We start from the raw sequence: 576,004 nt of genomic DNA, 5'->3' as shown, positions 1-576,004 counted from the left end.
TAGAAGTAGCCTCAAGAAATGTAAATCAAAATGTCAATTAGAATAAGCATTCTATGTACAAATGTATATATTGTAAATAGTTGTATATATATTTATTTTGATTGTACATAGATGCTTTAGTGTTAATAAAAATATACTCAGTGGAAGTGGCGTTTGCATTCCTCAGCGCTAAGCCGTCCAAAGTTAGATTTCGAGTTCAAATCTAGTCGCCGACTACAGGAACTTTTACTAAGCCTTGATTAGACTGATTCCCGAGTTAGTCGATATCTGGCACGTGCAGATCTCTAGTGAGTTTTTTCTCCCGGAAACTGGATTTTTAATCGTCCCGTAAACTCAAGAAAATCGGCCGTAGAAACCACACTATTTCAGACATAAAAATTTTGTGTTAGGGACCACGAGATGGCGGCACTTGTGCAGTGTTTTCTCTGCGGGCTGTTTAATTAGTAATAGCCTTGGGCCAGCTATCTCTGATTGGCGACCAGTGCCCAGTCTCCAAAAGTTTGATAGGACTAAAACGGCGTCGCCTATATCTGGAAATTTACAAACTAAGATAAAATATTTATTTATTAATAAAAATAAAATTCTATTCAGATTATTTTATTTTACAAATAAAAGAAAATAATGAAAGAAGTCAGCATGGTCATCTGAATTAGGACTAAGACAAAGGTAAAAATGTTGGACAACCAAATCTTAAGACAGAGTAGATTCGTATAGGTGGGGTTTAATGTAATGTACACATTATGAAAAACAGATTTTGTATTTGTTTGAACAAAAATACATCATAGAGTCTTAGTAATGTGAGAACAAACGATAATAACAAATGAAAGTGCCACTTGCTGTTCAACAATATCTGCATTTTTTTTTTTCCCGAAAGAATACACGTTAATGAAATGAAGAAAAATGCCACTTTGTAAAAATGCTTATTTTTCTCACTAGTATTAACGGTCCAGTATTCTTTGACAAAACTACTGGTGTAGAACATTATCAGGGGATCGTAATGCAATTTGTCACTTAACTAAAGGAGGATTAAAGGAATTCGTGTTTCAACGAGACGAGACAATCTAGAACACTTGCGATTATACATTTACCGAAAAACTGTTGAATTATTGAGATATTTTTTGATACATGGTTAATTTCCCTGCTAATCTGGTCCCAAAGATTATCTTTTCTGCCAGATTTATTTTTATAGGCTATTTCAGACAAGCTGCGTACTCTCGTGATTATGGTAGCATAGAGGAATTGAAGACAAACATGCAGGTAGCAAATTTAGACATCACTCATCCACTTCTCCAGCACGAATGCGTAAAATAAATGTTAGGGCTAACATTTATTACACTTTTTCCTTAACACGATAGAGAATATAACTAGTTTATATTAAGGTGCGTGTACATCCCAATATCGTGTTGCATTAAGCTTTCCATATTTGTATTCCACAGATTATATATCATTTTTGAGCATATTTTCTTAACATAACATATTATAAATTTTTGACAGGTATTCCATGAAGAAGAGTTAAGACGATACAAGAAATATGGGAAAATTTATGGGTAAGTCTTAGCATTTTCTTCTCGTAATGAAATTTAATTCGAATATAATTAACATTTCATATCCATGCTCTGTCTATAAGTTCACATAAAGGAAACAAAATTATTTGATTTATGACATGGTGTATGAGCACGTACTCGAAATAAGTATGAACATATCGATTCTCTTACTTGATTGTAAAAGTCATCAGTTTATTTAGACGCATTCACTTATAAATAATATATATAATTAACTACGCATTTATAATTATAATTATAAATCTGCGGTTATTAAAAATTATAATTATAATTATAATTAATTATGCATTTAATAGGCATGGATCGCTTGTATAGCCCGTTGAAATGGCATTTGCATCAATGACAATAGGTCATCTCGTAAACTCACGAAATTCACAATATTACATAAAGACAATCCAACATAAATATACATATTACATTACATAATGATATTTAGTGTTAGGCTTAGGGACCACGAGATGGCAGCACTCGTATTCCGTACTTTCCTTCTAGGAAGCCGATTAAAATCAGTTATAGTTTTGGACCAACTATGGTGGGATTGGCTAAGAGTGCAGACTATCAACTCGGGATTCTTCAAAAGTTAGGACTAAAGGGTCTCGCCTATTCCCTTTGGGGAATAAAAAGCGTCAGAGGATATTTATTTATAATTAATATATAACTGCTGTAATTTCTCTAGCATTGGTTCTTAATAATACACAGTAACACAGAAAAATTATAATAGAGTTTTCTGCACTTGGTTTCTAGGGCATTTGAAGGTGGTCGTCCTGTACTCTCAGTAGCGGATCCAGACCTTCTACGGGACATCTTTGTCAAAGACTTCAACTATTTTCCTAATAGACGGGTAAGAGTGGACAAGTAGCAACATATCTAGCGTAGTTTTAACTAGATCAAGAAAATATACAAAGGGAATACTTAAGAAAAGACAAACATTTAATGAAGAATTATCAATGGACGATTAAACATTTGATAAATTGACTTTTTAATACTGCTAAATTACTCTTCTATAGTGGTTTATATAATACAATTTTTTAAACATTTATCTGCAGTTCGAGCAAGTAGGAGAACCTCTCATTGATAACATGGTTGGCACGCTGACAGGAGAAGACTGGAAAAGAGTGAGAAATATTCTCAGCCACACCTTTACATCGGGAAAATTAAAGCAAGTATGTGTCGAAGCAGTCTATTCATAATAATGTACACCATGAATGTAGCATATTTCAAAGTCTCTTTGGTATTTATATATTGCATTTTTACTGAAATGGTCTTAACAATGTGATGGAAGCCACATTAAACATGGAACCCTAAACGCGTTTGTCGCTTTTTATTTTATTTTATTTTCCTGTCGTAGAACTGTCTTTATGAGTAAGTGCTCTAGTTATTAATACCTATCAGTTCACTTCCTCATTTCATCGAATATTTTAGGAACTTTCGCAACCAGGAAGTTTGACGATGATGAGTATTTCTGAACGAAAGGAATACAATAATCACCACTGGCAAAGCCCCCCCCGCCTCAGACATGTAGAATTATTTTTATACGATAATGAATCCGATGTATAATGTTAAATCTTGTTAAACGAAATTAGTGATTATGAAATAAAGATCGAAATTAGTAAAGGTGTTTGGTTCTTCTTTAATATTAGGCTTCAGTCTTTATAATGCCAATTGATCTGCAACATAGATTTCTATTTGTTTCTAGCTTACGTCAATCATCACCAACTGCTGCGAGACTGCCACCGACAATTTTGTAAATGCGGCAAAGGAAGGAAAACCCATTGACTGTAAAAAGTAATTTTGTTTTGTGACTACAAGTCTCATTCCATATTTATATCTCCTATTTAGTTTTGGATATAATGAGAATATTTTTTTATTATGCACTTTAATTTGGAGCTTCAGCTATATTCATATAAAGTATAACGTACTTAAAATTTCTACAATTACTGTACAATCATTTGAATTTTCATTTTGTGGTTTTTGTTTTAATGTAAATTTCGATGTTGAGATGATTTCTGCATGACAAAATTTCTACGATCTCCCCCCCCCCCCCCATCATTTCCGCCATTATTGCTGACATATTCAAAAGATCTTTCTGTATATTGCTCTTTTTAAATCTCCGGCTAGAAATATTTTGAGTGAGTTAACACCTTTCACCAGCATAGATCATGCATCATTCAGAGAAGACATTTCGCTGCCATCAATGATATATCGCATAAAATTAGAATATTACGTATGAAGAACAAGTAGCGTTGTTTGAAAGCAAGCGTGCGCGCACGCACACACACACACACACACACATACACACACACGCACACCAGGCCTCCTAAAAGCGCACAACTTGCTTATGAAAATCATCGTCCATTGGATAAACACTATACTGCCATTTTCTATTGTCGCAAGAAACAATATGGCTTAAGACCCCGTCTAGCTCAGGCACTGAACAGTTCAGTAATGAGTATTACATATCCCATGATACATACTGAAGCTATCAGCTGATTCAATAGTCCTTTGTATAATTGCCAGAGTTCTTAAATATTGCATTATGTATACAGTATATTTGCAACGCGATTTTAGCATCATATTTAGTTTCATGTTTATATATATATTATATTCAAAGTCTGAACAGAGAAAGAGAACCTTTTTTAAACTGAATGTTTTACACGTACTAATACTGAACATGTTATGCAATTTATGCGATGAGATCTTCAAAGAACTGAGTCTTACATTTGTAAGACTCAGTTCTTTGAAGTCTTACTGAGTCTTCTGAATAATTATATAGTGCAGCAGTTGATGGAATTTTACATTTTCTGGAGAATTTTTTTGATGTGGTTACCACCCAAGAAAGGTTATTACTAAACCAATAATACATTTGATATTACATTTGTACCGTGGGCGGGCTAAGGATTTTTTTTTCCATTTTTGTCAATTTTATATACTTTTTTTGTAATTGAAAAAATTATAAAAATAATAATCTAGTGATCTTTCGCGAAATGATTTAGTTTTATTTATTTTTTCTTATACTTCTAAATGGACTGTATAATTTAGCATTATTATGAACTGTGTAATTAATTTTGAATTTGACTAATAACATTTTCATGTTTACAATCGATTTTAACTGAAATATGTTTTTTCCTTTCCATCCAGTATTTTATTTTATTTTTATCTTTTACTATTAGAAGCTTTTTATTCAACACTTTCCTTTCTGTCAGTTCTACAGTTAAGAGAACTGACCATTGATTTGAATATTCCAGATGAAATTTAATAAAAACAATGAGAAAAAATGTCCTCCACATTTATGTTTCTATAGTTATTGCAACTGTTATTTATCCAACAAGGCAAGGTTAGTTTTATTATTTTCGCACATTGTAGTTAATTATAATCAACTCTTCCGTTTCTTTAGGGTGTTCGGTGCTTTTGTGATGGACGTCGTAGCAAGCGCTGCTTTCGCAACGAAGATTGATTCCTATCACGATTCAAATAACGCGTTTGTTTTACATGCGAAAAAAATCTTTCATTCTGATATCAACTGGAGATTTTTACTTATGTGTAAGTTTATTTTTCTCTAATTTTAGAATACTTATTTTTATTTTGTTAATGATTTCTTAATTGAATCGGAAGAAAAGAACGAAAAGAGACGGTGTATTTTTGAATCAAATTTACAGAGGCTGGATTTTAATAAAATGAGCTCGAATTGGTTGAGCCAAGTCACTTTGAACTGCGTCCCACAGCTAATGTCCAACTATTGCATTTGTATCATGTTATGTCACTTGGCTTATCCATCACAAACAGCATTTGAGAACAATGGATTTGTTAGAGTCCAGAAATATTAACCGATCAGCAGTCTATTCTTGAAAGCAATGGTGGTATTGAAAACAATATAATTTTGTGGTCATGGAATTAATATTTTCGTATTATGATAAATTAAAACAAACTTAACAGTTGCACCAAAAACTAACTTGCATTTTTTACATACTTAATTGAGATGACTTTATAATAAATCTTGAGTTACTTCTTTAATTTATCTGTCTTTATTTTCTAGATTTCTGTCCCTTTCTACTGAAAGTGTTCCACATTTCGGTGTTTGATACGAAGGCAACCTATTTCTTTCGTGATATTGTTCTTCATGTAATCAAGGAACGAAAAGAAAAAGGATTGGTAACGCTTCACTTATTAGTCTACTTGTTTCTTTGAGAATGAAATATTAGACATGTAAAGAAATGTTTGATTTATTTATAAAAATAACATTAAACAGCAAAAGCAATATTGAAATAATTATTATTCACTCTTGAATTTCTTAGATGCGACTAAGACAATTACTAATTTTTCTTTTTAATCAATACTGAGTAATTTGATTTCCACACATGGAAGAATTTCCAGGGCTTTTAGACCAGGTATGTTAGCCATTTTCAGTCGGTGAGGGAAAGAAGGATTATCCTTTGGGATCGAAGAACAATCAAATCTGCTAAATAAGCAATGCAGTTTATAGACATAGCAGACTATTGCTATTAACTCATGTCGTTATGCATAGTGCATAACTTATACACTTAGTGAATAACCTATGCACTTAGTGCATTTTTTTTAACTTAAATAAAATCACATATCTTGGCATTTTCATTTTCAATACCTTTTTAAACTGCGTGTTTCCAAAGTATTTTAAAGTTGGGAAACTATATTTCCTACACAAGCTCCAGTGTGCTGCTTTTGCTACCCTGTCATGCCTTTGTATGGGCAATCTTGCTGCAAGAACTAATTAGATGGTCCACTGTCTCTTCTTTTTATCTGCAGAGTAGGCATTTGTTATCGTTACCGATCTTTTCAATCTTCGCCTTGGTTGCATTCATTTGTAGTGCTTGTTATTGAGCAGCAAGTATCACCGACTGTGTTGCTCCATTGAGTTTGTACTTTACAACTTTTTTTCACTATTTTCAAACATGTACGCACTGTTTCTTTTTGACTTCTGAAACTAAAATGGCATCTTCCATAACAATTCCCGGGTATTTATACGATTCGTGCTGTGTCAAGTTTTTAATTTTCCTTCCATCTGAAAACGTGATTCCTTCGTTGCCTGTTATAACAAATATAACAAATTCCTGCTATACAAAATATTTATTTTCCCTTGATGTATGGAGATTGTTGTGCATATCTCATGTCGACAGGCATAGCAGGAAAATAACTGATCCCTCTTATTGTCTAATCGAAGAGTCGAATGTTTTTCTACTAACCAATCCATGCCATATATAAGTTGACTTTTCGTCTTTTTGCATTTTTCAAAATCATTTTCTCAATTAACAATTGATCTTTTGTTCCTCTGGATTTTCTGCAACATCCCTTTGCTCAATAGGCATAAGTTGAGTCCATAATTACTGACTGATCGAAGTTGCTGGAAGTCCAGTGACTAACTTAAATGTTGTTTAGTTATTAGGTGGTAATTACTTGGAACAGCTCCTTTTTCTTTGTTTTTCAAAATCAGAACTGTCCTTCCTGTTGGTTGTCATCTACTCTTCCGTTGACCTTGTTTGCAATAAGTTGTTGAGGCAATCGAGTAGGAGGACTGGGCAAGTATTCGAGCCAAAATCCATGCAGTTCATCTTTGCCTGGTGCACTCCAGTTTTTCATTTTCTTTGCTTGTCTTTGGATTATTTCTGTGGTTACGACAAGGTATTCCGTATGTGTTGTGTTCAATTGTTTTTCAACATATTTTATCCAGTTAGCATTTTTATTATGTTCTTTTTGGATTAACCCAGAGCTGCTTCAAGAACTTGAGTGTTTCTTCTGCGTTTAGGTGTTTAACCTTGTGTTCGGATTTCCCATCATTATTTTGGTAAAACATGCTGGTTAGTTCTGAACTAAATGTTTTGACTGTATTAATTTATCCTGCTTTCAATGAGATGTTTTTTGTTTTTTTTTTACAATGGCCACAATTCTCTGTTCTAATTCTTGTTATACTTCAGTTATCGATTTTTTTCAAGGTCGTATCACTTTACCAGACTGCTCTTGATTTCTTCCTATTCAAGTTTTCCTTGTTTTAAATTCTTTAAATTGCTAACATCTGATCGAAGTCTATTTGCTTTTGATTCTAAATGTAATGTAATATCCATTTTGGGGTTACTCTTTTTGGTTTATTCAGCAGTTTTATTGTATAACCAAGTTCTCTTGTAACTACAGCTACAGCACTGTACATCAGCTGATTTGTTTCTCCAACCGTTTTGATAGCAATTGTTTCTGTTACCAATTCGATGTTGTTCAATATTGCAGCTAGAGTTTGTCTTCGGCTTTGTGTCAGTGTCAGTAGTCGCTGTCTTTCTCTGGTATTCTGCATTTCTCCTACAATCATATGTCTCAGTCCTCGTTGTGTAGTGATCCTGCTGGTTATTATTTGGATTATCTAAATTCAAGAAATTTACCTGAAGTGTTTCTTCCATAAATCTTACAGCTGCCTTACGTTCATGCTGGGATTCCATGATATTTTCTCTTTGCAGTTCTTGAAGTTCAATATCACTGAAAACTTTGTTTCTTACAATAAATCTTCGTTGGTCCATTAATCGCTGCTCAGTGACTCTTGTATCAGGAAATTTCTGTTTCCAAATTTCATACATTAATTTTTGATATCCTCTTGATACTGGATTTGATTCATAATAAACTCGAATAATCATCTTGTTTTCAGATTAAGCCCATTTATTTCGTTTTGATTCTTCTTCCAGTCACATTTGAGATCATTTACCTGGTTGTCCAGCAAAAGAGTTTGATCCCTGTAGCCGATTTATCTCCCGATGCCCAGGAGCTATAGTACCAAACGCGGTTCTTGTTGACCCGTACGACCTATCTGGTATGGATGACTCTTTTCATCCATTCACCAATTAAAATGGGGGGGGGGGGTAAGCACACTTAGTCTGGCTCCTCTGCTGAGGCTTGTCTGGCTTGCGAGGCCCTGCTAGTAGCTACGCCATTGACAACATACTCCCTAGCATCCTCAGAGCGCGCAAGCTCCTCTGCTACAACAAGGTGATGCTTCATGGAGGGGATTATTATTATTATTATTATTATTATTATTATTATTATTATTATTATTATTATTATTATTATTATTATTATATTTATAAATATACAATATATATTTGTCCTGTGTAGCTAAGTGAAAGTGACGTTTGCTTCCTCAGCGCTAGGTCGCTAGATGAAGGAATTAGGTTCAATTCTGGTTGCCGACTAGAGTAACTTTTTCTAAGCTTTTCTTCGACGGGTTCCCGAGTTTAGTGATAAAATTAGTGATAGTATTGGGCCAGCTATCTCTGATTGGCTGCTGGTGGATATTGAACGGGCAGTTCAATCTCCTATATATATATATATATATATATATTTTTTTTTTTTTTTTATTTAAACGCGTACAGTCTGCGCTCGTAAGTGTGTGCGCTCATGTAAGTGTGTGCAGTATGTGTGTGTGTGTGTGTGGACAATTAGAGGATTAGTTGTGCCATAGTCTTGTTGTGAAGTTCGGTAGTAATAGCAGAATTGGTGCATTCTGATGAGTCTTTTTCTATTTTTAGGTTCGAAATGATTTCCTCCAACTGCTGATGGATGCCTCCAATGAAACGCTAACGGAAGAAATAGACGAAAGTATGAAGTGCTATGAAGAAGAAAAGCCTCAAGCCTCCTATGTTCCAAAATTGAACAAAAGTTGGTATCAGTTTATTTGTGAAATTCATGTAAATAGCTTGCTAATTGTGAAAGACTATTCAGAGCGATTTAGTCAGAAATTCGATACACTTTTTTCATTAACGTATCGTCCTATAGTGAAGCTATATTTCATCTTTAATTGATCTTTCACTTTGAAATGCTTCGAATAAAACGAGTTCTATGCATCAAGCATGGATGCAAATATCGTTAACTTTCTGGTCTGTAAATAAATTATCCTTCAAGTCTAGATGGATAATATAGTAACTAGCTGGAACTATATTTGTACTGGCTGGAAATTTATTAACAAATGATTAACATGAAAAATAAAACTTCGTGTCTGTGTAGCCTCGTGTGTAGCTTAGATGTCATTCGATTTAAGACGATAACCATAATCCCCTCAGATAGCGATTATATTTTTGCATTATCAGCCTTTGGAATGTATGTTACTACTCCCCTGTTCGTTCTCTTAGGCAAACTGGCAAGTAAAACACAAGCATCAGAGTGCCATAATACCCTACGGAAATAGGACGAACCGCTATTAAAAAGATAAGTTGAAAGTGGCAGGCTATGGAGCGTACTATGTAATAATATCTTGGATTCTTCAGTCCGGAAACTAGGGTTTTAAACCCAGAAATCGAAAATTCGATTATAAAGCTAGCGCACGTTTTCGAAGCTAATATTGCATTTAGGGTTCAGTAACATACGAAATGGTGTCATTTACTGTATCTGCCTTACTCTTACCGATGTCTTGAAATCGTGGTAGCGCTGAACTCAGTTACCATAAACGAATAAAGGTTGAAGACCAGCTGCTCTTTCTCTCTCTCTCTCACACACACGCACGCACGCACGCACGCACGCGCACACACACACACACACACACACACACACACACACACACACACACACACACACACACACACACACACACACACACACACACACACACACACACACACACACACACACACACACACACACACACACACACACACACACACACACACACACATTATTTTTTATTTTTACGTATTATTATCACTCACAATATTAATATTTACGTGCGATGAAATAATTTATGAGGTTAAAATGGGAATAGTTGACTTTCGTGTATAGTTGACGTTATGTCAGGTCTTTTATCTCATACACAGAAGGTACACAGCAGTACCTTCATTGTCGTGTATTGCTATTCCTTGTATTATGTTGTTTTTCCCCTATATGATGGTTTGAAAGTTATAGGCTGTCCAATCCAGAAAGAACATTATGGCTACATCGTATTTATATATATAAATCAAAAGAAAACTTCTACACCCAACTGCAGAACATATTAAATAAGACCAATCATAAGGATCACATTTTGGTAATAGGAGATCTCAACGCAAGAATTGGCAATAAACCATATAAACCAAACATAGGACCTATCGGAGAACTTAACTGTAATATAAATGGAAATAGATTAAGAGATTTTACTATAAGCAATAACCTTAAAATAATGAACACCTTCTTCAAACATAAAGACATCCACAGATACATTTGGGAAGCAAGAGACACAAGAAGCATTATTGATTATATAATCAGCAATATCAAAATGTCAGAAATGATAATAGATACAAGAGTACACAGAGGATCTGAAATAGAATCAGATCATTACCTTTTGATTGGAAAAATAAAATGGGAACCAAGATGGAAAACAACAAAAAAGCACAAGAAAAATAGAAATTTTGAATCTTTCAAAGTTTGACTTTTGGACGACAGTAGTATTAAAGACTTGTACCAAAAAAGAATAAAGAACTGGATGACAAGTATAAAACAAAATCAGAACATAAAAGAAGAATGGTCAAACCTAAAAACCATAATGACAAAAGCTGCAAAAGAAAGTTTAGGAACAAAGAAAAAGTGGAAATGAAAAAGAGGCCTTAGGGACTTGGATGATGAAATTAAATGCATTATCGAAGAAAAGAAAAAAAAGCATATAAAAACTGGCTCAACCTAAAAACAATAGAATCAAAAATCGAATACAACAGAAAAAAAAGCAATAGCAAAAGCAGAATGCAGGAGAATAAACAGAAACAGATGGACCAATTTTGTAACAAAATTAGAGAGAGAGACTGTATGCTCAAAAGGCCTAATGCATAGAAAATCCCCAAAGATCTAAGCAATGAAACTAGAGGAAAAGCAGATATTAATACCATTATAATAGAAACATGGCAAAATCATTACCAAGATCTATGGTGTAATGAAAAAATTCAAAATAGAAAACTACCCTTTGTAAACATCTCTGATAACTTGGAAAATATCACTCTAGAAGAATTAACAGAAGCATTAACCCAAAGCAAAACAGGAAAGGCTCCAGGAGAAGACAATATAAACTTGGAACTTACCAAATATGCAGGACTTGAAATCTCACTCAGGTTACTTAAATTTTATAATATGATCTGGAAAGAAGGAAAATGCCCACAAGATTGGACCAAAGCAATAGCTATTCTACAAAAAAGGACACAAATCTGATTGTAACAATTATCGTGGAATCAGCTTACTTAGTACCTGTTATAAAGTATATGAAAAAATCTTAGCATATAAACTTAAATGTATAGTAGACCCAAAATTAATAGAAGAGCAAAATGGATTCAGAAAAGGCAGGTCGGTCTTGCATAGACTCTGCATTTACGTTAAAATTATTAATTGAAAAACACAGAGAAATGAACATAGAAACACAAATAGCTTTTATAGATTACACCAAAGCATTTGATAAAATTATCAGAGAAAAACTATGGGAAATCCTAGAAGAATATGAAATACCAAACCAACTCTTTATAGGCTTATATAATATATATCAAGATAATAAAATATCTGTGAAGTACAATAATTCAACATCAATCTGGAAACCAATAAATCGAGGAGTACGTCAGGGTTGCCCTCTCTCACCGGAATTATTTAATATATACATAGATAAAATCATAAAAGAATGGAAGATAACTAATGAAGGAGGATTCAAGATAAACCGTAGCAGATAAGCTGCTACTCTTCTTTTTACTAATGACCAAATAATCCTTGGAAATAATGAAGATGAACTACAAAAATCATTATGCAGTCTAAATAATCTGATAAAAACATATGGTATGGAAATATCAACAGACAAAACAAAAGTCATGGCCTTCAAAGGTGCTAATCCAATAAGAAGCAAAATAGTAATAAACAACAACATAATAGAGCAATTAAATACATTCAAATATTTAGGTTGCACAATGTCATATGAAAATGAAGCTGATATAGAATCAAAGATATCAAATTTTTTAAAAGTAACAGGCATTATAAATAAAATTTTTAAATCCAATTATGTACAAAAACACACACGAATAAGAATCTACAATACAGTAACTAAACCAACCTTACTTTATGGCAGTGAGATATGGACAATAAAAAAAGCAGATGAAAGAAGAATTGAATCATCCGAAATGAAATTTCTGCGCAGAACTGAAGGAGTCACAATAATGGACAAAATGAAAAGCAGCGAAATCAGAAAAAAACTTGGAATTACACCCTCCCTGAATGAAAGTGATTTGCTATACAGAAAAATGGAAAGAACACATACTAAGAATGAATACCTAAACAAATTCTAAATTACCACCCAAAAGGTACTCGATGCAGAGGAAGATCCTTAAAAAGATGGAATTGAGTCCGGAACAGGCCACTTAGCCTATTAGCCTGGAAAGGAAGAAGAAGAAGATATAAACAGAGGTTTTGTATGCGATAGAGCATGACTCGGTTGGTTTGTTAATTAGGGGTTTATTGGCGAAAAGACAGCAAGATGCCAAGCCGAAGGTTATTACGGAAGTACTGAAGGTTGTAGCAAGATATTTGTCACAGACAAATGACCTAATTTTTTATTAAATGGCTCCTCACTAAGTAGCGCAGCGTGGTGCATGTGGAAGACTAGTTTCTCTATATAATAATAACTTATGAGGAGCGATTATATCGAGGGATATGACGTAATGTTTTCAGGAAAATTATGGATACTGCTTTGGGAAGTAAGTGCTCACTAATGTGAACCGCTATTTCATATCTCATTTAGGAATGTTTTAGCTAATTTCCAGAGTTCGAGTTATTATCAATTTAGGCTGAAAAATGCCTACTAAAATTGAATGAATGAATAGAATCGAACATATAATGTTTTTCTTCTCTCTTTCTTTGTCTAGCGTTTTGTAAACGAAAAATTTGTCATAAGGTTACATAGGTACCTTTTTATGATAATAAATAATAATAAAATAAACACAAATTTAATCTGTATGATTATTCTGTAGATGCTTTGCATTGTGTGTGCGTGCTTATTATAAGGATTCGTAATACAAAAGGCTCTAAAGAATTGACAAGAAGAACGAAACCAAAATATACTGACTTATTTGAAGTGATGGATGAAATATGCACCAGCATGAGAAGGTTCATCCCTTTCTACTGGTTACAGAATTCTTTTCTCTTTCTTCGGTGTACATTGGTCTGCTAATTATTTCATATACACGAAGTCATGAAATGAGTGATGATCGTATGAATTATATGATGGATGAACGATAGTTTTTCAACATATGCCTTTGAAGAAAACTGCAAACTAAAGTGATTATCCTAAAATGTGGGGTACCTTCTAATCATTTGTATTATTAATGAAATTAGTAAGTTTTAGATGGCAGATTAACGACGCTCAACACATCTCCAAACAATAATATCGGAAATATTTGCATTAGTAACATAAACACCTCATCATTAGGACTGAACAAATAATTCTTTTCATGGTTCATTCTTACATCAAGTTTTATGTTAATTTTATTTTATTAGTTTTTCAGTGACTGTATTTATTCTACAGACTAATGACAAATTAATTTTCTGTTATCTTTCGTAGCCATGACGTACGAAGAGATGGTGTCTCAATGTGTCTTATTTTTCATTGCTGGATTTGATGCCACCTCAAATACTTTGCTCTTCATAGCGTACAACTTAGCCACGAATCCCGACTGTCAGGAGAAGCTCATACAGGAAGTGGATAAGACAGTCCAAGAACACGTATGTATATTTTGGACACTCTTGATAATTTTTAAGCATGACATTGAAAGCAGAACGGGCATACTTATGGATTTCCTGACTTCTTTAAAGTATTAAATCGAGTTTTATACGAAACCTGTTAGTTATTGAAGTTAAAATTTTGAATTCTGAATGTGATCTGAGAACATGTATTTGATCAGAACTAATTGATAACGTTATCAAATCATCATATTCGATGAAATTTGAAATTATTTGAAAATTTCAAATAATTTCAAATTAATTGTCAATATTATAATCGCCAAAATTTCCTTTCGTGTTTGGTCCGGCAAAGATATGCTGTGTTTTTGTTCTGAACTAGTTATAACACCTACTAAAATCGTGACTCCACTGTGGCTCGTATGTTTAGTGATGTGGATGAGTTTTAATGCACCCACGAGTATTAATGTCTGATTAGGTAAGGGCTGAAATAGCTATCTGTTGCTTCTGTCCGTGAGTAGGAAGTAATTGCCACACAGCCAAGATAGTATCGTTCTGCAACGATGACTTCCACCACTAGTGTAGAATGTTATAAACTTTTGTGTGGAGAAAGGAAGTCATTTAAAGCTGAGTAATAAATAGGTCTGTTTAGGAATTTGCAGAAATAATCCTTTTAGGAATAGGAGGCCAATAGCATAGCTAGCAAAGAAGGCAAAAAATGTTATTCCCTACGACTTTACAGGAGGGCTATGATCTAACTTCCTACCAATAGAAGAATCTTCAGTTCTGAATGAGTGTTGAAGATATTTCAGGAACGAAACCGGAAGCTGCAGAGAGTCCACATTAAACCGTTGTTATACAAAATTATATGCATAAAATATATAATTTTATATGCATAAAATGTATCCGTGGTATTACAAGCCTATATTGAATCACAGCTTGCCAGATATCTTTGGCTTTCCATATTTTAACCATATTCTAATAGAATAAGGCAATTAGTCTTATGTCTACGAGTATATCTTTGTATGTGAACTGCGTGTGTTCTCTTGACCGGTTTGTTTGATTGCGGGACGAAAAACCCAAGTTTCCAAAGACCGGATAATTCGCCTGCAATTGAAAAACCGCGATAAATGTTATTCACTTTCCTAGACGGGATTCGTCGAAACCAGTTAAGGCTACCAGCAGAAATATAACCATACTAAAATGTACCAAGCATAGTGCAAGCGAAAAAAATTAGATGGTCTGACCTATTTAAATGCATTAATATAGTTTAATAAACAAGCTTTTATCACGGGATATTTTAATACCAAATGACTTTTGATTCCTTTATGCCTCCTGAGTTCAGACTGCTGGGTGATAGTACGGCAGTTCGCTACCGCCATCTAGTGTTCTTAAATCCCAATTGAAATAGTCGTCTGAAGTTTAGTATTACAGTCAAGTTTTCTGAATTGCAGCTTTGAAAACTGGAGTTTATGGGAGAGAAAAAATTTACCTGCATGATGAAAATTAGCTAGAAAACTGGTTGAAGGAATAGTCTTATCAAATTTCCTCATATGAAAGTCTTATTAAACATGATTGATATATTCTAATTGTTATACATATTCTAATTTTCGGAGATTTTAAAATTGATTCCTCCCCGAAAAGGTCTAACATGATTCTGAAATGTCAGTGAAAAGAACATTATCTGCTATATAACTTCCGTTTAATTTGCCAAATGGTTAAATAAAACGTCCAGAAAAATAAAATATGGAAAAATAAGTTTATTCTTTTTTCTCCGACTCAGTGCGCCTACATAAGTTTGATAATTTTTTTTCCTGAATTTATTATCTTCTTCTTCTTCTTAAGTATTCTGCAAATGAGCAAGTTCTTCTCTTAGTAGCAAAAACTTTCCTCTTTCCTTCCATTCTCTTCTGTTCTGAGTCTCTTTCAAGGTGTGTACCTGTCTCCATTGAACATGTCATCTAACATTGTTTTCCTTACTCTTCCTCTTGGTCTTTTTCCGTCTATTTTTCCTTCGATGGCATCTCTGATGATTCCATTTCCTCTCAGAATCCACTTTCCCTTTCTTCTTTTTATCCTCTTTAACAGACTTCTTTCTTCTTCTACCCTTTTAACGACATCTTCATTAGTTATTTTATCTGGCTATTTGATTTTTTCCATCCTTCTCCAAATCAACGTCTCAAAGCTTTCCAAAATCTTAATTTTTCTTTATTCAATGTCCAAGTTTCAGCTACATAGAGGGCAACATTCCACACATAACATTTTATTAGTCTTTTCTTTAGGTTTCTGTCCATTTTACTTCTGAATAAATTCCATTTTCTATTAAAGACTTCTCTTTTCATCGCTATTCCTGCATTTATTATACTTCGTAGAATATTTATATGTTCATTGACATTAGTATAAAACATAAGCTAAAATATAACATTTTAAAATATTTTCATTTAATGTCCAGTTCATGAGTGGGGTTTCAGATACGTGAAACATTTTATAGCAGAGAAAATAATTTCGGAGATTTAGTATTACAGTATTATACAGCACGAATTTCGGTATTTTGAGATTTTGTTAGAAATCAAACATTTTGTTCGTGATGAACAGAGTTACATTGTGTTGAATTTTTTTAATATTTCATGCTTTTGGCCATAATTTTTAAAACGGTCTTGGAGTAAACGCCTACATTTCTAAATAGATAGAATCAATTATATATACTACTGTCTTTGAACTCTCACAATAAGCAAAAATAGAAAGAGAAGTTACTTCCCAAATATAATTACAATTACACAGTTGATTGTAAATTACAAATTAAACCATACAATTACACAGAAAATCCCCCCCCCCCCCCCCCCCAAAGGAACCGAATTTTACTAGTGATCAATTCGGTGGTCCACACAAAGGAAATAAATTAATAGAGAGAGAAGCAAAGCTATAAATTAATAGAGAGTGAGAATATGGCAGATAACTGCCATATTCTGGTGGCCCTAAATCCTAACGTTAACTCGTATTATTGTAGTCTATACTAGTATGAATATTCTGTATCTCAAGAAATTGTATCTCAATTTTTTGAGATACAGGTTAAAAACCCGATTTTCCTGAAGGAAAAAACTCTACCCTTGCCAGAGATCGACTGACTCAGAAATCGGTAGAAAAAGACTTACAAAAAGTTTATATTGTTTTCAAAAACAACTCAATATTTCATGTAGAATAGATTTAAACTTTATTCCATTAGCTGCTTCATGTGACATCCAACTTATCTTCAAGATGTGTACTTTGCTGTTCAGAAAACAGCAAAGTACACATCTACAAGATATCTCTCACGTAAATTTCAAATATTAATTTTGCATTCTTTATTATTTTTTAAGGATGAGATTACCTATGAAATAGTTCATAGTATGAAATATTTGGACATGGTGCTAAATGAAACTCTGCGTATGTTTCCAGCTCAACTAAGGTAAGTGATGAGATATTCATCTGATCTGTCGTTTGAATCGATAAAATAAACGTATGCAATTAATAACATTTCTATTAATTCGTTATGAAATTTTGATTCATCAGTATCATACATTGATCATGTAGGATACAAAACAGAAGACAATATACTTTGTAGCACAGAGGAATTTGAAAAAAAGGACGACCAAAATTTAGAAGTGCAGTACATGAGACAGCCAACGAGATTATTCCAAAAATAAAATACAATAAGAAAAAACTCTGGATGACAGAATCAATATTAGAACTTATGAATGAAAGAGACGAAAAAAGAAAAATACATAACAGTATAAAATACTCAGTAAAATGATAAAAATGAGTGCAGGAAGGCTCAAGACAAGTGGCTAAATGAAGAATGTAAAGAAACAGATGATTTGGATTATGAAATGCATAAGTCAATCCAAGCTCTGCCAAATAAAAATAAACTTTCAATCATAATCTTTGTATAAAAGATCAAAATGGAAAAATACTATTAGAAACACAAGATATCATAAAACGATGGGAAGAATATGGAAAAGAACTGTTTGATTATGATCGCACAGATGCACCAGACATAAAATATGGATGGTGAACCAATGGCGTATGAAGGAATAGAGTACGTTATAAGTCAAATGAAAACAGGTAAAACATCAGGCCCTGATCAGATCCCTATCAAATTGTTAAAGAAATTAAATGAAAACACAATTAACGATCTAAAAGGTTATTTTTAATACAGGATGCAGGATACATCCCTGATGATCTAAGAAAATCCAGTTTTGTCACTATCCCCAAAATTTCAAGAACATTTGAATGTTCAGAATATACAAATAAGTTGAACAAGCCATGTTACGAAATTACTACTGAGAATAATCCTAGAAAGAATAAAAGGCACTTTGTCAATAGAAATAGAAGATACTCCATCAGGTTTTCAAAAAGACAAAGATAAGAGAGAAGGAATTTTCAATTTGAAAACATACAAAAGACGCCTCGATAACTAGAAAAGCATATATCTTTGTTTTATTGATTACACCAAAGCATTTGATTCAATAGATCGCAAGAAATCAATACATATCCTACAGAATAATGGGTTAAAAGGAAAAGATCTACGTATAATTACAAATATATACTAGAATCAAATAGCCTCAATAAGATACAAAAACGCATATTCTGGAAACTTTGAAATCAAAAAGGAGTAAGACAAGGATGTGTCTTATCACCCTTACTGTATAATTTATATAATGAACAAGTTTTTAAATATATTGCAGAATTGGAGGAAGTGAAGTTCCCATTTCCTGCTTTTACATGCAGGGGGTAGGAACTTCAACAAACTCAGGTATGCAGATGACACGGTCCTTATAGCTGAATCTGAAGATGATCTTCAAAACTGAGTCACAGAAATTTACAACAGAAGCTTAGATATGGAATTAATTATTAACCCGAAGAAAACAAAAGTGCATGATTATATCATACACTTTTGCGGTTATTATTATCATCCTTAATAATACAGATCATGTCTTTGAGTTACTTAAAAGTATTGCAAGCCTAGTTGGTTCCAGCATATCCACCCTCCAACCAAGAGGCTGCAGGTTGGAATCCCGCCATAGGCATAGGTGTTTGTATTTAGGTGGGCGATAAATTTCATCGCCCAGTGTGAGACCACCAGCTTGCTTTTTGGAGACCTGATATGGTTTAAAACGTTCCAAGTTTGGTCTCTAGAATAGAGTTTTCGGACTATGTAAAAAATACAAAATCTATATAAACTTAATAAAAAAATGTAAGTAGTATATAAACCACTTCGATACAATTGTATTTTAGATTCGATAAGCCAGCTGCTGACGACTACAAATTAGGCAAGACAGGGATTGTTGTTCCCAAAGGAATGCTTCTTACTGTTCCTATGTATGCTGTCCATCACGATCCGCAGTATTATCCTGATCCAGAAAAATTTATCCCAGAGAGGTAAGAATGTTTTTTGCTTCCTTTTAAGTACATTTGAATTTTTATTTTTTTGCAAAGCATAGAAAAATAGCTGATGAACATGTAACCTGAATATAATGTCCATATGAATATGTAACATATAAACATGTTTTTCCCACGCTTTTCGTTTAAGTTATTCTAACAAATCAAATATTAACCAACCATATTATGTTTTCAGATTTTTACCCGAAAACAAGGCCAAACGTCATCCATTTGCTTATCTTCCATTTGGAGCAGGACCCAGGTACTGTGTGGGAATGAGATTCGCCCTCATGGAAATCAAGTTGTGTATTGTAAAAATATTGAGCAATGTTAGATTCCATATTTGTCCAGAAACCAAGGTAAGATGTTATTTTCTCTGCTTCTCCTCCTTCTGCTATGTCTATTTTGAATGTATTTGTTCTTTATTATTTTATTTTATTACTCAGAAATGTTTGTGAAATTTTCTTATATGGAGCAGGCATGGATATTTGTGATTATCTTTAATTTATAGACAAAAATACTACTAGTGGTGGTGGTGGGCAGTAGGTGGTGTAGATGATGCTTGTAGTTGATGGATTTAAGTGATGGAGATGGAGCGTTGTAGAGTAGATGTTCTCCCTCAATGAGTCTTTGGACTCCCTGAAGGTCTCACGTAATAATAATAATAATAATAATAATATCTGTGAAATTGTGTCAACTCTTTTAACAGATTCAGTTTAAAGCTAATGAGTGAACAGCATTTTAAAATAATTTAATTTAGGCTTTGCTTTTTAAATATAAAAAAAAAATCAGCTAACGCCTTGTATTCCTGCAGGAGCAGGCGAGACCGTTTTAGCCCAACTTGTGGAGACTGAGTGGGCAGTTCAATCCCCACTGATAGCAAATCAGAGATAGCTGGCCCAAGGCTATCACTAATTAAGCGACACGCAGTGAAGAGACGGCTCAACAAGTGCACCCATCTTGTGGTCCCTAACACAATATATTTAACGTCTGAAATAGTGTGGGTTCTATGGTTCTTGAGTTTACGGGACGAAAAACCCGAGTTTTCGGGAGAAAAAACCCGCGTGCCTTACCAGAGATCGACTACCTCGGGAACCAGTAGAAAAAAGGCTTAGAAAAATTTCCTCTAGTCGCCGACTAGACTCGAAACCAAATCTTTCTTTGTGCTGTCAAGCGCCTTGATGTGCATACGCCATATCCACTGAGCTACACAGGCTCTTTTTAAATATTTACGATTAAAAAATATATTTTTTTATATTATGTTATACTATTATATATTACTATTATATACTATAATATTATTCTTGTTATTCATCTGTTATTCTTCTCTGCCTGTCACAGGGAAAAAGATATAGACACATATCCTACCTACCAAACGAACTTCCTCCACCCTCTTCTCTATAAACATTTATTTTGCAAATATCTGAGATTAAAATATAGCTGTATTTAATTTGAAATTACAAACCATAACGTATGGCCAGTCTAGTCTAAATAGCGAACTTGGCGAGTCAACACTTATAAGCGATATGACTGAAATTTTGAAATTTATATGTATTAAACAGTAGGGAATCAATATATCCCATTATTCCCGCATTTTAAAGCTTTTTTTTTGTAAGGTTTGATAAAATAGAGTATATCTAAATCCATGTAAGCAACTTTTTTATTATTTTTTTATGACAGGCTTTGTGTAACTGTAGAGGAACTTCAGGTCATGCAGAATACCATTTGGTTTTTTGCAAGAGAAAATTCGAACTGTTAAAAGAAAACTAAATCTCTTTGTGCTAAGATATAACCCAGAATGTTTTATCTCAATTGCTGTTTACGAATTTTTTTCATCTCGAGTGCATTCGTTTTCATTCAAAGATTTTGAAAAATACATTTTATTGGGGATAAGATGGAACAGTATGAGTAATATGGAATATTTTTTAAAAACATGAAAGAAAATTTATTTATTTATTTTTTAAAATAGAAAGCATAAGTAAAGTCTACTTACAAAATTCATCCAGTCATCCCATTCTGAAATTACGCGTGAAATGAAATAAAATTCAGTTTTTGTTCTATAGTTCAAATCAAACGATATGTTCAATCAAAGTGGAAAAACGTATCTGTAAAAAGTTTCAAAATACGAGCAACGAGAAAAAAGCATGTCTAAGATGGAAGCTCAAACAGGACTAATTCCTTGCAGGCATGGATGCGGTAAAAGAGTTAATAGTTCCACTGTAGTCCGGTTAGCTGGGACACTGTATAGGCGAGAAACCGCGATGTTCCTTATTACCTGAAGTTCCTCTACTAGTTTATGACTTCTGTTTTTGTGCTTGGCGAATTTTTATAATCAGCTAATCCGTGTGATGTGCCTTTCAGATACCCATGGAATACTACAAAGGTCAATTCGTTTTGCAACCCAAAGGACTGATTCTTCAGATCACAAGAAGATGAGAAGACATATCCTTGCTCCGAACTTTGTTTCCAAATGATGTACAGTATTTGTATAAAATATCTGCTTTGTGTGCGTGAAAGCAAATTATCACTGAATTCTTTTTTAAATTTTTACCATCCTTACACAATTCACTTCAGAGTACATTTTATTACACATGTAATTTCTGGGTTTTTTATTTATTTATTTATTTACAACAGTGCTGAGTTAATATTAAAATGCCAATGAACAAAGGAAGAGATTATTATTATTATTATTATTATTATTATTATTATTATTATTATTATTATTATTATTATTATTATTATTATTATTATTATTATTATTATTATAAAAACCTCCATGGAGTCAAACACTCATCGTGGGAGGTTTACCGTTATATTATACACACAGTTTATCATACCGCGCCTTAAATATATTCACTGTCTCTGCACTCACGACACTCTAGGGCAATGCATTCTAATGGCTCACCACTCTCCATTCAAAAAACCTGCTCCTCACCGCCTTGCTCACACCCTCCTTATACAGCTTCCAGGGATACCCTCTTGTTCTCCCATTCTGTGCAAAAACTCCCTGACATTAATCTGGTAATAACCTCTTAACAGCTTATATGTCTCGATCAGACTCCCCCCTCCCTCCTCCTTCTATCCACCAATTTCTGCAAATTCTGTCTTCATACTCTACATTCCAGAGACCAGAAACTACCTTACTCAATCCTGCTCCTCACTCCCTTGCTCACACCCTCCTTATACAGCTTCCAGGGATAACCTCTTGTTCTCTTACTATCTTCACCCATTCTGAGCAAAAACTCCCTGATAATCCCCTCTAATTTTTTTCAACGCATTTTCATCTTTTTGAAAACCAAGTGACCAGATCTGTGCACAGTAATCCACATGTGGCCTGATCAAAGCCTTATACAAAGGAACCATAACATCCTTGCTTCTGCAAGTCAGTGTCCTCCACATCATTCCCATCATCCGCTGTGTTGTCCTCACAATTTTAGTCACATGTCCCCGAAATTTTAGGTCCTTATCTACAATCACTCCCATATCTCTCATCTCCTCTACCTCTTCAAAGATATTTCCAACCATTGCGTACTTTACATCCCATCTCTGCTTCTCAAATTTCAAAACCTTACACTTTCAAACATTGAATTAATATCCCCACTCATTTACTCATTCAGCCAGTGTATTCAAGTCCTCTTGCAAAGCTACAGCATCCGCTCTACTCTTGATAGCTCTCCCCAACTTTGCATCGTCTGCAAACAACTGCACGTCACCATTCAGACCTCTCCAAATATCATTTACATACAAATTAAACAGCAACGGACCCAAAACAGACCCTTCAGGCACACCACTAGCAACTTTTCTCTTCTGTGATATCGCTCCTCCATAGACAACTCGCTGATACCTATCAGACAGCCAATCTCCAATCCAGCGAACTAATCTATTGTTCAGCCCCATCTGTTCCAATTTAATTAACAGCTTGTCGTGTGGCAATTTATCAAACGCCTTTGCAAAATCAAAATATACTACACCCTTATCCAACGCATTTGTCACTTTATTATAAAAAGTAAGCAGAATTGCTAAAGCACGATCTTCCTTTAGTAAATCCATGCTGACCGCCAAAGAGTATTTTTCTGTTGTCAACCCAATTCTGAATCTTAGTCCTAACTAACTTCTTTAATACCTTAACCACAATTCCAGACACACAGACTGGTCTATAATTCAAATTCTTACTCTTATCACCTCCCTTATGAATTGGAACAATTTTACTATCTTTTCACTCTTTTGGAACTTGACCCAGTGAGAGAGTCATGTTGAAAAGATATGCAAAAGCTGTTGTTAACTCTCTAGCACATTCCCTCAAAACACGTGGTGAAATAGCATCAAGTACCACAGCTTTATTTACATCAAGTCTATTCAATTCCTCATATAGCTCCTGTTCACTTACTAACAGTTTCTCCTTCTTCTTCTTTCCCACTGCTTTCAAGTTTTGCATGATGTCACATTCACAAGAATGAAATACCTTTATAAATTGCTCATTAAATATCTCAACTATATCCTCTGCAGCGGTTATCATTCCCATCATTTCCATCCTACCATAATCATTCTTTCTTCTACTGGCTACATATCGAAAAAATTCCTTCGGATTTTTTTTTGGCCGCTTTAGCTAACTGCTGCTCATACTGCATTTTTGTTACCCTTATCAAGCTAGTCGAGTGGACGAGAAAGTCACCTTTCTCGTCCGCTCTTTGTACTACTCATGCAATTGGTTGTTATAAATACTTATTTTATGTTTCTTCCATAATACCTTCTTCTTCCAGATTGCATAGCTTATCTCTTGATTCATCCATTTTACACCCACTCTGTTTACCCTCTTGACCCTTGGAATACACTCTGATATTGCCTCCACCAAATAGTTCTTGAGTATGGCCCAAGCAGCATTGATATCGTTTCCATCCAATTCCTCTTTTCGATTTATTATCGCAAGCTGTTTCCTGAGATTTTCATAATTACCAGTCTTATAATTCCACATACATCCCTTTCTAAGAGACATCCTCGAATGACTGGTCACCCTGCAAGTGATCACCTTATGGTCACTCTCACTAACTGGTGGAAGATTTGGCACCTCATTTATAATAGCATCATCCGATGAGCTGATCAAATCCAATACTCTTGATCCTCGTGTACAATCCGTTACGTGCTGCCTAAGGTAATTGTCTTTCAAACACTCCAAAAATTAATTTTCTTTACCTCCAGATGCAGTCTCTTGCTTCCAGTCTATATTGTCATAATTAAAGTCGCCCATAATGATTACTCGTTTCTTTCTAGCTAGGCCCATTTGCCATTTACCTCCATATTACCAGGTCTATAGCAACACCCCCAACTAAATATTTCATCCTGTTTACTTCTATTCGTTGCCACTATTCGCTCCTTGCAAATCCACCTTAGATGGGCACAACTCATCTGCTACCATTAACAATACTCATTCTCCCTTTCTTCTCTGTCTATCATCATAAAAAATATCATATCCGTTCATCTCTATTCCTGTCAGGATATCATCGTCATCTAACCAAGTCTCACTTATACCAACAATCTTGGGGCGAATAAACTCAAGCAAAGCAACAATTTTGTTCCCTTTATTTCGAATACTTCTGGCATTAGTGAATAAACATAAGAAATCATTACTGCTTCTACAAGTCCTATGAACGTCACTCCTACGATGTGACTTTTCAATACCTTCCCCAGTCACTTCCTCTATATTACCACCAATTCTACGACTTTCTTCACACCTAAACTCTCCCCACCCATCCCGGGCCATCTCAATTTGTGTTTTCCAGCTCACACATTCATCTCTGAATTCAGCATCCGCATAAAGTGTCTCCCCGTCCACCCTGACCCCCCAGTTTCCACGTTTGTGTTGTACCTTCACTCTCTCATTTATTTCATTCATAATATTCACCTCCCCATTTGCAAGGGAGCAAATACCTCTCCCTAATATAAAATGACTGTTCTTTCACACTTGATTTTATTTTCCGCCGATATTAAGTACATCACGTGCATTAATTCTACTGAAGGTTGTTTTCTATTGCGATTATAGATAATCGCATGAAGTCGAATGTTATTTTTTCTGACAGATTAATGAGAGCAGTTAGTAATAAGACAGCATTTTCTTAGTTGACAACAAAAGAAAATTGTTTCATAATATTTGGTCTTATGGATACTCCTTTGAAAATAAATGTGAAATGGTACAACATATAATATGCAAAGAGGAAAAAATAGTTCGGTCGTGAAACTGTAGGTATGGAGTTGCTTGTTATCTCAGAAAAAAAATAGGTGCGTTATTTTCATTATTTTTTTCCTTCTATCGCGTATAACTCTAATGAAAGTGTCAAGAAATTTCCACATAAATAGAAATGTTAATCAGTACTTGTAAGCTACATGTAATATAAGCATTGTAATGCAATGGAGCATGTAGGAATTAATTACCTCCTGGTAGGGTTACTATTGGGAGGAAAACGCAAAACACTCTCCCTCTCTCTCTCTCTCTCTCCTCTATTTGTCATCGGCATTTCAGATCAGAGGTGGATGCACCTCCTGTTTCGCTATTAGAGAAATATATGACAATTTATTATTCCCTTACAAGGGAAAGGATAACCTTCTTTTCCTCTCCACGAATTTCATATATTCAGACATGCATATCGCTTCTATTTGTCTCACTCAAGATATTCCACATGAATAAAGAACAAAGATATTATCAAGTACTGTGGGCAGCGTACAAAAATGGCCTTTATTGATTATAATTTTTATGAAGGACATTCGTGGAATTATTGGAAATATTACGAAATCTTGATCAATGCAAAAAAGTAAAAAGGAATTATACTACAGCATCACGTTTGGTGTCGTTTTATCAGAAATCTATGACACGTGGATCTTTGACATTACATGCCGAACACCAATTTGTCTCGAATTCCCCCACAGGTGAAGGCATCCTTGCCCCTTCTAGAAAATTACTAGAAAATCAAGTGGGAATGAAACAGAAAACTAGCTTCAAACACACGTTCTACAACTAACGAAGCACATGACAAGCATGTTAAGATATCACACTCTTATTTTCATTCGACATTCACTTTTGTTCATGCTCAGGTTTCACCGACTAGTTCTGCAAACATTCATCAAGTTAGTACTTTTCTTCCAAACTGTGGGATGGTGCAAGCAAAAGTTTCAAATCTAAATCCGCAATGAAATTACACTCGTTATAACTCCAGACATCATAATGCACGTTAATATAGCTGGTCAGCATTGTTGATCTAGTTTTTAAATGCTCTCACTACTGATACTGTTTGGTATAACTGAATGCAAGCCAACTGTTAAATCGAAGTCTCTCGTTCCTTGGAAGAATGTTAAACTAATGGAATCAATGTCTAATAATCAATATTTTCCAAAACATTTTTTCAGAATTCAATGTTGAAGCACCACTTCATAGATTATTATTCAGATAGGCGGAATTCTTAAGGTAATAGGTTGAATTAGTTGATGCTTTATCAGAGAATTTCACAAATATGCTGTTTATAACCCATTACAATAATTTTACGACTGAGTATATAATATTTATTAGGTACAGAGCAGCTGAATATTAAAATATCTCCCAACGAATTGGAAAAAGTTGTTTTAAGATGAATTCCACATAATTCGCTAGGATACGCTGGAAGTTCTTGAAAGACGTGGAATGCATGGTACAGTGTTTGTATACAGAACTCGTATGCGACCTTCGAAATTTCGCAAAATAAAAATCTCATTAATGATAATCACTATTTTTTATATTTGGTATGGACTGTTCCATCGTTACAATGAATGTGACCCCTGAGGAAACTTTGTGATATTTAATATTCAAGAAATTCGGCTTGCAGTTTGTCTTCTTACATTGTATTTCAAGGTAAATTCCTTTTCTAATGTTTGGCCCCACCATTTTGAGCATAATATCGCAATCAAAATAATTTGGTCTCCAGACATCATCCGTAATGGTGGAACAAACATGTGATCTTCGCTTGGTGGAAGATACAGTTAACTGCCACAGTGTTTTAACGGGTTTGCAATCATACAGCTAAACTGTCGGAGTTGATGTGAATGGGTAGAGCAACAATGGTACAGCGAGACGCCCTCTCACGTCATTTTTTATAATCACTTTTTATGTGCAATTAACATATAACGAAAAAAGAACCTGCTGACTTAAATTCCACGTGCAGTCTAATAGGAATATTTTTTTGAATAACGAAATGTGCAATATTTGTACACATTTAGGTTTCTTCATTTAAGCGAGTTGATACCTTTTCTACTCTCCACAGAGGGATGCAAACCTTGCTGTGTCACATAAGTTTTGTAAATGTCCTGAAACCATTTTAATTCCCCCGTAAGAAAATCAGTGTTTACTGGAGACCAAGCGGCCTTGATCTCGATATCAGGGTTTCTTTCGCCTTCACACCGAACTAATACTCATGCATTGTGGGTTTCGCGGATATGAGTTACTATTTTTATAATAGTTATTCAGCATATAACTGAATATAATTCAGTTACCCAAGCTAGACCTAACTTCATACAATATAGACTTGGTATATCATATTTGGAGACTGGTCTTCTACTCTCCTTTCCCTCTACTCTTTCTTACTACTATCCCCCCGTGCTATTAGAGCAACTCGAGGGCGAGGAAGTGACTCTTTCCCCTCAAACTGTAGTTTCCACTAACTACTAAAAAAAGCTGCTGAATTCAGGTAAAGGATTGGGTTGACACTTGACGAAAACTTACCCATTGAAACCGAATGAACTCTAACCAACCTAAAGATACATGCCGGCTCGACCGTCGCCCGGTCAAACAAGGGTCGCGCCCACTATTAGGGAGCCAAGATAGTGAAGGCGAAAAATATGCTATTGGAACAAAACATCACCTAATAGACAGGAAAAACATAACAAGCATAGGAACATGGAATGTGAGAACTCTTCACCAGGAAGGAGCATTGGAAATACTACGGCATGAATTAGACAACTACCGATGGGAAGTGATTGGACTCTGCGAAACCAGATGGACTGGAAAAGGAGAATTCTACCATGGACAGTATAAAATTTTAACTTCCGGCAGGGAGGACAACAAACAAGAAGGAGTAGCACTTATATTAAATCAAAGGCTCAAAATTCTCTATTGTCCTACAATCCTCTCTCACCTAGGATAATTAAAGCAAGATTTAAAACATCAATCGGATCACTAACTATTATTCAAGCATACTCACCAACTTCGACATCATCAGAAGAAGAGATTAAGGAGTTTTATATAGATTTGCAAAACAACAGTATAGAAGACATTAAATCAAGATCTCCTAATTGTAATGGGGGACTTAAACGCAAAAGTTAGGCAAAGACTGGGATACCTGGACAAGAGTAATCGGAAAGTTAGGGTATGGAGAAAGCAATGAACCTGGCTAAAGACTGCTAAACTTCTGCTCAAATAATAGACTAACAATAACCAACACTCTTTTTAAACATCCAAAACCCCAAAGAAAATGGACATGGTTATCACCAGACAGACAAACCAAGAATATGATAGACTATATTATTGTAAACCAAAGATGGAAATCAAGTATCCTAAATTGAAGATCCTTCTCTGAAGATTATGGTCTGATCCACAATCTGCAGAGAAGGATCTGCAGATTGTGGATCAGACCATAAGATAGTATTAGCATACCTAAGAATGAAGTTAAAATCTGGAAGCACTTTTAGAGTCAAAAGGAGACTGAATGTAAAAAAAAACTACAAGACAACAATATTCCAAGAAAATATCAACTAGAACTAGATAAAAATCTGAAGGAACTACCAAAATAGAATATAAACGTCGAAGAACATTGGTGCAAATTAAAGAAATAATATTAAATTCGGCAGAAAAACAATAGGTTACACAGAAAGAGAAACTAAAAAGGATTGGATCTCGAATGAAGTAAAAAGGTTAAGCCATCAAAGGAAAAGCATGAAACTAAAACAGAACTATAACAGAAATAAATATAATAGATTAACCAGAGAACTTAGAAAACTAGTTAAAAGAGACAAGATTAACTGGTTAGAAGAAAAATGCAAAATGGCAGAAAAGCTATCAAAAGAAAAATAACCTTCATGGATTATATGAACAAATAGACCAAATTAGTAAGGCAACAAAAATTATAATGATCAAAAACAAAGAGGGACAACTAATTGAAAGTAAAACAAAAAGAATTGCCAGATGGGAAGATTTATATAATAAAAACAGTTCCCATGATATTACGATTCCAGCCACTGAAATGGAAGAGGAAACAAATATCTTTACCAAAGAAATAATAGCACACAGCATAGAAAAACTCAAAGCCAGGAAAGCACCTGGCATTGATCAAATACATGCAGAATTATTAAAAGCAGGAAAGGAACAACTTTTGGAACCATTAAAAACATTATTTGAAAGGATCTACAAAAACGAAGCAGTGCCTACTGATTGGACCAAATCAGTCATAACACCTATATACAAAAAAGGAGATAAAACGGAAAGCATAATTACAGACGCATTAGCCTCCTCAGTATTCCAAGTAAGGTTTTTAAGAAAATACTTCAAAAACAAATTAAGCCATATATAGAACTGGCACTAAGAGAAGAACAAGCAGGTTTCAGACCAGGACGAAGCACAATTGATCAACTATTCACCTAAAACAGCTAATAGAAAAGACACTAGAGTACAACAAAAGTTGCTACATAAATTTCATAGACTTTTGTCAGGCATTTGATTCAATCCGTAGAAGAGAACTATGGAAAACTATGGAAGAATTTGGAATTCCCAAAAAAACCATAAGAATAATAAAGAATCTGTGTGAGAAATCTCAAAGTGCAGTACGAATGGAGGACACCTTAACCAACTGGTTCCACACAGAGAGCGGAGTAAGACAGGGATGCAATCTGTCACCAGACCTGTTCAATCGCAGACTGGAAGAAGCAATCAATAAGGCCTTAAACAATGAAGACTCCGGAATCAAAATACATGGGAAAAATGTGACAAATTTAAAATTTGCAGACGACATTGCATTACTTGCAAGCACAGAAGAAAATCTACAACGAATTTCTGATAAAATAAAGGAGGAGTGTATAAAATCTGGATTAAACATAAATATAGACAAAACAAAAATTATGCAAATAGGAAAAAGAAGCACCAATCTGAAAATTGAAATTGATAGTAAGAATCTAGAGCAGGTAGAAAACTTCACCTACCTTGAAGGAGTTATTGAGTACAATGGTGAAATTATGAAAGATATAAACAGACGAATCAGTCAAGCATCCCAAACATTTGGACGACTTCATGAAATATGGAAGTCAGGAGACATCAAATAAATAACAAAAGTAAGAATCTGTGAAACAATGGTCCTCCCAATACTCCTCTATTGAAGTGAATGCTGGAATTTCAAAAAGGCTCAAGAGAAAAAATTATTAATTACTGAAATGGGTTGGCTAAGAAGATTACTTGGAGTATCTCTGCTGGATCTACTAAGAAACGAAGACATAAGGAAACGACTAAAACAAGAAATAACGATAATAGACAAAATCCAAGAAAGAAGACTGCGATGGTTTGGCTATGTGAACAGAATGGGAACAGAAAGACTACCAGCTAAAGCCCTGAATACAACGATGGAAGGTAAAAGATCCAAAGGACGTCCCAGAATTAGATGGATAGACAAAATAAAAGAGGACCTGAAAACCAAATCACAACAAGCGACACTAAACTGGACAGAATTGTTCGGACTCTCCCCGAACAGACAGAAGTGGAAAGAGTTCATTCGGCCTCATCATCATCCACATAGATGATGGAAGAGAGAAGAAGAAGAAGAAGAAGAAGAAGAAGAAGAAGAAGAAGATTCAGAATATATCGCAAGCGAAAATGGAATAAAAGAAAATTCATTTTATTTAATTTGTAATTTTATTTGGAATGAATTTAATGAAAATTAACTGACGTAAAATCTAAATCTAAATATGATCATTTGCAGCCATATAACTAATTACAATAAAGCTTCACGTGTTGCACACAATAATACCTTATCAGAGAATCAAAATATATAAAAAAATATTAAAATAGGTAACGTTTATTTATATTTAGTTTCATTTTGATGACTGTTTACTATGCGATTCTTGCACCATTGAAATCGTGTTATTTCTAATGTTGTACACCTAACAAATAGCGCAATAGTTATACGCACAGGCTTACTTTTAGAGAAACTGCTATGACATAATTGCAATCCAAATTAGCTGATCGAAATATTGAAGACTGAAAACTTCCATTATTACATAATGGAAGTTACATAATTGTATCGTTCGTTGGAAAGCTTATTATTCTCACGAGGAAAAATAAGTTGCTGTAAGCTGTTAAATATCATTAACTCTGACGCAGTTGTTCTGAGGAATGCAACTAGTTATTTATGACCTTCAGATGTCATTTGAAGTCCGGATGTAGTAGAAGTTTTGAGAAGCATTATCTATCTATCTACGTAATAATGATGGATAGAAACGCTTTGCTCGTATCAAATATTTCTATAGCTAAACACTGCACTATTGTATTTATATACCTCAAACAAGTTTCTCTCGTATTAATGAATTTTAATTTGCCCAACTGTCTCATTATGTAATGCTTCAGAAGTAAACTATTTCAACAGATAACTCTCTCTTTCTTTCTCTCTTGTATATGATGTATGTTACCAAAAAAAAAAAAAAAAAATTCAAACTCCTCTGAAGTAGAGGCAGTATTCTTCTGGTTAACTCAGTGACAGCTTTTTTTTTTTTTAGGAAAGTATCCTTTAAAATGACAGAACGAACAATGCACTCTAAAGATACCATTTGTAAAACGAACCGTTTTCAGTTATTATCGGATGATTTGTAGCTGGGTATTCACAACCGATTAGTCATCAACAAGTAAATAAAATTCTAGTACGAGTACAGCAAAAACAATTTAAAATTAACAATCTTGTAGCTTATTTTGTTTTTCACACCTTTTTTAATTACTTTCAATTATGATTTTACAGATTATATCACTGACAAATTTGTGAAGTGTTGAATCTGATTTTTAATTTTTTCTTGCAATTCAAGTTGCACGTTTTTGTTTTAATTCCTTAAAGACTATTTCTTTAATTTCTATTGCCTTTGTAGTGTGAGTGGTGACTATCGGCGCTCATTTACTTCTTTCGTTAAAAGAATAAGCAACGTATATCAATATCGTACAGATTTCTTTCTTTTGTGGTGAAGAACCACCATTTGAAAACTGAACTGGCTTTCTAAAATTCATATCATCACTCTTCAGCAGATGCTCTTGCAAGTACTTGCACCGATTTTGAATAGACCAATAGCTGAATTTATGACTGCATATATGTGGATGTTTGCACCGATTTTTACTTCATATCTCCACTGGCAACAAAGATTAGCTGATGTAATATGTACAGAAAAATGGAGAAAAATTTACGACTTTGATCAGTGGTTTCAATCGCTTGGATGACAGAAAGGACAACTTAAAAAATACGAATAAAATTGTTTGACAAGAACTTCCTGGCTGACAACATCTCTCTTCTGGCGAAAAGGAGATTATTTTCACATTCACTAAAAGCAATACACGCTTAAGGAGGATGTTTTGTTTCTTTTTAACATTGATTATAAACTATACAATGACTGTAACCTAATATTTAATTATGACTGTCTTCTAGAAGTGTGGAACATGACCAGTATATACATAATATATACTTGAATATATACATATGTGTTGTACCTTTAATACCGATCCTGTTCAAATAGGATCGGTATTAAAGTGATTTAATTGGGTCCACAATTAGATCACTTCGCTCTCGCTTGTATGAGCATAGTCGAGATTGTTGTATACCCATACCTGAATATTTTTGAAAAGAAATCAAACCCCAAAGTCCCAGCTACATAAAAAACCGCACATGCAATAGAATACAACCACATTCCACAAAATAACCATTTTTAGCTTCAAAAAATTAAAACAAAGTTAAGAATATCAGTAGCGATCGAAATAAAAACACAACGGCATTGACTTATCCTAATAAAAAAAAAATAAGAGTTGCAGTTAAAAGACACGTTCTGATCTAATTGTAGGTTTATGTTATGGAGCGCCATAATATAAAACTGTAGTGCTCCATAACATAAAACTTTCTTATCTCTTTATATTGCAGTTTTATAAATAAATGACTTCGAAATACATTTTTCAAAATTTAAATAATTTACAAAACCAAGAATGACCCTATTTAATTTAAGACTTCATCTCTGTCGAAAATTCCAGTCATTTTTAATACAAAATGAAACACATGATTACAATAAATATTTCAAAACATAGAATGATTAACATTGAAGAGATTCGTTGTTGATACAGTAATAATAATATAATTAGAAATTATATTATTACTGTATGTAATTTATATTACATACAAAAATATATTTAATGTGGTGGACCTTCTGAGTTTCATTAACTGAATCTTTCTTTTGTAACTCGGCGTTTTAAATCATTACAGTGCAGTTTCTTTAGTTGCTGGCACGTCATTTCGAGCTTTCACGGCTAAAGGTACTGCTCTCGGTTGGAGAAGAGGGGAAGTGAAAAATTCCAGAGGAACCTGTGAATGGATGTCAACCTTGTTTAGAAATCTTCATTGCACGTAGAATTGTGAAAATATATTTATTAAAATGTATTTATCAGCTGTTCGTAAAACATAAATATCTTTGTTTGTGATATGAGTTTTTGGCATTGGAATTATTTAATTGATTTTAATTAAGAAACTTCTAAGTTCATGATTATGCTAATAGAACCGTATTCATTCGCGTGTTAAGTTCATCGTTTGTTACGTTTGCGTGAATTTCAACGCATACAAATGGATATTTAATAAATGCAAACAAATGAAGCAATTATTACTACCAGAAGCAAGCATTCTATAACTTGTTCTAGAGCAAAATTAAAAATTAAAATATAATGTTTTTACATGTAGTAAGCACACCGCCGAAGAAAGATTGTTACAAATTCGATTTTAATCGCTGACCAAAGAAACTTTTCTAAGCCGCAGTCGATTTCTGGTATGTGCAGGAAGATTTTTTCCTCCTTGAAATTCGGGATTTTAATTCTTAAAATCCAGGAAATCGACCGAAGAATTCTCACTATTAGAGACAAAAATGTGTAGTGTTAAGGTTAAGGAACACCAGATCGCAGTTGCCATGCTCTTCTTCCCGGATTCCTATTAAAATAACTGATAACCTTAGGACAGCTATTGTAATGGCTAAAGGTAAAGATTGGCTGCCTAACATTCTTCAAATCGTTATTTAAGACTAAACTGTCTGCCACGCTATCTTTGGTAAACAAAAGATATTAAATGATGTGCTGTTAGCATTATTAACAAAATCTAATTGTAAATGCTATTATACACCTTCATTTCTTTTACGCTTTAGTTTTTTTTATTATTACATTTGTATCACTTTACATATTTAAAACCTTTTTTTTCCACTTCCGTTTATTCCCAAAGTTCATGATAAAATCAAACTATCAAAAATACGAACTGACCATGAAATGTGTCCGGTATACAGAATGGTAGTTTAAAATCTCCCTGAAGTCAACAAAATAATTACAGGCAAAATTAAATAACATAAATATCATTTATTAAAGACTATAAAATACTCAATCCGTAAATAGTGAGCGAATAACAAACTATTAATTACACTTACCTCTGTTTCAGAGCTCACAGAGAATCTCATATGGCATAAGATGTTTGCTAGACACAGTTTTGCTTGCAGTAACGCAAATCTCATGGCAATGCAGTGCCTTGGTCCTGCTCCAAATGGTAAATAAGTGAATGGATGTCGTTTGGCTTTGTTTTCGGGTTCAAACCTATAAATGATTTTAGAAAGTAATTTCTACTATTAAAATCAGATTACGGCATTTGATTTCTAATGAATAAGAACAGTTTAAAGTTGCAGTTAGTAAAGGGAAATAACTCTGATTTTAGCATAAGGCTACCTTGTTTTTTGGAAAATTAAAGAGATATATAAAAAATAGTCGACAGGCTGGAGAACTTTTTTCACTGACTATTCGTCATTTGGGTTTAGGATTTTCATTTAGTGTACCAGTGTTTCATTTAAAAATATTCAGGTTATGCGTTTAGTTTGGAAACATATGGGAAAGAATGTGGTTCTAAATGATAGTAGAGGATATGAGAACAGAGCAAAAAAAATCTGTTTCAGAATTATGCAACATTTGTCCGATTAGAACAGTACACTTCCCTATTCTCAAATAAACTGAGAAGTGGAATTGCTCTCATTTCTAGAAGTTTTTTTCGCTGTAATAAAATACTTTATATTACAGTGAGTCAAAATATTTGCTCTGTCATGCTGCACATTGGTCAGATTTCTAAACTTATGGAGTGCGACTTTTATATTGTAGCGATCTGCAGTGAAAGGCGAAGAATATTCATACATTTCCACATGATGGAAGTTTCGCCGAGGAATATGCTTTTTTTTCACTGGATTATGAACACGAACGGATACGTCATTACTGCTTGAGTTGCTCCTGCACCTGCAATGATTTTAGTAGCCTATGTGACGTAATAGCTTCAAAGCAAGTGCGAACAAAAATTTTGGCATTTTTTTTTCAGAAACTTAAGGGGTGGCAATTGGCATATTTTTTTTTTTTTTTTTTGAACGTATTACTCGACATACTCTGTAAACGAATGGATTCTGAGATAATTGTAAAAGATCTGAGTTGGATTCTGGTCGTGACCAGAGATATATTTATATGATGGACTTTTTTTTTCAAGAAGTAACTGTTTTTCATCCCTCATAGGGACAAATCGGCTACAGAGAATTCACACAATTTATGGAGAAAAAAAACACTATTGGTGGCTGGGAACGGCGTTGTATTGATGATTGTTACTGTTGTTGTGCGTACATGGACAATTAAATAGTGGAGACGGTTGGTTGTGTGGAGTGGAGTGCCCTTCCGCGATGAGTCCTTGGACCCTGGAGGTATCATTTTATAATAATGAGGTTTCGGCATGACGACGGATAGCTCACAAGGGAACTATTTACCTTTCCCTTGTGAGCTACACTGGCATGGGTGGAATGTCGACGTTCCTTTTCATTTCCTACCGTGTCAAGATTTAGTTTCAAGATTTTGCTGAAAATTGTCACTGAATGCTAAAAAATGAGCTGAAAGTTTGGTTTTGATATTATTTGATTTCCATTAATTCTCACTGTCTTATTCAAGGTTATCTACTCTCGTACCCATCCTTACCACGTCAACTTATTCTTGGTATCTTTTGAGAATGATGCAGTTAGCACGTTTGGTTCTGCTTCATTTGTTACATCAAAATCGGATGAAGTGCAATTGTGCAAAACATAGTTTTTTATGCAATTAATTGTATTAAATTTTCTGCATTAATTCTATGAAAGAATTCAAGTAAAGGGGCATTAATATTTAAATATTAAATAAAAATATACGTTACATATATTCCAAGAAGTAACTGTTTTCCGTAGCGAACAACACGTGACTGGAATCTGTACTTGGTTTTTATTCCACTGGTATCTCTATTGACCATGGCTGACCGGTACAGTGTGATGTAATGTGCGCGCGCGCGCGTGCGTGTATGTGTGTGTGTGTGTGTGTGCGTGCGCGCGCGTGTGTGTGTGCGTGCCTAATAAGATGTCTAGAAAATGCACACGAATATGATTATATTGTTATGATCACAGTTTAGTTCACTTTCCAAGCATCTAATGAAATTACAAATTTATGTATACAACTATGATGATTCGATAAATATTTTAACCTCTGGAGAAAAAAGTGGATAATCTTACCTTTCTGGGATAAATTTTTCTGGTTCAGGATAGTATTCGGGATCATGATGAATTGCATACACTGGAATACCAACAATCATGCCCTTTGGGAGAACAATTCCAGTGTCTCCTAATTTATAGTCATATTCAACACTTCGTTCTAAACTGCGAAGAAAAAACAATTAATGTAAATAAATTTTATAACTGAAGTTATTCAAAGTTGATATAAGGATTCAGTAATAATGTAAATATTTAATGTATCATTGTCAGGAATTTAATGAAGATGATGCTGGCTACATAAGAAACTGAAGCTGAAACATAAGAAACTGACTACATAAGAAATATGAAAGCATCTGTAAGAGAGAAGAATGAATAATATGAGTAAAACTAAGAGTAATTTGTGTGTCAGCTCTAGCCCGCTAATTAGATGTCTGAAGCAGTTTGAAAAAGTTTCATGTTTGGTCGCTAGAGGAGGATCTGCGAACTATGTAAAATAGATATAAAAGTAAATAAGCCAACAATATAGATATCATGAAATTTATATGAATTTTATGCATTAGGTACAAAATCAGCATTCATATCGGGAAAATCAAATAATAATCATAATACGCACAAAATTTATTTATTAAATAAATTAGAATAATAATAGTTTTACTTTTCATACACAATAGAAAATGAAGAATACCTTAATCCAGGAGGATATAATCTCAGGGTTTCCGAAACAACCAAATCCAAATATTTCATTTTGTTAACTGCCTCATAATTTAATTCTCCCTGGTCGTAAAAGAAAAGAAAGGTTGTTATTGAATTCTAACATTAAGTTATAGTTTCTCATCACTATCATAATTTGTCAACATCTGCACTTTATTCTTTACAAATTCACTTTATGAAAGCATGGACCATGGCTGACCAGTACAAGAAACAAATAACAGTTAAAAAACAGTTAAAGAAACAAATAAAAAATATTTACTCTTTAGATGGATCTTTAATGAGGAAATTTTGCGAATGTATTGAATCTTAGATTATCTTTCTCTTCTTTAGATTATTTTCCTTTTCTTCAATAAAATGGAAAAGGTAAATAATAAGCGGAACGAATTCCTTTTTATCAATCATAGTTGTAGAGTGAGATTGATGGAAGTGGTTTGCGACACTGTTTTACTGCCATTTTTCATAACGACTACAAAAATAAAGTATTTTAACCGAGGTGTAATGTATTTAATTGATTAAATATGGCATAAGATGGTTGAAATGTCAAATTTTCTGGGCATGAAATAGGATCTTAACGTATTAAAATTATGCGGAGTAATTTTATCTGCTTTCAAGCTGTTTAATTTATTAAATGTTTGACAGCACTTTAAAAAAAACATGCAAATCTGACGCAATTAGCTTTTTCCCTATCTAAATATCAAGCAAGGTTTGCTATAAAACAACACAGTTCGGTTTGCTGTCTTAATTTCCATCTACTATTACAGAACGTTTCAAACCAATGCAATGTGTTCCAGACGTTTGCTAAGAGTTCGCCCTCGCTCTATCACGGAGCACTGAAAACAGATTTTTGGTTATAACAGCAAAACCTAATCGACACACCACGGAAGTCATCTTGCAAGTCGGCTCCATTTAAACACAGGTATGCAGATATCCCGACAAACTCTGGCAAGACGTCTGCGACAGGTAGGCCTATATATGCCCGAAGGCTTGCTGTAATCTGCGTCCCTTACTCATCGTACAGCACGTTTCCAATGGTGTTGTAGTCATAAAATTGGACAAGACTTAGTATTTTCTCCGATTCTAGACGTCACTTGATCTGGAGTGAAAGTCGTACTGCTTACCATTCCGAGAATGTTATTGAAAGGGATAGATACGGAAGGGTGTAGGGAGGCATTATGCTTAATGGACGCACCGAGCTACAAGTGTTGGAAAAAGGGTGAACGGTATTGCAACGAAGTTCTTCAACGTCATGTTCGATTGTTCCGTGGTGCCGTAGGCGAATAATTTATATTTATGATTGACAATGCCACAACACATCGTAGACGAGCAGTGGAGATACTTCTGAAGATCAAGGATATTAATCAAATTTTGTGATCAGCAGGCTCCTCTCCTCAAATCACATCCCCATGGAATTTGGGACGCAATAGGAGATGCATTTGCTGCTCGAAATTAGTCCACTCCTCCTTGTTCTGAAAGAGGCCTGAAGTGGCTTGAAGAAGTTTGGTGTTCGGTCTCCAGAACAGCGTTTCCAGACTATACATAAACCAACCAACCAACTCTTCTTCTTCTTCTTCTTCTTCTGCAGCTTCTCCCACTTAAGTGGGGTCACCGTTTGTTATGAGTCTCCTCCACACCTTCCTGTCTTGGGCTGTCACCACATCCAAGTTCTTCATCTTCAAGTCCTCTTCTACCAGCTCCCTCCATCTCTTCTTTGGCCGCCCACGCTTCCGCCTTCCTTGCACATCCATCTGCATGACCCTTCTTCCCACATATTCGTCCTCCCTCCTCATCACATGACCAAACCATCTCAACCTTGCCTCCTGTATTTTCTCTCCTAAGTTCGTAACTTTCACTGTTCCCCTGACATAGTCATTTCTCAGATGATCCTTTCTGGTCACGCCGCACATCCACCTAAGCATTCTCATCTCTGCTACTTCCATCCTGCTAATGTTATTTTTCCTCAGGGCCACAGTTTCTATAGCATATGTCATAGCTGGCCTCACTACTGTCCTATAAATTTTGCCTTTCAGATTGATCGGCACCCTCTTATCACATTACACTCCAGCCATCTCCCTCCAGTTCCTCCAACCTGCTTGTATCCTGCATCCCACTTCCTTCTCACCTCCTCCATCTTCTTCCACTGTCGAACCTAAGTATCTAAAGTCTCTCACCTTCCTGATGACATTTCCTTCCAGCTCCAGGTCTGTCTCCTGGCCACCGCCCACTGCGCAACACATATACTCTGTCATACTTCTGCTCAGAAGTAAGACAGAGTATATGTGTTGGAGTTCTGTTTTTGGTTATTCTTCGCTGTTACCAAAACTTAAACTACATTTTAACATGCCTGATGAAGTATAATCAAATTATAGCCCCATTATAGTTTGTATCATCCAATTATTGTTCATTTTCTAAATCACTTTCTTTGCAATTTAAATGTCCCTGAGAGCGAGAGAGAGAGAGAGAGAGAGAGAGCGAGAGAGAGAGAGAGAGAGAGAGAGAGAGAGAGAGAGAGAGCGAGAGAGAGAGAGAGAGAGAGAGAGAGAGAGAGAGAGAGAGAGAGAGAGAGAGAGAGAGAGAGAGAGAGAGAGAGAGAGACGAGATACGTACGTATTCGTCGAAGATCCTATCCACTTCCTCTATAAGCTTCTCCTGACAGTCCGGATGTAAAGCCAAGTTGTGTGCAGCAAAAGACAACGTAGATGCGGTGGTATCGTATCCAGCAATGAAGAACAGAAAACATTGGGCCACGAGCTCCTCATGAGAAAGTTCTGCAAGTTAATTGAATACTAAAATTAGCTAATAGCTGATATCACTTATGCTATACGAGGTGAGCATGGAAACTGGAATCTACGTATCACAAATAAAATGGTAAACAATGTTATACTACCATTTACTCTTTTAACGGAATTAAAAATAATCTGAACTTAACTTATTTATAATTATACAAAAAAAAACAAATAAAAAAGTAAACCGATAATGATAACATGCATAACACTTTCGAATACGAAAGTGTACAATGCATTTTTGATAATTATAAATCATTCTTCCTTTATTTAAGTTGGAATTATTTGAATTATCCCTATACACACGAGGTGCAAATGATTTGATTTTATCTTTCAAAAAATCCTTAAAGAAAGATTCGATGTAAACATATTTTATATTTCTATAATATTTACAAATGTTATATGACGAAACATTTCGAGATAATTTGTTCTACAAACATAGGAGATCCATTAGAATTTCAGCCACACTAAGAGGTGGCTGAAATCCTAATGTAGATCTAAAGAAAGATATCGTTGAAGATCCTATTCACTTCCTCTATAAGGTCTACTGTACAAACAAAGTTCATTATAAATGCCATGAAAACAATTTTCACTTCGGACTTCCTGTTGCTATTTTAATGTTCATTATGTTTAAAATAATTTTATTAAAATACTCCTGAAACACGAGTATTTTAATCCATGGCCTATACCGCTGTATAAAGCAAGCATGTGAGTCTCTAGAGCATAAATTTGTATAGTGTCAATGATAGGAACGTGGAAAACAAAGGGTTACTATTATATCAGGATGGCATATCAGTTGCCATTCTGTAACTGACAGCATGACTGAAAGTTATCCCTAACATTGAACAGCAGGAGTTTGAATTGTCTATGAGACTTCAGCGAAAAGTATGTAATCAGCTGTAGTCTGATTTTATGGAATGATAGCGGCATGTAAGTGCAATATCAGCTACAGAAGTCAAGAGTACAAACTACAATGGCAGGAAGAACTCCGAGTTTGATTATCTAGAGCATTGATCCAATGCATCCTACATTTTGCCATTTTTCAACACGTCAATGTACGGTGGCATTCTTCAGGTAATGTGACAGTTTGTGGAAACTGCTTTGAAAAGTTTGGTTAGCTTGCACAGAAACCAACAGAACAACTTAGAGGCAAGTTGGAAAACGGAAATACGGACTAGACCGCTGTGTCTCGAAAAGCTGCATGGATTGGTATCAAAAACAGGAAGAGCAATCGAGAATACAACTCATATCACTGTCTGGTAGAGAGTATACCTAGAAAGAAAAAAGTGTGACCAGAGCCACAAGCATGGTTAACTCGCTGTTAAGAATGTAATGAAATGCAGTGCTGTCCTAACATTTATTTCAGCATGGAGTACACCATTTCCAAATTACTGGTTTCAATCAGTGGGTAAGATAGGATTTGGAACGATGAAAGTGGAAGTTAAAATCCATTGATGGAAGAATTTTTTGAAGGGAAAGGCTGAACTTTCACTTATTTATATATGAAAATCTATCATGTTTTTTCTCCAGAAACATATAACATGCGTTATATGTTTCTGGAGAAAAAAGCTTTTCTCCAGAAATTACAGCTTTAAATCAATAAATCAAAAGACAATTTTGATTTATGAAAGAAGTTAAATCCCATCATTCTGTAAGTATTACATCCAACGATCTGTCACCCCCCAAGTAACCTGGCTTATAAACATAATTCAGGTATAGTTGGAACGGTTATAATCATAATTTCAAATCTACTGCATCTACCAGGGCGTTTAATCTCTGGCTGGGTTGACTGTTTTTCAGAATAAAAACCTTGCCATATCGATTGATATGGCAAGGTTTTTATTCTGAAAAACATGTCAACCCAGATCTATCCAACGAAAGGAATTCGTCATGACCTGTACTCATTGTAGAATTACTAAACAAATGTTAAGTTTAGACTTTGAAAGAGTATCCTACTGATGGTGCTAAAAGTTTTTTAAATAGTACAATAAAATTTCTACCTTTGTATTTAGGATCATAATGAAACTTCTGCTTATATTTCTCTGCTTCGGGTTCTGTTTTCTCGACTTCTTCGATCTGTGTTTCCTTCGCTGCTTCCATCATCATCTGAAGGAAGTCATTTTTAGGCTGAAAAAAAATGGCTATGCAGTTTTGCAACTTAGTGATTATTTATTATTTCAGTATTATCTTAACTTTGGCGGTTTTTAGTTAATGCTAATAACATTGGTTCGATGAAATGTACGTCAGGAAAATAGCTTCTGACATTGTATCTATTATAAAGTGTTTGGAGTATAAATTATACTGGAAATTGAAATGTACTGCACATCAGTATGACTGAACTGAGTTGAGGGCATCTCCACTCTTCAACCAACAGGGTGTGCGTTCGAATTCCGCTGTAGGCATGAATCTTTGTGAATGCCATCAGTGCCAGATGAAATCATTACTCAGTTTGAGGCAACCACTCTGCTTTTGAGAAGCCTGAAGTAACTTGAAATATATCCAGATTTAGAAGATTTCGGATTATCTAACCACATCGTTTCATGTGTTGGACTTCCATTAAAAGCCCTTTATAATATACGGAGTTATTTGGACAAAGTTACAAAATGAATGATTCCATAAGGAAAGTGTTTTGTGCCTAGGGGCTCTTCCTTAGAAGAACCTTGTTTCGAAGGTTGGTTGGCATAAAGTAAACGGAAAATTAGTCCTTGTTAGTGATCTAAATAGCAGGGTAGGAAATTAATCTCAGGCAAATGTAGAAATATTTTGAAAAAATTGTGGAAAGAAGAAAACTAATAATAATAGTATCTGCTGGATTTCTGTTCAGGACATGGATTAGTTATTACTAACACCATGTTCCAACATAAAAATGTGCACAAATTGACATGGAAAGATGTAAGAAATAAGAAGAGCATCATTAAATATGCTGTTGATAGCTACACTTTTATGCTGGTTCAAGGTTAAGAGGATAGAGGGGATTTACATTTGGAAATGATCATAACTAAACTTCAAGTAGGATAAAAATAAATATCACACTCAAAAACAGTATGTAATAAAGATTTGAAAAGAATTAAAGTTGAGCAAACGTTGAATTACTTACACAGAAAAGAAAGAGTCATAAAACCAGAATCAATTCTAGCAGTCTCAGCGATAAACTTTGAAGAAAATATTGATTTAGCGAAAGAGGTATGTGGTGAAGTTGTCTACAAGGATAGAAAAATAAGAACACTATGGTGGAAGAAAGAAGTTAATGAACTAGTCAGGGGAAAGAATAAAGTATATAGAAAATTTCTAGCAAGTAAGTGGGAATATGCCCTATGAGAATATAGAAAAACGTAAGAAATTTAAGTGATGTGTAAAAGTAACAAAAGAAAAGTTATGGAAGACTTTAGTAGATTTATCTTCTGTATTCCTACAACTTCTGTCTTCCATAACTTTTCTTTTATATCAGAAAGATGGAAAATTTTTCTGGAGGTTATTGAAAAGCTTAGAAATGAAGGAAACAACCGTGAAAACGAATCGAGGTGACGAAGGTGATATGATAACTGAAACTAAAGGTATTCTGGATATTCTGAGTAATTACATTTATAGACTGATAAATGAAACAAGTTAAATGAAGAAAATATTCAAGAGGAATGTAATCAGCGCTGCCTATCACTACTTTAGTTCGAAAAAGCTATCAAAAGCCTAAAAAGTGAAAAGGTTGCTGGAATACATGACACTTGATTATCAAATATGGTGGTGTGAAACTTGTGGAGTGGCCATAGTTAGGAGGTCGAATTCCAGATGATTAGAGCTCCAGTAGTTCCCAAGTATAAAAAGAGAAATGAAACTCAATGTGAGAATTACAGAGGAATTTCCTTACTGAGTACTCCAGTTAACATAATTTACAAGCGTATTTGAGAGGATGCTAAGAAAACTTTTGTGGAAGCGAAACTTGTAAAAGAAACAAAGTTGGGTTCAAGATCTGTACTGTATTGTACGCCTGCAGATGCGAGACCTTTCGACATTTCTGCGCATCTCAGAAGAAGGAGCATCCATTCCGATGTTAGGGTAATCAATAAATCGAAAGACAATTATGATTTATGAAAGAGTTAAAATAATCCATTTCGTCTTGCGGGATGAATTGTTTATTATTACACGTCGGAAAAATAACTTTTGTTTTATGAACATTGAAGTTTTTAAAGTGGCAACTAGTTTGCTTGTGTAACAGTTGGAAAATGTTTATGTTTATGCACGTGATTTCGCGTATTGGTAATGTATTCGTACATCGCCTTATTCATTTCTCCCTTTCAACATGAAGTGACTCTTCTTGTCACAGAGACAGTATTCGGGCAGTATGTGATCGGGCAGTATTGAAGTTATGTAGATTGAAAAAGACATACGAAAAGATGCCAACAGAAGAGCTATTCAGAATGCTACAATGGATTATATGGTATCCATGTACATCATACAGAGCAATATACATTCTACGTTTAAATTATAAATCACCAGTTAGAAATGAAGGAAATGAGAAAGATGATTACATGTAAGACAAGAATGTAAGACTATCTGCACTCTTATCCACCATTTATAGGGATCATATTATGAAAGAAAGTAGCATTAAAATCTCATATCAAAATCGGAAATAGCAAACTTAGCTCTTTGCTTTATTCAGATGATAATGTAGTAAACAAATCTAGTGCAAATCTCAGGATTCATTAACTAATTCGAATAACAGGTGTGATAAATTTGGTATGAAAATTAGCAGTAAAAATTCCCACACTATGAAAGGAAGCAGAAACAGATTGAAAGCCAAACGGCTATTTTTCTGGCAACCTTAATAATAATGAAGGGGATACAAATCCTTTGTTGTTTAACTGCCAGTAAGCGAAACTCTAAGATCTATGAGTTTTACTGAAAAACTAACGGCAAATCCAAGTGTAAGTAACCACTTGGTAGTACAACACCAAGGCAACTCGAAGCAAAGGTGGAAGCAGAAACACTGAACACATCAATTGCATTCTGAATGAAGCGCCTATAGAACAAGCGAAATATTTAGAAACAATATATTAAAAATTGTATATAAAATATTAAATTTGAAGATAATATTCAAGAAGAACAGCAAAGAAGAGAATATCCTTGCTCCTACGATTCGTATTATAAATTTAGTGAAGTATTAAGCAATGAAATACAAAATTAAATAAAAAAAAACTCCGTTACCCCCTGATAATTTTCGTGACTCGATTCCAGTCACTGACTATTAGAGTAAAATTTTGTTGTCTTTTATAAGCTAATTTCAATCAGGTCCAATCTCGGTTTAGCTTCAAAATAACAGAAAGCATCGTTTGACAACGATAACTGTGAAATATGCGAAAAACTCAGTAACACTGGGAAGTGTGGCAGATGCACCACGCGTCATTGTACAAAGCGCTGATATTAAAATAGAGAAGTCCATGTCAGGAGTTCTTTGAGAGTTAGCAAAGGTTACAAGAATTTTACTAGAAATTTCCTTTGAAAGAACTTAAACAAATGATATTGAAAAGAGTCGGATTTTGACTATTTAATACAAAACTTGACTTAAATTAGGAATCTTCAATCTTAAACAAGTAATGTCTTCTTCATGCACGTAATTTAATTTTGACATTTACCTTGATTTGTTGTTTCCTGCTATCCATCATTTGTAAGACTATGTCCCGATAGAAGTTGATTATTTTTACCGAGAAAAAAGACAGGCGAAGTATCTTTGCAACCAATGGGAACAGAACTAATGGGAAAAATAAAATTTGCAATTAATGGGCATTATATTCTTGATAAATCCACTCTCTTGTAATATGGAAATTTCAATAAAATTTAAACAATAAAATGCAATTAAATGTAAATATTTTTAAAGTTATCATATTCAATCTTTCATATTTCAAAACCATTTTCATTCAATTCTCTGTTGATAAAATTTTTAAACGTTTACAAATTGTTGGCTGTGATCTGAAACCATACGAAAACCTAAATACTCTAAATTATTTTTCTTAAGGGCGATTGATTGCTCATTGCCTTGATTGTAATTATTGACGAAAAAAGGTCTAAAAGTCTCCATCTTGCCATCAGAAACTAGTAAACGGACCAATGTTTGTGACGGAATATTTTAAAGTATCGAGAGTGTCTACGAGAATAACTTGCAAACCTCTAGAAGTTTGTGAATAACAGAAATAGGTTAATCAAAAGTATTAATAAGTAGCAAATAGTAATAAACTCAAAAAAATACAGTAGCGAACAAATTGATCCGAACACACATTTAAAAAAAATTCTCCAACTTTACCTAATAATTTATATTCCTAACAAATTCATTAATTCGCTTAGGAATGGACTTTACCAACGTGGAAAACATTTTTCTTATTTCTGCATCTCGAAACCATACTTTTATAATGGAGTGCATTGAGTTATCCTTTGTAGCACAATTTCATTTCCCAAGTCTGTTTTTTACGATGACGCATAAATTTTCTATTGAGTGAATGTCAGAAGAATTACCTGGCCACTGAAGTAATTGGATATGTGATTTTTAAGAAAATCGTTTTGAACATGGAGTGAGATTTTGTTGGAAGATGAGTGTCTTTCTGTATCTGTGGGACCACTCTTCCTCAAATATTGTTATGTATTGGTCCAACAAGCACAAGTGATCCTGAACTGTTGTGTGCAAAACAACCCCAGAACATCTTTTTAGCTGGGTGTTTAGGAGCTTGTTGAACGTGGGCAGGAGAAGTCTTTACAGCTGCCGATTTGCGAACATTGGATAAAGAAATGGCTCTCATCTGAGAATACGACCTTCTTCCACTTCTCAAAGGTCCAATCTTTGTATACTTTTGCCCACTGGAGACTTTTTTTTTTGCATAGTCTTTCTCAACAGTTTCTTCTTTTTTGGTCTGTGGGTAGTCCTCCCTGCTTCCAACAATCTTCGACGGACTGTCATGTCAGAAACATTAATCTTACTATTGCCATGTCTCTATTTATGTCTGCAGCAGACAATCTTGGATTCAATTTGCTTTTCTCCCACATTTTATTTTCTGTCAGAAGAAAAGGTACCTGCCTCTCTAAACCACTTTAACACTTTCATTGCCAAGCTGAAAATTGAAATTTCGTGTGGTGGCCAAATTTTTTTTTATTTTTTATTTAGTTAGCGACGTCTACGCGATAACGCGTGATCGGCCGTTTGGTGAGAACTCGCATCACGCGTATCGTTCATTGCCAAGCTGAAAATTGGAATTTCGTGTGGTGGCCAAATTTTTTTTATTTTTTTATTTAGTTAGCGACGTCAACGCAATAACGCGTGATCGGCGTTTGGTGAGAACTCGCATCGCGCGATATCGCGTGATTGGCAATGAACATGTTAAAATTGTATTAACAGTACCCAAATGAACATTAGACTCACTGACAATTTTTCTTTGAATCACGGATGTGCTGAGAAAGAGTACATATTTTTGAACGCTTTCTTGGAGATGAATCCATTTTATACCTACAAAAGATGAACAAATCAATACTAATATCAACTTATTTACGCTATTAAAAACGCAAAACATTGTTAATTAATATTGTTAAAACACACAGCCCTCAACCAAAATAGTGAACTAAAACCGAAACTAGAGCGAAACAAAAACTTGACGAATATTTGGCTTGTTAGGATTAATTTGTTCGTTACTTTATAAATATTGAGCTTAAGCTTATGATATCGAAAATCAAGCGGTTGACACTAAGAAAAGTTATAAATTCTTACAAGAAATTATGAAATATGGAGGAATATCTCTACTGAATATTTGCCTCGCATTTGCGACCACTGGGTTGTTAGGGTCATTGTGAGAGTCGATTTTTACTCCAAAAGCGCTACTGCATATGACATCCATTATAAATGCTCCGAATAATCTGAAAAAAAAAAGATTGAAAGAAAGTAAGAAAGTTTTAGTAAATAAATTAATAAACACATTTAAAAACATGAATACTGAAATACTGAATTACGGTGGACGTGTTAGTAAATACGATTATAGTTAGGCAGTTACACAATTACTCAAACATCAATTTGACCGCCCGATTACAGAGCAGAGGTCATACTGATTACAGTATAATCTCTGCAATGAACAAACCCGGGCATCATTTGGTATGATGTATTGATCGTATTCAGCAATTCTTCCATGGACAAAGGTTAATGGATGGATGTTTTTCAGTACATTGACACAATCCTGAACCGCTGTGGATACTGTAAAATCTCAGCTGCACAGAATCCCTTTTCAGCAGTTTTTCTTTTGCTTCTTTCTCTTTTTGTCACTTTATGCAGCTGCCTTTCTTGCCTGAGTTTCACATTGTGAAACCCAAAGAAATAATCTATGGTTTATAACGACATCCAAGATGAACTGGAATCCTCCACTAATTGTGCTATAGTCGCACCTTATTGTTGACTACTATGGCAACCTATAACTGCCATTATTCAGTATTCTACAGCAGCCATTAAGAAAATGTGTTTTTTGTCTTTATTAATTTCACACGGTAATTTTGAAACATAATCGGTTCCAGAACCTATACTATATTCATGTTGAATAATGTGTATTCATAATATATAGTCAAAAATAACAAAGGGAATATGGTACTTTTACTTACCTCTTGCAATCTACTGACTTCCCTTTCTTTTCCGCTTCCAAGAAATTCTGTACTAAGGTGTCGCCACATTCGTTAATAATTAAAACCATCTGAATGAAGAAATTAGTTTGTAAGTGAAATCTTTTAGACTGAATGAGTTTATTTATACTAGACGATTACAGTTTTAGAATTATTTAAAAAATTCGGACTTTAAAATGTTTATTATAAATTGATTTATAATTGCATTACCATTACGTACATATCTAATTAAATTATTTGGTATACGTTATCGTTTAACAATATATAGTTTAACATATTTACACTACAGCAAATGGCATCTGTAATACTGCAAAAGGCATAAAATATAGCCATAATTTATTCACTATATTACAAATATTCCCGCCTAAAACGAAAGTCGAACCCAGATCTTACCAACAAAAGGATACTAGCTAGTAAATTAGGGACTTAGACCTTTGATTATAGAAATTTATTTATGAAGGATAATTGATTATTTGATCCATCAATAAGATGTATGAAATGGTGCAAAAGCAGTTGTTAGTTTTAATTACGGCTGAAGCAACTAAATATGTGTGTGTGTGTGTGTGTGTGTGTGTGTGTGTGTGTGTGTGTGTGTGTGTGGTTCAAAGCAAGAATTACGCAGACTCAGCCCATGTTCCCTCCTAAACGATATTTCTCCTACCAGGATATATGCCGCAATCACAGTATGAGTTACTTGGATATGTTAAATCAGGTCATACCTTGAACTAAACTAGACGATGTTGACCCATATTGGTTCTAGTGTTGCGATACTTCTAAGAATTTTTACCTTTCTATGCTGGATCAGAGGGAACCCACTAAATTGCAACATTCTAATTATTTGGAGATATTTTCTGTGGTGATATTTAAAAAACTGAATATTTTTAAATAAAGCATTAAGGCGAAAGGGTTATATAATCGCATAACCCTGTGTGGAGACCAAACAAGGTAATTTTGAAGCCAGAACACTGCATGCCTACATTAAAGCTGTTATTTTTTCAGATATTCGAACTGTTTATCTTGTTTCATTTTGGCGTTTTGTGTAGATGTCTTTTGTCTATTTTAAAGTTATCCTATATCCATAATTAGTTTACTGATTAGAGATTCAATTCGTATCGACAACGCCTTTTCATTTTACTGCATCCCCCCCAATGGACTATTTCTATCATAAACTTTATTAATAGTCTACCTGATAGCTTAAGAATGCATGATTATTTCCAAATATTCGAAATTATGAATATACAATATTAATTACCTTTTTCATCTTCCCCGTTGTAAATGTCGGGCTTATGATAGTTCGTATTCTTTTCCATTCTTCTCCTTCTTGCATTGACAGCATTTTATCTGCTATTGGATTCCCAAGCGAAACATGCTGAAAACCAGTAACACTTATTAAAAAAGATAATGAATTATTCTGCAACTGATATAATCCTTAAATATAACAGAATATAACAGGAAAGTTGCAGTATACTGCACAATAATGGTTTTGAAAATAATGCAATAGAACATTTTTATCTGAAGGTCTTTATTTTGATAAATGTATACATCGGCTTTGTATTTTTTATGTGATTCCAACATATGAAAGTTGTAAACCTACAACACATCGTAAAACAGACGTATAGTGCATTGTAAACTAAACCAATAGTGTCGCTGAAAAACATAGATTTGGGTAGAAAGAAAATTGGTTTCAAGTGTCTTTAATCGGGAACTGACGTTGACATTGCTTTTTCAGGGATACAAAGACTGAAATAGCATACCATATCAATTAATATTTTCAAATGTCTCTATTTTTCTTTGCCTGTTCATTATGACAGGTAACTGCAATTTTCTTTGTTTGTCAATGAGAGTGTCATTTCTTTGTTTTCCAAACATCTTGAGAGATTTAAAAATGATTGAACATGTTATTGGGAGCGCTCATGTTTTTGCACTGCTGCTGTTAAATCGCTAAGATCAGAATATCCATGCTTATTCCAAACGCCTTTCTCTCAAGGTCAACAAAACCGTCTTGACTGCGCTTCACATCCAGTTAATCATTTTACCGTACTGTATTGAGAAATAGAGAAGTGTCTCATATAATCAGTTTTTGCATCTTTGTGCATGCTCTGTAAATTTGGAAGAGGAGGACGAGACTTATCTCCTTCGAGTACAGTCATACAATCCACAAAAGTTCTGGCAGAAAACGGAATATTTTCAGTAGATCGTCAACAGTGTAAATATGAGCAAAAAGTTATAAATTTATTGAAAATTATATATAAAAACTTGCCTACCACTTCAGTTCACACTTCACTTACGCAAAACAGATGAAATTCAAAAAACAGCAATTCATGACAGCGTTCAATTGGAATGATTGATATAATAACCAATCACAGCCTCTAGGTGCTATTGTCTCAGAGCTCACCCTGCCTCGCCTTCTCAGTGGTTTAAAACTACTAGAACGCAAAAGAATTTGACCAGCTACGCCCTCTTTACATCTTTTCAAAGGGTTCAAAGGTGTATGCATTTTGAACGCACACCCGAGCTATTAACGCGAATGTGATGCAATGTTTACGCGTTGAAAGTGCCCTCTTCATGAAGTACTAATGCTCTCTTCATGAGGGCAATGAAGCATTAGTATTTTGTGTTTAACTTTAGGAATTACTCGAAGCTAGGAAACAATTAGGGGAGTCTTAACGGGAATAAATGTAAAAATATAATATCAGAAATACTGATATTTTGTGGATGAGCACCCGCACACCTAGCACACCAGGAATATCCCCCCCCACACTTTTATATTATATTATATTATTTCAACTGTTGGTGTAACGAATGTTACTTGTAACGTGAGGGGATACATGGACGTTTGTCATTCGACGTTTGACCAAAATCTGTTTAATGAGGTCAGGTTCGGCCAGTATAAGACTCGGATTTCTACCTTCGTATGTCCTGTTGAACAAAATTATACAATTGTTCTGCATCAAACAAGAATTTAAAAACTTAAAATTTATCAAAATAATAATCTTTTTCTGCGATTGTTGTGACATTATATATAAATTTGGAAACCAAATAAATTAATGATGTAGTTAGAGAACACTATCCCACTTTTGTCCCGAGAAGTCTCCGAACCACAAGACTACCTTTCAGAGTATTAACATTTTTGAAGAAGTTCTCGGCTTCCTGCTCACTGGAAAACTATTTGGTAAACATCACAATTTTCTTTATTTTTTACCTCCCAATTCATACAGGGATCTGAAAGAAACATGCTACAAATAACTTAAAATGAAGCGTGTGAAAGCGCTTTCTGCTGGCCAGTTTGCCTGTCTTGAGAGATGAAAAAATCCGAGTTTGGGGTAAGAAAAATCATTCTTCTTCTGTATAAGATTGCCCACATCTTCAGATGGAGAAGCTCATATAAAAGTCCTTTGCATCACTGATGGGATTCGAGCCCATGTCTTTCCAGTCAAAGGGCATCTTCAATGCTCACTGAGCTATGGAGGACACATAATAAATGGATATCTTTCATTCGCTCATCAAAGTCCTAGTCAGCCAGTGCAGAACTCAAGGCTGTGAACTGCCTAAGAGTATATAGACATTGTGATATCTGTACTTAGGGTAAAGCGAGAAATGAGTCCAGGAGAAATAGAAAAACAGCTCACATGCTTCTGAACACCACAGCTCTGACCGCCATGTCCTCATTTCGGGAATATCCGATGATACAGAAACAGGAGAATGAAGCATAATGGTGTGGTATAATTAGTGGAAATGACCGCCACTGTTTCTACACTTTCATCTAATCATGTACGAATACAGGAAGCTACTGCTCAACATCCATATATTGTTAAGCTTCAGATTCACCGAATCAAATCAACGTCTCATGCATTCTATACTTCTGTCTTTAAGAACAATCTTCCCCATACCGTTTTTCCCAATGAATACATCTTCATATTCCTCAAGAAACATATTAATCGATTCCTTTTTTCTCTCTGATCACTTTCCTGCAAATAGCACTGTCGTGTTAGTGTTATGGGCATGAGGCCACTCATCTGCGAGGTTAATAAGAAAGTACAAAAAAATTCTTCGAGGAGCTTATCGTAATTATACAAACGATTTTGCATTTGTTTTCTCATGAAAGGTACTGCGATTTCTTCTTCTTCTTCTACTTCTTCAATAATACTCTAGGAATGCTATCTTGAGAAGGACACCCAGGATGAAAACACTGCCGATAAAATCACGAAATCTACCAATACTTAATCAGAAGAAACTAAGCATATGTAACCGTCCTATTTTTCATCCTACTTCAAAATATGGTATCACACAATATCTAAGAAAATTTGTGGTAAGATTTGTACTGATTTAAAATCTAGTTAAATTTTATCTCTAATAAACAATTTTTAGCAAGTGTTTTTTTTCTTTCAGTAATTTATAAAAATAATAAGTGTGTTCTCTCAAATGACGAATAATGCGAAATGCGAAATGGGATAAGCGACTTGCATTTTATCGAGCTAATGACCTCATGAATTGAAGGAGCAAGTAATGGATGAGACGCCAAGGAGCTTCATACAGACGAAAGACTAAATATAGCTAACGGCAATTGGTGAAATGGCAATTGTTTCTTTTGTTCCGTGCGCAACTGCAACCAATTTATTTTATAAAGAAATTGGTTGCAGTTTGTAAAAGAAATTTCTTTGTAAAGACCGAATGAAATTAAAAAAGTTTCCCAAGATTTTTCACTCAGGGCCTCATGAATGTATTCCTCATATTTTATATAACTCTACTAATGAATTATCATCTATAAAACGGACATCTCACTTTGAAATATGTGAACACACCTTAGTAGGTTTGGTGTTTATATTTTCAGCATAAATAACTGGTGCCTTTGTCATAAGAGAACGTTCCTGATACATGATGCTAGACTGCAGAAGAAAGACCGCTATTACGCCTTTGATTCTTGTTATCGGCTACAGAAACTTCAATGCTTTTTTAATTTTTATTCAACCGGTTCCCGAGTTACTCTAGACGCAGACAAGAATTTTTTACTCCCAGAAATTCTGGGAGTAAAAAAAGAGAAAACTCCACAACAGAGAAAAATCGACCTTAGAACTCGCACTATTTCAGACAACAATACAAGTTAGTAGGATTCAGGATCTCTTGAATGCGCCAGTTGTTTGCCCCATTCTCATCCCGAGGCCTTCAAAATTCACCAGTAAACTATTGTTAATGCTCAGAGTCAAAAATGGTTTTCCATGATTGCGTTTATGAAGCTATTGCTGAGACTGCTGGAGCTGTCTTCATCATTAACAGTATTGCTGTAACTGAAATTTACCTTTTTTATTTGTCATCATCATAAGGTCTCAAGGAAAACTAAGAAGATTTTTCTGTCTCGGGTAATTATAGAGAGTATAATGACCTGTGAATGTAATGTGAGTGCTGGACTCTCACTAACAACCAAAGAACAAAAGTAGAAGTTATGGAGATGAATTACTTCAGAAGAAGTATGAGAACCAACTGTACGGATCGTATGAGGAATGCATGTATTCGAACAGAGATGGAAGCTGAAGACTCCTCTTTATAACAGAAGATAGAGATACATATTCGAAATGGTACCGATACATCCAGAAGGACGATCTCCATTATTACTTATGAATTTATCACCCCCACCCCTGGAAGGAGAAAAATAGGAAAACCAAGGACTAGGTGCAGAGGAACAATTGTGAGATTTGTGGAGAAAAGAGGATTGGGATAAGCGTTGGATAAATTATGGAGAACGGAATTATTCATTATCTCATTGGAAAGTCTGCTAAAAGCAAGTATTTGACATCATTAAATACAAAAAAAATCTAATATAACATATTACACAGAATGCCGTAGTATTCCAAGCAGTGTGCCGCAGTAATGATCTCTAGTTCCAAGTTTAGATTACAATAAGTTTAACGATAATGTTTTGCAAATTTCCATAAATATTGGTTGCACTTTATTTACAAAAATCTCTGCAAGTCTTGAAGGAGAGGAAAAATTCTTCATTGGATTTGCGCAAATATCCAGAAATCTTGAATATACAAATTTCGACTGTTCGTGTTGTAGACTTAAAAACTCCTGATTTATTGAAGGTTATTGAATTTATTGAAGGTTATTCAGGGTCATTGATTATATATTACAGATTCTCTTTTATGAAATCAACTTAATCAAATTATATCCTTACCCATACATCTTTCCGTATTTCCGGTACAATGTCAGTTGTACAGTATGAAGTTGCTACAAAAATAAATAAAAAAAAAAACATCTCTTAGTATAAACAGTGCATCATGATTTTCAAAATTTGATCCCACTGATGATATTAATAAAATATAAAAGTATTTCATTATAGCTAGATTATAATCAAATTAGATGCAATCAATGATATCGTATTCAATCTAGTGCTTTAGATGAATAGGCAAATAAACGTGCAACAGTTTTGTGGTTGCAGAAATATTCTCAGTTTTCAAAGAAGTGCATGAACTTACACCATAGCGATCACAAGGTAAATAAGTGTAAGACAGTTTAAGACAGAACTGCCTGTCTGTGTGCAAAAAGAAAGAAAGAAGGAACCCATGTTTTTGATGAAATGATGGTTGTAATCCCAAGGATTACAACCATAGGTCGAAGAATTGGGTAAGAACACCCTTATGTCTTCTTACCCAGTTCTACCGCCTTGAAGTGAAAATGTCAGAAGCAACCATTGGAGTTTATTTGAACCTTTATGTAGACTGAATCCACTGCTGGATGTTGACAATTACATCCGCTGTGCATCGAATCTGTTCTAGTGATCACAGAATTAACTAATGCGCTTCCTGATGAGGGAAAACTTGACTGTTTGGATTTTCCCATCAATATTCTCATTTTTTGACAAAACTGAAACGAGTGCAATGAGACGATAGCTTTAGGGCTGCATTTTAGCTCGTTCCATTGTATTGCATTAAATATGGGCGAATTTTAATCCTGTAAGCTGGAGATTTTGGAGGGATTGGAAAGATTATAAAGATGATATAGCACGGGTATGCGTTTTTGAGCAGCCATCTCAAAACTGGGGAATGCCAATGGGATCAGAAGATTTGTGCATATCCAGGTCATTCACCATTCTTCTGATGGTATGCAGCTACACAAGGTATTACGCAAACCACGTTTATATGATTGTGTGCAGCCATTTAATTCCTTATTTAATATCGAACTGAAGATGATATTATGTAGAACAAACTAAACATTAAATTATATGATATCAAATTGTAAGGTAGCATGAGGATTACTTGATAGCATGATATTAAACTGAATATCTCCTCATGATATATGACTTCACTTCGTTAATAATATTAATGAAGGTATTAAGAGATTTACTTCAGAGATCCCTCTTTACATCCTAGGCCACCTGCAAATGCCCATAGAGGGCGCACCACCTAGACAGGACTTTAGTTTCACTTTGTATTGTATTTGTTTGTGTTGTTGTTACATAAAAATTTTGTAATTCCCGAAGATGTCTCTGTGATGAATACGAAATATTGGAAGTATTAAAATTAGTTTTAATTCTTTCTCAGTAATGTTAATATTCCATTAAACCTCCAACATGAATTCTTCACGGCACTTAAGCATCAACACACGTAAGAGATTTACTTCATGTTGAGAATCCTCCAACCGGCCATGACGTCTTTAGACGTTCAGCTAAATCTGGATACGAAGCTCTAACACCCATTGAATAACATGGATAAGAAGTGCAATTTGGTGTCATTATTTCATCCACATCGGCCGGTAAGGAGGTTCATTCATATTAATCTATCACATCAATGAGGTTAATACCTTCTATGGTGTTAAAAAGACTTCCAATTAAACTTCTAGTTCTCCTATTAGCTCTCCATTCAAGCTAATAATCGCATTTTTCTTTCTGTTAGGCAGCATATAGCTAAGGTGGATTTAACTAACCAGTTTAAATTGCTTTTATATTTCTTTAAGTTACCTATACTAACAGGTTCATTTCCTAATTCAAAACAAACTGCTCAGTGATTAAAGGAAACTTACCATCGAATATGTCCTCTTAATTTCATTTACTTCACCGCAAGATATTTAGAAGCCTTAATACTAAATTTCATTTAGTACGTGATTCATCGGAGAAAAGTCTCAATTCGGTGAAAATCATATTACCGCTTATTGACCTATTGTGATAGTTGTCTAGGAACTATTGTTGATTAAATTTATTAATTTAACGGAGATAATATTTTCCAAGTATAGATTCCAGTCTGCTTAAACACATTTTTTTTTTTAATTTTAAGTGTGAATGTTTAAACTGAAGTCCGATGGTGAACATTTTATTAGTAATGATGAGCGAGGAACGTAACTCATGAAGTGCCATTGTTGGTTGCTTGTTTCTCTGACTGATGTCTCTATTGGCAACAAAAAATTCATTTCGCTTTACTTGCTACTAAACTAGCCTGTTCAAGCCAGCTAACTTATCCATCTGTAGAAAATACAGCAGAAAATAGTGTCGTTATTTGGAGAGTGAGATTATATTCAATAGTTTTCTAATCTATTCCTGTAGAAAAGGAAATACCTTAATAATAGTCTGAAGATTAGACAGATAACTTCGACGTCTAGTTTTTAGATAATTAAATTAATGGACACGTATTGGTAGTTCATCATTTGAACTGTAAATTTCCTACATTTACTGTTTTCCAGTACGAATTATTATCATATTCTATTTTATTATTTGTGTTCGAATTTTTCCTGTGATTCAAAGTTAAACTACAAAATTTTCATGAAAACATCAAACATTTTACCTTTCCAAATATTTCAAGAAATGTCCCAAATAGTGGATAGGGTTTCAGACATGGAACACCTCTTGATTGCCAAAAGTTATGACTCTTGGTAAGATAACTGAAATAAAATAAAAAAATTAGGTAGGTAGATAAATAAAATGATCGTTTCTGCATTTATTATCACAGAAAATTCGCGTACGCAGTGTAATACAGTAGGCTACATGTCTACGAAATATTCACCACTATGATTGCGATATTATCAACTATGGCCATGAATGCAAAGCGTATTATTAGCTAGAGATGCAGTAAGGTATCTTGGTGTATGAGAGATGACAAATAATGCTCCAATAGTACACGCTCAAAGCTGTTGTCAAGGTAAGTAGGATCTCTACTTTGAAGATATCATTGTTTCAGTGATCTCCTCTCACATACTCTTCAACGTGTTACAGTGGACTGTATAAATACTATTATCTAACTATTCTGATCTCCACAGCTGCAGCTGTGTGACAATAGCCAATGCACGTTCCATCGTAAAGAGGGAAAGTCTATACAGGAAGGAAAACATACGGCAAGCGGATGTTTTTCATCGATATCAGCTAAAGATTAAGCTTAGAAAATCACATATAAAATGATCCAAGTGTAGCAGATGAAGGAAATTAGCTGCAGTTTAGAACTGCTGCTGTACAAATATTATTTTTTATATAATTAGTGGCATGGCTGTTGCTTCTGTATAGCACTGATGAAATTGCATTCTGAATTTTGATTCTGATAAAGTAAAACAGCAATATCAGCTATGTAGCCGCTTTCAAATTGTGTTTTATCTGCTACTTCAGTACTTGGCTAACTTTTATTATATAACATTTTGTTTTAATGAGATCTCAATTATTTTTTAAAGATCAAGTAGGAAACCACTCAGAGGAATGAACTCAGTTGAGTCATGCAAGTTGCAGAGGATGCCTGCAGCATTTTTAGCATTTATTCTCTCCCTTCATTTTGCTCCGGTTGTGCGGATATTGTTAAGAAATTAACAGAAGAAAACTATGTTCTAAATTTGGTAGAAAACATTTGAACAACGCGAGCAATCTGCTTGATCTGTTGATTAAGCAGATTGGTCCCTGACAATCCCACTTCATCTTAGTCTGAGTGGTTGAATTTTACAAAGGACTTTAAGCAAAGTGCAATTCCCAGTTTTGTAGAAATCTGTTGAGCGGTGCGAACCATGCAGATGTATGCCATAGAAGCAGTCTTTTTAGAGTTCCCCTTTTACTGATAACATTGAAAATTTCAGAGGAAACTACGTAGCAATAAGTACAATCCAACTTGGTTGGAACAGGTTGAATGCAGGAGCTTCAGTTGGTGGTTGTTAGGAATCACTGTCGAAGTAGATCAGGCTATGAGTGTTATGCCTGCAAATCGCGTGTGTTCTTCTGGTTTGCATGTCTTGTAGGATTAAGCAACAACAACAACAACAACAACAAAAAAAAAAAAAAACTCTGAGCTTTGGAAAGGAAAAACCTTTCCAAAGGTTTTTCCTTTCCAAAGCTCAGAGTTTTTTTTAGAGTTAAAGGGTCGTTGATATTACGAAGATTGTCATCTGCAGGAGCAGAGACCGCGCAACTTCCCTTCTCATTTTTATATTATTATTAATCTTCTTCTTATTATTCTTATTTCATATCTGTTTATATTATGATTCTAGAGGTTGAGAGAAATTAAAGGTGTCGCTGGATTTTACTTTACTTAATAGCAACATATATTTTACATTAGTGGAACACGGAGAATTAATTGCGAAATAGAAAACTTTTACTTACAAGTATGACGCAATCAGAGTCACCAGCTGAACCACCCCTGCATATAAAAGCCAGTTTGGAATGCTAATTTCGAATATCTCCATTGCGTTGCTGTGAACTGTTAACAGTCCTTCACCACCAAAACAGATATCAAGTTAATGCTTTGCCACATGTGACAGCGGTAGCGTATCATTTGTGCACGTAATACATGCAGCGTTTTCGTGAGATCTCAATATGAGTGACGTCATTTCGTACAACTCTAGATGCATGACGACATCCTGGTTAAGGAATATTGCATCACATCCCTTTTTTATGTACCCATTAGGAAATTTGGAACAGTGGTTGTCAGTAACAAACACCGAGTTGCATGCTACTACTTTTGTTTACTATTCTAAACCAGATAAATGAAAAATATTGAGAGCTTTGGATTGTAATCCTCAGGGAGCAATCAGAAGAAACAATAATCGACTTTTTAACCTCAAATTTCCTTAAATTAAATGTTACATGTTGCGCTGTTATCGACTGGTGAATATTGAGGTGGTGTAGACGGATGAATGGGATGGAGAAAACATCACAATATATAACATCATAAATAATCAACTGCGCAATCTTGGAATTTAGCGTAAGAAATAGCAGAAGAAAGCTTTGTTTGTGGCTATAAAATAATCTTAAATATCTCCTATCTAAAATTCAAAAGCAGAAAGAAAAGACAGGAAATTACATCTGATTTCGTTTCGTTTCCATAACTACTATACGTTATTTAACGAAGCATTTAAAGCAACTGCGAGTTTCAGAAAACAAAACTTTTTTGTTTTTTCATTCAGGTATGAAGAGACAATTTTCAAGTGCATAATACCTGAATAACTGAGAGTCGCTGATAGTTGTTAGTTGACAGCTGCTAGTTATTCACAGAAAGAAGAACCAATACCCAAGGTTACCTCAGTAGAGAGAGAGAGAGAGAGAGAGAGAGAGAGAGCGAAGTCAAGGTCACTTCAGCAAAAAGTATCCTGTAACATGTGTTGTGAACAAGTTGCGTGTGTAGATGAGCCTTTACTGCTAAAGATGCATATTAAGGCTACGCTATCCACTGCTATATGCGAAATCATCTGGAAAACAGCCAGGAAGTAACAGAATAATGCTGTCCACGATGTCGCGAAAAAATAAAAAAGTGACACACGCACGCACACACACACACACAAAGCAAACAAGCAAGCCAGTGAAACGGAGATTTTGCTGACTGTTTCTGAGAAATCTCTTCATGATTTTTTCAATGTTAACAATTTAAAGTCGTTCAAACACAATTGTTTCAGTTAACACCTTTCTGGAAGTTTTCATGTACAGAACGCAGAAATAACTACAGAGAGTTATTTTTATCTATCGTTCTTTAGAAAGTACAAAGCATTTTTGCTCAGATTACGTTCGATCCTACACAGGAGTGACTTAAATATCTTTAAAATGTTGAAATTGACGTTATTTTCCCAATTTATATATTTTCTTTTTCACATTAAATAAAATAAATGATAAATCAATCTTCTAATGCCCCAAATGGAGCACGCAAAATTCTCTTTGCCACTTTGTCCTCACTAACATTTTGAAGAATGGGTGAAGCCAAAATGTTCACCCTCAACCGCCACTGATAATTGACCCAAGGATGTGAGGTGGAAGCAGTTAATTGGCACAACCCTCTTTCACTAATGCTTAGACATTAGTGAAACATGCAAACCAGTTACATTGTAAAATAAGACCAGTCATTTGCCAGTCTTTACAAATCAAAAATTTATGTACAATTTCTGAAATTGCCAAATTTTTGATCAAATTCATGAATGTGATAGAAATATGATGAATGAGATAGGAATCTGTGAATGAGATCATAGGAACCTCTTTCACATGTTAGATGGATAATATTCCTGCGATCTCATCACATTGAAACGTAAAAGAGATGACAGACACTAGTTTGTACGATAAATTTGGTGCGATTGATCCCGATAAATTTGCATATCACGCATAAGTCATTTTCATGCAGGATCGGGTCTCCACACATCGGTCGATCCTTACAGGAAGTTCTTCGAGAACATTTCATGGAAGCCAAAGTGATCAGCCGCGCTTTTCCCACTGCATGGCCGCCCTCGTTCAGCTGATCCGACCCTGTGTGAGTTCTGACTCTTGGGTTTCTGAAAGACAGGGCTTATCGGGATCACGTGATAACTTGCCAGAGCTGAGAGACAGCATACAGCCTGTGCGCATCATCAGTCCCAATCAGCTGCATTCTACCGCTGAACATGCTGTGCAACGGATGCAGTTTGTGGCATAACGGGAGGGGTGGCACATTGAACAGTACAGTCGGCGAAAACGGAAGTAAATAAAAATGTTATATTTGCTTGTATCGCTTTTCTCTTTCTTACACATACAGAAAGAATACCACACCATCATTTGGTACATCACACATCGCCCCTGGTGCTGAATTTCGGAACTATTTTTTCTGAGATATTGCTTCCACATGGTGCGCAATGTATTCCTGCAAAGTTTGAATCGCTGGGTGGCACTGCACAAAGCATTAAACAGGTTCTTCAATTCAATTTATTTCCTTCAATTCAGTTTATTTCCTAAGAAAGACATTTCAGTAGAGTAGAGAGAGAGCGAGAGAGCGAGAGAGAGAGAGAGAGAGAGAGAGAGAGAATGTGCTCGATGTACCAGTTTTAATGGTGCCAGATTTTTGACAATTATGATGGTATGCAAGAGCATGAGAAAACTCATGCTCTTGCATACCATCAGTGCAGTACGTGTTTTCTTTCTAAAAGCCCAGAAAGGAAAGCTACCATCTTGTTGACATCTAAAAAGGCAATCGGATTAATCTCTTCTAACTCAAGAGTGAACTGGGTACGAGGAAGAAAAGTGTTGATCTTATTGACGAACTCTTGTAGATCGGTAAGGGAATCCTGCTAAACCGCTAAAATATCATTTACATATCTGTAATATAAGAACGTTTAGGAAAAGCTCTACTCAGTATCCATCGTTTTTCAAATTGTACGATGAAGTAGTTATTAGTATGGGAAATCCATTGATTTACCCTCAGTTTTTGGTAAAGTTTATTTTGGTTTTCCTTAATCCATGACGAGACACTTGTATCTACCAGTAGTATACAGCAATCCATGAACCACCAGCCAGCGTAAGCGAATGCATGCTTTCCATTGTTTAAATGTTTTCAAATATTTTTTTACTAAAGATGTTAACTGCTGTTACTTGCTTTCTAGTGTTTAGTTTATTTGTGTTATTTCCTGATTAAGTGAAACAAAGTATTTCACAAAACACAATTTCAATTTGACATACTTGATAATATTTGATAAATATTATGTCAATATTTACTTATTAAAAGCAACGCATTGAAATTTAGAAATATCGTTTTAGGTCTACATTGGTTTCCACAAATTAAGGAACAAAGAGAAAATTTTCGAAAACTCTGTAGGTGGGGAGGAAAAATCATACGAAAGTCAGGTACACCGTGTAAAATGTGACAAGCTATCGTAAGAATAGAAGACGGCTAAAGCCAGGCGGAGGTAGCTCGATGGCCGCATGTGAGTCGCTCCGTGGTTCACAGGCTGTAGAACCAATTTCAGCAGTATCCTGGAGATACAAAGAAGGAAGGCCAAGGACTACATCAGCAGTGGGTGAAGATATTGCCGATTATCTGCTCGCCGAATCATGAGCGTTACTCCTAATCAACTACAGAAAGATTTGTATCAGTTTCTACTGTGCACAGAAGGCTTCAAGAAGGTGGCCTGTATGCTAGGTAACCGATAGTCAGCTTTCCTATCCCAGTACCACCGGAGAGAAGTTTGAAGTAAACCAGGCTCTACGTTAGTTGGATCCACGACCACTAGGGGTCAGTACTGTTTGCAGACGAGTCCCGATTTGCTTCATTATCATCTCTCTAATATCAGTGAAAGTGACATTTATGGTGGAAGCAGTATGATAGTTTTGGGAGGCTCGTTGGATGGACGCATCGACCTGCATGGGGGAGACATTTATCCTAAATGATGCTCGTTGTCACTGAGTGAAGATCGTGGACCAATATCTTCAATAACAGACGATCGTACATACGAACTGGTCAGTCAAGCCTCCTGGCCTTAATCCTATTGAGCATGTCTGGGATGCTCTAGGTAGACATCTTACTGCTCTAACGCCTTCTTCTACTAAACTTTGAGGGGGGCTTAGGAGATCTTCTCAAGGCAATGGTTGCTTTTACCCAGCTGAATTACTGAATTAAACTATCCATTTGCAATTTTTTGTGGGTGATTCTTTCCTATCTGATATCATTACGGTGACCATACGTTCTTTATTTAAGTCGACAGTCCTTTAATTCACTGCTCTGTCCTTTAGATTTTTTTTTTTTTCTAAAATGGCCATTTTGTCCTTTATTTTGTGAATTGAAATAATAAATTGAATATTGACGCGCAGCACACGGCTCACAGAAACATGAAACTGCCATTTCCCCCGCACTCCAGATCTCGCGGAGAGGCATATATATGTCTTCTGGTAGATATTAAAGTTATATTAGTAAACTTTATTCGCATTTTTACATCTACACAATCAAATTGGAAAAATTGAAAGAAGTTTGTGATGATGCAGGTTTTCAATATAAAAAACTACTAGGTTACAGCAAAACGGGCTGGCTAACTCTTCTACCAGCTTTGGAGAGAATATTTAAACTATTTAAGTCGCTAAAATCGTACTTTTTTGGAACAGGAAAAATGTCTCAAGATTCTGTAAAAACTATTGAGATACTGATGTTTACCAATGGAATCACAAGAAATCTCCATGCGTGAAGCTTCCATGCATTTAAAAGAATTGAAGCTAAAATTAATTGAACGAAAAAATCAAGGGTTTTTGCCTATAAATACTAAAAAAATAATTTTAGAATTAGAAAAAACCCAAAACATTGATGCCGACATATTTATCGATCCAATTCATAAATTTTACCAAACCTGCATTGATTATTTAAATAACTGGGACAGCTCTTTCGTGGAAATGGAATTATTTGAATTGGTCCTACTATGAGAAATCCCTCTGTGGGCAAAGATGGAGGAAAGCGTTTTGTTCATTTGCAGTCACTGGAACTTAAATATAAATGACGGCGAACTATTTGATGAAGTTTCGTGTATTAAAAGTTGTCACCAGAGACAAGATCGAAGAATGGCGAAAAAATGACGAGTTATGTCAACGTAGATGACTTTAAAATTTTAAATATTTCACAGATAAACACGTAACTTTGAAAAACATTTTAAAAATCGTTGAATTTTGCTTATGTCTCCCTGAATCTAATGCCCCCACTGAACGAGTGTTTTCATTAGTGAACAGTATGTGGATCAGTGAAAAAACCCAATTAAAAAAAAATCGAAACATTGAAAGCATGCATTTATACCAAAGGCAACTTCGACATGAATTGTATACAGTTTTATGAATTTTTAAAACACAAACCTGATTTCTTAAAAAAAAGTTCATTCTTGTGAAAAGTATCAAAATTAAATTTTTTAAAGTAAAAATATGATTGTTTAAAATGGTATGTATATGCATATATTTTATAAGAAATGTTATAAAACTTTTTGTTTTAATGAAACAAATAAAAGCAACCTGCTTTTTTTTTATTATGAAACAATTTTTGATTTGTCCTTTATTTTCTCCATAAAAATATGGTCACGTAGATATCATACTGCTTTTTGCCGAATTGCATAAAAATTCGTCATACATTTTTTGAGTTATCCTGATTTTTCTTTCTGTTCTTTAATTTATGGAAAGAAACCAGTGTATATTATATCCCGTAAGTAACAATAAATAATAGCATTATTTAAGGAATAATGAACCATTATATAAGCATGCAATGTGCTTCTTTTACAAAATGCCTATTCAGCTACTAATGAAACAAGTGAACGCAAATATGTGGATTTTCTTAGATCAAAGTCTTTAAATAGTTTTCGATAACTGTAATTCAAATGGCATTGAATGTTGATATCGAGTGACAATACAATGAAGAAATAGCCTTAGGGATAAAAACACTGTGATAAACTTTAGTATAAATAAAAGTGTGCATGTGTGTGTATTTTCTGTGTTTTCCCATTTATATATCTCTACTCATTGTTTGAATTAATCGGCTAATACTGATAACATTGGAACAGTTAGAATACAAAGCTTGTTACTCTTCATGCAACTGGTATGTCTCACAAATGGGGGTTAACACTAACTCGGCTTCTTTACAAGTTTTATTATCGACTTTACACGTCAACTTGAAAGTTTAATTCTCAGGAAAAAAAGACAATCTTGTAATTGCATAAAACAAATTATTGGCCTTGATAACGTAGTCGAAGATACACTTTTTTTTAAATAAACGTTTATTCCCACTTTAACTACAACTCTGTAAACTGACGAAGAATCTGAATGAAATGATTTCTTCTTAAAAAATATTATTTTGAATTTCGATAAGCTGTCATACACGGTTTCCATAAATTATGAAACAAAGAGAAAAATCACGTTAACTCGGGGAGAAAGGAAAACATCTGAAAGCCAGATACGACTGACTTTAGTTATTTATCTTAAAAAAATGAGTGGCGCTGTCAACGATATATGCATATACCGCTGACAGCGCCACTTATTTGCAAATGAGCCACGACATAAAAGCATAATGCAATGGCCACGACGTTTTTTTAATTTAAATTTAAATTTAAATTTCATGCTTACAGTTTGACAGTAAACATGACAGTTATGACAGTAAAATATGTGATGGTACAAGCCATAACATCGCGCAGTGTTCGATGCCATGCAAAATGGCGCAGCACGCTGCACAAAATTACCACACGCTCTCGAAGAACAGCCGCAGAGATTAAGCAGCATAATTCAGCCATTGAATGCAATAGTAATGAATTTCCGCCGATGATGGGAAAACACAGCGGTGTTTTCCATCAGTGGCGTCTGAAGACATCGTTGTGAGCGCTGACGCTGTTTTGCTGTGAGGGATGACCACATTCCTTACTGAGCTACTCATTGACATTTATTGACTTTTATTTTTAACCATTGTCTTGATGTATTTTTGGTCTTATTTTTAATCATTGTCTTCATTTGTGACTGAATTAAACTATTTAAAACTTTTGTAGGTGTCTTTCACCCACGAAGATTTAGTGAAACATAGTGAAGGATTGCCTTACTGTTCCATGCTTGTCATTTTATTCGTCGGAGTTATTCCAAGTTAAAGTACTAGATGCCGTAGGCCGTAAGGTTGAGTGTATTAAGTTTAACCAAGTGAGTTCATTGGCTGGTTTGTCCTTGGAAGAGAGGAGACAAGGACGCTTCTTCAAGTTAGTAACATTTAGATTGTTGGTGTCCAGATAATATAAACGTTCTCATTTTTTTTTCTTATTTTCATGCTATGACATCAATGTTCATTAGTCCAACTTTTCAGTCAAAACAACACGTAAAGCAATTCCTCCTAAAGCAATTACTACTAAAGCAATTCCTCCCCACATCAATATTTGAAAAAACGTTTACAAAATTCTAGACACTCTGTTGCAGTATTGCTTGTCATTTAAATGTCAGAAACAAAAGAGAACTTCAGTTAAGATTCATCATTTTGCTCCCTTTAATTTCAAAGACGAAGTCCGGTGGTTCTGCTTATTGGAGTATCTTTCCACCGATAAATTCGTAATCATTAATTGCAAATGAGGTTCTCAGGAAATCCTCTCTTGGAAGAGCCTCGCATCTATTTATATAATAAAATTCACGTACAACGAAAGAGGCAGGAAGGAAGATTTCAAACGAATCAGAAATGTAATGGAATTTAGAAAACAAAAGTGGTCTTAGAACTGGGATGTAATTTCGGAGAAATGAAACTAAGGAAGGGGTGAGAGGAAATAAACGTGTCTGAATTTCAGGAGAACCGTTTAAATAAGCTGAGATAATCCTTGAAATACAATAAAACTATAACAAGTCAACATTAATATGAATACTTAAACAGCAAAAAAGCAAAATGGAAGGTTTCTTTTCTAGGAGTAGGAAAATATGAACAAATTCGATGAAGGAAACACAATATACTCGTAGAAACCATAGTTAAAATCAAAGAGCAGCAAAATGATTTTATTTTACACTTTAAGGCAGCAATAAAAGAAAATGGAAGGGTTCGTAAAACGTCCTTGAAATGGTACTTTGTTCTGATATAAATCACAGTCTCCGATTCTCTTCTCCTTTCTATTATTGTGATGGACCCTGCAACCCTGGTGAATTCGCTGAATGAAGCCAAAGTATGTTAAATAAATTATTCTTCATAGTGATGTAAAACTTATACTTAGCAGGTTTTCTTGGCTCCAGAGGTTTAAACCACTATTACTATTCATAGTGATGTTATAATTAACGGTTTTTAAGTTAACGTTGTGCGCTACCAACGTCACATCCATTGAGTATTTCCTTGGATTTGAATCTCGCATATGAGGCGAAGGACCTTTATCCAGCTTTTCAATTAAAGGTGAGTTTGTTTCTTTGAGAGATATCGGATGTTCTAATTGGGAGAAAATTTGAGGGAGAGAACAAAGCGTCATTGATTGGTCATAACAGATCCATTCGGACTCAATTTCATGTCATCGATAAGTTAAAAACAAACGATACAACAACGAGACGCAGAAATTGAAATTTTAAATGATTTTGAAGTGTGGAGAATTATTAAAAATAATGGGCAGGATCTGTTTCATTATGCAAATCAACAGCATGTTTTGTTACTCCGAGAAATGCCAGTTGCGACTTAAAATGTAAAAATGTTTTATGCCATTAGCTAAATCATGGATGGCTACTAATTTTGGGAGAATAAACTCAGGCCAGTGGAAGATAAGGACGTAGATCGGTAAAACCCAATATGAGTTCATCCACACGTCTCAGTCTTGACATAAAAAGCAATAGAAACATAACGGGGACGAAATTTTACGCTTAAGAATGTACATAATAGAGGTTAACACTAGGATTTGAAAAGTGATTGAGGGTGATAGTGAAAACTTAATATCTGCATTATTATTTTAACTGATAACACGTCGATGCCTTTACATATTCCCTTTAGATTTCGCACCATGAATACTTGACGACATTTTCAACAAAAGCGCCAGTTTCACTATTTTGCAACAATAGATCATTAACTATGCCGGAGTATAAGAGCCAATACGTGTTAGTGATTGTTATGGAACAATAAATGTAAGACAGAATAATGGCATATAGTATTTGTTTACATGCACAGTTGTCTCTGGTAGGTGAATCTACTAGAAGAATCGAAAAGTTTGGCTTTGTGAACGGTTTATGCAACGTTTAGAGCTTTCCAACTATGAAATGGCAAACAGCGTGAGTAAAGTTTCTCCTGTTATTTATTACTTTAATATAACTGGTTAAAGTTTAATGTCAACACTGACTTACGAAAATAGCAGATAACTTTAAATGTTGGCGATAACTGAAGTTTCTTTAATGGATAGTCTTATGGTGTAATATGGAAATTACACATTCTTAGATATATAAGAATGTCATAAAATAATTTGCGCACAAACTTCTAAGGTTTTGTCCAGGAAACTTCATTGGCAAGATTCCTTCTTTCCATTTAAGAAAAAAAATTGAACGGAACTATTTAATGATACGATACGGTGTTTTTTTAATTAAATCATTTCTCAGCTAGACTCGCGAACATCTGCCAATGGTGGGATTCCCACCCGCAGCCTGTTCTTTGGAGAGCAGATATGCTAACTACTTGGCCAGAAGGATAAATATTAAGATATCCTTATCTAAACGCATATACATTATTCTCATGCAGCCTCTTTCCATCCATTGCTGGATATAGGCTCCCCCCCCTTAACTTCCCCGGATTCATTCTTAAATTCCCTTCTGTCTAGCCAATGTCTATACTATTTTAAACTTTTATAGATCTCCGTCTTGTTCCTTGGCTATTTTTCCTACTCTTTACTTTTCTTGGTGTTCCAGTCAATGCTGAGTTTCATCCAACTTTTGTGGTCCATTTACATGCTTTACGGTATCCTACTGTGGTATTTCTAATTCTATTTCTTATTGTTTCTCTTTGTTATGTGGAGCATTCTTCTCTCCAAGGCACTTTGGACCACATGCAACCTAACTCCCTGCTTTTTTAGTCGTTGTCCATGTCTTATTTCCACAGGTAAACACAGGAATAATCAATATATACATTAAATAAGTATTTTTAAGCTTACAGGAAAATCTAATGTTATGTTTAGACACTCAAGTGCTTTGTTTCCTTGCTTGATCCTTCTAGGTATTTCTCATCTTGTTTTTCCTTAAAACTAAATCGTCCAAGGTAAATATAGTGTTGTTGATAGTTTGTTCTGTACTCTTAAATTATATATATATATATATATATATTACGTAAAAATGTTTACGTAAAAATCTTTATTATTGGTCCCTTATTCTCTTCTCTCCTCAACTGAATGGTTGGTGGGGTAGCAACGCTGTTTTTCTAGGAAATAATTCGAGAACAAGATGGTTTCCCATTGTCTTCCTTATCTGGTAAGTGTTTTATATTCGTAGATATTCCTGTCATCTCCGTATGATACCGGATAACTCAGTTGAAGAGGACTGATCAAAACGTTTCGCGTCATGCACGGGATTCGAACTCGGGCTTTCCATTCCAGTTTTCAGTTCAACTATATTCGGAGCTACAAAGGGACAAAATATCGACATTATATATTGCAATAACTCCTGACCTAACGGAATATGCGCAAATGTCCGAATTTGCAAAATGCACATGGACTCTGTGTCGTTCGGTTTTATTAGAAATTTTGGTAAAGAAGTTTGCCAACGATATTGATAATTCATCTCTTGCTGGATGAAATTTATTTGAATTTTATAGTTATGATCTATATTAAAATTTGTCAGTTTTGATTTCATTCTGATCGTTGTGAGAAAAATAAGGTGGAAAGAACTTTTTTGTGTAGATAAATCACTATTTACACAATGAAGTAGCAGGTACGCTTGTAATACTTGTAATACAAAACGAAATAACTATAACAGCTGAATATATGTTGTCTACATCTTGGGTAACATTTAGGTATTATTACCGAGCACTTTAAAACAATAGTTTTCAAGAAAAACTATATTTCGATGATTTATGAAATCTCTACCCTCTTTCAACTTTGAGATCCTTAATAAGAAAAGTAAACTGCTCTTTTTTTTACTTAATTCAAAAACATTTAATTAAATTAAACCTGTCAATTAAATCTGCGATTTTCATCTTACATAAAACTGTGCACGAGATTGCTTATAATACTACTGTGATAGTTTTCCCATGCTGAGTACTTGTATAAGCATGAATTTCCATAAATTGGATCATAAAATCAGAAGATAGCCTGATGAGCAACTGCTCATAATATTCAAATCTAAACGAGAGAGAAGGGCTAAGTCTTTTGAGCAAACCTCAGAGCTAGAGAAGCACTTCAGCATGCTTCTGGAATATCCAATGAACAGATTTCTTAATGAAGCATGCTCAGGTGCTTCTCTAGCTCTGGTTTTTGCACAAAATACTTAGCGTTTTCCCTCTAATTTAGACCTGAATATGATGAGAAGTTGCTCATCAGGCTATCTTTCTAAATTTCTGAAAGGTTCCGCTGAGCTAAAGAAAGCCTTGACAATTTTCGGAATTTTCCCCACTAAAATTCTCAATAGCACGTGCCAAGTTTTTACATTTATAAATTTTTCATTTTGCAAGTGAGCTACTGACTTGGTATTATACTTACAGTATCCACATTAATTATTTAGGCAGAATACAAAAATGATTGTGTAAAAAATCGCTTCTTATCAAATTACACGACAGTGAAACTCCAAAAATTCTGGCATACGACTATGCCATTATTAAGAAACTTAGTTCAGTACATTATACCATTTGCACTTTCTCCTTTCATAGTCGTCATAATGCTGATGATATATTTCCTCCTAACTTTAGAGGTTCTATCCCCAAGTCTATGTATTTGGTGTTTCACTGTGTTACAGACATAAAAAATGAGTTTTCTTTTATATATATATATATATATATATATATATATATATATATATATATATATATATATATATATATATATATATATATATATATATATATATATATATATAAAAGAGTGAAAAAATTAATTACACATGCATTCATAACCCCAAGACATTGGAACTTTTGGCATTAAATATAAAATATAAGTGGAAAACATCTTCTTCATCAGTCGTTAAGCTTTATAAGGGAACAACAAATTGTCTGCACACAATCACAAGAAAATAACTCATGACTACTCTAGCTTTATACTAGCTGAGTTTTGATATTCAATTTTTAATATTCTGAAATATCGTAGCTATCTGCTATCTAGTAGCATGGTTGGGGGGGGGGAGCTGAGAGAGAGACACCAGAGTAGTATATAGTGAAGTGGAATCTAGGAGAATGAGGATGACTAGTTGAATACCTCAGGGTTGCGTACTAGGGCCACTATTTTATTTATATATCCGTGATATTGGGAACGATTTAAGGGAGATATTCAGTTGTTTGCTGATGCAAACCCCAAGACCTCTATTTCCTGTAGATATCCTGCAGGATGATTTAAATAGACATTGTGGACAAAGCATAAAGATTTTCAATTTTGTTACAAAATGTAAGTTTATGTACTTCGGATTCATAAGTTTGGATACGGTGTATCATATTGATGGTATACTGAATTGCAGGAAAATGATGAGGTTAGGAACTTGGTGATAATGATGGGAAGAGTTAAAGTTCATAGGGTATACAGCGCAAGTTGGTAAAATAGGACTTGGGTGTTGAAAAACACACTAACAAATAAAGACAGGAAATTATCATTCTTTATAAGGTTATGATTCGTGCAGATTTGTTCATCTGCGTTTCTTGGCGACCAGGAGATGAAGTTTCAGAGATGAGTGACTAAGCTGGTGAGGTTTGTGGAATGCTTCCTATGAGGATAGGTTGAAGGCGTGTGGATTACAAACTTTAGTTGATAGGCGGAAAAGAGGGAACGTGATAGAAACCTAAGATATTAATGGGTTTTATAAAATTGATGCAAGAGAATGTTAATGTACGACAAATATAAGAACTACGGATCATCCGTAGAAGTTCAGTAAGTGTGTAGTAGGGGTGTGCAGACTAGAGTTTTGCGTGGAGAGTGGTGAATTAGTGGAATGGATTACCAGAATTAATTGAGAGTTTCAAAACAGTGAATAGGTTTGAGGGGTAGTATAGGCTTGTGTGTATAATAGTTAATTTGGGTCTCTCATGATGAGTCTCGGACACCATGGGGATATCGTATATTAATAATACATTGCTGGGATGACTTGTTTTAAGGTGTTTATTTTTAACATACAGCGAATCAAAGGTTTTGGATATGAAATGATCTTTGACCTATATAGTGTGGATATGATCTATTATAATGATCAATGGATGGATATGTTAAATCTTGCTCTGAATCCTACTTGTTCATATGGCCGTAGATGCAAAAAATCTTGAGATTCCGTTTAATATGATGGATTATAAACATTTTGTGCAATTGCGATAGCAAACTGATTGGCATATAGTTATATTATCTCTACTGTCCTTTTATGTCATAAGATAATCTGCAGTTAAGATATTATTTAACATGCATATTATGACCTCATGTGAACCTCCTGATATTTTTGTGTTCTGCTAATATGCCATTTTCTTCATGACTTGATATTCTTTGCTGACTTCAGGGCTTTTCATAATTCTCCCATTATGATCAGTGGTTCTCTATCAAGTGTAGAATCTGTCTGTTCTTTTGCCCGTGTATAGGTCCCTATAAAACGTACACTAGGTATTTCATTATTGCTTCTTGATTGTATTGTACAATTCCTTACTTATCAATTTTGGTATGTACGTTTCTTCTACGTAACCCTTATTTGATCGAGATTTTTGTTTTCTATTATGTTCTAAAACTGTCTGTTTTTGATTTCTTTCCATCCTTTTATTTTTATTATATCGATTATTATATCAAGTGTTTTTAAAGCAAGTTTTGCTCTAAAAGTTCTACTTTCTGATAATGATTTTATTAAACTCTTAGTAACTTCTATTATTGACGAAGCTTTTTCCTCCATTCTATTATATAAACCTATGTTAATTAGTTTTGTTGCAATGCTAATACTCTTTATTCCCGCAACTTAACACGTTCTCTCCCCAAGCCTATGTATTTCGTGTTTCACTATGCTACATACTATTTTCTTTTTATTAACAAAGTGTATACAACTCAACATATAGAATAAAATTGTAAATTAGAACGATGACTGACCCATCTACTGACTCTCAATCACATTCATAATCTTAAAATATTGTTATTCTGGAATTAAATACAAAATATCTGACAAGCTAACATACTTTAGTTATGAGATACAGACATAACAGAACTTAGAAAATTTTGGTCGAGAAAATCAAATATATTTTCTTCATCAGTTCTTAAAATCACAAACTGAAATCTGTATCATCAATATATGCTTTATTTCTAGCAAATTCAGCTTATATTTAAAACAACACCAAAAACTTTGTGCACGTCGCTACTAACAATTGAATGATTTTAGTGAGGTCTTCGAACTCGCGCTCGGAGCGGCCATCGTGTTGCCTCGGCTTTCTGCAAACATAACTAAACTTGATCATTTAGAGAATATAAGTCGTAATAAGGTTTCCATAGCTGCACCTACGGAAGGATCGTTAAGGATGTTTTCTCGACGCAGTAGAACTTTCTCCGAATGTCGGTTCTAATGCTTTCGCGGTCGCGGGGACGGTCGTAACCAGAGACGTCCATCACAGGCCAGAAGGCGGCGCTCCTGCTCTACAACGTTTATTCATTGCTCTCAGGACGAAATCACCTTACTCTTACAACGAGACGCCAGCAGTGCGCCAAGCGCGTGCCGCCTCGGACGTCAGCGTACTCGGTTACGGAAAGGAGCAGATCTTTTGGCCAGGGATCTGCAACTCGCTACATTTCCCCCCTTTGAAAGCTGTAGACGACGCCACGAGATTCGATTGAATTTCTGGCAGCATGGAGTCGCTCACTAAGTTAAAGATGGGGAGAGGCAGGAGCGGAAGAAAGACGACCTTCGTCCATGACCCGTTTACTCTTTCCTCTCATCGGACCGAAAGGAAGGGAAAGGAGTCCCTTTCTGGCCGGAAGAGACTGCTTACGTTTGGTGAGGACCGTCGGCGCGCTAGAATGCAAAGTGTGGCGTTCAGGGTAGGTACCTGCATAACCTTGCGGCGTGGGCCAATGGGGGGTGGGGAAGATATGCTGTTGGTCCAATCATGGGGATTTGTCAGTGGTCATGGCACCGAAAAAAAAATGGGTCCTGCTAGGTTCAAAGAGACGCAGAATTTACGCCGCTTTCCCTCCCACCGTCCCATACTCTTCGCTGCAGGGTACCCGAGTGTCGTTCGTGATGCGATACGACCGAATACTCGGCGGAGACGCAGAAACGTTTCACAATCGGCGTCGGCATGAGTGCACGTCTTAAATCTAGCTGATTTTTATCATTAATTCGGAACTACTCTGAGCAGTTGATTTTAAGATCCATAAAATGGATCCTAAATTGAATTTTCCAAAATATTCATTTAACAATTTTCTTAACGAAGAGTGATGTTGCTTCTCAATGTCTGAGTTTTGCACAAAACACTTAAACTTTCCCTCTAACTTAGACTCGAGTATTATGATCATCCTCCTAAATTTCTGAAAGGTTTTACTGAGCTAAAGGAAGCCTTAACATTTTTAGAATTTCTCCACTAAAATTCTTTTATAGCACGTGACATGTTTTTTACATTTCAACAATTCATTTTTCAAGCAGCTGCTGAGTTTGCAGTAGCCATATTATTTAGGAAAAATATAAAAATAATCAAAGTGTATTTCACAATCAAAGGATATTCTGGTGAAGATTTAAAATCTTGTCGATTGAGCCATCGTTAATTAACTTTATTGACTAACCCCGTTATTAATGTAAATGTTTCTCATAAACTTAACAAGTTATAACCGGAGGGCCTATGAATTTGGTATTTCATTATAATATATAGTTAAACTGTTACATTAACATTGATATTAAATGTGTGTAAATAAACTAAACATCTAAAAATAGTATATTAGAAAAATTAGTACCCTTCTACTGACTATGTCACATTCATCACTTTAAGACATTGGTTCCTTTGTCATTAAACACAATATCTGGAGAGGCTAACACATTTTAATTAGAGACGCAAACATACATCATAGAAATTTGAAAATTTTGGTCTTCGAAGTACGAAACACATCCCTTCATCAATACTTAAGGTCTTTAAGGTAAATGGCAGCAAGCAATTTCCTAACACACAATCACGCAAGAAGACAGCGTAAATATACCCACTTAAGTATAAGGAATCAGAGAATGTTTATTGTCGTAGATGTAATTAAGATTTAGTGGTAACATATATTAGTGTTATTTTCTTTTCTGATTTATACTGGTCAACTTTTATTTTATTTAAGGTTTATGAATATGATGTTCAACTTATTTTATTTAATAAAATAAGTTCTTTGTGTATTAAATTTAATCTCTTCAGCCTGAAGATTTGATTTTACCTAACAAAGAAATTTTTTGCCTCATTTTACGTTATGTTAATGAATATCAGTATTTTTTATTTAATGTATCACTATGTGTTTTTATTTTTGAAAAAAATGTTTTTTTTTTCTTTCAGTAAATGACAGTTTTCTTCATTTTAGTTATCTTCAATGGGATCCTTTTATTCCTATATTTGCAAATTGTGAAATTCTCATGAACTCGCAGGTGTTCAGTTAAGCATTCTCTCCTAGAAATTTAGTTTTGTCCTCGTATGTCCTACTTACCTAGAACACTTTCTAGTGTTGGTGAATTGTATTTTTAGGGATACGTGGAACACTTTTGTTTATTCAACTGTCAAGAGTTCCTGTGTATGGAATGGAGGGGGGGAGGGTACTGGTTATCATTCCCACTCACAAATGTGTGTACAATGCTATGCTGCTATATAGCAAAGCTCAGGAAAGTCTTTATCTCACTTCAATAATGTTTATAACTTTACATCTTGGTTTCAACAATTGTCCACTTTAACATTTTATTTCTTGTATAATTTACTTTTCGTAGCATACTTATTCTCCATTGTAGTTAAATCTCAATGTAGTTAAATCTGGTTAAAAAGGCATATGACAAGGTGCCAAGAGAGAAGCTATTCAATGCGCTACAGTTATATGGTATCAATGGGGCATTATATCAAGCAATACTTAGTCTTTATTTGAGTTGTAAGTCAGTAGTCAGAACTGAAGGAAGATGATTTAATGTTAAATCTGGTGTGAGACAAGGATGTACATTATCCCCTCTGTTATTCATTATCTATATGGATCACATTATGAAGGAAAGTTGTATTGAACATGATATCAAAATTGGAGATGTTAATGTCAGCTCTTTGCTTTATGCGGATGATGTTATACTTCTAAATAAATTCGCTACAAGTCTGCAAGATTCCCTGACTAAATTGAATAACTGTTGTGATAGATATGGTTTGAAGGTCAGCATTAAAAAGACAAAGACAATGAAAATAGACAGAATCGTTGAAAATCTCTACTGTGTTGTGAATGGAGAACCTGTGGAACAAGTAAAACATTTCAGCTACTTAGGCACGATTTTTAGTGAATCTGGTAAATTAAATATAGAAACAGACAACAGAATCAGCAAAGCTGGTATTGTAGGAAGTCAATTGAATAAATTCATATGGAATAAGAGAGAAATTAGTCGGAACACTAAATTAGCTGTATACAAGATAGTGTTCAAACCAATTTTAACTTATGGATCTGAGAGCTGGGTCAGAAGTAAAACACTTGACCAAAGACTAGAGACCGCAGATATGAGAGTCCTGAGAAAGATTAGAGACGCGAACAGATGGCATCGATAGCAATATCGTATTAAAAACGAGGATATTAGGAAAGAACTTGTCAGCATCCAGGAATGCGTTAGCAGAGCAAATCTAATATGGTATGGTCACGTAAACAGAATGGGCGAGGAAAGATTACCAAAACAAGTGTTCTCTGCCAGGTTGGCAGGAAAAAGACCCAGAGGAAGACTATGATATTGGTGGATTGATACGGTACAAAGTGCCTTAGACGATAGAAATATAAGATCTGGTAATGTTGGAGTCTTGACAAGTAACAGACTGATTTGGAGGAAAATTGTAGATTGGAAGTTAGTAATGATGTAAATTTTTCATGTAGTACTTATCATATCCTGTACACCCCCTTGAGGCAGGAATTTGATGATTATTATAATTATTAATATTATTCTCCATTGTCTGAGGCATGGTTTACTGGGTTTCCTGCTTTGTATACATCAATACTTTCCAAAACCTGCTTTGGCCAAAGCAGGTTTGGGAAGGAAAGGGGGGGTGACCCCCTTTTTTTCAAGGCCTTTTCTCAATGTAGTAACTGAATTACTGCTAATGCTAGATACCGGTTTCATAATTTCAGCAATTACAGATTAAGGATAATCTGTTTAACCAACAGTTTCGTTTTCGAGGTGGCCAGAACTGTTAGTGGGGATTCTCTTCCTCCGAATAATTTAGCAAATTAACTAATTTTTTAAATTCTTTCCTGGAACTTTTTTCCGTTCACAAGCTTTGTTTTAAACTGCGATATCCTTTCCCTCGAAAGTCTCAAGAGACAGTATTAAGTAAACCAAATCCACATTTCTTTACTGTTAACCCGACCGTGATATTATTTTAATAACTTGCTTTGTTTTTCTCCCGCGAACCCAAAATTAGAAAAGGACAATGGGCTGTCGGAAAATAGCTGCATTGCAAGTAATTATAATTAATAAATCTTTTGTGAACTGTAAATAACATTTTAAATATATTTTTTTAATGTTTGATGAAAGAAAGTATGTCTCTGAATAACTCTACTGGCAATGTCTCAACAGAGTTGGTTTAAATTGCTAATCTTTCGAGTGTTTAAATGTACAGGAATGAGATCACCTATCGGCCAACTGTGAGAACATATCCCTATAACTACATCTATAATAGGAGTAATAAATTCTATTTAGTTTTCTCTTGCATGAGTGAAGCCGTTATTTAAATTAGAAGATATGCCTATCCCGGATGTCTCTGATAAATATCTAAATCTAATTAATTCTTAAATCTTTAAGTTAATTCATATATCGCTTCATTTTTAAGCATTTCAATTTCTCTTTTGCTCTATTTCACGCAGATTTGCAATTAAATAATTTTTATGCATCACGTGACGTAAATTATTAAGGAATGACAAATTTCTCAGGTGTATTTTAACAAGACATTATATAATTTTGTTTCCCCGTCCAGAAATCAGACCAACGCAATACTTTTGTATACCTTCCATTTGTAGCTGGATCCAGGACTGCATTGTTAGGAGATTCGCAATCACACAAATAAAGTTGCTTAGCAAAAGTAGGGCGTCATGTGAGGTTCTACATAAAACAAAGCCAGATGCAACACTTGCGCTTTCTGTCGTTTTAGTTTTGTATATTATATATTTATAATCATTATAGTTTTCTGTATCAGGTGTGGTTGAATCGTTACGCTACCCGTCACCAGTAACTGGAGAAACTTCATTAGGCTTTTCATCATGGTCGGCTGAGTTCACCACACTTTGAAGATTGGGCTACGCTTTACGTAAAAACTAGTAGATTTAGGTAGGCAAGAGATAGCTCCAAGACAATCATTAGAAAGCGGTGAAAAATAAATTCATCACCATCTTACCATAAATCAGAAAACGATACTTCGGAGTCTCGGACTTCGGAGTATCGTTTTCTGATTTATCGTAAGATGGTGATGAATTTATTTTTCGCCGCTTTCTAATAATTGTTTTGAAGCTCTCTTGCCTATCCAAATCTACTAGTTTCTACTTCTGAAGAGAAGAAAGTTGGGACAACTTTCCTTACTACAAGTGAGAATTCTGAATCCTCCAGGCAATGTTATTAAGTTATGTCATTTTAACTTCCCCCTACACATGATGCGGCCTCCTATCTGTTTCGGCTGGACCATGAGAGGTGATTCATTTCCTCAGATTTCTGCCTCCTCCACCCACTGTCGAAACAGCATAGCTGCAAGTGATTCATTCAAAGACATTTCAAAAGACTTTTCTAGTCTTCAAGAGTCCAATGACGTCTCTAAGATAATAACGGTAGACATAATCGTTGATGGTTAGGTGTAAGCATTGGACATCTTGATTGGTAGCTTACTTCGGATGCCCATATGGAAGAAAATATGTTGATGCAACGATGAGGCGGAGGCTTCTAATGTTGGGTCAGCGATTTTGCACGGCATCCTTCCACTCATGGAACATTTCAACTACATTAACTCTATGCACTGCTTGGAAAGAATTCAACGGTCATCCCCATAGGCATGGTGCATCTCGCCATTTAACGAGACATGTCTTTCAGGCTAGTATAAATTGGAGGAATATGATGCTTCCAAGTCAGTGCAGCTGTATCCGGGTGAAATGGCTGCGAGAAGGAAACTGACGGAGTTTAAAAGAGGCGTTCTGATAGGATGTCTTGATACAGGCCTATCTCCTCGGAAAATTGTTCACAAATTGGGCCATCCCAGGTCAACAATCGGTGATGCTATACTGAGATCATTGGGAGTGATACCATACTGGACTGGGAGTCAACTGCTACTCGTAGTAGACGACCAATCGCACACACATTGAACGTGACTACAGGGTACTATGAAAGATAATATGTACACTCCGCCATCAAATGCGGAGTTCCCGGCATCCACTGAAATCTGCACAAAATATTCAAAACCGAGGCTCACAACATGGGTTTCCATGGGAGGACCGCCATATACAAGCCTCAAGTTACCCGAAACAACATGCAATGACGCCTTCAGTGGTGCAAAGAGCATGTACAGTGGACGTAGAAGCTGGATAGCTGTGTTAAGGAGCGACGAATCAGGATACTCCCTCTATCAAGCACATGGACGAGTGTGGGAGTGACAGATGTCGGCAAATGTCTCTTATCAGAGTGCGTAACCCCAATTGTGATGATATGGGCCTGTCTTTCCTGGTTTGGCCTCGGATCACTATTTGTGGTGCTACAAATATTGAACTCCGTGAGGCTTCTGGACAATTATTACTTCTTACTATATGGCCTTTCTTCGGAACTGACCGTTGTCTATTTCAGCAACACAATTCTCCGGGTCTCATAAGTCTTTGGCTGTAACTGCATGGTTTGTAGAGATGAATGTCGCCACACTTGACACCTCCACAGAGCCCTGATCTCAACTCTGTTGCGCATTTGTGGGATGAATAGCAGCGTCGGATGAGGTCAAGGGACGTTCGCCCCTATATGATCTCATATGCCTACAGGAAGAATAGTCAAAAGTCTTATTGTTCGCTATCGTACTCTTGTGGAAAGTAAGCCCCATAGTATTACTGCAGTCATCGAAAGGAGATCCTCCATTTTATTAAGGTGGGCGCAATGGCTGTTTGTTCCTCACACTACGGGTGTCTGCTGACTTCTTTCCAAGCAGTGTTCATTGCATTCGTTTTATTTTAAGCAATGAAGCAAGAAGAAACACAATATAAAAGAGACGAAACAAAAATCAAATTTGCATTAATTGATTTTAGGTGGTATGTTTGCTTTATTGTGTTTTCTATTCTAGATTTATACCCAATTTCTTTCATGTTTCAACGATAACTTTCAATAGTTCCTCAACGTTTCAAAATATGCTTAGATTATTATTTTTGACATAAGGAAATTGCAGTTTTGTCAATTTTTATGGGATAAGTTTATGAATAAACGTTTATAAATAGTTTTATGACTTAGACACATTTTTAGAAAGTAAAGGTAATTTAAGGAACCAAAATATGTCACATTCATATCAAATTTTATTTAACGTCATTTTCATTCGTCCTTTAATGCAAAATGAAACACATAATTACAATAAATATATTAAAGATGATCACCACTTGTAGAGATTCATTGCTGTTAAAAATTTTTAAAGTTGTGCATGAGACATAAATTAACCAGCAAGTATTAAAAATCATCAAAAATCTCTTAATCTGGAATTAAAGCCATTGGAAAATACATTATGAGTATATTGCATAGAAAAATATATTTAATTTGTTTTCCTCCTGAGTTCATTAACGCAACAACTTCTTTTGCTAACTCTGCATTTTTAATTATTAAAATGCAGTTTCTTTAGTTGCTGGATCGTCATTTCGGGCTTTCACTGTTAAAGGTATGGCATTTGGGTGGAAACGACCAGAACTGGAAAATTCCGGAAGAACCGGTGAATGGATGTCAAAATTGCTGGCTAGAAAACTTTAGTGTTTCTATAATTTTTAAACTTCATTTATAAAAAGGTAATTAAAATTTTTTCGTTAAAAGATTAACTAAAAATTCTTTCATTGAAAGGACAATTAAAAATATATGATTACTAAGAATATTATTCGATATTAGAAATTAATATGCGACAGAATAAAATATTTTATACAATTAAGCATTTAAGAATATTATGATTCCTATTCGATATTAGGATTGAATGTGTGGCAGAATAGAATATTCTATACGATTATTAGGATTGCTATTCGATATTAGAATTAATATGTGGCCGATGGAATTTTATGTGATTAAGAATTATTAGGATTTCTATCTGATATTAGGATTTAATATATAGCAGAATGAAATATTTTATATGATTTAGCATTTATGATTATTAGGATTCCTACTCGATATTAGGATGTAATATGCTGAAGAATAGATTATTTTATACGATTAAGCACTTAGGATTATTAGGATTGCTATTGAATATTAGGATATAATATGCGGTAGAATAGAATAATTTATACGATAAACCATTTAAGAATATTAGGATTTCTATTCGATATTAGGATTATTAAATCCTAATATGCAGCAGAATAAAATATTTTATACGAAATAGTATTTAGGATTATTAGGATTCCTATTAAATATTGGGATTTAATATGCAGCAGAATAAAATATTTTATACAATTAAGCATTTACGATTATTTTGATTGCTATTCGATATTAGCAGATAATAATATTTTGCAAAATAGAATGTTGTATGGTTAGGTATTTACGATAAAGGTTCCTGTTCGATATTAGGATTTAATATGCGGCAGAATAGAATATTTTTAAGGATTAAGCATTTATGATTATCAGGATTCCTACATGATATTAGCGATACTAGTGATGTTAGCGGTATAATCACTCTTTCTCAAACATTAAAAAAAATAAAATAAAAAAATAAAAAATTATACAAAATATTCCGTTTAATTTTCATTGTTAATATTAGAAGAACATGTGTTCTAAATACATAATATAAAGAAAAAAAGTATTATTAAAATCTTTAATGGAAAACCAATGTAGGAATTGCAGCACTTAGTGCTGAACTCAGTAAAATTATAAGGTGCAATGTCACACAAGATGTTTACTGTATGTATAAATATTTTAGCAATCAATATAAAAAATAATATGTTGCAGAGTAGAATATTTTATACGATTAAGCATTTACAATTATTAGGATTCCTATTCGATATTAGGATGTAATATGCGGCAAAATGGAATATATTACACAATTAGTCATTTACGAATACTAGTATTTCTATTCGATATTAGGATTTAATATGCAGCACAATAGAATATTTTATACGATTAAGCTTTACGATTATTTGGATTCCTTGTCAATATTAGGAGAAAATATGCGGCAAAATAAAAATTGTATACGATTAGGCATTTACGATAAAGATTCCTATTCGATATTAGGATTTAATATGCAGCAGAATAGAATATTTTATTCGAAATAGCATTTATGATTATTATGATTCCTATTCGATATTCAGATTTAATATGCAGCAGAATAAAATCGATTAATAAACACGATTAAGCCTTTACGATTATTTGGATTCCTTTTCGATATTAATATTTAATATGTGGCAGAATAGAATATTCTATATGATTAGGCATTTAAGGTTATTAGGATTTCTATTCGATATTAGGATGTAATATGCAGCAGAATAGAATATTTTATACGATTAAGTACTTGCGGTTATTAGGATTTCTATTCGATATTAGGATAGATACAATATGTGGCAGAATTGAATATTCTATACGATTAGGTAATTGCCATTATGAGGATTCCTATTATGATATTATGATGTAATATGTGGTAGAACAGAATATTTTTTATGATTAAGCATTTGTAATTATTAGGATTCTTATTCGATATTGCAGTTTAATATGCAGCAGAATAGAATATTTTATACGATTAAGCACTTACGATTCTTAGGATTCCTATGAGATATGAGAATGCATTATGTGGCAGAATATAATATTTTATACAATTAAGCATTACGATTATTAGGATTGCTATTCGATATTAGGAGATAATATGTGGCAAAATAGAATATTTTATACAATTAAGCATTATAGATTGTTATGATTCCTATTCGATATTAGAATTTACTGTGTGGCAGAATAGAATATTCTATACGATTATTAGGATTCCTATTCGATATTAGTATTAATATGTGGTAGAATGAAATATTTTTCATGATTCTGCATTTAGGATTATTATGATTCCTATTCGATGTTATGATTCAATATGCGGCAGAATAGAATATTTTATAGAATTAAGCATTTAAGATTATTAGGATTCCTATTCGATATTACAAGGTAATATGTCGCAGAATGGAATATTTTATACGATTTAGAATTTGCTATTATTAGGAAAAAATATGTGGCTGAATAGAATATTCTATACGATTAGGCATTTGCGATTATTAGGATTTCTATTCGATATTAGTATTGTATATGTGGCAGGATAGATATTTTATATGATTAGGCATTTAGGATTATTTGGATTACTATTGGAGATTTTGAATGAAAATGTGGCAGAATAGAATATTGTATAGGAATAAGCATTTATGATTATTATGATTCCTATTCGATATTAGGATTTAATATGCGGCAGATGGAACATTTTATGTGATTAAGCATTATTAGGATTTCTATCGGATATTAGGATTTAATATGTAGGAGAATAAAATATTTTATATGATTTAGCATTTATGATTATTAGGATTCCTATTCGATATTCGGATGTAATATGGTGAAGAATAGAATATCTTATACGATTAAGCACTTTCGATTATTAGGATTTCTATTCGATATTAGGATTTAATATGCAACAGAATAAAATATTTTATACGAAATAGCATTTACAAATATTAGGATTTCTATTCAATATTAGGATTATTAAATCCTAATATGCAGCAGAATAAAATATTTTATAGGAAATAGCATTTAGGATTATTAGGATTCCTATTCGATATTGGGATTTAATATGTGGCAGAATAGAATGTTTGATACAATTAGGCATTTAAGGTTATTAGGATTGCTATTCGATATTAGGATGTAGTATGCGGCAGAAAAGAATGTTTTATACGATTAAGCATTTGCGATTATCAGGATTTCTATTCGATATTAGGATAAAATATGTGGCAGAATAGAATAATTTATACGATTAAGCAATTTCAAATATTTGGATTCCTATTCGATATTAGGATTTAATAGCCAGCAGAATAGAATATTTTATACAATTAAGCATTTACGATTATTAAGATTGTCGTCACCTATTCGATATTAAGAGATAATATGCGGAAAAATAGAATATCGTATTCGATTAGGCATTTAGAATTAAGATTCATATTTGATATTAGGGTTTAATATGCGGCAGAATAGAATATTTTATACGATTAAGCATTTGCGATTATTAGGATTCCTATTCGATATTAGGATGTAATATGCAGCAGAATAGAATATTTTAAACAATTAAGCATTTGCATTTATTAGGATTTCTATTCGATATTAGGATAAAATGTATGGCAGAATAGAATATTCTATACAATTAGGCAATTGCAATTATTAGGATTCCTATTCGATATTAGGATGTAATATGTAGCAGAATAAAAAATTTTATACAATTAAGCATTTACGATTATTATGATTGCTATTCGATATTAGGAGATGATAATATTTTGCAAAATAGAATACTGTATAGTTAGGTATTTACGATAAAGATTCCTATTCGATATTAGGATTTAATATGCGGCAGAATAGAATATTTTTAAGGATTAAGCATTTATGATTGTCGGATTCCTACATGATATTAGCGATATTAATGATGTTAGCGGTATAATCACTCTTTCTCAAACAATAAAAAAAATAAAAAATTAAAAAATAATAAAAAATTATACAAAATATTCTGTTTAATCTTCATTGTTAATATTATAAGAACATGTGTTCTAAATACATAATATAAAGGCAAAAAAGTATTATTAAAATTTTTAATGGAAAACCAATGTAGGAATTGCAGCACTAAGTGCTGTACTCTGTAAAATGATAAGGTGCAATGTCCCCAAGATGTTTATTGTATGTTTAAATATTTTAGCAATCAATATAGAAATAATATGTTGCAGAGTAGAATATTTTATACGATTAAGCATTTACAATTATTAGGATTCCTATTTGATATTAGGATGTAATTTGCGGCAAAATGGAATATATTACACAATTAGTTGTAATAATATTAGGATTTAATATGCAGAAGAATAGAGCAGAATAGAATATTTTATACGATTAAGCCTTTACGATTATTTGGATTCCTTTTCGATATTAGGATGTATTCTGTTTTATGCGACTAAGCATTTGCGATTGTTTGAATTTCTATTCGATATCAGGATTTAGTATGCAGCAGAATAGAATATTCTATATGATTAGGCATTCAGGATTATTATTATTCCTATTCAATATTAGGATGTAATATGCAGCAGAATAGAATATTTTATAGGATTAAGCCTTGAGGTTATTAGGCTTTCTATTCGATATTAGGATAAAATATGTGGCAGAATGGAATATACTATATGATTAGGCAATTGCCATTTGAGGATTCCTATTTGATATAAGGATGTAATATGTGGTAGAATAGAATATTTTTTATGATTAAGCATTTGCAATTATTAGGATTTTTATTCGATATTAGGATTTCATATGCGGCAAAAGAAAATATTCAATTCGAATAGGCAGTTATAATTATTAGGAATCCTATTCGATATTGCGGTTTAATATGCAGCAGAATAATAGAATATTTTATACGATTAAGCATATACGATTCTTAATATTCCTATTAGATATGAGAATGTAATATGTGGCAGAATATAATATTTTATACAATTAAGCATTTACGATTATTAGGATTGCTATTCGATATTAGGAGATAATATGCGGCAGAATAGAATATTTTCTGGGATTAAGCCTTTACGATTATTTGAATTCCTTGTCGATATTAGGAGATAATATGCGGCAAAATAAAATATTGTATACAATTAGGCATCTACGATAAAGATTCCTATTCGACATTAGGATTTAATATGCGGCAGAATATAATATTTTATAGAATTAAGCATTTACGATTATTAGGATTCCTATTTGATATTAGCCATATTAGAAAACAATATGTTGCAGAATAGAATATTTTATACGTTTAAGCATTTAAGGTTATTATAATTCCTATTCGATATGAGGACGTAATATGCGGCAAAATGGAATATATTACACAATTAATCGTTTAGGAATATTAGGATTTAATATGCAGCAGAATAAAATATTTTACACGAAATAGCATTTAGGATTATTAGGATTCCTATTCGATATTAGGATTTAATATGCAGCAAAATAGAATATTTTATACGATTAAGCCTTTACGATTATTTGGATTCCTTGTAGAAATTAGGAGATAATATGCGGCAAAATAAAATATTGTATACAATTAGGCATTTACGATAAAGATTCCTTTTCGATATTAGGATTTAATATGCGGCAGAATAGAATATTTTATAGGATTAAGGATTTTCGATTATTAGGATACCTACATGACATTAGGATATTAGGATGTAATATGTGACAGAATAGAATATTTTGTACGACTAAGCATTTGCGATTATTAGAATTTCTATTCCATATTAGGATTTAATATGTGGCAGAATAGAATATTCTATATGATTAGGAATTCAGGATTATTATGATTCCTATTCAATATTAGGATGTAATATGCGACAGAATAGAATATTTTATACGATTAAGCTTTTAAGATTATTAGGATTCCTATTCGATATTAGGATGTAATATGCAGCAGAATAAAACATTTTATAGGATTAAGCATTTGCAGTTATTAGGATTTCTATTCGATATTAGGATAAAAAATGTGGCAGAATTGAATATTCTATACGATTAGGCAATTGCCGTTATGAGGATTCGTATTTGATATAAGGATGTAATATGTGGTAGAATAGAATATTTTTTCTGATTAAGCATTTGCAATTATTAGGATTCCTATTCGATATGGATTTAATGTGCGGCAAAATAGAATATTCTATACGATTAGGCATTCACAATTATTAGGATTCCTATTCGATATTGCGGTTTAATATGCAGCAGAATAGAATATTTTATACGATTAAGCATTTAGATTTAGATTAACATTTTAGTAGGCGAGAGAGCTTCATGACAAGTAATAGAAAGTAGCAAAAAATTAATTGATCACCATCTTCTGCATTAATCAGAAATTGTGGTAACTTTTCTGACTAACAGTGAGAATTCTCAGTCCACGAGACAGTGGCATTTTAAATTATATCATCTGTTTACTATAGGATTCGCAAAAATAGCTATGTGGTTTTACAAATGGAGCAGAGTTTCTCAGTGATCCGGTTAAATTTAATTATTAAGGTATTAAAAGCTTCTAGAAACTTTTGATGGCTTGAAAAACTTAAAAAAAAACTAAGGAAATCTCAACATTAAGTTGTGTAGATCGAATAGCAATAGAACAAACTATTATAATATTAAAATTATGAATTTTTCATATTTATTTTGCCGTTACAAAAGTTTCCCGGATTTTTAATTTTGCAATCAGTAAAAAGGACTGTAGAACATACGCGAATATAAATAGACACCGTCGGGTCATAGAACTCGTCCAGCTTAGAGGCATGGCATGGATTCCAAAAGTTTGATTGGTGTAGGAGATATGTATCCATCGTCAGATTGATTTCCAAACCAGCAACAGTGTAGAGAATTTTTATTCTACAAATGGAATTAAATAATTCCCTGTAACATATCCCGGTCATTAATATGCTTGAACACTCTGTGCCATTTGCGTAGGTAGCCCAATCGGAGAGTGGATAGGTACTCTGTACGATTCATAGTATAAGGTATCAATATATCGTGACTCTAAGAGATTACCAGTAAACTTCCTCCTACACGTAATGCTTCCTCCTCTCCGTTTCTGCTGGACTGTGATACAATGACGTGATTACTCACCTCAGATTTTTGTTTCCTCCACCCATTCTCCACTTAATATAGCTGGAGTTGAATGTTGACTATTGAATTATTGAACTATTGAATCATTGGACTATTGAATCAATCTTCAGTAGTCCAATGACATCTATCAGATGTAGACCGTAGACATATAGTCGTCGGTAAGTCCTAAGCATTGGACACCTACATTAGGAACTTACCTCGGAGGTACACATGAAGCAGGATATTTTGTTGCATTGGTCAGGCGTAGTCGACTGGTTTGCTAAATATCCTTTCACTCATGGACATCTTAAATGCATTAATCCTATAAGCTGCTTGGAAAGAAGTCAATGAGCTTCACAATGAGGCAAGGTGCATCGTGCTATGTAACGAGGCACGTGTTTGTAGTTGGTATAAATTGAAGGAATATGCTACTCACTCTTGTGCTAGTGAAATGGGTGCGAGTTTGAAAGAGCCGTTGCGAGAAGATATGATATTGCAGGCATATTTGTTTGGCAAATTTGACGAATTGGACCATCCCATTTCAATAATCAGTGATTCCGTACAGAAATGGAAGCACAAGGAGTGAAATGAACGTGACCGTTGGGTGCTACTTAAGATAATATGTAAAACCGCCATTTATCTGCTGACACATTGGATGTGGTGTTCCGGGAATCGACTGGAACAAGAAACTGCGCAAAAACATTCAGAAACGAGGCTCACAAAATGGGTTTCCATTGCAGGACGCAATAAACAAGCCTCGCATTACCGAACCAACATGTATCGTCGCCTTTAGTGGTGAAAAGCGAGAGTATAGTGGGATGTCGAAGTTTAGAAAGCCTTCTGATGGATTGACAAATCACGCTACACTATCTACCGAGGAGATGGACAGGTGTGATTTTATGTAGGGAATTCCCGGTGAATGTCCTTTCCTAGTTTCGCCTCGGACGTCTGTTTGTGGTACACGAACATTGAACGCCTAGCGGTATCTAAACATTGTGGACAATGCAATTCATCCTATTTTGTGGTGTTTCTACAAAACTGAGCATTGTCTCTTTCAGCAAGTTAATATACACTGCCAAAAGGCTTCTGTTGTAATCCGAGTGATTTGTGGAAGTGGATATCACCACCCTTGACTGGCCTCCGCAGAGCCTTGATCTCAACACTGTTGAATATCTGTGGGATGAATTGGAACGCTGTGCGAGATCAAGGGACGTCCGCCATACACGTCCATGAGCTCATTATATGCCTACAGGAAGGATGGTCCAAATTCTTATTGTTCGCTACCGTACTCTTGTGAAGCGTATGTCCCGTATGATTCCTGGAGTCATCGTATCGAAAGGAGGTCCTACATCTTATTAAGATGTAGGCTGTTTGTTCCTCACATTATGGGTATCCATTGACTTCTTTCCAAACAGTGTATATTGCATTCTTTTTCATTTAAGGAATAAAACAAGAAGAAAAAAATACAAAAGTGATACAATAAAATAAACAAAAGTGATAAAACAAAATCAAATTTGCATTACTCCATTTTAGGAGGCATGTTTGCTTTATTTTGTTTTTTATTTCAGATTTATACCCTATTTCTATCATGTTTTAAGGATAATTTTGAACAGCTCCTCAATGTTTTGACTTTTTATTATTATTATATAAGGAAACTGCAGTTTTATAAACTTTTTATGGAATAAGTTTATGAATAAATGTTTTTAATTAATTTGATGACTTCGACATATATTTAAGAAATCAAAATAATGTAACGAACCAAAATATTCCACATTCGTATTAAAGTTGATTGATGTCATTTTATTTCCTTCTTTAATACAAAATGAATGATATAATTAAAATCAAATTTCGAAATATAAAGATGATTAAGACTTTTAGAGATTCATTGCTCTTCAATTTTTTTAAAGTTGTGCATGAGATATAAATCCACTGATAAGTATTTAAAATCATCAAAATCACAATCTGCAATTAAAGTCATGTAAATTATATTAGATTACATAGAAAAATATATTTATTATTGTGGGCCTTTTGAGTTTATTAACATAACTTTCGTTTGCTAACTCTGCATTGTTAAATTACAGTGCAGTCATTTCGTTGCTGGAACGTCATTTCTAGCTGTCAGGGCTAAAGGTACTGCTCTCGGTTGGAGAATAGGGGAATTGAAGAATTCCACAGGAACCTGTGAATGGATGTCAAAATTATTGGTTAGAAAACTTCAGTGTTTCTATAATTTTACAACTTCATGTATTAAAAGGTTAATTAAAAATTCATTACTTATCAGTTGCTACTAAAACATAGATCGTTGGTGGTAATCTGATTTCTTTGAAATTTGAATTACTTTAATTAATAATTCTAGGTTATGCAAATAGAACTGTCCTACATGTTATAATGATGTATTTACAACTGGATAAATGGATAATAAATATAAGCACCTAAAATAATCAGTGACAATCCTATAAAACACCTTTAATAATTTAAATGCTTATATCATATCTCCTCTCTTACGCCTATGAGATAGGCTTTTGGAGCACCTTCAATTTCTCCTGAAAGGAAACATTCTACATACCTGCAACAATCTTTGTCACTCCCTCTCGATCTTCTCCATCAGTTTTTCATCACCAAGGAATCCAGGTGACCAGACCTATGCGCAATAGTCCAGATGTTGTCTTATTAATGCCTTATAAAGTGGAACAATAACCTCCTATTGTCAGTGTGTTCTTCACCACCATTTAATTTGCTGTGATATTTTGGTACCTTTTTAATATGCCCTCTAAACTTATGTTCTCTGTATACAGTAACCCACAAGCCCCTTGACTCGTCAACTTCTTGCAGTTCAATTCCAATAATATACTACACAGTATGTGATCCCATCGTCACCTTACACAGCCACATCAAACTGACCTTAGTCCATACCAACAACATATTTAAGTCATCCTGCAAGATATCTACATCACTTTCATTCACTATCGCTCTTACCAATTATGTTTCATAAGCAAGCAGGTGAATATTTCCTTCCAAATTATTTTCAGTATCATTAATGTGCAAATTAAACAACAGAGGACCAAGTACCAAGTCCTGAAGTACACCACTGGTCACATGACTTTTTCTGGACTCAGTTCCTCATTAAATCAATCTTTGATATCTCTCCATCAGCCAACCTCTAACCCAAATCACCAATTTCAGATCTATTTCCATTTGCTCTAATTTATGCAACAGAGTTCCTTGTGGAATCCTGTCAAATACCTTTGCGAAGACCAGCAGTATCACTGAGTAATAATTTCCTTTATCCAACTACACTCTTACTTTATTATAGAAAGTAAGTTACTAAGAGAAGACATATCCTTCATAAAACCATGCTGTCCTTATAAAGTATCATCTTTCTATCCACCCAGTTCTAAATTCTAGTTTTTAACAATTTCTCCAAAATCTTAACCACCACTCCTGATTACTGATTGGTCTATAATTTACTACTTCTACTTTGGAGAGTCCCGTATGCACTGGAATTATTTTGCTCTCTTTCCACTCTACGGGAACTTTACCAGACATGAGGCTTAAACTAAACAGCTTGGTTAGAGGAGGTGCAAATTCTCTTGCACATTCTCGTAACACCTGGGCCGATATGCCATCTAACCATATGTCAGTGTTAGAATTAAGGTTCTGTAATATACTAAGCACTTCTATTTCTTATATCTCTAGAATCTCATCAGTCAGTGACACATTCAGCAGTGGAGTATTACAATCAATTTGGTAGACTTTTGCAAAATGACCCCTAAATAACTGAAGTATTTCATGTGCTTCGATTACTTCCCTATCATCAACACTTTTAAAGTCATCCTCCCATAGTTATTTCTCCATTTACTTGTCATTGCGAAAGAACACCTCAGGATTTCTTTTGTACTGATCAGCTAGCTTTCTCACATTGCTTTGGCCTTTCTTACCCTACATGCTTCCCTGTTTGCCTGTACTTTATACTGCTCACGGAAATGCTGATCGCCTATTTCTTTATATTTTCTCCACAACCCCTTCTTTATTTGCAACTCATGTATAATACTACTATTCATACATACACCATTCATATTCATATTTGGAGGTGTATTCATATTTCTGGTCCTGAATCCAGGAATACCGTCTGATACTGCATTTCTTATACACTATTTGACGATCTCCAATGCACCATTAACATCTTTCCTCTTCAAACTCTCCCACAGCACTGATGGAAACGGGCTTCTCAACTTGTCGTAATCACGAGCCTTGTAAATTCCACATACAGTGTATATCCCCTTCCAAACTGAATATTCAGTACTTCTTACAGTCTCCCAGGTCACGACTAAATGATCGCTTTCCCCAAGTGGAGACAGTGTAATTAATTGCTTATTGATATGTTCTCCGATAGTATAACCAGATCCAACACTCTTGAACCTCTTGTTCCTTCCATTACATGCCGTGTCAGGCAGTTATCTCTTAAAAACTATATAAACGTAATTTCCTTTCATCCTATACTTCATCCCGTAATTATACTCGAACTTTACTCATCATGCTAATTTGCCAATGCATACCATCTACATTCTCCCATATACTACCTGGATTATAGCGGCAACCGATTTCATATTTCATCCTGTTCATTTCTGTCTCGCACCAAATAGTCTCAAATGAACTTCCATCTGAATAGCAGTTATCTTGAGGCACTTCTACCCTTTTTGGCTTCAACTCTTCGTCTATCTTTAGCAATCCCCCTCTCTACACAGAGTGCTCTCTGTCCTCTCTGAAATTATCTTCCTTTTGTTTATTTTCTATTATGTTCTTGCCTTTATTCTTACTCTGAATATCTTTATAATTTCTTTATAATTATGCTTATTTTGATTCAGATTTTTTTGTGTTAAATGCCATTCGTTTGTTCTTCAGTTCCTGGTTTTTAAAGCAAGGAGAATACATCAATTATCAATACCCAGTCACCAAAAGGAACCTGGGGTGCCATCTCAGTTTGCTGGAAACCCTGTAAGTAGTCGTGTTTTTTGTGTTTATTGTCTAATTCAATAAAGAACTCTGATTATATTTTAAAATATGTCGATGCATTATTCTTATAAAAGAATTTCTGTAGCCCAGTCGCCATATGCGAAACCATTTAGTTAGGAAAGATTTGGGATCGAATTTGGGTTCGAAATTGTGGTTTTTCGTCCATCAGATCAGGCAAACTAGTGCCGTCAACACACAGGGATTTACTGTCATAAAAATGCGTACTTAATCCTTCATTAGGAGATCTCAAAGAGACCTAACAAACGAGGGAACGGAGGGGATCACCATACGAATAAAGAAATGATTCTTATAAAACCGATTTCACATTACAAAAAAAGTACTAAAATTTTTTCAGTTAAGCACACCAAATGATTGTACTGGAATTGCATGCATTGAGAAGTATATTTCTGATCATATTTTTAGGTTGTTTTTTTTTCCCGATGATCTTTCACCTCTGAGCTCAGGGAGTCATGAATGTTTTGAAATATTATTTAGAGTATGAATATTTTCACATAAAAATATACTATTTACACATGTGAAATAAAGCTGATACACTTCCAATCATGTCTTTATTGTGCTAAAGATTTATTTTCTTTCTTGAAATTTATTTATTTTTTCTTTATTTTCTTTCTTGAAATTCGAAGTTAGTAAACGGAAAAAATAAAGTAATGGGAAGAACTTTACCGAAACATTTGTTAATATTTTATGCCATATTCTCATCAAACGTTAGGTTTTTTCTCCTCTAAGGAAATTAGCCACTAACGTGCCCTATAGACTTTTTCGCTACGCCAGAATACACCTTATTCTCATTATCCTTTATTGTGTCATTATTAAAACTGTGCTGCTTAAATCGTAAAATATTATTCATAGATGCTCTCAGTATGTGTTTTCTTCATAGACAACTATGGGAAAAATTGAAATTTTGGTACTTTTTACACTTTAGTTAACTGGGAAAAAAAAATAAAAAAATTAAAATCCAATATCAGTAAACAGAGATTGATCAAGCAATTAAGTGTACACAATGAAGTCGTTTAAGGCGTGGTGCAGTCGATAAAAAGTTTAGATAGAATCATTAACAACAACTATAAACCCCATTTATTAGATTTTATGAAATATGCAACTAAAAATAGTGAGCACGTAACAGAATTGATTAACCAGGGCTTACCTTCGTCTCAGGACTTACGGAGAATCTCACATGGCGTAACACCTTTGCTAGACACAGTTTTATTTCCATTAAGGCGAATCTCATAGCAATGCAGTGCCTTGGTCCAGCTCCAAATGGTAAGTAAGTGAATGGATGTCGTTTAGCTTTGTTTTCGGGCTCAAACCTATAAACGAGTTTAGAAAAGTAATTTCTATTATCAGCATTCAAATTACGACATTTGATTTCAAAGTTTAAAAGTCACGATTAGAACAGTGAAGTGAATCGGATTAGCAAATCGTAATATTGTCTTTCCTCATCTTTATACGAAAGTTCTCGTAAGTTTATTTAAGAAAATGTAAAAGTTTTTAGAAATTTCATTTCTTTGATCAGTCACTGACATTTTATCTAAGGATAAATAAATTCCATGTGCTGAGTTCTGGGATCTATCCACAGGAGGAAATATTTATGTCTGTCATAACTCTTTTATTAGATTGACTAAACGGTTCAGGATATCCTTTGCAGAACTGTTCAGAGGGATAGGTGTCGATGACTTACATATTTTTAAATAGGAAAACAAAATATTCTCACGAGATATTCGCCATTTTCGTATAGGATTTTCATTCATCTTAAATGTGTTTATAATAAAAAATTTCCAGATGGTGCTTTCATTTTGGAACCATACATGAAGAAGTGGTTCTTAGGAACATTACTAGAGGATGCGAGTGGAGAAGAATGAGAAAATCTTCTGAAAATTATAGATATGACTTCTAATAAACGTAGACAAATATAGCATACACGGATTGTAGTGATATCTCTACTACAGGCAACCAATTTCTGCTGATGAGAGTTGAGTTAAGAGAAAGATTTATCGCAATTCTAAAGTAAAGCAATGTCTAAAGTGACTGACGAAATATAGCATCCTAGATATTGAGATGAAAGAAATAGCTTTTTTCTTCTTTCATAAAAAAGCTATTTTATAGCTTTTTTATGAAAGAATTTTTTATGAATCTTTCATAAAAAATTTCTATGTTTTGGTTTGTCCTTTGAGAAGAAACTATTCCAAAGCTGAGGCGCGTTATGAATATTGTTTGGTGTGGTTATAATTACTCAGAAGACCTACTATGAGGCCATTGTATTATTTACAGGCAAAATGGCTCAAATAAAACGTTAGAATGAATAGAATTTCTGTTAATTACGTGCTTTCTTTTGACCATTGTATCCGTTAGAAAGATTCATTTCACTTTAAATCAGATTCAAACCAAAATCAGTCCATCTTTCAGTCTAAAAGGAAATGTCTCGTCACACATGCAACAACGCGAAAGAGACACTCATTTGCTCTAAGATAAGTTTCACATGAAGGAAAAATAATTCTTTAAACTTTTTTTTTTAAACGAGAAAAAAGAGTGTTACGGTTGCATTTTAGAAACGGTTGTATCATGAGCAATTTAGAAAAGTTTCGGAAAAATGTTTAAAAGAGTTGGAAGATTGCTATTTAATTATAACCATCATTACTTCTAAAGTTGTTCATTTCTGCAGTGCAAGGTTCGTCAGATAAGAATGAGAAGCAGGTGCACTGTTGTCTGAGAGTGAGAACAAGAACTAAATATCAATATCTCAGAAAGATGTGAAATTTAAGGATGAAGATGAAATTCCTACCACAAGCTGAAAAAAACCGTAGAATGTAATTTTTATTTATAGCACTTTCTGCGTACTCTAGAAATAAAGAGTGACACTTGAGTTTGTCCGTTTTTGTTTTCCAAGGAAAAGGTCCATGTCATCTCACTTTGTGAGAACAACGCCCATCTTACTGAAGTTTTAAACCTGTTTGAAAATGTTCTTCATTTAAACTCTAGAACAGTTTAAGAATTATATAAAAACGATGACAATACAAGGCAATTAAAAGGAGGATGACATGCAGGAGAAGGAATTTCCTGTATAAATCCCAAACGCATTCAAGATTTCAATTATACGGATGTTATGGGAATTGCAAAAATACAGGGTTAGCCTAAAAGAAATAGACACTTTCAAAGTTTTACAGAAAGAAGAATTTTAATAGCATGGCTAAAACAACGCAACTGTGATGCGTTGTTTAAGATCGTCCACACTTGTAGGGAGAGGAGGAACAAAAACTCTGTCCTTTATGTACCCACATAAGAAGTAGTTACAGGGTATTAAATCCGGACTTCTTGGGGGCCAACATATAAGAGCTATGTTCTGGGCGGTTGAACGTCCAATCCAACGCCGAAGCAAATTTTCATCCAGGTAATTTCTAACTTCAAGGTGCCAGTGCGGCGGAGCGCCATCTTGGACAAATATGAAATTCTAATTGTCTTCTTGTAGTTGAGGCACCAGCCACTCACGAATCATGTCTAGGTAAGTTATTCAAAGCACTGTTTTTTCCTGGAAAAAGAATCGTCCATACGCCTTTTTACGGATACAGCGCAAAAAAAAAGTTCAATTTGGGTGAATCCCTCACATGCTCCACTACAACTCTTGGGTTTTCAGTCCCCATATACGAACGATGTATTTGTTCACTGTACCACTAATGTGGAAAGTTGATTTGTCACCGAAAATTAGCCGGTGAAAGAAATCATCACTTTCTTCACAGAATGGGTAACGGAGGTTTTTTCGTTTTCAGTGAGGTTCTGCAATTACTAAGGAAACTTGAGGACATTTTCTATAAAACAGAACTAAATGCTTTCTGATGTAACAAACAAATTTCAATTTATAAAGCGTTTAAACTGTCTATTTCTTTTAGGCTAACGCAGTATAATGAAAGATGAATCCTTAAAGTGATTTTCTTGGTTTCTTTCTGCAGGTTGCGGCTATGCAAGAGCCTTTGGGACATTTCAAACATGGCGTGTCTTCTTTTTCCAAGGTAAAGTGGTAAAATATTTTGAGATTTTGTAGACACAGATTATTCTGCGCCTTTCATGCCATTCGTTCTCCTCAGTTTAATGTACTCTTTCTTCAGGGTACAAACAAACACATTAAAATCGAAGCACTCAGATGAAGGAAGTTTCGCATGTGAATATACGATATTACATCAGGAGTACGAACATGAATTAATATATTACCAAAGATGAAGGGCTGTTTCTGTTTGCTTAGTCCTTTCGTATGCCCATTATTCTTACACTCTAGAATGTTCCCAGTACCAGTCTGAGACTTACTTACAGTTTTCAAGCAAGAAGCTAACAAACAATTTGTCGCCCATTTCTAGAAATGTACTATTGGAAATGACAGCTGAATTTCTTTGATATATTTGATATACGCTTTAAATAAACAAATTTTGACATGAGGTTTCGACACGATAATGGTTACGGTTCCCTTGTGAATTATTTTAGTAACAGACATGTACAGAATGCTGAGGATCGGTCTAATGTCTTATGAGATATTTAGTTTCTAGAATAAGATAAGCTTAGAATTTGTTATTTTATTTGGTCGCGATGATATTTTGTTTTCCTTATGGAACAGCAGCCCAACTATGCTTACGTAGTAAGGATGGATGCAATGGTAGATAACTTTGAATTACAGTTACGATGCAAGACATAATCAATGTCATGAAATTTTACACATGAAATTTGCGAAACCTTTCACCCAATAAGACTGTATTAAGTCTTTAATCATAAATAAAATTCCAAGAAATAATTCCAGTATTCCAAGAAGTAAGTGTTTTGCGTAGGAAACCAAAATTTCTAAGAAATGTTTTGGAACTATATTGGTTACATGTGACCTGATCTGGCGCTAGCGCGCGCGCGCGTGTGTGTGTGTGAGTGTGCGTGCGTCATAAGAGGTCTAAACATTTTCAAAGATGTCATTATATTGTTGCGCCTTAAATTGTAGCAGTTAACTCAATCAGCATCGAAAGAAATTCTAAATTTACACAGCTATCATGAATCGTAATATTTTAAACGCAGAGTGAAAATTTCAATAATCTTACCTTTCTGGAATAAACTCTTCTGGATCAGGATAGTATTCGGGATCGTAATGCATAGCATACACTGGAATACCAACAATCATGCCCTTGGGGATAACAATTCCAGTGTCTCCTAATTTATAGTCATACTCGGCTCTTCGTTCCAGACTGCAGAGAAATAAACACAAAGTAAATAAATTTTAAAATAAAATTTACTCGAACTTTGTATAAGAATTCAGTAATACATAAATTTTTCATTTAGTGATATCTCTAGGTGTAATGGATACTATCACAGTATCCATCACACCTAGTGAAAGTAAGAGTAATTTGTGCTTGTCAAGTCCTACTATTTTAAGGGAACCTGATATCTGTCGGTTACCTCCAGCACTCCTAGACTATTCTGAATGGAGAACATTTCAAGAAGGAGGCTAAGCACCATAGGAGTGAAGTAATAACACAAACGTGAAAAATAAATAAACATATTAAGATAAATCAATAAACCGTCGCCCAATCACGATATTGTATACTGTAGAGTTAAAAAATTTACCTCCATAATAAAATATTTGCTATTGTTTTTAATTTTATCAATACACACACACACACGCACACGCACACGCACACACACACACACACACATATATATATATACACATTTCAGGTTTGTTAATAACATAAAACCGGCGTACAGATAATAGGAAGCACTATTTCATTGTAGCAGTACAGGTGGTATGGCAACACGACGTGAACTCGGAGACTTCGAGAATGGTGTCCTCCTGGGCTGTCACATTGCTGGTATGTCCTTATGCTCCATTTCCGCTCAACTGGATTATCCAAAATCAATGGCTAGCGATGTGATCCAAAAATGGAGACGTTCTGGCATCTCTAGTGGAGGAAAGCTCCTAGGGAAGCCGTTGAAAATGACTGACAGAGACAGGAAGGCGCTAAAACCGGTGGCAAATAAAAACCGGGTATAATCGGCACAGAACATCCGTGATGAGATCCAGATCGCCAGTACCACCGTGGGGAGCACTAATACTGTACAAAAAAAAACTCCATTAACTGGGTTTCATCAGAAGAGTATTAATGATATTCGGCTTGTGTGCCGTATATCATAACAACGAACAAGGCCGCTAGTCTCGTCTGGTCTGGTGAAAAGGGCATATGAACTGGACATTTTCCTGTGGAAAGCGGCACTTAGAAGCGATGAATCAAGGTTCACTTATTTCCAGTCTGATGGCACGGTGTGGGTGTGGAGGCAGGCTGGTGAACGCTTGTTACCACAGTGTGTTGTACCTACAGTAATGTTTGGTGGTGGAGGAGTAATGTTGTGTGCATTCAACTGGTTTAAAGAGGGACTACTGGTCGTTGTCCCTGGTTCAATGAAGACAGCTCAATACCTTGATATTCTGGATAAATCAGGTACTGTAAATCAGCCTACACTGCGGAGTTTTATGGAAGATGACATGCCGCATGCCACAAAACTGGAGCTGTTAAGGAATGGTATCAAGATATTGGTTTTAAACGACTTCCCTGACCTCAACTCAATGGAACACCAGTGGGACGAATTGGAGCGGCAATTGAGCTCCGGAGCAGGACGTTCTCGATCTGTCGCTGAATGCAGTGATACTTTGAGGGAGGAATGGAGACATATCCCACATGATGTCTGCCAAACATTACTGGTGAGTCCCCTCAAAACGTGTAGGAAGTGATTAAAGCCAAATGTTGACATACCGGATATTCAGATACACCTGTTCGTATCAATTGTATATTGCTAAAGTGTCCGGAATTTTGCTTTTGCTTCAAAGCGAATAAGACGACCATTAATGAGAAAATTCTATACTAACTGTTCATAGTTATATACATATATTTGATAGAGGCAGTTGCTAGAATGGGGGGGGCGCCATTTTTTAAGTTTTATTATTTGCCTTTGATTCACTGATATAATTATGATCAGGATGATTTCATATAAGATAATTTGATATCAAAATTTGAAATACACAGAGACACATTCTAATGACACAGATTATAATAATAATTATTTCTCTTTTTACACACAATAAAGAAAATGCAGATTACTTCAATAGAGGAGGATACATTCGTAGAATTTCGGAAACAACACAATCCAAATATTTCATTTCGCTGACGGTGTCATAACTGAATTCTCCCTGGAAGTAATGAAAAAAATATTAGAATTCACTTCTAAAGTTATAACGTTATAGCTTATATTTCAGCACTATGAAGTATTAAGTTGATAACCATCTATTTACAAATATTGAAATTATTCTTTACAAATTCACTTCGTACCACAAAAGTCGTACCACATTTGTATTCCCTAAACAAACAAGCAAACAAACAAAAATTTAATTTTACCCTTTAGATGTATCAGTCTTCGGTAAGAATCTTAAGCCTTATTGCATTTATTTGCTATAGACCTTGTGGTCTCTTATTCGTGGGAGTTGTACATATACAGGAAGTAAATATTACTCATGCCTAGCAGATCAAAGTACAGATTTAATCAAATCAAAGTACAGATAAAATACTTTGAATTTTAGATTATTTTGCTAATTTGTTCTTTTCGTAGGCTTATTAATGCATTGAAAATAAGCACAATAAAAACCTTGTATATTTAAAATCGGAGCCTAGTTATAATTGTCTTTCCCCAATTCAAATAACACAGAATAATCTGGATTTGAATATACACTAGAACGCCAAGAATATTTAAATGATTTATGAAATGAGAGCCAGTCGCATAGGTACCAGAGGGAAAGCATCCAATCAGGCTGGTTATCATCCCTCAAGACAAAAATCAGCTAAGGGATAATCAATAATAACAGACATTGCAGTTGCAGTCATAAAAATTGGCTCTCCTATAGATAGGTATGCTTTTTGCAATGTACCTCATGCACACACTTGCTCTAGTGTTGGAGAAGAGATATCCGTTTTGTTTGTAAGATTTTGTTTATAAATGTGTCTTTAGCAAAAGGCTTCACAAGGACTATGTTAGGGCTTTTTTACGATATTTGTAGAATGTATACTTGAGACGAAAATGTGGCTTATTTACTTCTCAATACAATCCTCTTTATCTTTTACATTAAAATACGTAACAGTTCTGTATTTCTCGAATCGCTATTGTTGTTCTGAAGAGTAAGTCGGTTGTAATTCAATTTTCAGTAAAAGTAACCACATTTGAAAATGACGAAGAAAAAGTATTATCAAAGATTATCGTTATTATAATTTAGACAAGCCAATTAAAGCTTATTTGCTAAGCCACTCTCGTTGCAATAAATATGCTTCAGAGAAAGAGACAGGGGATACATACGTATTTGTCGAAGATCCTATCCACTTCCTCGATAAGCTTTTCCTGACATTCTGGATGTAAAGCCAAGTTGTGTGCAGTAAAAGACAACGTAGATGCGGTGTTATCGTATCCAGCAACGAAGAATTGAAAACACTGAGCCACCAGCTCCTCGTGAGAAAGTACTGTAAGTTTAATTGAATAATAACGTCAGTCAGTAGTTGATTTCCTTGTGTTGCATGCAGCGAGTATGAAAAGTGTTGTCTGTATTAGAATTTTTTTATAACAAATATTATATTACATCATATTGTTTAACTAAATTAAAAGTAGTATGAACCTTACCTATTTATAACTTATACAAAAAGAATACAAATTAAAAAGTAAATTGATAATAAAATATCTCATAGAATTCGAAAATATAGAAACCCTTTTTGATAATTATAAATTAGAATTACCTGTTGAAAAATTTTAGTCTTCACAAATTAGTTGAATGGTGATAGGCTAAGGAACCATCCACCATCACGCATAGTGTCCATCCAAATAGAAAGCTATTTGGACGGACATTGTGTGTGATGCAATCCAACTACACAAGTCCTGAGACAGACCAAATGACCGTAGTTCACTTAGTAAGATTTTATGCCAGACCATGGTCAAAAGCTTTGGGGATATCAAGTGCAACCGCTTGAGATTCTCCAAACTTCTCCATGGCCTTTGTCAAGAGATTGGTGACACATGTGAGCAGACATCTACAGGAACGGAATCCGTACTGGCGGTCGTTTATTAGGTGGGCGCCTTCAAGTTAGTGTAAGAGTTGGGAATTGAAATTTTTTTTATTACTTTAGACAGGACTGAGGTAAGTGAGATACGGTGGTAGTCGGACAGCCCTTCTTGGGAATGGGTTGAATATAGGCCAGTTTCCAGGTTGTGGGATACATACCAGTGCAGTAAGAGCTTATATATATGCAACATAGGATTGGAGTCAATTCTGGTGAAAAAACGTTTAGGACAATTGGAGAATTGCCTTCAGGGCCAGGAGACGTTTCGGTGTGTAATTTGGACAACATTTTTCCGATCTCTGGTTGGCAAAAGGATATAGGAGGAATTGCATGTTGAACATCTGGAATAGTTGGGGGGACATTTACCATTGTCAGTTATGCATGAATTTCAAGCAAAGATTCAAACCAGAAGATTAGTTTTTTATGTGGGTGGTGGTGCGATAGAGTCATCTGGGTATGATAGGGGTGGGAATGGTGTTGGTCAGAATTTACAGTCAATTGCTTCGGCGAGGGACCAAAAAGCTCGGCTGCCGTTTGGACAGGCTGCTAGTTTCTTCTTTTTTTTTGCTCTTTCCAAATCTGTTTTGGAAGCATTGCTTTTTTTTGTGCTTCATTATAAGCCCTAAAGGAGGATGTGCTTCCTGATTTGAGCCAGTTGTGGTATGTTTGATTTTTCATTTGTACAGTCTTGGCACATCTTTTCGAGAATCAGGGTTTAGCTAGGGAATGAGAGTTCAGAGTAGTGTGGGGAATGTATATTTCCATGCCGTTGAGGATAACCTTGATGTAAGGTCGGTGTATGTGTTTGAGTTGGAAGGCAGGAAGCAATAGTCCAACCATGGGAATGCGGCATAGAAGTTGCGGAGGCTGTCCCACTTGGAACTGTTATAATGGCAAACTACTCTTGTATGGAAATAGCTGTGTAAGCCTTGTTGCATGCGGGAGGAGATTATGGTCAGAATTACCTAGGGGGCGTCACTACTTTTACTGTGTATGGAAGGGCATTGGTGAGGAAGAGATATAGGTTATTTGGGGAGTGGTACGGGTTATCTGGTATTCTGAATGGCATCTGAACAAGTTATGTAAAGTCGTTAGTTACAGCAAATATTTCAGCATCTCTGCCTGCAAGATCTGTACAACTGGAGGTGGAAAGCCAGCTAGTGTAGTGGACATTAAAATCTGCTAGGAGGATAAATTCACTGTTGGGAAAGTGGGACTTCAGAAAATCAGTTTTAAGGATAGGAAATTAAAGAGCTCCGAGTGGTTGACTGCTATGAGGGAGTGATAGAGACAGAAAATAAATTTGACTGAGTTGGGAAGGGATATTTTCATTCAAAGAAGGCCAAATCCTAGGTTGCTGCTCTCTGGCAAGGTATGTCAGTGAGAATGTATGCGCAGACACTACCCTTGGATCGAAGAAGTAAAATAGCGTGTAGTTTGGAAGGTTGAGATAAATAGTGCTGGGAGGAGTAAGGTGAGATTCGAGTTTCTGCAGAAAGAGTAGGTGGGATTTGGTAGACTGATGGTGGTAATGGACACTTAAAGATGGACTTTAGGCCACGGATGTTAGCAAAGTGAATATGCAATGTTATGTGAGGCATATATTTGATCACAAGAGTATTGTTCATTTCCTATGCAGTGCCTACATAGGAAATGGTGGCTACTCTGTGGCGACTAAACCCTGGTTCTCCAAAAGATATGACTTGATTTCCGCACTTATGTAACTATCATATAGTCGATAATCCAACTAGTGTCTTTATTTTGACGTTTTTCTTTAAGTTCTTTTCGAAGATGGCGTCCCTTGTTCCCCCCTGTGCAAATGTTTAGTCTGGTCGAGCACGTATGCCAAATTCGGGGCAAGTGGGTTTGAACTTGTTGATCGCTGTTATTAATTTTGATGTGCTTGTCGGTCCGAATGTCAGAAATAACTTTTACGAGACGTGGAAAGTTCGTTCCGTCCTTTCTTATATTTATGGGCCCGAAAGGATAGCACTTGATGATATTTTTTTTGAATCGATGTTCCATTCTGCTGCTAATTTGCTGATGTCTTCTTTTAATGATTTTCAGTTTTCCGTCGGAAAGTTCAAAATATCGGCGTTAAATTGTTTGTTTTTGGCCTCTATCGAGTCGTGTACAGTTAACATTATTAGGTCGCTGAGTTCATTCGCGGGAAGGAGACCTTGCGTTGCGGCTCTGGTCATCACTTTGTTTGAGCTTAGCTTCCACTGCTCGTATTTTGGAAGAAAAAGTTTCGTTCATAGTATCGATGTGCTGTTCGAGGTTTTTGACTCGTTTACCATATTGAGGAGTTGTTTTCCAGAAGGGGGGAGCACAGTGAACAGAAAAAGGGCTCGTTGAGGTCGATAAATAGCTGGAGTGCCAATATCTCTATTTAGGTGCAGGGAACGTGCAGCGAGTGGCAACAGATCTGAGAGAAATATCTTTATTATTATTACTATTATTATTATTATTATTATTATCACAACCACAAAAGTCGACAAAACTCGATCATACTAAAGAGCATTGTCGATAACCAAGTAAAAAATACAGACTGGAATTCCCTACTTAAAATAAACGATTCTGTAACATTATACGAGAATCCATGGATAAATGACGACATACTAAATACTATTACTGAAAAAGAAAATCTAGGGGAAAAACTTAATAAGTCACCCAGTAACACACATTTATAAACCTTATACAAAAACAAAAATTCGTAGGGCAAAAAGACGCTACTACTTCCAAAAATTCAATTCATGGAATATAACGACAACATTAAGCAAACATGGGCTACACTCAAGGAATTAGTAACCCGAAAAAAGAACACTTCAGCACAAGATTTTATTGCAAAAAGCTTCGGTCAGGACACAAATCAAGAGGAACTAGCAGACTCATTCAACCATGCTTTCAAAAACAACATCACACAACTCAAAAAAGACAAACTACCAACGATCAACAAAAAACTACCAACACAAAGTCAACAACAAACTATGCATTTTCCATCCATAAGAAAACAGGAACTGAAAGAAGCACTCCTAAAAGTAAAACCAAATTCCACTCCAGGAATAGACAAAATAAGACTCCCAGACCTTATAACACACTTGGAACAAATAAATCCAATACGTTTGAAACTCGTGAACATAATATTCGACACAGGCATTATTCCACAACCAACTAAAAACTGCAGTAATTACGCCAATATACAAACACGGCAAAATAAACGATACTCAGAACTACAGACCAATAGCTACACTACCAGTCATCTCAAAAATTCTAGAAAAAATAACATACACCAGACTACAGAACTATTTACAGAAGTACAACATCATCTCACAAAACCGATACGGCTTTCAGAAAACAAAAAGCACCATTACTTTATTAGAAGACATTGCCGACACAATAAACAAAGCTTTTGACAAAAACAAGTACGCCGTCCTTATACTGCTGGACTTTACCAAAGCATTTGACACACTTGAACATGACATACTACTCACCAAACTATACTCAGTAGGTATAAGAGGAACACTGCATACATGGTTCAAGAACTCCCTCTCAAACAGAAGGCAAATAACAAAAATTGGTACATGCCACAGTCGGAGTATACAAGTAAAACACGGTGTACCTCAAGGTGCCATATTATCACCCACTCTATTCAACATATACATTAACGATGTTCATAACATATCCATAAGACGTCAAATATTTCAATACGCAGATGACACTGCACTACTAGCAATCCACACAGATATTAACAGAGCTCTCTGCAAAGCACAACAAGACCTAAACGAAATTAGAACATACTTCCACCAAAACGCAATTCTAATCAACGGCACCAAAACACTGATGCTGATAATACACAACCCAAGAAACATACGCCCGCATCACTATCGATACATTGTCACACATACCGCTGCATTAGCAACAAAAATACCTGCCAATGTTCCGAAATCAAACCTGCAACATACGCAAAATACCTCGGTCTCTATATAGATTCCCACCTTAAATGGACAAAACATATAGAATACCTACATACCAAACTCCGGATCATCGCAGCAAAACTCTTCCAAGTTAAGACATTATTCCACCCAACATAAAAAAAAAACTCCTATATCACGCTATCTGCGAATCCCTACTCAGATACGGAATAACAGTCTATACAAATACATCAAACAGCCACCTAACAAAATTAGAAACACTACACAGGAAAATCGTGTCAACAGTGATCTGGACACCTTACACGCAACAACCAATATCCGACAAGCACATGGGGATACACAGAATTCTGAGCATTAAAATCCTGAAACACTACATGACATTAACAAGGAATTACTTCAACATCATCTATCGAAACAATAGAGACACATATCGTATAACACAATCTACAACATTTCTGTACATCTCCCACACCCTTCAACAACTCATACGGTTCTTTTGTGAGATCACATCAGATACCCACGCAACCTACCAAGAAAGATAAAACACGTAGATAACTATAGAACATTAAAAAACGAACTCTGGAAAATATACCAACAAAGTTAGAAACCATTAACACTAATATACACATCACAAATCACTAGCATCCAATGCCTACATCCCATACACAAACAGTAGCTACAACACAAATAGTGAAAGCTAAAACCCACTCTCTTCATAAAAGCTAACACAAGCTTCGAAGTAGGTGGGATTAACTTGCCTCACTCATCTACAAGTAATCCTTATATGCAAATGCAGAAATTTGTATGTATAATCATTCTTTCTCAAACTTATTAAAAAAAATAATAAAAAAGTAAAAAATAAAAAAAAAAAATATATATAAAAAATTCTGTATAATCTTCATTCTTAATATTAGAAGAACATGTGTTGTAAATATACATGATATAAAGGCAAAAAAGTATTATTAAAATTTTTAATTGAAATCCAATGTAGAAATTGCAGCACTTAGTGCTGAACTCTGTAAAATTATAAGATGCAATGTCACACAAGATGTTTACTGTATGTATAAATATTTTCGCAATCAATAAAATATATTTTAAAAAAATTATTATTATCATTATTATTATTATTATTATTATATGAATGTAATTTTTAGACTTTTTAAATTTTGTAATTTCTATAATTTTATAATGTAATCATCATATGTATGCAAGACATAATAAAGTATTAAAAAATCATCTGTGAAATTGCTTATGATGGGATAAAATTTCTGCAAACTTTGGCTATGTAGTTGTTAATTTCAATCTTAGATGCGGCTTGACATCTATAATTCTGTTCGTCTTCTTGGTCTTAATATCTAAAAGGGCCGAAAATCCAACTTATCATAGACATGAACTTGGAAATGGAAAAATGACCCTTAGAGTTTTATCCGTTAATTCAGGAAATTCTTTTGTATTTGTAGCTAAAATGATAACGTATTGTCATTGTATTGATTTTTTAGAAAACCACCAGAAGCTACTTCTAAAAGTTGTTATTCTTATTTTGGCGACAGACCCTTTGTCATAGATTTGCTGATATTTAAAGGTTATCTTGTCCACTCAATATTAATGTTCAATTCATGGAAATACTTTTCAAGATTCATTTATAAGCTTTGTGAATGCTGCATGTTAGTAATTTTCACATCATTATCAATTTGTTCATTTGAACTTGCAATTCAAACTTTTCGTCAAGAAACATTTGTAGTTCATTCCATGTTCAAATAAACTAGTAAGTACTTTTCCACGAAAAAGCCAACGAATATTGGTATGGAAAGAAGTTGTGTATAATTACTTCCCATTTCTTTGCAAAGCTGAGAGAAAAGTCTAGCATTTAGAGGACGGCCTATAAAATAATTTATGATTTTTACTCATCCAGAACTTTTCATAGGTCTGTTGGACATCATATGTGCAGCCAAAGCCTCCCTGTGTATGCAGCACCGTGTCCACTGCTGCATACACAAGCCCTTTTTTAGATCCGACCATGGATTCAGCTCCTTCAGTGCTTATTCCGACACAACTTTTCTCATCAAGCTTGTTTTGATGTATAAATCTATATATATATATATATATATATATATATATATATATATATATATATATATATATATATATATATATATATATATATATTGTTGAATATTTCTTCTCCTGTTGTATGTTCTGGCAATTGTTGACAATATATAAGGTCGTCATGAAGATTTTTATTTTTTTCATACCTAACAAACACTAGAAGATTTGCCAAATTTGACATGTAGGTGGATTCATCGACCTGCATAATAACGACTCTTACGTATATCGGATAATAATGTTTGTTTTGTATTTTCAGAAGTTTCAGTGATTCTTCGATGAACACTGCTATTTGAAAGCAAATACGACCAAAAGACATTTTTGCATTATCTCCGATCTTAATTTCTGCTATTATTTTTGCCGCAGGCTTGATCAAAGTTTCTCCAATTGTTTCCGCTGTGCCACGTTTTGCTATTAATAGCGACACACGATATGAAGCTTCTATAACCTTCATATTTTCACTATCTAACACGATCGACATCATGTTTTAAGATTCTTTTGCATTTTTAGTTTATTTGAAAACATTTCTACAGATTTATCATCATAATCATTATTTTGCGATTCAAAATGGCGATTTAAATTGGATTGTTTCATTTTAAAAACTTTCATTTTTTAAAGTTTCACCACAAATGACACATTATGGTATAGGTTCCTGTTAATTTCCCGTCCATGAAAATCGACATTTCAAGTAATTCATTTCACACTTGCGAAGATTTTTCATCTTCCTAGATGGTTGTCTAGAGATATCAGACGACACACCCTTATCACTCTCATTTGATCCAGATACAATATCAACATTTTCTTGTTGCTTACAGCTATTTATATTTGCTATATTGCTCTCTCTCTTGTGTGTTTTATAAATCCGGTCTTTAATCAACGATCCATAATTAAGAATTTGAAAGCTAAAAAATTACCGAATTTATTCGAGTACAACACACACTTAAAAACGTGTGACTTATATTATAACTCACACTTCACATAATGAACAATCCTTCATAATTGACTAATGAGAAGTGAAAGAAGAGACCGAAACAGACAGCAATGGTAGGCCAGTGAGATACAGCAGCTATGAAGAAGTGCACATGATGGTGCGATATTAACAAAAGATCGCGAGAACCAAAGACAAAGGCAAGCCAACAGTTGAGTTGAAATGCTAATAATCTTCAACCGAATTCCCTAATATCTGAAACACGTTCACTATATATCTCTTAGTTTTAATAAGTTCACGGACGTGGTGGTATCAAGAAAAACCATATGTCGCACTGGCAACATATGGTTTTGCTTGAGTCTATACAAAGGTTTCTGCTCGAGGAGAGATGTGATTCATTAGTTAGTGGTGTTTTTATCTCAGTTGTCTCTAATTGCACTATTTGTTGAGAAATATATTACACAGACTGTAAATGTCTCTGTACCGTATTCAGTGATACAATAAAACAAATTGTTTTTCTTGTATCTTCTTGGGGGGGGGGGGGGGTGGGGGGGGGGGGGGGTGGGGGGGGGGGGGGGTGGGGGGGGGGGGGGGTGGGGGGGGGGGGGGGTGGGGGGGGGGGGGGGTGGGGGGGGGGGGGGGTGGGGGGGGGGGGGGGTGGGGGGGGGGGGGGGTGGGGGGGGGGGGGGGTGGGGGGGGGGGGGGGTGGGGGGGGGGGGGGGTGGGGGGGGGGGGGGGTGGGGGGGGGGGGGGGTGGGGGGGGGGGGGGGTGGGGGGGGGGGGGGGTGGGGGGGGGGGGGGGTGGGGGGGGGGGGGGGTGGGGGGGGGGGGGGGTGGGGGGGGGGGGGGGTGGGGGGGGGGGGGGGTGGGGGGGGGGGGGGGTGGGGGGGGGGGGGGGTGGGGGGGGGGGGGGGTGGGGGGGGGGGGGGGTGGGGGGGGGGGGGGGTGGGGGGGGGGGGGGGTGGGGGGGGGGGGGGGTGGGGGGGGGGGGGGGTGGGGGGGGGGGGGGGTGGGGGGGGGGGGGGGTGGGTTATGCCTCAAACAAAACTTTAGAAACCTTAAATATTCTGAAAAACAATACAAATTTGAATGCCGTTGTGATATCGAATATAAATATGGAAACTGATCAAGTTTTTAATGCAGTTAAACTCAGAAAAAGAATTTAATAAATTGGCATCATCCCACATTTTTTCCCTAATAAGTTCTTTAATCTTCTGACTAATTTTCATCCTACCCTTACGTCTGTACAAAGTATCAGTTTCTCCTGCCATTGGATAATTATTTCATGAACAGCCATATGTTCCGTTTATTTTTCTTTTATTTTTATTTATTTTTCTCTCAATTCAAATTCAAACAACGTCCAGAAATGAGCAGTGTTATTAGTAACTTAAAACGAAGTCTCCTAAGTAATGATGAATAATAGGCATTTTGTTAAGTAGAAAACAGCTGAGATATCATCATTACAATTATTTAAACATGATGAAGAAGAATATATTTTTACAAAACGCAGCACCAAGAAAGGAAAATGAAACAGGAAAAAAATAATCATCGTCGTGATAAGCAGCATTACACTACTATTTGTAGACAAATGAAGTAATTTCAGATTTCATAAACACTCCCAACTGCCAGCAGAAGATACACGAATGTTTCTCTCAGAGACACTTAGTCCATTTTCGAATGGATAGCAAGTTGTCAATCTCACATTTGGGGCACCAAAATCCTCATTCAGAATGTTATATTATATCCAAAAGAGATCCACTCGCTTGATAGGTGCTCCTACTTTCATTGATTCCTTACAATCGCTTTCCCACAGCAGCTCTATTTCGTAACTGTTTTTCTTTCATGTGCTCCTGCTAATCAACAGACATTTAGTCTTGAATTCTGAACTCATTTAACTACTTTCATCTCTTTCTTTAATTTCATAATACATTGAAACCGTAGTCCCCTATCCACTCTTTATCAGCGCATACAACCTACAACCCTTCAAGAAAGAAACCACCAACAGATTTGTTTAATTTATCTGATCTCTCGGGCGCGCACACACACACACACACATCATTTTCATGTTGCAGGTATCGAGATCTCTCGCCTGCAAGGTTATTAAAAAAGGACGAATATTTTGGATACTTGTAGTAATCATAAACTCTTCTGCATTTATGTTCTCATTCATAGCATGAAGTGTCTTGCCTATACCACTGAATGACTGTCTTGAGAAGATCACTTATAATGAAACACTGCAGAGAAAAGCATAAAATCTACCAATTCGTATTCAGAAAAATATGCATATATAACTTTTCTATTTTTCATTCTAATGAAGACCAACGTAGCTGTCACATATTAACGCAGAATATGGCAAATGCTTCCATATGCTGCATTATGGCATATTTATATCATAAATATGCCATAATGTTCGTCTCTAATAAACAATTTTCAGCAAATGATTTGTTCAGTTTCAATAATTTAAAATAATCATAAATATGTTCTATCGAATCCTTTTGCGAGAAATGAGACTTCAAAACGAAATAAATTACTTGCATTTGAGCCCTCACCATTTGATCAAATGAAAGCACAGTAGGCACAAACGAAGTCCTCTTCAAAAGGAGGAATTTTTAAAATTTTTTATAGGAGGAATAAAATTCTCTATTGATAAATCTCAGCTGTTATGTGAATGACTAACTTAGATATTTTAATTTATAGAAGGCAAGTAGAGGTAGGATTAAACTTTAGTATATTAACTCTACGACTGCCCAAGATATTCGTGGATAACATTAACATGTTTTTTGTATATATATTGTTGTAACACTCGCAAATTAATGAAGGATAATTACCTGCATGTTTATTGGTCATATATATTCACGTTTTCATTTAGACGTGAGGCAAGTAGAATTTGTGAATGGATTACTTCAGACGAAGTACGAGCGCCACTGTACGGTGATTTGAAATACTATGGAAAACTCCAGAAATTGAGAGCAAAAAGATTCTCATTGAGAATTATGAACTGGTCATCCACTCGAAGGAGGAAAAAAAAGAAGGCCACGGGCTACTTGGAAAAGAATCATTGTGAGGGCAAAAGAGAAAATGAGCTTCAGGGATAGGAAATGGAGGATTTTTACGGAGTGGAATCTGAGTTCAGGCAGCTGCTAAAAAGTGGAGAAACCTGAAAGAAGATGAAGACTTAAATAACTACATTATATGCTTACCCAAACATCTTTCCATATTTCCGGTATAACCGCAGTTGAGTTATATGAAATTCCTACAAAAATAATAAATTAAAATTAAATAGGGAAAAATATCTTTTAGTATAATTAGTGCATCAAGATTATCAAAATAACAGACATTTTAATAAATAATCGTGTTTATTATTCTCATGATAATAAATAGGATACAAAATTATTTCAAAATAGCTAAAATTATAATCACACCAGATAGAAGTAGGTGTTTTAGTATTTAGTCCATTTATTCCCGTGTAAACAGATAAAAAGATTTAGAATTTTCAAACGTGATCAACAAATTTAAACAACAGCCATATTAATCCTGAAGAAAGAGACAACTGCTATCAGACTGGAAACACCGATGATTTTTGTGAAACCACAAAAAGATTCTCAATTTTCAAGGAAGAATATAAAGCTACAACATAACGAGATCGTACGCTAAAAAGCACATGACTGCAGAGAGGAAAACATGAAAATATTATTCAGGTGAATTCATCAAATACATAGAATATACAACTCATGAATTATAAAAGACATGAATTCTAATAACACTGCGATCCAGGCGGTAAATGAATTTCTCGCGTAAGTCCAAAATCTTAATAGGGGAAGTCAGAGGTTTGTCCAAACAGATCCATGTTTGGTCATTAGGATAGGAATGCCGCCTTTTTTAATTCTTAGCCTATTCCGATACGAATGCATTGTAGGTTTACAATCTTATTTAGTAGAATTATTGAAAATACAAGACTTCATCACTCTCACAGAAAAAGGTTGCGAAACCTTTTGCGGAGCATACTTGTGTAAGAGAAAGACGAAAGAAGAGATTTATGAACAAATGAAGGTCGTAGGCTAAACTCTGTGGGAAAGATGTTCCAGAATAAAGAGGTAGAAGGTGAAAGAGCAGAAATTGTTGCTGTTGTTGTTACAGGCTTAAAGGAAAGCGAAGAAGCATACGACAGATATAGGCGACTGTGAAAAATTGACTGAAGAGTGTTCTTAGAGAGAGAGAGAGAGAGAGACAGAGAGAGAGAGAGAGAGAGAGAGAGAGAGAGAGAGAGAGACGGTTATCAGTTATCCGGATTTCCTTCTTTTGATTGGTGTCAAGAATTTTTGGAAGGATTTTGGTACACCCACCCGAAATTTGATTCGAGGACAGGATGGATTTGCAATTGAATAGTGTTAGAAGTTGTACTGACGAGAACATATGTGGGGAGAGGAAAAGGGTTGTTAGTTTTTTTCGGAGGTGCAGAACGCTGTGAATCTGATCTACTCGTGCTAGGAAATGTTGAATGTGAGGGTCATTCTAAGAAGAGAATAGTACTACGAGTAGAGAGAGGATATTGGATTATGAAAGATGAGGGAAGGTGCCGTCCGATCTTTCTGAGTGAAACACGATAGGACAGTATTTTGATTGCATTGAAGTTGATATCCTTCTCTTCATCGCATTAAATAAAGCTAGTATTTTTACTTCATTGAAGGCACATTTATTACCTGTGATCGTCATCATTACTAGATGGCGCTTTGGGAGTACAGGCTTGCCAGCTTTTTGTGAAGATTATTTATCTTTCAAAGTTTAATGCCATGAAGTTTAACATGAAACTCACTATGATATCAAAACTATATCTGTATGATATCAAAAATCAACCTGTATGATATCAAAACTATAAGACATCATGATAATAAGGTATTATGATAATTACGTGATAGCGTATTATCAAACTTGATATCATTTTATGAAATATCACTTCAATAATAATATTAATGAGGATATTACGAGATTTACTTCATATGGAGCTAAATAATATTCATATTAATTTATCACGCCAAAGAGGAAAAGAAGATTAAAAAACTATACTGTAAAACTATTTCAAACTCAATATTTAGTTGTCCTATTAATTCTCTCTTCCATCTAGAAAATGGTAATAATGTTTTGATTTCAACCTGTCGTCTCAATTATTTAAATTACGCAATGTGACTTACTCTACATTGCTATACTAACAACTATTCATTTTCTGATTCAAAACAGATAAACTGTTCAATCAATACGGAAGTTTATCGCTGAATTTTCCTCCTAATTAGTTCTAAAACAGCAATTACTTCACTTCAAGAGACTTCGAAATCTGAATACTCACTGTTATTCAGCACGTGATTCATCTGAGACATCTTTTTACAGAATTAATTCAGTGAAAGCACATTAATTCCAACTGACCTACTTAATAGTTTTCGAGGAATTAATTTTAATTGAATTTATTAATTTAATGGAAACTATTTTTCAATTTAAATGCCAGTCAGCTCTAAGTAATGTGCTTCGCTCCCATAAAACTCATAATAATAAGGGCATATACAGCAGGTGCATATCTGTGGGTTCCTTATCATTTCAACCTCAAATCTTGTATCTCGTATCTCGTTCAAGTACTGTTTTTCAGCATGAATATCGCTATTGTCATATTCTTTATCTACGTTTTGCCTGCGTCAGCAAGATTAAATCAGTCAATTTTTCAATCAAAATTTTATCAGTTTATAAACTTAATTATTTTTTTCTTTAATCACTATGAACTGCAACGTTAATCTTAAACTATTAAGACTTTTCGTGAAAACATGAAGCATTTTACCTTTCGAAATACTTGTAGTAATGTCCCAACTAGTGGATAAGGTTTCAAACATGGAATACCTCTTGATTGCCAATAGTTATGTGTCTTGGTAAGATAACTGAAATAAAATAAGAAAGCGAGATTTTAGCAGATAAATCAATTTTAATTCAAATTATACATCGTTTGGTGTGTTTATTACTATAGAAAATTCAATTATTCAGCGGAAAAATGAAAATTGTTAATGTTATTTTTGATGTCTATTGGAATGTTGTTTCTATTATATGATACTGTTCGAATTTTATTCTGAATATTGCACTCTGAAGAAGTGAAAGTTTAATGTCAACCACGTAACTGTTCTTAATTGTGGGTTTTCTGCTATCTCAGTACTTGACTCACTCGTTTGTATATAAGAATTTTTTTAGTGAGATATCCATTATTTTTTAGAGATGACGTAAGTAAGACCGTCTAGGAATAAAATCTATACATTGGTTAAACGATGCAACTTTTACAGGTGACTTCAGGGGCTATGGTTGATGTATGTTTGGAATTACGGTCGAAGCAGTTGTGTTATGTTTAAATTTCGTAGGTTCCTCTAGCAGGTTTGTTGTTTTGTAGGATAAAAAAAAGATTAATTATATGAAGAGCCAAAGGCTTCAATTCGGTGACATGAACTTATTTAAGTTAAGGGATATTAGCTTAAGTTAAGGGATATTCTCATTGTAGGGTATGTAAGTTCTGTTCGCTACAAACTTGGTGTTACTAGGTCTACTTACTTAACGATGAGACCTGAATAAAGGTTGAAACCGGTATGGATAGTGACCTTCTCTCATAATGTAGAACAGTAATTCAGCTACTAAGAGCTGGGTTTCATATTATGGGTAAATACCAAGAATATTGATCGGAGGTTGCTCCGCCCTTGCTATGAGTTGCCTCAGCTCGCACTACCTTCATGGATCAGTTGCTGCACTATCCAGGTATTTGTTTACACTTGGATTCGCCGAACTTTATATAGTTTCTATATTCGGCATGAAACTCTTTGAGTTTCTTATTCGGCTATGAACCAATATGGGATGTATCCCATATCGTTTCATATCCCTTAACGTATATAAAAAAAAATTTCCGAAAGGAAAGAGTTTGTCGGCTCCAGACGTTTAATTTCAGATGAAGACACCTTCATGAAATGTTTTCTTCCTATTCGAGATTCGAAACCACCTGTGTATAACCAAAGTGTATTTTACACTAACTGAGATACGCTGATTGACATCTCCAGAGGAAAGAAACATGTTCTTCATTTTACTCCACTAAAAGTTAGATGTGTTTCCTCTGAGTTGTGATTCTCAGGGGACCATCAGATATATTGGGTAGATATTTATTTGAATGCCGTACTTTGTGGATGTGTTAAGGAGCAAAGAGGGTAGGGAAGAGAAGGAGATGGAGGAGAAGAAGGAGAAGAAGAAAAAGAAGAAGTGAGGCAGCGGTTGCAGATAATCACAAAAACGTAAAATTAGGTTCGTGAATTCATTATTCTATATAATAACATCTTAATTTTCACACCGCACTGAATAGAGTTGTTTTTTTACCATGAATTGAAGATTTAATTTTGTTTTGTACAATTTTGCTATTAAAATGGTTCATATGAACTGAAAAAAAGGAAAAAATTCTAAAAACTTTTCTCCTCAGATTTTACTGGTAATTCCTGAAGAAAAAAATTGTGTTGTAAATAATTCATGTAGTTCTTCAAGTATTGAATGACTAATATTATGACATTTCAATATTCAAATTTTAATATTTAGAAACAAATTTTACTTGATTTATATATATATATATATATATATATATATATATTCAATAAATTCAATATTATTTTTCCCACCGTCACCACCAGAGGTCGGTACTGGGACATTTAGCGAACATGTTCAAAGTTCTGAATTACTGGTTGATGTAAAACCACGAGAGATGTAAAATATTGCTTCTTTCGAAATGACATCATGGTTTTTATTAATATGTATGGAATTTACTAAATTAATTATAGTTTTCTGAATAAAATCCTATTAATCTGTAGCTTTCAAAATTCCGATTTTCATCTTTACGTATTTTCATAATTGTTATTTATTTTATTTTGTGGAAAGCGGTAGATATTCGTGGATTATAAATATTAGACATAATTTATTTATTATTATTATTTTATATTTCTGTTATGATTCTGAAAATTTACAGCAATTACAGATGCCGCTCACAGTTACTTTTTTTTTATTATACTAACATACAATTTTCGTTATAGTAACAAAGAGAATTAATTGCAAAACAGGAAGCTTTTACTTACAAGTATGATGTAATCAGAGTCACCAACTGAACCACCACAGCATATAAAAGCCAGTTTGGAATGCTAATTTCGAATATCTCCATTGCGAAGGGTGTCGTCCAACTCCCTGTCGTGGGTCACGAGTTGCTCTGAAGAGTTAGCAATTCCTGCCACCAAATGATATATCAGGTAGGTACGGTCCCATTCGAGATAGCTGTATTGCTATCTTTTGCACACGCAACACATAGAGCGTTTGCGTGCACTCTTGAGTGGCGTCACTCCGTGTAACACAAGATTGATGGCGACATCCTATTAAAGCAATGTTGCATCACATCCCTTTTTTATGTATCAATTTGAAATCTGCAGCTAAGGTTGTCATTATTGCACACTGCGTGTCCTGTTATGAAATTTTCTGTTGCGATAATGTTGTCTTGGTAAACCATCCGAAAAAGGCGATATTGTCATTTCTTATACCGAATGAGGTAAATTAGGAATATCCCTCAGTAGAATGTGAAATAAGTAAGCATTAGACTACTCATTATGAGAACTATAGTCTCGTTCAGAGTTGTTTCGTGGGTTTTTTAATATAGGTTCAAGCAAACAGTTTGAAATAAAATTATAATATAAAGCTTAAAAACTTGTGTACATATACTGGATTTTTTCGCTATAAGTTTGTGTTTAAACAAATTTCAATGCTATAATCACAAAATGATTATTTTGATTATTATGTGAAATATAATCACAATTTCAATTATGATTATATTGAAATAATTTTTAGTTTTAGGTATGCGTTTAAAAAAGAAAAATGGTCCCTAACAAAAATAATTTCACGGCTACATGAAAAATAAGTGAACAATGGCTACAGAAGAATAGATATTGTAGTAGAAATGGTGATTCGTATCGAAGTGGGCATAATTTTTTCACAGTTATCTTAATTACTTGGAAGACTTTCACTAGCATCTCTGATAGCGAGTTATTAAGTGCATGTTACACTTTCGTAGAACACTGCACATTCTTCTTCGAATGAAGACAACAGAACTTCCTCTTCTGTTCTAGGATTAGGCATTTGCCTGTTCTGGCTTCACTGGTCTTTCCATCTTGTCGCTGGTCTCTGTCTCTCTCTCTTTCACTATTTCCCTTTGGTCTATATCTATCCACATCTTTTGGTAGACGATATCTTTCGATACTAAATAATTGTTCTTTCCATTTCTTGATCTTTTTATTTACTTCATAAATATCTAGTTCGTTTTTGATATCTTCTATTCTTATATGATCCAGTTTTGTGCATCAATTTATTGCTCTTAAATTCTCATCTGCTCAGCTTGTATTTTAGTTTCTCCTCTGGTTTTTTATTCAGTGTTCTTTTAATTGTTCGAAAGATTGTCAGAAGTTTCTTTATATTTTTTCTATATCTTTATCTTTTAGGTATGTTATTATGCATATAACTGAGCTCTGTCTTCTACTCTATTATTTTATTTTCTATAACTATTTTTGACCTAACACGATCCAGACTTTAAATGCCATGATTTTTGTTTTGTGTTGTGAAATTTTTAAATTGTGTGGTTGGCTTATTTTGTTTGATTCATAAACTGAGTTTTGAAGGTCAACTTCAGAGTCTTTTAATATAATCTGATCATCTGCATGCAGCATTGTATTGATAACAGTTCTTCTGCTTAACTGGACGGTTTGTTTTATTGTTGTTTTTCATATTTTAATAATCTTATTAGCCCTATCAAACTTTTGGAGACTGAGTGGGCAGTTCAATCACCACTGGTACCAATCAGAGATAGATGGCTTAAGGCTATCACTAATTAAGCAGTACGCAGTGAAGGGTGACGGCTCAAATGTGCCGCCATCTCGTGGTCCCTAACCCTAACACAATATATTTAATGCCTGAGATAATGTGGGTTCTACGGTCGATTTTCTTGAGTTTACGGGGCGAAAACCCGAGTTTCCGGGAGGAAAAACCCGCTTTCCCGTATATATATATATATATTCATATTTATTAATTCATATAATAATCTAAAAAAAATTCACTTCTCTGTAAACACGTGGAGCTAGTTTCTGATTAGTAATGATATAATCGATTATAGATCTTGTTCCTCTGGCATTACAAGTATATTTATTTATATTCTTTCTTGGATAAAAAAGTAGAAGTATTGGTTATTTTAAAATTATTGAAAGTGCAAAAGTCTAATAGTTCTTCACCATTGTTATTCATGCAAATTTATCCATATTTCCCTAAGACATTTCGGATTGGATTACTTACAATTCTAGCATTGAGATCTCCTATTAATAATACAGAGTCATTTTATTATATTTGTTAAACTGTTTTTATAGTCCCTAATAAAATTGTTCAAAGTTTTCTTACTACATTCCTTCTTCAGGAGCATATATTCTTATGATATTTAAGAAGATTGCATTTGTTGTTAATTTAACTGTTATAATCCGATCATTTACAAAATTGTGCTTCCTTATTATATTTTTCCATTTGTCATCGGTTAAAGTGACCACACTACTAGAAGCTCTGATATGTGGTCCACTCTACTGTACAGCACAATACAGTGGAGTGGACCAACATGTCAGAGCTTTTTGTTTCTGTTATAACGGCTTATTATTTATTTAGTTGTGTTATTAATTCTAATTTAATTCCTTTGTTGTTATGCTTCTCATATTCCACGTGGCTACTAGAAGATTCCTAATCGGTTACCTTTACTGTTACTTGATCGTTTTCAGTTGTTTCGGTCCGATGAAGTCTCATCATCTGAGTTAGAGAAATTTTTACTTGCTAAGGTAACCAGCTTCACTCAAAACAACAGCACATATATCACATGAATGATTTGGGATCTTTTTTTTAAATACGTATCAAACTCGCAAAAAAATTGTAATTATTATTATTGTTGTTATTATTATTATTATTATTATTATTATTATTATTATTATTATTATTATTTTTTTTTTAAGACTAAAGACCGCCATAATTACACCCATATACAAACAAGGAAAAAGAAATTTAATCAGCAATTACAGACCCATAGCAACATTACCAATTATCAATCAAATTAAGGAGCGAATCATACTGAAGAAACTCACAGCATACACTGAGATCTTTCATATTATCCCCAAAACACAATATGGTTTTCAGAAAAATAAGGGAACAACATCTCTCTTGGAAGATTTTACAGTCGTAATTAATACCGCCTTAGACAAAAACAAAATAGCCATGGTAGTCTTTATAGATCTAACCAAAGCATTCGATACACTTACACTTCAAACCTTGTTAGAAAAGCTGAGGCATGTTGGAATAGACGGGCCTCTTCACAGTCGGTTTACAAACTACCTCCAAAATAGAAAGCATATCACATGTATCGGATTAAACCAAAGCAGAGAGCTACCAGTAACCTGCAGAGTTCCACAGGGAGCTGTACTCTCCCCAACTCTATTCAACATTTACACGCACGATATTAATCAGTTACCACTCAAAGGTAAGATATTCCAATATGCAGCAATAATATCCATCCATAATAACGCAAGCATAGCCCATACAAATATGCAACATGATATAAATCTGATCATAGACTGGCTCTCACGAAAAACTCCATACACCTAAACTCAGAAAAGACAAAATTAGTGCTATTCAGAAATCCACTGACTCGACCAGTTGATCACAAATATATAACCATCCAACACCCACTTTCCAACATAAAAAACACACAGAACAGCAAAACCACTACAGTCACTCAGGTTGAAACAATATGATACCTTGGAATTTACCTCGATGCAGATATGAACTGGAATAGCAATATAAAACATCTACACAAGAAACTCCGAACAATAAGTGGCAAACTCTACAGATTAAAAGACATAGTTCCAATACGCCTAAAAACACTAATATACAAAGAACTATGCCAAAATATACTAAGATACGATATAACAACGTATGCTTTCTGTGCACCCTACAAATTAAATAGATTAATGTCGCTACAGTACAAAATGACAAAACTGATCTTTTGGGAACAAAGAGAAAATCACGACCTTATAAACATTGCAATGTCAGAACAAAATACTGACAGCAAAACATTGATGTCACTATGCAGCCTTGCTAAAACATTATTTCGATGCCAACTACAGGACAGTTAGAAATAGATACCGTATAACAAGACCTCAGACTACTAATTATATCACATATAAATACAATAATCACTACGGAAAGGCCACGCGAAACTGCTACATCCCAGACATGATAAACAAATTACCTTTTGAATACAGAAACCTTACAAACTACAACAGCCTGAAACGAGCTCTAAGGACATACTACGAACAAGAAACCAGCACCCAAAATACCATATAAACTTAATGAAACCCAATTTATTCGTTCAGGCTTCCAGTTCAGCGACTCATCAGTACATTACAATTTATTGTGTGTGTTTGTGTGTGTCTGTGCGTGTGCCCTCGCGCGCTCGCGAATTTCTCAATCATAGATTCCGTAGCATCCTAACATAGCAAAAAAAAATACATAATAACCAACTGGTGTCATCCTCAGATAAGCTTACATTTAAGCTTCGAGGATGAAAGGAAAAAAAAATTAGTTCTCATCCATGATGTATTATATGTAACCAAAACAAGAAAACCAATGTATGTATTATATGTAAATCAATGTACGTAATGTAAATATCACATGTAAACAAATGTAAGTAATGTATCATACGTAAACAAATGTAAGTAATGTATCATACGTAAACAAATGAATGTAATGTATATAATAATTGTAACAAATGAATGTAATGTATATAATACCTGTAACAAATGTATGCAATGTAAAAAAAATATTTTAAAAGTAAATCATGAGTTTACACCGTATGTTTGTGAAAATAAGGACACATAATATTCAGATTGCATATATGTAAATACTGTTGTATAATCACACCTTTTCAAATTTGAAAAAAAAAAAATAGTAAACCACAACATGTAATATTATACAACTTATGTAACTCTGAACAATATAAGTGTAAATTATTATTATGATTGTTATATAAAAAAAAATTATTACTTTTATTCAATATTTGAGAGAGGGCGATGTGTAGGCATACGAACGGATGAATGGTTGTATCGCTGGTCCCGTTTTTATAGTTTTAATGTGGTTGTAACTCCTTTTTTTAATTTAAAAGTGTCATGAAGTAACTCTATTGTCACGCTGAAGACAGTGACATATAATTCATCGAAATCGGCCAAGTAGAATCCAAAATCTGAGTGTGCCAAAAATTGAAGCGTGCACCGCGGGTACTAACGAGTACAGAACAAAGGACGTCGCCATCTTTGCAGGTGTCCAAAGGAAGAAAGGTGAGTCATGAAGTGCAACAAGTGTCAGAAGGAATTGCCGTCCGACGGATGTTACATAACCTGCAGGAAATGCCATAGGAATCTTCACTTTACGTGTTCCGGACTTTCAGAAACAACTTGGCAACGCAAATCCAATGCCAAACGAGAAGAATGGACGTGCCTAACCTGTAGAGAGAACAAATAAACGCCACCACCCACGACGCAACTGATTACGCCGGAGGCAGAATCGGACGATGAACTGAACAGACAACAAAACACCGGTGAGTCTTATAAATGGAGTTCAGTTAATTTATTACTAGAAAAATGTTTACAAAATATAAAAGCCAGCTTGGTAGATCTTGTCCAAGAACTATTTGATAAACCGAATAAAGAAATAACAAAAAAAATTAGCGAATATGAAGAGTTTGTTCAATTTAATAATTCACAAGTCGAAGAAGTCTTACAAACGGTAAAAGACATTAAAACCAGCATTAACGCATTAACTGAGATGCAGCACAAATTGATAAAAGACACATCGGAACTCTGTAAAGAATTTAATTCCCTAAAACTACAATACGAATTTTTAAACCAACAACAACATAAAGAAGACCTTGTCATAAACGATGTTCCAGAAACCGAATCCACAGAAAATCTCAGAGACGTAGTTTTAAAGTTAGGCCTTGCAATTGACATCCCCTACAGCATAATGATATTCAGAACATAAATCGGTTTCCCAGGAAGAACAGAAAACAAGGCTCCACACGACCCGCACCAGTCATAGTATGTCTGACAAGCAAGGCTACAGGAGACAATCTCATAAAAGCCAGCAGACTGAAAAAACAGCAGTCAAGGATTTAAATCCATCGCAAAACAATACGCCAATCTTTCTATCTGAATATTTAACACATTTCAATCAGAATCTTTTGTACCAAGCAAGAAAAGAAAAAACAGAAAACAAGTATCAATTTTTATGGATCAAAGACGGCAAAATATTCTTGAGAAAGTGACAGACTTCAAAGTCTATACAAATAAAAAGCTCGGAAGATATAGACAGGTTGCCAGAATGAAACAAAAGAGTCCGACTTAGTTCAATAAGAAGATCTCAACACAACAAAATGAATGTGAACCATCAGATAGATGTAATTACACCAGAATACATCAGCAATTGTACTTTCGAATCTCTTGATGCATGGAAACAAAACACAGTACAAGCGAGAGGTCTCTCAATCTTGCATATTAACATCAGAATCATCCGAAAACATTGGTTATTATTACAGTCTTATCTGAGGAATTACACGGATATTATTGATATATCGATTCTTACAGAAGTATCCATAACTAATGACGAAGCGACTGCTTTCCAAAATCCAGGCTTCAGACAACATAGATCATGCCGCCAAACAAAAAGAGGGGGTGGAATAATAATATTTATCAAACTAAAATTAATAGCAAAAGAAACGGCCTATCAGTTTAAGCATGCTGAAACCCTCTGCCTCGAAATAATTAATACCACGAATACACAGAATCCCATAATACTAAATGCTATTTACAGGCCACCAAACCTAAACATGATAAAATTCTTACACGAACTCAATTGCTGGCTTTCAAGCCAAGAAATATGCTCAACCGAACAACTAATGATAATTGGCGACATAAACATAAATATTGCAAATGAAAACCAGAACAACACTGTACAATACCTAGACACACTATCCATGTATAACCTAATACCAACAATAACATCATGTACTAGAGAAGAAATATTCGGAAATATTATCAATGCCTCCTGTCTAGATCATATAAACGTCCGAGCACCACCAAATAGTTACATTGCATCAGTCATAAAGTGCAAAGTAGCAGACCATTACTTCACCGCTCTAAACCTCCACACCAAGACAATACCCATGCAATGTCCCACAGAAGAAAAGCGAGAGAAAACAATAATAGACGAAGAAATAGCCAACCACGAAATAAGAAAAACAGACTGGGAACACTTGGCATCAGATTCAGCAGATATCTTATACAACAACATTAAACTCACAGTGGAGGAAATATATAAGAAAGCTACAAAGAAAGTCCGAATTCGATCTAAAACAACACAAAATCCTTGGATAACACAAAATTTAATCCTAGAAATACAGAGAAAGGATGCTTTAATGAAAGAATTAAAGCGATATCCAAATAACACAGCTTTAAAAACTGAATATAAGATAACAAGGAATCGCCTTACAGCACAAATCATGCTGGAGGAGATTTCTTGTTATCTTATATTCTTAAATCATGCAAAAAGAAGCTACTTCAGAGACAAATTAACCTCCGTACCAAACAACATGAAACAAATCTGGCATCTGATTAATGAGATGCTAGATTTTGTTCTCAACACCACCGCCTCCGAAACCATAAAACACAGCTTCATGAAAGACGCAAAACCTGTCCAACAACTAGCAAATGACTTTAACCAATACTTTACAGACGCCATCCAAGAATTGCACAGAAATATTCCCCCAATCACAAAACGAGACCCTCCAACTTGGACCGCAATCAAAACAGACAATATCCTTCCAAACCATAACAGAAGGCAGAACTTCTCTCAGCAATACATCAAATCAAACCAAACAAAGGCCCAGGAATTGATGGTATAAGACCTAAAGATATAAAGCAACATGTAACTAGTTTAAGTCCTATCCTACTAAAACTAATAAATAGAATATTTAAAACAGGATAGATACCAAGTATGCTCAAGACCGCCATAATCAAACCCATATCCAAACAAGGAAAAAGAAATTTAATCAGCAATTACACACCCATAGCAACATTACCAATTATCAATCAAATTATGGAGCGGATCATACTGAAGAAACTCATAGCATACACTGAGATCTTTCATATTATCCCCAAAACACAATATGGTTTTCAGAAAAATAAGGGAACAATATAGAACTTTATAGACGTAATTAATACCCCCGTAAACAAAAACAAAATTGCCATGATATTCTTTATAGATCTAACTAAGCATTCGATACATTTACACATCAAACCTTGTTAGAAAAGCTGATGCATGTTGGAATAGACGGGCCTCTTCACAGGCGGTTTACAAACTACCTCCAAAATAGAAAACATATCACATGTATCGGATCAAACCGAAGCAGAGAGCTACCAGTAACCTGCAGAGTTCCACAGGGAGCTGTACTCTTCCCAACTCTATTCAACATTTACACGCACGATATTAATCAGTTACCACTCAAAGGTAAGATATTCCAATACGCAGCAATAATATCCATCCATAATAACTCAAGCATAGCCCATACAAATATGCAACATGATATAAATCTGATCATAGACTGGCTCACGAAAAACTCCATACACCTAAACTCAGAAAAGACAAAATTAGTGCTATTCAGAAATCCAGTTGATCCAGCTGACTCGAGCAGTTGATCACAAATATAAAACCATCCAACATCCACTTTCCGACATAAAAAACACACAGAACAGCAAAACCACTACAATCATTCAGGTTGAAACAATATGATACCTTGGAATTTACTTCGATGCAGATATGAACTGGAATAGCCACATAAACCACCTACTCAACAAACCCCGAACAATAAGTGGCAAACTCTACAGATTAAAAGATATAGTTCCCATAAGCCTGAAAACACTAATATACAAAGCACTTTGCCAAAATATACTAAGATACGATATAACAACGTATGCTTTCTGTGCACCCTACAAATTGAAGAGATTAATGTAGCTACAGTACAAAATGACAAAACTGATCTTTTGGGAACAAAGAGAAAATCACGACCTTATAAACATTGCAATGTCAGAACAAAATACTGACAGCAAAACATTTATGTCACTATGCAGCCTTGCTAAAACATTATTTCGATGCCAGCTACAGGACAGTTAGAAATACATACCGTATAACAAGATCTCACACTACTAATTCTATCACATATAAATACAATAATCACTACGTAAAGGCCACGCGAAATTTCTACATCCCAGACATGATAAACAAATTACCTTTTGAATACAGAAACCTTACAAACCACAATAGCCTGATAAGAGCTCTCAGGACATACTACGAACAAGAAACACGCACCCAAAATACCATACAAACTTAATGAAACATAATATATTCGATGAGCAGGCTTTCAGTTCAGCGACGCATCAATACATTCCAAGTTATTGTGTGTGTGTGTGTGTGTGTGTGTGTGTGTGTGTGTGTGTGTGTGTGTGTGTGTGTGTGTGTGTGTGTGTGTGTGTGTGTGAGTGCGCGCGCCCGAATTTCTGAATTATAAATTTCGTAGCTTCCCAACACAGCAAAAAAAAAAATAAATAAACAATTAATAATAACCAATTGGTGTCATTCTCAGATAAGCTTACATATAAGCATCGAGGATGAAAGCAAAGAAATTAGTTTTCATCCAAGGTGTATCATATGTAACCAAATGCAAGTAATGTACGTATCACATGGAAACCAATGTATATAATGTATGTATTACATGTAAACCAATGTACGTAATGTAAATATCACATGTAAACAAATGTAAGTAATGTATCATACGTAAATAAATAAATTTAATGTATATAATAATTGTAACAAATGTATGTAATGAATATAATAACTGTAACAAATGTATGCAATGTAAAAAAAATCTTTTAAAAGTAAATCATGGGTTTACACCGTATGTTTTTGAGAATAAGGAAACATAATATTTAGATTGCATAGGTGTAAATACTGTTGTATAATCACACCTTTTCAAATTTGAAAAAAAAAAAAAAATAAACCACAGCATGTAATATTATGCAACTTATGTAACTCTGAACAATATAATTGTAAATTATTATTTTGATTGTTATATAAAAAAAACAAAAAAACTTTTATCATCATTACTATTTAAATTTCATTATATGTAGCACAAAGTGCTGACGTTGTAAAATAATATTCTGAATAGATGATCATTGTACATATGTAAATATTTGAAAGAACAATAAAAAAATTATTATTATTATTATTATTATTATTATTATTATTATTATTATTATTATTATTATTATTATATAAGGAAACTGGAGTTTTATAAACTTTTTATGGAATAAGTTTATGAATAAATGTTTTTAATTAATTTAATGATTCGACACATATATTTAGGAAATTAAAATAATCTAACGAACCAAAATATTCCACATTCGTATTAAACTCTTGATTCATGTCATTTTATTTCCTTCTTTAATCCAAAATGAAAGATATAATTAAAATGAAATTTCGAAATATAAAGATGATTTAGACTTATAGAGATTCATTGCTGTTCAATTCTTTTTAAAGTAGTGCATGAGATATAAATCCATTGGTATTTAAAATCATCAAAAACCACAATATGCAATTAAAGTCATGTAAATTATATTACATAGAAAAATATATTTATTATTGTGGGGCTTTTGAGTTTATTAACATAACATTTCGCTTGCTAACTCTGCTTTGTTAAATTACAGTGCAGTCATTTCGTTGCTGGAACGTCATTTCTAGCTGTCAGGGCTAAAGGTACTGCTCTCGGTTGGAGAAGAAAGGAATTGAAAAATTCCACAGGAACCTGTGAATGGATGTCAAAAGTATTGGTTAGAAAACTTCAGAGTTTCTATAATTTTACAACTTGATGTATTAAAAGGTTAATTAAAAATTCATTTACTTATCAGTTGCAGCTAAAACATAGATCGTTGATGGTAATCTGATTTCTTTGAAATTTGAATTACTTTAATTAATAATTCTAGGTTATGAAAATAGAACTATTCTACATGTTATAATGATGTCTTTACAACTGGATAAATGGATAATAAATATAAGCATATAAAAATCATCAGTGACAATCCTATAAAACCTTTTTAATAATTTAAATGCTTATATCATATCTACTCTCTTATGCCTATGAGTTAGATTCTGGAGCACACAGACCTTCAATGTTTCCTCAAAGGGAACATTCTACGGGCTGCAACAATCTTTGTCACTCCCTTTCGATCCTCTCCACCAGTTTTTCATCACGAAGGAATCCAGGTGAGAATTCTGTGCGCAATAGTCCAGATGTCTTATTAATGCCTTACAAAGTGGAACAATAACCTCCTATTGTCAGTGTGTTATTCAACACCATTTAATTTGCTGTGATATTTTCGTAACCTTTGTAATATGCCCTCTAAACTTAAGTTCTCTGTATAGAGTAAGTCCCTTGTCTCGTCAACTTCTTGCAGTTCAATTCCAATAATATACTACACAGTATGTGATCCCATCGTCTCGAAGGGTATCACCTCACACAGCCACATTAAACTGACCTTAGTCCATAACAACAGCATATTTAAGTCATCCTGCAAGATATCTACATCACTTTCATTCACTATCGCTCTTCCCAATTATGTATCATTAGCAAGCAAGTGGATATTTGCTTTCAAATTATTTTCAATATCATTAATGTGCAAATTAAACAACAGAGGACCAAGTACCAAGTCCTGAAGTACACCACTGGTCACATGTCTTTTTCTGGAATCAGTTCCTCATTAAATCAATCTTTGATATCTCTCCATCAGCCAACCTCTAACCCAAATCACCAATTTCAGATCTATTTCCATTTGCTTTAATTTATGCAACACAGTTCCTAGTGGAATCCTGACAAATACCTTTGCAAAGTCCAGCAGTATATTTCCTTTATCCAACTACACTCTTACTTTATTATAGAAAGCAAGTTACTAAGACTAGAAATATCCTGCACAAAACCATGCTGTCCCTATAAAGTATAATCTTTCTATCCACACATTCCTGAATTCTAATTTTTATCAGTTTCTCCAAAATCTTAACCACCACTCCTGATATACTGATTGGTCTATAATTTACTACTTCTACTTTGGAGAGTCCCGTATGCACTGGAATTATTTTGCTCTCTTTCCACTCTATGGGAACTTTACCAGACATGAGGCTTAAAGTAAACAGCTTGGTTAGAGGAGGTGCTAATTCTCTTGCACATTCTCGTAACACCTGGACCGATATGCCATCTAACCCTATGTCAGTGTTAGAATTAAGGTTCTGTAATATACTAAGCACTTCTATTTCTTATATCTCTAGAATCTCTTCAGTCAGTGACAGATTCAGCACTGGAGTATTACAACCAATTTGGTAGACTTTTGCAAAATGATCCCTAAGTAACTGAAGTATTTCATGTGCTTCGATTACTTCCCTATCATCAACACTTTTAAAGTCATCCTTCCATAGTTATTTCTCCTTTTACTTGTCATTGCGAAAGAACACCTGAGGATTTCTTTTGTTCTGATCAGCTAGCTTTCTCACATTGTTTTGGTTCTTACCCTACATACTACCCTGTTTGCCTGTACTCTATAATGCTCACGGAAATGCTGATCGCCTATTTCTTTATATTTTCTCCACAACCCCCCCCTTCTTTATTTGCAACTCATGTATAATACTACTATTCATACATACACCATTCATATTCATATTTGGAGGTGTATTCATATTTCTCGTCCTGAATCCTGGAATACCGTCTGATACTGCATTTCGTATACACTCTTTGACGATCTCTAATGCACCACTAACATCTTTCCTCTTCAAATTCTCCCACAGCACTAATGAAAACGGGCTTCTCAACTTGTCGTAATCACGAGCCTTGTAAATTCCACATATATCCCCTTCCAAACAGAATATTAAGTACTTCTTACAGTCTCCCAGGTCACGACTACATGATCGCTTCCCCCAAGTGGAGACAGTGTAATTAATTGCTTATTGATATGTTCTCCGATGGTATAATCAGTTCCAACACTCTTGAACCTCTTGTTCCTTCCATTATATGCTGTGTCAGGCAGTTATCTGTTAAAAACTATATAAACGTAATTTCCTTTCATCCTATATCTCATCCCGTAATTATACTCGAACTTTACTCATAATGCTAATTTGCCAATGCATACCATCTACATTCTCCCATATACTACCTGGATTATAGCAGCAACCGATAACATATTTCATCCTGTTGATCTCTATCTCACAACAAATAGTCTCAAATGAACTTCCATCTGAATAGCTGTTATCTTGAGGCACTTCTATCCTTTTTGGCTTCAACTCGTCGTCTATCTTTAGCAATCCTCCTCTCTACACACAGGGCTCTGTGTCCTTCCTCAAATTATCTTCCTTATGTTTATTTTCTATTATGTTCTTGCCTTTATTCTTACTCTGAATACCTTTATAATTTATTTATAATTATGCTTATTTTGATTAAGTTTTTTTGTGTTAAATTCCATTCGTTTGTTCTTCAATTCCTGGTTTTTAAAGCAAGGAGAATACATCAATTATCAATACTCAGTCATCAAAAGGAACCTGGGGTGCTATATCAGTTTGCTGGAAACCCTTTAATTAGCCATGTATTTTGTGTTTATTGATTAATTCAATAAAAAAGTCTGATTATATTTTAAAATATGTCGATGCGTTATTCTTATAAAAGAATTTCTGTAATCCAGTCGGCATAGGCGAATCCATTTGGTTAGGAAATATTTGGGTTCGAAATTGTGATTTTTCGTTCATGAGATTAGGCAAAGTAGTGACGTGAATGTTTTATCCCAAATTAGGAAGTCTCAGCGAGACCTAACAAAAGAGGGAGCGGAGGGGAACACCATACGAATAAAGAAATGATTCTTATAAAACTGATTTCACATTACAAAAAAGTAATAAAATTTTTTCAGTTAAGCACACCAAATGATTGTATTGGTATTGCATGCAATGAGAAGTATATTTCTGATCATATTTTTACGATGTTTTTTTTTTTTCCCGATGATCTTTCACCTCTGAGCTCAGGGAGTCATGAATGTTTTGAAATATTATTTAGAGTATGAATATTTTCATATAAAAATATAATATTTACACATGTACAATAAAGTTGATACACTTCTTAGCATGTCTTTATTGTGCTAAAGATTTATTTTCTTTCTTGAAATGCGAAGTTATTAAAAGGAAAAAATAAAGTAATAGGAAGAACTTTACCGAAACATTTGTTAACATTTTATGCCATATTCTCATCAAACGTTAGGTTTTTTCTCCTCTAAGGAATTTAGCCACTAACGTGCCCTATAGACTTTTTCGTTACGCCAGTATACACCTTATTCTTATTATCCTTTATTCCTTAATAGAAATGCTTGTGTCATTATTAAAACTGTGCTGCTTAAATCGTAAAATATTATTCATAGATGCCTCTCAGTATGTGTTTTCTTCACAGACATCTATGGGAAAAATTGAAATTTTGGTTCTTTTTACACTTTAGTTAACTGGGGAAAAAATTGAAATCCAATATCAGTAAACAGAGATTGATTAAGAAATTAAGTGTACACAATGAAGTCGTTTTCGGCGCAGTGAAATCGATAACAAGTTTAGATAGAATCATTAACAACAACTATAAACCCCATTTATTAGAGTTTACGAAATATGCAACTAAAAATAGTGAGCTAGTAACAGAATTGATTAACCAGGGCTTACCTTCGTCTCAGGACTTAAGGAGAATCTCACATGGCGTAACACCTTCGCTAGACACAGTTTTATTTCCATTAAGGCGAATCTCATAGCAATGCAGTACCTTGGTCCAGCTCCAAATGGTAAGTGAATGGATGTCGTTTGGCTTTGTTTTCGGGCTCAAAGCTATAAACGAGTTTAGAAAAGTAATTTCTATTATCAGCATTCAAATTACGACATTTGATTTCAAAGTTTAAAAGTCCCGATTAGAACAGTGAAATGAATCGGATTTTAGCAAATCCTAATATTGTCTTTCCTCATCTTTATACGAAAGTTCTAGTAATTTATTTAAGGAAAATGTAAAAGTTTTTAGAAATTTCATTTGTTTGATCAGTCACTGGCATGTTTTCTAAGGATAAATAAATTCCAGGCGCTGAGTTCTGGGATCTGTCCACAGGAGGAAATATTTATGTCTGTCATAACTCTTTTATTAGATAGACTAAACGGTTCAGGATAACCTTTGCAGAACTGTTCAGAAGGATAGGTGTCGATGACTTACATATTTTTAAATAGGAAAACAAAATATTCTCACGAGATATTCGCCATTTTCGTATAGGATTTTCATTCATCTTAACTGTGTTTATAATAAAAACTTTCCAGATGGTGCTTTCATTTTGGAACCTTACATGAAGAAGTGGTTCTTAGGAACAGTACTAGAGGATGCGAGTGGAGAAGAAAGAGAAAATCTTCTGAAAATTATAGATATGACTTCTGATAAACGTAGACAAATATAGCATAAACGGATTGCAGGTAACGGCAACCAATTTCTGCTGATGAGAGTCGAGTTAAGAGAAAGATTTATCGCATTTCAGAAGTAAAGCAATGCCTAAAGTGACTGAGGAAATATAGCATCTTAGATATTGAGATGATTGAGAATTACGCAGAAGACCTACTATGAGGCCATTGTATTATTTACAGGCAAAATGGCTCAAATAAAATGTGGAATGAATAGAATTTCTGCTAATTACGTGCTTTCTTTTGACCATTTTATCAGATAGAAAGATTTATGTCACTTTAAATGAGATTCAAACCAAAATCAGTCCATCTTTCCGTCTAAAAAGAAATGTCTCGTCACACATGCAACAACGCGACAGAGACACTCATTTGCTCTAAGATAAGTTTCACATGAGGGAAAAATAATTCTTTAAACCTTTTTTTTTAAACGAGAAAACAAATAGTGTTACAATTGCATTTTAGAAACAGTTGAATCATGAACAATTTGGAAAAGTTTCGGAAAAAATGTTTAAAAGAGTTGTAAGATTGCTATTTAATTATAACCATCATAACTTCTAAAGTTGATAATTTCTGCAGTGCAATGTTTGTCAGATAAGAATGAGACGCAGGTGCACTCCTGTCTCAGATAAATTAAGTGGATTTGCTTTCATTTCTAGAAATATTACAAGTTCTATCATATGGTCGAAGAGAGTGAGAACAAGAACTAAATATCAACATCTCAGAAATAGATGTGCAATTTAAGGATGAAGATGCAATTCCTACCACAAGCTGAAAAAAAGACCGGAGAACGTAACTTTTATTAACAGCACTTTCTGCGTACTTTAGAAATAAAGAGTGACACTTGAGTTTGTCCGTTTTTGTTTTCCAAGGAAAAGGTCCATGTCATCTCACTTTGTGAGAACAACGCCCATCTTACTGAAGTTTTAAACCGGTTTGAAAAAGTTCCTTTAAACTCTAGAATAGTTTAAGAATTATATAAAAACGATGACAATACAAGGCAATTAACAGGAGGATGACATGCAGGAGAAGGAGTTTCCTGTATAAATCCCAAACTCATTCAAGATTTCAATTATACGGATGTTATGGGCATTGCAAAAATACAGGGTTAGCCTAAAAGAAATAGACACTTTCAAAGTTTTACAGAAAGAAGAATTTTAATAGCATGGCTAAAACAACGCAACTGTGATGCGTTGTTTAAGATCGTCCACACTTGTAGGGAGAGGAGGAGCAAAAACTCTGTCCTTTATGTACCCACATAAGAAGTAGTTACAGGGTATTAAATCCGGACTTCTTGGGGGCCAACATATAAGAGCTATGTTCTGGGCGGTTGAACGTCCAATCCAACGCCGAAGCAAATTTTCACCCAGGTACTTTCTAACTTCAAGGTGCCAGTGCGGCGGAGCACCATCTTGGAAAAATATGAAATTCTAATTGTCTTCTTGTAGTTGAGGCACCAGCCACTCACGAATCATGTCTAGGTAAGTTATTCCACGCACTGTTTTTTCCTGGAAAAAGAGTAGTCCATACGCCTTTTTAAGGGAATACAGCGCAAAAAAAGTTCACTTTGGGTGAATCCCTCCCATGCTCCACTACAGCTCTCGGGTTTTCAGTTCCCCATATACGAACGTCGTGTTTGTTCACTGTACCACTAATGTGGAAAGTTGATTTTTCACCGAAAATTAGCCGGTCAAAGATCTCATCACTTTCTTCACTCCGTTGCTGCATGTCCATACAAAATAAGTGACGGCGGTTTTGTCGTTTTCAGTGAGGTTTTGCAATAATTGCAACTGGTAAGGGAACATTACCGGTTTCAATTACGGAGGAAACTTGAAGACTTTTTCTATGCACCAGTATTAAATGCTTTCTGATGTAACAAACAAATTTCAATTTATAAAGCGTTTAAACTGTCTATTTCTTTTAGGCTAACCCTGTATAATGAAAGATGAATGTTTAAAGTGCTTTTCTTGGTTTCTTTCTGTAGGTTGCGGCTATGCAAGACCTTTTGGGACATTTCAAACATGGCGTCTCTTCTTTTTCCAAGGTAAAGTGGAAAAAATATTTTGATATTTTGTAGACACAGATTATTCTGCGCCTTTCATGCCATTCGTTCTCCTCAGTTTAATCCACTATTTCTTCAGGACAGAAACACACACACATTAAAATCGAAGTACTCAGATGAAGGAAGTTTCGCATGTGAATATACGATATTACATCAGGAGTACGAACATGAATTAATATATTACCAAAGATGAAGGGCTGTTTCAGTTTGCTTAGTGCTTTCGTATGCCCATCATTCTTACACTCTAGAATGCTCCCAGTACCAGTCTGAGACTTATAGTTTTCAAGCAAGAAGCTAACAAACTATTTGTCACCCATTTCGATAAATGTACTATTGGAAATGGTGGCAGCTTAATTTCTTTGATATGCGCTATAAATGAACAAAGTGTAACATAAAGTTTCGACAGGATAATGGTTACGGTTCCCTTGTGAATTATTTTAGTAACAGAGATGTACAGAATGCTGCGGATCGGTTTAATGTCTTATGAGATATTTAATTTCTAGAATAAGATAAGCTTAGAATTTGTTATTCAGTAATCACAGTTGATTTTGAATATATTTGGTTGCGATGATATTTTGTTTTCATTATGGAACAGCAGCCCAACTATGTTTACGTAGTAAGGATGGATGCAATGATAGATAACTTTGAATTACAGTTACCATGCAAAACATAATCAATGTTATGAAATTTTACACATGAATTTTGCGAAACCTTTCACCCAATAAGACTGTATTAAATCTTTAGTCATAAATAAAATTCCGAGAAATAATTCCAGTATTCCAAGAAGTAAGTGTTTTCCGTAGGAAACCAAATTTCCTTAGAAATTCTTTGGAACTATATTGGTTACATGTGGTGACCTGATCTGGCGCTAGCGCGCGTGTGTGTGTGTGTGTGTGTGTGTGTGTGTGTGTGTGTGTGTGTGTGTGTGCGTGTGTGTGTGTGTGTGTGTGTTTGTGTGTGTGTGTGCGCGCGTGTGCGTCGTAAGAGGACTAGAAATTTTCAAAGATGCCATTATATTGTAGCACCTTAAAATGTAGCAGTTAACTCAATGAGCATCGAAAGAAATTCTTACTTTATACAGCTATCATGAATCGTAATATTTTAAACGCAGAGGGAAAATTTCAATAATCTTACCTTTCTGGAATAAACTCTTCTGGATCAGGATAGTGTTCGGGATCGTAATGCATAGCATACACTGGAATACCAACAATCATGCCCTTGGGGATAACAATTCCAGTGTCTCCAAATTTATAGTCATACTCTGCTCTTCGTTCAATACTGTAGAGAAATAAACACAAAGTAAATAAATTTTAAAATAAAATTTACTCGAACTTTGTATAAGAATTCAGCAGTACAGTAAATTTTTCATTTAGTGATATCTTCAGGTGTAATGGATACTATCACAGTATCCATTACACCTAGTGAAAGTAAGAGTAATTTGTGCTTGTCACGTCCTACTATTTTAAGGGAGCCAGATATCTGTCGGTTACCTCCAGCACTCCTAGACTATTCTGAATGGAGAACATTTCGAGAAGGAGACTAAGCACCATAGGAGTGAAGTAATAACACAAACGTGAAAAATAAATAAAAATATTAAGAAAAATCAATAAACCGTCGCCCAATCACGATATTGTTTACGGTAGAGTTAAAAAATTTACCTCCATAATAAAATACTTTTTATTGTTTTTAATTTTATCAATACACACACACACACGCATATATATATATATATATATATATATATATATATATATATATATATATATATATATATATATATATATATATATATATACATTTCAGGTTTGTTAATAACATAAAACCGGAGTACAGATAATAGGAAGCAGTATTTCATTGTAGCAGTCTAATACAGGTGGTATGGCAACACGACGTGAACTCGGAGACTTCGAGAATGGTGTCCTCCTGGGCTGTCACATTGCTGGTATGTCCATATGCTCCATTTCCGCTCAACTGGATTATCCAAAATCAACGGCTAGCGATGTGATCAAAAAATGGAGACGTTCTGGCATCTCTAGTGGAGGAAAGTTCCTAGGGAAGCCGTTGAAAATGATTGACAGAGACCGGAAGGTGCTAAAACCGCTGGCTAGTAAAAACCGGGTATAATCGGCACAGAACATCCGTGATGAGATCCAGATCGCCAGTACCACCATTGGGAGCACTTATACTGTACAAAAAGAACTTGATTTACTGGGTTTTATCAGAAGAGTATTTATGATATTCGGTTTGTGTGCCGTATATCATATAAACGAACAAGGCCGCTGGTCTTGTCTGGGCTGGTGAAAAGGACATATGAACTAGACATTTTCCCGTGGAAAGCGGCACTTGGAAGCGATGAATCAAAGTTCACTTATTTCCAGTCTGATGGCACGGTGTGGGTGTGGAGGCAGCCGGGTGAACGCTTGTTACCACAGTGTGTTGTACCTACAGTAATATTTGGTGGTGGAGGAGTAATGTTGGGTGCATTCAGCTGGTTTAAAGAGGGACTACTGGTCGTTGTCTCTGGTTCAATGAAGGCAGCTGAATACCTTGATATTCTGGATAAATCAATACTGTAAATGAGCCTACACTATGTAGTTTTATGGAAGATGACATACACACTGCCACAAAGCTGGAGCTGTTACGGAATGATATCGAGATATTGGTGTTAAACGACTTCCCTGACCTCACCCCAATGGAAAACCAGTGGGAGGACGAATTGGAGTGGCAATTGAGCTCCAGAGCAGGACATTCTCAATCTGTCGCTGAATGCAGTGCTATTTTGAGGGAGGAATGGAGACATATTCCACATGATGTCTGCCGCACATTGCTGGTGAGTCCCCTCAAAAGGTGTAGGAAGTGATCAAAGCTAAATGTTGACATACCGGACATTCAGATACACCTGTTCGTACTAATTGTATATTGCTAAAGTGTCCGGAATTTTGCTTTTTTTTCGAAGCGAATAAGACGACCATTACTAAGAAAATTCTATACTATCTGTTCATAGTTATATACATATATTTGATAGAGGCAGTTGCTAGAATGAGGGGGGGGTGCCATTTTTTAAGTTTCATAATTTGCCTTTGATTCACTGCTATAATTGTGATCAGGAAGAGTTCATGTAAGATAATTTGATATCAAAATTTGAAATACACAGAGACACATTCTAATGACACAGATTATAATAATAATTATTTCTCTTTTTACACACAATAAAGAAAATGCATATTACCTTAGTGCAGGAGGATACATTCGTAGAATTTCGGAAACAACACAATCCAAATATTTCATTTCGCTGACGGTGTCATAATTGATTTCTCCCTAGAAGTAATGAAAAAAAAATAGAATTCACTTCTAAAGTTATAACGTTATTCCTTATATTTCAGCACTGTGAAGTATTAAGTTGATAGCCATCTATTTACAAATATTGCAATTGTTCTTTACAAATTCACTTCGTACCACAAACGTCGTACCCCATTTGTATTCCCTAAACAAACAAGCAAAGAAACAAAAAATGAATTTTACCCTTTAGATGTATCAGTGTTCGGTAAGAATCTTAAGTCTTATTGCATTTATTTGTTATAGACCATGTGGTCTCTTGTTTGTGGGAGTTGTATATATACAGGAAGTAAATATTTCTCATGCCTAGCTGATCAGACTTTAATGAAATCAAAGTACAGATAAAAACTTTGGATTTTAGATTATTTTGCTAATTTGTTCTTTTCGTAGGCTTATTTATGCTTGAAAATAAGCACAATAAAAACCTTGTATATTTTAAATCGGAGCCTAATTATATTTGCCTTTCCCCAATCCAAATAACACATAGAATAACCTGGATTTGAATATACACTAGAACGCCAAGAATATTTAAATGGTTTATTAAATGAGAGCCAGTCGCAAAGGTACCAGAGGGAAAGCATCCAATCAGGCTGGTTATTATCCCTCAAGATAAAAATCGGCTAAGGAATAATCAATAATAACAGACATTGCAGTTGCAATCATAAAAATTGGCTGTCCTATAGACAGGTATGCTTTTTGCAATGTACCTCATGCACACACTTTCTCTAGTGTTGGAGGAGAGAAATCCGTTTTGTTTGTAAGTTTTTGTTTATAAATGTGTCTTTAGCAAATGGCTTGACAAGGACTATGTTAGGGCTATATTACGATATTTGTAGAATTTATACTTGAGACGAAAATGTGGCTTATTTACTTCTCAATATAATCCTCTTTATCTTTTACATTAAAATACATAACAGTTCTGTGTTTCTCGAATCGCTATTGTTGTTCTGAAAAGAAAGTCGGTTGTAATTCAATTTTCAGTAAAAGTAACCACATTTGAAAATGACATAGAAAAAGTATTATCAAAGATTATCGTTATTATAATTTAGACTAGTCAATTAAAGCTTATTTGCTAAGTCACTTTCTTTGCAATTTAAATATGCTTCAGAGAAAGAGACAGGGGATACATACGTATTTGTCGAAGATCCTATCCACTTCCTCGATAAGCTTTTCCTGACATTCTGGATGTAAAGCCAAGTTGTATGCAGCAAAAGACAACGTAGATGCGGTGTTATCGTATCCAGCAACGAAGAATTGAAAACATTGAGCCACCAGCTCCTCGTGAGAAAGTACTGTAAGTTTAATTGAATAATAACGTTAGTCAGTAGTTGATTTCCTTGTGATGCATGCAGCGATTATGAAAAGTGTTGTCTGTATTAGAATTTTTTTAAAACAAATATTATATTACATCATATTGTTTTAACTGAATTAAAAGTAATGTGAACCTAAAAAAGAATACAAATTAAAAACTAAATTGGTAATAAAATATCTCATAGAATTCGAAAATATAGAAAGCCTTTTTGATAATTATAAATTAGAATTATCCTGTTGCAAAATTTTAGACTTCACAAATTAGTTGAATGGTGATAGGCTAAGGAACCATCCACCATCGCGTACAGTGTCCGTCCAAATAGCTTACTATTTGGTAAGTGTGTGTGTGTGTGTATTGATGGCATTCCAACTACACAAGTCCTGAGACAGACCAAATGATGGTAGTTCACTTAGTAAGCTTTTATGCCAGACTATGGTCTTTGGGGATATCAAGTGCAACCGCTTGAGATTCTCCAAACTTCTCCATGGCATTTGTCCAGAGATGAGTAACATATGTGAGCTGAGATCGGCAGGAACGGATCCGTACTGGCGATCGTTTATTAGGTGGGCGTCTTCAAGTTTGTGTTGGAATTAGGAATTTAATTTTTTTTTTATTACTTTAGACAGGACTGAGGTAAGTCAGATACGGCGGTAGTCGGACAGCCCTTCTTGGGAATGGGTTGAATATAGGCCAGTTTCCAGGTTGTGGGATATATACCAATGCAGTAAGAGCTTCTATATAGACAACATAGGATTGGAGTCAATTCTGGTGGACAAACGTTTAGGACAATTGGAGAATTGCCTTCAGGGCCAGGAGACTTTTCTGTGTGTAATTTGGACAACATTTTTCTGGTCTCTTGTTGGCAAAAGGATATAGGAGGAATTGCATGTTGAACATCTGGAATAGTTGGGGGACATTTACCATTGTCAGTTATGCATGAATTGAAAGCAAAGATTCAAACCAGAAGATTAGCTTTTTATGTGGGTGATGATGCAATAGAACCAGGTATGATAGGGGTGGGAATGGTGTTGGTCAGAATTTAGAGTCAATTGCTTCGGCGAGGGACCAAAAAGCTCTGCTGCCGTTTGGGCAGGCTGCTAGTTTTTTCTTTTTTGCTCTTTCCAAATCTGTTTTGGAAGCATTGATTTTTTTTTCATCTCTTTCGGGCTTCAGTATAAACCCTAAAGGAGGATGGGCTTCCTGATTGGAGCCAGTTATGGTATTTTTGATTTTTCATTTGTACAGCCTTGGCACATCTTTTGGAGAACCAGGGTTTAGTTAGGGAATAAGAGTTTCAGAGTAGTGTGGGGAATGTATGCCAGTGAGGATTACCTTGATGTAAGTAAAATAATGGCAAACTACTCTTGTATGGGAGTATCTGTGTAAGCGTTGTTGCATGGGGGAGGAGATTATGGTCAGAATTACCTAGGGGGCGTTACTACTTTTACTGTGTATGGAAGGTCATTGGTAAGGAAGAGATCTAGGTTTTTGGGGAGTAATTCGGGTTATTTGGTATTCTAATTGGCATCTGAACAAGTTATGTAAAGTCGTTAGTGACAGCAAATGTTTCAGCATCTCTTCCTGCAAGATCTGTACAACTGGAGGTGGAAAGCCAGCTAGTGTTGTGGACATTAAAATCTCCTAGGAGGATAATTTCACTGTTGGGAAAGTGGGACTTCAGAAAATCAATTTTATGAATAGACAATTAAAGAGCTCAGAAAGGTTGATTGCTTTGGGGGAGCGATAGAGACAGAAAATAAATTTGACTGAGTGGGGAAGGGATATTTTCATTCAAAGAAGGCCAAAGTTGTGCGATCCTAGGTTGTTGCTCACTGGCAAGGTATGTCAGTGCGAATGTATGCGCAGACACTACCCTTGGGTCGAAAGAAGTAAAAGAGTGTGTAGTTTGAAAGGTTGAGATAAATAGTGTTGAGATGGGTAAGGTGAGATTCGAGTTTCTTCCGGAAAGAGTAGGTGTGATTTGGTAGACTGATGGTGGTAATGGACACTTAAAGTTGGAGTTTAGGCCATGGATGTTAGCAATGTGAATATGAAATGTTATGTGAGGCACATAATTGACCACAAGGGTATTGCACATTTCCTACATAGGGAATGGTGGCTACTATGGGGCGACTAAATCCTGGTTCTCCAAAAGATATCACTTGATTTCCGCACTAAAAACTTGCATACAGTCGATGATCCAACTGGTGTCTTTATTTTGACGTTTTTCTTCAAGTTATATTCGAAGATGGCGTCCTTGTTCCTCTTGTGCAAATGTTTAGTCTTGTCGAGCACGTATGCGCGATTCGGGAGAAGTGTGTTTGAACTGGTTGATCGCTGTTATTAATTTCGATGTGCTTGTCGGAATGTCACCAATCACTTTTTCTAGACATGGAAAGTTCGTTCCGTCCTTTCTTATATTTATGGGTCTGAAACGATGGCACCTGACGATATTTTTTAGAATCGATGTTACATTCTTCTGATAATTTGCTGATGTCTTCTGTTAATGATTTTCAGTTTTCGGTTCGGAAAGTTCAAAATATCGGCGTTAAATTTTTTGTTTTTGTCCTCTATCGAGTCGTGTACCGTTAACGTTATTAGGTCACTTAGCTCATTCGTGGGAGGTAACCTTGCGTTGCGACTCTGGTCATCCATTTGTTCGAGCTTAGCTTCCACTGCTCGTATTTTGGAAGAAAAAGTTCCATTCATAGTGTCGATGTGCTGTTCGAGGTTTTCGACTCGTTTACCATGTTCAGGAGTTGTTTTCCAGAAGGGGGCACAGCGAACAGGGAAAAGGGCTCGTTGAGGTCGATAAATAGCTGGTGTACCGATTTCTCTATTTAGGTGGGAAACGTGCAGCCAGTGGCAACAGAACTCAGAGAAATACCTTTATTATTATTATTATTATTATTATTATTATTATTATTATTATTATTATTATTATTATTATTATTATCTGTGACTCCAGTTTTACAGCTGCTGCTGCTCGGTGAGGGACTTTCGGCGGCGATCGAAGGCTCTGCGCTGACGAGACACCGCGCGCTCGTTCGTCGTTGGCTTTTGTTGCAGCCATCTTTGTTTCGTACGGAAGGCATAGCGGGAGCTTACACATATCTGATTTAGTGCACTATAAGTAGTTACAGGTTGTGCAGAAGTAATCCGATCCTTAGTAACCGCTGTTAAGATTTCACTTAATGATTAATTTTGATGATAAACACTCACAATAACGACAAAATGCCGGAGCAAAAGTTTAGAATAGCTTATTCACCGACGCCGCGGGTTTTGATATAACCCTAATCTCTGCTTCTCAGGCAACTCAAACACAGTATTCCTGTAGAGCAGTGTTTCTCAAACTTCAGATATCCGGATACCCCTTCTTAAATTTTCATTATTACCAAGTACCCTCTTATCAAAATAATTAAATAAAGTATATTGCATTGTAGATGTCTATTTTATTTGAATTTAGATGTTCATGTAAACAAAAAATATGATTTATTTTTAATAGAACAAAATTTATAAAGATACTGTAAATTTTTACTTAATTTAAATAATTTATCATCAATGAAAGAAATGAAATTGCGTATGGTGGGATAAAATTTCAGCAAACGTTGGCTCTGTAGTTGTTAATTTCAATCTCAGATGCGGTTTGACATCTATAATGTAGTTCGTCTTCTTGGTCTTAATAACTACAAGGGCCGAAAATCCATCTTCTCATAGACATGAACTTGGAAGTGGAAAAATGGCCCTTAGAGTTTTATCCGTTAATTCTGGAAATTCTTTTGTATTTGTAGCCAAAATGATATGATAACGCATTTTAGTTGTATTTATTTTTTAGGAAACCACCAGAAGTTACTTCTAAAAGTTGTTATTCTTCTTTTGGCGACAGACCCTTTGTCATAGATTTGCTGCTATTTCAAGGTTATCTTGTCTACTCAATATTAATATCTAATTCAGGGAAATACTTTTCTAGATTCATTTATAAGCTTTGTGAATGCTGCATGTTAGTCATTTTCACATCATTATCAGTTTGTTCATTTGAACTTGCAATTCAAACTTTTCATCAAGAAACATTTGTAGTTCATTCCAAGTTCAAATAAACGAGTAAGGACTTTCCCACGAAAAAGCCAACGAACATTGATATGGAAAGACGTTGAATGTAATTCTTCCCATTTCTTTGCAAAGCTGAGAGAAAAGTTTGGCATTTAAAGAACGGCCTTTAATATAATTTATGATTTGTGAAGCTTCATCCAGAACTTTTCGTAGGTCTGTAGACATCATATGTGTAGTCAAAGCCTCCCTGTGTATGCAGCAGCGTGTCGCCTGCTGCATACACAAGCCTTTTTTTAGATCCGACCATGGATTTCGCTTCGTCCGTGCTTATTCCGACACAACTTTTCTAATCAAGCTTGTTTTGGTGCATAAATCTATATATATATATATTGTTGAATATTTCTTCTCCTGTTGTATGTTCTGGCAAGGGTTGACAATATATAAGGTCGTCATGAAGATTTTTATTTTTTCCGTACCTAACGAACACTAGAAGATTTGCCAAATTTGTAATGTCGGTGGATTCATCGACCTGCATAATAACGACTCTTACGTTTATCGGATAATAATGTTTGTTTTGTATTTTCAGCAATTTCAGTGATTCTTCGATGAACACTGCTATTTGAAAGCAAATAAGATCAAAAGACCTTTTTCCATTACCTCCGATCTTAATTTCTGCTATTATTTTTGCCGCAGGCTTGACCAAAGTTTCTCCAATTGTTTCTGCTGAGCCACTTTTTGCTATTAATAGCGACACACGATATGAAGCTTCTATAACCTTCATATTTTCACTATCTAACACGATCGACATCATGTTTTAAGATTCTTTTGCATTTTTAGTTTATTTGAAAACATTTCTACAGATTTATCATCATAATCATTATTTTGCGATTCAAAATGGCGATTTAAATTGGATTGTTTCATTTTAAAAACTTTCATTTTTTAAAGTTTCACCACAAATGACACATTATGAAATAGGTTCCTGTTAATTTCCCGTCCATGAAAATCGACATTTCAATTACTTCATATCACACTTACGAAGAATTTTCATCTTCTTCCTAGTTGGTTCTCTAGAGATGTCAGACGACACACTTTTATCAATTTCATTTGATCCAGATACAATATCAACATTTTCTTGTTGCTTGCAGCTAGTATTTGCTATATTGCTCTCTTTTGTGCGTTTTATAAATCCGGTCTTTAATCAACGATCCATAATTAAGAATTTGAAAGTTAAAAAATCGTGGTGACCGAGATTTATTCGAGTGATTTTCGGAACACACACTTAAAAACGTGTGACTTATATTATAACTCACACTTCACATAATGAACAATCCTTCATAATTGACTAATGAGAAGTGAAAGAAGAGAAATAGACATAAATGGTAGGCCAGTAGAGATAGAGCAGCTATGAAGAAGTGCATATGATTGGAGTGGTATTAACAAAAGATCGCGCAAACCAGACACAAAGGCAAGCCAACAGTTGAGTTGAAATGCTAATAATCTTCAACCGAATTCCCTAATATCTGAAACACGTTCACTATATATCTCTTAGTTTTAACACATTCACGACGGGGTGGTATCAAGAAAAACCATATGTCGCACTGGCAACATATGGTTTTGCTTGAGTCTATACAGCAGTTTTTGTTGGAGGGCAGATGCGCTCCAACAGAAACTGATTCATTAGTTAGCGCCGTTTCTGTCTCAATTGTCTCTAATTGCACTATTTGTTGAGAAATATATTACACAGACTGTAAATCTCTCTCTCTCTCTCTGTACCTTATTCAGTAATACAATAAAACAAATTGTTTTTCTTGTATCTTCAGTATAATGAAGCTGTTGGGCAGGGCGTGTTGTTTACTGCAGGAAGCGATTTATTATCGCCAGGACGTGCACGTCGTGGCGATAGTAACCCGCAATATGAGTAAGAGAAGTCATATATAATATATAATTTATTGAGAAATATATACGTTTAAAATAATTATTTTTTGTTAATAATGATTTCATGCATTAATACGTACTCCTGAAGACCTTTCGAGTACTCCCGGGGGGTACGCGTACCACACTTTGAGAAAAATGCTGCTGTAGTATTGTAGATAGGTGCTAAGGTTGGAAGCCCTATTATGGAGAGATTCGCTGAAATGTCAACTAATATGCCATCTCGAATATCTGTTCATATCTAGTGTGGAAAAGTAAATAAATCATAATTATATGTGTACAGTACATCGGCCGAAAGACGAAAGCAAAAATGTTACTTATATCTTTCATTGTACGCTTGCAACTTTGAAATACAATCAACTTCTTTTAATATAATTCCATCCACAAAATATTGCACGAAAAGTGTACTGGTTAAGAATTAAATATCAGGAAATGCTTATCGGATTATCTAACGAAACCAATTCAAGTTACTTCAGATCCCCAATAAGCAGGACAGAGATTTCGCTCGCTAGATTAACTTCATCTACTTTTTAAAGAGATTCACAAACTTCATTCAGCAATTGGATTTGATGACCTCCGCATGTAGACTATTATTCGGAAGCTTAAGCGATGACCACAACCACGCAGCCAACAAAATCGGCAAGAGTTGATGTAAGCATATTTTATATTTCTTTAATATTTCAATGCCTCTCCTCTGCAAGTAGACGAGATGCATTGGGAATTTCGCTACTCAAAGGTGGCAGAAATTCTAATACACAGCTAAGAAAAGCCATTGTGTATATAATTTGTTTCAATCATCTACGGGGAAAGTAATCATGTTTGAATACTGCCACATATGATGTTACTAAACATTATAGTATAGTAAGTAACTATACTATAGTATAGTATATATATATTCTGTTTATATTCCCAGGAAAATAAACAGTTTTCACTCAGACTTCTTATTTATATTTTAGGGTAATGTAAGCTATACTGAAATAAATATTAGGACTATATAAAGGATTATATATATAAAGCAATGAGATGTTTATAGAGCCGACTATACATCTGTAGAGTGTCAATGGCAAGTACTGGGAAAAGAAATGACAGATTCCCAAAGAGCTATTTTCATATTGCCAAACTATATAAATTTATCAGTAAGTGATAACACGACCGAAAGTCAACCGTAAGGGTCATTAATCAGTAGTATTATCAGCCGATGGAAATATAAATGTTCTGCTTCAAAGAAAACAAACCAAACATCACAGGACAAAATAAGTGCTCGAAAGCTTGCTACAGTTCGGAGAGAGTCTACGACTTCTGATGTTAGTGTGGAAAGAGTTCCAGACTCTTTCGTAGAAAAATAAGAACGAATCAAAACATATCACTGTTCGGTGGTGCTTACATGAATAAAAGTGTGACGCAGCAAAGAGCGTCTACACGCTATTGTCATGATATAATGAAACACGTTGCTGTCCCAACATTTATTTCAACACAATTTACGTTTCCAAAATGATGATTTCCACCATTCGTTAGGATCTGAAACAATGAAAGGGGAGGTAGAAAATCCATTGATGTAAAGGAATTTTTGGAACGAATTTTTATTCATTTATCGATGAATGTATACAAGCGGAGCGATACAACATTCTATTTTTCTATTCACTAATGCGTAGATCCACCCTTTATTGTGCAACCATTCGACGGAATAAGATGGTTAATTGTAATTAACCATCTTATTCCGTCAGCAGAAACCCGCAAGAAGAATACACGTTAGTTCAGATAACAGCGGTTATCTGAACTAACGTAGCCACCGTATGTTGGTGTTATATTTTCATATTCTCAAATTTCATCTTAATGTATTTTATTTTAATGATGTGATATCTGATTATTATTACTATTATTATTTTACCGATGCCAGTAGTAACCAGTTTCCATTGCGGCTTTTCTAAAAAAACAATTTTGATTTATGAAAGAAATTAAATTATTCCATTCCCATCTTTCTGTAAGTATAGGCCCAACGAACTGTTTTTGCAGACAAGTAACTGGACTTATAAGGGTAATTCAGGTTATGGATAGTTCATCTACTAATGTGTTTAATTACTAGCTAGGGTCTCTGTTTTGTAGGATTAAAATCTTCCCATTCGACACTGTGTTTAAAATCCAACAAATATGCCTCGATCCTTCAACATCTTTCCAAACACCTAACAACTCACTACAGAAGTATTAAAAAGACGGAAACATGTAGACTTCGAAACAATAAAATGATAGCAGTAATAAAATGTTTTCGAATAGTAGAATGAAATTTTTACCTTTATATTTAGGATCATAATGAAACTTTTCCTGATATATGTCTGCTTCGGATTCAGTTTTCTCAACTTCTTCGATCTGTGTCTTCTTCGTAGCTTCCAACATCATCTGAAGGAAGTCATTTTGAGGCTGAAAAAAATAATTATGCAGTTTTACGCCTAAAATGAATGCTTATTATTTTTGTGTCGTCTTAAACTAATAGAATTTTAATACAAAATTAATGTTGTGCGCTGTTATTCAGAAAATGTTTTATAAAACACTTTGTCTATATATTCCAAGTATACCTTTTGTCAAAAGTAGAATTTTTAGTTCAGATGGAAAATTTTAAATTTGATGTTATGTGAATATGCTTAAATTGTAGATAAAATGAATGTTCGGTTTGAGACTAAAAACTGCTTAGTAGAGGCTGGAATATTCTTCATCCACGTTTAGCGTGTAGACAAAGAAATGTGGTCCGATATCTAGTCCTTAGCCTATCTAGAAAACTAAAAATGTACAAGTGATTTAAAAGGTTTTAGTGTTAGACGCATGAAATGCATATCACGCGGACTTTTTTTTAAGTCTAGAAACGGAGGTTATTCATAGCACGTGTAAATGCCTATGAAACCAAATCTTCATAACTACAGTACTTAGGAGATCAATAAATATGCTAGAAATTAATATATGAATTACAACAACAAAGCAATACAAGACACTTCGATGATTTGAGCAGTTCTCCAGGGCTAATGTAACAGAATAGATAACGTAGCAAAATATGTGATGTGCCTCTAATTCATTACTGGTACTAGCCTGACTTCAGAAATGAAGGAACTTAATCTAAGAGATAGACTTATTGCTGGAAATTTACTTTGGAAGAATACATTAAAATATTTATGAAACAAAATTCAACAAATGGATTTAATTCAACCACTTGCGTATCATTTTCAACAGGTGGTAAATTAAATTTAAAGTTGGAATCCAAAGATCAAAGTGGTATCAATAATTCTAATTTAACTCGATTTATGTGGAATTCATAAGTAATGTTGGCACGGTGTGGGTCTTCTGGGTTGGTTTCTATTGGCTACTTTTTTCAACAATTCCCACGTTACCCATTCTTTCTACATGCCAAAGTGTTCTAAAATTTCAAGTTCTGATTTCATTAGACCTTGCAGACTGAGATGATACTGATTGCAATTCCGTATAAAAGAATAGGTCGAAATGAGTAATATATTCTAAGTCTAAATATTAACATTTGTTAAACAGTGGACCGATATCTTCTGAACCCAGTTTGATAATCATCACTGTTTTCAACAACCAACGGTAATATACTTTTTAATTTTTCACATTCATTTATATTCATTTATTTCCTTTCATATGCATGTATTGGTATGATTAATTTTGATCGACATTTGGGAATGTGATCTCCAAGAAGTTAAGAAATGTGATCCTGTTTTCTGTTAATTTTTCGAAGATGAAGACAGTTTTCCTCCCTTTATTTCATCCCTTGATGCTTTGTACGGAGGAAGAACAGATGCAACACGTTTATATTTCGAAACCAAAGACGACAAAATATTCACGTGTGTCGATTTCAACACTCTCCATCCTTTTGTTAATAAAAAATGAGGTATCCGAAGAAACAAGCTCAAATAATAACAAAGAACTTTTCTTATGAAATCGATCGTTATTTTGGAATCATACGGGCAAAAGTGATCGCACCTGGTAATCTGTTCCACCCAGTCCACCCAGTTAAGGATGCACGTTAAGCTTGTCTTAACGTGCATCCTTAATGCAGAGTTCAATGTGTGAACATACTGACAATTTGATAGCAATCACCGGTGTTTGGAGTTCTGTAGAACATTACACAGGCTTGAAATACGGATATCAACTATTAAAGATTTATGAAATTTGGCATTACACCGAAACATTTGATGTAGGGGAATTATTTGGAGGTTACATCGATCATTTATTTTCTCGCCATGAAACACGCAAACAGTGGGTTTCCTTCCCACGTGCACACCTCTGAAGATAAAAATTCAGGAAACGTGAAAACATAAACTTGTCTGTTGATGAAGTCCAATTTAATTCGGATTAAGAGCAATAGGAAAGGCTCTCTTGAAGCAGCTGGGGGAAGGTTTTGTCAGTCACGTGAGCGCACAAAGATGGATTTCGTTAACGATTATGAAACTCTTCTACAATTGGTGACTGCTACGTCTCGATCAGTCGAAGACATTCAGTTTGTGTCATCGGGAACATTATTGTTGTGTATCAGAGTGCATAAATTCTAATGTTAATGGGAAGTGTGTGATAGGTTCATTTGTTACTTCATATGGAAGAATTTGTTCACTCGAACAACTCCAGAAATTGCAAAAAACGTGTTCTTTATTTTGACACAGATTCTATTCTTTTCACTGTAAAAGAAGTAGAATATATTCCTACTTTAGGCAACGATTTGGGTTAGATAGTGTGTGTGTGTGTGTGTGTGTGTGTGTGTGTGTGTGTGTGTGTGTGTGTGTGTGTGTGTGTGTGTGTGTGTGTGTGTGTGTGTGTGTGTGTGTGTGTGTGTGTGTGTGCGCGCGCGTGCGCGTGAGAGAATTTCGGAAGCTACAGCTGTAGTGGAAATCAGACCTATCAAACATGAGCCTACTTCTCAACACAGCAAGCAAACCAATAAATAATAACTAACTGGTGTCATCCTCAGATAAGCTTACAAATAAGCTTCGAGGATGAAAGCTGAGAAATTACATCTCAACCAAGATTAACAAAAAGAAAATATATATCCATATATTACAATTAAATTCAGTAGTTGCTGCGCTTAACTACACTAAATGAAAATTGTAAATATATATAACTCATTGTTAAATGTATAAATGCTTTAAAAAAGCAATATTATTCAACTTTAGAAACAATAAATTACCAATTATTGTAATTATTATTAATACATTATACAAAAAAAAAGAAAAATCTTTACGAATATCATTGTTACCAAAATATAAACAAAACAGAACTTTACCTGTTGTAAATATGTAATCACCACATGTAATCATAATTTCAATAATGAAAAAGGATTATGCGTCATATGTAATGTATGTACTCGTATGTATCATATGTAAGTATCACATGTAATTTAAATATGTAATCATAATTTTAATGAAAAAAATATTATTGTATGTATGTAATTTATTTGAGAAATAATAAAATGTTTAAAAAATTATTATTAATATTATTATTTTAAATGTTACCTATTTATCGCAGAATTTTAACTTACAAGCTAAAATAGTTTCAATCTCGTTTTGGCTTCAGAATAACGATGGAATCATTAGTTGACAATATGTAAAATATTTTTTTTTAAAAAAAATGTAAAAGTTGAAATATGGAAGAAAACGCAGCAACAAGGAGAAGAGTGGCAAAAGTTAATAATCATTGTATAATACTGATATTAAATTAATCCATGTCAGTAATTTCTCGAGAATTAGCAACACTCGTTAAAATAATTGTTAATAATAAATATTATTTTCAAGTACCTTTTGGATATGATATTGAGAAGAGTTGGATTTTGATTATTCGTCGAAAAATCTGACTTAAATTAGATATCTTAAATTCCATGCACATAATTCAGTTGTGTCTAACATTACCTTCACTTGCTGTTTCCTGTTACCGATTACTTGATAGACTACGTCTCGAAAGAAATTAACGACTTCTTGTGGAAAGACGGCCAAACCAAGTAGCTTTCCAAGTGACGGGAACAGTACTAATGGAAGAAATAAATTTTGCGATTAATCAGCGTGACTGATAACTACTGATCTTGTAATCTGGATATTTCAGTAAGAAGTCAACCTTAAAAATCAGAAAAATTAAATTTTTAAGATCACCATATTGAACCTTTTATCAAAAACTTTGAAATCATTTTGATCCGTTCTTTGTTTATAAATCTGCTTTACGAATTGTTCATATCAGAGACCAAAAATAAATACCTTGGAGGCTAATGTTTACTAACTATTTTTTTTTTTTCATAAGTGCGATTGAAGGAGCTGTGTCTATATTACAATTGTGGACGAAAACAGTGAAGTCCAAAATTCTTCATCAGGTAGTTTTTAATCACAGTGTTTGTCTCCCGGACTTCAAACTTTACAAAATTGTGCAGAGTGTCTACGAAAATAAATTGTAGACCTTAAATCTGCCAGTACTGAAATATTTTAATCTAAAGTATTATTAAGTAGCAAATCTTAGAGCTTTTGGAAATAGTTCTGTGCTATGTAAATAATGCAGCAAGAAAGAAATGGGGATTTGTATTTCTGTAACTCCTAATCAAGTTCAGAATTTTTAAATTTCAAAGACAAACACTATTTGCTTACTTGGTTCTAAAACACTCAGAAAGCTTTGTCGATTAGAATCAAGTAAGATTAAAATAATTATTATTAATTATGATTAAATAATGCGAAATGAACATTAATAAACAGGTGAAATAAAGGAATGATACAAAAAAAAATAACGAAAGTATTCGTTAATTTTTTTTATATATTCAAATTAATATAACACACAGTTGAAAATATCGGACTCATATTATCTAAAATCAAACTGTTGTCTAATAATGCGAAGAAATAATTTATAATTCTTACAAGCAATTCCGAAAGTTGAAGGAAAATCTCTGCTGAAGAGTTTCCTGGCATTTGCGACCATTGGGTTGTTAGGGTTATTGTGAGAGTCGATCTTTACTCCGAAGGCACTGCAGCATATGGCATCCATCGTAAATGCTCCGAATAACCTAAAAAGAAAATTATTGAAATGAGTTAAGTAAGTTCAATATGAGAAGGTGTAATTAAAATATGTTGACTGAAATACTTAATTTACAAAGCCGCTTTAGTAATGTGATGAATCAGGCACTTCTATTGCCATAGTGTTATGAACGGATGTGACTGAATTCTGCATGGTTTGTTAGAAATTATTGGAAACGAGTGTTCCAGTATAGCATATACACATGTTTAAAATGATTTTATCCAACTTTCTAAGCAATTATTATTGTGGTCTGTAGGCAACAGTTTAAATAGGACAGCATGTTTTACTCTTCACACGGCGAAATAACTGGGTGTCTTTGCTCATAAATCAAAAGAGACGTGGATTTGGCTGAGTTCAGAATGATAGAAGACACCTACTTCCTCAGTAGATAAATTAATTAATATTTTATCAAGAATCTGCTACCAAACCAGGATTCCAAGATTTGGTTACTGTTTCCAAACTCCATTTTTACTCCAATGATATTTATATATTCATATCTACAGGTCACCTGTAAAAGACTCTCAGTCAATCATATTTTTCTTTTGAATATAATATTCGATTTTATTTTGCAGAAAACTAAATGAGATTACTTTCTCTTCAAAATACTTCTTTGACCTGAACGAATAATACTGATATAGTTAATCTGATGTCTCTCATTCCTTGCAACTTCTTTCCATATGAATATGGAGACGTCTCTATGTTGGCGGACATATAATAATGATACTTAGTTAATTTGCTATGATACTATGTTACCATCTTAATTAGCTATGATACTATTTTACCATGCTCATTAACTATGCACATTTTTCTCAAATGTTCCAACACATTGCTGTGTCTCCTATTCATTTGCTGCTCTGCTGTTTAGATTTCCGAATAAGGATGGTTTTTTTTTCATTTTTCTTATAGAGTCGAATTCTTCAATGACTATAAAAAGTTCTTAATTTCTTAATCCTATGGAACAATAGGCACAAATAACTGTCATAGTCTAATTCTCCATTTTATAGTTGTAAATAGCAACATCCTGTAGTTGTTATTTAGAAGAATCTTATTTGAGTTTGTTTCATTGACATTTATTATGTCGACGTGATGCTACTCTGATATTTCTGTCAGTTCCACTTGTTTTCTCTTGATGTTTCTTATGTTTATGGTGTCTATCTCGAATTCTGAAGACAATGAGTTGGAGTATGGTAGGTCGAGTGGGTGGGTTTTTGGTTTTGGTCCTGATAAAAACATTGGTCCCTTTAACCGTGCGACGCCCAAGTCGGCATAACTTTTTATTTTATTGTGCCATTGTTATATTTTCATTTAAGACAATGCAGAATACACTCTGTTCTTTCAGTAAGATATATACTGAAAGATATTAGGAGAAGGTGAGGATTAGACATTGGATGAGAAGCTAGGTCTGTTCTCGACATTCCATAATAAGTTACATGGACGTCTTCTCCTAGTTATCTGGCTTCGAACTTCAGCAATACTTTAGCAACTGCATATAAATTAAAGAGTATTACTTATCTGGAATAATAGGGCTTATTTTAGGTAATAAAATTAATTTTAGGTAGTAAAACATCACGAGTCATAATTTGTACTTGATAATTATGAACTTAAAAATATATATATATATATATATATATATATATATATTTTTTTTTTTTTTGAGAGAGAGAGAGAGTTTATTTTGGAAAATATTAATTCATAATTTCCAGAACAGTAATTTTATAACACGCGCATCTCAAGTTTCATCAACCACATAAGCTTCTTTCAAAGTGCGAGCGAAATGTTTAATGCTATCATTAAATGGAGGCCTGGAAAATGCCAAACTAAACTATTTTGTTACTGTTAATTAATCTCGTATTAATTATCGATAAAAGTAACTGAAAATATTCACTGAGGCTGAAATTATTAATTCTTTACGTAACAACTTTAGAGAAAGTCTTGTCGGGCAATCTCTCTATGCATGATTACTCCGGCGCTTAGAATAGCTTATCAAAATATTCATAATTCTCGACAACTTGATCTGATGATTGAAAAGAAGTCGATTGGTGTTTTGACCACAACTGAAGGGCCGACTACGGAAGGAAGTGATTTTTGTATGTGGTACTTTTTCTATTGCACGCGTTTATTGGACTTTTTTTTTTTTGTAGGTAGATAGCGTTGTATATAATCTACCTCTTAAATTAATCAAACACGCAGAGCTCATTCATGTCTTAATGAAACGTAATCTAACGAAAAAAAAATATTGAATTGAGAAAACACTAAATATAATTGAAAGCTAGTCAGGTGAAAAAATTATTTCCAGTCTAATTAAGAGAAGGCCCATCATTATTTGTTGATTATTATGCAAAAATATTTAGTCACTGTTATTCTATTTGTATTCCTTAAAATGTTACATGGAGGTCTCCCCTTGCACTTCGTTTATGCTGCCTAGATGCACTAGTTCCTAACAGTTGATAGATGGTTATTATGTCATAATAATTATTGTGATTTCCGGAGTCCATTTAAGCCTCAATAAAGGAGTAGTCGAAGTTTGGTTTGCAAATACGCTCTTCTCTCTAAATTTCCACTGAATGTTAAAAACAGAAATATTCCGGAGTATTTCTATGCCAAAATGGTTCTCATTTCCTAGAATGAAATTAAAGCGTTGATCTCCTGCTTAATCATGATTCTATTTTCAAATTGCTCTATTTTGATTCTGATTATGGCGTATGCTGGGTAGTCTAATTTTTCACACCAATTTCCTCAAACATTTTCATCATAGCAGTTCAACCGAACCATGTTCATACAATAGTCACAGGATAAGTAACACAGAATTCAACAGTAATATCAGTCTTCTGGCCATTCAACATTAGGTGTTCCTAATGCTTAAGGGCCAAGAAATTATAAGGAGGTAGAGGGTTTCCCCCGGAAACTCGTTTTGTTTTGTCCCCCCGAAGAGCAGGCAAACTCATGAACTCATGAAGTTTGCCTGTGAACTCATGCTGCTGTAGTTAAAACTACATACTTAATTCCTCATTTGGAGGGCTCAACCAGTCCCAAGGGGAGGTCGAGGAACGTGGGGAACCCACCTCACACGAATAAAATAATAATAAAAAAACATTATACGCACTTCGTACGTGCATCAGTATATTCTGTTAAATACACCTCTCCTATCATCAATAATAACTAGCAGTTCAAATATTCAAGTGTGATTACTGCACCTCTTCAGCGAACAAAGACGAAATTGTTTGGTATGATGTATCGCTAGTATCCAGCAATTCTTCCATTGAAACGAGGGTTATAAAGGTAAAACATTCAGTTGCTAATATCTTGGAACAATCCTAAATCGCTGTGGAATCTAAGAAATCATGGTTAAGATACAACTAAGAATAGCAATAATGCAGTCTCCTCTGGGCACTTTCGGAGTATGCTGCTTGACCCATCTATAGGTTTCACGCTGTGAAACCCTAGAATGAACCTTGGGTTTATAAGGTCATTCTTCCTTAATATGGAACGCTCTGATTGTGCTTATTGACGACTTATGGGTACCTATTACTGTTAATAATCTATAGAAATTCAGTTATTTGTCATGTATTTCTTTGCCTGCATAACTTAAATTCCACATAAGTATTTTGAATACTAGTAACCCTTTTTCAGTGGAATACTAATTATATTAACATAATATGTTTCAGAACATAAACTATATTCTGTTAAATAATGTGAATTCATAACACAGTCAAAAATAACGAACAGGATATCATACTTTTACTTACTTCTTACAGTCGACAGTCTTCCCTTTCTTTGCAGCTTCCAAAGCATTGTGTATTAAGGTATCGGTACATTCCTTGATAATCAAGGCTATCTGAATAAAAAAAATAGCAATTTAAGTAAACCTTTTACTTGTATATAAAACTGAAGTCCTTGGTATACGTTATGATAACAATACGTAGACTTCAGAGAATAAAATCTGTAATATTACAAAAGGCGTAAAGTATGTCCATAGTGTATTAAAAATATTACAAATATTCGTAAACACAAACTATTATAGATATGATTTTTATATCTTCCATTCAGAGCTAATTAATCTGAATCTAAATCCTAATCCGAGACAGTAATGAATCCTATTGTCTAGTGGGCGTGCATTCTATGGTATTAGATATCCGATTATTCCTTTCCTGGTCTCGATTGCCGAATGGATAGATAACACGATCTACAACCAAATGGCTAGAGGTTCAAATCTCATTGTGAGCATGAAAGTGTGTGTGTGTGCGTGCGCGCGCGGTGTGAGACCATCATGCACGCTTATCCGGATCGAAACATTTCAGTATTCGTCCTTTAAAGCCGGTTTTCGGATTATCTGACACCTACCTATGGTATTAATGCTAATTTACTATTGATTAACCATTCTTTGGTTTGATTCACATAAAAATTTCAATTTATTCATGATTATTAACAGATGTGTGCAAAATGCTTTGATTTATGGATAATCATTTGACAATGTTTCAGATAAAGTGAAAGTGATTATCAGTAAAATCTAAGCCCTAAACCTTCCTTTGTAGTGGATTCTTTAGGAAGGATGACAATCGGTTATTTGTTCGGACGATCAGCGATATGACATGGTAGATCCAAATATGCAAGAGCGGTCCTTGTTATTTGGAATTGAAGCAATAAGGATGTGTGCGCTGTATAATATGTCTATCAATATCGTATGCTCTTTCAGTTTAGTTTCCGGAACTTAAAAACACCTGCTGCTCCATATGAGATCGAATAATTTACGTGCAATTGAAAAAGCAAGAACCCTTTATAAAGGTTCTCGTCCCAGATTGTATTTGAACCCAGGTCTTTGCAACCAAAGGCATTGTTGATATTCATGTTATAAAATGTATAATACAAGCTATTGTCTTGTAGAAAGTGATGCTTGTATGCTGATTGTTCGTTCATTTATGTAACTGTCGTTCTTCTTTGTAAAGTAGGTAACAGTAGCTGAAAAACAAGCGAGCGTATTCTTTCCTCTAGTAAAACTATTTATGTTTATTTTTTAAACAATTTCATAAAAAGAGCAAAGAAAACTTATAAGGAAATCTCTGTACAGAAGACGGTGCGTGATAATGGAAGCAGAAATCAGTCGTGTTGCCACAAAAACTCCTTGAGTGAGCCCAAGAAAAAAAGACAACTCAAGGAGGTCAATATATTCCTGCTGATGAAATTGAGAAGGTTTATAAATATTGGCACTGCATCGTGGAACTTCGAATATCCAAAATTAATCATGTAAAGTGGTCTTCAGAGCGGTTTAAATTTGTATGCATACAAAATAGAAAGAGTGGAAATTCTGAGATGGACGATGATGCGACATGGTAAGATCTGTTTAAGAAGGTCCTGAACAGCATTTCTGATAAGATAACAGACAATGTTAGAGAATTATAAGTTATTATTCCACATGTAAGAGACTCTGTAGCTAAGACGGTTTGAACGAATCCCTTAGGTTATAAAGACCGAGGCTCGATTCACGCCTAGGACGGGAAGTACTTTTATCAAATTATTTCATTAGACGGAGTGTGTTATCCGGTCTCATATGAGAATGGAAAACCTTTTCCTCTAGAAAACTCGGGTTTCGATTCGTAGAACATATTAGATGAATAAATAAAGCAGTGTCTACACAGAAATATCTAAAATATGTATTCGGGTATACGATTAACCATCGTATCCAGAAATTAGGTATACGAAAGCTGAACAATACCGATCGTGTGCTTTAAAGTCCTGTAACTATTCATTATTATTTTCAATATTATGATTTGACATATAGTTCATAAACACGAGTGACCTAGCTGTAAACGATATTTATCCTTCCAGGAGAGAGCTGTACAATAAAAGTCATACCTTCAGCTAAACTGGATAATGTTCACTCATATTATTTTGCTGTTATGACATTTTCAAGAATTTTCCCCTAAAAACGCAGTTATCAAAAATAGTACAAATTAAAGATGACCTGGCAAACACAATTTGGTCGGTCCTTTAATAATCCACAGACAAAAAATGATTGATTAAAGGATTGAATGCTTTTCACATTACATTCTCTAATGTTGAAAACCTGTATACGCTGATCACCGCCACAACTTTCTCTCTGTCTCCTCGGAGGATGTGAAACACTTGGCGAGAGGAAAATATTGTGAATATTCTGAGACAAAACAGTTAACTAGAATTTGCATTTTGTACGGCATTCCATATAGACGGACATTTGAATCTCAGGTTAGATAAACCGATAACCTTTTGTAGAGACGAAGCAGAATTTTTTGAAGCTCAGTAAAAGTTTAAAATCTCATACAGTGAGGTGAGATTCGACGTCATCTGAAGATCTGTAACAAAATTTCATATTACAGTACAGTTGAATTCACTATCTTGTTGACTGCATAGCGGAGACTTTATCCACTCGGCAACTTGAGCCAGGATCTCCATATCTCTGCACAAAAGTTGTTATTTTTTCAGATTTTAAAATTTTTTTCGTGTTTGATTCCGTAGTTTTATGTTGATGAATTTTTTTATTTATATTTTCAAGTTATTCTATATCCATATCTAATCTACTGATTAGTTACTCAGTTCGCATCGAAACAAACAAAAATCCCTGAAAACAGGTGGGAAAAACACACACACACACACAACTTCCGCGTGCACATCAAAGGGCGTAACAAAATAGGAGAGGAATAACCGTGCTAACTGCCTATTAAAGCATTAAGTACTATTAGGACTTTTATACGAGGTGCCATTGTATGAAAATTTCTGATAGAACATATTAAACAGAATATGTTAAAAAGAATATTAAGCATATTAAATAGAAAATGGTATAATGGGATTGCAAATGCATGTATGGTACTTTATTTTATTTCGTAACTCAGAAAGTAATAAACTATATGATCATTCTTTAATAATGAAAGTGCTCAAATATAAACAACCTTTACTCGGAAGGGATGTCCGAGTTATTATTTGTATACAATAAGGAGATTTGTGTTCCCTTGGAAATATTAGTATTTTAAATTTCCACAGAGCTCCTGTTCCCAGCCGACTATTTCTGTGAGATTTTGCGTGATATTTTAATGATGAATTATTTATAAAAAAACAAACTGTTATGTTTAAAAATTTATTTAGTACAAAGAACAATAATTACCTTCTTCATCTTCCCCGTGCTAAATGTTGGGCTCATGATAGTTCGTATTCTTTTCCATTCTTCTCCCTCTTGCGATGTGAGTGCTTTATCAAGTACTGGATTCCCAAATGAAAAATGCTAAAAACCAATATCACTTATTATTACAATAATTATTGAATTATTTTACAATTGATAACTTATTCTTCAATATTCTGATTATAACAGCACATAATATAGAAGACAGTATGCAGGCGTTTTGAAAAATAACTTTGTAAGCAGCGTCATAAACACTTTTTTATGTGAAGGACTTTCTTCCGATGAATTTATGACTTATAATTCTAGTAGGCATCTTTTAATATGAATCCTATCTACGAAAGATTATAAGATAAACAAATAATAAAATAAGCAAATAACACAGAGGAAAATAGAACTTGGAACTGACATAGTACTGCACATTGGTCTCGGTTGCAAGTCGCTTACTGGTCAAGATAGCAAATTGCTGTTTTAGTGCTACGAAGACAATTTACTAACTTCAAGATTATTATTTTAAGGTGAAGAGCTTATTCGAAGAACTGATGGAGAAACACTCATGTAATTGCACAAGATGACTTCATAGGGGTGTCGTTGTATAAACATAAAATATAAAGGCTTTATTGACCCGATCTGCAAAAGATGCGTTTTCATCTACAGTAACGAACAAATTAATCCGAACAAGTCGAATTTCTGTCAAGTATTTGACAGAAATCATTGTTTTTTGTTTTAATTTAGAAGTAATTTTGATTTTGATTTCGGTTTACCATTTTCAGTTTTGGTATTAGTTCACTATTTTGGTTCAGTGCTCTGTTTTAACTGTCTGTGCAATATTTAGTAATAGTGTTTCGCGTTTTTAATAATGTAAAATATAAATTATATAAGCATATAATTTATATTTGGTATTGTTTTATTCGTTTTGTGTAGCCATAATATGGATACATTTCCAATAAAGCGTTGATAATATGTATAAAATAGTCATGGATGTCTGCATTCTCTCCACACATCCATGACACATAAACAAATTTCTAATGAGCGTGGCGTTGGTTTGAATACTGCTAATGGGAGTTTAAACAGGTTTATGGGGACACGCAACTTCTCACCTGAGAGAAAAGGAAAATATGGGCGAAAAAGGAGGAAAACTAGACTTACTCAATATTAGGAAAAGCAAACTGCATCCAAGATTGTGTTCAGTAGATTTAAATAAACCTGACAGCTAGTGGGAGTAATGTTTCTGACATGACAATCCGTCGACTATTGTTTGGAGCAGGGAAGGAGGACTGTCCACAGAAAGTTGGAGGTTAATATTTCTACTTATTTTCTTATGAAATTTACATTTTTCTTTAAAACATGAGCGTTCCGAATAACTTGTTCGCTACTGTATGATGTCTGTTCACCTTCTTTTCCGAAAAGAAATTTCTGAAATGTTACTCGATTATTAAAACGTATGTTTTTCATAATAGATAAATCGGTGTTTCTGGGATTAAAAAATTAATTTCTGTTCCACATTTAATATTTTGTCCGGTTTTATTAATTCTATTTAGTTTACTTCATTGACAGTGTTTCTATTAGTTTAATTTTAAATGAAGAAAACGGACTCGTGTGTCATGAGTCCTTTTTTTGGTTGACAGCTAACAAGCAAATTAAAAAAAAAAACGCAATATAAATGCAACCAGAGAAAATTCCATTGATAAAATCACTATGTAAAATGATACTTACATAAGTGATAACTATACAGAATGATAAAGAAACCTAAAAATTCAAATCATGAAAAGTAAGTGATTATTCCGAAAATTAATATTTACTCCATTTCATTCGAAGTTTTATAGCAAAATCTCTTCAGCAGTATCAGATCTGAGGAACAGTAATAATTATATCAATAATACAATAATAATAATGCAAGTATTCTAGATGTTGTTTAAAGAAAGAATGGACATAGAATATCCTGGAATGTTTTTTTTTTTTTTTGTTGGAAGCATGTTAACCTATGGAACATCATAAAATTTACGATACAGATTCGCAGAAGGATAGCGCAACATTGATAGGATCAATATTATTTTGTGATCTGTATCGAATATTATGTGTTCTTATTTTATGTGCTCTATCTCCAATTCCATTATTCAGCATTAAGGAATCAAAATGTAAAACTTGAATTCTCAAATGCATCAAAGAGGAAATAAATAATTAGAATTTCGTATTTAACGGAAGCGTTTGTCTTACTGTCTTACTCGATTTCAACATAGTTTCTTGTTTCTGTTGCTAAGAAAATGTAAAATTCCTATTAAAGATGTAACAGTCGGAATTTAAGAAATCTGGAATGGAAAACGTGCAGAAACCTAAATTCTACAGACAGAAAGAGTATCCATTGTGGCCCAGGTTCGTTTAATGTTATCCCAGTATTTCATTATTTTACTTCTGTCATTTTATTACTTATGTATTGATTTAAATGAAGTTGGGAAAATTTATAACTTATAAACTTGAGCGTTTGTCATTCTCGATTACAACTCGAGGTTTAAGACCAATTATAAAAGCTGTTTGATTTACTTTTGACTTACCCTTCTGTTTATGAAGAAATTAAAATCCTTGACTAAGATATCTTTAAGGAGCTCAGGTTCGGCAAGAATGAGGCCTGGGCGTCTACCTTCGTATGTCCTGTAAAACAAAATTACAAAACGGTTATGCCGCAAAGAAAACTTTAGAAACCTTAAATATTCTGAAAAACAATACAAATTTGAGTGCCGTTGTGATATCGAATATAAATATGGAAACTGACCAAGTTTTTGATGCAGTTAAACTCAGAAAAAGAATTTAATAAATTGGCATCATCCCACATTTTTTCCCTAATAAGTTCTTTAATCTTCTGACTAATTTTCATCGTACCCTTACGTCTGTACAAAGTATCAGTTTCTCCTGCTATTGGATAATTATTTCATGAACAGCCATATGTTCCGTTTATTTTTCTTTTATTTTTATTTATTTGTCTCTCAATTCAAATTCAAACAACGTTCCAGAAATGTGCAGTGTTATTAGTAACTTAAAACGAAGTCTCCTAAGTAATGATGAATAATAAGCATTTTGTTAAGTAGCAAATAACTGAGATATCATCATTACAATTATTTAAACATGATGAAGAAGAATATATTTTTACAAAACGCAGCACCAAGAAAGGAAAATGAAACAGGAAAAAAATAATCATCGTCGTGATAAGCAGCATTACACTACTAGTTGTAGACAAATGAAGCAATTTCAGATTTCATAAACACTCCCAACTGCCAGCAGAAGATACACGAATGTTTCTCTCAGAGACACTTAGTCCATTTTCGAATGGATAGCAAGTTGTCAATCTCACATTTGGGACACCAAAATCCTCATTCAGAATGTTATATTATATCCAAAAGAGATCCACTCGCTTGATAGGTGCTCCTACTTTCATTGATTCCTTACAATCGCTTTCCCACAGCAGCTCTATTTCGTAACTGTTTTTCTTCCACGTGCTCCTGCTAATCAACATACATTTAGTCTTCAATTCCTTACTTATTTAACTACTTTCATCTCTTTCTTTAATTTCATAATACATTGAAACCGTAGTCCCCTATCCACTCTTTATCAGCGCATAGAACCTACAACCCTTCAAGAAACAAACCACCAACAGATTTGTTTAATTTATCTGATCTCTCGGGCGCGCACACACACACACACACATCATTTTCATGTTGCAGGTATCGAGATCTCTTGTCTGCAAGGTTATTAAAAAAGGACGAATATTTTGGATACTTGTAGTAATCATAAACTCTTCTGCATTTATGTTCTCATTCATAGAATGAAATGTCTTACCCATACCACTCCACAATGACTGTCTTGAGAAGATCACTTATGATGAAACACTGCAGAGAAAAGCATCAAATCTACCAATTCTTATTCAGAAAAATATGCATATATAACTTTTCTATTTTTCATTCTAATGAAGACCAACGTAGCTGTCACATATTAACGCAGCATCTTAAAGAAACTGCAGTCACATTTTTCTCAGAAAATGTCATAAATATGCCATAATGTTCGTCTCTAATAAACAATTTTCAGCAAATGATTTGTTCAGTTTCAATAATTTAAATCAATCATAAATATGTTCTATCGAATCCTTTTGCGAGATATGAGACTTCAAAACGAAATAAATTACTTGCATTTGAGCCCTCACCATTTGATCAAATGAAAGCACAGTAGGCACAAACGAAGTCCTCTTCAAAAGGAGGAATTTTTAAAATTTTTTCAAGGAGGAATAAAATTCTCTATTGATAAATCTCAGCTGTTATGTGAATGATTAACTTAGATATTTTAATTTATAGACGGCAAGTAGAGGTAGGATTAAACTTTAGTATATTAACTCTACGACTGCCCAAGATATTCGTGGATAACATTAACATGTTTTTTGTATATATATTGTTGTAAAACTCGCACAATTAATGAAAGATAATTACCTGCATGTTTATTGGTCATATATATTCACGTTTTCATTTAGACGTGAGGCAAGTAGAATTTGTGAATGGATTACTTCAGACGAAGTACGAGCGCCACTGTACGGTGATTGATATACTATGGAAAACTCCAGAAATTGAGAGCAAAAAGATTCTCATTGAGAATTATGAACTGGTTATCCACTCGAAGGAGGAAAAAAAGAGAAGGCCAAGGGCTACTTGGAAAAGAATCATTGTGAGGGCAGTAGAGAAAATGGGCTTCAGGGATAGGAAATGGAGGATTTCTACGGAGTGGAATCTGAGTTCAGGCAGCTGCTAAAAAGTGGAGAAACCTGAAAGAAGATGAAGACTTAAATAACTACATTATATGCTTACCCAAACATCTTTCCATATTTCCGGTATAACCGCAGTTGATTTATATGAAATTCCTACAAAAATAATAAATTAAAATTAAAATAGGGAAAAATATCTTTTAGTATAATTAGTGCATCAAGATTATCAAAATAACAGACATTTTAAGAAATAATCGTGTTGATTATTCTCATGATAATAAATAGGATACAAAATTATTTCAAAATAGCTAAAATTATAATCACACCAGATAGAAGTAGGTGTTTTAGTATTTAGTTCATTTATTCCCGTGTAAACAGATAAAAAGATTTAGAATTTTCAAATGTGATCAACAAATTTAAACAACAGCCATATTAATCCTGAAGAAAGAGACAACTGCTATCAGACTGGAAACACCGATGATTTTTGTGAAACCACAAAAAGATTCTCAATTTTCAAGGAAGAATATAAAGTTACAACATAACGAGATCGTACGGTAAAAAGCACATGACTGCAGAGAGGAAAACATGAAAATATTATTCAGGTGAATTCATCAAATACATAGAATATACAAGGCATGAATTATACAAGACATGAATTCTAATAACACTGCGATCCAGGCGGTAAATGAATTTCTCGCGTAAGTCCAAAATCTTAATAGGGGAAGTCAGAGGTTTATCCAAAAAGATCCATATTTGGTCATTAGGATAGGAATGCCGCCTTTTTTAATTCTTAGCCTATTCCGATACGAATGCATTGTAGGTTTACAATCTTATTTAGTAGAATTGAAAATACAAGACTTCATCACTCCCACAGAAAAAGGGTGCGAAACCTTTTGGGGAGCATACTTGTGTAAGAGAAAGACGAAAGAAGAGATTTATGAACAAATGAAGGTTGTAGGCTAAACTCTGTGGGAAAGATGTTCCAGAATAAAGAGGTAGAAGGTGAAAGAGCAGGAATTGTTGCTGTTGTTGTTACAGGCTTAAAGGAAAGCGAAGAAGCATACGGCAGATATAGGCGACTGTGAAAAATTGACTGAAGAGTGTTCTTAGAGAGAGAGAGAGAGAGAGAGAGAGAGAGACGGTCATCAGTTATCCGGATTTCCTTCTTTCCAATGGTGTCAAGAATTTTTGGAAGGATTTTGGTACACCCACCCGAAATAGGATTCGAGGACAGGATGGATTTGCAATTGAATAGTGTTAGAAGTTGTACTGACGAGAACATATGTGGGGAGAGAAAAGGGTTGTTAGTTTTTTTCGGAGGTGCAGAAGGCTGTGAATCTGATCTACTCGTGCTAGGAAATGTTGAATGTGAGGGTCATTCTAAGAAGAGAATAGTACTACGAGTAGAGAGAGGAAATTGGATTATGAAAGATGAGGGAAGGTGCCGTCCGATCTTTCTGAGTGAAACACGATAGGACAGTATTTTGATTGCATTGAAGTTGATATCCTTCTCTTCATCGCATTAAATAAAGCTAGTATTTTTACTTCATTGAAGGCACATTTATTACCTGTGATCGTCATCATTACTAGATGGCGCTTTGGGAGCCCAGGCTTACCAGCTTTTTGTGAAGATTATTTATCTTTCAAAGTTTAATGCCATGAAGTTTAACATGAAACTCAATATGATATGAGAGAGATCAATCAACCTGTATGATATCAAAACTATAAGACATCATGATAATAAGGTATTATGATAACTACGTGATAGCGTAATATCAAACTTGATATCATTTTATGAAATATCACTTCAATAATAATATTAATGAGGATATTACGAGATTTACTTCATATGGAGCTAAATAATATTCATATTAATTTATCACGCCAAAGAGGAAAAGAGGATTAAAAAATTATACTGTAAAACTATTTCAAACTCAATATTTAGTTGTCCTATTAATTCTCTCTTCTATCTAGAAAATGGTAATAATGTTTTGATTTCAACCTGTCGTCTCAAATATTTAAATTACGCAATGTGACTTACCTCTACATTGCTATACTAACAACTATTCATTTTCTGATTCAAAACAGATAAACTGTTCAATCAATACGGAAGTTTATCGCTGAATTTTCCTCCTAATTAGTTCTAAAACAGCAATTACTTCACTTCAAGAGACTTCGAAATCTGAATACTCAATGTTATTCAGCACGTGATCCATCTGAGACATCTTTTTAGAGAATTAATTCAGTGAAAGCACATTAATTCCAACTGACCTACTTAATAGTTTTCGAGGAATTAATTTTAATTGAATTTATTAATTTAATGGAAACTATTTTTCAATTTAAATGCCAGTCAGCTCTAACTAAGGTGCTTCCCCTCCCATAAAACTCATAATAATAAGGGCATATACAGCAGGTGCATATCTGTGGGTTCCTTATCATTTCAACATCAAATTTTGTATCTCGTTCAATTACTGTTTTTCAGCATGAATATCGCTATTGTCATATTCTTTTTCGACGTTTTGCCTGCTTCAGCAAGATTAAATCAGTCAATTTTTCAATCAAAATTTTATCAGTTTATGAACTTAATTATTTTTTTCTTTAATCACTATGAACTGCAACGTTAATCTTAAACTATTAAGACTTTTCGTGAAAACATGAAGCATTTTACCTTTCGAAATATTTGAAGTGATGTCCCAACTAGTGGATAAGGTTTCAAACATGGAATACCTCTTGATTGCCAATAGTCATGGGTCTTGGTAAGATAACTGAAATAAAATAAGAAAGCGAGATTTTAGCAGATAAATCAATTTTAATTCAAATTATACATCATTTGACACTTGTGTGTTTATTACTATAGAAAATTCGAATATTCAGCGGAAAAATGAAACTTTTTAATGTTATTTTTGATGTCTATTGGAATGTTGTTTCTATTATATGATACTGTTCGAATTTTATTCTGAATTTTGCACTCTGAAGAAGTGAAAGTTTAACTTCAACCACGTAACTGTTCTTAATTGTGGGTTTTCTGCTATCTCAGTACTTGACTCACTCGTTTGTATATAAGATTTTGTTTTAGTGAGATATCCATTATTTTTTAGAGATGACGTAAGTAAGACCGTCTAGGAATAAAATCTATACATTGGTTAAACGATGCAACTTTTACAGGTGACTTCAGGGGCTATGGTTGATGTATGTTTGCAATTACGGTCGAAGCAGTTGTGTTATGTTTAAATTTCGTAGGTTCCTCTAGCAGGTTTGTTGTTTTGTAGGATAATAAAAAGATTAATTATATGAAGAGCCAAAGGCTTCAATTCGGTGACATGAACTTATTTAAGTTAAGGGATATTAGCTTAAGTTAAGGGATATTCTCATTGTAGGGTATGTAAGTTCTGTTCGCTACAAACTTGGTGTTACTAGGTCTACTTACTTACCGATGAGACCTCAATAAAGGTTGAAACGGTATGGGCAGTGACCTTCTCTCATAATGTAGAACAGTAATACAGCCCCTAAGAGCTGGATTTCATATTATGGGTAAATACCAAGAACAGTGATCGGAGTTTGCTCCGCCCTTGCTATGAGTTGCCTCAGCTCGCACTACCTTCATGGATCAGTTGCTGCACTATCCAGGTATTTGTTTACGCTTGGACTCGCCGAACTTTATATAGTTTCTATATTCGGCATGAAACTCTTTGAGTTTCTTATTCGGCTATGAAGCAATATGGGATGTATCCCATATTGTTTCATATCCCTTAACTTAAATAAAAAAAAGATTTCCGAAAGGAAAGAGTTTGTCGGCTCCAGACGTTTAATTTCAGATGAAGACACCTTCATGAAATGTTTTCTTCCTATTCGAGATTCGAAACCACCTGTGTATAACCAAAGTGTATTTTACACTTTGGTTATACAATTTGGTTATAAAATTAATTGTAAAATTAATTTTACAATTAATTTTACTAAATTAATTATAGTTTTGTGAATAAAATTCTATTAATCTGTAGCTTTCAAAATTCCGATTTTCATCTTTACGTATTTTCATAATTGTTATTTATTTTATTTTGTGGAAAGCGGTAGATATTCGTGGATTATAAATATTAGACAGAATTTATTTATTATTATTATTTCATATTTCTATTATGATTCTGAAAATTTACAGCAATTACAGATGCCGCTCACAGTTACTTTTTTTATTATTATACTAACATACAATTTTCGTTATAGTAACAAAGAGAATTAACTGTAAAACAGGAAGCTTTTACTTACAAGTATGACGTAATCAGAGTCACCAACTGAACCACCACGGCATATAAAAGCCAGTTTGGAATGCTAGTTTCGAATATCTCCATTGCGAAGGGTGTCGTCCAACTCCCTGTCGTGTGTCACGAGTTGCTCTGAAGAGTTAGCAATTCCTGCCACCAAATGATATATCAGGTAGGTACGGTCCCACTCGAGATAGCTGTATTGCTATCTTTTGCACACGCAACACATAGAGCGTTTGCGCGCCCTCTTGAGTGGCGTCACTCCGTATAACACAAGATTGATGGCAACATCCTATTAAAGCAATGTTGCATCACATGCCTTTTTTATGTATCAATTTGAAATCTGCCGCTGTGGTTGTCATTATCGCACACTGAGTGTCCTGCTACGAAATTTTCTGTTGCGATAATGTTGCCTTGGTAAAACATCCGAAAAAGGCGATATTGTCATTTCTTATACCAAATGAGGTAAATTAGGAATATCCCTCAGTAGAATGTGAAATAAGTAAGCATTAGACTACTCGTTATGAGAACTATAGTCTCATTCAGAGTTGTTTCGTGGGTTTTTTAATATAGGTTCAAGCAACCAGTTTGAAAAAAAAATTATAATATAAAGGTTAAAAACTTGTGTACATATACGGGATTTTTTCGCAATAAGTTTGTGTTTATAGCAAATTTCAATGCTATAATCACAAAATGATTATTTTGATTATTATGTGAAATATAATCACAATTTCAATTATGATTATATTGAAATAATTTTTAGTTTTAGGTATGCGTTTAAAAAAGAAATAATGGTCCCTAATTTCACGTCTACATAAAAAATAATTGAAAAATGGCTACGAAAGAATATATATTGTAGTAGAAATGGTGATTCGTATCGAAGTGGGCATAATTCTTTGACAGTTATCTTAATTACTTGGAAGACTTTCAGTGGCATCTCTGATAGCGAGTTATTAAGTGCATGTTACACTTTCGTAGAGCACTGCACATTCTTCTTCGTATGAAGCCAACAGCACTTCTTCTGTTCTAGGATTAGGCATTTGCCTGTTCTGACTTCACTGGTCTTTCCATCTTGTCGCTGGTCTCTCTCTCTCTTTCACTGTTTCCCTTTGGTCTATATCTATCCACCTCTTTTGGTAGCCGATATCTTTCGATACTAAATAATTATTCTTTCCATTTCTTGATCTTTTTATTTACGGCATAAATATCTAGTTCGTTTTTGATATCTTCTATTCTTATATGATTCAGTTTTATGCATCAGTTTATTGCTCTTAAAAATCTCATCTGCTCAGCTTGTATTTTAGTTTCTCCTCTTGTTTTTTATTCAGGGTTCTTTTAATTGTTCGACAGATTGTCTGAAATTTCTTTATTTTTTTTTCTATTATTAATTTTTTTTCTATTATAAATTTTTTTTCTATATCTTTATCTTTTAGGTATGTTATTAGGCATATAACTGAGCTCTGTCATCTACTCTATTATTTTATTTGGTATAACTATTTTTGACTTAACACGATCCAGAATTTAAATGCCATTATTTTTGTTTTCTGTTGAGAAATTTTTAAATGGTGTGGTTGGCTTATTTTGTTTGATTCATAAACTGAGTTTTGAAGGTCAACTTCATAGCCTTTTATAATCTGATCATCTGCATGCAGCATTGTATTGATAAAAATTCTTCTGGTTAACTGGACGGTTTGTTTTTGTTGTTTTTCATATTTTAATAATCTTATCAATATATATATATATATATATATATATATATATATATATATATATATATATATATATATATATATATATATATATATATATATATATATATATATATATATATATATATATATATATATATATATATATATGAGGCCTCAATAAAGGTAGAAACCGGGCTGGGTAGTGGCCCCTTGCCTTTAATACAAAACATCATACATCCCCTTCTTGGAGATGTGTTTTGGCATTAAGGGTAAATATTAAGATTAGTGATCGGATCTTGCCCCACCTTTACCACGAGTTGCCCTGGTCCTGCACTACCTGTAGGATCAGTTAGACTTGCATCAATTGCAGGCGCAAACTTGACTTTTTGTTTGTTTGCTTACTTGGGAAATGGAGTAAAACCAGGTTTAAAAATTACTTGGTATTCTTAACAGATATATATATATATATATATATATATATATATTGATAAGATATTGAAAAAAAATTCACTTCTCTGTAAATACGTGGAGCTAGTTTCTGATTAGTAATGATATAATTGATTATAGATCTTGTTCCTCTGGCATTACCAATATATATTTCTTTATATTCTTTCTTGGATAAAAAAAATCAGAAGTATTGGTTATTTAAAAATTATTGAAAGTGCAGAAGTCTAGTACTTCTTCACCATTGTTATTCATGCAAATTTCTCCATATTTCCTTAAGACATTTCGGATTGGATTACTTACAATTCTAGCATTGAGATCTCCTATTAATAATACAGAGTCATTTTATTACATTTGTTAAACTGTTTTTATAGTCCCTAATAAAATTGTTGAAAGTTTTCTTACTACATTCCTTCAGGAGCATATACTCTTATGATATTTAAGTAGATTGCATTTGTTGTTAAGTTAATATTGTTAATAATTGTTAAGTTAATATTGTTATATTCCGATCATTTACAAAATTGTGCTTCCTTATTATATTTATCCATTTGTCATTAAAGTGGCCACACCACTAGAAGCTCTGATATGTTGGTCCACTCCACTGTACAGCACAATACAGTGGAGTGGACCAACATATCAGAGCTTTTTGTTTCTGTTATAACGGCTATATTAATTTTTTAGTTGTTTTATTAATTCTAATTTAATTCCTTTGTTGTTATGCTTCTCATATTCCACGTGGCTACTAGAAGATTCCTAATCGGTTACCTTTACTGTTACTTGATCGTTTTCAGTTGTTTCGGTCCGATGAAGTCTCATCATTTGAGTTAGAGAAATTTTTACTTGCTAAGGTAACCAGCTTCACTCAAAACAACAGCACATATATCACATGAATGATTTGGGATCTTTTTTTTAAATACGTATCAAAATCGCAAAAAAATTGTAATTATTATTATTGTTGTTATTTTATGTTATTATTATTATTATTATTATTATTATTCAATATTTGAGAGAGGGCGCTGTGTAGGCATACGAATGGATGAATGGTTGTATCGCTGGTCCTGTTTTTATAGTTTTAATGTGGTTCTAACTCCTGTTTTTAATTTAAAAGTGTCATAAAGTAACTCTATTTGTCACGCTGAAGACAGTGACATATACAGGGTGTTCCGGATAAATTTGACAGTTTCGTAAGGAAAAAGAAAATCTTCTTTGTATCTATTAAATTTAATGAATTGACAAAAAAACATTACAGGCAGAGTTAATTACAATACTATCAACAAGATTTACTCAAAATAACCACCATTAGCATCGATCACAGCTTCAATTCTGCTTCGGAACCTCGAACAAGCTGATGCTACAGTTTCCCTGGGAAGGGCCGCAAAAACTGTTTTAATTTTATCCATTAACTGGGCTTTTGTATTACTGAAAGTGCGATTGGTGTCTTTTTCAACTGCGCCCCATACAAAATAATCCATGGGGTTAAGGTCTGGGGAGTTTGGAGGCCAAACATTTGGACTGGTGAAGTCGTAGAAATTTTCAGACAACCATTTTTGACTTTTCCCAGAGGTGTGGCAAGGGGCCGAATCCTGCTGCCATACATACGGCCTACCATTGGCTACCCTTGTTATCCAGGGCTTGACTACAGTTAGCAACTCCACGAACAAAGCCCGAATTCCAATGCCAGGGTTCTTCAACACCTGTTCCTGCAGATTTGCGAGGAATTCTGCTGTACGAACGCAATCAGATCGTCTGCTAGGGATCTTTCTTCTTGCTACATCCTCGTAGTCACCATTGCAAGTCTCTAGTTCATGCCTGATTGTTTTTACTGTATTCAGGGAGCATTGGGCAGCAGTCGTAATATCCTTATTTTGATGGCGGGCACGAATCATCATGATACAAGTTATTCTCTTCCATGATTCAGGTGGGTTCCAGCTATCCATCCTTTCTGACATCTTGTATATGAATGAAGAAGGGTCCAAACTTTTAAATGAAGAGAAGTGTGTGTTAATACATGTAACTTACGGAAAAATATAATTAATTATAAATATGTCAAATTTATCCCGAACACCCTGTAATTCATCGAAATCGGCCAAGTGGAATCCAAAATCTGAGTGTGCTAAAAATTGAAGCGTATACCGCTGTTGCTAACGAGTAAAGAACAAAGGACGTCGCCATCTTTGCAGCTGTCGAAAGGAAGAATGGTGAGTCATGAAGTGCAACAAGTGTCAGAAGGAATTGCCATCCGACGGATGTTACATAACCTGCAGGAAATGCCATAGGAATCTTCACTTTACGTGTTCCGGACTTTCAGAAACAACCTACAACGCAAATCCAATGCTAAACGAGAAGAATGGATGTGCCTAACCTGTAGAGAGAACAAATAAGCGCCACCACCCACGACGCAACTGATTACGCCGGAGGCAGAATCGGACGATGAACTGAACAGACAACAAAACACCGGTGAGTCTTATAATTGGAGTTCAGTTAATTTATTACTAGAAAAATGTTTACAAAATATAAAAGCCAGCTTGGTAGATCTTGTCCAAGAACTATTTGATAAACCGAATAAAGAAATAATAAAAAAAATTAGCGAATATGAAGAGTTTGTTAAATTGAATAATTCAAAAGTCGAAGAAGTCTTACAAACGGTAAAAAACATTGAAACCAGCATTAACGCACTAACTGAGAGGCAGCACAAATTGATAAAAGACACATCGGAACTCAGTCAAGAATTTAACTCCCTGAAACAATAATACGAAGTTTTAAACCAACAACGACATAAAGAAGACCTTGTCATAAACGGTCTACCAGAAACCGAATCCACAGAAAATCTCAGAGACGTAGTTGTAAAGTTAGGCCATGCAGTTGACATCCCCTTACAGCATAATGATATTCAGACCATAAATCGGTTTCCCAGGAAGAACAAAAAACAAGATTCGCCACGACCGGCGCCAGTCATAGTTCGTCTGACAAGCAAGGCTACAGGAGACAATCTCATAAAAGGCAGCAGACTGTAAAAACCAGTAGTCAAGGATTTAAATGCATCGCAAAATAATATGCCAATCTTTCTATCTGAGTATTTAACACCTTCAATCAGAATCTTTTGTCCCAAGCAAGAAAAGAAAAAAACAGAAAAAAATTATCAATTATTATGGATAAAAGACGGCAAAATATTCTTGAGAAAGTCACAGACTTCAAAGTCTATACAAATAAAAAGCTCGGAAGATATAGACAGGTTGCCAGAGTGAAACAAAAGAGTTCGACTTAGTTCAATAAGAAGATCTCAACACAACAAAAATGAATGTGAACCATCAGATAGATGTAATTACACCAGAATACATCAGTAATTGTACTTTCGAATCTCTTGATGCATGGAAACAAAACACAGTAAAAGCGAGAGGTCTCTCAATCTTGCATATTAACATCAGAATCATCCGAAAACATTGGTTATTATTACAGGCCTATTTGAGGAATTACACGGATATTATTGATATATTGATTCTTACAGAAGTATCCATAACTAATGACGAAGCGACTGCTTTCCAAAATCCAGGCTTCCGACAACATAGATCATGCCGCCAAACAAAACGAGGGGGTGGAATATTAATATTTATCAAACAAAAATTAATAGCAAAAGAAACGGCCTATCAGTTTGAGCATGCTGAAACCCTCTGCCTCGAAATAATTAATACCACGAATACACAGAATTCCATAACACTAAATGCTATTTACAGACCACCAAACCTAAACATGATAAAATTCTTACACGAACTCAATTGCTGGCTTTCAAGCCAAGAAATATGCTCAACCGAACAACTAATGATAATTGGTGACATAAACATAAATATTGCAAATGAAAACGAGAACAACACAGTACAATACCTAGACACACTATCTATGTATAACTTAATACCAACAATAACATCATGTACTAGAGAAGAAATATTCGGAAATACTATCACTGCCTCCTGTCTAAATCATATAAACGTCCGAGCACCACCAAATAGTTACACTGCATCAGTCATAAAGTGCAAAGTAGCAGACCATTACTTCACCACTCTAAACCTGCACACCCATGCAATGTCCCACAGAAGAAAATCGAGAGAAAACAATAATAGACGAAGAAATAGCCAACCACGAAATAAGAAAAACAGACTGGGAACACCTGGCAGCAGATATCTTATACAACAACATTAAACTCACACTGGAGGAAATATATAAGAAAGCTACAAAGAAAGTCCGAATTCGATCAAAAACAACAGAAAATCCTTGGATAACACAAAACTTAATCCTAGAAATACACAGAAAGGACGCTTTATGGAAAGAATTAAAGCGATATCCAAATAACACAGCTTTAAAAACGGAATATAAGATAACAAGGAATCGCCTTACAACACAAATCAGAAATGCAAAAAGAAGCTACTACAGAGACAAACTAACCTCCGTACAAAACAACATGAAACAAACCTGGCATCTGATTAATGAGATGCTAGATTTTGTTCCCAACACCCCGCCTCCGAAACCATAAAACATAAAACACAGCTTCAAGAAAAACGCAAAACCTGTCCAACAACTAGCAAATGACTTTAACCAATACTTTGCAGATTCCATACAATAAAAGCACAGAAATAGTCTTCTAATCACAAAACGAGACCCTCCACTTGGACCACAATCAAAACAAACATTATGGTTCCCAACCATAAAAGAAGTTCTCTCAGCAATACATCAAATCAAACCAAACAAAGGCCCAGGAATAGATGGTACCAGACCTAAAGATATAAAGCAACATGCAACTAGTTTAAGTCCTATCCTACTAAAACTAAGAAATAAAATATTTAAAACAGGATAGATACCAAGTATGCTCAAGACCGCCATAACCACACCCATACCCAAACAAGGAAAAAGAAATTTAATCAGCAATTACAGACCCATAGCAACATTACCAATTATCAATCAAATTATGGAGCGGATCATACTAAAGAAACTCACAGCATACACTGAGATCTTTCATATTATCCCCAAAACACAATATGGTTTTCAGAAAAATAAGGGAACAACATCTCTCTTGGAAGACTTTACATACGTAATTAATACCGCCTCAGACAAAAAGAAAATTGCCATGATAGTCTTTATAGATCTAACTAAAGCATTTGATACACTTACACATCAAACGTTGTTAAAAAAGCTGAGGCATGTTGGAATAGACGGGCGTCTTCACAGGCGGTTTACAAACTACCTCCAAAATAGAAAGCATATCACACGTATCAGATGAAACCGAAGCAGAGAGCTACCACTAACCTGCAGAGTGCCGCAGGGGCTGTACTCTCCCCAACTCTATTCAACATTTACACGCACGATATTAATCAGTTACCACTCAAAGGTAAGATATTCCAATACGCAGCAATAATATCCATTCATAATAACGCAAGCATAGCCCAAAAAATATGCAACATGATATAAATCTGATCATAGACTGGCTCACGAAAAACTCCATACACCTAAACTCAGAAAAGACAAAATTAGTGCTATTCAGAAATCCACTGACTCGACCAGTTGATCACAAATATATAACCATCCAACATCCACTTTCCAACATAAAAAACACACAGAACAGCAAAACCACTACAATCACTCAGGTTGAAACAACACGATATCTTGGAATTTACTTCGATGCAGATATGAACTGGAATAGCCACATAAACCACCTACACAACAAACTCCGAACAATAAGTGGCAAACTCTACAGATTAAAAGATATAGTTCCCATAAGCCTAAAAACACTAATATACAAAGCACTATGCCAAAATATACTAAGATACGCTATAACAACGTATGCTTTCTGTGCACCCTACAAATTAAAGAGATTAATGTAGCTACAATACAAAATGACAAAACTGATCTTTTGGGAAAAAAGAGAAAATCAGAACCTTATAAACCTTGCAATGTCAGAACAAAATACTGAGAGCAAAACATTTATGTCACTATGCAGCCTTGCTAAAACATTATTTCGATGCCAGCTACAGGACAGTTAGAAATGCATACCGTATAACAAGACCTGAAACTACTAATTATATCACATATAAATACAATAATCACTACGGAAAGGCCACGCGAAATTTCTACATCCCAGACATGATAAACAAATAACCTTTTGAATACAGAAACCTTAAAAACCACAATAACCTGAAAAGAGCTCTCAGGACATACTACGAACAAGAAACACGCACCCAAAATACCATGCAAACTTAATGAAACATAATATATTCGCTCAGCAGGATTTCAGTTCAGCGACGCATCAATACGTTCCAATTTATTGTGTGTGTGTGTGTGTGTGTGTGTGTGTGTGTGTGTGTGTGTGTGTGTGACTGCGCGCGCCCGAATTTCTGAATCATAGATTTTGTAACTTCCCAACGCAGCAAAAAAAAAAACAAAAAAAAGTAAATAATACATAATAACCAATTGGTGTCATCCTCAGATAAGTTTACATATAAGCTTCCAGTATGAAAGCAAAGAAATTAGTTTTCATCCAAGATGTATCATATGTAACCAAATGCAAGTAATGTACGTATCACATGAAAACCAATGTATATAATTTATGTATTATATGTAAACCAATGTACGTAATGTAAATATCACATGTTAACAAATGTAAGTAATGCATCATATGTAAACAAATGTATGTAATGTATATAACAATTGTAACAAATGTAGGTAATGTATATAATAACTGTAATAAATGTATGCAATGTAAGAAAAAAATTCTTCTAAAAGTAAATCATGAGTTTACATCGTATGTTTTTGAGAATAAGGAAACATAATATTTAGATTGAATATGTGTAAATACTGTTGTATAATCACACCTTTTCAAACTTGAAAAAAAAAAATAAACCACAGCATGTAATATTATGCAACTTATGTAACTCTGAACAATATAATTGTAAATTATTATTATGATTGTTATATATAAAAAAAACTTTTATCATCATTACTATTTAAATCTCATTATATGTAGCACAAAGTGCTGAACGTTGTAAAATAATATTCTGAATAGATGATCATTGTACATGTGTAAATATTTGGAAGAGCAATAAAAATTATTATTATTATTATTATTATTATTATTATTATTATTATTATATAAGGAAACTGCAGTTTTATAAACTTTTTATGGAATAAGTTTACGAATAAATGTTTTTAATTAATTTAATGATTCGACACATATATTTAGGAAATTAAAATAATCTAACGAACCAAAATATTGCACATTCGTATTAAACTCTTGATTCATATCATTTTATTTCCTTCTTTAATCCAAAATGAAAGATATAATTAAAATGAAATTTCGAAATATAAAGATGATTAAGACTTGTAAACATTCTTTGCTGTTCAATATTTTTAAAGTTGTGCATGAGATATAAATCCATTGGTATTTAAAATCATCAAAAACCACAATATGCAATTAAAGTCATGTAAGTTATATTACATATAAAAATATATTCATTATTGTCGGCCTTTTGAGATTATTAACATAACCTTTCGCTTGCTAACTCTGCTTTGTTAAATTACAGTGCAGTCATTTCGTTGCTGGAACGTCATTTCTAGCTGTCAGGGCTAAAGGTACTGCTCTCGGTTGGAGAAGAAAGGAATTGAAAAATTCCACAGGAACCTGTGAATGGATGTCAAAATTATTGGTTAGAAAACTTCAGTGTTTCTATAATTTTACAACTTCATGTATTAAAAGGTTAATTAAAAATTCATTTACTTATCAGTTGCTGCTAAAACATAGATCGTTGGTGGTAATCTGATTTCTTTGAAATTTAAATTACTTTAATTAACAATTCTGGATTATGCAAATAGATCAGCCCTACATGTTATAATGATGTCTTTACAACTGGATAAATGGATAATAAATATAAGCACATAAAAATCATCAGTGACAATCCTAAAAAATCCCTTTAATAATTTAAATGCTTATATCATATCTACTCTGTTACGCCCATGAGCTAGTTTTTGGAGTACGCAAACCTTCAATTTCTCCTCAAAGGAAACATTATACGGGCCTGCAACAATCTTTGTCACTCCCTTTCGATCCTCTCCACCAGTTTTTCATCACTAAGGAATCCAGGTGACAGATCTGTGTGCAATAGTCCAGATATCTTATTAATGCCTTATAAAGTGGAACAATAACCTCCTATTGTCAGTGGGTTCTTCAACACCATTTAATTTGCTATGATATTTTGGTAACCTTTGTAATATGCCCTCTAAACTTAAGTTCTCTGTATACAGTAAGTTCCTTGCCTCGTCAACTTCTTGCAGTTCAATTCCAATAATATACTACACAGTATGTGATCCCATCGTCTCGAAGTGTATCACCTTACACAGCCACATTAAACTGACCTTAGTCCATATCAACAGCATATTTAAGTCATCCAGCAAGATATCTACATCACTTTCATTCCCTATCGCTCTTCCCAATTATGTATCATTAGCAAGCAAGTGGATATTTCCTTTCAAATTATTTCCAATATCATTAATGTGCAAATTAAACAACAGAGGACCAAGTGCCAATCCCGAAGTACACCACTGGTCACATGACTCTTCGTGGACTCAGTTCCTCATTAAATCAATCTTTGATATCTCTCCATCAGCCGACCTCTAATCCAAATCACCAATTTCAGATCTATTTCCATTTGCTCTAATTTATGCAACAGAGTTCCTTGTGAAATCCTGTCAAATACCTTTGCAAAGTCCAGCAGTATATATCCTTTATCCAACTACACTCTTACTTTACTATAGAAAGCAAGTTACTAAGACTAGACATATCCTTCAAAAACCATGCTGCCCCTATAAAGTATAATCTTTCTATCCACACATTCCTGAATTCTAATTTTTAACAGTTTCTCCAAAATCTTAACCACCACTCCTGATATACTGATTGGTCTATAATTTACTACTTCTACTTTGGAGAGTCCCGTATTCACTGGAATTATTTTGCTCTCTTTCCACTCTATGGGAACTTCACCAGACATGAGGCTTAAACTAAACAGCTTGGTTAGAGGAGGTGTTAATTCTCTTGCACATTTTCGTAACACCTGGGCCGATATGCCATGTAACCCTATGTCAGTGTTAGAATTAAGGTTCTGTAATATATTAAGCACTTCTATTTCTTATATCTCTAGAATCTCATCAGTCAGTGACACATTCAGCACTGGAGTATTACAACCAATTTGGTAGACTTTTGCAAAATGATCCCTAAGTAACTGAAGTATTTCATGTGCTTCGATTACTTCCCTATCATCAACACTTTTAAAGTCATCCTTCCATAGTTATTTCTCCTTTTACTTGTCATTGCGAAAGAACACCTCAGGATTTCTTTTGTACTGATCAGCTAGCTTTCTCACATTGCTTTGGCCTTCTTACCCTACATACTACCCTGTTTGCCTGTACTTTATAATGCTCACGGAAATGCTGATCGCCTATTTCTTTATATTTTCTCCACAACACCCCCCGTTCTTTATTTGCAACTCATGTATAATACTACTATTCATACATACACCATTCATATTCATATTTGGAGGTGTATTCATATTTCTCGTCCTGAATCCAGGAATACCGTCTGATACTGCATTTCTTATACACTCTTTGACGATCTCCAATGCACCATTAACATCTTTCCTCTTCAAATTCTCCCACAGCACTAATGAAAACGCGCTTCTCAACTTGTCGTAATCACGAGCTTTGTAAATTCCACATATATTCCCTTCCTAACAGAATATTAAATACTTCTTACAGTCTCCCAGGTCACGACTACATGATCGCCTCCCCCAAGTGGACACAGTGTAATTAATTGCTTATTGATATGTTCTCCGATGGTATAATCAGATCTAACACTCTCGAACCTCTTGTTCCTTCCATTATATGCTGTGTGAGGCAGTTATCTGTTAAAAACTATGTAAACCTAATTTCCTTTCATCCTCAGGACCATTCCTTCTCCTAGTGTATTTCCCCCATTAATAACTCCCCCGTAATTCTACTCAAACCTTACTCATCATGCTAATTTGCCAATGCATACCATCTACATTCTCCCATATACTACCTGGATTATAGCAGCAACCGATTACATATTTCATCCTGTTCATCTCTATCGCACACCAGATAGTCTCAAATGAACTTCCATCTGAATAGCTGTTATCTTGAGGCACTTCTATTTTTTTGGCTTCAACTCGTCGTCTATATTCAGCAATTTCCCCCCCCCCTCTACACACAGTGCTCTCTGTCCTCTCTGAAATTATCTTCCTTTTGTTTATTTTCTATTATGTTCTTGCCTTTATTCTTACTCTGAATACCTTTATAATTTCTTTATAATTATGCTTATTTTGATTAAGTTTTTTGTATTAAATGCCATTCGTTTGTTCTTCAATTCCTGGTTTTTAAAGCAAGGAGAATACATCAATTATCAATACTCAGTCATCAAAAGGAACCTGTGCTATCTCAGTTTGCTGGAAACCCTGTAAGTAGCAATATATTTTGTGTGTATTGATTAATTCAATAAAGAAGTCTGATTATATTTTAAAATATGTCGATGCATTATTCTTATAAAAGAATTTTTGTAATCCAGTCGGCATAGGCGAATCCATTTGGTTAGGTAAGATTTGGGTTCGATTCCCGTCTGTGACGAGAGTAATTTTTATCTGGACTCTTTCGACTGAATGTGCGTTAGCAGTTTCATTTGGTGGTAGAGTGTTTTTCATCCGGAAATTGTGATTTTTCGTCCATGAGATCAGGCAAACTAGTGACGTGAATTTTTTATCCCTCATTAGGAAGTCTCAGCAAGACCTAACAAAAGAGGGAGCGGAGGGGAACACCATAGAAATAAAGAAATGATCCTTATAAAACCGATTTCACATTACAAAAAAGTAATAAAATTTTTTCAGTTAAGCACACCGAATGATTGTACTGGAATTGCATGCAATGAGAAATATATTTCTGATCATATTTTTACGATGTTTTTTTTTACCGATGATCTTACACCTCTGAGCTCAGGGAGTCATCAATGTTTTGAAATATTATTTAAAGTATGAATATTTTCACATAAAAAATATAATATTCACACATGTACAATAAAGCTGATACACTTCCTAGCATGTCAGTAGTATGGGTGGCGGTAGTGACAAGATCAAGATCAAGATAAGATAAGGAATCGTGACGTGATTGGTAGATGACGTCATTGTGAGCATGGCTTCATGAGTTTGGAATGTTTGGAATTTCCCTGTGGGCATATGTGTCAATGGCTTCAGTACTTGTGTTTTGGTTCGCGTATGGAATTATGGGTGATGGTAGAGATAAGGAATCGTGTCGTGGGTGTGTGTTGTTTTCAGATGTAGATAAGTGACGTCATTTGTTATTTGTAAATAAATATCTTCATTTGTTATTGGTGAATAAGTGACGTTGTTGTTTTGAATGGAAAGGATGATATTAGTGGATAAGAAATCGTGTCGTGATTGGTGGTCACTTCTGACAGGATCAAGATCAAGATAAGATAAGGAATCGTGACGCGTATGTTTGTTGTTATTGAGTTTGGAAGTTCGCTGGGCCCCTTCCGTCAGAAATATCACGTGGTGTGATGGGTGATATTTAGAGATAAGAATTGTGACGTTATGTCTTTGTGCGGTATTTTGGTTTGACTATGAAATTGTGGGCTATGTTTTGAGATAAGATATCTCTGAATTTTCCCAGGGTGACACACATCCGTCATTGTCGTCTGTGGGAATTCTTAGAGTATGTCGTGATGGCGGGTGTGATTAGATTTTTCTGAATAATTAATTATATACTGGTGTAACTCAAACATACAGTTGTTTTTTTTATTTTATTTTATATAGATGTTTGTACTAATCTTCCAATACATTTGGGGTATTTGTTAACTGTTAAAGGGTGGGAATTCTTAGAGTAAGTCGTGATGGCGGCAGTTAGTGGTTAAGTAATCGTGTCGTGATTGGTGGGACACTTCTGACAAGATCAAGAACAAGATAATGTTAGGATTCGTGACGTGAATGTTTGTTGTTATTGAGTTTGGAGTGATAATTTAATTTAACTATATTCTATGTCACACAAACATACAGTTTTTTTTTCTTCTATATATGGTTGTACTAATTTTCCAATACATTTTGGGTATTTCTTTCCTGGTAAAGTGTGGGAATTCTTAGAGAAAGTCGTGATGGCTCTCGTGTTTCGAGTTTTTCTGAATAATTAATTTTATACTTAAAGTACCTGTCCTTAAACACACACACACACATACACATTAGACATAAAAAATCGCTAATGTGTCCATGTTGATACTCTAATATATACCCTATGATTATTCTTATGGAAAATAAAAAAAACTATTCAGTATTGGAATTACGCTTACCAAACAACATGCGAGCAGTTATGTTTAAGTTAAAAAAGAATTTACAGCTTTCCAGATGACTCTTCTAAATACGAATATTCCAAAATAGTTCAATTTTATATCCACAACATAACACAAACACAAAAACCACAAAGAATGAAATTTCTGTAAATACTATAACCTGAACTAGTTACTTCGTTCTTTAGATTACAGACCGTAGATGCTGGGGTTTCATCATTTGCAATATTCCCACAGCGAGCGGTTTTCTTCAAAGGGATGACATGAGTCACATCCGTAAATTGGGGTATTGTTCAAAAGGTAGCATTTCCTCAAGTTTGGATATTTCTCAAATAATTACATATGACTAAGGACTTAGTATCAAGATGTTTGAATAACACATATCCTAAAATTATTCATTCTTCGTTACCGTCGGAATTCATTGGTGTTGTAAATTAATGCTTACATTTAATTTTAATTTAGAGTACTATCCGATTGGTTGTCTGTATTAATTCTTTCCCACTGTTGTCCAACTTTGGTGGGAAAGTCTATGCACCGTTTTGTTTAGGGTAAGTGTTATTTCCGGTTTCGAATTCCGATTGCTGTTAGAGTATGGAATTCAGACAAGTGAAAATTTTTTTTTCCATTGATTCGTTATTTTCTGTATTTTACTTTAACAAAAGTCTTACCTTTAAGGTATCTATCTTATCCGGTCGCCTTTTTTTGTACATAGGTGAGAAATCGTGTGTTTTGTTTCGAACTCTTGGTTACCGTTGGGAAATTACCAATATAACTATTAATTTTACCTTCGATTCCTTGTGCTCTTAACCTATTTCTGTAAGTAGAATTTATTTGTGAATTATTTTCCCACACTGTTAATTTTCATTCATTAACCTTGTTTGTAGATAACGAACAAATAAGACTTTTAATTCAATGAATCAAAAAAAAATTCTCTGGTTACTTTGTGGCATGAAATTTCATAAGGGAAAAAAAATGTTATCTTCCTTCTTAAATTTGTATAACATATATATGACACCCAATTTGTTCATTTAAATTTACACATTTTATTGAACGAAATATTATTTATAAATTGTATTTACTGAATCTAACAATACAGAAAATAAATAAATTGAAAAAGAAATCAAAGGTTCTTCCATGGTTGTGGAATTTCCATCGTATGGTTTTGACAATGTTACTCTCATCTGAAAGTTAATTTTTCGTTTGGCGTTCATCGAGAATTTATTACTGTAGTAAAATTAAGGGTTGTGTATTTATTTCTTTGAATCCAATACGTATACTTCAGAGAATTATTAAAAGCACAGAATCTTTCGTTATGTTTCCAGAAGCATTTAAAAGTACACATTATGTTTTCACGTTTTGGGCATCCAATTTTATTTAAATAAAGAACAGGCCTCCCTATTAACTTCGTTAATATTTTTGATTTTTGTCTTCCTTTGGCAAGTAATATATGATATTTGCATGTTGATTCTATCATCCAATCTCTTAGTTTGTCCACAGCTAGTGAACCAATTACCCACTTCAGCTGATGGTTATATTTTATTAACCATGAATTCTGTTTTTTAACTCTTTCAGGTAATTCTTTCCAACTACAAGGTGATTTTGTCACTGCATATCTTACACTAATTCCATCAGAAATACAAACTTCTTTAGGAAATAAATTTGAACTCTTATTCAACAAAAATTGTACATCAATTATCCCAATGATAACTGAAAATTCGTATTTTTCACCCACTGTCGATTTTTCATAATCGTTTTCCTTCATTCTTCTTCTTCGATTACTTCATATGGCACCACAAATAAATAGTTATTTATTATTATTTTACTGATTATTAGCTCTGATCGTATACTTTATGGTAACATTCGTTTATAAAATTCTAAACAATTACAACTTTTCACAAAGAAACTTTCAAAGAATTTGTGGCTCACCCATTATTTTTGCATTACCAAACACAAATCACTAAACAGCAGCTGCAGTGGATGAACGATTACCTTAAGTCCAAAGACACTCGACTCTATGGTATTTTCTTATAGTACTGTTTACACTTACCATCCCCTACCCTGACCGTTCCTTCAAAAATGAACCTTTTCCGCAGATGACTCAACGACATGTTTTCACATGCTGTTGGATATACTGTTGGTGTGTTTTTATCTTACTTTGTGTAGGGAAAGGTAAAATTTGTATATGTGTTATCTGTAGAGTACAAACATTTTCTCTATGCCAAACTTTAAAGAAGTGTTAAAGTCACGTTTTGTTGGTTTAATTAGGTGCTTCTCTCTTTCTCTCTCTCTCTCTCTCTCTCTCTCTGTAAAATAACCAAATTCTAACAGTTCGGAATTTCGATTATGTGAACGATTTGTTTTCAGATAACTCAAATAATATTAATAGGTAGCATTAGACAATTTCTAAAATAATCAAAAGATGGTATTCGTTTTCAACACTTTTTTTTACTGTCCTGGCATTAAGTTCACAGTTGTGACTTTTTTTAAAATAATTAAACAGAATTGCATTAAGATATAAAGTTGTGGATTTAAATATCAAGATCTAATCAGAATAACTGAGTAAAAATTCACTGTGGAAAAACACAACAAGAAAAACACATATCTTTGTTCATTTAAGTTTACAAATGCACATTTTATTTTGCTGAAATACTATTTACAAGTATATTCACTGAGAAAAATTCGAAACATGTAATTACCTAAAAATATTTCACAATATTTAGTTTAGACTCTTAACATTTTCCAAAGAGTTCAATGAATAAAATTTTTGTTACTCACTGTTTCTTGGTTACATTACATCAAAATAACTGGTCACGCAAAAGAATTTTTAAATCAGATACCATGGTAACCACACTTCCATACGTTTGATATTGTGTCAGTCTGGAAATGACACCATGCCTCACTAAACATTCTGTGTATTCTTTTGTCAGGAAATATACACAAACAGTTTTTGTAAAATGTTCGTAAATGTCCCAAAATAAAGAATCTTTATCGAATTGGATAAAATCTTGAAAGTCTAATTTTACCATTGATGAATTTAAATGTTGGGCGATAATTTTTCCCATTATACGAACCGATGGTAATTCAGTTTCCAAAAATAGTAAATGATTTTCAATGTCGTACATTTTTGGTGAAATTCTCTCAGCTTCTTCACAACTAATAGAAAAAACCTTACTTCCATCAGCTCCTGTATCATCAAGTATTAGTTCCCCATCTTGGCATTTCAGAATATAACACTCACCAAGGTCCATTTCATAGTCAACTCTTCTTTGCAAGTAGCCGAGGGTATCAGACCACTTCCTGCATAATTTTTCCCAAGTGGTCCTGGATAAATACATCACAATGTACGTGTCTTCTAAAATAATAATCGGCTTCCATCCTTTTAGAGCTAGGTGAAGAGTTTTGTCTTGTGCTATTTTCCTGAAGAAAGAAAATTTCAATGACTTTTGTGGCTCACCAATTATTTTACTTTACTTGACTTTCCTGGATACCAATCACCACAACACAATACGATAACTTCACAGGATGAACGAATTGTCGTAACTGCAAAGACACTTGACTCGTATATTTTTCCTTATAGTACTGTTTAACTGACCCTTAACCCTGACCGGTCCTTCCAAAATGAAACTTTTGCGAAGATGATTCAGGGACATGTTTCTACATGGTGTTGGATAAACCATGATGACAATGATGGATGTGTGTCACCCTGGGAAAATTGCAAGATATCTTATCTCAAAAACATCACCCACAATTCCATAGCCAAACAAAACATGACAACAATGTCGTTATGTGTTTGGATATTTCTGGGGAACATATGTCTATCATTCTGTGATATCACAGAGGGTGACAGATGTCTTCCCTGCAATGCTCCCCCCACCTAACCCCATCACCCTAGTCTCTCACCATCCCCTCTCCCCCAGAAGATGTCTTCTCAGCTTAGTGGAGAGGAGTGAGCTCATCGTTTGCGGATATCTTTTAGTGATGTCACCTCCAATTGATACCGATAACTTTTTTGGGAAAAAAATTTTAAAAAACTGCGTTTTTTTATTTTTTTTCCAAAAAAGTTTTCATAAAAAACGCATTTTTTCCTAAAAAGTTATCATATAAAACCAGTTTTTTAAATTTTTTTCCCAAAAAAGTTATCAGTATCAATTGGAGGTGACATCACTAGAAGATATCCACAAACGATGAGCTCACTCATCTCCACTAGGCTGAGCAGACATCTTCTGGAGGAGAGGGGATGGTGAGAGACTAGGGTGATGGGGTTAGGTGGGGGGAGCATTGCAGGGAAGACATCTGTCACCCTCTGTGATATCACAGAATGAGAGACATATGTTCCCCAGAAATATCCAAACACGTAACGACATTGTTGTCATGTTTTGTTTGGCTATGGAATTGTGGGAGTGTTTTTGAGATAAGATATCTTGGAATTTTCCCAGGGTGACACACATTCGTCATTGTCATCATGGTTTATCCAACACCATGTAGAAACACGTCCCTGAATCATCTTCGCAAAAGTTTCATTTTGGTAGGACCTGTCAGGGTTAAGGGTCAGGTAAACAGTACTATAAGGAAAAATATATGAGTCAAGTGTCTTTGCAGTTACGACAATTCGTTCATCCTGTGAAGTTATCGTATTGTGTTGTGGTGATTGGTATCCAGGAAAGTAAAGTAAAGTAAAATAATTGGTGAGCCACAAAAGTCATTGAAATTTTCTTTCTTCAGGAAAATAGCACGAGACAAAACTCTTCACCTAGCTCTAAAAGGATGGAAGCCGATTATTATTTTAGAAGACACGTACATTGAGATGTATTTATCCAGGACCACTTGGGAAAAATTACGCAGGAAGTGGTCTGATATCCTCGGCTACTTGCAAAGAAGAGTTGACTACGAAATGGACCTTGGTGAGTGTTATATTCTGAAATGCCAAGATGGGGAACTAATACTTGATGATACAGGAGCTGATGGAAGTAAGGTTTTTTCTATTAATTGTGAAGAAGCTGAGAGAATTTCACCAAAAATGTACGACATTGAAAATCATTTACTATTTTTGGAAACTGAATTACCATCTGTTCGTATAATGGGAAAAATTATCGCCCAACATTTAAATTCATCAATGGTAAAATTAGATTTTCAAGATTTTATCCAATTCGATAAAGATTCTTTATTTTGGGACATTTACGAACATTTTACAAAAACTGTTTGTGTATATTTGCTGACAAAAGAATACACAGAATGTTTAGTGAGGCATGGTGTCATTTCCAGACTGACACAATATCAAACGTATGGAAGTGTGGTTACCATGGTATCTGATTTAAAAATTCTTTTGCGTGACCAGTTATTTTGATGTAATGTAACCAAGAAACAGTGAGTAACAAAAATTTTATTCATTGAACTCTTTGGAAAATGTTAAGAGTCTAAACTAAATATTGTGAAATATTTTTAGGTAATTACATGTTTCGAATTTTTCTCAGTGAATATACTTGTAAATAGTATTTCAGCAAAATAAAATGTGCATTTGTAAACTTAAATGAACAAAGATGTGTGTTTTTCTTGTTGTGTTTTTCCACAGTGAATTTTTACTCAGTTATTCTGATTAGATCTTGATATTTAAATCCACAACTTTATATCTTAATGCAATTCTGTTTAATTATTTTAAAAAAAATCACAACTGTGAACTTAATGCCAGGACAGGAAAAAAAATGTTGAAAACGAATATCCATGTTTTGATTATTTTAGAAATTGTCTAATGCTACCTATTAATATTATTTGAGTTATCTGAAAACAAATCGTTCACATAATCGAAATTCCGAACTGTTAGAATTTGGTTATTTTACAGAGAGAGAGAGAGAGAGAGAGAGAGAGAGAGAGAGAGAGAGAGAGAGAGAGAGAGAGAGAAAGAGAGAAGCACCTAATTAAACCAACAAAACGTGACTTTAACACTTCTTTAAAGTTTGGCATAGAGAAAATGTTTGTACTCTACAGATAACACATATACAAATTTTACCTTTCCCTACACAAAGTAAGATAAAAACACACCAACAGTATATCCAACAGCATGTGAAAACATGTCGTTTAGTCATCTGCGGAAAAGGTTCATTTTTGAAGGAACGGTCAGGGTAGGGGATGGTAAGTGTAAACAGTACTATAAGAAAATACCATAGAGTCGAGTGTCTTTGGACTTAAGGTAATCATTCATCCACTGCAGCTGCTGTTTAGTGATTTGTGTTTGGTAATGCAAAAATAATGGGTGAGCCACAAATTCTTTGAAAGTTTCTTTGTGAAAAGTTTTAATTGTTTAGAATTTTATAAACGAATGTTACCATAAAGTATACGATCAGAGCTAATAATCAGTAAAATAATAATAAATAACTATTTATTTGTGGTGCCATATGAAGTAATCGAAGAAGAAGAATGAAGGAAAACGATTATGAAAAATCGACAGTGGGTGAAAAATACGAATTTTCAGTTATCATTGGGATAATTGATGTACAATTTTTGTTGAATAAGAGTTCAAATTTATTTCCTAAAGAAGTTTGTATTTCTGATGGAATTAGTGTAAGATATGCAGTGACAAAATCACCTTGTAGTTGGAAAGAATTACCTGAAAGAGTTAAAAAACAGAATTCTTGGTTAATAAAATATAACCATCAGCTGAAGTGGGTAATTGGTTCACTAGCTTTGGACAAACTAAGAGATGATAGAATCAACATGCAAATATCATATATTACTTGCCAAAGGAAGAGAAAAATCAAAAACATTAACGAAGTTAATAGGGAGGCCTGTTCTTGATTTAAATGAAATTGGATGCCCAAAACGTGAAAACATAACGTGTACTTTTAAATGCTTTTGGAAACATAACGAAAGATTCTGTGCTTTTAATAATTCTCTGAAGTATACGTATTGGATTCAAAGAAATAAATACACAACCCTTAATTTTACTACAGTAATAAATTCTCGATGAACGCCAAACGAAAAATTAAATTTAAGATAGAGTAACATTGTCAAAACCATACGATGGAAATTCCACAACCATGGAAGAACCTTTGATTTCTTTTTCAATTTATTTATTTTCTGTATTGTTAGATTCAGTAAATACAATTTATAAATAATATTTCGTTCAATAAAATGTGTAAATTTAAATGAACAAATTGGGTGTCATATATATGTTATACAAATTTAAGAAGGAAGATAACATTTTTTTTTCCCTTATGAAATTTCATGCCACAAAGTAACCAGAGAATTTTTTTTTGATTCATTGAATTAAAAGTCTTATTTGTTCGTTATCTACAAACAAGGTTAATGAATGAAAATTAACAGTGTGGGAAAATAATTCACAAATAAATTCTACTTACAGAAATAGGTTAAGAGCACAAGGAATCGAAGGTAAAATTAATAGTTATATTGGTAATTTCCCAACGGTAACCAAGAGTTCGAAACAAAACACACGATTTCTCACCTATGTACAAAAAAAGGCGACCGGATAAGATAGATACCTTAAAGGTAAGACTTTTGTAAAAGTAAAATACAGAAAATAACGAATCAATTGAAAAAAAAATTTCACTTGTCTGAATTCCATACTCTAACAGCAATCGGAATTCGAAACTGGAAATAACACTTACCCTAAACAAAACGGTGCATAGACTTTCCCACCAAAGTTGGACAACAGTGGGAAAGAATTAATACAGACAACCAATAGGATAGTACTCTAAATTAAAATTAAATGTAAGCATTAATTTACAACACCAATGAATTCCGACGGTAACGAAGAATGAATAATTTTAGGATATGTGTTATTCAAACATCTTGATACTAAGTCCTTAGTCATATGTAATTATTTGAGAAATATCCAAACTTGAGGAAATGCTACCTTTTGAACAATACCCCAATTTACGTATGTGACTCATGTCATCCCTTTGAAGAAAACCGCTCACTGTGGGGATATTTCAAATGACGAAACCCCAGCATCTACGGTCTGTAATCTAAAGGACGAAGTAACTAGTTCAGGTTACAGTATTTACAGAAATTTCATTCTTTGTGGTTTTTGTGTTTGTGTTGTGTTGTGGATATAAAATTGAACTATTTTGGAATATTCGTATTTAGAAGAGTCATCTGGAAAGCTGTAAGTACTTTTTTAACTTAAACATAACTGCTCGCATGTTGTTTGGTAAGCGTAATTCTAATACTGAATAGTTTTTTTTTTTCCATAAGAATAATCATAGGGTATATATTAGAGTATCAACATGGACACATTAGCGATTTTTTATGTCTAATGTGTATGTGTGTGTGTGTGTGTGTGTTTAAGGACAGGTACTTTAAGTATATAATTAATTATTCAGAAAAACTCGAAACACGAGAGCCATCACGACTTTCTCTAAGAATTCCCAAACTTTACTAGGAAAGAAATACCCAAAATGTATTGGAAAATTAGTACAACCATCTATAGAAGAAAAAAAAAACTGTATGATTGTGTGACATAGAATATAGTTAAATTAAATTATCATTCCAAACTCAATAACAACAAGCATTCACGTAACGAATCCTAATGTTATCTTGATCTTGATCTTGTCAGAAGTGTCCCACCAATCACGACACGATTACTTAACCACTAACTGCCGCCATCACGACTTACTCTAAGAATTCCCACACTTTAACAGGAAAGAAATACCCCAAATGTATTGGAAAATTAGTAAAAACATCTATATAAAATAAAATAAAAAAAAACAACCGTATCTTTGAGTTACACCAGTATATAATTAATTATTCAGAAAAATCTAATCACACCCGCCATCACGACATACTCTAAAAATTCCCACAGACGACAATGACGGATGTGTGTCACCCTGGGAAAATTCAGAGATATCTTATCTCAAAACATAGCCCACAATTTCATAGTCAAACCAAAATACCGCACAAAGACATAACGTCACAATTCTTATCTCTAAATATCACCCATCACACCACGTGATATTTCTGACGGAAGGGGCCCAGCGAACTTCCAAACTCAATAACAACAAACATACGCGTCACGATTCCTTATCTTATCTTGATCTTGATCCTGTCAGAAGTGACCACCAATCACGACACGATTTCTTATCCACTAATATCATCCTTTCCATTCAAAACAACAACGTCACTTATTTACCAATAACAAATGACGACATTTATTTACAAATAACAAATGACGCCACTTATCTACATCTGAAAACAACACACACCCTCGACACGATTCCTTATCTCTACCATCACCCATAATTCCATACGCGAACCAAAACACAAGAACTGAAGCCATTGACACATATGCCCACAGGGAAATTCCAAACATTCCGAACTCATGAAGCCATGCTCACAATGACGTCATCTACCAATCACGTCACGATTCCTTATCTTATCTTGATCTTGATCTTGTCACTACCGCCACCCTTACTACTCATGTCTTTATTGTGCTAAAGATTTATTTTCTTTCTTGAAATGCGAAGTTAGTAAACGGAAAAAATAAAGTAATGGGAAGAACTTTACCGAAACATTTGTTAACATTTTATCCATTTTCTTATCAAACGTTAGGTTTTTTCTCCTCTAAGGAATTTAGCCACTAACGTGCCCTATAGACTTTTTCGCTACGCCAGTATACACCTTATTCTCATTATCCTGTATTCCTTAATAGAAATGGTTGTGTCATTATTAAAACTGTCCCGCTTAAATCGTAAAATATTATTCATAGATACTCTCAGCATGTGTTTTCTTCATAGACAACTATGGGAAAAATTGAAATTTTGGTACTTTTTACACTTTAGTTAACTGGGAAAAAAAATAAAAAAATTAAAATCCAATATCAGTAAAGAGAGATTGATCAAGCAATTAAGTGTACACAATGAAGTCGTTTAAGGCGTAGTGCAGTCGATGAAAAGTTTAGGTAGAATCATTAACAACAACTATAAACCCCATTTATTAGAGTTTATGAAATATGCAACTAAAAATAGAGAGCTAGTAACAGAATTGATTAACCAGAGCCTACCTTCGTCTCAGGGCTTATTGAGAATCTCACATGACGTAACACCTTTGCTAGACACAGTTTTATTTCCATTAAGGCGAATCTCATAGCAATGCAGTGCCTTGGTCCAGCTCCAAATGGTAAGTAAGTGAATGGATGTCGTTTAGCTTTGTTTTCGGGCTCAAACCTATAAACGAGTTTAGAAAAGTAATTTCTATTATCAGCATTCAAATTACGACATTTGAGTTCAAAGTTTAAAAGTCACGATTAGAACAGTGAAGTGAATCGGATTAGCAAATCCTAATATTGTCTTTCCTCATCTTTATACGAAAGTTCTCGTAAGTTTATTTAAGAAAATATAAAGATTTTTAGAAATTTCATTTGTTTGATCAGTCACTCACATGTTATCTAAGGATAAATAAATTCCAGGCGCTGAGTTCTGGGATCTATCACAGGAGGAAATATTTATATCTGTCATAACTCTTTTTTAGATAGACTAAACGGTTCAGGATATCCTTTGCAGAACTCTTTAGAGGGATAGGTGTCGATGAATTACATATTTTTAAATAGGAAAACAAAATATTCTCACGCGATATTCGCCATTTTCGAATAGGGTTTTCATTCATCTTAACTGTGTTTAAAATAAAAAATTCCCAGATAATGCTTTCATTTTGGAACCATACATGAAGAAGTGGTTCTTAGGAACAGTACTAGAGGATGCGAGTGGAGAAGTAAGAGAAAATCTTCTGAAAATTATAGATATGACTTCTGATAAACGTAGACAAATAAAGCATACACGGATTGTAGTGATATCTCTACTACAGGCAACCAATTTCTGATGATGAGAGTTGAGTTAAGAGAAAGATTTATCGCATTTCAAAAGTAAAGCAATGCCTAACGTGACTGAGGAAATATAGCATCTTAGATATTGAGATGAAAGAAATAGATTTTTTCTTCTTTCATAAAAAAGCTATTCGTTTGATTAAAGCAGATTTCTCTGTTTTGGTTTGTCCTCTGAGAAGAAACTATTCCAAAGCTGAGAAATCTAGGCGTGTTATGAATATTGTTTGGTGTGGTTAGAATTACGCAGAAGACCTACTATGAGGCCATTGTATTATTTACAGGCAAAATGGCTCAAATAAAACGTGGAATGGATAGAATTTCTGTTAATTACGTGCTTTCTTTTGACCATTTTAGCAGATAGAAAGATTCATGTCACTTTAAATGAGATTCAAACCAAAATCAGTCCATCTTTCCGTCTAAAAGGAAATGTCTCGTCACACATGCAACAACGCGACAGAGACACTCTTTTGCTCTAAGATAAGTTTCACATGAGGGAAAAATAATTCTTTAAACTTTTTTTTTAAACGAGAAAAAAATAGTGTTACAATTGCATTTTAGAAACGGTTGAATCATGAACAATTTGGAAAAGTTTCGAAAAAATGTTTAAAAGAGTTGAAAGATTGCTATTTAATTATAACCATCATGACTTCTGAAGCTGCTCATTTCTGCAGTGCAATGATTTCAGATAAGAATGAGAAGCAGGTGCACTGTTGTCTCAGATAAACTAAGAAGTGGATTTGCTTTCATTTCTAGAAATATTACAAGTTCTATCATATGGTCGAAGAGAATGAGAACAAGAACTAAATATCAACATCTCAGAAATAGATGTGAAATTTAAGGATGAACATGCAATTACTACCACAAACTGAAAAAAAGACCAGAGAACGTAACTTTTATTATCAGCACTTTCTGCGTATTTTAGAAATAAAGAGTGACACTTGAGTTTGTCCGTTTTTGTTTTCCAAAGAAAACGTCCATGTCATCTCACTTTGTGAGAACAACGCCCCTCTTATTGAAGTTTCAAAAGTTTTGAAAAAGTTCTTCATTTAATCCCTAGAACAGTTTACGAGTTATATAAAAACGATGACAATACAAGGCAATTGACAGGAGCATGACATGCAGAAGAAGAAGTTCCCTGTATAAATCCCAAACTCTAGAAATAAAGTGACACTTGAGTGTGTCCGTTTTTGTTTTCCAAGGAAAACAAATGTCATCTCACTTTGTGAGAACAACGCACCTCTTGCTGAAGTTTTAAACCGGTTTGAAAAAGCTCTCTTAAACTCTAGAATAGTTTAAGAATTATATAAAAACGATGACAATACAAAGCAATTGACAGGAGGATCATATGCAGGAGAAGGAGTTTCCTGTATAAATCCCAAACTCATTCAAGATTTCAATTTGATATACGGATGTTATGGGCATTGCAAAAATATAGGGTTAGCCTAAAAGAAATAGACATTTTCAAAGTTTTACAGAAAGAAGAATTTTAATAGCATGGCTGAAACAACGCTACTGTGATGCGTTGTTTAAGATCGTCCACACTTGTAGGGAGAGGAGGAACAAAAACTCTGTCCTTTATGTACCGGCATAAGAAGTAGTCACAGGGTGTTAAATCCGAACTTCTTGGTGGCCAACAAGTAGGAGCTATGTTCTGGGCCGTTGAATGCCTAATCCAACGGCGAGGCAAATTTTCATCCAGGTAATTTCTAACTTCAAGATGCCAGTGCGGCTGAGCGCCATCTTGGAAAAATATGAAATTGTCATTGTCTTCTTGTAGTTGAGGCATCAGCCACTCACGTATCATGTCTACGTAAGTTATTCTACACACTGTTTTTTCCTGGAAATAGAATGGTCCATACGCCTTTTTACGGGATACAGTACAAAAAAACGTTCACTTTTGGTGAAACCCTCACATGCTCCACTAGAACTCTTGGGTTTTCAGTTCCCCATATACGGACGTTGTGTTTGTTCACTGTACCACTAATGTGGAAAGTTGATTTGTCACCGAAAATTAGCGGTCAAAGAAATGATCACTTTCTTCACTCCGTTGCTGCATATCCATACAGAATAAGCGACGGAGGTTTTGTCGTTTTCAATGAGGTTCTGCAATTACTAAAGAAATTGAGGACTTTTTCTATAAAACAGTACCAAATGTTTTCTGATGTAAAAAACAAATTTCAATTTCTAAAGCGTTTAATCTGTCTGTTTCTTTTAGGCTAACCCTATATAATGAAAGATGAATCCTTAGAGTGGTTTTCTTGGTTTCTTTCTGCAGGTTGTGGCTATGCAAGAGCTGTTGTGGCATTTCAAACATGGCGTCTCTTCTATTTCCAAGGTAAAGCGGAAAAAATATTTTGAGATTTTGTAGACACAAATTATTCTGCGCCTTTCATGCCATTCGTTCTCCTCAGTTTAATCTACTCTTTCTTCAAGGCACAAACAAACACACATTAAAATCGAAGTACACAGATGAAGGAAGTTTCACATGTGAATATACGGTATTACATCAGGAGTACGAACATGAATTAATATATTACAAAAGATGAAGGGCTGTTTCAGTTTGCTTAGTTCTTTCTTATGCCCATTATTCTTACACTCTAGAATGCTTTTCTTCTTCTTAGTATGTAAGCTTCTTAGCTTCTTAGTTTGTTATCTAACAAATAGTTTGTTAGCTTCTTCTTTTCAAGCAAGAAGCTAACAAACTATTTGTCACCCATTTCGATAAATGTACAATTGGAAATGGCAGCTTAATTTCTTTGATATGCGCTGTAAATGAACAAAGTGTGACATGAGGTTTCGACAAGATAATGGTTACGGTTCCCTTGTGAATTATTTTAGTAACAGACATGTACAGAATGCTGAGGATCGGTTTAATGTCTTATGAGATATTTAGTTTCTAGAATAAGATAAGCTTAGAATTTGTTATTCAGTAATCAAAGTTGATCTGGAATATATTTGATCGCGATGATATTTTGTTTTCCTTATGGAACAGCAGCCCAACTATGCTTACGTAGTAAGGATGGATGCAATAGTAGATAACTTAGAATTACAGTTACGATGCAAAACATAATCAATGTCATGAAATTTTACACATGAATTTTGCGAAACCTTTTACCCAATGAGACTGTATTAATTCTTTAATCATAAATAAAATTCCAAGAGCTAATTCCAGAATTCCAAGAAGTAAGTGTTTTCTGTAGGAAACCAAATTTCCTAAAAAATTCTTTGGAACTATATTGGTTACATGTGACCTGATATGGTGCTAGCGCGCGCGTGTGTGTGAGTGTGCGTGCGTGCGTCATAAGAGGTCTAGAAATTTTCGAGTATGTCATTATATTGTTACGCCTTAAAATGTAACAGTCAACTCAATGAGTATCTAAAGAAATTCTAACTTTTTACAGCTATCATGAATCGTAATATTTTAAACGCAGAGGGAAAATTTCAATAATCTTACCTTTCTGGAATAAACTCTTCTGGATCAGGATAGTATTCGGGATCGTAATGCATAGCATACACTGGAATACCAACAATCATGCCCTTGGGGATAACAATTCCAGTGTCTCCTAATTTATAGTCATACTCGGCTCTTCGTTCCAGACTGCAGAGAAATAAACACAAAGTAAATAAATTTAAAATAAAATTTACTCGAACTTTGTATAAGAATTCAGTAATACAGTAAATTTTTCATTTAGTTATATCTCTAGTTGTAATGGGTACTATCACAGTATCCATTACACCTAGTGAAAGTAAGAGTAATTTGTGCTTGTCAAGTCCTACTATTTTAAGGGAGCCAGATATCTGTCGGTTACCTCCAGCACTCCTAGACTATTCTGAATGGAGAACATTTCGAGAAGGAGGCTAAGCACCATAGAATTGAAATAATAACACAAATGCGAAAAATAAATAAAAATATTAAGAAAAATCAATAAACCATCGTCCAATCACGATATTTTATACTGTAGAGTTAAAAAAGTTACCTCCATCATAAAATATTTGCTATTGTTTTTAATTCTATCAATATATATACTGTATATATATATATATATATATATATATATTTATTATAGTAGTTTTTTCATTGTAGAATGGTGTCTTCGTGGGCTGTCACATTGTTGGCATGTCCATATGTCCCATTTCCGCTCAACTGGATCATCCAAAATCAACGGCTAGCAATGTGATCAAAAAATGGAGACGTTCTGGTATCTCTAGTGGAAGAAAGCTCCTAGGGAAGCCGTCGAAAATGACTGACAGAGACAGGAAGGCGCTAAAACCGGTGGCAAGCAAAAACCAGGTATAATCGGCACAGAACATCCGTGATGAGATCTGGATCGCCAGTACCGCCACGAGGAGCACTAATACCGTACAAAAAGAACTCCATTTACTGTGTATCATCAGAAGAGTATTTATGATATTCGGTTTGTGTGCTGTATATCATAAACGAACAAGGCCGCTGGTCTTGTCTGGTCTGGTGAAAAGGGCATATGAACTGAACATTTTCTTGTGGAAAGCGGCACTTGGAAGCGATGAATCAAGGTTCACTTATTTCCAGTCTGATGGCACAGTGTGGGTGTGGTGGCAGCCTGGTGAACGCTTGTTACCACAGTGTGTTGTACCTACAGTAATGTTTGGTGGTGGAGAAGTAATGTTGGGTGCATTCAGCTGGTTTAGAGAGGGACTACTGGTCGTTGTCCATAGTTCAATGAAGACAGCTCAATACCTTGATATTCTGAATAAATTAATACTGTAAATCAGCCTACACTATGTAGTTTTATGGAAGATGACATACCACATGCCACAAAGCTGGAGCTGTTACGGAATGATATCAAGATATTGATGTTAAACGACTTCCCTGACCTCAACCCAATGGAACACCACTGGAACGAATTGGAGCAGCAATTGAGCTCCAGAGCAGGACCTTCTCAATCTGTCGCTGAATGCAGTGCTACTTTGAGGGAGGAATGGAGACATATTCCACATGATGTCTGCTGCACATTGCTGGTGAGTCCCCTCAGAAGGTGTACGAAGTGATTAAAGCCAAATGTTGACATACTGGATATTCAGATACACCTGTTCGCATCAATTGTATATTGCTGAAATGTCCGGAATTTTGCTTTTGCTTCGAAGCGAATAAGACGACCATTACTGAGAAAATTCTATACTATCTGTTCATAGTTATATACATATATTTGATAGAGGCAGTTTGCTAGAATGGGGGGGGCGCCATTTTTTAAGTTTCATTATTTGCCTTTGATTCACTGATATAATTATGATCAGGAAGATTTCATATAAGATAATTTGATATCAAAATTTGAAATACACAGAGACACATTATAATGACACAGATTATAATAATTATTATTTCTCTTTTTACACAAATTAAGAAAATGCAGATTACTTCAATTGAGGAGGATACATTCGTAGAATTTCGGAAACAACGCAATCCAAATATTTCATTTCGCTGACGGTGTCATAACTGAATTCTCCCTGGAAGTAATGACAAAAAAATTAGAATTCACTTCCAAAGTTATAACGTTATAGCTTATATTTCAGCACTGTGAAGTATTAAGTTGATAACCATCTATTTACAAATATTGCAATTATTCTATACAAATTCACTTCGTACCACAAACGTCGTATTACATTTGTATTCCCTAAACAAACAAACAAACAAACAAAAATGTAATTTTACCCTTTAGATGTATCAGTCTTCGGTACGAATCTTAAGCCTTATTGCTTTTATTTGCTATAGACCTTGTGGTGTCTTGTTCGTGGGAGTTGTACATATACAGGAAGTAAATATTACTCATGCCTAGCTGATCAGACTTGAATGAAATCAAAGTACAGATAAAATACTTTGAATTTTGGGTTATTTTCCTAATTTGTTCTTTTCGTAGGCTTATTAATGCTTGAAAATAAACACAATAAAAAACTTGTATATTTAAAATCGGAGCCTAATTATGTATGCCTTTCCAAAATCCAAATAGCACATTGAATAACCTGGATTTGAATATACACTAGAACGCCAAGAATATTTGAATAGTTTTTTAAATGAGAGCCAGTCGCATAGGTGCCAGAGGGAAAGCATCCAATCAGGCTGGTTAGCATCCCTTAAGACAAAAATCAGCTTAGGAATAATCAATAATAACAGACATTGCAGTTGCAGTTGCAGTTGCTATGAATAACCAAGCGTTTCGTTTTTTGCTGTCATCATCTACAATTTTCGAACTGCATCGATGTCAAATTTGTATTCTGCGATAGGTTAACTTTACCTTTCCACAGAGATTTTAACCATACTTATAGAAAATATATCATTTTATTTATTTCATATTCAATCTGATCTAATTCAGATTTGTCTGTGGTTGAAATTCATCGTAATAAGTAAAACGGGCTATGGTTTTGGGAAAACCTGGATTTGAATATACACTAGAACGCCAAGAATATTTAAATGACTTATTAAATGAGTGCCAGTCGCATAGGTACCAGAGGGAAAGCATCCAATCAGGTTAGTTATCATTCCTCAAGACAAAAATCAGCTATGGAATAATCATTAATAACAGACATTGCAGTTGCAGTCATAAAAATTGGCTATCCTAGAGATAGGTATGCTTTTTGCAAATGTACCTCATGCACACACTTGCTCTAGTTTTGGAGAAGAGAAATCCGTTTTGTTTGTAAGTTTTTGTTTATAAATGTGTCTTTAGCAAATGGGTTGACAAGGACTATGGGAGGGCTTTTTTACGATATTTCTAGAATTTATACTTGAGAGGAAAATGTGGCTTATTTACTTCTCAATAAAATCCGCTTTATCTTTTACATTAAAATATGTAACAATTCTGTGTTTCTCGAATCGCTATTGTTGTTCTGAAGAGAAAGTCGGTTGTAATTCAGTTTTCAGTAAAAGTAACCACATTTGAAAATGACGAAGAAAAAGTATTATCAAAGATTATCATTATTATAATTTAGACTACTCTCAATTAAAGCTTATTTGCTAAGTCACTTTCTTTGCAATTTAAATAAGCTTCAGAGAAAGAGACAGGGGATACGTACGTATTTGTCGAAGATCCTATCCACTTCCTCGATAAGCTTTTCCTGACATTCTGGATGTAAAGCCAAGTTGTGTGCAGTAAAAGACAACGTAGATGCGGTGTTATCGTATCCAGCAACGAAGAATTGAAAACATTGAGCCACCAGCTCCTCGTGAGAAAGAACTGTAAGTTTAATTGAATAATAACGTTAGTCAGTAGTTGATTTCCTTGTGTTGCATGCAGCGAGTATGAAAAGTGTGGTCCGTATTAGAATTTTTTTAAAAGAAATATTATATTACATCATATTGTTTTAACTGAATTAAAAGTAGTATGAACCTAAAAAAGAATACAAATCAAAAAGTAAATTGGTAATAAAATATCTCATAGAATTCCAAAATATAGAAAGCCTTTTTGATAATTATAAATTAGAATTATCCTTTTGCAAAATTTTAGTCTTCACAAATTAGTTAAATGGTGATAGGATAAGGAACTATCCACCATCGCACACAGTGTCCGTGCAAATAAAAAGCTATTTGGACGGACACTGTGTGTGATCGCAATCCAACTACACAAGTCCTGAGACAGACCAAATGATGGTAGTTCATTTAGTAAGCTTTTATGCCAGACCATGGTGGTCAAAAGCTTTGGGGATATCAAGTGCATCCGCTTGAGATTCTCCAAACTTCTCCATGGCATTTGTCCAGAGATGAGTAACATATGTGAGCGGAGATCGGCAGTCCGTACTGGCGGTCGTTTATTAGAGGGGCGCCTTCAAGTTAGTGTAGGAGTTAGGAATTGAAATTTTTTTTTATTACTTTAGACAGGACTGAGGTAAGTGCGATACGGCGGTAGTCGAACAGCCCTTCTTGGGAATGGGTTGAATATAGGCCAGTTTCCAGGTTGTGGGATACATACCAGTGCAGTAAGAGCTTCTATATAGGAAACATAGGATTGGAGTCAATTCTGGTGCACAAACGTTTAGGACAATCGGAAAATTGCCTTCAGTGTCAGGAGAATTTTCTGTGTGTAATTTGGACAATATTTTTCTGATTTCTGGTTGGCAAAAGGATATAGGAGGAATTGCATGATGAACATCTGGAATAGTTGGGGGGACATTTACCATTGTCAGTTATGCATGAATTGAAAGCAAAGATTCAAACCAGAAGATTAGCTTTTTATGTTTTTTTTCTTTTTGCTCTTTCCAAATCTGTTTTGGAAGCATTGATTTTTTTTTTCATCTCTTTCGGGCTTCAGTATAAACCCTAAAGGAGGATGGGCTTACTGATTTCAGCCAGTTATGGTATTTTTGATTTTTCATTTATACAGCCTTGGCACATCTTTTGGAGAACCAGGGTTTAGCTAGGGAATAAGAGTTCAGAGTAGTGTGGGGAATGTATGCCAGTGAGGATTACCTTGATGTAAGTTCGGTGCATATGTTTGGGTTGGAAGGCCGAAGCAATAGCCTTGGGAATGTAGCATAGAATTTGCGGAGGCTGGCCCACTTGGAACTGGTATAATGGCAAACTACCATTGTATGGGCGTATCCGTGTAAGCGTTGTTGCATGAGGGAGGAGATTATGGTCAGAATTACCTAGGGGGCCTCACTACTTTTACTGTGTATGGAAGAGTTGGTGAGGAAGAGATCTAGGTTTTTGGGGAGTAATTCGAGTTATTTGGTATTCTGGTTGGCATCTGAACAAGTTACGTAAAGTGGTTAGTGACAGCAAATGTTTCAGGATCTCTGCCTGCAAGATCTGTACAACTGGAGGTGGAAATTCAGCTAGTGTTGTGGACATTAAAATCTCCTAGGAGGATTATTTCACTGTTGAGAAAGTGGGACTTCAGAAAATCAGTTTTATGGATAGGAAATTAAAGAGCGCAGAGAGGTTGATTGTTTTGGGGGAGCGATAGAGACATAAAATAAATTTGACTGAGTGGGGAAGGGATCTTTTCATTCAAAGAAGGCCAAAGTTGTGCGATCCTAGGTCGCTGCTCTCTGGCAAGGTATGTCAGTGCGAATGTATGCGCAGACACTAAACCTGGGTCGAAAGAAGTAAAAGAGTGTGTTGTTTGAAAGGTTGAGATAAATAGTGCCGGGATGGATAAGGTGAGATTCGAGTTTTCTCCAGAAAGAGTAGGTGGGATTTGGTAGACTGATGGTGGTAATGGACACTTAAATTTGGAGTTTAGGCCACCAATGTTAGCAAAGTGAATATGAAATGTTATGTGAGGCACATATTTGACCACAAGGGTATTGCACATTTCCTACATAGGGAATGGTGGCTACTATGTGGCGACTAAATCCTGGTTCTCCAAAAGATGTGACTTGATTTCCGCACTAAAAACTTGCATTTAGTTCAAAATATCGGCGAAATATCATAAGTTCAAAATATCGGCGTTAAATTTTTTATTTTTGGCCTCTATCGAGTCGTGTACCGTTAACGTTATTAGGTCGCTGAGCTCATTCGTGGGAGGTGACCTTGCGTTGCGGCTCTGGTCATCAATTTGTTCGAGCTTAGCTTCCACTGCTCGTATTTTGTAAGAAAAAGTTCCGTTCATAGTATAGATGTGCTGTTCGAGGTTTTCGGCTCGTTTACCATGTTCAGGAGTTGTTTTCCAGAAGGGGGCACAGCGAACAGGGAAATTGGCTCGTTGAGGGCGATAAATAGCTGGTGTGCCGATTTCTCCATTTAGGTGGGAAACGTGCAGCCAGTGGCAACAGAACTCAGAGAAATACCTTTATTATTATTATTATTATTATTATTATTATTATTATTATTATTATTATCCGTGACTCCAGTTTTACAGCTGCTGCTGCTCGGTGAGGGTCTTTCGCTGGCGATCGAAGGCTCTGCACTGACGAGACACCGCGCGCTCCTTCGTCGTTGGCTTTTGTTGCATCCATCTTTGTTTCGTACGGTAGGCATAGCGGGAGCTTATACATATCTGATTTAGAACTGGAAAGAAAGCTGATTTAGTGCACTATAAGTAGTTGCAGGTTGTGCAGAAGTAATCCGATCCTTAGTACCCGCTGTTAAGATTTCGTTTCATGATTAATTTTGATGATAAACCCTCGCAATAACGACAAAATGCCGGAGCAAAAGTTTAGAATAGCTTATTCACCGACGCCGCGGGTTTTGATATAATCTCTGCTTCTCAGGCAACTAAAACAAAGTATTCCTGTAGAGCAGTGTTTCTCAAACTTCAGATATCCGGGTGCCCCTTCTTAAATTTTCATTATTACCAATTACCCTCTTATCAAAATAATTAATTAAAGTATATTGCTTTGTAGATGTCTATTTTATTTGAATTTAGATGTTCATGTAAACAAAATATATGATTTAATTTTAATAGAACAAAATTTATAAAGATACTTTTAATTAATTTAAATAATTTATCATCAATGAAAGAAATGAAATTGCGTATGGTGGGATAAAATTTCAGCAAACTTTGGCTCTGTAGTTGTTAATTTCAATCTCAGATGCGGTTTGACATCAATAATGTAGTTCGTCTTCTTGGTCTTAATATCCTCAAAGACCGAAAATCCAACTTCTCATAGACATGAACTTGGAAATGGAAAAATAGTCCTTAGAGTTTTATCCGTTAATTCCCTGAAATTCTTTTTATTTGTAGCCAAAATGATATGATAACGTATTGTCGTTGTATTTATTTTTTTAGGAAACCATCAGAAGCTACTTCTAAAAGTTGTTATTCTTCTTTTGGAGACACACCCTTTCACAGATTTGGTGACAATTCAAGGTTATCTTGTGCACTTAATATTAATATCAAATTCAGGGAAATACTTTTCTAGATTCATTTATAAGCTTTGTGAATGCTGCATGTTAGTAATTTTCACATCATTATCAGTTTGTTCATTTGAACTTGCAATTCAAACTTTTCATCAAGAAACATTTGTAGTTCATTCCAAGTTCAAATAAACGAGTAAGGACTTTTCCACGAAAAAGCCAACCAACATTGGCATGGAAAGAAGTTGTGTATAATTCTTCCCATTTCTTTGCAAAGCTGAGAGAAAAGTCTGGCATTTAGAGGACGGCCTTTAATCTAATTTCTGTAAGTATTAGGCCCAACGAACTGTTTTTGCAGACAAGTAACTGGACTTATAAGGGTAATTCAGGTTATGGATTGTCCATCTACCAATGTGTTTAATTACCAGCTAGTGTCTCTGTTTTGTAGGATTAAAATCTTCCCATACGACACTGCGTTTAAAATCCAATAAATATGCCTCGATCCTTCAAGATCTTTCCAAACACTTAACGACTCACTACAGAAGTATTAAAAAGACGGCAACATTTAGACTTTGAAACAATAAAATGATTGCAGTAATAAAATGTTTTCGAATAATAGAATGAAATTTTTACCTTTATATTTAGGATCATAATGAAACTTTTCCTGATAGATGTCTGCTTCAGATTCAGTTTTCTCGACTTCTTCGATCTGTGTCTTCTTCGTAGCTTCCAACATCATCTGAAGGAAGTCATTTTGAGGCTGAAAAAAATAATTATGCAGTTTTACGCCTAAAATGAATGCTTACTATTTTTGATTCGTCTTAAACTAATAGAATTTTAATACAAAATTAATGTTGTGCGCTGTTATTCAGAAAATGTTTTATAAAACACAGGTATAAAACAAATGTTTTATAAAACAGAGTGTTTAAGAGGAGTAGCATGGGAATTTCCCAGAAATTATACTTAAGACAAGTTTATGTTTTCACGTTTCCTGAATTTTTATCTTGAGAGGTGTGCACGTGGGAAGGAAACCCACTGTTTGCGTGTTTCATGGCGAGAAAATGATCGATGTAACCTCCAAATAATTCCGCTACATCAAATGCTTCGGTGTAATGCCAAATTTCATAAATCTTTAATAGTTGATATCCGTATTTCATGGCTGTGTAAAGTTCTACAGAACTTTAAACACCGGTGATTGCTATCAAATTGTCAGTATGTTCACACATTGAACTCTGCATTAAGGGTGCAGGTTAAGATAAGCTTAACGTGCATCCTTAACTGTAGGACTGGGTGGAACAGATTACCTGGTGCGATCAATTTTGCCCGTATGATTCCAAAATAACGATCGATTTCATAAGAAAAGTTCTCTGTTATTATTTGAGGTTGTTTCCTCGGATACCTCATTTTTTGTTAACAAAAGGATAGAGAGAGTTGAAATCGACATCCATGATTTTTTCGTCGTCTTTGGTTTCGAAATATAAACGTGTTGCATCTGTTCTTCCTCCGTACAAAGCATCAAGGAATGAAATAAAGGGAGGAAAATTGTCTTCATCTTTGCAAAATGAACAGAAAACAGGATCACATTTCTTAAGTTCTGGGAGATCACATTCCCAAATGTCGATCAAAATTAAGCATACCAATACTTGCATATGAAAGGAAATAAATGAATATAAATGAATATGAAAAATTAAAAAGTATATTACCGTGGGTTGTTGAAAACAGTGATGATTATCAAACAGGGTTCAGAAGATATCGGTCCACTGTTTAACAAATGTTAATATTTAGACTTAGAATATATTACTCATTTCGACCTATTCTTTTATACGGAATTGCAATCAGTATCATCTCAGTCTGCAAGGTCTAATGAAATCAGAACTTAAAATTTTAGAACACTTTCACATGTAGAAAGAATGGGTAACGTGGGAATTGCTGAAAAAAGTAGCCAGTAGAAACCAACCCAAAAGAACCACACCGTGCCAATAATACTTATGAATTCCACATAAATCGAGTTAAATTAGAATTATTGATACCACTTTGATCTTTGGATTCCAACTTTAAATTTAATTTACCACCTGTTGAAAATGATACGCAAGTGGTTGAATTAAATCCATTTGTTGAATTTTGTTTCATAAATATTTTAATGTATTCTTCCAAAGTAAATTTCCAGCATTAATTCTATATCTTAGATTAAGTTCCTTCATTTCTGAAGTCAGGCTAGTACTAGTAATGAATTAGAGGCGCATCGCATATTTTGCTACGTTTCGTATTCTGGTACATTTACACTGGAGAACTGCTCAAATCATCGAAGTCTCTTGTATTGTTTTGTTGTTGTAATTCATATATTAATTTCTAGCATTCTTATTAATCTACTAAATGCAGTAGTTATGAAGATTTGGTTTCATAGGCATTTACACGTGCTATGAATAACGTCCGTTTCTAGACTTAAAAAAGTCCGCGTGATATGCATTTCATGCGTTTAACACTAAAACCTTTTAAATCACTTGTACATTTTTAGTTTTCAAGATATTAGCGTGTAGACCACATTTCTTGGTCTACACGCTAAACGTGGATGAAGAATATTCCAGCCTCTACTAAGCAGTTTTTAGTCTCAAACCGAACATTCGTTTTATCTACAATTTAAGCATATTCACATAGCATCAAATTTAAAATTTTACATTGAACTAAAAATTCCATGCTTGACAAAAGGTACACTTGGTATCTAGACAGGGGGGTGCGAGTGGTGCGGGGGGGAGTTGTGTGTCTCATTGTGGTTTTATCTATTTTGATTTGACTTTTTAAGGTGTGTAAGTTGCTGTTTATCTGTTTTATGAGGTCGGGGGTAGGATCATTGTGGATTATTTGGTAGGTGTGTTGGTCGTTTAAGACCCCGTAAATGTTCGGGAACATGAAAACCCACAAAGACGGTTATCCGATACGCCCCGTAGTCTCCTACAAGAACACCACCACAGCTCCTTTATCAAAATTTGTTGCCAAACTCACCAAACCACTACTAACAACGTCTATCTGTATGATCAAAAATACAGATGACCTATTCTGGAAATTAAGCAACACTACTCCAATCCCATGATGACATCCTCTCCTCACTAGATGCAACTTCATTATACACCAACGTGGATATTCCCAAAACTTTAGACATCGTACACACACTACTCTCCGAGGACCACACCCTACACACACACGCACAAAATTAACACCAAATGACATCATTAGTTTGATGAAACTTACAATATCCGCCAACTTCTCTAAATTCAACAACTCCTTATATGTTCAAATTTTCGGTCTCCCAGTGGGCCAAAACATCAGTGGACAATTAGCGGAGTTATTCCTGGCACACACTGAATCACGTCTACTCCCCCCCCCCCCGGCATCACCTATGGCAGATACGTAGACGATATTCTATGCATTGGCAAATCCTCACACATATCCGCCTTACAAACATCCCTCAACGATTTTAGCAACAGACTGCAATTCACCATGGAAATAGAACAGAACAAATCCATCAATTTCTTAAATCTTACATTAATCAGAAGCCATAACAGAATTGCCACGAAGATATTTCACAAACCCACACATGTCGGAAACTACCTCCATTTCAATTCATACCACCCATATTCCGTTAAAAAATCAGTCATCCTATCACAATTTATCAATGCTTACAAATTCTCCACCAACAGCAATTTTCTTAACACTGAACTCAAGTATTTAACGCAGGTTTTCAAAAATCGCAACTACCCCACGCATCTAATAAATTACGCGAACTATACGGCAAAATCCCGTCTTAACAATAATACAACAAAAGCAGACTTCCCGACACGTATGGTCATCAAATTGCCATACATCCAAAACACATACAAGGCTTACAAATACATTTTCAAAAACACGGACTATAAGCTAGTATTCACCACAAACCATAAATTAGCAACTCTCCTAAAAACTACTAAATCTCTTCTCACTCTCAAAGAATTTTTCGAACACCACAACGTAGTCTACAAATTTCCTTGTCAAAAAGACTGTGACGTCACCTACAGGCTCTACAATTAGGACGTTATGGACTAGACTACAAGAGCACTTCAGGGATTGCAATATTCCCATTCCAGAATATCTGAACACGAAAAAACATCGCAACATCAAAAAGAAAAACAAACCACAGAATACAGGGAAGACAGAAATTGCAACTCACGCCCTTGAACTAAAACACATCCCCCAAATTGACAAAGCCATAATCATTGACAAACAAGAAAACGAAACGATGCTTAGAATATCCGAAACTATTGCCATAAAATGCAATGGAAATTCTATCAACGTCCACCGCCCCTACCTAATTTCCGAATGTTGGACGTTCCAAAACTTACAAATTAAGCCCCGCCTTCCGCCATTTAGCGACAACAAATGCCCAAATTTGGCAGATACATCTTGCAGCCTTGACATAGCCCTACAGTCATTCCCACAAAGTTCTGACGATGGTCAGACGATGACCGAAACGGTCCACACCCCGTAAACCCTTGCCCCAGTTTCCACATAAGGATTCCCTTCCCCTTCTCTTCCTCCCCCCTCTCCCCACAACAAAATAATATATATATATATTTATATATATATTATTAATAGTAACCCGGGTTCCCAAACTTATTTCCCGTGTCTCATGCACATCCCCATGTTCTTCCCCCCCCCCTCGTTTACATACAACCCTTCAACAAGAGTTGAATTGGAAGGCATCTTTAAACCAAAAACAAGGTATGTACATAATTTTTCCACATTTTTTATTCTGCCATAATTGCCTTCTATACTCGCCCATAATGCCCTAAAATATATATATATATATATACCCCTTTTGAGTTATGTTAGCCAATGTATTAAATATAAGGGACACTCCTAAACAAAAACAGGCTAAAATAGCCGTTAATTATATTAATAAACTTGTCTGTTGATGAAGTCCAATTTAATTCGGATTAAGAGCAATAGGAAAGGCTCTCTTGAAACAGCTGGGGGAAAGTTTTGTAAGGCAAGTGAGTGCACAAAGATGGATTTCGTTGACGATTATGAAACTCTTCTACAATTGGTGACTGCCACGTCTCGATCAGTCGAAGACATTCAGTTTGTGTCATCGGGAACATTATTGGTGTTTCACTTTTCTGTATCAGAGTGCATAAATTCTAATGTTAATGGGAACTGTGTGATAGGTTCATTTGTTACTTCATATGGAAGACTTTGTTCACCCGAAGAACTCCAGAAATTCAAAAAACGTGTTCTTTATTTTGACACACATTCTATTCTTTTTCACGGTAAAAGAAGTAGAAAATATTCCTACTTTAGGCAACCATTTGGGTCAGTTAGTGGGTGTGAGTGCGTATGTGTGTGCGTGTGTGTGTGTGTGTGTATGAATTTCTGAAGCTACAGCTGTAGTGGAAATCAGACCTGTCAAACATGAGCGTACTTCTCAACACAGCCAGCAAACCAATAAATAATAACTAACTGGTGTCATCCTCAGATAAGCTTACAAATAAGCTTCGGGGATGAAAGCTGAGAAATTACATCTCAACCAAGATTAACAAAAAGAAAATATATATCCATATATTTACATTTAAGTGCAGTAGTTTCTGCGCTTAAATACACTAAATGAAAATTGTAAATATATATAACTCATTGTTAAATGTATAAATGCTTTAAAAAAGCAATATTATTCAACTTTAGAAACAATAAATTACCAATTACAGCTATTATTAATACATTATACAAAAAAAAGAAAAATCTCTACGAATATCATTGTTACCAAAATAAAAACAAAACAGAAATTTACCTGTTGTAAATATGTAATCACCACATGTAATCATAATTTTAATAATGAAAAAGGATTATGTATCATATGTAATGAAATGTATGTACTCGTATGTATCATATGTAAGTATCACATGTAATTTAAATATGTAATCATAATTTTAATGAAAAAATATTGTATGTAAGTATGTAATTTATTTGAGAAAAAATAAAATGTTTAAAAAATTATTATTATTATTATTTTAAATGTTGCCTATTTATCTCAGAATTTTAACTTACAAGCTAAAATAGTTTCAATCTCGTTTTGGCTTCAGAATAATGATGGAAGCGTTAGTTGACAATATGTAAAATAATGTTTTTTTTTAAAAATGTAAAAGTTGAAATATGGAAGAAAACGCAGCAACAAGTAGAAGAGTGGCAAAAGGTAATAATCATTGTATAATACTGATACAAATTAATCCATGTCAGTAATTTCTCGAGAATTAGCAAGACTCGCACAAATAATTCTTAATAATAAATATTATTTTCAAGTACCTTTTGGATATGATATTGAGAAGAGTTGGATTTTGATTATTTATCGAAAAATCTGACTTAAATTAGATATCTTAAATTCCATGCACATAATTCAGTTGTGTCTAACATTACCTTCACTTGCTGTTTCCTGTTACCGATTACTTGATAGACTACGTCTCGAAAGAAATTATCTACTTCTTGTGGAAAGATGGTCAAGCCAAGTAGCTTTCCAAGTGACGGGAACAGTACTAATGGAAGAATAAATTTTGCGATTAATCAGCGTGGCTGATAACTACTGATCTTGTAATCTGGATATTTCAGTAAGAAATCAACCTTAAAAATCAGAAAAATTAAATTTTTAAAGATCACCATATTGAACCTTTTGTGAAAAACTTTGAAATCATTTGGATTTGTTCTTTGTTCATAAATCTGCTTTATGAATTGTTCATATCGGAGACCAGCACAAAACATAAATACCTTGGAGGCTCATGTTTACTAACTAATTTTTTTTTTTTTTTCATAAGTGCGATCGAAGGAGCCGTGTCTAAATTACAATTGTGGACGAAAACAGTGAAGTCCAAAATTCTTCATCAGTGTGCAGAGATTATTTTCGTAGACACTCTGCACATGCAAAAGTGTGCAGAGTGTCTACGAAAATAAATTGTAGACCTCCTGAAATTTGCCAGTACTGAAATATTTTAATCCAAAGTATTATTAAATAGCAAATCTTAGAGCTCTTGGAAAAAGTTCTGTGCTATGTAAATAATGCAGCAAGAAAGAAACTCGTGATGGGGATTTGTATTTCTGTAACTCCTAATCAAGTTCAGAATTTTTAAATTTCAAAGATAAACACTATTTGCTTAATTGGCTCTAAAACACTTAGAAAGCTTTGTCGATTAGAATCAAGTAAGATTAACATAATTATCATTAATTATGATTAAATAAAGCGAAATGAACAGTGATAAACAGGTGATATAAAGGAATGATACAACAAATGAAAGTATTCATTATTTTTTTATAAATTCAAATTAATATAACACACAGTTGAAAATATTAGACTCATGTTATCGAAAATCAAACTATTGTCTAATAATGTGAAGAAATAATTTATAATTCTTACAAGCAATTCCGAAAGTTGAAGGAAAATCTCTGCTGAGGAGTTTCCTGGCATTTGCGACCATTGGGTTGTTAGGGTTATTGTGAGAGTCGATCTTTACTCCGAAGGCACTGCAGCATATGGCATCCATCGTAAATGCTCCGAATAACCTAAAAAGAAAATTATTGAAATGAGTTAAGTAAGTTCAATATGAGAAGGTGTCATTAAAATATGTTGACTGAAATACTTAATTTACAAAGCCGCTTTAGTAATGTGATGAATCAGGCACTTCTATTGCCATAGTGTTATGAACGGATGTGACTGAATTCTGCATGGTTTGTTAGAAATTATTGGAAACGAGTGTTCCAGTATAGCATATACACATGTTTAAAATGATTTTATCCAACTTTCTAAGCAATTATTATTGTGGTCTGTAGGCAACAGTTTAAATAGGACAGCATGTTTTACTCTTCACACGGCGAAATAACTGGGTGTCTTTGCTCAAAAATCAAAAGAGTCGTGGATTTGGCTGAGTTCAGAATGATAGAAGACACCTAACACTCACTACTTCCTCATTAGATAAATTAATTAATATTTTATCAAGAATCTGCTACCGAACCAGGATTCCAAGATTTGGTTACTGTTTCCAAACTCCATTTTTACTCCAATGATATTTATATATTCACATCTACAGGTCACCTGTAAAAGACTCTCAGTCAATCATATTTTTCTTTTGAATATAATATTCGATTTTATTTTGCAGAAAAATAAATGAGATTACTTTCTCTTCAAAATACTTCTTTGACCTGAACGAATAATACTGATATAGTTAATGGGATGTTTCTCATTCCTTGCAACTTCTTTCTATATGAATATGAGGACGTCTCTATGTTGGACGAACATATTAATAATGATACTTAGTTAATTAGCTATGATACTATTTTACCATGTTAATTAGCTATGATACTATTTTACCATGTTAATTAGCTATGATACTATTTTACCATGTTAATTAACTATGCACATTTTTCTCAACTGTTCCAACACTTTGCTGTGTCTCCTATTCATTTGCTGCTCTGCTGTTTAGATTTCAGATTAAGGATCAGTTTTTTTCATTTTTCTTATAGAGTGGAATTCTTCAATATCTAGAAAAAGTTCTCAATTTCTTAATCCTATGGAACAATAGGCACAAATAACTGTCATAGTCTAATTCTCCATTTTGTAGTTGTAAATAGCAACATCATGTTGTTGTTATTTAGAAGAATCTTATTTGAGTTTATTTCATTGACATTTATTATGTCGACGTGCTGCTACTCTGATATTTCTGCCAGTTCCACTTGTGTTCTGTTGATGTTTCTTATGTTTATGATGTCTATCTTGAATTCTGAGGACAGTGAGTTGGAGTGATTACATGAAAATTCATGGAAAAGGCAATTCCTCGAATGAACAATTCATTCAACGACAATTCGTCGAAAATGCAATTCATCGAAAAAACAATTCACCGAAAATTTTAAATTTTCGATAATGTTATGATAAAAGTGATACACTTAGAACAAAAACTCAACCATGCAGACAGCTTCTTGTACTGGCAACTTCTATTAATTCCGCTCAGTCAGATAGATTTTGTAATACAGGACATAATTTGGACACGTTATTTCTTTGTCGCCCAGAATATAGCTGAACTGAAAACTGGAACGGTTCGACATTTTCTTGTAAAAGTTTCAAATAGCGAATCTGAGCAAAATTCATCCCAGAATAATTGCTGTATTGATGTCACATATTACTACTAGCAACAACAATAATAATGGAGCCTGCGTAGTTCAGTCGATATAAACGAAGCCGTTTAGTTAGAAAAACCTGGGTAGTTGGAATCCTATTTACGACGCGCATAATTTTTATCAGTCCTGTTCAGCTAAAGGTAAGTTAGCAGGCATAATACGGAGATGGCTTGGCTTTTCCTCCCTCATGGAAAATCAGTCCCATGAACAGACATGAAACAGTTATCGGACAAGAAAGACTATAAGAAACCATATTGTTCTATAATTTTTCCCTATTAAAGTATCATTGCTATCTCACCCTGCATGGCCCTGTTTTTGTTCTAAATGGATCAATTTTCGAAAATTTAAAATTTTCGGCGAAATGTTTTTTCGATGAATTGCATTTTCGACGAATTGTTATTCGATGAATTGTTCATTCGATAAATTGCCTTTCCGATGAATTGTCTTTTGATGAATTGCCTTTTCGATGAACTCTCCGGATACCGTTGGAGTATGTCGAGTGGGTGGATTTTTGGTTTTAGTCCTGATAAAAGCATTGGTCCCCGTTTAGCGCGCGACGCCCAAGTCGGCATAAATTTTTATTTTGTTGTGCAATCATTGTGTTTTGATTTAAGACAATGCAGAATACAATCTGTTCAAGATATATACTGAAAGATATTAGGAGAAGGTGAGGATTACACATTGGATCAGAAGCTAGGTCGGTTCTCAACATTCCTTAATAGGTTACACGGACGTCTCCCCTAGTTATCTGGCTTCGAAACTTCTGCGATACTTTAGCAACTGCACGTAAATTAAACTATTGATTATCTGGAGTAATAGGGTTTATTTTAGGTAATAAAAGTAATTTTATGTAGTAAAATATCACGAGTCATAATTTGTACTTTATAATTATGAAAAAAAGATATTTATTTATTTGAGACAGAGAGAGAGAGAGAGAACGAGAGAGTTTATGTTTGGAAAATATTGATTCATAATTTGCATAACAGTCATTTTGTAACACGCTCATCTCAAGTTTCATCAACCACATAAGCTTAATTCAAAGTGCGACCGAAATGTTTAGTGTTATCCGTCAAATGTCCTAGAAAATGTCAAACTAAACTATTTTGTTACTGTTAATTAATCTCGTATTAATTATCGATAAAAGTATCTGAAAATATTCACTGAGGCTGAAATTATTAATTCTTTACGTAACCACTTTAGAGAAAGTCTTGTCGGGCAATCTGTCTATGCATGATTACTCGGGTGCTTAGAATAGCTTATCAAAATATTCAGAATTTTCGACAACTTGACCTGATGATTGAAAAGAAGTCGATTGGTGTTTTGACCACAACTGAGGGGGCCGACTAGTATGTAAAGAAGTGATTTTTGTATGTAATCTACCTCTTAAATTAATCCAACATACAGAGCTAATTCATGTCGTAATGAAAGGTATTCTAACGAAAAGAAATATTGAATTTAGAAAACACTAAATATATTTGAACACTACTCAGGTGAAAAATTATTTCCAGTCTACTTAAGAGAAGGTACATAGTTATTTGTTGATTAGTATGCAAAAATATTTAGTCACGCTTATTCTATTTGTATTTCTTAAAATGTTACATGTTAACTCCTCTTGCACTTCGATTATGATGCCTAGATGGCACTAGTTCGTTACAGTTGATAGATTCAGATGATTATTGTGTCATAATGATTACTGCGATTTCCAGAGTCCATTACAAGCCTCAATAAAGTAGGAATCGAGTTTTGGCCTACAAGTAGGCTCTCCTCTCTAAATTTCCACTAAATGCTAGACACAGAAATATTCTGGAGTATTTATATGCCAAAATGGTTCTGATTTCCTAGGATGAAATTAAAGCATTGATCTCCCGCTTAATCATAATTCTGTTTCCAAATTGCTTCATTCTGATTCTGATTCTGATTATGGCGTATGCTGGGAAGTCTTATTTTTTCACACCCATTTCCTCAAACATTTTCATCATAGCAGTTCAACCGAACTATGTTCACACAATAGTCACAGGATAAGCAACAAAGAATGGAACAGTAATGTCAGCCTTCTGGCCATTCAACATTAGCTGTTCCTAATAATGTTACCATTATATGCATAGACCCTCCATTGCTCAGTCGGCATAGATGAAGCTCTTTGGTCGGAAAGACTTTGATTCGATTCCCGTCCAAGAGTTAAGGAACCGTTATCTGGTCTCTTTCGATTAAAGGTGAGTCATCAAGCCTCATACGGGGTTAGAGGGTTTTTTTCACGGAAACTCAGGTTTTTTTGTCCCTAAGAAAAGGAAAACCCGCCATGTGAACTCACGATGCTACAATTAAAAATACATATTTAATCCCTCATTAAGGGGGCTCAATCAGTCCTAAGGGCTGGTTGAGCCCGAGGAACGAGGGGGACCAACCTCTCATGAATAAAATAATAAAATAAAACATTATACGCAATTCGTACGTGTATCAGTATATTCTGCTAAATACACCTCTCCTATCATTAATCATAACTACGAGTTCAAATACTCAAATGTGCTTACTGCACCTCTTCAGCGAACAAACCCGAGATTGTCTGGTATGATGTTTCGCTAGTATCCAGAAATTCTTCATTAGAAACGAGGGTTATGAAGGTAAAACCTTCAGTTTCTAATGTCTTGGAACGATCCTAAATCTGGAAGCTCAGAAATTAGGGTTAAGATACAACTACGATATAGCAATAATGTAGTCTCCTCTGCGCACTTTCGGAGTATGCTGCTTGACCCCTCTATAGGTTTCACACTGTGAAACCCAAGAAAGAACCTTGGGTTTATAAGGTCATTCTCGCTTAATGTGGAATGCTCTGATTGTGCTTATTGATGAGTTATAGGTACCTATTACTGTTAATAATCTATAGAACTTCAGTTATTTGTCATGTATTTCTTTGCCTGCATAACTAAAATTCCATATAAGTATTTTGAATACTAGTAAGCCTTTTTCAGTGGAATACTAATTTTATTAACATAATATGTTTCAGAACATAAACTATATTCTGTTAAATAATGTGAATTCATAACACAGTCAAAAATAACGAACTGGATATCATACTTTTACTTACTTCTTACAGTCGACAGTCTTTCCTTTCTTTGCAGCTTCCAAAGCATTGTGTATTAAGGTATCGGTACATTCCTTGATAATCAAGGCTATCTGAATAAAAAAAAATTGCAATTTAAGTAAAACCTTTACTTGTAAATATAACTAAAGTCCTTGGTATTCGTTATGATAACAATACGTAGACTTCAGAGAATAAAATCTGTAATATTACAAAAGGCGTAAAGTATGTTCATAATGTACTCAAAATATTACAAATATTCGTAAACACAAACTATTATAGATATGATTTTTATATCTTCCATTCAGAGCTAATTAATCTGAATCTAAATCCAATTCTCCCCAGACAGTAATGAATCCTATTGTCTAGTGGGCGTGCATTCTATGGTATTAGATATTCGATTATTCATTTCCTGGTCTCGATTGCCGAATGGATAGATAACACGATCTACAACCAAATGGCTAGAGGTTCAAATCTCATTGTGAGCATGAATATGTGTGTGTGTGCGCGCACGCGGGCGCGGTGTGAGACCATCACGCACGCTTATCCGAATCGATACATTTCAGTATTCGCCCTTTAAAGCCAGTTTTCGGATTATCTGACACCCATCTATGGTATTAATGCTAATGTACTATTGATTGGCAACCATTCTTTGGTTTGACTCACATAAAATTGCCATTTATTTATTATTATTAACAGAGGTGTACGAAATGCTTTGATTTAAGGATAATCATTTGAGCATATTTCAAAAATAAACTGAAAGTGATTATCTATAAAATCTAAGCCCTAAACCTTTGTAGTGGCTTATTTAGGAAGGATAACAATCGGTTATTTGTTCGGCCGATCAGTGATACGACATGGTATATCCAGGTATGCAAGAGCGTTCCTTGTTATTTGGAATTGAAGCAATAAGGATGTGTGAGCTGTGTAATATGTCTATTAATATGGTATGCTCTTTAAGTTTAGTTTCCGAAACTTAAAAAAACCTGCTGCTTCATAGAAGATCGAATAATTTACGTGCAATTGAAAAAGCAAGAACCCTTTATAAAGGTTCTCGTCCCAGATTGTATTTGAACCCAGGTCTTTGCAACCAAAGGCATTGTTGATATTCATGTTATAAAATGTATAATACAAGCTATTGTCTTGTAGAAAGTGACGCTTGTAAGCTGATTGTTCGTTCATTTATGTAACTGTCTTTCTTCTTTGTAAAGTAGGTAACAGTCGCTGAAAGACAAGCAAGCGTATTCTTTCCTCTAGTAAAACTATTTATGTTTATTTTTTAAACAATTTCATAAAAAGAGGAAAGAAAACTTATGAGGAAATCTCTGTACAGAAGACGGTGCGTGATAATGGAAGCAGAAATCAGTCGTATTGCCACAAAAACTCCTTGAGGGAGCTCAAGAAAGAATGACAACTCAAGGAGGTCATATATATTCCCGTTGATGAATTTGAGAAGGTTTATAAATGTTGGCACTGCATCGTGGAATTTCGAATATCCCAAATTAATCATGAAAAGTGGTCTTCAGAGCCGTTCAAATTTGTTTGCATACAAAATAGAAAGAGTGGAAATTCTGAGATGGGCGATGATGTGACATGGTAAGATCTGGTTAAGAAGAGGGTCCTGAACAGCATCTGATGAATCAATTTTTATATTTCTGATAAGCTAACAGACAATGTTAGAGAATTATAAGTTATTATTCCACATGTAAGAGCCTCTGTAGCTAAGTCGGTTTGAACGAATCCCTTAGGTTATAAAGACCGAGGCTCGATTCACGCCTAGGACGGGAAGTACTTTTATCAAATCATTTCATTAGACGGAGTGTGTTAGCCGGTCTAATATGAGAATGAAAAACCATTTCCTCTAGAAAACTCGGGTTTCGTTTCGTAAAACATATTAGATGAATAAATAAAGCAGTGTGTACACAAAAATATCTAAAATATGTATTCGGGTATACGATTAACCATCGTATCCAGAAATTAGGTATACGAAAGCTGAAAAATACCGATCGTGTGCCTTAAAGTCCTGTAACTATTCATTATTATTTTCGTTATTATGATTTCACATATAGTTCGTAAACACGAGTGACCTAGACCTAGCTGTAAACGATATTTATCCTTCCAGGAGAGAGCTGTACAATAAAAGTCATAACTTCAACTAAACTGGATGATGTTCATTCATATTATTTTGCTGTTGCGATATTTTCAAGAATTTTCCCTAAAAACGCAGTTTGCAAAAATAGTACAAATTAAAGATGACCTGGCAAACACAATTTGGTCGGTCCTTTAATAATCCACAGACAAAAATATTATTGCTTAAGGATTGAATGCTTTTCACATTACATACTCTAATTTTGAAAACCTGTATACGCTGATCACCAATACAACTTTCTCTCTGTCTCCTTGGAGGCTGTGAAACACTTGGCGAGAGGAAAACATTGTGAGTATACTGAGACAAAACAGTTCAACTAGAATTTGCATTTTGTACGGCATTCCATATAGACGGATATTTGAATCTCAGGTTAGATAAACCTATAACCTATTGTGGAAACGAAACAGTATTTTTTGACGCTTAATAAAAGTTTAAAATCTCATACAGGGTGATGAGATTCGACGTCATCTGAAGATCTGTAAGAAACTTTCATATTGCAGTACAGTTGAAACCAATATCTTGTTGACTGCATAGCGGAGACGTTATCCACTCTGCTACCTGAGCCAGGATCTCCATATCTCTGTACAAAGGTGTTATTTTTTCGATTTTAAACTTTTTTTCGTGTTTCATTCCGTAGTTTTATGTTGATGGGTTTTTATTTATATTTTGAAGTTATTCTATATCCATATCTAGTTTACTGATTAGTTACTCAGTTCGCATCGAAACAAAAAAAATCTCTGAAAGCAGGCGGAAAACATACAGGCACACAACTGTAACGTGCACATCAAAGAGCGTAACAAAATAGGAGAGGAATAACCGTGCTAACTGCCTATCAAAGCATTAAATACTATTAGGGATTTTATGAATACGAAGTGCCATTGTATGAAAATTTCTGATGGAACATATTAAACAGAATATGTTAAAAAGAATATTAAGCATATTAAATAGAAAATGGTATAATGGGATGGCGAATGCATGTATCCTGCTTCATTTTATTTCGTAACTCAGCAAAATAATAAACTATATGATCACTCTTTAATAATGAAAGTGCTCAAATATAAACACCCTTTACTCGGAAGGGATGTCCGAGTTATTATTTGTATACAATAATGAGACTTGTCTTTCCTTGGTAATCTTAGTATTTTAAATTTCCACAGAGCTCGTTTGCCAGCAGACTATTTCAGTGAGATTTTGCGTGATATTTTAATGTGAATTATTTATAAAAAACAAATAGTTATCTTTAAAAATTTAGTACAAAGAACATTAATTACCTTCTTCATCTTCCCCGTGCTAAATGTTGGGCTCATGATAGTTCGTATTCTTTTCCATTCTTCTCCTTCTTGTGATGTGAGCGCTTTATCTAGTACTGGATTCCCAAATGAAAAATGCTAAAAACCAATATCACTTATTATTACAATAGTTATTGAATTATTTTACAATTGATAACTTATTCTTCAATATTCTGATTATAACAGCACATAATATAGAAGACAGTACGCAGGCGTATTGAACATAAACACTTTTTTATGCGAACGACTTTCTTCCGATGAATTTATGACTTAAAATTCTAGTAGGCATCTTTTAATATGAATCCTATCTACGAAAGATTATAAGATAAACAAATAATAAAATAAACAAATAACACAGAGGAAAATAGAACTTGGAACTGACATAGTACTGCTCATTGCTCTAGGTTGCAAGTCGCTTGCTGTTGAAGATAGCAAATTGCTGTTTTAGTGATACAAAAACAAAAACAAATTACTAACTTCAGGACTATTATTTTAAGGTGAAGAGCTCATTAGAATAGCTGATGGAGAAACACTCATGTAATTGCACAAGTTGACTTCACAGGAGTGTCGTTTGTATAAACATAAAATACAAAGGCTTTATTGACGCGATCTGCAAAAGATGCGTTTTCATCTACAGTAACGAACAAATTAATCCGAACAAGTCGAATTTCTGTCAAGTATTTGACAGAAATCATTGTTTTTTGTTTTAATTTAGAACTAATTTTGATATTGATTTCGGTTTACCATTTTCATTTTTGGTATTAGTTCACTATTTTGGTTCAGTGCTCTGTTTTAATTGTCTGTACAATATTTAGTAATAGTGTTTCGCGTTTTTAAATGTAAAATGTTTATATTTGGTATTGCTTTATTCGTTCTGTGTAGCCATAAAATGGATACATCTCCAATAAAGCGTTGAAAATTTGTATAAAATAGTGATGGATGTCTGCATTCTCTCCACACATCCATGAGCGTGGCGTTGGTTTGAATACTGCTAATGGCAGTTTAAAGAGGTTTAGAAAGACACGCAACTTCTCACCTGACAGAAAAAGAAAATATGGGCGAAAAAGGAAAACTAGACTTACTCAATATTAGGAAAAGCACATTGAATCCAAGATTGTCTGCTGTAGATTTAAATAAACTTAGCAGCTAGTGGGAGTAATGTTTCTGACATGACAATTGTTTGGAGCAGGGAGGGAGGACTGTCCACAGACCAAAAACGAAACTGCTAATGAAAGTTCAGTGGGGCAAAAGTGTACAAAGATTGGACAGTCGAGAAGTGGAAGAAAAGAAATGACTCAGATGTGAGTCATTTCTTTTCTTTGTCCAAGGAGAGTGTCTGATAAGATTATCCCGCCCACCTTCAACCAGCTCCTAAACACTCACCTAAAAAGTTGTTCTGGGGTTGTTTTACACACCAAGATCACTTATGCTGTTGACGGTATGATGAAAAGTGACCAATTCATAAAAATATTGGAGAAAAGAGTGGTCCAAAGATACAGAGAGACAAAGAACTCATCTTCCAACAGAATTTCACTCCATGCCACACTTGAAAGTATTCTTTAAAATTCACAACATTCAATTGCTTCGAGGGGCGGATAACTCTTCTATTAACCCAATAGAAAATTTATGGGCTATAGTGAAAAAGAGTCTTTGAAAATTAAATTGTGATACAAAGGATAGTCTAATACAAACCTCATACATACTTATAGAAGTGTAAGTTCGTGTTGAAATCAGAAAAACCTGCTCTACGTTGGTAGAGTCCCTCCGTAAGCGAATTAGTGAACTTACTAAGAACATAGAAGCAGATACAAATTATTAGATAAAGTTAGAGGTTAATGTTTATACTTATTGTCTTATGAAATTTACATTTTTTTTAAATATGAGCGTTCCGAATAACTTGTCCGCTATTGTATGATGGCTGTCACCTTCTTTTCCGAAAAGAAATTTCTGAAATGTTACTCGATTATTAAAACGTATGTTTTTCATAATGGAGAGATCGGTGTTTCTGGGATTAAAAAAATTAATTTCTGTTCCACATTTAATATTTTGTCTGGTTTTATTAATTCTATTTAGTTTACTTCATTGACAGTGTTTCTATTAGTTTAATTTTAAATGAAGAAAACGGACTCGTGTGTCTTGAGTTGTTGGAAGCATGTTAACCTATTGAACATTATAAAATTTACGATACAGATTCGCAGAAGAATAGTGCAACCTTCCTAGTATCAATATTTGTGATCTGTATCGAATATTTGTGTTCTTATTTTATGTGCTCTATCTCCAATTCCATTATTCTGCGCTAAGAAATCGAAATGTAAAACTTGATTTCTCAAATGCATCAAAGAGGAAATAAATAATTAGAATTTCGTATTTAATGGAAGAGTTTGAAAGGTTCTGTCTTACTCGATTTCAACATAGTTTCTTGTTTCTGTTACTAAGAAAATGTAAAATTCCTATTAAAGATGTGACAGTCGGAATTTAAGAAATATGGAGTGGAAAACGTGCGGAAACCAAAATTCTACAGACAGAAAGAGTATCCATTGTGGCCCACGTTCGTTTAATTTTATCCCAGTATTTCATTATTTTACTTCAGTTATTTCATACTTATGTATTAATTTAATTGAAGTTGGGAAAATTATAACTTATAAACTTGGGCGTTTGTCATTCTCGATTACAACTCGATGTTTAAGACCAATTCTAAAATCTGTTTGATTTACTTTTGACTCACCCTTCTGTTTATGAAGAAATTAAAATCCTTGACTAAGATATCTTTAAGGAGCTCAGGTTCGGCAAGAATAAGGCCTGGCTGTCTACCTTCGTATGTCCTGTAAAACAAAATTACAAAACGGTTATGCCACACACAGAACTTTGAAACCTTAAATATTCTGAAATACAATACAAATTTGAGTGCCGTTGTGATACCAAATATAAATTTGGGAACTGACCAAGTTTTTGATGCAATTAAATTCAGAAAAAGAATTTAAATAAATTGGCATCATCCCACATTTTTTCCCTAATAAGTTTTTTAATCTTCTGACTAATTTTCATCGTACCCTTACGTCTGTACAAAGTATCAGTTTCTCCTGCCTTTGGATAATTATTTCATGAACAGCGATATGTTCCGTTTGTTTTTCTTTTATTTTTATTTATTTGTCTCTCAATTCAAATTCAAACAGTGTTCAGAAATGTGCAGTGTTATTAGTAACTTAAAACGAAGTCTCCTAAGTAATGATGAATAATAGGCATTTTGATAAGTAGCAAACAACTGGGATAACATCATTACAATTATTTAACCATGATGAAGAAGAATGTATTTTTACAAAACGCAGCACCAAGAAAGGAAAATGAAACAGGAAAAAAATAATAATCATCGTGATAAGCAGCATTACACTACTACTTGTAGACAAGTGAAGCGATTTCAGATTTCCTAAACACTCCCAACTGCCAGCAGAAGATAACGAATGTTTCTCTCAGAGACACTTAGTCCATTTTCGAATGGATAGCAAGTTGTCATTCTCACATTTGGGGCACCAAAATCCTCCTTCAGAATGTTATATTGTATCCAAAAGAGATCCACTCGCTTGATAGATGTTCTTTCATTGATACCTTACAATCGTCTTCCTACAGAAGCTCTATTTCGTAACTGTTTTTCTTCCACGTGCTCCTGCTAATCAACATACATTTAGTCTTCAATTCCTTACTCATTTAACTACTTTCAACTCTTTCTTTAATTTCATAATACATTGAAACCGTTGTACCCTATCCACTCTTTATCAGCGCATAGAACCTAAAACCCTTCAAGAAACAAACCACCAACAGATTTATTTATTTTATCTGATCTCTCGCGACCACATTGTCATGTTGCAGGTATCGAGATCTCTCTTCTGCAAGGTTACTAAAAAAGGAATATTTTAGTAACCTTGTTAAAAACGAAATTTTGGATACTTGTAGTAATCATAAACTCTTCTGAATTTATTTTCTCATTCATAACATGAAGTGTCTTGCCCATACCACTCAATGACTGTCTGGAAAAGATCACTATGATGAAACACTGCAGAGAAAAGCATCAAATCTACCAATTCTTATTCAGAAAAATATGCATATATAATTTTTCTATTTTTCATTCTAATGAAGACCAACGTAGCTGTCACATATTAACGCAGCATTTTAGAGAAACCGCAGTCACATTTTTTTCAGAAAATGTCATAAATATGCCATAATGTTCGTCTCTAATAAACAATTTTAAGCAAATAATTTGTTAAGTTTCAATAATTAAAACAATCATAAATATGTTGTATCGAATCCTTTTGCGAGAAATGAGACTTCAAAACGAAATAAATTACTTGCATTTGAGCCCTCACCATTTGATCAAATGAAAGCTCAGTAGGAACAAAGGAAGTCCTCGTCAAAAAGAGGAATTTTTTTAAATTTCTTCAAGGAGGAATAAAATCCTCTAATCATAAATCTCAGCTATTATGTGAATGATTAACTTAGATATTTTAATTTATAAAACGCGAGTAGAGGTAGGGTTAACCTTTAGTATATTAACTCTTCGACTGCCCAAGATATTCATGGATAACATTAACATATTTTTTGTATATATATTGTTGTAAAACTCGGCAATTAATGAAAGACAATAACCTGCATGTTTATTGGTCATATATGCACGTTTTCGTTTAGACATGAGACAAGTAGAATTTGAATGGATTACTTCGGACGAAGTACGAGCGCCACTGTAATTGAAATAACTGGAAAACTCCAGATTTTGAGAGCAAAAAAGATTCTCATTGAGAATTATGAACTGGTCATCCACTAGATGGCAGAAAAAAAGAAGGCCAAGGGCTACTTGGAAAAGAATCATTGTGAGGGCGATACAGAAAATGGGCTTCGGGGATAGGCATTGGATGATTTCTACGGAGCGGAATCTGAGTTCAGGCAGCTGCTAAAAAGTGAAGAAACCTGAAAGAAGGCGAAGACTTAAATAACCACATTATATGCTTACCCAAACATCTTTCCGTATTTCCGGTACAACCGCAGTTGATTTATATGAAATTCCTACAAAAATAATAAATTAAAATTAAAATAAGGAAAATATTTTTTAGTATAATTAGTGTATCAAGATTATCAAAATAACAGACATTTTAATAAATAATCGTGTTGATTATTCTCATGATAATAAATAGGATACAAATTTATTTCAAAATAGTTAAAATTTTAATCACACCAGATAGAATTAAGTGTTTTAGTATTTAGTCCATTTATTCCAGTGTAAACAGATAAAAAGATTTAGAATTTTCAAACGTGATCGACAAATTTAAACAACAGCCATATTAATCCTGAAGAAAGAGACAACTGCTATCAGACTGGAAACACCGATGATTTTTGTGGAACCACAAAAAGATTCTCAATTTTCAAGGAAGAATATAAAGTTACAACATAACGAGATCGTACGGTAAAAAGCAAATGACTACGGAGAGGAAAACATGAAAATATTATTCAGGTGAATTCATCAAATACATAGAACACACAAGACATCGATTCTAATAACACTGCGATCCAGGCGGTAAATGAATTTCTCGCGTAAGTCCAAAATCTTAATAGGGGAAGTCAGAGGTTTGTCCAAAAAGATCCATGTTTGGTCATTAGGATAGGAATGCCGCATTTTTTAATTCTTAGCCTATTCCGATACGAATGCATTGTAGGTTTACAATCTTATTTAGTAGAATTGAAAATACAAGACTTCATCACTCCCATAGAAAAAGGGTGCGAAACCTTTTGCGGAGCATACTTGTGTAAGAGAAAGACGAAAGAAGAGCTTTATGAACAAATGAAGGTTGTAGGCTAAACTTCGTGGGAAAGATGTTCCGTAAGAAAGAGGTATGAAAAATTGACTGAAGGGTGTTCTTAGCGAGAGAGAGACGGTCATCAGTTATCCGGATTTCTTTCTTTTTAACGGCATCAATAATTATTGGAAGGATTGTGGTACATCCACCCGAAATTTGATTCGAGGACAGGATGGATTTGCAATTGGATAGTGTTAGAAGTTGTACTGAGGAGAAGTAATATGGGGAGAAGAAAAGGGTTGTTAGTTTTTTTCGGAGGAGCAGGAGGCTGTGAACCTGATCTACTCATGCTACGAAATGTTGGAAGTGAGAGTCATTCTAAGAAGAGAATAGTACTACGAGCAGAGAGAGGAAATTGGATTATGAAAGATGAGGGAAGGTGCCGTCCGATCTTTCTGAGTGAAATACGATAGGACAGTATTTTGATTGCACTGAAGTTGATATCCTTCTCTTCATCGCATTAAATAAAGCTAATATTTTTACTTCATTGAAGTCACGTTTGTTACCTGTGATCGTCATCATTACTAGATGGCGCTTTGGGAGCCCAGGCTTACCAGATTTTTATGACGATTATTTATCTTTCAAAGTTTAATGCCATGAAGTTTAACATGAAACTCAATATGATATCAGAGAGATCAATCAACCTGTATGATATCAAAACTATAAGACATCATGATAATAAGGTATTATGATAACTACGTGATAGCGTAATATCAAACTTGATATCATTTTATGAAATATCACTTCAATAATAATATTAATGAGGATATTACGAGATTTACTTCATATGGAGCTAAATAATATTCATATTAATTTACCACGCCAAAGAGGAAAAGAGGATTAAAAAATTATACTGTAAAACTATTTCAAACTCAATATTTAGTTGTCCTATTAATTCTCTCTTCTATCTAGAAAATGGAAATAAGGTTTTGATTTCAACCAGTCGTCTCAAATATTTAAATTACGTAATGTGACTTACCTCTACATTGCTATACTAACAACTATTCATTTTCTGATTCAAAACAGATAAACTGTTCAATCAATACGGAAGTTTATCGCTGAATTTTCCTACTAATTAGTTCTAAAACATCAATCACTTCACTTCAAGAGACTTCGAAATCTGAATATTCAGTGTTATTCAGCACGTGATTCATCTGAGACATCTTTTTAGAGAATTAATTCAGTGAAAGCAGCACATTAATTCCAACTGACCTACTTAATAGTTTTCGAGGAATTAATTTTAATTGATTAGAGCCAGTCAGCTCTAATTAATGTGCTTCCCCTCCCATAAAACTCATAATAATAACAGCATATACAGCAGGTGCATATCTGTGGGTTCTTTATCATTTCAACCTCAAATCTTGTATCTCATTCAATTACTGTTTTTCAGCATGAATATCGTTATTGTCATATTCTTTATCGACATTTGCTTGCTTCATCAAGATTAAATCAGTCAATTTTTCAATCAAAATTTTATCAGTTTATAAACTTAATTATTTTTTCTTTAATCACTATGAGCTGCAACGTTAATCTTAAAACATTAAGACTTTTCGTGAAAACATGACGCATTTTACCTTTCGAAATATTTGAAGTAATGTCCCAACTAGTGGATATGGTTTCAAACATGGAATACCTCTTGATTGCCAATAGTTATGGGTCTTGGTAAGATAACTGAAATAAAATAAGAAAATGAAATCTTAGTAGATAAATCAATTTTAATTCAAATTATACATCATTTGACACTTGTGTGTTTATTACTATAGAAAATTCGATTATTCAGCGAAAAAATGAAAATTTTTAATGTTATTTTTAATGTCTATTGGAATGTTGTTTCTATTATATGATACTGTTCGAATTTTATTCTGAATTTTGCACTCTGAACAAGTAAAAGTTTAACGTCAACCATGTAACTGTTCTTAATTGTGGATTTTCTGCTATCTCAGTACTTGACTCACTCGTTTGTATATAAGATTTTGTTTTAGTGAGATATCCATTATTTTTTAGAGATGACGTAAGTAAGACAGTCTAGGAATAAAATCTATACATTGGTTAAACGATGCAACTTTTACAGGTGACTTCAGGGGCTATGGTTGATGTATGTTTGGAATTACGGTCGAAGCAGTTGTGTTATGTTTAAATTTCGTAGGTTTCTCTAACAGGTTTGCTGTTTTGTAGGATAAAAAAAAAAGATTAATTATATGAAGAGCCAAAGACTTCAATTTGGCGACATGAACTTATTTAAGTTAAGGGATATTAGCTTATGTTAAGGGATATTCTCATTGTAGGGTATGTAAGTTCTGTTCGCTACAAACTTGGTATTACTGGGTCTACCTACTCACTGATGAGACCTCAATTAAAGTTGAAACCGGTCTGGGTAGTGACCTTCTCTCATAATGTAGAACAGTTATACAGCTCCTAAGAGCTGGGTTTCACATTATGGGTAAATACCAAGAATAGTGATCGGAGCTTGCTCCACCCTTGCTATGAGTTGTCTCAGCTTGCACTACCTTAATGGATAAGTTGCTGCACTATCCAGGTATTTGTTTACGCTTGGACTCTCCGAACTGTATATAGTTTCTATATTCGGCATGAAACTCTTTGAGCTTCTTATTTCTGCCATGAAGCAATATGGGATTTATCCCATATTGTTTCATATCCCTTAACTTAAATAAAAAAATGATTTCCGAAAGGAAAGTCTTTGTCGGCTCCAGACGTTTAATTTCAAATGAAGATACCTTCATGAAATGTTTTTTCCTATTCGGTATTCGAAACCCTGTGTATAACCACAGTGTATTTTACACTAACTGAGATAGGCTGATTGTCATCTCCAGAGGAAAGAAACATGTTCTTCATTTTACTCCACTAAAATTTAGATGTGTTTCCTCTGAGGTGTGATTCTCAGGGGACCAGCAGCTATATTGGCTAGTTATTTAGTTGAATGCCGTACTTTGTGCATGTGTTAAGGAGCACGAAGAGGGTAAGGAAGAGAAGGAGATGGAGGAGAAGAAGAAGAAGAAGTGAGGCAGCGGTTGAAGATAATCATAAAAAGGTGAAATTAGGTTCGTGAATTCATTCTTCTATATAATAACATCTTAATATTCACACTACTTTGAATAGATTTTTTTTTACCATAAATTGAAGACTTAAATTTGTTTTGTACAATTTTGCTATTAAAATGGTTCAGATGAAATGAAAAAAAGGAAAAAATTCTAAAAACTTTTCTCCTCAGATTTTACTGGTAATTCCTGAAGAAAAAAAATTGTTTATATATATATATATACTTAAAATGATCGATTTATATAGTGTTGAATTTACAATAGAAATAAATTCAATATTATATTTCCCACCGCCACCACCACAGGTCGATACTGGGACATTTAGCGAACATGTTCAAAGATCTGAATTACTGGTTGATGTGAAACCACGAGAGATGTTAAATATTGCTTCTTTCGAAATGATATCATGGTTTTTTATTAATATGTATAGTATTTACTAAATTAATTATAGTTTTCTGAATAGAAATCCTATTAATCTGTAGCTTTCAAAATTCCGATTTTCATCTTTACGTATTTTCATAATCGTTATTTATTTTATTTTGTGGAAAGCGGTAGATATCGTGGATTATAAATATTAGACATAATTTATTTATTATTATTATTTCATATTTCTATTATGTTTCTGGAAATTTACAGCAATTACAGATGCCGCTGACAGTTACTTTTTTTTTTTTTATTAAACTAACATCCACTTTTCGTTATATTAACAAAGAGAATCAAACTGTAAAACAGGAAGCTTTTACTTACAAGTATGACGCAATCAGAGTCACCAGCTGAACCACCACGGCATATAAAAGCCAGTTTGGAATGCTAATTTCGAATATCTCCATTGCGAAGGGTGTCGTCCAACTGCCTGTCGTGTGTCACGAGTTGCTCTGAAGAGTTAGCAATTCCTGCCACCAAATGATATATCAGGTAGGTACGGTCCCACTCGAGATAGCTGTATTGCTATCTTTTGCACATGGAACACCTAGAGCGTTTGCGCGCCCTCTTGAGTGGCGTCACTCCGTGTAACACAAGATTGATGGCGACATCCTATGAAAGCAATGTTGCATCACATCCCTTTTTTATGTATCAATTTGAAATCTGCAGCTGTGGTTGTCATTATCGCACACTGAGTGTCCTGCTACGAAATTTTCTGTTGCGATAATATTGTCTTGGTAAAACATCCGAAAAAGGCGATATTGTCATTTCTTATACCATTCCAAATGAAGTAAATTAAGAATATTCCTTAGTAGAATGTGAAATAAGTAAGCATTAAACTACTCGTTATGAGAACTATAGTCTCGTTCAGAGTTGTTTCGTGAGGTTTTTTAATATAGGTCCAAGCAACCAGTTTGAAAAAAATTGATAATATAAAACTTAAAAACTTGTGTACCAATAAGGGCTTTTTTCGCAAATTATAGCAAATTTCAATGCTATCAATGCTATAATCACAAAATGATTATTTTGTGATTCAATATAATCACAATTTCAATTATGATTATATTGAAATAATTTTTAGTTTTAGGTATGCGTTTAAAAAAGAAATAATGGTCCCTAACAAAAATAATTTCACAATGAAAAATAAGTGAAAAACGGCTACGGAAGAATAGATATTGTTGTAGAAATGGTGATTCGTATCGAAGTGGGCATAAATCTTTGACAGTTATCTTAATTACTTGGAAGACTTTCACTAGCATCTCTGATAGCGAGTTATTAAGTGCATGTTACACTTTCGTAGAAAGAACACTGCACATTCTCTTCGAATGAAGACAACAGCACTACTTCTTTTGTTCTAGGATTACGCATTTGCCTGTTCTGCCTTCACTGGTCTTTCCATCTTATCGCTGGTCTCTCTCTCTCTCTCTCTTTCACTCTTTCCCTTTGGTCTATATCTATCCACCTCTTTGGTAGACTATATCTTTCGATCCTAAATAATTGTTCTTTCCATTTCTTGATCTTTTTATTTACTTCATAAATATCTAGTTCCTTTTTGATACCTTCGTTTCTTATATGATCCAGTTTTGTGCATCAATTTATTGCTCTTAAAAATCTCATCTGTTCAGCTTGAATTTTAGTTTCTCCTCTTGTTTTTTATTCAGTGTTCTTTTAATTTTTCGACAGACTGTCTGAAATTTCTTTATTTTGTTTCCTATATCTTCATCTTTTAGGTATGTTATTATGCATATAACTGAGCTCTGTCATCTACTCTATTATTTTATTTTCTATAACTATTTTTGACCTAACACGATCCCGACTTTAAATGCTGTGATTTTTGTTTTCTGTTGTGAAATTTTTAAATTGTGTGGTTGGCTTATTTTGTTTGATTCATAAACTGAGTTTTGAAGGTCAACTTTATAGTCTTTTAATATAATCTGATCATCTGCATGCAGCATTGCATTGATAACAGTTCTTCTGGTTAATTGGACGGTTTGTTTTATTGTTTGTTGTTTTTCATATTTTAATAATTTCATCAATATATATATATATATATTGAATAGAGTTGGAGATAAGCTACACCCCTGTCTGACACCCTGATATATTTCAGTCTCTTCTGTTAATGTATGTATTATCTAACTGTAACTGTATTTTTGTATCTTTATATAAACTTGTATGGCTAGTATCAAATGTAGATATCCTTTGCCTTTTCATTGCATTCCATAGTTTTTCTCTGTGTATTTTATCAAAAGCTTTCTCGTAATCTACATGTGAGTTTCTAAATTAAATTCTCAACTTTTTTTATAATTTGTTTTAACACATAAATATTGTCTGTACACGATCTTCCAAGTCCTGAAGTAATTTTGCTTTTCTGAGAGTAGATTGTTGCAATTTGTCGAAGTATTTTATTCAAGATTTTCCTGTAAAATTTGTTACCTGTATTTAATAAACTTATTCCTCTGTAATTTCCACAATCATCTCTGTTTCTGTTCTTAAATATAGATATAACCCTCACACTTAAACAATCTGGTGAAACCTCACCTTTCCTCCAACGGTTATTCATTAATTTTAAGAATCTGTGATGTAAATATTCTTCGCCATATTTCGAAACCTCTGTATTTATTCCATCTAATATGACTGATTTTCTATTTTGTGATGCCTTTATTGCATCTTTTAGTTCATCTAGTTGTTTTGGTTCAGTACTGATTTCATCACGTTATTTTCTGTTATTAAATTTGGGTCATACCATATATTTGTATGATGTTCTATCCATTGTTTCTCTTGTATTATGTTAATTTGTGCTGTATTTCTTTCTTCGTTGTTTAATTTCCTTAATATTTTGTATGCTATATTTTGTCTTCCATGTATGTCTTATTTTTTTTTATTAATAAATCTTGTCTTAAGAATCTTCGAGAACTTTTTGTACTATGTTTTAGCTATATTTCTTTTGGTTTTTGTATATGTTTTCTGTTTCCTTGGTATTTTTTAAATGAGTAATTTGTATGCAATTTAATTTTCGTTTATTGCATTTTTTATGTGTGTGTTCCAGATTTGTAATGTTCTTTTTTTAAATATTTTTTCCTTTTCCAAGTACTTCAGAGCTGCTTTATGGATGGTTTTTATTAAAGTTTCCATTCTTCTTCTTCTTCCATATCTTCCCAGATTTGGGCTTTTTTAGGTTATTGTGTTTGATACAGCATTGTAGTTCTTTCTTCTTCTAATAGATATACTTTGTATAATATTCTGTTTCTTGTTCTATACCTGATCATCACTTACTTCCTTTCTCAATTTTGATAGTATTTCTATTTTAGACACTACTAAATAATAATCTAAAAAAAAATTCACTTCTCTGTAAACACGTGCATCACACACGTGGAGCGAGTTTCTGATTAGTAATGATATAATCGATTATAGATCTTGTTTCTCTGGCATTACAAGTATATTTATTTATATTATTTCTTGGATAAAAAAAGTAGAAGTATTGGTTATTTTAAAATTATTGAAAGTGCAGAAGTCTAATAGTTCTTCACCATTGTTATTCATGCAAATTTCTCCATTGAGACTTCCTAAGACATTTTGGATTGGATTACTTACAATTCTATCATTGAGATCTCCTTTTAATAATACAGAGTCATTTTATTACATTTGTTAAACTGTTTTTATAGTCCCTAATAAAATTGTTCAACTACATTCCTTCTTGATGAGTATATACTCTTATGATATGTAAGTAGATTGCATTTGTTTTTAATTTAACTGTTATAATCCGATCATTTACAAAATTGTGTTTCCTTATTATATTTTTCCATTTGTCATCGGTTAAAGTGGCCACACCACTAGAAGCTCTGATGTGTTAGTCCACTCCACTGTACAGCACAGTAAAACCGCCAATATCTGTTTTTTGTTTTTGTTATAACGGCTATATTAATTTTTTAGTTGTTTTATTAATTCTAATTCCTTTGTTGTTATGCTTCTCATATTCCACGTGGCTACTAGAAGATTCCTAATCGGTTACCTTTACTGTTACTTGATCGCTTTCAGTTGTTTCGGTCCGATGAAGTCTCATCATCTGAGTTACAGAAATTTTTACTTGCTAAGGTAACCAGCTTCACTCAAAACAACAGCACATATATCACATGAATGATTTGGGATCTATTTGGGATCTTTTTTTAAAATACGTATCAAAATTGCAAAAAAATTGTAATTATTATTATTATTGTTGTTATTTTATGTTATTATTATTATTATTATTATTATTATTACTATTATTCAGAAATCAGAAACTAGAGGGCGCTTTAGCAGCAACCAGTCGCTAGCATGCTATTTTGATGCTCCCATATTTTAAGTTGCAAAGTAGATCTTTTCTTGTGAATTAAAATTTAAAGTACATCAGTGAACTCCGTTCTTCAATACGAACATATCGATGTAAAAACTGTAAGTATCTGTTAAGTAATAAGTAAAATATAAGTATTCAAAGTTCGAAGTATATGTTGGTCAACTACACGAGAAGAGAACAAAGGAAGTCGCCATATTAGAAATTACAGCAAGATCGTCAAACAAGAAATATGAAGTGCTACAAATGCCAAGAAGACTTAACGGGGGAAGAAAACCACGTAACATGTAGGAACTGCCAGAGAAACATGCGTTTTCTATGTTCAGGATTGTCTGAGGCTACTTGGCAGCGAAAATCAAACAAGAATCGTGACGAGTGGAAGTGTCCCCATTGCAGAGACAACAAAGGAATATCGCCTTCGACCGCAGGCGGAAAAACAGCACATGCAGAAAACAACCGCAGGCAGTAAACAGCTATCAACAACAGAGGGAGTTAAAAACAAAGAAAACAACAACGGAAACCCAGGTGAGCCAACTTTAAATGCATTACTTGAAAATAGATTACAAACCTAAACCTAAAAGACTGTTTAATCGATTTTGTTGGAGAACTATTTAAAAAACATACCGCACTAATTACAGAAAAATTCAACCAATATGAGGAATTTATTAAATTTAATAATAACTCGGTAGAAGGTGTATTACAGACCGTTAGAGAAATTAAAAACTGCGTTAAAGAGCTAACGGAAAGACAGCATAATTTAATTAAAGAACAACGGAACTACGGAAAGAACTAAACTCTTTAAAGCAACAGTACGAACTCTCAAACCAACAGCAGCACAAAAATGCTTTCCTCATAAATGGTCTCCCAGAAATAGCTACGGAACATCTAAGAGACACCGTAATACAACTAAGCCAAAAAATTGGCTCTCCATTGAATCAAGAGACATCTAGTCAGTGCATCTGTTACCACAGAAAAGGAAAAGAGAAAATAATACCCGTCCTTCTACCGTCGTAGTGCGACTCACCAACAGCCCAACAAAAACTACACTTATAAAAGCTAGCAGGATTAAAAACGCAGTAGTCAAGGATCTGAAAGGAAACCACAACAATACCCCAATATACTTGTCCGAATACCTAACGCCATATTATCAGAAAATATTCTACCAAGCAAGGAAAGTAAAAACAGAAAACAACTACCAGTTTATATGGATAATAGACAGCACAATATTCCTTAGAAAGACAAAAGACGTAAAACCAATCGAAATAAAATCCGTAGACGACCTCAACAGGCTGCCACATTGAAAGGAATATTGACAACTCGTAAAGAAGGAACAGCACATCAACCAACATGAATGCAGACCATCAAGCAGACGTAATCACCCCGGAACATGATAATTGACATTCTGAAATCAATAACAGAATGGAAACACGTGACAATCTCCAAAAAAGGACTGTATTCTCCACATCAACATCAGAAGCATTCAAAAATACTGGCTGATCCTGCAAGCTTATCTGAAGGAAGATATAGACGAAATAGACATTTTATTACTGACTGAAGTATCTACGACCAACGAAGAGGCACCCACCTACCAAATGCCACACTTCCAACAACACAAACACTGGAGACAAACAAAACGATGCAGTGGTATAATAATATTTACCAAACATAAACTAGAAGTAACAGAAATAAACTATACATTAGAATACGCAGAAAAGATATTCATCGAAATTAAAAACATCAAACAAGAAAACACCCTGATATTAAACGCAATATACATACCACCCAACTTAAGCACAACAAAATTCCTAGAAGAACTAAACAGATGGCTTTCAGCCACGGAAGTAGGCATCTCAGAATACTTGATAATAATAGGAGACATTAATATAAACATTAGTGACATTAATATAAACATTAGTAACATAAATAACAACACAGAACAATACCTAGACCTATTATCGGCATATAATATAACCCCATCCATACACTAGTATACACGAGAAGAGATAGTCGGAAACACAACAACCTCATCCTGCATTGATCATATAAATATAAGGGCCCCTCCAAACAGCCACACAGCAGCCATCATAACATGCAAACTGGCAGACCATTATTTCACAGCGTTACAGTTATACACTGAACCAGAACCCATAAAAATCACTGAGACTACAAAACAGTATTATAGCATTCTAAACGAAACAATAGTAAACGATGAAATCAGAAAAACAGACTGAATGCAGATAGCATCTTTAGACGCTGCTGAAGCTGTCTATAATAATCTTAAAATTGCATTTAACAAAATATATAACAAAGCATTAACAAAAATAAAAACACGCCCCCAAACGAAACAAAATTCATGGATAACAGACAACATACTAACAGACATACAAAGAAAAGATGCCCTATGGAAACAACTTAAGAAGTCGCCGAACAATATCGCGTTAAAAGCTGAATAGAAAAGAAAAAGGAATCGCCTAACAACCCAGATTAGAACGGCAAAAAGAAACTATTACAGCAACAAATTAACAACAGCTCAGAATGACATAAAGGAAACCTGGCACCTCATTAATGAAATGCTGGACAATATACACAGAACCACTGCCACAGAAACAATAAAACACAGCTTTGCCTGCGACCCCAAATCCCTTAAACAGTTGGCAAACAACTTTAATCAGCACTTCGTGAACTCTGTCCAAAAGCTACAAGAAACAACCCTTCCTCACACAAACGAACATTCTCCACTAGGCCCACGAGCAACCCAGTCGATGTGGTTCTCCACAGTAACAAAAGAAGAACTATCACTGGCAATTCAACAAATTAACCCTAACAAAGGACCGGGAATAGACGGAATCAGACCAAAAGACATCAAGAAACACTCAACCAACCTACTTCCAGTTATACAAAAACTGTTAAATAAAATATTCGAAACGGGACTCATACCTGAAACACTGGAGACTGCATTAATCACACCCATACACAAACAGGGAAAAAGAAACATTATAAGTAATTACAGACCCATCGCCACGCTGTGTGTAATCAACCAAATCATGGAGCGCATCGTGCATCAGAAACTCTCCACATACGTTGAAAAATTTCAAATCATACCCAAAACACAATATGGCTTTCAAAAAAATAAAGGAACAGCAACACTCCTGGAAGATTTCACAGATCTAATAAACGCTGCATTGGGTAAAAACAGAATAACATTAGTGGTATTCATTGACCTAACAAAAGCATTTGACACACTAACACACAAAACCTTGTTAACGAAACAAACCCATATTGGAATTGGAGGTCGTCTACTCCAGTGGTTTAAACCCATATTGGAATTGGAGGTCGTCTACTCCAGTGGTTATACACGAAAAACAGAAAGCACACCACACGTATAGGATCAGCATACAGCAAAGAGGTACATGTAACCTGTGGAGTACCGCAAGGAGCTGTCCTATCTCCCATTCTATTTAACATATACACACACGGCATAAGCCAACTCCCCCTAAAAAGTAAAATCTTCCAGTACGCAGACGACACGGCCATAATATCCATTCACAACGATGCAAATATCGCTTACACAAATATGCAACACGACATCAACCAAATCACTAACTGGTTAACCGAAAACGACATATATACAAACCCAGGAAAAACAAAGCTAATGGTATTCAAAAACCCCCAAACCCTGCCCATAGAAACTAAATATCTCACTATCCAACATTCATCCTCCTATACACAAAGCGCAGAACCTGAAATCACAATCATCACACAGGTGAAAACAACACACTATCTCGGACTTCACTTCGATGCTGATCAAAGTTGGAATAGCCATACAAACTACCTACATACCAAGCTTAGGATAATAGCAAGCAAATTATACAGATTAAAAGACATTGCCCCAACCCACATAAAAATACTAATGCATAAAGCATTATGTGAAAACATTTTAAGATATGCAATCACATCATACGCATTCTGTACAGACTACAGACTTAACAGGCTACAATGGTTGCAATATAAAATGGTAAAACTGATATTCTGGGAACAACCCAGAGTGTTTCACCTTAAACACAAAATATTTAAGGTGAAACACTTATGCCACTACACAGTCATGTTAAAACATTACTACAGCCCAACATATAGAGTAACCAGAACAACATATCAAATAACAAGACCACAGTCAATAAACTACATAACATATAAGTACAACCATCACAACGGAAAAGCCACCAGAAACTTCTACGTACCTGAATGATAAACAAACTGCCGTACGACAACAGAAACCTAGGAACATAGAGAGAGCTGAAACAGGCGCCATATAAATATTATTGCGAGAATGAAAATTAGAGCAATTCCTGTTTCTCCCCACCCCCCACACATGCACATACAAAACCGTAATAGCAGTCGAAGTCTTCCAAGCACATACCAACAAACAGTAAAATCAACACCTGGCTTGTGACCAGTATAGGAACATAACCATGAAACCACCACTCTATCATCTATTATCTTCCTCAGATAAGCTCTGTTAAGCTTTGAGGAAGAAAATTATTAATTGCAAGTATCTGTTATTCACAATTGTAATGTGTTATAAATATTATATATATATATATAATTATTACAGCATCTTGTATGCAATTTATCTGAGACATAAAATAAATAAATAAATAAATAAAATAAATAAATAAATAAATTATTATTATTATTATTATTATTATTATTATTATTATGTATATTCTATATTCAAAAATTCTGTATAATCTTTATTGTAAATATTAGAAGAACATGTGTTGTAAATACATAATATAAAGGCAAAAAAGTATTATTAAAATTTTTAATTGAAATCCAATGTAGAAAAGTAGTACTTTGTGCTGAATTCTGTAAAATTATAAGTTGCAATGCCACTCAAGATGTTTCTTGTATGTGTAAATATTTTAGCAGATCAATAAAATAAATTAAAATAATAAAAAAATATTATTATTATTATTATTATTATTATTATTACGCGCAACTCCAAGGAGTCCTTAGACTCATCGAGGGAGGCCCAACATCATGTCAAGAACAACTATTCAACATTTACACAGTATCTATCATACTTCACCTTGAACTCATTTACAGTCATGACCCCAAAACAGACTCTGGTAGCTTATTCCACTCATTTACCACTCTCCAAGTACAAAACCTTGCTCTTACACCCTTGCTAACCACACTCTTACCAAGCTTCCATGGATGGCCCCTAGTTCTCCCATTACCTTAAGTAATTTGAATGTCTCAATTATATCACCCCTTTTCCGGCTATCAGCTAATTTCTGCAACCCACTAATCTTCAACCTGTTCTCATAAGGTTCATTCCATAGTCCTGCTATCATGTTGGTCACTCGTCTCTGGATCCTCTCCACCTCCTCCCCATCAAGAAGAAACCCTGGCACCCATATCTGTGCACAGTAGTCTAGATGGGATCCTATCAAGGCTCGATACAGAGGAACAATAACCTGTTTGTCTCTGCTCATTAAAGTGTCTTTCAGCAACAAAGTGATTTGATGAGCTCATTTTGCCACTTTTGCGATGTGTCCCCTAAACCTCAACTCCCTGTCCACCTACACTCCCAAATCCCTGGCCTTGTTAATCTCCTGGAGTACAGTTTCACCAGTGTGATATACTGCTGCTAATCCTTTCACCCCAAAATGCAAAACCTCACATTTTTCCAAATTAAATTGACGCCCATTCACTTTAGCCAAGTCCTCTAAACTATCAAAATCATTCTGCAAAATTTTGACATCCTGAGCATTCACTATTGCTTTACCCAACTTTGCATTATCCACAAGCAAATGCACAGTTCCTCTCAGTTTCTTCCCTATATCGTTAATGAACAAATATGTTCGCCTATGTTTGAGATCTCCGTTACAGAGTTTTTAAGTGATTTCTAATTTTGTTCTTAAGGATGCGAAAAGTTAGTGTTTTATGTTGGTAGACTGTGCAGATCGGATTCACTTGTAAATATGTATATTCGAGTGTTGCATTCTTTCTCTTAAATATCTGTGAATTCTTAGCCTACAGGAACATGTAGTTTTTCTCTGTTTTTGTCTTCCTCGCTTGATATAAAAGATTTTTGAAGTATGGAGTCCAGTGTTTCGTTATATAGATTGGTGTTTGAAGGTTCTTATCAGTTAGGATCGTTGTTGTCGGCCTTGTTTTCTTGCTTTCGGAAAGAATGGAGTCTTTCAGACTTCTGTTGGTAAAACGAACGATGATTGGTGGCGGTCTCTCTTTGTTTTTTTTGTGGGCCTCGGTTAATTGAGGTGATATCTGTGGTTGCGATTTGAATTACAATTTTTCTGCCAATCAGTTGCATTATGTTGCTTGAGTCTTCTGTATTTTCTTTCGTTATTCCCTCAATTCGAAGTTCTTTTTTTTTCTTTCTTTTTGTATCATGTGCTCCATTTGACACTTGAGTGTGTTTACTTCTTTCCGCAATTCTTGATTTTCGCGCTGGAGTGTTTCTTGCGTTTCTATCGCTACCGTTAATTTTGTCTTTATTTCTCTCATGGTTCCTAACATTTCTTCAGAAGTCTCGTTATTGAACTGTTCATACTCCTAAAATTTTTTGTTGATTTGTTCCATGTGCGTAGTTAGCAAGTCTTTCACCATGAGTTTAAATGAATGAAAGTTGTCTGTACTTTTAGGATCAGGAATCAGGGTCAAAAAGAGAAGAGATGCAGAGCGTCTTCTCTTTGTCATCGTTTGAAGTTTTACATTATATTTTCAGTTCGTGCGTTATCAGATATGGATCAGTGGTTGAAAATGGGCACAGTAAAAAAGGCTAAACATAATGTGGATGGTGAACCAATCACCCAAAATTTTTCAGGACACGTCTAACACAGTGAGAAGGCACAGTCTTCAGTTCTTCGAACAGGTAAAAAGAGAGAGTACTGTGAAGTATGGATTTTCGTATATAGGAGATGAGGACTGTCCTAAGCCCCAGTGTGTAGTGTGTGGGAAAGTACAGTGTTATCCAATGGTAGCATGAAACCTTCTTTACCCTTGCGTCATTTACAAACAAAAATGGCAGCTATACAAAAAAGGAATGGGATTTTTTCACCGCCTAGCGAACATGTCATATTCTGACATCGTTCTTGTCGTCAGCTAACAAAGAAAACGAAAATGCCCTTGAAGCCTCCTATCGTGTTAGTTATCGTATTGCTAGATGTGATAAGAATTATGACTATAGGAGAATTTAATTTCTCCTTGTGTAAAAGGCGTCGTTCTGTGTATGCTTGGAGAAGACCACGTGAGGAAAATGAACACTATCCTTCTTCCTAACAATACAATATCTCGAAGAATTCGGGATATGTCTGACGATTTGGGTCTACAGTAATAGGTAGAATGAAAAATAGTAAATTCTTTGCTATTCAAGTTGATGAAAGCACTGATGTTACTTATTTCGCTGTTTTGCTTGTTATTGCGAGGTATCTGAAAGGCAATGAAGTTCATTGAAATTGAAGTAATTTATTAATTAATGTAATGTAGAGTTGTATGTAATCTATGACGTATTTACTCGAATTCAATGTATCTGCTGAGTTTTGAATATAAATAAATATGCACTCTCTGATCCCTTATTATTCCATTGCTTTTTAATCACCATATAGGGCTATTTATTTATATTCACAAGATATAAATTTGAAATAACATCAACTATATTAATTAGAAACGTTTTGCTAATATGAAGGGTACAATTTATGGAAATGGGCTACCAAGGGGTACGCAAGTGAAAAAAAGCTGGGAACCACTGCTCTAGAGGACTAACATATAAAGTGATAACAATATCGTTGTATACTTATTGATAATAGCTTTCATGTTGTCGAAGTGTACAGAAAACGGATATACTGTTGCTTCGACTTTGATATTAGGAGCTAATCTTTTTTGTCCATTGATCGATTAGTTTATCGAATGTGAAGTGATTATCGGGTATCCTTGAAATGCACCTTCTGAAATTCTCAGTTATTTTAATGCTTCATTTAATACATGATGCCAGTCCCAATCGCAGGTAAATATGTGAGGGTTGAGCGAAGGGCTAGCAACCCAAAGGTAAGTGGCCCTTTGCTCCCAATGGAGTGTAGAGTAAACAGTAAACAGTTGTTTACTGTTTACTCTACACTAAATGTATCTAAATGATGCACACGTGGTAATTTCTTTCTTTCTTTTTTATTCTGCTTTTAAATTTTAGAGAGGGGATAATTGAGATTATCTGTATATCACCATTAACATGAGTGAGCTTCTTTAGTTACTCCGACTTCGAAAATGTGCGCAGTTATATATTGTGACATTTTCTTCAGACGATCACAGCTAGCTTTCCAGCACCATCCTTCCTTCCTTTTACACCTCCAAAAAATTAGAATAAGCAAAGAAAATGTGTTGACTGATTTGCAATTCTAATTTTCTTCATAGAAAATAATTATTATCAAATATGAATTAGTATCATCTAAATCTACGTACTTTGTAGATTATATAACCATGTAAACACATAAAATATAATATAAATACTAAGGAAACTGTTATTTGAAAGCATTCACAAAATTAGAATAATTTTAACGTGGTTCAAAATATTAGAATATTCGAAATTTTTCTGATTGGTTTTGAGAAAAGCATGCAAATAGCATATATTTCAGTAGCTGTGAGACTGACTCGTGTGTGAGGAATCGTTTGCGCGTGGATTTCAGTTAATAATTTGTTAAACATGGGTCGAACGAGTGACTTATCGGAAGCTAAGAAGTTTCGTATGGTGTCCTACACAAAGAAGGTCAAACTCAGCAGTTTATAGCTAAGGAATTGGAATGTTCTCAAGCAAGAATGAGTAGAGTATTGAGACAGTATTCTAATAACCGAAGTTTTCAAAATGATCGCTGCAACAGCGGTCGAAAGGTAATAACTACATCAAGAGATGAGAAGAAATTGAAGAATATCACGAAGAAAAATCACTTCCAAAGTGTAAGATATTTTCACAGGAGATGGACAGAGCTAGGTGTGAATGTGTCTAAATCTACGACGTTGAGACGACTTCACAAATTGGGTTTTAAATCACGCGTGCTTAAGACGAAGCAGATTATGACTTTTAAGCAAAAGGCAGATAAAGTGCGATGGTGTGAGCAAAGACTGTTGTGGGGTCAAGAGGACTGGAAAAAAAGTACTTTTTATTGATGAAAGCATGTTTTGTGTGTTCAATTATCATCAAGGAATACGTGTCTGGCGTCTTAAGCAAGAAGCATTTGATAAAGAATGCATGAAATGTTGAGAAATTGCAACCTCTGTCAGGGTATAGGCTTGAATGACCACAGTGGGTACAGGTAGGCTGTGTATTCTGTACGAAAGAGTCAATTACAAACTGTGCCAAGAAATTCTTGCACACTTTATGTTACCGGGATGAGAAGATTGATGTGATGGAATCTTGCTGAAAAATTTCATTTTTCAGCAAGATTCCGCTTCTTGTCACACTTCCAAGACTACTAGATGGCTCGAAGAAAGGCAAATCAATGTAATTCGTTGGCCAGTAAATTCACCAGATTTAAATCCCATTAGGAATTTGTGGGGGGAATTATGAAGGAAGGAAAAATCTTCAAGAAGTTGCTCCAAGAGACAAAAATGGACTTGTTTCTAGTTTGCATGTTTTGGTAAAAGCAGAGTATGAACCGCTGGTAAATAATATGCCCAAGCGTTTTAAAAACGGTTCTAAAATGCTATGGGGATGCAACAAAGTACTAATTATCATGTTTCCCTTTGACTGTAATTTTTGCACGTTTATAATTGCATTATTCTAATATTTTGAACAGTTAAAAATTATTCTAATTTTGTGAATGCTTTCAAATAACAGTCTTCTTATAATTTATATCACATTTTTACGTGTTTACATAGTTTTGTAATTTGCGAAGTACGTAAATTTAGATGATGCTAATTCATATTTGCTAATAATTATTTTCTGTGCAATAAATTGGAATTGCAAATCATTCACCGGAATGGTTTCTGAGTGGTTAGCATATCCGCTCTCCAGCCAGAAGACTGTGAGTTCGAATCCCACCGTGGGCATGGATGTTTGTGAATGTCTGTGAAAACACTAGTGGTGGGCAGTAGATGGCGTTGGTGTAGATCAGGGTGTCCCAAACTGTTTTCCGCGGAAGGTGAATAAGTGTTCCGCGAGTAGCAGTTCTCCTGGAATTTGTCATTTTAGTTTTCTAAGCATTTTTCATGAATAAATATTTTATAGTGGAAATATTCTGAGGAGAATAATATTCGTGAATATATCGAAAATTTCAGACCCAGGACGCATAATAACATCTGTGTATTGTTAATTTTCACACATCAAAACCTTTCAACATTTGGGAAAGGGAATACCGCTGTTTATGACCGGTTAAAAAAAAAATTCCCTACAAGCGGATTATAACAATGGGCAGGTATCCTCTGTTCTCAAAACCGAAAGAAATAACATGTTAAAGATACCAAGCAATTTTATAAGCTAGGTTTTTTTAATCCCTTTCCCCAAGTAAGCAAACAGAGAAGTAAGTCAAATTTGCGGCTGCACGTAGTGCAGCACTAGGCAACTCGTGGTGAAGGTGGAGCAAGTTCTGATCACTTTCCTTAGAATTTTCCCCTAATGCAAAGCTATGATGCTATGCATTAAGGTCCGGTATGGTCACTAACCATACCAGTTTCGACCTTTATTGAGGTCTCGTCAGTGGGAGCCAGACCTAAAAAATGCCAAGGGTGAAGTAATACAGAGCTTATAAATATATTACCTAAACAAGTTGCCACAAGGTGCTTTGACCTCATTAAATAAAAATCTCAGGATGAGAGTAATATGTAGAAAGTGTTTTATCTTGGGTATGTATTATTATGTTAAAGATACCAAGCAATTGTATAAGCTAAGTTTTTTAATCCTTTTTCCCCAAGTAAGCAAACAAACAGACAAGTAAGTCAAGTTTGCGGCTGCACGTAGTGCAACAATAGGCAACTCGTGGTAAAGGTTGCGCAAGCTCTGATCACTTTCCTTAGAATTTTCCCCTAATGCAAAGCACATTTCCTTGCGGAAATATATAATGCTATGATTAAGGTAATGACCACTACCCATACCGGTTTCGACCTTTATTGAGGTCTCGTCAATGGGAGCCAGACCTAAAAAATGCCCATGGATGAAGTAATACAGAGCAGTGACTATTACCTTAATGCGTAGCATCATACATTTCCGCAAGAAAATGTGCTTTGCATTAGGGGAAAATTCTAAGGAAAGTGATCAGAGCTTGCGCAACCTTTACCACAAGTTGCCTAGTGTTGCACTACGTGCAGCAGCAAACTTGACTTACTTGCCAGTTTGCTTACTTGGGAAAAAGGATTAAAAAACCTAGCTTATAAAATTGCTTGGTATATTTAACATAATATATACCCAAGGTAAAAAATCTTTCTAAAGAAATAACATCTGTTGAAATGTTAGTGACCAATCAGCAAGGAAATATAAAGAAAATATTTCCACTGAAATTGAAGATCAAGGTAGTCTGTATCCGGTTCTCAAATCTATTAGTACTGAATACTTTCTTCGCAAGTTCGTATTGCAGTGTGCAAGTGCTTGTTCTGAACCCGAAGTGCCGTGATTTTTTTTAAAAGTAATAGAAATACAGATTTAAATTCTAATATGAATAAGAGACAAGGCACTTTGTTTATTTTTGATGTTAAGAAATTTCTTATTGAAGGTGTTTGTGACGGAATAGAGAGTGATTCATCCACCTCAAGTCTACAAAGGTCTCCAGGATGTACAAAAGGAGTGGAAAACTACCAGCACACAGGAGAAAAAGTCTGCATTCACTTGTAAGTATTTATAATATTATAAATTTTTGGTGATCAGAATGGGATATGTCAATGAAAATCAGCACAAATTAATTTAATGATGTTTATGCTTAATTGATGTTTAATTAATTAATAATTAATAATTAATGACCAATTAGTAATAATAAAAAATCAACTAAATTAACAATTAATTATTAATTAAAACATTACAAAATAACCAAGGGGTTCCGTGAAAATTTCGGGATTTGTGAAGTGTTCCTTCGTAGAAAAAGTTTGGGAAATCCTGGTGTAGATGATGAGGTTCACTGTAGCTGGATTTGAGTGGTATAGACGGAGAGTTGTAGAGTAGGTGTCCTCCCTTGATGAGTGGTTGGACTTTTCGGAATTGTCACAATAATAAATTCAACACATTTTCTTTGATTATTCTAATATTTTGATTCGGAGGTGAACTCTTCAATAATGAGAAAATAAACGCTCAATCTATCCATTACTGCTATGATATCCCTGTCACAAATTTATCAAATTCATTGCAGCACATCATTGTGGTATATGCTGTTGTCTTCATTCGATGAAAAATGTGCAGTGTTCTCAACTGACACATCAACTTATCGATATCTGTACAGAGATGTTATTGGAAGCCTTCCAGAAATTAAAAAAAGTGTCAAAGAATTGTGCTCGTTTGATGCTTATTATAATTTTTAATACAATATCCATTCTTCCATAGTCGTTTTTCACTTATTTTTCATGCAGTTGGTAGATTATTTTTGTTGGGGACCACAGTTTTTTTTAAAGGCATACTTAAGACCTGCATGAAAGACCTGTCTAAACCAAACCTCAAAATTTCGTTGGTAGCCACATCTGTGAGTGACGTCACGTTGTGTGTTTTGTTTCGCGTATGGAATTCTGGAGATTTGTGCCGTGATTGGTCGGACACTATGAATGAGATCAAGATAAGATAAGGATTCGTGATGTCATTGTTTGATAAGATCGGTGACGTCATGATTATTGAATGTTTGGAATTTCGCTGGGTGATCCATCTGCCAATGACGTCATGTTGCATTTTTTGTAAACTATTTTTGTATTATTTGTAAACTATTTTTGATCCTTTAACTGTTCGAACCAGTTACACGAATATATAATTAAAAAATATATATATATTAAATATATCAAATAACTCTGGATAAGACTATAGGGTAGTCTAACAAATACTTGTTTATCATTCTACTCAGGGATATTCTTAATTTACCTCATTCGGAATGTTATACCTTGATGGACCTGTGATTTCAGTCAGGATTTCTCCATGACTGCAGTCCTAAGAGTCCAGCTATTCCTGTCTTGGACGTTTCTTCTCCATTTTCTTCCGTCTTTCTTAATCATTGGGTCTTCCCACCTTAAGGCTGGTCTTCCAGGTTTCCTTTTGGTATTCCTCGTATACCAGTTTGTTACTCTGACTGTCCATCTGTTGTCTCTTATTCTGTTGAGATGTCCTACCCATCTTCTTTTGCTGTTGTAGATCTTTTATTAGATCTTTGAGTCCAGACTTCTTCCTGATTTCTGTGGTACATTTACGTGGTATATTTTGTTTATATTGCAAATGCTTCTTTCTCTTGCACATTGAGTTGTTATTAAGCTTTGTTATTTCTTCTTTTAAAGTTGTGTTCCATGTTTCACTGTCATAAGTTAATGCGGGTAAGATGTAACTATTGAAACAATAGGTTCTTATTTCTATATCTATGTTTTGGTTGGAAATTGTTGATTTTGTTTTGTTGAAGGCTATCCAAGGAGCTCTTTTTCTCCTTGCTATTTCATTTGATATGGCATTATTCATTTTTATGGACTGGCTGAAGTAGATGTAATCTTCAACTTTTTCGATGGTGTGGGATTCTAGAGTGATTGTGTAATCTTTACAGTATTTGTTTTTCATCCATCATGTTTTGTCCGGATGTATTTCCAATCCAATTTTTAGGCAGTTTTGGATTATGTTATTCAGCGTTGATTCTAAGAGTTTGGTTGAGTGAGATATTAATACCTCATCAACGGCGAACAATAGGATATTTAACATTTCATTTCACCATTAATGTTTATTTCACCTTTCATGTCAGTTTTTCGAATGATGCTGTCCAGGATAGATCTGAAAAGATTAGGTAATAAAACATTGCCCTGACGTACTCCTCTACTTAAGTTCATTTTAATTGGATGATTGAAAAGGGTGATATTTGTTGTGCCTTCTTTGTAGATATCTTTTATGAGTTGGATGTATGCTTTTTCTACACCTTGTTCTATTAAAGCATGGAATACTGCGTTATGTTAAACAGTGTCAAATGCCTTTTTAAAACTTTTAAAAAGAACACAAAGTGGAATCTGGTATTCTCTGCATCTGTCTGTTAGCTGAGTTTGAATGTGATCTATCGCTGAACAGCCTTTTTTTGAAACTGGCCTGTTATTTGCACCAATTTTCGTTGATGGAGGTTTGTGTTCTGTTTAGGATGACTCTTGTGAATATTTTATACCTGTGTGCTAATAGACAGATGGATCTGTAGTTATTGATGTCTTCTTTATTACCTTGTTTATGCAGAATTATGGTCTTTGATGTTTTCCATTCAATAAGTACTTTCCTTAATTATATATATCTTTCTGCAAGCTTTAAAGACTACTTGTTCACCCATTTTTAATTCATCAGATTTTATTCCATCGATTCCTGTGATCGGCCATATTTCATATGGTGGATAGCCATTTTTATTTCTTCAGGTAGGATAGATGGTATTTCCAAATTTTCATCTGGTACTGGAGCTGTGATTACTTGTTTAGATGAGTAAAGGTTCTCACAAAACGATTTTACTATTTTTTCCATTCTACCTCTGTTTGTGTGTTTGTTTCCTTGATTGTCTATGAGAATTATCGCAACAGACAATTTCGTAGCAAGAAACTCACTGTGTGTTAATGACAACCACAATAGCAAATTCCAAACTACTACATAAAAACAGGGATGTGATGCAACATTCTTTTAATAGGATCTCGTCGTCTATCTTGTGTTGTACGGAGTTACGTCACTCAAGAGGGCACTCAAACGCTGTATGGATAGTACAGCTACTCACAGTACAGCTATCTCGAGTGGGAAAGCATTTATTATTTTTGTAGGATATTCATATTAAACAACTGGAAATGTACCGGAAATACGGAAGGATGTATGGGTAAGCATAAAATGTGGTTATTTACGTCTTCTGCTTTCAGGCTTCTCCACTTGTCTCCACTGTAGCTGCCTCTACTCATATTCCACTCCACACGATTCCTTCAATTCTCATCCCGTAAGACACTTTTCTCCATATAATTCCAGTATATAATTCTCAATAACCACCATTCTTCTCTCCTTCTCTGGACGTGTCCATATTAATTCTAACCACCGTATGGGCGCTGCTCATACTTCGTCTCAAGTAATCGATTTCCACAACTTCTACTTGTCTCTTGACCAAATGGAAGACCTTTCATTGAGAAAGGGAATGAGAAAAGAAGTACAAAATAGTTTATAATTGCTACAGGTACCCAAAAGAATCTACTTTTTTTATTAACCTCAATGACGAGAGATCCCGATACCTGCAAACAACAATGATGTGTGTGCTCGACAGATCTGAGAGAATGAACAAATCTGTTGGTGTGTTTCTTGAAGAGTTGCGGGTTGTATGAGCCGAGAGAAATGAATGGGGACAACTGTTCCAATATATTATGGAATGAAGAAAAGAGATCAATAGTTAATAATTTGGAGTTAAAGAGTAAATGTATGTTGACTAGTAACTATGCATACATGCCTATATGCATATCAAGGATTTAGGCCTAGCATGGCCTGTTCCGGCCTTAGACGTCATCGTTGAATCGTTTAAGAGGTTTTCGTTTTCCTAATGGTTTGTACTTTAAGGCTTGTTTTTGTAATCTTTCTGTTTTCATTCTTTGAATGTTCCATCCATTTATGTTTATAGTTTTTAATTTTTTCTATTACTGGTTCTTGGTTTAATTCTTTCATAATATCTTCGTTTCTTTTGTGATCAAATAGGGTATACTTTGTAGTTTTTCTCATAAAATTCATTTCTGTTTTATTGTCCAAATTTCGCTTCCATACATTAAGACTGGTAGGGCTAATGTATTGTATACTTTTAGTGTGGTTTGTTTTTGAACTAGGTTTGGTTTAAATATAGAGTTAATTGCGCCTATTATTTTTAAATATTTTGCAATTTTTATGTTTATATCTTTTTCATTTTCATATGTGATCGTACATCCTAGGTAGTTAAATGAATTCACCTGCTCTAAGATCTTGTTATCTAGTACTATTTTTGTTCTTGCTGGATCTTGTCCTATAAAGACATAGTTTTTGATTTTTCTGTTGATATTATCATGCCATAATCTTTGGATATCTCATTTAGATCTAAAATAGCTTTCTGTAGTTTATCTTCAGAATTTGTAATTATTATTTGGTCATCGGCAAAGAGGAGAGTGTTTAAGTTTACTGTAGGAGAAAGTTTAATTCCTTGATGTAAATTTTTATTCCATTTTATTATTATTTCATTTAAGTAGATATTAAAAAGAGTTGCTGAGAGGGGACATCCCTATCGGACCCATTGGTTTATCTCTCTCGTATGTGATAGTTCGTGATTTAATCTTATTTTTATTTGATTATTTTCATATATACTTGTGATAGCTTTTAGGATATTAATTGGTATTTGTCTTTCTTTTAATATGTTAAATAATATGTTTCTTTTAACTTTGTCAAATGCTTTTTCAAAGTTAATAAATGCAATATGGGTTTCTAAATTGTATTCTCTTCTTTTCTCTATTATTAATTTTAGGCAAAAGGCCGGGTCTATACATGATCGTCCTTTTCTAAATCCATTCTGTACTTCTAAAATAAAGTTTTCGGAATATTTCATTAGTTTGCTAATTAAGATTCTGCTATATATTTTGTAACAAGAATTTAGTATACTGATAATACCTCTGTAGTTTTTAGTGTCATCTCTATTACCTTTTTTAAAGATAGGAATCACAATTGCTTTTTTCCATTCTATTGGGGGGATACCAGTTGAATAAATTTTATTTAAAAATAATAAGAGTCTTTCTTTGAATCTAGTTCCTGCATATTTATATAGTTCTGAACCTACTTTATCTTCTCCAGGTGATTTTCCGTTTCTTGTTTCTTTCAGGCCGATTTCTAATTCTTCTTTAGTTATTTCCTTTTCATTTTCATTAATTGTTTGCCAGTTGTCTTTTTTAAAATATTTGTCCACAATTCTGTGTAGTAATTTAGAAATTCTTATAATTTCAATTCAGTGTTTAATTTTATGTTTTCTTTGGTATCTGCATTTAAGTGTTTCAAAATTTTATATATATTGGGCCTTATTTTATATAAATCATGTTCTAAATTAGAAACAAATTTGTTCCATGATTCTCTATGTCTTTTTCTGGCTTCTCTTTTAGCTATGGCTCTTATTCTTTTATATTCTATTTCATCTTCTAATCTTTTACTGCTTAACCATTTGTGATAGGCTTCTTTTTTCTTTTTGATTATTTCTTTCATTGTATCATCCCAGATCTTCAGTTTTTTCCCTTTTATTGAATTTTTTGGTCTTCCCTAAGCTTTCATTTGCTGCTGCATTTAGTATCGTTTTTATATTAAGCCATTCTATTTCTATTTCTTCATTTTGTTTTATTTTGTCTAGATATTGGTTAATTCTTTGTTCATATAGCCATTGTACATTTGTTTCATTCAATAGTCTAGTTTTATAAACCAATGTTTCAATTTTTCTTTCTGTTCTTGTTACTTGTAGCCATTTAGGTGGTAATCTTAATTTTATTTTAACAAGGAAGTGGTCACTGCTTATTTCATATCCTCTGTGAACTGTAACATCTGTGAAAATTTTGATGTCTTTTCATTTAGTATAAAGTAATCTGATATTGATTTCCATCCTCTTGCTGCCCAAGTATATTTATGTATGTCTTTATGTTTATAGAAGGAATTCATTATTTTTAGGTTATTATAAACTGCAAAGTCAATCAATTTTTTACCATTCCTGTTTTGAGTATGTTCTCCATGTATTCCTATATTATTATTAATTTTCGTGTTTCCAATTCTTGCATTTAAGTCTCCTGCTAAAATTACGTAATCATTTTTATTTATTTTATTATATATGTTTTGTAGCTGATTATAAAAATCAATATTATCTTGTTCTATTCTCTCTTGTGGGGCATATGAACCAATTATTGTTAAATAGCCTCTATCTATTTTTATTCTAGCTTCTATTATTCTTTCATTCCATATTTTATAATGTTTTAATTGTTTTAAAAGTGAGTTATGAATCCAAATCATGACTCCTGCTTGTGCTCTTTGGTCACTGTCAACTCCACTGTATATCACATAAAAATTTTCAGGTCTCATGGTTCCGTTTTAATTTCTTTTTTGTTTCAATTATTACTGCTATTTTAAAATTTCTTTCATTTAATAATTGGTCTAATTCTATTTCTTTATATGCTATTCCTCCTACATTCCAGTTTGCTATGTGTATTATATTTTGTCTTTTCCATTTTTGTTTTACCTTTTCCATTCCAGGGTCGTTTCCCATAGATTCAATCCGATTATCTTTTCTGTCAACTAGTAGTATTATGTTCTCCATGTCAGGGGACTAGCCTGACGATGGAATAGTTCAGTGGTAGGGCTGCTACCTTAAGGCTTCTGAACTAGCCTTCTTCCGAATTTAAACCCATAGGAGGAATAGGGTATATTGAAGGGGGAAGGAGTAGATTATAGAAGAATTACAGTAAGGTTTATAGAGAGGGCATAGTTGTAAGGCTAGAAATGAAAAGACCCCATGGCCCTCGAGTACTCTAGTAGCATAGGGGTCATAAAATAAGAAGAGTTGGCTAATAAGGCCTTATAGGAAAGATTAAAGTAAGTGGATCTTCCTCAAAGTAGTAGAAGGAGAGGAGATAGATCCAGCTAGGAGTCTGCTTCCCTTACAATCAAGATGATTGCCCCTTATGGCCCTGTTGGTCCACGAGTCCTTATTCAGTATATTCGGACCATCCCACCATACACACACGCACGCGCGCACACACACATGTTGGGATCCCCCTATCCGCCACCCAGGGGATGCACTCTCTAGGGGTTACAGGGTCCCCCGAGAGGTTGACCAGTAACTGCCGGTGTAAATGAGTAGAGGAATTAACTAACATGTGAGTACAGATTCAGTGTTAATAACTTCCGGTATTAACTCCTGAAACGAAACAATACTTTTTTCAAAAAAAAATTAAATAGTATGAGTAGGTTTGCATTCATTGTCAAGGTAATAAAGATGGTTTTGTTACCAGAATAGTATAACGGACAAAGATCGATTTTTTGTTTGTACTAACAACTTGAGTGTCTGAGTGTATGAAGCGTATAAACAGAAATTGGGATCCATGTTGTGAATTTCTCGAAGAGAATTTTTCTGGATTTAAGAATTTTTATCAGCGTCATGTAGTCAGTCTTATACTGAGGTAGAAAGGTTTTTCTCCAGGACACTTTAATATTTCATTTCGCAAAAGTACAAATCAGCCAGAACACACTCAATTTATGGTCGTAATCCACTGGCCTAATAGCCTTTTGTTACTCCTTGTTAAGAAACGTGATGTTTTTGTTTTAATTTTGAATCCTCTTGCCTAATGTGGATGTCTAATTTTTGTGGTTCATAAGGTATATATATATATATATATATATATATATATATATATATATATATATATATAAACCTACTCATGTATCTTTACATCAGTAGGTTTAAGGTAAATACCGACGTTTAGTTTATTGGTTGACATTTATTATTATACCTAGGAATATGAAGCTATTATCCTTTTCTCATTCATTCGAGAACTGTATTTACTATTGCGACAGATGTCTTATTTCTGAAATTAATCTATTTATCAGTTTCTGCAAGTTTTTTTTTTTTTTTGCTTTCCACGTTTCGAAATAATGAACATATCTTCACTATAACGTTTCTAAACTGAGACACATATGGGAGAAGGGGGGGGACACACGGTATGTTACCGTGTGAAATTTAGTTTTCCATGATTTTGTGTTTAATAATAAAGAGCAATTAACGATGAGGAGGGGAATTTTGTTTAAAAATTCTGTTTTCATGCAAGAACTATCCAAAGTACTGTATATACTCGTGCAGTATCACAATAATTTTAATATTTTTTTGGGGGAAAATTTATCTTTCAGAGGACAGGGTAGTTCGTTTGTGGCCGCATTGGTACAGAGGGATGTAACATCTTGCAAAACTGGTAAGCCTGATTCTTAATTATGCATTTCTGTTATCATACAGGATCGAATCTTTTACATGAGTTTTTAGATATGGCTGAATAGCATCTTAAGCAGGAGCTTTGAGAGTTTGCAAAGTGGAAAAAGTCACGAGAACAAACTGGTAGAGGATACCAGTATAGTTTCTTCTGGACATTAGAAAACATTTATTAGTTTTCCTTGATAACTTCTTTAAAGGCGATAACTTTGTTTCTTCTCTAATAACCTCTTACAATACCTTCTAAATTTGAGTAATTGTCTCTGGGAAAGAAATTTGTGTAGCTTCTACTGGCAGTTGAGTACGTTTTGGAAAATTATAACTTGTTTCATTTGTCGACAGCTAGTAGTGTAATGCTGGTTATTACGACGACGATTAATTTTTTTTAGTTCCATTTTCCTTTCTTGGTGTTGTGTTTGGTAAAAATATGTTCCTCTTCATCATGTTTAAAGAACTGTTTTGATGACATCCCAATTGTTTGCTACTTAACAAAATGCCTATTATTCATCATTACGTATGTGGAAAAATAGTTTTGGATTTGAGAGAGAGAGAGAGAGAGAGAGAGAGAAAAGAGAGGGATTTCCGGGATATCATCTTTGGACTTCATTTTAAGTTACAACACGACATGTTTCTAAGCGCTGTTTGAATTTAAGTTGAGAGAAATATAAAAAGAAATAAAAATAAACGGGAAACATTGCTGTTCATCAAATGATTTTCCAGTGGAAGGGGGAAGCTGATCTTTCTTCAGAGACCCAAGGGTACAATGAAAGGCAGCCAGATAGTGTTAAGGGACTTCTCAGAGAAACAAAAATGTGGGATGATGCCCGATTTATTTACATTCTTTCCTCAGTTTAACTCCATCAATATGTTATTTGTTTTCCGTATTTATATGTGATATCACAACATCAACGAAATGTGTATTGCTTTGCAGAAAACTTAAGGTTTCTGTTAGTTTTGTGTAAGGCAAAACAGTTTTATAATTTTGTTTTACAGGACATACGAAGGTAGAAGTCCGGGTCTCATTCTTGCGGAACCTGAGCTCCTTAAAGATATTTTAGTCAAGGATTTTAATTTCTTCATAAACAGAAGGGTAAGTTAAAAGAAATATCTTTCTTAATTGGTCTCTTAAACCACGATCTGTGATCGAGATGCAAATGAATGACAAGCGCCCAAGTTTCCCGTCATGCTTATAAAGTATAATTTTTTCCGACTTCAATTAAAGAAATACATTAGTTAGACCAAGAGTTGAAATAAAATAATGTAACAGTGGGATAAAATTAAACGAAAGTGGGCTAAATTTACTATTTCCGCATTGCTTGAATATTCTAAGACATGCGGTTCTACAGTAATACAACCTACGTCTGTAAGAAACTTCTCACTCCTATCTTCAAAAGACCCGATAGTTAAAAAAATGTATGTGTAAAATCTAAATTTTGTGTAAAATTTAGATGTTACACACAAACACGTACACGGCCTCTCTCAGCAATACGACATAAGTAGTAATTAAACACCTGGAAAACGGGTCTCCCTTCCACCCCAACAAAAACATGCAGAAACACGAACAAATGCCACTGCGGTGGTGTGTGATGTGATGAAACCATACAGACGCCTTCATTTTTCAGGTCTATTACAGATCACTTCAAAGACAGCAGCGTAGGAAGGTCGCGTTTACAGAAAGTGTCCAGAAATCACTTTATGCGTACCGGTTACGATGGCAGAAAGAAGGAAAAGCTCTGAAGTATACATTCTTTCGAAGATTTGGGCAAACGAAAACCCTACAAGTGGCGTTAAAAACTAGGTGCCAGTTATTATTCTCCAAGACAGTTTCACAGGAGTTACGTTATCTCGTGAACAGTAGAATGCTATTTATCAGAAATGGATGGATATGGAGAACTGCTTACAAGACGGAATCCTCCCGAGGCTAAGGGATACAAAAAACATATCCGCTCCACACGCACACACGACCTTTGCCTTTGTATCACTGAAAGAGCACCTGTCTAGCAACCGACAGCGATGTGAAAAGGATGCCTAAATAGACGTATAAATCATAAATTCATCAGAATAATGTCCTTCACATAAAATGTGCTTATGACGTTATTTAGTACTTTAATTTATTTTTAAACGCCTGCATAGTGTCTACTGTATTATCTGCTGTTGTAATCAGAATAAAGAATAAGTTATCAATTGTAAAAAATGCATTAGTTATTTTAATAATAATTGTTACTATATTTCAGCACCTTACGTTTGGGAATGAAATAGCAGATAAAATGCTGTCACTGCAAGAAGGAGAAGAATGGAAAAGAATACGAACTATCATGAGCCCAGCATTTAGCACGGGGAAGATGAAGAAGGTAATTAATGCTGTATATTCAACATTTTTACACATCACCGTTTGTTTCTTGTAAATAGTTCATTATTCAAATATCACGCAAACTGTCACAAAAATATCGGCTGGGAATAGGAGCAGAGTCGAAACTTAAAGTACTAAGATTACCAAGGAAGAGAAATCTCATTATTATATATAAACAATAACTCTGACATCACTTCCAAATGAAGGAATAACATTTTTAAAGAGCAATCAGCGTTTATAATTTTGCTGAGTTACGAAATACGAAATTAAATTTCTATTTAATGTGTTCAGACATTCGGTGTCCTGTCAGAAAGGTTCATGCAATGGCAACTCGGCTTCATAAAAACCCTGATAGTACTTAATGCTTTGAAAGGCAGTGCAGTTATTTCCGTTACATATTTTGTTATGTTCTTCGATGAGCACGCTTCAGTTTGTGTGTACAAGTGTGTGTGTGTATTTTCTGCCTGTTCTCATGTTCTGCGCTGATTGGCCGACCAAATAACCGATTGTTATCCATCATAAATAAACCAGTACAATCGAAAGTGTAGGGCTTTGATTTATGGGTAATCATTTGAGGACGTTTTAGAAATAAATTGAAAGCGATTGTCACTAAAAGGTGGGTAGAATTTTTTTTTTAACTTAGAATCTACCCTTACTCATTTAGCATACTTCTGTTAATAATCATTAAATGGCAATTTTTTATGCAAATCAAACCCAAGAATGGTTATCAATCTATAGTACATTAGTATTATTACCATAGGCAAGCTGTTAGATAATCCGAACACTCTGTTTGATAGGCCAAATACTGAACTTTTTCGATCCGCATAAGCGTGGATGATTCACACCGCTTGAAGAAATTGTATATACGCACACAGACACAGTGAGATTTAAACCTATAGCGAACTGGTTGTTGATCGTGTTATCTATCCACTCGGCAATCCAGAGCAGGAAATAAATAATGGAGGATATAATACATTGCAATGCATACACCTACAAGACAATATAGGATTCATCATTGTTGGGGATTACAGAAACAATTTTGATTCAGATTAGTTGTCTCTGAATACCGCGCGGTTAGTCTAGTGGCTTTGCGCTTCGCAACCATATGCCTGGGGAAGGAGTATCCCAGGTTCGATTCCCGTTGTAGACGTGAGGAATTTGAGGATCTTCCTCAGGCGGTCTTGGGCGCGGTCAGTAGGGTTTTTTCCGCCAGTTTATCTGGCGTTTTTCATCCCGCATACAGGCAAACCGGCCTCGTGAACATACGTCTCTACAGCCAAAAATATATCCCCCCTCAGCGGCAGACCAGGCGACGGGTCAGTTGGGAGTAGTACTAACAAGAAGTCGCATCTAAGTAACACACGGACCCTGCATAGGAAGCGGGAATAACGCGTAGAAGAAGAAGAAGATTAGTTGTCTCTGAATGAGAGATATACAGATAATATCTATAGTAGTTTGTGTTCACGAATATTTTTAATATAGTAAATGAATGATGCCTTTCACTCCGAATAATAAAAGGCCGCCTTTTCTAATATTATAGATTTGATTTTCTCTAGTTTTAGTATTGTTATCATAAGGCATACGAAGGAATTTAGTTATGTATGTAGTTATGATGTGCAACTCCAAAAATGATTATTAATCACGCATTTACTGTCTCATTTATCTCTTAAACTGATTGCCTTGTGTAATAAACCTGATATTAAAATTTTCTCTTACAAAAATTTTTTATTCAGATAGCCTTAATTATTAATGAATATGCTGACACCCTAACACAGAATTTTTTTGGAAGCGGCAAAGAAAGAAAAGACAGTCGACTGTAAGGAGTAAGTAAAAGTACGATATCCCTTTTGTTATTTTTGACTGTTCTGAAACATTATGTTAATAAAATTAATATTCCTTTAAAAACAATTACCAGTATTCCAAATACTTATATGGAAAGGAAGTTATAAAGAAATGCACGACAAATTACAGTTATACAGAAAACTAACAGATATCGGTCGCCATAATAGTCATCAATAAGGAAGATTGAGAATACTCCCGATACTAAACCTGAATGCGTTTCGATCAGGAGTCTTGAAAGACTAATAACTGGTATGGGAACTGACACAGAGTCAAGGAAACTAAATTCTGATGGGAGGAATGGTGAGATTATGACTACGAGGAGAGAACGATTTCGACTTTGTGTTCGTCCAGTTCGGACCCACCGAGCATTTGCAAAGATGTCTACATGTATAATGCACTAGAGAAGATTAAAAACAAAGATCACTGCAAGTTGTTCAGCTGTTTCATGCAGACTGCAAACAAGAGTTTACAAAAAACATGCATCTTGTTGTATAATGAAGTCCGTGCAGCATTCATGACTAAACATACGTACGTAACCACAGTAATAAGATTTTTTAATAATAAGTAAATATTTCGTCCTAAGTATCATAGGACATCGTCAGTACAATTAATTAAAAAAATTCTATAACATGCTACTGGACGCATAAAGGGATTCCATTGTAAGCATGCACCCTAACTGTATGTGATTCCTGGTATTGTTTGAATTAACTGTACTGAAGATGTCCTATGATACGTAGAACGAAATAGTCACTTATTATTAAAAATTATTATTTCTGTGGTTACGTGTGTATGTTTAGTCAAAAACATGCAGGTAGATTTTATGGCTATTCACAAATGCTAAGATTATCAGAAACAAACGGTAGAGCATTCTGCCTTGGTCAATACGTTGGGATCTCAGATTGCAGGCATTTAGTCAGACCTGGCTATCAGAATCAGACATACTAACTGGTATCGAGTATAAAGGGTGCAGTATTTTTAGGAAGGATAGAGAGGAGAGGGTGTGGTGCTAATGATATTGGGCGACTTGATTCCGGTTAGTGTTGAAAACTATGATTGTAGTACTAGTAACAGTATTTCACGAAATACTGTTACTAGTAATACGAAATGAATATCAAAATTCATTGCGTGTAGCAGGCAATGCATTTGAAGCCATCTTGTGTGAGACAGAGTCTAACATGATCAACTACATAGTGGGGTATTTTTTTGTTACAGACCTAGTGGATCGGTTGCTAGTGGTGAAGATATGCATCACCAAATAGAGACGATGGGCGCAAAAAGAGTAATCATAATGGAAGACTTTAGACATCCAAATATATTCATTGGTTACCAGTAATATCTCATGAGAAGAACGAAACTGAATTTATTGAGCTGTTTCGAGACAACTTTCTCAAGGAGCACGTTACAAAAGCAACTCGAGGTCGAAGAGTTTTAGATTTGATTATAGTGCCAGATGGTGTTTCAGTTAAAGTCGTAACTATTCTGCCTCCGGCTGGTGACACCTGATCATGCGGTACTCACTTGGGAAGTGACTAAGTTTATGAATGTTCCATTCAGAAAAGGTTGCATGCTTGAACTACTGAGGAGCATGCTGAGCTCAGTGGAATGAGGAAATGAATAGGACGAATATCGATGATGCATAGGAAGCATTTAAATAATACTTAAATGATCCAATATCAGAATTGTATCCCGAGAATTCGAAGATTAAATAGGGTAGGAGACAAATGGATGTGTAATCTTATTAAGCAAGAGATTCGTAAGAAATGGATGATGTGGTATGCACACGGTATTCTTGTACCGTGTGCATGAGGATGATGTGCATTATGAAAATTATAAGCAGCAGGCTAGAATAGTCACAACTGTTGTATGGAAGGCAAAGTCTGAGTATGAAAAGAAACTGGCTTTGCGTGCTGAAGACAAACCACAAGAATTCTACCGATATGCAAAAAGTAAAAGAAAGAATGAATAAAAGAATAACTCTTTATAATGCAGATGGCGCAGGGTTACAGATGAAGAAGAGGTTGTTTAACTAATGCCAAGTATGAAGAGTAGATATTAGAGCTGTTGCACAAACTGAATAAGAATTTAGCAATAGGGACTGACGGGATATCAACACGGATGCTAAAAGAGTGTTCAGCCGAACTAGCTCTTCTTTTTGACCAGGTTGTTTAATATGAGTTTGATAATGGGGAAAATTTCGCAGGAATGAAAAGAATATATGGTAATTCCATTGCACAAGGATAGTGCAAAGACCAATGTACCAACTATCTACTAATCAGTATCTCAGGCAGAGTAATATCACATGAATCTTAGACACTTCATGTGTCAGATGGAATATGCGATGGTGCATTCTCCACCGCAGTCGGGCTTGGTGTGCATCGCACCTCAAAACATCCAGCCGAAGTCAACTCTGTAATAAGAACTGAGCATGTCAAAGCACATTGGACTGCTGAAGAAGAAAAGATCCACGCCGCTCACGAAATCGAGTTGACGGCTCGATGGATAAAAAACATCAATGTGTTTTTATTTAAGATGTTCCCATTAAGATCTTTGGATGCCATCAAGTGTCATAGAGGGAAAGCCAGTTACAAAGCATTAGTTCAAGAATTGGCAGCCCATCCGCCACAGGTAGGGAGAGGTAATATCTCCTCTCCCTATCTCTCCATCTTCCAGCCACCATACTGCTGTTGAAGAAGAGGCTTTGATTCTCAGAATGACATCATCTCTAGACGATCCTCCTGTTCCGGAATATAACCATCAAATTCTTAAATCTCTCATCCAGACTTCTGGGAATGGATATCATAGACCAGTTAAATGACTACCTCCTTGTTGAATTCTCCGAACACTTGATGCCTCATCAACATCAGCCTATGTCTCATTCTACAATGGCTTTGTCAAATAGGAAGCAGAGGAAGAGAGTCTGTGCAGCTATGCAGGCCCTTTATAAAAAGAATAGAGGACAATGTGCCAAGATCATCCTTGACAGTGCTTTCCTCCACCTCTAGCAGACTTACATGATGATTATTTTTTAAATCTGAAGTACAGTCTTTTCTGCTCCAGCTCCACATTTTCCTGATGATGATGGTGACCAACCTACAATATCGAGGTCCATTCTTGCCCTTCAAATATACCAGTCTGTCTCCATCCAGGAGATCAAAGCAGCTCTTCCATCCAATTTCTCCGCCTAATGATGGACATGATGACTTTCCTGCGGCTAGGCTTCGGAAGGTGCCGTTGAGGATTCTTCAAGACTTATTGGACATTCTCCTTTCCAGTAAAGCGATACCACCATACCTACGCGCTTCAAGAGCTATCTTCATTCCGAAGAAAGGAACTTCAAGCCGTGCATCAGACATTACACCTATTACTATCTCCCCTGTGATACTTAGACTCTATCATAAAATCTTAGTCAAACGACTTTAGCAACATATACAGCATGGTTATAGACAGAGAGCCTTTGTTCCTTCGGACGGCTGTGCCGAGAATCTTATTTCTTCTCTTCTCTCTGATTTCCTACACCGCCTGAAGCTTCTATATATGGCGTCGCTGGACCTCCAAAAGGCCTTTGCTAGGGTTTCCTTTCCTGCTCTCTCCTTCGAGCGCTGTCTATTGCTGGATGTTCAGAACCCTTTATTTCCTATGTTATGGAACTATACTTGGGTAGCTCCATCACTATCACTACAGGGCCCCGTGCAACTTATTCCCGCAGTGCCCTTATTAAAATAATTATAGTAAACCAAACAGAATTAAGACATCAGCTCATAACACTCTCGCGATTCAAGTATCTAACTCTCATCATATTAGTAACGCAGATATGTTAATTCAGTATTTCAATGAGCATATTTTAAGTATATTTAATCACATTCTAAGTACCTTAACTTCTTTAAATCTTTTTTTTTCAGATTAGTCGGAACATTTACAATGGATGTCCTGTGCAGTAGCCTATTTGGAATGAAGATCGACTCGCAAAATGACCCTGACAACCCAATAATCGTAAATGCGAGGAAAATATTCAGCAGAGATATTCCTTCATATTTCATAATTTCGTGTAAGAATTATAAATTCTTTCTTCGTATTATTAGACAACAGTTTGATTTTCGATAACAAGAGTAATATTTGCTGGGTTCCATGTTTATATTAATTTGAATATATGTGAAAATCTTAACGAATATATAGTAATTTTTTATCATTCATTTAGTACACCTGTTTATTTCTGTTAATTTCGCTTTATTTAATCATAATCAGTAATAATTAATTTAATCTTGTTTGGCTCTAAATCACTGAGCATTCTTAGTGTTTTTGAACCAAAATAAGCCAATAATGTTTGTGTTTGAATCTTGAATGTGCTGAACTTGACTAGAAGTTATAGAAATGCAAATCCCTTCACTTCGTTCTGCATTATTTAAATAGCACAGAACTCTTTTCTAAGAGCTCTGAGATTTGCTGATTAATAACACAATATCTGGAGGTTTGCAATTTATTTTTATAGACACTCTCGACACTTTTGTAAACTGAAGTCTCAGAGACAAACACTGTTTGATATTGCTTGATGAAGTCTTTTGAACCTTCCTGTTTTCGTCCAATGCCCAGTCAATCACACTTATGGGGAAAAAATTTGTTAGTAAACATGAGCCTCCAAGGTAATTTATGTTCTGTCCTGGTCTCTTATCTGATCAATTCATAAAGGGATTTATAAACATATAACGAATGAAAATTATTTCAAATTTTGTGACAAAAATTGAATATGCTTATGTTAAAAATACAGTGGTGCCTCGTAATTCGACACTAATATGTCGCCGAATTAATGTCGAATTGCGGGGAAATATTTCCCATATAAGTCTATGGAAAATAGATTAATATTTGTCGGACCCTAATCCCACTTCCGCTAACGGTGGGGATTGGGGAGAGATATATACACCATATTATTTACTTTACTTTACGTATTTTAATATTGTATAACATACTAAGTTACAAAATACACAATACATGCAATCTAGGAGCCTTAGATGTTGGAAGGGAGTCTTCTCTATCTTGGTCTACCTCTTCTCGTCTCCTCTTTGCTTGAACAGTAATGAGGAACTGATCAAGGGTGGACTGTCTCTCTCTCTCTCTCTCTCTCTCTGTCTTTTTCAAGATGGTTTTGAAGTGATGGTTGACGGTGTTGTTGAACAAGCCTGTCATTGCACGCACACCGGCAGTGTTGGGGTGCCATTCCAAACAAACAAACAGACTACACCTTCTCCCACTGGAATAAAACTTCTTTAATGGCAGCTGTTGGCATCGGCCCTTTTCCCCTGCCATCATCTTTTTCAGGTGAAATTCCTCTTTCTCTCGCCTTTGTTTGCTGTTCACTGAATGCTCCGAGTTCTTCCACGGTCAGCTTGTCATCGTGATCCTTCATAAGCTCTTTTACATCAGCCTCATCAACCTCTTCTATGTCTATGAGATTCTCCGCCGTCGAAATGATCACTCGCATGGCTGCAGCTGCTTCTGATTCTCCAGTGCTTAGTCTGCACTGTTGCCATCCTGAGAAAAATTTGGAACGAGTTTCTTTCACGATGCACGAAGGGTTCTCTGTTTCACTCCATCCCAGGCAGTTTTAATAAAGTAAATGGCGTGGAGAATGTTGAATACGGTCTTCCAGAAGTCCTTCAGTGTCTTGTCATAAGAGTGTGTCACGTCGAAAACTCGTGAGAACAAAGCCTTGATGTAAAGTTTTTTAAAACACGCAATCACTTCTTGATCCATGTGTTGAATCAGTGACGTAGTCTTTGGAGGCATGAACTAGACTTTGATGAAGCCAAAGTCAATTCCAAGAATCTCCACTAAGTCTTTAGGGTGGGCACTAGCATCGTCAAGGATCAGCAGTGCTTTCAAAGGTCAAAGGCAAATTGTTTTCAGTGAGGAACTTCTTCACGCTGGGGGAAAACACCTCAAAAATCCAATATTTGAAAACTTGCTGTTCTACCCAGGCTTTTGCATTGGATTTCCACATCATTGGCAGTTTGGACTTAATGGTTTTCTTCCCAAAGCACCGAGGTTTTTCTGAGTAGTAGACCAGAAGTGGCTTTAGTTTAAAGTCTCCGCTTGCATTTGCTGACAATAACAAGATAAGCCTATCTTTCATAGGCTTATGTCCTGGTAGCTTCACTTCTTCTTGCGTGATGTAAGTTCGATTTCGCAAGCGCTTCCAAAATAACCCAGTTTCATCCCCGTTAAAAATATGCTGGAGCAGGTAGCCTTCCTTCCTGATTAAATCTTCAAATTTTTTCACAAACCTTTCTGTGGCGTCTTTATCTGGACTAGCAGCTTCCCCCGTCTGAGAACACTATGGATGCCTCTTCTACCTTGGAATCTGTGAAACCAGCCTCGACTTGCTTTGAATTCCTAAGTTTGATCTGTGGTACATCCTGGGGTTTTCTTCTGCAATTCTTCAAAAATTAACCTAGCCGTCTCACAGATCATTGCCTGAGTTACTGGATCTCCCTTCATCTGTCTTTCTCAAACCCAGGTGATAAGCAGCTTTTCCATCCCATCATTGATTGAAGATCTATTTTTGTCAGATATCTTCATGGCACCAGCAGACACCCATAATCTTCTCTCTCTGTTGCCAAAAAGTTGCCACAGTTGAAATAGGAACGCCATACTCTTGAGCTACATCTGTAACTGTCTACCCTTCTGCACTTTATCTACAATTTCTTGCTTCTCTATGCTCAACCAAGTGTGCTTCTTTCCGGAATTATTCCTCTGTTGACTTCTCTTTGGACCTATTTTTAAATTTCACTCAAAAAAATATTAACTGCGGATGCACAAAATGTTTACTTTTCGAAAAATGCAGAATTGAAAATTAGCACAAACAACACGAACAAACATCAACGCAGCCCAACTAGAAATGATAAATAACAAATGACATCGCACAATTCCATGCACGCGCATGCGCCGGCCCGCGAAATTCAACTGTTGAATTGCGAGGCACCACTGTATTTAAATTTTATCGCTTTTTTTTACTGTTGAATTCTTATTGAAATATTCAGATTACAAGGTGACTATTTATAAACCATGCCGATTAATCGCAGAATTTATTTCTCCCCTTAGTTTTCTTCCCAAAACTTGGCAAGCTACTTGGAATGTCCCTCGTTCCAGAAGAAGCAATCAATTTCTTTCGAAACGTGGTGTTACAAGTGATCGGTAATAGGAAACAAAACGTGAAGGTAATGATCATAAGTGAATTACATTCATTAAGTTTAAGATTGCTAATTTCAGTCAGATGTTTGTTTAAATAATCAAATTCCGACTTCTGAATATCCTATCCAAACGTTTATTCAAAGTAATTTTCTACTAAAAATCTTCTACTCTTGCTAACTCTCGGTGAACTGCTGAAATGGACTTATTTTAACATCAGTTTTATACAATGATTATGTACCTTTTCCCCCCTCTTCCAGTTGTCACTATTTTTTTTCATGTTTCCCGATTATCTTGTCAATTTATTCTTCCATTGTTATTTGGAAGCCAAACCGAGGTTGAGCCTATTTTTGCTTGTAAATTAAAATTATGCGCTAAGTACTTTACATTTAACATAATAATTAAACACTTGGTAAATTCGTAAAGAATTACAAATTCCTGATCTTTAGATATCGTAACAAAAAATCGGAAGCGCATATAATTTCTGTAATACAGAACTAACCAAATATAATGGTAAAGATGGAGAACGCTTTTGAAGAGTATTAAATGAACTTGGAATACCCCAAAACATAAAACATTTAATCGAAATTTGAACTACTGGCACTTGTAGAATGGTTTTTGTTAAGAGCTTAACCTTTTTAAGTCTGAACGTTTTACTATTAAGATAGGATCATATTATTCACAACATCATTTATTACCTTCCCTATTTCTCTGAACTAATTAAAATTTAAATAAACACGACTATCATCTCGACATATTCTTTTATACAGGATTGAAATCACTATCATCTCAGTCTGCAAGCTCTAATGAAATCAGAACTGGCACACTGAGATGACTATGACATGGAGAAAGAACGGGTGAGGTGTGAAGGACTGAAAGAAGTAGCCAATAGAAAGCAGCCTACAAGAAGAAGATGCCAACGTTTGGATACTAACATCCAAAGAAACTTAGCTGAGATGGAAATCCTGACAGACTGGAAGACAAAAGAGTGTAATCTGTCAGCAAAAAAACTTAAAGGTTTAGTAAAGTAGAAGTGTAGCAGGTATAATGATCGGAGTGAATTAAAGATTACTTATATGAATCCCATAAAAAGCAAGTTTAATTTGAATTATTGATAACTTTGGATTCCACTTTTAAATTTAATTTACCACCTATTGAAACGAGCGGCTGAATTAAATCTATTTGTTGATTTTTGTTTTTTAACATTTAGTGTATTGTTTCAAAGTAAATTTCCATTAATATTCTATATCTCAGATTAAGTTCCTTCATTTATGGAGTCAGCCAATGCTAATAATGAATGAGAGGGCATCACATATTTCGCTATGTTTTGTATTCTGGTACATTTGCAATGGCGAACTGCTGAAATCATCGAAGTCGCTTGTTTTGCTGTTAAATCTGCAATTCATATATGAATTTCTAGCATACCGGTTGATCTCCTAAATTCATTAGTTATAAAGATTTGGTTTCGTGAACATTTGCAGGTACTATGAAGAATGTTCGTATTGAAATGAGATATTGAAAAGCATTTCTTGGTCTAGACGATAGAAATGAAATTTTTTTGGGTTCCTTCAAGCCTCTACTGAGCAGTTTAGTGGTCTTACACCAAATATTGATATTATCTATCATTTAAAGACATTTACAAAACATACTAAACATCAATTTAAATAACAGTTGTACGTTTTAAAAAAATTACACATGGTATATAAACAGAGAATTTTATTAAAATTCTGAATAACAGCGATCATTTTTACATTAAAATTCGATTAATTGAAGACCAAACTAAAATAATACACATTCATTTTATGGGTAACATTGTATAATAATTAATTTTGTTTCAGCCTCAAAATGACTTTCTTCAGATGATGATGAAAGCAGCTAAGGAAACACTGATCGAAGAAGTCGAGATGTCAGAACCCGAAGCTAACAAATATAAGCAAAAGTTTCATTATGATCCTAAATATAAAGGTAAGCATTTTATTCTACTATTCGAAAACATCGCATTAGCGCTATCAGGGTACTGTTTGAAAGTTAAAAGTTGCCTTCTTTTTAGTCGTTCTGCAGTGAGTCCGTGAAGAATCCATTCAGTGGTTGAAAAGATCTTGGAAAGATGGAGTCATATTTGTTGAATTTTGAATTCAATGCCATTTCGCAGATCACATACGAATATGGGAAGGTTTTTAGCCTAAAAAAAGACACCCCCAGCTAGTAATTAAACGCATTGGTAGAATATCCATAACCTGAATTACGCTTATAAGCCCAGTTACTTGTGTTCAATAAGTCGTTAGGCCTAATACTTAAAGAAAGATGGAATGAATATTTTAATTTCTTTGATAAAACAAAACTGTTTCAGTAAAGCTGGTTATTATTGGCATCAATGAAATAATATTAATAACAATCATGCATTATTTCGTGGGTGAAATTACATTAAAAGGAGTTGATTGCATTTCAACAGGTACAAGTGAACAATGAAAGATATGCTAACAATATTATTATTATTATTATTATTATTATTATTATTATTATTATTATTATTATTATTATTATTATTATTATTATTATTATTATTAGGCACTATATAAATATTATAGCGAGAATGAAAATTAGAGCAATTCCTGTTTCTCTCTCCCCCACCACACATACACACACACACACAAACCACGACAACCCCCCCCTCTCAAAACACTACCACTACAAGAACACAAAGAAACAAACACACCATGTCTAAATCCAACCCTATTTGCACAAAAAAAAAAAAAAAAAAAAAAAAGTTGAACTGTAATAGCAGTCAAAGTCTTACAAACACGTACCAACAAACAGTAAAATCAACACCTGGCTTGTGACCACTATAGGAACACAACCATCAATCCACCACCCTCTGTCATCTATTATCTTCCTCAGATAAGCTCTGCTAAGCTTCGAGGAAGAAAATTACTAACTTGCAAGTATCTGTTATACACACTTGTAATGCGTTATAAATATTATATACATATAATTACTACAGCGCAACTATGTATGCAATCCATCTGAGACAAAAAAAAAAAAAAAAAAAAAAAAATTCTGTATAATCCTTATTGTAAATACTGCAAATATTATTATTGTATGTAACTTATACTGAGACAACAAAAAAAAAAAATTATTATTATTATTATTGAATTGTGAGTGTATGCTGCATTACTGCATTGTATCGTGAATTGTGTGCACATTGGTGCCAATCCATATTTAGCTAGTTTAAAAAAATGTATATTCATATTTATAAAATGTACTCAGCATTTTGTATATCGAATTTTCGTACTGTACAGAAAAGATAATATGTTTTTCATTGTGTGTGTGCAGATACTCTGTGCGATAGTAAACCTTATCATTTTCATTGTAAAAACAAAAACAAATAAGTCGTTTATAAAAAAATAAAAAAAAATTTAAAAAAAAATATTATTATTATTATTATTGTTATATTCTAAATTCAAAAATTCTGTATAAACCTTATTGTAAATATTATTATTGTATGTAATTTATACTGAGACATAATAAAATGTTTAAAAAAAAATTATTATTATTATTATTATTATTATTATTATTATTATTATTATATACACGAGAAACCCAGTCGATGTGGTTCCCCACAGTAACAAAAGAAGAACTATCACTGGCAATTCAACAAATTAATCCTAACAAAGGACCGGGGATAGACGGAATCAGACCAAAAGACATCAAGAAACACTCAACCGACCTACTTCCAGTTATACAAAAACTGTTAAATAAAATCTTCGACACTGGACACATACCTGAAACACTGAAGACTGCACTAATCACACCCATACACAAACAGGGAAAAAGAAACATAATAAGTAATTACAGACCTATCGCCACACTGCCTGTAATCAACCAAATCATGGAGCGCATTGTACATCAGAAACTCTCCACATACGTTGAAAAATTTCAAATCATACCCAAAACACAATATGGCTTTCAAAAAAATAAAGGAACAGCAACACTCCTGGAGGACTTCACAGATCTAATAAACGCAGCATTGGATAAAAACAGAATAACATTAGTGGTATTCATTGACCTAACAAAAGCATTTGACACACTAACACATAAAACCTTGTTAACGAAACTTACCCATATCGGAATTGGAGGTCGTCTACTCCAGTGGTTTAAAGCATACACGAAAAACAGAAAGCACATCACACGTACAGGATCAGCACACAGCAAAGAGGTACATGAAACCTGTGGAGTACCACAAGGAGCTGTCCTATCTCCCATTCTATTTAACATATACACACACGACATAAGCCAACTCCCCCTAAAAAGTAAAATCTTCCAGTATGCAGACGACACGGCCATAGTATCCATTCACAACAATGCAAATATCGCTTACACAAATATGCAACATGACATCAATCAAATCACTAACTGGTTAACCGAAAACGGCATATATATAAACCCTGGAAAAACAAAGCTAATGATATTCAAAAACCCCCAAACCCTGCCCATAGAAACTAAATATCTCACTATCAAGCATTCATCCTCCTATACACAAAGTGCAGAACCTAAAATCACGACCATCACACAGGTGAAAACAACACGCTACCTTGGACTTCACTTCGATGCAGATCAAAGTTGGAATAGCCATACAAACTACCTACATACCAAGCTTAGGATAATAGCAAGCAAACTATACAGATTAAAAGACATTGCCCCAACCCACATAAAAATACTAATCTATAAAGCATTATGTGAAAACATTTTAAGATATGCAATCACATCTTACGCATTCTGCGCAGACTACAGACTTAACAGGCTACAATGGTTGCAAGATAAAATGATAAAACTGATATTCTGGGAACAACCCACTCTTATGCAGGAAGCATGGACAAAACACAAAATATTTAAGGTGAAACACTTACGCCACTACACAGTCATGTTAAAACACTACTACAGCCCAACATATAGAGTAACCAGAACAACATATCAAATAACAAGACCACAGTCACCAAACTACATAACATATAAGTACAACAATCATCACGGCAAAGCCACCCGAAACTTCTACGTACCTGACATGATAAACAAACTGCCGTTCGACAACAGAAACCTAGGAACATACAGAGAGCTGAAACAGGCACTATATAAATATTATAGCGAGAATGAAAATTAGAGCAATTCCTGTTTCTCTCTCCCCCACCACACATACACACACACACAAACCACGACAACCCCCCCCTCAAAAAAAAGTTAAACTGTAATAGCAGTCAAAGTCTTTCAAACACGTACCAACAAACAGTAAAATCAACACCTGGCTTGTGACCACCATAGGAACACAACCATGAAACCACCACCCTCTGTCATCTATTATCTTCCTCAGATAAGCTCTGCTAAGCTTCGAGGAAGAAAAATTACTAACTTGCAAGTATCTGTTATACACACTTGTAATGCGTTATAAATATTATATACATATAATTACTACAGCAACTATGTATGCAATTCATTTGAGACATAAAAAAAAAAAAATTCTGTATAATCCTTATTGTAAATACTGTAAATATTATTATTGTATGTAACTTATACTGAGACAATAAAATGTAAAAAAAAAAAAAAATTATTCCTGATACCTCCAAGGAGTTCGAAGACTCATCGCTGGAGGACACCTACAACTGTCTCAATCACTACACCGAACCTCTACTACGAATAATCTTCATCAATGCCATCTATCGCCCACCACCACCACCACAATATTGTGATACAAATTTAAGTATCAATAATAATAATAATAATAACACAGTAGCCATACTTCACAGTGTTATTTCCGCTACTTTGATTTGATTGCTAATAACATGACCTTAAAGAAATGATAAGAAATAATCATTAAACATTGCATTTCGTGATAATATTATCAAAGCAGTTGAACTTTCGTCTTAATGTCGATCTACTGTAGACATGTAATTTTGATTTATCTATTTTTACCGCTAGAAATGGGAGATATTACAGATAACTTTTTAGGTGATATTTCAGCGAATCTCTCCATTATAGGGCTGCAGTACGTTAGCGCCATGAATAGACGAGGCACTAAATAATCCAAGAATTGCCTTCTATAAATCGCATATTGAATTACTATTTTATTCTGATTTAAATCTTAATAATCAGATATTCATAGACATCGAAACCACAGCGAGATTCGATCCCAAACATGTAAGTTGCAGAATAACGAAATGTTTTGCACGCTTCTAGCTTCTATAAATGCTAAGATTCATTAAATTTCCTCCAGCTCTAACATAATTATACTTTTAAAAAATCGTTTTATACATTTTACGAATTAAAATGGTCGACTGTAACAAAATTAAAATTATATTGAATTTAAATCATTTACTTTCATCAATTTAATTACTTTTACATTACCGAAATTCTATAACGCGTTTTTCACGTATAAATGGATTAAATAATTATAACTCAATTACTTTTATTGGCCAGCGTATAAACATATGGAGACGATTAATTAGACTGAAAGTCGGAATTATATTGCTGTATTTTTTGAATTGAAGATTTCTATGAAATCAAGATTTTTGCTCTTATTGCCAGAGCAACTACGTCCTGCTTATTTTTTTTCTTTCTATAGCTGATGTATCACCAGGTGTATCAAAACTCCCGATATGGCTGTGTCATTTGATGTTAGATGAAATTCGGAGGACTTCTGTTCATAAGTGAATTTTTTTTTTCATTTATCAAAGATATAAGATTCCACAATGAGATTTATTTGCTTTGTCCTCGGTACAGAATATCACACTGACGTCACTATGATCAGTTTCTGCATACTCTAGGATGTTCTATATAGAAATATCATGCTTTAGTTGCCTTAAAGAAGTAGAGATTACGCGTAGATCAATGACCACAGAAGAGAGAAAGAACTTTCCTTTATTCTGCTGTTCATTACTAGTCCTCATCATACTAAAGCTGAAAGAAAATGATTCCTTAATTTCGAAGTCCATGTTGTGTCCAGATACGCTGAAGTTTTTTCTCCGTTCAAATCAATTTTATATCAGCAAGATTTATTTTAATGATAGATAATACTACCAAGATGAATATTTCAGCGATTTTTCTGCTTGCATCCTGCGTGTAGCAAACCATTTGTGTTTGTTACTTTTAAGTTCTATTTTATCTTTCGATTTAGAATTTTCACCAACAAAAGTTATAAATCCATATTTTAAGGAATGCTATTGTTATAAGTAGTGAACTGAGTATATTTGTTCGGTCTCTGACAACGTTTCTTTACGATTTGTGAAGGCTAAAATTTTTTAACAGGAAAATGCTTATTTATAATTATCAAAAATACATTCTATATTTTCGTCTACTAGGTATTTTATTATCAATTTAATTTTTAATATTTCTTCTTTTCGTATAAGTTATAAATAAGTCAGGTTCAAAATACTTTTTAATTTAATGAAAACAATATGATACATTTGTTTTAAAAAATATAATGCATAGGACACTTTTCATACTCGCTGCATTCGACAGAGTGAAATAAGAGTGCTAACATTAGTATTCAATTAACTTTCAGAACTTTCTCACGAGGAGCTGGTGGCTCAGTGTTTTCTGTTCTTCATTGCTGGATACGATACCACCTCATCTACGATATCTTGTACTGCACACAATTTGGCTTTACATCCGGAATGTCAGGAAAAGCTTATCGAGGAAGTGGATAGGATCTACAAGGAATACGTATGTATCCCCTGTCTCTTTCTCTGAAGCATATTTAAATTGCAAAGAAAGTGACTTAGCAAATGAGCGAATGTGACTTAGCGAATGACACGCTTTAATTGGCTAGTGTAAATTATAATAACGATACAGTTTGATAATACTTTCTTCGTCATTTACAAAAGTAGTTAGTTTTACCGAAAACAGAAATGCAACCAACTTTCTCTTCAAAACAACAGCGCTTCGAGAAACACAAACATGTTAAAAATGTTAAGTAGTGTAATTACAAAGGTAAAAAGGATTGGATTGAAAAGTAATTAGCCAAGTTTTTTCCCTTAAGTCTAAATGCTACAAATATCGTAAAAAACACCAAAAATGGCACTTGTTAAGCAATTTGAGAAAGTCACATTTATAAACAAAAACTTACGAATACAACTGATTTCTCTTCTCTAAGCCTTGAGTATGTGACATCCTGTTCTCGGTCTTTGTTTAACTACCAATTGTTCAGAAGTAAGCAGCTGTATGCGAAGCTGTGCATCAAAACACTTCTCATTTCCCGAAAAGTTAGGTTATTGTCCCTTGTTTCGGAAGTGTGATAACTCCATTGGTAAACCGTCGCAGGGAGGAGTTTGAACTATGATCCAATATCAGCATCATCATGGTCGAACTAATCAATGCCACGGCATTATTCAGTAATATAAATTCTGATCACATGGCAAGATCTAATACTTAATTTTAAAGTATGTCCTTTGTCTTCTCACAGACTACTCTTATTACAAAAAAAATAAAAATAAAAATACTTGCATCCGTTGTGCGATATTAGACAAGTAATACCAGAAAAACCTGAATTTAATATCTTTACTTGTTATTAGAACAGCAACAAGATTAAAAAATATTTCTGAAAAGTTCAGTTTGCTTCCTACGAACAAGATGATAGATTAGATGCAACTGAAGAATCTTCACAATCTAAATCTTCTCAGAGAATTAATGTGAGACCTTCAGTATCAGTTTGAATGAAAACAGTGTGCAATGCTACTCGGCAAGAAATCAACGAATAAACGAAGAAAGTAATTTGTTTGCACTTACACGTAGAGCCATGATGCGTGTGTGTGTAGCCCATTACAAAATCATACCTGTCTCAATAGAATAGCGATCACATATTACTACAATTTTCTATGTCTTATTCTTGAGTATTGTTTAGCTGGTTTTACTGTCTTTAGGCAGTAAAAACCAGTCCGATTGGGTGATATCCCTATGCCTACATAGGCTACTGGCTATCATCATCATCATTTTACGAGCCGTAAGAAAGTTGTTGTCGTTCTAGACTACATTCATATCCAAGTTTTCCCAACAGTAGCCGTTTTGCTCGATAGGACGAATTAAATCCACACGACTAAGCTGTAAATGGATCTGAATAAATCTGGAATAAAGAAAGTGATATCTTTCTTGTCAATAATATTACACAGTCGCTGTGGAAAGATAAAGGGAAACGTATCTGTATATACTAAATTAGCCTGTAAGTAAATGCAATCAAGCTTAAGTTTCTTACTGAAGATGGATGCGTCGAAAGGGTAAAATTAAATATTTGTTTGTTTGTTTCTTTAGGGAATGCAAACACGTATGTGGATCGACTTTCCTGAAGTGTATTTGTAAAGAATAATTGTAATATTTGTAAATAGATTGTTATCAACTTAATACTTCATAGGGCTAAAATATAAGATATAACTCAAAAACTTTAGAAGTGAATTCTAATAATTTATTTTTCATTACTTTCAGGGAGAATTCAGTTATGACAACGTCAGCAAAATGAAATATTTGGACTGTGTTGTTTCCGAAACCCTACGCCTGTTTCCTCCTGCATTAATGTAATCTACATTTTTTATTGTGTAAAAAGTGAAATTATTGTCATTATAATTTAATTCATAAAAAGTCTGTACGTATTTCAAATTTTAATATCAAGTTATTTTACATAAAGTCTTCCTAATGCTAATTATAGTAGGGAAGAAAAGGCAAATGATGAATCATCAAATATAGAGCCCCCCCTAGCAACTGTCTATATAATTATATGTGTATATAACTGAACAGATAGTATAGAATTTTCTCAGTAATGGTCGTCTTATTCGCTCTAATTATTATTATTAGTAGTATTATGCGACTTATCTCATTTTTCCAATATGAATGCAGTTGAATTTCTAGCTAATGCATAAAATTCATGTGATATCTATAGCTTTGGCATATTTATGGCAATATGAATATTATTAATCGAAAACAAAAGGAAATTATTTTAATCCACAATTTCATGCCACTTAACTTATTTATATCTCAAAACACCATTGTAATTATAATAATAACTTTTGCCGTAATAATTGCAAAGCAATAAAATCGTAACTTTATTTTTCAAAACTATTAAGAATTTAAAGTTACTATTGCGGAAGGAGGATCATGTTGCTTTTCTATTTCAACACCTACGAAGTCAGTGTACCCATTAAGGGTTTTGTTATAAAAACCTCAATGAGTAAAAATTGAAATAGTTTCTTAAGTATAAAGAGCTAATAAGCTTCATTTCGGCAATGAAAACATTACTTAAATTAAGGGGATATTAATTCCCACATAGTTTTAAAACCGAATAAGAAACTCAAAACTAGTTTTAAAACTATGTGGGAATTAATATCCCCTTAATTTAAGTAATGTTTTCATTGCCGAAATGAAGCTTATTAGCTCTTTATACTTAAGTAACTTAATGGTTGCACCTATGTGGAAAACTCGTTCGCAAAGTACATAAGTTCTTTTCGCTATACACTTTGGCATTGGGTCTAGCTACTCACTGATGAGGCCTCAAAAAAGGCTGAAACCGGTGGGGGCTATTATGAGTTCGCTCCCTTGGGTTTTTGCCTTAAGGGAGCAATTTGAGTCTCCGGGGAAAGTGTTCTCCGGCACGGCCCGATGAGGGGCTTTTTCGGTAAATGATTTCCTTCGGAATTTGAGCGGTTCTGCTCGGTGGTGGCGTGTGGGTGGAAGGCCATCACTGAGTGGAGCCAACGCTGAGATGGACGGTCTTTCGCCCACGATTGAGTGGCCTAGGGATCGTCCGAATTTTTAGAGACGGCTTTACTTACTCATAAGGCTGAAACCGGTCTGGGTAGTGACCTCCCTCCATAATGTAATAACAGCATACATTTCCTAGGAAATGTGTTTTTACATTATGGAAAATACCTAAGAATAGCGATCTGAACTTTACTCACCTTTGCAACGAGTTGCCCGAGATTGTACCACGTACTAGGATCACTTGCATTGGCTAACGCTAGTGTTCGCCGATACTTTATAGTTTACTATATTCGGCAAGAAACTCTCTGATTCCAATCTTTGAGTTTCTTATTCGGTTTTAAAACTATGTGGGAATTAATATCCCCTTAATTTAAGTGAAATAGTTTGATTTCTAAGCTCAACCAAATCCAAAGTGTTTATTAAGCAAGTTTCGTAAATGTCTTGCATTTGGAGCTAAAATTTATCCGAGAGATCTATAATGTTAAAGACGTATTTTGTTTCTTAGTTTATAAATTTATTTTACATACGCTTTTTAAATTTTCTTCATGTTCTTTGTAGTTACGTTACCGTTTTATAAGAAAACTCATGTAGCGTTTTTTTCTCATTTATGTAGCTTATATTGGTTAGTATTTCGAAAAGATTTCACTACCAAAAAATACAGACAACAAATGTAATTGAATCTACTTAACAGAAACATTTCATTCCAGATTTAGATATTTTTGAAACCACCTAAGAAAGGTTTAAAATTATACTTATTAGTATAGTGATGGACTAAGGAAATTTTCTCTCTCTCTCATATATATATATATATATATATATATATATATATATATATACAGGGTGTTTGGGATAAATTTGACAGTTTCGTAAGGAAAAAGAAAATCTTCTTTGTATCTATTAAATTTAATGAATTGACAAAAAAACATTACAGGCAGAGTTAATTACAATACTATCAACAAGATTTACTCAAAATAACCACCATTAGCATCGATCACAGCTTCAATTCTGCTTCGGAACCTCGAACAAGCTGATGCTACAGTCTCCCTGGGAAGGGCCGCAAAAACTGTTTTAATTTTATCCATTAACTGGGCTTTTGTATTACTGGAAGTGCGATTGGTGTCTTTTTCAACTGCGCCCCATACAAAATAAACCATGGGGTTAAGGTCTGGGGAGTTTGGAGGCCAAACATTTGGACTGGTGAAGTCGTAGAAATTTTCAGACAACCATTTTTGACTTTTCCCAGAGGTGTGGCAAGGGGCCGAATCCTGCTGCCATACATACGGCCTACCATTGGCTACCCTTGTTATCCAGGGCTTGACTACAGTTAGCAACTCCACGAACAAAGCCCGAATTCCAATGCCAGGGTTCTTCAACACCTGTTCCTGCAGATTTGCGAGGAATTCTGCTGTACGAACGCATCAGATCGTCTGCTAGGGATCTTTCTTCTTGCTACATCCTCGTAGTCACCATTGCAAGTCTCTAGTTCATGCCTGATTGTTTTTACTGTATTCAGGGAGCATTGGGCAGCAGTCGTAATATCCTTATTTTGATGGCGGGCACGAATCATCATGATACAAGTTATTCTCTTCCATGATTCAGGTGGGTTCCAGCTATCCATCCTTTCTGACATCTTGTATATGAATGAAGAAGGGTCCAAACTTTTAAATGAAGAGAAGTGTGTGTTAATACATGTAACTTACGGAAAAATATAATTAATTATAAATATGTCAAATTTATCCCGAACACCCTGTATATATATATATATATATATATTTCATATATATATATATATATATATATATGAAATTAAAACCAATCGCAAACCCCACCAATGTTTCTTTTAGCCTCATCTTCTTCTTCTTCTTCTTCTCCTCTTCCATCTAAGATGGGTGGAATCTTCTCTTGGGCAGGATCTTCCAGTTTTCTCTATTCTTTGCTGTTCAAAAAAGTTCCTTATATGTTCTGCATCCCAAGATGTTCTTTATTTATTTCAGCCAGGTAATTCTTGGTCTTCCGAGTCTTCTTTTTTCAGTTGGAAAAGTATTGATTAGGAAGTCAGGAAGTCTGTCTGTGTCCATGCGTACAGTGTGGCCAAACCATCTCAGTTGTTGTTTTCTAATTTTTTCTATTTTTGTCTTTTTATACAATAATTCTTGTCTGACTGTGCTGCTTGTTTTCTTTTCTGCCCAACTTGTTCTATTTATTTTTCTTAAGCATTTCATTTCAAATGCCAGCAGTTTTTTCTCCTCTCTTTTCTTAACTGTCCACGCTTCTGTTCCATAGATGACTGTTAGTATAATTATTGATTCATATAATTTGATTTTGGCTTGCTTAGATATCTTATTTTTTTTCTAGATTTTCTGTAATTTTCCCATGGTGGTCTATCCTTTGCTATTCTGTGTTTGATTGTTTAGAGTTCATCTATTGCTTCTGTTAATTTTGTTCTATTTATTCTCCATTTAGGGTGGCTGAGATGGTAGTTCTCTTCCTCTCTATTTTCATCACTTTTGTGTTTTGTATATTTATTGTCATGTCATATGTTTTACATTATTTTTATTATGGATGTAAATGTTGTAACTTTATAGTAGTCAGTATCGTGAGTGGGCTAAGGTTTATTGATTTTGCTATGTTTCACATTTGTATTATTACTTCACTCCGATAATGTAGCCTCTTTTTCCAAATGTTTCCTTTCAGAAAACTCTTGGAATGCTGGAGGTAACCGACAGATATCTGGCTTCCTTAAAAAAAGTATGACATGCGCAAGCACAAATTACTCTTAATTTCACCAGGTGCAATAAATACTGTGACAGTACTCAATGAAAAATTTATAGTATTACTGAATTCTTATTCAAAGTTCGAGTCAACTTTATTATTAAAGTTATTTACTTTGTGTTTATTTCTCTATAGTGTGGAACGAAGAGCGGAGTATGATTATAAATTAGGAGAGACTGGAATTGTTCTCCCCAAAGGCATGAATGTTAGTATTCCGGTATATGCTATGCATCACGATCCCGAATACTATCCTGATCCAGAAGAGCTTATTCCAGAAAGGTAAAATTAACCAAATTTTCCCTCCAGCTGTTAAAATATTTTACGATTCATGATAACTGTATAAATTTAGAATTTCTTTAGATAATTATTGAGTTAACTGCTATATTTTAAGCAAGCTTTAAAGCATAAGAATATAATGACAACTGTTACCAATTTCTAGACTTCTTATGACACACACACGCGCGCGCGCACGGGCGCCAGATCACATGTAGCTATGTGTAGTTCTAACGGAAAACCACGCTGAATTTACTTCTTGCAATTTTATTTATGATGAAAGAATTAAGACAACCATATTGAGTGAAAGGTTTCGCACAATTCATGTGCAAAATTTCCTAACATTGATTGCGTTTTGCATCATAACTGTAATTCAAAGTTACCTTTGCATTCATCCTTACTACGTAAACATAGTTGGGCTTCCGTTGCATAAGGAAAAAAAATATATCATCATCATCACAACCAAATATATTCCAGATCAACTTTGATTACTGAATAACAAATTCTAAGCTTACTCAGGAAACTGAATATCTCATAAGAAATGAAACTGATCCTCAGTATTCCATACATGTTTGTTACTAGGATAATTCACAGGAGAACCATAAATATTATCATGTCGAAACCTCATATCAGACTTCGTTCATTTACAACACATGTCAAAAAGATCAAAAAATTTAAGCTGCCATTTTCAAAAGCAAATTTCTGAAAATGGTGCCAAAAATGTTTTTTAGCCGCTTGCGTGAAACTAAGTCACAGACTGGTATTTCGAGCATTCTAGAGTGGAAGAGCATACGGGGCATACTCAAGCGGTGAGGAAACTGAAACAGCTCTTCATCTGTGGTAACATATCAATTCGTGTTTGTACTCCTGAGGCCACACCGTATATTCTCCTTCGAAACTTCCGTCATCTGTATACTTGAACTTTAAGTATAAATCTAGGAAGGTTTCAATATAAAAGTCAGACTCCATTAACAGTTGCAAATCTAACAAATATGCAACACAGTTGGGTAATCAAGAACACACACATACACACATACACACACACACATGCGCGCGAGCGCGCGTGTGTGTGTGTGTGTGTGTGTGCGTGTCCCGAAGAAAGAGTTGATTACACTGACGAGGAAGAAGGGCATGAAAAGCGCAGAGTAATCTGTGTCTACAAAATCTCAAAATATTATTGTTCCTTTGCTTGGAAAAATGAGAGACGCCATGTTTGAAACGCCTCAACGACAATGCATAGTTGCAACCTGCAGAAAGAAAACAAGAAAAGCACTTTAAGGATTCATCTTTCGTTATATTTTTGCAATACCCATGACATCCGTATATCAAATTGAAATCTTGAATGCGTTTGGGATTTATACGACAACTTCTACTCCTCCTTGTCAATCTCATGTCATTTGAGCTGTTTTGTCATTGTTTTAATATAATTCGAAAACTCCTGTAGAGATTAAATGAGAAAGTTTTTCAAACCTCTTTAAACTTCAATAAGAGGAGCATTGTTCTCACAAAATGCGGCGACATGAACGTCTTCATTGCAAAACAAAAGTAGACAAACTCAAGTGTCACTCTTAATTTCTAGATTACGCATAACATGCTGTTAAAAAAAAAAAAAGGTCGCCTCTCCTGAGTCTGTTTTTTTTTTTTTTTTTTTTTTAAATCTTAAGGTTGAAGCTAGATCTTCATCCTTAAACTGCACAGCTAATTCTGAGGAGTTAAGGTTTAGTTCTTTCTCTCATTCCCATCCATATGACAGAACTAATGAAACGTTTCTAGAAATTAAAGAAAATCCACTTCAAAATTCATCTGAGAGAACAGTTCACCGGCTTCTCATTCTTATCTGACAAACACTGCATTGCACAAATGAACAAAGCTACTGGTTATGAGAGTTATGATTAAATAGCAATCTTCCAACTATTTTAAACATTTTTCCGAAACCTCTCCAAATTGTTCTTGAAAATGCAACCATAACACTATCGTGTTTCTGGTTTAAAAAAATTAAAAAAAACTTTTTGTTGCTTAATCTTGTGAAACTATTATCTCTTCAAGCAAGTGAGTTTCCCTGAAGCGCTGATTTAACACGATATGAATCTCGCTAACAGTAAAATGGCCAAGCAAAGTAACAAATTCTATTCATTGAAACTTTGCTTTGGCCATTTTGCCTGTTTGTAATACAACGGCTTCATAGCAGTTCTTCTGACGTAATTCTAACCACACCAAAAAATAAAAAATAAAAAATAAAAAACAAGCCGATATTTCTCTGCTTCGAGAAATGGACTCCTTCTGAAAGATGGGCTATTCTTTTTATCTCAGTATCTAAGATGCTTTGTTCCCCCTGTCGCTTAAGGCATTACTTGTGACACGATAAATCTTTCTCTTTACCTTGGCTCTCATCAGTAGAAATTGGTTGCCTCTGGTAGAGATTATCAGTTGTATTCACTTTATGCAGTATTTTTCTGCAAATACTTCCAAGGGTTCTGTTTATCAGAAGTGAAACTTCTGATGAACAGCACCAGAAATCAAATTAATTAGTATCTATAATTCTCCCAAGATTTCCTCCTTCCTCTCCAGTCGAATCCTCTAATGCTATTCCAGTGAATCACTTCTTTATGTATGGTTATAAATAAAAGCGCGACCCGGGAATTTTGTTTTTATTTTAAAACATAGTTAAGATGAATGAAAACCCGATACAAAAATAGTTATTGTTGTGAAAATCTTTTGTTTTCCCATTTAGAAATGTTAGTCATCGACACGTATGACATTGAACTGTCCTCAAAAGGATATTTCTCATAAGTTTAGTTATCTCATAAATGAGTTATTGGAGACTTGCATTTCCTTCCAATCCATAGATCCTAGAAGTTAGTAGAGAGAATTTATTTGTACTTAGATAACATAGCACTCACTAATGAAACAAATTAACTTTAAAGCAAACTTTCTTATGAAGATGAGCAAAGCCAATATGCTAAAATTTGATTGATTTCGCTGTTCTAATCGTCACTTTTAAAGCTTGATTATTAATTAGAAATCTAATGTGAAAAGTTGAAATTACTTTTTTAAATCATTTATAGGTTTGAGCCCGAAAACAAAGCCAAACGACATCCATTCACTTATTTACCATTTGGAGCTGGACCAAGGCATTGCCTTGCAATGAGATTCGCATTAATGGAAGTAAAACTATGTCTATCAAAGGTGTTACGCCATGTGAGATTCTCAGCAAGCCCTGAGACAAAGGTAAGCCTGGTTAATCAATCCTCTTACTAGCTCATTATGTTTACAATTTCATCGACTGCAATAAATGGGGTTTATAGTTGTTGTTAATGACTTTATCTGAATTTTTTATCGACTGCGATATGCCTGAACCGACATCATTGTGTATATTGAATTAATTTTCATGATCACTTGCGTGTTTACTGATGGTTGGATTTTATAAATTTTGGGAATAAACTGAACTGCAAGAAGTAGGAAAATATTTCAAATTTTTCAAATGTTCTATGAAAAATCTAAAATTTGTTGATGCTCTCAATATGAGGGCATCTAAAATATTATACAACAAATTAAGTGATGCAATTTTAATAAAGGAACTGGAGCATAAAAGAAATAAAATACTATAATGGCAGTTAACTTTTGCTAATAAGGATAATGAGAATAAGGCGTGTAGTGACGTAGCTAAAACAGTCTATTGAGTATTAATGTGTGTATCCTTAGAAGAAATCTAACGTTTGATGAGAACACGTCGGAAGGAGTTTTCTTCCTATTCCTTTATTTGAACGTTTAGAAACTTCGCATTTCACAAAAAAAAAAAAAAAAAAGAAAGAAAGAAATCTATAGCACAGTAAAGGCAGAATAGAAGGTGTACAAGCTTTCTTGTCTTTGTACATATGAAAATATTACTTTTTTAAATTTCCTTAATTTCAAAAATTTCATAGTCTAAATACTACATTCCCTCCTGAGCCCGGAGGGAGGGGGACATTCGAAATGAACTCATTTTAAAAATTTGATCAGAAATATACTGTTTCATATGAAATTCAAGTACAATTATTTGATGTACTTGAAAAATTGAAAATGTTTAGTGAATATTATTTCTGCATAAAGTAGAAATCGATTTATAAGAATAATGGATTGATATTTTTAAACATAAGCAAAGTTCTGCATTGAATTATTCAATAATACAAAAAACAATCTAGCCTTTTCAGTCACCTTCCTCCACTTAGAATGCTTCAACTTACTACTGATATAGCATGCAGCAAGCTGAGAAAACTCTCCAAATTTCCTTTAGTTTACTGGGTATTGCCAATGAATGTTTACTTTACTTTGAAGTCCAAGAAGTTGAAGAACACCAATGACATATAACACAAAATTCGTAATCAAACTAAACATAATTATAAAGAAATTTTAGAGGTATTCACAATAAGAATAAAAGGCAAGAATGTAATAGAAAATGAAGAAAATAGAAGATATTTAAAAACGTAACTGTTTTTAGATGACTGAATAATGTAACAGATGAAGAAAATTATCAGTCTGATTGAAATTACAGCCAAAGCATTAAAATTATGAGGAACATATATTATGACTGATATTGCGTGTGATATCAGTTCATCTGTCCTGTTCTGAGGGTGAAAATCACAAGTTCCAACAAGAAAAGATCCTTCGTAACTGAGTCGGTTTTGCCGGTGCATTTTGGGTGGAAAGAACTGGATTCGAATCCAGAATAAGATGCAAACAACCTCCATCAGGTGTTTAATTTTCTAATTAAACACCTGATGGAGGATTAAACAACCTCCATCAGGTGTTTAATTTTCTAATTCAGTTGCCACTATGTACACATAGTGGCAACTGAATTAGAAAGCCTTATGCAGAAGTAGGTATACGCCACATAAGCAGCATATATGCAAAACACTTGGTCGCGTGCTTCACCAGGTGTTCTAGGCAACTGTTTAAGAATGCTGCTGGTCAGTAATCATCTTCAATAGCGTTGATCCCAATGGAAAAAAATAAAGGATCTTTCGGAGTTCGATAAAGGGCTTATTGTGGGTATTCGATTCGATACTGTTAGTATCGAATCGAATCGAACACCCACCGGTTTCTCAAAAGGTGAGATATTCCCGGTGTTTGATCAGCGTAAAAATAACCCTTTTACTTGATAAAGAGTAGTAACTGTAGTCCTAAGAAGTCTGACAGGAAGGAGATCGCTGTCGTCTGAGAAGGCTTGTAAGGATAAACCGAACTTCCTATATCCTGCAGCTGACCGAAACATTTAATGAAGGTTTTCCGGACCGAACTATGCGCAGGAAATTGAAGAGGTTCGGTATTTACAGTCGCATGTTTATACGGAAACCACCGGATTTTGCGAAGTACGTTTCTAATTCGGTCCACGGATCACTGAGAATTAAAGACTGGAATAATATAAACTGAGAAGTGAACATTAAAAATGCCTAGATTTTATCAAACCGCTTGATTTTGGTAAAATGAAAGATGCCCGTTAGACTGATTATCGTGTAATTTCGGGGTTTAAATGTTATACAACAAACTGTTTCGGTTATTTGCGGAAAGAAATTGCATCACAAATCAGTATCATAGGAGCAGAATCAAGACTCTGAGAACCATCGAAATCTTTGACTGAAAAAAAATAAGCTTTAAATTCAATCTCTGACCAGCAATATGTATCTTCAAAGAGGTGAAAATCCCCACAAAACATACCAACCATCAAAGAGAAAACATTTAGTTTCCAGGCAAAATGCATAGAGCGCAAAGCCTCATTTCTTTCTCTAATATTAATTTAATTCTAAATACCTAATTAATGGAATACTCTATTCTGCCACATATTAAATCCTAATATCGAATAGGAATCCTAATCACAAATACTAAATCGTATAAAATATTTTATTCTTCAGCATATTACATCCTAGTGTCGAAGAGGAATCCTAATAATCGTAAATGTTTAATGGTATAAAATATTCTATTCAGCTGCATATTAAATCCTAATATGGAATAGAAATCCTAATAATCGTAAATGCTTAATCATATAGAATACTCTGTACTGCAGCATACTAATTCTTAATATCGAATAGAAATAGTAATAATCATAAATGTCTAATCATATAATATGTTTTATTTTGCCGCATATGAAAACCTAATATCGAATAGGAATCATAATCCTAAATGTCTAATAATATAGAATATTTATTCTGCTGCACATTAAATCCCAATATTGAATAGAAACCGTATTAATCGAAAATACTTAATCTTATAGAATATTTTATATTGCCCACATATTAAATCCTAATAATCGTAAACGATTAAATGTATAGAATATTTTATTCTGCCACATATTAATTCCTAATATCGAATAGAAATCGTAATAATCGTAAATGATTAATCGCATAGAATATTCTATTCGGCCGCATGTTAAATACTAATAGCGAATATGAATGCTAATATTAAATGCCTAATCATATACAATATTCTATTCTGCTTCATAGTATATCCCAATGTCGAATAGGAATACTAATCACAGAGAATATTCTATTCTACTGCATATTAAATCCTATTATCGAATAGAAATCCTAATAATCGTAAATGCTTAATCATATAGAATATTCTACTCTGCAGCATAATAAATCCTAATATCGAATAGAAATCGTAATAATCCTAAATGCTTAATCATGCAAAATATTCTATTTTGCTGAATATTATATCCTAATAAAGAATAGGAATCCTGATAATCGTTCAAAATATTCTATGCTGCCGTATATTATATCCACTTATCGAATAATAATCTTAAAAATCGTAAATGCCTAATCGTATAAAATGTTCTATTCGGCTGAATATGAAATACTAATTTCAAATAGGAATCATCATCCTAACTGGCTAATCGTATAGAATATTCTATTATGCTGCATATTAAATCTTAATATTATTAGAATAGACATCCTAATAATCGGAAATGCTTAATCGTATAGAATTTTCTATATTGCCGCATATTAAATTCTAATATCGAATAGAAATCCTAAACATTTTAAAGGCTTAATCATATAGAATATTCTATTCTGCCACATATTAAATTCTAATATAGAATAGAAATCCTAATAATTTTAAATGCTTAATCATATAGAATATTCTATTCTGCCACATATTAAATCCTAATATTGAATAGAAATTGTAATAATCATAAATCTTAATCATATAAAATATCCTATTCTGACACATATTATATCCAAATATCGAATAGAAATCCTACTAATCCAAAATGTTTAATCGTATTAAAAATTCTATTCTGTTGCTTATTTCAATTATCGAATCCTATTATCGAATAAGAATTCAAATAATATTAAATGCTTAATCATATAGAATATTCTATTCTGCGGCATATTAAATCCTAAAATCGAATAGAATTCATAATAATCGTAAATGCTTAATCATGAAAAATATTCTATTCTGCGGCATATTAAATCCTAAAATCGAATAGAATTCCTAATAATCCTAAATGCTTAATCATGAAAAATATTCTATTCTGCTGCATATTATATCCTAATAAAGAATAGGAATCCTAACAATGGTTCAAAATATTATTTTCTGCTGAATATTATATCCTCTTATCGAATAGTAATCTTAAAAATCGCAAATGCCTAATCGTATAAAATGTGCTATTCTGTGAATATGAAATCCTAATTTCAAATAGGAATCATCACCCCTAACTGGCTAATCGTATAGAATATTCTATTATGCTGCATATTAAATCCTAATATTATTAGAATAGACATCCTAATAATCGGAAATGCTTAATCGTATAGAATTTTCTATATTGCCGCATATTAAATTCTAATATCGAATAGAAATCCTAAACATTTTAAATGCTTAAGAATATTCTATTCTGCCGCATAATAAATCCTAATATCGAATAGAAATGCTAATGATCGTAAATGCTTAATCATGTAGAATATTCTATTCTACAGCATAATAATTCCTAATATCGAATAGAAATCATAATAATCCTAAATGCTCAATCATTAAAATATTTAAAATGTTCAATTCTGCTGCATATTATATCCTAATAAAGTACAGGCATCCTAATAATCGTTCAGAATATTCTATTCTGCTGAATATTATATCCTCTTATTGAATTGTAATCTTAAAAATCGTAAATGCCTAATCGTATAAAATGTTTTCTTCTGCTGCATATGAAATCCTAATATCCAATAGGAATCAAATAGGGATCATATTCCTATTATACGATTAGCCAGATACCATCTGGCTAATCGTATAGAATATTCTATTCTGCCACATATTAAATCCTAATATTATTAGAATAGAAATCCTAATAATCTTAAATGTTTAATCGTATATTATATTCCATATTGTCACATATTAAATTCTAATATCGAATAGAAATCCTAATAATTTTAAATGCTTAATCATATAGAATATTATATTCTGCCACATATTAAATCCTAATACTGAATAGAAATCATAATAATCGTAATTCTTAATCATATAAAATATCCTATTCTGCCACATTAGGATTTCTATTCGATATTAGGATACAATATCCTAATATCGAATAGAAATCCTAATAATCCAAAATGCTTAATCGTATAAAAAATCCTATTCTGTCGCATATTAAATCCTAATATCGAATAAGAATTCAAATAATTGTAGATGCTTAATCATATGGAATATTCTACTCTGCTGCATATTAATTGCTAATATCGAATAGAAATCCTAATAATAATAATTCAAAATGCTTAATCATATAAAATATTCTATTCTGCTGCATATTAATCCTAATAATGAATAGAAATCCTAATAATCCAAAATGCTTAATCATAGAAAATATTCTATTCTGTCGCATATTATATCCTAATATCGAATAAGAATTCAAATAATGGTAAATTCATAATCGCGTATAATATTCTATTCTGTATGATATTATATCCTAATGTAGAATAGGAATCCTAATTGCAGAGAATATTCTATACTTCAGCATATTATATCCTAATATCAAATAAGAATCCTAATAATCCTAAATGCCTAATCCTATAAAACAGCGTTTCCCAACCTTTCTAAGTCCCAGGACTAATGAAATGCCTAAAACAATTCTATGGACCACTAAGTTTTTTAAATTTTTAAAAAATGTATGTGGAGATTTCCAACATATATATTTTACATATTTATATAGAACATTTGCATGTTATATTAACATATACAACATTTTACATATACATAAATATTTATAAAATAATATGGAAACATAATTACGTTAGAAGTAAACGATTAAAAGTGTATCATCACTGAACAAAGTTTTAATTTTTATTAAACAAATAAAGGTTTCAGTTTCCAATTTGCTGTGGGCAAATGAATGGGTATGTCAGCGCTGTTCCGCTGAAACCCCATTCATCTGCCCACAGCAACTTTATATTTTATATGTTAACCCCATTCATCTGTCCACTCTCTTTAAGTTTACCCCACAATATTTTTACTGCTGTTCGTACCATGGGCAAATGAATATAGGGAATATCAACGCTGTCCCAGTGATACCTTCATTCATCTGCCCACAACGACGTATATCTTTAATCCTCATTGATTTACCCACAGCAACTTTTATATTTTATATGTCATTCCCATTCATCTGCCGATACTTATGAAGCTAGCCCCAGAACCATTTTATCTTCATGCCCTCTCTGATTCGACCTGCGACATGTAAACTGTTCCATTCTCTAAGTGCGTTAGAGAATGGAACGTGAGACGAGGTAAAATGTTGTGGTTATCTTACTCCATTCATCATAATACTGAACACGAACTTCACGTCCATGGATTCCATCATGGATGATATCCCTTGACATGTCCAAACCATCCCGTGCATATACCCAAAAATTTCACTCAGAACATCCTAAAGCCATTAATGTCCACCCATATACACGCACAGACACTTCTGGCCGATATGAATCGCCTTATTTCCCTGAGGAGTTTTTCATGACCAGCAAAAAAATTAAGTCCTATTATGTGAGGCCATTCCCGATGTCTATAAACTCCAACCCACGATGTCAGTCACAAAGTTCCATCCACGTGGTCGGGAGCATTTTGCCACCAGCGACTGTATGGCGTATATACCGTACGCATGTGATTCGTACTAATCGTGTTATGATGGTGGTTTTAATTATATCCTCCTTCTTTATCCAGATAGACACAACAGTGGTCATCGTAAATCTGGTAGATTCATTAATTGTGCGGTGGTTTTATTTATATCCGTCCTGTGTGTTGCTTGTATTCTTTACGTTGTGATGTGTGTTTCTGTACAACCTATGACCGTACGAATGTTGTTGTTTGCATGCATCGGATTCCGTGTGCTCGGCCGCATATTCTCGCAAGCGACCGTACGAGATACGGAACTTCATTAAACGGGACGCCAGCAGAGCTGAGCCTCACCTTGACGTCACTTTACATAACTGTCGTTTCATCCCTGATTTTGTCCGATATTGGAAATGAATTAATTCCAAAACCTGTAACGAGAATAATCGGAAACTGTAGTCCAAATAAATAAGATGATATAATTATGTTACCACTTACTTTTAATGGAATTTTTCAGCTTCTCACCTTTGGCAGAGTTGCTGGATATGTGGCTCAATATTGGTCAACTTCAGTCGAAGATCGGCACACACTAAGACGATTTCTGTATTTTGTTTTTATTTGAAGGAGCGATGAAAATCCTTTCTCACAAAGATTGGTTGTAGAAAACTGCAGTTTTCTACAACCTATCTTTGAAAAAACTGCAGTTTTTTGTACAACCTATAGTTTTCAGTGCTTTTTCAGCACTGAAAACGATTCTCAGTGCTTCTTCAGATAATTCAGGAAATTCATTTCTTCTTACTGAAGGCGAGATCCAGAATCGAGCCAAACCAAGATCACGGAATTACATTTTAAGCCCACTGTCAGTTGAAAGCTCAATTAACTTTCCTTTTTTCGATAATGAAAGGGCTTTCTCGTGACTATAAGTCTGAAATAGATCTCGATATTTCTTATAAACGTTATTCGGAAAATATGTTTCAAAATTCTGTTTCCGAGTTTTTAGGTGGTCACAAACCCTTTCCAGAAACTCTAGAATCAACAAAAATATCATTTTAAACTAAAAAGGATTCCAGTGCACAAGACCAGTTTTTTTTCCTTCCGAATGCCTTTATTTTGTCGTATGCATCAAGAACAGGTAAACAATTTCCCTGAAGGGAGAGATTTTTAGTTCATTTAATTTCGAAAAAAATATCAGAATGATAGGACAGTGTTGATAACCATGCTTTGTCAACAAGGAGGAGGAGTGATGCAAAATTAGAATTCCTTTTATTTACAAACAATAACACTTCGTGCTTTAATGGAAATAAGCTTGTTAGCACTTTGCATTTTGAAATCTAGCGAATTTCAGAATGAAGCAAAAGTTGCATACTCGTATACTCACTGTCCATTTCTTCGCAGAATACTGAAAATAACGTTATTTAGCGTTCGAGCCTTAATAAAATGAACTAGCTTTACAGCGTTATATAGCACATTTTTAAATTCTGTGAAGCACATTGGGCATTCCTTTGGAGGCCAACATTTCCCTATGTATTAAACAATATATACTCGATTCATATCCTGAGCCACTTCATTGACCATAGAAACAATCCCCAACTATGCCTCCTTGTAAGGGTGCGAGCTCTATCGGAATAAAAGCCATTGCATTTTCCCCACGGGAATACAAAACAGAATAAAGTCATGAATGTTGTTATCATGCGCATGTCTTACATAGCATACTAACTGCGCATCAGCTGTAAAATCAGTAGTCTCGTCTATTTGTATCAAATAATAAGGGCTCTTCTTAACTCTTTCGATTAACTGAGATTCTACGTCACCTGACATATCATTAATTCTGTGACCTACAGTGTCATTGAAAGAGGGGTCAAATCAACATATTTTACTATCTTTTTGCCAAACATAGTTTTTACTACATAAACATAGTTTTTACCACATCTTTTATTGCTGGAAGTAATACATTTTCTCCGATAGAATGAGGCTTCCTTGTTTTCGCTATGGACATAAATATCCCCGATAATAATTGGGGATATTAAAAATTCTAATATTTAATATGGGGATAATAAATATTAAATATTCTATATTCTAAACGCTTAATCATATAAAATATTATATTCTGCCGCATATTAATCCTAATATCGAACAGAAATCTACTAATCATTGTAAATGCTTAATCATATAGAATATTGTACTCTGCCACATATTAAATCCTGATATTGAATAGGAATCCTATTCCTAAATGTCTAATCGAAGAGAATATTCTATTCTACCGCACATTATATACAAATGGCGAATAGGAATCCCAATTCTAAATGCTTAGTCATGTAAAATATTCTATTCTGCCACATATTATATCCTAATATCGAATAGGAATCGTAATAATCGTAAATGACTAATCGTATAACAATTTCTTTTCTGCCGCATATCAAATCGTAATATCGAATAGAAACAATAATTCGTTATTAAGATTTTCTAATATCGACATCTAATATATCCTAATTATAATTAACATCCTAATTAGTTAAATATCAGGATTTCCTAATATCGAATTAGTAAATCCTAATATAAATGGTAAATGCTTAATTGTATAAAAATCTATTCTGCCGCATATTAAATCCCAATATCGAATAGAAATCCTAATAACCCTGAATCGAATAAAATATTCTATTCTGCCACATATTAAATCCTAATATTAAATAGGAATACTAATATTAAATGCCTAATCATATATAATATTTTATTCTGCAGCATATTAAATCCAAATATAGAATTGGAATCCTAATCCTAAATGCCTAATCGTAGAGAATATTGTATTCTGCCGTATATTATATCGTAATATGGAATAGGAATTGTAATCCTAAATGTATCTAATCGATACTTTTGTTACATTTTAATAAATGTCACATCGAATAGATATCGAAATCTTAAATACCTAATCAAGTAGAATATTTGATGTATTACTGTAAGTTTGACCTTGCAACTTCGTACTCATTAATTCATATAATACATCTTTTCAAGTTTAAAAGGGATAATATATGCAAGCAATAAGTTGTTAGTATCAGAAGGAAACGTTTCTAATTTGAAAAAGAAAATTAAAAGAAAAATAAAAGGAAGACAAACATGAAAGTTTCAAGAAAGCAATTATGTTAAATCCTTTTTGATACTTAATAGTTATAAATAAAACGAATAAATGTAACTGAAGAAATGGAAAGCCAAAGAAAACAGTTTACCAACAACGACCACTGGTTTAGAAGCCACTGATAAATGAATAAATTTTTAAGTGACGTTTTAATCAAAGAATTTTTAGTTAACCGTTTAATGAAAAAAATTTAATTACTTTTTTATAAATGAAGTTTAAAAATTATGGAAACACTAAGTTTTATAACCAACAACTTTGACATGCATTCACAGGTTCTTCCGGAACTTTTCAGTTCTTCTGATCTTTTCCACCCAAAAGCCATACCTTTAACAGTGAAAACTCGAAATGACGCTCCAGCAACTAAAGAAACTCCATTTTAATAATTAAAAATGCAAAATAAGTTGTTGCGTTAATAAACTCAGGAAAAATAAATCTGGAATAGAAAACACAACAAAGCAAACATACCACCTAAAATAAAACAATGCAGATTTGATTTTTGTTTTATTCCTTTTATATTGTGCTTCTTTCTGCTTTATTGCTTAAAATAAAAAGAATGCAATGAACTCTGCTAGGAAAGAAGTCAGTGGACACTCGTATTGTGAGGAACAAACAGTCATTTCACCCAACTTAATAAGATGGAGAATCTCCTTCGATATGATGACTGTAGCAATACTATGGGGCATACTTTCCACAAGAGTACGATAGCGAACAATAAGAATTTGGTCCATTATTCTTGTAGACAGAATTAGTCGAGGCATATGAGTCGTGGGCGGAAATCCGTTGCCCTCACCAGACGCTGCTATTCATCTCACAAATGCGCAATAGGGTTGAGATTAGGACTCTGTGCAGACCAGTCAACTGTGGTGATATCCACACTTCACTGGCTCCTTGTACTACAAAGAGAGGTCCGAGGCCAAACCAGGAGAAACAAGGCCACACAATCACAGTTGGGGTTACGCACTCTCATACGAGACGTTTGCCACTCCCACGCTCGTTCATGTGCTCGGTAGAGGGTGCAACGTGATTCATCGCTACATAACACAGCTTTCCAAGCTTCCACGTCCACCGACCAAGTTGTTTGCACCACTGAAGGCCTCGCTGCATGTTGGTTCGGGTAACCTGGGGCTTGTATACGGCGATTCTGACATGGAAACCCATGTTGTGAATCTCGGTTCTGAATATTTTGTGCAGATTCGTTTTCCAGTCGATTCCCGGAACTCCGCATTTGGCCAATTGATGGCGATTTTTACATATTATCTTTCAAAATACCCCTGTGGTCAAGTTCGATGTGTGCGATTGGTCGTGTACTACGAGTAGCAGTTGGTCCCATTATATATCACTGACAATGATCTCAGTATAGTATCACCGATTGCTGCTGAACTGGAATGGCCCAATTTATGAACAATTTTCCAAAGAGTTGGCATTTATGAAGATCTCCTATCAGAACGCCTGTTTCCCACTCCTTCAGTTCCATTCTCGCAGCCATTTCACCCAAACACAGCTGCACACTGACTTGGAAGCATCACATTTCTCCAATTTATACTAGCCTGAAAGACATGTCTTGTTACATGGCGAGATGCACCTTGCCTGTGCGAATGAACGTTGACTTCTCTCCAAGCAGTGTATACAGTTAATGTAGTTAAAATGTTCGAGGAGCCGAAGGATACCGTGCAAAACAGTCGCTGACCCAATATTAGTAGCCTCCGCCTTAACAATGCACCAACATATCTTCTTCCATATGGGCATCCGAAGTAAGCTACCAATCAAGATGTCCAATTCTTACACCTAACCATCGACGATTATGTCTACCGTTTTTATCTTAGAGACGTGATTGGACTATTGAAGACTAGAAAAGTGTTTTGAAATGTCTTTGAATGAATTACTTGCAGCTATGCTGTTTCGACAGTCGGTGGAGGAGGCAAAAATCTGAGGAATGAATCACCTCTGTGTCATGGTCCAGCCGAAACAGATAGGAGGCGGCATCATGTGTAGGGGGAATTTAAAATGACATAACTTAATAACATTGTCTGGAGGATTCTCACTTATAGTAAGGAAACTTGTCCCAACTTTCTGAAGAGCAGAAAGTTGGAAAAAGATACTCCGAAGTATCGTTTTCTGATTTATGGTAAGATGGTGATGAATTTAATTGTCACCGCTTTCTAATGATTCTTTTGAAGCTCTCTCTTGCCTACCTATATCTATTAGTTTCTATATAAAGTGTAGCACTATCTTCGAAATGTGGTGAACTCAACCGACCATGATGAAAAGCCTAATGAAGTTTCTCCAGCTACTAGCGATGGGTAGCGTAACCATTCAACCACACCTGCTCAACAAAACTATAATGATTAATAAATATAATAATATACAAAAATAAGACGAGAGAAAGCGCACGTATTGCATCTGGTTTTGTGTAGAACCTCACATGACGCCTTACATTTGCTAAACACTACTTTATTTCTGTGATTGCGAATTTCATGAGAATGCAGTCCTTGGTCCAGCTCCAAATGGATGGTATACAAAAGGATAACGTTGGTCTGTTTTTTGTAGAAAAAAAAATATATACATATCCTGAGAATTTTATCATTCCTTAATAATTTAAGTCATTCATACGTGATGCATAAAAATGATTTAGTTGCAAAGCTGCGTGAAATGGAACAAACGAGAAATTGAAATGCTTAAAAATGAAGCGATATATGAATTAACTTAAAGATTTAAGAATTAGATTTAGATATATATCAAAGACATCCGGGACAGACATGGTATCTTATTTAAATAACGGTTTCACACATGCAAGAGAAAACTAAATAGAATTTATTACTTTTGAGATTATGAGAAATCGGGGTTTCGAAATTATAGTGCTAAATTTGGTTGTCCCGTAAATAGCGTCAGCTAACATTTTGTCATAAGACTACAACAAAGTGATGAATTACATAATAGTTTAACTTTCAAATTAAAGTTAATATTTTATTTAACATAAGTAGAACTGCATTTCAGTTTGATATCAAAGAAAACAAGAAATTAGTTCAGATAATCTGTTTGTAATTTTCATTCTGGTTGTGTATTAATCAACACCACTAAAATGTTACTATAATAATTATAGTAATAATTATAGTATGCAGAGAACCAATTTGATGTGCTGAAATTTTAACAATCAGGGAGATGCTGGTAATTCGAAAATAATGAAAGAAGGGAAGAATTACCAGTAGAGTTATTAAGCGACATGCTTTCTATCATCAAACATTCAAAAATATGTTTTAAATGTTATTTACAGTTCACAAAAGATTTATTAATTATAATTACTTGCAATGCAGCTATTTTCCGACAGCCCATTGTCCTTTTCTAATTTTGGGCTCGCGGGAGAAAAACAAAGCAAGTTATTAAAATAATATCACGGTCGTGTTAACAGTAACGAAATGTGGATTAGTAGGTTTACTTAGCGCTGTCCTTTGAGACTTTCAAGAGAGAGGATATCGCAGTTTTAAAAAAAACTTGTGAATGGAAAAAAGAAACAGGAAAGAATTAAAAAAATTAGTTAATTTGCTAAATTATTCGGAGGAAGAGAATGCACACTAACAGTTCTGGCCACCTCTAAAACGAAGCTGCTGGTTGTGCACTTAAACAGATTATCCTTAATCTGCAATTGCTGAAATGATGAAACCGTTATCTAGCGTTAGTAGTAATCCAGTTATTAAATGGAGAAAAAGCCTTGAAAAAGGGGATCACCCCCTCTTCCTTCCCAAACCTTCTTTAGATAAAGCAGGTTTTAGAAAGCATTGAGATATACAAATCAGGAAACCCAGTAAGTCATGCCTCAGACAATGGATAATAAGTATTCTACTAAAAGCAAATTATACAAGAAATAAAATGCTAAAGTGGACAATTCTTGAAACCAAGATGTAAAGTTATAAACATTATTGAAGTGAGATAAAGACTTTCCTGAGCTTTGCTATATAGCAGCATAGCATTGTACACACATTTGTGAGTGGGAATGATAACCAGTAACCCCCCCCCCACCCCATCCATACACAGGAACTCTTGACAGCTGAATAAACAAAAGTTTTCCACGTATCCCAAAAAATACAATTCACCAACACTAGAAAGTGTTCTAGGTTAGTAGAACTGGTGTCGAGGCCAGCTGGTGAAAAGATGTACTGTCAGAGAGCTCCTGAAAGATTTGTGATTTTTGTTGATTTATTAAATATTTTGTTAGATTTAATTGTGTAATTTTAGTATATTATTGTAGTTTTATTAGTGTAGTTAGTGTACCAAAGTGTTTTATAACATAATTTATGTCGGGAAGTCGCCGCTAGAGGGATTCGTAGTGTGTAGTATTCGTGAAAGCTCCTGATAAGATAAGCGTTATTTTCAGTTATCGTTGATAAAGTTATTTTGATATTGCGTAGTTTTGTTTGCCTTGCGTATCTTAGTGCGTCTGTTTGTGTGTTTGGTGTTTATAATTTATAATTTGATAAAATACGTTACTAGTAAGTATGGCTCCAGTACGAAGGTAAATGGCAGCCAGTAATGATGGTTCGGCATCTTCTTTCAAGAACGGTAATGTAAAGGAGATGATTCAGTGTACTATCTGCGAAATGTACGCTTTGTGGAGTGCGGTCAGAGTGTGGTTAGATGATAATAAAGCAGTGAATGTGTGTAGAAAATGTAGGGAGAATGAGGAATTGAAGTGTATTTCGTATCGTGAGTGTGATATTTTTGTCAAACTTCAGAATGAAGAAAATAGGGATATGACAAGAAACGGCAAGGTTGTACCAGAGAATTGTGAGAGTGTGAATATAGAAAGTGTGAATGATAGTAGTAATGGTTTTACAAAGAATAAAAAAAGATGAGATAGATGCAATGGTTGAGATCGCGTTGTTGAATGGTGCGATACAAAGGGCAAAACAGCAGCTAGAGCGTATGAGCAAAAGTCGACTGAATGAACCAGCCAATAATAAAAAGTATGACAGGAAAAATAGGCGTATGAGTGTGAACATGAACAAAATGAAGGATAGAGTGCTGTATGGAGACTCGTTAGTACGAGGTGTGTTAGAAGAGGATTTAGCAAAATCGTACCAACCTGGTTCGACCATAAAGGATGTAAGTGAGTCTATTAGAGAGCAAAAGGAACGGGTGAAAGAAATGATTGTTGTGGTAGGTACAAATGATTTGAAAGGAGATAAAATGGAAATGACAGAAGATCTGAATGAATTGTTTGAGGTAGCAAAAGAAAAGAGTGAGAGAGTTAGAATGATTAGTTTTTGCGACGGTATGACAGTGAAATGTTTAAAAGGAGGGCCATAATTGCGAATGACTTTATGCGTGGGTTATGTATGACGAGTGGTGTGGAATTTGTGGATGTGGAGTGAGTTCGATGGGCGAAAGGATCTACATATAAGATGGATGGCTTGTATTTGAATGGTTATGGTGTAAGGAGACTTGAGAAAGTGTTGCTGAATGTAGTGGATGTGCAAATTCAGGGAAACTAGATTTATTAAGGGGGGGATAGATATAAAGTCCTTAGGGAGGCAGTTGAATGTATGAATGAATATAATATGCCCGAGCGAATAAGGACAACAAATCAGAGTGGAATAGTTAATATAAGGCATCAAGGTAGGGTTGGGGCTAATGGGGGGTCTTAAATTCATATACACTAATGCTAGGAGTATTAGGAACAAGAAGGAAAAGTTTTTGGCCATGGTTGGCACTTCCAGACCACAGGTTATTGGTATTAGTGAATCATGGCTGACTGTAAATGATATAGCTAGTGGGATTGAATGTGATGGGTATAGTGTGTTCAGGAATAACAGGGAGAATAAAATGGGGGAGGAGTATTGCTGATGATAGCTGATGAGCTACAGCCAAGGAGAATAGAAGTTGAATTGCAGGATAGAGAAAAGAGCACATTTGAGGCCATTTGGTGTGAGATTGTGGCTAGCAGAACTAAATATACAGTTGGGTGCTGCTATAGACCAGGTGATGGAAACGGTGGTGGTGACAGTATGCACAAGCAAATAGAAGAAATGAGTGGAAGGAGGGTAATTATTATGGGAGATTTCAACTATGGTCGCATTGATTGGAGTGAGGAGAGGACACATGGGAGGAAGGAATTGGATTTTATGCGGTTATTAAGGGATAACTATCTGCGACAGCATGTAATGGAAAATACTAGGGGTCAGAGAGTGCTTGACCTAGTAATTACATTTGAGGATTTGGCTCTAACAAATATGACCACATTGCCACCAACTGGTGAGAGTGACCATAGGGTCTTGACTTGGGAGGTGGCTAAAGATGTGGAATTTTCAATTAAGACAGGGTACATGTGGAATTATCGGGCTGGAAAGTATGACAAGCTTAGGAGTTTGATTGGTTCAGTACCATGGCATGTACAACTGCAAGGACTAGAAGTTGATAGTGCATGGGAGGCAGGTAAGAAGTGTTTGCATGAAGCAATGGCTGACTGTATACCTAGAGTCCGAATAATAAATCAAGTAGTGGTTAAATGGATAAATAACACCATTAAGCTTGAGCTGCAAAAAAAGAAACAACTATGGAGGGAATTTAAGGAGAAAGGTGACAGACAGGCACATGAATGGTATAAAGCGCAGGCCAGAAGGGTAACGAGTGCGGTAAGAAAAGCAAAAAAGGATTACGAAAGAACATTGGCCATGCAGGCTAAAGAGAATCCTAAACAGTTTTTTAGATATGTAGCAAGTTAAAGGAAAAATGTACATGGCAGAATGATTTTGAAGAATGCCGATGGTAGGGAGGTAATTGAATCAGTTGATATAGTTGATTTACTGAGTGAGCACTTTGCAAGAATATATCATCCAGGTGGTGACATTGCAGAAACAAATAAACCAGCAGATTGTATGGGAATTGTGGTGAATGAAGTGGAGGTGAGTAGTCTATTGCATAACCTCAATGTCAATACATCCGTGCGATTGGATGGTATACCAGCTCGTGTCGTACGAGAAGCAGCTAAAGAATTGTCAGTACCCTTGACCATTTTGTTTAATTTGAGTCTCGGGTCTGGGTTAGTCCCGAGGAGGTGGAAAGAGGAGAAAATAGTTCCACTGCATAAAGGTGGTTCCAAGACTGCTGTTGTAAATTACCGACCGATTAGCATATCAGGAATCATTGTCAAGGTATCAGAGAAATTAGTCAAGAAAAGAAAACGGGATTGGATAAATGAAAATGGGATATTGTATGGGGAACAACATGGTTTTGTGAAGGGTAGATCATATCTCAGTAACTTGCTCACGTTTTATAACACAATGACGGCTGAACTGGATAGGGGTAATGGGTTTACAGTGATACTACTGGACCTTAGGCCTTTGACAGGATACCACATGGAACCCTAATCAGTAAATTGGAGCAGATGGGGATAGATATAGGGTTGGTGAGATGGATAGGAGGGTGGTTGGAGAAGAGATACCAGAGAGTGGTTTATTCAGGAGTGGAGTCTAAAAGACGGCTTATGACTAGTGGTGTGCCGCAGGGCTCTGTTCTTGGACGACTGCTTTCAATTTGTTCATCAATGATATAGCAAAGGATTTGAGAGGAAGTGTTAACTTGTTTGCTGATGATGCAAAGTTGGGTAGAGCAATTGTGAGTGCACAGGATGTCAAAATTTTACAAGATAATTTGGATAGTTTGGAGGACTGGGCTAAGAAAAATGGATGTCAATTTAATGTGGCAAAGTGTAAGGTTATGCACTTTGGGGTGAAAAGAATAGCAGCAGTATATCGCATTGGTGGAACCGTACTCCAGGAGATTGATGAGGCCAGGGATTTGGGAGTGTTGGTGGATAGGGAATTGAAGTTTAGGGGGCACATTGCAAAAGTGACTAAATCAGCTCATCAAATCACCTGGCTTCTGAAAAATGCTTTAACATTCAGAGACAAACAAGTTGTTGTTCCTCTGTATCGAGCCTCGATAAGACCCCATCTGGACTACTGTGCCCAGTTATGGGCACCAGGGTTTCTTCGTGATGGGGAGGAAGTGGAGAGGATCCAGAGACGAGTGACCAAGATGATAGCAGGTCTGTGGAATGAACCTTATGAGAATAGGTTGAAGATTTGTGGGTTGCAGAGACTGGACGATAGGCGAAGGAGGGGTGATATAATTGAGACATTCAAATTACTGAAGGGTTTCTATAAGATTGATCCAATAGATATTTTTGAAAATATGACTGGGGTGGGAGGACTAGGGGCCATGCATGGAAGCTCGGCAAGAGCCTAGTTGACAAGGGTGTTAGAGCTATGTTTTTTACTTGGAGAGTGGTGAATGACTGGAATAAGCTTCCAGAGTCTGTTGTGGGTGCTACGACCGTGAATGAGTTCAAGGCAGGTATGATACATACTGTGTCAATGTCGAATAGTTGTTCTTGACATGATGTTAGGGCCTCGATGAGTCTGTCGACTCCTTGGAGTTGCCCGGAACAATAATAACAATAATAATAATAACAAAAGTAGGACATATGAGGACAAAACTAAATTTCTGGGAGAGAATGCTTAACTGAACACCTGCGAGTTCATGAGAATTTCACAATTTGCAAATATAGGAATAAAAGTATCCCATTGAAGATAACTAAAATGAAGGAAACTGTCATTTCCAGAAAGAAAAAAATTGTTCAAAAATAGAAAAATATAGCGATACATTAAATAAAAAATACCGATATTCATTTAACATAACGTACAACGAGGCAAAAAATTTATTTGTTAGGTAAAATCAAATCTTCACGCTGAAGAGATTAAATTCAATACACAAAGAACTTATTGTATTAAATAAAATAACTCGAACATCATATTCATAAACCTTAAATAAGATAAAAGCTGACCAGTATAAACCAGAAAATAAAATAAAACACTAATATATGTTACCACGAAATCTTAATTACATCTACGACAATAAACATTTCCTGATTCCTTATACTTAAGTGGGTATATTTACGCTGTCTTCTTGCGTGATTGTGTGTTAGGAAATTTCTTGCTGCCATTTTCCTTAAAGACCTTAACTATTGATGAAGAAATGGGCTTCGGGATTTGAAGACCAAAATTTTCAAAGTTCTATGATGTATGTTTGCGCCATATTATATCCTAATATCGAATAGGAATCCTAATAATCCTAAATGCTCAATCGTATAAAATAAATTCGTATATAATATATTCCATTTTGCTGCATATTAAATCCTAATATCGAATAGGAATCCTAATAATCGTAAATGCTATAATCATATATATATTAAATGCCTAATCATATATAATATTCTATTCTGCAGCATATTAAATCCAAACAATGAATTGGAATGCTAATCCTAAATGCCTAATCGTAGAGAATATTGTATTCTGCCGTATATTATATCCTAATATGGAATAATCTAATATGAAATATCATGAATGTCACATCGAATAGATGTCGTAATACCTAATCAAGTAGAATATTCGATGTATTACAGTAAGTTCGACCTTGCAACTTCGTACTCACTGAAACACATCGTATAATAACGTCTTTTCAAGTTTAAGAGGAATAATATATGCAAACAATAAGTTGTTAGTATGACAAGGAAACGTTTACGTTTCTAATTTGAAAACGAAATTTAAAAGAAAAATAAAAGGGAGACAAACATGAAAGTTTCAAGAAAGAAATTATGTTAAATCCTTTTTGATACTTAATAGTTATAAATAAAACGAATAAATGTAATAACTGAAGAAATAGAAACCAATTTACCAACAACGATCTCTGGTTTAGTAGCAACTGATAAGTGAATGAATTTTTAAGTGACATTTCAATCAAAGAATTTTTAGTTAACCTTTTAATGAAAAAAATTTGATTACCTTTTTATAAATAAAGTTAAAAAATTATGGAAACACCAAAGTTTTATAACCAACAATTTTGACATCCATTCACAGGTTGTTCCGGAATTTTCCAGTTCTGGTCTTTTCCACCCAAAAGCCATACCTTTAAGAGTGAAAGCTCGAAATGACGTTCCAGCAACTAAAGAAACTCAATTTTAATAATTCAAAATGCAGACTTAGCAAAAGAAGTTATTGCGTTAATGAACTAAGGGGGACAAAAATATTCAATATATTTTTCTATGTAATATAATTTCCAGTGGCTTTAATTCCAGATTATGGTTTTTGATGATTTTTAATACTTACTAATGGATTTATGTCTCATGCCAACTTTCAAATTTTTTAACAGGAATGAATTTCTACAAATGTTGATCATCTTTAATATTTATTGTAATTTTATTCGTCCTTTAATTACATTAAAGGACGAATAAATATGACAGGAATGAAGTTTGATATGAATTTGACATTTTTTGGTTCCTTAAATTACTTTTAACTTTCTAAAAATGTGTCGAAGTCATAAAATTATTTATAGACATTTATTCATAAACTTATCACATTAAAATGACAACACCGCATTTTCCTTATATCAAAAATAATAATCTAAGAAAATTTTGAAACGTTGAGGAACTGTTGAAAGTTATCGTTGAAACATGATAGAAATTGGGTATAAATCTGGAATAGAAAACACAACAAAGCAAACATACCACCTAAAATGAAGCAATGCAAATTTGATTTTTGTTTTATCCCTTTTATATTGCGCTTCTTTCTGCTTTATTGCTTAAAATAAAAAGAATGCAATGAACTCTGCTTGGAAAGAAGTCAGTGGACACCCGTAGTGTGAGGAATAAATAGCCATTTCGTCCACCTTAATAAGATGGAGAATCTCTTTTCGATACGATGACTGCAGCAATACTATGGGGCATACTTTCCACAAGAGTACGATAGCGAACAATAAGAATGTGTTCCATTATTCCTGTAGGCAGAATTGGTTGAGGCATATGAGGTCGTGGGGCGGACATCCGTTGACCTCACCAGACGCTGCTATTCATCCCACAAATGCGCAATAGGGTCGAGATTAGGACTCTGTGGAGACCAGTCAACTGTGGTGATATCCACACTTGACTGGCACCTTGCACCATAAACTGAGGTCCGAGGCCAAAGCAGGAAAAACAGGGCCATACCATCACAGTTGGGGTTACGCACTCTGGTACGAGACGTTTGCCGGCATCTGCCACTCTCACGCTCGTCCGTGTGCTCGGTAGAGGGTGCAACGTGATTCGTCGCTACATAACACAGCTTTCCAAGCTTCCACGTGCACTGTACACATTGTTTGCACCACTGAAGGCGTCACTGCATGTTGGTTCGGGTAACCTGGAGCTTGCATACAGCGATCCTGCCATGTTGTGAGTCTTGGTTCTGAATATTTTGTGCAGGTTCGTTTTCCAGTCGATGCCCGGAACTCCGCATTTGGCCGATTGATGGCGATTTTTACATATTATCTTTCAAAATACCCTGTGGTCACGTTCGATGGGTGCGATTGGTCGTCTACTACCAGTAGCAGTTGACTCCCAGTATATATCACTTCCAATGATCTCAGTATAGTATCACCGATTGCTGCTGAACTGGGATGGCCTATTTTATGAACAATTTTCCTAAGAGATAGGCCTTTATCAAGATCTCCTATCAGAACGCCTATTTCAAACTCCTTCAGTTCCCTTCTCGCAGCCATTTCACCCGAACACAGCTGCACTGACTTGGAAGCATCATATTTCTCCAATTTATACTAGCCTGAAAGACATGTCTCGTTACATGGCGAGATGCACATAGCCTGTGCGAATGAACGTTGACTTCTTTCCAAGCAGTGTATAGAGTTAGTGTAGTTTAAATGTTCCATAGTAGATAATACCTTTCAAAACCTCTACTACAACCGGACTTCAAATCGTGACATCTGAAGGTCATAAATAACTATTTGCATTCCGCAGAACAACTGCGTCAGCGTTAATGATATTTAACAGCTTACAGCAACCTATTTTTCCTCATTAGAATAATAAGATTGCCAACGAACGATACAATTCGTTGCGCAATGAGAATATAATTTAAAGTTGAAATAATGGAAGATAGAAATATCAGCTAATATGGATTGCAATTATATCATAGTAGTTTCTCTAAAAGTAAGCCTACGCGTATAACTATTGCGCTATTTGTTAGGTGTACAATATTAGAAATAACATGATTTCAATGGTGCAAGAATCGCATAGTAGACAGTCATCAAAATGAAACTAAATATAAATAAAAGTTATCTATTTTAATATTTTTTATATATTTTGATTCTCTGATAAGGTATTATTGTGTGCAACACGTGAAGATTTATGCAATTAGTTATAAGGCTGCAAATATATATATATATCCGCGAAAGTTTGCAAATCCACAATACATCAGCATTAGTAGAGTGGGAAGGCGAAAGAAACCCTGATATCGAGACCAAGGACGCTTCGGGCCTCCAGTAAACACTGATAGCCTCACACAGGAAATTAAAATGATTTCAAGACATTTACAAAACTTATGTGACACAGCAAGTTTGGCATCCCTCTTAGGAGAGCAGAAAAGGTATCAACTCGCTTAAATAAAGAAATCTAAATGTGTACGAATATTGCACATTTCGTTATTCAAAAAATATTCCTATTAGACTGCAAGTGGAATTTAAGTCAGCAGGTTCTTTTTTGTTATATGTTAATTGCACATAAAAAGTGATTATAAAAAATGACGTGAGATGGCGTCGCGCTGTATACCATTGTTGCCCTAACCATTCACATCAACTTCGACAGTTTAGCTGTATGATTGCAAACCCGTTAAAACACTGTGGCAGTTAACTGTATCTTCCACCAAGCGAAGATCACATGTTTGTTCCACCATTACGGATGATGTCTGGAGACCAGATTATTTTGATTGCGATATTGTGCTCAAAATGGTGGGGCCAAACATCAGAAAAGGAATTTACCTTGAAATACAATGTAAGAAGACAAATTGCAAGCCGAATTTCTTGAATATTAAATATCACAAAATTTCCTCAGGGGTCACATTCATTCTAACGATGGAGCAGTCCGTATGAAATATAAAAAATAGTGATTATCATTAATGAGATTTTTATTTTGCGAAATTTCGAAGGTCGCATACGAGTTCTGTATACAAGCACTGTGCCATGCATTCCACGTCTTTCAAGGACTTCCAGCGTATCCTAGAGAATAATGTGGAATTCATCTTAAAATAACTTTGTCCAATACATTGGGAGATATTTTAATATTCAACTTCTCTGAACCTAATAAATATTATATACTCAATCATAAAAAGATTGTGATGGGTTACAAACAGCATATTCGTGAAATTCTCTGATAACACATCAACTAATTCAACTTATCTTAAGAATCCCGAGTATCTGAATAATAATCTATGAAGTGGTGCTTCAACATTGAATTCTGAAAAAATGTTTTTAAAATATGATGTGAAGAACGATGTGAAATATTGTTATACTTATCGGCTAAGGAATCAATTCAGAGAGAAGGCAATTTTTCCGTCTGTGGACCTGCCAGTTAGGTCGTTTTAGTAGATTTCTGGTGATACTGCTTGTGCCTTGATAGAAGAAAAATATCAGATATTTGTTGTAGATGTTATATTGCTTTTCTGATGCGTTTGCACTGACTAATTAAAACGCAGAAACGTTGGCTCGATATTTTGCTGCCAACTTTTGCAGGTATTTTTCCTGAGAGATTCTTAACTACTCTCGATCCAAACTTCTCATCAGAATTGCTTCTACATATGCACGTTTTTCTATATTAAGAAAATATTCACAGCACCACACTGACATCAGTGCAATGGTCTATGTGAGAGAATGAATAAATAACCGAAGTTAATTCCCTGAAGTATCTCAGAGCCAAGGATTCGGATTTGCACCTTCCTACAGCTTTATTCTCTCTTCGGTCTACTATATTTAACAGCATTAGAGTTAAATCCATGCTATTATTGTACGGTTCTGACCTCGTTCCCTTCAGATACCTCAATTTTAATGTGGGATAGCAAGACATTGATGAATGTTTATGGGGATGACACAGAGATTTATCTCTACTTGGGAAGTAATAAAAGAGTGTAAGCGAAGCAGAATCAGAAAGGAACAGATTAGCTTAAACAAGTTGAGAAAAAAAATTAGGCTTAAAAGTACGAATTTTAGTCTTAGTACAAGACTATGGAGACGAAAGGAAATGTGGCACATTTCGCTTTTGTAGAAGGATTATCACCTCTGACTTATACGTTTGCCGATAATAAATAATCCTATAAATTAATTATTACATATTTAGATGGGATAAAAGATTACTAGCAAAAGCCTATTACAATAATTCCTGTTATTTCTCTTAGGAATTCATTAAAAGTCAATCTCGAATTATCAAATGTTTAATCAAAAAATTAAATAATGTTTAAATTCTGATGCTTCCTCTAAGTAGAAATCAGAAACGTGCCTGATTTCTTCCTGAATGTGCCTAATCAGGAAAAGTTTACTGATCGAAATGCTTATGGAACAGACTTTATCAAAAATCTTGTTTTTGATAAATGTATCAAAAACAAGATTTTGATACATTTAGCAAAATTTATAAAAACGGTTGCTTTCTGAAATTAAATAACTGCGAATTCCAGTTAATGGTATCTTTAGTTAATTAGTATCTTTAGTTAATGGTAGCCTAAAACTATTTTTATATACATGTTTAAAATATTTTTTTTTTCTGTTAAGGGGCCTGTAAAAGGGTGTATTTACGCATGTAGGCATATTTAAATATCCTTGCATGATTTTTGTTACAAATGATATTATTTATATAATTCAAAGTGTGATAAGAGATGTATGAAATATCGTAGTTTTGATAAAATTTGTTAAATTAATATTTAACTAAGAAAAACAATGCAGCAGTAATTGTAGTTTCGCTTTTCACGGATGATTAGTGACGACATTAGCCAAACCGTACCTAATAGCAGTTATTCGGTATTTATTTGATAGCAACAGGAATCAGCATTTCATTCGGTGCCACTAACAACCGTCTATGAACGAACCAACGGCATATCTCCCTCCCCCAATGGCCCATCCCGCACGGTTATGCAAGTATCTTAAAGCAGTTCTTCCCAAACTTATGGATGTAACGGCTTCCCTTGGAAAAATTTAAATATTTCACGGCCCCCATCGAAAAAAAAATCATAATACAGACATATATTAATATAATATTTATTGTACTTATAAACAGCGAATATTGCAAAAATCAATTGCAAATATTACATTTTTAGCATCTTACATACACATTTGACATGACACACTTAGTGTTAAAACATTTTAAATTTGTTTTCATTATTTCACGGCGGCCCCTTAGTAAAACTAACGGCCCCCAATTTGAGAAGGGCTATCTTAAAGAACACGTTTTGCGTACTACTAGAGCGCCGACCGCATGTCGCTCGCCGAATAATGCAGTCAACTCCATTCAAAAAAGGACACATTTCCCTTCATTTCGGACCTTTGAGAAGAGAGATTAAACTTGTCTTGGAGCAAGGTCGATTTTCTTCCGCTCCTGCCTCTCTGCCATCTCTTAACTCAACGAGACGATCCGATGCTGCCACACATCAACTTGAACCCGGTGGCGTCGTCTACAACATTCGAATGGGAAATGTCGCGAGATGCAAATCACTGCCCAGAAGATCTGTTCCTCTCGAACCTGGCCACGTCTTTTCCCCAACTTGGAATGCTTACCTTCGAGATGCACCCGTGCAGATCACGGTCGCGTCACGCTTACAATGGGCTGATGTCCCATTGTAAGCGTGACGTGATTTCATCCTGCGAGGAATGAATAAGCGAGCGTTATAGAGCGTGAGCACCGCCTTCTGTCCTGTGACGGGCGTCTCTGGATACACCGTACCAAGGGCCGAGAAAGCATTTAGAACTAACATTCCGTCCGGGAAAGTGCTACCGCGTCGCGACAACATCGATAATGATCCATCCGATCGTTCAACTATTGTAACCTTGTTAGGACGTACTTCCTCTAAATGCTCAAGTTTATGGGAATGGGAAAATGGATGTCAGTTCAATGTTATTAAATGGAAAGTCATCCACTTTGTCGTGTTTATATGTTCAATGTCATATTATATTCGTTAGGAGGTTGGAGTTCAGGGGCCATGTTCCAAAGATTGCAAATACAACTCAAAAGATAATTGCAATGATGGAACGAACGTTCACATGTAAAGATAAGGATGCCATTTTGCCTCTTTACAAGGCCTTGATACGACCTCACTTGGACTATTGTGCACGTGTCTGGTCACCCGACTTCCGTGTTGATTCTGATATACTGGAGAGAGTGCAAAGGAGAGTGTTAAAAACGACATCAGGATTGTGGAATACTGAGTATGAAGGCAGATTGAGAATTTGTAGACTGTAGACACTAGCAAACAGGAGAAAGAGGGATGATATGATTGAGACTTACAAACTTCTGAAAGGTTCATACAGGATTTCATTTGAAGGAATTTTTCAATTTATGGAGAGTGGGGAAATTATAAGAGGACATTCTTTGAAGATGAGAATGAATGCCGCTAAGAAGTGGGGGATAGATTTTCTCTCATAGGGTGGTACATAATTGGAATGGATTGCCATTGGATGTTGTGACTGCAGGTAGTGTGAATGAATTCAGGAATATGTATGACAGCTGGTGGGTGTATTATGTGGCTTCCGTGGATGGGTCCCTGACTCTCTGGAGGACTTTCTTAATAATAATGGGGATGGAAAAGCCAGAAAAAAATAAAAAAATAGACAATATAATTTCAATACAATAAGACAATATATTGTCTTATATAACCATAGACCAATCTATTTGTTATTACAATTGTCCAAAATGATTATATCCATCACATTAAATAATGTCAAGATTTTAGGATGCATAGTCATATTGTTGTGTCCCAATTTAATTTTTATTCTATCTAGTAATTTCCTATTATCTATGTTGTACTATTATCTATGCTCGAGATATCATAAAAATTTTCACTAATACTTAAGTTAATTCTCCCCTTAGTATCCCTAATATCTGTATTATGCTGCGCCTTTTGGGACATTTAGTTTAAGATATTATATACAAAAACAAGGAGAAAGAACTAAAATATGTCTAAAAGTGAAACTATGTTGCAGTCGTGACACTTTATCTCGTTTCTTAACACATTAATTTCCCGCGTGATTAGGTTCGTAATTTTTCAAGTGGTGCATTGGACAGCAATTTCAGACAACTGTTTTATCATTGGACTAAAGGTTTATTAAATTCCTTAACATGGTACAATTCAAATATTAGTTATTACTCAATTCAATGCTATACTAAATATTTACAAACTGACATTAGCTTATCATAAATAATTAAGCTATGATCCTATAATGGGTATTATGATCATTCCGCCATACACATTCAACACATAAATTCATTTGACATGGACATATAAGATTAATTCACACTTAGTAGCTTAACTAAACCATTTACTGCACTAACACATAACTATGACATTTAAACTTTCTTATACAATATAATAGACATGCAAAATTCTCAGGACACTTAATTACTCATATAACATTAACACTAGCCAGGTTACTTTCAGTATATTCTGTCAGATACTAAAGTCCTAGTATTGTTTTCTTGGTCACTTCAACAGTTCAGTATTAGAATAATGATAACTAATAGAGACGAATCTTAGTTAACACGAGATATAATTTACAGTACCTTTCTTTCCTGAGTTTTCCATATGGGCCTCTATCTTTTTCTGATTGAAGTATCCTGGTATAACCTCTCCGATAATCTGTTTCTCCTACGTTCCTTTTGGAATTGAACTACGCTTACGCGGTCTTAACCTCTCGTAACTTAGGACACACTTTGAATCATCTATATAACGGCTGTACAACTCGCGACGTGGACATCGATTTCTTTACTTCTTTCCCTTTCTCGTAGTTGACACTGGAGTTTGAAACACAAAGAATATGCTTTCTTTTCTTTGACTATATGGCATTCCTCACTTCTTACATAGGAAGTACGGAATCGAAATCCCGCTCACTTTCGTTTCCGTGTTGTGATGATGGAGATATAATCCCTATCTCGCCACTCAGGAAAACACCGTGAAATCCATACGAAAGAGCTCGCAAAGAACTCTCCAGGAACTGAACCAAAACCAAAATCCAAAAAAAGAGTCCCCTTTTCGGGGGGGTTTCTAACCCTTTTATACCCTCTCTCCTAATGGCACCGTCTCTAACTTCTTTTCTCCGCCCCCTCCTTTTTGACTTGACTTTACCGACCAATTAGGGTGGCGTTTTTCTACCAAACGTCATTTGATCGGCGAGCCTATAACGAAGTCTCAATCCGGGAATTGACCCTAAGCGATTGTCTGTTGTTTTTCTTGTGCTAGCCTCTAATTTAATCCACTTTCCAAAATTTTTCTATGAATTTAATCTCTAGCCTCTCACATACCATTTCTTATGACTAATCTTTTTCTGTCTTACTTAGATAAATTTTCTCTTTTATATCATATTACAACATTAATATATTCTTTCTTTTTGTTAGTTAGTTCAGCCAAACACCTTTATATTTTATTGGATACAAGGATATTTCTTTTTCTTTTAAATAATTCATCTTTTAGCTTTAATGCAGGGTTTTTAATTTATTTGCTCTTCATGTTACACCATGATTAACTGGGAATTTTACATTCTTAAGATATCATGGTGTAACAATATCGACAAGCATAATCCACAGCAAGATTCTCTTCAATAAATCAGATCCACACTATCCACCAAGAAATACAAAACGCAAATGAATATATCTGATGATCCAAGAGACTGTCGCCAGGAAATATTAGTTTAGAGGAACGCCATCAGTTAGCAACTTCAATTTAAACAAAATTGAAATGCTTTCATTAATGCCGAGTTCAGTCTCCAGAGCAGGTTTATGAACTCATGATCACCTTACACTTGGCCACATAATTATCATTTCTTCTTATTACAATCGACAGTGGTGTGTGTGTGTGTGTGCTTGTGCTGACTCAATCAGCGATAGTTGAATGCCGTTTACCATCATGAAACTGAATGGTAACAGTATATTCTGAAATGGTGAAAATTGTGTGTCCCTGAAGAAGAGATTTTTCAATCTCTTCTTCAGGGACACAACGATGTGAAAAAGTCTAACATTGGAATGATATCATTGGAAAGATCTGAATGAAGAATAGCATACCTGTATGTAGTGTTCTTTGAGAATCATGAAAAAGCTTCATTCTGACATTATTTCTACCGATTCCGTTTATCTTTCGTTCTGAGCACAAACATTTGATCAACTGCACCGATTTCTGCTCAGATGTACTGTATAATGCTACAAACGACAGCTCACTGCATATGGTAGTAGTGTTCAGTAGTGTTTGCTAATTAATAAGGTAGTCACATGATTTCAAACTAAAAAAGTCGGCATTTTGTCTCGATAAGCATAACACAGTGCCATCTAGTGTAACGAAACTAAATCATAACAAGAAATTCTGAAACCCAGAGCATTCCTTAACTGTTATCATGAGTAATTATCAAATGGGTTTGATAAATCAGAGTTGTTTAAAACTTCGTACGAATTGTTTAAAAATGCTCTGATTAATGACATTCTCCCCTTCAAAGATCTGAGTGTGTCTGAAAATAAAAATAACATATTCATGCACTATTCGTTATGATACATGAAAAGAATTTTATATTCGCATCACTTGTGCTTCTTGGGGTATTTTTTTTCACTCTAAGCACAAATTTTTCATTAAACGCACAAATGTGAGCACTAATCAGCGTGTAATGTACTGCAATTCAATTCATTTTGCAAATAATTTAAGAGGCGTTTAGTATACACAACTAAGTTGCTAATTAATAAGATACTCGTGATTTCAATATCTATTCATTTAAATTTAATTATTTAACCTTTTTTTGTCTCAGTTAAGCACACCTGACCAATTTTCTCCAATTCTAGAATATTTCTTTTAATACTCACAATTTATTTACGCATGACACAAAAATGCTTTATATTGTATACAACTACATATTATGACACATCATAATAATCAGTCAATCACAGAGAGGAAAATAAAACCAAAATTACTGAAGTGTTCTGCTATTATTGCATGGGTTCTTTAATATGGCTTCTAAGGAAATATTTTTGTTTTCTTCACAACAGCAATAAGAATAATTAAAAGTTTTAACTTTTGTTGCGGGAGAAGAGAAGATAATTTCCTGGTGTTTCTACGATATAGTTTACTTTAGAAATGGCAACAGAAGAAATGGAAGTACTAATATAAGTAGACTTTATTAAAAGAAACTCTCCAAACTAAACTTTTCTCGTCTGTGGCATAAATAAAAGATTTTTATAACATGAAAGAAATTTATTTGAAATAATTAGAATAATTTCATTAAACAGCTAAACACCTCGTCAAATTGTGTGTGTTTGTGTGTGTGTATGTGTGTGCGTGCGTGTGCATGCGTGCTTGTGCAGGGCCGTCGCAGTCTAGATCACGCCCTGAGGCAAACAATTATATATATCGTCCCTGATGGATTATGAAAGCAAAATTATATAAGAAAATCTCCAATTGCTGTTTTGTTTTTATTACAAGAGAAAAATTAATGCAAAACAATTAATAAAATGTTGGTTCTACAGGGATATCGCAGAAATAAAACTGTTTTAAGCTCTTCTAAATTTAAATTATAAACACTTGCTTCGCTAACAGGAATTGGTAGCTAGCGTAGCGATTTTAATGCAATATTAAAAGAACCCTCGTGAACTTGGGCTCTTTTAATATTGCATAGTAGTTATTCAATATCGTTAAAGATTAGTACTTACTTTATCAATTGATTTATTTGTTCTTATTTCATTAATGAAACATAACTTTTAACACAAACGGCACAATAACTTGTCCGTTTACAATTCGAACTGATCGCAGTGTGTTTACAATAATTATAATGATATTCTACTGATCACCACTATTTCCACGTGAGAAGATTATTCTATAAAATAAGATTCTGATAACAAAGAGTATCATACATTTATTTATTTATTCATACATTGATATTTTCGAATGAAAATTTGTTCGTTCATTGAAATTTAGGTGATAAAATTTATCATTGAAATAAACGAATCTCTGGATATCAAAGTAGCAATTAAGTACCAACTGGATGAAATTTAATAAAATGTATTCTAAATTGGCATTGCAGTGAACGAAGTCATTTTAATAATTGTTTTCAATGACCTAATAATCAAAACAGAATTATACATTTAGAGGAAAATACAAGACTCTGGAACTCAGTCTGTAAATACTACAACGTCTTTTACTTAGTAAGATCAAAATTAGAATCTTTTTTTAGACGCAAAGAATCTGTGAATCTTTATAACAGGTGATAACGAAGTGAAGGTCATTTACTCCTCTCGTATGGAGATTCCAATCAAAAATGGGGCGTTTTCATCCTTCAGTCCAACCAAACTTTTCTGCAGGAATTAGCGTCATTGACAGACATAATACAGCCTCATAGATGCGGTCACAAAAATGTCACAAAGAACTATACCTTTTGATGTATTCCTCGTAATTTTATAGAAGTAACGTCATTCAGTATTGTATTTTGAGTAAAGTAAATTTGTCGCAAACATCATGAGAGTAAAGAAATTGATTAAAAATCTTAAAAAAGTAGCTTAATTAGCTACATAGTTACAAATGCATTAAATAACTACTTATTTAATTGCATTTAATAATATTTAAATTGGATTATATGCATTCGTATGAGCAAAGGGAGAAATCAAACAGATACGAAAAACAGCTTTGGTAACTTTTTTTACTATACGTATTCAAATTGCAATAAATTTACTTTTATTGTTATTAGTAGTCGTGGTAGTAGTAAGTTATAAGTTTTCAAAGCTTGAAGAATAGAGTGGAACAAAGAAAGTCGTCATTTTAGCAGTCACACCAGGATCGTTGAAATCAGAAAGATGAAGTGCTATAAACTAGGAAGAACTTAATGGCGGAAGAAAACCACAAAACTTTCTCATACAGGAACTGCCAAAGATATATGTATTTTCTCTTATCACAATTGTCCAAGACCATTTCCAGCGAAAATCCAATGCGAAACGTAACGAGAGGAAGTGCCCACATTGCAGAGAAAATAAAGGAATTTCGCCTTCACTGGCAAGCGGGAAGCAGCTAACGCAAGAATCAACAGCAGAGAAAATGAAACACAAGAAGTACAATTACGTAAACGCAGGTGAAACCACTTTGAATGTATTACTAGAAAATGGATTATAAAGCCTAAAAGACTGTTTAATCAATTTTGTTGGAGAACTATTTGAAAAAACATACCGAACAAATTACAGAAAAATTGAACCAATATGAGGAATTTATTAAATTTAATGACCATTCTGTAGAGGATGTATTTCAGACTGTTACAGAAATTAAAAACAGCGTTAAAGAGCTAACGGAAAAACAGCAAAACTTAAAGAGACAGCGGGACTGCGTCAAGAACTAAATTTTTTAAAACAACATTACGAACTCCTAAACCAACAACAGTATAAAAATCTATCATCTTCTCATAGATGGTCCCCCAGAAATTGCTACTGAACATTTAAAAGACATGGTAATTCAACTAAGCAAGAAAATTGGCGCTCCACAGAATCAAAAGATATCCATTCGGTTACTTCAAAAAAGTAAAAGAGAAGGGTTTCCCCAACCTTCCCCTGTCGTGGTGCGACTCACTAATAGCCCGACAAAAGTTAACCTCATAAAAGCAAGCAGAATTAAAAAAAAAAAAACAGCAGCAAAGGATCTGAATGAAACTTACGTCAATAACCCAGTGTACTTGTCCGAATACTTAACACCATATTATCAGTAACTATTTTATTATACAAGTAAAGTAAAAACAGAACAAAATTACCGGTTTATATTGATAAGAGACAGAAATATAAGTGTTCCTTAAAACGACACAGGACGCAAAGCCATTCCAAGTAAAATCCGTAGAATATCTTAACACACTGCCACATTAAAATTAACACTGATCAGTCTTAAAGAAGGGAAGAATATACCAACCTACTTGAAACTCGACCACCAAGCAGAATTACCCAGGAACATGGCAGTTGCCACATTCTAAACTCGATAACAGAATAGAAACAAGTGACTACCCCAAAAAGTCTATCTGTTCTTCATATCAACATCAGGAGCATGCAAAAACACTTTCTGACCCTGCAGGCTTATCTGCAGGAAGATGTCGACAACATAGGTATTTTAATATCAACAGAAGTGTCCAGAACAAACGAAGAGGGAATCATCTAACAAATGCCAAATTTTCAACAACACAAATACTCAGGCAAATTAAACGACGCAGTGGTATAATAATAATTAACAAACATAACTGATAAAAATAAAATATAAATTAGAATTTGCGGAAAATATATGCATCGAAGTTAAAAATATCAAACAAGAGAACTCCTTGATATTAAACGCAATATACAGACCACCCAATTTAAGCACCACTAAAAATATCTAGATGAATTAAACAGATAGTTTTCCACCACGGAAAAAGGCGCCTCAGAATAGCTGATAACAATAATAGGTGACATAATTATAAACATTGGGAACATAAATAACAGCAAATCACAATACGTCGGCCTCTTATCAGCATATAACATAACCCCATTCATAGAGTGGTAATCACTAGAGAAGTGTATTCTGAAAAGAAAGTTAACTGTAAATTTAAAAAGCTGTGTATTGTTGAATACCAGTAAAATAATGATTAAAAATCAGTAATATTCTACATTGTTATAGCAAACATATTTCGACCGTAATGATTGTTGTAATAATCGATGACTTAATACAGTATTATCTTAACAGTCACTATACTGAATCTTGATCAGCAATGGCTTATCATGTATTATTATTGTCTGCGATATTCGTCTCAAGAGATGAAATGTCTTAAAAGCTTCATCTTTCAGATGTACGAAGAAGTTGCGCATCAGGTGCAGTCGTCTCTTTGATCCATTGTATCGACCATTCATGTACAGTAATCTAGTCACATTCTAATGTATATTTGCATTTCGTAAAAACTAATTACTTCTTTGATCTATGACTGAAATAAATTAGTGTCTCAGACAAGGATGTAGCTTATCGCCAACACTCTGTTCTATATATATATATATATAAATAAAGAAATTTCAGAAAATCTGCTGAATAAATAAAAAAAAACGACCAGGAAACTCAACTAAAATATAATAATGTAATGGCCACTCCAACTCTATAATATGGTTCCTGAACATGGACTGTTAAAAAGAAAGATGAAATCAAAATAAAAGATGCAAAGATGATCTTTTTAAGAGCAATTAAAGAATGCACCAAATTAAAAAATATAGCAGATGAAGACCTCAGGTAAGAACTAGATATTTATGACGTAAATGAAAATATCAAGGAATATTGAGAGAAATGAAAAGATGTCGTCTATCAAAAGAGGTGGATAGATATAAACAAAAGGGAAAGAGAGAGAGAGGAAGACTAGTGAAGCCGGAACAGACAAATGCCGATTTCTTGAAGAGAAGAAGGAGAAGTTGCTGTTGCCTTCATTCGAAGAAGAATGCGCAGTGTTCTACGATAGTAAGAAATTCTCTTAATAACTCGCTTTCAGAGATGTTAGCGAAAGTCTTCAAAGAAATTTTTTAAAAAAATGTCAAAGAATTATGCCCCCTTATATGCGAATCATCATTTCTACTAAAATATATTTTTTCCATGATCGTTATAGTCGTTTTAAAGAGTCTCCGTAGCTTCAGTCGGTATCGGTATAGACGAAGCCATTTGGTCGGAAAAACTTTGTTCGATTCCCGTCCCTGACGTGAGGAACTACCTTTATCTGGTCTCTTTCGATTAAAGGTGAGTTAGCCTGTCTCATACGTTGGTTTCTGTTCGGGTTTTTCGTCTCTCAGAACAGGCAAACCAGCCCCGTGAACACACGCTGCTACAGTCAAAAATACATACTTAATCTCTCATTAGGAGGATCAACCAGTTCTAAGGGGTTTCCGAAGAACGGGGGAGAACCCCACACGAATAAAAAAAATAGTCGTTTTTTATTTATTTTTCATGTAGTCGGGAAATTATTTTCGTTGGAGACCACTCTTTCGTTTTTAAACGAACACCTAAATCTTACAAGAAACACCTGTATGTACAAAATCTTAAAATTATCTCGATGAGAGAACCTATTTGTAAACTATTGTTGAACCTTTATTTTTACGGTTATTTTGCCTGCTTTTGTGTAGGAGTTCCCCTTTATTAATGTCACTGGCATTTTACTCAAGATTTCGTAGGGCATTGCAGGTGTATTTTCCAACCCTTGGCGATTAGAAAGCTCCACAAAAAAAAAAAATTAGGTCACAACTCCGACCAATAGGCGATAACAGGAACACTTCAAACGCAGAAACACCAAGCCGACATGACATAGCATCCACTTCCTCCATGAGTTCAGACGACGACCCACTCGATCGAAACGGCTCGCACCCCGTCAACCCTATTCCCCCTTTTCCCATAAACCTTTCCCCTTCCTCTAAAAAACAGTTTCTTCAGTCCCCTTTTTCATCTTTTCCCACCCTACAAAAAAATAGCGCTCCGCCCACCCTTAAATATAATATATGTATATATTATATAAAAAAACCCGGGACTTTTCAAATTAATTCTCTCACATTGCCAACCCCCACCCCTTTCAAAACCATAACAGCAGAAATATGCACACTGCAGAAAGAAGACAGGCAACAACATCCAAGAAAAGGTAAGTGCGATTTTTCTTCTATTATGCTACATATATTTGTCTCTAAAAATACATCTGCAATGCCCTAAGAAATCTTGAGTAAAAAGCCAATGACATTGAAAAGGGGCACTCCTAAACAACAACAGGCAAAATAGCCGTAAAAATAATAATTTTTAAGAGGAGTAACATGAGAGTTTTCCAGGAAAAAACATTGTTGAATCTTTATATTATCAAAATTGTTCATACGTTGCATTAACTAATATTAAAAAAAAAAAAAAATTAAATAACTCTGGACAAACTATAGGTCTCATAACGGATAGTCTAATATATACTTCTTTGCCATTCTACTCAGGGATATTCTTAATATACCTCATTTGGAATGTTATCGTAAACGACAATATCGCCTTTTTGGACGTTTTAGCAAAACAACATTATTGCAACGGAGACAGTTTCGAAGCAAAAAAAAAAAAAAAACTCAGCGTGTGTGTTAATGACAATCATAGTCGCATATTCAACACTGATACTTTAAAAAAAAAGGGATGTCATGCAATATTCGTTAAATGGGATGACGTCATCTGTCTTGTGTTGTACAGAGTGACGCCACTCAAGAGGGCACACAAACGCTGTATGTATTGCGTATAGAACAGATAATAAAGCAGCTATCTCCAGTGGGAAAGCACTACCGTGATATTTCATTTGATGTAGAAGACACGACAGGGAGTTCGACGACATCCTTCGCAATGGAGATATTCGAAATTAGCATTCCAAACTGGCTTTTATATGCAGTGGTGGTTCAGTTGGTGACTCTGATCGCGTCATACTTGTAAGTAAAAGCATCCTGTTTACAATTAATTCTCTTCGTTACTATTACAAAAAGTGTATTTTAGTATTTAAAAAAAAAGTAGCTGTCAGCCACATTTGTAATTGCTGCAAATTTCCAGAATCATAATAGAAATATGAAATAATAATAATAAATAAATTGTGCTAAACATTTATAATCCATAGGTATCTACCACTTTCCCTCAAATAAAATTAATAAGGATTATGAAAATAAGTAAACTATAATTGATGTAGTAAATACTATACATTTACCTACACCAGTATTACGAAAACCCATGATATCATTAAGAAGGAATCAATATTTCGCATCTTGCGTGGTTTTATTTCAGGCAGTAATTCAAACATTTTAATGTGTTCGCTAAATGTCCCAGTATCGATCTGTGGTGGAAAAAATAATATTGATTTTATTTCTATTGCAAATTCAACACAACACAAATTAATATTCCTAAATAAATAGAAAATGAAGTAAAAATTTGTTCCAAAATATTATAATTTGAATCTTGGAATTTCATGTTATTAATCACTCCATACTTCAGAGTGCTGTATGTATTATTTAAAACACGAATGTTTTCCTTCAGGAATTTTCTTTAAAATCTGAGGAGAACAAGTGTTTAGAATTATTGTTTTTTTCTTTTTGTTCATTTCATTTGAACCATTTTAAAGGCAAAATTGTACAAAATAAAACTGTCTTCAACGCATAGAGACTAAAACACCTCTGTTCAGCGGAGTGTGAAAATGAAGAATATTATTATATAGAAGAATGAATTCCCGAACCTAATTTCACCTTTTTATGATTGCCTGCAACTGCTGCTTCACTAATCCTCCACCTCCTCCTCTTCCTCACCCTCCTCTTCATGCTCCTTGACACATCCGCAGTGCACATCATTCAAATGAATTTCTACCAGAGTTACATATATACATTAATTTAGCTTTGCATTAGGTACACCCCTCGATTTACATAATCGGAGTGATGACAAAGTAAAGCGTGATGTCAACGTCACGTGCAGCTACTACATACGCACATCTTGCGTCTACTCGTATAGTTGGTGTCCGGAGGGCAGGTTCCAGTATTGCAGAAACAGCCGCACTTGTTGGTTGCTTCCATACTACTGTATCAAGGGTGTAACAGCAGAAGTGGATTAACAATGAATAGACATCCAGCAGAAGGGGTCTAACATTGATTGACCACGTATAGTTGATCCTAGAGATGAGCGTCGGGTGTCACGACTGGTATCTCGGCAACAATGGGTAACAGTCAAACAGCTTACCCACCAGTACAACACGCACAACACCAATACAATCTTTCCTTTCGGAAGCTCAATCCTGAAAAACAGCAAACCTCTCAGAAAATCCGAAATTTACAGATATAACACACTGTTCATAACTGTTTCAACCTTAATTCCAAATACCCATCAACCGCAGCCCCTGTAGACACCTCTATAAGTTGTAACCTTTAATCTATGTAGATTTTATTCCTAGACTGCTTTCCTACTTCATCTCTAAAAATAATTGATATCTCACTAAATCAAAATGTTATTTACAAAAGTACTGTGATAGCAGTAAACCCACAATTAGGAACAGTCACTTGGTTGATGTTAAACCTTTACCTGTTCAGAATGCAGAATTCAGAATAAAATTCGAGCAATATCATAGAGTAAAAACTACATATACAATTTAACAAAAATAATATCAGTAAATATTAAAATTCCTTCTTCCGATGAATATTCGAGTGAAACAATGGTCGAAATGCTATATAAGTTTTACTCACGTCTCGTTTTTCTATTTGATTTCAGTTATCTTACCAAGAATCATAACTTTTGGCAATCAAGAAGTATTCCATGTCACAAACCTTCTCTGCTGCATGGGACATTTCATCAATTATTTGGAAAGGTAAGGTGCTTGATGTTTCCACGAAACGTCCACATCGTTCATGATTAATATTGACCTTTATATTGATTAAAGAAAATAATAATAATTAAGTTAATAAATTGATAAACATTTTTATTGAAATTGATTCTGAAAAGGATGAGCGCATTTGAATGTGATATAATAGTCGAAGCCCACAAATTAAGTCATTGAATCCTAGAGATTTCTGCCACATTCTACGTGACCTGATCTACTATCACTGCGGTTATCGTGAGGCAGAAAAGTGATAACCCCCCCCCCAACCACCACCCCTCTCCGGAACTTAAACTAATCGGCCTAAAAACTGACAAATCGTGACCAGTGAACTCTCAAGCCTATTGTCAGCAGCTTGGCAACCATCGCAAACGACTTCCACATGAACTCTAGAACGGATGCCAGTGATAGAATAATTCGCCAAGACGTGTTTGCTCTGGGTTTCATGGTCATTCTGGGGCTCGCGCGATCTTGATTACACCCGCCAATGCCCTGCGTCGTCTGGAATGGCGAGAAGTACGCCGTCATTGAACCGTCGATCAATGAAAGAGGGTCCTTTGGAGCGATGAATCGTGGTATAAGATCTCGTAATCCGATGGATGTGTCTAGACCTGCGGATTCCTGGTGAACGATAGTTACAAGAAAGTCTTGTATCGACCGTGAAAGTTATAACGCGGTAGCATAATGATCTAGGGCTGTTTTTCTGGTTTGGACTGGGCCCATTGGTTTATGTGTTCGGATCTATAAAAACGCACATGCCCACCATGACATTTTGTACAATTCTATTCTTCGCACACTATGACAACAGTTTGGAATATGTCCTTTCCTGTATCTGCACAATATAGCACCTGCTCACAAAGGAAGGCCCCTAGTTCCGTGGTTTGAAGACATTAAGAAGAAAGAATTAAAGCCGAAAGCCCAGATCTCAAATCTACTGAACATCTTTGGGATGAGCTGGAGATTGTGTGCCAGACCTACTCACGAACTAACACTCGTCAGCTGTTCGCCATACTACAAGAGGATTGAAAACGAATTCCAGCAGCAGTTTACCAGAACTAAGTGGAAAGCCTATCCCGAAGTGTAATGGCTGTAATAGCAGTGAAAGGAAGCCTGGCCTCGGATTGACAGCAACGCTATAGCGAAGGGAAATACAAACATTTGCTGTCCGAACACTTTTGGTAATATAGTGTAAGCTAAATTGCGTTATTTAAATTTTTGCAAAGATTGAATTCCAAACATCACAACGATTTTCTAAATAGAAGAGAGAACTAATAGGACAACTAGACGTTCAATTTAAAGTATTTTTGCATTATTGAAGATATTATCCTCTTTCGGCCTGATAGATTAATATGAATATTATTTAGCTCAAATGAAATAAATGTTGTAATATCTTCATTAATTGTTAGTGAAGGGAAGTGATATTAAATTTGATATTATGGTATCAAATAGTTATCATAATACCATGTTATCATGATATCGTATAGTTTTGGTATCATATAATTTGATTGATCTCTATGATATGAGATTGAGTTTCGTGTTAAATTTCCTAGCATTAAATATTATCTCTGAAAGATAAATAATCGTGCCAAAGACCTAGTAAGCCTTCGGTACGAAGGCTTACTAGGTCTTTGGCACGATTTTGTTATCACCACTATCTAGTAGTGGTGATAACAGATAATAAACGTGCCTTCTATAAAGTAATTTTTCCAGCGATATTTAATGTGGATGAAGACAACGATGTCAAATTCAGTTTTAACAAAATACTGTCCTGTCGTATTTCACCCAGAAAGACCGCACTGCACCTGACCTTATCACTGATAATCGAATATGCTATCTTTGCTCAAAGTTCGACTCTCCTCTTGGACTGATTTACACTTCCCACATTTCTTGACATGAGTACATAAAATTCAGAGCCTCCTCGACCTCCAAAAAACTAACAACCCCTTTCTTCCAGATATTACTTCTCGTACGTACAACTTCTAACACGACAATTCCAAATCCATCCTATCCTCGAATATTTTTAATGAAATTTCGGATGGATGCAACAAAATTCCTCCAAACATTCTTGACGCTATCCAAAAGAAGGAAATCCGAATAACTTACTGATGATCCTGTTTCTCTAAGAACCCATTTCAGGAACTTCTGATAGACTTCTATATCTGTCGTATGTTTCTTCACTTTCCTTTCTTCCTGTAACAACAAAAGCAACTGCCAATCACCTTGAACCAACTTTTCGTCTTCCACTTCCATGCCTTCCACCTATAGGTTCTGGAACATATTTTTCACACAGTTTATCCTACAACCTTCATTTCTTCAAAAATCTCTTCTTTCGTTTTATCCGCACAGGAATATGCTCTACAAAGGGAGTTTCGCACCCTCTTGTATGCGTGTATGGGAGTGATGACGTCTTGTGTGTATGAATCCTACCAAAAGAAGATTATAAATTTACAATGCATTCGTATTGGAATATTCTAAGAATTAGATACTGCGGAATTCCTATCCTAACGACCAAACATGGATCTTTTCCGGCAAACCTCAAACTTCCCTATTAAGATTTTGGTCTTACGCGGGACATTCATTTACCATCTGGATCACAGTATTAGTAGAACTGATGTCTTTGTGTTCTTTGCATTTGATGAATTTGTTTCTCCAACTTACTATTTTGCTTGATTTCTTTTTTACTTGAAAAATGCATTTTGCGGAAGCAAAAAAGTAATCGGTGATGTGGAGATGATAGTATGTCTCCTACTTAAGGAACTACCTGCTTGTTGTTTAATTTGTTTTGATCACGTTTGAAAATTCTAAACTTTTTTATCTGCCTACACGTGAGTTCCTATACTGAATACAATAACATCTGAATCTACCTGATTTTATTTTAATGCTAGCTATAAGTTTATATCTTATTATCATTAGTATGTTCAATCCCATTCTCCATTAAATTTTTAGTTATTTTGCTAATTTTGATGCACTAATTACACTAAGAGATATTTTTTCTTATTTTAATTTTAATTTATTATTTTTGTAGGATATGCATATTAAACAACTAGAAATGTACCGGAAATACGGAAAGATGTTTGGGTAAGCATATGATGCGGTTATTTACGCCTTCTGCTTTCAGGCTTCTCCACTTGTCTCCACTGTAGCTGCCTCTACTCATATTCCGCTCCACACGATTCCTCCAATTCTCATCCTGTAAGTCTCTTTTCTCCATCGCTCCCACAATGATATTTTTTACATAGCAATCGGTCTTCTTCTTTTCCTCCATCAAGGGGATGGATAAAAAGAAGAAGACCGATGACCAGTATATAATTTTCAATAACCAGCATTCTTCTCTCCTTCTCTGAGCGTGTCTGTATTAATTCTAACCACCGTATGGGCGCTGCTCATACTTCGTCTGAAGTAATCGATTTCCACAACTTCTACTTGTCTCTTGACTAAATGCAAGACCTTTCATTGAGAATGGGAATGAGAAAAGAAGTACAAAATAGCTGATAATTGCTACAATTACCTAAAAGAATCTACTTTTTTTATTAACTTCAAAGACGAGAGATCCCGATACATACAAACAACAATGATGTGTGTGCGCGACAGATCAGAGAGAATGAACGAAACTGTTGATGTGTTTCTTGAAGATTTGCAGGTTGTACGAGTCGAGAGAAATGAATGGGGACAACTGTTCCAATATATTATGGAATGAAGAAAAGAGATCAATAGTTAATAATTTGGAGTTAAAGAGTAAATGTATGTTGACTAGTAACTGCCGGTGTAAATGAGTAGAGGAATTAACTAACATGTGAGTACAGATTCAGTGTTAATAACTTCCCGGTATTAACTCCTGAAACAAAACAATACTTTTTAAAAAAAAAGTAAATAGTATGAGAAGGTTTGCATTCGATGTCGAGGTAATAAAGATGGTTTTGTTACCAGAATAGTATAACGGACAAAGATCGATTTTTTGTTTGTATTGACGACCTGAGTGTATGTAGCGTATAAATAGAAATTAGGATCCATGTTGTGAATTTCTCGAAACGGAGAAGATTTTGGATTTAAGAATTTTTATCAGCGTCATGTAGCCAGTCTTATACTGAGGTAGAAAGGTTTTTCTCCAGGACACTTTAATATTTCATTCCGCAAAAGATACAAATCAGCCAGAATACACTCGATTTATGGTCATAAATCCACTGGCCTCATAGCCTTTTGTTAATCCTTGTTAGGAAACTTTTATTTTGATTTTGAATCCTCTTGTCTAATGTGGATGTCTAAATTTTGTGGTCCACAAGGAATGATGGAGGTTGTATATATATATATATATATATATATATATATATATTTATGTATAAACCTACTCATGTATCTCTACATAAGTAGGTTTAAGGTAAATACCAACGTTTAGTCTATTGTTCGAAATTTATTATTATACTTAGGAATATGAAGCTATTATCCTTTTCTCATTCATTCGAGAACTGTATTTACTATTGCGACAGATGTCCTATTTCTGAAATTAATCTATTTATCAGTTTCTGAAAGAAACTGATAAATAATAATAAACAGTTTCTTTTGCTTCCCACGTTTCGAAATAATGAACATATCTTCAACATAGCATTTCTAAACTGAGACACATATGGGGGGGGGTGCACAAGGTATGTTACCGTGTGAAATTTAGTTTTCCATGATTTCATGTTTAATAATAAAGAGCAGTTAACGATGAGGAGGTGAATTTTGTTTATAAATTCTAATTTCATGCAAGAACTATCCAAAGTACTGTATATACTCGTACAGTATCAGAATAATTTGAATTTTTTTTTTTTTTGGAAAACGTATCTTTCAGAGGACAGTGTGGTTCGTTTGTGGGCGCATTGGTACAGAGGGATGTAAAGCTGGTAAGTCTGATTCTTAATTTTGCATTTCTGCTATCATACTGGATCAAATCGTTTACATGAGTTTTTAGATATGGCTGAATAGCATCTTAGGTAGGAGTTTTAAGAGTTTGCCAACTGAAAAAAGTCACGAGAACAAACTGGTAGGGGATACCAGTATAGTTTCTTCTGGAAATTAGAAAACATTTATTAGTTTTCCGTGATAACTTCTTTGAAGGCGATAACTTTGTTTCTCCTCTGATAACCTCTTACAATACCTTCTAGATTTGAGTGAGTGTCTCTTAGAAAGAAATTTGTGTAACTTCTGCTGGCAGTTGAGTACGATTTGGAAAATTATAAATTGTTTCATTTGTCTACAGCTAGTAGTGTAATGCTGGTTATCACGACGACGATTAATTTTTTTTTCAGTTCCATTTTCCTTTCTTGGTGTTGTGTTTGGTATAAATATGTTCCTCTTCATCATGTTTAAAGAACTGTTATGATGATATCCCAGCTGTTTGCTACTTAACAAGATGCCGATTGTTCATCACTACGTATGTGGGAAAATAGGTTTGGATGTGAGAGAGAGAAGAGAGGGATTTCCGGGGTATCACCTTTGGACTTCATTTTAAGTTATTACAACACGACATGTTTCTAAGCGCTGTTTGAATTTAAATTGAGATAAATATAAAAAGAAATAAAAAATAAACGGGAAACATTGTTGTTCATGAAATGATTTTCCAGTGGGATGGGGAAGCTGATCTTTCTTCAGAGACGCAAGGGTACGATGAAAGGTAGCCAGTTGGTTAACGGACTTCTCAGAGAAACAAAATTGTGGGATGATACCCAATTTATTTACATTCTTTTTCTCAGTTTAAATGCATCAATAGGTTATTTGTTTTCAATGTTTATATGTGATATCACAACATCAACCAAATGTGTATTGTTTTACAGAATTTTAAGGTTTCTGAAGTTTTGTGTAAGGTAAAACAGTTCTATAATTTTGTTTTATAGGACATATGAAGGTAGAAGTCCGGGTCTCATTCTTGCGGAACCTGAGCTCCTTAAAGATATTTTAGTCAAGGATTTTAATTTCTTCATAAACAGAAGGGTAAGTTAAAAGAAATAGTTTTCGTAATTGGTCTCTTAAGCCACGATCTGTAATCGAGATGCAAATGAATGACAAGCGCCCAAGTTTCCAGTCATGCTTATAAGTATAATTTTTTCCGACTTCAATTAAAGCAATACATTAGTTTGTCCAAGGGTTGAAATTAAATAATGTAACAGTGAGATAACATTAAATGAAAGTGGGCTAATTTTACTATTTCCGCATTGCTTGAAGATTCTAAGACGTGCGGTCCTACAGTAAAACAACCTATGTCTGTAAGAAACTTCTCACTCCTATCTTGAAAAGATCCGATAGTTAAAAAAATGTATGTGTAAAATCTAAATTTTGTGTAAAATTTAGATCTTACACACAAACACGTACATGACCTCTCTCAGCAATACGACATAAGTAGTAATTAAACACCTGGAGAACGGGTCTCCCTTCCACCCCAATAAAAACATGCAGAAACACGAACAAATGCCACAGCGGTGGTGTGTGATGTGATGAATCCATACAGACGCCTTCATTTTCCAAGTCTATTACTGATCACTTCAAAGACAGCAGCGTAAGAAGGTCGCGTTTACGTCAGTCATTACAGAAAGTGTCCAGAAATCAGTTTATGCGTAGCGGTTACGATGGCAGCAGGAGGAAAAAGCTCTAAGGTATACATTCTTTAGAAGATTTGCGATCGAAAACGAAAACCCTACAAGTGGCGTTAAAAACTAGGCGCCAGGTATTGTTCTGCAAGACAGGTTCACAGGAGTTACGTTATCTCGCGAACAGTAGAATGCTATTTATCAGAAATGGATGGATATGGAAAACTGCTTACAAGACGGAATCCTCCCGAGGCTAAGGATACAAAAAACATACCGGCTACACACACGACCGGGGGAAACACCGAAGGGATGACGAACACTTACACTCTCCCCATACCCTCAGCTCTCCGTTCCCCTCACCCAACACAAGAACGGCTAGTACCATCGGGCAACGAACAGATCACGCTCCATTTCCACCCCCACCCCCACCACCGAACACACATCAGCTGCACTCCTCATATCCTCACCGGGTCATATTTTCTGTCTGAAGCATCACCATATCTTTTTCATAATTATGCTACTAGAAAGGGGTGGAAGGAGTGGTGAAGCGCAATACATAGCCTCTCCCACTCAAATGTCAACCTCACCTTCCCGTGGTCCATCCTGTTCTAAAAGTACAAACGAGGCACTGGCGACCGAGTATGGGCGGTATAACCTTAACACCCTAACAGAGTAAATGCTGTTAGATCTGCCTGTCCAGAGGCGTTAGGTAGGAGCCCTACCTGTCGCTGGGTAAGTCCAGTGGTAAGACAAGCCGGACGGACTGTCAGGGAAAAGACCACAACCCAGGAAACGGTAAACGAAATTGGAAAAAGGAACACATAATGAAGATTGCAACATGGAATGTGAGAAGCATTGCACACAAAGAAGAAGAACTTGATAAACAACTAAACCAAGCTAACATAAAGATATGTATAGTAACAGAAACAAAGAAAAAACAAAAAGGTACAAAAGAAACAAACAACTATATACAAATCTACAGTGCGGTAAAAAAAGAAGAAAGAGCAAAAGCAGGTATAATGATTATGGTACATAAATCCATAAAGAACAATATTGTATATTGCAACTATTTGAATGAAAGACTAATAGAAATTAGACTCAAGACATTAAGAGGCCACATAACAATAATTGGTGCATATGCACCAGAAGAGAGAAAAGAAGAAGACAGTAATATATTTTATAAAGAATTACAGAATGCCATAGATAAAACAAACAAAACTGACTATTTACTGCTAGCAGGAGATTTAAATGCCAGAATAGGAAACAAAAAATACAAAACAAACATAGGTAAATTTGGCGAAGGTACATGTAATCAAAATGGTCGCAGATTGCGCGATTTTGTCATTTATAATAATAATAGAATAATGAATTCAATGTTTAAACACATAAATATACTTGGTCAGCCAGAGGATACAAATCAGTAATTGACTACGTTATTAATTTTAAATTAGCGGAGTTAATTTTAGACGTAAGAGCATATCGAGGCTTTGAATTAAACTCTGATCATTATATGGTATCAGCAAAAATTCGTTTTAAACCAAAGTGGCTAAAAACACATAGAATTGAAAATTCTTACCAGCCAAGCTACAAAATTTCTTCATTACAGGATCCTCAAGTTAGACTACAATATCAAAAATGCACAAACTTAAAAACAGAAACCACACATGAATCAAGTGACATAGAAGATGAATGGGAAAATTTGAAACAAATTCTCACAAAAGCAGCAACAGAAACCTTAGGAATAAAGCACAAATGGATTAGAAAAAGAGGACTACGAGACTGGAACAAAGAAATAGAAAATATAATAAAAACCAAAAAGGGCAGTTACCAGAAATGGCTAAATTCCAAAACAATAGAAGCAGAAATAGAGTATAAAAGAAATAGTGCAATTGCAAAACGAGAAGTAAGGAAAAAACATAGAGAAAGATGGAACAATTTCGTAACAGAACTAGAAAAGGATTTATTTAAGCCACAACCCAAAACCTATAAAGTAATAACATACATGAATAAAGAAATAAAAGAAAAGATAAAAATACAAACAATAGATTTAGAAAAATGGGTGACCTATTTCCAAAATCTCTGGACAGATGAGAACAATGAATTAAAATTTTATAAGACAAAGAATGACCTAATAGAAAATATCACAATGTTAGAACTGAAAAATATAATAAAGAAGATGAAAAATAGGAAAACGCCAGGAGAAGACAATATAAATATAGAACTATACAAAAATGCAGGTGAAAAATTTAATGAAAGACTTTTGAAATTTTTTAATATGGTTTGGATGTCCGGAAAAACCCCTAACTCTTGGAAAAAAGCACTGGTCATCCCAATCTATAAAAAAGGAAATAAAGACAATTGCAATAATTATAGGGGAATTAGCTTGCTGAATACAGGATATAAAATATATGCAGGAATATTAAAAGAGAAACTAAGCAGCATTGTAGAAAACAAATTACTAGAAGAACAAAATGGCTTCCGAAAAGGCCGATCCTGCATAGATCCAATTTTTACTTTAAAATTATTAATAGAAAAGAGAAGAGAATTTCAAAAAGAAACACATGTGGCGTTTATTGATTATGAAAAAGCGTTAGACAAAATTAGTCGACAAAAATTATTTAAAATATTAACCGATTTAAACATACCAAACCAACTTTTACAATCTATTCAAGAAATATATACAGGAAATAAAATAGCAGTTAAATTACAACACACCTCAGAATGGAAAGATATATCAAGAGGAGTACGACAAGGATGCACCCTCTCACCTCTGCTTTTCAATATATATATAAATGAAATATTAACAATCTGGAAACAGCATAACCCGTTTGGTATACAAATGACCCCGCAAATGAAGATAGATACACTATTATTTGCAGATGATCAAATAGTATTAGCTACGTCAGAAGATAATTTACAAAGATCATTAAAATCATTAAATGATATCTCAAAGCAATATAATATGACAATATCCAAAGAAAAAACAAAAATAATGGCATTCAAAGGAGAAAACCCAATAAGAAGTAAAATAGTGATAGATAATAAAATACTAGAACAAGTAAACACTTTCAGATACTTGGGATGTGATCTATCATACGAAGAAGAAAAAGACATCCTTGATTAACTTTGTCAAAGTAAATGGCATAATAAATAGTATATTTAAGCCATCCCTGGTACAAAAACACACTAGAATCAGACTATATAATGTCTTGTCAAAACCAACTCTACTATACGGAAGCGAAACATGGACCATGAAAAGGAAAGATGAAAAACGAATTCAACCAGCAGAAATGAAGTTCCTCAGAAAAACAGCCGGATATATCAAGTGGGACCACAAAACAAATGAAGAAATCTTACAATCTCTAAAAATCAAACCAATTAATTACTACATAAGACAGTATAAACAAAAATGGCTAGAACATTTAAATCGAATGGACAACAGCAGACTACCAAAAATATTATACAGATACAAAATAAGTGGAAAAAGAAGAATCGGAAGACCAAGAAAGAGATGGCATGAGACCGGAACAGGCCACATGGCCTATATTCCATGATAGGAAGAAGAAGAAGATGCTACTAGAAACAGCGTTAATAAAGTAATTAAATAGAATTAATTATACAGAACAGAAAAATGAAATCTGGAACAAAGTTATTTATTTAATCTCAGAAACACCCAGTCTAGCCATTGGGGAAAAGCAAACGTTTGAGTAATCGAGTAACATTTCAGAAATTTATTTCTTTTAATTTCTGAAAATAAGAACCAGTGCATCGTAGATGAAAACGCATCTTTTGCAGATTGGTTCAATAGAACATTTGTATTTTATGTTTATTGAAAAATACAAAAGACACCGATGTGAAGTCATCTTGTGCAATTACTTGAATTTTCACCATCAGCTCTTCTTCTCTTAAAATAATCTTGAAGCCAGTAAATTGAATTTGTATCACCTATGTAGCAACCGACAGCGATGTGCAGTACGATGTCAGTTTCATCGTTTGCTCAAAATGTCAGTTTGCTCAAAACTAAATGCCATTTAGTTTTGAGCAAAATAAAAGTGAACATCATATTCAAAAGAAATATATACAAGATTGAGAGGATTTTAGAGGTGAACTGCAGATGTAAATATATAAACATCATTGGAGAAAAAATGGAATTTGAAAATAATCCTGGTTTGGTAGCAGATTCTTGGTAAAATATTAATTGAATTAGCTACTAAGGCAAGTAGTGAGCGGAAGTTGTCTGTTGTCATTCTATACTACTCAGTCAAATCCATGTTTTCGCAAAGACAAGCAGTTATTTCGCTGTTTGAAGAGTATAACATGTTTTCTTATCTAAACCGTTCCCTGCAGACCAGAACAATAAATACGTAGATAGCTAGACAAAGTGGTTCAAATATATCGATGTATACTATTGACAAACTACGAATGTGGTCTGAAAGGTTCTCGGCCTAACAGTGGAAAAACAAATTTATAAATTCAAAATTATTTTTATTTTTATTTTTCAACATAATCTCCCTTATGTTGAAATGGAGAGACGGGATAATGGCGCTGGATGCTCCAGCGCCATTATCCCGTCCCTGTAGTGGTTCTCAGTAAGATCTGCAAAATACCGCTCTACAGCTGCAATCCCTCTTGATTCGAAGAAAAACGTTGACCAGTGAGGAAGACTTTTAGTTTTAGGAAGAGACAGAAGTCAGAGGGAGCCAATTCTGGGGAATAGGGTGGATGTTCCAGCAATTAATAGTGTGGATCCCTTAATTTTCCTATTGCCAAAACACTTTTGTGGGGAGGTGGATTGTCCTGATGTAAGAAGATTTTTTTCTTCTCGAACCTTGGTCTTTTCTCACGAATTTTTTCATCTACTCTGGTTAAAAGATCGGAGTAATAATCCCCGGTTATTGTTTTATTCTTTCAAGCTAATTAATGAACAAAATGCCTTTAACATCCCAAAACACCGATGCCATGACCCATGACCTTTCCTGCTGATAGAACCGACTTTGTCTTCGTTGGAGCTGAACAACCGGTTTCTGTCCACTGTTTTGACAGCTGTTTGGATTCTGATGTTTAATGGTGAATCCAAATCTCATCCCTAGTAACAAAGCGATGCACAAAATTAGTTTTATTCTTGTTAAAATGCTCCAAACACTGTTCAGAGATTTTCAAGCGAGTGCGTTATTGATCTGTTTTGAGCAAGCGTGACACCAATCTTGCTCAAAGCTTTTTCATTATCAATTCTTCATGCAAAATATATCCTACACATTCTTTTGAAATGCCTATAGTCTCAGCAATTTGACGCACTCTGACATACCGATTATCTAATATCATGTCGTGCACTTGATCAATGATTTCTGCTGTTACAATTTTTGGACGTCCTTCACGTGGATCATCTTCAAGGCTGGTACGGTCAGGTTTAAACTCAGCAGCACATTTCTTAATTGTCGAAAACGAAGGAGAAGTGTGCCCATAAACTTTTATGAACTTCGAATGAATTTCTTTTGGCGTTCATTTACAAAGAATTGTATAACGGTACGAAACTCAATTTTATCCATTGCAAAGTATCCAGACAACACTTTTGCTTCACACAGCTGTATAAAGCAAACTACTTGATAGAATGACTTGATATTTCACACGGATGCGTATGACGGATGTACCAACGTAGAAGAAAATACCATTGCCGATAATGTTGCCACCTTGCCACCTATGGTCGAAGCCGAGAACTTTTCAGACCACCCTTTTTAAAATAATTATAGTAAACCAAACAGAATTAAGACATCAGCTCATAACACTCTCGCGATTCAAGTATCTAACTCTCATCACATTAGTAACGCAGATATGTTAATTCAGTATTTCAATGAACATATTTTAAGTCTATTTAATCACATTCTAACTACCTTAACTTCTTTAAATCATTTTATTTTTCAGATTAGTCGGAACATTTGCAATGGATGCCCTATGCAGCAGTCTATTTGGAATGAAGATCGACTCGCAAAATGACCCCGACAACCCAATAATCGTAAATGCGAGGAAAATATTCAGCAGAGATATTCCTTCATATTTCATAATTTCGTGTAAGAATTACAAATTCTTTCTTCGTATTATTAGAAAACAGTTTGATTTTCGATAACAAGAATAATATTTGCTGGGTTCCATGTTTATATTAATTTGAATATATGTGAAAATCTTAAATTATATAGTAATTTTTTTATCATTCATTTAGTTCAACTGTTTATTTCTGTTAATTTTGCTTCATTTAATCATAATCAGTAATAATTATTTTAATCTTGTTTTGATCTAAATCACTAAGCCTTCTTAGTGTTTTTGAACCAAAATAAACAAATAATGTTTGTGTTTAAATCTTGAATGTGCTGAACTTGACTAGAAGTTACAGATGTGCAAATCCCGTTCACTTCGTTCTGCATTATTTACATACCACAGAACTCTTTTCTAAGAGCTCTGAGATTGATACTTAATAAGACAATTTCTGGGAGTTTGAGATTTATTTTCATAGACACTCTCGCCACGTTTGTAAACTTTAAAGTCTCAGAGACACTGTCTGATACTGCTTGATGAAATCTTTTGACCCTTCCTGTTTTCGTCCAAAGCTAGTCAATCACACTTATGGGGAAAAAATAATCAGTAAACATGAGCCTCCAAGGTATTTATATTCTGTACTGGTCTCTTATTTGATCAATTCATAAATAGATTTATAAACATATAACGAATGAAAATGATTTCAAATTTTGTGACAAAAATTGAATATACTTATCTGAAAAATAAAGTGGTGCCTCGCCATTCGACACTAATATGTCGCCGAATTAATGTCGAATTGCGGAGGGTAATATTTCCCATATAAGTCTATGGAAATAGATTAATTTTTGTCGGACCCCCATCCCACTTCCGCTAACGGTGGGGAATGGGGAGAGAAATATACACCATATTATTTACTTTACGTATTTTAATATTGTATAAGACACCAAGTTACAAAATACACAATACATGCAATCTAGGAGCCTTAGATGTTGGAAGGGAGTTTTCTCTATCTTGGTCTATCTCTTCTCATCTCCTTTTTGCTTGAACAGGAATGAGGAACTGATAAAGGGTGGACTGTCTCTCTCTCTCTGTTTTTCAAGATGGTTTTGAAGTGATGGTGTTGTCAAACAAGCCTTTAATTCTACTCACATCAGCAGTGTTGGGGTGCCATTTCAAACAGACTGCACCTTCTACCAATGGAATAAAACTTCTTTAATGGCAGCTGTTGGCATCGGCCCTTTTTCCCTGCCATCATCTTCTTCAGGTGAAATTCCTCTTTCCCTCTCCTTTGTTTGCTGTTCGCTGAATGCTCCGAGTTCTTCCACGGTCAGTTCGTCATCGTGATCCATCACAAGCTCTTCTACATCAGCCTCATCAACCACTTCTATGTCGAGATTCTCCGCAGTAGAAATGATCACTCGGACCAAGCAGCTGGAGAATCAGAAGCAGCTGCTGTCATGCTGCTTCTGATTCTCCAGCTGATGAACGAAGGGTTCTCTGTATCACTCCTTCCCAGGCAATTTTAATAAAGTAAATGGCGTGGAGAATGTTGAAGTCGGTCTTCCAGAAGTCCTTCAAGGTCTTGTCAGAAGAGAGAATCACGTCGAAAACTCGTGAGAACAAAGCCTTGATGTAAAGTTTTTCAAAACACCCAATCACTTCTTGATTCATGGGTTGGATCAGTGACGTCGTGTTTGGAGGAAAGAACTAGATTTTGATGAAGCCAAAGTCAATTACAAGAATGTCCTCTAAGTCTTTAGGGTGGGCACTAGCATCATCAAGGATCAGCACTGCTTTCAAAGGCAAATTGTTGTCTCTGAGGAACTTCTTCATTCTCGGGGCAAACACCTCAAAAATCCAATCTTTGATAACTTGCTGGTATACCCAGGCTTTTGCATTGGATTTTCACATCATTGGCAGTTTGGACGTAATGATTTTCTTCCCAAAGCACCGAGGTTGTTCTGAGTGGTAGACCAGAAGTGGCTTTAGTTTAAAGTCTCCGCTTACATTTGCTGACAATAACAAGGTAAGCCCATCTTTCATAGGCTTATGTCCTGGGAGCTTCACTTCTTCTTGCGTGATGTAAGTTCGATTTGGCAAGCGTTTCCAAAATAACCCATTTTCATTCCCGTTAAAAATATGCTGGAGTAGGTAGCCTTCCTTCCTGATTAAATCTTCAATTTTTTTCACAAACCTTTCTGCAGCGTCTTTATCTGCACTAGCAGCTTTCCCTGTCTGAGAACACTATGGATGCCTTTTCTACTTTGCAATCGGTGACACCAGCCTCGACTTGCTTTGAATTCCTCAGTTTGGTATGTGATACATCCTGGAGTTTTCTTCTGCAATTCTTCAAAAATTAACCTAGCCTTCTCACAGATCATTGCCTGAGTTACTGGATCACCCTCCATCTGTCTTTCTTAACCCAGGTGATAAGCAGCTTTTCTATCCTATCATTGGTTGAAGATCTATATTTATCAGAAATCTTCATGGCACCAGCAGACACCCATAATCCTGTCTCTCTGTTGCCAAAAAGATGCCACATTTGACCTAGAAACGACTTACTCTTGAGCTACATCTGTAACTCTCTACCGTTCCGCACTTTATCTATAATTTCTTGCTTCTATACTCAACCAACTGTGCTTATTTCCTGAATTATTCCTCCGTTAACTTCTCTTTGGACCTATTTTTAAATTTCCCAACAAAAAATAATAACTGCGGATGAACACATTTTTACCTTCTGAAAAATGTAGAATTGAAAATTAGCACAAACAACACCACCAAACACCAACGCAGCCCAGCAAGAAATGACAAATAGCAAATGACATCACACAATTCAATGCACGCACATGTGCGCCGGCCCCCCGAAATTCAATTGTCGAATTGCGAGGCACCACTGTATTTAAATTTTATTGCTTTTTTTACTGTTGAATTCTTATTGAAAATTTCAAATTACAAGATGAGTACTTATCAACCATGCCAATTAATGGCAGAATTTATATCTCCCCTTAGTTGTCTTCCCAACACTTGGAAAGCTACTTGGAATATCCGTCGTTCAGGAAGAGGCAATCAATTTCTTTCGAGACGTAGTGTTACAAATGATAGGTATTAGGAAACAAAATGTGAAGGTAATGATCATAAGTGAATTACATGCATTAAGTTTAAGATTGCTAATTTCAGTCAGATGTTTGTTTAAATAATCAAATTCCGACTTCTGAATATCCTATCCAAACGTTTATTCAATTTAATTTTCTGCTAAAAATTTACTACTCTTGCTAACTCTCGATGAACTCCTGAAATGGATTTATTTTAACACTACTTTTATAAAATGATTGTGTACCTTTTCCTCCCTCTTCCAGTTGTCACTATTTTTTTTCATGTTTCCCGTTTATCTTGCAATTTATTCTTCCATTGTTATTCGGAAGCCAATTTAGATAATAGGCTTCCGAAATTCTGCGTTAAATAGTTTACATTTATAATAATAATTAAACACTTTGTAAATATCGCAAAGAATTACAAATTCCGGATCTTTAGATATCGTAACAAAAAATGACAAACGCATATAATTTCTATAATACAGTACTGACCAAATATAATGGTAAAGATGGAGAACACTTTTGTAGAGTATTAAATGAACTTAGAATTCCCCAAAACATAAAATATTTAATCGAAATTTGAACTACTGGCACGTGTAGAATGGATTTTATTAAGAGTTTAACCTTTTTAAGTCTGAGCCTTTTACTATTAAGATAGGATCTTATTATTCACAACATCATTTATTACCTTCCCTAATTCTCTGAACTAATTAAAATTTAAATAAACACGACTATCATCTCGACATATTCTTTTATACGGGATTGAAATCACTATCATCTCAGTCTGCAAGCTCTAATGAAATCAGAACTGGCACACTGAGATGACTGTGACATGGAGAAAGAACGGGTGAGGTGTGAAGGACTGAAAGAAGTAGCTAATAGAAAGCAGTCTACAAGAAGACCATGCCAACGTTTGGATACTAACATCCAAAGAAACTTAGCTGAGATGGAAATCCTGACAGACTGGAAAACAAAAGACTGCAAACTGTCAGCAAAAAAACTTAAAGGTTCAGTAAAATAGAAGTGTAGCAGGTGTAATGATCGGAGTGAATTAAAGATTACTTATATGAATCCCATAAAAATCGAGTTTAATTTGAATTATTGATGCCACTTTGATCTTTGGATTCCACTTTTAAATTTAATTTACCAGCTATTGACGCGAGGGACTGAATTAAATCTATTTGTTGATTTTTGTTTCTTAACATTTAGTGTATTGTTTCAAAGTACATTTCCATTAATATTCTATATCTTAGATTAAGTTCCTTCATTTATGGAGTCAGCCAGTGCTAATAATGAAGTAGAGGGCATCACATATTTCGCTATGCTTTGTATTCTGGTACATTTGCACTGGCGAACTGCTGAAATCATCGAAGTCGCTTGTTTTGCAGTTAAATCTACAATTCATATATGAATTTCTAGCATACCGGTTGATCTCCTAAATTCATAGTTATAACGATTTGGTTTCGTGAACATTTGCAGGTACTATGAACAATGTTCATCTTTGCATTTTAAAAAAAAAACTGCGCGTGGTATGTATTTTATCCCAGTCGAACACAAAGTTTTAGATCTATTGTATATTTTTAGTTTTTTTGGATAGGCTAATGATGAGATATCAAAAAGCATTTCTTGGTGTAGACGCTAGAAATGGAATTTTTTCGAGTTCCTTCAAGAATCTACTAAGCAGTTTAGCGGTCTCACACCGAATATTGATATTATGCATAATTTAAAGCCATTTACAAAACATACTAAACATACCAATTTAAATAACAATTGTACGTTTAAAACAAATTACACGTGGTATATAAACAGAGAATTTTATTAAAATTCTAAATAACCGCGACTAACATTTTTACATTAAAATTCGATTCATTGAAGATGAAACTAAAATAATACAAATTCATTTAATTCGTAAAACTGTATAATAATTAATTTTTTTTCAGCCTCAAAATGACTTCCTTCAGATGATGATGAAAGCAGCGAAGGAAACACAGATCGAAGAAGTCGAGATGTCAGAACCCGAAGCTGACAAATATAATCAAAAGTTTCATTATGATCCTAAATATAAAGGTAAGCATTTTATTTACTATTCGAACATAATGCATTAGCACTATCAGGTACTGTTTGAAAGTTAAAACTTGCCTTCTTTTTAGTCGTTCTGCAGTGAGTCGTGACGAATCCGTTAAGTGGTTGAAAAGATCTTGGAAAGGTCGAGCCATATTTGTTGGATTTTGAATTCAATGCCATTTCTCAGATCACATACGAATATGGGAAGGTTTTTATCCTAAAAAAAGACGCCCCAGCCAGTAATTAATCGCATTGGTAGAATATCCATAACCTGAATTATGTTCATAAGTCCAGTTACTTGTGTGCAATAAGTCGTTAGGCCTAATACTTAAAGAAAGATGGAATGAATATTTTAATTTTTTTAAAAAAACAAAACTGTGTTTCAGTAAATCTGGCTATTATTGGCATCAATGAAATAATAGTAATAACAATCATGCAATATTTCGTAGGTGAAATTATATTAAAAGGAGTTGATTGAATTTCAACAAAGTTACAAGTGAACAATGAGAGATATAACATTTTTGCTAACAATATTATCATTATTATTATTATTATTCCTGACACCTCCAAGGAGTCCGAAGACTCATCGCGGGAGGACACCTACAACTGTCTCAACTACTACACCGAACCTCTCCTACGAATAATCTTCATCAATGCCATCTATCGTCCACCTCCACCACCACCACCACAATATTCTGATACAAATTCAAGTATCAATAATATAGTTGATAATTAAATAATAGTTGATACTTCACAGTGATATTTCCGTTACTACAATTACTTTTATTATTGCTAATAACATGACCTTAAGGTAATGATAAGAAATAATCATAACACATTGCATTTCGTGATAATATTATCAAAGCAGTTGAACTTTCGTCTTAATTCCGATCTGCTGTAGACATGCAATTTTGATTTATCTATTTTTACCACTAGAAATGGGAGAAATTAGAGATAACATTTTAGTTGATATTTCAGCAAATCTCTCCATTATAGGGCTGCAGTACGTTAGCAGCATGAATAGAGGAGGCACTAAATTATCCAAGAATTGCGTTCTATAAATCGCATGTTGAATTATTATTTCATTCTGATTTAAATCTTAATAATCAGATATTCATAGACATCGACACCACAGCGAGATTCGAACCCAAACATGTAAGTTGCCGAACAACGAAATGTTTTGCACACGTCTAGCTTCTATAAATGTTAAGATTCATTTAATTTCCTCCAGCTCTAACATAAGTATACCTTTTAAAAAACTCGTTTTTATACATTTTACGAATTAAAATGGTCGACTGTAACAAAATTAAAATTATATTAAATTAAAATTATTTAATTTCATCAATTTAATTACTTTTACATTACCGAAATTCCATGACGCGTTTTTCATATAAATGGATTAAATAATTACCAACTCAATTACTTTTATTTGCCAGAGTATAAATATATGGAGGTGATTAATTAGACTGAAAGTCAGTATTATATTGCTGTATTTCGTGAATTGAAGATTTCTATGAAATCAAGATTTTTTGCTCTTATTGCACTAGCAACTACGTCGTGTTTATTTCTTTTCTTTCTATAGCTTATGTATTGTATCACCAGGTGTTCCAAAACTGACGATATGGCTGTATCATTTGATGTTAGATGAAATTCGAAGGACTGCTGTTCATAACTGGATTTTTTTTTTCATTTATCACAGAAATAAGATTCCACAATGAGATTTATTTCTTTGTCCTCGGTACAGAATATCACACTGACGTCACTATGATCAGTCTCTGCATACTCAAGGATGTTCTATATAGAAATGTCATGCTTTAGTTGCCTGAAAGAAATATACATTAGGCGTAGATCAATGACTACATAAGAGAGAATGAACGAAAGAACTTTTCTTTATTCTGCTGTTCATTACTAGTACTCATCATACTAAAGCTGAAAGAAAATAATTCCTTAATTTCGAAGTCCATGTTGTGTCCAGCTACGCTGAAGTTTCTTCTGCGTTCAAATCAATTTTATATCAGCAAGATTTATTTTAATGATAGATAATACTACCAAGATGAATATTTCTGTGATTTTTCTGCTTGCATCCTGCGTGTAGCTAACAGTTTGTGTTTGTTACTTTTAAGTTCTATTTTATCTTTGATTCAGAATTTTCACCAACAAAAGTGTATAAATCCATATTGTAAGGAATGTTATTATATTGAAATATAAGTGGTGACCTGGATATATTTGTTCGGTCCCTGACAACGTTTCTTTACGATTTGTGAAAGCTAAAATTTTTTAACAGGAAAATCCTTATTTATAATTATCAAAAATACATTCTATATTTTTGTCTTCTAGGTATTTTTTTATCAGTTTACTTTTTAATATTTCTTATTTTTGTATAAGTTATAAATAAGTCAGGTTCAAAATACTTTTTAATTCAATTAAAACAATATGATACCTTTGTTTTAAAAAATATAATGCATAGGACACTTTTCATACTCACTGAATTCGATAGAGTGAAATCAGCTATTGACTAACGTTAGTATTCAATTAACTTTCCGAACTTTCTCACGAGGAGCTGGTGGCTCAGTGTTTTCTGTTCTTCATTGCTGGATACGATACCACCTCATCTACCATATCTTGTACTGCACACAACTTGGCTTTACATCCGGAATGTCAGGAAAAGCTTATCGAAGAAGTGGATAGGATCTACAAGGAATACGTATGTATCCCCTGTCTCTTTCTCTGAAGCATATTTAAATTGCAATGAAAGTGACTTAGCAAATAAGCGGATGTGACTTAGCGAATGACACGCTTTAATTGGCTAGTGTAAATTATAATAACGAAACAGTTTGATGATACTTTCTTCGTCATTTACAAATGTAGTTAGTATTACCGAAAACAGAATTGCAACCAACTTTCTCTTTAAAACAACAGCGCTTCGAGAAACACAAAAATGTTAAGTAGTGTAATTACAAAGTTAAAAAGGATTGAGGATTAGGATAAAAAGGATTGATGAGTTAAAAAGGATAAAAAAATTTATCCTTTAACTTTTTATCCTAATTATTCAAGTTAAAGGTTTAGCTTGGATAATTAGCCATTCTACAAATATCGTAAAAAAACACCAAAAATGGCACTTGTCAAACCCTTTGAGAAAGTATTTACACATTTATAAACAAAAACTTACGAATACAACGGATTTCTCTTCTCTAAGCCTTGAGTATGTGACATCCTTGTCGGTCTTTGTTTAACTACAAGTTGTTCAGAAGTAAGCAGCTGTATGGGAAGCTGTGCCTCAAGATTGCTCATTTCCCGAAAAGTTAGGTTATTGTCCCTGGTTTCGGAAGTGTGATAACTCCATTGGTAAAAGGTCGCAGGGAGGAGTTTGAACTATGAGCCAATATCAGCATCATTATGGCCGAGCTAATCAATGTCACTTTATTATTCAGTAATATAAATTGGAATCACTTGGCAAGATCTAATATACTCAATTTTAAAGTATGTCCTTTGTCTTCTCACAGACTACTCTTATTACAAAAAAATACTTGCATCCATTGTGGGATATTAGAGAAGAAATACTAGAAAAACTTGAATCTTGAATTTAATTTCCTTACCTGTTATTAGAACAGCAACAAGATTAAAACACATTTCTGAAAGTTCAGTTTGCTTCCTACGAACAAGATGATAGATTAGATGCAACTGAAGAATCTTCACAATATAAATCTTCTCAGGGAATTAATGTGACACCTTCAGTATCAGTTTGAATGAAAACAGTGTGCAATGCTACTCGGCAAGAAATCAACGAATAAACGAAGAAAGTCATCCATTTGCACTTACACGTACAGCCATGGTGCGTGTGTGTGTGTGTGTGTAGCACATAAATACCTGTCTCAATAGGATAGCGATCACTTATTACTACAATTTTCTATGTCTTATTCTTGAGTATTGTTTAGCTGGTTTTACTGTCTTGAGGCATTAAAAACCCGCCTGATTGGGTGATATTCCTAAGCCTACATAGGCTGCTGTAATCGTCATCATTTTACGAGCCTTAAGAAAGTTCTTGTCGTTCTAGACTCCATTCAAATCCAGGTTTTCCCAACAGCAGCCTTTTTGCTCGTTAGGATGAATTAAATCGTTAGGATGAATTTACAGCATGACTAAGCTGTAAATGGATCTGAATAAATCTGGAAAAAAGAAAGTGATATCTTTCTTGTCAATATAATTAGACACAATTGTTGTGGAAAGATAAAGGGAAACGTATCTCGAAATACTAAATTAGCATCGATGCAGCTCGAGAATCGTATGCGAGGACAGCAATTCACGAAAACTTTGGTTGTTCAGCAAACTATGTGTTATTTGGATTGGGGAAAGGAAAACATAAGTAAGCTCTAATTTTAAAGGTCTCATTATATTCTTATGCTTTGATTACACTGACGAGGAAGAAGGGCATGAAAGGCGCAGAGTAATCGGCGTCTACAAAATCTCAAAATATTATTATTCCTTTGCTTGGAAAAATGAGAAACGGCATGTTTGAAACGCCTGAACAGCCAATGCATAGTTGCAACCTGCAGAAAGAAAACAAGAAAAGCACTTTAAGGATTCATCTTTCGTTAAATTTTTGCAATACCAATGACATCCGTATATTCAATTGAAATCTTGAATGCGTTTGGGATTTATACAGATAACTTCTACTCCTCCTTGTCAACCTTAGATCATTTGTGCTGTGATCATTGTTTTATCATTGTTTTAATATATCATTTTTATATATATTTTAATATATCATTGTTTTAATATAATTCGAAAAATCTTCTAGAGATTAAATGAGAAACGTTTTCAAACCTCTTTAAAGTTCAATAAAAGGAGCATTGTTCTCACAAAGTGCGGAGACATGAACGTCTTCATTGGAAAACAAAAGTAGACAAACTCAAGTGTCACTTTTAATTTCTAGATTACGTATAAAGTGCTGCTTAAAAAAAAGGGTGCCTCTCCTGAGTCTGTTTTTTTTTTCATCTTAAGGTTGAAGTTAGATCTTCATCCTTAAACTGCACAGCTAATTCCGAGGAGTTAAGTTTAGTTCTTTCTCTCACTCTCATCCATATGACAGAACTAATGAAACGTTTCTAGAAATTAAAGAAAATCCACTTCTCAATTCATCTGAGAGAACAGTTCACCGGCTTCTCATTCTTATCTGACAAACACTGCATTGCACAAATGAACAAAGCTACAGGTTATGAGAGTTATGATTAAATAGCAATCTTCCAACTATTTTAAACATTTTTCTGAAATCTTTCCAGATAGTTCTTGAAAATGCAACCATAACACTATCGAGTTTCTGGTTTAAAAAAAACAAAAAAACGTTTTCTTGCTTACTCTTATGAAACTATTATCTGTTCAAGCAAGTGAGTTTCCCTGAAGCGCTGTTGCAAGTGTGACGCGACATTTCTTATTGTATTGAAAGACGGACGGATCTTGCTATGAATCTGATCTAACACGATATGAATCTCGCTAACAGTAAAATGGCCAAGCAAATAACAAATTCTATTCATTGAAACTTTGTTTTGGCCATTGTGCCTGTTTATAATACAACGACTTCATAGAAGTTCTTCTGACATAATTCTAACCACACCAAAAAAAAAAAAAAAAGAAATGCAGAACAAGTCGACATTTCTCTACTTTGATGAAAGGAATGGCCTTCTTCTGAAAGATGAGCTATTCTTTTCATCTCAGTACCTAAGATGCTATGCTCCCCCAGTCGCTTAAGGCATTACTTGTGACACGATAAATATTTCTCTTTACCTTGGCTCTCATCAGCAGAAATCGGTTCCCTGTAGTAGAGATTATCAGTGGTATTCACTTTATGCAGTATTTGACTGCAAATACTTCCAACGGTGTTGTTCATCAGAAGTGAAACTTCTGATGAACAGCAGCAGAAATCAAATTAATTAGTATCTATAATTCTTCCAAGATTTCCTCCTTCCTCTCCACTTGAATCCTCTAATGCTATTCCATCGAATCACTTCTTTATGTATGGTTATAAATAAAAGCGCGATCCGGGAATTTTGTTTTTATTTTAAAACACAGTTAAGATGAATGAAAACCCGATACAAAAATAGTGATTGTCGTAAGAATCTTTTTTCTTCCTATTTAGAAATGTTAGTCATCGACACGTATGACGTTGAACTGTCCTCAAAAGGATATTTATCATAAGTTTAGTCTATCTAATAAATGAGATATGGGAGACTTGCATTTCCTTCCAATCCATAGATACTAGAACTCAGCAGAGAGAATTTATTTGTACTTAGATAACATAACACTCACTAATGAAACAAATTAACTTTAAAACAAACTTTCTTATGAAGATGAGCAAAGCCAGTATTAGGAAAGCCAATATGCTAAAATTAGATTGATTTCGCTGTTCTAATCGTCACTTTTAAAGCTTGATTATTAATTAGAAATCTAATGTGAAAAGTTGAAATTACTTTTTTAAATCATTTATAGGTTTGAGCCCGAAAACAAAGGCAAACGACATCCATTCACTTATTTACCATTTGGAGCTGGACCAAGGCATTGCCTTGCAATGAGATTCGCATTAATGGAAGTAAAACTATGTCTATCAAAGGCGTTACGCCATGTGAGATTCTCAGCAAGCCCTGAGACAAAGGTAAGCCTGGTTAATCAATCCTCTTACTAGCTCATTATGTTTACAATTTCATCGACTGCAATAAATGGGGTTTATAGTTGTTGTTAATGACTTTATCTGAATTTTTTATCGACTGCGATATGCCTGAACCGACATCATTGTGTATACTGAATTAATTTTCATGATCACTGCGTGTTTACTGATGGTTGGATTTTATAAATTTTGGGAATAAACTGAAGTGCAAGAAGTAGGAAAATATTTCAATTTATTCAAATGTTCTATGAAAAATCTAAAATTTGTTGATGCTCTCAATATGATGCAATTTTAATAAAGAAACTGGAGCATAAAAGAAATAAAATTCTATAATGGCAGTTAACTTTTACTAATAAGGATAATGAGAATAAGGCGGGTAGTGACGTAGATAAAACAGTCTATTTGGTCTTAATGGGTATATCCTTAGAAGAAATCTAACGTTTGATGAGAACACGTCGCAAGGATTTTTCTTCCTTATTGATATTTCTTCCTATTCCTTTATTTGCACGTTTAGAAACTTCGCATTTCAAAAAAAAAAGAAAGAAAGAAAGAAAGAAAGAAATCTATAGCACAGTAAAGGCATCATAGAAGGTGCACAAGCTTTCTTGTCTTTGTACATATGAAAATATTACTTTTTTAAATTTCCTTAATTTCCCAAATTTCATAGTCTGAATACTACACATTCGCTCCTGAGCCTAGAGAGGGGGGCATTCAAAATGAACTAATTTTAAAAATTTGTTCAGAAGTAAACTGTTTGATATGAAATTCGAGTACAATTATTTGATGTACTTGAAAAATTGGGGACGTTTAGTGAATATTATTTCTGTGTAAAGTAGAAATCGATTCATAAGAATAATGGATTGATATTTTTAAACATAAGCAAAGTTCTGCATTGAAATAATCAACAATACAAAACACCATCTAGCGTTTTCGGTCACCTTCCTCCACTTAGAAGGCTTCAACTTACTACTAGTATAGCATCCAGCAAGCTGAGAAAACACTCCAGATTTTCTTTAGTATACTGAGTTTTGCTACTGAATATATTCTCCTTACTTTAAAATCCAGAAAGTTGAAGAACATACCAATGACATATAAAACAAAACTCGTAATCAAACTAAACATAATTAAGAAATTTTAGAGGTATTCACAATAAGAATAAAAGGCAAGGATGTAATAGAAAATGAAGAAATTGGAAGATATTTAAAAACGTAGCTGTTTTTAGATGACTGAATAATGTAGCAGATGAAGAAAATTATCGGTCTGATTGAAATTACAGCCAAAGGATTAAAATTATGAGGAACATATATTATGTCTGATATTGCGTGGGATATCAGATCATTTGTCCTGTTCTGAGGGTGAAAATTACAGCAGCTGACCAAAGCATTTAATGAAGGTTTTCCCGACTGACATCTCACCGAACTATGCGCAGGAAATTGAAGCGGTTCGGTATTTACAGCCGCATGTGTATACGGAAACACTGGATTTTGCGAAGTACGTTTCTAATTCAGTCCATGGATCACTGAGAAGTAAAGACTGAAATAATATAAACTATGAAGTGAACATTAAAAATGCCTAGATTTTATCAAACCGCTTGAGTTTGGTAAAATGAAAGATGCCCGTTAGACTGATTATCGTGTAATTTAGGAGTTTAAATGTTATACAACAAATTGTTTCGGTCGGTTATTTTTGGAAAGAAATTGCATCACAAATCAGGATCATACGAGCAGAATCAAGACTCTCAGAACCATCGAAATCTTTGACTGAAAAAAAAAACTAAGCTTCGAATTCAGTCTCTGACCAGAGCAATATGTATCTTCAAAGAGGTGAAAATCCTCGCAGAACATCCCAACCATCAAAGAGAAAACATGTAGTTTCCAGGCAAAATGCATAGAGTCCAAAGCCTCATTTCGTTCTCTAATATTAATTTAATTCTAATGTCAAATACCTAATTAATGGAATACTCTATTCTGCCAAACATTAAATCCTAATATCAAATAGGAATCCAAATCATAAATGCCAAATCGTACAAAATATTCTATTCTGCAGCATATTACATCCTAATATCGAGGAGGAATCCTAATAATCGTAAATTCTTAATCGCATAAAATATTCTATTCTGACATATATTAAATCCTAATATCGAATAGACATCCTAATAATCATAAATGCTAAATCATATAGAATATTCTATTCTGTAGCATGATAATTCCTAATATCGAATAGAAATCATAATAATCCTAAATGTTTAATCATGCAAAATATTCTATTCTGCTGCATATTATATCGTAATAAAGAATAGGATTCCATGATAATCGTTCAAAATATTCTATTCTGCCGTATATTATATCCAATTATCGAATAATAATCTTAAAAATCGTAAATGCCTAATAGTATAAAATGTTCTATTCTGCTGAATATGAAATCCTAATATCGAATAGCAATCATCATCCTAACTGGCTAATCGTATAGAATATTCTATATTGCCACATATCAAATTCTAATATCGAATAGAAATCCTAATAATTTTAAATGCTTAATCATAAAGAATATTCTATTCTGCCGCATATTAAATCATAATATCGAATAGAAATGCTAATAATCGTAAATGATTAATCATGTAAAATATTCTAGTCTGCTGCATATTATATCCTAATAAAGAATAGGAATCCTAATAATTGTTCAAAATATTTTATTCTGCTGAATATCATATCCTGTTATCGAATAGTAATCTTAAAAATCATAAATGCCGAATCGTATAAAATGTTCTACTCTGCTGCATATGAAATCCTAATATCAAATAGGAATCACAGTCCTAACTTTCTAATCCTATATACTATTCTATTCTGCCACATATTAAATCTTAATATTATTAGAATATAAATCCTAATAATCGTAATTGCTTAATCGTATGGAATATTCCATACTGCCACACATTAAATTTTAATATCGAATAGAAATCCTAATAATTTTAAATGATTAATCATATAGAATATTCTATTCTGTCACATATTAAATCCTAATATTGAATAGAAATTGTAATAATCATAAATCTTAATCATATAAAATATCCTATTCTGCCACATATTATATCCTAATATCGAATAGAAATCTTAATAATCCAAAATGCTTAATAGTATAAAAAATTATATTCTGTCGCATATTTCTATTATCAAATCCTATTATCGAATAAGAATTCAAATAATATTATATGCTTATATTAAATTCTAATATCGAATAGAAATAATAATAATCGTAAATGCTTAATAATGTAGAATATTCTATTCTGCAGCATGATAATTGATAATATGGAATAGAAATCGTAATATTCCTAAATGCTTAATCACGTAAAATATTTCATTCTGCTGCATATTATATCTTAATAAAGAATAGGAATCCTAATAATCGTTCAAAATATTCTATTCTGCTGAATATTATATCCTCTTATCGATTAGTAATCTTAAAAATCGCAAATGCCTAATCATATAAAATGTTCTATTCTGCTGCATATGAAATTCTAATATTAAATAGGAATCATTATCCTAACTGGCTAATCGCAAAGAATATTCCATTCTGCCACATATTAAATCCTAATATTATTAGAATAGAAATATCCATAATCGTAAATGCTTAATCGAATAGAATATTCCATATTGCTACATATTAAATCCTAATATCGAATAGAAATCCTAATAATTTAAAATGCTTAATCGTATAAAAAAATTCAATTTTGTCGCATATTAAATCCTAATATCGAATAAAAAATCGAATAATATTACATGCTTAATGATATAGAATATTCTACTCTGCTGAATATTAATTCCTAATATCGAATAGAAATGATAATAATCCTAAATGCTTAATCATATAAAAAATTCTATTCTGTCACATATTAATCCTAATGTCGAATAGAAATTCTAATAATTTTAAATGCTTAAACAAATAGAATATTGTATTCTGCCACATATTCAATCGTGATATCAAATAGAATTCGTAATAATCTTAAATGTTTAATCATACAGAATATTCTATTCTGCCACACATTAAATCCTAATATCGAATAGAAATCCTAATAATCATAAATGCTTAATCGTGTAGAATATTCTTTTCTAGAGCATAATAATTCCTAATATCGAATAGAAATCCTAATCATGTAAAATATTCCATTCTGCTGCAAATTATATCCTAATAAAGAATAGGAATCCTACTAATTGTTCAAAATATTTTACTCTGCTGCATATTGTATCCTCTTATCGAATGCTAATCTTAAAATTGGTAAATGCCTAATCGAATAAAATGTTCTATTCTGCTGCATATGAAATCCTAATATGAAATAGGAGTCATAATTCTAACTGGCTAGTAGCATATAATATTCTATTCTGCTGCATATTAAATCCTAATATTATTTGAATAGACATCCTAATAATCGTAAATGCTTAATCGTACAGAATATTCTATATTTCCGCATGTTAAATTCTAATATCGAATAGAAATCCTAATAATTTTAAATGCTTAATCATGTAGAATATTCTATTCTGCAGCATAATAATTCCTAATATCGAATAGAAACCGAAATAATCCTAAATGCTTAATCATGTAAAATATTCTATTCTGCTGCATATTATATCCTAACAAAGAATAGGAACCTAATACTCGTTTGAAATATTCTATTCTGCTGAATATTATATCCTCTTGCCGAATTGTAATCTTAAAATTCGTAAATGCCTAATCGTATAAAATGTTCTCTTCTGCTGCATATGAAATCCTAATAAAAAACAGGGATCATATTGCCACCGGGCTAATCGTATAGAATATTCTATTCTGCCACTTATTAAATCCTAATATTATTAGAATAGAAATCCAAATAAGCTTAAGCGCTTAATCGTATAGCATATTTCATATTGTCACATATTAAATTCTAATATCGAATAGAAATCCTCATAATTTTAAATGCTTAATCATATAGAATATTCCATTCTGCGACATATTAAATCCTAATATTGAATAGAAATCATAATGATCGTAATTCCTAATCATATAAAATATCCTATTCTACCACATATTATATCCTAATATCGAATAGAAATCCTAATAATCCAAAATGCTTAATCGTATAAAAAATTCTATTCTGTCGCATATTAAATCCTAATATCGAATAAGAATTCGATATTAGGTTGTAAATGCTTAATCGCGTGTAATATTCTATTCTGCCTGATATTATATCCTAATGTAGAATAGGAATCCTAATTGCAGAGAATATTCTATTCTTCAGCATATTATATGCCTAATCTTACAATACAGCGTTTCTCCACCTTTCTAAGTTCCAGGGCTCATGAAATGCCGAAAACAATTCTATGAACCACTAAGTTATTTATTTTTTTAAAAAATGTATGTGGAGATTTCCAACATATTTATATAGAACATTTGCATGTTATATTAACATATACAACATTTTACATATACATAAATATTTACAAAATAATACGGAAACATAATTAAGTTGGAAGTAAACGATTAAAATTGTATCATCACTGCACAAAGTTTTAATTTTTTTATTAAACAAATAAAAGCATCAGTTTCCGATTTGCTGTGGGTAAATGAATGGGTATATCAGCGCTGTTCCAGCAATAAAAGATGTGGTAAAAACTATGTTTAGCAAGAAGTTACTAAAATATGTTGATTTGACCCCCTCTTTCAATGACAGTAGATCGCAGAATTAATGATATGTTAGGTGACTTAGAATCTCAGTTAATCGAAAGAGTTAAGAAGAGCCCTTATTATTTGATACAAATAGACGAGACTACTTATTTTACAGTTGATGCGCAGTTAGTATGCTACGTAAGATATGCGCATGATAACAACATTCATGACTTTATTCTGTTTTGTATTCCCGTGGGGAAAATGCAATGGCTTTGTTCGGATAAAGTTCGCGCCCTTACAAGGAGGCATAGTTGGGGGGTTGTTTCTATGATCAAGGAAGTGGCTCAGGATATGAATCGAGTATATATTGTTTAATACATATGGGAATGTTGGCCTCCAAAGGAATGCCAACTGTGCTTCATGGAATTTAAAAATATGCTATATAACGCTGTAAAACAAGTTAAGTTTATTAAGGCTCGAACGCTAAATAACGTTATAATCAGTATTCTGCGAAGTGGACAGTGAGTATGCAACTTTTGCTTCATTCTGAAATTCGCTAGATTTCCAGATGCAAAGTGCTAACAAGCTTATTTCCATTAAAGCACGAAGTGTTATTGTTTGTATTGTTTGTGAATGAAAGGAATTCTAATTTTGCATCACTCCTCCTCCTTGTTAACAAAGCATGGTTATCAACACTATCCTATCATTCTGACATTTTTTTCGAAATTAAATGAACTAAAAATCTCTCCCTTCAGGGAAATTCTTTAACTGTTCTTGATGCCTACGACAGAATAAAGGCATTCGGAAGGAAAAAAAACTGGTTTTGAACATTGGAATCCTTTTTAGTTTAAAATGATATTTTTGTTGATTCTAGAGTTTCTGGAAAGGGTTTGTGACCACCTCAAAACTCGGAAACAGAATTTTCAAACATATTTTCCGAATAACGTTTATAAGAAATATGCGGGTTCGAGATCTATTTCAGGCTTATATTCACGAGAAAGACCTTTCGTTATCGAAAAAAGGAAAGGTAATTGAGCTTTCAAGTGACAGGCTTAAAATGCAATTCCGTGATTTTGGTTTGGCTCGATTCTGGATCTTGCCCTCAGTAAGAAGAAATGAATTTCATTTCCAGAATTATCTGAAGAAGCACAGAAAATCGTTTTCAGCGCTTCTTCAGCACTGAAAACGATAGGTTGTACAAAAAACTGCGTTTTTTCTACAACCTATTTTTTTCTACAAACTGCAGTTTTTTCAAAGATAGGTTGTAGAAAACTGCAGTTTTCTACAACCTATCTTTGTGAGAAAGGATTTTCATCGCTCCTTCAAATAAAAACAAAATACAGAAATCGTCTCAGTGTGTGCCGATCTTCGACTGAAGTTGACCAATATTGAACCACATATCCAGCATCTCTGCAAAGGGCGAGAAGCTGAACCATTCCATTAAAAGTAAGTAGTAACATAATTATATCATGTTATTTATTTGGACTATAGTTTCCGATTATTCTCGTTACAGGTTTCGGAATTAATTCATTTCCAATATCGGACAAAATCAGGGATGAAACGACAGTTATGTAAAGTGACGTCAAGGTGAGGCTCAGCTCTTCTGGCGTCCCGTTTAATGAAGTTCCGTATCTCGTTCGGTCGTTTGCGAGAATATGCGGCCGAGCACACGGAATCCGTCGCATGCAAACAACAACATCCGTACGGTAACAGATTGTACAGAAACACACATCACAACGTAAAGAATACAAGCAGCACACAGGACGGATATAAATAAAACCACAACACAATTAATGAATCTACCAGATTTACGATGACCACTGTTGTGTCTCTGGATAAAACTGGAGGATATAATAAAAACCACCATCATAACATGATTAGTACGAATCACATGCGTACGGAATATACGCCATACGGTCGCTGGTGGGAAAATGCGCCCAACTACGTTGATGGCACTTTGTGACTGACATCGTGGGTTGGAGTTTATAGACATCGGGAATGGCCTCACATAACAGGATGTCTTCAATTTTTTTGCTGTCATGGAAAACTCCTCAGGGAAATAAGGCTATTCATATTGGCCAGAAGTGTGTGTGCATGTAGATGGGTGGACATTAATGGCTTTGAGATGTTCTGAGTGAAATTTTTGAGTATATGCACGGGATTGTTTGGACATGTCAAGGGATGTCAGCCATGATGGAATCCATGGATGTCAAGTTCGTATTCAGTATTATTATGAATGGAGTAAGAAAACAAGAACATTTTTACCTCATCTCACAACGCACTTAGCGAATGGAACAGTTTACATGTCGCAAGGCGAATCAGAGAGGGCATGAGGATAAAATGGTTCTGGGGCTTGCTTCATAAGTATGGGCATATGAATGGGAATGACATAAAATATAAAAGCTGCTGTGGGTAAATCAATGAGGATTAAAGATAAACGTCATTGGGGCAGATGAATGAGGGTTTTACTGGGACAACGTTGACATTCCGTATTCATTTGCCCATGGTACAAACAGCACTAAAATTATTGTGGGGTGATCTTAATGAGTGTGGACAGATGAATGGGGTTAATATATAAAATATAAAAGTTGCTGTGGGCAGATGAATGGGGGTTTCATGAAATCCAAATATCAAATAGGAATCATAGTCCTAACTGGTTAATTGTATATTAAATTAAATCACATATTAAATTCTAATATCGAATAGAAATCCTAATAATTTTAAATGCTTAATGACATAAAATATTCTATTCTGCCGCATATTATTATTATTATTATTATTATTATTATTATTATTATTATTCGTGACAGCTCCAAGGAGTCCGAACACTCATCGCCGGAGGACACCTACAACTGTCTCAACCACTACACCGAACCTCTACTACGAATCATCCGTATTAATTCTAATATCAAACAGAAATCCTAATAATTGTAAATGCTTAAACATATAGAATATTCTATTCTGCCACATAATTAATCCTGATATTGAATAGGAATCGTAATAATCGTAAATGTGCCTAATCGTATAACAATTTCTTTTCTACTGCATACGAAATCGTAATATCTAATAGAAAACTTAATTCGATATTAAGATTTTCTAATATCGATATCTAATATATCCTAATTATAACTAACATCCTAATTAGTTCAATATTAGGATATCCTAATATCGGATTAGGAAATCCTAATAGAAATAGTAAATGCTTAAGTGTATAAAATCTATTCTGCCGCATATGAAATCCAAATATGAAATAGAAATCATAATCTTTGATGCCTAATCGTATAAAATATTCCATTCTGCCACATATTAAATCCTAATATCGAATAGAAAACCTAATAATCTTAAATGTGTAATCGTAGAGAATATTCTGTTCTGCCGCATATTAAATCCTAATAAGGAATAGAAATCCTAATAATCGTAAATGTGAATGGTATAAAATGTTCTATTCTGCTGCATAATATATCCTAATATCGAATAGCAATCCTAATAATCCTAAATGTTTAATCGTATAAAAGATTCTATTCTGCCACATATTAAATTCTAATATCGAACAGGAATATAAATATTAAATGCGTAATCATATATAATATTCTATTCTTCCACATATTATATCCTCATGCCGAATAGAAATCCTAATGCTAAATGCCCAGTCGTATAAATATTCTATTCTGCAGTATATTCTATCCTAATATTGAACAGGAATCCTAATAATCCTGAATGCCTAATCGTATAAAATATTCTATTCTGCCACATATTAAATCCTAATATCTAATAGGAATCCTAATAATCCTAAATGCTTAATCATATAAAATCTACTCTTGTATAACATATTCTATTTTGCTGCATATTAAATCCTAATATCGAATAGAAATTTTAATATTAAATTCCAATTCATATATAATATTCTATTCTGCAGCATATTAAATCCAAATATAGAATTGGAATCCTAATCCTAAATGCCTAATCGCAGAGAATATTGTATTCTGCCGTATGTTATATCCTAATATGGAATAGGAATCGTAATCCTAAATGTATCTAATCGATACTTTTGTTATATTCTAGTGAATGTCACATCGAATAGATGTCGTAATCTCAAATACCTAATCAAGTAGAATATTCGATGTATTACAGGAAGTTCGACCTTGGAACTTCGTACTCACTGAAACACATCATATAATAACGTCTTTTCAAGTTTAAGAGGAATAATATATGCAAGCAATAAGCTGTTAGTATCAGAAGGAAACGTTTCTAATTTGAAAAAGAAAATTAAAATAAAAATAAAAGGGAGACAAACATGAAAGTTTCAAGAAAGAAATTATGTTAAATCCTTTTTGATACTTAATAGTTATAAATAAAACGAATAAATGTAACTGAAGAAATAGAATGCCAAAGAAATCAGTTTACTAACAACGAAATGAATTTTTAAATGACGTTTTAATCAAAAACGTTTTAGGTAACCTTTTAATAATACAAATTTAATTACCTTTTTATAAATGAAGTTTAAAAATTATGGAAACACTAAAGTTTTAGAACCAACAATTTTGACATCCATTCACAGGTTCTTCCGGAATTTTTCAGTTCTACTGGTGTTTTCAACCCAAAAGCCATACCTTTAACAGTGAAAGCTCGAAATGACGTTCTAGGAAATTAAGAAACTCCACTCCATTTTAATAATTAGAAATGCAGACTTAGCAAAAGAAGTTGTTGCGTTAATGAACTCAGGTGGACAACAATATTAAATATATTTTTCTATGTAATATACTCATAATATAATTTCCAATAGCTTTAATTCCCGATTAAGGTTTTTGATGATATTTAATACTTACTAATGGATTTATGTCTCATGCCAACTTTAAAAATTTTTAACAGCAATGAATCTCTACAAGTGTTGATTATCTTTAATATTTATTGTAATTATGTGTTTCATTTTGTATTAAAGAACGAATAAAAATGACAGGAATGAAGTTCGGTATGAATTTGACATTTTTTGGTTAAAATTACTCTTACTTTCTAAAAATATGTCTAAGTCATAAAATTATTTATAAACATTTATTCATAAACTTATCCCATAAAAATTGACAAAACTGCAATTTCCTTATATCAAAAATAATAATCTAAAAAATTTTGAAACGTTGAGGAACTATTGAAAGTTATCGTTGAAACATGATAGAAATTTGGTATAAATCTGGAATAGAAAACACAATAAAGCAAACATAGCACCTAAAATGAAGCAATGCAAATTTGATTTTTGTTTTATCCCTTTTATATTGTGCTTCTTTCTGCTTTATTGCTTAAAATAAAAAGAATGCAATGAACTCTGCTTGGAAATAAGTCAGTGGACACCCGCAGTGTGAGGAACAAACAGCCATTTCGTCCACCTTAATAAGATGGAGAATCTCTTTTCGATACGATGACTGCAGCAATACTATGGGGAATATTTTCCACAAGAGTACGATAGTAAACAATAAGAATTTTGTCTATTATTCCTGTAGGCAGAATTGTTCGAGGCATATGAAGTCGTGAAGACGACGAATAAATATGAATAGCAGCATCCGTTGACCTCACCAGACGCTGCTATTCATCCCACAAATGCGCAATAGGGTTGAGATTAGGACTCTGTGGAGACCAGTCAGCTGTGGTGATATCTACACTTGACTGGCACCTTGCACCACAAACAGAGGTCCGAGGCCAAAGCAGGAAAAACAGGGCCACACCATCACAGTTGGGGTTACGCACTCTGGTACGAGACGTTTGCTGGCATCTGCCACTGCCACGCTCGTCCATGTGCTCAGTAGAGGGAGCAACGTGATTCGTCGCTACATAACACAGCTTTCCAAGCTTCCACGTCCAATGTACATGCTGTTTGCACCACTGAAGGCCTCGCTGCATCTTGGTTCGGGTAACCTGGGGCTTGCGTACGGCGCTCCTGCCATTGAAACCCATGTTGTGAGTCTCGGTTCTGAATATTTCGTTTTGTGCAGATTCGTTTTCCAGTCGATGCCCGGAACTCCGCATTTCGCCAATTGATGGCGATTTTTACATATTATCTTTCATAATACCCTGTGGTCTTTCATAATTTCGATGTGTGCGATTGGTCTTCTACTACCAGTAGCAGTTGGTCCCAGTATATATCACTGCCAATGATCTCAGTATAGTATCATCGATTGTTGACCTGTAATGGTCCAATTTATGTACAATTTTCCGAAGAGATAGACCTTTATCAAGATCTCCTATCAGATCGCTTCTTTCAAACTTCTTCCGTTCCCTTCTCGCAGCCATTTCACCCGGCCACAGCTGCACTGACTTGGAAGCATCATATTTCACCAATGTATACTAGCCTGAAAGACATGTCTCGTTACATGGCGAGATGCACCTTGACTGTGCGGATGAACGTTGACTTCTTTCCAAGCAGCGTATAGAGTTAAGGTAGTTTAAATGTTCCATGAGTGGAAGGATACCGTGCGAAACAGTTGCTGACCCAACATTAGAAGCCGCCGCCTTATCGATGCATCAACATCTCTTCTTCCATATGGGCATCCGAAGTAAGCTACCAATCAAGTTGTCCAATGCTTACACCTAACCATCGACGATTATGTCCACCGTTTTTATCTTAGAGACGTCATTGGACTATTGAAATACCATGTGATATCACAGAGAGACATATGTTCCCCAAAAATTTCCAAACACATAACGTCACGATTCTTATCTTTAAATATTACCCACAATGCAATAAACGAACCAAACAAACCACGTGATGTCCCTGACAGAAAAGGGCCCCAGCGAAATTCAAAACATTCCAAATTCGATAACAACAAACATTCACGTCACGATTCCTATCTTATCTTGATCTTGTCAGAAGTGTCTCACCAATCACGACACGATTCCTTATACACTAATATATCTCCCTTTCCATTCAAAACAACAATGTCACTTATTTACAACTAACAAAGGACGTCAGTGATATTCATCTGACAACAACAAACATTCACGTCACGATTCCTTATCTTATCTTGATCTTGATCTTGTTTAAAGTGTCCCACCAGTCACGACACGATTACTTATCTCTAATATATCTTCCTTTCCATTCAAAACTATAACGTCACTTATTTACAACTAACAAATGACATCACCTATCTACATCTCATAAGAACACACTCACATAACGATTTGTCTTATCTTGATCTTGATCTTGTCAGAAGTGCACCACCAATCTCAACGAATCCTTATCTCTACCATCACCCATAATTCCATACGCGAACCAAAATATAAGAACTGAAGCCATGCATACATATGCCCCCAGGGAAATTCAAAACATTACAATCTCATGACGTCACGCCCACAATGACGTCACGATTCCATATCTTATCTCGATCTTGATCTTGTTCAAACCGCCACCCCTACTACGCGTGCGTGTGCAGGGTCGTCGCCAGATTAGATACCGCCCTGAGGCAAACAATTAAATACGTCCCTGATGGATTATAAAAGCAAAATTATATAAGAAAATCTCTAATTGCTGTTTTGTTTTTATTACAAGAGAAATATTAATGCAAAACAATTAATAATAATATTAATAAAATGTTTGCTCTAGGGGGATATCGCACAAATAAAACTGTTTTAAGCTCTTCTAAATTTAAATTATAAGCAAATGCTTCGCTAACAGGAATTGTTAGCTCTCGTAGCGATGGGGCCTACCCCAATATGGCTGAACGAGCGCCCTTATTATGCAGCATAGAGGCAGCTGCACCGTGAGGTAGGCTGCCTCTATGCTACACCTTGTCGACGGTACTGTGTGTTTGGTGCGTGTGTGTGTGTGCGCGTGCGTGTGTGTGTGTGTGTGTGTGTGTGTGTGTGTGTGTGTGTGTGTGTCGGCATTCAGGGCAGCATCGTTTTATACAGTGTTCACCCTTCTCCCTTGCTTTCTGGTAGAATGCATGCTAAGCAGTAAACACTCCTCACTACACAGCGGGTGTGCTGAAGAACGTTTCACATACTACTGTGATCCTGTCCATGTCGGTAACCTCCGGTGTTGACTGCTTTCGAGTAATCTTCAGGAAAGATTTCCATTAAAGCAATATGGCAATTACCTCGAAAGACTATCATCCCTTTGTGCAGTATTAAAAGAGCCCTTCTGAACTTGGGATTGCATAGTAGTTATTCGATATCGTTAAAGATTAGAACTTACTTTATCGACTGATTTATTTGTTCTTGATATCATTAATGAAACATAACTTTTAAAACGAACGGCACAATAACTTGTCAGTTTACAATTCGAACTGATCGCAGTGTTTTTACAATAATTATAATGATAATCTACTGATCACCACTATTTCCACGTGCGAAGTTTATTCTATAAAATAAGATTCTGATTAAAAAGAGTATCATAAATTTATTTATTTATTTATACATTTATATTTTCGAATGAAAATTTGTTCGTTAATTGAAATTTAGGTGATAAAATTTACCATTGAAATAAACGAATCACTGGATATCAGAGTAGCAATTAAGTACCAGCTGGATGAAATTTAATAAAATGTCGTATTCTAAATTGACATTGCAATGAACGAAGTGATTTTAATAATTGTTTTCAATGACCTAATAAGCAAAACAGAATTATACATTTAGAGGGAAAATGTAGACTCTGGAACTCAGTCTGTAAATACTACAACGACGTCTTTTACTTAGTAAGATCAAAATTAGAATCCTTTTTAGTCGCAAAGAATCTGTGAATCTTTATAGAGGTGATTTCCAAGTGAAGGTCACTTACTCGTCTCGTATGGAGATTCCAAATAAAAATGGGCGTTTTCATTCCTCAATCCAACCAAACTTTTCTGCAGGAATTAATGTCATTGACAGACATAATACAGCCTCATAGATGCGGTCACAAAAATGTCACAAAAAAAAACTATACCTTTCGATGTATTCCTCGTAATTTTACAGAACGAACGTCATTGAGTATTACATGTTGAGTAAAGTAAATTTGTCGCAAACATCATGAGAGTAATGAAATTAATTAAAAATCTTAAATAAGTAGCTTAATTAGCTACTTAGTTACAACTGCATTAAATCACTACTTATTTAATTGCATTTAATAATATTTAAATTGGATTATATGCATTCGTATGATGCAAAGGGAGAAATCAAACAGATACGAAAACGGCTTTGGGAACTTTTTTTCTGTACCTATTCAAATTGCAATAAATTTACTTTTATTGTTATTGGTAGTCGTACTAGTAGTAAGTTATAAGTTTTCAAAGCTTGAAGCATAGAGTGGAACAACGGAAATCGTCATTTTAGCAGTCACACCAGGATCGCTGAAATCAGAAAGATGAAGTGCTATAAACCAAGAAGACTTAAGGCGGAAGAAAACCACATAAAATTTTCATACAGGAACTGCCAGAGAAATATGCATTTTCTCTGATCAGGATTGTCCAAGACCACTTTCCAGAGAAAATCCAATGCGAAACGTAACGAGAGGAAGTGCCCAAATTGCAGAGAAAATAAAGGAATTTCGCCTTCATTGGCAAGAGGGAAGCAGCTAACGCAAGAATCAACAGCACAGAAAATGAAACACAAGGAGTGCAATTACGCAAACGCAAGTAAAACCACTTTGAAGGTATTACTAGAAAATAGATTATAAAACCTAAAAGACTATTTAATCAATTTTGTTGGAGAACTATTTGAAAAACATACCGAACAAATTACAGAAAAATTGAACCAATATGAGGAATTTATTAAATTTAATGACCATTCTGTAGAGGATGTATTTCAGACTGTTACAGAAATTAAAAACAGCGTTAAAAAGCTAACGGAAAAACAGCAAAACTTAAAGAGACAGCGGGACTGCGTCAAGAACTAAATTTTTTAAAACAACATTACGAACTCCTAAACCAACAACAGTATAAAAATATCATCTTCTCATAGATGGTCTCCCAGAAATTTCTACTGAACATTTAAAAGACACGGTAATTCAGCTAAGCCAGAAAATTGGCGCTCCACAGAATCAAAAGATATCCAGTGGGTACATAGATGACTTCAAAAAAAGGAAAAGAGGTTTTCTCCAAACTTCCCTTGTCGTGGTGCGCCTCACTAACAGCCCGACAAAAGTTAACCTCATAAAAGCAAGCAGAATTAAAAAAACAGTAGTCAAGGATCTGAATGAAACTTACGTCAATAACCCAGTGTACTTGTCCGAATACTTAACACCATATTATCAGAAACTATTTTATAATACAAGGAAAGTAAAAACAGAACAAAATTACCGGTTTATATTGATAAGAGACAGAAATATAAGTGTTCCTTAAAAAGACACAGAACGCAAAGCCATTCCAAGTAAAATCTGTAGAAGATCTTAAAACACTGCTACATTATAATTAACACTGATCAGTCTGAAAGAAGGGAACAACATACCGACCTACATGAAAGCCAACCGCCAAGCAGAATTACCCAGGAACATGGCAGTTGCCACATTCTAAACTTGATAACACAACAGAAACAAGCGACTACCCAAAAAAATGACTATCTGTTCTTCATATCACAATCAGGAGCATTCAAAAATACTTTCTGACCTGCAAGCTTATCTGCAAGAAGATGTCGACAACATAGGTATTTTAATATCAACAGAAGTATCTAGAACAAACGAAGAGGCAACCATCTACCAAATGCCAAACTTTCAACAACACAAATACTCAAGTAAATTAAACGAGGCGGTGGTATAATAATATTTAACAAACACAAGTGATAGAAATAAAATATAAATTAGAATTTGCGGAAAATATATGCATCGAAGTTAAAAATATCAAACAAGAGAACGCCTTGGTATTAAACACAATATACAGACCACCGAATTTAAGCACCACAAAATTTCTAGATGAATTAAAGAGATAGTTTTCTACCACGGAAAAAGGCGCCTCAGAATATCTGATAATAATAGGTGACATAATTATCAACATTGGGAACATAAATAACAGGACATCACAATACGTCGACCTGTTATCAGCATATAACATAACCCCATTCACAGAGTCGTAATCATTAGAGAAGTGTATTCTGAAAAAAAAGTTAACTGTAAATTTGAAAAGCTGTGTATTGTTGAATCCCAGTCGAATAATGATTAAAATTAATAATATTCTACATTGTTATAGGAAACATATTTCGACCGTAATGATTGGTGTAATAACCGATGACTTAATAGAGTATTATCATAACAGTCACTATACTGAATCTTGGTCAGTAATGAGCTTATCATGTATTATTACTGTCGGCGATATTTGTCTCAAGAGAAGAAATACCTTAAAAGATTCATCTTTCAGATGTACGAAGAAGTTGCGCACCAAGTGCAGTCGTCTCTTTGATCCATTTTATCGACCTTTCGTGTACAGTAATATAGTCACATTCTAATGTATATTTGCATTTCGAAAAAAAAACGAATTACTTCTTTGATCTATGACTGAAATAAATCAGTCTCTCAGAGTGGGATGTAGCTTATCTCCAACTCTGTTCAATATAAACATATTGATGAGATTATTAGAATACGGAAGACAACAATGAAACAAGGTATCCAGTTATCCACAACGAATGTTATCCATATATTGCTGTATGCAGATGATCAGATTATATTACAAGACAATGAAGATGACTTTCAAAATGAGTGTCCAAAATGAGTAAAATAAACTAAATGAGCGAACAATAAAAATTTCTTAAAAGAAAATAAAAGTTATGGCATTTAAATCTCGAGTTCATGTTAGATCAACAATAGGTATAGAAAATTATCGACAAATGACGCAGTTTTATTATTTATGCTGCATAATAACATAACAAAAAGATACAGATATAAGTGGGGAAATTTCTTTATTTCAGAAAAATCTGCAGAACAATTAAAAAAAAAAAGACCAGGAAACTCAACTAAAATATTACAAAGTAATTACCACTCCCACTCTATTATATGGTTCCTAAACATTGACTGTTAAAAAGAAAGATGAAATTAAAATAAAAGCTGCAGAGATGATCTTTTTAAGAGCAATTAAAGAATGCACCAAATTAGACAATATAACAGATGAAGACCGCAGAAAAGAACTAGATATTTATGACGTAAATGAAAAGATCAAGGAATATAGAGAGAAATGAAAAGATATCGTCTATCAAAAGAGGTGGATAGATATAAACAAAAGGGAAAGAGTGAGAGAAGGATACTAGTGAAGCCGGAACAGACAAATGCCTAATTCTTGAAGAGAAGGAGAAGTGCTGTTGCCTTCATGCGAAGAAGAATGTGCAGTGTTCTACGATATTAAGAAATCCTCTTAATAACTCGCTTTCAGAGATGTTAGCGAAAGTCTTCAAAGAAATTTTTAAAAAAATGTCAAAGAATTATGCCTCCTTATATGGGAATCATCATTTCTACTAAAATATATTTTTTCCATGGTCGTTATAGTCGTTTTTAAGAGCCTCCGGCTTCTGTCCGTATAGACGAAGCCATTTGGTCGGAAAAACTGGGTTCTTTTCCCGTCCCTGACGTGAGGCACTACCTTTATCTGGTCTCTTTTGATTAAAGGTGAGTTAGCCTGTCTCATACGGAGGTAGGGGGTTTCTGTTCGGGTTTTTCGTCTCTCAGAATAGGCAAATCGGCCCCGTGAACACACACTGCTACAGTCAAAAATACATACTTAATCTCTCATTAAGGGGCGGTCGAGGAACGGAGGGAACCCCCACACGAATTAAAGAAATAGGCGTTTTTTGTTTATTTTTCATGTAGTCGGGAAATTATTGCTTTGGAGACCACTCTTTCGTTTTTAAACGCACACCTAAATCTTGCAGGAAAGACCTGTCTGTACGAAATCTCAAAATTATCTCGAAGAAAGAATGTATTTGTAAACCATTGTTGAACCTTTATTTATAGACCTATAGTTTCGTCCAGAGTTGTTTAATTTTTTTTTTTTTTTTTAATATTGGTTAATGCAAGCGGTGTGAGCAATTTTGATAATATAAAGATTCAACAATATTTTTTCCGGGAAAACTCCCATGTTACTCCTCTTAAAAACTATTATTTTTACGGTTATTTTGCCTGCTTTTGTTTAGGAGTTCCCCTTTATTAATGCCATTGGCTTTTTACTCAAGATTTCGTAGGGCATTGCAGGTGTCTTTTCCAACCCTTGGAGATTAGGAAGCTCCACAACAAAATAATTAGGCGATAACACGAACACTTCAAATGCAGAAACACCAAGCCGACATGACATAGCATCCACTTCCTCCATGAGTTCAGACGCCTACCCACTCGGTCGAAACGGCTCGTCAACCGTATCCCCCCTTTTCCCATAAACCTTTCCCCTTCCTCTAAAAAACAGTTTCGAATTTCAGTCCCCTTTTTCATCTTATCCCACCCTACAAAAAATAGCGCTCCGCCCAGCCTTAAATATAATATATGTATATATTATATAAAAAAAACCGGGACTTTTCAAATTAATTCTCCCACATTGCCAGCCCCCCCACACCCCTTTCAAAACCATAAGCAGAAATATGCACACTGCAGAAAGAAGACAGGCAACAACATCCAAGAAAAGGTATGTGCGATTTTTCTTCTATTATGCTACATATCTTTGTCTCTAAAATACATCTGCAATGACCTAAGAATTCTTGAGTAAAAAGCCAATGACATTAATAAAGGGGAACTCCTAAACAAAAGCAGGCAAAATAGCCGTAAAAATAATAGTTTTTAAGAGGAGTAACATGGGAGTTTTCCCGGAAAAAATATTGTTGAATCGTTATATTATCAAAATTGTTCACATCGGTTGCATTAACCAATATTAAAAAAAAAAAAAAATAAAAAATAAACAACTCTGGACGAAACTATAGGTCCCATAACGGATAGTCTAATATATACTTCTTTGCCATTCTACTCAGGGATATTCTTAATATATCTCATTTGGAATGTTATAATAAATGACAATATCGCCTCTTTGGACCTTTTAGCAAAACAACATTATTGCAACGGAGACAGTTTCGTAGCAAAAAAAAAAATAAACTCAGCGTGTGTGTTAATAATGACAATCATAGTCGCCAATTGAACACTGATACTTTAAAAAAAAGGAATGTGATGCAACATTCGTTAAATGGGATGACGTCATCTGTCTTGTGTTGTACTGAGTAACGCCACTCAAGAGGACACCCAAACGCTGTATGTATTGCGTGTGGAAAAGATGATAAAGCAGCTATCTCGAGTGGGAAAGCACTAACGTGATATTTCATTTGGTGTAGAAGACACGACGGGGAGTTGGACGACAGCCTTCGCAATGGAGATATTCGAAATTAGCATTCCAAACTGGCTTTTATATGCAGTGGTGGTTCAGCTGGTGACTCTAATTGCGTCATACTTGTAAGTAAAAGTTTTCTGTTTCGCCTACTGTTTACTTAACTTCCTGTTTTAATTTTCTTCGTTACTATAATGAAAAATATATGTTAGTATATTAACAAAAGTAACTGCTAACGGCATCCCCTAATTCCTCTAAACTTCCAAAAGCATAATACAAATATGAAATAATAATGATAAATAAATTGTGCCTAACATTTATATCCACGAATATCTACCGCAGGGATGTTCAACCCGCTGCCCTGAACTGTTAGTAATTCGGCCCCATAAAATCTTTTTACAGTATTGTGTGATTTTTAGCAATATTTTTCATCACTGTTGCGCGGGCTGCTTGGGTGACAACATAATGCTGTGTAGGGGAAGGGTGCAGTGTGATACTAACTTTTACTTAACTGCGTATATCAGACGTTATTTGAGCTAGTGCGACTTGGTAGTAAACACGCAACGATTACCGATAATAATATTTCAACCTACTTACAGGTGCGTTTTTCTATGGAGACCGCCATTTTTTTCATTAAACAAATATACGGTATTCTTTTTTAATTATTAAACTAGTTTTTTGTGTTATTTCGTAAAATAATGTAATAAATTAAAATTAATTTACCAGCTCTGGTATAGGAAGTACAAAAATTCATCAAATAGTTTTTTGCTCATGATATTGTTATAATTACATTTACAACATCGTTAATACTATAAAAATAAATGGTTATTTAATTATTAATTTTTTTTACCTCAGCCTGCATTCAACGTCATCTCAAAAGAAAGCAGAACAAAAAAAAAAAAAAGAAAAAAAATCGTGGAAGAAGAAGAGTGTTCAATAAAAAATAGACAAATGAGTATTTTTTTGCGCAGAAAATAACAAGGCAGTATGCTTGCTTGATTTGTTGGCAGCAAAGACATGCTGCCAAATTCGATGTATATCAAGGAATATTTCGTAAAAACAAAACAGACGAACTGGAAGAAAGTCTCTCATCTCAAGAAATTTTTTTCACCTCAGACTCTATTATAAAAGCTAGTTATGTGGTAGCAAGTGCGATTGCAAAATAATCAAAACCATTTATTTCGCCTGATAAAAAACGGATTTTGTAAAAGCAGTTTGTTTCTCCAAACAATAGCTAGGCGAATTGAATAAATAGGGAAATCTATCGAAAGGTATTTGAAGAGTAAATCTGCCAATTACCAGCTGCCGATAGATGAAAGTACTAAAGCTACAGATACCGCTTAATTTGCCTTTTTTATTAGCGGTATTGATAACGAATATAATATTACTGAAGAAATGACTTCTTTGGTGCCATTAAAAGACACACTAAATCTCTTGATTTGTATTAAGCAGTAAAAATGATATTGAAGCGATTTTCATTAACCTTACATATCTCGTAAGTAGTATGGGAGCCACTTCTGACAAGATCAAGATCAAGATAAGATAAGGAATCGTGACGTGATTGGTGGATGACGTCATTGTGTACATGGCTTCATGGGTCTGGAATGTTTGGAATTTCCCCGTGGGCATATGTGTCACTGGCTTCAGCTCTTGTGTTTTGGTTCGCGTATGGGATTATGGGTGATGGTAGAGATAAGGATTCGTGTTGTGATTGGTGGTGCAATTCTGACAAGATGAAGATCAAGATAAGATAAGGAATGGTGACGTGGGTGTGTGTTGTTTTCAGATGTAGATAAGTGACGTCATTTGTTATTTGTAATTAAATGTCGTCATTTGTTATTTGTTAATAAGTGACATTGTTGTTTTGAATGGAAAGGATGATATTAGTGGATAAGAAATCGTGTCGTGATTGGTGGGACACTTTAAACAAGATCAAGATCAAGATAAGATAAGGAATCGTGACGTGAATGATTGTTATGAGATGTAGATAAGTGACGTCATTTGTTAGTTGTAAATAAGTGACGTTATTGTTTTGAATGGAAAGGGAAATATATTAGTGTATAAGTAATCGTGTTGTCATTGGTGGACACTTCTGACAAGATCAAAATCAAGATAAGATAAGAATCGTGACGTGAAAGTTTGTTGTTATTGATTTTGGAATTTCGCTGGGGCCCTTGTCTGTCAGAAATATCACGTGATGTTTTTGGTTCGTTTATTGCCTTGTGGGTGATATTTAGAGATAAGAATCGTGACGTTATGTGTTTGGAAATTTTTTTCAGTTTCGAGGTTTTCTGAATAATTTAATTATATGCTATGTCACTGAAACATACAGTTTTTTTTTTCTTCTATAGATGGTTGTACTAATTTTTCAATACATTTTGAGGTATTTCTTTCCTGTTAAACGGTGGGATTCTTAGAGTAAGTCGAGATGGCGGCAGTGTAATAAGCTATTCGAGCTTTTCTGAATAATTAATTATATACTTAAAATACCTCTCCTTAAACACACACACATACACATTAGACATAAAAATCGCTAATGTATCCATGTTGATACTCTAATATATACCCTATGATTATTCTTATGGAAAAAAAAACTATTCAGTATTAGAATTACGTTTACCAAACAACATGCGAGCAGTTATGTTTAAGTTAAAAAAGTACTTACAGCTTTCCAGATGACTCTTCTAAATACGAATATTCCAAAATAGTTCAATTTTATATCCAGAACACAACACAAACACAAAAACCACAAAGAATGAAATTTCTGTAAATACTGTAACCTGAACTAGTTACTTCGTCCTTTAGATTACAGACCGTAGATGCTGGGGTTTCATCATTTGCAATATCCCCCAGCGAGCGCTTTTCTTCAAAGGGATGACATGAGTCACATCCGTAAATTGGGGTATTGTTCAAAAGGTAGCATTTCCTCAAGTTTGGATATTTCTCAAATAATTACATATGACTAAGGACTTAGTATCAAGATGTTTGAATAACGCATATACTAAAATTATTCATTCTTCGTTACCGTCGGAATTCATTGGTGTTGTAAATTAATGCTTACATTTAATTTTAATTTAGAGTACTATCTGATTGGTTGTCTGTATTAATTCTTACCCACTGTTGTCCAACTTTGGTGGGAAAGTCTATGCGCCGTTTTGTTTAGGGTAAGTGTTATTTCCGGTTTCGAATTCCGATTGCTGTTAGAGTATGGAATTCAGACAAGTGAATTTTTTTTTTTCAATTGATTCGTTATTTTCTGTATTTTGCTTTTACAGGTCATATTCTAACAGAATAACTCAGCAGAATTAATAAATATATAAAGTATATGAGAATTTATTTTCCAACACTGTATATTTCTCATTAAGTCTTACCTTTAAGGTATCTATCTTATCCGGTCGCCTTTTGTTGTACGTAGGTGAGAAATCGTGTGTTTTGTTTCGAACTCTTGGTTTTTCCGTTGGGAAATTACCAATATAACTATTAATTTTACCTTCGATTCCTTGTGCTCTTAACCTATTTCTGTAAGTAGAATTTATTTGTGAATTATTTTCCCACGCTGTTAATTTTCATTCATTAACCTTGTTTGTAGATAACGAACAAATAAGACTTTTAATTCAATGAATCAAAAAAAAAATTCTCTGGTTACTTTATGGCATGAAATTTCACAAGGGAAAAAAAATGTTATCCTCCTTCTTAAATTTGTATAACACATCTACGACACCCAATTTGTTCATTTAATTTACACATTTCATTGAACGAAATATTATTTACAAATTGTATTTACTGAATCTAACAATACAGAAAATAAATAAACTGAAAAATACATCAAAGGTTCTTCCATGGTTGTGGAATTGCCATCGTATGGTTTTGACAATGTGACTCTCATCTGAAAGTTAATTTTCATTTGGTGTTTGTTTGTTGGGAATTTATTACTGTAGTAGTAAAATTAAGGGTTGCATATTTATATTTTCGAATCCAATACGTATACTTCAGAGAATTATTAAAAGCACTAAATCTTTTGTTATGTTTCCAAAAGCACTTAAAAGTACACATTATGTTTTCACGTTTTGGACATCCAATTTCATTCAATCAAAAACAGGCCTCCCTATTAACTTCATTAATGTTTTTGATTTTTCTCTTCCTTTGGCAAGTAATATTTGATATTTGCATGTTGATTCTATCATCCAATCTGTTAGTTTGTCCAAAGCTAGTGAACCAATTTCCCACTTCAGCTGATGGTTATATTTTATTAACCAAGAATTCTGTTTTTTAACTCTTTCAGGTAATTCTTTCCAACTACAAGGTGATTTTGTCACTGCATATCTTACACTAATTCCATCAGAAATATAAATTTCTTTAGGAAATAAATTTGAACTCTTATTCAACAATAATTGTACATCAATTATCCCAATGATAACTGAAAGTTCGTATTTTACACCCACTGTCGATTTTTCATAATCCTTTTCCTTCATTCTTCTTCTTCTTCTTCTTCTTAGATTACTTCATATGGCAACACAAATAAATAGCTATTTATTGTTATTTCACTGATTATTAGCTCTGATCGTATACTTTATGGTAACATTGGTTTAGTTTACAAAATTCTAAACAATTAGAACTTTTCACAAAGAAACTTTCAAAGAATTTGTGGCTCACCCATTATTTTTGCATTACCAAACACAAATCACAAAACAGCAGCTGCAGTGGATGAACGATTACCTTAAGTCCAAAGTCACTCGACTCTCTGGTATTTTCTTATAGTACTGTTTACACTTACCATCCCCTACCCTGACCGTTCCTTCAAAAATGAACCTTTTGTGCAGATGACTCAACGACATGTTTTCACATGCTGTTGGATATACTGTTGGTGTGTTTTTATCTTACTTTGTGTAGGGAAAGGTAAAATTTGTATATGTGTTATCTGTAGAGTACAAACATTTTCTCTATGCCAAACTTTAAAGAAGTGTTAAAGTCACGTTTTGTTGGTTTAATTAGGTGCTTCTCTCTTTCTCTCTCTCTCTCTCTCTCTGTAAAATAACGAAATTCTAACAGTTCGGATTTTCGATTATGTGAACGATTTGTTTTCAGATAACTCAAATAATATCAATAGGTAGCATTAGACAATTTCTAAAATAATCAATACATGGATATTCGTTTTCAACACTTTTTTTTCCTGTAATGGCATTAATTTCACAGTTGTGATATTTTTTAATAATTAAACAGAATTGCATTAAGATATAAAGTTGTGGATTTAAATATCAAGATCTAATCAGAATAACTGAGTAAAAATTCACTGTGGAAAAACACAACAACAAAAACACACATCTTTGTTCATTTAAGTTTACAAATGCACATTTTATTTTGCTGAAATACTTTATGAAAACGTTTTTGGGAAAAAAAATAAAAAAACGCGTTTTTTTATTTTTTTTCCAAAAAAGTGTTAATAAAAAACGCGTTTTTTCCTAAAAAGTTATCATTAAAAATGCGTTTTTTAAATTTTTTTCCCAAAAAAGTTATCAGTATCAATTGGAGGTGACATCACTAAAAGATATCTGCAAACGATGAGCTCACTCATCTCCACTAGGCTGACCAGACATCTTCTTTAGGAGAGGGGATGGTGAGAGACTAGGGTGATGGGGTTAGGTGGGGGAGCATTGCAGGGAAGACATCTGTCACCCTCTGTGATATCACAGTATGAGAGACATATGTTCCCCAGAAATATCCAAACACATAACGACATTGTTGTCATGTTTTGTTTGGCTATGGAATTGTGGGTGATGTTTTTGAGATAAGATATCTTGGAATTTTCCCAGGGTGACACACATCCGTCATTGTCATCATGGTTTATCCAACACCATGTAGAAACATGTCCGTGAATCATCTGTGCAAAAGTTTCATTTTGGAAGGAACGGTCAGGGTTAAGGGTCAGGTAAACAGTACTATAAGGAAAAATAAACGAGTCAAGTGTCTTTGCAGTTACGACAATTCGGTCATCCTGTGGAGTTATCGTATTGTGTTGTGGTGATTGGTATCCAGGAAAGTAAAGTAAAGTAAAATAATGGGTGAGCCACAAAAATCATTGAAATTTTCTTTCTTCAGGAAAATAGCACGAGACAAAACTCTTCACCTAGCTCTAAAAGGATGGAAACCGATTATTATTTTAGAAGACACGTACATTGTTATGTATTTATCCCAGACCACTTGGGAAAAATTATGCAGGAAGTGGTCTGATATCCTCGGCTACTTGCAAAGAAGAGTTGACTACGAAATGGACCTTGGTGAGTGTTATATTCTGAAATGCCAAGATGGGAAACTAATACTTGATGATACAGGAGCTGATGGAAGTAAAGTTTTTTCTATTAGTTGTGAAGAAGCTGAGAGATTTTCAACAAAAATGTACGACATTGATAATCATTTACTATTTTTGGAAACTGAATTACCATCTGTTCGTATAATGGGAAAAATTATCGCTCAACATTTAAATTCATCAATGGTAAAATTAGACTTTCAAGATTTTATCCAATTCGATAAAGATTCTTTATTTTGGGACTTTTACAAACATTTTACAAAAACTGTTTGTGTATATTTGCTGACAAAAGAATACACAGAATGTTTAGTGAGGCATGGTGTCATTTCCAGACTGACACAATATCAAACGTATGGAAGTGTGGTTACCATGGTATCTGATTTAAAAATTCTTTTGCATGACCAGCTATTTTGATGTAATGTAACCAAGAAACAGTGAGTAACAAAAATTTTATTCATTGAACTCTTTGGAAAATGTGAAGAGTCTAAACTAAATATTGTGAAATATTTTTAGGTAATTACATGTTTCGAATTTTTCTCAGTGAATATACTTGTAAATAGTATTTCAGCAAAATAAAATGTGCATTTGTAAACTTAAATGAACAAAGATATGTGTTTTTTTTGTTGTATTTTTCAACAGTGAATTTTTACTCAGTTATTCTGATTAGATCTTGATATTTAAATCCACAACTTTATATCTTAATTCAATTCTGTTTAATTATTTAAAAAAATCACAACTGTGAAATTAATACCAGGACAGGAAAAAAAAGTGTTGAAAACGAAAATCCATGTATTGATTATTTTAGAAATTGTCTAATGCTAACTATTGACATTATTTGAGTTATCTGAAAACAAATCGTTCACATAATCGAAAATCCGAACTGTTAGAATTTGGTTATTTTTACAGAGACAGAGAGAGAGAGAGAAAAGAGAGAAGCACCTAATTAAACCAACAAAACGTGACTTTAACACTTCTTTAAAGTTTGGCATAGAGAAAATGTTTGTACTCTACAGATAACACATATACAAATTTTACCTTTCCCTACACAAAGTAAGATAAAAACACACCAACAGTATATCCAACAGCATGTGAAAACATGTCATTGAGTCATCCACACAAAAGGTTCTTTTTGAAGGAATGGAAAGGGTAGGGGATGGTAAGTGTAAACAGTACTATAAGAAAATAGCAGAGAATCGAGTGACTTTGGACATAAGGTAATCATTCATCCACTGCAGCTGCTGTTTTGTGATTTGTGTTTGGTAATGCAAAAATAATGGGTGAGCCACAAATTCTTTGAAAGTTTCTTTGTGAAAAGTTCTAATTGTTTAGAATTTTGTAAACCAATGTTACCATAAAGTATACGATCAGAGATAATAATCAGTGAAATAACAATAAATAACTATATATTTGTGGTGCTATATGAAGTAATCTAAGAAGAAGAAGAAAAAGAAGAAGAAGAATGAAGGAAAACGATTATGAAAAATCGACAGTGGGTGAAAAATACGAACTTTCAGTTATCATTGGGATAACTGAAGTACAATTTTCGTTGAACAAGAGTTAAAATTTATTTCCTAAAGAAATTTGTATTTCTGATGGAATTAGTGTAAGATATGCAGTGACAAAATCACCTTGTAGTTGGAAAGAATTACCTGAAAGAGTTAAAAATCAGAATTCTTGGTTAACCACCTTACCGGCCATTATGGATCAAATACGCATCTGCATACGCTTTGTATCCATCATATATTTCATTGTTGTAACAATGGTATTATAATTTTAATAAGCACTTCGCATCCATGATAACGTGAACGTCTATAGACATCTCGGCCGGTAGCGTGGTTAATAAAATATAACCATCAGCTGAAGTGGGAAATTGGTTCACTAGCTTTGGACACACTAAGAGATTGGATGATAGAATCAACATGCAAATATCATATATTACTTGCAAAAGGAAGAGAAAAATCAAAAACATTAACTAAATTAATAGGGAGGCCTGTTCTTGATTTAAATGAAATTGGATGCCCAAAACGTTAAAACATAACGTGTACTTTTAAATGCTTTTGGAAACATAACGAAAGATTCTGTGTTTTTAATAATTCTCTGAAGTATACATATTGGATTCGAAAATATAAATATGCAACCCTTAATTTTACTACCACAGTAATAAATTCCCAACAAACAAACACCAAATGAAAATTAACTTTCAGATGAGAGTCACATTGTCAAAAGCACATGATGGCAATTCCACAAGCATGGAAGAACCTTTGATGTATTTTTCAATTTATTTATTTTCTGTATTGTTCGATTCAGTAAATACAATTTGTAAATAATATTTCGTTCAATAAAATGTGTAAATTAAATGAACAAATTGGGTGTCGTAGATGTGTTATACAAATTTAAGAAGGAGGATAACATTTTTTTTTCCCCTTGTGAAATTTCATGCCACAAAGTAACCAGAGAATTTTTTTTTGATTCATTGAATTAAAAGTCTTATTTGTTCGTTTTCGACAAACAAGGTTAATGAATTAAAATTAACAGTGTGGGAAAATAATTCACAAATAAATTCTACTTACAGAAATAGGTTAAGAGCGCAAGGAATCGAAGGTAAAATTAATAGTTATATTGGTAATATCCCAACGGAAACCAAGAGTTCGAAACAAAACACACAATTTCTCACCTACCTACCACAAAAGGCGACCGGATAAGATAGATACCTTAAAGGTAATGAGAAATATACAGTGTTGGAAAATAAATTCTCATATACTTTATATATTTATTAATTCTGCTCAGTTATACTGTTCGAATATGACCTATAAAAGTAAAATACAGAAAATAACGAATGAATTGGAAAAAAAAAATATTTCACTTGTCTGAATTCCATACTCTAACAGCAATCGGAATTCGAAACCAGAAATAACACTTACCATAAACAAAACGGCGCATAGACTTTCCCACCAAGGTTGGGCAACAGTGGGAAAGCATTAATACAGAAAACCAATCAGATAGTTCTCTAAATTAAAATTAAATGTATGCATTAATTTACAACACCAATGAATTCTGACAGTAACGAAGAATGAATAATTTTAGGATATGTGTTATTCAAACATCTTGATACTAAGTCCTTAGTCATATGTAATTATTTGAGAAATATCCAAACTTGAGGAAATGCTACCTTTTGAACAATACCCCAATTTACGGATGTGACTCATGTCATCCCTTTGAAGAAAACCGCTCGCTGGGGGATATTGCAAATGACGAAACCACAGCATCTATGGTCCGTAATCTAAAGGATGAAGTAACTAATTCAGGTTACAGTATTTACAGAAATTTCATTCTTTGTGGTTTTTGTGTTTGATTTGTGTTGTGGAAATAAAATTCAACTATTTTGGAATATTCGTATTTAGAAGAGTCATCTGGAAAACTGTAATTACTTTTTTAACTTAAACATAACAACTGCTTGTATGTTTTTGGTTAGCGTAATTCTAATACTGAATAGTTTTTTTTTTCCATAAGAATAATCATAGGGTATATATTAGAGTATCAACATAGATACATTAGCGATTTTTATGTCTAATGTGTATGTGTGTGTGTGTGTGTGTGTTTAAGGACAGGTATTTTAAGTATATAATTATTTATTAAGAAAAGCTCGAATAGCTTATTACACTGCCGCCATCGCGACTTACTCTAAGAATCCCACCGTTTTACAGGAAAGAAATACCTCAAAATGTATTGGAAAATTAGCTCAACCATCTATAGAAGAAAAAAAAACTGTATGTTTGAGTGACATAGCATATAATTAAATTATTCGGAAAACCTCAAAACTGTGAATTTCCAAACACATAACATCACTATTCTTATCTCTAAATATCACCCACAAGGCAATAAACGAACCAAAAACATCACGTGATATTTCTGACAGACAAGGGCCCCAGCGAAATTCCAAACTCAATAACAACAACAAACATTCGCGCCACGATTCCTTATCTTATCTTGATCTTGATCTTGTTTAAAGTGTCCCAACAATCACGACACGATTTCTTATACACTAATATCATCCTTTCCATTCAAAACAACAACGTCACTTATTTACAAATAACAAATGACGACATTTATTTACAAATAACAAATGGCATCACTTATCTACATCTGAAAACAACACACACCCACGACACGATTCCTTATCTCTGCCATCACCCATAATTCCATACGCGAACCAAAAAAATCACCCATAATTCCATACGCGAACCAAAACAGAAGAACTGAAGCCATTAACATATATGCCCACAGGGAAATACCCAACATTCCAGACCCATGAAGCCATGCACACAATGACGTCATCCACCAATCACGTCACGATTCCTTATCTTATCTTGATCTTGATCTTGTCAGAAGTGGCTCCCATACTACTCTCGTATAGCTATTGATGGCGCTCCGGCGATTGTTTGTAAAAAACCAGGACTTATAAAGTTAACAGAAGATGATGAAATTGACGCCGGCTACTCGCATTTGATGAAATATCACTGCATCGTACATCAAAAAAATGTGAATATGTTCGCTTAATGTGCGAAAGCCTTAAAAATGATTAATGTCATAATGAAATATTCTTAGAAGAGTTCCTTAAGAGTGCGGAAGCTAATTATGAGGACATCATTTACTTTTCTGAAGTAAGGTGGCTAAGTCAGGGTAAAATACTGAGGAGATTTTATGATTTTAGAAATAAATTAAAATCATTTATGGAATCGGAAGAAAAATTTGTACCAGAACTTGAAGATAAAGAATGACTCAAACTATAATAGCGTTTGAAATGAAACTTAAATTATGACAAGCTCAAGTTATGGGAAATAATTTTATGCATTTCGATACGTTGGCTAAACTCGATCCAGTGAACAGTCAAAAATATGCTTCTTTCTTTCCGTTCTTATACAGGAATTTGAGAATAGGTTTCAATATTTCAGAAAAATAGTATCAATTTTTTTTGTAAATTTACGACTCCATTTTCAGTCGACATGATACATTACTTTCGAATTTTCAAATGGAATGTAAGAGTTGAAATCATATATTGAACTCAAAAAAAAATTTGATCATGTCCCTTTTCTAGATTTTTATAAGACCTATCTTCCCAGAGAAAAACCCTTCGCTTTGCAATCACGCATTATTCATCTCATTGCTTATATACATTAACTATTTTATTCATTTTATGTGCAGCCCAAGACAATTCCTCTTCGCTCAATGTGTTCCAGGCAAGCCTGAAGCTTGGACACCCATGATCTACGGCTTTCTCCAAAATACAATGAATAAGAATTGTGAAAATAGGTAAAGATGAAAATCTGAATTTGGAAAGCTATAGATTAACATGATTTCAATACAGAAAACTATAATTAGTTGTGTAAATGCTGTACATATTAATAAAAACCATGATATCATTACGAAGAAATCAATATTTCTTATCTTTCTTGGTTTTACTTCAGCCAGTAATTCAGACCTTTTAACGTGTTCGCTTAATGTCGTAGTGTCAGTCTAGTAGCGGGAAAAATAATATTGAATTCATTTCTATTGCAAGTTCAGCACTATACCAATCGATTATTCTAAATATATGTAAAATGAAGTAAAATTTTGATTTGTTCAAAATATTATAACTTGAATCTTGGATTTTCATATTATTAGTCATTTCATACTTCAGAGTGCTATATGAATTATTTACCACACAAATTTTTTTCTTAGAGAATTTACATTGAAATCTAAGAGAACAAGTGTTATTCCGTTTTTTTTTTCGTCCCATTTGAAAAATTTTAAGGGGAAAATTGTGCAGAACAAATTATGTCTTCAATGCATAGAATAAACAACTCTGTGTCAGCGGAGTGTAATAATGAAGAATTAAGAACGAAACTAATTTCATCTTTTTATGATTGCCTGCATTCGGTGCCTCACTTCTTCTCCTCCTCCTCTTCTTCGTGCTCCTTGATATAAACGCATTGCATATCATTCAACTGAATTTCTACCAACATTTTATATCAATTGGTCTTTATGCTGCGGAGGCCCCCTGAAAATCACAACTCAAAGAAAGCTCCTGTAAATTTCATTGTATATTTCAGTGGAATAAAATGAAGCAGGGAAGTTTCGTGTTCTTTTTCCTCTGCCGTTGGAAACCACCGTAAGCTCAGTTAGTCTAAAAGATATTTTGGTTCTAAACACGGGATTCAAAACCAGGTTTTGAATCCCGACTAGGACGAAGACATTTCATGAAGGTGTCTTCATCTGAAAGTAAACCAGTCTCATCTGGAGCCGACAGTCTTTTCTTTCGGAAACTATTTCTTTTTCTTTTTTTTTATTGTGCAAAACAGCAAAATTGCCAGAAAAACCGACTTTCCAGAAATTTGCAAAAATAAGACACTGCTCATAACTGCTTCGACCGTAATTCCAAACAGCCAGCAACCGCAGTGGCTGTGACACCTGTATAATTTACATCACTTAACCCATGTCTACATTTTAATCCTCTATGATTTTACCTACGTCGTCTCTAAAAATAATTGATATCTCACAAAAACAAAATCTTATATACAAAAGAGTAAGCCAACTATGAGATAGCAGGAAACCTGCAATTTAGGAACAGTTCCGTGGTTGACGTAAAACTTTTACTTGTTCAGAGTGTTAAATTTAGAATAACATTCGAACAATATCATAACAGTAGAAACATTATACCTCTAGATAAAAATAACAAAAGTAAATTTAAAATTTTCCTTCTTCCGCATAAAATTCGAGGAAAAAATGGTCAAATGCTATATAATTTGAATTATATTTGATTTATCTCCTAAGATCTCATGTTTCTCTTTCATTTCAGTTATCTTACCAAGACCCATAACTACTGGCAGTCAAGAGGTGTTCCATGTTTGAAACCTTATCCAATAGTTGGGACATTTCTTGGAATATTTGGAAAGGTAAAATGTGTGAAGTTTTCACGAAAAGTCCTCACGGTTTAAGATTAAAATTGATCTTTATATTGATTTAAAAAAATAATAATTAAGTTGATAAACTGATAAATATTTTGATTGCATATATTGCAAATGATAATAGTGATATTCATGCGGAAAAACAGCAAATGAATGAGATACGAGATTTGCAGTTGAAATTATGAAGAACCCAGAGATTTTCACCTGCTGTTTATGCCTCCCATTATACGAATATGTAGAAGTTTTACGGCAGGGGGAACAGGAGGGACACGTTAGTGAGAGATGACTGGAATCTAAACTTTAAAAATATTGTTTCTGTCATATTAATAAATTCAATTAACATTAATTCCTAGAGAATATTAAGTGGGTCATTAGGATTTAATTGTGATTTCACCAAATGTTCAAAATAGATATCTCAGGTGAATCACGTGCTGAATAATTTTCAGTATTCAGACTTCGAAATAAAGTGAAGTAATTGCCTTTTACAAGTAATTAAGCGGGAAAACGTTGGCGATAATTTTTTTGCATTGATTGAACAGTTTATCCGTTTTGAATGAGGAAATGAATAGCTATTAATATAGCAATGGAGAGGTAAGTCGAATTCCATAACTTAAATATTTGAGACGCAGTTTGAAATCGAAACATCATTACGATTTTCAAAGATAAAGACAGAGCTAAATGGACAATTACAATTAGACGTTGAGTTTGAAGTATTTTAAAAATATATGAGGGTGGTCTGAAACTTTTTCGGATTAACAATGAAAAAACGAACTTATAATTTCAAAATTATTTTTAGTTTTCAACATAATCTCCCTTAAGGTTAATACATTTATTCCAGCGATGCTCCAGCGCTATTATCCCATCCCTGGAGTGGTTCTCACTAAGATCTACAAAATACCCCTCTACAGCTGCAATCACCTCTTGATTCGAAGAAAAACGCTGACCAGAGAGGAAGATATTTAGTTTTGTGAAGAGATGGACGTCAGAGAGAACCAAATCTGGGGAATATGGTGGATGTTCCATAAATTCATAGTGCAGATCCCTTAATTTTCCCATTACCAAAACACATTTGTGGGTAAGTGCATTGTCGTAATAAAGATGATTTTTATCTTCTGCAAAGTGGGTCTTTTCTCGAGAATTTTTTTTTCTAGTCTGGTTAAAAGATCGGAAAAATATTCCCCAGTTATTGTTTTACTGTTTAACCTTTTCAAGATAATTAATAAACAAAATGCCTTTAGCATCCCAAATCACCGATGCCAGGACTTTGTCTTCTTTGGCGCTGAAAAACCTGCTTCGGTCCACTGTACTGTTCTGACTGCTGTCTGTATTCTGGTGTGTAATGGTGAATCCAAGTCTCATCCACAGTAATAAATTGAAGCACAAAATCAGTTTTTTTCTTGTTAAAACGCTACAAGCACTGTTCAGAGATTTTCAACCAAGTGCGATTTTGATCTGCTGTGAGCAAGCGTGGCACCCATCTTACCAAATTTTTTCTTTTGCAATTCTTCATGCAAAATGTATCCTACACGTTCTTTTGAAATGCCTGTAGTCTCAGAAATTTCACGCACTTTGACTCGCAGGTCATCTAGTACCATATCGTGCACTTGATCATTTCAATGATTTCTGGTGTTGTAATATTTTTTGAACTTCCTTCTCGTGGATTATCTTCATGGCTGGTACGGCCACGTTTAAACTCGTAGCCCATTTCTTAATTGTCGAAAACGAAGGAGAGAAGCGCCGATAAACTTTTATGAACTTCGAATGAATTTCTTTCGGAGTTAAACCTTCTTTTACGAAGAATTTTATAACCGAACGATACTCAATTTTATCCATTTCAAGAGATACAGACAACACTTTGGCTTCCGACAGCTGTATAAAACAACTACTCGATCGAATGATTTGCAATTTCTCATCAATGCTTATGACTGATATGCCATCTTAGAAAAAAAAAATTGCCGATAGTGTTACCATTTATGGTTGAGGCCGAGAACTTTTCAGACCAGCCACGTAGAAGATATTGACCTCTTTGACGTGAGAGACTAATATAAATATTATTTAAGTCAACATGAATAAAATCTCGTAATATCTTCATTAATATTATTAGTGAAGTGAATTGATATTAAATTTGATATTATGCTATCAAGTAGTTATCATGATATCGTATAGAGTTGATATCATATAATCTCTGTAGACAGCAATGAAATTATATGATATCAAAACTATACGATATCATGATAACTACTTGATAGCATAATATCAAATTTAATATCAATTCACTTCACTAATAATATTAATGAAAATATTACACGATTTTATTCATGTTGACTTAGGGGTATACGACAACTGATTGAGTCGCTTATTCAACTTTCTAGCATTAAATAGCATTACTTTTGAAAGATAAATAATCATTAACAAAGACCTGCTAGGCCTTCGCATCAAAAGCTCCATCTGGTATTGGTGATCATAAATAATAAATGTGCGTCTTCTATAAAGTAGATCTTTTAGCCATATTTCATTGAGTGAAGACTACGATATCAACTTGAGTGCTGTCAATCCTATCGTATTTCACACAGAAACCCCGCACGGCACCTGCCCTTTCATAATCTTTCATAATCTAATATCCTATCTCTGCAGACAGTTCGACTCTCTTCTTGGACTGACTTGCACTTCCAATATTTGCTGCTGATGGAGTACATCAAATTCACACCCTCCTCCCTCCGAAAAACTAACAACCCCTTTCTTTTACAGATACTACTTCTCATAAGTACAACCTCTAATACTATGTAAACCCAAATCCATCCTGATTTGAATATTTCTAATCAAATTTCGGGTGCACGTATTCCTGCAATCCTCCAAAATTCTTGATGCCATCAAAAGAAAGAAATCCGAATAGCTGATGATTCCCTCTCTCTCTCTCTCTCTCTCTCTCTATGTTTTTCTGTCTGTCTGTCTAAGAACCCACTTTAGATACTATTCAACAGTCGTCTATATCTGTCGTATGCTTCTTCGCTTTCCTTTCAGCCTGTAACAACAAGAAAAACATTTTAATTCTCTTTCATGCCTTCTAACTCTGCCTTCTGGAACATCTTTCCCACAGAGTTTATAAAACAAATTTCATTTGTTCTAAAATCTCTTCTTTCGCCACACCCGTCCATGACTCTGTTCTGCTAAATCTTTCGCACCCTCCTGTGTGTGTGTGTGTTCGGGGGGAGGATTGGTGACGTGCTGTGAGTATGAATGCTACCCAAAGAAGATTGTTTTGATATCATATTGTCATTGTAATTATCATTACAATGATATCATATTGATATCATTGTAAACGTAGAATGCATTCGTATTTGGATAGGCTAAGATTTAGTTAATGCGGAATTCCTATCCTAATGACCAAACATGGAACTTTTCGAGCCACCTAAGACCTCCCTATGAAGGTTATGATCTCACACATGAAATCATTTATCATCTTGTTCACAACAGAATCGATGTCTTATAGGTTCTATACATTTGATGAACACAACTAAAAAATGCTTCCTTATTTTTTTCTCTTCAGTTATTTGTTTTTAACCTTATGATCTCGTTTTGTTGCAACTTTATATTCTTCTTTAAAAATTGAAAATCTTTTGCTGAATCACAAAAATCATCAGAGTTGAGAGGATGACAGCAGTATCTCTCATTCTTATAGACCTATACGGTTGTTGTTTAAATTTATTAATTACGTTTGAAAATTCTAAACTTTTTTTCCTGCCTACACGAGAATTACTAGACTGATGACAATAACACTTGATTCTATCTGATTTAATTGTAATTCTACCTATAATGAAATAATTTCATATTTTATTTATTATTATCAGTATAATCAAAACCATTGTTCATTAAATGTTCTGTTATTTTAATAATCGTGATGCACTAATTATAATATGAGATATTTTTCCTTATTTTAATTTATTATTTTTGTAGGAATTTCATACTAAACAACTGGAATTGTATCGAAAATACGGAAAGATGTTTGGGTAAGCATATAATGTGGTTGTTATAGTCTTCTTTCAGGCTTCTCCACTTGTCAGCAATTTCCTGTACCCAAATTCCACTCCGCACGACTCAAATTATCATCCAGGAAGCCACTTTTCTAAATCGCTCTGTCAATGATCCTTTTCCCCGTAGCTCTTAGTCTTCTTCTTTTCCTCCTTCGATGGGGGGACCAGATCATAATTTTCGATGAGAATCGTTTTTTTCTCATTCTCGGTACGTGTCCATGTGTTTCAATCCACCGTACGGGTGGCGCTCATTCTTCGTCTGAAGTAATCCATTTCCACACATTCTGCTCCTCTCCTAACTAAATGCAAATTTAGTTATGCTAAACTAAATTTAATTCAACTAAATGCTAAACTAAAATGTCGAAGTTTATAATTCACATAACCGCTGAGCTTCATCACTGGAGGGTTTTATACCTCCTATTAAAAGAAAGATCTGCAATACAAAAAAGTCATCTTTTGAGGAGGATTCATGATTTATGGTTACCCCCGGGAGTTTTAAGTCTAAAACTCCCGGGTGTAACCTGGATTACAACCAATTGAGAGTTGAGTTGCAAAGTCATAGGTTTTGGATTTGTGCAAAAGTAGTCAAGAATTCTCTCTCTCTCTCTCTCTCTCTCTGCTTTAAGGATTCTTGAGATATGCTCAAATCTAATCAAGAATTCTTCCTCTCTTTCAAGTACGTTGAGATGTTTGCAAATCAAGTTCAATAAAGATTCGTCTAAATTTGTAAAAATTTAGACTGCTTGCACTGTAAACATAAAAACAAAGATAATGCCATCAGTGTTTCATCATTAACTTGATTCTCCCGGAAGCTCGGTTTTTTTTATTCCTTCGAACAGGCAAGTCGGCTCCTGAAGACTCATCTACAAAAATAATAATACCAACTCTTTGAGGTATGCAACAGAGGAGTGGCAAGCGGGCTGCATTACATTGTCTAAATCCCCTAATTGCGGGACAATATATATATATATATTCCTTTGTATATATATATATATATAAGATGTATTGTACTTCAGGATTTTTTGAGCAACCACAACACAGAATGTCGACTGTAGAAGTCTCACTATATTAGAACAAGAGCAATTTCACACTTGACGTTAGATATATTTATTCATTCGTTTATGATGTTTCCTTGTAGTCTGGAATTTCTCGCACCGCTAATGATTCAGTTATTATTATTATTATTAGTAGTAGTAGTAGTATTGACGTGTGGTGATACCCCGCCGTAATATCCACACAGGCATTCGTCATTGTGTTCTGTGAAACTAATATGTTACTATCGGTTATAATATTTTTTTTCAGTTACGCGCTGAGTTCTGCTGTCCTGTGTACTTGGTCGCGGTACGAAAAATCAATTTTCAGAGGAGACAATCTAAGTCATCCGCTTAGATCTGTTAACTCGCCTTTAGACGAAAGGCCATATTAAAGTAATAAGGTACTTTAATATGGCCCCGTCCTCAGTCGAATCGAACTCAGGTTATTTCAACTAAAGGGCTTCCTCTATAGCGACTGAGTTTTCAGTTCATGAAGCAAAGCGATGAGGGCTCAAATATAAGTAATTTATTCCCTTTTGAAGTCTCATTTCTTGTGAAAGTATTCAATAGGACATTTGTATGAATTACTGAAACGGAACAAATCACTTACTGAAAATATTTCGTTTCTCTAAGATGCTCTCTTAATATGTGTCTGCTGTGTTGGGCTTAAGTAGAATGAAAAACAGAATAGTTAAGTATGCTTATTTTTCTGAATAAGAATTGGTAAATTTGATGCTTTGGTCTGCAGGGTTTCATCCTAAGTGTGCTTCTCAAGACAAATTTTGTGGGGTGGTTATAGGGCAGGACATTTCATGCTATGAATGAGAAATAAATGGAAAAGAGTTTTATGATTACTTCCAAAATATTCAACATATCCTAGTGTCCTTTTTTATTAACCTAGCAGACAAGAGATCTCGATACTTGCAACACGACAAAGATGTGTGTGCGCGAGAGATCAAAAATAAAAATAAAATAAATAAATAACCAAATCTGTTGTTGTGTTTCTTGAAGAGTTGCAGGCTGTATGAGGAAGAGTGGAAGGGGGATAACCTTTTCAATGTAGTATGAAATGAAGGAAAGAGATGAAAGTTGTTCGATGAGTTCGGAATTGACTAACAGCTGCTCGTGTAAATGATTAGAGGAAAGACGAAGAATAGAGTCTGTCAGTTCAATAGAACCCGTAGATACCTATAGAAAGACAATTAAGATATAGTGCTTCTGCGGGAAAGCGATTGAATGAAAGGAGCATCTATCAACCGAGTGGATCTCTTTTGAATACAATATAACACTCTGCAGGGTGATTTTGGTGCAGTACCCCCCCCCCCTCCCAGATGTGAGAGAGATAACTCGCTATACATTCTAAACTGGAGTAAGTGTCTGTAACAGAGAATTCGTGTAGTTTCTGCTGGCAGTTTACTGCCTTTAGGAAAATTATAAAGCCTTTCATTTGTCTACAGATAGTAGTGTAATGCTGGTTGTCACGACGACGATTATTTTTTTTTCTGTTTCATATTCCTTTCGTGATCTTGTTTTGTAAAAATATGTTCCTCTTCATCATACCTAAAAAACTATTATGTTGATAATCAAGTTGTTTGCTACTTAGCAAAATGCCTATAATACCTAATTACATAATAATCATGAGAAAATAGTTTTGAATGAGAGAGAGAGAGAGAGAGAGAGAGAGAGAGAGAAAGAGAGAGAGAGAGAGAGAGAGAGAGAGAGAGAGAGAGAGAGAGAGAGAGAGAGAGACAGAAGAAAGGCATTTTCGAAGTATCAGCTTGGAACTTCGTTTTAAGATACTAATTAACACGACACGTTTCTTAGCGCTGTTTGAATTTGAATTGAGAAACAAGTAAATAAAACAAAATAAAATAAAAAAGAATATATGACTGTTCATCAAATAATTTTCCAGTGGAAGGGAAAGATCACACTTTCTTGAGAGACGTAAGGATACGATGAAAGATAGCAGATGATTAAGGGACTTCTGTGGCGTAAAAAATGAGGGATGATCCGATTTCTTTAAATTCGTTTTCTGAGTTTAACTGCATCAATAATTTATTTGGTTTCCAGATTTAAGTGATATCACCACGACAGTCAAATGTGTATTGTTTTATAGAATATTTAAGGTTTCTAAAGTTTTATGTGAGGCAGAAAAGTTCTTAAATTTTGTTTTACAGGATATACGAAGGTAGAAGTCCGGGTCTCATTCTTGCCGAACCTGAGCTCATTAAAGATATCTTAATTAAGGATTTTAATTTCTTCATAAACAGAAGGGTAAGTTAAAAGGAATAACTTTTGTAATCGGTCTTAAACCACGAGTTTTAATCGAGATGGAAATGAATGACAAACGCTCAATTTTCTCTCATGTTTATAAAGTATATATTTTTTTCCAACGTTAATTAAAGCAATGCATGAGTTATACCGATAGCAGGAATAAAATGAATAAAAGAATGTAACACTGGGATAAAATTAACGAAAGTGGGCCACATGGGTACGCTTTCTAACTATAGAATTCCATTTTCAGCACGTCTTCCACTCCGAAATTCTTAAATTCCTACTAGCACACCTTTTTTTTAGGAATTTTACATTTTTATAGCAACAGAAACAAGAAACGATGTTGAAATTCTAATTATTTATTTACTGTTCGATACATTTGAAAATTCAAGTTTTGCATTTCGATTCCTTAATGCTGAATAGCGGAATTGAAGATAGAGCACAGATAATACGTCATTTGTCGTGTGTCATTTCTTAACGCGCTTCCAAAAAAAAAAAAACGTCTAGCACATTCTGTGTCTATTCTTTCTCTAAGCATGATCTAGAATACTCACATTATTATTATTATTATTATTATTATTATTATTATTATTATTATTATTATTAATATAATTATTATTGACCCTCAGGTCTGATATCGATGAAGAGATTCTTCATCGATATATAAAATATAAAATATAAAATATAAAAGTCGAATTAAATAGAGAAACAAATCGTTATTGGAATAATCACTTACCTTTCATTATTTCAATTTATTAGGTTTCTTTATCATTCTGTATAGTTATTACTTCTGTAATTATAATTTTACATAGTGACCTTACAAATGAAATATTCTCTGATTGCGTTTACATATTGCAATTTTTATTTATTTATTTTTATTTTTTTTTAGTTTTCTTGTTATTTGACCAAGAGAATAACTTTCTCTTGATTAGCGAACAGATTTCTCGTTTAGCAACAGTTCACCTTCTGCTTGGCCATTCGGGTTAAACATTGAGGTTAAATCCGCACCTCATTACAATAAATCACAATGCAGTGCAACCAACGAATCATAGAACACATCGAGTCCGTTCTCGTCATAATTAAAATTAAGCTACTAGAAACAGCATCAATGAAGTAAACTAAATAGAGTTAATAACACAAGCAAAAAAATTAAATGTCGAACAGAAACTATTTTTTTAATCACAGAAACCCCAAGCTATCCATTGTGAAAAAAAAAGTATGAATAAAAGAGTAAAATTTCAGAAATTTTATTTCGGAAAATAAAGTACCAGTTCATCGTAGCGAACAAGTTAATCGGAACGCTCACATTTTAAAGAAAAAAAATGCAAATTTCTTCAGAAAATAAGTACAGATATTAAACTCCTAATTTACCTAATAATTTATATGTGCTCTTATATTAATAACAAGTTCATTAATTCGCTTAGGAATGGACTTTACCAACGTGGAACATCGTTTTCTTATTTCAGCATATCGACACCGTACTTTTATAATGGATTGTATTAAGTTATTATTTGTATCACAGTTTAACTTTCCAACTCTCTTTTTCACTATGGCCCACAAATGTTCTAGTGGGTTAGAGGAGAGTTACCTGGCCGCCGAATCTTTGTCTTTCTAGAACCGTGGGACCACTCTTTTCTCCAATATTTTTATGTATTCGTCACTTTTCATCATCCCGTCAACAGGCACAAGTGATCCTGTACCGTCATGTATGAAACAATCCCAAAACATCTTTTTAGCTAGGTGTTTAGAAGCTTGTTGAAGATGGGCGAGAAAAGTCTCTCAGCCGCTGATTTGTGCACGTAGGGTACTCGCTCTCTTTGGACATAGAAATTGTTCTCATCTGAGAATATACCCTTCTTCCACTTCTCAACATTCCAATCTTTGCATACTTTTCCCCACTGGAGCATCTCTTTATGAATAGCCATCGTCAGCAGTTGTTTCTTTTTTGGTCTGCGACTAGTCTTCGCTGCTTCCAACAATCCTCGACGGACTGCATTATCAGAAACATTAATCACACTAGCTTCTAAGCTTATTTAAATCTACAGCAGACAATCTTGGATTCAATTTGCTTTTCCAAACTGGTAACAATCTTGAGTAAGTGTAGTTTTCATTCTTCGCGCACATTTTCCTTTTCTGTTAGAAGAAAAGTTACCTGTCCCCCCCCCCCCCCTATCCCTCTTTAAAATCGCATCAACAGTACTCAAACCTACACCACACTCATTACATATTTGTTTTTGAGTCATGAATGTGTGGTGAGAAAGCACACATCCATGACTTTTTGGGAAAAAATGTGAACTTTTTCTTAGATGTATCCATTTTATAGCTACACAAAATGAATAAAACACTCACAATGTCAACTTGTTTACGCTATTGAAAACGCACACACACTAGCAATAAACATTGTAGAGACAGTCGATACACGCAGCACTGAACCAAAATAGTGAACTAAAACCAAAACCGAAAATAATAAACCGAAATCAAAATCAAAATATTTGTGAACTGAAACAAAAACTTGACAGAAATTTGACTTGTTCGGATACATTTGTTCGCTATTGTACATGAAAACGTATCTTTTGTAGATTGGGTGAATAAAGCATTTTTATTTTATGTTTATTCAAACGACACCCCTGTGAAGTCATCTTGTGCAGCTACAAAAGTGTTTTACCATCACCTCTTCGAAAGAGCTCTTCATTTGAAAATAATAATAATCTTCAAGCAGTAATTTGTCTTTGTATCACCGAAATAGCACGTGACCAGCAAGCGACTTGCAACCGATAGCGATGTGCAGTACGCTGTCAGTTCCAAGTTCTATTTTACTCTTTGTTCTATTGTTTAGTTTATTATTTGTTTATCTGATAATCTTTCGTAGGTAGGATTCATATTAAAAGATGCCTAATAGAATTAAAAGTCTTAAAGTCATCAGAATAAAGTCCTTGACAAAAAAAGGTGCTTATGAAGCTGCTTACTACGTTATTACTTTATCAAACGCATGATTACTGATTTATTTGCTTTTATAATCAGAATAAAATATATGTAAGTATAAGTTATCAGTTGTAAAATAATTCATTAGTTACTTTAATAATAATTGCTAATATATTTCAGAATGGTTCATTTGGGCATTCAATATTAGAGAAAATGGTGTTCGTGCAAGAAGGAGAAGAATGGAAAAGAATACGAAGTGTCATGAGCCCAGCATTTAGCACAGGCAAGATGAAGAAGGTATTTAATGTTGTATATTCAGAATTTCTAAAGATCATTATTGTTTTTTTGTAAATAATTTATCATTAAAATATCAACCAAACTGTCACAAAAATAGTCGGCTGGGAATAGGAGCACAGTGGAAACTTAAAATACTAAGATTACCAAGGGAAGATAAATCTCATTATTGTGTGTAAATAAAAACTCGGACATCACTTCAGAATAAAGGTTGGTTCATGTTGAACACTTTCATTATTAAATTCCCCGCATTTAGTCACCAATTAGCAATGTTAGTCACCAATTAGCAATGAAATATAAAGAAAATTTTTCCACTGAAATTGAAGATCACGATAGTCTGTATCCACTTCTCAAATCTAGTACTGAATACTTTCTTCGCAAGTTCGTATTGCAGTGTGTAAGTGCTTGTTTCGAAACCGGAGTGCTGTGATTTTTTAAAAGTAATAGGCCTACAAATTTAAAATTTAATATAAATAAGAGACAAGGGACTTTGTTTAATTTTGGTGTTAAGAAATCTCGTATTGGAGGTGTTTGTGACGCAACAAATAGTCATTCATCCACCTCAAGCCTACAGAGCGATCGACAGAATGCAAGAGGGAAAAACTACCAGAACACAGGAGAAAAAGTCTGCATTCACTCGTAAGTACTTATATTATAAATTTTTGGTGATCAGATTGGGATATATCGATAAAAATCAGCACAAATTAATTTAATGATGTTTGCCTGAGGAAACTACAATATGCTACAAGAGATTTCATTACTCCAGTGATTGATGACTAATTTAAATGTAAGTTTATATTTTTCAACATGCCACTATACATTAGTTTACTAATACTCTTTATGATTATCTCATAATTAATTATTAATACTTTTGTTGGTTTAATGTATGAACTTTAAACAAATTGGAAAGGTATTTACGAGTAAATTTGCTGGGACCGGCCCCTCGTCTTGTAAAAAAGTAATTTACCAGGCCGCGGTCTCGCAAAGGTTGAGAACCACGACCTACCCACAATAGCCTAAAACAAGGAAAAGCTCCAAAAGAGCGGAAAACAGCGACAATCATAACAATTCAGTTTTAAAGCCTAACTAGGACTTTTCATGACCAACCCGGACGTTTCAAGAGCAACCAGGAAGTTATAGATCAATTTCACTGACTTCAGTTCCAGGAAAATTGAACGAAAAAAATGACACTCCAACGTTTGAATTACTATCTAAGCAAAGTCATTTTTACATTTTCAAGGAACTTTAGAAGAAATCACTCAATAACTGATCAACTTTTCTTCTCAAACTAATCAATTCAAGATAACTTCCAGATCAAACCTACCAATTCCACCACTGCAGCTTTTATAGATTTTAGTAATGCCTTTGACAAGGTGTGAAAGCAGAAACCCTTTTCCAAACTTTGTCATATTGAAATATCAGGAAATGTTCTAAACTGGATTTATGACTTTCTAAGAAATAGAACAATTCGAATTAGAATAAATAATACCTTTAGCAAGAAAGTAAAAATAGGGACTCCCTCAAGGCAGAATTTTGAGCCCACTCTTTTTTTCCCATCTACTTAAAGGACTTAGACAAAAATATAAATAAAGAAACAAAGGTAACTATGTTTGCTGATGATTTGGTCCTATTCTCAGCTCATAACAACTTAGAAACAGTAGCAGGTCACTTAAACAAAACCATAGAAAGTTTATCTACATACTGTCAAAACTAAAAAACCAAATTAACCCTAGTAATTCAGAAATTTTCGTATTTACCATTAATAACCACCTCAGAAAGTGGAGACCAAAGATTAAGCTAAACAGTCAACTAATTATCTTTAACGAAAACCCCAAATACCTTGGAGTTACTCTAGATCCATCATTAAGCTTCACTAAACATATCAACAATGTTGCAGTCAGAACAAACAAAGCCTAAATATCATCAAAAGTATCTCTCGTAGAGAGTGGGAAGGTGATGCTAAAACCTTAAAAGTCACATACAGCTCTATAATCAGACCCATAATGGATGCAAACATCACAAACCAGTCTATAAAAATTCAGAGAAATGCAGCTAGAATCATATGTGGAGTAAGGAATACAACTCGTGAAGAAACACCAGAATTCGAATCCAACCGTGTTACTTTGAAAACTAGTAAATAGAAGTAAGTAAATTTGTGGTGGCTAAAATCTCACCAAATTTGTAGAAAAAAAAAAAGAGCCGACTATGCATATCATAGAACAAATGAACTTTTTAAAAGGTGACAAACAACAAACAGAATAAAGAAAAACATCGACAATGCCTAAAATCATGGGAAAAAATTTCCCTTGGATTGTCCAAATAAAATAGCCAAACACCCAGCATTTCCTACAGATCAAAACAGGAAAAATGTAGTTATTAATTTTGAATGGGGAAACATGAAAAAAAGCCTAGAAAACAATGAAATCTTGAGATCATTAGCTCTTTCAAAAATAATGAAATATAGTCAACAAAGCTCTACACAGATAACTCTAAAAATCCAAATGGCAATTCTGGAAGTGGTATACTCATCTATATCTCTCAAAATATAGAACTAAAAACACCAACAGTACGTACAGGATGTAACTCAGACCATGCAGCAAACATTTGGATAAACAAAACCCAAAGGAATTCATCTTTTCACAGACTCCTTAGCAGTCCTTTAAGAAGAAATACTTAGAGACTAATCAAAAACATAAAAAACTACATAAGGATTCCGAAATATAATATCTCAATGGATTCCATCCCATGTGGGATTAAACAGAAATGAAACTGTACTCGCGCGAACACACACACACACACACACACACACACACACACACACACACACACACACACACACACACACACACACACACACACACACACACACACACACACACACACACACACACACACACACACACACACACACACACACAGTGTGATTGAACCTTTAGCCAATTGTTTCTTCATCGTGTTATGATCGTGTTATTTATTCACTCGACATTTCATATCAGGAAATGAATAATGGAGATCTCATACATTAGAATGCACACCCGATAGACAATAGGGTTCATTATTGTTCGGGATTGGGGGTTTAGATTCAGATTAGCAATCTCTGAATGGTAGGTATATACAGATAATATCTATAGCAGTTTGTGTTTAAGAATATTTGTAATATAGTGATTACATCACTTACATACGTTACGTCTTTTGTAATACTACCGATTTTATTTTTCTAGTTTAAATATTGTTATCAGAAAGCATACCAAGGAATTTAGTTACATATGTTGGTAAAATTTTTACTTAAATAATTATTTTTATCAATTAGATAGCAGGGCTAATCAACGAAAGTGCTAACATCTTAACACAGAATTTCTTGGAAGCTGCTAAGAAAGAAAACACAGTCGATTGTAAGAAGTAAGTAAAAGTACGATATCCCCTATATTATTTTTGTCTATGTTATGAATACACATTATTTACCAGAATATAGTTTATGTTCTGAAACATTTTATGTTAATAAAATTGATCTTCTTCTACGCGTTATTCCCGCTTCCCATGCAGGGGATGCGTGTTACTTTAGATGCGACCTCTTGTTAGTACTACTCCCAACCGACCCGTCGCCTGGTCTGCCGCTGGGGGGGGGGGGATATATTTTTGACTGTAGAGGCGTATGTTCATATGGCCGGTTTGCCTGTTTGCGGGATGAAAAACGCCAGATAAACTGGCGGAAAAAACCCTACTGACCGCGCCCAAGACCGGCTAACTTGGCTATGCCTGAGGAAGATCCTCAAATTCCTCACGTCTACAACGGGAATCGAACCTGGGACACTCCTTCCCCAGGCATATGGTTACGAAGCGCAAAGCCACTAGGCTAACCGCGCGGTCATGTTAATAAAATTAATAATCCATTTAAAAATGTTCCAGTATTCAAAATACTTATATGGAATTTAAGATATAAAAGCGAAGAAATGCATGACAAATGAATGTAGTTATACAGAATACAAACAGTAATAGGTTGCCATAAGCCATACGCATAATCCGAGCATTCCAGATTAACTGGACAAGACCTTATAAACCCAAGTGGGAGTCAGGTCGCATACATATATTCATACATACATACACTGAGAAAGTGCGGCAAAGGGACATTTGTGTATGTCTTAGCTATATCATTGGAGTATCTTAATTCTAATTTCTGACTTATACAGCGATTTGGGATTGTGCGAAGAAATTAGAAACTGAAGAACTTACCTTCATAACTGCGGTTTCCATGGAAGAATAGTTGGATACGAGCAAAACTTCATACCAAACGATCTCAGGTTTGTTCGCTGTAGAGGTACAGTAATCATACTTGAATATTTGAACTGATGTTTGTGAATAAACACAAAACAATTGGAAAGGTGTCGGTAGAGGAATGACAGGGGAGGTGTATTTAACAGAATATATTACAGCACTTGTGAAGTGCTGTAGGAACACTGAGTCTTGAATGGCCAGAAGGCTTACATTTCTGTTCCATTCTTTGTTGCTTATCCTGTGACTATTGTATGAACATGGTTCGGTTGAACTGCTATGATGAAAATGTTTGAGGAAATGGGCGTGAAAAAAATTAGACTTCCAAGCATACGCCATAATCAGAATCAGAATGGAGCAATTTGGAAACAGAATCTTGATTAAGCAGGAGATCAACGCTTTAATTTTATCCTAGGAAATGAGAACCATTTGGGCATAGAACTCCGGAAGATTTCTGTTTCTAACATTTAGCAGAAATTTTTAGAGGAGAAACTACTTGTACACTAAAAGCGGAAGATCCGCTTAATGAGGCTTGTAAAGGACTCAGGAAATCGCAATAATTATGACACAAGAATCATTTGAATATATCCACTGTTATGAACTAGTGCCATGTAGGCAGCATAAACGAAGTGCAGAATACAAATAGAATATGAGTGGCCAAATCGTTTTTCTTTTTTTCATAATAATTGACATAAACTATGTACTTTCTTTTCGTTAGACCTGCAATATTTTTTTTTCTTGATTAGCTTCCAATTATATTTAGTGTTTCTAAATTTTGATTTTTTTTTCGTTAGAATACCTTTCATTGAGAATTTAATGAGCTCTGCGTGTTGGACTAATTTAGCAGGTGGATTATATACCATGCCTTCTACCTAAATAAAGAAAACGCCTATAATCGCCGTTTAGTAGAAAAGGTTCGAAATGCAAAAATAGTTTCTTTCCATAGTCAGGCCGTTTAGTAGGTCATACCACTCTGCCAGAGATTTAGTTCTGGTCAAAACGCCAACCAGCAGATCGAGTTTTCAGGAATTCTGAATATTTGATAGTAAGCTATTCTAAGCTCCAGAGTAACTAGCTCCCCTTAATAGGTTGTTCACGAAAAATAGTTATCTATGTTTAACACGAGCGCTAATTCTAATAACCATTAGTGATACTCTTATCATTCTAAACTTCGCTCTTTGATATTTCGTCACGTCCAAATGGTACGATAACGAATTATATTCCTCCTTTTCTTCCTTGAATTGATGTTTTAGATAAAAAGGATTTAATTCGTCATACATACCCAGATTGCAAGTTAAGTCTTTCTCTGACGTTTTTGTCTAAACAACGGACACTTTCAGCCTAACTGAATTATTTTTAAGAATTGTTAGGTATTGTTATCGATACCTGATACATTAATTAACAGTAAAAAAAGTTTAGTTTTACATTTTCATGTCATCCTTTATTTGAATGACATTTAAAATTTCGGTCGCACTTTAAAATAAGCTAATCAGTGAAAATTTCTTATGTCACTGATGAAACTTGTGTTCGTGTGTTATAAAATTACTGTTTTACATATAATGAATAAATATTTTCAAGAACAAACTCTCTTTCAAAAATAAATAAATAAATAAATACTCTGTGATAAATATCAAGTACAAATTATGACTCGTGATTTTTTACTACCTAAAATTACTTTTATTACCTAATTTTAATCCTCACCTTCTAGAAATACAACTCATTAATATATATCTTGCTGAAAGAACGAGAATAGGCTGGTAATTTGGGGTATAGCTGAACAAATTGTATTCTGCGTTATCACAAATCAAAATACAATGATGGCAAAATTATGCAGACTTCAGCATCTCTTCGTTAAACAAGTTCCGATGTTTTGCCAGGACGAAAATCAGATCCCCCACTCACTGAACATACTGCAACTCAGCGACCTCAGAATTCAACATAGGCACTATAAACATAAGAAACATCGACAGAAAAGAAGTGGAACTGACAGAAAATTCAGAGGAGCACCACGTCGATATGATTAGTATTAATAAAACAAAGAAGACAAATTCATGTGAGATTCTTCTAAATAGCAAATACAAGATGTAGTATTCAGGCAACAATGATGGGATATAGGGAGAGAAGTGATATTCTTCAACACCTGTGAAAATAATCCTGTTGAATGGCAGGCATTATCAACAAACATCATGTGGGCAAACATCAAAATAGGGAATTAGACTATGACAGTTATTTGTGTTTATGGTTTTAGAAATTTTTGTATTCATTCGAGACGGCTGCAGTTAAAGAAGAAAGAAAACACGGAATCGTATTACAGATCTAAACCGCAGAGTAGCAAATAATTAGCAGACATACAGAAATGTGTTGGGAACATTTGAAAATAATGCAGCGCTATTTAAAATGGTATCTACAAAGAGAAGCGCCATCGACAGAACCATCAAGTAGAAATGCAATCTCTTATGCTCTGCCGGTGCTATTAGTATCTCGGATCCACGGTACTGGGTCTAACTCCTATTGCGTCTGTAATCATCTTGAATAATTTTTTGTTCAAGACACAGACTATCATTAATATTATGGTCATCCAACATAAAGACGTCTAGAAATTCACATGGAAAGAGGATGCAAGAAATAAGAAACGGCACTGACTATATTAGTATTACTATTACTGGCTCAGGACAAAAAGTAAACAAAGTATTTTAAAGCGAAAGTAATCTCATTTAGTTTTGAGCAATGTAAAAGTGAATATCATATTCAAAAGAAACATATGTAAGACTGAGAGACTTTTAGAGGTGATCTGTGGATGTACAGGGTGTTCGGGATAAATTTGACATATTTATAATTAATTATATTTTTCCGTAAGTTACATGTATTAACACACACTTCTCTTCATTTAAAAGTTTGGACCCTTCTTCATTCATATACAAGATGTCAGAAAGGATGGATAGCTGGAACCCACCTGAATCATGGAAGAGAATAACTTGTATCATGATGATTCGTGCCCGCCATAAAAATAAGGATATTACGACTGCTGCCCAATGCTCCCTGAATACAGTAAAAACAATCAGGCATGAACTAGAGACTTGCAATGGTGACTACGAGGATGTAGCAAGAAGAAAGATCCCTAGCAGACGATCTGATTGCGTTCGTACAGCAGAATTCCTCGCAAATCTGCAGGAACAGGTGTTGAAGAACCCTGGCATTGGAATTCGGGCTTTGTTCGTGGAGTTGCTAACTGTAGTCAAGCCCTGGATAACAAGGGTAGCCAATGGTAGGCCGTATGTATGGCAGCAGGATTCGGCCCCTTGCCACACCTCTGGGAAAAGTCAAAAATGGTTGTCTGAAAATTTCTACGACTTCACCAGTCCAAATGTTTGGCCTCCAAACTCCCCAGACCTTAACCCCATGGATTATTTTGTATGGGGCGCAGTTGAAAAAGACACCAATCGCACTTCCAGTAATACAAAAGCCCAGTTAATGGATAAAATTAAAACAGTTTTTGCGGCCCTTCCCAGGGAGACTGTAGCATCAGCTTGTTCGAGGTTCCGAAGCAGAATTGAAGCTGTGATCGATGCTAATGGTGGTTATTTTGAGTAAATCTTGTTGATAGTATTGTCATTAACTCTGCCTGTAATGTTTTTTTGTCAATTCATTAAATTTAATAGATACAAAGAAGATTTTCTTTTTCCTTACGAAACTGTCAAATTTATCCCGAACACCCTGTATATATATAAATATCATTGGAGAAAAAATGGAGTTTAAAAACAGTAATGAAATCTTGGAATCCTGGTTCCGTAGCAGATTCTTGAAACTTATTTATTACACTCACGAACCTTACTAGTCCAAAGCCTTTACAAGAGATCACCTGATTCCGGCACGAGGCATCCTAACGGTCATACACGCAAGCCACCAGTGTGTCCTGCAGATCACGCAGAGACAGAAATTTAGTCTCCATATGACATCCTAATAACGAGAAGTATTTATAACTAGCGGAGCACCAAACCCCACGTGAGTAAAGTGAGGAACTGCCCCGAACTCCTCTTGTGTTAGTTTTACAAGGTATTGGTTCTGCTTGTAGTATTGCACCTTGTTAAGATGACTAGAGGTGAGTGGGCGCCCAGTACCTACTACCTGGGCATCAATTAACCGATACTTCTTTTTCTTTCTTTATTATCAAATTTGGTTTCCTTATGCCTACCTCTGGCCGAAGTGATTTTCTACCATGGTCACCCAACCTTTATTTCTCAAAGGGTTATTTAATATGGAGGCCACGGCGTCATGCCTCCTACACGGATTCCATGTGAGCTAAAACAGCACTGAGAGATGTGAGAAAACGGTTCACTGTAGAGGCAGCCAGCCCTACAGTTAATATCATCTCTAACCCAGTGAGCTGTACGACCCTCGCAGGCAGGGCATTGATTCTAGTCCTAATAAGGTCTATATACTCATATCCTGGTAGTAATCTGGTACCGTCCCTAATCCACGGATGTTGTGAACCTTGTAAGATTCACAAAGAAAAGCGCCATCGACAGAACCATGAAGTAGAAATGCCAATCAATCTCTTACGCTCTGCTGATGCTATTAGTATCTGGGAGCCCTGGTACTAGTTTAACCCCCTATTGCGTATGTAATCATCTTGAATAATAGAACTATGGAAAGCCTCCCTGCAGATGGGCGAAGAGGAAGCTTCAGGCTTTGCTAACCGGATGAAACGCAGTCGTGGAATCAACAGCGGAAAGATGGAATACCATCTTTCCGCTGGTTGATTGGAAGCCCTTCATCCTTCACTCTAGCATGAAAATACGTTACTGGAGTGTCAGGAGGTAGGAAGAGCCAAGATCTGACAGCAGAGCGAACTGCCATATCCATTCGGGATAGTACCGAAACAGTTCTACCGAACACCAAATTGTGGTAATACCTCGGAAACAAATAGCTAGACAGAATAAAGAGGCTCTGATATGGCTTAACATAAGCTTTCCTCAAAGGAGTAAGTCCAGCAACCAAGGCTGAAGAGAAGGAAGGCCTTCCTTTGGGACTGAAGAAGATACCCAAGTATCTCCATTCTTACAGGATGGTCAAGGGAATGCAATGACCTATCGTGCAAGGAAAAACTCAATATTCTCAACCTTAAGCTTCTTGTCACGGCCTGAAAGGACAAGGACTAGAGAGCAGGACTTTTCTACATTAATATTAAAGTCTTTGACATGAAAGAAGTCAACTTCCCAGTCGAGGAGTTCCCAGGTCTACTTTAGTAGAAGCCACGAGAAAAAGGTCGTCGGCAAAGGCCATCGCATTAAAAGAGTGTGCACTAAGGGAGTAACCAATATGGTTAGGAAGAGAGCAAAGAAACTCATCAGTGATGCAAGTAAAGTAAAGAGGGGATAGAGGATCATCCTGGCGAACTTCCCGAATAGCAGGAATAGAGATTACAAGGGATCCTGTAGTGATAATAAGGGAGCTACCAGAGCAAAACTCCAATACATATGAAAGAAAGGGGTCTGGACATCCGGCAATAGATATCGCTCTAAGAATAGCAGGAATGGAGACTCTATCAAAGGTCTTTTGGAGGTCCAGGGACGTCAAGTAGAGAGGCTTAAGGTGGCGCCGGGAATCTAAAAGAAGGGAGGAAAGGACATATATGTTTTCGGCACAGCCATCCGAAGGGATAAAGTCTCTTAGACGGAAGTCATGCTTATTATGTTTTTACAGTCTCTTAACCAAAACTTTATGGAATAAACGGAGATCCACTGAGGAAACTGTAATTGGTCTGTAGTCTGCTGCTCTAGTGGCTGCGTCCTTCATGGAAATAAATATAGTTCTGGAACTGCGAGGATATGGAGGAATTGCTCTGGACGATAAGAGGGTATCAAGTAAAACTTGCAATATCTGCGAAGGCAATTTACGTAGCCTAGGTGCTGGGAATCCATTGACTCCGGAGGCAGATGAACTAGATGGGAGAGCTGCTTTAATTTCTTCTGTAGATAATGGATGAAATATTGAAGATACAAGGATGGACCGAAGCACCTTGGGGTGATGTTGATCCTGAAGATGAGAAGGTGGAATAGAAAACACTGTTACCAAAACGCAACGAAGCCCTAAATATGAATGGGATTAACTAGTGAGGCAGGTAGTGAGCATAAGTTGTCTACTATCATTCTAAGCTAAGTCAAATCCATCCCGCTTCATTTTTGCGCAAAGACACGCAGTTATTTTGCCGTGATCTTGTGATTCAAGTGCCTGACTGATCACATTACTAGTGCGGATATGTAAATTTAGTATTTCAATAAAAATATTTTAAGTATATTTAAAACTTTATTTAATCACCTTCTCTTACTGAAATGTCTTATCTTCTTTGAATCATTTTTTTTTCAGATTATTCGGAGCATTTACAATGGATGTCATATGCAGCAGCCTATTTGGAGTAAAGATCGACTCTCGGAATGACCCTAACAACCCAATCATCGCAAATGCCAGGAAAATGACGAACATAGATATTTCTCTATCTATCGTAATTTTCTGTAAGAATTATGAATTCTTTCTTCGCATTATTAGACAACAGTTTGATTTTCGATAACATGCATATACTATTTTCAGGGCTCCATGTTTATATAATTTGAATTTATGAAAACCGTAACGAATATAGCAAATTTGTTGTATCACTGAGCTTGCTTAGTGTTTCAGAGCCAAGTAAGAAAAAATAGTGTTTGTCTTTAAACTTAAACATTCTGAACTTGATTAGGAGTTACAGACATACATCACGTACTGCATTATTTAAACTGCACAGAATTATTTCTAAGAGCTCTTAGAATTTCTACTTAATAATGCTTTAGATTAAGCACTAGCAAATTTCAGGAGATTTACAGTTTATTTTCCTAGACCCTCTCTACACTTTTGTAAAGTTTGAAGTCTCTGAGAGACCCACTGTCTGATTAAAACTGCTTGTTGAAGCTTTTGGACCTTCCTGTTTTCATACGTAATTGTAACTTAGGCACTACTCCGTCAATCACACTTACGCAAAATAATTATCCTGTTCTCTTATCTGATCAATTCATAAAGGGATTTATAAACAAAGAACAAATCAAAATGATTTCAAATTTTATGACAAAAGGTTGAATTGCTTATGTTAAAAATATTTAAATTTTATTGATTTTTACTGCTGATTTTTTATTGAAATGTCCAGGTTACAAGATGAGTAGTTTTCAATCATGTTGATGAATCACAAAATTTATTTCTTCCATTAGTTATGTTCCCGCCACTTGCAAAGCTACTTGGCATGTCCATCTTTCCACTAGACGTAGTTAATTTCTTTCGAGACGTAGTCTATCAAGTGATCGGTAACAGGAAACAACAAGTTAAGGTAATGGTGGTCATAAATGAATTACGTGCATTGAATTTAAGATTCCTAATTTAAGAAAAATGCTTCGATAAATAATCAAAATCCAACTCTTCTCAATATCATATCCAAACGTTCCATGAAAATAATTTTCTACTAAAATCTTCTAAGTCATAATAACTCTCGATGAACTCCAGAGATGGACTTATTTTAATATCAATTTTATACAATGATTATGTACCTTTTCCACTCTTTCATTTTTAGTGCGTTTTTGGTTATATATTTCTTGGTTACTTGGTCAACTTAGGCTTACATTGTTTTTCTGAAGTCACTCTGAGGTTGAACCTATTTTAGCTTGTAAATTAAAATTCTGCACTAAATAGTTTATATTTAAAATAATAATAATAATAATAAATTATTGACTATGCATATATGTATAATTAATGACTAATTATATATGTATAATTAATGACTAATTATATATGTATAATTAATGACTTCGAGATACTGAGGGAAAAATGATGTGAACAATACGTGACAATGGCAGAAATATGGGTATATTCAAAAAAGTAACAGAAGGATTTATTCTAACAACTGAAGAACAGGCATTACAAACTAATGCAATGAAAGATGAACTTTTGAACATCAGTATTGCAGATTTTGAGATCAGAAAGATGAGACTGTAGAACATCTAATCAGTGCCTGCAGCAAGAGAGCTCAGACTGACTATAAATACCGCGATGATCAAGTGGCCAAAATAATTCATTGGCATGTGTGCAAAAAATATGGCTTTCCTATTTCTAATAACTGGTGGAAGCATAAAATAATAGAGACAGTTTTGGAAAACGAAACAGCAAAAATTCTCTGGGACTTCAGAATACAAATTGATCGGCATTTGGAACAGAATAGCTTGGCATCACAATTATTGAACATTGACCGGTTTGGATTATTGATGTCGCAGTACCCAGTGATAACAACATTAACAACAAACAACTGGAAAAAATTACTAAATATCGAGATCTGACAATCGAAGTTGGCCGGCTGTAGCTGAAACACCAAAGTCATCCCAAAAGTTATCGGTGCACTTGGTGCAATTTCAAAGTAGCTATCACTATTTACAGCAATTAAACATCAAAGTGACCCGATATGATCTACAAAACACAACATTACTTAGAACAGTCCACATTTTACGACGCTACCTGACAGACTACTCTTATATTCTTCGGTAGAATCTGAATTGCGCTGTATCACCAGACAAATTGTTGTTTACATATCTTGTTTTGATGTATCAATTATGTGATACATAATTGATACAGATTTCAGAAGATATCGGTACACTGTTGAACAAATTTTTATATTCAGGATAAGACTAAATATTAGTAAAAATGAAATCTCATCAAGCCTATTCATTTCATTTATAGATTTTAGAAGAGAGTATGGTAGAGTTCATAAAGAAGACCATTTGGAGAGTATTAAATAAACTTGGAATTACTCATAACACAATAAATTTACTCAAAATTTAAACTACTGATACGTAAAAAATAGTTTTAACTAAGAGAGAATTAGATCTGAATCTTTTAATATTAAGATAAGATTTATAAAAAGATCTTATTATTCACAACATAATTTATTAATTTTCAAATCCTCTGAACTAGAGTTAAAATAGAAATGAATACGACAATCATTTCGACCTGTCCTTTTATAGGGTGTTGAAATCAATATCTTCTCAGTGTACAGGTCCTAATGAAATCAGAGCTTGCACGATGAGATGATCTTGACGAGTAAAAAAAATCGATGAGTTATGAATGACTGAAAGAAGAAGAAGCCAACAAAAATCATCCCAGAAGAACTACGCAGTGCCAATGAATAATAGCATCCAGAAAAGCTTACCTGAGGTGGAAATCCTGGTCTAGAATACAGAAAAGAGTGCACTATATCAGCAGAGCAACTTAAACGTTCAGTAAAGTAGAAGTGTAGCAGGTGTAATGATCGGAGTGAATTAAGCATTACTTATGATTCCCACATAAATCAAGTTAAATCTGAATTATTGATACACTTTGATCTTTGGATATCACTTTCATTTATCGATACCAATTTTCAATTTAATTTACAACCTATTGAAATTGATACCGGAGCGACAGGATCAAATCTATTTGTTGAATTTTGTTTCTTAGATATTTTAATGTATTGTTTCAAAGTAAATTTCCATTAATATTCTATATCGTAGATTACATTCCTTCATTTCTGAAGTCAGACTAGTACTAGTAATGAAAGAGAGGCACATCATATTCTGCTACTTTTCGTATTCTGGTACATTTGCACTGGTGAACTGTTCAAATAATCGAAGTCGGTTAGTTTGCTGTTTTTGTTGAATATGTAATTCATATATGAACTTATAGCATTCTTATTGATCTCCTAAATGCAGTAGTTATGAAGATTTGGTTTCATTAACATTTTCAGGTGCTACGATTAATGTCTGTTTCGAGATTTAAAAAAAAAAAGGTGCGCGTGGCATGTATTTCATGCGTCTCACACAAAATCCTTTTCGATCTATTGTACATTTTTAGTTTTCTGGATAGGCTAAAGATTAGATATCGGAGCACATTTCTTGGTCTAGACGGTAAACGTGGATGAAAACTATTCTACGCTCTACTAAGCAGTTCTGTGGTCTCACCCCGAACATTGATTTTCTCCATCATTTAATGGCATCTCAAAATATCTAGATTAAAACATACCAATTGAAATAATAATTGTACGTTTTACAAAACGTACACTTGAAATCTAAATTCAGTTTATTTTATTAAAATTTTTCTCAATAACAGCGTGCAATCTTATTTTTGCATTAACATTCGAATCATTTAAGACGAAATTAAAATAATAAACATTCATTCATTCATTTTCTGCGTAAAACTGCATAACCATTATTTTTTTCAGCCTCAAAATGACTTTCTTCAGATAATGTTGGAAGCATCGAAGGAAACACAGATCGAAGAAGTCGAGAAAACAGAACCCGAAGCAGACAAATATACGGAAAAGTTTCATTATGAGCCTAAATATAAAGGTAAACATTTTATTCTTCTAGTTGAAAACACTTTACTATAAGCACTGTGTGAAAGTCTTAAAGCTGCCTTCTTTTGAGTACTTCTTGTGAGTCGTGAAGAATCCGTTAAGTGGTTGAAAAGATTTTAGAAGGATCGAGGCATTTCTTGGATGCCTCGAACCTTCGACATTCTACAGATGCACAGTTCGGTTCTAGAAACATATTTTTTTCTTTATATATATATCCATATAGTCCATGGATGATAACAGGATATATATTTGTATGTGTGGTTTCATTCTAAAACGGAGGTATCCTACTATTTATTTCAGTATAGTGTGCATTAAAATATAAATAACAAGTTTGGAGTAAAAAGAGTTTATTTTCCCGGAACTTTATGATGCTTAGCAGCGTAATGCCTAGCAGCAGTTGATTGCTTTCACGGTAGATGAATCACACCTTGTCGGGACAGTTCATCCCCGACAATTCATTGCGGAGACTATCCATCGAGAGGAAAATTTATCGCGAGAAAATTAATCGCGGTTTTTTTTGGGAAAAAAATTTCCCATATAAGAAATACATATATATATATATATATATATATATATATATATATATATATATATATATATATATATATATATATATATATATATATATATATATTTCTTTTAAAAATATTTAAAAACATTTTTTTTAAATAGGTAATCAAAATTTAGGAAATATTTTAAAAAATTTAATAAATATTTTAAATAATTAAAAAATAAACGTTTAAAAAATTTTAAGAAATATTTTATATATATATTTAATATTTCTATTATATTTAGCTTTTTGAAAATTTTTATTCGGTATAAAGTTAACCATCTCGGATATATGTGAAAAAAAATATCACCAATATAAGAAATGTTTTAAAAAATATTTTTTTTTAAAAATTAAAAAAAAATTAAGAAATCTTTTTTTTTACAAATTACGACATATTTAAAAAAAAAAAAGAAATTACTGGACTGGTTGGTCCAGTGGAGAGCGTATCTGCTCTCTAGCCAAAAAGCTGCGAGTTCGAATCCCGCCGTGAACATGGATATTTTGTGATTGTCGTAATACAACTGATGGTCAGCGGTAGATGGCGTTGGTGTAGTTGCAGTCAGTTGGTGATTGAATGTTGAAGACAGAGTTGTAGAGCAGGTTACTTCCCTCGATGAGCACTTGGACTCCCTGGAAGTGTCAAATAATAATAATAATGATAATAATAATTCGATTATATGAGGGTGTTCTGAAACCTTCTTGGCCTCAAACATAGATGGCAACACTATCGGAAATATTTTTTTCATTCGCTCGTACATCTGTCATAAGCATCCATGTAAAATTGCAAGTCATTCTATCAAGTAGTTTGTTTTATACAGCTCTCTGAAGCAAAAATGTTGTCTGTATCCCTTGAAACGGATAAAATTGAGTATCGTGCGGTTACAAAATTCTTTATGAAAGAAGGTTTAACGCCAGACGAAATTCATTCGAAGTTCATAATCGCTTATGGGAACTCTTCTCCTTCGTTTTTGACAATTAAGAAATGGGCTGCCGAGTTTAAACTTGGCCATACCAGTTTTGAAGATGATCCACGGGAAGAACGTCTAAAAAATGTAAAAACACCAGGAATCATTCAAGAATAAAAAACTGATTTTGTTCGTCGATTTATTCCTATGGGAGTCGTGGATTCACCAGTACACACCAGAATACAAACAATAGTAAAATCAGAGGACAGAAGCCGGTTGTTCAGCGCCAAAGAAAACAAAATAGGTTCAATCAGCAGGAAAGGTCATAGCATCGTTTTGGAATGCTAAAGGCATTTAGTTTATTAAATATATTGAAAAGGGTAAAACAATAACCGGGGAATATTATTCCGATCTTTTAGCTAGATTGGGGGAAAAAATTCTGAGAAAAGACCCAGTTTACAGACAAAAAAAAGCATCTTTCATTAGGACAATGCACCTGCCCACAAAGGTGTTTTGGCAATGGGAAAATTAAGGGATCTGCACTATGAATTGTTAGAATATCCACTCTATTCTCCAGATTTAGCTCCCTCTGACTTTTTTCTCTTCCAAAAATTAAAACTCTTCCTCGTTGGTTAGCGTTTCCTTCGAATCAAGAGGTGATTGTAGCTGTAGAGGGGTATTTTGCAGATGTTACTGAGAATCACTACAGAGACGGGATAATGGCGCTTGAGCATCGCTTGAATAAATGTGTTAGTCTTAAGGGAGATTACGTTGAAAAAGAAAACTAATTTTGAAATTATAAATTCGTTTTTTCATTGTTAGGCCGAGAACTTTTCAGACCACCCTTATATATATATATATATATATATCACATATGGATGGGTGTCGAAGTGCGCAGAATTATAATGAACTGTTCGCAGAATAAATATTCTTAAATATGATGCCTTGCTTCCGATACCTATTCCAGGTTTGTAAATATTAATATTCCATCAGCAGAATCTGCAGTATTTAAGTAATAAGAAATATTTAAACTTTTTAACACGAAACAGAAATTAGGAAATTAACCGATCAATAATATATTACTTTCATTGTAAGAGAATAAAAATATGAAAATCTAATTAAAATCTAAACAAACAGTATATAAATACATAAAAATCTATATTTTGGAAAATTTATCTTGTACTGCATTTACTTTTCATATGCTTTCAGAGAATTTTTTCCGCAATGAATTTTCGCAGCGATAAGCTTTCCCCTCGATGAGTTTTCCCTGCTATTAATTTTCCACCGAAATGAATTTTCCCTCGAGATGAATCCCCCCCCCCCCGATGAATTTTTCCGCGATTGTTTGTTGAACCGAATCAAACACAACGTCTTTACTTAACTGCGCATTAGAATTTTTGCTACCTTCTGAGGTTCGAAAATCGTTATGCATCTCTTCTGCTTGCAAAAAAAAAAAACACGATTATCTTGAAGAGCTTATTAATAACCTGCTAAAATATTAAAGAAATATATAACACATACATCAAATCTTGCGATTTTATTGCAAGATTTGATGTATGTGTTGTATGTGTTATATGATGTATGTGATATATGTGGAATGGCTTCGGCTTCCGACTAATAGTCTTGATGCTCTAGGTGATCAAATCACATTATTTAATTATATTTAATTTAATCAATTTAATTTCTTTTATATTGCCGAAATTACACGTAAGAATGGGTTAAATAATTAAGAACTCAATGACAATAATTCATTTTTTGACCAGAGTGTATTGCGATGATTAAAGAGATTGGAAGTGTGACTTAGACTGTGGTATTTCTAGGAATTCATGATTTCTATGGAATCAAGTATTTTAGTTCTTGTTTTCATAGCATCGATGTCGTACTTATTTGTTTTCTTTCTATACCTCATGTATTTTATTGTATCACCAGGTGTTCCAAAACTGACGAAATGCTGTGTTGGTTTAATATTAGATAAAGTTCTGAGTTCTGTTCATAATTGGCTTTTTTTTTATTTACTCTAGATGCCAGAATGCCGTTTACTTTCGGTTTGTCATCGGTACAGGATATCAAACTAACTGCACTCATCAGTTTCTCCATACTCTAGAATATTCACTTTAGAAACCGTGTTTAATTTCCTGACACAAGCAGAGATTAGATATATACATCAATGATTATAGAAGAGAGAAGGATTGTGTGTGTGAGAGAGAGAGAGAGAGAGAGAGACAGCGATTCCTTTTACAATGGTGGTTTGAAAGGTTTTTGGCCTTGACAATAGATGGCAACACCATCGGAAAGATTTTTTCCTACGCTGGTACATCTGTCATAAGCGTCCAAGTGAAATTGCAAGTCATTCTATCAAGTAGTTTGTTTTATACAGCTGTCTGAAGCAAAAGTGTTGTCTGTATCGCTTGAAATGGATAAAATTGAGTATCGTGCGGTTACAAAATTCTTTGTGAAAGAAGGTTTAACGCCAAACGAAATTCATCAGAAGTTCATAATCGCTTAGGGGAACTCTTCTCCTTCGTTTTCGACAATTAAGAAATGGGCTGCCTAGTTTAAACGTTTCCATACCAGCCTTGAAGATGATCCACGGGAATGACGTCCAAAAAAGTGTAACAACACCAGAAATCATTCATCAAGTGCACGATATGGAATTGCAAATGAAAAAGCTTCGCACAAGATGGGTGCCCCGCTTGCTCACAGCAGATCAAAAACGCACTCGCAAGAAAATCTATGAACAGCGCTTGGAGCATTTTAACAAGAATAAAACTGATGTTGTGCATCGATTTTTTACTATTGATGAGAACTTGGATTCACCGTTACACACAACAATCCAAACAGTAGTCAAAACAGTGGACAGAAGCCGGTTGTTTTCAGCGCAAAAGACAACAAAGTAGGTTCTATCAGCAGGAAAGATCATGGCATCGGTGTTTCGGGATGCTAAAGGCATTTGGTCTATTAAATATATTGAAAAGGGTAAAACAATAACCGGGGAATATTATTCAGATCTTTTAACCAGACTAGACGAAAAAATTAGTGAGAAAATAACGGGTTTGCAGAAGAAAAAAAACCATCTTTAATTAGGACAATGCACCTGTCTCCAAAGGTGTTTTGAAAATGGGAAAATTAAGGGATCTGCACTATGAATTGTTGGATCATCCACCCTATTTCCCAGATTGGGCTCCCTCTGACTTCCATCTCTTCCCAAAACTAAAACTCTTCCTCGGTGGTCAGTGTTTTTTTTTTTTTTTTTTTCGAATCAAGAGGTGATTGCAGCGGTAGAGGGGTATTTTGCAGAACTTACTGAGAACCACTACTGGGACGGGATAATGGCACTGGATCATCACTTGAGTAAATGTATAAGTCTTAGGGGAGATTATGTTGAAAAACGAAAATAATTTTGAAATTTCCAATGCGTTTTTTTTTTTCATTCTTTGACGGGTAACATTTCAGACCACCGTCGTATATTGCTGTTCATTACTGGTACTCATCATGTAATGCCAAAAAGAATCCTTAATTTCGAAGTGCATGTGTCATGCAACATTACTGAACTTTCTTCTGCATTAGTAACAATTTTATATCACCAAAATTTATTTTAATGATAGATAATACTACCAAGATGAATATTTCAATGATTCCGACTTGCAGCAAATCGCTTGTCTTTCTTACGTTCAAGTATGAGTTTATTTTTCGCTTCAGAATTTTCTCACATACTAGTTATAAATCCGTATGTTTAAGGAATGTTATTTTATTGAAATATAAGTAGTGAACTGAGTATATTTATTCGGTCTCTGACAGGGTTTCTCTATGAATTGAGAAGGGTAAGATTCTGTAGCAGGATAAATCCTAATTTATAATTACCAAAAATACACACACGGACAAAGAAATTAGCGCACCTGGAAGAAAACATGGTACAACGGCGAAACTAAGCAAATAGCTAGCGTGCGGTGTGGTATGCCAATGATCCAAGTTTGGTGCGATTGCGCATGCCCACACACCCTGCAGTGGTGCTGCAACCACGAACCGGCAGTCTTATAAAGCCGGCGTGTAGTCGATAACCGATTAAAGCGAAAAGCACTGGCCGACGCAAGCTAGAATACAGAGTGACAAGAATGCTTGGTAGACGCCAGAGACGTCGATTTAAACAACTTACAGACTTTGACAGAGGCATGGTCATCAACCTGAAAACCGGAGGGTAGTCGGCACGCCGTATAGGCGTGCACATGAACCGTTCTGACCATACCATCCAACAGCGTTGGGAGCTGTGGACACATTCCCACACTGCCACACGGCAGAGCGGCACCGGTCAGATCAGGAGGACCAACTCTAGAGAGGATCGACTGATCGTGCGGCAAGCACGGAGGGATCCCACGGTGACCCAGTACACTATACATGCAGATGTAGAGACTCCTGTGTGACCACGAACCATTTCCCGACGCCTCACGGAGGCGAATGTACGATCCCAGCGCCCCTTACGCGTGTGTCTCCATTAACACCGCAACATCGCCGTTTGCAGTGGTACTAGGCGATGAGTGCCACTTCGTCTTGGGGACAGATGATCATCGTGTCCGGGTGTGGAGAACCCCTGGTTAAGGACACAATCCCGATCTCGCTATCATGCGCCACACCTCCAGCACAGCAGGCATTATGGTCTGGGGAGCCATAGCCTAAGATAGCCGATCACCCCCTCGTAGTGGTAAGTGACGCATTGACGGGGCAGCGGTATGTGTACGATATCCTAAGGCCCCCACGTTCTCTCATTCCTAGCCGGGATACCAGGAGCGCTATACTAGCAGGATAATGCCCGTCCGCACACGGCTCGGGTTTCCCAGGACTGCCTACGTCGTGTACAGACACTTACATGTGCTGCCCGCTCCCCGGACTTGTCCCCTATCGAGCAAGTTTAGGAGCAGCTGCAATATCCGGAATTTTGATGCGGCAGACTGGCCCAACACGTGTGGGCCAGTCTGCCGCAGGACAACATCAGGCGTCGGTTCTCCACCATGCCAGACCGTATTGCAGTGTAACCCGCACGAGTCGATGCAACGCGCTATTGATGATGACCGGATTGTGTACCACAGATCCCTTTGTAATTGTCCTTCAGCTCTGTTTTTGCCATCATGTAAACCATCACCTGTATCATTACACCAATAAAACTTCAGTTAAATCCTATGCCTCCTTCTTGGTGCGCTATTTTCTTTGTCCGTGTGTGTACATTCCATATTTTCGCCTTCCATTAGGTAATTTTTAATCAATTTACTTTTCTAATTACTTTTTTGTATAAATTTGAAATACGTTAGATCACGGCTACGTCTTAATTCAGTTAAAACAATATTATATAATACAATATTTGTTTGAAAAAAATTGTGATCCATAGAACACTTTTCACACGAGCTAAATGAAACACAATGAAATCAACTACTGACTAACGTTAGTATTGAAATGAAAATTTCAGAACTTTCTCATGAGGAGCTAGTGTCCCAGTGCTTTATGTTCTTCATTTTTGGATACGATACCACCGCATCTACATTATCTTTTGCTGCACACAACTTGGCTTTAAATCCCGAATGTCAGGAAAAGCTTATCGAGGAAGTGGATAGGACCTTCGACGAATACGTACGTATCCTCTGTCTCTTTCTCTCCAGCATAGCTAAAATTACAAAGAAAGTGACTTATCAGATGAGCTTTAATTGCTATGTAAACTATAATAACGATTTATTTTGATAATACTTTCTTCGGCATTTTCAAATGTAGTTAATTTAACCGAAAACAGAATTACAACCAACTTTCTTTTTCCAAACAGCAATAGCGATTTAATAAACATTGATTAAACTAAACGAATAAACTAAAATGTTAAGTAGTATCTCTACAAAAGTAAAGCGGATTGTATTGAGAAGTAAATAAGCCACGTTTTTCCCCCCCCCCCCCCTCAATTATGAACTCTGAAAATATTGGAAACAAAGTAAAAACATAGCACTTGTGAATCCATTTGAGAAAGCCACATTTATAAACGAAAACTTACAAACACAACGAATTTAACTACAATTTGTTCAGAATTAAGCAACTGTATGCAAATCCATGCATCAAAACAACATTCTCATTTCTCGAAAATTTAGGTTATAATTCCTGGTTTTCTGAAGCGTAGTAACTCTATTGGTACACCCGTGAAAGTAGGACTTTTAGCTATGTGCCAATATTAGCATCATTATGGTCTATTCACTCAATGCCACTTGATTATTGAATAATGTAAATTCGAATCACATAACATGACCTAATACTGAATTTTAAAATATAACCTTTGTCTTCTCACATCCTACGCTAGTTTTATTGCAGAAAAATGCTTGCATCGGTTGTGCGATATTAGACATTTAATACCAGATGAACCTGAATTTAATATCCTGACATGTTATTAGAACAGCAACAACATTAGAAACATTTATGAAAAGTTCATTTTGCTTCCTATGAAGAAAATCGTAAATTTATGGAACTACAGAATCTTCTGAATATTAATCTTCTTGTGGAATTATTGTGAGACCTTCAGTTTCAGCTTGAATGAGAACAGTGCGGCAATGCTACTTGGCAAGAAATCAACGAATAAGAGAAGAAAACTATCATCATTATCCGTTTGAACTTGCACATAGACCCATATGTGTATGATGCACATTTCAAATTTCTACCAATTACTGCAATCTTCAATGTTTGCAATTATTGACTAATCTTTGGCTAATCGTCCTGTTTTGAGGCATAATAAACCCGTCTATTTCGCTCGTTTATCATTTGACGAGCCGTACAACAGTTCTTTGTTGTTTGAACGAAGTTCCCAGGTTTCTCCAGCTGTAGTTGTTCTGCTCGTTAGGGTGAATTAAAACCACACGACTAACTGTAAATGTATCCGAATGAATCTGGAATAAAGCAAATGATATCTTTCCTATGAATATGCTTAGAGACAATCGCTCTTGAATGTTTCAGAGAAACGTATCTCTGAATACAAATTTTGCATCTTTGCAGTTCACTAATAGTAGATGAATAAGCATAAAACGAAACTTTTGGTTGTTTATAACAAAATATTTTTTATTTGCATGGGAGAAAAGCAATCATAATTAGACTCTAATTTGACGTTTTATTGTGTTTCTTGACAAGCATCAATAATTGAAATACCATAAAAGAGAACAACAGATTAGAAAAACAATCAAAAATTCAAAGTATTTTATCTGTAATTTTAAACTTTACTAAATTTTAAACGTTTCTCTGATCAGATGGTAAGGCATAATATTTACTTCCTATATATGCACCATTCCCACATACAAAAGACGACAAGGCTTACAGCAAATAAATGCAATGGGGTTGAAGATTCTTGCTGAAGATCCGTTGAAAGAGTAAAATTTATTATTTTTTTGTTTGTTTTTTTGTTTCTTTGTTTAGGGAATGCAAAAGAGCAAGTTCTTGGAATTCCCTAAATTGTATTTGTAAAGATATATGAAATATTTGTAAATTGGTGGTTATCGATTTAATACTTCATAGGGCTGAAATCCAAGCTACAATTTGTCAATTTAGAATTCACTAATAATTTATTTTTCTTTACTTGCAGGGAGAATTCAATTATGACACCATCAGCAAATTGAAATATTTGGATTGTGTTGTTTTTGAAACTCTACGCCTGTTTCCTCCTGCACTAAGGTAATCTACATTTTTTATTGTGTAAAAAAGTAAAATTATTGTTATTACAATATGTGTCATTGGAATGTGTCTTTGTATATTTCAAATTTTAATATCAAATTATCTTACATGAAATCGTGCCGATTCTAATAATTGTAGTAATAATGAAACATCAGAAATGGAGGTCCCTTTTAGCATCCATTTATTCATCTATATATATATATATATTATATATGTGTGTGTGTATATATGTATATACATGTATATATATATATATATATATATATGTATATATATACATATGTATATATATATATATATATATATATATATATATATATAGCAGGAGGTCAGGAGCAGATAGCAGGAGCAGTATTTCATAGTAGCAGTCGAATGCAGGTGGTGACATATTCATACATGCAATTGCCGCTCAACTGGAGCATCCGAAATCAACTGTTGGTAATGTGGTCAAAAATTGCAGATATTCCTGCATCATTAGTGCAGGAAAACATTCAGGGCAGCCGACGAAAATGACTGGCAAGATCACAAGAGCATTAAAACGAGTTTCACGCAATAAACGGCTACAATTGCCACAGACCATCCTTCATGAGTACTGAGCGCCAACAACACCATGGGAGAGCTAATACTGTACAAAACACTCCATTTATTGGGTTTCCATGGAAGAGCAGAGGCACACAAGCCGAGCACGAAAACAATAAACAAGGCGGCTAGTTTAGCATGGTGTACAGAGGGTGTGAACTGGACAATTGACTAGTAGAAAACTGTACACTGGAACGATGAATCAAGATTCACCTGTTTCCAGTCTGATGACAGGGCGCGGGTATTGAAGTAGCTTGGTAAAAGCTTGTTACTGCAGTGTGTTGTACTGACAGTGAAGTTTATTCGTGAAGGAATAATTTGGAGATGTGTTGGGCGCATTCTGCTGGTTTGTGGTGAAAACACTCGATGTTATCCTTGGTTCCATGAAGTCAGCCCAGTACTTTGATATTCTGCATAATTAGGTGCTGCCTACATTGTGGAGTTTTATAGAACGGACACGTTTTATTATCAAGACGACAATGCCCCATGCCACAAAGCTGTTGTTGTTATGGAATGATATGAAGAGACGGATGTTAAACGTCTGCTCTATCCTACGCAGAGTCCTGACCTCAATCCCCATCAAACACAGGTGTTCGATGGGGGGACTAAGGCGGCGATTGAGGTCCAGAACAGCACGTTCTCGATTTGTCGCTGAACTCAATTCTGCTTTGATAAAGAAATGGAGGCAAATTCCACCTAATGTCTGCCGCACACTGGTGGAAAGCCTCCCTCAAAGGATGTAGGAGGTGATCAAATCCACAGGTGGACATTAGAGTTCGCTTGTTGGTATCAATTGTAAATTGCTAAAGTGTCCGAACAATTTTTGGTAGATAAAATATATGTTAAGTAGATTCGATTAAATTTATGATATTTTTATCATATTTTTATCGAACCATTTTTTATTTTTCCATAAATTCAGGTCCAGTTCCTGCGCAACATGATCCATCTTCCGAAATAGCATCCCTAATTTCTTAATAGTTTTCAAAAATAAAGTCTCATGATAGCTGTAAAAATAAAGTTTTATAGCTATCATATATATATATATATGATATACACATATACATGTTTACACATATATACAGATATACACATATATATGTATATATATATATATATATATATATATATATATATATATATATATATATATATATATATATATATATATATATATATATATATATATATATATATGTATATATATATATATACACATATATATGTATACGTGTATATATATATATACACATATATATATATATGTATATACAGGGTGTTCGGGATAAATTTGACAGTTTCGTAAGGAAAAAGAAAATCTTCTTTGTATCTATTAAATTTAATGAATTGACAAAAAAACAATACAGGCAGAGTTAATTACAATACTATCAACAAGATTTACTCAAAATAACCACCATTAGCATCGATCACAGCTTCAATTCTGCTTCGGAACCTCGAACAAGCTGATGCTACAGTCTCCCTGGGAAGGGCCGCAAAAACTGTTTTAATTTTATCCATTAACTGGGCTTTTGTATTACTGGAAGTGCGATTGGTGTCTTTTTCAACTGCGCCCCATACAAAATAATCCATGGGGTTAAGGTCTGGGGAGTTTGGAGGCCAAACATTTGGACTGGTGAAGTCGTAGAAATTTTCAGACAACCATTTTTGACTTTTCCCAGAGGTGTGGCAAGGGGCCGAATCCTGCTGCCATACATACGGCCTACCATTGGCTACCCTTGTTATCCAGGGCTTGACTACAGTTAGCAACTCCACAAACAAAGCCCGAATTCCAATGCCAGGGTTCTTCAACACCTGTTCCTGCAGATTTGCGAGGAATTCTGCTGTACGAACGCAATCAGATCGTCTGCTAGGGATCTTTCTTCTTGCTACATCCTCGTAGTCACCATTGCAAGTCTCTAGTTCATTCCTGATTGTTTTTACTGTATTCAGGGAGCATTGGGCAGCAGTCGTAATATCCTTATTTTGATGGCGGGCACGAATCATCATGATACAAGTTATTCTCTTCCATGATTCAGGTGGGTTCCAGCTATCCATCCTTTATGACATCTTGTATATGAATGAAGAAGGGTCCAAACTTTTAAATGAAGAGAAGTGTGTGTTAATACATGTAACTTACGGAAAAATATAATTAATTATAAATATGTCAAATTTATCCCGAACACCCTGTATATATATATAAGAAGAGGTTAAAAGAAATATTCGTGCTGTTTGCGTTTTAATATTTTTATTTATTTGTAACATATCTGTTATTACTTCACTCCGATGGTGGTTAGCTTCATTCTCCAAATGTTCTCCTTTAAGAACCCTCTAGGAGTGTTGGAGGTAACCGACAGATTCATGGCTTTAAACAAAGCATGAAAATGCACAAATTACTCGTACTTTCACCAGGGGTAATGAATACTGTGATAGTACTAAATAAAAACTTTATAATATTATTACATTTTTATGCATAGTTTGTGTTATTTTAATAATAAAATTTACTTACTTTGTGTTTATTCCTCTACAGTATTGAACGAAGAGCCGAGTATGACTATAAATTAGGAGACACTGGAATTGTTATCCCCAAGGGCATGATTGTTGGTATTCCAGTGTATGCTATGCATCACGATCCCGAATACTATCCTGATCCAGAAGAGTTTATCCCAGAAAGGTATGATTACCAAATTCCCTGAGAGGTTAAATATTTTACGTGTCATGATAGCTGTATAAAATTAGAATTTCTTTAGATGCTTTAATCGGTGAACTACTGTATTTTAAGGAAACGTTAATGCATAACAATATAATGACATTTGTGAATAACACACACACACACACACTCGCGCGCTCAGCCGTGCGCGGGCACGCACAATTCTTGCCAAATATATTCCAGCTCAACTTTGATTACTGAATAAAGGATTCTGAGCTTACTATACTCTGAGAGTTAAATATATCATAAGAAGTGAAACCGTTCCCCAGAATTTTGTATATTTTTGTTACTAAGATTATTAATTCACAAGTGAACCATAATTATTACTATGTCAACACCTCATATCAGAATTCGTTCATTTACAACATGATAAAAATATTACAAAAATTTAAGCTGTCATTTCCAACAGCAAATTTCTGGAAAAGGTTCCAAAATTTTGTATGCTGCTTGCTTGAAAACTGTAATCACATTGATTATAGTTGTTTTTTTGGACTACTGAATGGGAGCATTATAGAATGAAAGTGCAAAAGAAGCATACACAAGCCGTAAGCAAACTGAAAGAGCCCTTCATCTCTGGTAATATATCAGTTCGTGTTTGTACTCCTGTGGTCATACTGTATATTTCCATGCGAAACGTCCCTCATCTGTATACTTCGATTTTAATGTGTGCTCTTTTTAATACATGTGAGTGTGTGTGTTCTGATGAGAGAATCGATTAAACTGAGGAGGGATAAGCGCATGAAATCCACCGATTTATTTGGATCAACAAAATCTCAAATGCTTTTCGTTGCTTTGCCTTGGACAAAGGAGAGACGCCATGTCTGAAATGCAACTACAGCCAATACTTAATCGTATAATGCGACTCTGCATTGGCTATAAAGCAAGAAAAACACATTAAGTATTCATGTTTCATTATATTTTTTTTAATACGCGTAACACACGAAAATAAATTGAAATCTTGAACAACGTTGGGGATTAGGAGGTGTTCGGAAAGATTCAGAGACGAGGGACAAAGATGGCAACAGATCTGTACAATATTGTTTACGAGCATAGCATGAAGGTTTGTACGTTACAAACCTTCATAACGTTTAGTTGATAGGCGCAAAAGGGGAGAGGGGGTGGACATGATATAAACTTTTAAGATATTAAAGGAAATTTATAAAAAAAAGATTCAAGCGAAATTTTCCAATACATGGCAAATAGTCAGAAAACTATGGGCCGTCCATCGAAGTTGTGTAAGAGTGTGATTATTGGGGTGTTCGAACCAGATTTGTTGCTTGGAGAGTGGTGAGTGAGTGGAATGGATTACTAGAATTGGTTGTGAGTTCTGTGACGGTGAATAGATTCTCAGGAGAGATATGATAGGAATTGTGTCTATGATAGTGGATTTAGGTCTCTCGCGATGAGCCTGTAGACTCCATAGAGATGCCGTAAAAGTTTTTTTTTATTAAAATTTATGATTGCATATTTAAATTACATGCGATACATACAGGGTGTTCGGGATAAATTTGACATATTTATAATTAATTATATTTTTCCGTAAGTTACATGTATTAACACACACTTCTCTTCATTTAAACGTTTGGACCCTTCTTCATTCATATACAAGATGTCAGAAAGGATGGATAGCTGGAACCCACCTGAATCATGGAAGAGAATAACTTGTATCATGATGATTCGTGCCCGCCATCAAAATAAGGATATTACGACTGCTGCCCAATGCTCCCTGAATACAGTAAAAACAATCAGGCATGAACTAGAGACTTGCAATGGTGACTACGAGGATGTAGCAAGAAGAAAGATCCCTAGCAGACGATCTGATTGCGTTCGTACAGCAGAATTCCTCGCAAATCTGCAGGAACAGGTGTTGAAGAACCCTGGCATTGGAATTCGGGCTTTCTTCGTGGAGTTGCTAACTGTAGTCAAGCCCTGGATAACAAGGGTAGCCAATGGTAGGCCGTATGTATGGCAGCAGGATTCGACCCCTTGCCACACCTCTGGGAAAAGTCAAAAATGGTTGTCTGACAATTTCTACGACTTCACCAGTCCAAATGTTTGGCCTCCAAACTCCCCAGACCTTAACCCCATGGATTATTTTGTATGGGGCGCAGTTGAAAAAGACACCAATCGCACTTCCAGTAATACAAAAGCCCAGTTAATGGATAAAATTAAAACAGTTTTTGCGGCCCTTCCCAGGGAGACTGTAGCATCAGCTTGTTCGAGGTTCCGAAGCAGAATTGAAGCTGTGATCGATGCTAATGGTGGTTATTTTGAGTAAATCTTGTTGATAGTATTGTAATTAACTCTGCCTGTAATGTTTTTTTGTCAATTCATTAAATTTAATAGATACAAAGAAGATTTTCTTTTTCCTTACGAAACTGTCAAATTTATCCCGAACACCCTGTACATTGCGTATATACATACATTCGATTACATATGATACATACATTACATTACGTGCGTTTGATTCGATGAGATCCATACATTGCATGCATTTGATTACAGATGATACATACATTGATTACATTTTTTTAATTTAATCATTTTTATTATTATTAAAATCATGATTACATATCGTGAATACATATTTACAACAGGTTTAATTCTGTTTTTTTTTTCCTTTTGTAACAATGAAATTCGTACAGATTTTTATTTCTTTTCTTTTTTTTCTTCTGTATAATGTATTAATAATAATAATACAGCATTTATTCATTTAATAATCAGTTATATATATTTACGATTTTGAATTTTATATATTTAAGAGCTGTAACTACAGCAGTTAAATGTCATTATATGGATTTTTTCCCTTTTTGTATTGATTTGGATGATATGTAATTTCTCAGCTTTCATTGTCGATGCTTATTTGTTAAGCTTATCTGAGCTTATCTTATGTATTGGTTTGTTTGCTATAATGAGAAGTAAGCTGTTGTTTAACACGTTTCATTTCCAATACATTGAGAAATTCGTGCGCGTACTTGCGCGCGCGCGCACACACACACACACACACACACACACACACACACACACACACACACACACACACACACACACACACACACACACACACACACACACACACACACACACATGATAACTTCGAATGTCTTTATGCATGACTGAACTGAAAGCCTGAACGAATATATTGTGTTTCATTAAGTTTGTATGATATTTTGGGTGCGTGTTTCTTGTTCATAGTATGTCCTTAGAGCTCTTTTCAGGCTATTGTAGTTTGTAAGGTTTCTGTATTCAAAAGGTAATTTGTTTATCATGTCTATGATGTAGAAGTTTCGTGTGGCCTTTCCAAAGTGATTATTGTATTTTTGTGATATAATTAGTTGTCTGAGGTCTTGTTATACGGTATGTATTTCTGACTCTCCTGTTGCCATCAAAATAATGTTTTAGCAAAGCTGCATTGTGACATAAATGTTTTGCTGTCAGTATTTTGTGTTCTGACATTGCAGTGTATATAAAGTCGTTATTGTTTCTTTGTTCCCAAAAGATAAGTTTTATTATATTGTACTGTGACTACATTAATGGCGCCCTATAAACTAAATAGATTAATTGAACTACATTAATCTATTTACTTTGTAGGGCGCACAGAAAGCATACGTTGTTGTGGCGTATCTTAGTATATTTTACATTACTGCTTTGTATATTAATGTTATCAAGTGTGTGGGAACCATGTCTTTTATCCTGTAGTGTTTTCTAGTTATTGTTCGGAGTTTGTTGTGTAGATGGTTTATGTGGCTATTCCAGTTCATATCTGCGTCGAAGTAAATTCCAAGGTATCGTATTGTTTCAAGCTGAGTGATTGTAGTAGTTTTGCTGTTCTGTGTGTTTTTTATGTTGGAAAGTGGATGTTGGTTGGTTATATGTTTGTTATCAACTGGTCGACTCAGTGGATTTCTGAATATCATTAATTTTGTCATCCGAATTTAGGTGTATGGAGATTTTGATGAGCCAGTCTATGACCAGATTTATGTCATGTTGGATATTTGTTTGGGCTATGCTTGCGTTATTATGGATGGATATTGGAGCTATATCGTCTGCATATTGGAAGATCTTATCTTTGAGAGGTAGCTGATTGATATCGTGCGTATACATGTTAAATATAGTTGCGGAGAGTAGAGTTTCCTGTGGCACTCCACAGGTTACTGGTGGCTCTCTACTTCGTTTGACCGGATACGTGTGATGTGCTTTCTAGTTTGAAGGTAGTTTGTAAACCACCTGTGCAGTGGCCCATCTATTCCAACATGCCTCAACATTTCTAATAAGGTATGATGTGTGAGTGTATCAGATGCTTTAGTTAGGTCAATAAAGACTACCATTGCAATTTTGTTTTGTCTCAGGCGGTATTAATTATGTCTGTAAAGTCTTCCAAGGGAGATGTTGTTCCCTTATTTTTCTGAAGACCATATTCTGTTTTTGGAGATAATATGAAAGGTCTCTGTATATGCTGTGAGTTTCTTAAGTATGATTCTCTCAATAATTTGATTGATAATTGGTAATGTTGCTATGGGTCTGTAATTGCTGATTAAATTTCTTTTTCCATGTTTGTATATGAGTGTAATTATGGCGGTCTTCAACATACTTGGTATCTGTCCTGTTTTAAATATTTTATTTATTAATTTTAGTAGGATAGGGCCTAAGCTAGTTGCATGTTGCTTGATATCCTTAGGTCTTATACCATCAATTCCTGGGCCTTTTGTTTGGTTTTATTTGATGTATTACAGAGAGAACGTCTGCCTCTTTTATAGTTGGGAACTATAATGTCTGTTTTGAGTGGGGTTCAGTTGGTGGATCACCTTTTATGATTGGGGGAATATTTCAGTGCAGTTCTTGGATGGAGTCTGCAAAGTATTGGTTAAAGTCATTTGCTAATTGTTGGATAGGTTTTGCGTCTTTCGTGAAGCTGTATTTCATGGTTCCGGAGGCGGTGGTGTTGGGAACAAAATCCAGCATCTCGTTGATCAGATGCCTGGTTTGTTTCATGTCGTTTTGTGCATAGGTTAATTTGTCTCTAGTATTTTCTTTTGGATTTATTATTTGTGTTTTAAGGCGATTTCTTGTTATATTATAGTCAGTTTTTAAAGCTGTGTTATTTGGATATCGCTTTAATTCTTTCCATAGAGCATCTTTTCGGTGTATTTCTAGGAGTAAGGTTTGTTTATCAAAGGATTCGGGGTTGTTCTTGAACGAATTCTGACTTTCTTTGCAGCTTTCATATATATTTCCTCCAGTGTGTGTTTGATGTTGTTGTATAAGATATCTGCTGAATCTGATGCATGTATACCGAGTCGGTTTTTTCTTATTTCGTGTTGACTGTTTCTTCGTCTATTATTGTTTTTTGTTGATTTTCATATGCGGAGCATTGCATGGATATTGTCTTAGTGTGAAGGTTTAGAGCCGTGATGTAAGGATCTGCTAATTTGCACTTCATGACTGATGCAGTGTAACTGTTTGGTGGTGCTCAGATGTTTATATGATCTATGCAGGAAGCAGTGATAGTATTTTTGAATATTTCTTGTCTAGTACATGATGTTATTGTTAGTATTAGTTTATACATGGATAGCGTGACTACGTATTGCGCAGAGTTGTTCTGGTTTTCGTTTGCAATGTTTATGTTTATGTCGCCGATTATCATTATGTATTCGGTTGAGTATATGTTTTGGAGTGAAAGCCAGCAATTAAGTTCTTGCAAGAATTTTATGATATTTAAGTTTGGTGGTATCTAAATAGCATTTAGTGTTATGGGATGTGCTGTCTATTGGTGGTATTAATGATTTCGATCAAAGAGTTTCAGCATGCTCAAACTGATAAACACTTTCTTTTGCTATTAATTAATATCCCAGGGGGATAGTAATATATTAATATCTCCCCCCTGTTTTTGTTTGGCGGTATGATCTACGTTGTTGGAAGTCTGAAATTTGGAAAGCAGTTGTTTGGTCAGCAGTTATGGATACTTCTGTCTTCTTCTTCTTCTTCTTCTGCAGCTTCTCCCACTTAAGTGGGGTCACTGTTTGTTATGAGTCTCCTCCACACCTTCCTGTCTTGGGCTGTCACCACATCCAAGTTCTTCATCTTCAAGTCCTCTTCTACCAGCTCCCTCCATCTCTTCTTTGGCCGCCCACGCTTCCGCCTTCCTTGCACATCCATCTGCATGACCTCTGTAAGAATCAATATATCAATAATATCAGTGTAATTCCTCAGATAAGCTTAACAATAACCAATGTTGTTTTCGGATGCTTCTGATGTTAATATGCAGGATGGAGAGTCATCTCGCTTGTACTGTGTGTTGTATCCATGCATCAAGCGACTCAAAAGTACAATCAATTGCTGATGTATTCTGATGTAATTACATCTGTCTGATGGTTCACATTCGTTTTTGTTGTATAATGGTCTTCTTTTTGAACTAATGTGGAGTCTTTTGTTTCATTCTAACAGTATCTATGTCTTCCGTATCTATGTCTTCCGAGCTTTTTATTTGTATAGATATTGAAGTTTGCGACTTTCTCAAGAATACCCTGCCATATCTGATCCACAAAACGTGATAATGTTTTCTCTTTTGGTTTTTCTTGCTTGATACAACAGATTCTCATTAAATGGTGTTAAATACTTAGATAGAAAGATTGGTGTATTGTCTTGCGATGCGTTTCAGTCCTTGGCAACCGGTTTTTTCAGTCTGCTGGGTTTTATGAGATTGTCTCTTGTGGAATTGCTTGTCAGACAAACTATGATTGGTGCCGGTCGTGGCAAGCCTTTTTCTTTTTCTTTTTCTTTTCGGAATCCGATTTATGGTCTGAAGATCATTATGCTGTAGGGGGATGTCAACTGCTTGGGATATTCCGGAAACTCTTCTAGAGACCAAATGAAGAACTTCTTCAAATCTCTTTAAAAACTACAATAAGTGGGTTGTTCTTCTCGCAAGATGCGGTGACGTTGACATCGCCGTTGGAACACAAATGCAGACAAACTCTAGCGTCACTCTTAATTTCTTTATTTTTATTTTCACCTTGAGGTAAAATGGGATTTTTATCCTTAAACTGCACATCTAATTATGAGATGTTGAGGTTTACTGATTTGACTCTCATCCATACGAACTTATGAAAAATTTCTAGAGCCGAAAGCGGATCCGATTTCGGTTCTAGAAATCAGTTTAGAAGTCCTCCGGCTTTTCATTCTTATCTGAAAAACATTGCATCGCGCAAATGAAGACAGTTTTTACAGCATTGCAAATTATGATTAAATAACAATCGTCCAACTATTTTAAATATCTTTTCCAAAACTTTTCCAAAAGGCTCATGAAAATGGTACAGTAACACAATTATGTTTCTGTTTCAAAAATATTTTTTAAAAAAATAAATAACTTTTTTTTTTCACTCTTGTGAAACACTTATCTCTTAAAGAAAGTAAGTGTGTCTGTAGCGTTGTTGCAAGTGTGGCGCGACATATCTTTTTGGACTGAAAGATGGACGGGTCTTGGTTTGAATCTCATGTAACACGACATGGATCTTTGTAACAGACAAAAATGGCCAAAGAAATCAAAAAATAATACAATGCGTTCATAGAAGTTCTTCTGACGTAATTTTATTAACACCAAATAATTTTGAAATTATTTGGTGTTAATTTTTTTGGCCATTTTTTGAAAGACGACAGCTATTCATTTAAGTATCTAAGATGCTATGTTTCCTCAGTCGCTTTAGGCATTACTTTACGTCTGAGATAAATCTTTCTCTAATCTCGGCTGATCTAAGCAGAAATTAATGCTATTGCTTGTAATAGAGATATCAGTGATATTCGCTTTATTCTTATAAAACACATATCACTTAAAGCAAGTGAGCATCTCTATAGCGTTGTTCATCAGAAGTGATATCAATAAATCTCTTAGGGTTTTCTCCTTCCTCTCACTAAATTCCTTTAATATGCTATTCATTAGAATCAATTTCTGCAAAATAAAAGTACCATCCAGGATATTTTAAACACAGTTAGGATTAATGAAAACACTATACCGAAATTACAAATATCTTGAGAGAATCTTTTTTTTTCTTAATATATTAATCATCGACACGTGTGACGCGGAACTGTTCTCAAAATGTTATTCTCTAAAGTTTCGTCTATGTAATAAAAGAGATATGACCGACTTATAAATATTTTCCTCCTGTGGATACATCATTTAACGTTTCTAATCGCCACTTTTAAATCTTAATTATTAATTAGCAATGTCGTAATTTGAATGCTAATGGTGAAATTACTTTTTTCAATGATTTATAGGTTTGAACCCGAAAACAAAGTCAAACAACATCCATTCACTTATTTACCATTTGGAGGTGGACCAAGGCATTGCCTTGCCATGAGATTCGCATTACTGGAAGTAAAACTGTGTCTAGCAAAGGTGTTACGACATGTAAGGTTCTCTGTAAGTCCTGAGACGAAGGTAAGCCTGCTTAATCAATTCTGTTTCTAGCTTACAATATTTACAATATTTTTATAAAGATGTTTTTGTGTTTTATAAACTGCAATAATTGTCTGAATTCTATCGACTGCACTTGCCCAAAATGACATATTGTATATACTTAATTTAGTTATACCACCGTCTGTTTCCTGGTAGTTTTATTTTATAAATTTTGGGAATAAACTGAAGTGCAAGAAGTACAAAATTATTTCAATATTATTTCCCAACGTTCTCTATGAGGAAAAAATATCATACTGAGAGCATCTACAAGCAGCGCAATTTTCATTAAGAAACAAGCATTTCTATTAATTTCTATGAGAATTAGGTGTATATTGACGTAGCGAAAACAGTCATTAGGGTGTTAGTGACCATATTCCTTAGAAGAAAAAATCCTTACGTTTGATGAGAGCATGGCAAAAAGATTTAACAATTTTCGTGGTAATAGAGTGTTCTTCCTATTATTTTATCGTGCATTTAGCTCCGTATTTCAAGAAAGAAAATAAATCTATTACACCATAAAGAGACATAACAGGAAGTGTATCAGCTTTATTGTGCACGTGTAAATATCATATTTTATTTGAAAATATTCATACTCTAAATACTCAAGCTATACATGATGCCATGAGCTCAGAGTTGAAAAATATACGAAAAAGAACCGATTTTAAAAATTGGATCAGAAATGAACTTCTCATTGCTTGCAATTTCAATATAATCATTTGGTATGCTTAATTGAAAAATTTTATTACATGTACATAATGTGGAATCGTTTTATAAGTATTTATTTATTTACTCATATGAAGTTCACTGCCCCCTTCTCCCTATCTCTTAAGCCTAGATGAACCCTCCTAATGAGGGATCAGCTATTGTATTTTTTATGACTGTAAATCCGTGAGTGATCAAAAGATCGGTGGACTGTTTTGAGAGACAAGAACCGGATTTTCCGGGTGAAAAACCCTCTACCTCATTATGAAACTTTCTAATTAACTTTAGTCGAAAGAGAACAAAAATAGTTTCTTATGTCATGAGCGGGAATCGAACCAAGGTCTTTTCTGACCAATGGTCTTCGTCTGTATACCAAATGAGCTACGGAGGCTCTTTTGTAAGAACAATGTGCATTGATATGCAGTATTTTTAAATATAATAAAAGTTCTTTGTTGAATTAGTAAATAACACAAAAACATCTATAGTTAACGTTCTGTTCTCAATCGCGTTTTCCTAATTACAGGGCCCACAGCAAAGTGAGATGGCACCCAAACTTTTCTTTCGGACACTGAGTATTTTTAATGGATGTATTTTTCTTGCTTAGATATCCAGAAAGTTGGAAAACAAACAAGCGGCTTTTAACACAAAACATCTTAATCCAACTAAGCGTAATTATGAAGAATTTCAAAATATTCAGAATAAGAATAAAGGCAAGAACATAATAAGAAATTAAGACAGGAGAAAATAATTTCATGGAGAGAGAGGGCAGAATACAGAAAGGGGTTTGGTTAATAACAGACGAATAATTTAAGCCAAAAAGAGTAGAAGTGCCTCAAGATTACAAAAGTATTCAGAGGGAAGTTCATTTGAGGTTATGTAATGTGGGATAGAGACAGCATGACATGTAATCGGTTGGAACTATGATCCAGCGGGTATAAGGAAGAATGTAGATGGTATGCATTGGCAAATTAGCATGACTGAGGTCAATTAATTATTATGGGGATTCTAATAATGAGAACATAGTCTGGGAGAAGGAATGGTGAAAACGTAGGAAGGAAAAGGTTTTTAAAATCTTTTAGGAGATAATTGCGTGATATAGACTACCTGTCTAACTACACACTACCTAATAGCATCTAATGGAAGAGACAAAAGGTTCTAGAGTGTTCGATCTGGTCATAGAATATATAACGAATTTAACACTGGGAAAAAGCAGTATCAGACAGTATTCCCAGAGAAAGGAGGAGAAATCAAATAGTAGTAAGTGGAAGTAGTATTATTAAACAGGATTTGTAAATAAAGAAAAGGTTGTTGAGGAAGTAAAAAGAAAAGCGTGATTAGCATATCCATGAGCATTATATCCATGGTAGGAAAGTCGCAGATGCAAATCAACTAGTTGAGCTACGTAGTGATAATTTTGCAAAAGTTGATCGCATTTATTGTGATACTGCAATGCCGAATATTCCACTGGCTGATAAGAGTCTAAAGATAGAAGAAATAGAGGTGATTAGTATATTATAGAACCTTAATGTTAATGCTGCCGTATGGTTATTTGGCATAACAGCCAATGTCTTATGAGAATGTGCAAGAGAAGTAGGAATCTAAACAAGCTATTTAATGTAAGCCACATTTCTGGTAAAGTTCCAATAGACTGGAAAGATGGGAAAATACTTCCATTGCATAAGAGAGGCTCCAAGACAGGAATCAGGAGTGGTGATTAAGGTTTTGGAGAAATTGATAAAAATTAGACAGTCATATACTTTATAAGGGACAGAATGCTTTTGTGAGGTTAGGTCTTGCTTTAGTAATTTACTTTCTATAATAAAGTAACAGCGTAGGTAGATAGAAAAATCAGATATGAGAAATCCTTACACAGTGATACTGCTGGACTTCGCAAAGGCATTTCACAGGAGACCAAACGTAACTCTGTTGCCTAAATTGGAGCAAATGGAAACGGATCCGAATCTGGCTATTTGGATTAGAGGATGGCTGATGGACAGATATCAAAAAGTGGTTTAGTGAGTCCAGATGAAGCACTTGACTAGTGGTGTACTTGGACCTCTGTTGTTTAATTTGCACATTAATGATATTGGAAATAATATGAAAGGAAATGTCCACTTGTTTGCTGATGACGAAAAATTGAAAAGGGCGATAGTCATTGAAAGTGATAGATATCTTGCAGGATGACTTGGGGATTCTAAGAATGCGAATTGTTAGAATCCCCAATCGCCAGCATAGAATTAAATATGCTGGCAGTATGGGCCTAAAGTTAATGGCTGTCAGTTTAACGTGGCTGTGTAAGGTGATGCGCTTCGGGAGGATGGGATCACATGCTGTGGAGTATATTAATAGAACTGAACTGCAAGAAGTTGACGAGACACGGGACTTGGAGTTTACTGCTGACAGAAAACTTAAGTTTAGACGGCGTATTGCAAAGGTTGCCAAAAACATCACATCAAATGACATGGCTGTTCAAGAACACACAGACAAACAGAGAGAGGAAAGTTATTTTTACACTTTATATGGCATTAATAAGACCATCTCTGGACAAATGAGCACTAAACGGTTACCTGAATTCCTTGGTGATGAAGATGTGGTGGAGAAGATCCAGAGGCGAGTGACGAAGATTGTTGCCGGTCTGCGGAATGTTTCCTATGGGGAAAGATTGAAGGCCGGTGAGCTCGAAACACTAGAAGATGGTTGTAAGAGAGGCGATATGATAGAAGAATTTAAATTATTAAAGGATTTTTGTAAGAATAATACTTACGATATTTTTCTCTGTTTATATTTATTATCCCTTTATCCGGTTCTAAAGGCTTCATTATACAATGCTGTACAGTTGTATTTGCATAACCAAGAACTATTAATTAAAGTAATTCAAATTTCAAAGAAATCAGATTATTAATATCGATATGTGTTTAGTAGCAACTGATAAATGAATTAATTTTTAATTAATCTTTTAATAAATGTAGTTGTAAAATTATAGCCACCCTAAAATTTTTTAACCAGCAATTTTGACATCCATTCACAGGTTCCTCCGGAGTTTCACAAATCTGGTATGCTCCAACCAAAAGCCATACCTTTAACTGTGAAAGCTCGACATGATGTGCCAGCAACTAAAGAAACGGCAATGTAATGATTTAAATGCAAGTTTGCAAAAGAAACGTTGAGTTAATGAACTCAGAAGATCCATAATATAAAATATTTTTTTCTATGTAATATAATAGAATTTCCAAGGACTTAAATTCCAGTTATACACACTGGTGTATTTATGTCTTATGTAGAACTTTAAAATAATTTATCCGCTAAGAAAATTTACACTTGTTAATTACCTTTATGTTTTACAAAATTCGTAATTCATTGTAATTATGAGTTTCATTTTGTATTGTTCAGAGCGAATGAAAATGACATGAATAAAATTTGATACGAATGTGGCATTTTTGGTTATAAAAATTATTTTTATTTAATAGAAATATGTACTGAAGTCATAAAATTAATTATAAACATTTATTCATAAACTTATTTCATAAAAAAAATTATAAAACTGCAATTTCTTTATATCAGAAAAAAAAATAATCCACTCTAAACCGAAATGTTTTGGGAAGTTTTGAAAGTTATCTTTGAAACATTATAGAAATTGGGTATAAACCTGGAATAAAAAACTCAAAGCAAACATTTCCCCATAAATGGAGTACTGTCAATTTAATTTTGCTTTATCTCTTTTGTATTTTAATTCTTCCTGTTTTATAGCTTCAAATAAAAAGAATGCAATGAACACTGCTTGAAAAGAAGTCAATGAACACTCGTAGTGTAAGGAACAAAGCCTTAATAAGATGTAGGAGCTCTTTTCGATACGCTGACTGCAGCAATACTACGGGAAATACTTCCCAGAAGAGTATGATAGCGAAGAATAAGAACTTGGGGCATTTTTCCTTGAGGCATATATTGAGATCATGGACATTTGGGATAAGTAGTAGGGGTGTCACTTCTGACCAGATCAAGATCAAGATAAGATAAGGAAAGTGGGCGTGGTTTCCTGACGTCATTGTGAGTGACGTCATGAGTTTGGAATTTCCATGTGAGCAAGTGTGTGAATGGCTTGAGTTCTTGTGTTTTGGTTCGCGTATGGGATTATGGGTGATTTTTTCGGTTCGCCTATGGAATTATGGGTGATGGTAGAGATAAGGATTCGTGTTGTGATTGGTGGGACAGTTTAAACCAAATGCTTCCGGTGTGCGTGGCTTCATGAGTTTGGAATGTTTGGAATTTCCATGTGGGCAAGTGTGAATGGCTTCAGTTCTTGTGTTTTGGTTCGCGTATGGAATTATGGGAGATGGTAGAGATAAGGATTCGTGTTGTGGGTGTGTGTTGTTTTCAGATGTAGATACGTGACGTCATTTGTTATTTGTAAATAAATGTCGTCATTTGTTATTTGTAAATAAGTGACGTTGTTGTTTTGAATGGAAAGGATGATATTAGTGGATAAGAAATCGTGTCGTGATTGGTGGGACACTTCTGACCAGATCAAGATCAAGATAAGATAAGGAATCGTGACGCGAATGTTTGTTGTTATTGAGTTTGGAATTTCGCTGGGCCCCCCTTCTGTCAGAAATATCACGTGGTGTGATGATAAGATATCTTTGAATTTTCCCAGGGTGGCACACATCCGTCATTGTCGTCTATGGGAATTCTTAGAGTATGTCGTGATTAGATTTTTCTGAATAATTAATTATATACTGGTGTCACTCAAACATACGGTTTTTTTTTTTTTTAAATTTTTATATAGATGGTTGTACTAATTTTCCAATACATTTGGGGTATTTGTTTCCTGTTAAAGGGTGGGAATTCTTATAGTAAGTCGTGATGGCGGCAGCCTTTCGAGCTTTTCTGAATAATTAATTATATACTGATGTCACTCAACACACATACTTTTTTTTTTTTTTTTTTTTCCATACCTCATCTGTATTTTCTTCTATATACATATTCTAATCAAGTTCATATTTTATTCATAATTCATCCGGATATTTTGATTTGTCTAAAAGTAAGATAAGGAATCGTGACGCGAATGTTTGTTATGAGATGTAGATAAGTGACGTCATTTGTTAGTTGTAAATAAGTGACGTTATTGTTTTGAATGGAAAGGGAAATATATTAGTGTATAAGAAATCGTGACAAACATACAGTTTTTTTTTTTCTTCTCTAGATGGTTGTACTAATTTTCCAATACATTTTGGTTATTTCTTTCCTATTAAAGTGTGGGAATTCTTAGAGAAAGTCGTGATGGCTCTCGTGTTTCGATCTTTTCTGAATAATTAATTATATACTTAAAGTACCTGTCCTTAAACACACACACACACACACATACACATTAGACATAAAAAATCGCTAATGTGTCCATGTTGATACTCTAATATATAACCTATGATTATTCTTATGGAAAAAAAAAAAAAACTATTCAGTATTAGAATTACGCTTACCAAACAACATGCGATCAGTTATGTTTAAGTTAAAAAGTACTTACAGCTTTCCAGATGACTCTTCGAAATTCGATTATTCCAAAATAGTTCAATTTTATATCCACAACACAACACAAACACAAAAACCAGAAAGAATGAAATTTCTGTAAATACTGTAACCTGAAATAGTTACTTCGTCCTTTAGATTACGGAGCGTATATGGTGAGGTTTCGTCATTGCCATATCCCCCAGCGAGCGTTTTTCTTCAAAGGGGATGACATGAGTCACAACCGTAAATTGTGAATTTATTTTCCAACACTGAATATTTCTCATTAAGTCTTTTACAGTATCAAGTTCATATTTTATTCATAATTCATCCGGATATTTTGATTTGTCTAAAAGTAAGATCTTAAAGTTCAATAAATAAATAAATAAATATTACTTTCCCACACTGTTAATTTTCATTAAGCTAGTTTGTAGATAACTGAGTGACTCATTTCCGGTCAGCCAGTCATCGTTCTTTTCATAGCCGTATATAGCGCATACTTCAAAGGTAAAATATTTCCAGGGTAGTGTATTAGTCAAGCTTTCATGTGAGTAATGTTTACATTAGTGTTAGGTAGCAAAGATTTGTAAATGACCTCATGTGATCTTTGAGACGCAAATTGTTCGCATCCCTTCCTATCCTACACATATTGCACTCAAGCTTAATGTTGTGACTAAGAGTTTTCGAGGTGTTACTCTACTGATGGGTAGCAAAGGTTCGTAATTTGACCTTGTCTGATCGATGAGAACTAAATTATTCATTGTCACATGTTGTGATTATTGGTTTTCCATTGGTTCTGATTTTTCCCACACTGTTAGTTTTCATTCATTAACTTTGTTTCTAGATAACGAACAAATAAGACTTTTACTTCAATGAATCAAAAAAAAAAAAAATTCTCTGGTTACTTTGTGGCATGAAATTTCACAAGGAAAAAAAAAAAAAAAAATGTTATCTTCTTTCTTAATTTGTATAACACATCTACGACACCCAATTTGTTCATTTAATTTACACATTTTATTGAATGAAATACTATTTACAAATTGTATTTACTGAATCTAACAATACAGAAAATAAATAAATTGAAAAATACATCAAAGGTTCTTCCATGGTTGTGGAATTACCATCGTATGGTTTTGACAATGTGATTCTCATCTGAAAGTTAATTTTCATTTGGTGGTTGTTTGTTGGGAATTTATTACTGTAGTAGTAAAATTAAGGGTTGCATATTTATATTTTCGAATCCAATACGCATACTTCAGAGAATTATTAAAAGCACAGAATCTTTCGTTATGTTTCCAAAAGCATTTAAAAGTACACATTATGTTTTCACGTTTTGGGCATCCAATTTCATTTAAATCAAGAACAGGCCTCCCTATTAACTTCGTTAATGTTTTTGATTTTTCTCTTCCTTTGGCAAGTAATATATGATATTTGCATGTTGATTCTATCATCCAATCTCTTAGTTTGTCCAAAGCTAGTGAACCAATTTCCCACTTCAGCTGATGGTTATATTTTATTAACCAAGAATTCTGTTTTTTAACTCTTTCAGGTAATTCTTTCCAACTACAAGGTGATTTTGTCACTGCATATCTTACACTAAATCCATCAGAAATACAAATTTCTTTAGGAAATAAATTTGAACTGCTATTCAACAAAAATTGTACATCAATTATCCCGATGATAAGTGAAAATTCGTATTTTTCACCCACTGTCGATTTTTCATAATCGTTTTCCTTCATTCTTCTTCGATTACTTCATATGACACCACAAATATATAGTTATTTATTATTATTTCACTGATTATTAGCTCTGATCGTATACTTTATGGTAACTTTCGTTTACAAAATTCTAAACAATTAGAACTTTTCACAAAGAAACTTTCAATGAATTTGTGGCTCACCCATTATTTTTGCATAACCAAACACAAATCACAAAACAGCATCTGCAGTGGATGAACGATTACCTTAAGTCCAAACTCACTCGACTCTCTGTATTTCCTTATAGTACTGTTTACACTTACCATCCCCTACCCTGACCGTTCCTTTTTCCTAAAAAGTTATCATAAAAAACCAGTTTTTTAAATTTTTTTTTTTTTTTCCAAAAAAAGTTATCAGTATCAATTGGAGGTGACATCACTAAAAGATATCCGCAAACGATGAGCTCACTCATATCCACTAGGCTGAGCAGACATCTTCTGGAGGAGAGGGGATGGTGAGAGACTAGGGTGATGGGGTTAGGTTGGGGGAGCATTGCAGGGAAGACATCTGTCACCCTCTGTGATATCACAGTATGAGAGACATATGTTCCCCAGAAATATCCAAACACATAACGACATTGTTGTCATGTTTTGTTTGGCTATGGAATTGTGGGTGATGTTTTTGAGATAAGATATCTTGGAATTTTCCCAGGGTGACACACATCCGTCATTGTCGTCATGGTTTATCCAACACCATGTAGAAACATGTCCGTGAATCATCTGCGCAAAAGTTTCATTTTGGAAGGAACGGTCAGGGTTAAGGGTCAGGTAAACAGTACTATAAGGAAAAATAAACGAGTCAAGTGTCTTTGCAGTTACGACAATTCGTTCATCCTGTGAAGTTATCGTATTGTGTTGTGGTGATTGGTATCCAGGAAAGTAAAGTAAAGTAAAATAATGGGTGAGCCACAAAAGTCATTGAAATTTTCTTTCTTCAGGAAAATAGCACGAGACAAAACTCTTCACCTAGCTCTAAAAGGATGGAAACCGATTATTATTTTAGAAGACACGTACATTGTGATGTATTTATCCCGGACCACTTGGGAAAAATTACGCAGGAAGTGGTCTGATATCCTCGGCTACTTGCAAAGAAGAGTTGACTACGAAATGGACCTCGGTGATTGTTATATTCTGAAATGCCAAGATGGGGAACTAATACTTGATGATACAGGAGCTGATGGAAGTAAGGTTTTTTCTATTAGTTGTGAAGAAGCTGAGAGATTTTCAACAAAAATGTACGACATTGATAATCATTTACTATTTTTGGAAACTGAATTACCATCTGTCCGATTAATGGGAAAATGTATCGCTCAACATTTAAATTCATCAATGGTAAAATTAGATTTTCAAGATATTATCCAATTCGATAAAGATTCTTTATTTTGGGACATTTACGAACATTTTACAAAAACTGTTTGTGTATATTTGCTGACAAAAGAATACACAGAATGTTTAGCGAGGCATGGTGTCATTTCCAGACTGACACAATATCAAACGTATGGAAGTGTGGTTACCATGGTATCTGATTTAAAAATTCTTTTGCGTGACCAGCTATTTTGATGTAATGTAACCAAGAAACAGTGAGTAACAAAAATTTTATTCATTGAACTCTTTGGAAAATGTTAAGAGTCTAACTAAATATTGTGAAATATTTTAGGTAATTACATGTTTCGAATTTTTCTCAGTGAATATACTTGTAAATAGTATTTCAGCAAAATAAAATGTGCATTTGTAAACTTAAATGAACAAAGATGTGTTTTTGTTGTTGTGTTTTTCCACAGTGAATTTTTACTCAGTTATTCTGATTAGATCTTGATATTTAAATCCACAACTTTATATCTTAATGCAATTCTGTTTAATTATTTTAAAAAAAATCACAACTGTGAAATTAATGCCAGGACAGGAAAAAAAAAAAGTGTTGAAAACGAAAATCCATGTATTGATTATTTTAGAAATTGTCTAATGCTATCTATTGACATTATTTGAGTTATCTGAAAACAAATCGTTCACATAATCGAAAATCCGAACTGTTAGAATTTGGTTATTTTACAGAGAGAGAAAGAGAGAAGCATCTAATTAAACCAACAAAACGTGACTTTAACACTTCTTTAAAGTTTGGCAGAGAGAAAATGTTTGTACTCTATAGATAACATATATACAACTTTTACCTTTCCCTACACAAAGTAAGATAAAAACACACCAACAGTATATCCAACAGCATGTGAAAACATGTCGTTGAGTCATCTGCGCAAAGGTTCATTTTGAAGGAACGGTCAGGGTAGGGGATGGTAAGTGTAAACAGTACTATAAGGAAATACAGAGAGTCGAGTGAGTTTGGACTTAAGGTAATCGTTCATCCACTGCGGATGCTGTTTTGTGATTTGTGTTTGGTTATGCAAAAATAATGGGTGAGCCACAAATTCATTGAAAGTTTCTTTGTGAAAAGTTCTAATTGTTTAGAATTTTGTAAACGAAAGTTACCATAAAGTATACGATCAGAGCTAATAATCAGTGAAATAATAATAAATAACTATTTATTTGTGGTGTCATATGAAGTAATCGAAGAAGAAGAATGAAGGAAAACGATTATGAAAAATCGACAGTGGGTGAAAAATACGAATTTTCACTTATCATCGGGATAATTGATGTACAATTTTTGTTGAATAGCAGTTCAAATTTATTTCCTAAAGAAATTTGTATTTCTGATGGATTTAGTGTAAGATATGCAGTGACAAAATCACCTTGTAGTTGGAAAGAATTACCTGAAAGAGTTAAAAAACAGAATTCTTGGTTAATAAAATATAACCATCAGCTGAAATGGGAAATTGGTTCACTAGCTTTGGACAAACTAAGAGATTGGATGATAGAATCAACATGCAAATATCATATATTACTTGCCAAAGGAAGAGAAAAATCAAAAACATTAACGAAGTTAATAGGGAGGCCTGTTCTTGATTTCAATGAAATTGGATGCCCAAAACGTGAAAACATAATGTGTACTTTTAAATGCTTTTGGAAACATAACGAAAGATTCTGTGCTTTTAATAATTCTCTGAAGTATGCGTATTGGATTCGAAAATATAAATATGCAACCCTTAATTTTACTACTACAGTAATAAATTCCCAACAAACAACCACCAAATGAAAATTAACTTTCAGATGAGAATCACATTGTCAAAACCATACGATGGTAATTCCACAACCATGGAAGAACCTTTGATGTATTTTTCAATTTATTTATTTTCTGTATTGTTAGATTCAGTAAATACAATTTGTAAATAATATTTCATTCAATAAAATGTGTAAATTAAATGAACAAATTGGGTGTCGTAGATGTGTTATACAAATTTAAGAAAGAAGATAACATTTTTTTTTTTTTTTTTTCCTTGTGAAATTTCATGCCACAAAGTAACCAGAGAATTTTTTTTTTTTTGATTCATTGAAGTAAAAGTCTTATTTGTTCGTTATCTAGAAACAAAGTTAATGAATGAAAACTAACAGTGTGGGAAAAAATCAGAACCAATGGAAAACCAATAATCACAACATGTGACAATGAATAATTTAGTTCTCATCGATCAGACAAGGTCAAATTACGAACCTTTGCTACCCATCAGTAGAGTAACACCTCGAAAACTCTTAGTCACAACATTAAGCTTGAGTGCAATATGTGTAGGATAGGAAGGGATGCGAACAAGTTGGGTCTCAAAGATCACATGAGGTCATTTACAAATCTTTGCTACCTAACACTATTGTAAATTTCATGTGAGTAAAACATTACTCACATGAAAGCTTGACTAATACACTACCCTGGAAATATTTTACCTTTGAAGTAAGCGCTATATACGGCTATGAAAAGAACGATGACTGGCTGACCGGAAATGAGTCACTCAGTTATCTACAAACTAGCTTAATGAAAATTAACAGTGTGGGAAAGTAATATTTATTTATTTATTTATTGAACTTTAAGATCTTACTTTTAGACAAATCAAAATATCCGGATGAATTATGAATAAAATATGAACTTGATACTGTAAAAGACTTAATGAGAAATATTCAGTGTTGGAAAATAAATTCACAATTTACGGTTGTGACTCATGTCATCCCCTTTGAAGAAAAGCGCTCGCTGGGGGATATGGCAATGACGAAACCTCACCATCTACGCTCCGTAATCTAAAGGACGAAGTAACTAGTTCAGGTTACAGTATTTACAGAAATTTCATTCTTTGTGGTTTTTGTGTTTGTGTTGTGTTGTGGATATAAAATTGAACTATTTTGGAATAATCGAATTTCGAAGAGTCATCTGGAAAGCTGTAAGTACTTTTTTAACTTAAACATAACTGATCGCATGTTGTTTGGTAAGCGTAATTCTAATACTGAATAGTTTTTTTTTTTTTTTCCCATAAGAATAATCATAGGTTATATATTAGAGTATGAACATGGACACATTAGCGATTTTTTATGTCTAATGTGTATGTGTGTGTGTGTGTGTGTGTGTGTGTGTGTGTGTGTGTGTGTGTGTGTGTGTGTGTGTGTGTGTTTAAGGACAGGTATTTTAAGTATATAATTAATTATTCAGAAAAGATCGAAACACGAGAGCCATCACGACTTTCTGTAAGAATTCCCACACTTTAATAGGAAAGAAATACCCAAAATGTATTGGAAAATTAGTACAACCATCTAGAGAAGAAAAAAAAACTGTATCTTTGTCACGATTTCTTATACACTAATATATTTCCCTTTCCATTCAAAACAATAACGTCACTTATTTACAACTAACAAATGACGTCACTTATCTACATCTCATAACAAACATTCGCGTCACGATTCCTTATCTTACTTTTAGACAAATCAAAATTATCCGGATGAATTATGAATAAAATATGAACTTGATTAGAACATGTATATAGAAGAAAATACAGATGAGGTATGGAAGAAAAAAAAAAAGTATGTGTGTTTGAGTGACATCAGTATATAATTAATTATTCAGAAAAGCTCGAAAGACTGCCGCCATCACGACTTACTCTAAGAATTCCCACCCTTTAACAGGAAACAAATACCGCAAATGTATTGGAAAATTAGTACAACCATCTATATAAAATAAAATAATAAAAAAAAAAAAACCCGTATGTTTGAGTGACACTAGTATATAATTAATTATTCAGAAAAATCTAATCACACCCGCCATCACGACATACTCTAAGAATTCCCATAGACGACAATGACGGATGTGTGCCACCCTGGGAAAATTCAAAGATATCTTATCATCACACCACGTGATATTTCTGACAGAAGGGGGGCCCAGCGAAATTCCAAACTCAATAACAACAAACATTCGCGTCACGATTCCTTATCTTATCTTGATCTTGATCTGGTCAGAAGTGTCCCACCAATCACGACACGATTTCTTATCCACTAATATCATCCTTTCCATTCAAAACAACAACGTCACTTATTTACAAATAACAAATGACGACATTTATTTACAAATAACAAATGACGTCACGTATCTACATCTGAAAACAACACACACCCACAACACGAATCCTTATCTCTACCATCTCCCATAATTCCATACGCGAACCAAAACACAAGAACTGAAGCCATTCACACACTTGCCCACATGGAAATTCCAAACATTCCAAACTCATGAAGCCACGCACACCGGAAGCATTTGGTTTAAACTGTCCCACCAATCACAACACGAATACTTATCTCTACCATCACCCATAATTCCATAGGCGAACCGAAAAAATCCCCCATAATCCCATACGCGAACCAAAACACAAGAACTGAAGCCATTCACACACTTGCTCACATGGAAATTCCAAACTCATGACGTCACTCACAATGACGTCAGGAAGCCACGCCCACTTTCCTTATCTTATCTTGATCTTGATCTGGTCAGAAGTGACACCCCTACTACTGGGATAGACACCCCTTGACCTCACACAGCGTTCCAGTTCATCCCGCGAATATTCAATAGGGTTGAGATCACTGCTCTGTGAAGCGTGGTGATATCCACGTCAACAAACCACGCAATTAGAGCAGAAGCCTTATGAGACACGGAGCATTGTCTTGCTGAAAAATCGTAAGGTTAATTTCGTAGTAAAGCCACAAAGCAGGAAGCTTTGTCTTATCCATAATGTTCAAATATCTCTCCTAGGTCAATATTCGTGTCATCACAATCAGAGGTCCTCGGCCAAACAAGGAAAACCAGGACAATACCATCATCCATATGGGGGTCAGAACCTAAAATCCCATTTTTTAGCCTGTACAATTGAATGTTTTTGTACAGTTACATTTGCCAGTCTATTTCCAGAATACCACATTCAATGTGTCAGCAGATAAATAGCGGTTTTTACATATCATCCTTCGTAGAACGGTTCGACCATGTTCATTTGAATCCATGCGCTTCCATCTCAGTATGGAATCACTGACTGTTGACCTGGGATGGCCAAATTTCAAAAATTTTCTAAAGAGATAGGTCTGCAATATCCCATCCTCTCACAAAGCCTCTTTCAAACCTTCAGCCATTTCAAATGGAAACGTGTGAGCGTCGTATACCTCCAATTTATGCTATCTAGAAAAAAAAGTGATTCTTTACATCGCAGGATGCACCTTGCCAATGGTGGCAAGATGCATCGGTGATTTAATTCCAAGCATTTTATAGGATTAATGTTCTTAAATATAAAGAGCCAATAGGCTTCATGTATTCATGATTAATATAGTTACGATATTCCATCAGTGAAAGGATGCTGTACAAAATAGTCGCCTACGCCTCATCGATGCAACAACATATCCTCTTCATATCAGCCTGCGAAGTAAGTTCCCATTCAAAGTGCCCAGTCGTACCCCTAACTAACGACAACTATGTCCATATCCTTCATATGGGAGACTTTATTGGACAACTGAAGAATGGAAAATTCTTTTCGAATTAAACCACTTTCAGCTATGCTCCGTCGACAATAGGTAGAGGGAGTGAAAATCTGAAGAAAATAATCACGCCCTTATATCATTTTCCAGCAGAAAAAGACGGGAGGTCATCATAAGTGTAATGTCTTATAATCTTTTAGAGCTCCGATATCCTGAGACCATATACTATGACTGTATAATAGCTACGCAGTGGCACAGATGTGTTCAAGTAAGATAATGTTCGGGATACATTACGGGCATAGCTTAAGATTAGCTCGCTTAACAGGATAGCAATTTCCAGGTGTTAAACTATGACCACTGGAGTTTAATCTAATAGAAACCAGTCTAATAAATCCTCTAAACTCTTGCAGATGTGAGAATCAGTCTGAAGGAAGACGGATATATAACTCCAATAAACAAACCTCTTAGAATCCATGTCATACTTCTAGGCAGCACTGATTCTTAGACCCTACAGTATTTCATGATATTCGGGTGTCTTCTACGGTCCATTTTACTAATTGCAATATTAAAAATCCGGAATAAATATGAGCAATTCATAATGTCTTCTGATATTGTAATAGTTTGTTGTATTGCGATTCGTCGTATGCAACCTAAAGTTGAGATTTCTTTAGCTGTTCTTTAAGTTTCACATACCATCAGAAGTTTCTATATCTTTTAGTACCTTAATAATTAAATCAGCTTAATAGGAACATTGAAAAACTCCGAACTGTTTTTAAAACTACATAGCTATTTTTGCGAATCATATAGTTAAGTAGATGACAACTTAAAATGACATTGTCCTGAGAACTCAGAATTCTTACGAGTGGTCAGGAAGGTTATCCCAACTTTCTGAAGTCGCGTCTCTAACGCGACTCAGCGTATCTTTTTCTGATTGATGCAGTAAGAGGGTAATGAATTTATTTTTCGCTACTTCATAACGATTGTCATGAAGCTTTCTGTTACCTACAAAATCTATTAGTTTCTACCTAATAAATAGAGCAATCTTCGATGTCTGGTGAACTCAGCAGTCCATGCTGAAAGGCCTAATGAAGTTTCTCCAGCTAATGATGTGATCTGAACCAAGGTTTTCTCCAAAAACAGGCGATGGGTAGCGAAACCGTTCATTTACGCCTAATGAACAAAACTGTAATTATTAATAAATATATTAATAAACAAAAAAGAGACGATTGAAAGCGCTAAGTATTACACCTGATTTTGTTTCAAAACTAAAGTAGAACCTCACACGACAAAGTACTTTAGTTTAGTAGTTTTGCTAAACACAACTTTATTTTCATCATTACGAATCCCTTGGCGATGCAGTTTCTGTGCCCATCTCCAAATGAAAAATATTCAATAAAATGGGTTGGTTTGTTTTCTGGAGAACAAAGTTTTCTACCACGGAAAAAATGCCCTCAGAATACCTGATAATAATAGGTGACATAAATATAAAGATTGGGAACATAAATAACAGCACATCACAATACGTCCACCTCTTATCAGCATATAACCTAATCCCATTCATAGAGTCGTAATCACGAGAGAATTGTGTTCTGAAAAAAAGTTAACTGTAAATTTGAAAAGCTGTGTATTGTTGAATACCAGTCGAATAATGATTAAAATTAATAATATTCTACATTGTTATAGGAAACATATTTCGATCGTAATGATTGGTGTAATAATCGATGGCTTAATACAGTATTATCTTAACAGTACCTATACTGAATCTTGATCAGCAATGGCTTATCATGTATTATTACTGTCGGCGATATTCGTCTCAAGCGATTAAATGTCTTAAAAGCTTCATCTCCCAGATGTACGAAGAAGTTGCGCATCAAGTGCAGTCGTCTCTTTGATCCATTGTATCGACTTTTCGTGTACAGTTGTTGGATTCTAATTATGTAGAAAATAGAATAAATGTTGTTTGATTCAGAATCCAACATGATTTTCCGTCATAAGAACTATATTTGTAGATATTATTTAATGTAAATAACATAAATTATAATTGATATTATATAACTACCTTAATTATGTCAAATATTTAATTGCTTAATCAAAGAAATGTGTTAATGGTAAATAGATTCTGTATTAAATGTTATTAAGCTGTTTTATTTATTGTTATGTCAATATTGTAAGAACTTATATTTGTAGTTTAACTGCGCATTTATTGAAATACGATCATTCTATTTATTCCTTTTGTGAAAGCTTAATGTTATGTAATAACTCAATGTAGTTGTATAACGTAATGTAACATTCGCGAGAATGTTTACGTCTATCGGTTGTCATGGAGACGCGTGAAAATAAACGGGCGCGGGTGAAGGGAGCGTTTGTGGAGAAGAGAGAAAATAGATACGTAGTTGTAAGTGAGAGTCGGAACGGAACTTTGGAACTATAAGGTAGCAAGGAAGTAAACTAAAGAAGTAGATGTAATTAAAAGGTTCTTAGGGAAGAATTGAGTAGATATTTTTTTCATAAGTGAATCTTATAGTTGGCTGAAAGCAAAGTCAGCCGTAGTAATAAAGGAAATTATTGCCGTAATCGGATAATTAGAGAACTGGACATTCAAAGAAGAATTCTGAATAAATCCAGTCAGTCTACAATTACGACTTATTTCTATACTACGAAAAAAGGAATTGTACGGAGTTAAACTAGTTGATGAATGAAAAATAAGAATAATTAATGTACCTTATAGTTTTTATCTGGAGTTTTGAAGCGCGATTAATAAGGCTTAGTTATAACCTTGGAGAATTTTTATAAATGTGTTTCGCAAGTATGATAAATACAAATTGAAAGTGTGCTCACAAAATATTGGAAGTACTGAAGATTATTTCTGGTAAGGACAGTCACATTAGTTTATTTCAGTGTATGAAGATTTAAGTATTAGTTCCGTTGCGCTGTTTCTAAAATTTAACTGTAGCTTACCATCGAGGCTGAGAGTTGAAACTATAGACATTGAAATGATATCTACCGTGGTTAGTGCCTGTTATGAGTTAATCGTAGAGTGTAGCTGAGAGACACAAGGAAACTGTTTAAATAAGAATTTCTATTGTAATAAGTTGAGTATAGGAACTTTGTGATTCTGAAACTGTGAAATTGTATGTGAAAGTTTGAAAGATTGATTTATTGTGAATGACTTGACCTGATGTACTAGCTTGACTGAGTTATCATATTTAAAAGTGGAATACATGTATTTTGTTATATAACCATATATTAAATGTTTTGTTTGTTAATTTAAATATTGTGTTTGCCTGAATTTCTTTTTACTGCACCGTTCACAAAAATTCGGATCTAGCGGGAATCCCAGAAGGAAAGAAAATAAATACCATCGGCCTGAATGAGTGAAAAGACTGCTAACTAATTTTGAATTAATCTTACTAATTCATATAGACTTATCTAAGGATAGAGTGGCGCAGTATAATAGAAATTTCTCTACCCTTAGATCAGTGATTAATTTGCAATTAGTTTTCCTTTATTTTATGAAAGTGACTTTTAGCAAGATGGCGGATTTAGAACATAACATGAAAATAGAACGTCACGACACAGTAATCTAGTCACATTCTAATATATATTTGCATTTCGTAAAAACTAATTACTTCTTTGGTCTATGACTGAAATAAATCAGTGTCTCAGACTGGGATGTAGCTTATCTCCAACTCTGTTCAATATAAACATATTGATGAGATTATTAGAATACGGAAGACAAAAATGAAACAAGGTATCCAGTTATCCACAACGAATGTTATCAATATATTGCTGTATGCAGACGATCGGATTATATTACAAGACAATGAAGACGACCTTCAAATATCAGTGTTCGAATTAAACAAAATGAGCCAACAATCCAACTTAAAAATTTCTTAAAAGAAAATAAAAGTCATGGCATTTAAAGCTGGAGTTCATGTTAGATCAACAATAGGTATAGAAAATTATCGAACAAATCACGCAGTTTTATTATTAATGCTGCATAATAACATGTCAAAAAGATTCAGATATAGGTGAGGAAAAAATAAAGAAATTTCAGAAAATCTGCTGAATAATTAAAAAAAAAAGGACCAGGAAACTCAACTAAAATATTACAAAGTAATTGCCACTCCAACTCTATTATATGGTTCCTAAACATTAACTGTTAAAAAGAAAGATGAAATCAAAATAAAAGCTGCAGAGATGATCTTTTTAAGAGCAATTAAAGAATGCACCAAATTAGACAATATAACAGATGAATGCGTCAGAAAAGAACTGGATATTTATGACGTAAATGAAAAGATCAAGGAATATAGAGAGAAACGAAAAGATATCGTCTATCAAAAGAGGTGGATAGATATAAATAAAAGGGAAAGAGTGAGAGAGGAAGACTAGTGAAGCCGGAACAGCAAATGCCTAATTCTTGGAGAGAAGAAGAAGAAGTGATGTTGCCTTCATGCGAAGAAGAATGCGCAGTGTTCTACGATAGTAAGAAATCCTCTTAATAACTCGCTTTAAGAGATGTTAGCGAAAGTCTGCAAAGAAAGTTTTAAAAAAAAATGTCAAAGAATTATGCCCCCTTATATGTGAATCATCATTTCTACTAAAATATGTTTTTCCATAGTCGTTATAGTAGTTTTAAAGAGTCTCCGTAGCTTCAGTCGGTATAGACGAAGCCGTTTGGTGCGAAAACCTGGGCTCGATTCTCGTCCCTGACGTGAGGAACCTTGATCCGGTCTCTTTCGATTAAAGGTGAGTTTAGTCTCATACGGAGGTGGAGGCTTTCTTTCCGGGTTTTTCATCTCTCAGAACAGGCAAACCGGCCCCGTGAATACACGCTGCTACAGTCAAAAATACATACTTAATCTCTCATTAGGAGGCTCAACCAGTTCTTAGGGACGGTCGAGGAACGGAGGGAACCCTATACGAATAAAAGAAATAGTCGTTTTTTATTTATTTTTCATGTAGTCGGGAAATTATTTTCGTTGGAGACCACTCTTTCGTTTTTAAACGTACTTAAATCTTGCAAGAAAGACCTGTCTGTACGAAATCTCAAAATTATCTCGAAGAAAGAACCTATTTGTAAACTATTGTTGAAACTTTATTTTTACGGTTATTTTGCCTGCTTTTGTTTAGGAGTTCCTCTTTATTAATGTCATTGGCGTTTTACTCAAGATTTCCTAGGGTATTGCAGATGAATTTTCTAACCCTCGGAGATTAGGAAGCTCCACAACAAAAAAATTAGGTCACAACTCCGACCAATAGGCGATAACAGGAACACTTCAAACGCAGAAACACCAAGCCGACATGGCATAGCATTCACTTCCTCCATGAGTTCAGACGCTTACCCACTCGTTCGAAACGGCTCGAACCCCGTAAACCCTATTCCCCCCTTTTCCCATAAACCTTTCCCCTTCCTCTAAAAAACAGTTTCTAATTTCAGTCCCTTTTTTCGTCTTTTCCCAACCTACAAAAAAGAGCGTTCCGCCCACCCTTAACTATAATATATGTATATATCATATTAAAAAAACCAGGATTTTTCAAATTAATTCTCCAAAATTGCCAACCCCCCACTCCCCGTTTTAACACCATAACAGCAGAAGTATGCACACCACAGAAAGAAGACAGGCAACAACATCCAAGAAAAAGTAAGTGCGATTTTTCTTCTATTATGCTACATATCTTTGTCTCTAAAAATACATCTTCAATGCCCTAAGAAATCTTGAGTAAAAAGCCAATGACATTAATAAAGGGACACTCCTAAAGAAAAGCAGGAAAAATAGCCTAAAAATAATAGTTTTTAAGAGGAGTAACATGGGAGTTTTCCCAGGAAAAACATTGTTGAATCTCTATATTATGAAAATTGTTCTCAGCGGTTGCATTAACCATATTAAAAAAAAAAAAATTAAACAACTCTGGACGAAACTATAGGTCTCATAACGGATAGTCCGATATATACTTCTTTGCCATTCTACTCAGGGATATTCTTAATATACCTCATTTGGAATGTTATAATAAACGACAATATCGCCTTTTTGGACGTTTTAGCAAAACACCATTATCGCAACAGAGACAGTTTCGTAGCAAGAAAACTCAGCGTGTGTGTTAATGATAATAATAGTCGCAAATTCAACACTGATACTTAAAAAAAAAAAGGGATGTGATGCAACATTCGTTAAAAGGGATGACGTCATCTGTCTTGTGTTGTACGGAGTGACGCAACTCAAGAGGGCCCGCAAATCCTGTACGTATTGCGTGTGGAAAAGATGATAAAGCAGCTATCTCGAGTGGGAAAGCACTCACGTGATATTTCATTTGGTGTAGAAGACACGACGGGGAGTTGCCCGACAGCCTTCGCAAAATGGAGATATTCGAAATGAGCATTCCAAACTGGCTTTTATATGCAGTGGTGGTTCAGTTGATGACTCTGATTGCGTCATACTTGTAAGTAAAAGCTTCCTGTTTTCTTACTGTTTACTTAACTTCCTGTTTTAATTTCTTCGTTACTATAACGAAAAGTATATGTTAGTATATTAACAAAAGTAACTGTTAACGGCATCCCCTAATTCGTCTAAACTTCCAAAAGCATAATACAAATATGAAATAATAATGATAAATAAATTGTGCCTAACATTTATAATCCACGAGTATCTACCGCAGGGATGTTCAATCCGCGGCCCTGGACTGTTAGTAATTCGGCACCATAAAATCTTTTAACATTATTGTGTGACGTTTAGCAATATTTTTCATCACTGTTGCGCGGTCTGCTTGGGTGACAACATAATGCTGTATAGGGGAAGGGTGCAGTGTGATGTGATGCTAACTTTTACTCCTGCGTATATCAGACGTTACTTGAGCTAGTGCGAACTGGCTAGTAAAGACGCAACGATTACCCATAATACTATTTCAACCTTCTTACATGTGCGTTTTGCTATGGAGACGGGCATTTTTGTCATTAAACAAATATATGGTATTCTTTGTTAATTATTATACTAGAGTTTTTTTTGTTTTATTTCGTAAAGTAATTTAATCAATTAAAATTAATTTACCAGCTCTGCTATAGGAAGTACAAAAATTCATCAAATAGTTTTTTGCTCATGATATTGCTATAATTACATATATAACATCGTTAATACTATAAAAATAAATGGTTATTTAATTATTAATTTTTTTTGCCTTAGTCTGCATTCAAAGTCATCTCAAAAGAAAGCAGAACCAAAAAAAAAAACTCGTGGAAGAAGGAGAGTGTTCAATAGAAAATGGACAAATCAGTATTTTTTTTTCGCGAAAAATAGCAAGGCAGTATGCTTGATTTGTTTGGAAATCATGTCAGTTTTCAATGATTATAATATGAAAAGACATTATGCCGAAGACATGCTTCTAAATTCGATGTATAACAAGGAATAATTCGTGAAGACAAAACAGACGAACTGGAAGAAAGCCTCTCATCTCAAGAAAGTGTTTTCACCTCAGACTCTATTATAAAAGCTAGGTATGTGGTAGCAAGTGTAATTGCATAATAATCAAAACTATTTACTGCTGTTGAGTTTATTAAACAATGTTAGGAAAGAGTTGGAGATAAAATTTGTCCTGATAAAAAACGCATTTTGTAAAAGCAGTTTGTTTCGCCAAACAATAGCTAGGCGAATTGAATAAATAGGGAAATCTATCGAAAGGGATTTGAAGAGTAAATCTGCCAATTACAAGCTGCCGATAGATGAAAGTACTAAAGCTACAGATACGGCTTAACTTGCCTTTTTTTATTAGAGATTGATAACGAATATAATATTACTGAAGAAATGGCTTCTTTGGTGCCATTAAAAGACACACTAAATCTCTTGATTTGTATGAAGCAGTAAAAATTATACTGAAGCGATTTTCATTAACCTTACATATTTCGTATAGCTATTGATGGCGCTCCGGCGATTGTTTGTAAAAAACCTAAACTTATAAAGTTAACAGAAGTTGATGAAATTGCCGCCGGCTACTCGCATTTGATGAAATATCACTGCATCGTACATCAAGAAAATGTGAATATGTTCGCTTAATGCGCGAAAGCCTTAAAAATTATTAATGTCATAATGAAAGATTCCTAGAAGAGTTCCTTAAGAGTACGGAAGCTGAGTATGAGGACATCATTTACTTTTCTGAAGTAAGGTGGCTAAGTCACGGTAAAATACTGAAGAGATTTTATGATTTGTGAAATGAAAACAAATCATTTATGGAATCGAAAGAAAAATTTGTACCAGAACTTGAAGATAAAGAATGACTCAAACTATAATAGCGTTTGAAATGAAACTTAAATTATGACAAGCTCAAGTTATGGGAAATAATTTTATGCATTTCGGTATGTTGGCTAAACACGATACAGTGAACAGCCAAAAATATGCTTCTTTCTTTCCGTTCTTATACAAGAATTTGAGAATAGATTTCAATATTTCAGAAAAATATTATCAATTTTTTGTAAATTTGCGACTCCATTTTCAGTCGACATGATACATTACTTTCGAATTTTCAAATGGAATGTAAGAGTTGCAATCATATATTAAACTCAAAGAAAAATTTTATCATGTCCCTTTGCTAGATTTTTATAAGAGATATCTTCCTAGAGAAAAATCCTTCGCTTGACAATCACGCATTATTCATCTCATTTCTTATATACATTAACTATTTTATTCATTTTATGTGCAGCCCAAGACAATTCCTCTTCGCTCAATGTGTTCCAGGCAAGCCCGAAGCTTGGACACCCATGATCTACGGCTTTCTCCAAAATACAATGAATAAGAATTATGAAAATAGGTAAAGATGAAAATCTGAATTTTGAAAGCTATAGATTAACATGATTTCAATACAGAAAACTATAATTAGTTGTGTAAATGCTATACATATTAATAAAAACTATGATATCATTACGAAGAAATCAATATTTCACATCTTTCTTGGTTTTACTTCAGTCAGTAATTCAGACCTTTTAACGTGTTCGTTTAATGTCGTAGTGTCAGTCTATGGTAGCGGGAAAAATAATATTGAATTTATTTCTATTGCAAATTCAGCACTATAGAAATCGATTATTCTAAATATATGTAAAATGAAGTAAATTTTTGATTTGTTCAAAATATTATAACTTGTATCTTGGATTTTCATATTATTAGTCATGCCATACTTCAAAGTGCTATATGAATTATTTACCACACAAATGTTTTTCTTAGAGGATTTACATTGAAATCTAAGAGAACAAGTGTTATTTTTTTTTTCGTCCCATTTGAAAAATTTTAATGGGAAAATTGTGCAGAACAAATTATGTCTTCAATGCCTAGAATAAACAACTCTGTGTCCGCGAAGTGTGATAATGAAGAATTAAGAACGAAACTACTTTCATCTTTTTATGATTGCCTGCAACCGGTGCCTCCCTTCTTCTCCTCCTTTCTTCGTGCTCCTTGACATACCCGTAGTTTATATAATTCAACTGAATTTCTACCAACATTTTATATCAATTGGTCTTTATGCTGCGGAGATTCCCTGAAAATCACAACTCAAAGAAAGCACCTCTAAATTTCATTGTATATTTCAGTGGAATAAAATGAAGGATGGAAGTTTCATGTTCTTTTATTCTGCCGTTGGGAACCACCGTAAGCTCAGTTAGTCTAAAAGACATTTTAGTTCTAAACACGGGATTCAAAACCAGATTTGAATCCCGACTAGGACGAAACATTTCATGAAGGTGTTTTCTTCTGAAAGTAAACCAGTCTCATCTGGAGCCGACAGTCTTTTCTTTCGGAAACTATTTCTTTTTCTTTTTTTTTATTGTGCAAAACAGCAAAATTGCCAGAAAAACGGACTTTCCAGAAATTTACAAAAATAAGACACTGCTCATGACTGCTTCGACCGTAATTCCAAACAGCCAGCAAGTGCAGCCGCTGTGACACCTATATAATTCACAGCATATAACCGATGTCTACATTTTAATCCTCTATGATTTTACCTACGTCGTCTCTAAAAATAATGGACATCTTACACAAACAAAATCTTATATACAAAAGAGTAAGCCAAGTATGAGATAGCAGGAAATCTACAATTTACGAACAGTTACGTGGTTAATGTTAACCTTTTATTTGCACAGATTGCAAAATTCAGAATAAAATTCGAACCGTATCATACAGCAGAAGCATCATACCTCTAGATCAAAATAGCCAAAGTAAATTTAAAATGTTCCTTCTTCCGCATAAAATTTGAGTGAAAAAAATGGTCAAATGCTATGTAATTTGAATTCAATTTGATTTATCTACTAAGATCTCGTTTTCGTATTTCATTTCAGTTATCTTACCAAGACCCATAACTACTGGCAGTCAAGAGGTGTTCCATGTTTGAAACCTTATCCACTAGTTGGGACATTTCTTGAAATATTTGGAAAGGTAAAATGCTTGAAGTTTTCAGGAAAACTCCTCGCGGTTTAAGATTAAATTGATCTTTCTATTGATTTAAAAAAAGAATAATTTAGTTGATAAACTGATAAATATTTTGCTTGCAAATATTGTTTGATTTAATCTTGATAAGGCAGCCAAGCGCTTAAAAAAATATGATAATAGCGATATTCATGCGGAAAACAGTAAATGAATGAGATACGAGATTTTCAGTTGAAATTATGTATGAAGAACCCAGAGATATTCACCTGCTGTTTTTGCCTCTCATTATAAGAATATGTATGCGTTATACGGCAGGGGAGACGGGAGGAACACGTTAGTGAGAGATGACTGGAATCTAAACTTTAAAAATATTGTTTCTGTTAGATTAATAAATTCCATTAACAATAATTCCTAGAAAATTATTAAGTGGGTCATTAGGAATTAATGTGATTTCACCAAATGTTCAAAACAGATATCTCAGGTGAATCACGTTCTGAATAACTTTCAGTATTCAGACTTCGAAATAAAGTGAAGTAATTGCCTTTTATTAGTTATTGAGCGGAAAAAGTCGGCGATAATTTTTTGCATTAATTGAACAGTTTATCCGTTTTGAATGAGGAAAACGGATAGCTATTAATATAGCAATGGAGAGGTCAGTCGAATTCCTTAACTTAAATATTTGAGACGACAGGTTGAAATCGAAACATCATTACAATTTTCAAGGTTAAAGACAAAGCTAATTGGAAAATTACAATTAGACGTTGAGTTTGAAGTATTTTAAAAATATACGAGGGTCTTCTGAAACTTTTTCGGATTAACAATGAAAAAACGAACTTATAATTTCAAAATGATTTTTAGTTTTCAACATAATCTCCCTTAAGACTAATACATTTATTCCATGTGATGCTCCAGTGCCATTATAACATCCGTGTAGTGGTTCTCACTAAGATATACAAAATACCCCTCTACAGCTGCAATCACCTCTTGATTCGAAGAAAAACGCTGACCAGCGAGGAAGATTTTTAGTTTTGGGAAGAGATGGAAGTCAGAGAGAACCAAATCTGGGGAATAGGATGGATGTTCCATCAATTCATAGTGCAGATCCCTTAATTTTCCCAATACCAAAATACCTTTGTGGGCAGGTGAGTTGTCCTGCTGAAAGATGATTTTTTTCTTTTGCAAACAGGGTCTTTTCTCAAGAATTTTTTCCTCTAATCTGGTTAAAAGATCGGAAGAATATTCCCCAGTTATTGTTTTATTGTTTAACCTTTTCAAGATAATTAATAAACAAAATGCCTTTAGCATCCCAAATCACCGATGCCAGGACTTTGTCTTCTTTGGCGCTGAAAAACCTGCTTCGGTCCACTGTACTGTTCTGACTGCTGTCTGTATTCTGGTGTGTAATGGTGAATCCAAGTCTCATCCATACTAATAAATTGAAGCAAAAAATCAGTTTTTGTCTTGTTAAAACGCTAAAAGTACTGTTCGAGGTTTTCATGCAAGTTCGTTTTTGATCTGTTGAGAGCAAGAGAGGCACCGATCTTGCCAAAGCTTTTTCATATGCAATTCTTCATGCAAAATATATCATACACGTTCGTTTGAAATGCCTGTAGTCAGAAATTTCATGCACCTTGACTCGCCGGTCATCAAATACCATATCGTGCACTTGATCATTTCAATGATTTCTGATGTTGTAACATTTTTTGAACTTCCTTCACGTGGATTATCTTCATGGCTGGTACGGCCACGTTTAAACTCCCAGCCCATTTCTTAATTGTCGAAAACGAAGGAGAACAGCGCCCATAAACTTTTATGAACTTCGAATGAATTTCTTTTGGAGTTAAACCTTCTTTTACAAAGAATTTTATAACCGAACGATACTCAATTTTATCCATTTCAAGAGATACAGACAACACATTGGCTTCCGACAGCTGTATAAAAAACTACTCGATCGAATGATTTGCAATTTCTCACGGATGCTTATGACAGATGTACGAACTTAGAAAAAACTTTCCGATTGCCATTTATGGTTGAGGCTGAGAAATTTTCATACCACCCACGTAGAAGATATTGACCTCTTTGACGTGAGAGACTAATATAAATATCATTTAAGTCAACATGAATAAAATCTCTTAATATCTTCATTAATATTATTAGTGAAATGAATTGATATTAAATTTGATATTATGCTATCAAGTAGTTACATGATATCGTATAGTTTTCATATCATATAATTTCATTGCTGTCTACAGAGATTAAATGATATCAAAACTATACGATGTCATGATAACTACTTGATAGCATAATATCAAATTTAATATCAATTCACTTCACTAATAATATTAATGAAGATATTAAGAGATTTTATTCATGTTGACTTAGGGATACACGACAACTGATTGATCTCTTATTGAGCTTTCTAGCATTAAATAGCATCAATTTTGAAAGATAAATAATCGGTAACAATGACCTGCTAGGCTTTCGCATCAAAAGCTCCATCTGGTATTGGTGATCATAAATAATAAATGTGCGTCTTCTATAAAGTAGATCTTCTAGCCATAATTCATTGAGTGAAGACTACGATATCAACTTGAATGGTGTCAGTCCTATCGAACTTCACACAGAAACACCGCACTGCACCTGCCCTTTCATAATCTTTCATAATCTAATATCCTATCTCTGCTCACAGTTCGACTATCTTCTTGGACTGACTTACACTTCCAATATTTGCTGCAGGAATACATCAAATTCACAGCCTCCTCCGCCTCCGAAAAACTAACAACCCCTTTCTTCTCCAGATATTACTTCTAATCAGTACAACTTTTAATACTATGTAAATCCAAATCCATCCTGATTTGAATATTTCTAAAGAAATTTTGGGTGGATGTATTCCACCAAAATTCTTGATGCCATCCAAAGAAAGAAATCCGAATAGCTGATCATTCTCTCTCTCTCTCTCTCTGTTTGTCTGTCTAAGAACCCACTTCAAATAGTATTCAAAAGTCGTCAATATCTGTTTGTTGTATGCTTTTTCGGTTTCCTTTCAGCCTGTTACAACAAGAAAAACATTTCATGCTCTTTCATGCCTTCTAACTCTGCCTTCTGAAACATCTTTCCCACAGAGTTTATAAAACAAATTTCATTTGTTCTAAAATCTCTTCTTTCGCCTCACCCGTCCATGACTCTGTACAGCTAAATCTTTCGCACCCTCCTGTGTGTGTGTGTGGGGGGGGTAGGATTGATGACGTGCTGTGAGTATGAATCCTACCCAAAGAAGATTGTTTTGATATCATATTGTCATTGTAATGATAATTGCAATGATATCATATTGATATCATTGTAAAGGTAGAATGCATTCGTATTGGGATAAGCTAAGATTTAGATAATGCGGAATTCCTTTCCTAATGACCAAACATGTAACTTTTCGAGCCACCTCAGGCCTCCCTATGTAGGTTATCTCACACATGAGATCATTTACCATCTGGTTCACAGTAGAATCGATGTTTTATATGTTCCATGCATTTGATGAACACAACTAAATAATGTTTCCTTGTTTTCCTCTCTTCAGTTATTTGTTTTTTACCTTACGATCCGGTTTTGTTGTAACTTTATATTCTTCTTTAAAATTGAAAATCTTTTGCTGAATCACAAAAATCATCAGTGTTGCGATGATGACAGCAGTATCTCTCATTCTTAAGGACCTATACGGTTGTTGTTTAAATTTATTAATTACGTTTGAAAATTCTAAACTTTTTCCCGCCTACACGAGAATTACTAGACTGATGACAATAACACTTGATTCTATCTCATTTAATTGTAATTCTACCTATAATGAAATAGTTTCATATTTTATTTATAATTATCAGTATAATCAAAACCATTGTTCATTAAATGTTGTATTAATTTAATAATCTCGATGCACTAATTATAATATGAGATATTTTTCCTTATTTTAATTTATTATTTTTGTAGGAATTTCATACTAAACAACTGGAATTGTATCGGAAATACGGAAAGATATTTGGGTAAGCATATAATGTGGTTATTGTAGTCTTCTTTCAGGCTCCTCCACTTGTCAGCAATTTTCTGTACCCAAATTCCACTCCGCACGACTCCAATTATCATCCCGGAAGCCACTTTTCTAAATCGCTCTGTCAATGGTCCTTTTCACGTAGCTCTTAGTTTTCTTCTTTTCCTCCTTCGAGGGGGTGACCAGATCATAATTTTCAATGAGAATCGTTTTTCTCTCATTCTCTGTACGTGTCCATGTATTTCAATCCACCGTGGTGGTGGCGGTCATTCTTCGTCTGAAGTAATCGATTTCCACACATTCTGCTGGTGTCATAACTAAATGCAAAGCAGTATATAAGATCAATAACCATGTAAATCCTTGTCTTTAATTAATTGCTGAGTTTTTCAGAAAGAAAATATACCAAACATATTTAAATATTATCCGAGAATATCTTGGGAAATCGTCGAATTAATATGCTACATATAACCCCAACCTGAACTTGGGAAAACAGCCATCTATAAACTAAAATGTCGAAGTTTATAATTCACATAGCCACTGAGCTTCATCACTGGATCGTTTTATACCTCCTATTCAAAGAAAGATCTGCAATACAAAAAAAAGTAGTCATTTTTTGAGGAGGATTCATGAATGAAGGTTACCACCGGGAGTTTTAAGTCTAGATTACAACCAATTGAGAGTTGAGTTGCAAAGTCATAGGTTTTGGATTTCCGCAAAAGTAGTCAAGAATTCTCTCTCTCTCTCTCTCTCTCTCTCTCTGTGCTTTAAGTATTCTTGACATATGCTCAAATCTAATCAAGAATTCTTCCCCTCTTTCAAGTAAGTTGCGATGTTTGCAAATCAAGTTCAATAAAGATTCGTCTAAATTTGTAAAAATTAAGACTGCTTGCACTGTAAACATAAAAACAAAGATAATGCCACCAGTCTTTCATCATTAACTTGATTCTCCCGGAAGCTCGGTTTTTTATCCCTTCGAACAGGCAAGTCGTCTCCTGAAGACTCATCTACAAAACTAATAATACCAACTCTTTGAGGTATGCAACAGAGGAGTGACAAGCGGGCTGCATTACATTGTCTAAACCCCCTAATTACGGGACAATATATATACATTACAAAACTTGATCCGCCAAGATGTACTGTACTTCACAATTTTTAGCACAAACACAACACAGAATGGTTGACTGTAGAAGTGTCATTATCTCAGAACAAGAGCAATTTCACACTTTACGTTAGATATATTTATTCATTCGTTTATGATGTTTCCTTGTAGTCTGGAAATTCTCGCACCACTAATGATTCCGCTATTATTATTATTATTATTATTATTAGTAGTAGTAGTAGTATTATTAGTAGTAGTATTGCCGTATGGTACACCGCTGTAATATCCACACAGGCATTCGGGATTGTGTTCTGTGAAACTAATATGTTACTATCGGTTGTAATATTTTTTTTTCTGTTACGCGCTAAGTTCTGCTGTCCTGTATACTTGGTCGCGGTACGAAATACCAATTTTCAAAGGAGACAATCTCAGTCATCCGCTTAGATCTGTTAACTCCCCTTTAGACGAAAGGCCATATTCATCATCATCATCATCATCATTATGCGTATCAAGGATTTAGGCCTAGCATGGCCTGTTCCGGCCTTAGAATTCATCGTTGAATCGTTTCAGAGGAGTTTCTGGTTTTCTTTTTCCTAATGGCATGTACATTAAGGCTTGTTTTGGTAATCTTTCTGTTTTCATTCTTTGAACGTGTTCCATCCATTTATGTTTATATTTTTTAATTTTTTCTATTACTGGTTCTTGGTTTAATTCATTCATAATGTCTTCGTTTCTATTGTGATCAAATAGGATATACGATGCAGTTTTTCTCATAAACTTCATTTATGCTGTTGTTAATCTTTGTTTGTCATTTTGTTTATTGTCCAGATTTCTCTTCCATACAATAAGACTGGTAGGGCTAATGTATTGTATACTTTTAGTCTGGTTTGTTTTTGAACTTTTTTGAAATATTAAATAAAATACTTCTTTTAACTTTGTCAAATGCTTTTTCAAAGTCAATAAATGCAATATGTGTTTCTAAATTATATTCTCTTGTTTTCTCTATTATTAATTTTAGGCAATAGGCCGAGTCTATACATGATCGTCCTTTTCTAAATCCATTCTATACTTCTAAAATAAGGTTTTCGGAATATTTCATTAGTTTGTTATTTAAGATTCTGCTATATATTTTGTAACAGGTATTTAGTATACTGATACCTCTATAGTTTTTAGGGTCATCTCTATTACCTTTAATAATAAGAGTCTTTCTTTAAATATTGTTCCTGCATATTTATATAGTTCTGAACCTAGACAATCTTCTCCAGGTGATTTTCCGTTTCTTCTTTCTCTCAGGCTGATTTCTAATTCTTCTTCAGTTATTTCCATTTAATTTTCGTTAATTGTTTGCCAGTTGTCTTTTTTAAAGTATTTGTCTGTCCACAGTTCTGTGTAGTAATTTAAAAATTCTTCTAATTTCAATTCAGTGTTTAATTTTATGTTTTCTTTGGTATCTGCATTTAAGTGTTTCAAAATGTTATATATATTGGGTCTTATTTTATATAACTCATGTTCTAAATTAGAAACAAATTTGTTCCATGATTCTCTATGCCTTTTTCTGACTTCTCTTTTAGCTATGGCTCTTATTCTTTTATATTCTATTTCATCTTCTAATCTTTTACTGCTTAACCATTTGTGATAGGCTTCTTTTTTCTTTTTGATTATTTCTTTGATTCTATCATCCCAGATCTTCAGTTTTTTGCTTTTATTGAATTTTTTGGTCTTTCCCAAGCTTTCATTTGCTGCTGCATTTAGTATCGTTTTTATATTAAGCCATTATATTTCTGTTTCTTCATTTTGTTTTATTTTGTCTAGATATTGGTTAATTCTTTGATCATATAGTCATTGTACATTTGTGTCATTCATTAGTCTAATTTTATAAAGAAATGTTTCAATTTTTCTTTCTGTTCTTGTTACTTGTAGCCATTTAGGTGGTAATCTTAATTTTATTTTAACAAGGAAGTGGTCACGTCACTGCTTATTTCATATCCTCTGTGAACTCTAACATCTAGTGAAAATTTTGATGTTCTTTCATTTAATATGAAGTAATCTAATATTGATTTCCATCCTCTTGCTGCCCAAGTATATTTATGTATGTCTTTATGTTTATAGAAGGAATTCATTATTTTTAGGTTATTATAAACTACAAAGTCAATCAATTTTTATCATTCCTGTTTAGAGTGTGTTCTCCATGTATTCCTATATTATTATTAATTTTCGTGTTTCCTATTCTTGCATTTAAGTCTCCTCATAAAATTATGTAATAATTTTTATTTATTTTATTATAAATGTTCTGTAGCTGATTATAAAAATCAATATTATCCTGTTCTCTTCCTTCTTCTGGGGCATATAAACCAATTATTGTTAAATAGCCTCAATCTATTTTCATTCTAGCTTCTATTATTCTTTCATTCTATAATTTATAATGTTTTAACTGTTCTGAAAGGGAGTTATGAATCCAAATTATGACACCTGCTTGTCCTCTTTGGTCTCTGTCAACTCCACTGTATATCACATTAAAATTTTCAGTTCTCATGGTTCCTTTTAATTTCTTTTTTGTTTCAGTGATTACTGCTATTTTAAAATTTCTTTCATTTAATAACTAGTCTAATTCTATTTCTTTATATGCCATTCCTCTTACATTACAGTTTGCTTTGTATATTATATTTTTCCGTTTCCATTTTTGTTTTACCTTTTCCATTCCAGGGTCGTTTTCCTTAGATTCAATCCGATTATCTTTGTCTGTCAGCTTACAAGAAGAATTACGTTATCCGTGTCACAGGGGACTAGCCTGACGATTGAATTGTTCAGTGGTAGGGCTGCAACCTTAAGGCTTCTGTATTAGCCTTCTTCAGAATTTAAACCCATAGGAGGAATAGGGTATATTGAAGGGGAAAGAGTAGATTATAGAAGAATTATAGTAAGGTTTACAGAGAGAGCATAGTTGTAAGGCCAGAAATGAAAATACCCCCATGGCCCTCGAGTACTCTAATAGCATATGGGTCAAAAAAATAAGAAGAATTGGCTGATAAGGCCTTATAGGAAAGATTAAAATAAATGGATATTCCTCAAAGTAGAAGAAGGAGAGGATAGATCCAGCTAGGGGTCCATGGGAGTGCCGCTTCCCTTACAATCAAGATGATTGGCTCTTATGGCCCTGTTGGTCCACGAGTCCTTATTCAATATATTCGGACCACCCCACCATATATATATATACACACACACACACACACGCACTCACGCGCATGCACACACATATGGTAGGTTTCCCTATCCGCCACCCAGGGGACGCGCTCTCTATGGGTTACAGGGTCCCCCGAGAGAAAGGTCATATTAAAGATACTTTAATATGGCCCCGTCCTCAGTCGAATCAAACTCAGGTCATTTCAACCAAAGGGTTTCCTCTACAGTGACTGTGCTTTCAGTTCATGAAGTGATGAGGGCGCATATATAAGTAATTTATTCCCTTTTGAAGTCTCATTTCTTGTGAAAGTATTCAATAAGACATTTTTATTAATTACTGAAACGGAACAATTCACTTGATGAAAATTTTTTATTACAGACAAACTTTATAGTAAATTTAAGGCTAATGTTTGTCAAAACGTCGTTGCAGTTTTTCTAAGATGCTCTCTTAATATGTGACAGCTATGTTGGTCTTAAGTAGAATGAAAAACAAAATAGTTAAGTATGCTTATTTTTCTGAATAAGAATTGGTAAATTTGATGCTTTGTTCTGCAGGGTTTCATCCTAAGTGTGCTTCTCAAGACAAATTTTGTGGAGTGGTTATAGGGCAAGACATTTCATGCTATGAATGAGAAATAAATGCAAAAGAGTTTTATGATTACTTCCAAAATATTCAACGTATCCTAGCGTCCTTTTTGTATTAACCTAGCAGACAAGAGATCTCGATACTTGCAACACGACAAAGATGTGTGTGCGCGAGAGAGAGATCAAAAATAAAATAAAATAAAATAAATAAATAACCAAATCTGTTGGTGTGTTTCTTGAAGAGTTGCAGGTTGTATGAGGAAAAGTGAAAGGGGTAACTTTTGCAAAGTAGTATCAAATGAAGGAAAGAGATGAAAATTGTTCGATGAGTTCGGAATTGACTAACAGCTGCCCGTGTAAATGATTAGAGGAAAGACGAAGAATAGAGTCTGTCAGTTCAATAGAGCAGAACCCGTAGATACCTATAGAAAGACAATTAAGATATAGAGATTCTGCGGGAAAGCGATTGAATGAAAGGAGCATCTATCAACCGAGTGGATCTCTTTTGAATACAATATAACAATCTGAAGGAGGATTTTGATGCAGTACCACCCCCCCCCTAGATGTGAGAACGATAACTCGCTATACATTCTAAAATGGAGTAAGTGTCTGTAACATAGAAATCTGTGTAGCTTCTGATGGCAGCTAGTAGTGTAATTCTGGTTATTGCGAAGTTTTTTTTTTCTGTTTCATTTTCCTTTCTTGATCTTGTGTTTTGTAAAAATATGTTCCTCTTCATCATGTCTGAAAAACTATTATGTTGATATCCAAGTTGTTTACTACTTAGCAAAATGCCTATAATACGTCAGTACATAATAGTCATGAGAAAATAGTTGTGAAAGAGAGAGAGAGAGAGAGAAGAAAGGCACTTTCTAAGAATCACCTTTGAACTTCTTTTTAAGATACTAATAACACGACACGTTTCTTAGCGCTGTTTCAATTTGAATAGAAAAAAGTAAATGAAATAAAATAAAATAAAACAGAAAATATTGCTGTTCATCAAATGGTTTCCAGTTGGAGGGAAAGCTGACACTTTCTTCAGTTACGTAAGAGTACGATGAAAGATAGCAGATGATTAAGGGACTTATGAGCGTAAAAAATTAGGGATGATCCGATTTCTTTAAATTATTTTTCTGAGTTTCACTTCATCAATATCTTAATTGATTTCCAGATTTATGTGATATCACCACGACAGCCAAATTTGTATTGTGTTATAGAATATTTAAGGTTTCTAAAGTTTTATGTGAGGCAGAAAAGTTCTTAAATTTTATTTTACAGGACATACGAAGGTAGAAATCCGGGTCTCATTCTTGCCGAACCTGAGCTCATTAAAGATATCTTAATTAAGGATTTTAATTTCTTCATAAACAGAAGGGTAAGTTAAAAGGAATAACTTTTGTAATCGGTCTTAAACCTCGAGTTTTAATCCAGATGGAAATGAATGACAAACGCTCAAGTTTCCACTTATGTTTATAAAGTATATTTTATTTCCCAACTTTAATTAAAGCAATGCATGAGTTATACCGATAGCAGGAATAAAGGAATGTAACACTGGGATAACATTAAACGAAAGTGGACCAAAATGGAATCGATTTCTAACTGTAGAATTCGGTTTTCAGCGTCTTCCACTCCGCAATTCTTAAATTCCTACTAGCATATTTTTTTTTAGGAATTTTACATTTTTATAGCACCAGAAACAAGAAACGATGGTGAAATTCTAATTATTTATTTACTGTTCGATACATTTGAAAATTCAAGTTTTGCATTTCGATTCCTTAATGCTGAATAATGAAATTGAAGAGAGAGAGCACAGATAATGCGTCATTTGCCATGTGTCATTGCTTAACGCGCTTCCAACAACAACAAAAAGTCTAATACGTTCTCTGTCTATTCTTTCTCTAAACACTATCTAGAATACTGACATTATTATTATATTATTAATATAATTATTATTGACCTCAGATCTGATATCGATGAAGAGATTAAGCGAATAAACATCGAATTAAATAGAGAAAAAATTCATTATCGGAATAATCACTTACTTTTCATGATTTCAATTTATTAGGTTTCTTTATCATTCTGTATAGTTATTACTTCCTTAATTATAATTTTACATAGTGACCTTACAATCAAAGTTTTCTCTGATTGCGTTTACATATTGCATTTTTTTTCTTGTTATCTGACCAAGAGAATAGCTTTCACTTGATTATCGAACAGATTTCTCATTTAGCAACAGTTCACCTTCTCTTTGGCCATTCGGGTTAAACATTCAGGTTAAATCCGCACCTCATTACAATAAATCACAATACAATACAATCAACGACACATAGAACACGCAGAGTCCGTTCTCGTCATAATTAAAATTCAGCTACTAGAAACAGCATCAATGAAGTAAACTAAATAGAATTAATAACACAGGACAAAAAATTAAATGGAACAGAAACTATTTTTTTAATCACAGAAACCCCAGTCTATCCATTGTGAAAAACAAAAGTATGAATAATAGAGAAAAATTTCAGAAATTTTATTTCGGAATATATAGTACCAGTTCATCGAACAGTCACATTTAAAATGCAAATTTCTTCAGAAAATAAGTACAAACATTAAACTCTTACTTTACCTAATAATGTGTCATTCTTGTTATATTACTAAGAAGTTCATTAATTCGTTTAGGAATGGACTTTACCAACGTGGAACATCGTTTTCTTATTTCTGCATATCGACACCGTACTTTTATAATGGATTGTATTAAGTTATCTTTTGTATGAAAATTTAATTCTCCAGGTCTCTTTTCCACTGTGGCCCACCAACTTTCTAGTGGATTAAGAGGAGAGTGACCTGACCACCGAAGCTTTGTCTTTCTGGAACTGTGGGACCACTCTTTTCTCCAATATTTTTATGTATTCGTCACTTTTCATCATCCCGTCAACAGGCACAAGTGATTCTGTACCGTAATGTATGAAACAATTGAAACAATCCCAAAACATCTTTTTGGGGGTTGTTTCATATATGACGGTGCAGTGTGTTTAGCTGAGTTAGAAGCTTGTTGAAGATGGACGAGAAAAGTCTTTCAGCCGTTGATTTGTGCACATAGAGTACTCGCTCTCTTTGTACAACGAAATAGTTCTTCCACTTCTCAACATTCCAATCTTTCTAGACTTTTGCCCATTGTTCCCACAATTTCTGCATAGCCATTTTCAGCAGTTGTTTTTTTTTTGCCGCAACTAGTCCTCTCTGCTTCCAACAATCTTCGACGGACTGTCATATCAGAAACATTAATCACACTAGCTGCCAAATCTGTTTAAATCTACAGCAGACAATCTTGGATTCAATTTTCTTTCCCTAACTAGTAACAATCTTGAATAAGTGTAGGTTTCATTTTTCGCGCACATTTTCCTTTTCTGACAGACGAAAAAGTATCTGTCTCCCTAATCCCCTTTATAATCGCATCCACATTACTCAAACCAAACACTACACACATTAAAAATATGTTTTTGAGTCATGAATGTGTGGTGATAAAGCACACATCCATGACTTTTTTGGAACAAAAATTGCACTCTCTCTTAGATGCATCCATTTTATAGCTACACAAAATGAATAAAACACTCAGAATGTCAACTTGTTTACGCTATTGAAAATGCACACACTAGCAATAAATATTGTAGAGACAGTTGATACACGCAGCACTGAACCAAAATAGTGAACTAAAACCGAAAATAATAAACCGAAATCAATATAAATTATTGTGAACTGAAACAAAAGCCAATCCGAAACCAAAAACTTGACAGAAAGTCGTCTCATTCCGATTAATTTGTTCGCTATTGTACATGAATTGTAGATTGGGTCAATAAAGCATTTTTATTTTATGTTTATTCAAACGACACCCCTGTGAAGTCATCTTGTGCAGCTACAAGAGTGTTTTACCATCATCTCTTCGAAAGAGCTTTTCATCTGAATATAGTAATCTTCAATCCAGTAATTTGTCTTTGTATCACCGAAATAGCAGGTGACCAGCAAGCGACTTGGAACCGATAGCGATGTGCAGTACGGTGTCAGTTCCAAGTTCTATTTTACTCTGTATTCTATTGTTTAGTTTATTATTTGTTTATCTGATAATCTTTCGTAAGTAGGATTCATATTAAAAGATGCCTAATAGAATTATAAGTCATAAAGTCATCAGAATAAAGTCCTTCACAAAAAAGTGTTTATGACGCTGCTTACTATGTTACTTTTTTAAAACGCATGATTACTGTCTACTGCTTTATATGCTGTTATAATCATAATAAAGTGTGTTTAAGTATAAGTTATCAATTGTAAAATAATTCATTAGTTAATTTAATAATAATTGCTAATATATTTCAGAACACTTCATTTGGGATATCAATATTAGATAAAATGCTGTTTGCGCAAGAAGGAGAAGAATGGAAAAGAATACGAACTATCATGACCCCAGCATTTAGCACGGGGAAGATGAAGAAGGTAATTAATCTTGTATATTTAAAGTTTTTAAAGATAACTTTTGGTTCTTTATAAATACTTCATCATTAAAATCACGCAAACTGTCACAAAAATAATCGGCTGGGGATAGGAGCACAATCGAAACTTAAAATACTAAGATTACCAAGAAAAGACAAATCTCATTATTGTATATAAACAACAACTCGGACATCACATTTGAATTCATATTGAACACTTTCATTATTAATGAGTAATTATAGTTTATTATTTTGCTAAGTTACAAAGCATAATACGTGCATTCGTCATCACATTACACCATTTTCTGTTTAATGTGATTAAACACTAGTTGTCCTGTCAGCAAGGTTAATACAATGGCACCTCGGTTCGTAATATTCCAAGTGGTACTCAATGCGCTAAATGACAGCTATGTGGACTAAGGAATACAACTCCTGGATAAATAGCAGAATTCGAATCCAACCTTGTTCCTTTGAAAATTAGGTGGCTAAATTTGTGGTAGCTAAAATCGTACTAAATTTGTAGAAAAAAAAAAGAGCCAACTTTGCATACGATAGAACAAATGAGCTTTTTTTTCAAAGGCGACAAACCAACAAACAGAATAAAGAAAAAAATCGACAATGCCTGAAATCATGGAACATGAATTCCCCTTGGATTATCCAAATAAAATAGCCAACCACCCAGCATTTCCTACAAATCAAAACATGAAAAATGTAGTTATTCATTTTGAATAGGGAAACATAAAAAGAAGCCTAGAAAACCCTGCAATCTTGAGATTATTACCTCTTTCAAAAATAATGAGATATGAACCCCAGTCAATAAAGATAGCTCTAAATTTCCAAATGGCAATTCTGGAAGTGGTGTACTCATCTATGGCTCTCAAAATATAGAAGTAAAAACAACCAACAGTATAAGATGCAACTCGCACTATGCAAAACTAATTGCCATTAAGAGAGCACTGCAACATTTGGATAAATAAAACCCAAAGGAATTCATATTTTCTCAGACTCCTTAGCAGTCCTTCAAGCTATTAAAACTTCTACATTAGCCAACAAGAAATACTTAGAGACATATCAAAAAACATAAAAAAACTACATAAGGATTCCGAAATAATATATCAATGGATTCCATCCCATGTGGGATTAAATAGAAATGAAACTATACATAAAGTAGCAAAAATGGCTGCAACATCACTTAATACCACCGATTTTGAATTTTTTAAAACTACTCAAAGCGAAAACGTAAAAAAAAAAAAAGAATTATTCTCCAGGAAATTTCAAGGTGAAACTTGAAATTTCCAATTTATAAACTTTGTCAATTTCATCAGCAGGAGTGTAGATGACCTCCTTGATGACACACACACACACATACAATTTTTGTAGCTGAGATGTTATACTTTTTCTTTCCTGTTTTTATCAATTATTAAAACGAAAACATAGATAGCTTTATATATTACTGGGGAAAGTATGCGCTCACCTGTCTTTCAGCTGCTGTTAACTACTTTACAAAGTAGAAAGAGCGTTACATAAAAGAACGAACAATCAGTATACAAGCGCCATTTTATACAGGACAACTGCTCATATTATATGTTTAATAACATTAAAGGCCATCAGTTGCATCTGTCAGGATTCGTTCCTGCCCTTTTTCCGAGGTCTCGTAGTACACTCCACATCGACGATGCATTTGGTTGCAAAGACCTGGGTTCAAATCCCACCTGGGACGAGAACCTTTAGAAACTGTTCTTGCTTTTTGAATTGCACATAATTCAGTCGATCGCATATGGAGCAGGAGTTTTTTTAAAGTTCCGTAAAGACTGAAAGAACATACGATATTAATAGATATATTACGCCGCGCACTCGTCCTTATTGCTTCAATAGCTGCTTCAATTCCAAATAACAAGGACCGCTCTTACAAATCTGGATCATTTCATATCGCTGACTGGCTGACCCAAACCTGATTGTTATCCATCATAAAGGATAAAGGAAACACTACAATCGAAGGTGTAGGGCTTTGATTTATGAATAATCATTTGAAATTTCAGCATATTTTACAAACAAAGTGAAAGTGATTGTTATTAAATGGTAAACCAAAATTTTTTTAAACTTGAAATCTACCTTATTCATTTTGCAAACTTCTGTTAATAATCGTTAAATAAATGACAATATTTTATATGATCAAACACACATACACACGCACGCACAGTGTGATTTGAACTTTAGCCAATTGGTTGTTGATTGTATTATTTATTCACTCGGCAATTCAGACCAGGAAATGAATAATGGAGATCTAATACAGTAGAATGCACATTCAATAGACAATAGGGTTCATTATTGTTCGGGATTGGGGGTTTAGATTAGGATTAGCTATTTCTGAATGGTAGGTATATACAGATAATATCTATAGCAGTTTGTGTTTAAGAATATTTGTAATATAGTGAATACATCACATACATACGTTACGTTTTTGTAATACTACCGATTTTATTTTTTCTAGTTTAAATATTGTTATCAGAAAGAATACCCAGGAATTCAGTTACATATGTTGGTAAAATTTTTACTTAAATTATTATTTTTTTCAATTAGATAGCAGGGCTCATCAACGAATGTGCTAACACCTTAACACAGAATTTCTTGGAAGCTGCTAAGAAAGAAAAGACAGTCGATTGTAAGAAGTAAGTAAAAGTACGATATCCCCTATATTATTTTTGTCTATGTTATGAATGCGCATTATTTAACAGAATACAGTTTATGTTCTGGAATATTTTATGTTAATAAAATTAGTAATCTACTAAAAATGTACCAGTATTCAAAATACTTATATGGAATTTACGTTATAAAGGCGAAGAAATGCATGACAAATGGATGCAGTTATACAGAATACCAACAGTAATAGATCGCCATAAGTCATCACTAAGCACGATCAGAGCATTCCAGATTAACCGGAAAAGACGTTATAAATCCAAGTGGAAGTCAGGTCGCATACATACATACACTGAGAAAGTGCCGCAAGGGGATATTTATGTATCTCTTAGCTATATAATTAGAGTATCGTAACCCTAATTTCTGACTTACACGGCGATTTGAGATTGATCGAAGACATTAAAAACAACTTACCTTCATCGGGGTTATGAAGGTAAGAATTGTAGGTGTTTATAGAGGAAATGACAGGGGAGGTGTATTTAACAGAATATATTACAGCACTTGTGAAGTGCAGTAGGAACACTTAGTCTTGAATGGCCAGAAGGCCGACATTTCTGTTCCATTCTGTGTTGTTTACTGTGACAGTTGTATGAACACGGTTCGGTTGAACTGCTATGATGAAAATGTTTGAGGAAATGGGTGTGAAAAAATTAGAATAGCGAGCATTCGCAATAACCAGAATCCTGTGGAGCAATTTGGAAACAGAATCTTGATTAAGCAGGACACCAAACTCTTTAATTTCATTCTAGGAAATGACCACCATTTTGGTGGAGAAATACTCTAGAATGCTTCTGTTTTTAGCATTCAGTGGACATTTTAAAGGAGAAACTACTTGTTCACTAAAACCGGAAGAACCGCTTAATGAGGCTTGTAAAGGACTCGGGAAATCGCAATAATTATTATGACACAAGAATCATTTGAATATATCCACTGTTATGAACTGGTGCCATGTAGGCAGCATAACCGAAGTGCAGAATATAAATAGAATAAAAGGGAGTAAATCTTTTTGCACAATAATTGATAAAAAATGATGTAACTTCTCTTCGTTAGACTTTAAATACTTTTTTCCTCCTGATTAGCTTACAGCTATGTTTAGTGTTTCTAAATTTTGATGGTTTTTTTCGTTAGAATATCTTTCATTAAGAATTCAATGAGCTCTGCGTGTTGGATTAATTTAAGAGGTAGATTATGTACCATGCTGTCTACCTAAAAAAAAAGAAAAATCCTATACTCGCCGTTTAACAGAAGAGGTACCCCATGCAAAAATCGTTTCTTTCCGTAGTCTGGCAATTTAGTAGGTCGTACCACACTACTATATATTTAGTTGTGGTCAAAATAACAGCCAGGTTCTTTTTAACCAGCAGATAAAGTTGTCAGGAATTCTGAATAATTGCTAATAAGCTATTCTAAGCTCCAGAGTAACCAGCTCCCCCTAATAGGTTGTTCACGAACAAAAGCTATCTATGGTTAACACGAGCGCTAATTCTAATAACCATTAGTGATACTCTTATCATTCTAAACTTTGCTCTTTGATATTTTGTCCCATACGTTATCGCACCAAATGGTACGATAACGAATTATATTCCTCCTTTCCTTCCTTGAATTGTTGTTTTAGATCAAAAAGGATTTAAATCGTCATTCATACCCAGATTCTTTCTCAAACGTTTTTGTATAAACAACGGACACTTTCAGCTTAACTGAATTATTTTTGAGAATTTTTAGGTATTTTTATCGATACCTGATACATTAATTAACAGTAAAAAAATAGTTTAGTTTTACATTTTCATGTCATCCTTTATTTGAAGGATGACATTTAAAATTTCAGTCACTTTAAAATAAGCTAATCAGTGAAATTTTCTAATGTCACTGAAAGAACTTGAGTTCAGCGTGTTATAAAATTACTGTTTTACATATAATGAATGAATATTTTCAAAAACAAACTCTCTTTCAAACAAAAATAATAAAATAAATTCTTTGTGATAAATGTCAAGTACAAATTATGACTTGTGATTTTTTACTACCAGAAATTACTTTTAGTACCTAAAATAAGCCCTGTTAAAAATCGTTTACTTTTCTTGCCCATAAAAGCTCTGGAATGATTTGTAATGGGATTATATTGATGAAGTACATATAATAAACAACAATGTTATATCAACTAGTTTCACCAACTAAGGCTGGTGTTTAATTTGGTTTAATATGGTTTAATTTACATGCAGTCGCTCAGAGGATTGCCTAAGGGTTAAAGTCAGATAACTAGTAAGAGACGTCCATCTATCCTTTTATCAAATCTTTACTTTCTGGAAGTACAACCCATTAATATATATTTTACTGAAAGAACGAATTTGTAATTTGGGGAGTAGCTGAACAAATTGTATTCTGCATTGTCTTAAAACAAAATACAATGATGGCACAACAACATTATGCAGACTTCAGCATCGCTCCGTTAAACAAGGTCCGATGATTTGTCAGGACGAAAAGGAAATTCCCCACTCAGTGCAACTCAACGACCGCAGAATTCAACATAGGTGCTATAAACATAAGAAAGATCGACATAAAAGAAATGGAACTGACAGAAAATTCAGAGGAGCACCACGTTGACGTGATTAGTATTAATAAAACAAAGAAGACAAAATCATGTGAGATTCTTCTAAATAACAAATACAAGATGTAATATTCAAGCAACAATGATCGCTTATAGGAAGAGTAGCGATCTTCTTCAACACCTGAAAATAATCCTGTTGAATGGCAGACATTATCAACAAACTTCATGTGGGCAAACATCAAAATGGAGAATTAGATTATGAGAGTTATTTGTGTTTATGGTTCCATAGAAGGAAGAAATAGAGAAAATGTTTTATTCATTGGAGAAGACTGCAGTTAAAGATAAAAGAAAACATTCAATCTTTCAAAACATTCAAAACATTCAAAAAGAAACATATGTAAAACTGAGAGGCTTCTAGAGGTGATCTGTGGATGTATATATATAAATATCATTGGAGAAAAAAAATGGAGTTTACAAACAGTAATTAAATCTTGGAAGCCTGGTTCGGTAGCAGATTTATTAAACTTCATACTGAGAGTGCAGTATTACACTTACGACCTTTATTGGTCCAAAGCCTTTACAAGAGATCACCTGATTCTGGCACGAGGCATCCTAACGGTGATACGCGCAAGTCACCAGTGTGCCCTGCAGAACACTCAGAGACAGAAATTTAGTCTCCATATGACAGTCCTAATAAAGAGAGGTCTTTATAACTAGCGGAGCACCACACCCCGCATGAAGAAATAGTAGCACTGGTAAAGTTAGGAACTGCTCCGAACTCCTCTTGTGTTAGTCTTAAAAGGTATTGGTTCTGCTTGTAGTATTGCACCTTGATAAGATGGCTAGAGGTGAGTGGGCACCCAGTATCCACTACACGGGCATCAATAACCCATATATCGTTTTCTTTCTTTATTATCAAATCTGGTTTCTTTATGCGTACCTCTGTACGGAAGTGATTTTCTACCGTGGTCTCCCAACATTTATTTTTTAAAGGGTATATTTAATATGGAGGCTACGGCATCATGCCTCCTACACGGATTCCATGTGAGCTAAAACAACAGCTCCAATACAAAAAAAAGCGTTTCACTGTAGAGGCAGCTGGCCCTACATTAAATATCATCTCTACCCCAGCGAGTTGTACAGCTCTCGTGAGCAGGGCATTAATTCTAGTCCTAATAAAGGTCTATATACTCGTATCCTGGTAATAATGTGGTACCATCTAATACACTGATGTTGGGTGGGGCACCTTGTAAGATTCACAAAGAGTAGCGCCATCGAAAGAACCATGAAGTAGATATGCCAATCTCTTATGCTCTGCCGATGCTGTTAGTATCTCGGAGCCCTGATACTGGGTCTAATCCCTAGTGCGTCTGTAATCATCTTGAATAATAGAACTATGGAAAGCATCCTTGTAGATGGCGAGGAGGTAGCTTCAGGCTTTGCTAACCGGATGAAACGCAGTCGTGGAATCAACCAGCGGAGAGATGGAATACCGAGCTTTCCATCCTTCACTCTAGAATGAAAATACGTTAATGGGGTGTCAGGAGGTAGTCAGAGCCAAAATCTGACCGCAGAGCGAACTGCCTTATCCATTCGGGATAGTACCTAAACAGTTCTTCCGACCCCCAAATTGTGGTAATACCTCGGAAGTAAATAACTAGACAAAATAAAGAGCCTCTTCTGTGGCTTAAGAGGAGGTTTCCTGAAAAGAGTAAGCCCAGCACCTAAGGCAGAATAGAGAGAAGACCTTCCTTTTGGAGTGAAAAATATATCCAAGTATCTCGACTCCTCCAGGATGGTCAAAGAACATAATGGCCTATCGTGCAGGGAAAACTCAATGAAGAAACTCATCAATGATGCAAGTAAAGAAAAGCGGGGATAGAGGATCACACTGGCGAACTTTTCAGTACGGAAATATAGATTACACGGGATCCTGTAGTGATATTAAGGGAGCTACCATTGCAAAGCTCCAATATATATGAAATAAAGCGGTCTGGACATCCGGCAATAGATAAATCTCTAAGAATAGCAGCATGGGAGACTTTATCAAAAGCCTTTTCGAAGTCCAGGGACGTCTCGTAGAGAGCCCTAAGATGGCTCCGGAAATCTGAAAGAAGGGAAGAAAGGACATAGATGTTTTTGGCACAGCCATCCGAAGGGATAAAGTCTCTTGGAAGTCATGCTTAATATGTTTTTACAGTCTCTTAACCAAAACGTTATGGAATAAAAGGAGATCCACTGGGGAAACTGTAATTGGTCTGTAGTCTGCTGCTCTAGTGGCTGCGTCCTTCATGGAAATAAATATAATTCTCGAACTGCGAAGATATGAAGAATTGTTCTGGAGGATAAGAGAGTATCAAGTAGAACTTGCAATATCTACAAAGGCAATTTAGCCTAGGTGCTGGGAATCCATTGACTCCTAAGGCAGATGAGCTAAATCAGAAAGCTGCTTTAATTTCTTCTGTAGATACTGGATGAAATATTGAAGATACAGGGATGGACCGAAGCACCTTGGGGTGATGTTGATCCTGAAGATGAGAAGGTTGACTAGAGAACACTGTTTCCAATACCCAAAGAAGTCCTCAAATATTAATGAAATTAACTAGTGAGACGAATAGTGAGCATAAGTTATCTACTATCATTCTAAGCTAAGTCAAATCCATCCCACTTCATTTTTGCGCAAAGACACCCAGTTATTTCGCCGTGTTCTTGTGATTCAAGTGCCTGACTGATCACATTACTAATACCGATATGTAAATTTAGTATTTCGATAAAAATATTTTACGTATATTTAAAACTTTATTTAATCACCTTCTCATACTGAAATTTCTTATCTTCTTTCAATTTTTTTTCAGATTATTCGGAGCATTTACAATGGACGTCATATGCAGCAGCTTATTTGGAGTAAAGATCGACTCTCAGAATAACCCTGACAATCCAATGGTCGCAAATGCCAGGAAAATGACGAGCAGAGATCTTTCTCTAACTTTCCTAATTACCTGTAAGAATTATAAATTCTCTCTTCGCCTTATTAGACAACAGTTTGATTTTCGATAACATGAGCCTAATATTTTCAGGGCTCCATGTTTATATAATTTGAATTGATAAAAAACGTAACGAATAGAGCAAATCTTTTGTATCACCCAGCTTTTGTTTCAGAGCCAAGTTAGCAAAAATAATGTTTGTCTTTAAACTTAAACATTCTGAACTTGATTAGGAGTTACAGACATACACACGCCAATCACGAGTTCCCTTCGTACTGCATTATTTAAATGGCACATAACTATTTCTAAGAGCTGTTTGGTTTGCTACTAAATAATGCTTTAAATTAAAAGATTAAGCACTGCCAAATTTCAGGAGGTTTACACTTTATTTTTCCTACACCCTCTCTACACTTTTGTAAAGTTTGAAGTGTCGGAGAGACCCACTCTCTGATTAAAAACTGCTCGATGAAGCCTTGTGGATCTTCTTGTTTTCGTCCGGAATTGTAACTTAGGCACTACTCCGTCAATCACACTTCCGCAAAATAATTAGTTAGCAAACTTGAGCATCTACGGTATTTATAGTTTGTCCTGTTCTCTTATCTGATCCATTCATAAAGGGATTTATAAACAAAGAACGAAACAAAATGAATTCAAATTTTATTACAAAAAAGTTGAATTACTTATGTTAAAAATATTTAAATTTTATTGCTGTTTACTGCTGAATTTTTGTTGAAATGTCCAGGTTACAAGATGAGTAGTTTTCAATCATGTTGATTAATCGCAAAATTTATTTCTTCCATTAGTTATGTTCCCGTCACTGGGAAAGCTACTCGGAATATCCTTCTTTTCAAAAGATACAATGAATTTCTTTCGCGACGTAGTCTATCAAGTGATCGGTAACAGGAAACAACAAGTCAAGGTAATGGTGGTCACAAATGAATTACGTGCATTGAATTTAAGATTCCTAATTTAAGAAAAATGCTTCGATAAATAATCAAAATCCAACTCTTCTCAATATTATATCCAAAAGTTCCTTGAAAATAATTTTCTACTAAAATCTTCTAAGTCTTAATAACTCTCGATGAACTCCAGAGATGGACATATTTTAATATCAATTTTATACAACGATTACGTACCTTTTCAACTCATTCAGTTTTTACTGCGTTTTTGGTTATATATTTCTTGGTTATCTTGGTCAACTTAGGCTTACATTGTTTTTCTGAAGTCAAACTGAAGTTGAACCCATTTTAGTTTGTAAATTAAAATTCTGCACTAAATAGTTTAATTTAAAATAATAATAATAATAATAATAAATTAATGACTAATTATATATGTATAATTAATGACTAATTATATATGTATAATTAATGACTAATTATATATATATAATTAATGACTTCGAGATACTGAGGGAAAAATGATGTGACCAATACGTGACAATGGCTTCAATATGGGTATATTAAAAAAAACAGAAGGATTTATTCTAGCAACTCAAGAACAGGCATTACAAACTAATGCAATGAAAGCTAAAATTTTGAACATCAATAATGCAGAATTTGCGTTCAGAAAGATGAGACTGTAAACATCTAATCAGTATCTGCAGCAAGATAGCTCAAACTGACTATAAATAGCGCGATGATCAAGTGGCCAAGATAATTCTTTGGTATATGTGCAAAAAATATGGCTTTCCTATTTCTAATAACTGGTATTTCTAATAAAAATAATGGAGACAGTTTTGGAAAACGAAACAGCAAAAATTCTCAGGAACTTCAGAATACAAATTGATCGGCATTTGGAACAGAATAGACTTAGCATCACATTATCGAACATTGACCGGTTTGGATTATTTATGTCGCAGTACCCAGTGATAACAACATTAAGAACAAAGAACTAGATAAAATTACTAAATATTGATATCTGGTAATCGAAGTTGGCCGGCTGTAGCTGAAACACACCAGAGTCACCCCAAACGTTATCGGTGCACTTGATACAATTTCAAAGTTTCAAAAAACTATCCAACTATTTACAGCAATTAATCATCAAAGTGACCCGATATGATCTACAAAAAACAACATTACTTAGAACAGTCCACATTTTACGACGCTACCTGACAGGCTATTCTTATATTCTTCGGTAGAATCTGAATTGCTTCTGTATCACCAGTCAGATTGTTGTTTACATATCTTGTTTTGATGTATCAAAACAAGATATGTAAAGTGAAGAATTAAAAATTCCCGGTTCTTTAAATACGATAAGAAAAATAATCAGAAGCGTATGTAATTTCTGTAATAAATGAATTCAATGTTCTAACATATTTGTTATCAAGAAAAATTTAAACCTTTACTACGCGAATACGAAAGTATAATCAAACTCGAAAACAGGTGCTGAGCAATAGTATTCGAACTAACCAAATATAATAGTAAAGATTTAACTACAGAACGACAAACCTCTATGAACCTCCTCGGTTAAGAGTGGAAGGAATCACTAATCATACTAATGAATATATATGAAAATAAATAAAGAAATATAAATGAATCTGAAAAACTGAAAAGAATATTACCATGTGCTGTTGATAACAGTGATGAATATAAACAGACTTTCGAAGATATCGTTATACTGTTGATCAGATTTTTATATTCAGGCTTAGACTAAATATTAGTAAAAATCAAATATTATCAAAAGTATTCATTTTATTTATAGATTTTAGAAGAGAGTTTGGTAGCCTTCATAGAGAAGACCATTTGGAGAGTATTAAATAAACTTGGAATTACTCATAACATAATAAATTTACTCAAAATTTAAACTACTGACACGTAAAAAAATAGTTTTAGCTAAGAGAGAATTAGATCTGAATCTTTTAATATTAAGATAAGATTTTAAAAAAGATCTTATTATTCATAACATCATTTATTGCCTTCCAAATCCTATGAACTAGAGTTAAAATTGAAATAAACACGACAATCATTTCGACCTATTCTTTTATACGGAGTTGAAATCAGTATCTTCTCAATGTACAATCCCTAATGGAATCAGAGCTTGCACACTAAGATGATCCTGACGTGTAGAAAGATTCGATGAGGTAATCAATGACTGAAAGAAGAAACCAACAGAAAGCAGCCCTGAAGAACTACACAGTGCCAATGGAGAAATGGAGAATAGCATCCAGAAAAGCTTAACTGAGATGAAAATCCTGGTCAAGAATACAGAAAAGAGTGCAGTCTTATTTTTGCATTAACATTCGAATCATTTAAGATGAAATTAAAATAATAAACATTCATTCATTCATTTTCTGCGTAAAACTGCATAACCATTATATTTTTCAGCCTCAAAATGACTTTCTTCAGATAATGTTGGAAGCATCGAAGGAAACACAGATCGAAGAAGTCGAGAAAACAGAACCCGAAGCAGACAAATATACGGAAAAATTTCATTATGAACCTAAATATAAAGGTAAACATTTTATTCTACTATTTGAAAACATTTTATTACGTTTCACATGGTATATGTGAAAACATTTTCCCATATAAGAAATATTTAAAAATATATTTATTTTTCTTTAAAAAAATTTCAAAACATTTTTTAAAATATATAATAAAAATTTAGAAATATTTTAAAAAATGTAAGAAATATTTTAAATACTTAAGAAATATTTTAAATACTTAAGAAATATATTTTTTTAAAAATTTAAGAAATATTTTATATATATTTAATATTTCTATTATATTTAGCTTTTTGAAAATTTTTATCGGTATAAAGTTATTCATTCAAAAAAAAAATATTTCCGATATAAGAAATATTTTAAAAAATTGTTTAAAAAATTGAGACATATTTTTAAAAAAATTAAGAAAAAACTGGCTTGGTTTTCCGAGTAGTTAGCGTATCTACTCTCCAGCCAAAAAGCAGCGGGTTCGAATTCCGCCTTGGAGATGGATATTTGTGATTGTCATAATACGACTGGTGGTCAGCGGTAGATGGCGTAGGTGTAGTTGCAGTCAGTTGGTGATTGAATGTTGAAGACAGAGTTGTAGAGCAGGTTACTTCCCTCGATGAGCAATTGGACTCCCTGGAGGTGTCAAATAATAATAATAATAATATTTCGATTATATGAGGGTGTTCTGAAACCTTCTCGGCCTCGACCATAGATGGCAACACTATCGGCAAGATTTTTTTTTTCTACGTTGGTACGTTTGTCCATGTATAATTGCAAGTGAGTCTATCAAGTAGTTTGTTTTATACAGCTGTCTGAAGCAAAAGTGTTGTCTGTATTCCCTTGAAATGGATAAAATTGAGTATCGTGAGGTTATAAAATTCTTTGTAAAATAAGGTTTAACCAAATGAAATTCTTTCGAAGCTCATAAAAGTTTATGGACACTTGGTTTTCGACAATTAAGAAATAGACTGCGGAGTTTAAAGAAGGCAGTACCAGCATTTAAGATGATCGAAGTGAAGTATGTCCAAAAAGTGTAACAACACCAGAAATCATTGATCAAGTGCACGATATGGCATTGGATGATCAGCGAGACAAAGAGCGCGCTTGTTCACAGCAGATCAAAAATGGACTTGCATGAAAATCTCCGAACAGTGCTTGGAGCGTTTTCACAAGAATAAATCTGATTTTGTGCGTCCATTAATTACTATAGAGGAGACTTGGTTTCACCAGTATACACGAGAATCCAAAGAACAGTAAAATCAGAGGACAGAAGCCGGTCGTTCAGCGCCAAAGAAAACAAAGTCGGTTCAATCAGAAGTAAATGTCATGGCATCGGTGTTTTGAGAAGCTTAAGTCATTTGGTTTATTAGTTATCTTGAAAAGGGTAAAACAATCATCGGGGAATATTATTCCGATCTTTTAATCAGTCTAGATGAAAAAATTCTGAGAAGAGACCCAGTTTGCAGAAGAAAAAAATCATCTTTCATCAGGACAATGCACCTGCCCACAAAGGTGTTTTGGCAATGGGAAAATTAAGGGATCTGCACTATGAATTGTTGGAACATCCACCGTATTCCCCCAGATTTGGCTCCCTCTGACTTCTACCTCTTCCCAAAACTAAAACTCTTCCTCGCTGGTCAGCGTTTTTCTTCGAATTAAGAGGTGATTGCAGCTTTAGAGGGGTATTTTGCAGATCTTACTGAGAACCACTACTGAGCCGGGATAATGGCGCTGGAGCAAATGTGTAAATGTGTTAGTCTTAAGGGAGATTATATTGAAAATTAAAATAGTTTTGAAATTATAAATTCGTTTTTTTCATTGTTAGGCCGAGCACTTTTCAGACCACCCTTATGTATATATCACATCTGGATGAGTGTAGAAGTGCGCAGAAATATAACGAACTGTTCACAGAATAAATATTCTTAAATATGATGCCCTTTCTTCCTATACCTATTCCAGTTTTATAAATATTAATATTCCATCAGCAGAATCTCAGTATTTAAGTAATAAAAAATATTTACAACTTTTTAAGACGAAACAGAAATTAGGAAACTCGCCGATGAATAATATATTACTTTCATTGTAAAATAATAATAATAATATTATGAAAATCTAATTAAAACCTAAACAAACAATACATAAATATATAAAAAAACTATATTTTGTAAAATTTATCTTGTACTGCATTTACTTTTCATATATGTCGGTATGCTTTCAGCGAATTGTTTCCGCGACGAATTTTCCTGCAATAAGCTTTCCTCTCGATGAGTTTTCCCTGCGATAAATTTTCCTTTCTATGAATTTTCTTCTCGATGAATCCTCCCCCCCCCTCGATGAAGTTTTCCGTGATGAATTGTTTGTGAACCGAATCATACACACTACATACACAACGTCATCGTCTTTACTTAACTGCGTATTAGAATGTTTGCTACCTCTGAGGGGCGAAAATCGTTACGAATATCCTCTGCTTGCAAAAAAAAAAAAAACACGATATCTCGAAGAGCTTATTAATAACATGCTAAAATATTAAAGAAATATAAAATACACATCAAATCTTTCCGATTTCATTGGCTGCATGGCTTCGGCTTCCGACGAATAGTCTCGATGCTGCAGGTGATCAAATAACATTATTTAATTATATTTAATTTCGTCAATTTAATTACTTTTGTATTGCCGAAATTACACTTATGAATGGGTTAAATAATTAAGAACTCAATTACAATAATTCTTTTTTTGACCAGAGTGTATTGCGATGATTAAAGAGATTGGAAGTGTGACTTAGACTGTGGTATTTCTAGGAATTCATGATTTCTATGGAATCAAGTATTTTAGTTCTTGTTTTCATAGCGTCGACGTCGTACTTATTTGTTTTCTTTCTATACCTCGTGTATTTTATTGTATCACCAGGTGTTCCAAAACTGACGAAATGCTGTGTTGGTTTGATATTAGATAAAGTTCTGAGTTCTGTTCATAATTGGCTTTTTTTTTATTTACTCTAGATGCCAGAATGCCGTTTACTTTTGGTTTGTCACCGGTACAAGATACCAAACTAACTCCACTCATCAGTTTCTGCATACTCTAGAATATTCACTATAGAAATACCGTGTTTAATTTCTTGACACAAGCAGAGATTAGATATATACATCAGTGAGTACAGAAGAGAGAAGGATTGTGATAGAGAGGGATTCCCTTTACGAGGGCGGAAAGGTTTTCGGATTTGAGAACAGATGCCAACACTATCGGCAAGATTTTTTTTCTACGTTGGTACATCTGTCAAAAACATCCCTGTGAAATTGCAAGTCATTCTATCAAGTAGTTTGTTTTATACAGCTCTCTGAAGCAAAATTGTTGTCTCTATCCCTTGAAATGGATAAAATTGAGTATCGTGTGGTTATAAAATTCCTTGTGAAAGAAAGTTTAACACCAAACGAAATTCATTCGAAGTTCATAATCGCTTATGGGAACTCTTCTCCTTCGTTTTCGACAATTAAGAAATGGGTTGCCGAGTTTAAACTTGGCCATATCAATCTTGAAGATGATCCACGGGAAGGACGTCCAAAAAGTGTAACAACACCAGAAATCATTCATCAAGTGCACGATATGTTATTGGATGACCGGCAAGTCAAAGTGCGTGAAATTACTGAGACTATAAGCATTTCGAAAGAACGCGTAGGATATATTTTACATGAAGAATTGCAAATGAAAAAGCTTCGCACAAGATGGGTGCCCCGCTTGCTCACAGCAGATTAAAAACGCACTCGCAGGAAAATCTCTGAACAGCGCTTGGAGCATTTTAACAAGAATAAAACTGATTTTATACGTCGATTTATTACTATTGATGAGACTTGGATTCACCATTACACAGCACAATCCAAACAGTAGTCAAAACAGTGGACAGAAGCCCGTTGTTCAGCGCAAAAGAAAACAAATTCGGTTCTATCATCAGGAAAGATCATGACATCGGTGTTTTGGGATGCTAAAGGTATTTTTTTATTAATTATCTTAAAAGCGGTAAAACAATAACAGGGGAATATTATTCCGATCTTTTGACTAGACGTGACAAAAAATTAGTGAGAAAATAACCCGTTTGCAGAAGAAAAAAATCATCTTTCATTAGGACAATCCACCTGCCCACAAAGGTGTTTTCAAAATGGGAAAATTAAGGGATCTGCACTATGAATTGATGGAACATCCACTTTATTCCCCAGATCAGATTTGGTTTTCTCTGACTTCCATCTCTTCCCAACGCAAAATATCTTCCTCGCTGGTTAGTTTTTCTTCGAATCAAGAAGTGAGTGCAGCTGAAGAGAGGTATTTTGCAGAACTTACTGAGAACCATTATTGGGACAGGATAATAATCCTATATCATTGCTTGAGTAAATGCATGTCTTAACGGAGACTTATGTTGAAAAATGAAAATAATTTTGAAATTTCAAATTCGATTTTTTTTTTTTTTTTACATTCTTAGGCGGGGAACATTTCAGACCACCGTCGTATATTACGGTTCATTACTAGTACTTATCATACTAATGCCGAAAAGGATACTTAATTTCGAACCGCATGCTTCATGCAACATCACTGAACTTTCTTCTCCATTCATATCAATTTTATATCACCGCAATTTATTTTAATGATAGATAATACTACGAAGATGAATATTTCAATGATTCTGACGTGTAGCAAATCGCTTGTCTTTCTTAGGTTTCAAGTATGAGTTTATTTTTCGATTCAGAATTTTCTCACATACTAGTTATAAATCCGTATGTTTAAGGAATGTTATTTTATTGAAATGTAAGTAGGGAACTGAGTATATTTCTTCGGTCTCTGACAAGGTTTCTCTATGAATTGAGAAGGGTAAGATTTTGCAACAGGATAATTCCTAATTTATAATTACCATAAATACATTCCATATTTTCGTCTTCCATTAGGTACGTTTTTATCAATTTGCTTTTTTAATACTTTTTTTTTGTATAAATTTGAAATACGTTAGATTATGACTACGTTTAAATTCAGTTAAAAAAATATAATGTAATACAATATTTGTTTGAAAAATTGTGATGCATAGAACACATTTGATACAAACTAGATGCTACAGTGAAATCAACTATTGACTAATGTTAGTATTCAATGAAAATTTCAGAACTTTCTCATGAGGAGCTAGTATCCCAATGCTTTATGTTCTTTATTGTTGGATACGATACCACTGCATCTACAATGTCTTTTGCTGTACACAACTTGGCTTTAAATCCGGAATGTCAGGAAAAGGTTATCGAGGAAGTGGATAGGATCTTCGACGAATACGTACGTATCCTTTATCTCTTTCTCTCCACCATCTTTCTCTCCGCCATAGCTAAAATTACAAAGAAAGTGACTTATGAGATGAGCTTTAATTGCTATGTAAACTATGATAACGATTTATTTTGATAATACTTTCTTCGGCATTTTCAAATGTAGTTAATTTAACCAAAAACAGAATTATAACCAACTTTCTTTTTCAAAACAACAATAGCGATTCAATAAACATTGAGTAAACTAAATGACTAAACTAAAATGTTAAGTAGTATGTCTACAAAAGTAAAGAGGATTGTATTGAGAAGTAAATAAGCCACGTTTTTCCCCAGTCAATTATAAATTCTAAAAATATCGGAAAAAAAAGTAACAAACATAGCACTTGTCAAGCCATTTGAGAAAGCCACAGTTATAAACAAAAACTTACAAACACAACGAATTTACCTACATTTTGTTCAGAATTAAGCAACTGTATGCGAATCCATGCATCAAAATGCTTCTCATTTCTCGAAAATTTAGGTTATCCTTTCTGGTTTCTGAAGTGCAGTAACTCTATTGGTACACCCGCGAAAGTAGGACTTTTAGCTATGAGCCAATATTAGCATCATTATGGTCTATTTACTCAATGCCACTTGATTATTGAATAATGTAAATTCGAATCACATAACATGACCTAATACTGAATTTTAAAATATAACCTTTGTCTTCTCACATGCTACGCTAGTCTTATTGCAGAAAAGATCTTGCATTGTTGTGCAATATTAGACAATTAATACCAGATGAACCTGAATTTAATATCCTGACATGTTATTAGAACAGCAGCAACATTAGAAACATTTATGAAAAGTTCATTTTGCTTCCTATGAAGAAGATCTTCATTTTGCTTCCTATAAATTTGATGTAACCGAAGAATCTTCTCAATATTAATCTTCTTATGGAATTATTGTGAGCCCTTCAGTTTCAGCTTGAATGAAAACAGTACGACAATGCTACTTGTCAAGAAATCAACGAATAAGAGAAGAAAACTATCATCATTATCCGTTTGAACTTGCACATAGACCCATATGTGAATGATGCACATTTCAAATTTATACCAATTTCTGAAATCGGCAATGTTTGCAATTATCGATTAATTTTTAGCTAATCGTCCAGTTTTGAGGCATAATAAACCCATCTATTTGGCTGGTTTATCATTCGACGAGCCGTACAACGGTTCTTCGTTGTTCGAACGAAGTTCCCAGATTTTTCCAACTGTAGTCGTGTGGTTTTAATTCACCCTAACAGACAGAACGTCTGTTAGGGTGAATTAAAGCCACACGACTAGATGTAAATGTATCCGAATGAATCTGGAATAAAGAAAATAATATCTTTCCTATGAATATGGTTAGAGACAATCGCTCTTGAATGTTTCAGGGAAACGTATCTCTGAATCCAAATTTGGCATCTTTGCAGTTCGACAGTAGTAGATGAAGAAGCAAAAAATGAAACTTTTGGTTGTTTGTAGCAAAATATTTTTTATTTGCATTGGAGAAAAGAAATCTTAATTAGGCTCTAATTTGACGTTTTATTGTGCTTCTTGACAAGTATCAATAATTGAAATACCATAAAAGAGAACAGCAGATTAGAAAAACAATCAAAAATGCAAAGTATTTCATCTGTACTTTTAAACTTTACTAAAGTTTAAACGTTTCTCTGATCAGATGGTCAGGCGTAATATTTACTTCCTATATATGCAATATTCCCACATACGAAAGGCGCCAAGGCTTACTTCAAATAAATGCAATGGGGCTGAAGATTCTTGCTGAGGATCCGAATAAAGAGTAGAATTTATTTACTTTTGTTTGTTTTTTGTTTCTTTGTTTAGGGAATGCAAAACAGCAAGTTCTTGGAATTCCCTAAATTGCATTTGTAAAGATAAATATGAAATATTTGTAAATTTGTGGTTATCGACTTAATACTTCATAGTGCTGAAATACAAACTACAATTTGTCAATTTAGAATTCACTAATAATTTATTTTTCTTTACTTGCAGGGAGAATTCAATTATGACACCATCAGCAAATTGAAATATTTGGATTGTGTTGTTTCCGAAACTCTACGCCTGTTTCCTCCTGCAATAACGTAATCTACATTTTTTATTGTGTAAAAAGTAAAATTATTGTTATTATAATCTCTGTCATTAGAATGTGTCTTTCTGTATTTCAAATTTTAATATCAAATTTTCTTATATGAAATCTTACCGATCCTAATAAGTATAGTAATGATGAAACGTATAAAAATGAATATATATATATACAGGGTGTTCGGGATAAATTTGACATATTTATAATTAATTATATTTTTCCGTAAGTTACATGTATTAACACACACTTCTCTTCATTTAAAAGTTTGGACCCTTCTTCATTCATATACAAGATGTCAGAAAGGATGGATAGCTGGAACCCACCTGAATCATGGAAGAGAATAACTTGTATCATGATGATTCGTGCCCGCCATCAAAATAAGGATATTACGACTGCTGCCCAATGCTCCCTGAATACAGTAAAAACAATCAGGCATGAACTAGAGACTTGCAATGGTGACTACGAGGATGTAGCAAGAAGAAAGATCCCTAGCAGACGATCTGATTGCGTTCGTACAGCAGAATTCCTCGCAAATCTGCAGGAACAGGTGTTGAAGAACGCTGGCATTGGAATTCGGGCTTTGTTCGTGGAGTTGCTAACTGTAGTCAAGCCCTGGATAACAAGGGTAGCCAATGGTAGGCCGTATGTATGGCAGCAGGATTCGGCCCCTTGCCACACCTCTGGGAAAAGTCAAAAATGGTTGTCTGAAAATTTCTACGACTTCACCAGTCCAAATGTTTGGCCTCCAAACTCCCCAGACCTTAACCCCATGGATTATTTTGTATGGGGCGCAGTTGAAAAAGACACCAATCGCACTTCCAGTAATACAAAAGCCCAGTTAATGGATAAAATTAAAACAGTTTTTGCGGCCCTTCCCAGGGAGACTGTAGCATCAGCTTGTTCGAGGTTCCGAAGCAGACTTGAAGCTGTGATCGATGCTAATGGTGGTTATTTTGAGTAAATCTTGTTGATAGTATTGTAATTAACTCTGCCTGTAATGTTTTTTTGTCAATTCATTAAATTTAATAGATACAAAGAAGATTTTCTTTTTCCTTACGAAACTGTCAAATTTATCCCGAACACCCTGTATATATGTATATATATATATATATATATATATATATATATATATATATATATATATATATATATATATATATATATATATATATATATATATATACACATACATATATATATATATACATATATATATATATATATATATACATTCACCCTAATATCCACCTGTGGATTTGATAACCTGATACATCCTTTGAGGGAGGCTTTCCACCAATGTGCGGCAGACACCAGGTGGAATTTTTCTCCATTCCTCAATTAAAGCAGAATTGAGTTCAGCGATAGATCGAGAACGTGCTGTTCTGGACCTCAATCGCTCCCTCAATCCCCCCTCCTCCCCATCGAACACCTGTGTTTGATAGGGATTGTAGGCCAGAGCAGACGTTTAACATCCATCTCTTCATACTATTCCATAACAACAACAACAACAGCTTTCTGGCATGGGGCATTGTCGTCTTGATAATAACACGTGTCCGTTCTATAAAAACTCCCCCAATGTAGGCAGCACATAATTATGCAGAATATCAAGGTACGGGGCTGACTTCGTGAACCAAGGAAAACAACCAGTTTCCCACCCCAAACCAGCAGAATGCACCCCATACCTCCAAATTATTCCTTCACGAATAAACTTCACTGTGAGTACAACACACTGCAGTAAGAAGTTTTCACCGAGCTACTTCCATACCCGCGCCCTGCCATTAGACCGGAAACAGGTGAACCTTGATTCATCGTTCCAGAATACAGTTTTCTACTAGTTAATTGTCCAGTACACACCCTTTTTACATCATGCGAAACGAGCTGGCTTGTTCATTGTTTTCATGCTCGGCTTGAGTGCCTCTGCTCTTCCATGGAAACCCATTAAATGAAGTGTTTTGTACGGTATTAGCTCCCCATGGTATTGTTGGCGCTCTAGTACTCATGAAGGATGGTCCGTGACAATTGTAGCCCTTTATCGCATGCCAGTCGTTTTAATGCCCTTATGACTTGTCAGTCATTTTCTTCGGCTGCTCTGAATGTTTTCCTGTACTACTGATGCAGAAATGTCTGCAATTTTTGATCACATTGCCAACCGTTGATTTTGGATGCTCCAGTTGAGCGGCAATTGCAGGTATGGATATATCACCACCTGCATTCAACTTCTGCTATGAAATTCCTGCTATATGAACACAGATCTTTATTTTATTATATAATAAGATTAGGTTAAAAGAAATATTCCTGCTGTTAACATTTTTAATATTTTTATTTATTTGTAACATTTGTGTTATCACTTAACTCCGATGGTGCTTAGCCTTATTCTCCAAATGTTCTCCTTTAAGAACCTTCTAGGAGTGCTCGCGGTAAACGACAGATTCATGGCTTTAAAAAAAGCATGACGTGCACAAGCACCAATTACTCGTCCTTTCACCAGGGGTAATGAATACTGTGATAGTACTAAATTAAAACTGTATAATATTACTACATTTTTATGCATAGTTTGTGTAACTTTAATAATAAAATTTACTTACTTTGTGTTTATTTCCTATAGTATGGAACGAAGAGCTGAGTATGATTATAAATTAGGCGACACTGGAATTGTTATCCCCAAGGGCATGATTGTTGGTATTCCAGTGTATGCTATACATCACGATTCCGAATACTATCCTGATCCAGAAGAGTTTATTCCAGAAAGGTAAGATTATCCAAATCCCCACAGAGGTTAAATATTTTACGTGTCATGATAGCCGTATAAACTGAGAATTTCTTTAGATGCTTTAATCAGTGAACTACTGTATTTTAAGGAAACGTTAATGCATAACAATATAATGACATCTGTGAATGGCACAAACACACATGCGCCCTCGGCCGTTTACGGGCACGCACAATTCATGCCAAATATATTCCAGCTCAACTTTGATTACTGAATAAAGGATTCTGAGCTTACTATACTCTGAGAGTTAAATATATCATAAGAAATGAAACCGTTCCCCAGAATTTTGTATATGTTTGCTACTAATTTGTAGTCTAATAAAACAACTGCGATTACAGTTGTTTTATTAGACTACAGAATGTGTGTGTTCTTTTCAATACATGTGTGTGTGTGTTCTTTTCAATACATGTGTATGTGTGTTCTGATGAGAGAATCGATTAAACTGAGGAGGAATAAGGGCATGAAAGCCACCGATTTATTTGGATCAACAAAATCTCAAACGCTTTTCGTTGCTTTGCCTTGGACGAAGGTGAGACGCCATGTCTGAAATGCAACAACAACTAATACTTTTTCGTATAATGCGACTCTGCATTGGCTACAAAGCAAGGAAAACACATTAAGGATTCATGTTTCTTATATTTTTGCAATACCCATAACATACGTATATCAAATTGAAATCTTGAACAACGTTGGAGATTAGGAGGTTTTCGGAAAGATTCAGAGACGCGGGACAAAGATGGCATCAGATCTGTACAATATTGTTTACGAGCATAGGTTGAAGTTGTACGTTACAAAGTTTAGTTGATAGGCGCAAAAAGAAAAGGGGGGGGAAATGATAGAAACTTTTAAGATATTAAAGGAAATTTATAAAACAAGATGCAAGCGAAATTTTTCGATATATGGCAAAAAGTCAGAAAACTATGGACCATCCATGGAAGTTGTATAAGAGTGTGATTATTGGGGTGTCTGAACCAGATTTGTTGCTCGGAGAGTGGTAAGTGAGTGAATTAGATTGCCAGAATTGGTTGTGAGTTCTGTGACGGTGAATAGAGTCTCAGGAGAGGTATGATAGGATTTGTGTGTTTGATAGTTGATTTAGGTCTCTCGCGATGAGCCACTAGACTCCATAGAGATGCAGGAAAAGTTTTTTTATTAAAATTTGATTGAATATTTCAATTACATGCGATACATACATTTCGTATATACATACATTCGATTACATATGATACATACATACATTACATTACGTGCGTTTGATTCAATGGGATTCATACATTGCATGCATTTGATTACATATGATACATACATTGATTAAATTTTTTTTAAAAATTCAATCATTTTTTTTTATTATTAAAATCATGATTACATATTCTGATTACATATTTACAACAGGTTTAATTCTGTTTTTTTTTTTTTTTTTTTGTAACAATGAAATTCGTACAGATTTTTCTTTCTTTTCTTCTTTTTCTGTATAATGTATTATTAATAATAATAATATAGCATTTATTCATTTAACAATCAGTTATATATATTTAGGATTTTGATTTTAATATATTTAAGAGCTGCAACTACAGCACTTAAATGTAATTATATGGAGATTTTCCCTTTTTTTATTGTTTTGGATGAGATGTAATTTCTCAGCTTTCATTGTTGATGCTTATTTGTTAAGCTTATGTATGAGTTTATCTTATGTATTGGTTTGTTTGCTATGATGGGAAGTAAGCTGATGTTTAATATGTTTCATTTCCAATACAGCCGTTGATTGAGAAATTCGTGCACGTACGCACACACACACTCACACACGCACGCATATGATAACTTGGAATGTCAGGATGCATCGCTGAACTGGAAGCCTGAACGAATTTATTGTGTTTCATTAAGTTCGTATGGTATTTTCGGTGCGGGTTTCTTGTTCATAGTATGTCCTTAGAGCTCTTTTCAGGCTATTGTAGTTTGTAAGGTTTCTGTATTCAAAAGGTAATTTGTTTAGCATGTCTGGGATGTAAAAGTTTCGCGTGGCATTTCTAAAGTGATTATTGTATTTTTGTGTGATATAATTAGTTGTCTGAGGTCTTGTTATACAGTATGTATTTCTGACTCTCCTGTTGCCATCAAAATAATGTTTTAGCAAAGCTGCATAGTAACATTATTTTTGTTTTGCTGTCGGTATTTTGTGTTCTGACATTGCAGTGCATATAAAGTCGTTATTTTCTCTTTGTTCCCAAGAGAACCGTTTTATTATTTTGTACTGTAACTACATTAATGGCGCCCTATAAACTATATAGAGTTATTGTTCGGAGTTTGTTGTGTAGATGGTTTATGTGGCTATTCCAGTTCATACCTGCATCGAAGTAAATTCCATGGTATCGTATTGTTTCAAGCTAAGTGATTGTAGTAGTTTTGCTGTTCTGTGTGTTTTTTATGGTGGAGGGTGGATGTTGGTTGGTTATATGTTTGATATCAACTGGTCGAGTCAGTGGATTTTTGAATATCATTAATTTTGTCTTATCTGATTTTAGGTGTATGGAGTTTGTGGTGACCCGTCTTTCGGTTCTAGAAATCAGTTTAGAAGTCCTCCGACTTCTCATTCTTATCTGGCAAACATTGCATTTCGTAAATGTAGATAGTTTTAACAACACTGCAAGTTATAATTAAATAGCAATCTTCCAACTATTTTAAATTTTTTTTCCGAAACATTTCCAAAAGGTTTATGAAAATGCTACAGTAACACAATTATGTTTATGTTTGAAAAATATTTAAAAAAAAAAACTTTTTTTTCACTCTTGTGAAACACTTATCTCTTAAAGAAAGTAAGTGTGTCTGTAGCGTTGTTGCAAGTGTGGCGCTACATATATTTTTGGATTGAAAGATGGACGTCTCTTGTTTTGAATCTCATCTAGCACAACATGGATCTTTCTAACAGACAAAAATGGCCAAAGAAATCAAGAAATAATACAATGCGTCCATAGAAGTTCTTCTGACGTAATTTTATTAACACCAAATAATATCCATAACAATCTTCAATTCATCCACTTTCGAATAGCCATCTTCTGAAAGAAGAAGCCTCTTCTAAAGCAGAGCAATCTGCTTTGATCAAAGGAATGGCCATTTTTTGAAAGAGGACAACTATTCTTTTCATCTCAGTATCTAAGATGCTATGTTTCCTCAGACGCTTTAGGCATTACTTTACTTCTCAGATAAATCTTTCTCTAACCTCGGCTGTCCTCAGCAGAAATCAATGCTATTGCTTGTAATAGAGATCTCAGTGATATTCGCTTTATTCTTATAAACACATATCCCTTAACTGAGCGTCTCTAAGGTGTTGTTCATCAGAAGTGGCATCAATAAATCTCTCAGAATTTTCTCCTTCTCCACTAAAATCCTCTATTTGCTATTCATTAGAATCAACTTCTGCATGGTTCCAAGATAAAAGTACCATCTAGCATTTTTTTTAAATTTTAAACACAGTTAAGGTTAATGAAAACTCTATACAGAAATTACAAATATCTGAAGAGAATCTTTTTTTTTAATATATTTATCATCGACACATGTGACACGGGACTGTTCTCAAAAGGTTATTCTCTAAAGTTTCGTCTATGTAATAAAAGAGATATGACCGACTTATAAAAAATATTTCCTTCCTGAGGATATATCATTTCACTTTTTCTAATCGTGACTTTTAAATCTTAATTATTAATTAGAAATGAAATGTCGCAATTTGAATGCTGATAGTAAAATTACGTTTTTAAATGATTTATAGGTTTGAACCCGAAAACAAAGCCAAACGACATCCATTCACTTATTTACCATTTGGAGGTGGACCAAGGCATTGCCTTGCCATGAGATTCGCATTAATGGAAGTAAAACTGTGTCTAGCAAGGGTGTTACGCCATGTGAGATTTTCTGTAAGCCCTGAGACGAAGGTAAGTCTAGTTAAACAATTATGTTTATAGCTTACAATATTTACAATAATTTTATAAATATGTTTTCATGTTTTATAAACTGCAGTAATTGTTTGAATTTCTATCGACTGCACTTTCGCAAAATGACATCATTGTGTATACTTAATTTCGTGAACACCGTCTGATAGTTTTATTGTATAAATTTTGAGAATAAACCAGAAGTGCATGAAGTACAAAATTATTTCAATATTATTTCCCAACGTTCTGTAAAAAAAAAATCATACTGAGAACATCTACAAGCAGAGCAGTTTTCATTAAGAAACAAGAATTTCTATTAATTTCTATGAGAATTAGGTGTATATTGACGTAGCGAAAACAGTCTATAGGGTGCGGTAGTGGCTATATTCAATAGAAGAGAAAATCCTTACGTTTGTGAGAGCATGGTAAAAAGCATTAACAAATCTCGTGGTAATAGAGTTCTTCCTATTATTTTATCGTGCATTTAGCTCCGCATTTCAAGAAAGAAAATAAATCTATTACACCATAAAGAGACATAACAGGAAGTGTATCAGCTTCATTGCGTGTAAATATCATGTTTTATTTGAAAATATTCATAGTCTAAATACTCAAGCTTTTTTGTTGACATGAGCTCAGATTTGAAAAATATACTAAAAAGAACCGATTTTAAAAGGATCAGAAATAAACATCTCATTGCTGGCAATTTCAATATAATTATTTGGTATGCTTAATTGAAAAATGTTATTACTTGTACATAATGTGGAATCGGTTTATAACTATTTATTTATTTACTCATATGAGGTTCACTGCCCCCTTCTCCCTATCCCTTAGGCCTAGAGGAACCCTCCTAATGAGAGATCAGCTACGTATTTTTTATGACTGTAAATCCGTGAGTGATCAAAAGGTCGGTGGACTGTTCTAAGCGACAACAACCGGATTTTCCGGGTGAAAAAACCCTCTACCTCATTATGAAACTTTCTAATTAACTTTAGTCGAAAGAGAACAAAACTAGTTTCTTACGTCACGAGCGGGAATCTAACCAAGGTCTTTTCTGACCAATGGTCTTCGTCTGTATACCAAATGAGCTACGGAGGCTCTTTTGTAAGAACAATGTGCATTGACATGCAGTATTTTTAAATATAATAAAAGTTCTTTGTTGAATTAGTAAATAACACAAAAACATCTAGTTAACGTTCTCAACCACGTTTTCCCAATTACAGGGCCCACAGCAAAGTGAGATGGTACCCAAACTTTTCATTTGAACACTGAGTATTTCCAATGGATGTATTTTTCTTGCTTAGATATCCAGAAAGTTGCAAAACAAACAAGTGGCTTTTAACACAAAGAATAGTAATCCAACTAAGCATAATTATGAATAATTTCAAAATATTTTCAGAATAAAAATAAAGTCAAGAACATAATAGGAAATGAAGACGGGAGACAATAATTTCATTGAGACGGAGAGGATAGAATACAGAAAGGGGTTTTGCTAATAACAGACGAATAATTTAAGCCAAAAAGAGCAGAAGTGACTTCAGATTACAAAATTATTCAGAGGGAAGTTCATTTGAGGTTATGTAATGTGGGATAGAGACAGTATGACATATTAATCGGTTGCTACTATGATCCAGCGGGTATAAGAATATAGATGGTATGCATTGGCAAATTAGCATGACTGAGATCGATTAATTATTATGGGGAATTCTAACATCTATATTCTTATATAGAAATGGTGAAAACTTAGGAAGGAAAAGGTTTTTATACGTATTTAGGAGATAACTGCCTAATATACATTACCTGCCTAACTACACTACCAAACAGCATGTAATGGATGGGTCAAGAGCGTCTAGAGTGTTCGATCTGGTCATAGCATCAGAGAACATATAACGAACTTAATTACACTGGAAAAAAGCAGTATCAGACTGTATTCCCATAGTAAGGAGGAGAAATCAAATAGTAGTAAGCTGGAAGTAGTATTATTAAACAAGATTTGCAAATAAAGAAAAGGTTGCTGAGGAAGTAAAAAGAAAAGGGCGATTAGCATATCCATGAGCATTATATCCATGGTAGGAAAGTCACAGAAGCAAATCAAATAGTTGAGTTACTTAGTCATAATTTTGCAAAAGTTGACCACCTTTATTGTGATACTGCAATGTCGAATATGTCACTGGCTGATAAGAGTCTAAAGATAGAAGAAATAGAGGTGCTTAGTATATTACAGAACCTTAATGTTAATGCTGCCGTATGGTTAGATGGCATAACATTATGAGAATGTGCAAGTGAAGTAGGAACCTAAACAAGCTATTTAATGTAAGCCACATTTCTGGTAAAGTCCCAATAGACTGGAAAGATGGGAAAATACTTCCACTGCATAAAAGAGGCTCCAAGACAGAAGCAGTCAGGAGTGGTGATTAAGGTTTTGGAGAAATTGATAAAATCTAGATAAACATATCATACTTTATAAGGGACAGAATGCTTATGTGAGGTGCTTTAGTAACTTACTTTCTATAATAAAGTAACAACAAATCCTTACACAGTGGTACTGCTGGGCTTCGCAAAGGCATTTCACAGGAGACCACACGTAACTCTGTTGCCTATAGAGCAAATGGAAACGGATCCCAATCTGACGATTCGGAGTAGAGGATGGCTGATTGACAGATATCAAAAAATGGTTTATGGAGGAGTGAGTCCAGAAGAAGCACATGACTAGTGGTGGTGTACTTGGTCCTCTGTTGTTTAATTTACACATTAATGATATTGGAAATAATTTGAAAGGAAATATCCAGTTGTTTGCTGATGAGGCAGAATTGAAAAGAGCGATAGTCATTGAAAGTGATAGATATCTTGTAGGATGACTTGGGGATTCTAACAATGCGAATTGTTAGATTCCCCAATTGCCAGCATAGAATTAAATATGATGGCGGTATGGGCCTAAAGTTAATGGCTGTCAGTTTAAAGTGGCTGTGTAAAGTTATGCGCTTCGGGAGGATGAGATCACATGCTGTGGAGTATATTAATAGAACTGAACTGCAAGAAGTTGACGAGACACAGGATTTGGGGTTTACTGTTAACAGAGCACTTAAGTTTAGAAGGCGTATTGCAAAGGTTGTCAAAAACATCACATCAAATTACATGGCTGTTCAAGAACACACGGACAAACAGAGAGAGGAAAGTTACCTTTACACTTTATAAGGCATTAATAAGACCACCTCTGGAGAACTGAGCACTAAACCAGTCACCTGAATTCCTTGGTTATGAAGAAGTGGTGGAGAGGATCCAGAGGCGAGTGACGAAGATTGTTGTAGGTCTGCGGAATGTTTCCTATGAGGAAAGATTGAAGGTCGGTGTGCTCGAAACACTAGAAATAGTCGTAACTGAGGCGATATGATAGAAGAATTTAAATGATTAAAGGATTTTTGTGAGATTGATACTGATGACATTTTTCTCAGTTTATATTTATTATCCCTTTATCCGGTTGTTAAGACTTCATTGTACAATGCTGTACAGTTGTATTTGCATAACCATGAACTATTAATTAAAGTAATTCAAATTTCAAAGAAATCAGATTATTAATAACGATCTGTGTTTAGTAGCAACTGATAAATTAATTAATTTTTAATAAATCTTTCAATAAATGAAGTTGTAAAATTATAGCCACCCTAAAAGGTTTTAACCAGCAATTTTGACATCCATTCACAGGTTCCTCCGGAATTTTACAAATCTGGTATCCTCCAACCAAAAGCCATACCTTTAACTGTGAAAGCTCGACATGATGTGCCAGCAGCTAAAGAAACTGCAATATAATGATTAAAAATGCAGAGTTTGCAAACGAATTGTTGAGTTAATGAACTCAGAAGACCCATAATATAAAATATATTTTTCTATGTAATATAATAGAATTTCCAAGGACTTAAATTCCAGTTATACACACTGGTGTATTTATGGCTTATGCAAAACTTTAAAAGAATTTATCCGCTACGAAATTTTACACGTGTTAATTACCTTTATGTTTTAAAAAATTCATTGTAATTATGTGTTTCATTTTGTATTGTTTAGAGCAAATGAAAATGATATGAATAAAGTTTGATACGAATGGGGCATTTTTGGTTCCTAAAATTATTTTTATTTAATAGAAATATGTATTGAAGTCATATTTAATTAATTATAAACATTTATTCATAAACATATTTCATAAAAAATTATAAAACTGCAATTTCCTTATATCAGAAAAAAAATAATAATCCAATCAAAATTCGAAATGTTTTGGGAACTGTTGAAAGTTATCTTTGAAACATGATAGAAATTGGGTATAAACCTGGAATAGAAAACAAAAAGCAAACATTTCCCCAAAAATGGAGTACTGTAAATTTAATTTTGCTTTATCTCTTTTGTATTTTAATTATTTCTGGTTTATACCTCCAAATAAAAAGAATGCAATGAACACTGCTTGAAAAGAAGTCAGCAGACACCCGTAGTGTAAGGGACAAAGGAAATACACCCACCTTCATAACATGTAGGAGCTCCTTTCGATACGTTGACTGAAGCAATACTACGGAACATACTTGCCAGAAGAGTATGATAGCGAAGAATAAGAACTTGGGCCATTCTTCCTAGAGGCATATAAAGAGATCGTGGACATTTGGGATGGACGCCCCTTGACCTCACACAACGTTCAATTTCATCCCGCGAATATTCAATAGGGTTGAGATCACTGCTCTGTGGAGGTCAGTGAAGGGTGGTGATATCCACGTCCTCAAACTATGCAGTTAGAGCAGAAGCCTTATGAGACACGGAGCATTGTCTTGCTGAAAAAGCGTAAGATTAATTTCGTAGAAAGCCATAAATCAGAAAGCTTTGTCTTATCCAGAATGTTCAAATATCTTTCCTAGGTCAATGTTCGTGTTACCACAATCAGAGGTCCTAGGCCAAACCAGGAAAAAACAGGAAAATAGCATCATCCATATGGGATCAGAACATGAAACCCCATTTTTTTAGCCTGGATGTTTGAATGTTTTTGTACATTTCCCAGTCTATTTCCAGAATACCAAATTCAATGTGTCAGCAGAAAAATAGCGGTTTTTACATATTATCCTTCGTAGCACCGTTCGACCATGTTCATTTGAATCCATGCGCTTCCATCTCAGTATGGAATCACTGACTGTTGACTTCGGATGGTAAAATTTCAAAAATTTTCTAAAGAGATAGGTCTGCAATATATCCCATTCTCTCACAAAGCCTCTTTCAAACTCGCAGCCATTTCACAAGGAAACGTGTGAGCGTCGTATACCTCCAATTTATGCGATCTAGAAAAAAGTGACCCATTACATCGCAGGATGCACCTTGCCAATGGTAGCAAGATGCAAGATGATTTATTTCCAGGCATTTTATAGGATTAATGTACTTAAATATAAAGAGCCAATAGGCTTCATATATTCAGGATTAATGTAGTGACGATATTCCATCAGTGAAAGGATACTGTACAAAATACTCGCCTATGCCTCATCATTGCAACATATCCTCTTCATATCAGCCTGCCAGGTAAGTTCCCATTCAAAGTGCCAGTCGTACGCCTAACTATCGAGGACTATGTCTATCGCCTTCATATGAGAGACGTTATTGGACAACTGAAGAATTGATGTATTCGGAAAATTCTTTTCGAATAAATCAATTTCAGCTATGCTGCGTCGACAATGGTTAGAGGGAGGAAAAATCTGAAGAAAGTAATCACGCCCTTATATCATTGTCCAGCAGAAAAAGACGGGACGCAGCATCATGTGTGTAATGTCTTGTAATCTTTTAGAGTTCCGATATCACGAGACCATATACTATGACCGTATAATAGCTACGCAGTGGCACAGATGTGTTCAAGTAGGATAATGTTCAGGATACATTACGGGCATAGCTTGAGATTAGCTCGCTTAACAGGACAGCAATTTCCAGGTGTTAAATTACGACCACTGGATTTTAATCCAATAGAAACCAGTCTGATAAATCCTCTAAACTCTTGCAGATGTGAGAAGCAGTCTGAAGACGGATATATAACTCCAATGAACAAACTCTTTTTGAATCCATGTCATACCTCTAGGTAGCACTGATTCTTACCTACAAAATCTATTAGTTTCGACGTAATAAGAAGCGTAATCTTCGATGTCTAGTGAACTCAGTAGTCCATTCTGGAAGGCCTATTGAAGTTTCTCCAGCTAATAATATGATCTGAACCAAGGTTTTCTATGAAAACAAGTGATGGGTAGCTAAATCGTTCATTCACGCCTGATGAACAAAACTATAATTATTAATAAATATATTAATAAACAAAAAAGAGATGATTGAAAGCGCAAGTATTACACCTACTTTTGTTTCAGGACTAAAGCAGAACCTCACATGACAAATTACTTTTGTTTAGTACTTTTGCTAAACACAACTTTATTTTCATTGCAAATCTCTTGGCGATGCAGTTTCTGGGTCCATCTCCAAATGGAAAATATTCAATATAATGGGTTGGTATGTTTTCTGGAGAAAACCTGAACAATATGCCTGGTCTTGTTAAAATACACTTGAGAATTTTTGTCATTCATTTATAATTTACAACTTACATATATAATGCATAAAAAAATTGAATTGCAAGTCTACGTGAAAGGGAGATTATTTCAGAAAAACGATTTCGTTAATGGAAAACATTGGGAAATGAAGCGAAAAAGAAATCGAAATACTTAAAAAAGAAGCGGTATATGTATTAACTTTAAGATTGAAGAATTAGATTTAGTTATTGGATACTTACCAGAGACATTCATTCTAGACATGGTATCTATTTTATATAATGGCTTCTCACATGTAACAGAAAACTAAATGAAATTTGTTACTCCTTTTCTAGATGTAGTTATATGGATGTATGTTCCCACAGAGTAGGCAGATAGGAAATATCATTGCTGTACATTTAAACAGCCGAACGATTAGCAAATTAAACCAACTCTGTTGTGATAAATTTATTTCACATCAAGCGAAATTTATATTTTCATATTTATCTAAAGGTTTTCTTGGCTACAGAAAAAGAAATATGAGCACACTTTAAAGGCGTTCAGAAGATTAAAGAACTCACCTGTTTAGTTTGATGTGTTCAAGATTTCTGGAGGGAGCGATGAATCGTAATGAGAAATGTGATGTATAAATACATAAATATAAATACGATATATAAATACAATAAGGAATGCAAATTCAATTTATTTCTTTTTATTAACTTAAATATGATTTAGATGCAATTTGGAGAAAATTTACGAGTATAACCAAAGTTCCATAACGGATAAAAAATAAATTAAAAGTAAAATGAATGGGGAAAAAGTAAACTAAAGCAGAAAACATAGAACAGTCTATATTCGAAAGCATCATTTTGATGATTTACTTTTCTGATTTTAGGTTGGTGGGAGAAAAAAGAAAGCAAATTATTGAAATATTATCGCAGTTGAGTTCACAGTAACGAAATGTGGATTCGTAAGTTTACTTAATACTGTCTCTTATAATTGACCAGCAGGGTCTATAAACATGTTATTTAAGATTTACGAGGGAGAAGTTATCTTTTAAAAAATCTTGTAAAAGGGAAATAAGTTACAGGAAAGAATTTTCAAAAATTAGTTAATTTGCGAAATTAATCCGAGTGAGGGAATTCACACTGACAGTACTGGCCACCTTGAAAATGGAACTACTGGTTGTGCACTTAAACAGATTATTCTTAATCGGTAATATTGCTGAAATGATCAAAACCGATATCTAGTGTTAGTAGTAATTCAGTAACTGTCAATGGAAAAAAGCCTTGAATTTGCTACTTCTGTTCTTTCTTCTGCAACCTGCTTGGCCAAGCAAGTTTTGGGAGGTATTGCCGTATACAAAGTATGAAACCCAGTAAGCCATGCCTCAGAGAATGAAGAATATGTATGCTACTAAAAGAAAATTATTCAAGAAATAAAATATGAACGTGGACAATTCTTGAAACCTACATGTAAAGTTATAAAGATTATTGAAGTGAGATGAAGATTTTTCCGAGCTTTATTATATAGCAGTATAGCATTGTACACACATTTTTGAGTGGGAAAGATTCTCGGTATCAACCCCCTCTCCCCTCCCACCACACATAAAGGAACTCTTTACAACACATCAAAGAGAAAAGAATAAACACAAATTTTTCACAAATCCGAAACAATGCAATGCTCCTAAGATTAGAAAGTGGTCTAATTAGTTAAAACATAAAAAGACAAAAAAACTAAATACATGAGATGAAACAATGCTGGATTTAATATCCACTTGATTTATATAATTGTGCATCGCCGAAATGAAGTCTTTTGGCTCTTTATTTTAGTAAATACTTTACGCGCCGACGTTGGCTTACGAAAAAAACACCTCTTTGACACTTCGAGTTCCCTAGTACTGAACGAGAGTTTTCGCTCTCTTAAGATTTCTTCCGAGTCTAGCTCCCAGTGAGGGGAGGCTTAAGATTTCGGGGGAGTTCTGCCTAGGGAGAGTAACTTGAGTCTTTGGGGAAAGTGTTTTCCGGGGTGGCCCGTGTGGGGCTTTGTCGGTGGATGCTTTTCCCTGTGATATGAGCGATTCTGCTCAGTGGTAGGGCGAGCCTATCACTGAGTGGAATTACCACTGAGTTGAACGATCCAGTGGCGGTTCGTGGATTGAAATCCTGGGAGTGCTGCAACTTTCGAAATATACATAAACACTGTAAGTATAGTTTTAAATTTTCGATGTTGCTAAAATAAATTATCTAAAAACATCGACTTTTTACAGGAAGAATTCACCTGAATTTTCTTGTAGAAATGTATATTTTATTCTCTATGTAAAGCCATCTGTATAAAGAGCAAAATAAGCCCAAAGGGAATTAACTCGCTCATTGTTAAAGAAGGGATATAGAAATATTGAAACCAAGAGCATCGCCCGAAATTCGGCATGTCTTTTGAAGATTGTTTACAAGACTCATCGCAGGTGACCTTCAAGGTCAATATTGAAAGGGCGCAGCGCGAATCAAAAAGAAAGGCCTGTAGGCAAGATTAAGGCAGTAAAGGGAGGAAGTAAGATTGCCGGCGAATTTTCGAGAAACATTATGCAGGGTTCTTCAACTACTAGCAAGACTCGCACCGGAACGCTAGGGGTCCCAAAAAACTTAACCAAAGGTGCAGGGACTCTGGTGTAGAAAAGGATTGGTTTGGAGATGTGAAGGGCTTCCTTTTCTTGATCCTGAGTGAACCATCCATGAGAGAGGGCCCGAGGTGTGAGTTCCAGAGGGGAGGGTGGAGAGACCCATCCACCGATGTTGTTCCAGTCACAGCCGAAAATATCCGGAGGCGATAACTAAGGAGAAATCCTGCCATAAAAGTCCTGTAGTCGAATAAGTGCGACTAGGCCTATGCAGAAATCCTTCGCCGGGCAGTTCAAGACACCTTACGCCTACCTTATATCCCGCATGCTGCTACGACTATTCATCGGTGCCCCTATGTCGTTTCGTGGAGAATAAAACACGGAACGAGGAAAGAAACCCTACTCAAGCACTGGAATAAGGAACCAGAAGGATGAAAGATGTAAGATAGGAAGAGACCCATGTGAGTCTACATATTCATTTATTGTTTATGAATTAAGAAAGAATTCCCTATCGCACTGCTAAATTGTCTAGTTTAAAGAGATAGTATTTAGAGATAATGTGTGTAGTCGTAAATGAGTGAAACATGAGTGCAATTAATTTCCCTTGGAGAAAAGATTGAGCTATTGAAATTTCTTTAATTGATTATATGTGTACTTATGATTGAATATCGTGATAGAGTATGTCCCTGCTATCGTATCATTGGAATGTTTGAAACTCAATGAGGTGGATTGCATAAATATAATTGCCTAGATTATGATTAAGTGTTTGAAACGAATGAGATTCTGAGAGATATAATTGTATACATGTATGTTGTAATTTCGTTGATGCTAAATTAGGAATGTCAAGCGCAACTAACGATTTCGTGTTATAGGTATAACTTGCTGATATTTGTAATATAAAGTATGCTTGTTGAAGGTCTAAGTAAGCGTGAGAGAATTCAATAGAAACCAAGTTGAGTGATTGAGAAAGACTAAGAATTACCTTTCATAAATGAATCTTGTGATTTCAAGAGATATGTATAATTATGTGATCAGAAATTAAACTTGTTGTTGTTGTTGATAAAAATAGTTGTCCGATCCAATCTTTTAGCAATGTACTGTCCAAAAATGGCTATTTCAGACCTGATAGCGGAACCCCAATGATTAGTAGTGATTTATGAGTAAATTTTGCCATGACTGCAAACCTTGGCTAAAATAGGATATAAATGATTAATTGATCTACTGGGGAATAAAAACTTTCTTTTGCCTATAGGGGAATTTCAGAGGCGCAGTCTTCAATCTAATAAATATCTGGAGATCCCAGGCAAGAAAAATTATACTTAAGGTAGAACAATAAAGGAGGGAATTAATAGGAAACGAATAATAAATTAAAGAAGCACATATATGATAAGATATATATATATATATATATATATATATATATTAAATTAAATTATATAAAGAACCATAAAAGATATAAAGGAATATTGCATGATAAGATATAACTAAGATATAAGTTTCAATAAAGATAAACAAATATCGAGATATTAACAGTATGTAAATAAAAATAGAAATGCTAAGACAGGTGATGAATGATATTGTAACAAATATTACACAGTGTATACGTGTTTGGATAAAATATCAAAATTATGGTAAAAATTAAAAAAAAATTAAACATGAAAAAATATTGTTTATTATCAATAAAATTATACAGGTTGGTATAATTCAAAATTACTTAAAAATAAAATCCATTCCCTTAATTGTAATTAAAGGAATGGATTTACAATTTTTGGACGTCACAATTAAATCCAAATATTGTAATGTCCAAATATTTAAAGAGACGGAGTAAACACGATAAGCACTACGAACACTAAACTACTGGCGCAAACTGCATATAAACAACAGTGGAAAGGGGGAAGGACAATGCAGCATAACGCTAATATCTCGCATTTCACTATGATAGCCTGTACGTGCATATGATTGCGCGCGTAGCAATATGACACTGTGGTAAACACAGTGCTGCTAGCATCCTTTGCCCTCCTAAGTGCTACAAGATGGATTTTTATCATTTTTTATACAAAATAAAAGAATTGTATAGGATTGTTGATGATAAAGTTAAATATTATGAGCAAATATAAAAAAAATTATAAATATATTTATATATCGAGGAAAATTGGGCCTGCTGCAGTTCTGTAGTGCTTATGCACGAGCCGCCCCTGGAACGATCCTTCAGTCACTCGTAGGGAGTAGTCTGGGGGATCGCCTAATTTTTAGAGAGTCCTTTACTTATAAACCGAGTCTTGCTTCCGCTGCGGAGGTCTTAAGATTTCGGGAGGTTTTACCTTGAGAGAGCAATTTGAGTCTCCGGGGTAAGTCTTTTCCAGCGGGGCCCATGTGGGGGCTTTGTCGCTGGATGCTTTCCCCAGGAATATGAGCGGTTCTGCTTTGTGGTAGGGTGAGCCTGTCACTGAGTGGAACCAACGCTGAGTTGGACGATCTTTCGCTCACTCGTCGGGAGTGGTCCGGGAGATCGCCTAATATCTTCTATATGATCCGCACCAGGGCAACTCGTAAATGCCAGCTAGTAAATGTCTTTAAGCTCTCTGGTCAACTTTTTTACGAAACTTTCATAGTTTCTACATTCGGCTTTGAAACATCAGAAAATATCTAGATATTTACGACGTAAATGAAAAAATCAAATAATATAGAGAGAAATGGGAAAAAACATCCATTTAGGATGGAAAGATATCCGCTTCCAAATGGGGTGAACAACTATAGACGACCGGGGGGGGGGGGTAAACCAGCGATAACATGGAAAGACCATTGAAGCCAGAACAGGTAAATACCTAATCCATGAAGAGAAGAAGAAGTGCTATTATCTCCATTCGAAGAAGAATATACAGTCTTCTACGAGAGCGTAACATGAACTTAATGACTCGCTGTCAAAGACGTTAGCGAAAGTCTTCCAAGTAATTAAGATAACTGTCAAAGAATTATGCCCACTTCGATACGAATCACCATTTCTACTACAATTATCTATTCTTCCGTAGTCATTTTTCACTTATTTTTCATGTAGTCGGGAAATTATTTTCGTTAGGAACCACTGCTTCTTTTTTGAACACATACCTCAAACTTGCAATAAAGACCTGTCTAAAGAAAATCCCAAAATTATTGCGAAGAAAGCACTTATTTATAAACAATGTTGAACCTTTATATTATCAAAATTGTTCAAACCGGTTGCATGAACGAATATTAAAAAACCCCATAACAAAACACTCTGGAAGAGACTGTAGTTCTCATAACGGATAGTCTAATCATTAGACTATCCGTTATGAGAACTATAGTCCGTCAGGCGTTCCACTGTTGCTTATATGTAGTTTGCGCCAGTAGTCGAGTGTTCGTAGTGCTTATCGTGTTTACTCCGTCTCTTTAAATATTTGGACATTACAATAAAAGGATTTAATTGTAACGTCCAAAAATTGTAAAATTGTAAAAATTGTAAAATATTTTATTTTTAAGTAATTTTGAATTATACCAAACTGTATGATTTTATCGATAATAAACAATATTTTTTCATGTTTAATTTTTTTAAAAATTTTTTACCATAATTTTGATATTTTATCCAAACACGTATAAACTGTACTTACAGTGTGTATGTATATTTCGAAATTTGCAGCATCCCCACGATTTCAATCCACGAGCCGCCACTGGATCGTTCAACTCAGCGGTAATTCCACTCAGTGACAGTCTCGCCCTACCACTGAGCAGAACCGCTCATATTCCAGTGAAAAACATCCACAGACAAAGCCCCATGTGGGCAACGCCAGAAAAAACTTTCCCAGTAGACTCAAATTACTCTCTCAAGGCAAAACTCCCCCGAAATCTTAATCCCCTCAGCGGAAGCAAGACTGAGAAGATACTTAAGTAAAGCCCTCTCTAGAAATTAGTTGAACGTCCGGGCCACTCACTATGAGTGATCGAAAGATCGTCCAACAGCGTTGTTTCCACTCAGTGACAGGCTCGCCCTACCACTGATTATTACAGGGAAAATAATCCACCGAAAAAGCCCCACACGGGTCACCTCGGAAAACACTTTCCTCAGAGACACAAGCTGCTCTCTCTCAAGGTAAAACTCCCCGGAAATCTTAAGCCTCCCCTCACTGGGAGCTAGACTAGGAAGAAATCTTAAGAGAGCGAAAACTCTCGTTCAGTACTAGGGAACTCGAAGTGTCAAAGAGGTGTTTTTTCTTCAGCCAACGTCGGCGCGTAAAGTATTTACTAAAATAAAGAGCCAAAAGACTTCATTTCGGCGATGCACAATTATATAAGTCAAGTGGATATTCAATCCAGCATTGTTTCATCTCATGTATTGAGTTTTTTTGTCTTTTTATGTTTTAACTAATTAGACCACTTTCTAATCTTAGGAGCATTGCATTGTTTCGAATTTGTGGAAAACTTGTGTTTATTCTTTTTTCTTCGATGTGTTGTAAACAGTTCCTTTGTGTGTGTGGGGGGGGGCGTGTGATACTAAGAATTTTTCCCACTCGCAAATGTGTGTACAATGCTATACTGCTATATAATAATGCTCGGGAAAATCTTCATCTCACTTCAATAATCTTTATAACTTCACATGTAGGTTTCAAGAATTGTTCACTTTAATATTTTATTTCTTGAATAATTTTCTTTTAGTAGCATACATATTCTTCATTCTCTGCGGCATGGCTTACTGGGTTTCATACTTTGTATACCGCAATCCCTCCCAAAACTTGCTTGGGCAATCAGGTTTCGGAAGAAAGAACAGGAGTAGCAAATTCAAGGCTTTTTTTCCATTGACAGTTACTGAATTACTACTAACACTAGATATCGGTTTTGATCATTTCAGCAATATTACCGATTAAGAATAATTTGTTTAAGTGCACAACCAGTAGTTCCGTTTTCAAGGCGGCTAGAACTATCAGTGTGAATCCTCTTCCTCGGAATAATTTCGCATATTAACTAATTTTTGAAAATTCTTTCCTGGAACTTATTTCCCTATTACAAGATTTTTTAAACTAAGATAACTTCTCCTTCGTATATCTTAAATAACATGTTTATAGACCCTGCTGGTCAATTACAAGGGACAGTATTAAGCAAACCTACGAATCCACATTTCGTTACTGTGAACTCAACTGCGATAATATTTCAATAAATTGCTTTCTTTTTTCTCCCACCAACCTAAAATCAGAAAAGAAAGTCATCATAATGATGCTTTCGAATATAGACTGTTCTATGTTTTCTGCTTTAGTTTAATTTTACCCCATTCATTTTACATTTAATTTATTTTATATCCATTATGGAACTTTGGATATACTCGTAGAATGTTCTTCAAATTGCATCTAAGTCATAGTTAAGTTAATAAAAAGAAATAAATTGAATTTGCAATCGTTATTGTATTTATATATCGCCTACATCACATTTCTCATTACGATTCATCGCTCCCTCCAGAAATCTTGAACACATCAAACTAAACAGGTGAGTTCTTTAATCTTCTGAATGCTTTTAAAGTGTTCCCATATTTTTATTTTCTGTAGCCATGACAGCCTTTAGAGAAATATGAAAATATAAATTTCGCTTGATTGGAAATAAATTTATCATAACAGAGTTGGTTTAATTTGCTAATCGTTCGGGTGTTTAAATGTACAGCAATGATATTTCCTATCTGCCTACTCTGTGGGAACATACATCCATATAACTACATCTAGAAAAGGAGTAACAAATTTCATTTAGTTTTCTGTTACATGTGAGAAGACATTATATAAAATAGATACCATGTCTAGCAAGAATGTCTCTGGAAAGTATCCAATAATTAAATCTAATTCTTAAATCTTAAAGTTAATACATATACCGCTTCGTTTTTAAGTATTTCGATTTCTTTTTCGCTTCATTTCCCAATGTTTTCCATTAACGAAATCGCTTTTCTGAAATAATCTCCCTTTCACGTAGACTTGCAATTAAATTTTTTATGCATTATATATGTAAGTTGTAAATTATGAAGGAATAACAAAAATTCTCATGTATATTTTAACATGACCAGGCATATTGTTTACATTTTCTACAGAAAACAAACCAACCCATTGTATTGAATATTTTCCATTTGGAGATGGACCCAGAAACTTCATCCCAAAAGAGATTTGCGATGACGAAAATAAAGTTGTGTTTAGCAAAAGTACTAAACAAAAGTACTTTGTCATGTGAGGTTCTACTTTAGTCCTGAAACAAAAGTAGGTGTAATACTTGCGCTTTCAATCTTCTCTTTTTTGTTTATTAATATATTTATTAATAATTGTAGTTTTGTTCATCAGGCGTGAATGAACGATTTCGCTACCTATCACTTGTTTTCGGAGAAAACCTTGGTTCAGATTATATCATTAGCTGGAGAAACTTCATTAGACCTTCCAGCATGGACTGCTGAGTTCACCAAATATCGGAGATTGCGCTACTTATTACGTAGAAATTAATAAATTTCATAGGTAACAGTAAGCCTTATGACAATCGTTATGAAGTACCGAAAAATAAATTCATCACCCTCTTACTGCATCAATCAGAAAAAGATACGTCGAGTCTCGTTAGAGTCGTGACTTCAGAAAGTTGGGATAACCTTCCTGACTACCAGTAAGAATTCTGAATTCTCGGGATAGTGTGATTTTAAGTTGTATCATCTCCTTAATTAGATGATTCGCAAAAACAGCTATGTAGTTTTAAAAACAACAGTTCGGAGTTTGTCAATATTCTTATTAAACTGATTTAATTATTAAGGTACTAAAAGCTATAGAAACTTCTGATGGTTTGTGAAATTTAAAGGAACGCTAAATAAATCTCAACATTAGGTTGCATACGACGAATCGCGATAAAACAAACTATTACAATATCAGAAGACTTTATGAATTGCTCATATTTATTCAGGATTTTTAATATTGCAATTAGTAAAATGGACCGTAGAAGACACCCGAATATCTATAGATATTGTAGGGTCTAAGAATCAGTGCTACCTAGAGGTATGACATGGATTCCAAGGAGTTTGTTCATTGGAATTATATATCCGTCTTCAGACTGCTTCTCACGTCTGCAAGAGTTTAGAGGATTTATTAGACGGGTTTCACTGGAAATTGCTGTCCTGTTAAGCGAGCTGCTCTCAAGCTATGCCTGTAATGTATCCCGAACATTATCCTACTTTAACACATCTGTGCCACTGCGTAGCTATTATATGGTCAGTATATGGTCTCATGATATCGGAGCTCTAAAAGATTAAAAGACATTGCACACATGATGCTGCCTCCGTCTTTTTCTGCTGGATAATGATGTAAGAGAGTGATTACTTTCTTCAGATTTTCCTCCGTCAACCCATTGTGGATGCAGAATAGCTGAAATTGATTTATTTGAAAAGAATTTTTCATCTTCAGTTGTCCAATAACGTCTTTCATATAAAGAGGATAGACATAGGCGTCGATAGTTAGGCGTACGACTGGACACCTTGAATGGGAACTTACCTCGCAAGCTGATATGAAGAGGACATGTTGTTGCATCAATGAGGCATAGGCGAGTATTTTGTATAGTATCTTTTCACCGATGGAATATCGTCACTACATTAATCCTGAATATATGAAGCCTATTGGCTCTTTATATTTAAGTACATTAATCCTATAAAATGCCTGGAAAGAAATCATCAATGCATCTTGCTACCATTGGCAAGGTGCATCCTGCGATATAAAGAGTCACTTTTTTCTAGACGCTATAAATTGGAGCTATACGACGCTCATACATTTTCTTGTGAAATGGCTGCGAGTTTGAAAGAGGCTTTGTGAGAGAATGGGATATTGCAGACCTACCTCTTTAGAAAATTTTTGAAATTTGACCATCCGAAGTCAACAGTCAGTGATTCCATACTGAGATGGAAGCGCATGGATTCAAATGAACATGGTCGAACGGTGCGACGAAAGATAATATGTAAAAACCGCTATTTATCTGCTGACACATTGAATTCGGTATTCTGGAAATAGACTGGAAAATGTACAAAAACATTCAAACATCCAGGCTAAAAAAATGGGGTTTCATATTCTGATTCCATATGGATGATGCTATTTTCCTGTTTTTTCCTAGTTTGGCCTAGGACCTCTGATTGTGGTGGCACGAACATTGACCTAGGAAAGATATTTGAACATTCTAGATAAGACAAAGCTTTCAGCTTTGTGGCTTTACTACGAAATTAACCTTACGCTTTTTCGGCAAGACAATGCTGCGTGTCTCATAAGGCTTCTGCTCTAACTGCGTGGTTTGTTGACGTGGATATCACGACGCTTCACTAACATCTACAGAGCAGTGGTCTGAACCCTATTCAATATTCGTGGGATGAACTGGAACGCTGTGTGAGGTCAAGAGGCGTCCACCCCAATTTGCCCACAATCTCATTATATGGCTCTAGGAAGAATGGCCCAAATTCTTATCCTTCGCTATCATACCCTTCTGGCAAGTATGTCCCGTAGTATTGCTGCTGTCATCGTATCTAAAGGAGCTCCTACATCTTATGAAGGTGGGTGTAATGGCTTTGTTCCTTACACTACCGGTGTCCGTTTCAAGCAATGTTTATTGCATACTTTTTATTTTAAGTTATAAAACAGGAATAATTAAAATACAAAAGAGATAAAGCAAAATTAAATTTACAGTACTCCATTTTTGGGGAAATGTTTGTTTTGTGTTTTCTATTCCAGATTTATACCCAATTTTTATTATGTTTCAATGATAACTTTCGACATTTCCCAAAACATATCGAATTTTGAGTGGATTATTATTTATTTTTTTCTGATATAAGGAAATTTCAGTTTTATAATTTTTTTATGAAATAAGTTTATGAATAAATGTTTATAATCAATTTTATGACTTCAATACATATTTCTATTAAATAAAAATAATTTTAGCAACCAAAAATGCCACATTCGTATCAAATTTTATTCATATCATTTTCATTCGCATTGATCAATACAAAATGAAACACATAATTACAATGCTTTTTTAAAACAAAGAGGTGATTAACACGTGTAGAAATTCATAGCGGATAAATTCTTTTAAAGTTCTGCATAAGAAATAAATACACCAGTGAGTATAACTGGAATTTAAGTCCTTGGAAATTATATTATATTATATAGAAATATATATTTTGTATTGTGGATCTTCTGAGTTCATTAACTCAACGTTTCTTTTGCAAACTCTGCATTTTAATCATTACATTGCAATTTCTTTAATTGCTGGCACATCATGTCGAGCTTTCACAGTTAAAGGTATGGCTTTTGGTTGGAGCATACCAGAATTGTAAAATTCCGGAGGAACCTGTGAATGGATGTCAAAAATGCTGGTTAAAATTTTTTAGGGTGGCTATAATTTTACAACTTCATTTATTAAAACATTAATTAAAAATTAATTCATTTATCAGTTGCTACTAACCACAGATCGTTGTTAGTAATCTGATTTCTTTGAAATTTGAATTACTTTAATTAATAGTTCTTGGTTCAGCAAATACAACTGTACAGCATCGTACAACGAAGTCTTTACAACTGGATAAAGGGATAATAAATATAAACTGAGAAAAATGTCATCAGTGTCAGTCTTACAAACACCCTTTAATAATTTATTTTCGTCTATCATATCGCCTCTATTACGACTATCTTCTAGTGTTTCGAGCGCACGACCTTCAATCTTTCCTCATAGGAAGCATTCCATAGACCTGCAACAATCTTCGTCACTCGCCTATGGATCCTCTCCACCACTTCTTTATCAGCAAGAAATTCAGGTGACCAGTTTAGTGCTCAGTTTTCCAGAGGTGGTCTTATTAATGCCTTATAAAGTGTAAAAATAACATTGTGGAAATGTGGAAATGTGGTTTTACATTATGGAAAATACCTAAGAATAGCGATCTGAACTTCTTCCTCCACCTTTGCAACGAGTTGCCCAGTATTGTACTACGTACTAGGATCACTTGCATTGGCTAACGCTAGTGTTCGCCGATACTTTATAGTTTACTATATTCGGCAAGAAACTCTCTGATTCCAATCTTTGAGTTTCTTATTCGGTTATAAAACTATGTGTGATTTAATATCCCCTTAATTTAAGTAATGTTTTCATTGCCGAAATGAAGCTTATTAGCTCTTTATACTTAAGTAAAAATAACTTTACTCTTTCCTTGTGTTCTTGAACAGGCATATAATTTGATGTGATGTTTGTGGCAATCTTTGCAATACTCCTTCTAAACTTAAGTTCTCTGTCCGCAGTAAATCCCCAAGTCCGGTGTCTCGTTCAACTTCTCGCAGTTCAGTTCTATTAATATACTTCACAGCATGTGATCCCATCCTCCCGAAGCGCATCACCTTACACAGCCACGTTAAACCATTAACTTTATGTCCATACTGCTAGCATATTTAAGTCATCCCGCAAGATATCTACATCACCTTCAACGACTATTGCTCTTTTCAATTTTGCGTCATCAGCAAACAAGTGGACATTTCCTTTCAAATTATTTCCAATATCATTAATGTGCAAATTAAACAACAGCGGACCAAGTACACCAGTAGTCACGTGCTTCTTCTTGACTCACTAAACCACTTTTTGATATCTGTCCATCAGCCATCCTCTAATCCAAATAGCCAGATTCGTATCCGTTTCCATTTGATCCAATTTAGGCACCAGAGTTACGTGTGGTCTCCTGTGAAATGCCTTTGCGAAGTCCAGCAGTGTCACTGTGTAAGGATTTCCTATATCTGATTTTTCTATCTACCTACGCTGTTGCTTTATTATAAAAAAGCAAGCTGCTAAAGCAAGCTTGCTTTTTTATAATAAAGGTTTTTTAATAAAGTTTTTTTATAATAAATTTTTTTTATAATAAAGTTTTTATAATAAAATCCTAACCTTCACATAAGCATTCTGTCCTTATAAAGTATGATATGTGTATTTAATTTTTATCAATTTCTCCAAAGCCTTAATCACCACTCCTGACTACTCTGTCTTGGAGCCTCTCTTATGCAATGGAAGTATTTTCTCATCTCTGCAGTCTATTAGAACTTTACCAGAAATGTGGCTTGAATCAAATAGATTATTTAGGTTTCGAATTTTCTTGCACATTCTCATAAGACATGGGCTGTTATGCCAAATAACCATACGGCAGCATTAACATTATGGTGCTATAATATACTAAGCACCTCTATTTCTTCTATCTTTACTCTTATCAGCCAGTGACATATTTGGCATTGCAGTATCACAATAAAGGTGGTCAACTTTTGCAAAATTATGACTAAGTAACTCAACTATTTTATTTGCTTCTGTGACTTTCCTACCATGGATATAATGCTCATGAATATGCTAATCATCCTTTTCTTTTTACTTCCTCAAAAATGTTTTCTTTATTTGCAAATCCTGTTTAATAATACTACTCATTCAGCTTACCACTATTTGATTTCTCCTCCTTACTATGGGAATACAGTCTAATACTGCTTTTTCCAAGTGTAGTTAAATTCGTTATATGGTCTCTGATGCTATGGGTTACAGGAAAATTCATCGAAAAGGCAATTCATCGAATGAACAATTCATCGAAAGACAATTCATCGAAAATGCAATTCATCGAAAGACAATTCATCGAAAATGCAATTCATCGAAAGACAATTCGTCGAAAATGCAATTCATCGAAAAACAATTCACCGAAAATTTTAAATTTTCGATAATGTTATGGTAAAAGTAATCCATTTAGAACAAAAACTGAACCATGCAGACAGCTTCTTGTACCGACAACTTCTACTAAGTCATTTAACTCAGAGATTTTTTGTAATACAGTACATAATTTCGACACATTATTTCATTGTCTTCCCGAATATAGCTGAACTGAAAACTGGAACGGTTCGACATTTTCTTGTAAAAGTTTCAAATAGCGAATCTGAGTAAAATTCATCCCATAATAATTGCTGTATTGAAGTCGCATATTACTACTAGCAACAATAATAATAATAATGAAACCCTCATAGTTCAGTCGGTAATAACGAAACCATTTAGTTAGAAAGACCTGGGTAGTTGGTCCCATTTACGCATAAGTTCTATCAGTCCTGTTCTGCTAAAGATAAGTTAGCAGCATAATATAGATACGGCTGGGCTTTTCTTTCGGAAACAGGCAAATCAGTCTCATGAAAAGACAGGAAACAGTTATCGGACAAGAAAGACTATAAGAACCATATTGTTCTATAATTTTTCCCTATGAAAGTAGCATTGTAATCTCCTTATTCACGGTTCAGGGTTTGTTCAAAATGGATCAATTTTCTCATAACATTTTCGAAAATTTTAAATTTTCGGTGAACTGTTTTTTCGATGAATTGCATTTGCGATGAATTGTCTTTCGATGAATTGTTCATTCGATGAATTGCTTTTCGATGAATTGTATTTCGATGAATTGCCTTTTCGATGAACTCTCCGGATACCGATGCTATGAACAGATCGAACACTCTAGAACCTCTTGACCCTTCCATTGCATGCTGTTAGGTAGTGTAGTTAGGCAGGTAATGCATGCTCTGTCGGTGCCAGGTTAATTTGCGCCCTAGGCACAGTTTACAAGTGCGCCCCTTATTTCACAAATTGGATATTTTTTAAAATGAAATTTTAAATAAAAAAATAAAAATTATTTTGGCATGCTTTATTAATAATATACAATATGTATAATATATTAAAATAAAATTTTAATTTTTCTTTCCTTCAATTTTGCAAAATTTTGGAAGTTTTGCGGCCCTTCATGGCGTGCTCCCTAGGCGGTTGCCTAGTTTGCTTAAATGGTAAAGCCAGTCCTGAGTGCATGCAAGGTAGTTATCTCCGAAAAACTTATAAAAACCTTTTCCGTCCTATGTTTTCACCATTCCTTATACCAGGGAATCTAACTATGTTCTCATAGTTAGATTCCCTCATAATAATTAATCCACCTTCAGTCATGCTAATTTGCCAATGCATACCATCTACATTCTTTTTTATACCTGGTGGATCATAGTACCAACCGATTACATATATCATGCTGTTGATCTCAATCCCACATCACATAACCTCAAATGAACTTCCCTCTGAATACTTGTAATCTTGAGGGACTTCTACTCTTTTTGGCTTAAATTATTCGTCTGTTATTAGCAAAATCCCTTTCTGTATTCTGTCCTCTCCTTTCTTCCTGAAATTATTTTATCTTTTGTTCATTTCCTATTATGTTCTTGCTTTTTAACTTTGAAATTCTTCATAATTATGCTTAGTGGGGTTAAGATTTTTTTGTGTTAAAAGCCACTTGTTTTTTCTCCAACTTTCTGGATATCTAAGCAAGAAGAATACATCCATTATCAATCCTCATTGTCCAAAAGGAAAGTTTGGGTACCATCTCAGTTTGTTGTGGACCCTGTAATTAGGAAAACGTGGTTGAGAACAGAACGTTAACTAGATGTTTTTGTGTTATTTACTAATTCAATAAAGAACTTTTCTTATATTTAAATATACCGCATATCAGTGCACATTGTTCTTATAAAAGAGCCTCCGTAGCTCATTTGGTATACAGACGAGGACCATCGGTCAGAAAAGAACTTGGTTCGATTCCCGTTCCTGACGTAAGAAACTATTTTTGGTCTCTTCCGACTAAAGTGAGTTAGCCAGTCTCATAAGGAGGCAGAAGGTTTTTCACCCGGAAAATCCGGTTCTTTTCCCGCGGAACAGGCCACCGACCTTTTGATCACTCACGGATTTACAGTCATAAAAAATAAGTAGCTGATCTCTCATTAGAAGAGCTCATCTAGGCCTAAGAGACGGGGAGAAGGGGACAGTGAACCTCATATGAGTAAATAAATAAATACTTATAAACCGATTCCACATATGTACAATTAATAACATTTTTCAATTAAGCATAACAATTTAATTGTTGTGAAGTTGCAAGCAATGAGAAGTTCATTTCTGATCCAATTTTTAAAATCGGTTCTTTTTCGTATATTTTTCAACTTTGAGCTCATGGCATCATGTATAGCTTGAGTATTTAGAGCATGAATATTTTCAAATAAAATATGATATTTACACGTGCGCAATAAAGCTGATACACTTCCTGTTATGTCACTTTATGGTGTAATAGATTTATTTCCTTTCTTGAAATGCGGAGCTAAATGCACGATAAAATAATATTACAACGACATTTGTTAATACTTTTTACCATGCTCTCATCAAACGTAAGGATTTTCTCTTCTAAGGAATATAGCCATTACATCACCGTATAGACTGTTTTCACTACATCACGAATTTAAGCATACACAATGATATCATTTTGGGCAAGTGCAGTCGATAGAAATTCAGACAATTATTGCAGTTTATAAAACATGAAAACATATTTATAAAAATATTGTAAATATTGTAAGCTAGAAACTGAATTGGTTAACTAGGCTTACCTTCGTCTCAGGGCTCACAGAAAATCTCACATGGCGTAACACCTTTGCTAGACACAGTTTTACTTCCAGTAATGCGAATCTCATGGCAAGGCAATGCCTTGGTCCACCTCCAAATGGTAAATAAGTGAATGGATGTCGTTTGGCTTTGTTTTCGGGTTCAAACCTATAAATCATTTAAAAACGTAATTTTACTATCAGCATTCAAATTGCGACATTTCATTTCTAATTGATAATTAAGATTTAAAAGTCGCGATTAGAAAAAGTGAAATGATATATCCACAGGAAGGAAATATTTATAAGTCGGTCATATCTCTTTTATTACGTAGACGAAACTTTAGAGAATAACCTTTTGAGAACAGTTCCGCGTCAGACGTGTCGATGATTAATATATTAAAAAAAAAGATTCTCTTCAGATATTTGTAATTTCGGTATAGGGTTTTCATTAATCCTAACTGTGTTTAAAATTTAAAAAAAAATTCTGGATGGTACTTTTATCTTGCAGAAGCTGATTCTAAGGAATAACATATTAGAGGATACGAGTGGAGAGGAAGAAGAAAATTCTGGGAGATTTATTGATGCTACTTCTGATGAACAACGTTATAGTGACGCTCACTCGCTTTAAGTCATATGTGTTTTATCAGAATAAAGTGAATATCACTGAGATCTCTATTACAAGTAATAGCATTAATTTCTGCTGAGGGAAGCCGAGGATAGAGAAAGATTTATCTTATCTCAGAAGTAAAGTAATGCCTAAAGCGACCGAGGAAACATAGTATCTTTGATACTGAGATGAAAAGAATAGCTGTCTTCTTTCAAAAAATGGCCATTCCTTTGATCAAAGCAGATTGCTCTGCTTTGGGATAGGCTTCTTCTTTCAGAAGATGGCTATTCGAAAGGGGATAAATCGAAGTCTGTTATGGATATTATTTGGTGTTAATAAAATTACGTCAGAAGGACTTCTATGAAGGCATTGTATTATTTCTTGATTTCTTTGGCATTTTTGCCTGTTAGAAAGATCCATGTTGTGTTAGATGAGAATCAAAACAAGAACACGTCCATCTTTCAGTCCAAAAAGATATGTCGCGCCACACTTGCAACAACGATACAGAGACACTCACTTGCTTTAAAAGATAAGTGTTTCACAAGAGTGAAAAAAAACTATTTTTTTTAAAAAAGTATTTTTGAACCAGAAACATAATAGTGTTACTATAGCGTTTTCATGAGCGTTTTGGAAAAGTTTTGGAAAAATGTTTAAAATAGTTGGAAAATTGCTGTTTAATCATAACGTGCAGTGTGTTTTAAAAACTGTCTTCATTTGCGCAATTCAATGTTTGTCAGATAAGAATGAGAATCCGGAGGACTTCTAAACTGATTTCTAGAACCGAAATCGGATCCGCTTTCGGTTCTAGAAATTTTTCATAAGTTCGTATGGATGAGAGTCAAATCAGTAAACCTCAACATCTCATAATTAGATGTGCAGTTTAAGGATAAAAATCCCATTTCTACTTCAAACTGAAAATAAAGAAATGAAGAGTGACGCTTGAGTTTGTGTGCATTTGTTTTCCAACGGAGATGTCAACGTCACCGCATTTTGCGAGAACAACTCACTTACTTTAGTTTTTAAAGAGATTTGAAGAAGTTCTTCATTTGGTCTCTAGAAGAGTTTCCGGAATATTCCAAGCAGTTGACATCCCCCTACAGCATAATGATATTCAGACCATAAATCGGATTGCCAGGAAGAACAAAAAAAGGCTTGCCACAACCCGCACCAATCTTAGTTCGTCTGACAAGCAATTCCACAAGAGACAATCTCATAAAACCCAGCAGACTGAAAAAACCAGTTGCCTAGGACTTAATCGCATCGCAAGACAATACACCAATCTTTCTATCTAAGTATTTAACACCATTTAATCAGAATCTGTTGTACCAAGTAAAAAAAGCAAAAACAGATAAAATAATCAAGTTTTGTGGATCAGATATGGGAAGGTATTCTTGATAAAATCACAAACTTCAAGTCGATACAAATAAAAAGCGCTGAATACATAGATACGCTGTCAGAGTATCAATGTATTCAGCGCTTTTTATTTGTATCGACTTGAAGTTTGTGATTTTATCAAGAATACATAGATACGCTGTCAGAGTGAAACAAAAGACTCCACATTAGTTCAAAAAGAAGATCACAATACAACAAAAATGAATGTGAATCATCAGACAGATGTAATTACATCAGAATACATCAGCAATTGTACTTTTGACTCGCTTAATGCATGGAAACAACACACAGTACAAGCGAGAGGACTCGCCATCCTGCATATTAACATCAGAAGCATCTGCAAACAACATTTGTTATTGTTACAGGCTTATCTTGGAAATTACACCGATCTTATTGATATATTGGTCCTAACAGAAGTATCCATAACTACTGACAAAGCAACTGCTTTCCAAATTTCAGACTTCCAACAACACAGATTATGCCGCCAAACAAAAAGAGGTGGGGGGAATATTAATATTTATCGAACATAAATTAATAGCAAAAGAAACTGTTTATCAGTATGAGCATGTTGAAACTCTTTGATCGAAAGCATTAATACTACCAATCGACAGCACATCCCATAATACTAAATGCTGTTTACAGACCACCAAAGTTAAACATGATAAAATTCTTGCAAGAACTTAATTGATGGCAGTAGTAGGGGTCCCACTTCTGACCAAATGCTTCCGGTGGGCGTGGCTTCTCCCTGAGGGTATATGTGTCAATGGCTTCAGGTTGGAGTTTCTGACCAAATGCTTCCGGTGGGCGTGGCTTCTTGACGTCATTGTGAGTGACGTCATGAGTTTGGAATGTTTGGAATTTCCATGTGGGCAAGTGTGTGAATGGCTTCAGTTCTTGTGTTTTGGTTCGCGTATGGGATTATGGGTGATTTTTTTGGTTCGCCTATGGAATTATGGGTGATGATAGAGATAAGGATTTGTGTTGTGATTGGTGGGACACTTTAAACCAAATGCTTCCAGTGTGCGTGGCTTCATGGGTGTGGAATGTTTGGAATTTCCTTGGGAGCATATGTAGTCAATGGCTTCAGTTCTTGTGTTTTGGTTCGCGTATGGAATTATGGGTGATGGTAGAGATAAGGAATCGTGTGGTGGGTGTGTGTTGTTTTCAGATGTAGATAAGTGACGTCATTTGTTATTTGTAAATAAATGTCGTCATTTGTTATTTGTAAATAAGTGACGTTGTTGTTTTGAATGGAAAGGATGATATTAGTGGATAAAAAATCGTGTCGTGATTGGTGGGACACTTTAAACCAGATCAAGATCAAGATAAGATAAGGAATCGTGACGTGAATGTTTGTTGTTAGTTGTAAATAAGTGACGTTATTGTTTTGAATGGGAAGGATGATTTTAGTGGTTAAGTAATCGTGTCGTGATTGGTGGGACACTTCTGACAAGACCAAGATCAAGATAACATTAGGATTCGTGACGTGAATGTTTGTTGTTATTGAGTTTGGAATGATAATTTAATTTAACTATATTCTATGTCACACAAACATACAGTTTTTTTTTTCTTCTATAGATGGTTGTACTAATTTTCCAATACATTTTGGGTATTTCTTTCCTGTTAAAGTTTGGGAATTCTTAGAGAAAGTCGTGATGGCTCTCGTGTTTCGATCTTTTCTGAATAATTAATTATATACTTAAAGTACCTGTCCTTAAACACACACACACACACACACACACACACACACACACACACACACACATACACACACACACACACACACACACACACACACACACACACACACACACAAGACATAAAAAATCGCTAATGTGTCCATGTTGATACTCTAATATATAACCTATGATTATTCTTATGGAAAAAAAAACTATTCAGTATTAGAATTATGCTTACCAAACAACATGCGATCAGTTATGTTTAAGTTAAAAAAGTACTTACAGCTTTCCAGATGACTCTTCGAAATTCGAATATTCCAAAATAGTTCAATTTTATATCCACAACACAACACAAACACAAAAACCACAAAGAATGAAATTTCTGTAAATACTGTAACCTGAACTAGTTACTTCGTCCTTTAGATTACGGAGCATAGATGGTGAGGTTTCGTCATTGCAAGATCCCCCAGCGAGCGCTTTTCTTCAAAGGGGTTGACATGAGTCACATCCGTAAAGTGGGGTATTGTTCAAAATGCAGCATTTCCTCAAGTTTGGATATTTCTCAAATACTTACATATGACTAAGGGATTAGTATCCACATGTTTGAATGAAAATTATTCATTCTTCGTTACCGTCGGCATTCATTGGTGTAGTAAATTAATGCTTACATTTAATGTTAATTTAGATTGCTGTTAGAGTATGGAATTCAGACAAGTGAAATTATTATTATTTTTTTTTTTTCAAATTGATTGGTTATTTTCTGTATTTTACTTTTAAAAGTCATATTCTAACAGAATAACTGAGTAGAATTAATAAATATATAAAGTATATGTGAATTTATTTTCCAACACTGAATATTTCTCATTAAGTCTTTTACAGAAGGTTTTCTGAATATTCCAATTGTTGATTAACATGTATTCACAGAACACAAACACAAATCTGAAAAGAACATTTCACTTTTTCATTATAGCTTACTGTGGCTAACATATATTCACACCACAAAACACACAAAACATAGGAGTTGATAGATATTTCTGTAAATAACCAGAAAATCTAGTGGACTACTTAATTTACTTTAGTGTCCGTTTGGTTCTCTGTATTAATTCTTTCCCACGGGTGTACATCCTCGGTAGGAAGCTCTATGCGCTGTTTTGTTTAGGGTAAGTGTTATTTCCGGTTTCGAATTCCGATTGCTGTTAGAGTATGGAATTCAGACAAGTGAAATTATTATTATTATTATTTTTCAAATTGATTGGTTATTTTCTGTATTTTACTTTTAAAAGTCATATTCTAACAGAATAACTGAGTAGAATTAATAAATATATAAAATATATGTGAATTTATTTTCCAACACTGAATATTTCTCATTAAGTTTTTTCTTAAAGTTCCCCAAGCTTAGTGGGAAAGTCTATGCGCCGTTTTGTTTAGGGTAAGTGTTATTTCCGCTTTCGAATTCCGATTGCTGTTAGAGTATGGAATTCAGACAAGTGAAATTTTTATTTATTTTTTTTTTCAAATTGATTGGTTATTTTCTGTATTTTACTTTTACAGGTCATATTCTAACAGAATAACTGAGCAGAATTAATAAATATATAAAGTATATGAGAATTTATTTTCCAACACTGTATATTTCTCATTAAGCCTTATCCGGTCGCCTTTTGTTGTACGTAGGTGAGAAAGCGTGTGTTTTGTTTCGAACTTTTGGTTTCTGCTGGGAAATTACCAATATAACTATTAATTTTACCTTCGATTCCTTGTGCTCTTAACCTATTTCTGTAAGTAGAATTTATTTATGAATTATTTTCCCACACTGTTAGTTTTCATTCATTAATCTTGTTTGTAGATAACGAACAAATAAGACTTTTCATTCAATGAATCAAAAAAAAAAAATTCTCTGGTTACTTTGTGGCATGAAATTTCACAAGGAAAAAAAAAAAAAAATGTTATCTTCCTTCTTAAATTTGTATAACACATCTATGACACCCAATTTGTTCATTTAATTTACACATTTTATTGAACGAAATATTATTTACAAATTGTATTTACTGAATCTAACAATACAGAAAATAAATAAATTGAAAAATACATCAAAGGTTCTTCCATGGTTGTGGAATTGCCATCGTATGGTTTTGACAATGTGATTCTCATCTGAAAGTTAATTTTCATTTAGTGTTTGTTTGTTGGGAATTTATTACTGTAGTAGTAAAATTAAGGGTTGCATATTTATATTTTCGAATCCAATACGTATACTTCAGAGAATTATTAAAAGCACAGAATCTTTCGTTATGTTTCCAAAAGCATTTAAAACTACACGTTATGTTTTCACGTTTCGGGCATCCAATTTCATTTAAATCAAGAACAGGCCTCCCTATTAGCTTCGTTAATGTTTTTGATTTTTCTCTTCCTTTGGCAAGTAATATATGATATTTGCATGTTGATTCTATCATCCAATCTCTTAGTTTGTCCAAAGCTAGTGAACCAATTTCCCACTTCAGCTGATGGTTATATTTTATTAACCAAGAATTCTGTTTTTTAACTCTTTCAGGTAATTCTTTCCAACTACAAGGTGATTTTGTCACTGCATATCTTACACTAATTCCATCAGAAATACAAATTTCTTTAGGAAATAAATTTGAACTCCTGTTCAACAAAAATTGTACATCAATTATCCCAATGATAACTGAAAATTCGTATATTTCACCCACTGTCGATTTTTCATAATCGTTTTCCTTCATTCTTCTTCTTCGATTACTTCATATGGCACCACAAATAAATAGTTATTTATTATTATTTCACTGATTATTAGCTCTGATCATATACTTTATGGTAACATTCGTTTACAAAATTCTAAACAATTAGAACTTTTCACAAAGAAACTTTCAAAGAATTTGTGGCTCACCCATTATTTTTGCATTACCAAACACAATGTACTGTTCTGTATGTACTGTTTACACTTACCATCCCCTATCCTGACTGTTCCTTCAAAAATGAACCTTTTGCGCAGATGACTCAACGACATGTTTTCACATGCTGTTGGATATACTGTTGGTGTGTTTTTATCTTACTTTGTGTAGGGAAAGGTAAAATTTGTATATGTGTTATCTGTAGAGTACAAACATTTTCTCTATGCCAAACTTTAAAGAAGTGTTAAACTCACGTTTTGTTGGTTTAATTAGGTGCTTCTCTCTCTCTCTCTCTCTCTCTCTCTCTCTCTCTCTCTCTCTCTCTCTCTCTCTCTCTCTCTCTCTCTCACTCTCTGTAAAAATAACCAAATTCTAAGAGTTCGGATTTTCGATTATGTGAACGATTTGTTTTCAGATAACTCAAATAATGTCAATAGGTAGCATTAGACAATTTCTAAAATAATCAATACATGGATTTTCGTTTTCAACACCTTTTTTTTTTTCCCTGTCCTGGCATTAATTTCACAGTTGTGATTTTTTAAAATAATTAAACAGAATTGCATTAAGATATAAAGTTGTGGATTTAAATATCAAGATCTAATCAGAATAACTGAGTAAAAATTCACTGTGGAAAAACATAACAACAAAAACACACATCTTTGTTCATTTAAGTTTACAAATGCACATTTTATTTTGCTGAAATACTATTTACAAGTATATTCACTGAGAAAAATTCGAAACATGTAATTACCTAAAAATATTTCACAATATTTAGTTTAGACTCTTAACATTTTCCAAAGAGTTCAATGAATAAAATTTTTGTTACTCACTGTTTCTTGGTTACATTACATCAAAATCTTTTTTGGGAAAAAAAAAATTTAAAAAACTGGTTTTTTATGATAACTTTTTAGGAAAAAACGCGTTTTTTATGAAAACTTTTTTGGAAAAAAAATAAAAAAACGTGTTTTTTATTTTTTTTAAGTATATAATTAATTATTCAGAAAAGATCGAAACACGAGAGCCATCCCGACTTTCTCTAAGAATTCCCACACTTTAACAGGAAAGAAATACCTAAAATGTATTGGAAAATTAGTACAACCATCTATAGAAGAAAAAAAAACTGTATGTTTGTGTGACATAGAATATAGTTAAATTAAATTATCATTCCAAACTCAATAACAACAAACATTCACGTCACGAATCCTAATGTTATCTTGATCTTGGTCTTGTCAGAAGTGTCCCACCAATCACGACACGATTACTTAACCACTAAAATCATCCTTCCCATTCAAAACAATAACGTCACTTATTTACAACTAACAACAAACATTCACGTCACGATTCCTTATCTTATCTTGATCTTGATCTGGTTTAAAGTGTCCCACCAATCACGACACGATTTCTTATCCACTAATATCATCCTTTCCATTCAAAACAACAACGTCACTTATTTACAAATAACAAATGACGACATTTATTTACAAATAACAAATGACGTCACTTATCTACATCTGAAAACAACACACACCCACCACACGATTCCTTATCTCTACCATCACCCATAATTCCATACGCGAACCAAAACACAAGAACTGAAGCCATTGACTACATATGCTCCCAGGGAAATTCCAAACATTCCACACCCATGAAGCCACGCACACCGGAAGCATTTGGTTTAAAGTGTCCCACCAATCACAACACGAATCCTTATCTCTATCATCACCCATAATTCCATAGGCGAACCAAAAAAATCACCCATAATCCCGTACGCGAACCAAAACACAAGAACTGAAGCCATTCACACACTTGCCCACATGGAAATTCCAAACATTCCAAACTCATGACGTCACTCACAATGACGTCAAGAAGCCACGCCCACCGGAAGCATTTGGGCAGAAACTCCAACCTGAAGCCATTGACACATATACCCTCAGGGAGAAGCCACGCCCACCGGAAGCATTTGGTCAGAAGTGGGACCCCTACTTCTGCTGGCTTTCACTGCAAGAAATATGCTCAACTGCATATCTAATGATAATCGGCGACATAAACGTAAATATTGCAAACGAAAACCAGAAAACAGCACTGCGCAATACCTAGTCGCGCTATCCTTGTATAACCTAATACTAACAATAACATCATGTAGTAGACAAGAAATATTCGAAAATACTGTCACTTCTTCTTCCTGCATAGATCATATAAACATTCGAGCACCACAAAACAGTTACACTGCATCAGTCATAAAGTGCAACGTAGCAGATCGTTACATCATGGCTCTAAACCTTCACACTAAGACAATATCCATGCAATGCTCCACATATGAAAAGCAACAAAAAACAGTAATAGAAGAAGAAATAGTCAATACGAAATAAGAAAAAACCAACTGGGAACACATGTATCAGATTCAGCAGATATCTTATACAACAACATCAAACTCACACTGGAGTAAGTATATAAGAAAGCTGCAAACAAAGTCAGAATTCGTTCAAGAACAACCCCGAATCCTTGGATAACACAAACCTTACTCCTAGAAATACACAGAAAGGATGCTCAATGGAAAGAGTTAAAGCGATATCCAAATAACACAGCATTAAAAACTGAATATAAGATAACAAGGAATCGCCTTACAACACAAATAAGAAATGCAAAAAGGAACTACAAAAGAGACAAATTAACCTCTGCACAAAGCGACATGAAACAAACTAGGCATCTCATCAAAAAGATGCTAGATTTTGTTCCCAACACCACCGCCTCCGAAGCCATAAAACACAGCTTCATGAAAGACACAAAACCTATCCAACAACTAACAAATGACTTTAACCAATACTTTGCAGACTCCATCCAAGAACTGCACAGAAATATTCCCCCAGTCATAAAAGGTGATCCACCATCTGGACCACAATCAAAACAAACATTATAGTTCCCAACTATAAAAGAGGCAGACGTTCTCTCTGTAATAACTCAAATCAAACCAAACAAAGGCCTAGGAATTGATGGTATCAGACCTAAAGATATCAAGCAAAATACAACTAGTTTAGGCCCTATCCTACTAAAATTAATAAATAAAATATTTAAAACAGGACAGATACCAAGTATGCTAAAGATTGCAATAATACACCCATATAGAAACATGGAAAAAGAAATTTACTCAGCAATTACACACCTATAGCAACATTACCAATTATCAATCAAATTATAGAGCGGATCATACTGAAGAAACTGACAGCATACACTAAAATCTTTAATATTATCCCCAAAACAGAATATGGTTTTCAGAAAAATAAGGGAACAACATCTCTCTTGGAAGACTTTACAGACGTAATTAATACCGCCTTAGACAAAAAAATTGCAATGGTAGTCTTTATTGATCTAACTAAAGCATTTGACACACTCACACATCATATATAATTAGAAAAGTTGAGGCATGTTGGAATAGATGGGCCACTGCACAGGTGGTTTACAAACTACCCTCAAACTAGAAAGCACATCACACGTATCGGGTCAAACCGAAGTAGAGAGCCCTGTGGGCTGTCACAGGAAACTGTACTCTCCGCAAATCTATTTATACGCACGATATTAATCAGCTGCCTCTGAAAGATAAGGTCTTCCAATATGCAGACGATACAGCAATAATATCCATCCATGATAACGCAAGCATAGCCCAAACAAATATGCAACATGACATAAATCTGCTCATAGACTGGCTCACCAAAAACTCCATACACCTAAACTCAGATAAGACAAAATTAATGATATTCAGAAATCCACTGAGTCGACCAGTCGATAACAAACATATAACCATCCAACATCCACTCTCCAACATAAAAAACAGAAAGAACAGCAAAACTACTACAATCACTCAGCTTGAAACAATACGATACCTTGGAATTTATTTCGATGCAGATAGGAATTGGAATAGCCACATAACCCATCTACACAACAAACGCCGAACAATAACTGGCAAACTCTATAAGTTAAAAGACATAGTTCTCACATGTCTGAAAACATTATAAATTAATGTCGCTACAGTACAAAATGATAAAACTGATCTTTTGGGATCTAAGAGACAACAACGACTTTATATGCACTGCAATGTCAGAGCACAAAATACTGACAGCAAAACATTTATGTCACTATGCAGCTTTCCTAAATCATTATTTCGATGCGAACTACAGGACAGTCAGAAATACATACCGTATAACAAAAGCTCAGACAACTAATTATATCACATATAAATACAATAATCACTACGGAAAGGCCACGTAAAACTTCTACATCCCAGATATGATAAACAAATTACCTTTTGAATACAGAAACCTTACAAACTACAATAGTCTGAAAAGAGCTCTAAGGACATACTATGAACAAGAAACACGCACTCAAAATACCATATAAACTTAGAAACACAATATATTCGTTCAGGCTTTCAGTTCAGTGATGCATCAAGACAATCCAAGTTATCATATGTGTGCGTGCGCGCGCGCGCGCGCGCGCGTGTGTGTGTGTGTGTGTGTGTGTGCGTGCGTATGCGCACTAATTTCTCAATCAACGGCTGTATTGGAAATCAAACGTATTAAACACAAGCTTACCTCCCATCATAGCAAACAAACCAATACATAAGATAAGGTCTGATAAGCTTAACAAATAAGCATCGAGAATGTAAGTTGAGAAATTACTTATCATCCAAATCAATAGAAAAAGGGAAAATACCCATATAATCACTTTTAAGTGCTGTAGTTACAGCCCTTAAATATATTAAAGTCATCCTTAAATATATATAACTGATTGTTAAATGAATAAATGCTCTATTATTATTATTAATACATTATACAGAAAAAAAAGAAAAGAAAGAAAAATCTGTACGAATTTCATTGTTACAAAATAAACAAAAAACAAAAACAAAACAAAAAAACGAATTAAACCTGTTGTAAATATATAATCACAATATGTAATCATGATTTTAATAATAAAAAAAAGGATTGAATTTAAAAAAAAATATAATCAAATGCATGTAATGTATGAATCTCATGGAATCAAACGCACCTAATGTAATGTATGTATCATATGTAATCGAATGTATGTATATACGCAATGTATGTATCGCATGTAATTTAAATATGCAATCATAAATTTTAATAAAAAACTTTTACGGCATCTCTATGGAGTCTACAGGCTCATCGCGAGAGACCTAAATACACTATCATACACACAAATCCTATCATTCCTCTCCTGAGAATCTATTCACCATCAGAGAACTCACAACCAATTCTGACAATCCATTCCACTCACTTACCACTCTCCAAGCAACAAATCTGGTTCGGACATCCCACTAATCACACTCTTACACAACTTCCATGGATGGCTCATAGTTCTCTGACTATTTGCCATATATTGGAAAATTTCGCTTGCAGCTTTTTTTTTTATAAATTTTCTTTAATATCTTAAAAGTTTCTATCATGTCCCCCCTGCCCTTTTGTGCCTATCAACTAAAATTTGTAACGTGCAAACCTTCATCCTATGCTCGTAAACAATATTCTACAGATCTGTTGCCATCTTTCTCCCTCGTCTCTGAATCTTTCCGACCACCCCCTAATACCCAACGTTGTTCAAGATTTCAATTCGATATACGGATGTTATGGGTATTGCAAAAATATAATGAAACATGAATGATTAATGCGTTTTTCTTGTTTCATAGCCAATTCAGAGTCGCATTATACGACTAAGTATTGGCTGTAGTTGCATTTCAGACATGGCGTCTCTCCTTTGTCCAAGGCAAAGAAACGAAAAGCGTTTGAGATTTTGTTGATCGAAATAACTCGGTGGATTTCATGCGCATATCCCTCCTCAGTTTAATCGATTCTCTCATCAGAACACACACACACTCACATGTATTAAAAAGAGCACACATTAAAATCGAAGTATACAGATGAAGGTCGTTTCGCATGGAAATATACAGTATGACAGCAGGAGTACAAACACGAACATATATATTACCAGAGATCAAGGGCTCTTTCAGTTTGCTTACGGCTTGCGTATGCTTCGTTTGCAAATTCATTCTATAATGCTCCCATTCTGTAGCCTAATAAAACAACTGTAATCAATGTGACGACAGTTTTCAAGCAAGCAGCATACAAAATTTTGGAACCTTTTCCAAAAATTTGCTGTTGGAAATGACAGCTTAAAGTTTAGGAATATTTGTCATGTTGTAAATGAACTAATTCTGATATGAGGTGTTGACATAGTAATAATTATGGTTCACTTGTGCATTAATTATCTTAGTAACAAACATATACAAAATTCTGGGGAACGGTTTAATTTCTTATGATATATTTAACTCTCAGAGTATAGTAACCTCAGAATCCTTTATTCAGTAATCAAAGTTGAGGAGGAATATATTTGGCATGAATTGTGCGTGCGCGCGCGCGTGTGTGTGTGTTATTCACAGATGTCATTATATTGTTATGCATTAGAATTTCCTTAAAATACAGTAGTTCACTGATTAAAACATACAAAATATTCTAAGTTTATACAGCTATCATGGCACGTAAAATATTTAACCTCTGAGGGGATTTGGATAATCTTACCTGTCAGGAATAAACTCTTCTGGATCAGGATAGTATTCGGGATCGTGATGCATAGCATACACCGGAATACCAATAATCATGCCCTTGGGGATAACAATTCCAGTGTCTCCTAATTTATAGTCATACTCGGCTCTTCGTTCCATACTGTAGAGGAATAAAAACAAAGTAAGTAAATTTTATTATTAAAATTACACAAACTATGCATAATAATGTAGTAATATTGTACCGTTTTTATTTAGTACTATCACAGTGTTCATTAACTCTGGTAAAAGTACGAGTAATTTGTGCTTGTGCACGTCATGCTTTTTTAAAAGCCATGAATCTGTCGGTTACCTCCAGCACTCCTAGAGGGTTCTTAAAGGAGAACATTTGGAGAATGAGGCTAAGCACCTTCGGAGTGAAGTAATGACACAAATGTTACAAATAAATAAAACTCTTAAAACGCAAACAGCACGAATATTTCTTTTAACATCATCTTAGTATATATATATATATATATATATAATTATTCATTCCAGGTTTGTTAATAAAATAAAGATCTGTGTTCAGATAGCAGGAAGCAGTATTTCATAATAGCAGTTGAAAGCAGGTAGTGATATCCATACATGCAATTGCCACTCAACTAGAGCATCCGAAATCAACGGCTACAATTGGCACAGACTATCCTTCATGAGTTTGTTTTAGAGCGCCAACAACACCACGGGGAGCTAATTCTGTACAAAACGAACTCCATTTACTAGATTTCCATGGAAGAGCAGAGGCACTCAAGCCGAGCATGAAAACAAAGAACAAGGCAGCTCATTTCGCATGGTGTAAAGAGGATGTGTACTGGAAAATTGACCAGTAGAAAACTGTACTCTGGAACGATGAATCAAGGTTCACCTGTTTCCAGTCTAATGACAGGGCGTGGGTATGGAAGTAGCTCGGTGAAAGCTTGTTACTGCAGTGTGTTGTACTCACAGTGAATTTTATTCGTGAGGGAATAATTTGGTGGTGTGGGGTGCATTCTGCTGGTTTGGGGTGGGAACACCGGTTGTTGTCCTTGGTTCCATGAAGTCAGCCCAGTACCTTGATATTCTGCATAATTAGGTGCTGCCTACATTGAGGAGTTTTTATGGAACGGACACGTGTTATTATCAAGACGACAATGCCCCATGCCACAAAGCTGTTATTGTTATGGAATGATATGAAGAGATGGATGTTAAACGTCTGCTCTGGCCTATGCAGAGTCCTGGCCTCAATCCCTATCAAACACAGGTGTTCGATGGTGGGGGGGGGATTGAGGCGGCGATTGAGGTCCAGAACAGCACGTTCTCGATCTGTCGCTGAACTCAATTCTGCTTTGACGAAGGAATGGAGACAAATTCTACCTGATCTCTGCCGCACATCGGTGGAAAGCCTCCCTCTAAGGAAGTAGGAGGTGATCAAATCCACAGGTGGATATTAGAGTTCGCTTGTTGGTATCAATTGTAAATTGCTAAAGTGTCAGGACAATTATTGGTAGATAAAGTATATGTTAAGCAGAATCAATTATATTTATGACATTTTCATCATATTTTTATCGAACAATTTTTCCCCCCACAAATTAACGTCCAGTTCCTGTGCAACATGATCCATCTTCCCCAATAGCATCCCCAATTTCTTAATAGTTTTCAAAAATAAAGTCTCATCATAGCTGTAAAAAATAAATTTTTACAGCTATCATGAGAAATTTTTTATGGAAATTAGAATATGATATTTTGAAATGCTAATAAGTAATAAATAAAGAAATATATATATATATATATATATATATATATATATATATATATATATATATATATATATATATATATAATAAATTTTTTAACTTGGGGATATTGTATATTAGGATAACCAATATACAATTTGGTTATACAATATCTATTATACTATATCTCCAACTATAATATACAATATCCCCAAGTTAAAAAATTTATTACATCTATATCTTCTCCAGAGATTTTTATTAAAAATAAAAACACCTTGTTGCAACTTCTATAGGTAAAGGTGATAAGGCTCCGTATTACTAAAACCTTGGTATTTAGGGTCTAGCTACTCACTGAGGAGACCTCAAAAAAGGTTGAAACCGGTCTGGGTAGTGACCCCACCCATAATGCATTGCAGTATACATCTTCTAGTGAGATGTGCTTTACATTATGGGAAAATACTAAGAATAGTGATCAGAGCTTTACCCACCTTTACAATGAGTTGCCCTGGTGTTGTATCATCTTTAGACTTGAACTTTGTTTCAGTTGCAAACTTAATTGTTTGCATACTTGGAATTAGGAGTTAACATAACCAAGTTTATAAAATTACTTGGTTATCCTAATATATATATATATTTCTGACGTTTCATCATTACTAGAATTGGGATCGGCAATAAGTTGATATTAAAATTTGCAATACACACAGACACATTCTAATGACAGAGATTATAATAACAATAATTTTACTTTTTACACAATAAAAAATGTAGATTACTTTATTGCAGGAGGAAACAGGCGTAGAGTTTCGGAAACAACACAATCCAAATATTTCAATTTGCTGATGGTGTCATAATTGAATTCTCCCTGGAAGTAAAGAAAAATAAATTAATGGTGAATTCTAAATTGAAAAATTGTAGCTTGTATTTCAGCACTATGAAGTATTAAGTTGATAAACACCAATTTACAAATATTTCATATTAATCTTTACAAATACACTTTAGGGAATTCCAACAACATGCTCTTTTGTATTCCCTAAACAAAGAAACAAAAAACAAACAAACAAAAAAAATTACTATTTAGACGCATCCATGTTCAGCAAGAATCGTCTGTCCCATTACATTTATTAGCTGTAAGCCTTGGCGTCTTTTGTATGTGGGAATGGTGCATATATAGGAAGTAAATATTTCGCCTGACCACCTGATCAGAAAACCTTTTCAACTTTAGTAAAGTTTAAAAGTACAGATAAAATACTTTGAATTTTTGATTGTTTTTCTAATCTGCTGTTCTCTTTTATGGTATTTCAATTATCGATGCTTCTCAAGAAGAACAATAAAACGTCAAATTAGAGCCTAATTAAGATTGCTTTTCTCCAATGGAAATAAAAAATATTTTGCTATAAACAACCAAAAATTTCGTTTTTTGCTTCTTCATCTACTACTGTCGAACTGCAAATATGCCAAATTTGTATTCAGAGATACGTTTCCCTGAAACATTCAAGAGCGATTGTCTCTAACCATATTCATAGGAAAGATATCATTTTCTTTATTCCAGATTCATTTCGATACATTTACATCTAGTCGTGTGGTTTTAATTCACCCTAACTTGCAGAACGGCTACAGTTGGAAAAACCTGGGAACTTCGTTGGAACAACAAAGAACTGTTGTACGGCTCGTTAAATGATAAACCCACCAAATCGACGGGTTTATTATGCCTCAAAACAGGACGATTAGCTAAAGATTAATCAATAATTGCAAACATTGCAGATTGCAGTAATTGGTATAAATTTGAAATGTGCATCATACACATATGGGTCTATGTGCAAGTTCAAACGGATAATGATGAGTTTTCTTCTCTTATTCGTTGATTTCTTGCCGAGTAGCATTGCTGCACTCTTATCATTCAAGATGAAACTGAAGGTCTCACATAATTCCATAAGAAGATTAATATTGAGAAGATTCTTCAGTTACATCAAATTTACGATCTTCTTCATAGGAAGCAAAATGAACTTTTCATAAATGTTTCTAATGTTGCTGCTGTTCTAATAACATGTCAAGATTTAAATTCAGTATAGTTTCTGGGAAAATTCCCATGTTACTCCTCTTAAACACTATGAATATAAATACACTCCTAAACAAAAACAGGTATTATAGCCTATTTTTTTATGAGAGTCCCTTATTTAAATACATTAAATACATTTGAAAATTTCATTTTCAAAAAGTGGGATTATAAGCTAGTATTCACCACGAACCAAAAATTAGCAACTCTCCTAAAACCTACTAAATCTCTCCCTCACAAAGAAATATTCGAACACCACAACGTAGTCTACAAATTTCCTTATCAAAAAGACTGTGACATCACCTTCACTGGCTCTACTATTAGGCCTTATGGACTAGACTACAAGAGCACTTCAGGGATTGTAATATTCCCATTCCGGAATATCTGAACACGAAAAAACATCGCAACATCAAAAAGAAAAATAAAACACAGGGTATAGGGCAGACAGAAATTGCAGCTCACGACCTTGAACTAAAACATATCCCCCAAATCGACAAGGCCATAATCATAGACAAACAAGACAACGAAACAATGCTTAGAATATCCGAAACTATCGCCATAAAATGCGATGAAAATTCTATCAACGTCCACCGCTCCTACCTAATTTCCGAATATTGGACGATCCAGAATTTACAAATTAAGCCACGCCTCCGGCCATGTAGTGACCACAAATGCCCGTATTTGGCAGATGCAACTTGCAGTCTTCACATAGCCCTATACACTCATTCCGACAACGGTCAGACGACCGAAACGGTCTACACCCTGTTCACCCCTGCCCCAGTTTCCACATAAGTATGCCCTTCTCCTTCGTTCCCCCCCCCCACAAAATGCGCCCCTAAAGAAACTAATATATATATATATATATATATTTATATATATATTAGTAATAGTAACCCGGGTTTCCAAACTTATTTTCCCGCTTCAAAAAACACATCCCCATGTTACCCCCCCCCCGTCCCCGGTTTATAAACAATCTTCGATCATGGAATTGGAAGGTATCGTAGAATCAAAACAAGGTATGCACAAAATTTTTCCGCCTCTTTAATTCTGCCATAATTGCCTTCTATACTCACCCATAATGCCCTAAAAATATATATACCCCCTTTTCGAGTAATGATAGCCAATGTATTTAAATAAGGGACACTCCTAAACAAAAACAGGCTATAATAGCCGTAATTATATTATTAAATTCTGGTTTATCTGGTATTACTTGTCTAATATCGCACAATGGATGCAAGCATTTTTCTGTAATAAGACTTGAGTAGCATGTGAGAATACAAAGGTTATATTTTAAAATTCAGTATTAGGTCATGCCCCGTTATGCGATTTATATTATTCAATAATCACGTGGCATTGATTAAATAGACCATAATAATGCTAATATTGGCTCATAGCTAAAAGTCCTACTTTCGCCGGTGTACCAATAGAGTTACTGCACTTCAGAAACTAGGAATGATAACCGAAATTTTCGAGAAATGAGAACTATTTTGATGCATGGATTCGCATACAGTTGCTTAATTCTGAACAAATTGAGAGTTAAATTCGTTGTGTTTGTAAGTTTTTGTTTATAACTGTGGCTTTCTCAAATGGCTTGACAAGTGCTATGTTTGTTACTTTTTTTCCAATATTTTTAGAATTTATAATTGAGGGGAGGGTTAAAATTTATTTCTCAATACAATCCTCTTTACTTTTGTAGAGATACTACTTAACATTTTTGTTTATTCATTTAGTTTAATCAATGTTTATTGAAACGTTATTGTTGTTTGGAAAAGAAAGTTGGTTGTAATTCTGTTTTTGATTAAAATAACTACATCTTAAAATGCCGAAGAAAGTATTATCAAAATAAATCGTTATTGTAGTTTACATAGCAATTAAAGCTCATTTGATAAGTCACTTTCTTTATAATTTGAGTTATGCTGGAGAGAAAGAGACAGAGGATACATACGTATTCGTCGAAGATCCTATCCACTTCCTCGATAAGCTTTTCCTGACATTCCGGATGTAAAGCCAAGCTGTGTGCAGCAAAGGACATTGTAGATGCGGTGGTCTCGTATCCAACAATGAAGAACATGAATGATTGGGATACTAGCTCCTCATGAGAAAGTTCTGAAAGTTTCATTGAATACTAACGTTAGTTAATTGTTGATTTCGCTGTGTCGCATCTAACTCGCATGAAAAGCGTTCTATGCATCACAATTTTTTTCAAACAAATATTACATGATATTGTTTTAACTGAATTAAAACATAGTCCTAGTCTAACGTATTTCAAATTTATACAAAAAAGTAATTAAAAAAACAAACTGATAATATATTGCCTAATGGAAGATGAAAATATGGAATGTATTTTTGATAATTATAAATTAGGATTTATCCTGCTACAAAATCAGACCCTTCTCAATTCATATAGAAACCTTGCCAGAGACCGAAGAAATATACTCAGTTCCCTACTTACATTTCAATAAAATAACATTCCTTAAACATACGGATTTATAACTAGTATGTGAGAAGATTCTGAATCGAAAAATAAAGTCATACTTGAACATAAGAAACACAAGCGATTTGCTACACGTTGGAATCATTGAAATATTCATCTTGGTAGTATTATCTATCATTGAAATAAATTTTGGTGATATAAAATTGAGACGAATAGAGAAGAAAGTTCAGTGATGTTGCATGAAACATGCACTTCGAAATTAAGGATCGTTTTCGGCATTAGTATGAGTACTAGTAATGAACAGCAATATACGAAGGTGGTCTGAAATGTTCCCAGCCTAAGAATGAAAAAAAAAAACGATTTTGAAATTTCAAAATTATTTACTCCAGCGATGATCCAGCACCACTATCCCGTCCCAGTAGTGGTTCTCAGTAAGTTCTGCAAAATTCCCCCTCTACAGCTGCAATCACCTCTTGATTTGAAGAAAACGCTAACCAGCGAGGAAGCGTTTCAGTTTTGGGAAGAAGTCAGAGGGAGCCAAACTGGGGAATAGGGTAGATGTTCCAACAATTCATAGTGCAGATCCCTTAATTTTACCATTTTTAAAACACCTTTGTGGGCAGATGCATTGTTCTAATTAAAGATGATTTTTTTCTTCTGCAAACGGGTTATTTTCTCACTAATTTTCTCGTCTAGTATGGTTAGAAGATCGGAATAATATTCCCCGGTTATTGTTTTACCCTTTTCGAGATAATTAAAAAAAAATGCCTTTAGCATCCCAAAACACCGATGCCATGAACTTTCCTGATGATAGAACCGATTTTTTTTTTCTTTTGCAGTGAACAACTGGCTTCTATCCACTGTTTTGACTGCTGTTTGGATACTGGTGTGTAATGGTGAATCCAAGTCTCATCAATAGTAATAAATCGATGCACAACATCAGTTTTATTCTTGTTAAAATGCTCCAAGCACTGTTCAGAGATTTTCATGCGAGTGCGTTTTTGATCTGCTCTAAGCAAGCGTGGCACCCATCTTGTGCGAAGCTTTTTCATTTGCAATTCTTCATGTAAATTATATCCTACATGTTCTTTTGAAATGTCCATAGTCTGCAATTTCACGCACTATGACACACCGGTCATCCAATACCACTTGATGAATGATTTCTCGTGTTGTTACACCTTTTTGGACGTCCTTCCCGTTGATCACCTTGAAGACTGGTATGTCCACGTTTAAACTAGGCCGCCCATTTCTTAATTGTCCAAAACGAAGGAGAAGAGTTCCCATAAACGATTGTGAACTTCGAATGAATTTTATTTGGCGTTAAATCTTCTTTCACAAATAATTTTCTAATCCCACGATACTGAATTTTATCCATTTCAAGGGATACAGACAACACTTTTGCTTCAGACAGCTGTATAAAACAAACTACTTGATAGAATGATTTGCAATTTCACATGGACGCTTATGACAGATGCACCAACGTAGGAAACTCTTTTCACAATCCTTCTCTCTTCTGTAGTCATTGATGTATATATCTAATCTCTGCTTGTGTCAGGAAATTAAACACGGTATTTCTATAGTGAATATTCTAGAGTATGGAGAAACTGATGAGTGGCGTTAGTTATATCCTGTACCGATGAAAAACGAAAAGGAAACCGCTTTCTGGCATCTGGCGTAAATAAATAAAAAAAAAAAGCCAATTATGAACAGAACTCAGAACTTTATCTAACATGAAACCAACACATCATGTCGTCAGTTTTGGAACACCTGGTGATACAATGAAATACATGACGTATAGAAAGAAAACAAATAAGTACCACGTCGATGCTATGAAAAGAACTGAAATACTTGATTCCATAGAAATCTTGAATTCCAAGAAATACCACAGTTCTAAATCACACTTCCAATGTATTTAATCATCGCAAAATACTGTGGTCAAAAAAAGAATTATAGTAATATATTTAAATAAATATATTATTTAACCCATTAATACGTGTAATTTTGGCAATATAAAAGTAATTAAATTGACGAAATTAAATATAATTAAGTAATGTGATTCGATCACCTCCAGCATCGAGGTTATTAGTCAGAAGCCGAAGCCAAGCCCATGCAGCCAATAAAATTGGCAAGATTCGATGTATGTTTTATATATTTCTTTAATATTAATATTTTAGCATGTTATTAATAAGCTCTATGAGATAATCGTGTTGTTTTTTTTCGAATAATCGAATATAATCGAATTATTATTATTATTATTATTATTATTATTATTATTATTATTATTATTATTTGACACCTCCAGGGAATCCAAGTGCTCATTGAGGGAAGTAACCTGCTCTACAACTTTGTCTTCAATATTCAGTCACCAACTGATTGCAACTACACCAACGCCATCTCCCGCCCACCAGCAGTCGTATTATGACAATCACAAATATTCATGTCCACGGCGTGATTCGAACCGCAGCTTTTTTGGCTAGAGAGCAGATACGCTATCCACTTGGCAAACCAGGCCAGCTATTTCTTATTTTTTTCAAAAAATACGTCTTAAATTAAAAAAAAAATATTTCTTTAATTTTTTTTAATTTAAAAAAAAATGTTTTTTTAAATATTTCTTATATTGGAAATATTTCTTTTTTTTTCACATATATCCGAGATGAATAACTTTATACCGAATAAAAATTTTCAAAAAGCTGAATATAATAGAAATAGTAAATATTTATAAAATATTTCTTAAATTTTTTAAAAAATAAAAATATATTTCTTAATTATTTAAAATATTATTAAATTTTGATTATATATTTCAAAAAAATGATTTTCATATTTTTTAAAAGAAATTTAAATATATTTTGAAATATTTCTTATATGGAAAAATTTTTTCACATATATTCGCGATTAATTTTTTCCATGATTAATTTTCTCGAGATAAATTTTCCTCTCGATGAAGAGCCTCCGCGATGAATTGTCGGCAATGAACTGTCCGGACACGGTTTGACTCATCTACCGTGAAAGTAATCAACTGCTGCCAGACATTATGCTAATAAGCATCATAAAGTTCCAGGAAAATAAAATCTTTTTACTCCAAACTTGTGATTTACATTTTAATGCACACTATACTGAAATAAATATTAGGATACCTTCCTTTTAGAATGAAATCACACACAAAAATATATATCTTGTTATCATTAATGGTCAATATTCTTCTTCTTCTTCTTCTTCTTCTTCTTCTTCTTATTATTATTATTATTATAAAAACCTCCATGGAGTCAAAGATTCATCGTGGGAGGTTCACTGTTATACACAGTTTATCATACTGTGCCTTAAATATATTCACTGTCTCTGCACACACCACACTCTCGGGCAAAGAATTCCAATCACTCACCACCCTCCATGCAAAAAACCTGCTACTCACACCCTCCTTATACAGCTTCCAGGAATGACCTCTTGTTCTCCTTCTATCCTCACCCGTTTTGTGCAAAACCTCCCCGACATTAATCTGGTAACAACCTCTTAACAACTTATATGTCTCAATCATATCCCCCCCCCCTCTCCTCCTTCTATCCACCAATTTCTGCAAATTGCATTTTGTCAATCTGACTTCATACTCTACATTCCAGAGACCAGAAACCACCTTAGTCAATCGCCTCTGCAATTCTACAAGTCAGTGTCCTCCGCATCATTCCCATTATCCGCTGTGTTGTCTGCACTATTTTAGTAACATGTCCCCGAAATTTTAGGTCTTTGTCTACAATCACTCCCAGATCTCTCATCTCCTCTACCATTTCCAAGATATTTTCACCGATTGTGTACTTTACATTCCATCTCTGCTTCCCAAATTTCAAAACCTTACACTTTCAAACATTGAATTGACATCCCCATTCACTCAGTGTATTCAAGTCCTCCTGCAAAGCTACAGCATCCACACTACTCCTGATAGCTCTCCCCAACTTTGCATCATCTGCAAACAACTGCACATCACCATTCAGACCTCTCGAAATATCATTTACATACAAACTAAACAGCAGTGGACCCAAAACAGACCTTTGAGGTACACCACTAGTAATTTTCCTCTTCTAGGATATCGCTCCTCCATAGACAACTCGCTGATACCTATCAGACAGCCAATCTCCAATCCAGCGAACCAATCTACTATTCAGTCCCATCCGTTCCAATTTAATTACCAGCTTGTCATGTGGCAATTTATCAAACGCCTTTACAAAATTTAAATATACCACTGTATATGCAAAATACATATCCAACGAATTTGTCACTTTATTATAAAAAGTAAGTAGGTTGCTAAAGCATGAACTTCCCATAGTAAATCCATGCTGGCCGCCAAAGTATTAGAGAAGTATTAGTTAGGAATAAGATTCAAAATTGTCAACCCAATTTTGAATCTTATTCCTAACTAACTTCTCTAATACCTTGACCCCAACTCCCGACACACAGAGACTGGTCTATAATTCAAAGTCTTACTCTTATCACCTCCCTTATGAATTGGAACAATTTTACCCTCTTTCCACTCTTTTGGAACTTCACCCAGTGAGAGACTCATGTTGAAAAGATATACAAAAGCTGTTGTGAACTCTCTGGCACATTCCCTCAAGACACGTGGTGAAATAGCATCAAGTCCCAGAGCCTTATTTACACCAAGTCTATTCAAATCCTCATATACCTCCTGTTCACTTACTAACAGTTCCTCCTCCTCCTCCTTCCCCACTACTTTCAAGTTCTGCATGATACCACATTCATAAGAATGACATACCTTTAGAAATTGTTCACTAAATATCTCAACTATATCCTCTGCAGCGGTAATCATTCCTCCATTTTCACCAATCAATCCCATCCTACCATAATCATTCTTTCTTCTGCTGGAAACATATCGAAAAAACTCCTCAGGATTTTTGTTAGCCGCTTTAGCTAATTGCTGCGCATACTGCATTTTTGCTACCCTTATCAAGCTAGTCACCTTCCTCGCCTGCTCTTTGTACTTCTCATGCAACTGGTTGTTATAAATACTCAATTTGTGTTTCTTCCATAATACCTTCTTCCAGATTGCATACCTTATCTCTTGATTCATCCATTTTACACCCGTCTATTTACCATCTTAACCATTGGAATACACTCTGATATTGCCTCCACCGAACAGTTCTTGAGTATGGCCCAAACTGCATTGATATCCTTTCCATCCAGTTCTTCTTTCCAATTTATTATCGCAAGCTGTTTCCTGAGCTTTTCATAATTACCAGTCTTATAATTCCACATATATCCCTTTCTAACAGACGTCCTCAAATGACTGGTCACCCTGCACGTGATCACCTCGTGGTCACTCTTACCAACTGGTGGAAGATTTGACACCTCATTTAAAATAACATCATCTGACGAGATGATCAAATCCAATACTCTGGATCCTCGTGTATCCTCCGTTACGTGCTGCCTAAGATAATTATCTTTCAAAAACTCCAAAAATTCATTTTCTTTACCCCCAGATGCAGTCTCTTGCTTCCAGTCTATATTTTCATAATTAAAGTCGCCCATAATGATCATTGGTTTCTTGCTAGCTAGGCCAATTTGCCTATACATTTCCTTCTCATTACCCTCCATATTACCAGGTCTATAGCAACACCCCCAACTAAATATTTCATCTTGTTTACTTCTACCTCACACCATACTGCCTCAAAACCGTGACGACTATTTGCACCTTGCAAATTCACCTTAGATGGGCACAACTCATCTGCTACCATCAACAGTACTCCTCCTCCCTTTCTTCCCTGTCTATTTTCACGAAAAATATCATATCCCTTCATCTCTATTCCTCAGGATGTCATCGTCATCTAACCACGTCTCACTTATACCAACAATTTTGGGGCGAACAGACTCGAGCAGAGCAACACTTTCGTTCCCCTTATTTCGAATACTTATAGCATTAGTGAATAAACATAAGAAATCATTACTGCTTCTACAAGTACTATGAACGTAACTCCTACGATGTGACTCTTCAATACCGTCCCCAGTCACTTCCTCTATATTACCACCAATTCTACGACTTTCTTCACACCTAAACTCTTCCCATCCATCCCAGGCCATCTCAATCTGTGTTTGTCCGCTTACACATCCACTTCTGAATTCAGCACCAGCATGTTTCATAAAGTTTCTCCCCGTTCGTGTTGTACCTCCACTCTCTCATTTACTTCATTCATAATATTCACCTCCATATTTGCAAGTGAACAAATACCTCTCCCTACCCTACTTTTTTGCTCTTTTATACTTCGCATCACATCAGATCTATTCATTACAGTCATTACCTCTCCTGCCAGTAACAATCTCTCCAGAAGACTCGCACCAAAACCATTTAAATGCAGCCCATCTTCTTTATACAATTCCATCCGTCGCTCAAATTCCTCCCAGACATTCACAAAATGCACTCCATTCTCCTCACATAACTGCGCTAACATAATATCATTCATAATCTTTGCTCGCCTCCTCAATTCATCACTATCATACCTTGGCAACACACTGTCTACCTTACCTACCACACTGTTATCTTTTACTCTCCTTAATAATCTCCTTATATCCAATCTGGTATTTTCCTTGGATATATATAAAGAAAAAAAGATGTTTCTAGAACCGAACTGTGCATCTGTAGAGTGTCGAAGGTTCGAGGCATCCAAGAAATGCCTCGATCCCTATAAAATCTTTTCAACCACTTAACGGATTCTTCACGACTCACTACAGAAGTACTCAAAAGAAGGCAGCTTTTAGACTTTCAAACAGGTTATGCTTATAGTTTCAAATAGTAGAATGAAATGTTTACCTTTATATTTAGGTTCATAATGAAACTTTTCCTGATATTTGTCTGCTTCGGGTTCTGTTTTCTCGACTTCTTCGATCTGTGTTTCCTTCGCTGCTTCCAACATTATCTGAAGAAAGTCATTTTGAGGCTGAAAAAATAATAATGGTTATGCAGTTTTACGCAGAAAATGAATGTATGAATGTTTATTATTTTAATTTCGCTTAAATGATTCGAATGTTAATGCAAAAATAAGATTGCACGCTGTTATTCAGAACAATTTTAATAAAATAAGCTGAATTTAGATATCAAGTGGAAGTTTTGTAAAACGTACAATTATATTTCAATTGGTATGTTTTAATCTAGATATTTTGCGATGTCTTTAAATGATGGATAAAATCAATGTTTGGTGTGAGACCATAGAACTACTTAGTAGAGCGTAGAATAGTTTTTATCCACGTTTACCGTCTAGACCAGGAAATGTGCTCCGATATCTAATCTTTAGACTATCCAGAAAACTAAAAATGTGTACAATAGATCTAAAAGGTTTTTTTGCTAGACGCATGAAATACATGCCACGCGCACCTCTTTTTTTTTTTTTTTTTTTTTTTTTAAATATGGAAATAGATATTAATCATAGCACCTGAAAATGTTCATGAAACCAAATCTTCATAACTACTGCATTTAAGAGATCAACCGGTATGATAGAAATTCATATATGATTACACATTCCACAACAACAGCAAACCAACCGATTTCGATTATTTGAGCCGTTCACCAGTGGAAATGTACCAGAATACGAAACATAGCAGAATATAAGGCGCCTCTCTTTCATTACTGGTACTGGTCTGACTTCAGAAATGAAGGAACTTAATCTAAGATTAGAATATTAATGGAAATTTACTTTGAAACAATACATTAAAATATCTAAGAAACAAAATCCAACCAATCGATTTGATCCTACCGCTCCCGTATCATTTCAATAGGTTGTAAATTAAATTGAAATTTGGTATCGATAAATGAAAGTGATATCCAAAGATCAAAGTGTATCAATAATTCAGATTTAACTTGATTTATGTGGGAATCATAAATAATGCTTAATTCACTCCGATCATGACACCCGCCACACTTCTAGTTTACTGAATCTTTAAGTTGCTTTTCTGACATAGAACACTCATTTCTGTGTTCTAGATCAGGATTTCCATCTCAGGTAAGCTTTTCTGGATGCTATTATTCATTGGCACTGTGTAGTTCTTCTGGATTGCTTTCTGTTGGTTTCTTCTTCTTTCAGTCATTCATACCTCACCGATTTCTTCTACTCGTCAAGATCATCTCAGCGTGCAAGGTCTGATTTTATTAGGACTTGTACACTGAGAAGATATTGATTTCAACACCGTATAAAATGATAGGTCGAAATGATTGTCGTATTTATTTCTATTTCAACTGTAGTTCAGAAGATTTGGAAGGTAATAAATGATGTTTTGAATAATAAGATATTTTTTTTAAATCTTATCTTAATAATAAAAGATTCAGATCTAATTCTCTCTTAGCTAAAACTATTTTTTACGTGTCAGTAGTTTAAACTTTGAGTAAATTTATTATGTTATGAGTAATTCCAAGTTTATTTAATATTCTCCTATTGGTCTTCTCATGAAGGCTACCATACACTCTTCTAAAATCTATAAACGAAATGAGTAGACTTGATGATATTTCATTTTAGTAATATTTAGTCTAAGCCTGAATATAAAAATCTGATCAACGGTGTAACTATATCTTCGAAAGTCTGTTTGATACTCATCACTGTTATCAACAGCACATGGTAATATTCTTTTTAGTTTTTCAGATTCAATTTCTTTATTTATTTTCATGTGTATTTATTAGTATGATCAGTGATTCCTTCCACTCCTCAGAACGGAAGAAGGTTCACAGAGGTTTGTCCTTCTGTAGTTAAATCTTTATCACTATATTTGGTTAGTTCGAATACTATTGCTCAGCACCTGTTTTCGAGTTTGATTATACTTACGTATTCGCGTAGTAAAGGTTTAAATATTTTTTGATAACAAATATGATAGAACATTAAATTCATTTATTACAGAAATTACATACGCTTCTGATTATTTTTGTTACCATATTTAAAGATCTCTGGAATTTTGTAATTCTTTACATTTATCAAGTTATTTATTATTGTTATTATTATTACTTTATTCACATAATTGATACATCAAAACAAGATATGTAAACAACAATTTGACTGGTACAGAGCAATTCAGATTCTACTGAAGAATATGAGAATAGCCTGTCAGGAAGCGTAGTAAAATGTGGACTCTTCCAAGTAATACCATTTTTTGTAGATCATATCCGGTCACTTTGATGTTTAATTGCTGTAAATAGTTGGATATTTCTTTGAAATTGCACCAAGTACACCGATAACTTTTGGGATTACTTTGGTGTGTTTAAGTCACAGCTGGCCAACTTCGATTGTCAGATCTTGATATTTAGTATTTTGTTCCAGTTGTTTGTTGTTAATGTTGTTATCATTTGGTACTGCAACATCAATAATCCAAACCTGTCAATGTTCGATAATTGTGATGCCAGGTCTATTCTGTTCCAAATGCCGATCATTTTGTATTCTGAAGTCCTAGAGAATTTTTTCTCTTTCGTTTTCCAATACAGGCTCTATTTTATGCTGCCACCAGTTATTAGAAATAGGAAAGCTATAATTTTTGCAATCATACTAATGAATTCAATAATATAAGCGCGTAAACACAAGAAAGATATTTAATTAGCAAAATATTTCGGTCTGAAATATTTGAAGTATTCACTTATTAACAAATTATCTTCCCATTTTCTTTCTCCAAAAGACAAACGCTCAACTATGTCTCTTCCTGGAGTTTATCAAATTCCCTGCAACTGTGATCTCTCCAACTTTGGACAAACTGGACGCTCTCTTGAAAAAAGAATCCAAGAACATCAATCCTCCATTCATCACAATAAACCCGAAAAATCTGGATTGGCTCAGCACGGGACTGAAACTAACCACAACATCCTTTGGTCAAAAACTCGCCTTTTACATAGATCCTGTTATAAATTTGAACGTTTATTCAAAGAAAGCATAGAGGCCTTACTCCATCGTCCTAACCTGAATCGGAATGACTGTATATCTATATCAAAAATCTGGGAAGAGTCTAATCAGGATAACTCATTAATTCATATTAATTTTATGTTATTTAATATTATTAATTAATATCTTTATTTCAAGCATGTCTCTGCTTAATAATATCCCGTTTAATATTTAGTGATATAACATCACGCGGCTTGTTCTATTTTAAATGATCTATTGTTAGTATTCCACCTTGTATTTTTTAAAACTGTTATTGTAGTGCCACTGAAGATAGTCCGAAATATTTGGCTAATTAAATATATTTCTTGTATTTACGTGCATATATTATTCAATCTTTATGTCACAAGTATCCTTAAAATATCAAATACCAATGAATTTTTTGGCCACTTGATCATCACGGTATTTATAGTCAGTTTGAGCTATCTTGCTGCAGGCACTGATTAGATGTTTACAGTCTCATCTTTCTGAACGCAAATTCTGCATTATTAATGTTCAAAATTTTTGCTTTCATTGCATTAGTTTGTGATGCCTGTTCTTGAGTTGCTAGAATAAATCTTTCTGTTATTTTTTAATATACACGTATTGTAGCCATTGTCACGTCTTGTTCACATAATTTTGGAAAAGGTACATAATCATTGTATCAAATTGATATTAAAATAAGTCCATCTCCGGAGTTCATCGAGAGTTATTATGACTTAGAAGATTTTAGTAGAAAATTATTTTCAAGGAACTTTTGGATATGATATTGAGAAGAGTTGGATTTTGATTATTTATCGAAACATTTTTCTTAAATTAGGAATATTAAATTCAATGCACGTAATTCATTTGTGACCACCATTACCTTGAATTGTTGTTTCCTGTTACCGATCACTTGATAGACTACGTCTCGAAAGAAATCGATTGTATCTTTTGAAAAGAAGGATATTCGAAGTAGCTTTCCAAGTGACGGGAATATAACTAATGGAATAAATAAATTTTGTGATTAATCAACATGATTGAAAATTACCCATCTTGAAACCTGGACATTTCAATAAAATTCAGCAGTAAAAAACAATAAAATTTAAATATTTTTAACATAAGCAATTCAACCTTTTCTCATAAAATTTGAAATCATTTTGATTCATTCTTAGTTTATAAATCCCTTTATGAATGGATCAGTTAAGAGACCAGTACAAACTATATCGTAGATGCTCATGTTCGCTAACTAATTATTTTGCATAAGTGTGATTGACGGAGTAGTGCCTAAGTTACAATTACGGACGAAAACAGGAAGGTCCAATAAGCTTCATCAAGCAGTTTTTAATCAGACACTGGGTCTCTCCGAGACTTCAAACTTTACAAAAGTGTAGAGAGTGTCTTGGAAAATAAATTGTAAACCTTCTGAAATTTGCCAGTACTTAATCTTTTAATCTAAAGCATTATTAAGTAGCAAATCTAAGAGCTCTTAGTTCTGTGCCATTTAAATAATGCAGAACGAAGGGAACCTGATGGGCATTTGTATTTCTGTAACTCCTAATCAAGTTCAGAATGTTTGCGTTTTAAAGACAAACACTATTTTTGCTTACTTGGATCTGAAGCACTAAGCCAGCTCAGTGATACAACAAATTTGCTATATTCGTTATTTTTCATAAATTCAAATTATTTATCGGAAATCAAACTGTTGTCTAATATGCGAAGAAAGAATTTATAATTCTTACAGGAAATTACGAAAGTTAGAGAAATATCTTTGTTCGTCATTTTCCTGGCATTTGCGATCAATGGGTTGTCAGGGTCATTCTGAGAGTCGATCTTTACTCCAAATAGGCTGCTGCATATGACATCCATCGTAAATGCTCCGAATAATCTGAAAAAAAAAATGATTGAAAGATGATAACAAATTTTAGAATGAGAAGGTGATTAAATAAAGTTTTAAATATACTTAAATATTTTGATTGAACTACTACATTTACATATCTGCATTAGTAATGTGATCAGTCAAGCATCGCAAGGTGCTTTTGAATCTCCCCGTGCTCTTGAATCGCAAGAGCACGGCGAAATAACTGGGTGTGTTTGCACAAAAATGAAGCGAGAAGGCTTTGTCTTAGCTTAGAATGATAGTAGACAACGTATGCTCACTACCCGCCTCACTAGTTAATTCCATTAATATTTTGAGGACTTCGTTGCGTTTTGGAAACAGAGTTCTCTACTCCATCTCCTCATCTTCCAGATCAACATCACCCCAAGGTGCTTCATTCCATCCCCGTATCCTCAATATTTCATCCAGTATCTACAGAAGAAATTAAAGCAGCTCTCCCATCTAGCTCATCTGCTTCGGGAGTCAATGGATTCCCAGCACCTAAGCTATGTAAATTGCCTTTGTAGATATTGCAAGTTCTACTTGATACTCTCTTATCCTCCAGAACAATTCCTCTATATCTTCGCAGTTCCAGAACTATATTTATTTCCAAGAAGGACGCAGCTACTTGAGCAGCAGACTACAGACCAATTACAGTTTCTCCAGTGATTCTCCGTTTGATCCATAAAGTTTTGGTTAAGAGACTGCAACAACATATGGCATGATTTCCTTCTAAGAGCCTTTATCTCTTCGGATGGCTGTACCGAAAATATATATGTCCTTTCTTCATGTCTTTCAGATTTCCGGCGCCACCTTAGGTCTTTCTACGTGACGTCCCTTGACCATCAAAAGACGTTTGATAGAGTCTCCTTTCCTGCTATTCTTAGAGATGTATCTATTGCCGGATGTCCAGACCGATTTCTTTCATATGTATTGGAGCTTTGCTCTTGTAGCTCCCTTACTATCACTACAGGATCCCTTGTAATCTATATTCCCGCTGTTTGGGAGGTTCGCCAGGGAGATCCTCTATCCCCTCTTTTCTTTACTTGCATCATTTATGAGTTTCTTCGCTCTCTTCCTAACCATATTGGTTACTCCCTTGGTGCCCACTCTTTTAATGCAGTGGCCTTTGCCGACGACCTTATATTCTTAGCTTCTACTAAAGTAGACCTGGGAACTCCTCGATCGGGAAGTTGACTTCTTTCATCTCAGTGGCCTTAATATTAATGTAGAGAAGTCCTGCTCTTTAGTCATTGTTTTCAGGCTGAATAGAAGCTTAAGGTTGAGAACATTGAGTTTTCCCTGCACGATAGGTCATTGCATTCCTTGACCATCCTGGAAGAATGGGTTTACTTGGATATTTTCTTCAGTCCCAAAGGAAGTGTTCTCTCTCTCTCTTCAGCCTTGGTTGCTGGGCTTACTCCTTTGAGGAAAGCTCCTGATTAGCCATATCAGGGCTTCTTTATTCTGTCTAGTTATTTAATTCCGAGGTATTACCACAATTTGGGCCTCGGAAGAACTGTTTCGGTACCATCCCGAATGGATAAGGCAGTTCGCTCTGCGGTCAGATCTTAGCTCCGACTATCTCCTGACACCCCAGTAACGTATTTTCATGATAGAGTGAAGGATGGAGAGCTCGGTATTCTATCTCTCCGCTGGTTGATTGCACGACTGCGTTTGATCCGGTTAGCAAAGCCTGAAGCTTCCTCCTCGCCAATCTTTCCATAGTTCTATTATTCAAGATGATTACAGACGCACTAGGGGTTAAACCCAGTACCAGGGCTCCCAGATACTAACAGCATCGGCAGAGCATAAGAGATTGGCATTTCTACTTCATGGTTCTGTCTATGGCGCTTCTCTTTGTGAATCTTGCAAGGTGTCCCCTCAACATCAGTGTATTAGGGATGGTACAAATTATTACCAGGATATGAGTATATAGACCTTATTAGGGCTAAAAGTAATGCCCTGCTCACGAGGGCCGTACAGCTCGCTGGGGTTGAGATGATATTAACTGTAGGGCCGGCTGCCTCTATAGTGAAACGCTTTTTTTTATTGTATTGGAGCTGTTGTTTTAGCTCACATGGAATCCGTGTAGGAGGCATGATGCCGTGGTCTCCATATTGAATCTGCTGGTTAAAAAGAACCTGGCTGTTATTTTGACCACAGCTAAATATCTAGCAGTGTGGTACCACCTACTAAACGGCCTGGTTATGGAAAGAAATGATTTTTGCATGGGGTACCTCTTGTGTTAAACGGCGAGTATAGGATTTTTCTTTTTTTTAGGTAGACGACAGGAATCTACCTCTTAAATTAATCCAACCTCTTAAAATCTACCTCTTAAATTAATCCAACACGCAGAGCTCATTGAATTCTTAATGAAAGGTATTCTAACGAAAAAAAAAATCAAATTTAGAAACACTAAATATAGTTGTAAGCTAATCAGGAGGAAAAAAAGTATTTAAAGTCTAACGAAGAGAAAAAAAAGTATTTGAAGTCTAACGAAGAGAAATTACATATTTTTTATCTATTATTATGCAAAACAATTTACTCTCTCTTATTCTATTTGTATTCTGCACTTCGGTTATGCTGCCTACATTGCACTAGTTCATAACAGTGGATATATTCAAATGATTCTTGTGTCATAATAATTATTGCGATTTCCTGAGTCCTTTACAAGCCTCATTAAGGGTTGTTCCGGTTTTAGTGTACAAGTAGTTTTCATCTAAAAATGTCCACTAAATTCTAAAAACATAAGAATTATAGAGTATTTCTCCACCAAAATGGTGGTCATTTGCTAGAATGAAATTAAAGAGTTTGGTCTCCTGCTTAATCAAGATTCTGTTTCCAAATTGCTCCACAGGATTCTGGTTATGGCGAATGCTCGCTTGTCTAATTTTTTCAAGCCCATTTCCTCAAACCTTTCCATCATAGCACTTCAACCGAACCGTGTTCATACAACCGTCACAGTAAGCAACACAGAATGAAACAGAAATGTCGGCCTTCTCGTCATTCAAGACTCAGTTTTCCTATTGCACTTCACAAGTGCTGTACTACATTCTGTTAAATACACCTCCCCTGTCATTTCCTCTATAAACACCGACGATTCTTACCTTCATAACCCCGATGAAGGTAAGTTCTTCAGTTTCTAATGTATTCGCACACTCCTAAATCGCTGTGTAAGTTCGATATTAGGGTGAAGATACTCCAATGATATAGCTAAGACATACATAAATATCCCCTTGCGGCACTTTCTCAGTATATGTATGTATGTATGCGACCTGACTCCCACTTGGATTTATAACGTCTTTTCCGGTTAATCTTGAATGCTCTGATCGTGCTTAATGATGACTTATGGCGATCTATTACTGTTGGTTTCTGTATAACTACATTAATTTCTCATGCATTTCTTCGCCTTTATAACTTAAATTCCATATAAGTATTTTGAATACTGGTACATTTTTAGTAGATTACTAATTTTATTAATATAAAATGTTTCAGAACATGAACTGTATTCTGGTACATAATGTGTATTCATAACATAGACAAAAATAATATAGGGGATATCGTACTTTTACTTACTTCTTACAATCGACTGTCTTTTCTTTCTTAGCAGCTTCCAAGAAATTCTGTGTTAAAGTGTCAGCACATTCGTTGATTAGCACTGCTATCTAATTGAAAAAAAAAAAAAATTAAGTGAAATTTTTACCAACATATGTAACTAAATTCCTTGGTATGCTTTCTGATAACAATACATAAACTAGAGCAAATAAAATCAGTAGTATTACAAAACACGTAACGTATGTAAATGATGTAATCACTATATTACATATATTCTTAAAAACAAACTGCTATAGATATTATCAGTATATACCTACCATTCAGAGATAACTAATCTGAATCTAAACCCCAATCCCGAACAATAGTGTACCCTATAATAGAAAGAGGGATGGTAAATCCCTTTATGTTTTTATAAAGTTCTTATTTTTTTATTATTATTTATTATTTTTATTATTTTTGTTTTTACTCATTCGCCGGTAAAATAGCCTTTCGGCTTATTAAATTAGTAATAATGTACCCTATTGTCTATTGGGTGTGCATTCTATTGTATTAGATCTCCATTATTCATTTCCTGGTCTGAATTGCCGAGTGAATAAATAACACGATCAACAACCAATTGGTAAAGGTTCAAATCGCACTGTGTGTGTGTGTGTGTGTGTGTTTGATTCATATAAAATATTGTCATTTATTTAACGATTATTAACAGAAGTTTGCAAAATGAGTAAGGTAGATTTCAAGTTAAAAAAAAACGTGGTTTACCATTTAATGACAATCACTTTCACTTTGTTTGTAAAAGATGATGAAATTTCAAATAATTATTCATAAGTCAAAACCCTACACCTTCGATTGTAGTGGTTCCTTTATGAAGGATAACAATCAGTTTTTAGTCAGCCAGTCAACGATATGGAATGATCCAGGTAGGAAAGAGCGATCTTTGTTATTTGGAATTGAAGCAGCGATTGAAGCAATAAGGATGAGTGCGCTGCGTAATATATCTATTAATATCGTATGTTCTTTCAGTTTTTTACGGAACGTAAAAAAAAACTGTTGCTCCGTATGGGATCGACTGATTTATGTGCAATTCAAAATGCAAGAACAGTTTCTAAAGGTTCTCGTCCCAGGTGGGATTTGAACCCAGGTCATTGCAACCAAATGCATCGTCGATGTGAAGTGTACTACGAGAGTTCGGTAAAAGAGCAGGAACGAATACTGAGAGATACAACTGATGGCCTTTAATGTTATTAAACGTATAATATGAGCAGTTGTCCTTTAATGTTATTAAACGTATAATATGAGCAGTTGTCCTGTATAAAGTGACGCTTGTATACTGATTGTTCGTTCTTTTACGTAACGCTCTTTCAACTTTGTAAGAGCAGCTGAGAGACAGGTGAGCGCATACTTTCCCCAGTAATGTATAAAACTATCTATGTTTTCGTTTTAATAATTGATAAAAATAGGAAAGAAAGCGTATAACATCTCAGCTACAAAAATGTGTGTGTGTGTGTATGTGTGTGTGTGTGTGTGTGTGTGTGTGTGTGTGTGTGTGTCATCTGTGTGGATTCAAGAAGGTCGTCTACAGTCCTGCTGATGAAATTGACAAGGATTATAAATTGGAAATTGCAAGTTTCACCATGCAATTTCCTGGAGAATAATTCTATTTTTACGTTTTGAGTAGTTTTAAAAAATTCAAAATCTGTGGTATTTAGTGATGTTGCATCAATTTTTGCTACTTTATGTACAGTTTCATTTCTATTTAATCCCACATGGGATGGAATCCATTGATATATTATTTCGGAATCCTTATGTAGTTTTTTTTGTTTTTTGATGTCTCTAAGTATTTCTTGTTGGCTAATGTAGAAGTTTTAATAGCTTAAAGGACTGCTAAGGAGTCTGTGAAAATATGAATTCCTTTGGGCTATTTATCCAAATGTTGCAGTGCTCTCTTAATGGCTATTAATTTTGCATAGTGTGAGTTTCATCTTATACTGTTGGTTGTTTTTAGTTCTATATTTTGAGAGCCATAAATGAGTACATCACTTCCGGAATTGTAATTTGGAAATTTAGAGCTATCTTTATTAATTGAGGTTCATATCTCATTATTTTTGAAAGAGGTAATAATCTCAAGATTGCAGGGTTTTCTAGGCTTCTTTTTATGTTTCCCTATTCAAAATGAATAACTACATTTTTCATGTTTTGATTTGTAGGAAATGCTGGGTGGTTGGCTATTTTATTTGGACAATCCAAGTGGAATTCATGTTCCATGATTTCAGGCATTGTCAATTTTTTTCTTTATTCTGTTTGCTAATTTGCCGCCTTTTAAAAAGTTCATTTGTTCTATCGTATGCAAAGTTGGCTCTTTTTTTCCCCCTACAAATTTAGTAAGATTTTAGCCACCACAAATTTAGCCACCTAATTTTCAAAGGAACAAGGTTGGATTCGAATTCTGCTATTTATCCAGGACTTGTATTCCTTAGTCCGCATAGTTGTCTTTCAGTGCATTCAGTACTACTCGGATTTTTACGAAGCGAGGTTCCATTGTATAAACCTTGCTGACAGGACACCGAGTGTTTAATCACATTAAAAGGAAAATGGTATAATGAGATGACGAATGCACGTATCCTACTTTGTAACTTAGCAAAATAATAAACTATAATTACTCATTAATAATGAAAGTGTTCAATATGAATTCAAATGTGATGTCCGAGTTAATGTTTATATATAATAATGAGATTTGTCTTTTCTTGGTAATCTTAGTATTTTAAGTTTCGATTGTGCTCCTATTCCCAGCCGACTATTTCTGCGACAGTTTCCGTGATATTTTAATGATGAATTATTTACAAAGAACCAACAGTGATCTTTTAAAATTCTGAATATACAACAATAATTACCTTCTTCATCTTCCCCGTGCTAAATGCTGGGCTCATGATAGTTCGTATTCTCTTCCATTCTTCTCCTTCTTGGCCGAACAGCATTTTATCTGGTATTGGATTTCCAAATGTAATGTGCTAAAATACAATAAGTCTTTATTAAAATAACTAATGAATTATTTTACAATTGATAACGTATACTTAAATATACTTTATTATGATTATAACAGCATATAAACCAGTAGACAGTAATCTTGCCTTTTAAAAAGTAACGTAGTAAGCAGCGTCATAAGCACTTTTTTGTGAAGGACTATTCTGATGACTTTATGACTTATAATTCTATTAGGCATCTTTTAATATGAATCCTATCTACTATAGATTATCATATAAACAAATAATAAAATAAACAAATAATACAGAGTAAAATAGAACTTGGAACTGACACCGTACCGCATGTCACTATCGGTTCTAAGTCGCTTGTATCACTATTTCGGTGATACAAAGACAAATTACTGGCTTGAAGATTATTATATTCAGATGAAGAGCTCTTTCGAAGAGATGATGGTGAAACATTCTTGTAGCTGCAAAAGATGGCTTCACAGGAGTGTCGTTTGAAAAACATAAAATAAAAAGGCTTTATTCACCCAATCTACAAAAGATACGTTTTCATGTACAATAGCGAACAAATGTATCCGAACAAGTCGAATTTACGTCAAGTTTTTGTTTTCTGTTTAATTTTTGTTTCAGTTCACAATAATTTTGATTTTGATTTCGGTTTATTATTTTCGGTTTTGATTTTAGTTCACAATTTTGGTTCAGTGCTGCGTGTATCGACTGTCCCTACAATGTTTATTGCTAGTAGTGTGCGTTTTTAATAGCGTAAACAAGTTGACATTCTGAGTGTTTTATTCATTTTGTGTAGCTATAAAATGGATACATCTAAGAAAAAGTTCACATTTTTTTCCAAAAAGTCATGGATGGGTGTTTTCTAACCACACATACATGACTCAAAAATAAATTGCCAGTGAGTGTGCTGTTGGTTTGAGTAATGAGATGTGATTTTAAAGGGGTTTATGGAGACAGGTACCTTATCTTCTGTCATAAAAAGAAAATGTGCGCGAAAAATGAAAACTACCCTTACTCAAGATTGTAACTTGTGAGGAAACGAAAATTGAATCCAAGATTGTCTGCTGTAGATTTAAACAGATTTGACAGCTAGTGTGATTAATGTTTCTGATATGATAGTCCGTCGAAGATTGTTGGAAGCAAAGAGAGGACTAGTCGCAGCAAAAAAAAAACAACTGCTGACGATGGGCTAGGCAGAAATTGAGGGCTCAGTGGGCAAAAGTAAACAAAGATTGGAACGTTGAGAAGTGGAAGAAGGGTATATTCTCAGATGGGCGCTATTTCTTTGTCCAAAGAGAGCGAGTACTCTATGTGCAAAAATCGGCTGCTGAAAGACTTTTCTCGTCCATCTTCAACAAGCTTCTAACTCAGCTAAAAACTCAGCTAAACACTCTGTACCGTGATATATGAAACAACCCCAAAAAGATGTTTTGGGGTTGTTTCATACATAACGGTACAGCATCATGTGCCTGTTAACGGGATGATGAAAAGTGACGAATACATAAAAATATTGGAGAAAACAGTGGTCCCCCCCCTGTTCTAGAAAGACGAAGATTCGGTGGTCAGGTAACTCTCCTCATAACTCACTAGAACATTTGTGGGCCACAGTGAAAAAGAGACCTGGAAAATTAAATTGTGATACAAATAATAACTTAATACAATCCATTATAAAAGCACGGTTTCGAGATGCAGAAATAAGAAAAATGTGTGCTCCGCGTTGGTAAAGTCCATTTCTAAGCGAATTAGTGAACTTGTTAGGAATATAACAGGAATGACACATTATATTGTAAAGTAGGACTTTATTTTTTGTACTTATTTTCTAAAGAAATTTACATTTTTTCTTTAAAATGTGACTGTTCCGATTAACTTGTTCGTTACTGTATGATGAACTGACACCTTATTTTCCGAAATAAAATTTCTGAAATGTTACTCGATTATTCATACTTCTGTTTTTCACAATGGATAGACTGGTGTTACTGTGATTAAAAATAGTTCCTGTTCCACATTTAATTTTTTATCCTATATTATTAACTCTATTTAGTTTACTTCATTGATGCTGTTTCTAGTAGCGTAATTTTAATTATAACGAGAACTGACTCTGTGTGTTCTATGATTCGTTGATTGTATTGCATTGTGATTTATTGTAATGAGGTGCTGATTTAACCTGAATTTTTAACCCGAATGGCCAAGCAGAAGGTGAACTGTTGCTAAATGAGAAATCTGTTCGCTTATTAAGTGCAAGTTATTCTCTTGGTCAGATAACAAGAAAACTGAAAAAAAAAAAGCAATATGTAAACGCAATCAGAGAAACTTTCATTTGTAAGGTCACTATGTAAAATTATAATTACAGAAGTAATAACTATAGAGAATGATAAAGAAACCTAATAAATTGAAATCATGAAAAGTGATAATTCCGATAATGATATTTTTCTCTATTTAATTCGATGTTTATTCGCTTAATCTCTTCATCGATATCAGACCTGAGAATCAATAATAATTATATTAATAATATAATAATAATGTCAGTATTCTAGATCGTGTTTAGAGAAAAAACAGACAGAGAACGTATTAGACTTTTGTTGTTGTTGGAAGCGCGTTAAGCAATGACGCATGACAAATGACGTATTATCGGTGCTCTATCAATTCAATTCCATTATTCAGCACTAAGGAATCGAAATGCAAAACTTGAATTTTCAAATGTATCGAACAGTAAATAAATAATTAGAATTTCAACATCATTTCTTGTTTTTTTGCTATCAAAATGTAAAATTCCTAAAGAAAATGTGCTAGTAGGAATTTAAGAATTTCGGAGTGGAAGATGTGCTGAAAACCGAATTCTACAGCTTGATATCGTATCCATTGTGCCCCACTTTCGTTTAATTTTATCCCAGTGTTACATTCTTTTATTCCTGCTATCGGTATAACTCATGCAACGCTTTAATTGAAAAAAAAATTAATTGAGCGTTTGTCATTCATTTCCATCTCGATTAAAACTCGACGTTTAAGACCGATTACAAAAGTTATTCCTTTTAACTTACCCTTCTGTTTATGAAGAAATTAAAATCCTTAATTAAGATATCTTTAATGAGCTCAGGTTCGGCAAGAATGAGACCCGGATTTCTACCTTCGTATGTCCTGTAAAATAAAATTTAAGAACTTTTCTGCCTCACATAAAACTTTAGAAACCTTAAATATTCTATAAAACAATACACATTTGACTGTCGTGGTGATATCACATAAATCTGGAAATCAATTAAGAAATTGATGAAGTGAAACTCAGAAAAAAAATTTAAAGAAATCGGATCATCCCTAATTTTTTACGCTCATAAGTCCCTTAATCATCTGCTATCTTTCATCGTACTCTTACGTATCTGAAGAAAGTGTCAGCTTTCCCTCCGACTGGAAACCATTTGATGAACAGCAATATTTTCTGTTTTATTTTATTTTATTTCATTTACTTCTTTCTATTCAAATTGAAACAGCGCTAAGAAACGTGTCGTGTTATTAGTATCTTAAGAAGAAGTTCAAAGGTGATTCTTAGAAAGTGCCTTTCTTCTCTCTCTCTCTCTCTCTCTTTCACAACTATTTTCTCATGACTATTATGTAATGACGTATTATAGGCATTTTGCTAAGTAGTAAACAACTTGGATATCAACATAACAGTTTTTCAGACATGATGAAGAGGAACATATTTTTACAAAACAAGATCAAGAAAGGAAAATGAAACAGAAAAAAAAATCGTCGTGACAACCAGCATTACACTACTAGCTGCCAGCGGAAGTTACACAGATTTCTCTGTTACAGACACTTACTCCATTTTAGAATATATAGCGAGTTATCGCTCTCACATCTGGGGAGGGGTGCTGCCCCAAACTCCTCCTTCAGAGTGTTATATTGTATTCAAAAGAGATCCACTCGCTTGACAGATGTTCCTTCTTTCATTCAATCGCTTTCCAGCAGAATCTCTATATCTTAATTGTCTTTCTATAGGTATCTACGTGTTCTGCTCTATTGAACTGACAGACTCTATTCTTCGTCTTACCTCTAATCATTTACACGGGCAGCTGTTAGTCAATTCCGAACTCATCGAACAACTTTCATCTCTTTCCTTCATTTCATACTACATTGAAAAGGTTATCCCATTCCACTCTTCCTCATACAGCCTGCAACTCTTCGAGAAACACACCAACAGATTTGTTTATTTATTTATTTTTTTATTATTATTTTTGATCTCTCGCGGACACACATCTTTGTCGTGTTGCAAGTATCGAGATCTCTTGTCTGCTAGATTAATAAAAAAGGACTCTAGGATACGTTGAATATTTTGGAAGTAATCATAAAACTCTTTTGCCTTTATTTTCTCATTCATAGCATGAAATGTCTTGCCTTATAACACCCCACAAAATTTGTCTTGAGAAGCACACTTAGGATGAAACCCTGCAGACAAAAGCATCAAATTTACCAATTCTTATTCAGAAAATAAGCATATCTAACTATTCTGTTTTTCATTCTATTTAAGACCAACATAGTTTTCACATATTAACAGAGCATCGTAGAGAAACTGCAACGAAGGTTTCACAGAAATCAGCCATAAAATCTACTATAAAGTTTGTCTGTAATAAAAAATTTTCAGCAAGTGATTTGTTCCGTTTCAGTAATTCATACAAATATCCTATTGAATAATTTCACGAGAAATGAGATTTCAAAAGGGGAAAATTATATATATTTGAGCCCTGATCACTTCATAAACTGAAAACTCATTCATTATACAGGAAGCCCTTTGGTTGAAATAACCTGAGTTCGATTCGACTAAGGACGGGGCCATATTAAAGTACCTTATTACTTTAATATGGCCTTTCGTCTAAAGGCGAGTTAACAGATCTAAGCGGATGACTGAGATTGTCTCTTTTCTGCAAATTGGGATTTCGTACCGCGACCAAGTACACTGGACAGCAGAATTCAGCTCGTAACTGAAAAAAAAATATTATAACCGAAAGTAACATATTAGTTTCACACAACACAATGCCGAATACCTGTGTGGATATTACAGCGGTGTACCATACGTCAATACTACTACTACTACTACTACTAATAATAATAATAACGGAATCATTAGTGGTGCGAGAAATTCCGGACTACAAGGAAACATAATAAACGAATGAATAAATATATCTAACGTCAAGTGTGAAATTGCTCTTGTTCTGATATAGTGAGACTTCTACAGTCGAAATTCTGTGTTGTGGTTGTGCTAAAAATCCTAAAGTACAGTACATCTTGGCGGATGAAGTTTTGTAATGTATATATATATATATATATATATATATATATATATATATATATATATATATATATATATATATATATATATATATATATATATATATATATATATATATTATATATATTTATATATTTATATATTTATATATATTTATATATTTATATATTTATATATATATATATATTTATATATTTATATATTTATATATATATACAGGGTGTTCGGGATAAATTTGACATATTTATAATTAATTATATTTTTCCGTAAGTTACATGTATTAACACACACTTCTCTTCATTTAAAAGTTTGGACCCTTCTTCATTCATATACAAGATGTCAGAAAGGATGGATAGCTGGAACCCACCTGAATCATGGAAGAGAATAACTTGTATCATGATGATTCGTGCCCGCCATCAAAATAAGGATATTACGACTGCTGCCCAATGCTCCCTGAATACAGTAAAAACAATCAGGCATGAACTAGAGACTTGCAATGGTGACTACGAGGATGTAGCAAGAAGAAAGATCCCTAGCAGACGATCTGATTGCGTTCGTACAGCAGAATTCCTCGCAAATCTGCAGGAACAGGTGTTGAAGAACCCTGGCATTGGAATTCGGGCTTTGTTCGTGGAGTTGCTAACTGTATTCAAGCCCTGGATAACAAGGGTAGCCAATGGTAGGCCGTATGTATGGCAGCAGGATTCGGCCCCTTGCCACACCTCTGGGAAAAGTCAAAAATGGTTGTCTGAAAATTTCTACGACTTCACCAGTCCAAATGTTTGGCCTCCAAACTCCCTAGACCTTAACCCCATGGATTATTTTGTATGGGGCGCAGTTGAAAAAGACACCAATCGCACTTCCAGTAATACAAAAGCCCAGTTAATGGATAAAATTAAAACAGTTTTTGCGGCCCTTCCCAGGGAGACTGTAGCATCAGCTTGTTCGAGGTTCCGAAGCAGAATTGAAGCTGTGATCGATGCTAATGGTGGTTATTTTGAGTAAATCTTGTTGATAGTATTGTAATTAACTCTGCCTGTAATGTTTTTTTGTCAATTCATTAAATTTAATAGATACAAAGAAGATTTTCTTTTTCCTTACGAAACTGTCAAATTTATCCCGAACACCCTGTATATATTTATATATTTATATATATACAGGGTGTTCGGGATAAATTTGACAGTTTCGTAAGGAAAAAGAAAATCTTCTTTGTATCTATTAAATTTAATGAATTGACAAAAAAACATTACAGGCAGAGTTAATTACAATACTATCAACAAGATTTACTCAAAATAACCACCATTAGCATCGATCACAGCTTCAATTCTGCTTCGGAACCTCGAACAAGCTGATGCTACAGTCTCCCTGGGAAGGGCCGCAAAAACTGTTTTAATTTTATCCATTAACTGGGCTTTTGTATTACTGGAAGTGCGATTGGTGTCTTTTTCAACTGCGCCCCATACAAAATAATCCATGGGGTTAAGGTCTAGGGAGTTTGGAGGCCAAACATTTGGACTGGTGAAGTCGTAGAAATTTTCAGACAACCATTTTTGACTTTTCCCAGAGGTGTGGCAAGGGGCCGAATCCTGCTGCCATACATACGGCCTACCATTGGCTACCCTTGTTATCCAGGGCTTGAATACAGTTAGCAACTCCACGAACAAAGCCCGAATTCCAATGCCAGGGTTCTTCAACACCTGTTCCTGCAGATTTGCGAGGAATTCTGCTGTACGAACGCAATCAGATCGTCTGCTAGGGATCTTTCTTCTTGCTACATCCTCGTAGTCACCATTGCAAGTCTCTAGTTCATGCCTGATTGTTTTTACTGTATTCAGGGAGCATTGGGCAGCAGTCGTAATATCCTTATTTTGATGGCGGGCACGAATCATCATGATACAAGTTATTCTCTTCCATGATTCAGGTGGGTTCCAGCTATCCATCCTTTCTGACATCTTGTATATGAATGAAGAAGGGTCCAAACTTTTAAATGAAGAGAAGTGTGTGTTAATACATGTAACTTACGGAAAAATATAATTAATTATAAATATGTCAAATTTATCCCGAACACCCTGTATATATAAATTTTTACAAATTTAGACGAATCTTTATTGAACTTGATTTGCAAACATCTCAACGTACTTGAAAGAGTGGAAGAATTTTTGATTAGATTTGAGCATACCTCAAGAATCCTTAAAGCAGAGAGAGAGAGAGAAATTCTTGAATACTTTTGCGCAAATCCAAAATCTATAACTTTGCAACTCAACTCTCACTAGGTTGTAATGTAGACTTAAAACTCCCGGTGGTATCCTTCATTCATGAATACTCCTCAAAAGATGACTATTTTTTTTTGTATTGCAGATCTTTCTTTTAATAGGAGGTATAAAACCCTCCAGTGATGAACCCCAGCGGTTATGTGAATTATAAGCTTCGACATTTTGGTTTATAGAAGGCTGTTTTCCTAAGTTCAGGTAGGGGTTATATGTAGTATATTAATTCGAGGATTGCCCAAGATTATTCTCGGATAATATTTAAATATGTTTTGTATATTTTCTTTCTGAAAAACTCGGCTATTAATTAAAGACAATGATTTGCATGGTTATTGATCCTACATAGTGTTTTGCATTTAGTTATGAGACAAGCAGAATGTGTGGAAATGGATTACTTCAGACGAAGAATGAGCGCCACCCGTACGGTGGATTGAAATACATGGACACGTACAGAGAATGAGAGAACAACTATTTTCATTGAAAATTATGATCTGATCACCCCCTCGAAGGAGGAAAAAAAGAAGACTAAGAGCTACGTGGAAAAGGATCATTGACAGAGCGATTTAGAAAAGTGGCTTCCGGGATGATAATTGGAGGAATTGTCCGGAGTGGAATTTGTGTACAGGCAACTGCTGACAAGTGGAGAAGCCTGAAAGAAGACTATAATAACCACATTATATGCTTACCCAAACATCTTTCCGTATTTTCGGTACAATTCCAGTTGTTTAGTATGAATTTCCTACAAATATAATAAATTAAAATGAGGAAAAATATCTCATATTATAATTACTACATCAAGATTATTAAAATAATAGACATTCTAATGAACAATGCTTTTGATTATACTGATAATTATAAATAAATAAAATATGAAACTATTTCATTATAGGTAGTATTACAATTAAATCAGATAAAATCAAGTTTTATTGTCATCAGTCTAGTAATTCTCATGTGAGCAGGAAAAAAAGTTTAGAATTTTTAAACGTAATTAATAAATTTAAACAACAACCGTATAGTTCCTTAAGAATGAAAGATACTGCTGTCATCCTCGCAACACTGATGATTTTTGTGATTCAGAAAATGATTTTCAATTTTCAAAGAAAAATATAAAGATACAACATAGACGAAATTGTGAGGTAAAAAACAAATAACTGAAGAGAGGAAAAGAAGGAAACATTTTTTAGTTGTGTTGTGTTCATGAAATGCATAGAACCTATAAGACATCGATTCTACTGTGAACCAGATGGTAAATGATCTCATGTGTGAGATCATAACCTTCACAGAGAGGTCTGAGGTGGCTCGAAAAGTTTCATGTTTTGTCATTAGGATAGGAATTCCGCATTATCTAAATCTTAGCCTATCCCAATACGAATGCATTCTAGGTTTACAATTATATCAATATGATATCACTGTAAACCTACAATGATATCAATGTGATATTGATATTGATTGATATCATATTGATATCAATATGATATCATTGTAATTATCACTACAATGACAATATGATATCAAAACAATCTTCTTTGGGTAGGATTCATACTCACAGCACGTCATCAATCCTCTCCCCCCACACACACAGGAGGGTGCGAAAGATTTAGAAGAACAGAGTCATGGAACGGGGGAGGCGTGAGGCGAAAGAAGAGATTTTAGAACAAATGAAATTTGTACGATAAACTCTGTGGGAAAGATGTTCCAGAAGGCAGAGTTAGAAGGCATGAAAGAGCATGAAATGTTTTTCTTGTTTACAGGCTGAAAGGAAAGCGAAGAAGCATACAACAGATATAGACGACTGTTGAATAGTATCTGAGTGGGTTCTTAAACAGACAGACAGACAAACAGAGAGAGAGTTTTGGAGGATTGGAGGAATACGTCCACCCGAAATTTGATTAGAAATATTCAGATCAGGATGGATTTGGATTTACATAGTATTAGAAGTTGTACTGATGAGAAGTAATATCTGGAGAAGAAAAAAAGGGGTTGTTAGTTTTTTGTGGGCGGAGGAAGCTGTGAATTTGATGTACTGCTGCAGCAAATATTGGAAGTGTAAGTCAGTCCAAGAGGAGAGTCGAACTCTCCTCTTGGACAGTTCGACTGAGCAGAGATAGGATATTAGATTATGAAAGATTACGAAAGGAAAGGTCCCGTGCTTTCTCTGTGAAATACGATAGGATTTACAGCTCAAGTTGATATCGTAGTTTTGACTGAATTAAATACGCTAGAAGATCTACTTTATAGAAGACGCACATTTATTATTTATGATCACCAATACCAGATGGAGTTTTTGATGCGAAAGCCTATCAGGTCTTTGTTACCGATTATTTATCTTTCAAAATTAATGCCATTTAATGCTAGAAAGTTGAATAAGATACTCAATTAGTTGTCGTGTACCCCTAAGTCAACATGAATAAAATCTCGTAATATCTTCATTAATATTATTAGTGAAATGAATTGATATTAATTTTGCTATCAAGTAGTTATCATGATATCGTATAGTTTTGATATCATATAACTTGATTACTATCTACAGAGATTATATGATATCAAGACTATACGAAATCATGATAACGTTTTCCTTTCTAAGTTGGGACATCTGTCATAAGCATCCATGTGAAATTGTAAGTCATTCTATCAAGTAGTTTTTCTATATAGCTGTCTGAAGCAAAAGTGTTGTCTGTATCACTTGAAATGGATAAAAGTTTGTATCGTGCGGTTATGAAATTCTTTGTAACGCCAAAAAAAATTCATTCCAAGTACATAAAAGTTTTTGGTCACTCTTCTGCTTTGTTTTCGACAATTAAGAAATGGGCTGCGAGTTTAAAACTGGATGTACCAGCCATGAAGATAATCCACGTGAAGGAAGTCCAAAAAATGTTACAACACTAGAGATCATTGAAATGATCAAGTGCACGATATATGGTCGTGCACTTGATGATTTCGCAGGTCATTTAAGCATTTGACTCGCAGGTCATCTAGTATCGTGGACGATACTAGATGACTTGCGAGTCAAATTGCGTGAAATTTCTGAGACTACATGCATTTCAAAAGAACGTGTAGGATATATTTTGCATGAAGTGCAAATGAAAACGCTTTGGCAAGATGGGTGCGTCACTTGCTCACAGCCGATCAAAAACGCAATCGCATGATAACCTCTGAACAGTGCTTAGAGCGTTTTAACAAGAAGAAAAAACTGATTTTGTGCTTCAATTTATTACTATGAATGAAACTTGGATTCAGCATAATCCAAACAGCCTTCAAAACAGTGGACAGAAGTAGGTTGTTCAGCGGCAAAGAAGACGAAGTCCTGGCATCGGTGATTTGGGATGCTAAAGGCATTTTGTTTATTAATTATCTTGAAAAGGTAAACATAAAACAATAAAAGGAAAACATAAAACAATAACCAGGGAATATTTTTCCGATCTTTTAACCAGACTAGACGACAAAATTCTCGAGAAAAGACCCACTTTGCAGAAGATAAAAATCATCTTTTATCACGACATTGACCTACCCACAAAGGTGTTTTTGAAATGGGAAAATTAAGGGATCTGTACTATGAATTGATGGAACATCCACCCTATTCCCCAGATTTGGTTCTCTCTGACTTCCATCTCTTCTCAAAACTAAAAGTCTTCCTCGCTGGTCAGCGTTTTTCTTCGAATCAAGAGGTGATTGCAGCTGTAGAGGGGTATTTTGTAGATCTTAGTGAGAACCACTACAGGGATATGATAATAGCACTCGAGCATCTCTGGAATAAACGTATTAGTGTTAAGGGAGATTATGTTGAAAGTTAAAAATAATTTTGAAATTATAAGTTCGTTTTTTCATTGTTAATCCGAGAAAGTTTCACACCACCCTCATATATTTTTAAAATACTTCAAACTCAACGTATAATTATAATTGTCCAATTAGCTCTGTCTTTAACGTTGAAAATCGTAATGATGTTTGGATTTCAACCTGTCGTCTCAAATATTTAAGTTACGGAATTCGACTTACCTCCCCATTGCTATATTAATAGCTATTCATTTCCTCATTCAAAACGGATAAACTGTTCAATCAATGCGAAAAATTATCGCTGACTTTTTCCAGCTTAATTACTTGTAAAAGGAAATTACTTCACTTTATTTCGAAGTCTGAATACTGAACGTTATTCAGCACGTGATTCACCTGAGATATCTGTTTTGAACATTCGGTAAAATCACATTAATTCCTAATGACCCACTTAATATTCTCTGAGAATTAATGTTAATTGAACTTATTAATATGACAGAAACAATATTTGTAAAGTTTATATTCTAGTCATCTCTCACTAACCTGTCCCTCCCGTCCCCCCTCTGCCGTGAAACTCATATGTATTTGTATAATGGGAGGCGTAAACAGCACGTGAATATCTCTGGGTTCTTCATAATTTCAACTGCAAATCTTGTATCTCATTCATTTACTGTTTTTCCGCATGAATATCGATATTATCAAAATTTTTTAAGCACTTGGCTGCCTTATCAAGATATATTTGCACTCAAAATATTTATCAGTTTATCAACTTAATTGTTATTATTTTTATTGAATATAAAGATCAATTTTATTCTTAAACCGTGAGGACTTTTCGTGAAACATTTTACCTTTCCAAGTATTTCATGAAATGTCCCAACTAATGGATACGGTTTCAAACATGGAATCCCTCTTGACTGCCAGTAGTTATGGGTCTTGGTGAGATAACTGAAATGAAAGAGAAAATTGCGATCTTAGTAGATAAATCAAAGTTAATTCAAATTATATAGCATTTGACCATTTTTTCACTCAAATTTAATGCGGAAGAAGGAACATTTTAAATTTACTTTTGTTATTTTTATCTATAGGTATGATGTTTCTACTGTATGATTCTGTTCGAATTTTATTCTGAATTTTCCACTCTGAACAAATAAAAGGTTAACATCAACCACGTAACTTTTCGTAAATTGTAGATTTCCTGCTATCTCATACTTGGCTTACTCTTTTGTATATAACATTTTGTTTTTCTGAGATATCAATTATTTTTAGAGACGACGTAGGTAAAATCATAGAGGATTAAAATGTAGACCTCGGTTATATGATGTGAATTATATAGGTGTCACAGCCGCTGCGGTTGCTGGATGTTTGGAATTACGGTCGAAGCAGTTATGAGCTGTGTCTTAATTTTGTAAATTTCTGGAAAGTCGGTTTTTCTGGCAATTTTGCACAATAAAAAAAAAGAAAAAGAAATAGTTTGAAATAGTTTCCGAAAGAAAAGACTGTCGGGTCCAGATGAGACTGGTTTACTTTCAGATGAAGACACCTTCATGAAATGTTTTCGTCTTAGTCGGGATTCAAAACCTGGTTTTGAATCCTGTGTTTAGAACCAAAATGTCTTTTAGACTAACTGAGCTTACGGTGGTTCACAACGGCAGAGGAAAAGAACATGAAACTTCCCTTCTTCATTTTATTCCACTGAAATATACAATGAAATTTAGAGGTGCTTTCTTTGAGTTGTGATTTTCAGGGGACCTCCGCAGCATAAAGACCAATTGATATAAAATGTTGCTAGAAATTCAGTTTAATGATATGCATTGCGCGTATGTCAAGGAACACGAAGAAGAGGAGGATGAGAAGAAGTGAGGCACCGAATGCAGACAATCATAAAAAGATGAAACTAGTTTCGTTCTTAATTCTTCATGATCACACTCCGCTGAAACAGAGTTGTTTATTCTATGCATTGAAGATATAATTTGTTCTGCACAATTTTCCCATTAAAATTTTTCAAATGGGACGAAAAAAAAACCAAATAACACTTGTTCTCTAAGATTTCAATGTATATTCTCTAACAACAAAATTTGTGTGGTAAATAATTCATATAGCACTCTGAAGTATGGAATGACTAATAATATGAAAATCCAAGATTCAAGTTATAGTATTTTGAACAAATCAAAATTTTACTTCAATTTACATATATTTAGAATAATAGATTTGTATAGCGTTGAATTTGCAATAGAAATAAATTCAATATTATTTTTCCCGCCACCACAGACTGACACCACGACATTAAGCGAACACGTTAAAAGTTCTGAATTACTGAATGAAGTAAAACCAAGAATGTGAAATATTGATTTCTTCGTAATGATATCATGGTTTTTATTAATATGTATAGCATTCACACAACTAATTATAGTTTTCTGTATAGAAATCATGTTAATCCCTAGCTTTCAAAATTCAGATTTTGATCTTTACCTATTTTCATAATTCTTATTCATAGTATTTTGGGGAAAGCCGTAGATCATGGGTGTCCAACCTTCGGGCTTGCCTGGACCACATTAAGCAAAGAGGAATTGTTTTGGGCTGCACATAAAATGCATAATATACTTAATATATAAGCAATGAGATGAATAATGCGTGATTGCGAAGCGAAGGATTTTTCTTTGGGAAGATAGCTCTTATAAAAATCTAGCAAAGGATATGATCAAATTTTTTTTGAGTTTAATATATGATTGCAACTCTTACATTCCATTTGAAAATTTGAAGGTATCGTTTCGACTGAAAATTGAGTCGCATTACAAAAATTGATACTATTTTTCTGATATATTGAAACCTATTCTCAAATTCTTGTATGAGAACGGAAAGAAAGAAGCATATTTTTCGCTGTTCACTGGATCGTGTTTAGTCAACGTATCGAAATGCATAAAATTATTTGCCATAACTTGAGCTTGTCATAATTTAGGTTTCATTTCAAACGCTGTTATGGTTGAGTCATTCTTTATTTTCAAGTTCTGGTACAAATGTTTCTTTCGATTCCATAAATGGTTTGATTTCATTTCTCAAATCATAAAATCTCTTCATAAAATCATAAAATCAAATCATAAAATCTCTTCATAAAATCATAAAATCAAATCATAAAATCTCTTCAGTATTTTACCCTGACTTAGCCACCTTACTTCAGAAAGTAAATGATGTCCTCATAAGCAGCTTCCGTACTCTAAAGGAACTCCTCTAGGAATCTTTCATTATGACATTAATCATTTTTAAGGCTTTCACGCATTAAGCGAACATATTCACATTTTCTTGATGTACGATGCAGTGATATTTCATCAAATGCGAGTAGCCGGCGGCAATTTCACCATCGTCTATTAACTTTATAAGTCTAGGTTTTTTACAAACAATCGCCGGAGCGCCATCAATAGATATACGAGATATGTAGGGTTAATGAAAATCGCTTCAATATCATTTTTACTGCTTCATACAAATCAACAGATTTAGTGTGTCTTTTAATGGCACCAAAGAAGCCATTTCTTCAGTAATATTATATTCCTTATCAATACCTCTAATAAAAAATGGCAAATTAAGCCGTATCTGTAGCTTTAGTACTTTCATCTATCGGCAGCTTGTAATTGGCAGATTTACTCTTCAAATCTCTTTCGATAGATATCCCTATTTATTCACTTCGCTTAGCTATTGTTTGGTGAAACAAACTGCTCTTAGAAAAATCCATTTTTTATCAGGATAAATTTTATCTTCAACGCTTTGCTTACATTGTTTAATAAACTCATGATAAGTAATTAGTTTTGATTATTTTGCAATCACACTTGCTGCCACATAACTAGCGTTTATAATAGAGTCTGAGGTGAAAAAACTTTATTGAGATTAGAGACTTTCTTTCATTTCGTCTGTTTTGTCTTTACAAAACATTCCTTGATATACATCGAATTTGGCAGCATGTCTTTGGCACAATGTCTTTTCAAATTATAATCTTTGAAAACTGACACGATTTCCAAAAAAATCAAGCATACTGCCTTGTTATTTTTCGCGCAAAAAAAATACTGATTTGTACATTTTTTATTGAACACTCTTCTTCTACGATTTTTTTTTTTTTTTGGTTCTGCTTTCTTTTGAGATGACGTTGAATGCAGGCTGAGGTAAAAAAATTAATAATTAAATAACCATTTATTTCTATGGTATTAACGATGTTGTAAATTTAATTATAACAATACCATGAACAACAAACTATTTGATGAATTTTTGTACTTCCTATACCAGAGCTGATAAATTAATTTTAATTTATTACATTATTTTACGAAATAACACAAAAACTCAAGTTTAATAATTAAGAAAGAATACCACATATTTGTTTAATGACAAAAATGCCCGTCTCCATAGCAACACGCACATGTAAGTAGGTTGAAATATTATTATCGGCAATCATTGCGTCTTTACTAGCCAAGTAGCACTAGCTCAAGTAACGTCTGATATACGCAGGAGTAAAAGTTAGCATCACATCACACTGCACCCTTCCCCTACACAGCATTATGTTGTCACCCAAACAGACCGCGCAACAGTGATGAAAAATATTGCTAAAAATCACACAATAATGTTAAAAAATTTTATGGGGCCGAATTACTAACAGTCCAGGGCCGCGGGTTGAACATCACTTCGGTAGATACTCGTGGATTATAAATGTTAGGCACAATTTATTTATCATTATTATTTCATATTTGTATTATGCTTTTGGAAGTTTAGAGGAATTAGGGGATGCCGTTAGCAGTTACGTTTGTTAATATACTAACATATACTTTTCGTTATAGTAACGAAGAAAATTAAAACAGGAAGTTAAGTAAAAAGTAGGAAAACAGGAAGCTTTTACTTACAAGTATGACGCAATCAGAGTCACCAGCTGAACCACCACTGCATATAAAAGCCAGTTTGGAATGCTAATTTCGAATATCTCCATTGCGAAGGTTGTCGTCCAACTCCCCGTTGTGTCTTCGACACTAAATGAAATATCACGTGAGTGCTTTCCCACTCGAGATAGCTACTTTGTTATCTTTTCCACACGCAGCACATACAACGTTTGTGTGCCCTCTTGAGTGGCGTCACTCCGTACAACACAAGACAGATGACGTCATCCTATTTAACGAATGTTGCATCACATCCCTTTTTTTTTTAAAGTATCAGTGTTGAATTTGCAACTATGATTGTCATTAACACACACGCTGAGTTTTTTGCTACGAAACTGTTTCCGTTGCAATAATGTTGTTTTGCTAAAACGTCCAAAAAGGCGATATTGTCGTTTATTATAACATTCAAAATGAGGTATATTAAAATATCCCTGAGTAGAAGGGCCAAGAAGTATATATGAGACTATCCGTTATGAGACTATACTTTCGTCCAGAGGTGTTTAATTTTTTTTTTTTTTTTTTTTTTTCATATTGGTTAATGCAACGTATGAACAATTTTGATAATATAAAGATTCAACAATGTTTTTCCTGGAAAAACTCCCATGTTACTCCTCTTAAAAACTATTATTTTTACGGCTATTTTGCCTGCTTTTCTTTAGGAGTACCCCTTTATTAATGTCATTGGCTTTTTACTCAAGATTTCTTAGGGCATTGCAGATGTATTTTTAGAGACAAATATATGTAGATAATAGAAGAAAAATCGCACTTACCTTTTCTTGGATGTTGTTGTTTGTCTTCTTTCTGCGATGTGCATATTTCTGCTGTTATGGTGTTGAAAGGGGGAGTGGGGGGTTAGCAATGTGGGAGAATTAATTTGAAAAATCCCGAGTTTTTTTATATGATATATACACATATTATATTTAAGGTTGGGCGGAGGGCTCTTTTTTGTAGGGTGGGAAAAGATGAAAAAGGGGACTGAAATTAGAAACTGTTTTTTAGAGGAAGGGGAAAGGTTTTACGGGAAAAGGGGGGAATAGGGTTGACGGGGTGCGAGCCGTTTCGAACGAGTGGGTAGGCGTCTGAACTCATGGAGGAAGTGGATGCTATGTCATGTCAGCTTGGTGTTTCTGCGTTTGAAGTGTTCCTGTTATCGCCTATTGGTCGGAGGTGTGATCTAATTTTTTTGTTGTGGAGCTTCTAATCTCCGAGGGTTGGAAAATACATCTGCAATACCCTAAGAAATCTTGAGTAAAACGCCAATGACATTAATAAAGGAGAACTCCTAAACAAAAGCAGGCAAAATAACCGTAAAAATAAAGGTTCAACAATAGTTTATAAATAGGTTCTTTTCTTCGAGATAATTTTGAGATTTCGTACAGACAGGTCTTTCTTGCAAGATTTGGGTGTGCGTTTAAAAACGAAAGAGTGGTCTCCAACGAAAATAATTTCCCGACTACATGAAAAATAAATAAAAAACAAACGACTATTTCTTTTATTCGTTTGGGGTTCCCTCCGTTCCTCGACAGCCCCTAGAACTGGTTGAGCCTCCTAATGAGAGATTAAGTATGTATTTTTGACTGTAGCAGTGTGTGTTCACGGGGCCGGTTTGCCTGTTCTGAGAGACGAAAAACCCGGATAGAAACTCTCTACCTCCGTATGAGATCGGCTAAACTCACCTTTAATCAAAAGAGACCAGATAAAGGTTCCTTATGTCATGGAAATCGAATCCAGGTCTTTCCGACCAAATGGCTTCATCCGACCAAAGAAGCTACGGAGGCTCTTAAAAACGACTATAACGACTATGGAAAAAATATATTTTAGTAGAAATGATGATTTGCATATAAGGGGACATAATTCTTTGACATTTTTTTAAAAACCTTCTTTGAAGACTTTCACTAACATCTCTGAAAGTGAGTTATTAAGAGGAGTTCTTACTATCATAGAACATTGCACATTCTTCTTCGAATGAAGGCAACAGCACTTCTTCTCTTCAAGAATGCGGCATTTGTCTGTTCCGGCTTCACTAGTCTTCCTCTCTCACTCTTTCCCTTTTTATATCTATCCATCTATCCACCTCTTTTGATAGACGACATCTTTTCATTTCTCTCAATATTCCTTGATCTTTTCCTTTACGTCATAAATATCCAGTTCTTTTCTGACGCCTTCATCTGTTATATTGTCTAATTTGGTGCATTCTTTTATTGCTCTTAAAAAGATCATCTCTGCAGCTTTTATTTCATCTTTCTTTTTAACAGTCAATATTTCTTCTTCTTCTGGTTCCCATCTGCCATACGGCCGGGGGAGGGTAGCTATATGCTACCATTCTAGGGAGAGATGATTATGAGCAAGGTGGTTTCCCGTTGCCTTCTTTGCCGTAAGTATTTATGACTGTAACCTGTGTGTTCACGGGGCCGGTTTGCCTGCTTGCGGGATGAAAAACCCAGATAAACTGGCGGGAAAAACCCTGCTGCCGACGCCCAAGACCGGCTAACTTGGCTATGGTTGAGGAAGATCCTTAAGCTCCTCACGTCGTGGACGGGAATCGAACCTAGGACACTCCTTCCCCAGGCATATGGTTGCGAAGCGCAAAGCCACTAGGCTAACCGCGCGGACTAGTCAATATTTAGGAACCATACAATAGAGTGGGAGTGGCCATTATTTTATAATATTTTAGTTGAGTTTCCTGCTCTTTTTTTTTTAATTGTTCTGCAGATTTTCTGAAATTTCTTTATTTTTTCCCCACCTATATCTGTATCTCTTTGATATGTTATTATGCAGCATAAATAATAAAACTGCGTCATTTGTTCGATTATTTTCTATACCTGTTGTTGATCTAACATGAACTCCAGCTTTAAATGCCATGACTTTTATTTTCTTTTAAGAAATTTTTAAGTTGGATTGTTGGCTCATTTGTTTAATTCGAACACTGATATTTGAATGCCATCTTCATTGTCTTGTAATATAATCTGATCGTCTGCATACAGCAATATATTGATAACATTCCTTGTGGTTCACTGGATACCTTGTTTGATTGTTGTCTTCCGTATTTTAATAATCTGATCAATATGTTTATATTGAACAGAGTTGGAGATAAGCTACATTCTTGTCAGAGACACTGATTTATTTCATTCATATATTAAAGAAGTAATTAGGTTTTTCGAAATGCAAATATAAATTAGAATGTGACTAAATTACTGTACACGAATGGTCTATACAATGGATCAAAGAGACGACTGCACTGGATGCGCAACTTTTTCGTACATCTGAAAGATGAAGCTTTTAAGACATTTCATCTCTTAAGACGAATATCGCCGACAGTAATAATACATGATAAGCCCATTGCTGATCAAGATTCAGTATGATGACTGTTCAGATAATACTGTATTAAGTCATCGATTATTACAACAATCATTACGGTCGAAATATGTTTGCTATAACAATGTAGAATATTACTAATTTTTAATCATTATTTTACTGGTATTGAACAATACACAGCTTTTCAAATTTACAGTTAACTTTTTTTCAGAATACACTTCGCTCGTGATTACGACTCTATGAATGGGGTTATGTTATATGCTGATAAGAGGTCGACGTATTGTGATGTGCTCCTATTTATGTTCATAATGTTTCTATTTATGTCACCTATTATTATCAGGTATTCTGAGGCGTCTTTTTCCGTGGTAGAAAACTTTGTTCTCCAGAAAACTAACCAACGCATTGTATTGAATATTTTTCATTTGGAGATGGACCAAGAAACTGCATCGCAAAGGGATTCGTAATGATGAAAATAAAGTTGTGTTTAGCAAAAGTACTAGACAAAAGTACTTTGTCATGTGAGGTTCTACTTTAGTCTTGAAACAAAAGTAGGTGCAATATTTGCGCTTTCAATCGTCTCTTTTTTTATTTATTAATAATTATAGTTTTGTTCAATAGGCGTGAATGAACGGTTTCGCTACCCATCGCCTGTTTTTGGAGAAAACCTTGGTTCAGATCATATCATTAGCTGGAGAAACTTCATTAGGCCTTCCAGCATGGACTGCTGAGTTCACTAGACATCGAAGATTGCTCTACTTATTAGGTAGAAACTAATAGATTTTGTAGTTAACAGAAAGCTTCATGACAATCGTTATGAAGTAGCGAAAAATAAATTCATCACCCTCTTACTGCATCAATCAGAAAAAGATACGTTGAGTCTCGTTAGAGACGTGACTTCAGAAAGTTGGGATAACCTTCCTGACCACTAGTAAGAATTCTAAGTTCTCGGGACAGTGTCATTTTAAGTTGTATTATCTACGTAGCTATATGATTCGCAAAAATAGCTATGTAATTTTAAAAACAGTGCGGAGTTTCTCAATGTTCTTATTAAACTGATTTAATTATTAAGGGACTAAAACCTATAGAAACGTCTGATGGTATGTGAAACTTAAAGAAAAGCTAAAGAAATCTTAACATTAGTTTGCATACGACGAATCGCAATACAAGAAACTATTACAATCTCAGAAGACATTATGAATTGCTCATATTTATTACGGATTTTTAATATTGCAATTAGTAAAATGGACCGTAGAAAACACTTGATTATCAAGAAATACTGTAGGGTCTAAGAATCAGTGCTGCCTAGAGGAATGACATGGATTCTAAGACGTTTGTTTATTGCAGTTATATATCCGTCTTCCTTCAGACTGATTCTCACATCTGCAAGAGTTTAGAGAATTTATTACACTAGTTTCTATTGGATTAAAATCCAGTAGTACTAGTTTAACACCTGGAAATTGCTGTCCTGTTAAGCAAGCTAATCTCAAGCTATGCCCGTAATCTATCCCGAACATTATCTTACTTGAACACATCTGTGCCACTGCGTAGCTATTATACGGTCATTATAAGAGATTATAAGACATTTCACTCATGATGATGCCTCCCGTATTTTTTTTCTTCTGGACAATGATATAAGGGCGTGATTATTTTCTTCAGATTTTCCCTCCCTCTACCCATTGTCGACGTAGCATAGCTGAAAGTGATTTATTCGAAAAGAATTTTCCATTCTTCAGTTGTCCAATAAAGTCTCCCATATGAAGGGGATGGACATAGTTGTCGTTAGTTAGGGGTACGACTGGGCACTTTCAATGGGAACTTAGCTGGCAGGCTGATACGAAGAGGATATGTTTTGCATTGATGAGGCATAGGCGACTATTTTGTACAGCATCCTTTCACTGATGGAATATCGTAACTACATTAATTCTGAATATATGAAGGATATTGGCTCTTTATATTTAAGTACATCAATTCCATAAAATGCCTGGAAAGAAATCACCGATGTATCTTGCTACCATTGGCAAGGTGCATCCTGCGATGTAAAGAATCACTTTTTTCTAGATCGCATAAATTGGAGCTATACGACGCTCACACATTTCCTTGTGAAATGGCTGCGAGTTTGAAAGAGGCTTTGTGAGAGGATGGGATATTGCAGACCTATCTCTTTAGAAAAGTTTTGAAATTTGGCCATCCCAAGTCAACAGTCAGTGATTCCATACCGAGATGGAAGCGCATGGATTCAAATGAACACGGTCCAACGGTGCTACGAAGGATAATATGTAAAAATCGCTATTTATCTCCTGACACATTGAATGTAGTATTCTGGAAATAGACTGGCAAATGTAACTGTACAAAAACATTCAAACATCCAGGCTAAAAAAATGGGGTTTCATGTTCTGATCCCATATGGTTGAGGCTATTTTCCTGTTTTTCCTGGTTTGGCCTAGGACCTCTGATTGTGGTGACACGAATATTGACCTAGGAGAGATATTTGAACATTCTGGATAAGACAAAGCTTCCTGCTTTGTGGCTTTACTACGAAATTAATCTTACGCTTTTTCAGCAAGACAATGCTCCGTGTCTCATAAGACTTCTGCTCTAACTGCGCGGTTTGTGGACGTGGATATCACCACGCTTCACAGAGCAGTGGTCTCAACCCTATTGAATATTCGCAGGATGAATTTGAACGCTGTATGAGATCAAGGGGCGTCCACCCCAAATGTCTACGATCTCATTATATGCCTCTAGGAAGAATGTACCTAGTTCTTATTCTTCGCTATCATACTCTTCTGGGAAGTATGTCCCGTATTATTGCTGCAGTCATCGTATCGAAAGGAGCTCCTGCATCTTATTAAGGTGGGTGTATTGGCTTTGGTCCTTACGCTACGGGTGTCCTTTGACTTCTTTTCAAGCAGTGTTCATTGCATTCTTTTATTTTAAGCTATAGAACAGGAAGAATTAAAATACAAATGAGATAAAGCAAAATTAAATTTACAGTACTCCATTTTGGGGTAAATGTTTGCTTTTTGTTTTCTATTCCAGGTTTATACCCAATTTCTATCATGTTTCGAAGATAACTTTCAACAGTTCCCAAAACATTTCGAATTTTGAGTGGATTATTATTTTTTTTTCTGATATAAGTAAATTGCAGTTTTATAATTTTTTATGAAATAAGTTTATGAATAAATGTTTACAATTAATTAAATATGACTTCAATACATATTTCTATTAAATAAAAATAATTTTAGGAACCAAAAATGCCACATTCGTATCAAACTTTATTCCTGTCATTTTCATTTGCTCTGAACAATACAAAATGAAACACATAATTACAATGAATTTTATAAAATATAAAGGTAATTAATACGTGTAAAATTTCGTACAGATAAATTCTTTTAAAGTTCTGCATAAGACATAAATACACCAGTGAGTATAAGTGGAATTTAAATCCTTGGTTATTATATTATATTATATTACATAGAAAAATATGTTTTATATTCTGGGTCTTCTGAGTCCATCAACTCAACGGTTCTTTTCCAAACTCTGCATTTTAATCATTACATTGCAGTTTCTTTAGTTGCTGGCACAGAAGATGGGCAGCCTTCTGAGGGGATGGTGCAGAACATCAGTAGAGTGGAAGTGACGAAGGCCATGAAGCGGATGAGGAATGGAAAATCAGTAGGCCCCGACAGAATTCCAGTGGACGCATGGAAGGCTCTGGAGGAAGAGGGAATTGACCAGCTGTGGGACCTGTTCATGAAAGTTTGCCAACAGGAAAATATACCCGACGAATGGAAGGAGAGTGCTCTTGTCCCCATCTACAAGGGTAAAGGGGATGCGCAAGACTGTAAAAATTACAGAGGAATAAAGTTGATGTTCCCCACAATGAAAATCCTAGAAAGAGTTCTTGATGGTAGATTGAGGAAGGAGGTGGAGATTGCAAAGGAACAATTTGGCTTCATGCCTGGTAGATCAACAACAGATGCTATCCTTGGGTTACGGCAGATGATGGAAAAGTATCGAGAGAAACAAAGGGAGCTACATCTGGCATTTATTGATCTGGAGAAAGCAAAGGATAGAGTGCCAAGGCAAGAAGTCTGGGGGCGTCTGAGGGAGAAGAAAGTTCCGGAGAAATATGTCGGGTTGGTGCGGGAAATGTACAGAAATGTGAAGACAATTGTTCGGACCTGTCTGGGACAGACAGAAAGTTTTCAAGTAACAGTTGGCTGCATCAAGGGTCAGCATTAAGTCCGTTTCTGTTTAATATTGTGATGGAGGTGGTAACAGAGGAGGTGAGAGAAGATGCGCCTTGGACAATGTTGTATGCAGATTCAAGAGAAGAAGCGGGAACTAAACTGGCAAGATGGAGAAAAGTACTGGAAGAGAGAAGTATGAGACCGAGCAGAAGTAAAACAGAGTATATTTGATGCATAGTGGGTAATGGACAGGAGACAGATCTGGAGCTGGAAGGAAATGTCATCAGGAAGGTGAGAGACTTTAGCTACTTAGGTTGAACAGTGGAAGAAGATGGAGGAGCTGAGAAGGAAGTGGGATGCAGGGTACAAGCGGGTTGGAGGAACTGGATGGAGATGGCTGGAGTGTTATGCGATAAGAGGGCGCCGATCAATCTGAAAGGCAAAATTTATATGACAGTAGTGAGGCCAGCTATGACATATGCTATAGAAACTGTGGCCCTGAGG

The 576,004-nt window shown here is 34.4% G+C and overlaps 9 protein-coding genes across 12 annotated transcripts in view; 4 read left to right on the top strand and 5 right to left on the bottom strand.

Annotated features, from left to right (window-relative positions):
• The window catches only part of LOC150095517 (cytochrome P450 3A8-like), a 47,157-nt gene extending 12,873 nt beyond the window's left edge, over positions 1 to 34,284 (top strand). Inside the window, exons 3-14 of one of the 2 annotated variants that reach the window (XM_090410799.1) lie at positions 1,495 to 1,547; positions 2,307 to 2,403; positions 2,609 to 2,725; positions 3,259 to 3,347; positions 4,957 to 5,102; positions 5,596 to 5,711; positions 9,098 to 9,227; positions 14,116 to 14,276; positions 17,588 to 17,676; positions 19,506 to 19,649; positions 19,846 to 20,008; positions 34,151 to 34,284. In XM_090410799.1, coding sequence (XP_090266925.1) covers positions 1,495 to 1,547; positions 2,307 to 2,403; positions 2,609 to 2,725; positions 3,259 to 3,347; positions 4,957 to 5,102; positions 5,596 to 5,711; positions 9,098 to 9,227; positions 14,116 to 14,276; positions 17,588 to 17,676; positions 19,506 to 19,649; positions 19,846 to 20,008; positions 34,151 to 34,198 — 1,353 coding nt within the window. In that variant the 3' untranslated portion in view covers positions 34,199 to 34,284. Of the gene's footprint in view, positions 1 to 1,494; positions 1,548 to 2,306; positions 2,404 to 2,608; positions 2,726 to 3,258; positions 3,348 to 4,956; positions 5,103 to 5,595; positions 5,712 to 9,097; positions 9,228 to 14,115; positions 14,277 to 17,587; positions 17,677 to 19,505; positions 19,650 to 19,845; positions 20,009 to 22,010; positions 22,182 to 34,150 lie in introns of those variants that run through there. The other variant, XM_090410798.1, reaches the window with a different exon arrangement.
• On the bottom strand, positions 33,896 to 50,937 carry LOC150095516 (cytochrome P450 3A8-like). The gene is made up of 10 exons (XM_090410800.1): positions 50,826 to 50,937; positions 49,556 to 49,644; positions 48,681 to 48,826; positions 46,567 to 46,682; positions 42,940 to 43,066; positions 40,764 to 40,924; positions 38,134 to 38,222; positions 37,470 to 37,613; positions 35,346 to 35,508; positions 33,896 to 34,249 (listed from the first exon to the last, which is right to left on the bottom strand). Exons 1-10 carry the CDS (start codon positions 50,907 to 50,909, stop codon positions 34,145 to 34,147), a joined length of 1,224 nt encoding a protein of 407 aa, XP_090266926.1. The 5' UTR covers positions 50,910 to 50,937; the 3' UTR covers positions 33,896 to 34,144.
• A 1,419-nt stretch (positions 50,938 to 52,356) lies between these two features.
• Positions 52,357 to 60,260, bottom strand: LOC150095515 (cytochrome P450 3A17-like). Its single transcript, XM_090410698.1, has 4 exons — positions 60,132 to 60,260; positions 58,345 to 58,441; positions 55,746 to 55,798; positions 52,357 to 52,492 (listed from the first exon to the last, which is right to left on the bottom strand). Exons 1-4 carry the CDS (start codon positions 60,212 to 60,214, stop codon positions 52,357 to 52,359), a joined length of 369 nt encoding a protein of 122 aa, XP_090266824.1. The 5' UTR covers positions 60,215 to 60,260.
• Positions 60,261 to 91,307: 31,047 nt separating this feature from the next.
• LOC150095514 (cytochrome P450 3A8-like) lies at positions 91,308 to 170,389 on the bottom strand. Of its 2 annotated transcripts, none has more exons than XM_090410797.1 (14): positions 170,220 to 170,379; positions 168,628 to 168,724; positions 166,063 to 166,115; positions 163,771 to 163,867; positions 161,207 to 161,323; positions 157,821 to 157,909; positions 153,918 to 154,063; positions 152,934 to 153,049; positions 149,325 to 149,451; positions 102,921 to 103,081; positions 101,678 to 101,766; positions 99,626 to 99,769; positions 95,707 to 95,869; positions 91,308 to 91,707 (listed from the first exon to the last, which is right to left on the bottom strand). In XM_090410797.1, the coding sequence occupies exons 1-14, from the start codon at positions 170,300 to 170,302 to the stop codon at positions 91,615 to 91,617; spliced, it is 1,575 nt and encodes a 524-aa protein (XP_090266923.1). In that variant the 5' UTR covers positions 170,303 to 170,379; the 3' UTR covers positions 91,308 to 91,614. The 2 variants fall into 2 exon arrangements, 1 of the variants encoding a protein (XP_090266923.1); XR_016550097.1 differs by lacking the exons at positions 91,308 to 91,707; positions 95,707 to 95,869; positions 99,626 to 99,769; positions 101,678 to 101,766; positions 102,921 to 103,081 and adding exons at positions 129,261 to 129,656; positions 133,580 to 133,738; positions 137,541 to 137,684; positions 139,636 to 139,724; positions 140,874 to 141,034 and having other exon boundaries at positions 170,220 to 170,389.
• Positions 170,390 to 179,714: 9,325 nt separating this feature from the next.
• Positions 179,715 to 231,825, bottom strand: LOC150095513 (cytochrome P450 3A8-like). The gene is made up of 14 exons (XM_090410302.1): positions 231,693 to 231,825; positions 229,464 to 229,560; positions 227,049 to 227,101; positions 224,775 to 224,871; positions 222,032 to 222,148; positions 218,618 to 218,706; positions 213,779 to 213,924; positions 212,791 to 212,906; positions 206,986 to 207,112; positions 202,629 to 202,789; positions 200,977 to 201,065; positions 199,036 to 199,179; positions 194,763 to 194,925; positions 179,715 to 180,013 (listed from the first exon to the last, which is right to left on the bottom strand). Exons 1-14 carry the CDS (start codon positions 231,773 to 231,775, stop codon positions 179,921 to 179,923), a joined length of 1,575 nt encoding a protein of 524 aa, XP_090266428.1. The 5' UTR covers positions 231,776 to 231,825; the 3' UTR covers positions 179,715 to 179,920.
• An 11,883-nt stretch (positions 231,826 to 243,708) lies between these two features.
• LOC150095512 (cytochrome P450 3A8-like) lies at positions 243,709 to 346,882 on the top strand. Its single transcript, XM_090410697.1, has 15 exons — positions 243,709 to 243,768; positions 250,648 to 250,700; positions 256,818 to 256,914; positions 258,059 to 258,175; positions 259,908 to 259,990; positions 263,916 to 264,006; positions 269,034 to 269,160; positions 274,748 to 274,908; positions 276,661 to 276,749; positions 280,837 to 280,980; positions 284,040 to 284,202; positions 325,602 to 325,654; positions 328,447 to 328,543; positions 340,196 to 340,322; positions 346,800 to 346,882. Exons 1-15 carry the CDS (start codon positions 243,709 to 243,711, stop codon positions 346,880 to 346,882), a joined length of 1,545 nt encoding a protein of 514 aa, XP_090266823.1.
• A 19,898-nt stretch (positions 346,883 to 366,780) lies between these two features.
• Positions 366,781 to 430,322, top strand: LOC150095511 (cytochrome P450 3A8-like). Its single transcript, XM_090410360.1, has 14 exons — positions 366,781 to 366,976; positions 379,991 to 380,087; positions 384,054 to 384,106; positions 387,342 to 387,438; positions 390,541 to 390,657; positions 393,965 to 394,053; positions 401,290 to 401,435; positions 402,159 to 402,274; positions 405,185 to 405,311; positions 412,230 to 412,390; positions 414,363 to 414,451; positions 417,555 to 417,698; positions 426,006 to 426,168; positions 429,917 to 430,322. Exons 1-14 carry the CDS (start codon positions 366,894 to 366,896, stop codon positions 430,019 to 430,021), a joined length of 1,587 nt encoding a protein of 528 aa, XP_090266486.1. The 5' UTR covers positions 366,781 to 366,893; the 3' UTR covers positions 430,022 to 430,322.
• A 17,017-nt stretch (positions 430,323 to 447,339) lies between these two features.
• On the top strand, positions 447,340 to 494,637 carry LOC150095510 (cytochrome P450 3A8-like). Its single transcript, XM_090410515.1, has 14 exons — positions 447,340 to 447,457; positions 451,329 to 451,425; positions 455,389 to 455,441; positions 461,589 to 461,685; positions 464,673 to 464,789; positions 467,366 to 467,454; positions 472,880 to 473,025; positions 473,812 to 473,927; positions 476,332 to 476,458; positions 481,579 to 481,739; positions 483,760 to 483,848; positions 486,456 to 486,599; positions 490,378 to 490,540; positions 494,237 to 494,637. Exons 1-14 carry the CDS (start codon positions 447,375 to 447,377, stop codon positions 494,339 to 494,341), a joined length of 1,587 nt encoding a protein of 528 aa, XP_090266641.1. The 5' UTR covers positions 447,340 to 447,374; the 3' UTR covers positions 494,342 to 494,637.
• LOC150095509 (cytochrome P450 3A8-like) lies at positions 481,668 to 568,075 on the bottom strand. Of its 2 annotated transcripts, none has more exons than XM_090410517.1 (14): positions 567,963 to 568,075; positions 563,934 to 564,030; positions 560,004 to 560,056; positions 554,811 to 554,907; positions 551,668 to 551,784; positions 548,801 to 548,889; positions 545,085 to 545,230; positions 544,229 to 544,344; positions 540,291 to 540,417; positions 532,991 to 533,151; positions 529,766 to 529,854; positions 527,264 to 527,407; positions 514,108 to 514,270; positions 481,668 to 481,788 (listed from the first exon to the last, which is right to left on the bottom strand). In XM_090410517.1, the coding sequence occupies exons 1-14, from the start codon at positions 568,043 to 568,045 to the stop codon at positions 481,705 to 481,707; spliced, it is 1,566 nt and encodes a 521-aa protein (XP_090266643.1). In that variant the 5' UTR covers positions 568,046 to 568,075; the 3' UTR covers positions 481,668 to 481,704. The 2 variants fall into 2 exon arrangements, with proteins under 2 accessions (XP_090266643.1, XP_090266642.1); XM_090410516.1 differs by lacking the exon at positions 481,668 to 481,788 and adding an exon at positions 508,610 to 509,008.
• Positions 568,076 to 576,004: the final 7,929 nt, after the last annotated feature.

The sequence above is a fragment of the Typopeltis vanoorti genome, chromosome 20 (assembly GCF_054136105.1).
Source record: "Typopeltis vanoorti isolate ZY-2024b chromosome 20, IOZ_Tvanoo_1.0, whole genome shotgun sequence".
Taxonomy (NCBI): domain Eukaryota; kingdom Metazoa; phylum Arthropoda; class Arachnida; order Uropygi; family Thelyphonidae; genus Typopeltis; species Typopeltis vanoorti.
The sequence above is the reverse complement of the archived record's forward strand: the minus strand, read 5'-3'. Positions and strand labels throughout refer to the sequence as shown.

Coding starts and splice junctions, on each gene's coding strand:
- LOC150095516 (XM_090410800.1), bottom strand. CDS start 50,909: ATGCTGTCAATGCAAGAAGGAGAAGAATGGAAAAGAATACGAACTATC. Junction 43,067..46,566: donor GCAGGAAACAACAAATCAAG/GTAAATGTCAAA, acceptor ATTTTTTTTCAG/CCTAAAAATGACTTCCTTCA. Junction 38,223..40,763: donor ATAGGATCTTCGACGAATAC/GTACGTATCTCG, acceptor TTTTACGACCAG/GGAGAATTAAATTATGAGGC.
- LOC150095515 (XM_090410698.1), bottom strand. CDS start 60,214: ATGGAGATATTCGAAATTAGCATTCCAAACTGGCTTTTATATGCAGGG. Junction 58,442..60,131: donor ACTCTGATTGCGTCATACTT/GTAAGTAAAAGT, acceptor ATTTTATTTCAG/TTATCTTACCAAGAGTCATA. Junction 55,799..58,344: donor TTCTTGAAATATTTGGAAAG/GTAAAATGTTTG, acceptor TTATTTTTGTAG/CAACTTCATACTGTACAACT.
- LOC150095514 (XM_090410797.1), bottom strand. CDS start 170,302: ATGGAGATATTCGAAACTAGCATTCCAAACTGGCTTTTATATGCCGTG. Junction 168,725..170,219: donor ACTCTGATTACGTCATACTT/GTAAGTAAAAGC, acceptor ATTTTATTTCAG/TTATCTTACCAAGACCCATG. Junction 95,870..99,625: donor GAAGAGTTTATTCCAGAAAG/GTAAGATTATTG, acceptor ACTCGTTTATAG/GTTTGAGCCCGAAAACAAAG.
- LOC150095513 (XM_090410302.1), bottom strand. CDS start 231,775: ATGGAGATATTCGAAATTAGCATTCCAAACTGGCTTTTATATGCCGTG. Junction 224,872..227,048: donor AAATACGGAAAGATGTTTGG/GTAAGCATATAA, acceptor TTTGTTTTACAG/GACATACGAAGGTAGACAGC. Junction 213,925..218,617: donor AAGACTGTCGACTGTAAGAA/GTAAGTAAAAGT, acceptor TTTTCTTTTTAG/GTTATTCGGAGCATTTACGA.
- LOC150095512 (XM_090410697.1), top strand. CDS start 243,709: ATGCCAGTCCCAATCGCAGGTAAATATGTGAGGGTTGAGCGAAGGGCT. Junction 256,915..258,058: donor ATTTCTTCATAAACAGAAGG/GTAAGTTAAAAG, acceptor ACTATATTTCAG/CACCTTACGTTTGGGAATGA. Junction 276,750..280,836: donor CTGTTTCCTCCTGCATTAAT/GTAATCTACATT, acceptor ATTTCTCTATAG/TGTGGAACGAAGAGCGGAGT.
- LOC150095511 (XM_090410360.1), top strand. CDS start 366,894: ATGGAGATATTCGAAATTAGCATTCCAAACTGGCTTTTATATGCAGTG. Junction 387,439..390,540: donor ATTTCTTCATAAACAGAAGG/GTAAGTTAAAAG, acceptor AATATATTTCAG/AATGGTTCATTTGGGCATTC. Junction 401,436..402,158: donor TCTATCTATCGTAATTTTCT/GTAAGAATTATG, acceptor TTCTTCCATTAG/TTATGTTCCCGCCACTTGCA.
- LOC150095510 (XM_090410515.1), top strand. CDS start 447,375: ATGGAGATATTCGAAATGAGCATTCCAAACTGGCTTTTATATGCAGTG. Junction 447,458..451,328: donor ACTCTGATTGCGTCATACTT/GTAAGTAAAAGC, acceptor ATTTCATTTCAG/TTATCTTACCAAGACCCATA. Junction 464,790..467,365: donor GCACGGGGAAGATGAAGAAG/GTAATTAATCTT, acceptor TTTTTCAATTAG/ATAGCAGGGCTCATCAACGA.
- LOC150095509 (XM_090410516.1), bottom strand. CDS start 568,045: ATGGAGATATTCGAAATTAGCATTCCAAACTGGCTTTTATATGCAGTG. Junction 551,785..554,810: donor ATTTCTTCATAAACAGAAGG/GTAAGTTAAAAG, acceptor ATTGTATTTTAG/CACATTACATTTGGAAATCC. Junction 514,271..527,263: donor GAAGAGTTTATTCCTGACAG/GTAAGATTATCC, acceptor AATGATTTATAG/GTTTGAACCCGAAAACAAAG.